Source organism: Mauremys reevesii, linkage group 19 (assembly GCF_016161935.1).
Source record: "Mauremys reevesii isolate NIE-2019 linkage group 19, ASM1616193v1, whole genome shotgun sequence".
Taxonomy (NCBI): domain Eukaryota; kingdom Metazoa; phylum Chordata; order Testudines; family Geoemydidae; genus Mauremys; species Mauremys reevesii.
This window is the reverse complement of record NC_052641.1, coordinates 7,900,577-8,391,664: the sequence shown is the minus strand read 5'-3', so window position 1 is coordinate 8,391,664 and position 491,088 is coordinate 7,900,577. Positions and strand designations below refer to the sequence as shown.

At 46.7% G+C, this 491,088-nt stretch overlaps 2 protein-coding genes across 2 annotated transcripts; both read right to left on the bottom strand.

The window, feature by feature from the left end:
• Window positions 1-6,243: 6,243 nt before the first annotated feature.
• Window positions 6,244-490,448, bottom strand: CACNA1B (calcium voltage-gated channel subunit alpha1 B). Its single transcript, XM_039506170.1, has 50 exons — window positions 489,723-490,448; window positions 487,395-487,500; window positions 474,066-474,205; window positions 304,013-304,104; window positions 299,792-299,944; window positions 291,259-291,446; window positions 242,111-242,214; window positions 216,482-216,597; window positions 207,875-207,931; window positions 207,062-207,133; window positions 205,281-205,370; window positions 200,369-200,578; window positions 186,781-186,893; window positions 182,339-182,451; window positions 175,623-175,754; window positions 174,701-174,773; window positions 167,890-168,007; window positions 158,153-158,220; window positions 151,076-151,182; window positions 143,505-143,567; window positions 131,241-132,062; window positions 125,530-125,747; window positions 123,308-123,434; window positions 117,825-117,954; window positions 115,487-115,546; window positions 112,392-112,498; window positions 108,146-108,157; window positions 99,791-99,887; window positions 97,618-97,778; window positions 95,924-96,061; window positions 94,823-95,024; window positions 93,924-94,088; window positions 92,493-92,603; window positions 92,269-92,352; window positions 79,850-79,966; window positions 74,724-74,789; window positions 73,979-74,070; window positions 68,507-68,657; window positions 59,940-60,067; window positions 50,420-50,516; window positions 35,109-35,217; window positions 32,419-32,526; window positions 30,937-31,094; window positions 28,297-28,424; window positions 27,297-27,435; window positions 25,748-25,858; window positions 23,217-23,252; window positions 17,373-17,580; window positions 16,789-16,988; window positions 6,244-9,816 (listed from the first exon to the last, which is right to left on the bottom strand). Exons 1-50 carry the CDS (start codon window positions 489,980-489,982, stop codon window positions 9,277-9,279), a joined length of 7,197 nt encoding a protein of 2,398 aa, XP_039362104.1. The 5' UTR covers window positions 489,983-490,448; the 3' UTR covers window positions 6,244-9,276.
• LOC120386731 (40S ribosomal protein S2-like) lies at window positions 200,871-203,720 on the bottom strand. The gene is made up of 2 exons (XM_039506404.1): window positions 203,700-203,720; window positions 200,871-201,419 (listed from the first exon to the last, which is right to left on the bottom strand). The coding sequence occupies exons 1-2, from the start codon at window positions 203,718-203,720 to the stop codon at window positions 200,871-200,873; spliced, it is 570 nt and encodes a 189-aa protein (XP_039362338.1).
• Window positions 490,449-491,088: the final 640 nt, after the last annotated feature.

Below are 491,088 nucleotides of genomic sequence, written 5' to 3'. Positions count from 1 at the left end.
TTCGTCGAGGTGAAGCCCACCTGTGATAACTAAACCCACCTTTTTCCTAGTGTAAATGTGGCCAAAAAGCATTGAAGTCATTTTCCTAAAGACAGAGGATTTTACAGACTCAACCTGCAAAGGGCCTGTTGGGAGAAAGCAGCCCTGCTTTGCAGATCAATAGGCTGCTTCTCTAAGCACTGTCTACACAAACTCTGCAACTGTCCAGTGACTACCAGCGCAAGTGAGGGACTGCTAGCATGGACTGTAAGTCAGTGGTGCTTTTAACCACCTTGCTTTCCAGACCTGCTCGGTGTTCGGTTAGATAACCTAGGACCTGCTCCAAACCCCACTGAAGACAACAGAAAATGCCCATTCACTGCAGTGGGCTTCCAGTATTGGTAACACGCGTATCCCCTCTAGACTAGCATTCCCACCACCAGAACAGAACAGAGGGAAATTTTAGAGGAGGAGGTTTGTACAGATAAGTAGCCTGATTCTCCACTGTCCAGCAGCTTGGATAGTTACTTACACCTGTTCAAAATGGGTGTCAAATGCTATCAAGGCAGAGTGGTGGCAACTGATGCTCACTTTACTCAGGTGTATGCAATGACAAGGTAGTGGAGAATCTGGCCTGAGCAGGTCTTGACTGAATCCTTGAATGTTAAACTATTAAGCTAACCCTCTCCACCTGTTTGTTATGGGGGCTGCAGGAGCAACGGTTGCTACTCATCATAGTTAGAAAGGTTTCCCTAATATCTCAGGATAGTTAAGCAGTAGAACAGGTGACCTAAGGTGGTTGTGAACTTGCTGTCTTTGGAGGTTTTAAACAGCCGGCTAGACAAACACCTGTCTGGGCTGGCCCAGTTAGACTTATCCTGCCTGATCCTGGGAGGATGGAGCAGATGAACTCTCATGGGAGCATCTAGCCCTACATTTCTATTATTTCTACTGCTCTTCATTCCCTCATTACCCCTTCTAAGGCAGCAGCCTGCCACCATCTTAGTCAGCTGACCAAGGAAATAAACTTCAGAGACTTTGCTTTACAAAGTGTGTAGAATTTCATTTGTCAGGAGGATATTTCCTTCCTGTGTCAGATGTTACTGAATCATACTGATTTTCAAGGCTGAAACCTTCTGGCCCAGCAGCCCATCTGGAAAGCTCCTGTAGCATTTCCCCCATGGGTCTCTTGTAACAGGTTTCTGGTGTGAGACATCCCTCCAGCCTTCAAGGTAACTAGCTGAAGGATGCAACCCTGCTGTTCACATGCAAATCTCCCATTGCCTATAGAGTGGGAGGCTTTGTGTGAGAGTCAACTGCAGTCAGGCCTTTTACATTCTCATTGTTGTACTTAGGAGGAAAAAAAGCCTTGTGAAATGAATGCATTTACTCCACAACAGTCATCTGAGCTCAGTTTAATGTCTCCTTTCAAACAAGCGATCATCTTACATGGCAAATCCAATAGCCAAATACACCCACTCCCTCCCACTACATTAGATGAGAAACACGTTTTTTATGCCCCCCATGGCTATTCCAGGGTCAGTTCAAGTCTCCGGCGTCTGTGCACTGGTAACTGCTCAGGGACCATGGCTATTTGGGCTATACAGTGCTGAGCGCACAACTGGAAACGAACAACTAATAATAAACAGATGCGGACAAAAGAATTGGGGGGAGGAATATTTTCTGGCTCAAGACCATCACAGAAATTAGAGATGGGGTAGGGGGAGAAATTATTACGTGCTCTAGACCACCCCATTTGCATCAATAGGGCCGGCTCCAGACCCCAGCGCGCCAAGCGAGTGCTTTGGGCGGCGTGCCGCGGGAGGGCGGCAGGCGGCTCCGGTGGACCTCCTGCAGACGTGCCTGCGGAGGGTCCGCTGGTCCCGCGGCTTCGGTGGAGCATCTGCAGGCGTGCCTGCGGGAGGTCCACTAGAGCCGCGGGACCAGCGGACCCTCCGCAGGCACGTCTGCAGGAGGTCCACCGGAGCCGCGGGACCGGCAACCGCCAGAGCGCCCCCTGCGGCGTGCCGCCCTGATTGGGGCGGCGCAATTCCTAGAGCCGCCCCTGTGCATCAACACAGGTTTGCTCCCAACATCTCAATCATTTTTTTCCCCAATCTACTTAAATCTTGCCTCCTAAATCAATCCCTCCAGTCCTTTCATCATCTTTTTTCATTCCTCGTCTCTGGATTTCCTCCAATTAATCAACACATTTCCCGCAATCTGAGGTGCCAGGTATTGCATGCAGATTTGTTGGTGCAGTCTCACCCATGACTTAGGCAAACCGTTCAAATGAGCCTAAGAGATTGAAGATCCAGGACTTAGGGAGGCAGTGTGGCCTAGTGGACCTCAGAAGACCTGTGTTCTAGTCCTGGCTCTGCCACTGGCCTGCTGGGCGACCTTGTGTAAGTCAAGTCATTTATCTGGGCCTCAGTTTCCCCATCTGTAAAATGAGGATAATGATCCCGCTGTTCCTTTGTAAAGCATTTTGAGATGTACCAATGACAAGCACTATATAAGAGGTAGGTATTATTACTTAGGCCCATTTGAAAACGTTACCCTCTCACTGTATTCTGTGGCAGTGGATCAAAGATAACGTATCATCAATGTTGCAGTGATCAACAGGAATGAATTCCAGCAGGTCACTGGAATGAGTAAGTCATAGACTTAGTGGAGACTCAGATGTCTATAGAACTCTATGGACTCCTTATGCAAATGGACATAGAGTTGGGAACCAACTCAATTCGAGCCAGACCATCTCGGTCTCTCCTGGGATCTCTTTTTCATGTCTATCCTGCACATTTAGTAACTAATGGGTTACAATACAACCCATGTTATGAATTCATCAAGGGTCATAATCCAGCAGTTCCTGTATAATAGATGCACCAGTTCCCTGCAAAGGGAAAAAAAAGTGGATTATACCCTCCACCCTCACCACCCCCTTTGTTTCCTCATGATGCAAGAAGGCCTGCAAGGATTGTTTTTAAACAATAGGAGGTGGGGGAAGTTGCTCTTTTAGAGAAGACTAAGGAGGGACATGATAGAGGTATATAAAATCATGAGTGATGTTGAGAAAGTGGATAAGGAAAAGTTATTTACTTATTCCCATAATACAAGAACTAGGGGTCACCAAATGAAATTAATAGGCAGCAGGTTTAAAACAAATAAAAGGAAGTTCTTCTTCACGCAGCGCACAGTCAACTTGTGGAACTCCTTACCTGAGGAGGTTGTGAAGGCTAAGACTGTAACAATGTTTAAAAGAGGACTGGATAAATTCATGGTGGCTAAATCCATAAATGGCTATTAGCCAGGATGGGTAAGAATGGTGTCCCTAGCCTCTGTTCGTCAGAGGATGGAGATGGATGGCAGGAGAGAGATCACTTGATCATTGCCTGTTAGGTTCACCCCTCTGGGGCACCTGGCATTGGCCACTGTCGGTAGACAGATACTGGGCTAGATGGACCTTTGGTCTGACCCGGTGCGGCCTTTCTTATGTTATGTTCTTAAATATTAAGAATGCCAAGTTCAATCCCTGCAGATGACTCGTTGAGGGGCATGGTTAAAACTGGTGGTCAGTACACAGATCTGAACTACTGTGGACCTTGGTACTCAGGAGGGCTCCCCCGTGGCCGGAGGGACAGGTAACCCACACTAACCCTGGGGAGGGCCATGTCTCCATCTAGTGGCCAGACTGTGTAAGAGGTTTAATGTGTCCACCACAGCTCCTGACCCCTACACCTTGCCCTTTAGCTCAGGCAGTGGAGGTGTGCGCTTTTAGATTCAGAGAGACTTGGCTCAATCCCAGCAGCCAGCCCACCCAGGAGCCATCACGACACATGGAAAGATGCCCAGCCAGTTGCACATGCTCTTATCCCCTGGAAGAACATACCAGGGATGAAGCCAATACCGTTCTGTAGAAGTTCCTCTTAAACCATAGGGCATACAGATTTCTACAGTAAGGATCTGATTTATGCAATAAATTCTATAGGATGAGTCAAGGCCTGCAGAAAAGTTCTTTGTGTATTAAATTCTACAGAACTTTTCCTTAAAGGTAGGAAGAGCAGTGAGCACAGATTGACTCCCAACTGTTGGAATGGGCCAGCGAGTAAATCTTCCCCTTCTTCCTGGTCAGCCGCATCGATCAGAGGGAAGCGCTCCCTTCTGACCATGTTTGGAAGAACAAAGATCTCCTGGTCCCCAAAGCCTGTACATTTGGGACTTCTAAGGAGAGGCCAAATGGTTCAGGCCAGCAGTCAAGCGATGTGGTTCTGTTCCTCCCATTGACTTGCTCCAGGACCTTGACCAAATAATTTCTCCTCCCACTCTGCTGTCAGTCTTATCAATGGAGATCATAAGATTTTGGGACTATTTATTACTATATATGTATAGCTTCTAGCACAAACTGCTGGTCTCATTCAGTGGTACCCGTAATAAACAACAATAGGTGGGCAGTGAGAGAGGAGAGATGGAGTCAATCCTAAAAAGCCTACATCTGGATCGCCAAAGAATACTGAAAAATGCAAGCGGTTCTCCTTGCTGCAGTTCTTTTCAGGTGTCATGTTTCTGCAATGCTGGGAATAAGATCAAGTGACATTGCTTCTGGACTTGTCAGAAAGAGCACAATGTCTGATCCTGCTCTGGGAGCTTTCATCAATTTCTCTGGTGGTTGGGGAGGAAGTTTGTCCGGTGGCCAAAAGAAGCGAGTTACGGATGTTCATTTATATTTACAAACATTCCTTGGATTTTTCTTCTGCTTAAATATGAGCTCCGAGCTCCAGGGAAATGCAAGCCGCTCTCATTAACTGTTTTACAAGTGTGACATGTTACCTCTGTGTATTAGGCAGGTGACGTAAACCTCTTACACTGCCAAACAGACCTCCTGTGTCTTGAAGCTCTGTTTGATTTCAATGGGAATGTATATCTGAAATAGTATTACTGGAGACTGTTGCTGGTTGTGGGAAGCAGAGGATTCAGCATGGCAGTTAAGGGATTAATGCCTAACACTGCTCCACCTCCCTGAGAGTAACATGCATGTGTAAAAATGTGCATTTGTCAATCTGCAGGGAACAACTAAAGATACGATCAATTTCTTACAGCATTCAACCTGGCTAATGCCATTTTGCTGCATATTGGACTCCAAGAACTGTAAGCTTAGTACAATTAGGCAAATTCACAAACAGATCCTTTAAAAAATGAGCATCTGCAGGGGAACACAACCAAAGAGCGGATCAATTACTTATGGCATTCAATCCAGGCAATGCACAGGTTCCAAACCCAGCAGGGACCATTGTGATCATCCAGTCAGAGAACTGCCCCAAAATAATCCCTAGAGCAGATCTCTTAGAAAAACATCCAGTCTTGATTTAAAACTAGTCAGCGATGGAAAATCTACCACAACCAGGGCCGGCTCCAGGGTTTTTGCCACCCCAAGCGGCAGGGGAAAAAAAAAAAAGCCGCAACTGGCAGCACTTCAGTGGCAGCTCCACTGCGCCGCTTTCTTCCTCGGCAGGACTTGGGCGGCAGGTCCTTCCCTCCGTGAGGGACCGAGGGACCCGCCGCCGAATTGCCGCCGAAGAGCCGGACGTGCCGCCCCTTCCGCTTGGCTGCCCCAAGCACCTGCTTGCTCCACTGGTGCCTGGTGCTGGCCCTGGCCACAACACTTGGTACATTGTTCTAATGGTTAATTACTCTCACTGTTATCAGTTTGTGCCTTATTTGCAGTCTGAATTTGTTTAGCTTCAACTTCCAGCCATTGGTTCAGGCAATCTTGCTCCATATGAAATTCCACCAATGGTAACCGGCATCTTGGACTCGTCATATTGACAAGGTAAATTTCATAATAACGACTCTTCCCTAGCGAGATCATTAGAATGAGCAACGTTCTCGGGATACTGATCTCCCATTCATCAGGCACACTGCACACACCACCTGTGGATCTGTACGGTTTTTGCTAAGTTTTTATTTTAATTCAAGGACTTTGCTTCATACAAAATGTAATTGTAGAAACAACTGCAGAATTCAAAGTTTGGCTGATAAATATTACTCAGGCAGCAAACTAGGCAATCACAGAACCCTTTTTTTTTTTTTTTTTTTTTTTGTAAAGTTCCAGTTGTGTTGCATGGTTGGAACTTTTATCATTTTTAACACTGTTTTTTAAATATAAAGTTTTGCAACAAACCCCCAATTTATATCAAATATAATTAAAAATTAACAACTGATGAATACATTGTATCAAAAAAGTACGAAGATAAACATTTTCCATGCACATACTTTATATATATATATGTATATATTTTACATGCAAACATTACTTATTCAAAGTACAGCCACTACGAGACTGGTTCTGGATGCAGAAAACTGGTTGGTGCAATTCAAGTTTGGCAACTCACTATGAGAATTCTGGGAAATATTATGTGTGTGTTTAAGAGACAGCGCACAGGCTGTAAAAAATATGCAAACGGGGTTATGAACAACTGTGGTCAGGCTCTTCTGTCATTGTCATTTGGAGAACCCCCGCAAGAGATTAGTGGGAAGTAGTCAACAATGTTCTTCTTTGTGGTCTATACTATATAAGAATTTAAATGATCCAATGCCATCTATTTCTGTGAGATTCCAGCCATCTTATTTATATGAGATTGTGGCTTTTAATATCTAAAATGATGCAGGAAGGGGAAAGGCAGGGGTGGAGGAAAAGACAAAATAAATGAATACAGGGAGAACATTTCCTTTCACTTTCCAATGTGGGTACAATGGTTGCATGCACTATCAGCCATACTGGTTTTTTCCTCCTTTACTTCTTGGAGTAAAATAGTAATGTTTTCTTTAAAATTTCAAAGAAAGTGTTTGTGCCTTCATACAAGGAAAATGTATAAAACATTTGGTCACAATCATGCTGAAGCCTGAAACAGGAAAATCCAGCAGGTAAAGCTACAGAATGGATGAAGGTCTTTTTGTTTGTTTTGTTTTGATTTGTTTCCTTAAGTGTCATCATGTTGCATAGCCCTACAATTAAAAATTACATCTGTTATCCATAATGTACCTCTCGGCTAAAGCACGTCCTTTCCTCAAAGTGCACAGATATATAGAGATATAATAGAGATGAGTTGGTTATCTTTTAGCAGAATCCAGGGATGAGATTGGCCAAAGCTCCTAAAACAAAACAAGGTTCAATTTTTCTCAACATACAGGTTAGAGGAGACGTGGACGACCACCCAACACCTGTCTCGCTCCCCTTTGGAGACTTTGCCGATAGTGGTAGATGCCTTCTGAGCCATTTTCTGAAACGTGTGATACCCCTGCTAACAACTAAACTGGGCCCATCAGGATTGCTGCTCCTCCCAAGTACCCGCTCATTCTACAGTCTTGGTGTCCCATGGCTTGGTCACTATCTCAGGCCTACTCCTTGCCAACATTCTGACCACTGCCTCTTTTGTTGTGTGGCCTTGCAGGGTTTGCCTTCTCCCCCATTCTCCTCCCTCACTCTTCTCCATGCCAAACCCCTGGCCGCAGCACGTCCAACAGTGGCCACGCAGCGGTTCTTCCAGCCCATCAATGGAAGGTCTGCCCATCTTTTTCTTTAACACTTTCCTCCCCTTCTTGTCATTGTCTTCTCCAAACGCAGAAATCCGCACTCACGCACAAAAAGGAAATGATACAACATAAAAATACAGAAATCTCATCCCTGAGAGTCGGATTTTTTTTTTCAAACAGGCAATAATAGCAAGGCTCTCTCCAACTGCCCTCGACACAAACTACGCACCATGAAACGTTGCCAGAGCTTTCACAACCAAGTTAAGACTAGACATGCAATGTGAAAGTCTCTCTTTTTTTTTTTTTCCTGTAAAAGCATTGCTGCTGATGCTGTACTTCTACCTGCATTTCTCCTGCAGGATCCTAAATTCTATTCACCGAGAAAAGGCCGATTTTGTTTGCCCCGATCATTCTCCTCCCGCTCCTCAACAAAATTATTTTAAAAAGATTTTTACCCTCCCCTTTGAAGTTTGCAACCTGGCTACTTGAAAACACTGTTCAGAACAAATACACGTGGCATTGTATGCACAGTAGATATCTGAGCCAAACAGATCTTACAGGCTCTTCCTCTCCCTTCCCCCCCGCCTCCCCCACGTTCTCAAGTTCTGATGCGTTGAAGCAAGAGGGAGCATCATCGCTGTGAGAGATTTCAAAGGCTAGGCACTTAGTAGTGAACAACTGGAGCATTCAATAGAAACAGTGGGACCTGGAATGACAATTGGACTAATTTTCTACATAAAGTTTTTTTTTCTTTTTTACTGTACAATTTACAAAAATGCACACAATGAAAAGTTAAAGTTCTATCTAATAGCTTGATATAAAACCAATTCCTTTTCTCTTTTCCTTTCCACCACCCGCTTTTTTTCCCTTTTCTTTTTTTTCTTCTTTTTTGTTGCTAAAATCAAGCTTATATTGTAAACAAGACAAAACATTGAGGGCATGTTGCAGTTGACAGGAGATGGGGGGACGGAAACAGAAGTCCCAGCAGCAAGGAAACAGTCCTTACCAAGTAGCTTTATCGGGTGTCAGTGTGAAGGACTCGACGTGGACAAAGAAAAGAAAAGAAATCCCCAGAGCAGCGTGTCGAAGCAGAGAGTCCTGGGCGACACAGTGCTTTATCAGCTTGAAGGTTTGTTACTGGCTCCATTGAAAACGATTGCTGTTGTTGAACACTGAGTCAAAGGATTGTCCCCCATTCTGATTTGGGTTTCTCCTTTCCCAGTGCGTTTCCCTCTTCCTCTTAATGTTTGAATGAGATAAAATACAGGTTCGATTTTGTACAAGAGCGTCAATTTCCATCCCCGACACCCGCTCTGACCGGAAAATTAAAACAAAAACAACCACCCACCCAACAAAAACTATGGATCGACAGTCCTTTTTCTGCTGTCAAAGTTCAGACCGTCCCACAGCTCTGTGCATACATTGCAGATTTGGCATCTGGTATATGTCATTTAATTAGACAAGGCAGTAGGCAGGTGAGAGAGAGAGAGAGAGAGAGAGAGAGAGAAAGCACTCCCTCCGCAATAATGATCTTCAATTATTTATTTATTTTGTCTAGTGCAAAAGGGGGGGGAAAAAGGAGAAAGAAAGAAAAGACAGAGGCTGAACGAGCGTCTCAGATGGCGTCGGGTTTGGAGCAGTTCTCGCCAGCGGCTGTTTCTTCCCCTCCGTGACCCCGGTCACCATGTGTGTCTGAGCACACAGCCCTCCAGATGATAAAACTCATCGATTCCAAACGCGTACACCGGGAAGGGGGTTGCCTTTATGCTAGCACCAGTCGTCCTCATCGGCTTCGTGGTAATAGCTACGGGTTCTGGCGCACGTCCCAGGGCCCGTGCTGAGGCCCAACGTGTAGTGGTAGCCATTGGGAACCCTGCGGATTTGGTGAGACTGGGAAGTCAAGGACGAGACATAAGAAGTCCTTGAGGACCTTCCTGAATTGGTGGCGACAGCCTCCTCGAAGGTGAGCGTGTCCTCGGGCACGACACGGTACGGGCTGTCACTGTCGTCGCGGTGTCCAAGGTAGGGGTCGGAACCAATGCGGGCCACCGGGGAGCGAGAGTGGCTCTGAGAGTCCCCATGCAGTAACGCATTATGCTCAGACAAACCTCGGCTCAGGCGCCCCGGGGAGAAAGCGGGCAGGCTGGCTTGGAAACTGGTGAAGTGCACGGGTGAGGAGTTGGCGGTCTTGTAAGTGATGCTGGGGCGGGGGGTCAGCGGAGTCTGCGGGAGCTGCCTCCGCCCGCGGCACGGGGTGCTAGCACCAGATGTCGACAGCAAGGGGCTCCCATTAACTGAACCACTACCCTACATGAAAATTGGAACACAGCAAATCAAAAATAAAAAAGGAAACACCAGACAGACACAAAGGCACGCGGGTAAAAAACAGAAGGACAAGCGACAGGAGGGAGAGACAAATCACAAGAGGAGAGAAAAAACGAAAAAGAGAGAGTTTAGACAAGCACAGTCAGGGGAAGGAGGTTATAGAGAAGCAATTAAAACAGAGATATAAAGAGCTGGAAAAGTGCCGTGAGTGATAAATCAGAACAGAAACAATCAGAGCATTAGTAGGACGCAAAACCAGCAGACGGCTCCAACAGAAAGGGACACTGTCCAGAGAAAAGGCATACACACCAATCATATTCTTTCCCAGCTCCTTACCTGAGATATTCAATGGAGCCAGTAGGAAAATGTTTATTATTTTCCACAAAACAAATTGGAAAAAAACCTTTAAACTCTTTCATATATATATATATTTTAACATTCTGCAGTCTTTTTCAGGTTTTTAACACCTGAACATTGTCCATTTTTTGATTTTCTGTTGAAAACTGAAAATATTTTAGATTTTTGGTAGTGCGATGAAAATTTCTGTTGAATTAAAAAAGCCATTTTTCATCACACACACACACACACACACACACACACACACAAAGATGAAAATGTTTTGACCAGCTTGACTTTAAAACACCTGGGATCATTAAAGAGAACACTCAACAATCTATTTACTTTTCACTATTTATGCTGTGCATTTACTTTGTGGGTCTCAAGCTGGATGGCAGAGGAGACAGGTCAGTTTTACACTGTTGGTGAAATAATGTTTTTATAGCCTGTGAGTCACTTTGTAGAAATCAACAGAGTTACGTTGGTGTGAAATTGGTGGAAGCAAAAGGAGAGTCAGGCATTTGTGTTGGTGTTTGTTTGCAGTGTCACATGGAAGCATATGAATTTTCTGAAGTATTTTTACAAACATTTATTTCTTGTTTGGTTGAAGCGACCTGACAGCGCCCTTTAACTTTGGAAGTGACGCTCTTATATTATCTATCTATCTATCTATAATATACACACTCAACTGTCAGGTCATTTCAGTTCTTATTCTGCCATACACATTTTTTCCATTACATTTTTGTAGATGGATTGAGTGGTAGTGAAAGATAGCGGCCTTTGACTTCTATATAGCAAAGTTACCATAGACAATAAAGGGGAAGGGATGCAGATCAGGATAAGTAAAGAAAACATCAGAGATCTTCTGATCAATTTTAATGAATTCAAATCAGCAGGGCCTGATGCTATTCACCCCAGGGTGCTGAAGAAATTAGCTGAAGAAATCTCGGAGCCACCCATTGGCAATAAAATTTACAAACTCTTGGATGACAGGCTTGGTCCTGGAAGACTGGAAAAGGGCCAACGTCGTGCCCATCTTTAAAAAGGGGGAAGAGGAGGAGCGGGGGAACTATAGACCAGTCAGCCTGACTTTGAGACCTGGAAAGCACTAGAGCAATGTATAAAACCTTGGATTTGCCAATACCCGGAGGATGGAGGGGTGATCACTAGCAGCCAACATGGATTTCCTAAGAACAAATCATGCCAAACCAGCTTGATTTCCTTCTTTGACAGGGTAACTGGTTTGGTTGATAGGCGGAATGCAGTGGACATAATATACCTGGACTTCAGCAAGGCTTTTGACACAGTCCCACATGACATTCTGATGGGGGGGAATAGCTCAGTGGTTTGCGTATTGGCCTGCTAAACCCAGGGTTGTGAGTTCAATCCTTGAGGGAGGGATTTGGGGATTGGTCCTGCTTTGAGCAGGGGGTTGGACTAGACGATCTCTTGAGGTCCCTTCCAACCCTAATATTCTATGATAAGTAAGCTGGAGAAATGCAGGCTTGCCGAAACTACCATTAAGTGGATACATAATTGGTTAAACAACCACAAACAAAAAGTAACTATTAAGGGAATGATGTCAGATTGGAGGGAGGTCTCAAGTGGGGTTCCATGAGGATTTGTTCTGAGCCAGGTGTTGTTTAACATCTTTGTTAATTATCTGGATGTAGGAATAGAGAGTGTACTGATTAAATGTGCAAATGACACAAAGCTGGGGAGGGTTGCCAACACTTTGGAGGATAGAGCTAAAATTCAGAGGGATCTTGATAAATTGGAGAACTGGGCTATAGATGACAAAATGAAATTAAACAAAGACAAATGTAAGGTGCTACACTTAGGGAAGAAAAACCAAATGCACAAATACAGAATGGGGGATAGCTGACTTGGGGACAGCACTGCTGAGAAGACGCTGGGAGTTGTGGTGGATCACAACCTCAACATGAGTCAACAATGCAATGCTGTTGAAAAGAAGCAAATGCAATTTTAGGTTGCATTAACAGAGACATAGCATGCAAGTCACCGGAGGTGATAATATCGCTCTACTCGGCGCTGGTTAGGCCTCAGCTGGAGTACAGTACCCGGTTTTGGTCACTAAAGTATAGAAAGGATGTAGAGAAACTGGAAAGGATCCAGAGGCGAGCGACAAAGATGATCAGAGGGATGGAATGCATGTCATATAAACAAAGGCTGAAGGAACTGGGTATGTTTAATTTGGAAAAAAGGAGATTAAGAGGGGACATGATAGCGGTCTTCAAATACTTGAAAGGCTGCCATAAAAACGATAGAGAAAAGTTGTTCTCTCTTGCTACAGAAGGCAGGGGAGGCAGAATGGTTCCTGAGATGCCAAATTACAGTCAAGATCACCACCTCCACCAGGCAGCGGTGGCTTCTGGGACCCAGTCTGCTGGAGCTGGCAAACATCAGGACAAATGCTGTGTGCTGCTCAAGTGACACAGAGACAGTCCCTTCAAACTAGCAGACTTAGGCAAACAGAGATTGTGTTGTTCATTCCATTAATGCTGAGTGGGGGGGATAGGAGTCAGCTGATTTATTTATTTATTTATTTATTTTAAAGCAGGGAGGGCCAGAAATCAGATACTTTTTGAGGTGTATAGGCAAAATGCTTCCCAGGCCTGGCAAAATCTGCTAAGCTAGGCATGGCTCCTGGTTAAAGGTGGTGTCCCGGAGGGAAGGGAAGAGCTAACAAACAGAAGAAGAAGACGACAACGACCCTTGAGCATTAATAGGCAGATTACAACAATGCAGAAACCAGCCCAACCAAGCTTCTCACAGGCCCCTCATCAGGGCAAACATCCTCAGCTCATTAGGGCAGAAACTCTACACTGACTGCACTGTTTATTTTTAAAAAAATCCATGTGTTCCAGCGTGACCAAAGGGACATATTAACAGGTCCTGTGTGAGTCAACTGACATGCATCGCTTGGGGGGCCTTTTTAATGCTATCCTGTATGGATAGGGTGACCAGACTGCAAGTCTGAAAAATCGGGACAGGGGCTGGGGGGTAATAGGCACCTATATAAGAAAAAGATCCAAACATCGGGACATCTGGTCACCCTATGTATGGAGAACATACATGGACACTGGAATGACATTCTTCGTCCGTCCTTCCTAAATCAACTCAGGCATTTGTTTTTAAAGAGACACACTGGGCAAACCCTAAAAATCGATGGAATAGTGGGGACAGGGTAATAAGGTGTCATTGGAGCTCAACACTGAATGATTAACAACTTCGGGGAACCTTTTTGTTTATAATTACAATGTGCGTTGCATTTAATGCTCTAGTATATACACATAGAAGAGGAGAGGTCCAGCAACCCCACTAACAATAACAGAAGTAATCATCTTCCCTTCTCTCAAGGAGGAACAGCAGGATCAGAAAGAAAATTCATCTGCAGAGCAGCTGAGTATGAAATAGGGTACATTTAAGGATCGTAGTAGCTGGAGATAGAAAAGACTTGTTTGATCACTGAATCCATCCCTGTGCCTGGGCGGGGCCTGAATGTGTCAGACACCAAACAGATATCTCCTTGGCATGACTAGCTGAAGCTCCCTGGTCACTGAGGCCTTGGCTACACTGGCACTTAACAGCACTGCAACTTTCTCGCTCAGGGGTGTGAAAAAACACCCCCGAGCGCAGCAAATTACAGCGCTTTAAAGCGCCAGTGTAAACAGTGCCCCAGCGCTGGGAGTGCGGCTCCCAGCGCTGTAAGCTAATCCCCACGGGGAGGTGGAGTACCTGCAGCGCTGGGAGAGCTCTCTCCCAGCGCTGGCGCCGCGACCACACTCGCACTTCAAAGCGCTGCCGGAGCGCTTTGAAGTTGCAAGTGTAGCCATACTCTGAGGTTTCTACAGCACAGAGAAGGCTGTTGGCTTAACTGGAATCAAGCAACTTGTTACTTGGGGTGGGGTGGGGAGGGGGATTACTGCCACTTGGTGACAATTGCTGAGCGAATGAGGTAATTGGCTTAGCAAAGTGGAGGATGCATATTTGGGAGGAACAGGATGTAAAGGGGAAGGAGTTCAGAGGGTGTGCTGATACCTATGCTACATCCTGCCACGTTGGGAAATTGAGGATTAAAGGAACGGAGGTAAAAAAGAAACAGACTGTGGGTGGTGATGACTCAGAGACCATGAAAACAGGCTGGGTAGCACTGCTCCTGGGGGAGCCTGAGAAGCACCCTGTGACACTTGGTCTTAGCCAATAGACCAAGAAGTGGATGATTTTACAGAGCGTGTTCCATACCTTAAGTGCGCCAGTGTGTGTTGCCAAGCAATGCGGTAGGGACTAATGAGGCATTAAGCATTCAGTTACCGTCCACACCCAGCCTCCGAGATCATAACCTGTTTTGCTGCTAGGAATCATGAAAGTACAATGCGCCAGGAGAGAGGAACAGAACAGGCGAAGAGGTGGAAAGATCTGTTACCTTGGGGGTGGCACTAGTTATTATAGAGACTGCTTCTTTTTCAGCCTTTCTTACTTTTATCCCATGGGCTCTAACCCACGCAGCAAATGCAGCCGGCTTTCCTTCCCTCGGAGCCATCCATTTATCAAGTGACGCTGCTGCGGGGATGTGTGTCTGTTCCAATGACAGAACCAGTCAGCCCTCCTGAGACGGCCTGTCAGTCACACTCAGACTGCAGCTCTAGGCAGATTTCTAAGTGTGGTCACAACTTTCTCTTCCCTAGAACTAGCGCTAGACAGCGTTTTGAGACCCACTTAGGGCTCACTCTGGCAACTCAACTTCCATCCAAGTTCTAGTTTTTTCCTACATCATGTTAGCTGGTTCCCTGCTCCCGTAGAGTTGATGTATTTGTGGGTGGATTTAGCACGGGGGTAAGGTGCCCATCCTAGCTCCTGTTTCAGAATGCTGCTGGAAATGCTCCTATTCCATGAAGTTTTCCAGCTGCAAAGACGGGACCATGCTGGAGGCCATCTTCTGCCCTCATTCGCCCCTGCTGAAGTCAGTGGTTGCACAGGTGTAACTGAGGGCAGGATTAGTTCTCTGGGTTCCCTCTCTCTGCACTGGACTGTACTCGCTTGTATTCTGGCGGTCTGGATTTATGTGGTTAGTACAACTCCATTTCTGCATAATGCCCACGAGTGGCTTCTGGCTCTATGCAAAGTGTGGCAATAGGCGCTGGGTTAATATCTCTATCTCCTGGAGAGAGAGAGCGCAAAAATCAGCAGTGCAACCTTCCCATTCTGCCCTGCCAGCCTGCCTGGGCTTAGACCTGGTGGGACAATGTCCCCAGGAGAAGTGAGAAGGTAGTTCAGTCTGCAGGCACCACTTAGTTCTTGGCCTCTCTCCTGACACTGCCAACAAGGGTGCTGACTGGGAGGCATGGACCCCTGTTCTGTAGGAACTGGGCTGAAACCATGTGATGTTATGAGTGTAATATAATATCTCATTGAAAGATGACAGGGCCAGAAAGAGTTAATTAACTCACAGGCTGACCTGACCCATGCACGAACTTTAGAGACTTGTTAGGAAAAATATGTAAATGAATAGAGCTTTGAAATGCAAGTCTGCATTGTTAGAGGTAGAAGGGTAGATGTTTGCTCAGGTCTTGTGATGTTAGCAAATAAGTCTTGTCTATCGCTATAGCTTTGATTCGAAGATCAAAAAAGGAATATTACCTTTTGGGCTAATACTTGAGTGAAATAGTATTATTGTCCATGTGTCTCTTTGAAGGTTGTGGTAACCTGTATCTGAACTGTTTAATGAATAAATTACTCTGTGCTAATTGCCAGGATGTTTGGAAGAAGGAGTTAAGCCTATTGTTTTCTCAGGCGGAAAGGCTGCTGGAAATGTATAAGAACCCTGGGACACGATATTGCTTCATCTCAGATCTGCTTTGGGTTTCAGGAAGGGGAAAGCCATAAGGATTGAGATGCCCAGTCACTGACTGGAGTGACCCTGAATGTGGACATTGGACTATAACCTATGGACTATTTTTAAAGGACTTTTGGCAACTACAAGCTCATCTCTACTATGTATCTGAACCTCAAGAATTGAATTCAAGTCTGTATGTATATGGATCTTTTAACCAATCCTCTCTCTTTTATTTTTTAATAAATTTTAGCTTAGTTAATAAGAATTGGCTCTAAGAGTGTATTTTGGGTAAGATCTAAGTTATAATTGGACCTGAGTATGTGGCTGACCCTTTGGGGTTGGAAGAACCTTTTCTTTTATATGATGAGATAAGATTTTCAGTAATCATCATATTTGACAGGTGTGTCTGAATGGAGGCCTGAGGCTGGGTACTTTAAGGGAACTGCGTTGTTTGGACTTCCAAGTAACCAGTGAGGTACTACAGACGCTGTTTTGTGCTGGCTTGGTAAACCTGAGTATTGGAATAACCACCAGCTTCTGGGGTTGGTCTGCCCTGTTTTGTTTGCAGCTCACCATAATTGAGTGACCTCAGCTGGCTCCCATGGGGCAGCACCATCACAGACCATCAATTCATTTTGCAGAAGGCCTCCAAAGAGTCATCAGATGTCAACAACCCTCAGTCACCTGCCTGGATCTGAACCAGGCTCCATCTCCTATTGCCCAACCAGTCCCCAACCTCCTCCCGCCTTGAATCTCCTCACCTGTCTGTGGGGGCCTGGCTCCAGCCCCCCATTGGGCGAGGTGGGCCTGCTGTGATCAGCTGATTTGGGCTGAGAACGGTCCCGGCTCCCGTAGCGGTCGCAGGAGTAGAAGCGCTGTTTTTCAGAGGAAGAGGAGGAGTGCAGCTTTCTCTCTTGGGACCTGCCTCGTTCTTGCTTCTTATCCTTGGAAGATGCCTCACCTGAACGTGCCACCAAAATAAAGTAATGGGTTGGGGCTGCAATAACCACAGAAACATTCCACTTGGGGCCGAGCAAGTTCAAGGACTCTGGGGGTCCCACGTGGATCCTCTCAAATGGAACTCCCCCCCCCACACGTAGTGTAAGCCTCCCTGCTGGGCACCATTGCTCATAGTGGGGGGAAATGGCCATAAAGGCCCCCCCCCCCTTGGGGGTACTGTCATCCATGGGGAAAGGCCTCAAGGGAGCTAACTGAGCTGGGGCATCACGCTCCCGCCCAAGTCCCCATCCCCTCATCCTGACGCATGAAGAACAGCGGTTTGGGAGGAACAATCATCACGGTTCTGTGGTGTGAACGAGAGACGACAAGGTGGAAAAGCCTTTACCAGCATCCCCATCAGCCAGCTGGTTGGGTGACCTGTCCAACGACTTCTGCTTCTTGTCTCTCCGTCGATGGCAGCGATGGTGATGGTGATGATGAGCCTGGTCCGGGGGCATGCGCTCCAGGGAATACTCGTACAGGTGCATGGCATGCGGGCGCTGCGGCGTCAGCGTGGAGATGGATCGCTTCATGGGGCTGGTGTCTGGGATGGGCTGCAAAGCACAGGGAGGGACGGGGGAGTGGGTGGGAGAGGGCAGAGATCACACTGCAGTTAATTGGGTGTCTTCCAGAACGAGGGAGTTTTGCAGGGCTGGGGTGAGGGGAAAAGACAGAAAAGGTTAATCAAACAGAATGGGAAAGGACAGAAGCGGTTGCACAATGAAACATTTAGTGCTAAATGTGTGGAACGAATGTAGTCGGCGATACCTGAATTGGGCTTTATTGTGAATTTTGTGACAACGCAATTACTGTAGCCATAGAGGAAGGCACATCATTTAACATCAGCCACAATACGCAGTGTTCATGTGAGTCATCAGGAAGGACTAAGTAGAATCACAGGGCAGGCATGACATCTAAATGTTTCGCAAAGATAATACGCCAACGTTTGTTTCACCCAGTGCAATTCCAGAAACTGCACTATTCCCAGTGCAATACCAAAAGAAATAAGCAGGTGCAAAAAGCAAGAAAATCAGTACTAATGCTGTGTAAGTGGGGCAGAAAGACAGGCCATGCTGTCCAGTGGCTGTAGTGAAGGACTGGGATTAAAAGAAGGTGTTACGTCAGGCCTGGGCTAAGCCTCTTGCACTGTATGAGTTCAAATATGTGAGTTGGCCTCCTTAAGAACATAAGAATGGCTATTCTGGGTAGACGAATGGTCCATCTAGCCCAGTATCCTGTTTTCCGACAGTGGCCGGTGACAGATTCTTCAGAGGGGATGACCAGAACAGGGCAATTATCCAGTGATCCATCCCCTGTCGTCCAGCCCCGGCTTCTGGCAGGCAGAGGTTTAGGGACACGCAGAGCACGGGGTTGCGTCCCTGGCCATCTTGGCCACTGACGGACCTATCCTCCATGATGACCTCCTGAGGTCCCTTCCAACCCTGAGATTCTATGATTCTATGAACTTCACTCATTCTTTGTTGAACCAAGTTATACTTTTGGCCTCCACAACATCCCCTAGCAACAACTTCCACAGGTTGACTGCGTGTTGCATGAAGAAGTACTTTTTTATGTTTGTTTTAAACCTGCTGCCTATTAATTTCATTGGGTAACCCCTGGTTCTTGTATTATGTAGACAGGTAACTAACACCTCCTCTATCATATCCCGCCTTCCCTGGGGAATAAACTGCAACAAAAAGTGAAAACTAGGGAGCCAAATTCTCCTCTCAGTAAGACTGGTGCAAGCCCACTGATTTTCCATGGAGTCACATCGCTTTAATGGAGGAGACTTTGGCTCAGGACTTTCATTTAGTGGTGCATTTTTTTTCCTTTCGAGTAGGAGAGAAAGAAACGGTCCTTTCTCTCCGCCTCCAATGTCTTCTTCACTCCACGGGACCAGCTGCCTGTTGGAAACATCATATGCTATGGATAAGGCTAAGATTTTTTCACAGTTATTTTTAGTAGAAGTCACTAACAGGTCACGGGCAATGACAAAAATTCACAGAGCTCGTGACTTGTCCATTACTTTACTACACAGCACTGGGGGCAGGAGGAATGGAGTCCCATGGGGGGGACTGGGAGGCCGAGCCCCCGCAATGGTGGGGGGCACAGCCCTGACTCCAGCAGCCACAGCGGGGGGCACAGCCCCAGGGGGCACACAGCCCCTGCCCCAGAGCTGGCCCAGCTGCGTGACAGGGGTGTGCAGCCCCCACTGCAGCCCCCGGCAAGCCACGGCCACAGGGGGGTGGGGCTCACAGCCCTGGGAAGCTGCAAGTAGGGTGCGCAGTGTGGCTTTGGCGCACGATCCGGGCTGCAGCCTCTGGCCCCGGCTGCAGCTCCCTGGAGGAAGCAGCGGGGCTGGAGCTGCAGGGTCCTGGTTCCAGCCAGCCCCAGTTGCAGGGACGCACAGTCCTGCCTTCTCCTCCTGGAGCCCTAGAAGTCACAGATGTCCAGTAAAGTCACAGAATTCGTGACTGCCGTGACCTCTGTGACTAAATCGTGGTCTTAGCTATGGATCATATTGTTGCTGTGGGAAAGGGAGCTTCTCTCCTAACACCTGCTGGGGGTCCTTGCAAATCCATTGGGGCTCCCCCTGCTGCTTTTCAAGATCTTGTAACCACCCCTCTTCTGGCTGGTGAAGGCTAGAGGGGATTCCCTGCAGACATTAGCCAGTGCCAATCCTTAGCTGGCTATAAGCCTTCCAGTTCCTCTCTTCACCACATTCCCAGCTTGGGAACAAATGACAAGAACTTTGCATCAAATACAGGCTTCCTGCAGGCAATGTTGAGCCTTGTCCCTAGGCCAGCGCCAGACCTGGCCTTGGTGACCTCCCCCTTTACAATCCCAGTGTCTCACCAGTGCAATATAAGGTTGTCAATAGACAATGGAGACTTCATTACACTCTCCACCCCCTATCCCCACTGCCACCATATCCCTAGCCCTGTCTTTCTAAGAACAGCAGCTCCCCGCTCCAGAGCATTTCACCTGTTGCCAAGGTGCTGCAGGAGAAAAGGCAGATCCATCATGATGCAGGTTCAGAGCCACAAGGTGGCTGAAGGGGAGACTGGTGAGAAGAGGACCACTCTGTATGCTGGGAGGCCCTCACGAAACAAGACTTCTTGGTTTTGTGAAGAACCAAAGTGGAAATCCTGCTGAAACTCTCCTGGAACTTGAGCCCTTAGCACGGTGGTAGGACATGTGCAGAGTAGTGCCATGGGGCAGGTGCTGGGGTCACTGAGAGGGGTGGCAGTGTGCTTTGAGTTTTGGTCTCTCTCTACATTGCCGTGGTCTTTGCTTGCACTATCCTGACTGCTCCTAGCTCAGCTCGAGACCTGTCTCCTGCCCAGTGACCACTGACAAAGCTCCATAAATGTCAAGAATCTGTTTTTCTTTTCTTTCATTTTGCTTGTCTCCAGCTGTTCTGTGGCCCTGCTTTATGGACGTGCCAGCCACTCTCTAGAGGCTCTGCTGTGTCTACTGATTATGCAAAAGGAACTTGGTAGAGAAGAGACTTCTACCCACAGCAGTCTCAAGTCTCACGGATGTGGACTCAGGATTTCTCTCTGTCCCTTTGGTCATATGCATGACAGAATGCTCCCTCCTCCTATGTGTGCCTAAAATGACAGCTCTAGCCATGCATTCACTTTGTTCTTTTTAACCTTCCTATCTACTCCATTGTGGGGTTGTTCTGGTGGTTGGTTTTTTAACTGGTGAAGCCACTTTGTTAGCATACACTGGAGTTGGAGTATCTGCTGCTCTCTGATATTTGCATATTATTAGGCTAGCTGGTATGCAATTATTTTTAATGTAAAGACCCCATTCATTTCCTCGTGGGTAGTGTCAGTGATGGGGTTTCGTATCTCACATGCCAGGGAGCAATCTGAGCAGAATTTTTAACCCCCGCATTCTTTCTTCCCAGCAACTCAGCCAAACCTTGATCCTTCCCGTCAGCCTCCCAGGTGGGATGTTGTTGCTGGGAGCAGGGCTCTCACAGACACATAAGCACTGGGAAGGCACAGACTGGGCACCAGGGATTAAGATATGGCCAAGAGGACTCTCTCCAGGGTGCAGTGATGCTGCAGCCTATTGAGGAGCAGGGCAGTTTTGGCTGCAACCTTTGAACAGGAGTATTCGGAGTCATTGTAAAGGGACAGGAATTGGTTGGACGGCGAACGCTCTCGCTGCCCAGTCAGGAAGATGGCTCTGGTGAGTGGTGCCGGTTTGTAGTGGTGAGTATTAGATGAGACGCGCAGTGGGGAAAGTAACTGAAATACTTTCCTGGTGGATTGTATTTTCTAAATGGACAACCTACCCTAAACTCTCAACGAGTGAGGGACAATCTTCACTCATTGCTGCATTTGCGTTCCACAACCAACTCTCTGTATAACTTTTCATGAGTGATGGACCTGAACACTTAGATGCTAATATCTAAACTGTATTCTTAAATTGTTCACCTAAATTGGGGTTATTGCTGATTGTGCACTTTATGTACCTTATGACTTTAAAAATAAACTTTGTACTTGTGGATAACCAAAGCACTATACCCAGATGTACAGACACTCCTTTCTTAACCTGTGTACTATGGACTTTTTTAACATTAGCTTTAATAAACAAAATTTAAGTAAGGGGGAAGAGGAAGGAGGCAAAGAGGATCTCCGAACAGGGGACTGGTAGGTTACTCAGCCCATATAGACAAAATGCTGGATAAAGGACAGCACCGCTTGAGTGCCCTCTCCTGGAACTCACAAGTGGGCTTTCCCCACTCTGGAGCTGTCCATTTTATAGGGCCTTCAGGAGATGTACCTGTCTTAAGTAGACAGAGCTCTGTATTTAAGTCACCAATAGAGCGAACAACTGGCCACAGTATAATTCACGCCTTATTTGTTACCTTTTCCACTGTCTGCTTTGTACCTTCTTCCACGCTGCCCCCTGTGCATGGAATGACCTCCCAACGCCAGGTCCCCACACTTACTATTCAGAGCCAGGAGATTTCTTTTTTGAGGGGCTGAGGGTAAGGCAACAGCACTGCAGATTGGACATGCTGAGATCTGGGAAGTGACAGATCTTGGCCAGGAAATCCCCCCATCCTAAAAACGCAGCTCAAGACCTTAAATTAAGCAACCTGATAAGCTCCCTCTGCCCAGAGGAACTGTTGCAAAGGAAATGACAGGGAGGGGCAAAGACTTTCAAAACAGAAGCCAAGTACATAGGAAACAAACCTTCCTAGGGCCTGATTCTTCAGTTGTTCCAGTGCAACTCTCTCCCCCCCGCCCCGAAACGAACGAGAGATTGATTAGAACAGTTTCTCTTCCTATGCCACACAGACAGGTATATTCCCTCCTGGAAGCTCTCATTACCACCCACACCCAAGGTACATCTATCCTGGAGCTGGAGATGTAATTGCTGGTACACATGCTAGGTGTGATTGAGATAGCATGCTAAACATTGCAGTGCAGCCGTAGCAGCATGGGGGGGCAGGAGAGGCTAGCTGCTGGAGCACAATCCCACCCGGGACCCTCGTATGTACTCGGGTGGCTAGCCGGTCTCTATTGTTAGTGTGCTAGCCCCATCAAACCTAGCATGATTACACCGATGCAAGCAGGAAATGACACCTCCAGCTCGAGTGGAGACGTACAGGAGGAGAATACAGGTGAGTCTCATCTTACGCGCATTTAACATGAACAAATTCAGCTTTGCGCAGTCAGCAAAAACAAAAAAAATTAAAAAAAGAGAAAAACAACAATTTTAATACTGTACCTGTAGTGCAGGTGATTCCACATGCCATGACGCTCAATGTAATTTTGACTATACACGATTTTCGCTTTATGCGCTGACAGTGGAACATAACCCCAGCGTAAGATGAGACTCGCCTGTACACCATAGCCTTTGAGAGGTTCATTAGTTTCTCATTCATTAGCAACCCCTACTGTTTTCCCTTATGACAATTTTAGCCAACAAGGCAATACAAACAAACGCAAGGTATCACAATGTGCAGCATACAACTTTGGATCAAAGGAACTGCCATGAACTGAAGTAGAGGGAGACCGCAGCTGCATCCTTACAGCACCAGAAAGTAATCCAAACAAGGAGTGCCGGGGGGGGGGGGGAAGAGGGGGAGAAAGGGGTTAGTGAGTTTTAATCATTGCTTAATAACAATTGAATAGGATACAACTTAGTGCAAACTACATACTGCCAGGTAACTCCCCGGTGACCGTGTTTTGCTCCTCTGCAAACAATTCGGACAAGATGAGAGAGAATATTTGAAGCAGCCATTGTCAGACATCACGGCAGATGTGCAGCAGACGAGATGATGAGACGGGAGGGAGGGTGACCGGAGGAAAGGAAGAAAGCAAACGGGGAGGGAGGAAGCGAGATCGGTAGTGTGAAACGATAAAAGACGGGAAACGCAAAAGGACAGAGACATGACAGGCAAACAGAAAAGGGGATGAATGAAAAAAAGAAAGGAAAAAAAAGTATTGTTAATAAAAGTTAAAAAGAAATTGAAGTTTGGGGAGGAACCAGAAGTAGCACATAAAGGGTAGGGGGGAGGGCACAGAAGGGGAAACACACAGAAAGGACATCAGTTATTCTGCTGAAGCTACAAGCACTAAAACATTATATCATTAAATGAGGTTAGATCTGTTCAGACACCGTAGGCCTGATTCATAAATAAATGACACAGCATTAATGCAGGGAGGGTGTGCACTTCGCTCTGGGCAACGTGCTTCTCCCGAGAAAGAAATTCACTCCCTGGCTTCGATAATGGCCTCCCTCCCATGCCCCTATTTGCTCACAGGCTTCATCTGTAACTCTTCGTTGGGCAAATGGAGGCATCGATTTGGTTTGTTTAAAAAAAAAACAAACTACAGGAGAAGTTGAAGGGGTCTCCTGTGGGACAATGATGGGTCTACGGGAGAGCCCAGGAGCAGTCTGGCAGATTTCATCTGTTCTGCTGGAGGGGTATCTGTGGGTCTTGGGGCTTTTCAACCTTGGACTGATTTTGTCAGTTCTCATCAGTTAAGCAAGGCTGGGCTTGGTCAGTACTGGGTATGCAGTTTTCCAAGGACTGCCCAAGTGCTACAGGTGACCTCTTTTCCTGTGAATCAGTGTGTTAAACTGGTGCTGGGAATGCTGTGGTGCTGGAGGAGCTATCCTTTATTTTAGTGTCTTGTGGTCATCAAAAAACTCATGCAATTTCTGTGTTAACCCCTGAAATTTCCCAGGAAGCAATGCTATTAAGTGAAATGGCTACTAAGACACAGCTGCTTTTCAGTGGTGGGTGAGGGATCCCTATGCATGTGCAGTGGTCCCCATTAAAATCTATAGTTTTGCCTTTGCAAGCATCAGCAAAAATTTTATTGGCAACCACTGTTTCCATGCACAGTCCTTAATGTGCTTTGGGATTCTACAGGCTGAAAAGAGCAATGCAAATATAAAGTTAGAGTTAATATTGCATTGAAGAAAAGGATCAATGCCCAACACTAACGCCCAAGAAAGGGTTGTTTTTAGGGTTTGAATGCTGACATTGTTCCCATTAGGAATGGCTTTAGGTTTGGTAGAACCTGGCACAAGTCTATCCCATCAGGGTAGCTCAGCTTTTGGGGCTTGGGGTGGCTGGTTTTAAGCAAAATAAATAGAGTTTCTGAGAACACAAAGAATTCTGGGAGATGGAGTCTAATCCAAGGATTTCCTACAGTCCTTGGGGAAAGGTGCTCCTTTCTGAAGGTAGCACAGAGATCCAGTCAGCAGTGCAGCTGGTGTCCTGATCCAAGCTGGCTGGCATACAGACAGTCAGGACGGAAGGACATATCTACTGGAGGTGCTGCTCCTCAGTTCCAGAATTCAGCACACCTCCCACATTCTGTCTCGCCTGTGGAACAGCAAAGTCACACGTGACTCACTCATTATTATGTGAATCAGGCAATTGGAGCTAAAGAGACACAACTAGGCATGGCAAGATGGAGATGTTCTAAGACATAACAGGCAGCGTGGTGATCGGAGGGTGCCTGGAGGACATGTTAGCAATGCACCTATGAAATGCCCAGAAGTGATTTGAGAAAACCGTGTTGTTATGTGCCCCATGAAGTGCACAGGGGAAGGCCACCTCTCATGACAAGGCTTCCTTACAAGGCTCCATCGGATAAGCTAAGGAAGTAAAGTCTTCATCATCATATTACCAATCCACCATACAGTGCACTACATGCTAAACCTAGCTGGAGGTGGAGGAGGAGAGCCTACAGCACATTTCATATATAAACCGGCTCATCAAAAAGAAACATGCAGCTTATTTTATTCCCAGGGCTATGGCTATACCCTACTACGAACTCAGGGCAGTGATGTATGCATATTATATGCAAGGTTATGGAATACACCTCTGCAAACCATAGAGTGACTCCCTGTCGGTCGGAACATATATTTTCAGCTAGGCAGACATCAGAATAAATGAGGTGTTTTGCCCAGAGAGCAGGATTTTTTTTTTGCTGCCTGTATAAGGAGATGGAGACAGCTGGGGGTAACAGCATTGTGTACACAGCATCCCAACGATCAAAGCACAAAGGCTGCTCAAATTTCTGAGCCTCCTGCTCCATCAGTGTCTCTTAAAGAAACAAACAACCCACCAGTTGCTTTAAAAAACAACATGACACGGACAAGAAGAGAGAACGTGCTGAATGCTTGACTTACTGTAAGTTTTCCATTGCCAGTAAAGCCTCCCTCCCTCACCTGAGTTTCGGCGGCCAGACGCGGCATGGAAGCCGCCCGCCCCTGGCTCTCCAGGCCAGGCTGCTGTTCTCCGTTGGCCAGGGTAGGGCTGATTTCTCTCATTTCTACAACCTGATTGAATTGAGAAATATTTTCAGGAGCAGGAACATAAATGTCCGTTTAAAGCAATCGCTCTGCCAGGCTTGTTCCAGGACTAAGGCGAACTGCAGGGTTTCTATTTCATCTGTGAGCATTTACGGCTAGTCAGAGATACCAGCCTGATAGCCCTGGTGACCGAAGGTCACTATTTATCTACAGAACTAGCTCAGCCTGGCGAGCGCTGGTGTACGCTTCCCCACACTGCCCTGCCAGCACACCTCAGCGTGGGCCCCTTCTCAGCATAGGTCAGTCTCCACGCCGCACTCAGTCAATAAGAGAGCCAATTAGTGCCAAATATGGTGGTGCTTTTTATAGTACGGCCCGTCGATACGCAAGGAGCTGCACTAAAGACCCCAAACGTCTGATAGGTCACTGAAGAGCCATCCTATGGTAAACACACACAGTACCTATTGACCTGGCTGGATTTGAATAGGTGACCTACAATTTAAAGACTCCGTAAACCCATCGCACTAGTCCCTCAATCCTCCTTTGGGTGTTTGGTTTCTGATTTCCTCCTCTTGGCTAATTTCCCCTGCTCCAGCTTCTCCAGTTCTGAAAAGTTTTGCTGTGAAAATGACACTCACTAGAAGGAACAATCACAGCCCTGCCCCACTTAACACCCACTGTGCAGCCGTGTCCACCTCTGATCAAGTATCGATGATGCCAAACTAATCCCAGATTCTCTTTTCTTCCCCTGCCTGTCACCTGAGCACCAATTCCAAGCAGCTCCAGCAGCCAATGAGATCCAGGTCTGGAAATTTTCTACAGATTTGTCGTCAGCTGAAGCCCCAGTGGGGACTCAGACGGGCAGCACTGGAAATGGAAGGCCCATGGAGCAAGATATAGGATTGGATACACTAAGCCAAAGCCACCGCAGCCAGTCCCAACATTGCCTCTGAAAGAGACACGAACGCGAAGGCCTTTTTCAACCACGTTTCCTGTTCTCCAGTAACTTTGATCTGTCTAGGGACTTGCCCAGCTACTACCTGAGCGCTTCACCATCACCAGTGGTTTTTAGCCTCACACCTCTGTATGGCAAGGCACAGATGGGGAAGCCAGGCACGATGACTTGCTCAAGGTCACACAGCAAAATTTGTGGCTGAGCTGGGAATTGGACCTAAGACTCCTATCTCCCAATCCAGCCCCCTAGCCATGAGATCATTCTCCCTCCCCCAGGCTCCCATTTGGAATAAGCCTGAATCCGCCACACACCCAAGAGGGGCATCCGCCAAAGGAAGCGTTACAAAGACATGAATGGGTCAGATTCAGTTCTCGGTTACATCCAAGCAAGACTTTTGCAACTAACAGAGCACTATTTGGCCCAACACATGAATGGGGAGCTGTTCGGCAGTCAAAAGGAAGAACTCGCTTGACACCTATGGAGACCTATTGCATTCCGCTCTATCTTCACCTGTTTGCTTGTCCGCTCAATGGGAATTTCTTCCGAGTGGCCTCGTTCAAAAGCTGGTGTCCTGGTTTCGTAAAACACATCCTGGGTGCGCTGAGTCCCCCACGAAACAGACTCCTTGATCCCGCTCTCTGGGGCTGGCCTGGTGCAAGGTGAAGAGAAAAGGTGAACTGCGGTGCTAGGCGTTGCAGTTGGATTTATTTAAAGTGCTCTGGAGCAGTCTGGGGACCTTCTCAAGTTGTGTGACTGGATGGGGGAGCAGCTGGTGAAGCTAGTAAACTGCAGGGTTCTTGAGCTTTGACTGACAGATAATTTCCATATTCACCCTGAGGATCTCAGGAAGAACATGGAAACAAAACCAATCTACTTAAAGGGGAAAACAGCAACTTGTTTTCAGTGCCTTAGGAAATTAATTCTGGCACTGATGCAGAAGACCAAACTTTTCTTGCAGATCACATGTTGCTAAAGCTGCATCAGGGATAAATTTACCCCTAGGTTTTTCCAGTTATAGGTTTATTACAACCATATTTCCCCCTACTGGTTATTAAAGTATTTCTATCTCAGAGGTCTATTGTTGAATGTCAGTGGCACGAGTGACCCAGACAAATCTAACACACAAGGAGAGCAGGAAATAGAGAGGGCAGTAGGGGACAATTGGCATGCATATTGTGCAGAGATTGCATTGTCTGGCTGCAGGAAATGAGGGCCAGATTCTTCTCAGTACCATGCATGGAAACTCCCACTGACATGAAGTCCTGTCATATACGGGGGGCATTCTTTGGCTCCAAGGCTCTTTAGAATTAGTGAACATTCGCTGGGCAATTTTTGCAATATTCCAAGCTCCCAGAGCCCGAAAACACAAACTAGCCATGGTGGGAAGTTACAAAATGCAGACTACATAAGGGGTCTGGCTCAAATATGGAGAAATCCGAGAACTATGGAGAAATCACCGTGGGGGCCGCCTCAGTCAAAGGTAATTGTGGGAAGCCCAGGAAATACTCACAATGTGCCCCCATTGTTGAGCGAGGTGCAACTTTTCTGGCGGAGGAATGCTTTAGCGTGGTTGAACACCAGAGGCTGGGTTTGCTCCAGGGTTGCTTTCAAGGGGTGGAACAACGACACTGGTCCAGTCTGCAATGCATAAAGAAAGGGCATCCGTGAGAAAGCTACAGATGCTTGGAGAACATGGGGTGTGGTCTTTCCTAGTCGCGTTCTTAATGGTGTCCACATTATTAAACCCTCTTCCAAGATCACAACCAGCACTAACTGCCCCCTTCACTCGCATTCTCTATGTATAGGCCACATGCTGCAAGGGCCACGTGGACCTTAAAAGTGGTCCCAATGTATCAGGGATGAGGCACGTTGCAGGGCAAGTCTAAAGGAAGCATGCGTTGCCACTCTCCTTGCTGTACACATTCTGTGGGCAAACAGAAGAGTATCACAATCCAGGGATGTCAATCTGGCACCTTAGGAGGAATGGTTTTAGCTACACATCATTTTCAGATCAAACAAAATAAAATGATATGGTTTTGAGTCAACCTCAAAAGGTCACACAGCTTAAAGGGTCAGGTGTTAACTCAGATCTCAGTCTGCGATACCGAGTCTCATACTGAACACCACCCTGAAGCCTACTAGGTGCTTGTTATTTCAGGAATTCCCAAGGTTTCAATCCCAAGGCTGTGTTTCTGATTTAGGGCTTCATGATACCAATGAAATTTACTCATCATCCCGGCTTGGCATTAACTGAGTGACCCTATGACCATATTATACACTTTATGGATGAAATCCTGGCCCAATTAAAGTCAGTGGGAGTTTTGCCACTGATTGCAGTATGGCCAAGATTTTATCCTATGACCTTAAGATGTGAACACGGACACAGCATGGGGATCATTCCTGCCATTCCTATTCAGTCACAAGCCCTTTCGAAGTCAACGGGAGCTGGGTTTAAATTCTGAGTAAGACCCTCAGGATTTAGCCCAATAACAGCTTGCTGTGCTTGTGAGCTGTGCAACGATTATTGCAGCAAAGGTAAGGCTTCCAGTAGTGATAAACAGGGACAGATGGACTAGTGTGGCTACAATAAGAATCAACCCAAACCTTGGCCCCAAACTCAAGCCAAATCTTTCTCACTGTTTGCATAAAATTTTCACTCATTGTTTGTTATTGTTGATCGCTGACACCTGACCTGATCTTGGAGGGACTACAGTTTTGGGTAGAATATAACTTATCTGTAAAGCATGTTTATAGACATAATAATGGAAGTTACTGAAGCTGCAACAGCAAGTAGAAAAACCCAAAATACATGTATTAAAAATAGGCTCAGCTATAGGTCTTAAGCATTGAGCATTAAGGGCTTAGAGTCAGGCCTAGCAGACGTCGGCAGTCAGCATAAGTCTGCATAAATATTATGTACTTGACCAAAAGTTATGAAATATGTGCTTGACATAGGGTTAAATACAGCAATCTGTATTTTGTGATAGGTTAGCGATGCGTCTAGGGATAAAGAGATAAACCACAAATGACGAGCTGGCATCATCTTAGGGGCTTTTTGCAATAAAAGTTAACTGCATTGATGTACCAAAACTATTGGGAAAGGGACTCACATTAACTGTTGGAAATGTAATTATGGTCAACTGGAATGTCACATGTGGACAACCCGAACCGTAAAACTGGTCTCTCAGAATATCAAATATGAGTAGGGGGCTGAGACTTAATTAGATACGGTCCCAGATGTATGTGGGTGGAATGGAAAAAGGTGCATAAAAGATTGTCAAACCCATTCCTAGCAGGCTCACCAGGATGACGACACTGGCAACCAGATAGGAAGCCTAGACCAGCACCTTCCTCGTGTGGTAAGTGGCACAGTGAGCACCACTGATTTTTCTCCTATCTTTACTGTAATCAGTCTCCATGATGTCGTAAGTATGCAAATCACCATAAATCTGCATAATCTGGGAAGTTTTGTTATATTTATTGTGCTTTCTTTTCTTCGTCTATAATTCCAATTACACTTGCCTGTATTACCTAAAACACCATCAAGTCTCTATCTGTGTGTCCCACACTCAACCACAATATCTGTGTAGCCATCTGGGGGAAGAATTTAAGTTAGTGACAAGTGCAATCTCACATTCTCAACACGTACCGGGCTATTTGTGCCTCGGCCCTCTCAGTTCTGGCCAGGGTAGGACGAGAAGTGCCCAAACACCATGGGTGGAGATATTTTCAAGGAGTAAAATTTTCAACAGTGCCTAAGTTCCATTTTTCAAAAGTGGCAGCACTTGGGAGCTTAGATCTCACTGACTTTCAATGGCTCTTAGGTTCCCAAGGGCCTAAGCACATTTTACTGTTTTTGAAAATATTACTCATAGTCACTTATCAGAGCCTAAATCTCATTGACTTTTAATGAGACATAGGCTCCTAAGTCACTTAGGTGCTTTTGGAAATTTTACCCAAGGTATTTCCAGCTCCACTGAAATTAGGAAGGGTTAGAAACTAAATGAGATTTTCCACTTCCAAGATGCTTCGACAATTCAAAAAGGCTTGGAGAAGCATCCCAAATTTCAGGTGCTGGATGGAATGAGACCGCTAGACTTTCTGAGGTTTGGTCATTGCTAGGATAAAGGACCATGAGATGCGCAGGCACCTTGGTGGGAGTGAGAAGAGGGAACAGCGTCTTGCTGCTGGGTACCTGGCAAAGACCTCCAGGTGGCTGGTGCACTTGTTCCCTGCTGTTTTTATTCTGCTTGTAGAAGTCGAATATCATGAGAGCAGCATAGACCTTCCCCACAGTCATTTCGTCAGCTGGATTAGGAAACGGGAGGTGAAATGCAGAAAGGGGAGTCAGATGGAGAGGGGGAAAGGTGAACAGGGAGAGAAGGAACGGGTGTTAGACATGGAGGGAAAGGGAAGAAATTATTTAAATGGGGGAAATGTCCAATGGACAAGAAAAGCAAGTAAAAAGACATATAAGACATCACATTAGAAGTGGAGGAGGAGGAGAGAGAGAGAAAAAAGAGAAAGAGACATGGTTAGAACAGGCTTCTTCAGCTTAGCAATTTTCCTCTTCCTTCATTCTCTCCCTGACCATTGTTGCCTTTCCTCTCTCTGAGGGTCCCGGCACCCCGCTTTTAAAGCCACCCACCCACCTAGCTTTGCTCACTGCTGAAAATATTTAGGGATATGTTACAGGAAGGGTGCCCTAGGCAAGTAAAGCCGTATGGTGGTGTAAGAATGGGAGACAGAAAAGAACGTTTAAATTAATACCAGATCTGCCGCCGGCCTTTTTATCATCGGAAAGGCCTTATTTTTCTTTCATTATATTATCATCAACAGGAGAATAATGGACTAATAAACATTTAAATTGTATTTCATTTTTCCAGATGGCGTTTTTGTTTTACAGTTCTACCACTGACCTCTCCCTGTCGCGCAGCTTAGCACCATACCTTTCTCAGTTACAGCTGCCCTGATTGGACGGGGCTGTTTCTCATTAATCAGCAAGCCAGGGGATTCAGAGCCCTCGCTTTTGCCAATCAAGAGAATTTCAAACTTTCCATTTTCTCAACACGCTCCCACGGGCCATCCTTAGGGGAGATTAAGCCTTTAGTACCAAACCCCCTTGCAGCCTTGAACATCCTTCTCTTGACTTTTTTTTTGGATGCAGACAGAACCCAGATGGTGGAAATTGCTCCCCTGACCTGCAGGAGCCAGACTGGAAGCAGATAAAACTACAGGAAGCAGAATTGCTGGATGACAAAGAAATCTCTCTTCAAGAGGCTGGACAAGGCATTGCTCTCTTCTGGCCACTATGTATTATCTTGGTCCACAATTCAATGAATCTACTGGCTCAGGCAAGAGGCACTAGGACATAATGTTTTGAGAGCCATGCTTGGGAGTGACCTGGGATTCTTACTATGGAGGGATAGGGACACGGGGCTGTGAGCGTTCCAGAGGTGACACGTGAAGGAAACTCCAGGCAGAGGATGAAATGGGCTTCTGTACTGTGGTGCACACCGAGGGTTGGCTCTGGGCCTGAGAACCTGGATTTCTGTGGCTGCCTGGAATGGGCTTTTGGGTTCACGTCTCTGCATTGCTTCGAAGGGGAAGAGGAGCCTTACTGAGCACTTACGTTTATGGGGAGGCACCAACAAGTCCAATGTCTTCTGGGACAGATTGGGCCAAACTAGAGAGATCTCCTTCCTCAGCTCCGCGTCGCACTGGTGCTGCTTCACACCCGCTGGGCAGGGGGCAAGAGAGGCACATGAGGCTGAGAGCAAACGACTGTCCGTTGCACACGCACTTTCCCCATTCGCGCCGCCAACGAACGAGCCAGCTGCCGGGTGAACAGATCCGGTCTTTTCCAAACCCATTCCCCCCCCTCCTTCCCAGAACGCCGAGTCAGGATCAGCTTCACCACTGATATCAACGCCAGCGCCACCCCTCCCCACTATAAGCCAGCGTGTGAGTTCTGGAACGGACTCAGTCTGACCAGGACAATATTGCAGGGACCGGTTTGATCTGGTGTCCCCACCCGCGGGACGCACGGCCACGGTTACCCTGTAACCGGAACAATCTCCTTCTCTTTTAGACTGGTCACATCATTAGCGGCTTCCGAGGGGGGGACACACAGCAGAAAACAATCTGACTATGAAATAACAGTGGGCTTGAGCTATTACATAAACAATCTCCCCCCACGCGCTCCCCTTCCCCCATCACCGGGGTGGGTGTGGTGGGGCGGCACACACAAAAAAATTAAAAGACCGTTATAGAACATCATCATCATCATCATCAAATAACTGCTATAAAATGAAACACAAGGACAGCGAGAACGTTAAAAAGGCCGAAGTGGGTTCTCGACACACGGGCTGAGAATGATTCAAGTATTTATGAGATAACAGGCTGGTTCCCAAGTGGCTAAACTGCACAGTACGAGGCTGAGTAGTTTATCTCTAGGACAGAGATGGATTTTCTAAGAGAAAAGTAGAGAGGAGACTATTTTCACTCTTATAACAGGGCTTGGAGCATGCCACCTGCCACGCTGCATCTCATGGGCTGCTTATGGGGCTGTTTGTCCTACCAGCCACTCTCAATTACATTTGACAGGAGAAACCTTAAAATTCAAACCAACCAGGTAATAATGGGTAAGGCCAAATCCAGAACCTCAAATCCATGCCCCTGACTACCTGTACCCCCCTCAAACCCCCTTCTGTGGAAAGTGGCCTATTTGCTGGTTCCTGTTTGCATATGGCCAAAAGTCTCGCAGACAGTCACCCTCAATGAAGTGACTCGGCCTGAGCAGTCACCAGTGAAATGTAAGAAAATGACATAGGATCTCTGGGCTCAACTGTCCCCTTCACACGCAGGCTTATTAGTGTGAAGGAGGGTCCTGGCCCCTAAGAAATGAGACCGTCCTGAACACATGCTTTAAAGTTACAGGGTCAGAACCTCTGCTGGTGCCAGTCAGCCTAGATCCATTGGACCATAATATTTTGCCCCCTACAGCAGAGGTCTCCAAGCTGTGGGCCATGCCCCCGGCACAGAGAATGTTCGGGGGAGCACGGCTGGGGCCCAGACCAGCCCCCACAGGCGGCGGGGAGGAAGCATCATCCAGCTCCGCTCCTGGCCCCAGCACCAAGGCCCTAGCTGCCGGCCCCATGCCTGGGGTCCCAGCTGCTGGCCTCAGCCCTGCTCCCAGCCCTGCCCCCACCTCTATAAGTCTATGAATAGGAGTTAGGTGCCTAAATGCCTTTGGGCAAGTCATGTAGGCCGAGATCCTCAGTCTCATTCAGTTAGCCAAGACCAGAACCCACCTCTCCTGACTCCCAGTCCCGCATCTGAACCACAGGGACATGTTTTGTCCTCCCTTTCAGTTGACATTATACGTGACCATAAAAGAGCTCTGGCCGTTTCCATTCTGGCTCTGGCTCCAGCGGAAGCCACAGCTTTGAAGGCCGATTAAACAGGCTAATAATCCAAGGCAGAATTTGATATATTTTATTATATTGTATTGTTTCATTGGGAAGCCATGTATCTGGCCTGATTAAGCATTTAAATAATTGAATTTTATCTCAGAGCATAATCTAGGTCAGAGCTCGCAGACTCGCGGCTTCCACACCAGCAGACAGGATCATTAGCAGGGAGAGGTTTTTCTTCCGACTGACCTGGCTAAGGCAATAAAACCTAAGGAATCAGGGTTGGTTTGTTTTTTTTTAATCACAACGCTTGGTGCTTGCCTGGGGCTTGTCATCTCAAAGCCATTGACTCAGGAGAACAAGCCACGTTCTCCTTTCACAAAGCAGTACAGAGCGGACACACATTGCGGGTCCGTCGGCACTGCAGCCAGGAGGTGGAATTCCCAGCTCGCACAGATCAACGCGCTAGCTCTGCTCCAGCTAGCAGGCTACAATTAGCCAGGTAGCTGCAGCTGCACAGGTGGCGGCTCGGGCTAGCTGCAGCACAGTCCCACCCACCCATTTGGGTACGTTCTCAGGCAACCCAAGCCGTCAGCTGTGCTGCAGCAGCCACGCCCATTTACATCAATGCGGGCTGAGAATTACACCGCTCAGCTGCTGTGTAGACGTACCCTGAGTCAGAGCAGAGCTGGGGTCTCCCAGTCCAAAATCCATCGGTCCACCTTCCCTTTTAGGAGGTGGAGGTAATCGGCTAGAGGATCCTCCCACTTCCTCTATGGAACTCCTCCTCCCTGTCCCCTTCCTTTGGCTAGCAGGCTGGCCCTCTCTGCACAATAACCCGGCTGCAAGCTAGCTTCTGAACTCATGCTCACGTGCGCGCACGTCTCCCTCTCATCTCCCCTCTCACCTGACGCGAGTTTGATATCTAGAGCGGTCCGGATCAAGGCCATCAGCGTGGAAGTGAAATGAACCGTTAAGTCCGGGTCCGAGATCGGCATGTTCATCCGCACCAGGCGCTGAGGAACCAAGCAGAGTTGCTGTCAGTACCAGCTGGCGCTGTCCCTCCCCCACCCTCCATGCTGCCCCTTCTAGGGTGATCATCCATCCCCCCGATTCTTACAATAGCAAAATCACAAGTATGTGCAATTGGGAAAGGCTAACCGTTCGCGTGCTGTTTGTTGGGAGACGCAGCCTTGCCCCTGGGGAGGGTGGCTTCTTTTCTGGAATGCTGCTGAACCAGAGGGCCCACTGCAAAGTTCTGAGACTGGGATTTGCCAGCATTCATGCTGCCCTCAGAGGAGTATATTTTGTCTCGAGCTGGATCAATCTGATCTCCCTTGGCAACATCCCATGGCAGGACCTACCATCCTAGCCTAATCTCCCACCACGTGAGCTCCAGGGGTCCTGGTTCGGGCAACAGAAGCACAGCGGCAGCTGAGGCCGTCTCTCAGCTATCTTCGCAGTGCTACTGATGCTCCAAGCAAACCAGTCACACCCTGGTGTGTATGTCTAAGGAAAGCCACTCAGTCAAGGTCACCGCTGGCCAGGCAAGAGGCATAGGGTGACATGGCACATTAAGGAGAACACTCCACATCTGATGCCAGCTACAGGCGTTACCTGCTCCACAGTGAGGCTACAGCACAGAGACAAAGAACCACAAGCAGGACCTGGCAGCCTCAAGCCGGTCTGAAGGGTGAGTAGGTCGACACTGCAGAGACAATTCTCTTCTGGGGTCAGTGAGTGCAACGCCACCACAGCGAGTGTAGCTGATCCCAGCTGTGCATGTGGCCCTGCATTTATACGGAGTTCTGGGAGACATGACGTGCCCTGAACGTGCACACAGTCACACTGCTGTCTCACCCCACGTCTGTAAGGAGAACTGGCGTTCCTGAGCGCGTCAGAGAAGGGGTCTGACCTGCCACGCGCACGAGGGCTGCTCCTAGCTAGGGGAGAGGGAGGATCCCTGTTATGACAGACACACTGGACTCTTTTCTCCGACCCTCTCCTGCAGATACCCTGCAATCCCAGCAGAGCGCTGTAGCGCCTCCTCCCCTTGCTGTCAGCTACGAACTCCCATCCAGTCCATATCAACGCCATGGCCGAGTAGCTGGAAAGGGTCCTTTTATTGAGGAATGCGAGGCCCTCCCTTCACCCTTTCCTCCTGGCAGCGGAGTGTGATGCCCACACAAAGCTCCAGCTCCCACCCTTTGATGGGCAAGTCACAGTGTCAGAGTGACTCTTTCCAGATTCTGGCTAGGGATCTTGAGGCCCCGTGGGAACGCTTCCCACATCATCCAGGATTAGACTCCCCGGGCCAAATGAATCACTGGTGTCACTCGAATGAAGTCAATGAGATTGCACCAAGTGTGCCACTTTGGCCCATCAGCTCTTCCTGCTTTTGAGCAGTAAGTGATCACTAGAGGCCCAGTCCTCCAGGCTAGCTGATAACCTGAGCACTGTTCAGTAAGGACTGATTTCTCCTTCTTGGGCAAATGACGATTTCCCAGCTCCTCAGCTTCCATATGCTGTTCAGAAACTTCCTAAACTGGAGCCAAATCAGACAAGCCTCTGCATTTCTTTGCTCTAAGATTTCATGCAACACAAGGAAGTTACTGGGTGTTATCTGTAGAGTTATTTTATTTTTTTGCTCCTGTGAAAGGGGTTTGCACAGGTCGGTAGAACCCAAGCGTTAGGTAGGTTCGCGTCCCCTGAACAGGGTGGATTTCATCCCTCGAAAGTACCATCTGGAAGCTGCTTAGGCTGTTATTTTGATCACTCCATGGAAACCTTCTCTTTGTTTAACAGAAGTTCAGCACTTTGCTAAGGGCATTTAAGTGGGTTCTTTGTGATTCTTCACCATGCTGAAGATATTTGTCCAGAAAGGGTTGCCACAGCTGCGTGTGCACAGAAAGGGCCAGACTGGAGCTAGGCGCTGGATGGGCTTGCCAGGGGGCAAAGAACCAGCCTTCTGTCTGCATCCTCTCATCTCTGTGCTCTCCTACACACAGGGGCAGTGTCTTTCTAGGAACTCGTGGGGTGCAAAGCACTCCACCAGGGACACAGCTCCACCCCCTCCGCTCCAGTCAACACAGCTGAGCAGATGCACAAGGGAGAACGTGTTCACCGCAAACGCACTCCTCATGTGCGCCCAACAGTTCCAAGAGGAGCTGTGCTGGAGAAGCCCTATTGAAGCCACATCCACCCTAATTGAATTGGCCTCGTTAGCACTGGACCCCCCACTTAGTAAGGCAAATCCCAGCTTTTCATGTACTCTATATTTATACCTGCTTACTGTATTTTCCACCCCATGCATCTGATGAAGTGGATTTTAGCCCACGAAAGCTTATGCCCAAATAAATTTGTTAGTCTCTAAGGTGCCACAAGGACTCCTCATTCTTTTTACTGATACAGACTAACACGGCTACCCCTCTGAAACCTATTGAAAAGGTGTCCCTTTCTGCCTAAAACTCAAACACTTCCCAGGATAAACTGAATCTGGATTCAGATCGAGACACCACTTCCTTGCCTCATCTCCAACCACTGCAGAGAGGGAGACTAATAGTTTCAAAGGTGCCTAAGTGATTTAGGAACCTACATCCCTCTTTTTTTTTTTTAAATAAAGTGATCTGGACACATAGGCCTGGTCTACACTTAAAAATCAGATTGAACTAGCTACATGGCTCAGGGCTCTGAAAAACGTTGATCCCTGAAAGCTGCAGGTCGGTTGATCTAACCCCAGTGTGGGTGTGGCTAAGGCAATGGAAGAATTCCATCTTGCAGAGGTGGATTAACTACATTGACAGAAACTCCCCTTTTGTTGATGTAGGAAGCACCTACATTAGGTATTACAATGGTACCACTGCAGCACCGTAGCTGTGCTGCTGTAGTGGCTGTTGTTAGACAGGCACCTAAGTCTGGATAAAAGCCAGTGGGAGTTAAGCCTGGTCCATACACAGTTTTTGTACCAGTATAACTATGGCAGTGGAGGGTGTGATTATTTTCTACCTGTATAGTTGTACTGGTAAAATCCCTTGTGTGGATGCAGTTATACCTGTATAAAGGGGCTTTACGCTGGCATAGTTTATTCCCCTTCCCTTACTGGAGTAAGCAATATCACTAGAAGCACATTTATTCTGGTATAACTTTGTTCACACTAGGAGGGTTTTAATACTTTAACTATGCCGGTATAGTTAAAGTGCCACAACTTTCATGTATAGACAAGGCCTTGGGCTCCTAAGTGGCTGGCACTCTTGGAAATGGGACTTAGGTAGGGTGACCATATTTTCCCAAAGAGAAAACAGTTCACCCCGGGCCAGTCTGAGCCCCCCCCCCAACCCCTGTGGGGCTGTCCCAAGCCATCCCACACAGGGCCAGCCTCCCAACTGGCAGCCAGGGCTGGCCCAAGCTCCCCCTGCCCCCCCCGATCCCCCTTCCCCACCACGTTCCCTTTTTCCTCCATGCAGTGGGCTGGTCATCCGAGCCCCCACCCCCGCTGCCTGCCCATGCACAGGGCCACTCGGGGCCCCCATCTCACCTCTGCATGTGGGGCAGAGTGGCCCGAGCCACTCTACCGAGCCCTCCCTCCAGCGCAGGGCTGGCGTTACCACTCCCTCCTCCCTGCATATTCCTCCGTGCCTTGTTAGGGGTCCCACCCCGCTTTTTTAGCAAAACTGGACATTTATCCCGTTTGCTCTTGCCACCTGATGATCAGTTTTGTCAAAAAAGTCGGGAAGGCCAGGAGAGGGCCTAAAAAAGGGACTGTCCGAGCCAAAAAAGGACGTATGGTCACCCTAGATTTAGGCCATGTCTACACTAGAGACCTTGCAGCAGCCAAGCTGTACCGATGCAGCTGTGCCGCTGTAAGGTCTCCCGCGTAGGAAAGAGCTCTCCTGTCGGCATAATTAAACCACCCCCAATGAGTGGCGGTAGCCATGTCTGCAGGAGAGCATCTCCCGCTGACATAGCGTTGTCCTTGCCGGTGCTTCTGTTGGTGAAACTTATGTCGCCCAGGGGTGTGTTTTTTCACGCACTTGAGAAACAGAAGTTAGACCAACAACAGTGCTAGTGTAGACATGGCCTTAGGCTCCTAAGTCACCCAGGTGCTTTTGAAAGTGTTACCCAGAGTCTTTTATCAGAGACTCCAAAGCTGGGAATAGGAGTCGGCAGGGGTCTTGCTGCTCAGTCCTCTGCTCTAGTCATTCAACTGTTCTTCGTAGAAAAGGACAGGCCTCTTACCTGAATATTTCATCCTCCTTTTCCACCATCAGGGGAAAAAACAGTTTGGACTCTTTGCGGGGGAAATCTCAGAAACTGTATTTCCCAGTGGTATAAACTGAACATTGACTTAGGAGTCGCATCAAACGCAACCACAGAGAGGGTGGAACTGAGGTAAAAATGCCTAAGCCTGATTCCCCTGTTCACTTCTAGGAGCGCAAACTAGGGTACGTCTACACCACAGCTGGTAGTGTGCATCCCAGTTCGGGTAGATCCCATCTTCTTGTGCTGACACACTATAAACAGCAGCGGGGCGGCCGCTCAGGCTAGCTGCCCAGCCACGGGTGTCGGGTGAGACTGTACTCGGGGCAGCCAGTCCGAGCTGCTGCCTGTGCCACCGTGGCCACACTTCTGCTTTTAGACTATTTTAGTCTGACTGTTTGCTTGTGCTAGGAAGCACCCACTGTACAGGTAACCTAGGCGTAACTCCGGTGACGTCAATGGAGCTGTACCAGCATAAAGCATCATGGGAGAAATCCAGCCTGTCCTGTTTAAACTACACTGGTTGCTTAAGGAAACTGGATTGTTAACGTGTGCATGTGCTTGCCTCTGATCCTGAATGAATAACTCCCCTCATTAGCTTCATCAGCTCTCAACCTCGAACCCTCCCAGATACGTGTGTGGCAACAGGCCGAGGACTACGCACACAGCGCCAGCTGCCACAGAGGCGTGTGGGAAGAGTTAAAATAAATACTCGATCGCTCAGGGAAACTGGCCAGAACTCGGAAGGGCAGCGATGGGTGTGGTAGGACTTTAAACACTATTCTGAGCCCTGCTGACATACAGTGGGGCTGGGGCATCCTTTTGGCACATTATCTTTGTCTATGGCGAACAAGCACTGGAAAGAGCTGAGACCACCCCATTCATTTTACATTAGGTTCTGATCCCATGTCTACTGGGGCGAAAGGCTTGTGCAGCAACCCACTCCGCCGCCTACAGGTTTAGTCTAGTAATCAATGAGCTAGGAGACACCAGCACAACCTAACAGAACCCCCTTTAAAACAAGGACCAGGGGTGCTCCTCAGTGAGGGATAACGAAATCAAAGCTGAGAGTTTCCTCCCCATGTAATTCAAAGGCAATATCAAATGCTGGCAAAGCTCCACACATTTTGTCTGTTCAATGGTGTAAAACCGAAGAGCGCCTCGGTTGGAATATCCTCCTTCAGCACGCCAAAGGTTAGCACAAAGGCAGTATGTTCAATGCAATCCAATGGTTAACTTACTGAAAGAGCCCCACTGAATCCTACTTCAGTGAGAGAGAGAGAGAGAGAGAGAGAGAGAGAGAGATAAGAGATGGAGAGAGAAAGAAGATGCGTGGAAATAAAGACCAAGCAGGTGAGAAATAATTCCTCATAGGAGAGCTCCATCCTCCTGAGAACTGGGATTGCAAAACCTGGCTCTCCCCACGGACCTAGCAGAGTTAACTCCCACGAGGAGCTGTGCTCATGCACAGAGGGCAGAACGTAGCCCAGACTGTGACCTGACAAGGCACCACCGTACTGAGGCCCTTCCTCGCAAGTTTCAATCAGTGCTGATGGGACTTAGGAGGACAGTTTTCTAAGGTGAACTCTCCAAGGGCACGTGTAGCCCTGTGTATCTGCACACACAGACAGACGTGTGGCGCAGCCGATTGACTGAGCAAACGGACGCTCACGTGTACATGCAAACCGGTGTTCGCTGGGTGCAGTGCTAGCGACCCACCTGGACATATCACCCTCCATATTTATTCTGTGTCCCATTGTAACCATACTGCTGAGCCGCAGGAGTGATGTGACTGGCTGCCTTGCCTTGTGGAGTCCTACACAGCTTTTACAGCCACACAGTACGAACTAATCGGATGACCTAATGCCAACGCCTCTAGAGTGACCCAGCATGGGTTATTTCTGATTGGACGTTATCAATACATGCCAGCCGTGGCACTGAAAGACAAGAATAACTTTTAGCCCGTGCACAGCATTTTTCATCTGAGGATCTCAAAGCACTTTGCAGATATTCATCTGGAACTAAAATCTGGCTGTTAATGTCAGAGGAGGTGTAGTGAGTCCAGCAGACTCAACCAGACTCCCTCCTGGGGGAAGCACAAGCTAGCTCCAGCACCACTGCAATGTGCGGCACAATCATGGCCCTCCACACCCAGCCAGGAGAAAGGATGGACAAGACCAAGGGCCTTCCCTCTGCCATCCATCCAGCTCCTCCCACAGCTGGTGGCAAGGATCAGTGTGCGCGCCCTCCAATGGGACTGTAGTTAGCCATTGAGCAAGAAAAGTCTCTTTGCACTCCCTGAAATGCCTTGCTCACCCATGCACATGCCGACCATAAGCCTCACTACTCCTGTCTGAGGCAGGTTATTATTGTTCCCATTAGGCAGAGAAGTGAAGTGACCTCCCCGAGATCACAAAGAGAGTCAACAGCAGAGCCGGGAACAGAACTCAAGAATCCTGACTCCCAACCCCCAGCTTGAATGACTCCTTCCCAAAGAGCAGAAGACAGGATAGCAACCTCTAATGCACATGAATAAAGTGCTCTCAGTATCTCTCTATAGCAAGATTTGAGTTTGTTTATCACAATGGTTTTAAATCATCTACTTAGAGCAGCCACCCCTTTCCGAATCCATCCCTGGAGAAAAGGAGAGGAAAAACCAGCCCCTTTCTATGGTCGATTCCCCTTATTTGGGGGCTACCCACTGTCATGCTGAATAAGCACTCAGGAGCCAGGTTTGTTAGGGGAGACGCTCAGTCCTGTCACTGACTCCACCAGTACCCAGCTCAGCATGAGTCTGCTCAGGCTTCTAGTTCTAGTTCACACTGGACAAGCTGATTCATATTGTCTTATCTGGCAATATAAATAGCAAATATCTCTTTAAAGTAACATTTTCCTCCAGTTACAGCACCTCGCAGTCCTTAATAAGTGCCAAATATTTATTTTTTTTCTTCCTCCCATTTAAAAGCCTCATCTACCTGCAATGCTGCTAGGCCCTGCCACACAGAAATCATAGAATTGTAGAACTGGAAAGGACCTTGAGAGGTCATCTAGTCCAGTCCCCTGCACTCACGGCAGGACTAAGTATTATCTAGACCATCCCTGACAGGTGTTTGTCTAACCTGCTCTTAAAAAACTCCAATGATGGAGATTCCACAACATCCCTAGGCAATTTATTCCAGTGCTTAACCACCCTGACAGTTCGGAAGTTTTACCTAATGTCCAACCTAAACCTCCCTTGCTGCAATTTAAGCCCGTTGCTTCTTGTCCTGGCCTCACAGGTTAAGAACAACAATTTTTCTCCCTCCTCCTTGTAATTTTTTTTTATGTACTTCAAAACTGTTATCATGTCCCCCCTCAGTATTCTCTTCTCCAGACTAAACAAACCCATTTTTTTCAATCTTCCCTCAGAGGTCATGTTTTCTAGACCTTTAATCATTTTTGTTGCTTGTCTTTGGACTTTCTCCAATTTGTCCACACCTTTCCTGAAATGTGGTGCCCACAACTGGACACTATACTCCAGTTGCGGCCTAATCAGCACAGAGTAGAGCGGCAGAATTACTTCTTGTGTCTTGCTCACAACACTCCTGCTAATACATCCCATTGCTTACAGTTTAGGGGCCTGATTTTCAAAGGTGCTGAGTGTCCAATAGTCCCACTGAAGTCCATGAGAGCTGTGTGTGCTCACCACTTCTGAAAACCATGTAATCAGCACTTCCCTCTACAACCCCCATGCTGAGAAAAATGTCAAAATGTTGCTTAAAGTTTCTGTGACGGTTCCTTGCAAATCCAGAGGACCTGGGAGGAAGTAATTGCTTCGTCTTTGACCTGATATAGCTTCTGGGACTATGCAACGAGTGTAGAAATCAGCAGAGGAGGCCTTGCACTTTTACTGAGCCACAAGCAATCTGCTCACTCCGAGTCTGCCCAGGCATCTGAGCACTTAGTTCAGACTAGGCATGCTCAGGCGTGGAACACAATCGTTAGCAACCTAAATTTGCACACTTTATCTAATACCTTCCACAGTGGTTGGAAGTGGGTTCACATTACACAGACTGAACTAATCCTCTCCATTCCTCTCCAGCACAACAAGGCAACCTTGCATCGCTATTACCCTGTGAGAGCTAACGAGCATGCTCAGTGAGAGAGGGGGCTGCACCATCTAGCCCCTCTGCCTTTCATGCCCCACTCAAAACCAAAAAAATGTCCATTTTAGCAGTATTTCAGAACTGCAGTCCTCACTCTGCGACCCACTGAGCCTTGGCACTACCTGCTGCTTTGAAGTGTGATTCAAAAATTTGCCAGAAGGAACTGTAGGGAGGAGGGGAAGGGTTTCATTTGCAGCATTTTTCCATTACTCCAGATTTCAAAGGAAAACATAAGAGCCTGTTGATACAGATGGTAAGGGATCACAATGCTCCTAGATTCCAGTAAGGAGTTCACTCCACTCCAGGATCAACTTGGGACTGCCTGCCACAAATCAGAAGTGTGGTTAGCTACACTAATTAAATGGGGGAAGACGACTACCTTGGACGAGGAGAAAAGCCCACACGAGATCTCTGTGCCTGGCAAAAATAGATTTCTCTGCTCCTTTTGCCATTCCCCTTCCTTCACTGCATTTCCTCTCACATTTCCTCAAATGGAGTTTGAAGAGAAGGAGATGGAGATCTAGCTCCTGATTTCCTAACCTGTGCCAGAGAAACTTTTTCAATCCCCAGATCTTAATTAGGCAGTTTCAGAGTCATTCTCCCTTCTCAACACGAGCAGAACAGAGGCTAACAAGAGGAACCTTACAAATGAAAGGCCTCAGGGGCTGGGGCTGTGATATTTTCTCTAGAGCATCCTAATTAACTCTCTGCATCACAGAAGACGGAGCAACCAGATGACAAGATAACAGCCAATTACAGACTGGAGCATGGCTCACATCTGCAGCATTTCTTGCTCCAGGAGATGAGAGAGTCAGACATGCCTCAGCTATTAACAGGGGCTGGAACTAGAGCTGGGCAACTAACTAACTGTTCACATTTGTTCATTCAAGTAAAATACAGAACTGACCTGGCCTGAATTGGTGCCAATTTCATGTTCACTTTCAGCAAATAGTCTCCTGAAAATCTTTACTCACAGGAATTCCAGTGGAGACAGAGAATTTTAAGCAGATATTAAAGAATGTTAGGGGCAAATCATCTCAGTGTAGAGGGCTACTATACATCTCAGGGCGTAAGTGCGATTTAAGTGGCACACAGGCTTCCTAAGTACAGACCCTCTGCAAGGAAGTGAATTGTAAACATGAGTATGTGTGTGGGGAATCTGACTCAATGTTACACTCATCCAAATGTCAATGGAAAAAACCACCATGTGCTCTGTGCATCCTGTTAAAACTAGCTAACACCATTCAAATTTTGGATACTGAAAACTCACTTTGAACTACTCATGGGCAATTTATGGGACAAAAATCACCGAGGGAGGGGGGAATGATTCCCAACAGTGAATACATTCAAAAGAATTGAGAACTGCTTACGGACAATCTGCTGGCAGAAAAAGAGTCTGAATTTGTTGAATAAATTATTTGCTATGAATAATTAACCCTGTTCTAACTGTAACTATTACGCTCTGGCTTATTTAATGCCCTGTCTTTTGACTGGCTAGTCATTGCACTTCCCCATACAAGCACTGCTCGGAGCAGGTCGAATGATCAGCCAGTTAGCACAGAGACCAGTTAAAGGCTGTGATTCATTTAGAATCTTTCACAGCATAATCCAGACATTCAAATTCTGCTGGCCCCATTCCTGACACAAAGCTTGGGAGGGAGAATATTGCCAGGTATCCCCAAAGCCAGTCTGGCCGGTTTGATATAGCCTAAGGAGTTCTAAAGTATAGCCCCTGGGCACTACCATCTCGGTATGCAAGGCTCAACCTTTGGGCCAACAGAGGGTTACTCAGAACAAGATGAAGCATTGCATGCTGGAATTTGTAGTCACCATGGGCTGCACCTGTGGTTCAAGATGGGCAAGGTAAGGGGATGGACCAGGTGTTCTTGGCAAATTGTCAGTGTGTCACAAAACAATGCCTGAATAATGAAGAGTCTCTCAGAGAAAAAAAGTCTGTCCCTGAGGATATTCTTCATTTTCTTTCCTGAACTGTTCCAATGCGTTCACACTATGAGATTCACTCACTGTGCGGACACACGTATTAATAGTATTTTGGCTGGAAGAGTGTAGATGTTCAAAAGTCACACAGTGTGACACAGGGGCAACGTTCAGATATGCCTGGTATCCGCAAAACCGTTGACGTTACAGTGAGGCTTGGAAGAATTCGTGGGTTTTTTTCATAATTTCAAGGGATAATATTGACAAATCAAAAAATTAAAGCTTTATAACCGGTAAACATCCTATGTCAAAATATATGAAGTAAATAGCCTTAAATCAAACTCTAATCCATTCTCAAGCATCAGTTTTCTTACTTAGCCTATCTGTACATTCCCACTATTACCTATGGAAATATTTCTTCCGTCGGTTTGTGTGCGTATAGTGAAATTGACATTTACCAATAAAAATCAAATCTTTCCAAGCCTAACGACTTTATGCTCAAGAGTTGAACCTCGACTCAAATAAAACTGCACCCCCTCCTCCAAATTCTAATTCACTTTGGCATCAACTCAATGGCAACGCATTGCCAAGTACACAGAGGGCGTTGTGCTGGTTGGGTTTCCTTCCCTCAATTTCACTGCAGATTCCCTCTGGGATGTATAAAATCAGCCCCACGCTGAAAATGCCGTTGTTAATAGCTGTGTACAATGACTGCAAACGCTTGGGCTCCATTTCTGCCAGCTGATTAAAAGCACGCTGCTGGAATGCTCACTGTAGTGCCTTGAAAATGAATGAAGGACAGATTTCCAAGAGAGAGCATCATGAGCACCAAGATGCATGCAACCATTGCAGCCACAAAATCTTTTAATGTATTCAGATAATGCACTGACCATTTTCCTATGCAATTTTTCCAAGTGTGAATGTATGCATGCATATGCACAATGGTGGGGTTAGTCAGGATTATTTGTCTACAAACCTGCTAAAAATACCAATGTTTAGAAGCTCCCATGCTCCCAGTGTGCGTTATAAAAAGAGGGGAGACCCATAACGAGAGCAGGGCAAATAATGAATTTTTTCCTGTTTGCTGGTAATTTTAAAGAAATTGACCAATTTTTTTTTTAATTTTCAGCAAATCTAAAATTAAAAAAAAAAAAAAGATTTCTGGTTGAACTAAACATTTCATTCAACCTGAAACAAAATGTTTCTATTTTGTCAAAAATGAAACAATTCATTCAACCCAAACTAAATGTTTTGTTCCATTTTTGGCCATTTGTAAAGGGGTTTTTTGTATTTTTTATAAACAAACAAAATGTTGCTTCGAACCAAAACGTTTTGTTTCAAAAATGTCATCGTATGTCACGAGCTCACAAAATGAGCTCACAAAATGACACGAGCTCACAAAATGTGCTGGGGTCACCAAATCTGCCTCTTTTGCCAAAAAATCTGGACCAGCCCTCCCCGTGGTTGCTGGCAAACTCACAAGGCCTGTACAGGAGTAAGACGAAGTCTCAGTAAACTCTGCTAAATGGACCGAAGGCTCTGATTTGAAACTATGCTACCACTAGAAGTTTAATCAATTGGAGGGGAGCCAAAGTGCTACTTTCCCCTACCCCAGCTCCAGCAATGTCGAGGAAAGTGGCCTTCTTCTTTCGAAAGCCCAGTGTCTCTTGGGATAAAGCTCTCCTGTCACCTGAGGAGTGTCAGAACAAGGCACTAAAAGATTCCCATGCATGCACATCAAGGCAAGCAGCAAGCCACATGCATAACAACTCTGCAGGGATTGGTCTTGCTAACCAAGGAGAACAGTTCACAAAAAAAGGAACAAAATAAACAAATTAAAAAAAAATTGACAGAAAGAAACAGTAGCCCCAAAAGGCTGGAGAAAATAAACAAACAAAAAACACCACTGAAATATCGAGAAGGTCAACAGACAGAGCCAGGGACAAAACCATACAGGCTGCTCAGATCTTTGCCATCAAAGAGAGAGTCGGGAAAATATACATAATACAAAGAGGGACAAAAAGGGCAAAAAACGTTTTGCCCAACAGAACAGAAAACAAGTGACTTTTACTGACAGTGAGAGAACAGGAGAGGGCAGAGACAAAACATTGACTCCTTTCACTAGCTGTCTCTGAGCTACAGTTGCCCAAGTAGAGGGTTTCATTTGAATTGTTATTTACTTATTTTCTATCTTAGAAAGCAAATTTGTTTGTGATCTGAAGCATGTGCATGTAGCCGAGCGTGGATGGTTGCACTGTGCCTCAAGTAGGGCCGACTGTCTGTCACACTGAGTTTTCCCATCAGTTACAAACAGATCATGGTGAACAGCAATGGTAACACCAGGTAGACAACGACCACTTGGCAACCACTGGAGTCCAGGGCAACTAAATGCAACCATTCACCTGCAGTGTTAATATGAGTGCAGATTTTCAGCACAAACATGTCTCCTTGCACATGCTCTTCCTAAGCATGTCAGTTAATAAAAATGGAGGAGAGAGGCAATGAAAGCCAATGTCATTATTAGCAAAAGCATGGATTTTTACAAATTAAATGAGTGAAATCCCCTAGTAACACTGCTACGACTATCAGTGGAGATGAGCCCAATCTGCAATGTCTGATCTAACCCTCTAGTACTTTGGGGGGGGGAGGGGGGAATTCAAATCAAGATCCAGGTGCAAACGCCAGAGCTTCGACCTATTCTATAGTGAGCCAAAGTGTAACAATATATCTGACCACCTTCAACTCAGGGAAAGTCTCACTGTGAATCTGAACTTCACAGCACGGACCCGTCTCTACTTATGAGTCTCGCTTACACTCCCTGCTATCTCTCTGGAGAGCTGCTACTTGATGAGTAAAAATTAAGGGTGGAAGAATCAAGTGGTTGTATTTTTAAAAAATACTCAAGGATACGTAAATGCTGTGGGAGAGGTTTATAAATACAGACATAAATTAAACTGCCTGTAAGAAGACTAATGTGAAAAGAACTTTCTAGTGACGAATGAGGGCAGATAAGTATGTAAGGTCTCAGGCTGGAAAAAAGTCTGCATATATAGGTTAAACAACAACAAATGCAGCCTCTAAACAATGCAGAATTACAAGCAGCCAATAACCCTGTTAAAATGTATGTTTTAAACACACTTATTGGCTGCTTTTAATGTAGAGAAGTAGGAAAAAGTAATACAATTGAAAATATTGTGCTTGTGTGTGTGTGTACATATGTCTGCTCTAAAAACCATATATAGAAAGTGGCCAAAACCCCCCAAATAAACAAAAACCAAAACCCAGCAGCTCTGAAAATCAAGCTCACTGCGTCTTTGGGCCTCTAAAATAGACACACTTAAAAAAACCAGTGGCCACTTTTGCAAATGTCGCCCTTTCTGTGTGTGTATATATATTACCAACGGATATTTTAAATGGCTGAAATATGGAAGTTTAAAAATTGATAATGTGCCTGCAAAGCTTTTATAAGGATGTTCACTATATTTTGGCCATTCTTATATATTCATAATAGATACGCCCCTTCGGAGCACTCACATCTTATGCCAGGAGCATATCAAGATGCACACAGAAAATGTACCTAATCGACCATTTGTGTAATACTGGATCCAAAAGCCTCCTCCAAGCCAACTATTCTTACCTTCTTTTCACTGTGTCCCATAGAGGGGAAATGCTCTACAACAGGGAAGAGCCATGTGGAAAGTATTTATTTGAAACTTTGGTTGATATTTACATGTGCTACGAAAGGCCACAGTGAAATTCAGGTCTTCCCGGAAGTGGGAGGAGGTGGGGACCGGACCTGGGGTTTTGGCACAGGCCCATCTCACGTGGAACCGCTCCTGAAACTCAGTGTCACACAGTTTAAATGAGAAATCAGGTGACACTTGGAGGTATGATGTGGTCTGGGTTCATTCCAACCTGTCACACCAAGCAAAGCTCAGGGTGGATGAGTGGGATTTTCAAAAATGCTCAGTGCTGGCCTAATTCTGTTTCCACTGAAGTCAACAGTAAAACTCCCATTGTCTTTAATGGGAGCCAGTCCTGCGTGCTGTTGAAAATCCCTTTGAAGGCATGAGAACCAAAGCTAAAGACATATTCCCAGTGAAGCCCCCTCCAAATGCAAATTTCATGCAGAATTTGGTGGTAGCAGCGCAAGTCTCGCTGAAACCAATGGGAGGGAATTGGCTGGAATCCTGGATCGCGCTTTATACATTCAATCTAATTTATCTCTGCATTTCTACCACACTCTCCACAGCAGGGTCTGAAATGTTGCAACGAACGTATTTTTAAATGTAATGTGTCTTGTGGTTTAATTAAAACTTTGTTTTTGGACAAATTATATGTGATTTCTCTTTTTCCTTTGGACCAAAATGCTTTGATTTGTATGTAGTTATTTCCACGAGTGTATTAGGGAACATTTATGGTATTGGCTGTATTTAATAACTTGCTACCTCCTACGGCCCTGCCTACCCTAATTACTTTGACCTAATTAAAAGAAAGAAACAACGCACAACTAAAAGGCTAGTTAGAGATATACAAAAATAAGTGGAGTTGTATTGGTGGCGTAAATTGCTTATTAACTCGACTTCCCACCCCCCCCAAGTGGACTGGAAAGGAAGCAGAAAGATACAGAGAGCGATACTTATATAGATAGGTGGAGACATAGCTAGAAAGACAAACTAACGTGTCACAATTTTAATGACTGAAAAAAAACATTATCAAAAATGTGGCACGTTTAAAATGCAGCCTGCGTAGAAAGAAGATAAAGCACCAGAAAGAACTCAGGATCACACCAATAAAATCACAGGAAAACGGCACCCATTTCAGCCATGGCAAAAGAAGCTTTCACTGGTGGTTTGGGGAGTTTTTAAGGATGATCTACCTTATAGGCAACTCGAGCAGGGCATTTCTTTCCCAGGCCTAGAGGTGGGGACATGTGTCTCAGCATCTCATACATGTCAGTATAACTGATGCGCCCGCTTGGAATTGAAGGCGGGGGGAGAAAAAGAGGGGGTGGCAAAAGCAGGAGGACACGGAAATCAAACCGGAACCAAAATAAAAACGGGGAGCAACACAAAGGGTGAAACGAAACCAGGGAGAGGGAAATGCAGGGGCGGAGCAGGGGAGAAAGCAGACAAGAAAAACAGATATCCGGTTAATCAGATTTCTCAGGAAAGAGAAAAACAAACAAAATAAACAGGAGGGTAAACTGCAGGATTTCTCCGCTTCTGTCCCTTTGGTTGAACCCTCAGGTGTCTCCTCCTTATCGCAGAGAAATCCCAGGTTAAACGCTGACACTCTAATCCCTGCGGCAGCAGTACGGAATGATTGATGTCTAAGTCAATGGAGGTGGAAAGGGATTAGGGTGGGTAGGGATTTTGAGGGGGGGATGAAGAGGGGTTGCTTTTGTTGTTTGCTTGTTTTTCAAATCAAAAAATGGTTGTATTCACCATGCCAGGGAGAGCTGGTAGGCAGAGTTATGGGACAGACACAGATGTGACATATACAATGCTTCTCTTTTCCTTTTGTGAATAAGTTTTGCTTCCAATTTAGGTTAAAGGCTAAAAGAGAAAGAAGAAGAAGAATCCTTTTTTGTTTTTTTCACATGAGTAGACTAAGATTGCTCGGATTCCCAGAAAAAGCTGAATCTCTGCAGCACCCTATCCAACGAAGCCAGACTCCTCCAACAACTCAGATTCGGATCTGACAAGGGCGGAAGCATAGATCCCAGCCAACCTTCGATTTGCGATTGGGACTGGGGAGAGGAGGTGGCCATTCCATTGTCTAACTGACTGGCTTCATTAAAAGGGTGCGTCGACCAGCCTGCGAGTTTGGGAGCAGTGGAAAAAGCTAGGAAGTACAGGGGCTCAACAGAACCCTTGCAGTTCTGTCTCCATCGTTGATGAGTTTTGTTACAGCTGGAGTCCGTGACAAATTAAATCCTCCATTGGGAAGAAGGGGTGGAAGAGCTGAAAAGCCATCCCTTCCTGGCTTCCTACCCCTACTGGTGCTGCCATTGACTTTGGACACAACTGTAGTTTTATCTTCCCAGCTGGCTGCGTGTTAATAATACTTTGTCATTCCACAGTGCCTTTCATCCAAGGATACTAATGCATATTAAAGAGCATTATTAATTAATATGAACCCCCCTGTGAAGCAGGGAAAGTATCATCTCCATTGTATAGATGGTGAAACTGTGGCCCAAAGAGGTTAAATGAACAGGCAGAGCTCATACAGCAAGTCAGGTGCAGACTCAGGAATAGAGCCCAGGTACCCTGAGTCCAAATGCTTGAGGGTGCTCACTAGACCACACTCCCAGGTACCACACAGATGGCTGCTAGGTGGGGAAAAGGAAGGAAGAGAGAAACAACTGACAAAAGCAAAAGGATAAGTGTCTATGCCTAGCCATTATCTCAACGTAGAAATACAGCCCTGGGGTTTTTATTCTCACCTGAAAAAAATATATTTCTGATAGATTTTTAAACCTCATGGATCATATGAATTGAACATGGAATGCACATTTTAGAGAACTATCCACCATGGCTCCAAGGCCTCTTTCTTGAGTGGTAACAGATAATTTAGACCCCATCATTTTGTGCGTATAGTTCGGATATTTTTTCCAATGTGCATTACTTTGCACTTATCAACACTGAATTTCATCTGCCATTTTGTTGCCCAGTCACCCAGTTTAGTGAGATCCCTCTGTAACTCTTTGCACTGAGCTTTGGACTTTGCATCATCTGCAAATGTTGTCGTCTCACTGTTCACCCCTTTTCCAGATCATTTATGTGTGGGTTGAACAGCACAGGTCCCAGTAGAGATCTTTGGAGGACTCCACTATATACCTCTGTCCATTGTGAAAAATGACCATTTATTCCTACCCTATGGTCCGGTCTATACTACAGATCTAGACTGGTATAACTACGTTGCTCAGGAGTCTGAAAAATCCTCCCCCTCCCCCACGAGCGACATAGTTATACTGACCTAGGGGGGCCCCCCCATGTAGACAGTGCTGTGTCCGAGGGAGAGTTTCTCCCTGTGACATAGCTACTGCCTCTCATGGAGCTGGATTAACTATGCTGACGGGAGAGCTCTCCCCTGTTGGTGTAGACTGTCTTCATTAAAGCGTTGCAGCAGCGCAGCAGCGCCAAGGCAGCAATTTAAGTGTAAACTTGCCCTTTGTTTCCTATCTTTTAACCAGTTACTAATCCATGAGAAGACCTTCCCTCCGACCCCAGGACTGCTTACTTTGCTTAAGAGCCTTTGGTGAGAGACCATGTCAAAGGCTTTCTGAAAGTCCAAGTACACTATATTGACTGCATCATCTTTGTCCACACGCTTGTGGACCCCCACAAAGAATTCTAATAGATTGGTGAAGCATGATTTCCCTTTACAAAAGCCATGTTGACTCTTCCCAAACATACTGTGTTTCATCTATGTGTCTGATAATTTTGTTCTTTAGTGCAGCTTCAACCAGTTTGCCTGGTACTCAAGTTAGGATTACTGGCCTCTAATTGCCAGGATCGCCTCTGGAGCCTTTTAAAAAAATTGACGTTACATTAGCTATTCTCCAGTTATCTGGTAGAGACGCTGATTTAACAATAGGTTACATATCGCAGTTAGTAATTCTCCAATTTCATATTTGAGTTCCTTCAAACTCTTGGGTGAATCCCATCTGGTGCTAGTTACATATTACTGTTTAGTTTATCAATTTGTTCAGAAATCTCCTCTACTGACACCTTAATCTGGGACAGTTCCTCAGATTTGTCACCTAAAAAGAATAGCTCCTCCACATCCACTGCAGTGAAGACCAATGCAAAGAATTCATTTAGCTTCTTGGCAAAGCCTTGTCTTCCTTGAGTGCTTCTTTAGCACCTCGATCATCCAGTGACCCCACTGACTGTTTTGCAGGCTTCTTGATTCTGATGTACTTAAAAAAAATTGCTGTTATCTTTTGTATTTTTAGCTATTTATTCTTCAGATTTTTTTCTTGGGCCTGCCTGGCTACACTTTTACACTTGACATGCCAGACTTCCTGCTCTTTTCTATTTTCCTCAGTAGGATCCGACTTCCAACTTTTAAAGGATGTCTTTTTGCCTTTAACCGTTTTGCCTTTTTTAGTCTATTGTTTAGCCATGACGGTATGTTTTCGGTCCTCTTACTGTTTTTATTTTGGGGGCGGGGCGTACATATTTAGTTTGAACCTCTGTTATGAATCAAGAATTGCCTCTCCCCAGGGGAAGCTGTTCCACGTGTCTAGAAATGTTATTTCTGCATACCCTCCTGAGGTGACATGTACCTAGTCAATATGAGGGTAGTTGAAATCCCCCATTATTATTGCGTTATCTGTCTTTGTTGCTTCTATAATCTCTCTGAGCATTTCATAATCACCATCACCATCCTGGTCAGGTGCTCAATACTATACTCCTACTGTCCTTCTCCTATTGTTCAAGCATAGCATTTCTATCCAAAGAGATTCTATGGTACAGTTTGAGTCATTTAAGATTTGTACTTTATTTGACTCTATGGTTTCTTTCACAGACAGAGCCACTCCACCACCAGTGCAACCTTACTCTGCCATTCTTATATATATATTGTACTCTGGTATTACCATTTCCCACTGATTGTCCTCATTCCACTAAGTTTCCACAACACTTATTATAACAATATCCTCATTTAAGGCCAGGCACTCCAGTTTACCCATCTTAGTACTCAAGACTTCTAGAATTTGTATGTAAGCATTTGTACATTGTGTCAATATTCAGTTGCTTCCCTCCATATGTTATATTTAAATGGGATTCTTTTACATTTTGACTGTTGACTTCTTTCCTAGACCATAGAGTTCATCCCCAATGGAGATCTCCACTGGAACCATGTGCTCCTCTGCATCTGTCGGCTTTCCTTCAGCTCTTACTTTAAAAAATAGTCTAAAATCTTTTTGAATATTAAATGCTAGCCATCTGGGTCTATTTTGGTTTAGGTGGAGCTCATCCTTTCTGGAGAGGCTCCCCTTTCCTCAAAAGGTTCTTCAGTCCTTAATAAACCTAAAACCCTCCTCCCCCTACACCATCATCTCATCCAAGCATTATAGTACTTTGCAAGTCCATTACACTGTCATCTGAGGATCCCAAAGAGATCTGTGTTGTTCCTAACGGCATTCTAAGGCTACTGCTATTACACTGTGTCAGAGAAAGACTATTCAGTCCCTCATCCTTTCCTAAGCCTATGTAAGCATTCCCACCCTGCTGCATCGTTAACTGGGCCCTTGATCTAATGTCCTTTCAACTCAGGAAAGAGCAGGGATCAGAGGTTAGTCACTAAACTGAAGGTGCAACATCAGCTAAAAATCCAAAATGAAATGGCCCCATATCACTAGATTTCCTCCTCAGTATTCTGCAGAAATATTATTGTGCTGTTTCTCTCTCTCTCATATATATAGAGTGTTGCCCCTTGCTCACCCCTTCCCATCTAGACCATGAAGGATGGAAGCTTGTGAGTTCACTGTCTCATAAGGCTGCCTTTCTCCAGCCAGCTGGGATGTAGTAGATGGGGAATTGGTGCATCAAGGGATAAGGGGGCAGTCAATCATTCCTTTTCAGGCAACAGGTTAGTCACGTTCCAGTTTCTTTTCAGTATCGTTTGCATTTGCAGTTTGGATAAAAAGGAAGAAAAAAAAAAAAAGGAAAACCAAAGCAGGAAATGCTGGACAGACTCTCTGAAATTCCAAACCTTGTATGCCACCCTATGAGGGCACTTCTTTCCTAAGCCAAGGGGTGGAGCAATTACACGTAACAAATTGTACATATCCTTATAATGAATCCGGCAACTGGAAAGAAAACATCACAAGTTATAACAGCACAGGCAAGGAGGGAGGCCTTGTTCCAAAAGATCACTCCCCTACAGAACATAGCAAATGGTAGAGGGTGGAGGAGGAAAACATTCTAGAAGCAAGGTTCGTTTCTGGGAGGCAGACACCTTAATTCAGATCTAGAGAGTGAGAACTTCCAGTTGCTCTAAAAAAGCCACAGGATAAAGTAGCATGGATGTTTTAATTACTGTCCGAACTACAATGCAATACAAAAAATCTTCTAACCACCACATTTAATTATGAGAGTCACTAATGTTATAGTTCTTTAATGTGTCTGAAATATAAGAACATAGAAGATTAACAGTCAGCTCAGTAGTTTGCTATCTTAAGAGCCTTATGAGACTGATTAGGACTGAGAAAATTCAGATCCCATTAGTAACAACTGAAATCAGACTATCGCAAAGTTGTTTTTATGGTTAATTCTATTATTTTAAAAAAACGTTTTCAGTTAATCTAGCAGCTGGATTAAGAAACTTCATGGATTACTTCTATTCCTAATTATAATTAGACAAATCATCTAAATAAATAACAGCACCGAACTTCAAGGGAACCTGCAAAGGAAAGCAAACTGGGATATACACCCCCCCCACACACTTTTTTTAAGCTTCTTTATGATACATAAAAAAGGCTTTTCCCCCCCAAATATTTTCATGTGGTTTTGTTTTTTGTATTAGAAATTCCAAGCTAGTTTACTCATAGCTTTTGCACAAGTATAATTGTATCCGTTTAGAAAACTACACAGTTCAATTGGTGTAACCCACTACTATGAATACAGTTAAACCGTGGCATACTGATATTATAGTGGCATTTTCCTTTGGTGAATTTACTGAAATTTCTAAATCAATATTGTTCCGTCAGTGCAAAAACTGTGCATAGACAAGTCCCGAAATATATCTACCCTGGGAGACTCTGTGGATGACTGGGAGAGCTAGTGTGTTTTTGGCATGACAAATGCCACTGTCATGAACCATGATTAATTGACAGTGGAACTGATTCTTATTTAGGCATTTGAAATCTCTTTGGTTTTTGTTTGCCATTGTTAACACCTTTTTATTTCAGACACTTGTAAGAGAAGCTCTTCTTGTTAGAGATTCCACAACCCTGCTCCTTCAATTAAGAGCTGAAAACACTTACAGTACACACTTCTAGTCATCCAAGAAGGACTCCCGACAAAAGAGGAAAGACAAGGCTTGACATTCCTAATATTTCCAAGGGGGAAAACACATGTAAAGACTCTTCAAAAGAAAAATACAGCACCTTTCAGGTCTTCTTTATACATCTTAAAGGGAAAAAAAAGGCCTTACATCCAATTTTATTTTATTTTGCAGGTCATCTTGAAGTTCAGTGCTATTATTTTAAAAAATGACTAAAAGTGGCTGATAATTAATGTGAGATTGCCATTTGTCAGTATCAGTTTACATGTGATAGATTTTCCCCAGAACCAGATTAGTAGGGTTCATAGCTCTCTCTCTCTCTCTCTGATGTATGGTGTTTCTACCATCCTTTAATCCATCAGCATTACCATATTTACCTTCTATTTAGCAAAATACTTTTTTAAAACAATAGTAATATTTTCTCTGCTTTTACCTCTTTCTCAACATTTTGATTATTTCCCCCCAAGAAAGTTTAAAGACATAACAACCAGGAACACGATGGTGACACTGAAGATAATATTTTAAAGACATAAAATATTAAAATAAATATATAACTATTACCCTATACATCATAATATTTGCACTTTGCACTCACACTTCGCCTTTCATTTAGGAGTCTCAAATAGCTTACAAAGGTGAATAAGGCATTATTATGTTCATTTTATTGATGGGCAAACTGAGGCATACAGAGGTTAAATGGCTTGACAAAAGGTCACAAAGTAAGTCATTGATAAAAGTAGGAATAATAATCTAGTTTGCCTCAATCTAGATGACACTGCCATATAATCCCCTTTCATGCAAATTATTATGATTATCTATTATTCCCCATGACATGTAAATAACTGTATTATGAAGAAAAGGTCTTATCTCAGAAAGTGTAAATCACTGATATTTTAGGCCTCAAACCTGCAAACACTTAAGAATATACTTAGTTGATGTAGGGGACTTCAATGGAACTACTTGCATGTGTAAAATTCTGCAAAGGCATGTTTTTGAAGGCTCAAGGCCTAAGGTATCAAAAGTCCTGATTCCCCTTTGATTTACACAGTTGCACTTTGGGAGTAACTCCACCAAAGTCAATGGAGTCACACGAGTGGAAAACTGGAGTAAATTAGAGAATGAAGCTCCCTAATCTTCATGCGTGACACAGTATGCAGTCATTACTTTTTAAAAATAAGTGTCATTTTAAACCATTTTAATCTTTCACTTCAGAATCAGAAGAGTGAGGAAATCATGCAGAAAACACCCTCCTTATAACCCCAATGGTCCGAGCATCTGAATCTTAGGAAAAGCACATGGGTGTTTTTTCTTGTACAGAGGTAATTTATCTCATTGGTGCTCATGGGAGTTGAAGTTATTTGTTACAGGGAGAATGGACATTCCCAAATTTTCAGCCTCACTGAGTTTCCCATCAGTGGTAAGAAAGTGGCCAGGATTTGCAAATGAAAAATAACCACCAATTGCTGATCAGATATTATATAAGGACTGGTCTGTATTAGAAACTTGCACTAACTAAAATCTAGTTATACTGGTTCAAATCCCTAATGTGGATGCACTTGAGATGGTATAAATTATGTTTAAACAGATTTACCCACTGTACTAAAGCTACTACATTAAACCAAATTAGTTTAAGTTTGATTTAAACCAGCTTAAGTGCACTCTTAATAGGGGTTTAAGTTCATGTCTATAAACATTTTCCCTACATCTTCAGCTCTGCTTGCGGGGGAACAAAAACAGGACGAAAAGCATAAAGGGGTTGAAAGCAGCTTGTGTGTTGTAGATGTACAAGTCTGAAGCCTTTTCACAAGAGAGCAGTATTTTGTGGGAATCACATTGCCCGGTGGCTTTGTGGGGAGGATGGGAGATAAGAACTGGGTGACAGTTTGTAAAAAAAATTGTCCCCAATATACAATTTCCAAAAGCTGTGAAAGATCAAGGAAATGGTTCTGACTGCACCCCAGAGCATCTAAAACCTTCAGGAGCTCGCTTCGCCCTTTTAAAGCCTTCTGTAGAGGCTAAGTGTCCTGCTTTGTCATAAACGTGGCACGTAACAGAATGCTTTTCTCCCCTACATTTGTTGCAATGTTTTCAAGCAAACTTTGCTCCGGAGCTGGTAACAAGGCAATCTTGTGGGAGCCAACCTCCACTTCATCTCTACCCTAAATAACACTCTCTTGCTCCTCTTATTGCACTCTTTCCTGCCATGAGGGACCTGGCCAGTTGTGGTAGGTTCCTCCACTACTGTATTTGGATTAAAAAACAAAAAACCCAAGGCAGATTTCATTGAAAACCTCACTTTCTGGCTGGGAGAAAAAAAACCTTCCCCTTAACAAGCCTGTATACCAAGGATGTTTTATTGGAGAGTCACTGGGAATTGAAAGGCTCAGAGAAGTTGGGCTTATTGGTTTTTCTTCTCTTTATTGCTTTACATGTCTCAGCTTTCAACCTCTTGCCCAAAAAACAACATATTCTTAAAAAGATCAAAGATTTAATCTGTAACTTGCTGCCATTCAGCGGATGTTTCCAGGATCAAAACAGCTGATGCTTCTTCTCTATTTAAGTTGTATGTTTTAATCAAACCAACGCTCTATTAACAAATATTCAGTCCTTCCCTCACTGCCTTGCAACCTGTGTTGTCCCGTACACCAGTTCAGAGAGGATGTAAAATGCTACTGGGCGTGAGTGGAGAATTATGATTTGGTAGCATTTTCCACTCATGTTGCACAGCTGAAAGTGATGACTCAACAAGTAAGGTAGTGGCAAATCAGGGCCACACTCTTTAGGGGGGGAATGACACCTTGAAAACATGAAAAGAAAGCTTCACTTGTTTCCCATGACCTCAAAACAAATACACGCTGCTGTATTTTATTATTTTAAATGATTAAGGCAATTCTTGTCTATTAACAAATGCTGCATAATCTTTGTGTATCTAGACTGGGTTTTGGAGAACTTAATTTCAAGTGTTAACTAACACGTTTAAGATGGCGAGAGATTTTACTTTCTTTCCGCTTCACATTGGGAAATGAAAACCAACGGTGCTCTGTTGTGTTTCCAGAAATAATAAATGCCTTTTCTGCATGGCCATGGAGCTAGGATCAGGCACTCTGTTTGCATCGGGCCCATTTTGTTTTCTGGCACTGTTAAGGGTTTGAGTTTTCTCTCTTTTCTGGTTCCCATGTCAGCTAAAAGGAAATTCCCCTGTAATTACATCAGGTTTGTTAATCTCAAGTGCACAGTGAATCTGGGTTGCAATGTTCACTTCCCCAGCTCTTTTCAGCTCTGGATTTTGTTTTCCTTGTGGACTTGTAGTCACATTAAAACCAGTATATGGACTCTGTCTCTCTCTCTATTGTCTATATAGATATGTGCTGTGTACATACCAGGCAGCTGGGTCGTATTCAGCCCAGACCCGAATGAACTCATCCAGGTGATGGGGTCCTAGGATGGAAGAGTCTCGTGTCAGGTACTCAAAGTTGTCCATGATAACGGCCACAAACAGGTTCAACATCTGCATAGGGGAAAAAGGATGTTGGGGTGGGGGAGGAAAGAAACACACTGGTCTTTTACCTTGTGCATTCGATGTAAGATGTGTAACTGAAGAAGGTGGAAGAATGAAGCTGCAAGTTGAGAATACATGTATTTGCTTAGTGGGAGGTGAGGTTTCTCCACAACCCTATGTTTGTCTTGAAGTCCCCCAGTTTTTAATCTTGGTTGCACCCTCATCCTCATTTGACGTGGCACTGCAGCCACTATTCCCCCTTCAGGCCAGCAAGAACTGGAGAAATCCTCCTTTGCGGCCTGTAATCATAGCTCCTCATTTATTAATAATAGCATGTTAACAGGAGACCTGCCCAACCCGACTCCACAGGCTAAATGCACTTCCCTTTTCCTGAAGCGTCAGTCACTGCAGGAGCAAAACACGGTGTAGGCCCACGGAGAGGCAAGGGAGAAGAGGAAGCACCCCTCCCATCCTTGCAACTAACAGGATCTGCAACCCTTCCACCAATGCCCAGCAGCACGTTCCCCTCCACTCCATACAACCCCACCCTAGAGCATCCATCTCTGCCTCAGCATCCCCAGACAACAGCTCCTGCCCCTCCACCAAAGTCTCCCCAGTACCAGCAGCTCTCCACTCAGATGGTCGGTCCCCATCCAACAGCACCCACCTTCCTCTCCAGAATCCACAAACCCAACCCCATCAGCCACCCACATCAGACATCCCCCACCCCAAAATTGCCATGTTTTCTTGCCAGGATGCCAAAGAGACGTAGGATGTGACTGCAAAGGATTGTGGGATTGGAACCATCGGCACTGATTGTTCTGGGGGGTCCTGGGTAGAGAACCTTTGAGAACTCCTGGTTTAGAAGTCTGCTGTGAGTGCCAAGAAATAACGTTAGAATATGCTGGCTTAGCTTTTTCTTCCTGGCCACAGAGCCAGGATCAGGAACTCCATTTGGCCCATTCTTTTCGGCAGCATTAAGGTTGTTTTAGGATGATCAGTGGCCCATATAAAAAGAGCTAAGTCCATTTCCCAGGCATGCGCATCACAAAGCCCAACACCGCAAAGGGCACTAATCTGTCATGGGGTCAGTGGCTCTTCAGGAGAATTAGGGCCGACTTGACTCATGAAAACCTTGTGGGCTACACCTGGCAGCAATCAGGTGCTCCAGGTGAGCAAGGGAGCAGCTTTAGCTAGAAAGAGGCTGCTAGAAAGAATAAAGGGCGCGTTGATTAGAAGGAAGGGGGCGAGAAAAGGTGCTCTCTCTAGAGAAGCCATGCAGCTGGCGCAGGCTGGAAGGAGCCCACAGGGGGTAAAACAGGTCTGTGTGGGAGCAGGCCCTGAATGAGGGCTTGGAGTTGACAGTGAGAATGCCAAGAGAACTGTCCAGGTCTGGAGAAGGGAAGCAGTGGCAGAGCTCCTGTTGTTAGGCTCTGGGATGAGAACGGGCATAGGCCTCCATCCCACAGAGCCCTATGGGTGGAAACTGGCTCCGTGGGAGGGAGTAAGAAGGAGCGTGATGTGGCAGAAGAAACCTGTGGGAGAAAGCCCTGAGCTAGGGCCTACAATGGTGTGACCCTAAGAACTCCTGTATCCACACCCTACATACTATTTTAATAATCTTTGTACCTTATGAGGTAGCACTGCACAAAGTAATTGCTCACTGGTCAATGATGTCAGGATGAAATGTATGTAGCAACATTACAGGTCAAGTTCTGAATTGCCTCTGTATGACGATCCTGGCCCATGTTCAAGACCGGACAGCCTGACCTGGGTAAAAGGGTTAAACAGGTTTGTCCTAAACAAAGGAACATGGGTTACCTTAATTTACACATATGCAGTAAACAGGCCCATCAAGCTAAAAAGGGGAAGAGATTGCAAGAAACAGAACAATTTGCATTTTCGCAAACAGCATGGAGCGTCCTTCACCACCAGACTTCATGTTGCCTTTCTCACAAATTGAATAAACTTTACTTTGGGGGATAACCTCCAGAAGAATCCATTTCAGACGTTCACTAGACCATAAAAGAAAAAGAGGCAAGGAACCCAAGTTCTCCTAAGAAGATAAAGGAACCAGCACTTTGGGCTTCCAGATAAGATCTTGACCCCCGGGTGGGGGGATGTTGTCCTGCTGGAAGACTGTGGGTGAGAAAAGCCATCGTGAACCCACACTGTATGTTGCCAGGTTGAGTTTTAGTTACTAGAAAGCATGTTTCACTTTTGTTTTCTTGTAACTGTTTCTAACTTTTTCTCTTATACCTGAAATCACTTAAAATCCCATCTTCTAAGTTGTAAATAATAAATTTGTTTCACTGTTAATCTAAACCAGCAGTTGCTGTGTTAGAACTAAAGTGCTGGTTAACTCCAGTTCGAGTGATAAGATGTTGGGTTTTCTCTCTTTAAAGGGGTCAAACGGACCTTATTGTTCCTCTGAATATTGCAGGAGAGGACAGGACATTGCAGAGCACATGGGACTGGGAGTGTGTTGGGGTCACCCTGCTAGTAGTAACCAATGCTGGGGGAAGCCAGGGTGGAGAGGCTGCTGGGGTCAGAGTTGCTGATCCAGGGATGTGTAGGGCATAGACACTCAGGGTGTCATCTGCATGCAGCAGAGCACGGAGGCACCAGGGGTACATGGCAGGTGATGGCGCAACCCCTCACTGGTCTGGATTGCACCCCAGAATGTGACAAATGGATAGAAGGCAGGTCAGGCTGCCTTGGGAGCAGGGCGACCCCAGAGAAAAAGTGCCAGAGTCCCTGGGGGAGGGAGGCAGGCAGCATGGGGAATCCTGCTAGCTAATAGTTTGGCCCGAGTGAGGCCAAAGAATTATTACACTGGATTTGTTTGGACTTAATGACTTGGCCAGAGGGCTGAGCCACAGAAGGCCCAGACAGAGGCAGATGGCCAGTAGGAGGTGCTGGGAACAATGTCCCCTTGCAGCTTCGCACCCTGACGCAAGGGGACACCACAGGTGGTGAGCACACGACATTATGCTCCCTTTATGACCCCCTCCACAGAGAGTCAAGGACTGAATGGGCCATGGAGAGTAAAGTTCCTTCTCATCACCTAAAGGCAGTCCCTGCCTGGCAGGATTGAAGCACACTGGGGAACACTGGGACACTGCTTCCCATTCTACTTGCTGCAGTGGATAAAGAGAGGAGTTTGTTCTTCAGGGCTGCTAATCCAGCACCTTTCACCAGTGTGAAATTCAATACATGTGTATTATTGTAACAGGAAATGTCTCTCTCCGTTACTGAGGCAGTTATGCAGCATGATACAATCCCAGGCATAACTGGTACAAGGTGACTCACTCTCTGGAGAAACATTGTTTCCTTATTCATAATGCAGGCAGAAAGTGCTCCGATCAACTAACCCATCATTCGGACGTATGCAGCTCCTCTCCTGAGAAAATTTCCCAGTGCTGCTCGGATCAGAGCAACTCAAGACACAACAGCTCAGATGAACGGGTTTTGAACCTGGATCTCAGAGATGAGACTCCTCAAAGGGACCCCAGGGATGAGAAGTATAGCATGCAAAAGGCCTCTGCCTCCAACGGCAAGATCTTAATACACAGGTTGGCAAATGTTCCTGAGAGATAAGGGTCCAACCCAACGTCTATTAAAGTCAATGGAAAACCTCACACTGACTTCAGCAGGAGTTGAACTGGGCTCAGAAGGTAGGCTAGGAAGGTCTCAAAAGACAGATAAGATCTTAGTTTCTCTCACCCAAAAGGTGGAGGTGATGCCCCTGTGCCGGATAAAGACCTGAGAAGCACAAGGCAGCTTTCTATATTTCTGCTCTCTATTCCCGGCGCTGATATGCTGATGGGGGTGCTGCTTCGTGGCATGACATTTGCGCACCAGTGGAGCAGCTTGCCAGCTCTCTGCTTGTGATCAACAAAATTAAACAGAATTTAGCTGCCTCCAGCTCAGCAGCACCTGCAAGTCATTAAAACGAAACCAGGCAATTAAGTCTGGGGTTTGAGTTTGTGCTGTTTAAAAGAACCCTGCATCCTTCCGTACTCGTGAGGAAGAGGGGGTGGATCTTTGGTTGGGGGATCGTGTCCAGGATGTGCTATTGCTGTTGCTCATGACCCACTAATCAAGACATCCCCAATCCCTAACTTACTGTCACAGTAATATACTATATGAATGCCAATTAATCACGCTTTAGACCTTTCTTCCAATTTACATGGTATTACTAACCCCATTTTACAGGCAAGGAAACTGAGGCACAGAAAAGTGAATTGACTTGACTACCTGGTAAAGTGGAAAACAGAATCCAGGTATCCTTGTTCTCAGTCCCATGCTCCAATCTACTAGAATTCTTTCAGGGCGTCAACAAGCATGTGGACAAGGGTGATCCAGCTGATACGTTCACCTGGACTTTTAGAAAGCCTTTGACAAGGTCCCACTACAAAGGTTCTTAAGCAAAGTACAGTCATGGGATAAGAGGGAAGGTCCTCTTATGGATTAGTAACTAATTAAAAGATAGGAAACCAAGCGTAGGAATAAATGGTCAATTTTCACAGTGGAGAGAGGCAAAGAGCAGGGTCCTCAAGGATCTTGTACTGGGACCTGTGCTGTTCAACGTATTAATAAATGATCTGGAAAAGGGGATGAACAGTGAGTTGGCAAAATTTGCAGATGACACAAAATTACTCAAGATAATTAAGATCAAAGCTGAATGTGAAGAGTTACAGAGGGATCTTATCAAACTGGGTGACTGGGCAATATGGCAGATGAAATTCAATGTTGATAAGTGCAAAGAAATGCACACTGGAAAAAATAATCCCAACTATATACAAAAATGATGGAGTCTAAATTATCTGTTACCACTCAAGAAAGAGATATTGGAGTCATCGTGGATAGTTCTCTGAAAACATTTGCTCACTCTGCAGTGGCAGTCAAAAATGCAAACAGAATCCTAGGAACCACTAGGAAGGGGTAGATAATAAAACAGAAAATATCCTTAATGCCACTATATAAATCCGTACTATGTCCACACCTTGAATATTGCATGCGACTCTGGTTGCCCCATCTCAGAAAAGATCTATTAGAATTGGAAAAGGTGCTGAGAAGAGCAACAAAAATGATTAGGGGTATGGAACAGTTTCCATACAAGGACAGATTAAAACAACTGGGACTAGAGCCCTGCAAATCCATGGATATCTGCATCTGCGGATGTGGATATCCACGGACCATTTTTGCAGATTGTGGATCAGATGCAGATACAAATTCTGTATCTGTGCAGGACTCTAACTGGGACTCTTCAGTTTAGAAAAGAGATGATTTATGAGGGATATGACAGAGGTCTTCAAAATCATGGATGGTATAGAGAAGTGAAGAGGGATGTGTTATATACCCGTTTACATAACACAAGAATTAGAGGTCACCCAATGAAATTAATAGGCAGCAGGTTTCAACCAAAGAAAAGGAAGTACTTCCTCACACTACGCACAGGCAATTTGTGGAACTCATTATCAGGGGCTATTGTGAAGGCCAAAAGTATAACTGAGTTCAAAAAACAATGTGATACTTTCATGGAGGATAGGTCTATCAATGGTTATAAGCCAAGATGGTCAGGGACACAATTCTATGCTGTGTGTGTGTCCCTAAACCTCCAACTGCCAGAAGCTGGGACTGGGAAATGGGATGGATCACTCAAAATTACCATGTTCTGTTCATTCCCTCTGAAGCATCTCACACTGGCCACTGTCAGCGACACGGTATTGGGCTACATGGACTATTGGTTGGACCCAGTATGGCCGTTCTTATCTTCTTAAGGATCTGTGAATGGACTGTTGAAAGTGCTTAAGTCGCTTACGAGCATAAGTCCCATTTTACAAAGTAAGAGACACTTAGGAGACTAAATCTGATTGAAAATCAGTGGGACTTAGGTTTTTTAACACCGAAGTCTTTTTTGATCATAGGACTTAGACTCCTAAATCACTTGGGAGCTCAGGATCCCTTCTACTATCCCCAAAATGCATTAGGCGCAGTTACACTTAATACTGCCTCCTCAGTCAGAAACACCAATAAGAAGAGGTGGCTATTGAAGGAGGTGAGAGTTTACATGGCATAAACCTGATGGCTTACATACAGCTACCCTCCTGCCTGCCTGGCACTGAAGGCCACTGACTAGTCCAGGGCAGCTGAGGCCAATGAAATAATTCCTGCTGAAGGTACTGAAGTCAGTACATCTGGTTAGTATGTACATCTGACTATGTGTTCTCTGATACACATTAGCTGTTCCATACATAATAATTGCAATCCTAAAGTTCTCACATCCATGGCATCTTTTTCGAGTTTGGGGCTTGATCCAAAGAAGTTGATTGGAGTCTTTCTTCTGACTCCACTGAGTGTTGGATCAGGTTCAGGTTGGGAGCATCTGCTCACCCCGCTTAGGATCAAAGAAAATGATTCTCTTACAACCTGTTACAGCCCCCCCAAGCCTCAGAGTAGGAGTCAGGGGCAGGACCCCGTCTCCTCTCCTCTTTCTGCACTGCCCGGAAGAGGTGGTTGGCCACAGGGGGGAGTGCATGTGATGACACAGCAGGTGAATTGGGAAGCTATGGGAGGTGGTTCTCCCAGGAAGGTGGTGCAGTTCTGTGTAGTCCCCAATGCAAGGCTGGGTTTGATACAGGTTTAATTTAACTGCTACAGAGCAACTTTTACAGTTGCTCTATTTTTTAGTTTCACGTTATATCAAAGAGTACAAATTAAACAAGGAAAATGATGTCAAACCGGACATCCTTAAAGCCCCTGAAGCAACGTTAGAAACCAATACATTACATAATTCCCCCCAACACCGTGATGTAACAAAATGTAATAAACCATAAATACACACCCTGCTGGCAAGGCCGCTGCTCTATAATGCTTTAATCATTTGTGGGGAACCACACGTTTTATTGCAATGAACTGCCAAGTACATTTTAAAAAATGAGTAATGAGTCTGTCCTGAAATATTGCAGCTGGCTTACTTTTCACGATCTATTTTTGGAGCCCTGCTTCCTTTCCCTAACTATTCACTCTGGGGCCTTCCCAAGGCCTGCCAATGGACGAAGGGTGTCATCCCAGAGCTTTCGGGAGCACTGACTCAAGGCATAAGATCATTCAGGGCTGTGTATGTCACAGATGTACGCCAGCCTCCCATTCCGCTACTACATTTTGAGTGTGAAAGTTGGCGTGATTCGGTGAGGTTTTTCCACAGGGGAGGAGGGGGCGGGGAGAACCTGAGGAATGTTACTGGACTTTAAAATAGAGGATTTCTGATGTTAGGTTAGGGATTTGTACAAGGAAAGCTTTGAAGTGGTGGAGTGCTAAAGGAATCAGTAAATGGAGCAGTAACCTTTTATCAGCTTCCAGGGTGCTACAAATTTTAATCCACGCAGGGAGAAGTGAGATGCCAGGTGCCAAGGAGAGGGCTCCAGTTGGCCAAAGGACCTCATGGTGAACTAGGAGGTAGTATGTCTCCCTGCAATATATAAATGCCATGTGAAGCTAGTTTTCCTGGATGGAGTCTTTTGTGGGTAATACGGATTGGCTGCATTTGTGAAGTTCTGATTCATAAACAGCTCTTAAATTTTAAGGCAAGCTCTTGTCTGTACAGTGGAAAGCAGTGAGGATTCATATGTAGGTTAGAACAGATAAATCTTATTTGCTTTCACAGTTTCAGAGCTGTGATTTCAACTCTTCATTCTCTGACTTTGTTCCCTGTGTGCCTGATTCTCCATTCTCGTACACTGATGGAGTTATGTCAGCATAAAACCCAGCATCGCTGAAGGCGGAATCAGCCTCCAGGAACGGGTAGACTTTCATGTGTTTGCAAGGGATTTGCAAAACATGGTTTATGTTAAAAGACTAGTTCCAGTCCTGCCTGATGAACAATGGAAGAATCAGCTACAGCAGCTTGGTGTGCTTCCTTCACCTTCATGACCGAAAATTTCCCAAACACTATCGGTGGAAAATTATCAGGCTTTTCCCCCAACAAATAAAATACAAACTTGGTGCTTTCCTGCTGCTTTCTGAAAGCAACACAGAGCCGATGGTGTCCCTATCTCCCCAACCCCTCCCCATCCCGAATCCCATTCTTCAAAAGCCCATATAAAAATTGAGACAAAACAGATTAATGTTTAATTCCATAAATTAGACCCCCCCCCCCTCCTGGGGAGAAAGATAAAAACCGGTGCATTAAACTAATTACTAAATTATCTCTTTGGAGATTAAAGGGTTTTTATCACCATGATAATAAATGCTTTTTAATGGAACTGTCTTGTAATGTTGTCTAAATCATCATTAGAGAGCAGCAGAAAACAAGGAGGTGGGAAGGAGAAGAGGGACCTACTCCATGCTAAGTGTGAAGGGAGCTGGAGGAGTTAGTGAGGGCTGGTGCGATGCCTGCGGTTTGATAAGATGGAAAGGACGCAGAGACTGGGACTGACTTACCAGAAAGGAACAAAGGAAGATGAAAGAGACGAAGTAAAAATAGGCAAAGTCACTGCCACATTCGTTTTTGGTGAGGCCGGAGAGTTTGTCGCAGGCTCTGTTACTGAGGCAGGACAGCATGATCTCGTGCCAAGCTTCCCCGGTGGCACTCCTACAGATGGGGGACAAACATTCAGTGAAAGGCAAAAGCATGAGTTCTTTTGACTGCAGAAATGTACACCATTAGGGCTAATCAGAGCTCCACCCAGCACACCTGGGCCTGTTACAGGAGGTCAAATTAACCAAAAAGACACCCTCCAACAACCTTTTCTAAATTCTATTTTGAATTCCTTTATCAATTTGTTGTTACAAACTACATCTTGCTTCCATCCACGGCTGGCTTTTGTGTGTTCGGATGTATTCTTGGAAGCAGTTTGCACTGGCATTTACTGTACCTGATTCATTTACCAACTTTGTTAAAGAAAGCAATGAAAAAGATTCCTCTACCCACACCCCCATGTTACAGGGAAACAAAATCAACCTGACGGGCTCAGATAGGATAAACTTAATCTGTTTCTGGGAAGTGAAAATAGATTAATTGAAGTCAGTCAAGTACAAAGGACAAGTGTAATCAAAGACGTTTAACGCCCCATGCCCCAAATCCAACAGCTCTGCCTTGATGGTGGCTGAAAATCCAATGGAGAGGAGGTGAAACATAAACAGACTCTTCTGTCTTAATCTATCATTTTAGGTGGATGCGTCAGAACACTGTGGCCTATCACCCTGACACAGATGCACTTTTTTATGAAAGTCTCCTGGGTTTTTCTTTAACTTCTTCCCCCCTCTCTCTTTCCTTGTGTTATTTATAGCAGCAGTTCCTGTAGTAAGAAACAGATGTAAATATAACCTTAAATGTTCCCAACGTGACTCCCAACTGTCACACGCTATTTAAAAATAAATAAATTCACCAATCCCAGAGGCACTCGGCCAAATGTACCTTCTCCCATAGCAGTAGTCACTTCTTGTCTCTTTTCCAAGCATTCTTCCATCAAATGACTGAAACTTAGCTTGTATGCAATGTAATTGCCGTCACGTTGGTCCCAGGATGCTAGACAAGGTGGGTGAGGTAATATATTTTATTGCACCAACTTCTGTTGGTGAGAGAGACGGGCTTTTTGAGCCACACAGATCTGAAGAAGAGCACTGTGTGTCTCAAAAAGCCAGTCTCTCTCACCAACAGAAGTTGGTGCAATAAAATATATTACCTCACCCACCTTGCCTCTGACACTTAGTTTCAGATTAATAGATTATAAAGCCAGAAGGGACCATCATGATAATCTAGTCTGACTTCCCGTATATCACAGGCCAAAGAACTTCACCCAATAATTGATGCATCAAGCCCATAACTTCTGCCAGAGGGCCTGATTCTCTGTTGCCCCGAATCTTATGTAGCTGTTTACACCCGTGCAAAGTGGGCGTAAAGTGCTGCAGCTCTGAAGTCCTAACATATTTGTTATTCCATTTGTTTTTCCCCCCCTAAACTTTACAAACTCCATAGGATATTACAGCATGGACTGTGGAAACCTCCCACACAGTACCCGACTCATGTGCCTTGACCCTGATCCTGGGGCTGGTTCAATTCCTTGTGCAAGTCAGAGCAGCCATGAGACTTCTCTAAGTTGTGCAAGGTGCAATTGGGGATCACCAGAGTCAGGCCCCAGACCTTCTACAGTGATGGTATAACACAGAGCTAGCAAAGTCAGCTCTAGGCCACTCAGGAATTCCCCCTATTCTAGGAGTATCCTCAGCTGCCTGGTTAAACTAACTTTTCAGTCTCCAGTGCTGCTGCAGCTGTGAAAAAAAAGGGCTATACCAGGGTCCAGGATCTGCCCCAAACGATCCAGGGGCAAGATTGAAAAAAATCTGATTTTATTACAGTTAAGAACATAAGAATGGCCATACTGGATCTGACCACAGGTCCATCTAGCCCAGTATCCTGTCTTCTGACAGCGGCCAATGCCAGGTGCCCCAGAGGGAATGAACAGAACAGGGAATCATCAAGTGATCCATCCCCTGTCGCCCATTCCCAGCTTCTGGCAAACAGAGGCTAGGGACACCATTCCTGCCCATCCTGGCTAACAGCCATTGATGGACCTATCCTCCATGAACTTCTCTAGTCCTTTTTTGAACCCTGTTATAATCTTGGCCTTCATAACATCCTCTGGCAAGGAGTTCCACAAGTTGACTGTGCGTTGTGTGAAAAAATACTTCCTTTTGTTTGTTTTAAACTTGCTGCCTATTAATTTCATTTAGTGACTCCTAGTTCTTGTGTTATGAGAAGGCATAAATAACATTTCCTTATTTATTTTCTCCGCAGCAGTCATGATTTTATAGACCTCTACCATATCTCCACTTAGTCATCTTTTTTCCAAGCTGAAAAGTCCCAGTCTTATTAACTCTCCTCATATGGCAGCCGTTCCATACCCCTAATCATTTTTGTTGCCCTTTTATAAACCTTTTCCAATTCCAATGTATCTTTTTGAGATGGGGTGTCCACATCTGCACGCAGTATTCAAGATGTGGGCGTACCATGGATTTATAAAGAGGCAATGTGATATTTCCTGTCTTATTAGCTATCCCTTTCTTAAGGATTCCCAAGATTCTATTCGCTTTTTTGACTGCCGCTGCACATTGAGTGGATGTTTTCAGAGAACTATTCACAATGACTCCAAGATCTCTTTCTTGAATGGTAACAGCTAATTTAGACCCCATCATTGTATGTATAGCTGGGATTATGTTTTCCAATATGCATTACTTTGTATTTATCAACATTGAGTATCATCTGCCATTTTGTTGCCCATTCACCCACTTTTGAGAGATCCTTTTGTGGCTCTTCGCAGTCTGCCTGGGACTTAACTGTCTTGAGAAGTTTTGTATCATCAGCAAATTTTGCCACCTCACTGTTCACCTCTTTATCCAGATCATTTATGAATATGTTGAATAGGACTGGGCCCGGTACAGACCCCTGGGGGACACCACTATTTACCTCTCTCCATTCTGAAAACTGACCATTTATACCTATCCTTTGTTTCCTATCTTTTAACCAGTCACCAATCCATGGGAGGACCTTCCCTGTTATCCCATGACAGCTTACTTTGCTTAACAGCCTTTGCTGAGGAACCTTGTTGAAGGTTTTCTGAAAATCTAAATACACTATCTCCACTGGATCCCCTTTGTCCACATGTTTGTTGACCCCTCAAAGAATTCTAGCAGATTGGTGAGGCATGATTTCCCTTCACAAAAACCATGTTGACTCTTCCCCAATAAATTATGTTCATCGATGTGTCTGACAATTTTGTTCTTTACTATAGTTTCAACCAGTTTGCCTGGTATTGAAGTTAGGCTTACCGGGGTCACCTCTGGAGCCCTTTTTAAAAATTGGTGTCACATTAGTTTCCTCCAGTCATTTGGTACAGAAGCTCATTTAAATGATAGGTTACAGACTACAGCTAGTAGTCCTGCAATTGCACATTTGAGTTCCTTCAGAACTCTTGGGTGATACCATCTGGGCCTGGTGACTTATTACTGTTGAGTTTATCAATTTGTTCCAAAACCTCCTCCAATGACAACTCAATCTGGGACAGTTCCCCAGATTTGTCACCTAAAAAGAATGTCTCAGGTTTGGGAATCTCCCTCACATTTGCAGCCATGAAGGCTGATGCAACGAATTCGTTTAGTTTCTCTGCAATGGCTTTATCATCCTTGAGTGCTCCTTTGGCATCTTGATCATTCAGTGTCCCCCCATCCTGCTTCTGATGTACTTACACATTTTTTTGCTATTACTTTTTGACTCTTTGGCTAGCTGTTCTTCAAATTCTTTTTTGGCCTTCCTCATGATATTTTTACACTTCATTTGCCAAAGTTTATGCTACTTTCTATTTTCCTCGCTAGGATTTAACTTCCATTTTTTAAAGGATGCCTTTTTGCCTCTCTTTGCTTCTTTTACTTTGTTGTTTAACCACAGTGACTCTTTTTTGGTTCTCTTACTATGTTTTTTAATTTGGGGTCTACATTTACGTTGAGCCTCTATTATGGTGTCTTTAAAAAGTTTCCATGCGGCTTGCAGGGATTTTGGTTTTGGTGCTGTACCTTTTAATTTCTGTTTCACTAATCTCCTCACTTTTGTGTAGCTCCCCTTTCTGAAATGAAATGCTACAATGTTGGGCTGCTGGGGTGTTTTCCCCACCACAGGAATGTTAAATTTAATTATATTATGGTCACTATTACCAAGCAGTCCAGCTATATTCGCCTCTTGGACCTGATTCTGTACCCCACTTAGGACTAAATCAAGAATTGTCTCTTGTGGGTTCTAGAACTAGCTGCTCCAAGAAGCAATTATTTAAGGTGTCAAGAAACTCTCTCTCTTCATCCCGTCCTGAGGTGATATGTACCCAGTCAATATGGAGATAGTTGAAATTCCCCATTATTACTGAGTTTTTTATTATAATAGCCTCTCTAATCTCCCTGAGCATTTCACAGTCACGATCACCATCTTGGTCAGGTGGTCGGTAATATAGCCCTACTGCTATATTCTTATTCAAGCACGGAATTACTATCCATAGAGATTCTGTGGTAAAGTTTGGTTCATTTAAGATTTTTACGTCATTTGATTCTATGCTTTCTTTCACATATAGCTCCACTCTCCTAGAAATTAAGAGATTAATTTCAATCAGATAATTTTAAACTGCATAAGCAAACCAGAGTGAGCTAATTTCATGTCTGTCTGGCTCTACACACACTCCATTAATCAAGATCCTTAGCAGGATATCCAGTTACAAGCATTACATCATCAGAATAAAGTTTCATTGGCTGACCAAAGCCTGAGCCCCTGACATTGGTGCTAGAGGCTTGTGGAAGCAGTAGCCTTATGCAAAAATTAACCATTTCTTGTGCATAACATATAGCACACACAGCTGTAAGTGAAATATACACAATACAAGGTGAAGCTACCAAATACTGAGGGTTGTTTTTTCTCCTTTTGTTAGAACCACAGAAAAGGCAACAGACGGCTGAAAATATTGCTACAATTCACTTAAAAGTGGATTCCTTTTCCAACGCAAATGAGCACAAGTGGAAATGGATTCATTCTGAACCACAAGTAGCTTTGAAATATCAAATTTCAAGTTGCTCATGATGCAAAAATAACCATTAAGTTGAATCTCTCAAAAGAGCAAACTCTGAGTGGCATAAACTCACATGAAATGAAACAGCAATTTGTGTGCAACGTCTGGCAGATACATTTCCAGCTGATGTGTACAGCTCTAACCAGGAGGAACACAAAATGGAGGAAGGTATGCTTCACTACAAAACTGCTGTGCTTGGAGGACTTCTATAACTCAAATAACCTCAGCAATTAAACTGGCACATGAAGACAGAAACTTATTTATTACTCATGTGGAAAACCTAAAAGTTCGTAGATTTTCTTTTATTTACCTGAACAATAGCATCAGGGCTTGCAAGAAAGTTCTGAAGTTGTTGTGTCGATTAATTGAGGTATCATCATCTAGTGCAATGTTTCCAAATACCTGCAAAAGAAAACAAAAGCAATCAGGACCAAATGCAGCCTGGAGTAAGCTCCCCCGGGAATCTCTGGTCGCAAGTCAGCAGTGATGCAGGAGAGCAGCACAGTTGGCATAAGTGGGCATAAAGCAGATGTTAGAGAGGGTGGTAATGTAACTTGCATCGAGTTGACATTCAGCAGATGTGCAAAATGGGTGTATCATACTGTGGAGTCAGGGGTGGAGCAGGAAAGGCGTCAAACAGAAGAGAAGATGGCCTGGATGCATATCAAGCTGGCTGTCCCCAAAACTGATGGAGCCAATTCAGCTTTCGCATATGCAGGTGTAACTTTCATTGATTCCAATCAGAGTTACTTCCGCTTAACACCAGCGCTGCACTGGATCCCCGGGGAATATCAGAGGGGAAAAACACTCATTTTGGACACCCCGGGCCCGATCTGTGAGTGCGTCTGAGCGCTGTTTGGCACAGGACCTTGGGGTGGGGGGCAAAGGTGGCTTTATGCCTTCTCTGCACCTCTCCTATTCTGGAGCCTGGGGAGCTCTTCACCTTACTCTGTAACAGGCCCACTGCTGGAGGCAGGCTGCAGCAATAGCATGTCTAATGCTCCGCGTCAGCACGGCAAATCTTAGATTTTTAGATATTGAAGCCAAAACGTTACCTGCATGCCGATAATGGCATAGATGAAGAAGAGCATCGCAATGAGGAGACACACATAAGGCAAGGCCTGTAGAAAAACCAACAGGGTCAGCATTAACAAAACAGGGCCACAGACTAGCCAACAGTCTTTGTTCATTACTGGTTAGCCCGGTGCTTCTTCATGCTGAGTGTGGTTCGGATGAGAGCACTAGCAAGAGAAACCGGAGCGACTGTGGCACAAAGGAGACCTTCAGAAGCAACAGCGGCTCCAGGGACCAGCGCTCCAAGCGTGTGCCTGGGGCGGCAAGCGGCCTGGTGGTCCCTGAGAGGGTGGCAGTCATGCCGCCTTCGGCGGCACGCCTGCGGGAGGTTCGCCGGTCCCACGGATTCAGCGGCAATTCGACAGTGGGTACGCCAAAGCCACAGGACCGGCAGATCTCCTGCAGGCATGCCGCCGAATCCGCGGGACGGGGACCTCCCGCAGGCACGCCGCCGAAGGCAGCCTGCCTGCCGTGCTTGGGGCAGCAAAAAAGCTAGAGCCGCCCCTGTTCAGAAGATACATTGCTGGCAGCAGGTCTTGCCTTATTACAAACCATTAGGATTTTTTGATAGAGTTAGTTTCCCCCACTGCTATATCCTTGTGAGTAGACAGAACCTACCCAGAGAGGAAGCAGTACCAGACTGCGTGGTGCGTACGTTAGCATAGAAATGACATACCTTGGCAGTTCTCAGGCAAAGTTACACAATGATAAAATAGCTATTTCTAAAAAAAAATTTAAAAAAAACATTCTCTGAGAAATATACAGCTACAAAGAAGCAAGCATTGGTTTTAGTTGGGCAGAAAGTTACACTGGCGGGAAAAAGAAAAGTTTCCGAGTTTTCATGATAAATCATTAAGGGCTAGACTCTGACTTGGCCTAGATGCCCATGCTGAGAGTTAGTACGAACCCAATCTGTGCAGGTCACCAGGACCTTGCATCTGGGTGAGCAGGAGCGATGTGCCTGCTCGCTCCTCCCCCTGGAGCAGACGGGAGGGGAGGAGAATGGCCGGAGCTGCATCTCCTCCATAGGACAGCTAGCCCAGCTGAACCAGCAGGGTGTGGGGGAAGAGAGACGCTGATACCCGGGAACTGTGGGTGCTCAGGATCAGGCTTTTTGCTCCCTTGTGCCTATGTTTCCACCCATGTAAAAATGGGGACAATAATATTGTTATTCTGAGGGCTGGGCACTCAGACCACCTCACTGGAGCTGCGGGGCATGATGATCCATTCAAGCTAAATGAGGGAACAATCAAATGCCCCTTTCTTTAGCGATAGCTGAAACAAGGGAAAACCATCGCCCAAGGCCGGACCGCATGCAGTCCTGGGCCATGCAGCACAAGGAGTTTCCTGGGATTCGGATAACAGATGCAGAGGTAGGGGACTGATTTGATTGCAGCCATGGGTAAGAGAGAGAGAGGAGCAGGAGAAACACCTCAGAAGCATGGAGAAGGCAGCAAGGGAGCCTGACAGACTGCCGGGGAAGCACTTGTGGTGTGACCCTGGGAAAGAGCTGAGAGAGAGCCCTTTTGGGCTGAGTGCTGGCTAGAAAGAGGCTTGGAAACTGCAAGCAAAGAACCTGTCTCCTGCTGTTTGATTCCTACTGCATTCCTGGAAACAGGACTTGGGACATTCCTTGCAAGTAAACAGGATCATACCAATGAATAGACCTGACTCCATCGTCGATTTCTCCTCCCAACAGAAACCATCTGCAAGACCCCGAAAATCAGTAAACCACTTGGGCCAAAGTGGATAACAATCCTTATCTGCCTCAGGATGGAGTGGTGAGGACATGTTCATTCATGTCTGCAGTGCTTATTGAGTCCCTCAGATGGAAGTTGCTACAGAAGTGCAGTGTATTATCAGCAGGCAGTGGACACACACTTCAGTTTCCAGGTCAAATCAATCAGTCTCTGATAGGGTCATATATTAAGCAGAGTGCAGTTTCTCCATACAAGGCCATCTCTGTGGATGAGGGGAAAGCCGTGGATGTGTTATTCCTTGACTTTAGCAAAGTTTTTGATACGGTCTCCCACAGTATTCTTGCCAGCAAGTGAAAGAAGTATGGGCTGGATGAATGGACTATAAAGTGGATAGAAAGCTGGGTAGATCGTCGGGCTCAACAGGTAGTGATCAACGGCTCCATGTCTAGTTGGCAGCTGGTATCAAACAGAGTGCCCCAAGGGTCGGTCCTGGGGCGGGTTTTGTTCAATATCTTCATTAATGATCTGGAGGATGGCGTGGACTACACTCTCAGCAAGTTTGCAGATGACACTAAACTAGGAGGAGTGGTAGATACGCTGGAGAGTAGGGACAGGATACAGAGGGACCTAGACAAATTAGAGGATTGGGCCAAAAGAAACCTGATGAGGTTCAACAAGTACAAGTGCTGAGTCCTGCACTTAGGACAGAAGAATCCCACGCACTGCTACAGACTAGGGACCGAGTGGCTAGGCAGCAGTTCTGCAGAAAAGGACTTAGGGGTTACAGTGGACGAGAAGCTGAATATGAGTCAACAGTGTGCCCTTGTTGCCAAGAAGGCTAACCGCATTTTGGGCTGTATAAGTAGGAGCATTGCCAGCAGATCGAGGGACGTGATCATTCCCCTCTATTTGACATTGGTGAGTCCTCATCTGGAGTAGTGTGTCCAGTTTTGGGCCCCACACTACAAGAAGGATGCAGAAAAATCAGGAAGAGTCCAGCGGAGGGCAACAAAAATGATTAGGGGGCTGGAGCACATGACTTATGAGGAGAGGCTGAGGGAACTGGGCTTGTTTAGTCTGCAGAAGAGAAGAATGAGGGGGGATTTGATAGCTGCTTTCAACTACCTGAAAGGGGGTTCCAAAGAGGATGGATCTAGACTGTTCTCAGTCATGGCAGATGACAGACCAAGGAGCAATGGTCTCAAGTTGCAGTGGGGGGCGGGGGTTAGGTTGGATATTAGGAAACACTATTTCACGAGGAGGGTGGTGAAGCACTGGAATGGGTTACCTAGGGAGGTGGTGGAATCTCCATCCTTAGATGTTTTTAAGGTCAGGCTTGACAAAGCCCTGGCTGGGATGATTTAGTTGGGGATTGGTCCTGCTTTGAGCAGGGGGTTGGACTAGGTGACCTCCTGAGGTCCCTTCCAACCCTGATATTCTATGATTCTCTTGCCCCTCAAATTTTTTGGATGATCTGACTTTGGCCTGTATCATTACAGATGTTACTAGCGATCTTGTGACTATCCGGCTCTCTTAGAAGTCCAGCCAGAGTATTTGGCTCATGCAGCTGCAGCTCTCTCTTAAGACCAGGCCAGGTGACTTGCTCAAGATCTGGGTGACTTGCTCTGTCTGTGGCAGAGGTTGATCCAGACCCAGTGTCTCCTGAGTCCCACTCTTGTATTTTAACTACAAGCCCACCCCTTCCACCATTCTGTGGGCACTGGTTTATTTCGGAGGAGGCACATTCTCAGTCCAAGGGTGGGAGATGTTCTTGGGTAGTTTTAAACTGGCTGCTGTAGCTGTGATAGACTAAAACCCTCCCCACCCAGCCCATGGATTGAATCCTTAAGGAAAGTGCTATCAAACAAACGCCATGGGGTGTTTATTTTAACGCAGAACAGCCATAGCAATAGACTCTTTAATTACACGGCCTGACATCTAGGTGAGGGCGGAAATGTTGAAGGCGTATTTGAAACCACCAGCTTGCCTGCCCCACGGTCTCTCCAAGGACTTTAAATACAATCTCCTTGTAATGAATTCAAGTTCCAGTTCTCCAAGCTGCAGCCTGCACAGCACACTGCTGCCTTCCTTCTCACAAGGAGCCTAGTGACACTATCCCCATCTCCATCCTCTGACACCTCCCCGTTTATTTCAAAACCTTGTTTTTAAATCCCACAGAGGGGCTCGCTCCAGCCTCCCCTCATAACCCTTCTCTTGCTCTCAGGTCCTCTCAACAATCCTTTCGCACCTCCCCTAGCCATCTAGCAATGCCATATCCCCTTCCCCCTCTCTTGCTACTTTTGGAGGAAGTTTCTGCTACCGGGAACATCCTGCCTCGCTGACTCCACATCACGTTCCAAACCACAGTTGAAAACATGCTCCCTCTGGACTTCACTTTCCCTTTGCAGTTATTTCTGGATTAACTCTGTAAGGCGTTTGCAGGCGGGCAGTTTGCATGGAAGGCCCTAGACAAAATAAACCTGTACTATTGTTCTCAGGAGAGCTCCTGCAGCAAAAACTTCCATGCAATGATCTAAAGCGGCAGCCGTAAGACCTCAAGCTAGAGGGAAGCTATATACACAGTAGAAAGCCTGAAAGATGATACATAGACATACAGAGCAGTACATCGCACACTCTGCTGTAACTCAGTGGACGCACCTAAGTCAGGGTAGGGAAAAATGCAGTTAGCTGCATGTGGATGTGAGCTAATGGATAGGTCTGCACTTTGAGTCCTTGGCTAACAGGAGAATGTAAGCTCTTTGGGGCATCTTTTCCTTGTGTGTTCATACAGCACCTAGCACCATGAGGCTGGGGCATCTACCACAGTAGAAACAATCAGTAATAAAATATGCTAAATATTATTATTGCAGATGGTCTGGTGACTACACTGAGACATCCCTATAGAATTTAGGAGAAAATGATAGTCTTCCTAGTCTACAGAATTTAATTACAGCCCTTCTACAGAATTAAAATCCAAACAAGCACCACTCATTCTCTACCTTCAATAGGTTTTGGAAAGCCCTACTAAATATCTGTAGACCCCTGCTGTTTTCGCCACTGTTACATTCTAGAAGAGGTTTTGCAGCAGATAGAGCAGGAGACTGGAACGTTGCACTCCTGCTCTTTATTTCTTGGTCTGCAACTGGGGCTGATTTTCCAAGGTGTTGAGCGCCAGCAGGATCCACTGTTGTCAGATGTTAGGGGTACTTAGTGCTTCTGAAAATCAGACCAAGGAGGACCTTTGTCAAGTTAATTACCCATTTTACAGAAAGGTTATCCGAGAATGGCCTTCTAGGGATGCTGAAAAGCTTAGCTCTTTAGTATTTGAGATCCTCATCTGGAAGATGCTACAGAAGTGCAAAGCATTAGCTGGTCCCGCTCGGCTCGCGAGCCCGGCTGCCACTCACCTTAAAAGACTGTACAAATGTCCAGAGCAGAATGCGGATGGTGTAACCCTGGCGAAGCAGTTTGATAAGTCTGGCTGCCCGGAAGAGCCGCAGGAAGCTGAGGTTGATGAAGTTGTCCTGTGGAAAGTAAAGGTTTTGTGTCCTTCAGAAATTAACGCGACTAGAAACCACAGCCCGCAAAAAAGAAATTAAAATTACCGGCTTCACGATCTAAGCAGCAAATCGGCCACCAGAAAACCTTCCAAAAGAAACATTCGTCAGTGCAGATCACTCCACATGCAGTAAGTCTGAGAAAACCCCTCTCTACAAAAGCCCCTCCCTCGGCTAGTGGGTAAATAATAAAAAGAAAAATGGCCCTCACACGCTTTTCTTTGGATTTCTTGGTTTCTTTATGCAAAGCAGGTTTCCCCAAGCCGTTACGGAAAGGCAATGGTGCAGTATTATTATTTGCTATTGAGTGGGACTGTTTTGAAGCCTTGGGTTTTATTTTTATTAGAGTGAATCCAACGTAAGCCAAGGGAGTCTATGACAGTGGGTACCATTAGCCTCTTCCATGACAAAGGAAGAGATCAGCCAATCCACTTTAAAGCACCCACCTTTTAGAAATATTTACACAACAGGTGATAGGACAGGAGCCTTGCTGACAAGCATTGCTGGGGCATGATCATTATCTTTAGAAGCTCGATCATTTGTAGACTAGAGTGAAAGGAGAGAAGGCTGAATGTTCAGCAGCAGGGGTTGCCCTTAGGAGCCTGCTGACTTATTAATGATTCATAAATATCCCTTTTAAGGTGGATCAAAGAAATGCCAGGGATTTTGATTTTGATTTGATTGTTTTGGTTGATTCTCCTCCTCCCTTCCATTTTCTTTTATTTGACAGAAAACAGCTCATCTAACGAGCTAATCTAGAGTGGGGTCTTTCCAAAGGAAAACATGCAAACCTTAAAATAGGAGGGCCAGGGGGAATCTAAGTAGATTAAAAAAAAAAGCCCCCCAGCCTGCGCTGATTCCAAATGTCATGAATGTGAAACTTTAACCACAGGAATTAATTTGACGAGGTTAACTACATAAAATCCCACCTAGTATTAAGCGATGGAGGGGGTGACACAATCATAAGGAGGCCTTGTAGCTAAAGATGAATCATTATAGTCTTCCCCTTGTTCCATCCCCTCCCCCCCATCATCTTTTACCACAAGATACCTGCTCAGATTAAAGTGACTGAAAGCTCTCGTTAATTTGGGTGCATAGCTCATGCTGAGTTTTTAGGCGCTTATTTTATCAATTAACTTATTTAAATGCCAGCTCAGCAATTGGGCCGGTGGTGCTGCATTCCACCGAGACCATCGACTGGTTCCCGGAATCAGTTTCAGACATGCACTTGGTTTGTGTTTAAAAGGCAAGCAGCTCAGAGTTAGGCATATACTGTATGTCAGACTCAATCCTAAAATAAAGAGAAAAGAGAAAAGCACAGAGATGTTCAATGAAAGAGCAGACAACACAGAGCTATTTCTGGTCCACAACGGAAGGCAGCTCATGGCAGGCAAAACGCAAGCAAGGATTCTCCTGGGCTCATCAAGGTTAGCAAAACAGAGCAGAGGATTCAAAGATTATTTCTTAAAACTACACTTTTCTCTAGGTTGTTGCTCCTTCATGAAATACCTAGCAGAGCTCAGCTCAGCTTTAAAGGCCATCTATGGACAGGAGTCATATTCTGACTGTGGTTACACAGCAATGTAAATATATCCGAACGCCACTGATTTAATCTAGTCTTCAACCTAAACGCACGGTCTAAGATCTCGAGTGATCAGTTGCCTCTGTGTAGAGTGGGGGTACATATCACCACTGGAATTGGGGTGCCTGATCCAAAGCCCAATGAAGTCAATAGAAAGACTCCACCTTATTAGCAGGTGTTGGATCAGGCCATCTGACCACACAAGGTGCATGACTTTGGAGAATCAGGCCCTTAACTCCCATTGATACAATAAGTAGATATGGCGTGATATTTGGGCCAGATCCTGCACACACAAACACGCACACGACTACCTTCCTCCTATAAGTAGTTGTGTGCACATACAGTAAGTGTGAACAGGATCAGGCCCTGAGTTTATAAAACATTAGAAATGCATTTATACAGCATTCTCCCCTCCCCAGAATTATTACCGCATTTGCTTAGTAGTAAAAACGCTATAGTTTGTTTTGTCCAGACTCCAGTTAGAACTCCCTCATAATCACAGTCAGCTGATATGATGCTTAACATTTGTCTTGATCAAAGTCACGGTCAGCATTGCATTAGCTAACTCGATTTTTCACTCTACAGGAGAACCCAGGACAACTGTGTAATGGTAAGAATTGCTAAGATCTCTCTACGTGGACCTGGTCCAGGATCGGATCTTCAAATGGGCCTCAGGGAGTTAGGCACTCAACTCTCACTGAAATTTATTGCGACTTGGGTGGCTAACAACTTTCAGTTCTTTTTTTTTTTTTTTTTTTTTTAAAACAGACCCAGGCCCAACACCTGCTTTTCCAATACACCTGCCACCATTTCACAAATTGTAATAAAATGAACAGCCCAAAGGGGGATCACCAGAGACCCAGGAAAATCCTACTGTATCAACAGTTACGAAGCTTTTGAGGGACGGTTCTCCGTGCTATTCACTGGCTGGTAACATTACACACATACAACTGATACTCAAAGTGGTATTGCGTGTGTGTTACCCCCCAGGACACTGTGTAGAAAACCTGCCCCTCATTGGCAAGAGTGCCTCAGCAGTTATTAGAATTGCATGCAATTAAAGGGGAAACTCCACATTGCAATATTTTCTTGTGCTCAATTGTTTTTGCGTTGATTTTCCCTTCAATTAACTATGTGTGACACACGAATGTCATTCCCGTGGATTATTTGTTTCCTTCTTGCTATTCCCTTTTTTCTGTTGCACAGGTGCTGAAGGCTGACCAGGGTGACATTATTTCAAAGTATTAACTTTTGCCCATTCCCATGATATCATGTTATTTACCATATTTAAAAGCAGCAAAGTGACCACAAATATGGCATCCTGCTATTGTCCAAATCTGCTCCTGCAGCTACAGCATCATCTCGGCTTCATTTGCAGACAGCTAAACTGTTGGCAGTGTCAGCAGAGGCAGTAAAGATGCAGAAAAGCCAGCTGTATTTTATTCTGCTCTGGGTATTGGCAGCAAAATAACTGGCAAAGTTAATTCCAGAAGCTTTTATTTGAAATGGCAGTTGTGACGCCTTATGCCACAACTGAATTAATTCCCACGGACTATCATATCGATGTTCGTTACAGCTAACAGAATGATGAAATCAGTGAAAATTACATTAGTGTGCTTCATAAGCCTGTTTTTTTCTTTCAGCTAACTTATGCCAACACTGTCAAAACTGAATTTGGCCCAGAGATATAACAGAAAACAAATGGACTGTAGCTTTAGGGAATGTCTACTCCACTGTTAGAGGTGTGGCTGCAGCTCGGGTAGGCATACCTGCACTGACTTTAGCCTACCGTGGATCAATACAGCAGTGAAGATGCAATGGCTCAGGTCATGGCCTGGACCAGCAACCTGAGTACATTGCCAGGATTCTAGATGAGCTTGGACGGCCCATGCTGCTGTGTCTTCACTGCAGACACGCTAGCTGTCTTCCTTCAGAATAACGGTTTTTCCAAAGCCATTCACCGCATGTGCCAGGAATCTGGCCTTGAGGACAGAGGTCAGCCTTTGGGTCTTCAGTGCTGTGATTGGGATATCTCGGGGAGCCTTTACTGTGCTGTACGGGTGACAGTTGGGAACTAACATTTCAGCTACATCACTAAGAATGAGTGTGTGAACAGTCTGAAATGTGCAGAGAGAAGGGTATGGCCTTTCAAAATGCACATGGCTCTATTAACATTAAGGGGAAATGACCAGACCTTGGATTACGTGTTGGCTTCATTGAAGTCAATGGAGAACTCTCACTGAAGTCAAGAGGGCCAGGATTTCACCCTATCTATGTGTGTGTGTTCAGAGGTTCTGTCATTTCAGGCATGTTGTTTCCTGTGGCCCTGATCCTAGAAAGTGAATTCAAGGGGATTCCACAAGCATGTCAGGTTCAGCCCATGGACAATCAGGATCTCAACCATTAAGCTGCACCACGGGTAGTACCAAGGCCCATGTTCTTAAACATGGGTGACCAAGTTGTATGAGAATAAATTGTGCACTCGCGTGTTGTACATTCAGAACCTGCTTTTGCCCACACAAATTGGGTAGTGCAATCATGGCCTTATACCATCACTGCGGTAATCATTCAAGTTACAGTAAAGCACATCAAGATCGCGCCTTTCAGATTTCACCATGAAAATTCTAGAAAGGCATCATTTGACCTTTACATTGCTTTTTCTTCTCTATTGCTTCCCAGACGACGACTTCCTCCCACGACCCTGCATTAAATGGTTATGGAATGTGTGTGTTTGCAGTCTGCCATGGAGGCCAAAGCTAATTTAATCTCTGGAGAAAACCGCAACTGTGCAACAGAAAATCCAGATGGAAAACTGACACAGCTTAAAGAGATGCTGCCAGATAAAATGCATATAATTTTAATAAGCCCATTTCCTTAGCCGTGTTACTAATACCACCTGGGATTATTACAAATGGAATAGTTTTTAAACTGTATTTTTCACAATCTAAATGGCTTGCTTTTTGTATTTGCTCATCTTGGGCAAAGAAAACAGTCTATGCTCAGATTTCCTATAAGCCAATGGGAGTTAGGCACCTAACACTGATTGAGTTTCAATGGGATTTGGATTCCTAACTCCTTTCAGCCTTTTTTGCAACCCCAGCCTCATTTATTTTATTTAGAATGCTTCACTTTTGTCGCTAGTCACTGTCTTCTTCTAGATCTCACGTGGTGGCAAAATGGGAGCCGGTTGGCTTTGCAGTGGACGTTCAAAGCCAAACAAAGTGAATGTTTTCACTAACCTCTTTTTAATTCAATGAAATTAATTCTATATCAGCTTCACTAAAAATCTTTGCCTTTCAATCAAAGTTACACTGTGGATTTAAAGCACCTGGCATTTTCCTTTTAAATGGACCACTTCCTTTTTCACAAAGTCCAACAAATCTCAGTATAAAATAGTGGTTGCTTAGAACCTTAAATCTGATTCTATCACCTACAAAATAAAGATTTCCCAAGCCAAACAATCTTCCCTACTCCAGGTCATACGAAAGCAGGTATCTTTCTAACTCTTATTCAGTCTTCCATGAAAATAAAGCAAGTGTCAGTTTCCCCTTTATCGTTATCAAGAGAAACAACAAACAGCACAAAATGGGCTATTGGTAACTTTATGTGCCTCATGTCACCAATTAGCCAATGGGAAGAAGATGCACAAGAGAAGCCAGTTGTGAGGCACGCTGCAGACATACAGTGAGGCTTTCCACTAGTGCAATCGGAAATCTCATCAAAATGAAATAAAATTAAAAATAAAAATAATAATAAACCAAGAGAAAATAAAAGCAGAGAATTAAATAATTGTTTAAATTCAATGAAACCAACCGTTTCCTATATGTGATGTTTTCATGGATGAATATTTGCAAGATTATTTACAAATTATTTTTTGAGCAGCAGGTGCACAACATACAGACGGAGACATGGTTTTCGCATTGTATGTTGATTGGATGGCGTGATTCAGCAGGTAGGTAAGGAAAATAAAGAACAAAAACAGAAAACAAAAGAGAAAATGAGTAATCAGGACAAGCAAAAAACAGAAGCTCTGAAAATTTCATTGGAAAAAAATTGTTGGGTTTTGGTTTTTTCCCCCTTTTTTAATGGTAATTATACAAATTAAAGAAATGCTTCAAATCAAAATAGATTTTGAAACCCTAAAGGTAACACAGACAGTGTGGCAGTTATTTGCATTTCATTTTGTAATGCAAATTAGGAGACAGTTCACAAACACTTTTTATTCTACTTTTTTTGTATTTCCAGGCAGAAAACTAGATGTCAGTTTCATATAGGCTCACAGCACCTCCTGCAGGCATACTGCACTCAGAAGGACTGACCTGTCTTTAACTCCATCCAGTTTATTTAGGTTATTAAACCAGGGGAAAACTGACATACGTGTTTTTGCCTAAGGAAATAAAAAAAAAATCCACTGCATTCACAAAGTAAATTACATATAACATGACTACGAAATTAAAAAAAAGCAGTTAATCAACACATTTCTTTTCCTTTTATCTTTACTCTTCAGTGGTACAAAAGTGCTGATGCCGCACGGCTAGCCAGGTTAGCTGGTTGAGTTGGCTTGGAGAGTATGGAAAGTTGAGGGAGATTGGCCAAGCAGAAAACTGGACTCATTGCACCTATTTGCAAGCCAGATCTATCTCTTGCCCATCTCTAGCCACAGTTTGCCAGCGATCTCAGGGTTGCTCCCACAGCGGAGTCCTTCCCCTATGGAGAGTGGGAAGGAGTTCATTTTCCACCATGGGGACCCATGAACAGAAATTGTGCTGAGCTGAGAATGGCCAGGATGTCATCTGGGCAGGGGTCAGCAATGTGTCCGTACACAGCCACAAGCGTCCAGGGTAAAAATTTTGAAGTCCGAGGTAATTTTTCAAAAAATGGAATGATTGAATGACATAGTGACGGACATTGGGGGCGGTTAAGTACAGTAATTCTGTCAAGCGTCCATTGTGCAACATGGTGATGCCGACCCCGGCGTCAGGGCTCCTTTGTGTCCATGTTAAAACAACGATCTGTAACTTCAAGCTGATAACTAGTTAGGGCTGAGCACCCACGTGGGGGTTAACTAGTGGTGTCATAAAAACGTCCATACTGTTGTTTACATCCTGCTGAGAGTCTTGCCCAGAGGAAGGCCAGGCTATCAACAAAAGGGGCATTTCCTCCAATGAGGAAACTATACCCCTTGGACACCGATCTTTGGAAAATGACCCGAGAACAAAGTCCCTTCCCTTTCTCCGGCTCCTGCAGTTTGCATAACACCACAGCCTTGATCCCAGAAGCGCGTGCATAATGCACAAGGGTTGGTATGTTCCAGAGGATGCATGAATAGAGATGATATGTGAGTTCAAGTAAGGTTAAGCACTAGCTGCACTCTTCTATGCTGAGCCAAAATAAGTCTTAGTCCCTTTGCCACCCACACTCCTCTACACGCCAGAGCACGAGGGGCAGGAAAGGCGTTGGGCATGCACAAAGATTAAACACAACTGAAGGGATATGCCCTGAAGTATGCGCCTCAAATTTCTAATGAGGCGCCACACTGCCTGTGCCCCTCTTAAGATGTGTTCCAGCTCCTAGGTGGAGTTATTGGTGCCTGCCCGGCCGTGCTCTCGCTAAAGCAGGGCAAAATTCCCTCACATTCCTTGTTCTTTACACCATTTTTCACTTGGTAACATTTTCAAAAGCAGCTCAGTGATTAGGAGCCTAAGACTCATTGAAATTTAAAGGGACAAAGCTGCTTAGGCCCAGGTCCTCAAAGATCCTTACCTAACTCCTGCTGATTTCAGTGTTTGCTCAGAAGCGTAACAGAAGAGAGAGCTTGGATCAATTTCTGTACTGCACTTCCAGGAGATGGAGCACAGCTGGTGCAGCCAAGGGGGGAGAGGTCCAAGGGCAGGCTCCACATGCCCTCCGGATTTTGGGCTGTTGCAGGGGCCAAAACAGCCCTTGGTGTAAGGCAGGCAGCCCTAGGGCCTGCTCTAAGTTACAGCTGCCTGTGCCTGTACCAGGCGAGGTCAGAATGGCCATAGTGGTGTGTGCGGCAGCCTTGCCCCCGCCATGCCTGGGTTTGTGAAATGGGCCCATAGCAGAGGGCTGAATCCCGCCTCTTGGGTTCCACCCTGGGTATCACAGGCTTCTTTGGGGTTGGAGAAGGAGGAAAAGTTCCAGTGGAGCCGAGCCCCTGTTGCCTAGATTGCACACAGCAGGATGAAACTATAAAAGTACCATTCTGTTTGTGAATGACGCAGTGAAAACTAGAATTATTTATTGCTGTTAATGTCCTGTTCTAGATGTAATTTATGGAATGCCGTTTCCAAAAAAAAAAAGTATTACGCAATGATTTCATGAGATCTGTATGTCCCTGTCACCCTTAAGTGAGTTAAGCTCCTTTCTAACATCTCTTCAGCCAGCGTCGTGTGGTGCCGGAGAACTATTCGCCCCCTGATCCTGTCTGAAGTTTACAAAGAGATGTGCTTTGCTTAAAGGATTGTTCACCAGAGGCTACAAAGCTGTTCCGTAACGAGGAATATGTTACTATAGACAGTGACAAACTGGAGAGAGTTCAGAGGACAGCAACAAAGATGATAGAAACCCACTGAGGAAAAGGTTGAGACAAGTGAGTATATTCAGTTGAGAGGAAAGAAGAGTAAAAGGGAGACAAGCCAACTGTATACAAATACATGATTAAAAGAGAGCAAGGGTTAAAATAGGTTCATTAGTCAATGGATACGGAACAAGGGGTAATGGGCTGGAGCTGAAACGGGGCATTTAGGTTAAATGTTTGGAAAAGTTTGTAAGAACAGTTTTGCAACAGAACTCACAGCCAAGGAAAACTACAGAACCAGTGTAGCTGGAAATGTTCAGACACCCCTCTCGGAGGGGGAGCTAGATACAGTTAGTTACTCTTATACAAGGATCCCCTAAAATACAACTTGGGAGCATCCATGAAAAGTGTTACAGGTGCTTGGAAGTTTGGCTTTTTTGTAAATGACCATCTTCTGATGTAATTTACACCAGCCTTTAAACCATCCAAGTCTTTTGCCCTCCATACTTGATGGTTAAGCTTGAAGAAATTACAATACAATAAATGAGTAATGCAGGCCTGCATATTAAATCATTGGTCATCCCTAGCACGTTGTATTTTCAGAATTACTAAGGGCTTGTTTACATGAATATTTAGCTTGCAACAAGCTGAGGGGTGTATCTACCCTGCACTAGCCTGCCGACTGTCAGCATGAACCCTGCTGATGTGCATTAAGAGTTTGGTATTGTGCATTGATCTCATCCTATTGCAAACAGGACTAGATCAAAGCGCACTAATGAACTGTTAATGCGTGTCAGCAGGGTCCAAGGGGACAGTTAGTCTGCAGCAGGCTAGTGTGGGGTAGGATTCACACCTCAGCTTGCCATGAACTAAACGTTCACATAGACAAGCTCTAGATAAATCTGTTACAATTTGAGAGTGAAATGCACTATTTGTGCCGAGAGCTGCATGCATATTTACTCAGCTGTGTTATGATTATAGGAAGCTCTAAGGTCCATCTCATTGCCCGCTGAGGGTCAGACTCTGGCTGACCTCTCCATGGCGATGCGGGAGAAGAAAGGTGGGAGCATGGAGCTTTCCCCCCAGCACTTTTTCTGCAGAGCCAGGCAAAATTTCTATCTCTGCACTCTCCTGACAACAGATCCTGCTCCATCCTAGCAATGGCTGGAGTGCAAACTACCCCAAAATTGTGGGTGGGGGAGGTAAGAAGACTGACAATGACTCTGGGGTAAATTTCTCCTCCCCAAACAAATCACCACCCCCACACCAGCCAGTTGTGTGATAGCTGCTTCCAGGATCCTGGGATATTGCAGCTTTGCACCATGCAACATGGATCGGTAACAAAGGCACAATTGGCTCGATTCTGTAAATGAGTCCCTGGGACAGGACTTCTTAGAGTAAGGGGGAAAGGTCTGGGCTCTCAGTACACCCAGAAATATCTGAAAACATGTCTCTAGGGGCTAGTCTAGATGGCAAATTACATATGGCAAGCCAGGGTGGGAATATACAATGCACCAGTTTCCCGCGCAGTAACATCCTGCATGGAGGCTGCTACAGACCACTGAAAGTTGCAGAGTGCAGTTTGACATTCTCCAAGTAGTAACCAGGACATTCAGTGAGCTGGACAGGGGCTGTTACACTAGCAGGTGTGATGTAGATTCACACCCCAGCTTGCCGTGTAGTAACTTGCCATGGAGATGAGCCCTAGGAAGTGTACAAGGAAAAGTTACGGTGACGTACATTTTCAATATGCACGGCTAGAACAACACCAGCATGTGATGAAGACAAGCAGCTAAGATAAGAATAGTTCATAAACGGGGTAAAACCAGGTTCTCGGTATGGGGTCATTATTCTTCCTTGCCCTTTGAAGGGTCAAAATCCATGTGCATTTTATATAACAACCTGGTATGTGAATTGAGCCAGCTCTTTTCCAGACCCAAAGTCCAGAGTATGGTCAAGAGACCAGAGGCCTAGCAAGTAGTGATCAGCTAAGAGAAAGCTGCGGTAAACAAATAATCTTGTTTTCCTAAATTAAGACTAGTCAGCACATTGCCAGGTGTTGGAGCTAAGAACTAAATAACTGTGTCTTATTCAGAGTTGCAAATTGAACAAAGAATCCCTGTTCCTATTGTGTCAGTCTCTTCTGTAGGGAGACGTTCTTCCCACAGATCCAACCTTGAGTTTATGAAAAGTTGGCACATGTCACTATAAAATATGGCAGCCTTCCACCTCCTTTCCCAGGGACCAATGTCTTGCCTTAAGTCACACAGAAAACAATCTTTATTGCCATATACTTTCACTGTTTCTTTGCTTTAACCCCTAGGAATATACCTGTTGAACAATCAAAGGAGTTGCTCCATTCCTATGGACCCCAAATCAGAATTCAACATATATATTTTATACTAACAACCTTTTATCAAAGTATTAATTAAATGTTAACTTGCTAACTTAAGACCCTGGGCGGAGACATTATGTAACCTGTTAACCACTGGCTAATGTGCCATCTTGTCTTGCTGCAAAACCTGTCCTGGGATGTGGAACTGCCTATCCCATCACTTTCCCCCGCCCATGGAAAATCTATATTTTCTATTGTAATCAATTAACAAACAGTGTCTCTGAGCCTAATAAGCAAGATGACACTTCACCAGCGCTGTGTGTAATAAACCCCTATGCTTGATCTCTACACGGTGTAAATTTATGTCCTTCACCCTTATGAAAACATCCTATAGAATTTAATAGAAAGTAGGACATTTTTAAACAATCCTATAAAATTCCTTAGCAGTGATGGAAGTCTCTTACATTTTACAGCTCAGCTGGTAAGTTCTACAGAAATGATCTCATTCTCTACTATATTCTTCTAATATTAATTTCTATGGAAACCTTTTATGTAGATTTTAAAAAATGAACAATGACCCCAACATGGCTAAACTGAGGTTGCAGACAATGCTGTTGTTCTAACCCTCCTCCTTCCTCACCCCATCTGCTCCTTCACGGTTTGTCACCTTCACTCTTTTGTCCAATACAAAACATAGATTGAAAGCTCGAAGGGACAGAGAACAGCATCTTTACATAAGAGCGGCCATACTGGGTCAGACTAAAGGTCCATCTAAGCCCAGTATCCTGTCTGCCAACCGTGGCCAATGCCAGGTGCCCCAGAGGGAATGAACAGAACAGGTAATCATCAAATGATCCATCCCCTGTCACCCATTCCCCAGCCTCTGGCAAACAGAGGGTAGGGACACCATCCCTGCCCATCCTGGCTAATATCCATTGATGGACCTATCCTCCATGCAGGGCCGGCTCCAGGCACCAGCCCAGCAAGTAGATGCTTGGGGCGGCTAACGGAGAGGGGCGGCACATCCGGCTCTTCGGCGGCGGGTCCCTCACTTCCTGTCGGAGGGAAGGACCAGCCGCCAAATTGCCACCGAAGACTAGAGCAGCGGTGGTAGGGCTGCAGATTGCAATTGCGGCTTTTTTTTTTTTTTTTTTTTTTTGCTGCTTGGGACGGCAAAAACCCTGGAGCCGGCCCTGCCTCCAGGAACGTATCTAGTTCTTTTTTTAACCCTGTTATAGTCTTGGCCTTCACAACATCCTCTGGCAAGGAGTTCCACAGGTTGACTGTGCAGTGTGTGAAGAAATACATCCTTTTGTTTGTTCTAAACCTGCTGCCCATTAATTTCATTGGGTGACCCCTAGTTCTTGTGTTATGAGAAGGAGTAAATAACACTTCCTTATTTCCTCTGAGATGCTCCTAACACAGTGTGGGACACTACTAAACAGAAACAATTGTAATAACCCTCTTTGGGTTTCTTCTCCATTAAATTCTATAGGAATTTTCCATGAAGGGGTAAAAAAGGCTCAAGGTCAGGATCCTTTCATTAAACGAGAAAGAGACAGCATTTCCTAGCACATCTACTACCACTGCCGTTCTCATCAGAACTCCTTGTAAAATGGAGTCTTTAGCCAGACAGTGTGTTCGGCCTGGGGGAAAAACCAGAGCTAATGTGAACAGGCCCCCAAAGCCCAGCATCTCGTGAGGAGCCCGGGAGACAACTCCAGGCAATAGGTTGGTGGGAAGGAGATGTGATGCCTTGACAGGGCACAGTTTTGTGGGTTAACAAAGTGAATTTAGCAAACTGTACTTACCGCAATCTCTGTTACTAAAATATCAGTAATACTTCCCAAAACTGTTACAAAATCAAAGACGTTCCAGGCATCTCGGAAGTAATTCTGCAAAATAAAAACACAAGATAGGAAAATAAAATCCCTAAATTCAATTTGGGGTTGTTTTTTAATCTTTGTGTCATCTCACAGCATGAATGTATGATGAGAAGAGAAAGCAGCAGAAAGTAAATGAGAAAGGAACGTACCAGTACACCAAAGGCAATGATCTTCAGAACGCATTCCATTGAAAACATAGATGTAAACACAATATTCAGGCATTTCAACATTTCTTCATATGCGTCTGGAGCACCATAGAACTAAACCAAGAGGGAAGACAGGCTGTTACGGGAAGGCTTTTTATGCTGATGAAACAATGTCCATAATTGACTTGCCTGACTGTAGGACTCTTGATTGATTTAGGGCCAGATCCCGCTTTCACTTAAGGCCAGATCCCAGTCTATGCTATGGATCCTTTGTGCCATTCCAAAGGAACAACAGGGTTATGACACTATCTGAATGGGGCAGCTGAACATTCCCCTAGCACCGGAGAATCTTCTGCTGGTGTAGGACCTCCTCACAAGTAGCAGGTACACTGGAGGAGTGCTCAGAAGGTTAGAGTGTGCCCCGAATGCAGCTGCACCCAAGTGATCTCCAGCAACGTAACAGCCGCTGGGCTCATCTGAGGCAGCTCCAGCTTACGCCCGGGATCGGGGGAGATCATACATGCGATACAGACACCTCTGCCTCTCCCTTTTGGGTGCTGTGGTGAGTGAAGCCCAGCCAGACCCAAGGATTCTCCATTGGGTGCAAATCTGAGTAACTGTGTTGACTTGAGTTGTTCTGGATTTCAACCAGTGTAAACGAGAGTAAATCTGACCCTTAATTAGGAGTGACAGATTCAGTGGGGAACAACATATTATTAGAGAACTGAGTCCCAATTCCTCTACAACAGGCATAGGGGAGTGCAAGCAGAAGCAGTCTGAGCTTTCTGCCTTTGTATCTAAATCGTGGGCTAGGGAGCAGGGCCGCCCAGAGAATTCCGGGGGCCCGGGGTCTTCGGCGGCGGGGGGCCCCCGCTCAGGGGCGGCCCTTTCCCTGGGGGGCGGCATTTGGCTCCGGTTGAGCTCCCGCAGGCATGCCGGCGGCAGGTCGACCGGAGCCCGGGACGAGCGGACCTGCCGCAGGCATGACTGCGGCGGGTGCCGTGGTCCCGCGGCTCCGGTTGACCTGCCGCAGTCATGCCTGCGGGAGGTCCAGCCGAGCCGCGGGATGAGCGCGCCCTCCGCAGTCATGCCTGCGGCAGGTCCACTCGTCCCGGGCTCCGGTAGACCTGCCGCCGGCATGCCTGCGGGAGCTCAACCGGAGCCGCGGGGGCCCCTGCGGGACGCGGGGCCTGGGGCAAATTGCCCCTCTTGCCCCCCCCTCTGGGCGGCCCTGCTAGGGAGCTCAGTCCACGTCCAGGCAATCCTGTCTTCTTCAGTAAGGGCTGCCCAACCAACAGTCCTGCGGCCACACCAGTGACTAGGCAACATCAGAAGCTAACCTTACTCTGGAGTCTCAAGCACGGCCCTCCTATAGCAAATGCCACATTTCCTAGCCCACGTGAAGTCAGGAAGACCTAACAGCAGCTCACTAACCTTCATCATCAGCACAATAGTATTGAGGGCAATCATGACCATGATAAAATATTCAAAGGGAGGGGACACCACGAACTTCCACATCTTGTACTGGAAAGACTGCTTGTTTTGAGGCATGTAGCGGGTCAGTGGCCTGGCACTTATGGCGAAGTCTATGCAGGCCCTCTACAAAACAGGAACAAGGGGGGGAAAAAATCAAAATCGGCTGGGGTCATCCAATAGCCCATGTGTTCATATGAAACAGGTTATCTTTGAGAGCATGGGTGAGGTATTTTGGGGAGGATGGACTGAGTATGTTTGTCACATAGTGGCTGGGCACAGGACAATCAGCTGTTTGACGGCTGGTGGGAGGCACCTGGGGAGGGCAGAGAGCAGCAAAGGGTGGGCAGGCAGGTGGCCTTGGGGGAGGGGGCGGGAAGAGGCAGAGCGAGGGTGGGGCCTCGGGGTAGGGGCAGAGTGGAGCAGAGCCTTGGGGAGGAACGGGGTGGAGCACCCACCGAGAAAAATAAAAGTCAGCGCCTGTGCATACACAGAGCGCAAGTACTTAACACCATGTTCATCTGTAATAGGGAGGTGTGGTCCACAGAGACATGTCATTTTGTTTAGCTGCTCAGGTCAAGCTGTAGCATCATATTCAGAGCTGTGTGGTCGCCATGGGCCATACATCCATGCAAAGGATTACGGGGGCGGCAAATTGATTCTTTACATTTCATATTCAACACATCTTGCAATGTGGTCATTGATAACACAAAATGTAGGGGCTCCCTCCGTTAATAACTGCTGTAAAGTCCTTAGTGGTGGTGGGAAGAGTGGGATTTTGTTTGTAGCTAGGTAGTCTGAGCCAAAAAATGCCAACTCCCAGTGTGCAAGTGGTTGCTGAATTCGTAACACCTGGGTACCTCGTTTTTTTCTAGACTGCATTCCGACATCACTTTATCTCCTTGCTCCTGGAAGGTGATGATGATTAACGCCACAAATATATTCACAAAGAAGAAGGGGAAGACAACAAAGTACACCACGTAAAAGATGGACATTTCCATTCGATAACCAGGGCTGGGACCCTGCTCCTCATATGTAGCATCCACCGAATGCTTCAATACACTGTAATCAAATGCAGAGAGAGAAGAAAAGCAATTAAATTAAGTGCAGGGCAAAGTACCAGTGAGAGCTCCAGATTTACTTGGTATCAGAGGCTTCACTGTGGAGATTCTTCCTTACATGCATGGGATTAAACTCACTGCCACCTTTGCAACTGGGAAAAAACTTTCCTTACGGGCTAGTGGGCACCTTTTCTTTTTCCTCCATTTTGGAACAGGGGACCATTTGTTAGTGTCCCATCAACGTATTTGCCATGATCAATTTTCTGTGATTGCAAGGAGAAGGGATACTTTGGGGTCTGAATCCTTCCTCTCTTCTTCTATGCGTCAATATGGATGAAACAACAGAGGTGAAAGGACTGTGAATAATCTGCGATGCACACTGCCCTGAGAATACGTTGGCCACTGAGGTTTTCATTCATTATTTTATAGGCAGTGGGGCATGGGTGACAGGGGTTGCCTGCCACATGAAAAAGACTTCCAGGTTGCAGTAATGATAGGTTTGAGCCAAAAAGCCTGGAATGCTTTCTTCATGGGTCACAATGTTCCTTTCTCCTCCGAGCTCAAGGTCAGCAGCTTTTGTGAACCTCTTAATCTATTTCACACCAAAGAAAGCAGTGCAGATCTGAAGGCTAGGAGTGAGCAGACAATTATTTATCAAAAAGTGCCCAGGAAACACCACTGCACAACCTCATAGGAATGTGCAGAAAAATACACTCAAGTCCTGCCTAATCCTCTGCTTCGTTAAACATTTTCGTGAGGAAAACCAGAAGCCTGGCTGATAACGAATTCCCCATCCACTTTGCACAAGTCGTCGATTGTTTATCTGTCCCTGACAGCTACGAAGAGTTAGCATTACATCTCAATGAGGTAAATGGACCCGACAAACTCCACGTTACTTACGTTGGCCACCCTTCTCCTGTGGAGACAGTGAACAGCGTTAACAGAGCCCAGAGCACATTGTCATAGTGAAACTCATACTTTTTCCACTGCCTGGGCTGTGCCTCCACCTCACTCTTCTCATAATCCAGATACTGACCCCTAAAAAGAAGAGCAGAGGTTTGAAACAAGTGAGGTGACAAGGCTCAGCAGCAATTTATTACGGATGATTATCTTTATTACTTGTATTGCAGTAGCGTGTGGGAGCCCCAGTCTTGGATCGAGACCCCATTGTGCTAGGCACTGTACAAACATGGAACAAAAAGATGGTTCCTGCCCCAGGATTTTATAATCTAAATAAAAATGAAAAAAGCCAGAGAATTTTAATCTCTGCACAAGGTGCGGCAGAGACTTGAATCCACAACCTTGGGCATGGGAGGGGAGGACCATATCCCTAGGCCAGTCAGTTAGAGGTGAGAATTACGAAGGGCTTCTCCTCACTACCATGGTAAATCAGCCGCTGCTGCACTAATGCAGGGATGTCGATTTAGTGCGTCTGGTGCAGACGTGCTATGACGATGGGAGAGCGTTCTCCCGTCAACGTCATTACTCCACCTCAACGAGAGGCAGAAGCGATGTTGACAGGAGAACACTCTCCCACTCACATAGCGTGTTGTAGACACCACTTTAAGTCGACGTAAGTTACGTCTCCCGGGGGAGGAGGGTTCCACACCCCTGAGCAATGTAACATACGTCCACTTAAGTGTAGTGTAGACAAGCCCTAAAACAATACTTACAATTAAGAGGACACTGTCAATTACTTTAGGCTTGGAATAATCTGATCCATCACAAACTGTTACAATCTAGTGGAGAATGTCCTCTGGGTTCTAAATATCTGTTTGAAAATAAATCCACTCTTCAGCCAATGAGAAACTGAAAAATCAAACCCCAGAAATACAGCTGACGTGTGACCTCATCATATATTTGCTCTGCTGCTGGAAAGCTGGCAGCCAGAAGAGGAAATATACAGAGAGAGTAACCTACATATCACTGTTCCAAGCGCTGTCGCTGACATTACTGAAGACATTCCCAGATGATAGCAATCATCAAAGAAAGAAGCAAGCAAGGAGGAGCCATGCCGGCTTGTGGTGCATAGGAACAACATAAAAAACACTGTTAAATGGGAAAGGACAAATCAGGCTGGAAACACGGGTCTTCTGTCATATTAGTGCCAACAATGGCCCTTTAACTTCCTTTTCACTTCTTACTTATTAACTACAATGTTCAAATAAAAGAGCTTCAAGAAAAAAAAATCCATTTTGAAAATCAGAAAGGCAGCTAGCTAAATTAGCCACACAGACCTTGATCCTTCAAACACCTGAGCTTGTGCTCTACTTTAAGCACATGATTAGTTTGAATCAAGTCACTGCAATTGCTCAGACTTAAAATTACGTATTTGACTTTGCAGGATCAGAGTCTTAGATATTTAAACTATTAAAAACAAAGGGTAAAATTAATGTCTGGTATAACTCTGTTAAAGCAGCACTCTTATTCAATGGAGCCACGCTAGAATTAATTGAGCCCAGAATGATGAGACTAAGTCACACACAGTTAGGAGAGTTATCACCGCCAAGGGAACTCAGGAAGGGACCCAGGATTCTCCTCCTGCAAGTAATCCACTGCTGGCTTCCAGCATCCCCTGCCATCCTGCCAAGTACCTGCAGTCCTTTTCTAGCTCCTTGGACTCATCCGTGCAGTAGAAGAATTTGCCTTTGAAGAGTTGCACAGCAATGACAGCGAAAATGAACATGAAGAGCATGTAAACAATTAGGATATTGAGGACGTTCTTCAGGGAATTCACCACGCAGTCAAAGACAGCCTATAATGGTGGGGTGAAAAACAGGGGAAGAGGTGAGGAGACAGAGAGAGAGAGAGAGAGAGAGAGAGAGAGATCTCAGCATCTAAACAGGAACACGTGAAATTTTGGATCTGATACCTTTAACTTGCACATCAGATGTTTCAAATTCCTAGTTCTACTAATACCCATTTCCTGCCGTTCCATTCTTTTTCCTGGTTGCAAGAGTTTAAACCATGTGACTGAATTCTGTGATATTGCCAGTAAAAATGGCAAATATAATAACCGGTTGTCTATGTAAATATTAGTCCCGAGAAAATATTTGTATAGCTGAATTAATAAGTGAAAAATGTATATGTGACTAATCTATTCAATGACTGACAGGGAATAAACTTTGTCAAATAAATTACTCATTAAATATTATTTGAACTGTTTGAATGGTAAGAAAAATTATTTCATGATAAAATACCAAAATGCTTTGAATAAATAATTTGTAGCAAATAATTCAACCAGTGTTAACTATTAAATAATTTAGTTGGCAAATGTAGCTTGTGAACTGTCTGCAAACACTTTTTGAAAGTATTTGTTATATGGTATTAGTTGCCAAATAATTTCTGCAAACAGCTGTTGGCTTACAGCACGTTCATGAGCAGTTTGTGGTGATAATTCAATGTAAGGAATTCTGAGTGGGATTGGTTAGTTCTGTTTGGACACACCAGGCATATGGAATTGTTTTTCTGAATGTAACTCTTAGAATCATGTTTCTGGTGCAAGCACAATCCAGAAATTCCAAATTCACTTTCTGCAAATATTCTCTAATAATCCCCACAAAACACTCAGTTTCAGTGACCAGTAACTAGTTTCCAAGGAGCAAATGCAAAAGGGGTGTGAAGACAAGCAATATGAATTCAGTTTCTGATTCATATAAATATTTACTGACACTTTTTAGCAGTATTCAACCCGCTCTGGCCAATATAAGTTTGAAAATAAAGAATTTGTTTAATAAAAAGCCAGTGTTTCTTTGCATTCCAGAGCAGAAGAAAATTAACTCTGCAGATTTCAAGGGCCACAGAACAACACATTTAAATTTCCAATCAACTAGCCTTGGTCTCCTGCAGAGTTTTCAGGTGAATTTAGCATGTGTGAAAATTAAATTGGCTAAAATTGAAATGATCTGAACCTGAACCAGGGGGATTTGGATCAAACAGGACCCAGAGGAAAGCTAAAAAAATTGGGCTGATGTGGTTTCACAAAAGCAAAAGCTCTTTATGTTTTTGGCCCATCTCTAATGGAAAAGTTCCATACTGGTGAGTGCACAAAAACACTGTACAGCCATTATTTCCTGCACTGAGAGCCTACAATGCACATCTCTTTAATCCTGTAAATCCTCCCACCCCACAATTCCAGGGGCAGGATATTCTTGAACAGTTTTAAATCCATTCTTGAAAAGTAGTGAATAACTAAGCTCAGGCCACCAAATTCATTCAACTTGTGACTCGGGATTCCACAGATGTAAGGCTACTGATGCTAACCCTGCATTACACACTCCTCAATGAAGAGATGAACAGATTACAATTCCTCCTGACTCAGTGGAAGATTTCCACAGACAGAGCTGGGCGAAATGTGCAATGTTCATTGCGTACAAGTTGTGCAGTGAAAGTGAATGCTCCAGGAGTTACTTTTTGCACATCACAAAATTTCAAAAAACTGGGTTAAGTTTGTAGGTTGCGTTTTGGGTCGGTTTCCCCATCCCCAACCTTTATAAGGGCTATTGGTTATGCAACAGTCCACAACACTGTACGTGGCATTTGCTGTGAAACCAAAAGACCTTTTAACATTTAATAAAAATGTGCAAAACTATTAAATGGGGGGAGGGGTGTCTTTTTTATCTAAGTAAAACTGGCAAAAATTAAAATCAATTACAGTCAAATAACAGGTCTAGACATTACCCACTTTGAGTTTACACAAGAAATTTTGCCCACAGCCCAGCCTGCAAGTCCCCAACAAAGAAGAACTGATTCCTGTTTTTCGCCAACCTTTAACTTGGGCAGACGCTTGATAGTCTTCAGTGGTCTTAGGACGCGCAGGACTCGCAGTGACTTGATTGTGTTGATGTCTTTGCCTTTGCTTCCTCTGAAAGGGGAATGAAAGAACAACAAAAGGAAGGAGTTTGGTTCTAGAGGGGCTCATATAAAGGCCTGCAAATACCCAGATTTTTCAGATTTGGAGCCAAATCTTTCCCCTTGGATGCTCGCACGGGGAGTTACAGATGAGCATCCGCTTGCGAAGCGTAAAGCAATGTACAGAAGGGAAGCTGAGGGCAGAACTTGGCCCTGAGAAAGTTTAACTGCTGGTGCTCTCCATCCCGGCATCACTTCCCAGCTATTCACACCATGTCACCAGGCTCAGATTCCTCCCCTTCCTCTCACCAGTAGGAGAGCAGCAGCGGAGAGAAGCCAGAGCACATGAGCATAGCTGCAGCTACTGGTGGGAGAAGGGGGGAAAAGTCACATCTGCCCCACCCAAAACATTTGTGGCCTGTGTTACACACGTCACCGCCTCTTCCCACAAAGCCAGAAGGTTCGATGACACACCTCCCACCCAATTTGTCAGGGCAGCTCTCTTAACGGTCTGGAGATAATGTTTTCCTTAGTAAAACAGGCCGTGAATAGAAGGGATTGGACCTTTCGGTGAGTAGATGGACAGCACATCCTACCTGGGCAGAATAAGCTTTCCATTTCTGCATTCTGTACAGCCATACTATCGCTCTCAGGTCTCTTTTAGAGGACCATGCTGCCAAGACCATGCTGAGCCATGTAATACGCAGACATATTACATGCCTGAAACAATAACCGTGTAATTTTTCAGGCCATGCATGAAGAGGTTGGAGGCCACTTCTCTTTTATGAAAACCATATGTGAAAGGTTAACCATTTATGCAAACAATACTGTTCATTTAGCTACCATTGAGGGAAAAGGGGGGGGGTTGATGGGGAGATAGAGTTCCTTCCCTAACCCACCCCCAAAATAAAAAAGTAGGGCTTTTTCTGAAGAGATGCAGCTAGGCCTTTTGTCAATCTGCTAGTACAACAATGCAGTTCACCTTCATTTAGTATGGTGTGAGAATGAGATGGAAGACTGTTGATGGAGCTGAACTTGACTACAGGCATGGGTTTAAGGGCTGATTGAGACATAAACTTGCACTGAAATAACAAAAGGTGTGAATGAACACTGCTTTGAGCAGGCTCCCTGGCTCCACTCTGCTCCCCCCACATTCAGCTTCCCTTAATGGTGGGAGGGATAGCTCAATGGTTTGAGCATTGGCCTGCTAAACCCAGGGTTGTGAGTTCAATCCTTGAGGGGGCCATTTAGGGAACAACAAAAGGAAGGAGTAAAAATCTGTCTGGGGATTGGTCCTGCTTTGAGCAGGGGGTTGGACTAGATGATCTCCTGAGGTCCCTTCCAACCCTGAGATTCTATGATTCTATTCCTCATTAGGAAAGCATGTCAAGAAAAGCACAATTAAGCCAAGAGACTCAGAACTGTACAGCATGGGCAGTGGCAAGTTCAGACTTCTCCCACACAGCCTCACCAGTAAGGATTTAACACTATTCTGGAGAAACCATATTTATGGGGAAGAGGACAGCTCAAACTCTATGGCTCACTCAAGCCGCTGAGAGTGGTGATGGTGTTTTGTGACTTGGCTCCATTAGTAAAGAGAAACCAACAAGTCATTTCATATGACCAGCTGAGCAGAAATGAGAGGGTAACAACTTTTGCTCACTACTGAACAGAGTGGATTTGCACCAGTACCTTAGAGGTGAACATAACCATGTCCCATTTGTAGTCTTTTTCTCTACCTAGTGTGACAGTCTGTATGCCTATGTTCACCCTTTCTAAAAGACTATGATAAGTCTGGTACAAAGTGTGCCTTGTATGGTATCATTTGAAAACTCATAATCTGCTGAACATTATTGTCTTGGTAAAAATGTGTGTGGCAACAATGTATGTAAAGGTATGAAATTCTATAATATAACACATGTTCCAAGTTTAGAAAAGCAGACACAAACCAGTTCATCAGCGACAAAAGGCAAACTAATGCCTCAGCCAGGGTCAACAAAATCAAATAGACCATTCCCTGGTTAAGCAGCCATTCTTTGGCAGGGAAAAGGGTGAGAGTGAGACATTTACATGTTGGCAAATAAAGAGCTGGAAGTTCCCATCCCACAGACATACTGTCACCTGAACCGCAGCTGGAGATGATTCTCAAAGGCCTGGTCTACACTGGGGGCAGGAAATCGATCTAAGATACGCAACTTCAGCTATGAGAATAGCGTAGCTGAAGTCGACATATCTTAGATCAACTTAGATTGACTTACTTCGCAGCTTCGCAGCACGGGATCAACGGCCACCGCTCTCCCGTCAACTACGCTTCCGCCTCTCGCCCTGGTGGAGTTCCGGAGTTGACGGGGAGCGCGTTCGGGGATCAATGTATCGCGTCTAGACAAGACGCGATACATCGATCACTACCCACCAATTTGGCAGGTAGTGTAAACATACCCATAGAAGAGAAATGCCATAAGAAAGGGGAGCAAACACCTCAGATTATCTTTATCCCTTCATCTCTATGCACAGCATCAACAATACTTGAAAAGACAAAGGAAGCATCATGGGACTGGGGGGAGATTCTAACTGGAAGATTCAGCTAGTAAGACTGCTACAGCATGTGGTGAGAGAGATTTTTTGCTTTGAAGTCTCTTAGCTTGTTAAGTTAGGTGTTAGTTTGCATTTTACCTTTTGTTTCTTTGTAACTAATTCTGACTTTTATGCCTCCTTACTTGTAATCACTTAAAATCTTTCTTTTTGTAGTAGTTAAACTGATTTTATTGTTTTCTCTAAACCAGTGTGTTTGGCTTGAAGTGTTTGGGAACTTCAGTGGGGATAAGATTTGTGCACATCGTTTTCTATGAATGAAATGACAGACTTTCTATGAGCCTGTATTGTCCAGGAGGGTGCTGGGCAGTACAAGACACACAAGTCTGGGATTGAGAATGTATTGGTGTCACTCTGTAATCTAATTCACGGCTGGCTGGCTCTAGCTCTCATACAGTCTAGCTGGGGGTGATTTACATGCTGGAGGCTGGGTGTGGGCAGACCAGGAGTGGTTGCTCTCACAGTGAAGCAGTGTAAAAGGCATCCCAGATTGGAGAATTGAGGGGAAAACAGCTGTTCAGCATTCCAGATTGTACCCTGGGAAATGTCACATCAATCACTTCTGTTCATTTACAGTGCATGGATAAGCAAGGGAGACATCAGGAACAGTCAGAATGAAAGCTGAGAGTCTCTTGCCTATATCATCATATCATCTTTACAGGTTAGTCTTTGGTGTTGAGTTCCATGACTGGATTGGGAGGGATGGAGGGTGAGGGGATAGGAACACAGACAGGGAGAGGACAGAACATGTGAGTTTTTCCACTGCTATTTTAGAATCACCTTAATCAGACACATCTGGAGCATGATCCTGCTCCAATTCACATTGCTGTAAACCAGACATAGCTTCACTGAAGTCAATGGAATGACGTTAGCATAAAGTTGGTGTGAGAAGATTAGACTCATGCGGGTTGGAAATCCAAGCTATGAATGGAAGGGATTGCCCACTTCCACTATTAGTCTTAAGAGAGACTGTTCTAGCTATAAATTGATAAAGCCATTGTAGATCTTCATGATCTCTCATGGTCTAAGGGGTTGGGGAACCTCTTCTGCAATTGAGTCACAAGGGGATTTATGGGTTTAACTCCAATGCACATGAGGAGAGAAGCGTTTACTCCTCTGCATACAGATGGCAGAAGAGGCTTTGGAAAGTCCCTCTATAGACCAATCTCTTGCCAAACCACCCAGGCGCTGAATCAATCAAAATAGATGGTTTTCAAGTAGATCACCATAAATATTTTTGTTCTTAATTTGTAAAAAACACAGCAGCAGTACAAAGCTTTTCTATGGAGCTGCATTAATCAGGAGAATTAATTGTGATTCAATATGTTAATAACTGCTCTTTGAGGAATGTGAAGGTCTTTGATGGAGTCGTGACCTGAAGGTGATCTCGGTGAAACTCGAAAGCTTGTCTCTTCCACCCACAGAAGATGGTGCAATGAAAAAACAAAATTGCCTCATCCAACTTGTCTCGCCTGATTAGGAGACATTTGATGACTAATAGGCACTGTCTCTATTATGCAGCTGGTAAAAGTTTTAGCCACAGCTGTGCTTAAGCATGGTCATTGCTAGCATGGTTTCCCTAAGCAGCATAGTTGCTGAAAAAACATGCTAGCCTGCACCATGCTATTAACTATCCCCTCTAGGCAGGCTGTTACACGAGTGTCAAGGGAAAGGAATCCCTGTCTATGTTGGTCAGGGAAGCTGCATGAAGGAGAGTGGAAAGCTAAGACGACAAGCCAACTGTTTGGTTTAAGAGATTCTAGGAAATGTTCCCATAGGCATCTCAAAGACAGCAGAAAAACTTGACAGTTTTTATACCGCGTCTGACTGAGTTGTAAGCATTTTTTCCAGAGGGCAGTAACAAAGTTTTAGCATTGTGCATGTGGTCCATCAGCTCCTGTTGTTGTCTATGCTGACAGAGAATGGTTGCCTGTGTTGTAATAAATGGCACGGCCAGTGGGAAAATTGGCAGATGCAAAAAAAAATAAATATAAATATAGGAGGCCAATGGAATGGTAGGCTGATTCAACCCATGCAGTGCTAAGCCCTGATCCTACTTCTGCTCAAGTCAATGGCACAATTCCTTTAGTTCAATGGGAGTAGGAGAAGGTTTTTATTTTTCTTCTTGTAGGATGTCTGTGGACACTGAAATGTAATGTGAGAGGAGGCAGGGATTCAACATACAACTCAGATTGCAGCCACGAGGGCATCATTTCTGCGGTTACAGGGACAACAATGCCCTCATTTCTGAAGGAAGCAGAGACTCTGTGGGGCAGATTGACATTAGCAAGGTGCAGCCAATCTCCACGCAGCTGAGGTCTGCACTGGAAAGTTGCCAGGTGTCTGAGGTTCATAACTCATTTGCAGGAAATGAAGCAAGCTGTAGCCTCTTTCGTCTTCAATACAGAGGTCCGGCTTTCAGAAAAAACAGGAAAGCTCATCTTCAGTGGGCTAATGCTTTCCTAACCTTGCTCTGTGGGGACTGCAGGAAGGAGTGGTAAATGGGTAGCTATTGTTCTACCTGGCCTACTGCACGGGTCTCTTGGAGGGATTAGAATATAATGCAATATTATTAGCTGATGCATTAAGCATTGAAGGCAAAAGTTGCGCCTTTTGTGAGGGCCTAAATGTGTTTTGAATTTTGAATATGGGTTAATGTCACATTAAGAATGATCAACCATCTAAAATAACGGATGTGACTCCCATTTACACTAAGACCACTTCATACTGCTCTGGCCTTAAAGTGAGCATGACAGTAATTTACTCTTCCTTTAGGCCCCTTTACACAGTCAGGGCAGTGACTTTAGTGTAAATGAGACTCAGGCCCAAAGGTTTTAAACAGTATTTTTGGATCTCTTTATGCATTTTTACATCACCAGATGCTAGCAAGCAAAGATGATGTTACAGCCAGTGCATGATGGCCATCTCTGCCAGCATAACCAGGATAACTGTTCACATCCTTCCACTGAGTTTCAGGTGTACAAGCACAAAAAAAATACTTAACTGCTCATCCTTCTTTTTCTATTTGGAAGACAGAGCACTTAGACATAAGAAAGAATCAAAAAGAAAAACAACTAATTTCACAGCCCAGTTTTGTTTTTTGAAACAGGATGTGCGAACAGTAAACAAAATGAGATTCAAATGTCTTGTGAAAAGAGAAGAGATATTAGGTACCTGTGGGTGTGATCTATACAATGCTCATCTCTGCAAACAAAAATCTAGTGCTCTCAGTATATAGAAACAAGAACTGGCTTTTGGCAGCCCACCCACACTACGAAGCACAGGAAACAGATGGATCTGTTTCTACACGTCTTGATGTAGCTGGGAAAGAATGAAATACAGGCAATCAGGGAGGGCTTCTCATGGGGTGCACTGTATCTAAAACAGCACAAAACATGAACTCCGGCAAACTAGAAATCCATTGATGGCTGAGGCTGTGAATTCTGCAGTTACACAGCCGTGTTCAGGAGCCGTTTTGGAACGGGCAAAATTTATTACAATGAATAAGAGGCAATGTTTAAAATCTGAAACTGTTCTTTGTGCAGAGAGAAGCTGTTGGACGACTGATCTGGGAGAGGGAGGCTATGTCTGTAGAACAGTGATCACAAACCTCAGGTGGGAGAGACATTACTGCGGACTGGAAATCCAGTAGGCTTCATCTACAACCAATTTATAACCAAATATTAAGTGACAGCATTCCTGGGGAGGGGTAGAAGGTTAACAGACATGGAGCTTAATGAACAGTTATGGTGACACCTCCCACCCAGCATAGCCACCAGTCTTCTTGATGCAGGGATATACTTCAAAACCAATCTCTGATGAGAACGGGAGGCATGCTGAATTCCTAATAAAGGACTTCAAGATTTAAAACTCTTTCTGTGTGTTAGGAGGATCTCAGTCAATAACAATGAGGGTGGGGTTTTCAAAAGCACCTGAGTGAATTAAGGGCATGAGCTCCATTGAAAGTCATGGAGGTGCTTTTGAAAAACCCACCCTGATTTCCTGAGAAAAAAATAAGGCTCTCCCTACAGGAGACGTGGAATTTTAAATGGTCCAGGACTATATGTGATGGATTAATGCAAGTGACATCTTGATGAGACATACCCCCTTTTGACAGCTCCACTAACTAGTTATCTGTACAAGGACAAGAGTGTTTGTTTTTAAACAGAGGGCTTTTCCAAATTTGATTGGCAAAATGCCCTAGTACGAGGCTAGAAAACAAACTTGGATGCTCAGATGTACTACAATTCAGTTAATGGATATACACCAGGATGCATTTCATTGTCTAATATTCCCTGCCCAAACACATTGTGGGTGTGAGAGAAAGAAAACGGGGAGTTGATCTTCGCTGCACTATGAACTTTGTTGAACAGCAGAGTATGATAGAAAATGGACAGAAAATAGAAACCCAAAAATCGAAAAAATCATGAAAAAAAAATAAAAAGGAAAAATAAAATGGCCTGTGGGTTGTGTTAGGCCAAAACTGGTTGCATCAGGCCAGCTCTGGTTGTCCTGTAGTAGAGAGTTGCCCATACATTTAAACGATTAAAAATAACAAAAGGAACCTCATAAGTACTTTTTTAAAATAAATAAATGATCTGTTAAAAAATTGATCGATCTTTCAAATGGAAGCTTCTTGTTTCTGTTGCTCCTGCCAGCAGCTCTGATTTCATGTACACAGGGCTCTTCAAGGCTTCTCATCAAATATTCATGGAGGGGTGGGCCACTGTCTCCTGTGATCGCCTGAAATCCCCAAGGCAGAACGTGAACTCCTCTGCTTAAGAGCAAATGAGGTCACAGTTCTGCCTGAGTGTATCTACTTCCAGTGCCTAACTGATCCAGCTTCTAAAAGGGAAGAAAGAAGAGAGCACCCTACTTCCTGGACTGTATCACAGAACTCCAGTCCCTTTCATTCCATCTCTTCATCTTCCTCTGCAGAGAGACTGAGGAGAATCCCTGCCCTCTTCTTCCTACTCTAGAAAGCCAGAAAACGAGATGGCACAGTCTGTCTTCTGGCAGGAGGAGCTCTCCATGGTCCTGAAAAGGCAGCTCCTGTGTCCCACAGACATAACTGAGATCCCCTGACAAAAAGGTTAAAGGTCACTCTTGCAACATCTTTCTTTTGCAGTGCCCTCAAAACCCCACATCACGTAGCTTTCGTGTCAGAGAGCTTTCTCTATTGTCAGTTGCATAGAGCCAGAATTCATGCGGGGTTCGATTCTTAAGAATGCAGAAAGTTATGCATGAAACTTCCATTACCACTAATGGAGTTTGCACATGCACCCCCTACATGAAACTAAACCCTGCTACTCTGATGCCAAGTTGTTTATTATTTTTCATGCAGACTTATATCACACATCAAGACTAGTCCCAATAAGTCACTCCCCCAAATCTTTCACACTGTAGCTGGATACATATAAATTTGCTTATTTCAATCTGTGACTTTTGCTAAACATAGGAACTGCAACCTGGGTTTATTCTTCTGGCTACAGTAATCAGGGACAAATGAGAGCTGTTAAGAGGAAGGGGATGTCATTGAACAATGGGTAGTGAAAGGACAAAGGAGTCAATACAATGGGTGTAACATGGATCATTTCCACAGGTGAGTGTGTATACTCTGCCGAGAATACACACAGTTCGCAGGCATAACAATGCAGCAAGACAGCAATAATGCATTACCCCATGAAACTCCTAGAGAGAGATTCCAGCAACAGGAAGACAAAGAAAGAGCACAGAGTCAATGACAAACAGAAACAGAGGTCTATACAGTATACCCACTGCACAAAGAGATACGTGCTCCCTCCCCACCACCCACCCTAAACTCAATGCTTATAAAATAAACAAGGAAGTAAGTAATAGATTTGATACATGACATATGCACACACACCCTGGCTGGTGTTGGAGTAATCCTACTGACAAACAGACAGTATTGCCATACTTTCAACTTATTGTCACTTGGGGAGGAAATAATTTTTATTGTTCAGCAAATTATGGTAAATTAATTCACTTTAAATAAGCTGTGCAAAATTCTACACATCTGGGGTAATTTTTTTTTGTTGATACCCACGGAGTATCTCTCTAGTTTTCCCCCACCCCCCATTCATAAGCATCATTTGATTGAGCAAGTAGAATTCGTGCCTGGGGCTGGCCAAATGTCATGACAAATTTGCAAGGCTGTTTTAAGCCCTTCCACTTCCATTTCTTTAAAGACAACAATATACAGCCCAACCTTCATGTCATTTTTATCATCAACACAGGGAGATGATTGCTATATAGAAGATATATAATTTGTGTTATTATTCATCGCTTACAAGTATCAATTTGGGGCCCACCCTGAAAAGAATAAATTGAGTTACAATCTGAAGAACGATGAGCAGAAGAAGGTGGACTGGTGCAGCAGTGACTCATATTATTATCTATATTAACAAGCTGATGCTGTTGCAATATTCCAGCAGACCATGTTTCTGAATGGGCTGGTTTGACTTGGTGTCCGCTTAACATGCTCATTTGGCAAAACTGAATACAGATCACCACTATCAAACAGTAGAACAAGAAAATGAATTTGGTGAATTAAATGGGTTTGGCTGAGAGGTAGTCATTGAGCTGGCTTGTTGCAGACTGGAATCAGTAAAGGCTGCAATGAAGAATGTTGACAAGATTATTGTAGGCTCTACCTACATTTGTGCTCTAGCATTTGGTAGCAAAAAATATCCCTACAGAGGCACAACAAAATCACCCATCTCACTTACCATATCAAGTTCTTTTCTAGTGATAAACAAAAATCCACAAGGTTCAGTCAGAGGGCCTTTGGTTTGGATAAGTACCCAGGAGCCTGAATGTTTATCCAAACTTCATCTGAACTGTCCAAATCCCTTATGTTAGCAGAATTGGACTAGGAATCTCTGGAGAACAGGCTCTCACAAGGTTGCTGGTACTTCTTGCATCCAATGAGTCCAGAAATCCTGAAAATATTGTCTCTCTCATGGAATTTCAGCATTTGAAATCCCAGCTGGAATATGGAAGTATAGAAGCTACAGCAAGAACAGCAGCAGCAAAAATAGAAAATTCTTCAAACTCTTCCAGACCGCAAAAAAAGTTGGATTCAGTTCAACTCTGGGCAAAGATTTGGGATGGTTCTTGTTTTATCCAAACCAGTTCCCTCATCCTTCTTTATTGCCTCCCAAAAAGGTGCACGTTTAAGAGTCCTTCCCCCTTCCCTTTATAATCTTTCCATGAACCTATTCTCAACATTTACTCGAAAGAGTACGTAACACACATGTCGTTCAAGACACGCTGTCGTGAAATACAGCTCAAAGATGTGCAAATAAAGTGCAGAGGCTGGTATTATACCATTAGATATCAATGCCGGAGCAAACTAAAGAAATGCTGAGTACAATACACTCTCATAAGGAGCAGAAACTAGAAACCTTTCATCACAAACAATTTGTCCAGCAACATAAAAGGCTCTATAAATCTGCTGATGTTCTACATTACCTTAAGAGAACCATGTTCACCAAGGAGTAGATATTTTAAAGACCAATGATATTATTGGTCTTCAGAACACACAAGAGTTTCTCTGACTGGACAAGCTCCCTAGATTCCTCTCCTCCCAACCTCTCCTGGAAGTGTGAATTCTTACTGGAGAGGGAGATCAGGAATTTACAACAGATCACAGACAGAGACATTATTTCCCAGAAAATGACATTTCTGTTTAACAATACTTAACACTTCTAGACCACCTTTCATCTGGGGCTCTCTAATTTTTTTTGCAAGCCTTAATTACCTAAGCCTCACTAAATAAAAGCTTGACATGTATTACTATATCCATTTTTGCAGATCAGGAGACAAAGGCATAGAGAAGTTTAGGGTCAGTTTTTCAAAAGTGGCCTCTAATTTTGTTGCCCAACTTTACACAACCAGGGCCTAATTACTAGAAGTATGGAGGGCCTGATTGACCTCAACTGGAGTTAGGAGTTCTCAGCCCTTCTGAACACCAAACCCTCGGTACCTAAAACTGGGTACCCAAAGCAGTGGACAACCAAAACTATGTCATTTTTGAAAATCTGGGCCTCAAACGACTTGCCCATAAGATCACAAAGCTCATTAGCAGCCAAGTCAGGAACAGAGCACAGACCTCTCAGTTCGCAGTCCCCTTCTCTAAACACTAGTCAACATTGTTACCTTCATTTAATGGCAGCGAATGATACAGTTTGATCATATGCTGTAATCTAACCATTTCTGGGAAAGTCCTTGTCACCATCATGTTATTGAAAATAAATCTAGAGGAGTAAAGGATCTAATTCTGTGATTTAATACAAGTTTCCATTAGCCTATGTCCAATGCTCTCTCCCTGGGGGAAGAGGAAAACATGGCTGTCACATCTTATTGTTTTCACAGTCTCAGTGACTGAGGTCAAATCAACTTAGATTTGGGTTTTGTTTTTTAGAGCATTAGCCACTGAACTAGAACAAAAGATCTAACATGTAGACTTCATGGATACAACCCAGAAGGAATTCTGAAACTACAGAAGAAGAAAAAATTCTGTGCCAGATGCACCGGGATGCTCTGGCAACTTTATGTAGCTCCAGTGATGCAAAGCAACCACAGACCTATCTTAACTTTAAGATGAGTTTATGGCGGTTTTGCATTGTCAGAGTTATGCAAATCAACCAAGGAACACAAGTAAATCTGGCTTTCTGTTTAGAAATGGTTCTATTTCTGTAACATATAGGGTAGGCTTGCACACTTCCCCTTGCCAAACTGCCAGGAGCAAATTCATTCTTTTGATTGGCAGGTAAAACACTGTTAGAACTTGTCTATATGCACACCCAGTGTGCAGCCATCTGGGGTGTAAATCTACCCTGCACTAGCCTGCCATGCATTAAGTATCCATATGGACCCTGCTGCTGCTATGAACTAGAACCTCCCTAGTGCACTTTAATCTACTCCTATTTTAAACATGCCTCCAGGTCAATACTTGGAACTTCAGAGGCATATTGAAACCTCTCATAATGCAACTGGTAAATTACACACTACAACAGCGCAGGAAATGTTCTCCCAGATTCCCACTGTGATCAGCTTGTGTTCTGAAGTGCCTGTATTTCTCCTCCTGTGTTCTTTACTAATAAGGGCATATGAATGAAAAGAGGATCTTGGTTTCTTAACAATTCATCTGTGTCTGTTGCTCATTCCTCACTTGATATCAAAATGTTCTGTGAAATCACAGTAGTTGGTTTGGGAAATTATACTGATGTCAGAAACCGAGGATAGTGACTTGAGGTGCTGAATAAGCAGCAGGAGAAGAGGACTTCTACAGAAACTTGGAAATTGTTGTCATGTAAATATCTTTAATGAAAAAGAATGAGGAGGGAGAAATACAGAAAACACACAAAGCAGAAGCTGCAGTGATTATAAAAAGAATGTTTTTCCAGATTTTGGGGAAAAGATATACATTATCTGATGAAAAAATGCACTTTCTTAAATGGCTCGATCTCCTGTGATCATTTTTTTTCTCAATCAGAGCAGCTTAAAAATATTTAGAGCTGCCAGAAACTTTTGCAATGAGCCAGGAAAGGCTTGCCAATAAGTCACAAACATGGGTCCAGATTCGAATGAGTGGCAGCTGGGACCAAAACACACCTGGGTGAAGTTTCCATGAAATCTAGAACAGCTTGTTAATTGAGGTTGACATTATGGAAAGTTCTTTTCCCGCTAAGTTTTGGGTGAAAGAAAATGAAAATTTCACTTGAAGTTTTAAGTTTGTTCTGACCCAAAATTTAAAAGAAAAAACTGGGGCTGTGAAAGCCATGAACCTGTTGTGAAATGGAACCACAACTATTTAGCTTTAAATGGCTCTAGTTCAGTGTCACATCTACCCTCCTCTCTCCTTTCCTGGAAATTCAGATTCTAAAGAAAAGCTACTTACGAGAAGGCAAATGCCACCAGGGCCCCACTGACCACAATAAAATCCAAGATGTTCCACAGGTCACGGAAATAGGAGCCAGGATGAAGCAGCAGCCCCAGGTCAATCATCTTCAGAGAAAACAAATTAACATGCCACATGTAAAAACATAGGAACCAACTCCAAATACAGATGTGTAGCAGGGATATGTATTATCTGCAATGAGGTGAACCCCTATATCCTTAATCAAATGATTTAGGTCCTTTCACAAAACCTCCTTCTAAAATATAAGAACATAAGAACGACCATACTGGGTCAGACCAAAGGTCCATCTAAGCCCAGTATCCTGTCTGCCTACAGTGACCAATGTCAGGTGCCCCAGAGGGAATGAACAGAACAGGTAATCATCAAGTGACCCATTCCTTGTCACCCATTCCCAGCTTATGGCAAACAGAGGCTAGAGACACCATCCCTGCCCATCCTGGCTAATAGCCATTGATGGGCCTATCCTCCATGCATTTATCTAGTTCTTTTTTTGAACCCTGTTATAGTCTTGGCCTTCACAATATCCTCTGGCAAGGAGTTGCATTGTGTGAAAAAATACTTCCTTTTGTTTGTTTTAAACCTGTTCCTATTAATTTCATTTGGTGACCTCTAGTTCTTGTGTTATGAGGAGTAAATAATACTTCCTTATTTACTTTCTCCACACCAGTCATGATTTTATAGACCTCTATCATATCCCCCCTTAGTTCTCTCTTTTCCAAGCCAAAAAGTCCCAATCTCATTAATCTCTCCTCATATGGCAGCCATCCCATGCCCTTAATCATTTTTGTTGCCCTTTTCTGAACCTTTTCCAATTCTAATTTATCTTTTTTGAGATGGGGCAACCACATCTTCATGCAGTATTCAAGATGTGGGCGTACCATGGATTTATATAGAGGCAATATGATATTTTCTGTCTTATTATCTATCTCTTTCTTAATGATTCCCAACATTCTGTTTGCTTTTTTGACTGCCGCTGCACACTGAGTGGATGTTTTCAGAGAATGATCCACAATGACTCCAAGATCTCTTTCTTGAGTGGTAACAGCTAATTTAGACCCCATCACTTTATACGCATAGTTGGGATTATGTTTTACAATGTGCATTACTTTGCATTTATCAACACTGACTTTCATCTGCCATTTTGTTGCCCAGTCACCCAGTCTTGTGAGATCCTTTTGTAGCTCTTCGCAGTCTGCCTGGGACATAACTATCTTGAGTAGTTTTATATCAAAAGTTACACAGTAGCGATGCTTATGTTTTTGACAGGTTTTCAGTAGGGGAAAGGGAGGTTTGCTTTTGTAATTTAGCAAGAGAAGTTAGTATTTCAGAAGCATATAATGTTGACTAGAGTCAGGAGTAGTGCAAGCGTAATGCCGACAGACCCCGGTTGCTGGGACTGAACCGGGGATCTCTGGAGCTTAGTACATGAGGCTCTACTGCATGAGCTAAAAGCCAACTGATTGTTAGCTAAGGCCGAAGAGCAGACTCAATCTCTCTCTTTAAGTGGTCTTGGTGCCACTAAATGGGACAGAACACCACACCCAGGAGGTGTGTGGTTTACATACTTCCCCTACCTGAGGAAGTGTGTCCTGAGCTTTAGAATCTTCCCAGTTGAAATCCCGGATGAGCCCTCACTTGTAAGGCTGACAGACCCCGGTCACCAGGATCAAACCATGGACCTCTGGAGCTTAGTGCATAAGCCAAATGCCAAATGGCCTTTAGTTAAGCCTGTAGAGCAGGCACATTAATCTCTCTTTAAGTGGTCTCGATGCCACTAGATGGGACAGTACACAGCACCAGGAGGCATGTGGGTTACACAAGCAGATGCTCTGTAAGCTTCCTTACACATATTTTTGCCAGTGCACTCCATGATTGTCAATCCCCTTAATTTTCCACTTCCTGGCCTTTTTCTATGCCACACTGTATGGTAGTTTGGTACAATGAACACATATTAGAGATTATGCCGAGAACAGGGCAATTTGGATCCTTTCTTGTAATTTGGTCTTCTCTTAAATATACATTCACCTGTACTGTTTACTTTCTCATTGTTTAATGCATACATACTGTAGTGTACTGGTCTTATGCACTTTGCCAACTACACACAATTAAATGAAATAACATCCACAGAGGCATCTCTGCTGGAAGTTACTTAGGAACCAAACTACCTGACTGTAATAGGTAGAGAGAGCTGCCCAAGGAAGAACAAACTGTAATAAATTCCTTGTGTTTGGCAGGGGCGGCTCTAGGCATTTTGCCACCCCAAGCACGGCAGGCAGGCTGCCTTTGGCAGCTTGCCTGCGGAGGGTCCGCTGGTCCCGCAGCTTCAGTGGACCTCCTGCAGGCATGCCTGCGGGAGGTTCGCCGAAGCCGCTGGACCAGCGGACCCTCCGCAGGCAGGCCGCCGAAGGCAGCCTGCCTGCCACCCTCACGGCAATCAACAGAGCGCCCCCAGTGGCTTGCCGCCCCAAGCACGCACTTGGCGTGCTGGGGCCTGGAGCCGCCCCTGGTGTTTGGAACCCCATCAGTGGCAATATCCCCCCAAATGTTTGCAGCAACCAAATAAGAGATTTCTCACATTACACTGTGCAGATCTGTGATCCCCTCCCTCTCTGTTCTTTTGTGTGGGATGAAATAGTTAATGTTGACCTTTGAATAATCGTCACTGAGCCTCAGAGTTTACACCTGATTGAGATGAATAGGGCTGTTCGCACTTCTGAGAACTAGGGTTCCGAGTATCTGCAGACTCACACTGACATTTCTGCATCACACTTCATTCACATTTTTGAGATTTTCTTCACAACCATAACAGCAAGAAACTTTTTTTTTTTTTTTTTTAAGACAAAAGCTGAGATTCTGGAGAACAAGACAGTAGCTGGTATGATGTACCGGTGTGTGCCAGCTGTTTCCAAGCCCTGTTCATAATGGGTAGAACTTCTTATCATCAATATTTTTCTACACACATGAGAAATATCTCATTTTCTACCAGCCCTGTTCATATCTCTTGCTCTGGACACCTCAGAATATACCACAGTGAATCTGAAAAGTTGAAAAAATACCCATGGTGATATTCTTACCTTTATCACCATCTCGAAGGTAAAGACACCCGTAAATATATAATCCAGATACTTCAGCGCCTAAGTCAGAAAGAGAAATCTGTATTTAAAGGAGACTAAGCACAGAATCACTGAAATGATCTGCCCAAAAGGAGTGTATGGAAGGCCAATTCCAGCAATGGCATATTTACCAAGGTGTCATTGCATAACACACATTTCATGGGATGCTTTCAGGTAGTTTAGACCACAAATTTGAGTTCCCTCCATGGAACTGAAACAGTATTTTTTTTTTACAAAAGAAATCATTGTCCGAATGCTCGTGTGCACATGTGAGAGATCAGCTGTGTGCACATGTACATTGCAGGTTTAAAATAGAAAAGTGAATACATTTTAAATCACAATAGTTGAAAATCTTTTCCGAATTTGATTCTCTGCCAACACCTTTGTACAAATGTGCTTCCCTCTGCAATAGTTGATGATAGCATTGCTAATGCCTCTGGAGTGTAAGGAAGAGATATAAATCCCCTGGTCTACAGCAGTGGTTCTCAAACTTTTGTACTGGTGACCCCTTTCAAATAGCCAGCCTCTGAGTGCAACCCCCTCCCTTATAAATTAAAAACACATTTTTTATATATTTAACTCCATTATAAATGCTGGATGTAAAGTGGGCTATGGGGTGGAGGCTGATAGCTTGCGACCTCCTGAGGAGTCCCGACCCCCAGTTTGAAAACCCCTGGTCTAGAGCATAAACCAACCTCTAACTAGCAAGTATTAGGAAGAAACTTTCCCCATAGCTAGTTTATTTCATAGCTGCCTATTTCAGGGTTTCCTGAACCCTTCCCTGAAACCTCTGGAACTGGCCAGATTGGAAACAGGCTATGAGACAAGGTGGTCTCCTTATCTGATCCAATATGGCAATTGTTATGTTCTGAGGAATGCAACTCCCTGATTTGTTTTAGGAGTTAGCAAAAGGCAGAATCCTGAACTCAGGCCTCAGTAAGTAAAACACCTGCCAGTTCACACCTATAAATTAGATAATCTTCTTGGTAAACTGCTTTGGATTTTAAGGGTGAAATTTTCAGTCCCAGTCTCTGGTTTTGTTCGCCCACTTTTACACTGGCCATTGACTGCATCCATTTCGCGTACACAGGTTGTGCAACAAATCAGGCAGCTGGATCCTGCTGTATTTGTTGCTAATTTAGGGCCAGATACCTCTGATACTCCATGAGTAGCCCTATTATCAAAGGTAAGGTGTTACTGAAGAGCAAGAGTATTTGAATCTGGGCCCGTAGGTTAATATAGCTTTCATTCTCACAAGTCACATGAGACGAGTGGGGAGGTTTGGTAATCATCTTAAATCTAGTGACTGGCTGACACAGCATCTGAGTATCCTGATTCAAATATGGATGATATGGAGTAGATACGTTCCAAGAAACACAATGGGTACCTATGTGCTAACACAACAGGTGCCCAGCCATCCAATCTGTGACGGCAGCTGTGGGGTTTGTGTGTAGATATCAGGTGAATGCCCATTTGTGTGTGCATCATCAATTGGACGTGTAAGCTCAGAGTCTGGTTTGAAACATGTTGAAAACTGGGCCCAAATGTATTTTTCTGTACTTGTTTAAAAACAAAATATCCCTCCTGTGCTGGTCCTAGTGGTTACTGTTGTGCCAAACCATTCAGGAGAAGCCACTCTGACATCTGGCTTCAGTCTCTTGCTTTCTGTACTACAGACAATGAAAATACCCTGGAAGTGTACTCCACCCTCAGGAGTGTGGAAATGCCTCCCATTGCTCAGCAGCGATCCCTCTGGCTGGTGAAGGCACAGCCTTTCCAGGTTTCCAAGGCAGGCCCATCCAGCTGGCATCAATCGACGGCTAAGACACAGGTTCTCAAAGGTGGATGAGGTTCAAACAGAGGAAGTGGCCAGAGAACCTCAGTGCTTGTAGTAGAGAAATTGACAAACCAGACTGTTGGTATAAATGACTAGCCACTACTTTGGAAGGCCATGCAAGTAAAAAGTTCAATGTTGGGTCTGCAACGCTTTTCAGAAGGAGACATGAAATCTGAGAGCTGTCATTATGTTAGTGTGAGTCTCACCCTAATTGATACCTATCCGGCATCAGTGCTAGCCAGATTTGGTGGCTGTTTTCTTCTCTCTGTATTGCACTTGGCTGTCAGGGTGCAGATCTTACTTCCAGAGGGTCCCAGGTTTGCACTCCCAACCCCAGTGTCACCCACTAGATAGCACATGTTGATGGAACCCCCACACTCTGCAATCTGTGTTGTTCTGCTGTCCACACCTCCACCAGAGAAGCAAAACAATCATCTTCTGGTTGCCTTGGTCACTACTCACATCATTCCTTGGAGACTCAGCTTGGACAGGGTCTTCGGCAGCCAGGGCAATGCTGCTCAGTGCTATGACGATGAGGATGACCATCTCAAAGTAGCGCATGTTCACGATGTAATGAAACAGGCGTCGGATTCTGAAAGAACAAAGAAATAAAAGAAAGCAGATGGAAGCACTGGCATTGCTACTGTCCCTCAGTGTCTGCACCACAGTGTTGGTGCCTTGGGGGGCGGGTGGAGAGCACACTGCTTATCAAGGATATCAGCTTTGGGAATTTTATCATGGTTATAGCAGGAACTGGGAGTCATGACTACTGGGCTATATTCTTTGATCTGCCACCAACTTGCTGCGGGACATTGGGCAAGTCACTTCTCTTCACCTCACTAATCCATCTGTGAGATGGTGATAGTGGTATTAGATATCCCAGGACCATCAAGAACTTTAACTTATTGGGGCACAATTTTGCAGACCGTACTAAGGGCTAATCTTGATGGGACGTAAGTGTGCCGCTACCTGGGGCATGAATCTGCAGCACACTACCTTGACGTGCAGCAACGGTCCACGTGGACGCTACTATAGTGCACTAAAAGTGCTGTAGCACGCTTTGCCATCCTCCTATTTCCAACAGCAGTACGAGAGAGTGCACTATGGGACTTTCAATGAACCGTAGCAGTGTCCATATGGGTGGGACACCCCAGCTTGCCATGCACTAACGTCCCCTGTATGCACAAGGCTTGACTTGATCCTGTTCAGTTTAATGGCAAAACTCCCAAAGACTTGAATGATGCAGGGTCAGTACCATAGTCCTGTAGTACTTACTCATGCAAGAAATTCCTTTGAATGAAGAATCAGACCTTCAATGTTTGCTATGTGCTTTGAGATCCTCAGATAAACAGCGTTTCATAACTGCAATGTAATGTTTTTATTCTCTCTCTCCAGGCATCTCTACCACGCTCTTTAATACAATATTTGAGAGCTGGACAACTAGTTCATAACCAGTAATTTATTTGATAAATTTAACCTCTTTTTATTGTAAGTCATCTACAAGAAAATTGTGAAACTCTGGTATTTCTACATCATTCAAAACTATTCACAATTTTTTTCAGCAAATAACTCTTGATTGGCACTCAGCTGCAAATGTTTAATTGCAAATATGCAAAATAATAAATGTGCATGGTGTCGGTTAGTTAATAATAAACTTGGTATTGTTTCTATTCCCAGATTGGATGATGTATGTAACAAACCAACAGCCCTAAATTATGATAGGAGCATATATTTAGCAAATATTTGTGCAGTGGATTTTAAAATTCCCTTTTTGCAAGTATTTACTTTAGTAATTCCTGTTGCTAGATTAATAATGGATAGTGAATGTAAAAGGGGCACAAAACAACTGAAGTGAACTTGTTATGAAAAAATACTGAAATAACAGTCATAGAAATAGCAAAGAATCCTGTGGCACCTTATAGACTAACAGACGTTTTGGAGCATGAGCTTTCGTGGGTGAATACCCACTTCGTCGGATGCAAGTAGTGGAAATTTCCAGGGGCAGGTATATATATGCAAGCAAGAAGCAAGCTAGAGATAACGAGGTTAGTTCAATCAGGGAGGATGAGGCCCTGTTCTAGCAGTTGAGGTGTGAAAACCAAGGGAGGAGAAACTGGTTCTGTAGTTGGCAAGCCATTCACAGTCTTTGTTTAATCCTGAGCTGATGGTGTCAAATTTGCAGATGAACTGAAGCTCAGCAGTTTCTCTTTGAAGTCTGGTCCTGAAGTTTTTTTGCTGCAGGATGGCCACCTTAAGATCTGCTATTGTGTGGCCAGAGAGGCTGAAGTGTTCTCCTACAGGTTTTTGTATATTGCCATTCCTAATATCTGATTTGTGTCCATTTATCCTTTTCCGTAGAGACATAAAAAAGTCATAGAAATGTTTCACAGAGTTTCCCAAGCTCTAGTTATGTATCTTACAATAAGGGAGAACAATCCCCATGTTCAAGGACTCTAAAGCAGTGAAATTACCCACAACATTTGTAACTTTAATTTACATGTTGAATTTGGATTAATCAAAGAAATAACAAGTAGTTATTTCTGGTTATTTGTCATTCATAACAAGTACTGAGATGCAGAAATATTTGTAAACTATGACTGGCATGTTATAAATAATTTTCTATGTGTATTTTTTAAACATTGGTACTTTAAAAACCATCTATTTAAATTATATTTTTCAAAAATGCTTTGTGCTCTGGGCAATAGAACAGAGCTTGGGAAGATAATCATCTAGAAATAGATACTGTGAAAAGATATCCTACCCTTCAACAATAGAAAGGAACTGCTTTATGAAATAAAATCAGAGATGTGAACCTACACCCATCCTTCACCTGTGTAGACCCAGAAAAAACTTGTGTTTTCTTCCTCTTCCTTCTCTAGACCTTTGGGTGCTTCTGATCATTTTAGTGTGACACATTTCATTTCAACGTGTTTTTAGCCCTTCTTACATTGAAAGTAACTTTCTGAATGTAAAGGGGCTCAGTAACCCGATGAAATCATCCAATTGACACACAGAGAGAGCTAGATTCTGGCCTTTTCAGCTGGGATGTGCTGTATGGGGTACTCAGGGACAATACAGCAGCGGGAGAGCTCGGGAGGAATTCTGGCTGAGTCTCCAGGGGAGCATATGTTCCACAGACAGCTGCATTACTCTTGCACATCACTCTGTGTCTGGCCGATCTCGTCCTTGCTCCTCCCTGTAGCCCCAGCCACAACATTTGCAGGGATCAATGTATATGCTCCACAATGGGACTGCATTTGGTCCCTTCATGGGAGGCATCTTGTGGCCTCCTCATCTCGCTTACCTTCACGGTGCTGGGCCCCATATGGGCCTGTCTGTTAATGCCTACTTTGCCCACATATGGTCCCATGAACTATGTATTACACCGTTGGTTGGGTTTTTTTCTTGGGGGGGTCAGGAGAGGGAGGATTAATAGAGCACAAAGGATACTGGAATATGGGGCTCAAAGCTTTCTGCAAGATGGGGTAACAGGAAAAAAAAGTAGGTGTGTTTTGGGAGTTACCTGAAAAAAGATTGAGAACACCTGTCCTGCTCTAACTGGTCTGTACCAGGCTACAGGCAGCCCATTCTCAGCCCAGGACTTTGTACTCTTTTTGCTATTGCAGCTTAGTAACGTTATTAGGTGTTTCACAACCTAAGACTCAGTCCAGGCAATCAACCCACAGCTGAGGCAAAGCAGAACAGGCTGCCAAATATCTGAGGCAGAATAATGTTTAAAATCAAGCCAGCCAGGATCCAAGCCCCATCATTCCAACATTTCTTTGTTCCCAGAAAGTTCATCATTCTTTTGTACCATGTGGTGTGCACATCAGATCAAACTCCTCCTCACATTGACTGTGTATTATCACATTCATCAAAGGATGTTTTGTTGTATTTGAAGCTACTTGTTAGAACTAGTACAATGTGTTCACAGCATTCTGAGAAACAGAAATCTCCATAGACTTTTCAATCAGCCACCCCAACCCTCCACGATGCCTTAATGACAGCTGAAGGAACAAACCACAAAAAATGTAGAAGGGGAAATCAGATATTTCTTTCAAAGGGCTTGGCTACACTTGCAGGTGTGCAGCGCTGGGAGTTACAGCTGTCTTCGTACAGCTGTGTAGGGAAAGCGCTGGAGTGTGGCCACACTGACAGCTACCAGCGCTGCAGTGTGGCCACATTTGCAGCATTTGCAGCGGTGTTGGGAGTGGTGCATTATGGGCAGCTATCCCAGCGTTCAAGTGGCTGCAATGTGCTTTTCAAAAAAGGGGGATGGGGTGGAGTGTGACAGGGAGCGTGGGGGAGAGAGAGAGAGAGAGAGGGGATTTTTGGAGCCAACACTGTGTCAGTTCCCTGCCTTGCAAATTCTGACCATTTCCCCGACCCCTCATTCACTCTTAAATGCAAATAGCCTTCAGACCAGATAAGCAGCTGCTCCGACGGACTCCCTTTCCCCCCACCCCCGCCGTGCTGTTTCTCTCCTCAAACAAACACTAGCTGTAGACATTCATCCCCCTGCCTGCCTCATTCACAGCAAACAGGAGCTGTGTTTGGTTTTTAGATAAGCAGCTCCGGGAGCCCTGAGTTCACAACAAAACAAAGAGAGGCATCATAATAAAACAAAGAGAGTTCTTTAGTTAAAAGCATTATGGGAAAATTCTGGAGGCAATTACAGCGCTTTTGGTGGCCACACTGGCGGAGCAGCGCTGCATCACCAGCACTGCAATAGTTATACCCGAGGCAGAGCAGGAGTACAGCCAGCGCTGCAGCCAGGGAGATGCAGCGCTGGATGTGCTTTGCAAGTGTGGACGGTGAGTAAGTTGCAGCACTGTAAACCCACCACCAGCGCTGCAACTCTCCAGTGTAGCCAAGCCCAAAGTAGAGAAGCCCATGTTGACAATGAGAAGTGGACTGAGCCTTCAATTCATTTCCTATAGGCTACTGAACAGCAGTCAGATTGCTAATGGGCTGGGCTCCTTTGTAGCTATAGTTTGTATTGAGAGATACCCTCCATATTTATTTCCAGTGTATGCCAACTACACACACACTCACAGTCAGGTCATCTTGGTGAATGTGATTATAGCCCAGAGCTGTGAAAAACAGATCTAATCGGGGTTTAATCCAGAGAGAAATAATCACAAATAGTGCAAGCAATCCTCGGGGGTGGCAAAGATTCCAACCCTCTGCTCCAGACCCAAGTTACTGCTTGAAATGACTCACAGCCCATTATGCTAGATCTCCTATGGCTCATGATGATGTACCTGTCTAGTCCTGCGGCACTTGGGAATGACACGGTTCTCTACGTGCAGAGTCAAAGTGCAAAGCTATCCATGAGACACAGATGCTGCAAGCAGCAGAAGTGCTATAACCCTGTTACACTCAGCCTCAGCTCATGAATAAATATTTGCAGTTTCCCAGAAATTCAGCTTCTGTGGTGATGTGGGGCTACAGGGCTGGCCAGAGGACCACATCTTCCAAGGGAAGGTGTTTGTGGAACCAGGCTGCATTCGCTGGCCTCAAAAAGACTTTCCCTCAGCCCTTTGCTCCTCATAAGGCCTCTTCTTCTATTGACATTCCATCCTCCCGAGCAGACCTCTGACAAAGGTATGTGCTCTTGGTCAGACTGGAAATTCAGAGGAGCAATCCACAATAGCAAGCTCACAGTCTCCACCGATGGATCACTGAACAAATATCCATTAACTTGACCATCAGAAGCTCAGACTTCTTCCAGGATTTTTTCCCCTCTTTTCCATTGGTAATTTATTACCTCAGGAAAGCCCAACTCAGATGGTGCATCTGGTTCGTAGGCCAGTCAAGCTATGTACTTAGTTTTCCAATGGATTTGACTAAACATAGATCAAGTAAATGTACATTATTTTTCGCTCCATATTCACACACACATGCACAAGACAGAAAAGGCACTGTGGTGGTAGAAGACTTACGGGTTCGTAGGGCTTAAGATAAACATGGAGCTATAAGGCAGGATTGGCTTAGGCCCATTTTTTGTCAAGTCATCAATCTCCATATCTTTCTTCTCTTCCGTTTTACTTTCAAATTCAACGTTGTTCACTACAAAGAGAATTGAAGGAAACAGGCATCAAACAGGTCAAAAAGGTAAACACATCCCATTCATAAATGTTCTTCAGCTGCTGGATATATAGACAAGGCAGCTTGTATAAAGAAAAGCAGCTTTCAAACATGTTGATTAAGTATAATGAACCTACTAACTGTCAGTTGTTAGCATGGCTATTTATTATAGTATAATACACAGTACAAATAAATTATTCCTTAACTGCTTCACTGATGAGCAATATTTCAGAAATGACTGGGAAATACCCAAATGCAGGCAAATCTTAAGGTTGTTTTTTTTTTAAAGGGTCTGTCTAGACAGGCATTGAAATTTGATCCCAAACAACCAGATATCTCTGTAATCCAGTAGGTAAGGATAGTCAGCTAGGGTGCTATGAAAAAGAGATAATGAGCCTAACTGACAGCATGCTCCTGAATCTTTTGGTGCATGGGATATGAACCAGCAGCGGGGATGGATCTGGAAGGCTCAGATAAGCAAGCTGTAGCTTGGCTTTGCTAATTCTGGGACTGAGAAAAACCTGAACTTCTCTGCGTCAGGAGTTACTGAAGTCAGATGCCCAAACATGAACTAGTGACCCTGTTTATGCTGCATGTTCTTTTCTTAGCCAAACAGCTGCTGCATACACTGGCCAATCAGTTCGTAAGTCCAAAAAGACATTTTCTTGTGATGCTTTAGCTGAGGTTTTGTGGTTTACCCACTGAACCTATACTTTTTATTCCCCGTCCCCCCAACAAACCAATATTTCATCAGGAACAAATGACAGATCCCCTAAGCCCTTTTCCAAAAGGTGCTGAGTAAATTCCTTACTAATTCTCAGATCAGATATATGTCAACGTCACAAGGGAAGAAAGAACTAGGGGAGACTGTGACTGAAAGAGGCGTCCGTATCGGAATGTAGTAGAATTACTAAACATCTCATATGGCCAAGAGAGTAAAGAGGAAGCGTACAAACGGGCCTAAGAGGCACAGTCCAGACTGACTGAAGCCTGATTACATTTCCTGTATTCCAGGCCCAGCTACCAGCACAATTTACAGCAGCTCCAGGGGCTACTCTAAGTTAGGACGACTTGCTCCAAAGAGCTCTCCAGTCATGCTCCCAGAACATCCCCTTCTTCCCCTGCTCCGTCCCGCCAAGCCAGGGACCACCAGCAGAGGGGAGGGGAAGGCTGCTCATGGGTATTTTCTAGGAGATCATTCCACACCCCTTCACACAGATGCAGCAGGGAAGAGACTTGGGGCCTGATGACACAAATCAGACAATACAAAGAAAAAGCCGAATTTAGAGTAAAAACGGAAGCAGCCTTCTCATCTTCTTCAGAAAGGGGCCTTGACATGGTCGTATCCAGGATATAAGCTCAAAAAGGACAAATAACAAACCACCAATTTCTCATTCATCTGGGTCGTAATGAAAGAGCTTAGACATGGCATGCCAGTCCTCGTTAATTAGAGCACGCTTCGAGTGACAAGCTTTAATCAAACTCTGCTCGCTGTCCCTTCCCTAGCACTCACTTTGGATAAAGGAAAAGCTTTTGGCATGCCCGGCTGACAGCTGCCCCATGGTAAAGTGACCATGGCTCTGGGGTGACAGACTATTTGGTTTCAATAGTCTTGATAGTGATGTATTGGCTGATGTGCTACATGGGGCTTGTCCTAGTTACTTTGAGGGGAGAACCAGCCTATTGGTATTAATAACACATTGTAGTGCTCAGATGTTCTCAAAGTGCTTCACAAACATTTCATGAATTAAAGACTCACAACCATTCTGAGGCAGGTATTCTCCCTATCTTTCATTTGGGAACACTGAGGCAGTAGGGCTTAAAGGGCTTGATTTCCATAATTGACTTCAGCTAGAGTTGTGGGTGCTCATCTCTTCTGAAGAATCAGGCCCCAAGTGACTTGCCCAAGAGCAACACACCAAGTCAGTGTCAGGGCTCATCTACACAGTGTGGCAATGCGCACCAGAGGGGTGGGATTTCAAAAGAGCGCCGCACCCAATGTGCAGAGCTGTTTTTGAAAATCTGGCCCAGGGTCCACAACTTCCATTGAGACCGACAGGTTGTCCAAGGCACTCACTTGGTATGACAGTGGTCTCCCCTGGAGGCGCGGTGATGGTGACGGGGATGTTCACAGTGGTGGTTTTGTCCAGTGGTGGCTGAGTCATCCGTGTCACATTCTTCTCGTTGTCAGCATCTTCTGGCTGCTCGGGCACTTTCTGCAGGTAGGTGCTGGGCAGGGTATGAACTGGGACGACACTCACACTACCCACAGCCTCTATGTCACACTGAGTTTCCCTGAGATAGAACAGCAGAGATTATAAACCTCTTTAAGATCAAAGCAGGGAGAAAACCCATGCCCTGCAGCCAAGCCACCACAGGATATGCCTTGTCAGATCTTCTCAGCTAAGCCAGGTCAGTCTCTACATGGAAGATCTCTGGGGAAAACTCCTACGTCAATGATTCAGTAAAGCTACGTCCACACTGCAGCCTAGAGGTGTGATTCCCCTGTTCACATACACGTACTAGAGCTAACACAAGTATCAATAGCAGTATAGCTGCAGCAGCATAGGTACTGAACTGTGCCGAATACAAACCCAACTGAAACGAGTGGCTACGTACTTATACTAGCACCGGCTCAGTGAGAGCTGCCGCAAGTATGTGTACGCAAGCAGGGAATCACACACCGAGCTCCTAGTGCAACGGAGCCGTAGTGACTCTTTCTCCTCTGAGGCCGGCTGAACCAGCATCCAAGCATGAGGTTGTTATTATTATGTATTATTGTATTACCTCGGCGCCTACTAATCAGAGACATGGACCAGGGTCCCATTGTGCTAGCTGCTGTACAAATGACGTTCGGAGGCTTTGGGCGGCTGGCGGTGCCGTTTGCGTTAATGAGACATAAAACTGAGGTCCCAGCTCTGTGCAGTAAGGATCCCCCGGGCACTTTTGCAACAGTAAGCAAATTAGCCTTTCTGTATTGGCCGGATTGTGAATGAGGACATTCCATTCCATCTCCCTGCAGTTTCATTTCAATCTGGTGCTCTTCACTTCCTGACCTAAGCTGTTGTGGGAAGTTGCACTTTGCTGTTAACTAGCTGCTGAGTTCCACTTTACAAGTGGCTGCATTTCAGCAATGAGCAAAGCGTGTACGGCTGATCTATAACATTTGTAAAGTGCTGTGGGATCCAGTTGGAAGGTGCATTATATAGAGATCATCATGTCAATTCCACTCTGTTACCAGGACTTCACAGGTGAACTACGCCCACTCCAGTGATTCCCATCTCAATTTGTTTCTATTTAGATTAGCAGTGCAATAAAGGCAATGTTGGACTCTTTCCTCATTCCTTTATTAAATATTTTAAATGATTCATGGTGATTAAGTTTTCTATTAATTCTAATAAGAATGAAACATAAGAGAATAGAATGGTTTGTGTACTCTCCTGCAGCCCTTACATAATAGCAATGCACTGAACGCGGTTGCCATTAGGTGCACGTGTATCGTCTTGGACATAATGGACTCATCCCTTTCCCCACTGAGGTCTATGGGAGGTTTGTAATTGACTTCAGTGGGAGTAAGACTGGGCTGTCGAAGCTATTTTTAATGAGAGAAAATTAGCCAGCGCACTTAAGTTTTCCAGCGCTTTAACTGCTGGCTGAATAATGACCAGAATAGGACTGGGGTTTAATGTGTCACTTCTAACACACCAGCCCTGCCTTAGTGAGGCGCTGCGAAAGCAGCAGCAAGTCGGAGCCCAGTTGCTAGTGCGAGACGTGAACGTACGACCTTCTAGCTCACACATGAAGTGCATCCCACGGAGTCACGCGGATTGATTAGTTACGTGCTGCAAATGGCTCTCGGGTGTATTCTCCGATTTCAGGCACTGTTCAAAAATCTTTAACCTGTCACAGAAATTGAGCCTCCAGGGGACTCTGGGCACCCAAAATCTATATTTGCCTCATGATACGGTTACAATCAAATACACTCAGGGCAAGAAGTGACTTCAGCCTTAACCAGTCTATGGCATTTCCACCTTTTCCCCATAAGTGTCACCTTACCTTGTTAAGTAGTACAACAAGAGAGACATTTTGGCTCAGGATGGTTCCTGGATTACTCCCAAATGGATCAAACACAGGAAGAAAGACTAGCCTAAAGAGATCATTAACGGTGAAACTGTAGCTACCGCATCTGTGCGGAAATCAATCCCTGCAGAGATTTTGACTGCACAAGCTCACCAAGATTGGGCTGCAAGTGCTCTAAAGGGCGGGAGCATGCTTATGTGATATGCTCTAACAGCTTGAGAGAGGTGTGACTGGCCAGTTGATCAATTACATACGCTTTTAAAAGCCCCTAAGTGCTTATTAGTGGAATCTCCATTTTAAGGTGCCCGTGAACACCTACTGAGGAATCGGCGTGTGACGGAATCAGGGTAGTAAGTGGCTATTGTGCTCAGCCTAAGACACTCTGAGACATATTCAGCTTCAAATAAAATTCATTTACAAACTACAACAGAAATTCACATGCACAAAACTGTCAAGGATCTGACAACAGCGTAAATACCCCGGGACATGAAAGCTGACTGGATACTGCAAACACACAAGGCAAGATTTTGATCATCCCTACACTGGTATACATCTGAAGTTTTCACAGAAAGGACTTCCTGGGGATTACTACTCTGGATTTGTAGCACACTGTAACTGAGACCAGGGGGGCAGATTCTGCTGCTCTCATCTGCAGCTGTGCAGTGGGAAGGGAGGAAAGGTTGGGAAATAGACCCCTCCACTATGTACAGTCCCCAATGCACACTGGGGAACTCCAGGAGACACCCCCACCTTACTACAGGCACAAAGTAGCTCAGAATATGGCCCGCTGAATATGGACACCCTCCTGTGCCATGGCTGGCTGGCTGCCTGGAAACCCAGCAGTGTTCTATGAGTTAAATGTAACAACATTTCATCCTGCAAGGGACATGTTCCATTTTCATAATTTACTAAAAAGGGATTTCTCCCCACTGCTCCCCACTCACCACTTAAGAGCAATAATTTTGCAATGCCATAATGAAGCATCTCACCTGCTGATGTCAAAGTGTTCTACAAGCATTCACTAACGTAACCTCCTAACTCCCCTTGTGGCAGGTCAGGGTTACAATACTCATTTTACAGATGAGAAAATAAAAGATCTCTCCTATTCTCAGCCTATTGGAGCACACGATAGTTTAGCCTTCTGAGGGCTGCAATGCTTTGGTCTAATGTTGGTTGCTGGATTTAGTGTGTGGGTTCTGGGTGGCCTGTGGCGGGCAGGAGGTCAGACTAGATCAGAAGTCCTCAAAACGGGGATCTGGCTTGCTCCCCTGGGAAGTGCAGAATGTTTTCTGGGGGTGTGTGAGAAGCTTTAGGAAAAAAATGTACTGTGCACGTTTTACTCACAGCAATGAATAATGAGCAAAGCTGATTCCTCCAGAGTCCAGACAGAGCAGGTCCTCAGGTGGCACTGTGCATTTGACTCTAGAGGTGTTGTGCATTTCGATGGATTTCTGTTACGCTTGCCCAGCACTCTACAACGCCATTGCCATCTGTACTTTAATCCGTTTGCTACGAGGCGGTGCTCATGCATGGACCACACTCGCAGGTCTGCTTTTGCTCTTATTACACTGGATCGTTGGCGCTGTTCAAATCAAGGCCTTACTGTTCTTAATATTTAGGGAGAGTCACATGTTGATTTGTTTTTACTGGTATATGTACTTGTATGGCGGGGAGCGGGGCACAAACGACTACAGACACAAAGAAGGGGGACGCAATCAAATACGTTTGAGAACCACGGGACTAGATGATCTGGTGGTCCCGTCTGGCCTTAAACTCCACGATTCTGTGAAAGTACGGGACGTGCAATTATGGTTATGCAAATAGGTTCCAGCTCAGCTACAAGTCACGCGCTTCACTGCAGGAATTACTGGGTGAAATTCTATGGCCTGTGTTATGCAGGAGGCCTAGCTGGCTAGTCCCTTCTGGCCTTAAAACCTACAAATCTATTTGCACTCTGCTGATCCTTGGTTGTTTGGGGAGTCTGGGTGACCCCAACATGACTTAGGCAGCCCTAGGGGTTACCAATTTAAGCAGAGGAGAAACAGAACACTTTTATGCCAAATCAGACCATCCACATGCAGACTTGCACCTATATAACATCAGGTATGAATTAAAAACCATTTCGTTATTGTGATGCCAGTTAGCGCACAGAGCAGCCCTGGGACAGAATGGGTTACAAGTCTTAAGGCCTAATTCTCCACCACCTTGCAACATCTGCAGCCTTTTACAACTCTGCAAAGTGCATGCAAACATTACCAATCAGAACAGCTTTGCTGAACACAGGTGTAAAAGGCTGCGTAAGGCACAGGAGAATCAGACCCTCCCAGGGAACTCTGCACTGCAATCAGGAGGTGTATGTCTACCCACCTCCCAACTGCAGTGTAGACACACCCTGGGTCTGAGGAGCAAGGAGGCACCAATGTCATAAACCTTAACATGGCAAACATACGGGCTGGTTCTCGTCTCACAGACACGGACGCAAGTCACGAGTAACTCCACTGAATTCAATGGCGCTACAGCCCATTGGCATGCCACTGAACCGAGAGCAGAATCGGGCCCATAGCGTTTGCATGCATGTAATTTCACTTGTAAACAGATTCACCTCCAATGCTGTCAATTAGCTCTACAGACTTTAAAATACAGCCCAGCTATGCCCAGAGCGGAGGTGAGCTTATGGCAGTGCAGCGACAGTTGCGTTGTGTAGATGTTAGCGAACACGTCTCCACTGAGAAGGGCAAAACCCTAGTACCGAGACACTTTTTACATGCGCCGAAGCTGCTGTGCCATTTGGGGCTTATTTTGCCCCATGCAGACCATGTGACATCCTAGAATGCTGTATTCAACCCTAAATATTAATACAAGGGCAGCCAAGCAACTAGACACCCCCAACAGGCCCCCAGTCTACACCTCACAACACTGTCGTGACAGTGCTGCAGCCATCAGAGAGACAGAGTGGATGTATACACATTATTCAGGAACAGCTTGGCATTTTCACAGGCTGGGTCCGTGCGAGATGCACAGGGCATGGAACCTGTGCTGGTTTCTGACAATGACTTTCAGGCCACACTCAGCCATCAGCTTTCTGCTCCACCCCAGACATTTCGCCATGAGGAAAGGTGGGAAATCAGTTGGGAAGAGGCAACAGAATTGCTTAGATTGCAAGGCCTTTGGGGTAGGGGCCATCTTTTTGTCTGCGTTTGTACAGCACCTAGCACCTGGGGGTCCTGCTCCATGACTAGGGCACCTACATGCTGCAGTAACACAAATGATAAATAAGAACAGTAACAATACTATGCTAAGTAAATACTACAATCGTAGTCCAACACACTGTTAAAAGCAACGGGGCTCAATTCATTCTGCTGGCGCAACCATGAACACGTGTGCCATGCTGGGAAGCATGCCAGGAGCAGGGGCCCAATCATGCAACTCTTCATCAACCCTCACTCTGCCAGAGGCCCTAGACGGGGAAAGGCTTAGGCCAGACCAGAGGAGACCAGACCAGACCTAGCTCAACACCACTTCAAGGCAGCACTGACCAGAGGAGCTCTGACCAAATTGTAAAGTTTTCCTGCAGGGGAACAGCCCCTCTTGGCATGGGGAGGGGTGGCTGTGTCCTCTTGCCTGTGCGGGTGTTCGGCACCCACAGTGCTATTGAGAATGACTGGAGCCCCCCACAGCTGACATGCTGTGTGAGCAGTGCTGACTGACCTGGGCTGATGGTTCTTAAGATCCTTCTCCCCAGCCTCTTCTTCCTTCTCCCCATTCTCCTTCTCCACTGACTCATACGTTGACAGAGGTCTGTGCCGGATCTTGCGTCGTCTGTGAGGCTCTTCCCCATTCTCTCCTTTCAAGCCGGGATCGCTTTCCCGGTTCCCTGACCTTGACCCTCCTCGGTGACGTGAACGCCGCTCGCTTCTGGCACCGTTGGCTGTCCCATTGCCTTCCTTAGCTTGCCGCTCTGCTGAGTGCCGGTGAGGCCGGTGCCGCCGATACTCCTTCTCAGCCCCTTCTTCCACGGAGCCTCGACGATGATGCCTTTTACCCCCTTCCTGGCTTCTGTTGCGCTCGCTTTTTCCTTCCTTGCTGCCCTGTTCTGCCTCTTTGCTGCGGCTCCTGTGCTGCCTGTGCCGTTCCTCCTTATTGTTTGTGCCAGATTCCCCGTTCTCATCCTTGGCCACGTCGCTCTTCTCCTGCTCTCCCATCTTGTCTTTATCCCGATGCCGGTGCTGCTTTCGTGGCACTTCTGCATTGTCAGCAGAGGTGGCCTTGGCCTGCTCAGTCTCCTGAACGTCCACTGGGCTTAGCTTACCGACGTTGTTCCGCCCTTCGGTCCTTGGCTCTACCACCAGAGGCCGATCCAAATGGGTCTTCATGTCTGGCCGGATGTGGAGGGTGGTAGCATAGCGCACCCGCTCCTCCGGATCAAGCTCATTGTACAGAGCCTCGCAGCTGGCCCGGAAATTGTGCATCCGGATCTGGCTGGTCCTCTGTTCCCAAACGGACTTAGATTTGGAGGAGTTCTGCTGTTTGCTGCAGAACAGAGGAGAAAAAAAAGGAGATAGTCAGCATCGGGTCTGGCTCCACTTCTCCAAAAGAAATTTTAAAAGAAACTGTAAATTTTTAGCCGAGACAGGGAATTGTAGGGTTGAGCCAAAGAAAACATAGGGATGAAGATAGAATGACTAGTGGAAAACACATGAGCAGATAAAGCTAGTGGGGTCACCAGAGTGCTAGTGACATCCCCACACACAACTGGTACTATAGGAAAGGGCTATTTTGAGTTCTAAAACATGGCCATCCCATGGTCTAGGGGTGTGTACAATTGGCACAATTAAAGCCACTTCTCCTGAAAACCATTGTAACTCTCCAAATCCTGCCAAATCATCCACTGACTCCCTTCCCTAACCAACAGTCTATCCTTGATCACCAGGACAAGCCTGGGAGAACGACTGAACCTCATAGTGCAACCTGAAGCTCAACAGATTTTGGGTGCTGGGGAACAGAGGCAGGAAGTAGAACCCACAGTCAAGGAGCCCTCACCCAGAATGCCCTGCCCCAGACCCCTCACATTTCAACAAAAAAGGCGGTCATTTGAGACAATCTGAACTGTCCCATTAGTGCTTGGAGGGCGAGGCAGCCTCTGATATATCCAAAATTCAAGGCACATGTCAGTCATTACCAAAGTGGCATTGATCTCAGCTATCACGGGAACAAGTCTGGCAAAGGTGTACATGAGACACATACAGCTAGTCTGCACCCCTGTCAGAAAAGAATCTGGAGGGTGATACAACACAGATGGGATGAGGACTTCTTCATAACCACATAACAGCAGCAAACACAGCCTTGCCAATAAGGGCATGCCGATAAGTATTCTGCCTAACCAACGAGGCCAGGAGACGATGTACTCCTCTCGGCCTTTTTTATTTAAACTGGAAAGTCTAACGATTTGGGATCCAATTCTGCTCTCATTTGCACCAGTGTAAAACCAGAGTAAGCCCATTGGATTCAAGGGAGTTATTCTGGATTTTACACTGACTTAAATGAGAACAGAACTGGCTCTTGGTTCCTTCACAAAAATCCCCTTGCCAAGAAAGGAAATGATCTCTTCCCTCTCAGACCCCGATCTGCAGCTCTACGGTGTAATCTCAGCTGGGACTTCCCTAGTCAGTCACTGCCGGATGATGAACCCCTGCAATGGGACGGGAGATCTCTGAGGCTGACTGACCGCCGTGGGAGAGGCTGTGGAAATGGGAAACCAGAACTGTTTTCTTTACATTCAGTCGGATCTGCTCCAGTGACAGAACAAACCATAGTGTGAGTTTATGTGCTCTGACTCAGACTGGCAGTGTCTGTCACCATTCTCAGGCCCTACGGGAAGCAGCGTACAGACGGAGTTAGGTCACGCCACGGGAGATGTCGGAAAAGGTTTGCATCTCAGACATCTGCCATGTTTTACTGAGCGAGGTGTCAGCCAGTTTTACTAAAAGGGGCAAAAACGTATGTAAATATTCACTCAGAGGAGATGAGGACAGTCAGGCAGACGAATCTGCTTTGACCACAAAATCAGAACCAACACAGCTGATCGCTCAGTTCAAATCGGAAGACTTCTCTTTTCTTGGATGGAGTTTTCTGTAGGGTGAACACAATTTAAGCCAGTAGCCTATCAGCTTAGTGGATCATTTAAAGTACTGTGTGCTCTCAAAAGGAACTAGAAATGGAAAGCACGGAGAGCCCTCCAACTCTTTTCTGTAACAGACAACCCTGAGTGTCTGCCCTAAGATACCCAACTGGCAGAACCCTGCCTCCTTACATGTGCTGGCTGACATGGGAATTTGAGAAGCAAGTGTGGGATACTCGGTATGGCTCATACGCCTGCATTGCTCTCTCAATTCACAGCTATATAACTGCAGCCTCTACAAAAGTAGTTGCATCCTCAAGCAATTCTCACCTGAGGGGCTGGCAATTTTAAGATCAGGACATGCCACCTTCAGGCCCTGCCAGCAGAAGCTTCCTGGGAAAGAGAGAGCACCAGAGCATCTCCTGACTGTCTTGGGATGGCTCCACCAGCTTGGGGGCTGCAACCAATGGTCTGGGGTCCCCCAGGACAGCAGGGATGGCTTTAGGGTGATCAGATGTCCCAATTATATAGGGACAGTCCTGATTTTTGGGTCTTTTTCTTATCTAGGGTCCTATTACCCCCCACCACCTGTCCTGATTTTTCACACTTGCTGTCTGGCACTCTAGATGGCTTGTTCTGCTGTGTGCTTGGTCTGGAGATCCTAGAGTTTTGCAGAAGCCCACAAACAGGGTCCTGCTAGGGAGCGAATCTGTCCTGTGATGCTCAAGCTCAGGGAAAACAGCAAGAAAGCTGGAGCATGATTTGGTGCGTTTCCATGCACTGAGTGTCATTTACTGTGTGCACGCAGCACGATGTTGCTGAGCTGATACTGTTCATTCGATTTTAAAGCCCTTGGGGCAAGGACCATTTTTTCTTCAGCGTCTTGTACAGCACAGAGCATGCTGTCAGCACTAAAATAACACATCATAATAATGTGTTAATTGAGTGCTGGGTGACAGCCCTAACGCTGATTGATGTGTTCTATCTATCCACAGAACAGAAATAGCTCAGGCAGCAGCACCCGTGCCCTCCCACACACACCGCCCTTCCAGTGCGCTGCCATCCTGACTTGGCGGGACCATCTCCAGAGGGGAGTTCTGTCTTTGTGACCCATGCAGCCCATGGCCAGTATAGCAGACGATCAATGCGACTGTGGTTGTTATTTGTGATGTAACCTCTCCAACGGCACTTGGATTGAGATCCCCAAATGTATTCCACACAAATTCCTAAAACACTCAGACCCTGGAGGGGGATGCCAGGTAAAAACTTAGACAGACTGAGAGTCATCATCAAGTAGAGACTTCTGATTCCTACCAACCTAGGCTGGATGTGAATCGGTGAATGGCTGTGCCGTTGAGTGGTGTGACTTCCTGCCTGTGTGGCTTATGAAACTTTGAGAACATGCATATGGCCCTCTGAGATTTCAGAGGCTTTCTTTATGGCTCCTACCCAGGTAGAGCCCCTAGATGGTGGTGTTTGCAGTAGGTTTTGAAATCTTCCCCTTGTGTCAGTTTCAGGTCAGTGACCTACTAGTGCAGGAAGCATTTGCTCTGGAAATGGCAGTGTGATTTGTTTTTTAGTTGTTTTTCACATGTATTAAGAACACAAAACAGTCATTTAAAAAATGCAATTATCTCAGAGTTGCAAGGTGTTCCATTGTGTTTGGACTATGGACAACTGAGAGCTGAAGCTGCTGCTAAGAACACACACCATTGGGAACCTGTAGGAGCATAGTAATTTGCATATTAATGAAGTCTATTTTGCAAAATTTGCTTCCTTAACAGGGACAGCAAAATTACAGACTCACCAAACTTTTCAGAATCTATAAATACTGAGGTCACATCATTGACACTGACAGTTAGCAAAGGGTGACACCCACACAAAAAATGCATTGCCAGCCACTAGCTTTTGTTACTAACAAGCCAAAGAGCAAGAGAATTAGTTAGCAGTGAGGTTTGGAAGTAATGATTACGTTTATTTTATGGAATGAAATGGAAAAAAAATTAAGCAAAGACACTCTCTGCAAAGTTTGAAGCATGCCCTCAGTTAATCATCACACCCAAACTAGTCAAGAACATCAGGAGCAAGTGATGGTGCATGTTTGGGTCCTGGCTGGGAAATGGGAATAAAGAAATAGAATAGTTTGGTCCCTCCAGGAACAGTATTTCGAGCTTTTCAGAGCAAAAGCTCAAGCAGCTGGGGGAATTATGTACTCTGCGTGTCCAGTTAAATTTATCCGATTCTTGCTTTCCACATGTTCTCACAGTAACTGAAATACAGACACATTTGAGTGCTGCTTCTCTGATGTTGTATTTCTCCAGAGAGGAAGGCTTTTGAACTTATTCACCAGACTTATTTACGGCACAATAGCAGTCACCTTAAGACAAAACATAGTATCATTAAACTACCATATGAGGATACAGTTCATGTGCGTTGCACACAAAGAATCGCAGAAGAGACGGTGAAAATCTAGCTAATGTACAATTATTCCCTATAACACATTCTCTGGTGCTTTGTCTAGTTCAATTTTAAATGACTCAAGTGATGGGGCTACCACAAAATCCCCTTAGGATACTAAATATAGCATTAGCAGCAGATATTTCTGTGTCGGGTGTGAACTAAGCAAAATGGTTCTTTACAATAATAGGTGCAACCAGGAACTCTGTGATCACATCATTTGTTGGTACTGTTGATCTGGTGCTTTAAATCAACAGTTCTCCATATTATTCCTTCTGCAGACCTCCTCATAAGAGGGAAAAAATTGACTCATGAATCCACCTCTCTTCCCCAAACCCTAATGTCCACTGCCTTTATTCTGTTCCCTACCAACAAAGCTCTTCAAATTCTTTATAGTGGTATCGCCAATATACACAGCTTCAGTCCCCCAGGGCCTGACATGACAAAACAGATTGGCAGATATTATGATTAGAGCATTTTAATTGCATACCACCACCAATTCTACTTGGATTCAGAGACTGACTACCAAACAATAAAGCAGTGTCTATAATCAGCTAATTTACATCTCTCTGTACAAAACAGACATTGTGTCAAATAAAACTGATGTTAATCTATCAGTTTCCTGACCGGGAACTCCTCTATTTCCTCATTAAAAATAATACAAATGAAATAGCAACCAATCACAATCTAGATTATTCAAGAAAGTACAGTGCATTCCTTTTTGGTATTTTTTTTAAATCACATTTAAGAACAAGCAACTTTCTTATTGGCTGAGGCATTTTTATCACAGCCGTTTAGAGTGCTGCTTTACGTAATGGACCATTACCTTCCAGAACAACTGTTTAAAATAAACCACTTGAATAAAAACAAATAATAAATCATACATTGATGTCTTTAGGAATTTTACCTGAGTATAGACTGAATAAACGCTGTATAAGAACGCCAGAATTTAGCCCTATATGTTTTAGATATCCTAGAAAAGTATTTTCTGATTAGAGCTGTTGGGGAATTTTTTGTAGAAATATTTTTTGATGAAAAAAGCAATATCTGCAAAATCAAAATTCAATTTTGCCTAAATGTTCTGATTTTCTATGGGGAAAAATCTAAAAAGTATTTCAGTTTGGTTTGAGTTGACCCTAATTGAACCATTTTGGTTTGTTAAACCCAACTCAAACATTTTTGTTCCTGGTGAGTTCAACACTAAATCTCTGCTCGCTCAGCTCCTCTTGGGAGTTGTAGTTTGAGTGTCTATGGGCTCCGCCCTCTGACTGGACCACGTCTCTCATGATACACCGCAGTCTCCTGCAGGTTGAATTGCCATGGTACATCAAGGGAGTCCTATGACCATGGGACCTCACAGGAGGTGTTGTCCAGCCATGCCTTCTAACATTATATGAGCATTAGCCCATTGAAAATTATAATTTCTGTTCTGTGAAAAAAATTGATATTGCAACTTTTTGTCCGAATTCAGGACAAAAACAGTTTTTGAACATTCGGATTTGTGACCAGCTTGAATTCTCTATTCAACTCATATTGGAAGCATATAATTGAATTATGAAATGGCTTTAAAACGGTCAACAATGTCAACTTCCTGGATCAACAGAGATCAATAAATACAGGAGTCTGACTTTTAGTGTTCTCGCACAAAAATGCTATTTCACTTTCTAGCTCGTTGGAAGAAAACAATTAATATGAAAATAGTGGTGGGGAAGGGCACTCATTTGGCTGGTAGTTCTGGGCGCTGGAGTCCTCTGTCCAAACAGCAGTTACAGCCCAAGCACAAACGCTGACTTCTGTCATGCTGCCCTGCCAGCATGTCTTAGCCCTGGCCTGGAGAGTTTGTTCTCCATGGCACGTTCAGTTCTTGGTCTCGCTGCTGCAACTGCCAACAAACATCACATTTTGTGCCAAGTTCTGATAGCAGTTTTTCACAGAAACTAGATACTGGAATGAATCAGCTGAGTTGTCAGAGGTCAATGGAGACCACTACGGTGAATGCGTTAAGTAGTACATTTGCTGTTCTTCACTCTGCTGCCTAGAGGGTGATAAGTCAGCAGGGGTTGGAAGGCTCTGGGGCAATGAGAGGAACTGCCAGATACTAGAACCTATAAGGTCCATCAGCTGAAGTGGCTTAAACTCTTGCCCTAGGGTCATTGTATACTTAGCACACTTTCAGTACTGTATCAAAACAAGGATTGTTGCACCTCAGCAATCCAATGACCCCCTGCGGGAGAGGATTACAATAACAACCTATTGGATGATCCAGTCCATCTCTTACTGACACCTATCCACTGGGAAGAAGAAAGCAAGCCTCGACTCAGTTCATGCAGGCTATCGAGCAATCTTTAAGATGGTAACAACTTTGGGTGATTATAGAGCAGGGCTTTTATGGATTGGTAAACTAGAAAGGAAAGCTCTAGTATTTCGTTATCAATTCCCCGAGCCAGCCAGTCTCTCCAGCAATTCCATTTCACAAGAAGCAATAAGCCACACTACAGTGCAATTTGCTAGAGCCTCGAACACCAAAATGAATAGTGTCGTCCATTGATTTACATCTTCAAACAGCCGAAGTCCTCAAGGCCAAAGCCTGAAGCTCTTTCTCAAGCAGAACTTCTGTTGAAATCAGTAGTTTTGCCTGAGTAAGGACTGCAGGATCTGGATTCAATAAAATGCACCATCATGCATGCGACAGCCTATTGCTCTAATACACAGAGTCTTTTAATTACTCAGTGTCAAATTATATGATCATGAATTAATTTATTAGTATACACTGAAGCCTACTATTTTTAGCAAATTCTAATCTCAAAAAAACTCCAGAAAATATTTATTAGATACCAAGTCACCACACTCATACCATTTTGATTAGATTTCTCTTTAGACCTTGTGATTTTGGTACCATTGGTATACACTGTGATAAAGTAATTGCATACTTAGTAATAAATTACAGGGGTGAAAAATTCTTTACTAAAAGCAAGTTAAAAGTGCACTTTTCAGCCCTGATTCAACAAACAACACATCTAGCTTAAACATATTGAACGATTCAGTGCACAGAAGTCCTCCTAAAGCCAGTCAAATGACATTTCCTTTTCAATGAGTTGTTTTCTCTACATCACTCATTATAATTTCAATAAAGACACTTCAGCAATTATTATGCACCACTGCACAGCCCACACTGGGTTCTGACTTAAATCCCGGTAGGAACTCATAGGTTCTGATAAGAACAAAACAATTTAGTGCAATGAAGCTTTTTGCTGTGAGAATGCAGATAAAACAGAAGACATGGATAGTGAATTCAGGCAGAAGCAAGTGATATGGGTCAACAGTGAATTGGATGGCAAATGAGGACCAGGAGACATTAAAGCTTTTTTATTTCCCTTCTGGATGGGTGCTGCAGAATCATGCAGTTATGGCTTTAACCAGAGAAGCAATTGCTCCAAGAACATCAACTTCTTTTAAAGTCAATGGGCACTGACTGCAACCCTGGGTAGAATTTGCCCTAAAGTTTAAATGTGACACAGCAGCAATTATAATTTCCCAGCTAGACTTCCAAGACGCCTACATAGTGTGCCTACTATAGACTCATGTCCTCCTTTCCTCGCACCCTCTCCATATTATGTGTTTAGATTACCATGTGAATCCGCTGCAAAGATGTCCTTTATCACGAGCGCTGTTGTAGCTGTATGTTGAGTAAGTAATAGTGTTCCTTAGTCAAAATTTTCAGCCACTGACTACAATGGGAACCACGGGTGCTTAGCTCCTCTAAATATCTTATTTAGGTGCCTAAATATGGAGTTAGATGTCTAATCTTATAGGGACCCAGGGTTGAAAATGTTGGCCCTTTCTACAACATGTCTTGAGATCACCCCTTTTTATGTCTGGAATGAGACTGATGCATCATGCGTGCTATTACAAACACATAACTCTAATAAAAAGAGAATCCCAACCAAGTGAGTAACTACATAGGCTGGGACTCAGTTGCCCATCTTAATATAAACAGAATATGTAAAAAACTGATCATATTTCCTAGATACCTGTGACTGGGGTGATTGAAGGCACTTTGCCTTTGACTTATACCTTAAGTATAAACTGTGCACTTAGCTGTGTGTTAACACTTTCTAAAGCAGCTAGTTGCCAGTTTTCAACAGGCATTTTATGCAAATGATGATTCACTTTTTAGAAGGAAAAAGAATTGTTTGTATATGTGTTTAATTATTTTTCTTTCCCAAGTGAACCAAACATGGATTTTTTTTTGGTTGCAGTGTTTGTACCATAAGTTCATTACGACATGAAGGTTTGAAAATGACATCAGAAGGTGACTCGCCTTAATATCCTTTTTGTTAAGAAGCTACCTCAAATATTTTTGTCCTGATTTTCTTGCCACTTACAATTTTCAACTGAACAAATTCCCGTGGGACAAAATTAAACACTGAATACTGAAAAAATATCTAAATTCCAGTGGGAATTTTGTGTGTGTCCATTCAGTAGCCATGGATTCTCAGGGCCTAGTTCTTAGTTATTAAGGCCACTTTCCACTGCTCTCACAATGCAAAGCAGTGTTAAGGTGGAAATAAGTTTTATTTGTACTTTACATGACTAGAGCATGGCTTTAGGGCTTGTCTAAAAATTATTCCCCTTTGTACTAGTATAGTTAAAATGGTTGAATCCCCATAGAGTACATGCAATTATATTGATGTAAAGGTATCTTATACCAGTATAAGTATTTCCACAGGGAAGGACAATTAGCTACGAGGCACCTTTATACTGGTATAACTGCATCCACACTATGGGGGGGATTGTAGCGATTTAACTGTTTAAGTAGAAAAACCAACACCTGTAGCTGAAATAGTTATATTGGTGCCAAAACTGTGTGTAGGCCTCAGTATAACTAAGGGTATGTCTACACTACCCACCGCATCGGCAGGTAGTGATCGATCCATTGGGGATCAATTTATCACGTCTAGTGTAGACACGATAAAATCGATCCCCGATCCCTCTGTCATCAACTCTGGAACTCCACCGTGCGACAGGGGAGTGGTAGCGGTTGACTCGCTGCCGTCCTCACGGCCAGGTAAATCGACCTAAGATACACTGACTTCAGCTACGCTATTTACATAGCTGAAGTTGCATATCTTAGGTCGACTCCCCGCCCAGTGTATATCAAGCCTTGAGAATCAGGTCCTTCAAGTTTAGATACAGAGGGGATTTTATTGGTACAAACTGGATACTGGAAATCCAACATGTAACATATAGCGAGTGACAGGGCCGGCTCCAGCTTTTTGCCGCCCCAAGCGGTGAAGCAGAAAAAAAAAGATAAAAGCTCCGATCAGTGGCACTTTGGCGGCAGCTCAGCCGTGCCGCTTCATTCTTCGGTGGCAATTCGGCGGCGGATCCTTCACTCCCTCTCTTCCTCTTCGGCGGCACTTCAGCGGCAGCTCAAAGAGGAAGAGAAGGACTGAGGGATCCACCGTCGAATTGCCGCCAAAGACCCGGATGTGCCACCCCTTTCTATTGGCCGCCCCAAGCACCTGCTTCCTGTGCTGGTGCCTGGAGCTGGCCCTGGCGAGTGATAGCTACCTATGGGATCCAGTGAACTGTTTAGCCAAACAAGTATTTGGCTGGGGAAAACACTGCATATATGCATAGAGAAAGAAATGCAGACTTAGCTAAACTTTCAAAATTCTAGATCTGCCTTACACACAATGAGCCTGATTCACATTTATTGCTCTGGTAGTGTGAAGGGGCCTTAACGTGGATATAAACTATATCTGCACCTGCTTTAAGGCTCCACTACATGACTGGACAGGTGTGAAGTGGCTTTAGGGTCAATGATACTCACATGATTTGTGTACTTGTCATTCAGATTCAGTTTTTTAAAAGCGCAGTCTGTCCCCGTCTCCACACGATGGGCAATATGGGTCAGATTCAAAGATAACGGGCCTGGTTCCCATTAACATGAAAGCTGCTTTACACTGCTCTGGTGCAGTTTTAACTTACGCTGCTGAAGTAAAGTCCCACACCAGCAGAGAATCAGGCATAGACTCAATTCACCACATCCCCGGCTCTGCCAAACCTCCGCCTTTCTTCTCCCTTCCACCTGCCTCCCCTTATCCTGCAAGAGGCTTCCAGTGTACTAAGCAACAGGCAGACATTGCAACTGGTGCAGGAGGCAGCACAGTCCTCTCCACCAACTTTGCACCAACAGAGATTCCCTCTACATAGGGGGAATTTTCCAGCATGGCACAAAGTGAACAGAGATTAGAGAAACCAGTCCAAACATCTCTAAGTTGTCCCGGGGCAAAACCAGACCTGAGATGCCACTCAGAATCAGGGAGTTGGAGGAAGGGGCAGAAAGGTGGTGGAAAGCCTTCTGTTTCCCAACTGCTCAGGCGCGCTGAGCCCTACTATGATGCACCTGAGGATCTGGCTATTCGGGTCTGAACTGCACTAACTTGTCTTCCCAAGAGCATTACACCATAGAAAAGTAACACAAAATGATAAAAGTATAATATAAGCAAAGACACTCAATGAGTTGATGACAAACATCACTGCATGATGTGGAAGGGATCAAAGGTATTTTCTACAAACCTGCAATGTGCACCTTTGAAGCCTACTCATGATTCACAATGAGTCCCGGAGAGGGTGGGATTTTTAATGGGAAGTGGGTGGAATGGTTGAAGGGTCTACCACTGTGTTTGCGAAATTCTAGGATACATTGGAGCTTTAAACTCATACCCCAGGAGGGGGTGGAGGAGTGTGTCTGCTCATCATAACAAATTTCCAAGGGTTATTTAGGCAGAGTTTTCAAACACTGTCCCATTTGAGTTCTGTTTCCAGAAGCTGGCTCCCTTTGAAACTCTCCCCTTCTAGCTTTCATTTTTAAAGAGCACGCTCATGGTGGGGCCCCATTCTCCTCCTGAACCAAAAGTGCAAACACTGGTGGAACATCAAAACCATTAGCCCAGTGTCTAAATAACACAGAGGGGAAAAAAATATAAGTGAGAACAAGACAGGGCACAAAACAAGAGAAGAGGGCAAGGAAGAAAGTAAGAGGGAAAGGAAAGGAAAACTGCTAAGTAAGGAAAGGACAAAGAAGGGCTGAACGAAGAAAAGGGAAAAAGAAAAAAAAAAGGAAAGAAGTGGAGGAATTCACACCCAATGTGCAAAACACTACAGAGTTGCTCACGCCCAAATCACAAGCATTATATGGCACGGCTGTACACCTTCCAGTCCTTCCACCGTATGTTGGCCTGGAGGTTTTCCACAATGACGTGAATGACTTTTGGAAAAAACAAGGGAAGGGGGAAGGCATCAGGAGGGTGGGAAGCAGGGAGGTTTATAAATATATAGCTATATATCATAAATCCATTTACTGAATATTGTAACAGAGAGCAACTCACGGTGAATTTACGCTGGAGACTGACGAGCTGCGAGATACAGTACCTCGAGTTTGCTTTACAAAACTGCACATGCAAAAAACAAAAAACAAAAAACAAAAAAAAGGTGAGAAAATAAAGGAGAGAAGAGAAACTATAAAAGACATCGGGAGGAGACTCAAAGAGGCTGTGTCCTATCGAATGCAGGCTGCAGCGTGCATCTTGGAAGGAGCCCAGGCAAGCTTCAGAAAGTGTGGAAGCCACAGAGACATCGTCTTCTAGTTAAAAGGAAAACAACTGGAAAATCAAACCGGAACCAAAAGAAAATATAAAAAGGTGAACCAAAAGACACAAGATGATAGTAAGACTTTATGCTGCAATATGCAGTACTCACATAGTCAGAGTCCTCTGCACAAGATACCTTCAGGGCCCCAGAGCAGAGGTCTTTGTAGCAATAGATGGAGTTTGCATTTACAGCATGTACTGCAATGATTCATTTCCAACTAAGAGAAGGACACAAGGCCACCAATTCCAACTCAGGTTATCGCAGCATCCATGGGGTAGGGAAAAAGGGACCTAGCCCTGAGGATATACCAGGGGTCAGCAACCTTTCAGAAGCACTGTGCCGAGTCTTCATTTATTCACTCTGATTTAAGGTTTCGCGTGCCAGTCATACATTTTCACATTTCTAGAAGGTCTCTTTCTATAAAAGTCTAATATATATAACTAAACTATTGCTGTATGTAAAGTAAATAAGGTTTTTAAAATGCTGAAGAAGCTTCATTTAAAACTAAATTAAAATGCAGAGCTTCCCCCCACACCCCCAGACTAGTGGCCAGGACCCAGGCAGTGTGAGTGCCACTGAAAATCAGCTTGCATGCCGCCTTCGGCACCCGTGCCATAGGTTGCCTACCCCTGGGATATACCATCCGCATGGGCAACAGGAAGCATGTCTGTGTCTCTAAAACAGAAATAAAGAGGCGTTTGTTCACATTTTATTTGGTAGATTTGCCTCCATTTAACACATGTGACTGCCTAACCGGGGTGGGGGTGGATTTGACAGATTCGGGGGGCAGTTTCTGCCTGGTCCAGCACTTAAAGGGAGACTTAGTTCTAATTTTAAAAATAATTCTATATATTTGGTTTTTGCAACATTACATTGTCTATAGACCCCTCCCAGGAGGTGGAAAATATAACCCGTCCTCTTTCTGAATTTACCACTTTCAGTTTAAACACCGATTTATTTCCATTGGCTTTTTGTGGGGTTTATTTAGCTGACAGCTGGTACGATAAAGCCAGAAGGCCCAGCTGATAGGATATTGCCCCGGGAAGGAGATGCGGTTGGAGGGGGGAAAGCAGGATGAACTGGTGGAAGTTTAAATATATACATTACAAACCCACAGCATATTAAGTAACAATGTATTATAAAATTAAAAGTAGACCAAGGTGAAGTGTATGTATATAGGGGATTGGATAGCTTGTGTGGGGGAGCAATCATTAAAGACACTTACTTGGCTTTGCTTGGAATCAATGGTCTTGGGGAGCAATCATATGGTTATTTTGCCGTAACTTCATTATTAGTATATTTTATACTGCAAACAGGAGCGTTTTTGACCCTTTGGTGCTGGCACGCTACGTTTTTAAAGGGAAATTATTGTTATGGGGTCACCAAAGCTGGTACTCCTTTATTTCTTGATTTGGCTCGACGCTGCATCCACAGGATGTTAAGTGAAGCTCCCAGCAAGGATCCTACAATTGCATAAATGTCTAAAGTATGGGTAGAATGGCCTGAGAAAACTAGGTGGAAAACTCATGATAGCAGAGAATGTACCAGTCATGGCTTAACCCATCAGAGATTCCGGGAAAGGGGAACCAGCACTGGCAAAGGTGTCTGTGGAGGCACAGGGGCAAACTGAAGCATTTTATTGCTTAAAGCACATATCAAAATCCCTTGGCAAAACACTTGTGCTGATCATCATATTCCTCATTGCCTCATTTGGTCCGGTGCAGGATGAAGGCCCCGCAATAATGCTGCCAAACATCCCTGTACTTGGCCAAACATGACTACACAAGTCCTGCAAAAGGGCTCTCAGAGGTCCATTTCTCTGTCTTCATTGCTGGGATCCCTGTTCTGCAACACCCATCAGCTAATTTCATACTGAAATCCCACTGTGTAGACTCATAGGCCAAAGACAGCCTCCTTTTTCAAGGCGAAGTGGAGGAGGTATTTGAGCTTTGCTTGCTGCTACTTACCATGAGATAGAGAGAGAGAGATAGACAGACAGACAGACAGACAGACAGTGTCTTTCTGGGCAGCTGTTTGCTGATTCAGTTACATGACAAAAAGAGCAAAAAAGCAAACTAACAGGAAGAGTCACAGTACCCCACACACCAGCACATTCAGGGAGCAGGAAGAAGGAAGAAACGACAAGCCGGCAAGATAAAAGGAACGCCTCTTCTAGTCTGTACGTCATTGTACACAGAACTTTTTATTTGCTAGTTATTCAGGCATATTTCTTGCAGGGTTCTATTGGTTACCAACAGCCAGGCCCAACGACGACTGTAGGACAGACCACAGAGTTCCAGAGACACGAGGAAATAAAACAACCCGCCCAGACCTTCATCCCCAAACCTGTACAAAAGGGACAGATGACCACTAAGAAGTGTGTGTGAAAGATGCAAGTGCGCTACGGCACCTGCTCTTTCATGTACTGGCTTTGGTATTTTAACATCACGTCTTTTTATTTATGTACCAATTTATGATGAGTTGGCAGCACCCTTGGGTCAGGGCTAGCAATGCAATTGGTAGGGTTTACCTGTGAGCAGGAGGTCTGAGCTGAGCACACAAGTAAAATGCCTTAAGCAACTACATAAGGGACCAGCAAAAACCAGTCACCTAACAGAGTGGGTTGTTAACTGGAACACACATGGAGTCATTTCAAGTGGTCAATCACATGGTCAGTCCTAGAGACAGCTCTTAGTGCGGGGTTTGGCCCGTATATTCTGCCACAAGGAGGAACTGTCTCCTTATCACTCCATACAGGGTTACAGCCATCATATCTGGGGATTCCCTCGCCCATCAAAATCTCCAGCTGGAGACCTATTGTACAGCATGTTATGCTTAGACTTTTGGAAGCCAGCTACAACTCAAAACCATTGGGAAAAAAAATCACTCAGTGTGACACCTTAGGCAAAACTATTTTGCAGGTTGTTATAAATTTAGTAATTTGGCAGTTGCTGCTGCTGCAGTTGCTGTTTTAAGACTTTCCCCAAGACAGTTGAGGCAGACCCATTGGAAACACAAAGGTTATTTATTTTAAACACAAGTTCTGCATCAGTAGCCTCTGAGCGCCAGTGGTGAAGCGTGGGGCTTCAGATTCCTTTATGAGTCATCACTTGTAGGGTCAACTGAACGGCGAAGAGAGCTGGGGTGTGCTTTTGTTTAATGCAGCCCCTTTTGTACATGACATTGGTGCATCTCTCTGGCTGGGAAAGAAGAGGTGGAGGGGGAACTCAAAGGTGTGGTGTTTGGGACTGAAGGTTTGTGAAATAGCAAACTTAACTATAAAAAATTACATTTCAAAATAGGGGCGTTGTGCCTTAATCCTCAATCCTGATGTGACGCACTTCTCTGGTGCCTCTCACGTAAGGACTCAAAGTGCTTTACACATTGACCAATGGAGCCTCACGCTCCACAAAGTTAATAAGTCATCACCCTGTTTTCCCCACCGAGACACAGAAAAGTTAAATGAGTTGCCCCAACTCGCATCGTGAGTTAGTGGCAGAGCAAGAAACAAAAGCACTGATTCCTGCCTCCCAGTAACTTCTTCTATCAGCTAATGAACTCTACAATTAAAGGGGAATTCCCCTAAGATGGGCTTCCCCCTCTCTCCTCCATTTTCGCCAGCAAGGAAACTGCACCAATGGCTTGTTGTCAAGTCCCATCTGTTATTACAGTAGCTCAGTTCACGAGGCCGAGCAATTTAAATGCTATACGAAACAGAGGTTTTCAAAGGACAACTCTGGGTAAGCTGAACAAACCCAAACTCACCTCAAGAAACAATAAAGCAAGGAAAACGCTAAACAGAAAAAAAAATCACAAAACCAGAATGAAAATAATGAGCTAAAACTAAAATGTCAAACAGAGATTAAACAAACATCTTGTTTTAAAACAAACATCGCAACAGAAAAATGTCCCATATCAGCTTCAATCCTGAAAAAGAAAATAAAAAGCCTATTCAGGATAGAGTTCACCAGGTTAAAAAAACCAAGTCATGGCCAAATCAATCCACTCCTATTAGCCCTTTTTATGGAGTAGAAGTTGAACCACTGACATCCTTAAAGATCAACAAACCACGAGCTACAATAACTTACTTCATTGCCTCTCCCAGTTATAGATGCAGTATTATAATATAGCACCTTCTGAGTCCGTTATGAGACGGATGAGATCCTTACTTGGCTGCAAAGATCAATAAATTATTAAAACAGTTTCAAGGTTCAGTAGTAGGACTTTACCGTCTACCAACCAAAAAATAATCCTTGTTCGCACTGAATCCTATGCATCTGCAAAATTCTAAGATATCACTTAATACACTGAAATTAGGTTGACCTACTAAAGAAGCAACTAACTTTTGTAGCCTAGAAAGCAAGTTCTATAACTGATTCAGTAAGCTGAATTCTTCCTGGAGCTTAGCTGTTGTTAAATGAGGTTATTTTCCATAGCAGAGCAAAAGGACAAGTACAGACAATCACAGGCATATGGATACACATGAACACCTCCACATACAAACAAATGCACAGTATATACACATCACAGTAATGCATGAGGATGGAAAACTTGGGTACGCTGCCTCCCACTCTAGTGTAAATGCACGATAAGGAGTTTCCCAAATGTAGACTTCGATCAGATGAGGAAATAGGAGTGAAGAGGATTAGACGAAGGGGTGCAGGATTTGCTCCCACTTATAGAACAAATGTTACAAAACTGACAAGAAATAGAAGCAAAGTAGCAAGCACAGTATCTTACTGTTTAAACACAAGGGAGGGAAAATAAAAATGACTTTTTACCAGACTAAGCACCAGGATGGTTTTGCCACCTGTGTAGGTTCTAGGAACCCAAAGGACAGGTCCACCAAATTAATAACAAACCATATTAAGAGTCACACTAAGATGTTCATTGAGAACCATTCTGCTAACATGAACATTACTAAGAAAATACTTGAACCACAACGCTCTCTCTACAGAACACTGAAAGAAAGAGAGAGTTATTTTAGTTGACACAGGCAGAGGGAATTTTGAAATACATTTTCATCATATTGGTTTATACTCAGGTCATCAGTTATGACAGAAATTCATTTTAAAATATGCTTTTTGAAAAGTAAATTTAAAAATAAGAGAACAAAATAAAATAAAGCCTTTTTAAAAAAAGACCTATTAAAATTATAAACACAAATTAAAAAAAAATCAGTGTGGATAGATTTATACATCACTCAGATCTCTGTTACATCCATCTATTAAACCATCTGTCTGTCACCAACCAACAATCCATCCATCCACACATCTACTTACCTTCTAACCACTAATTTGTCCTTCTGTCTATGTTTATTCATTCAGTCACCCATCTATTTATTCTTCAGTCTTTCTCTCAACCTAATATCACTCACTCACACATGCAAGTAAATCACAGTAGCCTTGTACGTATCTCATGCTTCTGTTCAGCAGATACAACTTGTCTAGAAACACACTGTTGAAAGAATAAATTCTACATTTCCAAATGTGGCCTCTAGTATTGCAAGCACAATTTTGCTACTGCTGTTAAATGTGGAAACAACTAATTGCACCTGCAACTGCATTCATTTTATAAGCCTAACCACCAAAATGTACCTACAAAACAGGCACACAGATGTCTGAACAGATATAACTGTAGACACAACAAATAGTAACTTGCAATTTTGCACTTACATGTAACTGTAGTCACAAAATGGATCATGTGATATCAAAAACCAGATTAAAGCCTGATGAAAAATCAGGGACTAAAACTATTGTCGGTATCTAAGAATCTGGGGTGAAATCCTGGGCCCATTAAAGTCAGTGGGAGTTTGGAGTTCTAAGTAATCTTCACATATACAATCATTTTATAATAATAATAGAATAAACAATGCCATCTTACATTCTAAAATTACAGTACACACAAGTACATCAAGGAATAAGAGTAACTTTTCTCATGTGATTTCTTTTTGAGGCTGGCAAATCATTATAACAGGAGAATGATCTAGAATTCTAACAACATGTGTATTCTACAAATATGAATTGCAAAAAATGCTAAACAGATTAAGAATATTCTTTTCTTCTTTTCCAGTTTAGTGAACAAGTTTCATTTGCGCCATTGTTTCTGAAATAACATGATTCTAGATTAAATACACACTAATGAAGGCCTCATGAGATGGATTTACATTGGGGAAAATATATTAGAAAATTGATCACTTAAATAGGGTTCTCTCTGGACGACAGACATTTTGGAACACACCTGGACAGGAAATTATTCTAAATAAGTTTAGGCTTCCCTGCTCCTTGGAGTCATTTCCAACTGCCCCTTTCTGAGGACTGGAGGCTGTCGAGAAATACTTGCAGCTCACAGCAAACAGCAGGGCAGTACTTTTGACACAAAGGCACTCAAACTTCCCCATGGAATTGAATAAATTGAATAATTGTGTGTGTCAATCAGTACATTTCAAGATGTGTTCATTTTCAAACACAGGCTCCCTAAGAAGCACACGCAAAATGTGTGTGATATGTGCAAACAAACAATTGTGTGTACCGAATTAAGTCCTTACCCTATGCAGGCAAAACTCCCACTGACCTCAAAGACCTCAGCACATGTCTGAAAATTACTGATTTCCACCTGCCTATGCATGTTCTGCAGGAGAAGTTGAGATTCATATACTTGAAAAGCTGGCCCCAAGAGTAATATTTTCTAAGCACTCTTCCAAAGGGAGATCACACAAGCACGCCCACTTCCATGCACAAAGCCTACATTTGCGTGTGCAAGATGATACTTCTGAATGTGAACCAGGTGTATAGGAGTGCCTGTTCAGATGTGCAATGTCCCATTTTGCACACTCAAATGGCTTTTTTGAGAGCAAAGGGCATGCAAAGCCACTATTGTGTCTGAAATTCAGGAGGTGGTCTTTACAATTCAGTTATCAAAGCACAGATTATTGTATTTAAACTATATTTTATATGTCATACACACGCATCTTCAGAACGGAAGTCTGAAGTGAAATGATAACAGTTCACCTGGTGAAGTCTTTCCTAGGACAACTTAAAAATTCTCTAAAATACATTTCTTTTCCGGTGATGCGGAGACAATGACATTTCAAAGAAAAACAAACTAAATGCAAAGGTACCAAATAAAACACAAAACTAAGTGATTGACACTGAAGTATTCAAATCAACCTACAGCCCTTGTTAGTCCTTCATATTGTACATCAGAGTTCATGTGCCCTATGAGTTGCTACAATGGAACAGATATATACTCAGTCTGAAGAACAGAAACAAAGTGATAAGAGTTCCCAAATAATAAAAATTACGCTTACGCTGCTACGGAAATATTAGCTGCAGACATGGGACTGACTTCTGCTACCTCCTTGGCCTTCTGGAGTGCAAGCTTTTGATTAGTAGCCTCTTCCATCTCCTCTTCATCCTGTTTCCGAAATCAAGACAAATCCAGGGTTACATCACTCATCGTTTAGTTAAAGACCTAGGATGAAAATCAACTGAACTCATAAATGGCCACAAGTGATACACAACTGTCACAACACTTTTTAACTAGGTAACAGTGAAACACTCTGAAACACTGCATTCAGGTTTTGTTAAAGGACACAACTGCATGATTTGTTACTGCATATTTTCCTCAGCAGGGCCCATGGGCTTCACCTGTCTAGTGCCATATTAGCAAGTTAGGCGGAGTCTGAAGGCCTCAACTACTCTGCATAAAATGGAGCTGATGGCAGCTGCCCTCATCTTTAATACAGTGGCAAAGTCTGTCAATATTGGAAATCCTACAATGCAAGGTTCTGTGTGGTTCCTTCTGCTTTGGTTCCTTCCACTCAGACCAAGAGGGAGAACTGCATGCTGGGTGGAATCTCCAGTCTCTGAGTGCATCTTCTGATACCTCTTCTCATCATCAGGCAACACACGCCACAATGTGGAAAGAGAATATATAAGAGCATGACATTCTGGGTGTAAAATAAGGCCACGTTCCACTGATTAGACTGAAAGTATTTTTTCTTAAAACAAATAATGTACCAGAGGACCTGAATCTGAACTTATTCACACCAATTTTAGATGGGTGTAACTCCACTGATTTCAATGGAGTTATTTCAGATTTACCCTAGTGGACCTGCAATCGGAAGCCATATTAAATTACAGTTATGGCCAGAAAAACACTCATGTAAACATTGCTCCTTCTTACTCAGCAGATTAGAAGTTTGCAACCTGACCTGAACTCGACGGGACCCAAATACCAGGGTTGGGTTAAATGACCCTGTTTGGGTTTGGGTCAGGTAGTCTCCGATCACCTCCTCGGGCCCAGGGCTTTGTGAAGGGGCGGCTGCATGCCCCACTCTTTCCAGCCACCACTGTCTTGCTGCGCTCTGTGTGCTGCCGAGCGTGAGGAGCTGTGGCTCATGGTCTCCCAGTTGCTGCGCCAGCCCCCTGGACAGCAGGCAGCAGGAGGCAGATGGAACGCAATCACGGGGCGTGAGGAGTGGGACGCCCCCACCAGGTAAAGCCCCAAGGATGAGGTGGCAGCAGTGCTGACACAGGTTCAGGGGAAAGTGTTGGGTTTGGGTCAGGTCTGAAAACAACTTGACCCTCTCAGGCTCTAGTCAGGTCAGGTCAGGCTTTAAAACTAGGCCCAAGCAGATGTCTACAGCAGGTCTGCTCCATGTACGCCTTGAGAAACACATCAGCTGACTCTTCCAAAAAAACCCATAACCGTTGTCTGTGTTTGCCACTCCTGCTGGCATTGCAGGACGCATACAGTTGCAGAAGCATGATCTACTGTGTTCTAGCTAGTGTACCATCAACACCATTGTTTCGTTCTGACTGCTGAATCTTTATTTCTGATGGTGCGCCATGGAAACAAAGAACCCGTCTGGGCTCAGATCCCAAGGCTGGCCTTTCCAACCTTCAAACTAGTCAAATTTGTCAGGGAAATTATGGAGAGATAAACATGGAACCCTACAATGCCACTTTTAACCTCACTACTCTGAGTATAATCACTCTTCCAAGATGAGGACAGTTATAGACGACACAGTAGCACTCTGTAGGATGCTATTTGACCACCTCCTGCTGCTGAGGATTAGCTTTGTGAGATATTAACTAGTGCATAGCCTACAGATGGATTTCTCCACCCTGGAACAGTATAGGCAAGAACAAGTAACTGGCCTGAATGTAATAGTATTTGATCAGATTTAACTCCCTTTGAAATTGGTTTCCTTTTCTTTCCTCTTTTCAAGGGGAAAAAATGACAGTGAATTATAGATGAGGAAAAAAACCCTCTGCCATTAGGCTTTCAAGCTTGCTTTTTTCTCTCCAGATATTAGTACATCTATAATGAGCAAATCCTCATTGCAGTTAAAGAAGGAATCCAAGCCAGGCCAAGACGAAAACGCTCCATTAAACAATTATACAAAGTCAATGTTTCTCAGCTGCCAACTTCCAGTACATTTATCAATCACTTGAGACTCTTACTGTAAGTCAAATGTATATTTTTATTCTGCAGAATATGAATCCTTTGGGGTATAAAATCTGAAAGAGCTGCAATTTGACAAAGGTTTGACTGTTTTGTTTTTATGGGCTGGGGTTCTCTGATTGTCTCTTCTCCCAAGTTCTAGCCAGCTTTAATACTATCACAAAGGTTTAAATGTTGTCATTGGCTTTTTTTAAAATATCTCATTCACTGAACATAAACCTTAGAAAGTAGATTACATTTCCTGCTTCTAAGCCACTCTTAACTGCAGCACAACATTTTGATAGACTCTGCAGCTCAAGAAAACTGCTATTGTATTTACAAATTTAGCAAATACATAACTTAGAACAACTGCAGTGTTTAGCAGACAAGTGTTTCATAATAAAATAAACACGATAATAGTTCTGTAGCACCTTCTATCCAGGGGTCTCGAAGCACTATACACATATTAATTAAACTTCTGTCTTACACTTAAATTGTAAGCTCTCTTTGAGGCAGAGAGAGAAAGAGAGACTGTGTTTGTACAGTGTGTATCATAGTGGATCGTGGTGCACGAGTGGGACTGACAGTAGCTACTGCAATACAAATCCAATATTACTACTACTAACAGCAGCTGCCGCTGCCCTGGGTCATACACCTCTATCAGTAGCCTCATTTTACAGAAGGGAAAGCAGATAGGAGGATTAGTGATTTGCTTGGGGACACTTTAGTGGGTCTGAACAGAACCCAGCATCTCTGTCTCCCAGTCCTGTGCTCTAACCACTTCCTTCCCTGAAGCTGATATCTAGTCCATGATCCCTACACTGGAACATGCATCTGATCAATGGATGAAAACTTTGATATGAATGCTCAGGATTACCATCATTAAGGCTAAGATTATGTCACGGAGGTCATAAGAACATAAGAAACAGCCATATTGGGTCAGACCAAAGGTCCATCTGCCGGTAGCCTGTCTTCTGACAGTGGTCAATGCCAGATGCTTCAGAGGGAATGAACAAGAACAGGTAATCATCAAGTGATCCATCCTCTGTCACCCATTCCCAGCTTTCAGAATCCGTGAGTACCAGAGCCCTCAGTGACATTTTCCACTTCAGTTCTGGGGCCAGTAGAGCCGGAGCTGTCAGCCAGCAGGGACCGCAGAGCTCTCAGCCACCATGGGCGGTGGAGGGACCCTAGATCTCTGAGCTGCTGTGGATGCCTGGGAGACCCCGGAGCCGCAGCATCGGTAGGGGCTGGACCCTCTCCTGAGTCCCTCCCCATTCTGCACAGTTATTTTTAGTAAAAATCAGGAACAGGTCATGGGGCTTCCATGAATTTTTGTTTATTCATTTTTAGTGACCTGTCTGTGACTTTTACTAAAAATAACTGCTCAAGGTGGAGGCGAAGGCAGCCCCTTGCCCGTATCCAGGGCAGGTGGAGGGACCCAGGCTCCCCACAGCTGCCTGTGCAGCTCTCCCCGACCCAGCTCTGGCGGGGAGCCTTGGGGAGCCTCGGAGCCGCAGCCCGGCCATGATAAGAGCCGGGCGGGCAGCTGTGGGGAGCCACAGGGGACCCTCTACCTGCCCGCAGTGCGGGGGGCCCGAGCAGCCCCCGGCCTGTGTCCCTGCCTGCCAGGGGCAAGTGGAGGGCCCGTGACTCCACGGCCCCTCACAGGTGCGCGTGCGGCTCTTGCTGGAGCCGGCTGCGGCTCCGAGGCCCCACTTCTGGACGGAGCCGGGTCAGGGAGAGCCACGCGGGCAGCTGTGGGGAGCCGGCCTAGAGTCGCAGACCCTCCTCCTGCCCTGGGGAGCTGGGGGGCAGGGACACGGGCCGGGGGCTGCTCTCAGCCCCCGCACACCCCGGGCAGGCGGAGGGTCTGCCGACTGCTTCCCAGCAGGGCTCCACACTGGCCTGGCCAGGGGGTGGGATGTGGGGCTCAGGTGGAGGAGGAAGGGAAGGGGGAGAGCTATGGTCCCCTCCCATTCTCCTCCCATGGTTCTGGCGCCACTGGCCCAGGACTCAGACACATGGGAAAGAAGAGCTGCGGGTCCGAGGCAGGAAGCCCTGGAGAGAGGGTGAGTGGGGCCACGCAGGCAGATTGGGCAGGCTGAGCCTTCCCCTGCCTTTGATACCTGCCGCCCATGGGCAGCACACACTCTTATTCAAAGCAGAAGGGGGAATACTTGAGGAGTTTGTATTCTTAGGGAGTTGCTTTACAGTACTGGTCAGTTTTCTAATCAGGTTTCCTAAACTGCATTGAAATGCAGCATCCATGACTCTGCTGGTTTCCACTATCAGTGACAATCCACTGGTTAATGCGACAGAATAAGTTCAAGTCATGTGATAAGCCATGTCCTATTTCATATCTAGTAGAGGTAGTGCTGGCTGAACAGATGCAGACCTAAACGGAAGTGGGGAGGGGTTTTTTGTCCTCCCCAAACAGTCATTTTCAGGTTACTTATGGTATTTGGACATTGTACGCAACACTGATCTTGACGAGTTTTAAAATGTAATTGTCAAAGGAAGTCTCTGGGGGTCAACTGACTCCTGAGTAATTTAATTATATCTCCAGGCCATTTTGGATTTTGCATGATCATATTTACTTAGCAATAAATCTCTCATTCTCTAGGTAGGCCGCATAATTGAATTACTTTTATCTTTTTCCTTCTCTTTTGAAAACCCTAGTGATTTTTGGATCCATGAAGTGAACGAGAGTTTCAAAAGAAGCTCGGTGATTTGGCAATGCTTTTTGATTCTGTCAATATTTAATTGCACTCTATAAACTCTGACAAAGGCAGTTTTCTTACCATCAGAGTCAGCTTCTGAAATATGCAAAAGGGGAAAGTTAAAAGGACTAGAAAGGAAGAGATGAACTTTATTAGACAAGAACTCTAAGGGGCCTAGTCTTTTATCCTTGCATGCAAGTGACTCCCACAAATCTTTATGGGAGGGGTTATATGCACCTATGATCATAAATCTCTAATATAAGAATTTCTGGATTTTATAATGCACAGAAACAGCTGAGTTCCTGTAAGGGAAAATCTTCCCCAGTAAAACTAAGTCCCATTCCCAAAACCCAGGACTCCAATGAATTGTAACAGAAAAGAGATGCAGAAAACATGATCTCACAGAGGAACATTTATTATACACCTGATACCCATTATCTCTTTCTTGTGCTATACATCAGACATCCGCTTTCAGGAAACAAAGCTCCATTCAGAGCTGCAGACTGAAGGCAGCAATGCAGCTGCCTAGCAGGGAGGGAGAACTGTAGAAGAAAAGTTCAACCCTAAAATAGCCCTATACCATGGTATAGTTAACTGTGTTTGGATCTGACTGGCAGGAATTGGGATGGGATAGGGGACCTTCTTTTAGTCTGGATTTATCTCTGAACTACTGGCAACAGTGACGTGCCATCGGTATCTGCAAGGCACGCACTGAATGCCTCAGTCTGGCTGTGCCTGCAAGATAATTCTGTCTGGCCCTGAACTTGTGTGGAGGATGCCATTTTGTAGAACAAAATGGCATCCTCCGCAGAGCATGACCTCACGTGTACTGTATGTGCAAGGTCACACCGCATGGAGGATGCCACCTTGCATGTCAATGTACAACTGCATGCCCGACTGAAAATTTCACGGCATGCCACTGCCTGGCAAGCATTGTCACAGCTCTACGAAGGAAAGCTCTCTCACTAGCTGGTGCAACAGGCACAAGGATTAGTGATCATTTTACTATAGAAGGAATAACCCATAAAAGTCTGTGAAATATAACTGCCCAAAGGGATTTTATTATTTATTATTTTATTATCTTAGCACCTAGGAGCCCCCTTCATGGTCCAGGATCCTGTTGTGCCAGTTGCTGGATAAAAGCAGGACACACACCATTGTAGCAGGGGGAGCAGCATTACAACCAGCCTTGTGTTAATTTTATTCGCCAATGAGAACGAGTTAGATATGTGTAAGCAAAACCATAGAGACCAAAGAAGGATTCTGCAGTAATGATTCAAAGCAGGACAGTAACGCGATGGTAAGCTGTAGCATTTTGGACCTTTCCAGCACAATCCTGGGGTATATATATTTTCCCATAAGGGATGTTCCAATGTAAAACGAAGTATTAAAGTAAAGCTACCTCAGCTTCATTTTAAGCTCTTGCCAGATCCTGGCATTCTGCCAATGCTCTGGCCTGTGTGTCGAATTTCTCTTGTCTCTGCCAAGGGGCAGGCAGGTTTTAATATCTTGACTGAAACTCTGTAAAGGCCTTTTGCAAGTGGCTTTCCACAGACCTGACTGGAGGATTTTAATTCTCGGATTTGTACTGAAATTCGGCAAGGTAAGACCTATTAGCATGAAACACCAAACTAGGCAATAGGACACAAATCACTGAATTTCCCCAGGCGACAGCTTCAAAATATGCTGTTGAGTCAGCTAAAAACCCTCAATTGGTTCACCGCTGCCCCTGAAACTAGCTAATAGAGGCCCTTCTTCACTTTTGTGTGATAGCAAGGAAAAGCGCTCACTACCAACTCTATAATAAAATAAAACAGTATTAGTATGATGATTATATCATAATAATAGAGAATCTAAAGAATAAGGAGAGCTCAGAGGTACAAAGATGCACATGCATAGGTCTTCATTAATAAGCAAAAAGAAATGTATGTTTCAAAATCAACTCCCTAAATAAGGGCTGCAGCAATGGAAATGGGTAAAGAAAGGTGCCACAGGAGCATGACACTTGTACAGAAATCTCAAGACCACCAGAGGTTGGCTGGAGTAGGACAGTTCATTTAGATCCACCACCAGTGGCGTATACAGAATTTTAGGGTCCTAGCGGGAGAATGCAATAAGAATTCATTTGTCACATTTGCAGAATGGAGCTCACATACTACAGTCCCTCTGGAACAAGTATTGTATTGGTTGAAGAGCCATATGCTCATACATACCTTGGTTAGCTCTTGTGCATTCGCAAGATTGTCAACAGCAATAGCCAAGAAGACATTCAGGAGTGTGTCTTTTAGGCAGCAGCTAAGGAAAAATCTTCACACAGTGATGGGTTAAATAATCTTCCACCTATATTCCTCCCCACCACCACCACCTGCAACCAACAGAGTATTACAGACATGGGAAAAGGAAAAATCTAGTTCCCCTCCTGCCAACATAGGATTGCATCCTACTGAATATTCTCTAGTTACAAATTACCCAACTTCATCACTTGCATTGGGAGACTATTCCACAGTGTAGGAGAGATCACAGTTTCATCCAGCCTTCCCCTCCAGCTTCTCCACTCCACCATGCTGACTCAAATACATGCACCTACTTTTTGGGCTTCTTCATTCCCCTTTTACTTAAATATCAACCATTAGCTGACAAACGGTTTGCTCGGAGACAATTCTTCCATCTCTACTATACAGTGGTCACCATTAAAAAGGAAAATATCTTCTCAAGTTAAATTTGTCTCACTGCAATATTACGTACTAGCTCGAGGAAAATACAACATCACAAGAAAGTCAATATGGCAATGAGATTATTGCTTCCTTTATCACTGGCACCTACTATATGTCCTCTCTGTTGTTTTTCTTTCATTTATTACTAGGAGGAACACTTTCATTTTTACTTATGATTTCAGCTCCTCCTTGTTCCTTCGTGTTTTTTTATAGTGACCATTTTTGGTATTAGTTTGCAATAAAGCAAAAGATCAATTACAAATAAGATAGTACATACACAAAAGGTGGGGCATATACAGCAAACAAACAAAAACAAGTCCACAAATCCATCTCAGAAAGAATGCCATTCTGTTGTGAAAATACTTGATATATTACAACAAGATGTTCAGCTCTAGATGCCATGTGATGGCTGTCTGAAGTAGTGATGGATCTGCTGAATGGGATCCTAACATGATAATGAAGATGATCTTGCAAGTACGTAGTCTTCTTCCTCTAAAGAATCCCAAAGTCATGTATAGGGGTTGCTTCATCCACCAGAGCAAAACAATGTAGTTCTTTGATACAGTAGTTGTTGCACAAGAATTTAGGACAGGAATTGAAGATATACTAGAGCCAGCTGAAATGCTTGAAGGAATTTTAGACAGACAGAATGTAATTAACTACTAGGCTGTGTCTGCTGGTGTGGTCTGTGAGCTGGGAAAGATGCACAAGGCTCTGCTGTGGGGAACAAATGATTTATAGGAGAAAGCAATGAGATAGAAAAGAGCGAAGGAGATAAAGGGGAGTACAGCAAGGAGGAAGGGTGTGTACTATAGTTAGCAGACCCTTCCATGGAAGCTAAATCTAAGGGCAGATCTACACTATGGCAGGGTTCGACTTTCTGAGATCGATCCACCGGCGGTCGATTTGGCGGGTCTAGTAAACTGATACAGTCTAGTAAAGACCCGCCAAATTGACTGCAGATCGCTCTCCAGTCAACCCCTCTACTCTACCCCCAACGAGACAAGTATGGTACGTTGACGGGAGATTTTCTCCTGTCGACCCCCCGCGGTGTAGACCCTGCAGTAACTCAACCTAAGGTACGTTGACTCCAGCTACATTACGTTGAGTAGCGTAGGTCGACTTACCACATAGTGCAGACATAGCCTAAGACAGGATTTAGGGAAACGCTGGGCTAAGTACTCATTTAACTATGTGGGTGCTTTGCACTTCTCAGGCAGTTCTCCTAGGAGGGCAACTGGGACCCTCCAGTGTCCAGGGGACCTGGCATAAAGTCCCAGACCCCTCAGCTTATGGGCACATCAGGGATGTGCTCAGAGCACCCTGAGCTCCAGCAGCACCCAGCTAGCTCAGAGCAGGCTGCTTAACTTAGTGCCAGTCTTTTCTCAGTTATGCTGAGGGGCCACTGAGATGAAGCAGAGAAACGGCCCATCAGCATAGCAGAGGTAAAGAGAGTCTCTGAGCCCACCTTGCCCTGCCCCATTATACTGGAGGGGGGAGGAAAGGAGAGAGCCTGGCTCAGTTTAGGGCTGACTGGCAAAGAGGCAAGAGCTACCTGAGAAGAAGGGTCGCTAGCCTTCCAGCTGAGGCAGCCATCCGGGAGTAAGTACTGTCTCCCTGGTCAAGGGAGCCTAGGAGCCTCCAGCACCTGAGGTAACTGGGTGACTGAAGCACAGACACATTGTAGGGTTCGGCCTCACCAATCTTATGACTGCCCCACCCGAAGGAGCCTGGGTCCATGGCAGGGCACTGCCCAAGATTCACAAAGGGGAAATGGGAGACAAGCCACCCCAATGAAGGGACAGTGGTAGGAAGTAGCCCAGAGCATGTGATTTAGACTCCCTGCTGCAAGGGCCCCCTGTTCAGGGGGTTGACTCACACAGGGCCCTGATCTGGGACCCACTGGAGAGGGAGGGCCTGGGTCACTCTTCCCCACTGCCTAAAATCTTGAAGCACCTCCACTAGGGAAAGAAGGGGGCAGAGGTCAGGCACACCAACCCCTAGGCTGCCTGGCCCTACAAGCACCTTCTTGCAGCCACATTAACTCCCTGCATAGTGACACTAAGCAACAGGGGTTGTGTTTAGTCAATCAGTGAGCGACAGAGCCAGAGAAAGTCACAAGGTCTGTCAGCCTCCATGGGTACGTCTACCCTGCAGCTGGGAGTGAGCATCCCTGCTCAGCTTGACAGACTTGTATCAGTGGGGCTCGCGCTGGCGTGCTAACAATAGCTGTGTGAGCACTGCAATCCAGGCTTTCAAGCCCACCCAACCCCAAAGGTTTGAGAGCCTGAGCAGCAACGTCGACACCCCTGTTTTTAGCACATCAGCGCAAGCCCTGTTAGCACGAGTCTGTCATCTCGGATGGCGGAGTCTGCTCTGAAGAGATTATTTCCCTGGTTCTAAGAAAAGCTGGAAATGGTTCCTTCTTGTTTGCAGGCAGGGCAGGTAGGGGCAATGGGTGAGAGAATATCCTTCCTGCTGAGCCAAGTCAACAAAAAAAAAAAAAACCCTCTGAAACAATGATTCCCCACCCACCATGCTGTCTCCTTAATGATTGCGTTTCTGACAGACATTTGAGTTCCATTAACTTTTGATGTAAAAAATACTAATTTCCCAATTCCAGTTTACATGCTGATTGGAATATGATGTTCTAATTTAACAAAATGGAGTGGCAGCTGTGATGGCTGCATTACCGCTGTCAGAGGTCACTGCTGCCATTCCAAGTGACCACGGCTATCTGGACTTCTTCCTCTCAGGTGCTTCCAATGCTTTCAAAACGCCTCCGAGCAACCAAGTCAGAAACCCAATGGGGTTAAATGGCAGTCACGGAGCTGGCTTCCCACTCCTATCCCCTGCATACACACAGGCAGGAAAAGCCTCACGTAATGTTGTTCACCGCCGCCAATATAGCTTTTAATGCGGTGTGCTGTTTGGATCCAACTTCAAACTGATACAGTCTGGTAAAATGGGAATTTTGGGACCATGCAAGTCACAAGAAGACCTTGGCAGCAGCCCTGTTGTACCAAGCACTGCACAAAACTTCAGCATTTGGCTCAGATTGTATCTTCCTGGACACAATCCACTGGTTGGCTGACTTCAGCAGCTTTTGTTCAGCATTGCCTTCACTCCACAGTTCCAAAGAGAGGGCCATCACAGGCTGCTTTGGAGGGATAGATTTGGCCTTGAAGTTTCATTTAGGACACTCCCTCTAGGTCTTGATTATATTCAAAGTTGCACTTGTGTACGGAGCTACACTGAATATAGACAAGGCCTTACCTTATCTCAGGCCAGATTCTTTTCTCCATCCCAACAGTGCCACTCCCATTAAACGTACTGAGACAGAGCCAGCAACTGGATTTTGTGGAACTAGAAATAGAATATAAACGAGAATCTCAGGGTTTGGGGGTCTTTTTTGGTTTTGGTTTTTAAGCAAGTTTCTAGCCCTTTTCCTTGCAAAGAGCCTCCACAACATAAACTGATACAAACAACTAGGCTGCACTATTGAAGCAGGAGCTGGGGATACACCCACTCACCACATTTAAAATGGAACAGTTAAGTCTCCTGAAGAATCATCTCATTGACTCGCCCCAAAATTCTTAAGCCAGCTCTGCGCAGAGTGATGTGATCACACACCATGGTGGGCAGGAATTTATGTATGCAGCAGGTGGGATATCAGCAAAACATTGCTTTGGAAGCCCACCCCCAATTGCTAAAACAGGCTCTCTAATCGGAGCAGAATTTGGTCCATTTCTTTCCAAGCTCCTTCTCCTAAGCAGTAATTCATCAAAGGCTGGCGCTGAGAACCTGAAAATAAAGCCACTCCTTAAAGAGGAACCGCAGTGTCTTCTTTTGCTTTGCTACTGCACAGCCTCCCAGCTGGAGCACACGTTAGCGAAGAGAACCTGTTCCCAGAGCTGATCTGACATCAGTGATGCAAGTAAGAAAAATGAGAAGAGCCATGTACATTTCAACTCCAGTGAAAATGCCCACGGGAAAGGGTGGTGGTAAACTAGTGTGTGCCTATTGAACAATCCAGGTTGGGAAAGAAGCGCTCTTTTCAAGCTTCTAAGAGGGTATTGCAAATGACAGAGGCGGGAACGAAATAGTAAAATTATTGTTTAAAAAGTAATTAACAGTGTCCCTTTAACTGATGGATTAGAAATAGAAGAGACATTATCTGTCAGATCTAATCCACTATCTGGCCGTTGCAGGGTTGTTCCCTAAAGGATAATAGATATATTGTATCCTACCAATATTTCCCTTTTCTTTATGCCATTCTATTACTTCAGGTTATACCTACTTGTGCTGCCAACAGTTTAACATCTAGAAAAAATATTAGGGAGAGCTGGTTGGTTGGTTTTTGGCAGACTCCATTTATATTTCATTTTCAGACATTTCTGATTATGTTGTACCTGACACAACATAAGCCATTTGAAAGTGATGGTTCACTTTTCTCTGATATATGAAAAGAATGCCCCCTGCATGCCACGAGCATTAAAAATGTATTTCAATGAAAGACAGAGGTGGCAGCGACCTCACTGAAATCCTTTTTGAAATATCAGCAGGAGTACCAGTGGGCTTACCGCTGCTATCCCCCGAGTGATCAAGGGAAAGAGACACTTTAAAAACAGAACAAAAAAACATCCCCCACATCTGTTCTTCCCAATCTGTGCAGATTCTTATGAATGTTAATTGGAGATAAAGTCACATGGTTAGGGAGCAGAGTAATCCCAAATTTACTCTATCAAATTATACTGGTCTGAAACGCTTAGGAAGACCTACAGAGACAAAATAAGCCATACTCTGATGTCACTTACACTGGTGTAAATCTGGAGAACCTCCACTGAAGTCTTTTTCCAGATTTGCAACAGTGTACAGTATCTGACATCCGAACCTGGTCCAGGAACTTCGTTGGGATGAATTAGCCCTGTTATAGTGAGTTCCTTAATGTCATAAATACTTTTCAGTTGGCTTTCTTCTCCTCCTGGAGTTTATGCAAAAACTCCACAGCGGTGAACTCATTGTCACCCGCACGATTCACAGAGAATTAATGAATCACTCTCGACATATCTTATTTTATGTATGTATATAGTGCCCCGAGGATTCTTCTGTCTGCATTACAGGGTGTGTGGCACGTAGTTCAGGTTGCAGGCAACAGACATGAGAAGCAAAGTTTTGGTGGCTCTCTCCTGGATGAGCTGAGTGAGAATCCCAGAGGCACGTTACTGAGCACTGAAATGGGCAATAATGAAAATGAGCGAATAATGAAAGCGACCTGAAGAAAAGCTCTGAGTAGCTCAAAAGCTTTGTCTCTTTCAGCAAAAGAAGTTGGTTCAATAAAAGGTACTATAATAATAAATGGAGACATACCTATCTCATAAAACTGGAATGGACCCTGAAAGGTCATTGAGTCCAGCCCCCTGCCTTCACTAGCAGGACCAAGTACTGATTTTGCCCCAGACCCCTAAATGGTCCCCTTAAGAACTGAACTCACAACCCTGGGTTTAGCAGGCCAATGTGCAAACCACTGAGCTATCCCTCCCCCATCTTGTGTTTCTAAAACAATGAAAGAGCCAGGCTATTAAAATGTCTTTAAAAATGTTCTCCCCAAGTGTAATTTTCAGCTGGAACTGTCTGCCAGTTAAAATGGAACTTTAAAGTGGTTAGTTCCACAGCATGAGGTCCCTTTTATGTGCAAAATTCTCATGGTTGGGGATGCTCAGCCCATAAAGCAAGTTGAGCTGCTAATCATGTTCCAGAGTTGGCGATAATGACTATGATTTTAATCTAACCCTTTACCGTCTAGTCTGCTCTCTGCCTCGAAAAAAACATTTCATGGATTCAATGAAATCGATGAAGACGTGACAGTGCAAGAGATTTCAAAGTGTCTCTTTATGGCACCTGTTCTTGGCAGAGCACGGCGGGTAGGTGTGAGGATCTGCCCACGTTTCAGACACACATCAAGAGGAGTCTGGGTGGAAACACACAGAGAAGAGGCCCTCCTTGCATCCCTAACAAAGAGGAAGGCTGGATAGCTGGAGCGTACAACCCTGGAAGGCGTGTAGCATGGAAATGAAAATAAAACCAGTATAGGAAACAGTGTATCAACCAATGGGAAACCCTTTCCCCTTCTCCATTGCCATATGTCCCTGTAGCGGGGTGGTCACCTGCTCCGGCTCAGAAAGGGTTAAAGCCAGCCCTGGGAGAGGGCTGGGGCTGCGAGCTAAAGGCGCTGTGATTGGGGAAGCAGCCACAGCTGAGCCATGCCCCAATCAGGCCACAGCTGGCCCTATAAAAGGCCAGTGAGCCAGGAGCTGGCAGTCTCTCTCTGGCCATAGAGAGAGAAGGACCTGGCTGCCTGCAAGCTGAGCAGGGTACCGAGAGTGGAGCAGGGCTGGGGGAAGGCTAGAGGAGCTGGGGAGCTCCAGCCTGGCAAACCCCCAGGCTGCAGGCCTTTGATGAAAGGCCAGGAAGGGCACTGGGGTTGCATGAGGGCAGCTCAAGGGTAGACAAAGGCAGCAGGTCCAAACCCTCCTCACCGACGATGAGTGGCAATTATACTTCAGTCCGCCCCAGTGAGCGCAGGCTAGATAGTGACTGGCTGTAGCCCAAGACTGAGGCAAGGTGGGGATAGGGGGTTGGAGGTTCCCTGGGGAGGGGAGACACAGATCTGTGAGGGTACTGCCAGGGGGCAGCACCCTGGCCTGAAAGGGGCACTGGGGTCCAGGAGGGACTCAGGCCCAGCGGCAAGCGGGACACCGGCCTGCAGAGGGCACTCTGGAGCTGGAAATGCTAATTCCCTGGATGAACAGCAGGAGGTGCCGCAGGGGTGAGTCCCGCCCCGTGACAGTCCCTCACAGCATTTCATAAAGGGCAGGGCTCTTCCTAAGCAGGTCAGGACAACATCTTTGGGACAGTCTGGAGAAAGTCTCTATGGCTTTTGTGCCTCCCTAATTCTGGACTGCTCCAGGTACTGGAGTGGCTCCACATGCATGTTAGGCGAGCCTCGGGGACTGCTCTAACCTCCAGCAGCCTTGTATAGCTGTCTATGGGCTACCCTGAGCACACAGCGCTCTGTCCACTCCCCTGCCTGCCTTCGCCATACCTGTGCTGCGAACCATCTCACACAGCTCCTTTGCAGGGGGAGTTCTTCCTCCTTTTCACTGGCAGATTAGCCTAAAAGGGGCTGGTGCAGGGAAGAGAATCTGTCCCTTGGTGGCTCTCAAATTGAACAGTACTCTTTGAAAACTACACTCTGGCTCTGATTCGCCACTCCATTACACAAGTTTTATGCTGGTGAAACTACTGAATTCTGTGGAGTGACATCAGTGTATAGGAGCAGAGAACTAGCGAGGCGGGGGGGGGGGGGGGAGGATAAGAATGGAATCCGTATCCTTTAAAAAAGCATTAGATCTCAGTCTCTTTACGGTTAAAAGCCAGCCTGTTTCTCCCAGTCGCTCTCTCAATGTGATAATATTTTCATCTCGTTTTCAAATGCCAAGCCCTATGGATCCAGAGCTCTTCCATCCTCCCTCACCCCCTCCCAATTTCAGAATCTTCTTATTTCCAGCAGGGTCTCTGCACTGCATGAGATGGATACCCTCGTGCAAAGACCGGGCCCGTCTCCAAGCAGTAGATACTGCTGCTCGCTGACAGTCTGAATCAGAGCTGGGTAATTCTCAAGACAGCCTCTAATGTGACAAGTACAACTCAGATGCCATTTAATCCGCCGTTCCTTATCATAGTGCCTCACGCTGAATACGGAGAAACGTGCAAAATGAAAGGCTGCTATGCTGCTGTAAATGTGCACTTACCTTGTTTTCTCACCTTTCCCCCAAAATGATTCTACATGGACTGTTTCAATACAGCTATTCTCTCCCGCCACCCGCCCTTTAATACAAATTCCCAAACAAACATCTTTTTTGAGCAAAGGCTGCTAAGCCGAAAGAGGGTCTCTCAGGTAGGAGGGGGCTGTTAAGGCTTCTCTGCTCTGCTATAGGACCTTTCATCCAAAGACCCTGAAGCGTTTCACAAAGGTGAATATTATTATCCCTATTTTACAGGTGGAGAAACAAACTGAGAAACAGGGAGATCAGGGGGAGTTTACACTCAAACGTTCACCAAATGACTACGGCCGTGTGTATACATACAGCGCTGCAGCTGTCCCGGTACAGTTTCACCGCTGCAGCATGTGTGGTGAACACGCTCTATGCACCAAATAGTACAATATGTGTAAGCTAGATGTGTTGTTTGTTGAATCAGGGCTGAAAAGTGCACTTTTAACTTGCTTTTAGTAAAGAATTTTTCACCCCTGTAATTCATTACTAAGTATGCAATTACTTTATCACAGTATATAACAGTGGTACCAAAATCACAAGGTCTAAGGAGAAATCTAATCAATATGGTATAAGTGTGGTGACTTGGTATCTAATAAATATTTTCTGGAGTATTCTTGAGATTAGAATTTGCTAAAAGTAGCAGGCTTCAATGTCTACTAATAAATTCATACATGATCATATAATTTTACACTGAATAATTAAAAGACTCAGTGTGTTAGAGCAATAGGCTGTGGCATGCATGATGGTGCATTTTATTGAATCCTGATCCTGCAGTCCTTACTCAGGCAAAACTCCTACTGATTTATGCGACTGGCATAAGCTATGTTGGCACAAGAAGCTCTCCCGTCGGCATAGCGCTGAGCACACAAGTGCTTATGCCGGTGTCACGTCTGTCGCCCGGAGGGTGGAATAGTCACACCCCTGAGTGACTTCAGTTTTGCCGGCCTAGGATGTAGTGTGGACCTAGCCTACATTGGATTTCATTTCAGTGCAAGTATGTGTGTGGACACACTTCACGCTAAAAGGTTCTATTTGGATTTATCTTAAATTATTTTCTCCCTGGCTTAAATTCATTCAGCATGGGACTTTTAAAATTTGAAGTAAGTGTCCATGCACAGACTTGCCGTGAAATACCAAAAGGTATGAATTAAAACCATATTAGTGTTTGGAGCAGGTCTGTGCAGAGGGAAGCCCTAAGCGACTTACATAAGGTCACCCAGTAAGCCGGTGGCAGAGTCAGAATAGCACCGAAGTGTCCTGCCTCCCAGACTTGGGTTTCACCCACTACACTGCATGGCCTTCTAGCACTTCAGGAGGCTGGAGCATCCTGAATGCTGATTTGCCAGTGAGAGACGGCATGTCATACCATGGACAATTCATACTGAACTGCAAGGATACAGTTACCAAACAAAGTCAGGACGATGAAGTAAATGGAAGAGAACATTCCTGAGTGGACACCACCTTGTGATACTATCCCATGATACATCACTGCATTCCAGTCTTCGCCAGTCAGTATCTGAGAGAGAGAGAGAGAGGAGAAGATGAGTAAAGGATTGGAGTGTTTAAGCATCATTTATATGCAGCCATGGGTACAGATCCTCAAAGGGAAATCTATTGATAAGAAGGCACTGCAAAGGGGTGTGCCAGAAATCCGTCCAACAGCTTCAGGTTATTTAGCCTGCTTTTGCCCATAAGAATTTCTAAAAGCTCTTTCTGAAGATCAGCTGCAGCCCTATCTACCAACATGGCTACAACGCCGCTTACATATCTACCTAAAACTGGCAGTCGCTTGCATTTTTGTCTGCGTTCCTTAAGAGGGTAGGGAGAGAGTCCTTCTGAGAACTCCAGTCAATTACAATACTCAACATACATTGTTTAAACTATTTTGGTTTAGATAAAAGGTAGTAGAGTGATTATTGGGAGGTACAGCAGCAAAAATAGGTATTAACCACCAGACTCTATAAAATTCCTTCCAGCCAGCTGGGGATGGTTTGAGGCAGGATTTATGGACCCACAGATCCAAAGCTTGGGCTGGGAGGAGGCCCTTGGACTCAACAACCCATGAGAGGGCCCTGTAACCTGAGACATCTGTGGTCTGCCATGAGGGCTGAGGAGTACTTGGGACCACTGGAAGCAGGAGGCCAATAGCAGCACTTAATGGCTGCTCCTTAGTCCTATTCCTGCCTCAAAACTCCTTCCCTCAGCGGACTCTGGGGCTGCCTGTTTTCTGCTGCCTGGCAGCACCGGCACTGTGAGGTTGACGGCTGGACACAGAGCAAAGACTGCCAGCATGCAGAAGCAGTAGCAGCCCTACTCCCAGATGCCCTTGCCAGGCCAGCCCAGTGGAATCTTCGGTTTCCTTCTATTAACCAGTCATGCACAGGGGCCAAGATTTCCACAGCTCCACCTATGATGTTTCCCATGGATGGGAGAGAGTCACTGACTTCACTCCACACGGGGGCAGGAGAAGAGCCTGCCTCTGGCAGGGGGGAACACTACCGGCTGCTTATGGGGCAAAGGCAGATAGAAGCAGATGTCTCCTGATGCAGGAGGTACCCTGGCTGTGGGTTGTGTCTGGGGTAACTGGAAGAGGTTTGAAGTTGGGGGTGCTAGGGAGGGGATACCTGGGCAGTGTGCCATGGGACAGCTGGGGGGTTTCTGAGTGATATCTGGTGGGTGCTGGGGGACAGGTGGGGGAGTTGAGGGGAGCTAGCTGGCAGGTGTTGGAGCAGCCAGAAGGATGCTGAGGAGGTACCAGGGTGCAGCTGGAGGAAGTGAGTGTGCTGGCAATGGAAGGGAGGCAGAGCCCAGCAGTGAATCTCTCACCTTCTTTTTCAACCAGCTATTTCTCTCACCTCGGCTCCATGCTTCGCCCTGGCAGAGTGACAACGGGCTGAGCAGCAAGAGGGGTGGGCAGAGAGGCCATCTGGATTTTTGCTCAGCAAGCACCACCCAGCAGCCTCAAGGAGCAAGCGCGGAACCTGCTCCCGACTCGCCTGCCCCATTCTCCATCTGTCCCCTCTCCTACCCACCCTTCTCCCTCGCCAGCAGCATGGCACCAGGCTACCAGCCACAGCTGCTTCCTCCTCCCGGCTGCTCCATGCAGCTTGGCTCCAGCCGGGGAGCAGTGAGAGGGGAGGGAAAGAGGCAGCTAAGCTACAATTTACCCTCACAGCAGCCCTAGTGACCTGGAGGAGAGAGCGCTGGGGAATCCCTATTGCCTCCCTACTAGATCCTACAGGGCTGCAGGCAGGTGCGATGGGGCTGAGGCAGACATGAGTGTCACAGGAGACACTGGACACTTGGTAGCCCCACCATCTTGGTTTGTCAGTAATAGCAGGTGCAACGCCGTCCGACCCTGGTCCGTCGACGGGCGGAATCAAACCGGGGATCTCTGGAGCTTAGTGCATGAGCCTCTACCACATGAGCTAAAAGCCAACTGGCTGTTAGCTAAGGCTGTAGAGCAGACTCGTTTTTTCTCTCTCTCTGCCACTAGATAGGACAGAGCACCACACCAGAAGAGCACCTGCTGCTCCCTGCCGTCTTTGACCTCAAGGCGCCACAGACAGCCAAACATTGCAGACAGCGACCATCAGGCCAGGGAAGCACAAAACCGAACACAGAATCTAAATGGAGAACATAATCAGAAGGAGGAGGAACCTTGGCTTCGTAGGAGAGAGACTGACTTCCTATGTGCTTGTACAGGGCACAACACAATGGGACCAGGATCCTGATCGAGGACTTTGGATGCTGACACAACAACAATAAATAGTACATGAATAATATCTAAACAAACAGTGATTAATGATCAGAGGCAGGTGTATATATAAGCAAGCAAGAAGCAAGCTAGAGATAACGAGGTTAGATCAATCAGGGAGGATGAGGCCCTGTTCCAGCAGCTGAGGTGTGAAAACCAAGGGAGGAGAAACTGGTTCTGTAATTGGCAAGCCATTCACAGTCTTTGTTTAGTCCTGAGCTGATGGTGTTAAATTTGCAGATGAACTGGAGCTCAGCAGTTTCTCTTTGAAGTCTGGTCCTAAAGTTTTTTTGCTGTAGGATGGCCATCTTAAAATCTGCTATTGTGTGGCCAGGGAGGTTGAAGTGTTCTCCTACAGGTTTTTGTATATTGCCATTCCTAATGTCTGATTTGTGTCCATTTATCCTTTTCCTTAGTGATTAATGAATTTATCTCAGCCTTTGATAAGCATCACAGCTACTAGGTGCTCATTCCACATCAAAACTTTCACTCTTCCAAGCCTCTGCCATCCCCGTTTTTCAACAACTTTCTTTGTGCTTTCAGCACTCTGAAATTTGTGCACCTAGCGTTCTGATTGCCCAGTATGGGGGATTTTAATTATAGCACTTCTTAGTGCATTAGGAAATGTTTTTTGGAATTCAGTACTCCAGCCCACTAGTAGAAAGTTTGAATGGTCTGTATTTAGTAAGAAAATAAAACATGATATATTGTTAGCAATCAAGACCCACGTGTGCATGATATACTAGAAAGAATTTCAAATTTCAGACTGCCCACCAGCTACTTACCTTGGGAAAGGCTCTGGCTGAGATACAATGATGATGCTTATGGCAGACTAGCAAATATAGTGCAGTGTGTATATCCTAACGACCACTTAGGGACAGAGATTCTGGTCTCAGTTACACCAGTGTAAATCTGAAGTAACTCCAGTCAATGGATTTACTCTGGAGTTACACCAGAATAACTTGAGTATCTGACTCTGGCCATTGGTCTCTCAGCACTAGTGCTGGGTGAGTTCTGAAAAACAGGTTTCACAAACACTTGTTCAAATAATTCCCATGAATTTGCATCTGCTTTCATTTTGCTTTCCAGGACCACTCATGTGAGTGAATTTGGTTCACAAGAATGTTTATGGAACGAGGAGCTGGGGAAACAGGCATATGCAGGAAAAATCAGGATGGAAGTGTTTAGGGGTCAACTGGAAAAAGCAGGGTTGCCAGTTTTGTTATTCCTGGAGGTTTCATCACATGACAATTGGAGGCTCCAGAACAATCCTGGAGGGTTGGCAACCCCACTGGAAAGCTATTTGTGGCTTTTTGAGTCATCCAGACAGGAAGCAGAAATATCATGTGACTTAGGAAGCCAATCACAGATTGCATAGCAAATCACAACTAGTGAATACTCACGCCAAGAGCTGTGGGAAATGATCTGTGAGCAGCTCACACTATTTGCCAGATCATTTGAAATATGGAAAAAAGTTGCAAATGTCAAAGTTTGTTTTATGGAACTTTTGCAGAAAGATCAATGGGCAAAATTTACTGGATTGTCTGTGGTGATTAGTTCGTCCGGCACTGCTCAGTAGTGAATGCAAAGGTTTGGCTGAACAGCCATCAGATGATAGAATAAGCATAGCTTTTAAAATCTGCTCCATAATGATACTGGACTGACTAGTGCATGTTAGTGATGCCAAAGACTGGGATGCCAATTCAGGAAGGCACTGAAGTGCGTACTTAAGGTGCTGTCCTCAGGGCCGGCTCCGGACCCCAGCGCGCCAAGCGCGTGCTTGGGGCGGCCTTTTGCCGGCAGGCGGGTCCGGCGGATCTTCTGCAGTCATGCCTGCGGGAGGTCCAACGGAGCCGCGGGACGACCGGACCTCCCGCAGGCATGACTGCAGCGGGTGCGCTGGTCCCATGGCTCGTGTGGACCTCCCGCAGGCATGCCTGCAGAAGCTCCACCGTAGACGCGGGACCAGCGGCACGTCTGCGGGAGGTCCCGCGGAGGCGCGAGACCGGCGCCCGGCCGCGCAAGTGGTGCGGCTCGCCGCCCTGCTTGGGGTGGCGGAATTCGTAGAGCCGCCCCTGGCTGTCCTGAATGGCGATGCTTTCTGAACTGGGACCTGAATGAATTTAAACCCAGCCTCAGACACACATGCAATGCAACTCAGAAAAGAAGACAGCTGGAGTGGCTAAAAGCAGAAGGTCACTGAAGTCAGTACTTAGAGAGCTCAGCCACTGAACAAAACTTCCCTCAGCAGAGCCAAAGTTCAATAGCATCCTGTCTCCATCATTCCACATCCCCTCAGGCACCCGTCAATGGCCTACCTCTGACCAGCTAGCAACGTGTAATTATTTAAGTGGCAACCCTCAAGTAGTGCTGCCTGGACAGCTAACTGAGGTCTTTCTGGCTTATAAACAGCCTCTGTCTATGTAGCCAATTGCTGAAGTACAGAGATGCAGCAATTTGCTACAATGCCCTGGGTCACATGGTAGAAGACTGTGACTCAAACACTCCTGCTGGGATTCAAAGGGCAGGCTGAGTTCAGAGGGAGAGCTGAAGGGACTAGAGTGGCTCCTACAGCAGACTGGAGATCAAGGAAAGGATCGGGAAGGGAGGTGAAAGACCTGGCTGGGGATACCTGCTGTGTGGGCTGCAGCAGAAGCTTTCTGAGGCCTTAGGAGGGGCCAGGGGCAAGGGCAGGAGGTGGTTTACCTGTTTCAACTGATGTTGATCTATATTTGTGTCTGAGCAATAAATGCTTTGCTGGGAAAAAGGGACTGAAAAACTGACACTGGTGGGAGTGTCACTGGCTACATCTACACTTGGGATACGTCTATGCCAGCTGGAAATCGCGCCCCCAGTTCCAAGTATAGACGTAGCCACAGATGCACTGGCCAGTGAGTTGGCTTGTATGAGAGTAGGGAAACTGAGGCAGGGGCAAGGCCTAACGCTGGGTTTGGGGAGTCCTTATTACGGCGTTCTGAATGGCTGTGTGTGGGGAAACATGACAGCAAATTACTTCATCAGAATGAACAGGGTAGCAGAAGCTGGCTTCAAAATTTCACCGAGTTTATCTTGTGTTGCCATTTTACACTCACTTTTACATAAATTTTAGAAGTGATTCGCAAAGACTCACTCTCATCCCACAGAAGCCCCATTGCCCAGTGTCTTTATCATGTGAGCGGAAAGCAAGTACTATAAAATTTCCCAACGGGTAACAATTGGCTTAAACCAAACCACCACCAGAGCCTGGGGATTTTCATATCTGGAGCGACGCTTTTCAGCTCAGTCCCGTCTGTCACAATACCTTTGCTCTTCTGTGGGATCTAGCCTCAAAGCACTTTGCAAATATGAGCACAGTAAGCTTTGCAACATCTCAGCAAGCTGAGTAATAGAACCCCCCCTTCACATCTGGGGGAATTGAGGGCCATAGCAAAGCCGCTTACCCAAAGTTACTCACTGAAACTGTGGCCGAACTGTGAATAAAACCCAGGTCTCGTTCTCTGTTTTAACCACAAGACTCCTTTGGAGGACTGTGAACTGGAATGTCCAATCCGGGCATCACTCAACTTTGGGGAAGTTTGGGTCTGGATCCAAATTTGAACTTCTCAGATTGAGCCCATCTCCAGCAAAAATGGATGCACAGTGAACAGAGTGATAAAGGATGTTCGTGGGTCTCCCAATGGGAAATGAGAGTTCACTTGCTGCTTCAAACAGAACGGGGCGCATCACTCCCGTTTCTCTAACTAAGCAAGCGATTCTGTAATAATGTCAGGCATGGAGCAGCTGCAGAATCAGGGCCTTAAAACCTGAGCTGCAGCTCTCCCAGACCATCACATCATGTTGGTTAAGGTTGATGACTCTTTCCTGGCTCCCCCACTGATTTTAATTCTTATCCAATCTCATCCCACAAACTTGGTAGTGCAAAATGCTATATTATTTCCTCATTGCCTCAGGCCCTTCACCAGCAACTCTCCTCGTGAACGTACGGCAACTGCAGGAGGAAATGGAAGTGGGTCATTGTGTGCTCATTTGCTACATTATGCCATTATAGATGCTGTGCAGAGGACAACACACGAGAAGTCCCATTGCAGTGTAAGGTACTGTGGAGGTGACCTTGTGAAGAACGCTGGAGGGCCTCCTCCAGCCCTTGGATTATGCTTGCTTTGTGCAAAGTGATCGTCCATTTTCCCCGTAAAAGAATTCTGTTTGCCTGAATTTCAAAGAGCCCCTCAGCATTTATTTTAATGGATCATTTCCCTGGTAAATGTGTGCATTATAATCCCACAGCACATTGTGAGCAGTTCTTCTCTAATAAACAGTAGGGTATGAGCAAACAAAAATTACTTTCTCCTTTCCTAAATACCAGATAGCTTGAGGAACATCTCCTCCATCGGGAACAGAAAGATGTCTAAATGTTCCTTTCTAGTGCACACCCAATGAAGGAGGAAGCTTTACCTGGAACACAGTGAGGATGGCAGCAGGGAATGTATCGAAGTTTGTGGTTGGTGTTTCATCTTGGAAATTAAACCTAAGCAGGAAATAAAAATTTAAAATTAAAACAGTGCAGGAAAAAAATATCTATGCTCTCATAATTCTCTATCACCAGAGTCAGAAGACAACATTTGCTCCACATAGAGATAACCTGGTCAGTTTCAGGAAGGGAGCTCTCCCACCAACAAAATAAAACCACCCCCAATGAGGGGCAGTAGCTTTGTCAGCGGGAGAGTATCTCCCGCTGAGAAAGTGCTGTCCACACCGACGCTTTTAATCAGTAAAGATTTTGTCAGTCCGGGGTGTGTTTTTACCGCCAACAGTGCAGTGCAGACATGACCCAAGAGACGTGCGTTTAGCAGAACTGTTAAGAAAATGGGATTTTCGTCTCACTTGAAATTCCAACATTTTGAAATTAATTTCCATCCCTAAATGGGAATGGAAAAATCAAAACATTGAAAAATGTTGTGGAACAAATAATTCCAAAAGTTTTACATCCAAAATATCCAACTGAAAATAAACTAAATGAAACTATGAATGGACATTTAAACAAAATGACATTTGATGCTGAGATTTTTTTTAAAGAAGAAAATGACAAAATTATCTTTAAATGAAACAAACGCTCTTCGTTTCTTTCAAAATGTCAATTTGCAACAAAAATGCTTGTTTTGACATTTCACTTTGCAAAACTGAAATTATTCATAGAAACTGGCATTGTCCCATTAAAAAAAAAAATCTCAGGTTTGATAAAACTATGTTCCGGTAGGAAAATTTTCCACATGAAAGCATTTAAACCAGATTTGCAAATCCTCTGAGCCATCCAGTCCCCATCAGCCTTTTGCCTTCCTCAGGGACTGCTTTGATATGAGCAACACACTACACTTACTGTCCTCCAAAGAGCTGCATTCCCAGCAGAGCAAACACCACAATGAACAGGAAGAGCAGGAAGAGCAAACTGATGATGGATTTCATGGAGTTCAGCAAGGAGACCACCAGATTCCTTAAGGAGTTCCAGTATCTAGGTTGTAAATCAAAGCAACCAACCATTAGTGCCACAGGGAGAGGAGGGGCCATTTCCGGGAGAGATTAAAACGATCTAGCTCTTTAAAAGGGACCTGACGATGAGTGTTCTACGGGACACAGTCCAAGTTGAACAGTCTCCTTCAATTCATCTGGGCCAAACTCTCCACTGATGTAATGCCAGCAGAACAATGTGGCCCACTTGAGTCGATCAGATAGCAAAATAACACGCAGAATCAGAGAAGTCAGAGATGGAAAACACCTCTCTAGTCATCCTGAGCAAACACCTGCCTGTGGAGAATAGTCCCCTACCATGAATTCTGCAGTGTTTTGTCCAGTCTAACTTCAAATGCTCTAAACAATGCAGCGTTCCTTAGCTCATCCTCTCTGCAGTATAGGTCTGTTCCCTACAGTATATAATCCCATGCATTTTCCTTTCCATTACTACACATACCAACAGGAGCTCCGGCAGCCTTTTTGGCACCCTAGGCGGCGGAAGATCCCGCCCCCAAAATGGTGCCCCCGACAGAGGAGGCGGATGTTCGGCCGCCACAGTCGCCACCCCCCAAATGTCAGCGCCCTAGGTGACCGCCTAGGTCACCTAATGGGTTGCGCCGGCCCTGCATACCAGCCATTGGGGATGCCAAGAATGAGGATTTACTGATAATGCCAAGGCCAGAATGAATTGGTGGGGACTGTGAACTTCTCATTTTGGTAAGACTTGAGCCAGGACTGAATGGTTCATTTCCATAAGAGCCTGATTTCCCCCCACCGTGTTGTTTGGGAAGTTATTTAAACATGAGCTTTCAACTGTTTCATGCCTGGTTTCCACAGACAGACCTAAAAAAAATCATCTCACATTCAGGCATTTAAATTGAAACAGGCTTTTAGGCATAGAATGTGAGCACTCAAGGGGGAGCTGGCCATCCGATATAGCTGGCAGCCATGATTGAAAATTAACCTCACGGCATCAAAACCCTAAATTGTGCAAACATTGGACAAGAACTCAAGGAGGGGGAGCTCAGCTCAGCTCATGACCTCCACACAGCAGGTTCCACCTGGCCAGGCACTGCTGTTCCATCTGCTCTTATCTCCACCCAGGTCATCCTGGATTTATTCCATCCCTTGTCATTATGGGCACGTATATACACCCACACACGAAGCTGGAAGAGGCAGGCTAAATAAAGGAGGTCCTGAGAGGGTGTACAGAAATGGCACTCTCTCTTCATTTTATTATCCTGCTGAGAACAAGCAGGGAACGTTTATATTAGGAAAACTAATGAATCAGAAAATGCAGATAGTGCTATTAAAGCTGAGGATCTCTTTAATAATCTTCAGTTAGACAGACAAGCCTGAGAAACAACAGGGTTGGAGCACACAATGGGAGAAAGGGATTTAAACCTTTATAGATGCTGTTATCTAGGTTTATATTGTAAACCTACGTCTGTGGGACCTGTGCTTGTGGACATGGAGTTTCCAAGCCCATGCTCAAGCATCTATATTGCATTGCAAACCCAGGTTTACCAGAGCTGTGCTAACATGTCCATACAGCATTATTCAGACCTTCTTATTCAGGTCTGTGGTTTGACTTGCATCCACACTGCAAAATGACAAGTCTTGCACCCCGAGGCTCAGTGGGACTCAGGCTCTGACCTAAGCAGGGTTCTAAAACCTGGATGCTGAGCGCTTGCCGACCTGAGTCTGACTGATTTTAGACACAACAAATCCTGCACCTTGGCAGGGAGTTAGACTATATGACCCTTGCGGCCCCTTCTAACCCTGTGGTTCTATGCTTGGTGTGTGGACAGAAGAGGGACTTGGCCTCAAACCTGAGTCACAGGGGGTGGGAGCCAGCCAGTTTGGTGAGGCACAGTCTCCCCTACCCAGCCCTCCATACAGTTTTGGAACCCCGATGTGACCCTCAGGCCAAAAAGTTTGCCCACCCCTCGCTAAGACCCTAAAAAGAGGCTAACTTGCTCTGATGGAGAGACAAGGGTTTTCGTGACCACAGACCAGGACAGAAAGTTCTCCACGGGAATTTTCCCTGCCTCACGCTGCTGCCTGCCTCAGGCTGGTATTTCTCAGTTAACATGATTGGGCAGCAAACACACAGGTCAGGTGGCTGGATTATCCAGAGTCGCTGGGCATACCCGGGTCATTTCAGCACCCATCTAGGACTGATGACAGGCCCCAGGGCTGGAACAAGGAGTTAAATTTCTACAGTTGCCAGCTCCCATTACATCTTGACAAGGAGGAAATTATGTTGAGCTATTTTCTCCTTGTCTTCCTCTCTTTCAATTTCAGTGCCTCTTGGGCTGCATTCCCACTCACGGTAGTGATGTGCCATCCTGCTGTGACCTTTTCAGCCTGCTGCAATTTAACTTTCTAACCGTCGTGTCGCTCTGCTTTTTACAATCTTCCCGGCTTGTGCTGAAGGAAGAAAAAGCCTCCAAATCAAAAGGTGTAATACCCCCAATTATTCAGAGCAGGATGGTGTGCCCCTGCCTTCCGCTCAACAGATTAGAGGCAAAAATCCAAGGGCAGGATGCTTCAGGGAAACATAGCAGTGAAAGCCAGGCAAAAAGGAAAGAATTAGCACAGGGTGAGGCTGTAATGAGAACCAGACAGCAGCGACGCAGCATTTGGAGCTCTTGCTTTGCTAACTTTCTCAACTAGCTCATGGTCAGATGTGCGGGGCTGGTTTGATTGAGCACTTTTCTGGAGCTTGCTGCCCGGTCAGGATATTTCTTTTCTGCTGAGAACCTACAATTTTTCCAGCTCCCCACCCTTCCCAGAAAGTGTCAACATTTGGATTTCCTCACACACTTACAGGTGAAAGTTGGAGCCGCAGAACGATCAACATGTAAAAAGCCAGATAACTCTAAGGGTGTGTCTGCACAGCAAAGAAAGGTGTGTTCCTAACTCGGGTTAGCTAACAGGTTGAAATAGCAGCAAAGAGATGGCAACTCAGTATGGCGCGTCATTCCATATTCTTTATGAAAATATGCCTATGATATGAATATCACATAACTGAGATATACGCTATGCAAGATGGCTCATGTGAGATATCACTGGAAAGGTTATGATTTACTCAATGTCATTATCCTATTTCTGTGTATGTGTCATTTCTGTATCTGAAATTAGGAACATTGACTATGTATCTCTATTTCAACTATGCTACTTTGGGTGGCGCCCACTGCCAGCACTTCAGGTACAACAACGGGAAAGCCAGACAGGGCGGATGGCCCATCCACAAGGACAATGGACTGTGAAAGAGCCTAGTCTTCCTGTGAATCCATGGGTCAGCCTGTGAAGAATGGCCGCAAGGGCCCTACAGGCTCAGGTGGTCTTGTCACCTGATACCAAAGCATTACCTGGGACTTCTTGTAACTTTCCACTGTAAGGGAAGGGGGGGGTCAAACTAGGAAGCAAAGGATTCCCACTTTATGCACATCCTATGTAAGGGTGAGGAGTGAGGTAATCCAGGTCGTGAGTTCTCCCCTGCTACCCCACCCAAGATGACTGCTGGAAACAGCTAAGGCTATGTCCACACTTGCAGAGTTTTTGTGCTGTAAGTTTCATCGGTGATAGGGAACCGGTGAAAGAAAAGTGCTGGTTTGTGTCCTCACTTAATTCCTCAGGCGTCAGAGAGTGTTTACACTAGCAGCACTTCCATTGCCGACGAGAGCAGTGCTGTAGGGCAGCTATCCCACAGTGCAGCTCTCTGGATAGGTTTTTGGGAGGGGCGGGGAGTAGAAGGCATTCTGGGTCTCTGCTCAGTGCCCCGTGCTGCACTGCTTCATGTTCCAGCAGCCACATTACTTCCTTGTTTCTTTCATGGCATGTTTTTTAACCCCCTGCCACAGCTACACGCGAAGGGAAAGTGAGTTTCAAACTTCCCAGGGCTTACAGGGGGAGGGGCGGACATCCGTTTACCTGGCGTCAGAGCAGCGGAGATGCTGGCCAGAGTGGTCACTTTTGGAACTGTGGGATATCCTCCGGAGGCCATAAGGTGTTTACACTGGTGGAACGTATCTTCACTTTCACAACAGTGCAAAAAAACAGCAGTAAGAGCTGTACGCCTCTCGTGATGGTGGTTTTCTTTTTGCAGTGAAACTTCTGAGTGTCACCGCAAAAAGCCATTAACAAGTGTAGATGCCCCCACGGTTTTAGTGCAAAAGAGAGAGATTTTGCATTTTAAATGACATAGCCATAGTCTAAGACTGAACAGGGAGAAGGAACTTGGCCCAGGCTGGAAGGGCGTCTGGCCTGTGAAGAAGATTATTAGAACCACATTTAGGGTGAGAACTCACATGTAACCAGTTTCTTTAGTGTATTAAGCTTAGTTTGTGTACTCTGTTTTATTTTCTTAGTAATCAGCCTTGTTCTGTCTGCTACCTCCTTAACTACCTAAAATACACCTGTTATAGTTAATAAATGTATTTCTGGGTTATAATATAACCCAGTTTATGCAATTTATAACTGGGGGGGGACGGCGAGAAGTGTGCACTTCCCTCTTCCACATTGAGGGAGGAGGCGAATTTCAGAATCTCTCTTTGGGTCTGCACTCCAAGGGAGGATATGGTGCTGGAGCAAGTCCCTGAAGCCGAGTCTTCCCAGAGCTGATCTGCAGCTGGGTGTGGCCCTGCCTGTGGGTGTGTGAGAGGAGGTTTTAAGAGCCTGGCACGGCAAGACAGGTTAAAGGGGGCCCAGGCTGGCAGAACAGGTAGACTCAGTGGAACTGCAGCACATCAGGTGACTTGTCAAAGGGTCCAACCTGTCACACTCGGCTTTTAACTTGGGTTAGCAGCTCGACTTCAACTCTGCAGGGCTACGTCTACACTGCAGCCGGGAGGGAGCTTTGTCGGGGAGACAGACTTGTGGTAGCGAGGGGCTCATGCTTGAGGGCTAAGAATAGCTGTGTGGATGTTGCAGCACCAGGGAAGACTCAGGCGAGCCACCTGAGCTTGCCCCAGGGGGTAGACGAGGCTTGAGCTCAGGTGGCTTGTCTGAACCTCTGCCGTTGCCACAACGGCCACACAGCTACTTTCAGCATATTAGTGCAAGCCCCGCCACCACAAGTCTGTCCACCTGAGCTGGAGGGGTCACTCCCGGCTGCAGTGCAGACACACCCTTGGAGGCCTGGCGTTGAACTAGAACTGCTAATTCAGGTGAAAAGCTGAGTGCTGTGGCTTTGTCGCTATTTTAACCGAAGTTTGCTAACGTGCAGTAGCTAACCTGAGTTAAGAACATACCTCTTATCGCAGCGTAGACCTATCTTAAGGGGCTAAAAGACACCCAAACTGTGCAGCTGATGATGAGAGAAGTATGTAAGTACAACAAATGACCATTTCATACTCTAGTTGGACAATTTGAGCATCCAAGGTTTGGACACCCCGTTAAGGTTCAAAAATCGGGCTCCCCATCTAAACCCTTTGTTGGGTTGCTCCTTGCACAGAGATGCTGCACCAGCGTTCCTCCTTGTGGCTAGCAGTCGTCTTGTGGCAGCTCTGCCTCAGTTTACCCAATGTCTTTTCTGTCCCATTCTGGCTGTAAAAGTGACTGGCTCTCCAGCCAAAAAGCCACTTAACAGAGTCCAATCCCTTCTGTGGCCTCAGAGTCCTTCACTTAAAATCAGAAACAAAAAATACCAAAAGAACCAAATAATCAGCTCAGCTAGGCTCAGCTGTTAGCTTCCCTTCTTCACAGGCTAGCTACAAAGTGTCCCGACACTGACCCAAGCTCCTGGGTTTTAACCTCACCACCCTGTGGCTTGGACACACTCCCTCTCCCCAGGGATTTAGGCAGGCTGCAGTCCCTGATCGGCTCCTGTCTCAAGTTAGGCTCCTTGCAGAGCACAGGACAGTTTGTCTGCTCTGCATCCCCCATCCTGCAGAGATGTGGTAGGTGAGGCTAACTGACCAGAGCTGAGTGGTCCCAACGCTCACCTGGCTGCTACACTCCTCTTGTTAATACAAAGAGATAATTAAAGAGGGGAAGGAAGAGAGGGGCAAACTTCTTTGTGGGGGAAAAAACAAAGCCGGCATGAATGCCCATAACATTTTCAGTTAGCTCGCCATTACAACTTTAACATCCTGCAGCAATGGATTACAACTTGCACAACAGCTGTTTGTTAATTCCAGTGCATATTAATCGGACACGTCAGAAGAACAAGTGAAAAGCTTTGTCCACCAAACTCTACTGGATCACAAAAGTGCCAGATTCACAACCCTGGAAACCGAAGACCTCAATACACTTCTAGATTAGATACAGTACAGGCAGCCCAAGCTTCCTCCTGTTGCTATGCTGGCAAATCGTAGTCTTGTCCTCTGCAAGGGAGTAGTTTCGTCTTCACAACTTATTCAGCTGTAGAAACAATCACCCACTTTGGCTGACATGGGTGCTGGTAGCACTCACATCCCATAATCGCAGTTCATGCTTGGCAGTGTAAGGGTGATGGACAGAAACAGAAGTTACTGCAGGGGCACAAATTCTACATGGCTTTATAACAGGAGCGTGCAAGGCAAGCAGGCACTGTCGAGCTAAATAGCCGAAGGGAGTGAAAAAGGAACCTGGACTTACTTGGTTACTTTGAAAATCCTCAGCAGTCGAAGAGCCCTCAATACACTGATGCCAAATGAGGTACCAGGCTTCACTGCTGCCCAAATCACTTCAAAAATGCTCCCCACTATCACCTGCAAGAACAAGCCGTTTGAAAAGGGAAAATGGTTGCCCAACCGGCTGTGGCTTTCGGTCCTCCCACAGGGGCTCGGAACCAAAGAGGAGACAGCTCCTGCGCTGTGATTGGATTCTAATAGGGGCTGCCAGTATAATTTGCATAATCAAGGAAACAGCAAGAAAGCCCAAACTCTCAGACATAATGGCTCTAATTTTGTAAATGTGCGACCCAGCCAGAGCAAGGGGCGGCATGTCGTCGCACTGCCCCGGAGCAGGACGGCAAGTCAAAGTCACAGTCTGCCGCTTGCTTCTCCCTTGCAGCGGTGGCAGGATCACCGTGCATGAGCACTTCTGCAGGTGCAGATTGCTTCCCCCTGGGCATCAATTCTGTGTGTTGGCTGGTGTATTGTGAGGTCACAGCCAAGGCTCCACCCACTCCCCACCAGTGCCCACTTGCACAAGACTGGGGATAGCAGTCAGGCAGAAGCTGTCCCCATCCCCAAACCGTGCATATGAGCAGCCCCCACAGGGATGTGAAGTGTCTCCTTACACCTCCTTACTCCCATGCGTAGGGGCACAGCTGGGCTCACGAGTGTGCACCGTATAGGAGCTAAGTATTATTATTATGTAAAATCGACTGGAAGCATCTCTCTGATCAGAACCTTTAAAACGCTGGTTAATTAAGATACTTGCAGTTAAATAAAAATCCTTAAAATCCACTAGAGTTCGCATCCAACCATTCAGCATCCCCCAGCCTTGAGATATTTACAGAATTGTCTCTGGACATATTTTGTTAAAATGTTGGCAGCTATGCAATAGTACAAACCCTAAGATTCAAAGGGACTTTCTATGAAATGTAGTGCAAATAGGGAGAAATTATAGTAACGAAAAATGCATTATAGTAAAGGGGGAATATATAAAGGCTAGGTTACTGCTTAGGTAATAAGGTGAGACAAACATTTCTTAGCCTTTATATCTAGCTTCAGGCAAGACCAAAAGTTGAGACACTTTAGCCATGGAGAAGCACAATAATTGCCTTGAAATGCACGAGGGGCTTATTTTTACCATGGAATACAATTTTCACAGAAAATCAAGCTGAACAGACAGACCTGTGCCAGTTACCGCACCAGAGTGATGATATGAGATTGTCGACACCCTGGAAACACCATTTGTGTACGTCATTCCAGCTCCTTTTGAGCAGAACCCAACTCTCCTCTCCTCCACTGTGTATCCTTTCTAGGGATCCATCATGCATCAGTGAAACCTTCCCCCAGATTCTCTGAGTTTTAAGTTGATAATTAATTTTCTTGCCATATTAAAATGACCTCTTGGGAGTAACTTCACACAAGATTCCACCAGACTACCCCTCCCCGGGGCCAATGTCTCTGTTTTGTTGTTTCACTCTTTGCTTTTGAACTGTTTCATCTCGATGGTTTGTCAGACTAAACTGACTACAGAACTGTGTACTGTTCCAAAGGGGGTGAAGAAACTGAATTAATTTGGGGAGTGGGAAGGTGGGTGCAGGAGAAGAAACATAGATAGTGGTGGGTTCCCAATGGACTCTCTAAAAAAGGAAGAATTAGAAAAGTGCTCAAAACCCTCTCTCTCATGGGAATCTCAGCCTGTGAAACTTATTACCAGAGCTTCATTCAGCATGGCATGAACAAAAGCCCAGTGGGTTTGTTCTGTGTTTAATATAAAATTCTTAAATCATTCACCCCACAAGATCAGGTATACATTTTTGTTCCTTGTGGGTGGAGCATTCTGCTCAACAATGCCTTTTATGAAATAAATGAAGGGAAATTAGCAGACAGTGAGGGTGAAGCTTGCCATATTGTGGTCCATGCAGTACCTGTGTGGGGGATAGAGAACATCAATCCAGCATCTTTCACTAGAACTTGACAAAAAATGAGGCAGTGCTAAATTTAGGTAAATTAAAAGCCAAATGAAAGCATTACGGAACGGGCTAATTTTCTTGACCCAGCTCACACAGACTGGAATTTTCAAAGGCATCTCAGGTTGTTCCGTTGACTTTCAATAGGAGCTGGGTGCCAACTCCAGGGCTGGATTTAGAGGTAGGTGACCCAGGTGACCACTTGGGGTGCCAGGCTTGGGGGGTGCCAGGCTCGGAGTGCTGTTTTTGTTGTTAGCGACAAAAGGGAAAATAGAATGTTTGAAGTAAAATGTTGCAGGTATTCTGTATGTGGATTCGTTTTTCAGTAACCTCCTAGAATGTTCTGGGACCTCCGTGGAACCTTCCAGACTTGCTTATATATGACATGAATAAATACAGATTTACAGATCCTAGTAAGCAAGTTTTATCGTCTTATATGACGGGGATAAATCACGCATGCAAATCATGCATCAAAGTCACGAAATGGGCAACAAGCGCAATAAAAAAAATAAGGCATTCAAAAGTTTAACAAATGGAGGGAGTGCTGAACAAGCTCCTTGCCTGGGGCACCAGTTGGTCTAGGGCCGGCCCTGGCCAGCTCCCTTAGAAATCTTTGAAAATCCCAACCCAATTTTCAGTCCAGCCTTAGCAGAAACTTCGTTTTTGCAGGCACAGAATTACGCCTGCAACAGCTTGTTGCTTTTAGTTTAGGTGACGTTCACTGAAGTCCCTGATTACATCCCAAAAACAGGAGTGTAGCCATTTAGGTGACTTAAACTGTGGGTGCAAGTAGTTGCAGGTGCAATGCCACACACACAATTATTTGCATGACAGTTTGCTCCCACAGAACTGGGGGATGGTGTCCGCACAGCTAGCCCTGAAGGCTACGTCTTAGCATGAATATCGCCCAGTTTAGGCATATTGGATATGTTCTGTCAGGGGTTTATTGTTGTTGTTGGTGGTTTCTTTTTGCAGTGTCAGCGAAAGATCAGGGATTGCCAGCCCCGCAAAGTACACCTGATGCTTCCCACATGTAAGAGGGTGGTTTACCCCTTTAAGCAGCAGGGGCTCTAGGGCCCGTCAGTCCCAGCTGGGAAGAGGTCAAGTGATCCAACGAAGAGCTGAGAAAGCTCAGTTGGGGTTGAGGGGGGCTGCAGGAGGAAGGCAGGCTCCTATGATTGGCCCTGAGAGAGGGGGCGGGGGCGGTGTTGGTCTGGGGAATAGCTTTGTTTTGTGTGACTTTGCGAGGCTTTTAAAATCTCAGTTAATAAACCGTGTCCTGAAAGAGTGGCATGGTGCTAGTCCTTCCTGGGCTGGGAGCCCGGCCAGCAGCCCGACACACACCACACCTTTCCTGGCCTTGTTCTGCTCCAAACAGCCCCTCTCTAGAGAGAAGGGGTTAGTCCAGGCTCTAGGCCGGATCGGTCCTTGGCCTCCCTGCTGAGATGGCCAACAAAGGGGCCGATTAGAGCCAGCAGTGAGAGTGGAATTTGTGCTGCGGGCACCTGCCAAAGGTGAAATGGAGAGAGTCTCACTATTCATTTCCCAGTCGCGGCACGGAGCAGAAACAGCGAGTTCAGTCCCAGAAGGGGACGGGAATCACTCACAGCATCTTGTCAGTTAAGTGTCCAAGGGGTCAGACATAAAGTCCACCTCAGACTGGCTGGAGGACACACGAGATGCCCCAGCTGGTCTTTCCCCTCTCTAATCTTTATGGTGGTGGCTGCATCTTGAGTGGCAGCGACATGAAATATTGCAGCCCAGATACTCTATTAGGATCCAGGTCCACAATTCCCATTAAAGACAACAGAAGGCGTGTAAGCCTATATATAGGCAGAAAGTAGCCCATTGTGTTAGACACCCATATCCACAGACACCTGTAGACGTGTCCTGTTTGTCCAGAGGGCCTGAGCACAAATGTTTACATCAATGGCATATGCTCAGCATCTCCCCCAGAACACGCCACTTTTATTATTTATGCCTCATTTTGGACACAGAACTTTGAAACTCACTGCCCATGTATCGTGAGGGGAAGTCACCCACAGGATGGTAGAGAATCCAAGCAAAGGGAAACGTGATTTAAAACACAAACACACCCCTAACTTGAAAATGGCATCTCCTGGTATTAGATCACTTAGTGAGGCTGCTGATGAGAACTGGATCCATGTGGGCTTTTAGCAGAAAACAATTCCCACGGACATACAGTTCTGGTTGGCTACTGGGTTTCTTAGGAGACAATTCCTAGAGGAAGTGTATTCAGACTGGCATGTTTCCTAATTGTATCTCATTCTTCACTTGATTTATACAGGGAAGTGAGAGAGGAGTAGCTAATCTCTGTAAAATGTGCCCATGGGACATCATTGCCCTTGCACTCACTGATAAACATATAACATCACTCAACAAAGGAGGGGCTTCCACACCACGTTAGTTTGTGTAGCTGATGTCAACTTACCCCAAAGTCGAAGCAGTTGAATGAGGAGTGGAAGTAATTTCTTGGCCCCAGTCCATACATCTTCAAGGACATCTCAGTAAGGAACAGACCCAGGAAAACAAACTCTGCAAAATCTAGAAGCCAGCAAAGAGGCTGAATCAGTTAATGAGGTCCTGCTAGGCTGAGATAATGCAGTGCAACAGCCTCACAGCATGGACTGCCTCCTGCTGGTCGTAAACTCCTCTGCAATGGGAAGGTAACTGCTTTGGTACCCTTTCACACAATTATTTCCGTATACACGTATGGGAGGTACATCATACAAGAAGCACAAAGGAAGCAGTTTCAGCTCTGCTGTGGGAAGTTAGGTATGTGAGCTTTAAGAAATCCTGTCCACCTCTAGGAAAAGCATTTTGAGAAAGAGGTTTGTGAGGGGCTGTTTAGAAAGGCCTCCCTCCCTTAACTCCACCCATAATATTTTGCATATGTACAAATACACAGACCTGTCAATCGCTCTTTCAGATGGGTAGTAGATTCACACATTCCAAAGCCAGAGGGACCATTGTGATCATCTAGTCTGACCTCCTGTATAACACAGGCCATAAAACATTATATGTGCTGGAACTAGGGGTGCTGCCACACTCCTTGGCTTGAAGTGGTTTCCATTATATACAAGGTTTACAGTTTGGTTCAATGGCTCTCAGCACCCCCACTATAAAAATTGTTCTAGCACCCCTGTAAAACTTACCCCAAAATAATTCCTAGAGCAGGTCTTTTAGAAAGACATCAAATCTTCATTTTAAAATGGTCATGGATGGAGAATCCACCATCCCCCTTGATAAATTCTTCCAATGGTTGCATCTAACAGTATCATGTGCAGTTTACCCAGTTTGCTCAAATACACAAAAAGATGTGATCCTAAGTATTGCTAGCACAAACAGGGAGTCCCTTTAGATCATTGGTTAAATTAGATCCACTATAGCTGAAAAATCACCTTTTTTCCAGGTGTGATTATGGTCTTAAAAATGACAATGAGTAAAATTTTTACAAGCATCTATGTCCTATTTTCAAAAGTGCCTATGTCACTTATGTGTCTAAGTTCCATTGACTTTCAGTGGCACTTTGATAACTAAGTGATTTAGGTCACAAAGTCAACGGAACATAAGTGCCTAAATGATGTAGGCATTTTTGAAAATGAGATTTAGGTGCTTTTGCAAATTTTACCGTATGTAAAAATGATCCCACCTAATTCAACGGACCTGCACCCTGTGTGCATTCAGTGTCCAAGGTGCTGACTTTACTACTGACTCAAAGCAGGTTCCTTTTGTTACCCCCTGCAGAACCTACACAGCTCGGAGACAGCAAGTTGGGTTCCATTCTGCCTCATGCATCACCAACAAAACAGCCAGGTATGTTTTTGATTGGAAAGTTTTTAATCACCTATCATGACATAAGGGGCAGAAAAAATCCAGCTGGATTTTTCAAATCCCAGATTGAATTTGCAGGAGTCGCAGTTAAGAAAAAACTACCATTTGCTTCGTAAACTGAGCAGCTTGGATCTGGAGGTCACTGAGAAGGAGTGACCAGGGAACATTTTTTTAAAAGCAACATCAAAAACAAAACCCTACCAAAACAGAACACTCCACTGCACACACATTTCTCCTCCTGGGGAAAGGATGAGAGAAGAACAAACCAGATGATAGATATTAATGTTGATGCTTAATGCACAGCTGGAAGGTGTTTGTATGCAACAGCAGCAAATGCATTATAAAAACTGACATAGAATATGGAACTCACATGTCATATTTACAGAGTCACTCTTTTGTCTACTCTCCTTAGCCTGTGAACAGAATTCCAGTTCCCTTCTCAGCAAAACTCGACCCTACCAAAGGATGTGGCCTTCAGGACATAAGTGGAATGAGTTTAGTGGAATCCTTCTATTTCCTCATGGATATTTGTTCCACCACATGCTATGAAACAGGCAGAAGTCTCTACCTATGAGGGGGCAAGATATGAAGCAGCAAGGGGAGCTGCAGGTCAGGCCAGGCCAGGGAATTTGCACCCACATGCCTGTTCTACCTAACTCTAGGCAAAGCTCTTGGTTTCTTGCTTTCAAGAGCACCAAATTTACCCCAAAAGTTTTTAAAATAGCTATGGATCCAGGAAGTCACACTGGAGAAAAGTCCTGGCTCAGTGTGAGAATCCTTCTACATAGGTATTCCAATATCTAGCTCTTATATAGCGGTTTTCCTCAGTAGATCTCAAAGCACTTTACAAAGGAGATCAGTATCATTACCCCCATTTCAGAGGTAGAAGAGGGGGCAGTGACTTGCCCAAGGACACCCAGCAGGCCAATGGCAGAGCCAGGAATAGAACCAAGGTCTCCTGAGTCTCAGTCCAGTCCAATGCCCTACCCACTAGATAGATAACACTACCACGGGCTCAGAACTATCTAGCACCCTAAATATTCATAAATAGAAAAACACAACACAGATTGCCTGGATGGATAGAACGAAAGACAGACAGATCAATCTGGGCTTTTTTAAGTATATGGCAAGAAATGGGAGTAACAGATGTAAAAGTCAGAGAAACAGCTAAGAAGTTTGAGTGCCTGCTCCAGATCTCCTCTTTGCACCCTGGAGAGAAGGAACCAAATGTCATTTCAGAGCTAGTGATCCTTGAGCCAGAACTAGACTCAGTGGCACCTGGCTCCAGAGATCAAAGCTGGCAGTGGCAGCAGTGTCTCAGTGGTGACCAGCTGCCATGGGCCCTGGCACCAAGAGGCCATATGCAGGCAATAAAGGAAGGACGGAAGCAGGGATGCAGAGGAAAGCGAAAGCACTTAACTCTTTGAGTACGAGAGCAACTCAGAATGAATCAGCTTCTCTGGCTGACGGATCCAAAACAGGATTTCTTCTGACATGGTCCTGCCCATATAATTGAAAATGCAATTTCATTGTTTGGACCTCCTGGTATTCAGGCCCTAAATTTAATTTAATCTCCCTTAAACAGAAGATTCTGTAATTCAGTTTAAAGGGAAAATAGTTTGATACAAATAGTCTAATTTAATTTAAAATGTCTGCTGCTGGCAAAGGCCACACTGGTATCATTTTGCCCCATATGTCTGAATTAGGTAGTTAGTGGCTCTTTTTTGTCAATCACCAACAAATTAATTCCATTTCCGCACTGTCTGGAAGTCTGATGTCATTAGGTGCAGGAGTTGGGGATGCTACTTTCAGGTTTATTTGCTCTTCCTCGTGTGGAAACCTCTAACCAGGGAAAGAGCCCCAAGTCCAACCTCCCTCTCTTCTTGAAGAGAGACGGCTGAAAATAATCAGCAGACATAAATAAACATGCATGTTTCAGAAACCCTGTTTCTTTCGATTGCAAATGTTGCATATTTATATCCAGAGGAAGCTGGGCCTCTACTTCAAAGGCAAATACAATATCATCAAGAAACTAATTGCATAATGCATTCGGATAAGCACACTGCAGTGCACAAAAGAAAACAGACGAGATGAGTTCTTAGACCGTGATGGCCCAAATATCTTGATCGAGTTTCCTATTTCCCGAAAAATAATAGTAATAATAATAATAATAATGTTTTTGTTCAGCCTTTTTTTTTTTAATTCATTCTTAAAGCATATTGAGGGAAGGTCTGAGGTATTAGATGGACAGTCCTGGAGAATGTCAACCTCCATTGGTGGGAGCCAAAGACCAACATGGACAGCAGCAATGTGAGACTTCTCTGCACACTGCCCAGCCAAACTTACCTAGAGAAGTGAAAGGACAGTTCAGTCTCTATGGTCCATTAGTTCCTCGGTCTCCTTTCATAGACGTGTAGATTTTAAGACTGGGATGCTAGTGAAGGCAGGGGGCTGGACTCAATGACCTTTTGGGGTCCCTTCCAGTTCTATGAGATAGGTATGTCTCCATATATTTTGGGGGGTTAGTCCTGCTTTGAGCAGGGGGTTGGACTAGATGACCTCCTGAGGTCCCTTCCAACCCTGATATTCTATGATTCCATGGATAACTGAGATCATGTCTCAGAACTTCTGCGTCAAGCCCATGATTTCTGGTTGAGCTGTAGAATATCTTTTAGAAAGGCATCCAGTCTTCATTTAATGACTGCAAGTGATGGAAACTCCACCACATGCCTAAATAAGTTGTTCCAATGGTTAATTACCCTCACTGAAAACATGTGCCTTGTTTTTACTCCGACTTTGTCTAACAGCAGCTTCAAGCCACTAGCTCTCAATATGCCTTTTTGTGCTAGATTAAAGAGTTGTCAGTGAACAGAAATCTCTTCCTCTTGAAAATGCCAGCGACAGTGGCAATTAACACAAACTGTGATGGTGGGTGATTGTATGAAGCAAACCTGTCCACTGGGAACTGCAATCTATTTCATCTAGGCCACTAAACAAAGGTCTGTACTTTGAAGAAGAGAACCTGCATAGCAGAGCCATAATATTTATAGCATTGTGCAACACTGATGGGCTTTCTCTGCACAGGAGAAAAATTAGAAAATGCTCCACAAACATCCAAAAAGTTCCAGTGCCTACTCCAGATCTCTTCATAACATCAGAACATCAGAACAGCCATACTGGGGCAGACCAATGATTCAGCTCGCCCAGTATCTTGTCTTCCAACAGTGGCCAATGCCAGATGCTTCAAAAGGAACGAATAGAACAGTGCAATAATTAAGTGATCCATCACCTGCCACCGGGTCCCAAGATCTGGAAGTCAGAGGCTTAGGGACACCTACAGCATGGGGCTGCATCGCTGACCATCTAGGGTAGGCTCTCATTCTTTTTTGAACCAAGTTATACTTTTGGCCTTCACAATATTCCCTGGCAATGAGTTCCACAGTTTGACAGTGCATTGTGTGAAGAAATACTTCCTTTTGTTTGTTATTAATTTCATTGGGAGACCCCTGATTCTTGTGTTGAGTAAATAACACTTCCTTATTCACTTTCTCCATACCAGTCATGATTTTATAGACCTCTATCATATAGACCTCTATCATTTTTCCCCCGATCGAGGTGCTAAATGAGCACTCAAGGATGATAAGGCCGTTGCAGAGAAACTAAATGAATTCTTTGCATCAGTCTTCACGGCGGAGGATGTGAGGGAGATTCCCAAACCTGAGCCATTCTTTTTAGCTGACAAATCTGAGGAACTGTCCTAGATTGTGGTGTCATTAGAGGTGGTTTTGGAACAAACTGATAAACTAAACAGTAGTAAGTCATCAGGACCAGATGGTATTCACCCAAGAGTTCTGAAGTGAATGTGAATGTGTCAATGTGAAATTGCAGAACTACTAACTGTGGTCTGTAACCTATCATTTAAATCAGCTTCTATACCAAATGACTGGAGGATAGCTAATATGACGCCAATTTTTAAAAAGGGGTCCAGAGGTGATCCTGGCAATCACAGGCCTGTAAGCCTGACTTCAGTACCAGGCAAACTGGTTGAAACTATAGTAAAGAACAAAATTTACAGACACAACATAATTTCAAAAACATAATTTGTTGGGGAAGGGTCAACATGGTTTTTGTAAAGGGAAATCATGCCTCACCAATCTACTAGAATTCTTTGAAGGGGTCAACAAACATGTGGACAAGGGGGATCCAGTGGATATAGTGTACTTAGATTTTCAGAAAGCCTTTGACAAGGTCCCTCACCAAAGCCTCTTAAACAAAATAAGCTGTCATGGGATAACAGGGAAGGTCCTCTCATGGATTGGTAACTGGTTAAAACATAGGAAACAAAGGGTAGGAATAAATGATCAGTTTTCAGAACGGAGAGAGGTAAATAGTGGTGTCTCCCAGGGGTCTGTACTGGGCCCAGTCCTATTCCACATATTCATAAATGATCTGAAAAAGCGATAAAAACAGTGAGGTGGCAAAATTTTCAGATGATACAAAACTACTCAAGATAGTTAAGTCCAAAGCAGAGTGCAAAGAGTTACAAAAGGAGCTCTCAAAACTGGGTGACTGAGCAACAAAATGGCCAATGAAATTCAATGTTGATAAATGCAAAGTAATGCACATTGGAAAACATAATCCCAGCTATACATATAAAATGATGGGGTCTAAATTAGTTGTTACCACTCAAGAAAGATCTTGGAGTCACCGTGGATGGTTCTCTGAAAACATTGGCTCAATGTGCAGCAGCAGTCAAAAAACAACGAGAATGTTAGGAACCACTAGGAAAGGGACAGATAATAAGATAGAAAATATCATATTACCGCTCTATAAATCCATGGTACGCTCACATCTTGAATACTGCGTGCAGATGTGGTTGCCACATCTCAAAAAAGATATATTGGAATTGGAAAAGATTCAGAAAAGGGCAACAAAAATGATTAGGGGTATCTCTCCGTATGAGGAGAGATTAATAAGACTGGGATTTTTCATCTTGGAAAAAAGATGACTAAGGGGGGATATGATTGAAGTCTATAAAATCATGACTGGTGTGGAGCACATAAATAAAGAAGTGTTATTTACTCCTTCTTGTAAGAAGAACAAGAACTAGAGGTCACCAAATGAAATTAATAGGCAGCAGGTTTAAAACAAAAGGAAGTATTTTTTCATACAATGCACAGTCAACCTGTGGAACTCCTTGCCAGAGGATGTTATGAAGGCCAAGACTATAACAGGGTTCAAAAAAAGAACTAGATAAATTCATGGAGGATAGTTCCATCAATGGCTATTAGCCAGGATGGGCAGGGATGGTGTCCCTAGTCTCTGTTTGCCAGAAACTGGGAATGGGTGACAGGGGATGGATTACTTGATGGTTACCTGTTCTGTTCATTCTCTCTGGGGCACGTGGCATTGGCCACTGTCGGAAGACAGGATAATGGGCTAGATGGACCTTTGGTCTGACCCAGTATGGCCGTTCTTATGTTCTTAGTTATCTCTTTTCCACGCTGCATAGTCCTAGTCTTTTTAATCTCTCCTCATATGGAAGCTGTCCCATTCCCTTAATCATTTTTGTTGCTCTTCTCTGTACCTTTTCCATTTCTAACATATCTTTTTTGAGATGGGGTGATGAGACCTGCACACAGCCTTCAAGGTACAGTCATACCATGGATATATATAGTGGCATTATGATATTTGCTATTTTATTATCTACCCCTTTCCAAGTGGTTCCTAACATTTTGTTTGCTTTTTTGACTGCCACTGCACATTGAGCGCATGTTTTCAGAGAACTAGCCACAATGACTCCAAGATCTAATTCTTAAGTGGTAACAGCTAATTTAGACCCCATCATTTTGTATGAATAGCTGAGATTACGTTTTCTAATATGCATTATTTTGTATTTATCTACATTGACTTTCATCTGCCATTTTGTTGCTCAGTCACCCAGTTGCATCCCGGAGGGAATGGCTGTTTCTCCAGTGAACCATTGATTCCCAGGGCATACGGATATCTGCTGCTATTCACTGAGGACCTGGGTCCAAAGAATTCACAGAACACAGATGCTACTAAACAAAAGTGAAACTAAACAAATATTCCCATTATTTTCTTAAAGCTCCTACAGCTCCTGTTTCAAAGCAGTGGAGACAATAGGAAACATCAAGCAGAGAAAGTTAATCAGAGCATTTCAATAACACAAAAGTTAAAAGAACAGGGGTGGGGGAAAAAAAATCAATGCAGACCCAAAGGCTCTCACCATCTATTCATTAAGTAAAACATATTTGTAATGTAATTAAATGCTTCCCAGAGGGACAGCTATACTTGAATTAGAGGGTGTCTGGTTGAGTTTCAAGGTGCTGCAGACCCTCCCAGACTTGACTTCACTCCTCGGGTTCCTGCCCATTGCAGTTCACAAGACTCCTTTCAAGTTTAATTATAAGTGCCCTCCAGGAAACAATATAATTAGAGGTGGTTACATTTCTCATGTTCTACATGAGGCCTTCCAAGTCTCACTCCTTTACAGAGAGGCTCACTCGTGGATTAATCTTAACGATGGTTTTTAAAACCTCTCACTATTGTGGCGAAGGATTTTGCTGTGTGTTTCAATGAGATATTTCAAATCTCCTGGTTTTGTGGAATCTCATTCAGTGTCACTGTCACTCCTCGATATAACCCTCTTACATCCAGGGTTCACTCACCATTAGATAATTAGAGTGCCTATGGTTCAGTGTAGAGACAGGCCTAGATAAAAACACCAGATCTGATCACCCCTAACATTTGGAAAAGTTTCTATCTGCATTTCTGAAGCTTTGAACCATCTTAAAGGAAGAGCAGGATGTGTTAATAATTTCGGAGCTTGGATGCTTTTCTGGAGCTCTTTGGTCTGAAAATGACAGGCTGGAAATACTGCACACAACATGGTGGCACTTCTGCTACTGGTCTCAGCCTAAGACAGGAGGTACAAAAGCAAATGAAAATTATGAACAGGGAGTTAACCAGGCATATTTGAACTTTAGAAAAATGTTGGATCTGAGCTCAGCTGGAATTTCATCTCAAGGTTCAGATTCATCTAACCACTGTACCCTTCCTTAATTGAAATATCGTCTTCTCCAGCCTACGAAATGAGGCTAGAGTTACAAGCTATGACACTTGCTCTTAGAATTTCTATGGCTGAGGTTCATTCTTCAGGTCCAAGGCTCCTTTTCTCTGATTGTCACCAATCATAGAATCATAGAATATCAGGGTTGGAAGGGATCTCAGGAGGTATCTAGTCCAACCCCCTGCTCAAAGCAGGACCAATCCCCATCTATCAATCTACATGGCTTATAATATTCTAACTAGAGAGAGGCTAGAGACGCAAAGCTCACGCCTGGATCTGAACGGCCACCAAGTTTGTGAGTGTTCAGATCTAGAGTTTTGGCTTGGGACCCACCTGTAAATTCTACAGTCCCATGCCAAGAATGCGTCAGGCTGCTGTTTCTAATAGCACGTGGCCCATTTCCACTGGTGTTTCCTTAGCACCACCCAGGGATTTATTTGTGGGCATGGGAAACTATACCAAGATCTCTGGCCTGCAAATGGTATAACGAAGGTGTCATAGGAAATGATCATGCAAACCACAGAAAACTATATAGGACAGAAAGAAGAAAGAACATCTCTGGTTGGGAAGTTACTGAATATTTAGAGTCAAGGAACAGATGTGACTGAGAAAAGAATATCTCTGTTGTTCCTACTGAAAATCAATCAATCACAGGGGTCAACTGTGATTCCCAGCTGGGTAGCATCCTAAATGCACAGATTAGAGCACCCAGTCAAGATTTTCAAAAGCATCTTGTTATTTTGGATGTTTCCATTTCTGGGTGCTCAATTTCAGATTCTGCAAAGGAACCTGGTTTTCAGAGAGCAGGAGTTGGGGAATTTCTGAACATCAGGCCGCTTGGAGGTGTCTCAAGTTGGGAATCCAGAACTAAGTAACTCAAAATCATTAATCACTTGGCCTCTGTCTTATAATAGGAGGTCATTTCTGGTAGACTCAACAGTTACTGCTGTCATGGCACAGTGTGCATTTCAGTGGGGTTGGAGTGTGCCCCATATTGCCCCCATTGAGATAAGTTGGACCCTTAACTTCTCACCTTTATCCTAGATTTTTTTTCTCCCCACCAGGAATTGCATCTTTAATTCCAGTTAACATGAACATTCCTTCAATGCGAGCTTGGATATCAAAACAAAGTGGATTTCAGCTCACATTCCTATTTAAATATTCCCTGAGAAATGTTACTGCATTTTTATAGTTCCAGAAAGCAAACTTGGAAATCTAAAATCTTCTGGTTAGAATGAAAGACTTAAAAACATTTTTCTAGCCATTTACTCCCAATTTGAGAAGAAAACCTAAATTTCTAATTGCTTTGCTACTCTAATCTATTATTTCTGCTGTTCAATTCAGAAAAGGAATAGGCAGGACTGATTTCCTGTGTCGTCTGTCTCTATTTTCCCTCTAAATCCTGAGAGAGGAGAAGAGTTGAAAGGACTTTTTTCTCCCTTTCACCGAACCCTCATTATAGCTTTCAGTTACCTGGTATTATTAAATATTTTAGTAAATATTAGCAGGAGCTCTTTGAAGACACAGTAACCCGTAGCTTCACCCTTTTAGCCTGTGGAAAAGGAAAGACTTCAAAAGTTAATCTTTTTTGTTATTATTTTAAGATAGGAAGACCTGGTTCCTAAGTTATTCTGTATTACACATCTTATTTCATTTTTTTTTCTGGTTTGGAAAAATTTGCCCATGAGCCACGAATCAATAATCCACATATTGGCACGAGGGTTCGATCATTCAAGGTGCTGAGCATTCTGGCCCAATCCAGTAAAGAATTTAAGAATAGGCTTAACTTTAAGCAGCCCCATTAAACTCAGTGGGTGAAGTCCGGCCCCATTGAAGTCAAATGGAGTTTTGTCACTGACTTCAATGGGCCCAGGATTTCACCCTGTAGTGAGGCGGCCTGGCTCCCAGCCACACCTGAGAGGGACGAGCCCTTGCAGACGCCGAAGTGGGCGGAGCCACCACCGCCTGTTCCCGCCCCCTGGAAGTCAAGGGGCAGGACAGGAAGTATAAAAGCCCAGCCCCAGTGCTCAGTTGACCGCTGGCCGCCGGAGAGGACAGACACTGGGCCGAGTCTGCCCCGTGCTCACTACCCGGAGGAGGACTGGCTGAGTCTGCCCCAAGCCCGCTACCCAGAGGAGCTGCCTGAGCTCCCCTCGCCCGGTATCCTGAGGAGCAGCCCGGCTTACCCAGCGCTCAGTATCCTGAGGAGCCCATGGTGTGGGACACTGCGGAAGACGCTGGGGATACACAGGTACCAATGGAGGGGGAGACTGGAAGTGGCCCGGGGGTAGTCGACCCTAGTCTGGCTGCAGCAGACCCCGAGCCAATGTCAGTGTGTTGCGGCCTGGATCCCCACTGACCCAGCAGCAGGTCGCCTGCCGCTGCTAGGGCCCCGGGCTGGGATGCAGTGGAGTGGGCGGGCCTGCGTCCCCCCTGCCACCCCACTCACGGGTGGCAGTCTCCCCCTCGCCCCGACGCTCAGGCTTAGCAACCTGGACTTACCTCAGCGTCTGCTCAGCCCCTGCCTAAGGGTCTGAGCCCTGAACTGTAGTGCTGTCGCCCCGCCCTGAGTTAGGGCCCGGGCTAATTAGACTGCTTGTTCGCTCAGCCCCTGCCTGCGGGCCTGAGCCTACCTTACCGTTTGGTGCCCACCCTGAGCTAGGGCCCAGGCTGAAGAGACTGATTTCTGGCTGCCAGCCGCGCCTGAGAGGGCCAAGCCCCAACACCGGACCCTTACACACCCAATGGGACTACTCGTGCTGAAAATCAAGCAACTGCTTAAATGATCTGTTAGTCCGGGCCAGTGTGCTTATTACCGTGCTGGACTTAGCCCTAGAAGCATGAAGCAGATCAAACTGTACCAAGAGTCCACCTCCAGCTTCTCTGATCTCCAGACTAATACAAGAAACTGCAGCACACTAAGGGCCAGGTTTCCAAAGGTGCCACCTGCACAACCGGGAGCCAAATTTTCAAAAGTGCTCAGCATTCAGCAGTTCCCATTTTGATACGTATAGCGAGATTAGCACCCAGCATGCTGGGCTTGTCTAAATGAACAGTTAGTGCACAGCAAGCCGGGATACAGATTTACAGCACGTCCGCATACTGCACACTAACTGGCTGCGTAAACCCTGTGGTGCACTACAGAACTTTTAGTGCACACCAATAGGATAGTAAGTGTGCAGTTGCTGTGCGCTGTTCATCTGCACGTGCACGCTGAGCTGTTCTGAAAAGGTCACTCTAAGAACTGAAGATCTGGGGCCTGATCCCAATGGGAGTTTTGCAGGGGACTTCAGTGGGAGCAGGATTGGGGACAAGGGCTCCAAAGCCATAGGGAAATTTTGGAAAGTGCATCATGCAATTTGACCAGTCTGACATATGGCACCATTTTCACAATGTCCCTCTGCAGAGAGGGACGCTAGTATGGGGACAGAACAGCACATGGGGGAACTCAAGTACAGGATATGGAAATGCTGTATAACTCTCTAAATTGTTGGGGTCTAAGACCCTAGTACCACCTTCACATTCATGCTATCCATGAGCTCTGCTGCCACAGAACTAAACTTGGAGGGTCTGACTATGATTTCCCTCACAAACATTTTACCTTGAGGTAATCCTTGAGGAGGCCATTTGGGGAACTGGGGTAAAAATCTGGGGGAAAAAATATTTGAGCAGAGGGTTGGACTAGATGACCTCCTGAGGTCCCTTCCAACCCTGATATTCTATGATTCTATCTTCACGGACTGTATCTTTAAACCATTATGAGGCCAGAATCAGGGCCCTACAACTGACCTTCTAAGCTCAGCAGTTGCTTTGACTCTGTGCTAGGTTTTAAAACACATCATCTTCTATTCAATGTCTAGTCCTCTGACTTGAATTCCTTGTCAGATACATACAGACAATGCAGCTCTGTTATTCCACCCCATAATAAACTCAACCCTCCCCAACCTCTCAGGGAGAAATTGATGGTGCCCGAAATTCATTGTCACTGTATGCTTTATATCCAAACTGCAGTTTCTCAGGAGGTTTTTGGGTCAAATCTTGCAACCTTTAGATGAGCAGGGCCGCTCTACTGTTGTAAAAAAAAAAAGGGGAGGGGGGGGGCATTGTGAAAGCAAGAAGGCGATCAGCTGAGGAAGAGTTTAACTGTATAAAGGATCTAATTGCAGAGAGCAGGATTCATTGGTTATTCATTACAAAATAAAACAACTTTACACACTTTACAAAAGCAATAACACTTGAAGGGCCTTTATACAGTACTGGATGCCCAAACTAATGGGTGACCAAAGGCATCGGGCTAAAACACATCTATCATGCGCAGGCATATGATATCATCACCCACCTGTCCTGTGTTATTGCTTATATGTGTATGGGACATATTTGCACAGTGTGATTCGCTGGAGGGTACTATTATGTTTCTCCTCATTGGCCACGCCTTGCTTATTAAGGCAAGTGCTCTCATGGAAAGCCCTTTCCCGTACAAGTGCATGTTCCAAGAGGGTTTGCTATTAATTGGCACAATTGAACTGAATGAGTGTAAAATGTTTTGGTGCAGGGAATAATGTTTCTATCAAGTGGAACTGTCCATTGCACAAGTTGATATCAAGTGGGCTTCAGGGTCTATATTATCTTCATATGTTTTACTATAAAAAAATGGCCTAGTGTATTGAACATAGGGAAAATCTGAGAACTAGCTATACATCTCCTGGGTGGGGGTTGAATTGTGAGGTTCTCTGGACAGCCGCAAGTAAAGACAGCTCGAGAAACTTATAACACTGCTGGGAGGGACCCAAGCAAATGTTTTTTCCCAATCCACAAGCCCCCCAAAAAATCCTCCTGCGATGTTCACTAAGTTTGTGGCTGACCATTACAAGTCAAAGACGTGTCTTGGGCTGTTTTTTATAACACATTGTCCACTTTCCCTGGTGTTTCTTGGAGCCACTTAGTAATTTATTTGTGAAACTCCTGGATGGGGCATAAGAAGTTACAAAAAGATCTCGAGGCTGCAGGTGTTAATGGCAACGTGGGGCTAGTGCTCAGAGAACTCAGGAGTGGGAGGACTGGAAGGAACATGGCTCCAATCCCTGACACTTACACAAAGCAGTGGTGAGCCCCTCCGGCTGGTCATAATGCACCATGGCGACGCACAGAGTGTTCAGAGTGACGACACACAGGACGATCCAGTAGAAGCTTTGTGCTTTCACCATGCGCCGGATGAAGAACCGGAACATCTTCTCTTTCCTCCGGAAATACGAGGAGCTCTCGTTCTTTCCGCTCTTCAGACTGGCCCGGGCAAATGGAGACCCTGGGCATTGGAGGACACAAGGGATTATCATCAGACTAAAATCAGGAAGATAATGGGGGAGGGAGAAACTTGAAATCACAACCACAAAGGGCCCAGGTCCTCAAAAGTATGTAGATGCCTAACAGAAATGACTGAGAGTTAGGTGCCCAAATACCTTTGAGGATCCAAACCAAAGAACCTCCCCCCTCTCTGGAAATGCAGCTAAGCACAAATGTGGCCACATTTACAATGAGCTTTTCTTTTTTCTTTTTTTTTTCTTGTTCATTTATCACTTTATTTTGTACAAAAACATTTAAGTAGTTGCCACAGCAGCCGCCTGGGTTCTCTGCACTGAAACTCTGGTGTGGGTCTTAACCAGATGATCAGTGAATTCCTGATAAGGAGACTTGGTGAACACAGTCTCCTTCCAGAGGTCAGGGGTCAGATAACTGTAGGTCTTGGAGATTGCATCAAAGGTGGCTTTAGCAAAGTTGCCCAGTGTAGCAGTACAACCCCTAGCTGAAGTATAGCAGTCATCAATTCCAGCCACCATCAGCAGTTTCTTTGGAACAGGGGCAGATACAATTCCTGTACCATGGGGTGCTGGGATCAGACGCACCAGAACAGATCCACAATGACCAGTAACCTTGCAAGGTACAGTATGAGGCTTGCCAGTCTTGTTACCCCAGTAGCCTCGTCGTACTGGTACGATGGATAGTTTAGCCAAGATGATTGCCCCACGAATAGCAGTGGCTACTTCCTTGGAGCACTTTACACCAAGGCCAACATGACCATTGTAGTCACCAATAGCTGCAAGAGACACCGATTTGCCCAGACCATCCCAATGGATTAACACTGGGATCTGAAAAGAGCCTAATGGTGTCAGATGCTCGGCTCCCACTGCCTTAGGCACCCAGCCTCTGTAAATAGCTTCAAAAACCCTAGTTAATCTCAAATCCTGAGCTCTGACCAGCCAGGTTAAAGCTATGGGCAGCACTTACTCGGTTATCTGTGACACGAGTCTAACCCCCTCTCCCCTGGCAGCCAGCCTGAGTGTTGTGGAGCTGGCTGCAGGCACCCTCTGTGCGAGTCACAGTGCGAGTCACAGCATGGTGTGCTGACTCTCCCTGTGCAATCCAGCGCTGGCCGTCGGGAATGCTGGGACCCAGATCGCTCCCCTGTCCTCCAGCACTGCACTGGCCAGGGTGCAGGGAAGTCATCCTGAGCACCCTTTATCGCTCCTTCAGAAGGGAGAAAGATGCAACCTCAACTAGTGTCTTCTGCTCACAGCAGCCCAGGCGCTGGCTAGCTGGATGGGGCAGAGCCTCAGAGCCACCCCCTAGCCTGGCAGACTGAATCCCCTTGAAGCTGGGAAGTGCTAGCCAGTGTCTCCTCCCAATACCTTGCATGGCACAGATCCTGCCCCGGTGCTCGCGCTGAGGGAAAAGGCTCCTACATCCCTCTCTCACCTCAATCGCCTGCACAGCACAGGGCAGGATTTGACCCCAGTGCTCTAGGGCAGGTGGGCTGACTCACATGGCTGCATTTCACATCTTGTCTGAAATCCCGATTAAGAATCAGATGTTTAAAAATAGACACTTGAAAGAAGAAAGCAGTTTGAGATTAAAGTGGACGGGCACTCTAGAAATGCCTGGTGTGCTATTAGCGCTATTAGTTTTATAACACTTCCTTCCGTGCAGAAGAATTTCTCACTGTTTATATTGCCCTTCAAGGCAACAGAATTAACCAGAGGCCAAGAAGAAAGCTGATGTTATTCTGTAAATACAGCCCTCTCAGGAACCTCTGGCAAACCTCTGGTGTCAAAGCTGCCCAGGAGATCTGCACACGGCTATTCCACTCCGCTTACATCCCTACCGCTCTTCATATGGACACCGTTCCGAAGTAACTAAATTCTGCATTCAGTTCAACTGGTCTGAAGCTAGAGTAACTTCTCTGATGTGAACCCACCCTGGTGTAAATCAGAGTGGTATCTGGACCAATAAGAGAATACAGATTTGCCATGTGCCTCTGAGCAGAATTTTGCTCTTTCCTTGGAAAACCACACCAGACATTAGGCACTCGGAGTGCTGAACTGGCTGGATATTCCAGTGCTAATGTTTCCATTCCAGCACCTAATGTTCCTATCCCAAGGCAGCCAGGATCTACCATTATGGTTTTATCAGCACAGAAAGAACACAAAGAGAAGGGAGAAAATGAAAGTGTGGATTAAACTATTCTTTCAGAAAGCACACTGTGACTGATGTTTATTGTTATACAGCTTTCTAATGTGACTATAAGGTTCCAGGAGGCACTTTTAATTGAATTACAAAGCAACTTGTGCAGGTAACAGCTGGCAAGAGGCTCATCAGTGCAACTATTGCACTGGTCAGCACATTTACATCACACTTTGTAATTAGATTGTTAGTTCTTCTAGGGCCTTTAAGTCACATCAGAGAGATATGTTACTATAGCATAAGGAAAACATTAGAAAAAACCTGCATTAAATCCTCACTTTGTCCATAAACCCCAGTATGTTTTGATTGTTTCTGATATGCAGTTTCATGCATTTCAGGAGGGTAAAATATCTCTTCAAGAGCCTGCAACACTTTTAATTTTCTCTGCTGTATTTGTTTCTTCTTCTCCACTGTGTGCCATGCTTTACCAAACACACTCTTCATAACTGGGGGAACCAGTCATACAGAAAAGGGGGCAGTGCAGATATCTTCCTGACCATACACTCAATAGATGGGTCTCAGTTCAGCCTCAGATTATCCATGAGTGCAAGGGCTGCTGCTTCCATCAGCTCTGCTGTGTGAGGCGCTAGATGCAGAGAATTGCTCATGTGGCACACGTTCCTGGAGCCCGACAGGACTTAGAAATGGATTAAAAGCTCCCTATATGTCCTTGTGGCAATAAGTGAATGCTGTAGCAGTGTGGACCTCCTGCCACCCACACAGCAACTCCACCTCACTCCAAAACAAACAAACAAACACACACACACGCTCTGATTTCTCCAGCAGCAAAACTTTCCTACTAGTTTCAGCAGGTTGAGCAGTTCAACTGCTTTGTGGCTAATCTGGGTGGATTCCTGGGGATGAATGGTGGGTTACAGAGTCACACCAATGCGCTGTACAGCACTCACCTGGAATGATCCGCTGCTCATTTACGAAAACCAAAACCTTTGACTGTCTTAGGGCCTGCCTACATAGCAAGTAACCGCACAGCGAGCCATGGTGTGATTCTACAGCACACCAGCTTGTTGTGCAGTAGCATCCCATGCGGACAACGCGACAGCAGAGTGAAAGTCCCAGAGTGCAGCTTGGCTCATTGTACTTTCAATTAGTTGTACGCCAAGCCGCACTTCGAGACTTTCACTGCACTATAGCAGTGGCCACATAGGACGTCACTGTGGGGCAAGCGAAGGTGCTCTAGAGTCACACCCTGGTTTGCCACGCAGCCACTTGCCATGTTGACCAGCCCTCAGACTGTTAAGTGCCAAATTTTCAAAGAGTGGAAGTGAGTGTAAACGGAGCATTCGCATTTGTACGTCCACATGGACAGGTATCACTTATGCTTCCATTTTCAATGGGCATCATGAAAAGCTCATAATCTGCTGCTCCTTAGTGTCTGTGGTAGCATGGTAATGCATTAGAAACTGGCTGAGAGCAGCTGCTGCTTTAGCAGCAAACTAAAATCAAGACACACTCCGCAAAGTTTCTTCCTAGGGGGTTCATTCAGGACGGTTAGAGGGGAGAGGGCAAAATGATTTACCAGAAAATAATACCTAACCAGAAAATAATCAGGACACGTTCCCAGCTTGGGGCTATAGTCCAGCCTGGCCACCACTGGAGGTGGAAATTTACCTTCTCAAAGGCCTTCCCCTCTGCTAGTGCTCAAGCAGCAGAGAGTTAGAGTTGCCTGAGCTTGCAGCCCTCCAGCCCTGTCTCATCGCTCCACCTGTCCGAGATCTAAGCAGAGAATTAATTCCTGTTTTCTGGAAAGCAAGTAGAGTTTCTGGACCCTATCACATTCCAGCTTTACGTACTGGAAGATGCTGTGGTCATGGAAAGGCTCTGGGACAGGTGTATAATGGCGCACACTGCACCGCATTTATGCATGTGAGCATGGGGTGGCCATCTGTGTGCAGCCCTCCATGTCCACATCTGGCTTAGCAATGTGGAGATCTGCAACAAGAGACATTGCTAGGGCAAAGGTTACAGCGCTAGCAGAGACGTCAGTCCAGGGTTTCCCTGTGACCATCCAGAATACAAGCCATTCTCTAAAGAAGGCAGCCATGTGTCCAACTGGGAACACTGTTCATTTATGGGCTTGGATTTTTGTCCATTCCCGCGCCTCCCCACAACAGATGAGGCTAGAGAGCACCTTAAGGCCCAGCCTGACGCAGCGGGTGGGGTGTGCATGGAGGAGCATTCCCCAAGAAGGAATCCCAGAGTCATTGTGTCTGATGCAGGAATGACTCCTCCAAGGGCTGGGTAAGGGCAAGGACTGGGATTGCATCTGGCTCTCAAGCAGGACTGCAAAAGGGTGGAGGAGAGCCCCTGGCTCCTCTCCCACTCCCTTGCACGCTGGTTAAGGACCGGATGCTGAAATGTCCATGTTAAGTGCAGTTTGTTGAAACAAAGGAATAGCTCAGAGGAGTGTGACACGAAAGCACTTTGCCTGAGTTCTTAACACCGCCAGAGAATGCAGGGCCAGTACTCACCAACGGAGCAAATGTCTGTGAAATGGTCCTCCCCCTCTTCAGCATGAATCAGGTCATTTTTGCTCTTCTTTATTGTAGCTCTTTTCAACACTGCATGCAAATTTTAAAAAAAAAAAAGCACTATAAACATCGTGTAGTCAATCCTCTCTCCACCTCTCACTCTCCGGGGCCTGTATTTCCTTCCCAATGCCAGCTAAAAGCTGCCATACACGGATAAGCCGTAGCAAATGGATCAACCTACAGTTTTGTACTGTGGCCTCTGCTTGCTTTGATGCCAGGGTCATTATTTATTTAACCTTCTAAATCTTGAAAGTTTGCCAGGCAGGACTTCTGTCCACCCACGTCTCAATGCAACTGAAAGTGGAAAGGCAGCGGGAAAGAAAAATATCTGGTAGCTTCATTTCATTGTTCATTTCAGCACAGCTACCGGAGTGATATTTATGTTAAACAAAGGCATATGCAGAGGAGAGATTTGGCTTGGTTAATTGAGACATGATGAGATACGGGATAGTACTGCTATTATCTGTTAACATATTCATATTGACACTCTGCTTTTCTACCGCATGCACCATTAAAACATCAGCATTCACGCTATTCCAGTAGAGATCGTTTGCCACCGTATGTTGCCCTAAGCACAGGAACTACCATGGATAAGCAGATAATATCCCATGGTGAATGTCTTTTTAATGACACCCACTCTACAATACCTTCCATCTGGGGACATCAAAACTCTTTGAAAACATAAGCCTGGCCTGGCAATCCCTTTTGTGAGGTAGGTAAATATCACTATCCCTGTTTTACAGATGGAGAAACTGAGGCACGGAAAGATTAACTGATTTGCCCAAGGCCATTGAACATGCCAGTGGCAAAGCGGAATTGCTGCCTCGCAAACCCTGCTCTGAGCCTTAGACCACCTGCCTTGGAACCTTGCGAACTACCAGAAAATATTTTGATACCGTCTTGATAAGAGTTTAAAAACAATATAATGATTAAGCACCATTTGATACCAGCAGTAAGACACTCCATGGTGTGGTGATACAAGCTGTCCACTGGAGACATACAGGAAATCTGCTATGTCAGAACTGTCTTGAGGACAATTGGGGTTTACAGGGGATCCTTATCCTACACCAGCTGCATTTGCTATGATTGAATAATGGGTGCACCACCTCCTCAGCATCAAAATCCTTCTTATCAATGATTACATAGTTCACTTTAGAGATGGGCTCACAGCAACCCCGCAGATTCCCAAGTATCCGAACTTTGGAGAGTGAAGGGTTCTAATCGGAAATGGGATCTGGATCCAATTTTTGCACATACTGACTTTATAACAGGCTGAACCAATAGGCCCCAGCTTCGGGGCATTAAATATCTGGGTCTGAATTCTGTGGCCTAAGTCCGTCTCTCTTTTAGTTACACAACTCCCCTCTTGTAAAGCTATTCCTCCAAACCAGGTGCTCATTGCAACGAGGCACTAACAGCACCGGCTACAGCCAAGCACTGCGCAAAACTTCCCTCCCACCCCAAAGCTCTGCCGAAGCACCTCAAACCTGACCTGCCAAACCCCCTGCTTTCCCACTCCTGGACCTCTCCTGCGTTTAGATCACCAACCACTCCAAAGCATGCCAGATGTTGGGATCCTTTCGCATGGTGGACCAGTGGCCATGGAGGATTCAGATAAACCTTGTTCCTAGTGACCTACGGTGCTCAGGATCTGAGGCCACAAGCAAAAAGCATCACCCCGCTGTGCCACCTAACCCCCTGTTGATTTGCAATCCACTCACTGTTGTAGCTGCTGCCGCCAGTCTCCGCCGGTGCTGTGCCTTGCTGAATTGACCCTTCGGAGGCAGCCCTCCCTGACAGTGAATGGGAGGAGAAACAAAAAAAGAGAAGGGGAGGGGCGGGGAGGGAAGGGAAAAGGAGGAGACACAGGAGGACGAAAGATGGTCAGAAAAGGGAGAGGGAAGAGTCTTTAACTGAACGTTCACTGTCTGTAACATCCTAAGAGCTTGATGTCAGAGGCAGGGGGAAAACACTCTCCATATTCTCACGGCACCTGTGTCGGAAATCTTAATCCCGCGAGTTCTCCTGCTAACATGAGGCCCCTAGGAGTCGTGAGATTAGATAGGATCACCACACCCTGCTATGTCTTACTGCTTAAAAGTGACAGGGGTCTTAGTCTCTTTGTCAAATCCTTTCAAAAACCTCGATTTAGAGCCCTGCCTTTATTTATTTTTGCTGGCATCCACACTGAAGCTTTCCCCTCAAGGCTACAAGTAGACACATCCCTCCACGCTACCCAGAGGCTGGTAGGGGGCCCTGTGCACACCAGACCCCCACAATTACACTGGGAGTCTGGCAGATCCCAGAACGACGTGTCTCAGAGCTGTTGATTGTCCACCTGAAACTTTGAAGAAGTCCTACACAGGAAGAGGGAATTTTAGCTGGGTTTGCTCCAAGGCTGGGACCAGAATTTTCAGCTGCATGCAAAAGTATGGCGCTTGTACCCGCTAGGTCACAATGAAAACCACATCCGCATACGGTGTATAAACCTCTCCTCTAGTGCAAGAGGAAAAGTACAAGGCAAAACGACCTACCGTCCAGAGGGGACTTCTCTTCGGCATTCTTGTCTTCTTCTGCCAGCATCACCTCCTCTGCAAAAGGGAAACAGCAGCGCTCAACTCTGGATCGGTTGCATTTTCGTCGTAAAGCTTCCTGACTGGGAGGCAGTGGGCGTGGATGTTTGCCACAGCATTAGCTCACCATACCACCCAACTAGACTGAGTCTTTAGATTCAGCATTGAGTAAGGGTCAGCACCAAGAGTCATAATTACTCCCTTGCACCCTCCATGCTCCAGGGAGGAGAACAAGTTATTAAAACCCTAGAAAGGTTGCAGCTTGCTTCTCCCCTCTTACCGAGCCACCTCCTCAGACAAGTAAGAAGGCAGAGCATTGGCTTTGCCCACACCCCTCTGCCCAGTGCCCACCCACTTGCTTGCAGTGGAGAGTATCTGGAGAGCAATTGCTGCCACCTACTCCAACCTGGACCCAAGATCTGCATAGGCATAAGCACATATTGTAGTACCATCACTCTCAGTCAAATTCGAGCCATCGTACCAGCGGTGAAAGAGGCCATATGCCATTACCATGTCTCTGAGAGACACTCACTCGTCAGTGCCAGGACTTAAGGCAATTTGCACTGATCTGCAACTCGTCTGTGTGAAATCATGGCTCCACTGAAGCCAATGACAAAACTCCAATGGATTTCACTGGGATCAGGATTTCACTCACTGTGTCAACACTGTTAAAACTACATAAGACACATGAAAAAACTTGTATACATTTTTTGTTTTCCATATTTATATGAATTGTCTCCAAAATTGGCAGAGTTGATGATGCTCTCCAGTAATGTCTGAACCTAGCATTGACTGAAGCCAAAGCATGGAACCAGTGGTGCTTTAACTTACTAGAGAGTAGGACAAATTCCATCCACGTGAAAAACTACACTATACAGTATTCTACAGCAACAAGCCAAAAGACCAGGGCTTGTATAAATAGTTCTACAGTGTTTTGGCTTGTTACTGTACAAAAGTGAATTGTCAGAGGGTTTTTTTAAAGAAGGGGCTGGTGAACCTCACAAGACTTTGACATTCTAAGTTGTAATTTTCTTTACATTCTTAAGCATAACTGTGCACTTGGATTTAGTAAAGTATCTGATAAAGTATCTCACAAAATCCTACTCGAAAAGACAATTTAAATCATCTTAGATTTGGCGAAAGAAACAGACCACATAGCAAAGAACCTATTCATTGGGGGAGCTATCTAGAGAGATACTAGAGCAGGGGTCGGCAACCTTTCAGAAGTGCTGTGCCGAGTCTTCGTTTATTCACTCTAATTTAAGGTTTCGTGTGCCAGTCAGACATTTTAACGTTTTTAGAAGGTCTCTTTCTATAGTCTATAATATATAACTAAACTATTGTTGTATGTAATGTAAATAAGGTTTTTAAAAAGTTTAAGAAACTTCATTTTAAATTAAATTAAAATGCAGAGCCTCCCAGACCAGTGGCCAGGACCCGGGCAGTGTGAGTGCCACTGAAAATCAGCTCGTGTGCCGCCTTTGGCACGTGTGCCATAGGTTGCCTACCCCTGTACTAGAGAGATGGATGTTAACAACAGTCTTAAAATATCTTTATTAATTATATGGAAGAGGTGAGGTGTAGTGAATGCTGCTACACTAATGAAAAGACACAAAATTGAAAGGAGAAATAATACAAAGGGACAGAGAGATTAGAAATATGGGCAGAAAAGAGCAAAATGAGATTCAACTGGGGAAAATGCAGATTAATGCATCTGAGTGAAAAATAATTAGAGACATTCAGTCAGCAGGAGGGAGAACTCCAGGAAGCAGAGGTGCCGACAGAGACTGGCAGGTGATCGCAAATAGCAAATGATAGATCAGTCTGCAGTTTTACAAGGTATCCAATGAGTCCAATATCATTTTGGGTGCATATGTAGCGGCATCACGTGACAGGACAGAAAAGGAGAAAATGCCTTTCTAGATGGCTCAGGTGTGACGCCACCTGGAACATCACTGGACCCCTCAGTATCCAAAAGATACACACAAGCTGAAGACAGTTGAGAGAAGAGCTGCGGAAATGTTTAGGAGTGGGGTGGGGAGGGAGAAGATGACAGGAGTTCAATATGGCTAGGTGACAATGCAAGGGGAATATGATATTTCTGAAATAGGAGGAAGAGGAATAATTTAACGTTGTAGAAAGGGGTATTAAATGGGAGGTACTGGGACAAATTAAGTAAAGGGGAGTTGTCCGTGACTGTGAGGTCCCGTAGGCTGTGGAACAGTCTCCCAAGGGAGGTAATCGAACCCTTGTCACTTTGTCCAGTTTATTTCTGAAAGAGCCACGGAGTAGTAGATGTACAATATAGAACAATCTTCTTTTGGCCGGACGATGGACTGCATACCGTAATAATGCAGGGCTTTATCTGTAGCTTTGCTGAGCCTTATTGCACGCAGCTAGATACATTAAGTTACAGTGAAAACTAAAATCCAACAGCCTGGCTTGGATTTGAGTGTAAACTTTATGTTTGCAACTGAAACGAAGAATATGAAAAAAGAACAGGAGTACCTGTGGCACCTTAGAGACTAACAAATTTATTTGAGCATAAGCTTTCGTGGGCTACAGCCCACTTCATCAGATGCATAGAATGGAACATATATTAAGGAGTTATATATACATACAGAACATGAAAAGGTGGAAGTAGCCATATCAACTCTAAGAGGCTAATTAATTAAGATGAGCAATTATCAGCAGGAGAAAAAAACCTTTGTAGTGATAATCAAGATGGCTCATTTCAGGCAGTTGACAAGAGGTGTCAGGATACTTAACATGGGGAAATAGATTCAATGACTCATTACACAGATTGAATCTATTTCTCTGCACTTAACTATCATAGTGATAGCTGCCTTCAAGATTAGACCTATTGCTACTAATTAAGGGCTGAGAATATGCTTGGTGCTGGACATGGCACAAAATAAAGCCAGCCCTTTCCCTAAAGAGCTTGCAAGCTAGCAAGCCAGACACCACCACAGAGAGACCACTGTTCTATAGTCTCTGTCATGTAGAGAAAGGACACTGTGTGACAAGGAAAAAGGCTGGATTATTGGAATTAAAGATGCAATGGAAATACAACAAGGCAGAAGACTCAAATTAAGTTACTGGGGCTAGTAAATATGAAAGACAAAAATGCATCTATAAGGAGAACCCCACTAAACTTTCATCTGGGCTCATCACATGTCCCATGAATGAGCACCCTCTCGCTGAATCTCTGGCATGGCTTCGCCTCTCTTTAATTAATCCAGGCTTCTAGGCTCAGCTGTGTGAGGGGATTGCTGTCTCTGTGCATCTTCCACAAAGGCTACATCCCGATGCTCTTAAAAGCTCACAATGCTGGAGCATGACACTCATGTGACAACGAGCTGGAAGAGAGAGGTTAAATGAATTGTCCCAAAGATCGCTTATTCCAGGGGAAAAGAAATGCACAGGAACTGGCAGTGAAAGGCTGTGGCTAGGAGATGGACTTGAAAGGAATTAAAATGCAAGAAGCGGCTTGATTCGCTCTGAATTGTAAGAATTTCAGTCTCCAAAGCGAAAACATTTTCAAATGATGCATGTCCTTGTAAGATAAGAGAAATGGCTTCAAACGACTACTTGGGGACTTATGAATGCTTTTCTCTTTGCAGAGGGAAGTTCTAGCTCTCAGCTCCCTTAGAAATGCAGCATGACAGCCTAAGAATTGCTACAGCTCTGAGAAGTTTAATGAAGAAAGCAGCAGCGGCAAGATCATTTTCACGGATTAAATCAGTGTCTCCTCAATGCTCTTCTCCTTTATTCCCCTAAAGGGCACAGTTTCAAATAAACTCCTTGCCACCTTCCCTTTGAGCCAAAGAAAAAACGCCCTTCCCTAGCAGAGAGTGAGTGAGGCTGAAGGTTCCCAACACAGCAACAGCGTTCCCCGGTTTCCAGCTAGATATCACTTGGTGTTGAATTCACTGAGGAAGTGGCGTTTGGTAAGAGAACTGTTTGTGGGTCTAGGGCTGTAAAACAATGCAATCCATAGACATTGTGAACCAGGAGCTGGCTACATTTCAACAGTGGGTAGAGATTACCCTTCTACAGAGTTTATTTAGAAAATCCCATGGACTTCATTCTTTAGTCTGTGCAGTCTTTAAAGCAGATTAAAGATGTCTCTTTCCAGCAGATATGCTCAACCAGAAGTTACAGGCTTGAGGCAGGAGTTACAGGGTGAAGTTCTGTGGTCTGCGTTATGCAGGAGGTCAGACTGGTTGATCACAATGTTCCCTTTTTACCTTAAAAATCTATGAATCTATGAAAATTCTCCTTGCATCCCAGTTTTATACCAGTGTATCTTTGCTAACCCGAACAGAGTCACGCCACATTTACACCAATGTGAAAGTAAAATCAGACCCTATATGTTGGCTTCCTTCTCTCATGTCCACCTCCAGGCCCTTCTTTCATAATGCCCCATTATCTGTGGAACACCCACCTGAAATCTGTCTGCCTAACGACCATCCTCTCCTTATCCACATCCCTCCTAAAAAACTCATATTTGCTGGGTTGCCTATGCAAAGTGAGTTCATACATTAAAAATATAAATCCGCTCCCGCAAAACTGCAAGGGAGCCATCAAGACATGCACATGTTGGAATGAGTAACCCCAAAGTCTTATTCTTGTGCCCGCCTCCTCCTCTCTCCCCCCTCCGTGGCTCGCGATTCTCACTTGGACCACCTGTGAACGTAGGCTATAAGCTTTTTGAGGAAAAGCCACTTCCCCTATAACAAGCCCTCTCTGTTGAAGGCATCTGCCCTCCGAGTGTTAATATGGTCTGTAGCTTTGGGGTCCTTTTGCAGTCCTCACTGCTACCAGATGTCCAAAGGGACGCGACAGTAAAAAGCAGCCAGCCTCATTCGCAGCTGAGCAGGAGTCTGCAGCTCATCCTTGGCCATGGTGATCCACACACTCGTAACCTCCAGCCTTGATTAATGCACCTCACTGTATCTCAGAATGGAGCCCCATACCCTGGAAAAGCTCCAACTGGTACAAAATGCTGCAGCCCATCTGCTTAATAACATGGGGTACCACAAGTACATCACCCCAGTGCTCTGCTCTGGCTCCCACAATGAAAACTGATTCCAGGCTAAGGTCTCTGCCCCGATATTCAAAGCCTTCCATGGGACTGGTCCTAGATACTTGATGTTTCACAGGAGAGTTGAAACTATCAGCCAGTTTGGGGAGACTCATGGGACCAGGAAACAGAACTTTGACAGAGTCAGGAATCGGGGCTGGCAGCAAAGCCAGTCTCCTGGCAACCTAATGAGTGCAGCTGGCCTGTAGTAGGATACCTGATTGATTGAAAGAATCTGCAAACCAGCTCCTATGTGTAGCAGCTGTGATAGATCCTGCTCCTGCCCTGTCCCCAGCCCTGATCCTGCCTGGCCTCACATCAAGAACCCCAGTCTCGAACCTCAGCTCCAGTTCCTGTCTTCTGACTCCGGCTCCGACCACTGGCCCTGGCACCAAGCCTCTGACTTCAATTCCCTGGCTACCATCCCCTGCTCTAACCACTAGCCATGACTCCTGTGCCAACCCCGAGGCACAACCGCTCACATCCCAGTCACAGACAGACAGGAGCTGAATTTAGACACTTGGGCTCCCTCTCCCAAGAGATGAGATTGATCACACCCCATTTAGAGCCAAATGCAGGACTCCTCTGGCCTAGCCTTCCCGCAACAAACTCCTATCTCCCAAACCCTCTCCCAAACCTGCACTCGGAGCTGAGACGCAGTTTCCACACTAGCTCCTCTATTCTGTCACTCACAACTTCCTCAAGCAAATTCCGTTGAGCTAAAATGATCAGTGCTTGGTCTCAGCCCCAAGGTAAGCTCTGCTGGGAGGTTTAAGTAAAATTGGCTGTCTTCAAGCTTGGAAGCACTAAAAATACCAAAACCGCTCTTCTAATTAAATTCCAGCTGAAATATTAGCATTTGCAGGGCTTAGAAATACCTAGCTTGTTTTATAACACTATTTGGCGGGGGGAAAATCAATTCAAGCTTTAAGAAAATGGGTGTAATTTATTTTTAAGTCAGCACATTTAAATCCAGCGCTTTCTATTTCTTTTCCTATCCTTTTGTTAAGAAAGCATTTGTTAAGTACTCCCTCAATGAAGGCTTCCTGTATTAAGTATACCTCATGAAAGCAGTCCCATATTAAGGATGTCACCATTAAGCACACCTTTGTTTCAGATGCCTCAACTAGATACGCCTCTGCCAAAGTTATAAACTCCTCCATTAAAGCAGCCTCAGGTAAGTCCATTTCTGCATCCATTAAAGGTACATTGCTTCGGTGATTTACCAGCAGTGAGCTGTCTCTAAGGTCTTTTAGTAATGCCAAGATTCTTACTTCTGCATTGCTTAAGTAGTCATGTGGGCTGGTTGGTCCAGGACTGTCCACAATATGTTTCTCTTACCTTCCTCTGAAGCAGCTTGTTCTGGCAAAATTTCCATTGACTTCACTGGGGCCAAGATTTCAAGACCTGACTTATGAGCACTTAATTTCTCAGCTTTAGCATAGCCTCCAATGCTACCTTTTGCATTTAATGATTTCCCAGCCTAGCTATTTTTTTTTCTGCTGCATGAAACTTCCTTCAGGCTGTACTAGGAGCCTGTATTACATTGCTATTGTATTTCCAACAATGCCTCAGTAGGAGTGTTTTATTATTCCCTGATTCAGCTACTTCCTTTAAGCTTTGCAGTTCTAAATGTCATATATCAGCGAGGTAGCCGTGTTAGTCTGGTTCTGTAGAAGCAGCAAAGAATCCTGTGGCACCTTATAGACTAACAGATGTTTTGCAGCATGAGCTTTCGTGGGTGAATACCCACTTCTTCGGATGCAAGCAGTGCATGCAAGCAGTGCTTGCATCCGAAGAAGTGGGTATTCACCCACGAAAGCTCATGCTGCAAAACATCTGTTAGTCTATAAGGTGCCACAGGATTCTTTGCTGCTTCTAAATGTCATATGTCATTCGATAAAATGGAAACGACAGGCATCTCACAGCATTTGTACCACACGCTCATGTGACATTTAGGGGCAAAGTGACACAGCAGCCAGACGTTCCCACAGAGAGGTTCCACAGTGGCGTGCAAATTTAAGGGAAGAGATTTCACTGTATGTTTTGCAACTTACGCATCTCAATTTTCAAGCAACCACTTCCAGTAATACCTGGCACTTGCACAGTTCCTTTCAGCAGAACATGTCAAAGCTCTTTAACCAATCAGAGTAACACCAGGCCACACCCTTGCAAGAACAGTGTGGTTATCTTCATTTTACCGATGGGGTAACCGAGGGTACCTCTACACTGGAGCTGGAGGTATAGCTTCTAGTTGGGGTAGACATACCTGCGCTAGCTTTGATTGAGCTATCATACTAAATATAGCCATGTAGCCAGAGTGGCGGGATGGGCTAGCCACCCAGAGTACCTACGTAGGATCTTCGATAGGGCAGTACTCAGGGTGGCCAGGCTGAGCCACTGCTTGTGCTGCTGTGAGCACATTGCTGTTTTTAGCATGCTGGATCCATCAACGCTAGCGCATACATTTTTATCTGAGCCGGAAATTACACCTCCGGCTACAGCTCAGCTCAGAGAGACCAAGTAGTCACAAGGGCCCCTAAAACAAGGCAGCTAGAGACGGGATTAGAACGGAGGCATCCTCTGCTTTAGCTACTAGATAAACCTTTAACTAATTTGAATCTGAAGTAGCACAAAGTTGTAAACAAATGGAGGGACAATTTATGAATAGAAAGCAATGTGAATGGTTCCTTTCTTCAATGCTAAGGAACCACAGAATTAAAAAGGGAGATAAAGTGTGGTTAATTAATTGAGGGTAGTTCCCGTTGAGCAGTTACATTCAATAAAGCTTGGTCAATACAACTGGCTTTTGATTGTCACTCTACAGAGTACAGTGTGAAATAATGGGTTCAGGTGACCATACAAACTGCTGCTGCTTCTTCCTCCTACTTAACATTTCAAAGCTTCAGCCTTTCCTCTCTGACCAGACTGTCAAAATTCTTGTCTCGGCAACGGTCATCTTCTGTCTTGACTGCTGCAATCTCCTCTTCAAATCCCAGCAAATGTTAATGCCTCGGAGGAATTCACAGAGGGGCAGAGCTATCCATGGATGGGTTTGCAGAGGGGGTAAAAGCCATCCAAGGAATAAAGGAAAAGAAATGAAGCCACTGGAGATACATAAGGTCCTTTTTTTTAAATACAGGCACCTATGCTGTGCATGGTAAAACACAGACACAGATGTTACCAGCATGAACAAAGAGACAGGTATGGGCACAGAATGAGTCACTGCAAGCACTTGTCCAGTTTGCATGTGCCACTGTCTATTTTGGACACACAGTTATCTGCTTGCAGAATCATATTTTGTGGGTGCAACTTAGGGAGCAGTGAGTGTCCCCTGCAGTATCAGTCAGGGTTTCAATGCTATTTAAAAGGGGGAGAGGCCTAATTTTTTCAACACAAGGTTGTTTCTTTAGCATCACAAGGTGGCCCAAGTCACAGCACACGCAAATCGAGACAAAGCAGAAGGAGGGTTCTGTCCTTACCTGCCTTGAAGATCCACTCCAAGTACCCGTTCAGTTCCCGTTCGATCTGCTGCTGCCTACGGAGCTTCAGGAAGGCCCGGCGGTTCTCCACCCTCTCGCGCTCTTTGGCGAACTCGCTGCAGAGAGAGCGAACGTGTATCACACAAGGTCAGGACAGCTTAACAACGCCTCCTTTCTCCTTCAAATTTACTTTCAAAACTCTCCTCTGCCGGGATGCCTACAAAACACTTGACAATGGTTAGGTAGCAGGTGTACTGACAAATATGGTCTCTTTGTTTCCTTTTGCTTCCCTAGCTGCCTGTCTCCACCTGCCGTCTCAGGCCTTATACTCAGATTGTAAGCTTTCTGTTCTGTGTTTGCCTAGCCCAATGGGGTCCCATCCAGGACTGAGGCACTGAGACACTATCACAATACAAATAAATAAAACAATAATAATACTGCTGCTACTACTACTAACACTACGTAATAAGGTGCATGTAAACAAAAACCTCTGCTCTTCCCAGAACCACAACTTAATAAAAATCAAAATATTATCCCACAGCGGAGCTCCCTGTAGGACTAGTCACACTGAACGCGATCAGGGCACAGCCAGCCTTTTAGAATTCGGAATGGGGAGTTTTAGCCCATCTCTGAACTTTCACGGGCCTGGGTGGAGGTTCACCAATGCAAGTCAAACTTGAATCAAGAGTGCTGGTGGGCACTTGGCAGTTATGGTCAATCACCTCACACAACCCTAGGCTGAGGATTCGGGAAGTCCCATTAGCTGCTAAAATGACATGGAAATCCATAGTCAAAACAGAACTATAAAGAGGAGTCTTCCAGAAAGTACCCGGAACACGGAGTCATCTAATGTATCCCCCAGCCAGAGCAGGAATCTCTTACACATTATATTGTAATCTGTTTTTAAATCACCCTAGTGATGGTGTATCCACCACTTCCCTCGTGAGGCTATTCTGCAGCCTAACACACATCACTGTTAGAAGCTTTTCCTAATACTTATCTGAAGTTCCTTTTGCAAATAGCGTAGCTGAAGTCGGCGTATCTTAGGTCGATTTACCTGACCGTGAGGATGACAGCGAGACAACCGCTGCCGCTCCCCCGTCGACTCCGCTTCCACCTCTCACCACAGTGGAGTTCCGGAGTCGACAGCAGAGCTATTGGGGATTGATTTTATCGCGTCTACACTAGACGCGAGAAATCGATCCCCAGTAGATCGATCACTACCCGCCGATCCGGCGGGTAGTGTAGACATACCCTCAGTTTCAATTCATTGACTCCCAGTAACACAGCTTTGAATTTCCCTGACCAGTCCCTCACTCACTTTGTGGCTGATTCTGATCTCACCTGGGGGTAAATCAGGAGTGACTACACTGAAGCCAATGGAGTTTACACTTGGGTAAAAGTGATGTGAGGGAGATCAGGATTGGATCTTTGGTGTCCACACCTTCCAAGTACTTACAGATGATCCTCTTATCCCCCAGTTAGTCATCACTGAGCCAAGCTTGGCCAGTCCCCGCAGCCTTCCAGTTAATTTTTGTTGTTCTTTTCTAGATTCCCATTCAAAGCATCCAATCCTGTTATCCAAACATGTGCTATGGTTAAAAACCAGCAAGGCTGGGGGTAAGGGATTAGAGGTGCCTGAGGCAGCTTCATGATTTTCATTTCATCTGTCAAAGCTGACACTTCAGCTTAGTCTGGAGACACTGTCTGACCCGTTTCGAAGGGACTGCAGTGAGAGCTTGATTCACTGCACAGCGCGACCGGCTACCAGCTGATACTTGCCATCAACCGTGCCGTTATTCTGCTCTTCAATCTCAAGCCTCTCCTCTCCCCTCCCACATCCAACAGCACAACTCATGACCCCATCCTTTGGGTGGAGGAGCAGCTGCGTCACTCCCGGTCTCAAGTGCCTGCCTTGGTATTCGCTGGGCGTCTAGCTTGCGATTCGCAAACCTGCACGTGTCAGCAGGGATACTGATTTTCCTCTCTGTCTTTTTTTAATGTTCTCCTTTCTGGTTCAGTGCCCATCGGTCCAGGCTGTGGGACCTCCAGTCAGTTTTGACTTCTTTCAGAGAGAGAAGGAATGAGATCTGACAGCGCCGGGGCAGTGACAGTACTCGTATACCACTGCCGGGTGTGGAGGCTCAGCTGGGCTATGATTGCTGCTATACAGTGTTGTTCCACTGCAAACGATGCAGGGCTAGATGGTGCCAGATAAGCACAGCCCCGAGTAGGAGGTGATGTGGTGCTGCAGAGCTCCAGGCAGAGTGTCATGAAGGACTGTGCTTACCCTGTGCCCTGTCCAAGATTTAGAGCAGTGGGGGGCACACAAGCGGCGCCAAAGTCTCCCCTGTCCCCTTCTGGGCAAGGTCCGCTGCAGTGGGCCCGGACAGAGCAGTCTTTGAGATCTCCTGAGTGCAGGGACTATGAATGTTCTTGGTTCTTGAGCAATGCACCTAAGATGTGGAGGGAGGTCCCTTGCACATACACATCCCCCCACCAGCACCACCAGTCATAATCTGGGCCCAGGGAAAAGTAAATCCTAGCTGGGGTTAAATATGTTCTTGGCTATTGACTAGTGGGTTTAGATCCTGCAGTGAATGAGTGTGCTAGGGCACAAGACTGTAGTACTGTAGCTCCTAACCAGGCTGACTGACACCCTGCTTGTAAGACGTGAGGTTGGATGCTGTGACAGGCTCCAGCCAACACTGACTAGCAGAGGAAGTTGCACGTAATCAACTATCACAGATACAGCCCCTGGAGACATGTTGCAGTGACCTCTGCCAGGTACAGCCACAAATGGAATATGTTTAATCCTAAGGTTATATGCTATAACACTGCCACATGCAAGAACAAGGCTGAATCCCAGGCCAGGTCTCTTGTTCTCCAATGCTGGCTGAGTTTGGACAAAGCTGTGGAGGAAGGAGCACCTCAATTCACTTCTCATTGACTCTCTGGTATGATTTAGCAGCTGCCACCCAAGCCACCTGGACTGCAGACAAGGGCACTTTGGGGAAGGGTTTTCCTGGTGGTGAAGTGTAGATGCTCTGGTGGAAACAGAGGACTATCCCCGTGCATCTGCTCACAGTGGGGGAGATAATTTTTCCCATCCATTAAATTTTTCAACAAAAATGCACCCTGCCTCACACACACACACACACATTTTCTTAAACATTTTTCTTTGGTGTTTTGTTTGTTTTGGCAGAAAACTGAAAACCAACAAATTCTCAAGTTTTCCAGTTTGGGGGTTTTTGACAACTGCCCTCCCTCCAAAATGTTCACAAATTTCTGTTAAATCCAAAAGCCATTTTCCATTAAAAATAATGTGTTAGAAAATTTTCATCCAGCTCTAGCTGAGAGCACAGAAGGACCCAGAGATGGGGGTGGTTGGCATTAAATAAACCTTCTGATTTATTTAGTAAAATTGTTATTTTCACACTAGTGACAACCAAAAATCCCTCACAGCGTCACAGAAGTGAAAGCAGGAAAGAGCTGTCCGGGCATCTCGCCACACAGTACAGCAGCTCTCAACCGACAGGACTATCCCTTGTCGGGTGATTCCCAGAATTGTGCCCCGTTCACACAGTGGGGCTAGTTCCCACAGACTGCGGCCTTCTACATTTCAGTGGGTGGATGCTCTGCAGCATGGTCTCACTCATACTTAGGGGAAGAGGTAGATGAAGCACAAGAGAGTGCTCTCACCGGGGAGCTATGAGGTGAGAAGCGAACAGCAGTGACTCATGCAGGCAGGGCTATCTAGCCTTTCACACACCAAGCTCTACCTTTAGGAGAGGAGATTTTTCCTCGCTCTTTTTCATTGTGAATTTAATGCTGCTGGTGAAGGATGCCAGACTGACAGCCCTGGAGACGGAAAGCCCTTATCTATCCACAGGACGGGCAGCAGCTTCTCCAATAACACTGCAAGCTGGAGCTGGAGACAACCATCTCCAGGGATCCCTCTTCTCTTTCTCCTACTGTTGTGCAAATGAGTTCAACGTGCTGGCACCAGAGACAGACTCAGAGTGGCTCAAGAAGATGGAACAAAATATCACAGGTGGTTTCATTGATCTACTCTTGTGAATAAGCTGGTATGTACAAAGGGAAAAGCACCCCACCCCACCCCGGGCATAAACTCCACCTAAGTCTGGTGATCCAAGACAGTACTAGGTTACCTAGGTGCTGATAGAGGCAGCCATCTACATAGCCCAATGCAGTTGGTTCTAAAAATTTCTCCCATCATACCCCACTTTTACCAAGGCAAACGACAGGATTGGGGCGAGGGGTAGTGGGAACATGGAGTCTTGGAATAATTTAACTCAGGCTACCTCAAATTCCCATCATCCCCTTCAGCCTCCCATCAACCTCCCTGTCCATGTATGTGCTCCCAGAAGCCAGACTGTCCCCCTACATGCTCCCTGATGGCTCCCTGCTGCTTCCTCCTCCACCTCACTCTCTCCTGTCCCAGGAGCTCCTTGCTGGCTGGGCACCAGCAAGGGGGAACAGTGAGACCATGGCACCAAAGAGGTTCTCCCCACACCATAGTTCACCATAGTGAGGCTGGCAGCCGGGAGGCCTCACTGTGGCGAAATCCATACTCAACTCTTTGCTTGGATACAAGACAATCAAACATTATAAGGACTACATAAGGAATATATCTGTAATAAATCACATGGAGACACCACACTCATGAACAGGTTGCAAACCCAGGACCTTTAGCATGAAAACCACTTGAGCTAAAGGAGTCACTTCTTTTGCTCAGAGCAGCCGGCTGTTCAAGTTGCTGGAGCCAGTCAGTAGGAAGAGACACAAAGGGTGGTCAACCCCTGGGTGGGTAGAAGATGAAAGTAAATCAGGGTGTAAAAAATTTCAGGATGGCCATTTTGAGGGAAATCATAGCTAAGGAAAAGAAGAGACCATTAAACTAATCTAATCACCACCAGGACCAATAGGGGATTATTGCCTGATGAAGGTCTTCCAAGTGGTTTATCCATGCTAGCTGTAAATATTTCAAGCAATGTGGTTTCCACTATTTCCTCTGGCAGTGACAAACTGTGTCACAGCATCCGCACCCTTGGCTTCCTTCTGTGGGTCTGCAGAGCAGGTCTCAGGGTTAGCTCTGCCACTTTAGAGCAAATCAGCTGATTTTATACAATCTGTTTTACTAAACCGGTTTATGTAAATTCGGAATAATCCCGTAGTGTAGACGTACCCTGAAATGCAAGTGTCGGACAATCTGGCCGTTGTTCTTGGGTTTTCTACCAGCCTCTCTGGGTCAGCTACTCCTGACTTCCTGTGTGACCTCAGCCACGTCCTTCAACCTCCCTGAGCCTCGTTTCCCCATCAGTAGAATGGGGACATTAACATTTACCCATCTCAGATGAAAGGTGCTATGTACTGTTTATTAATCATTATTATTATATACAATTACCTTCTTATACAGAGCCATATAACTGTGCTGTACATAAATTATCAGAACACAGTTCCTAAAATAGGATGGCAGCCATAGGCTATTGAATTGAAAGCCATGCTCAGTACAAGCAGAGAGAGAGAGAGAAACTGAAGCACAGACCTAGCAGAACAGCTTCATCACCATCCCGTGCCCAAAAAAGAGATGAGTTGGGTGCATGCAAACGCCCCTTTAGTTTGTGAAACAGAACCTAGTTCAGATGCCTAGAGCTCCGTCACCTCAGCTGGGAATTGACCTTCCACTGATGAAGAGCGGCACTGAATCTGCAGTGCACAGCATGCAGGAAGCTAACGGCACGCAGCACTGTGTGGGAAAACATAATCCCATCCAACTGAAGCCCAGCCGTATGAACACAACTGGTGAGAAGGCTATTCTTCCTTCTAGGGCTGGCAAGCCAGGCAGATGTTGCAGAGTCTGGGTTGGTCACTGGCTGAAGAGAATTCTCTCGGCGGAAAAATAAAGTAGGCTGAGCGAGATGGATGAGCCCTGCAGAGGCTAAATTTGGAAGCTATTGTTACTGAATGTAGGGCAGTGCCCAAGAACAGGCTTGCTAGGGAATAGCAAGCAGTATGTTAAACAGCCTAGTCATTCAACAGCCTAGAGAAAAGGACAGCTGACACCTCATTCAAGCTGAAAATAAGGTTTGGAATAAGGCAACATCTTTGGTTCCCTGGGATCCAGACCCCACAGTCAGAGGAAGAGGGAGTGCAGCAGTGAAGCTGTCAGCGTAGCATGTGGTGGTGCCAAGCTTGCCTGAGTGGTGCCAGACAGCCGCATGCTGGTTTGCCTCATTTGGCAGGAAAATTAAAGACTGAGGAGTGGGAGGAAGGCAAGAGCTGTTCATGGGGGGGGTGCCTGTGTGGGTGGGGGCTTTTGTCAGGGGAGAGGAGAAGAGGCGCCATTTTAAGGGGTTGGCGGTGTCCCAAAATTCTGGTGGATCAGGGCCCAACTTAGTTTTAATCTACCCTTGATGTGACCAGTGATGAAGGAACCTCAAAAGGCCCAGAGGTTTGGTGAAGATAGTTCTCCTAAATGTTGTATACTTCTCAGAGTCTTCTCCAAAACTTTCAGGAAATTAAAACTGGCCTAAAATCTCCCAAGGACCTGCTGCCTATTAATTTCATTTGGTGGCCCTAATTCTTATATTAGTAAGTAGTAAGTAAATAACACTTCCTTATTTACTTGCTCCACACCAGTCATGATTTTATAGACCTCAATCATATAGAATCATAGAATATCAGGGTTGGAAGGGACCTCAAGAGGTCATCTAGTCCAACCCCCTGCTCAAAGCAGGACCAACACCAACTAAGTCATCCCAGCCAGGGCTTTGTCAAGCTGGGCCTTAAAAACCTCTAAGGATGGAGATTCCACCACCTCTGTAGCTAATCCATTCCAGTGCTTCACCACCCTCCTAGTGAAACAGTCTTCCCTAATATCCAACCTAGACCTCCCCCACTGCAACTTGAGACCATTGCTGCTGCTTCTGTCCTCTGCCACCACTGAGAACAGCCGAGCTCCATCCTCTTTGGAACCCCCCTTCAGGTAATTGAAGGCTGCTATCAAATGCCCCCTCACTCTTCTCTTCTACAAACTAAATAACCCCAGTTCCCTCAGCCTCTCCTTGTAAGTCATGTGCCCCAGCCCCCTATTCATTTTCGTTGCCCTCTGCTGGACTCTCTCCAATTTGTCCACATTCCTTCTGTAGTGGGGGGACCAAAACTGGACGCAATACTCCAGGTATGGCCTCACCAGTGCCGAATAGAGGGGAATAATCACTTCCCTCGATCTGCTGGCAATGCTCCTACTTATACAGCCCAATATGCCATTGGCCTTCTCGGCAATGAGGGCACACAGCTGACTCATATCGAGTTTCTCATCCACTGTAACCCCTAGGTCCTTTTCAGCAGAACTGCTGCGTAGCCAGTCGGTCCCCAGCCTGTGGCGGTGCATGGGATTCTTCCTTCCTGCACTTGTCCTTGTTGAACCTCATCACATTTCTTTTGGCCCAATCCTCCAATTTGCCTAGGTCACTCTGGGCCCTATCCCTACCCTCCAGCATATCTACCTCTCCCCACAGCTTAGTGTCATCTGCAAACTTGCTGAGGGTGCGATTAATCCCATCATCCAGATCATTAATAAAAATGTTGAACAAAACTGGCCCCAGGGCCGACCGCTGGGGCACTCCGCTTGATACCAGCTGCCAACTAGACATCGAGCTGTTGATCACTACCCGTTGAGCCCGACAATCTAGCCAGCTTTCTATCCACCTTTTAGTACCCTTAGTCCACCTTATCCTACCTTAGTTATCTCTTTTCCAAACTGAAAAGTCCCAGCCTTATTAATCTCTCCTCAAATAGAAGTTGTTCCATACCCCTAATAATTTTTGTTGCCCTTCTCCATACCTTTTCCAATTCCAATATATCTTTGTGGGGTGACCACATTTGCACACAGTATTCAAGATGTGGGCGTATCATGGATTTATATAGAGGCAATATTATATTTTCTGTCTTATTATCTATCACTTTCTTAATGATTCCCAATATTCTGAATCGTTACATTCTAAGTGGCCATTCTTTGGCCAGGAAGGGAGCAAGGACAAAAATCTATATATCAGCAAAGAAACAGCACAGTTTCCTTTCTTCACTAGACTGCCTGTCACCTTGCTCCCAGCTGGAAATGCTTCTCCAAGGAGGGACAGTACTATAAAGACAAGAGGCAGACACCCCAAGACACCCCTTCCCCTCTCCCTGCCCGCTGCATTCTCTGCACCTGAGAAGACAAAAGGAAACAGCTGTTGGACTTTTGGGGCAGAGTTCTGACCTGAAGTGTCTGGTCAGAACCTTGCTGGAGGCACGTGGTGAGAAATTTTGCTTGAATCTAATACAGTTTGTTCAGTTAGACACCAGTAAACATTTTCTCTTTATTTTTCTTGTAACCATTTCTGACTTTTACGCCTAATTACTTGTACTCATGTAAAATCTCTCTTTGTAGTTAATAAACTTGTTTTACTGTTTTCTCTAATCCAGAGTGTTAAAGTTGAAGTGTCTGGATAACTATTTAAAATATTAAACTGTCCTATTATTCCCTTAAAGGAATAATGGACTGAATAGATTTGTACTTTCCAGGAGAGGGCTGGGCAGTAGACAACACACATCCTGAGGGGAAGATCTGGGTCTGGGGGCAAGCTGGGGTCACCCTGAAGTATAACCAAGGCTGGTGAGGGCCAGGGTGTAGCTGGCAGGCAGGAGCTACCCACGGACACTCAGGGTGTAGCTGGCATTGCATGCTGGCAGGTTGGTTCTGAGCATCCCAGGTGGGAGCTACTACAGCAAAGCATTGTAAGGCACCCAGCGTTGCATATCAGGGTGACACAGCCCCCCAGTAGTTTAGATTGTGCCCTGGTATGTCACGTAGGATCCAGCCTGGTTTGGTCTGGGGCACTGAATCATTGACAGGCCTAATCTTGGGGGCATTCAGTCTGCTTCTCCGCTCAGGGAATGGGGTGATATTCTAACCCTTTCCCCATGGCCTGACAGTGACTGTGTCTCCATCATCAAAAGCATCCACACATAAGCAGGAACACTTGGCTAGACTTAAAGGATGGTGGGAGGGAGCAGGTTCCTTAGACTTCTCTGGCTCATTCAGCTGTCCTGTGGGGTGGGAGAAGAGGAATGGTGGGTTTTGCTTAGCCTTCCCTTTCATTCTGTGGCCATCTTGCTTCTGATGAAGAAAGCCATTCCAGGGTGGGATGTGCCACATGTCTAAAGACAGCAGTGTCACAGCTGCATGGGTTACCAAGACGGCCATCTTGAGTCAGACCAATGGTCCATCTACCCAGTATCCTGTCTTTGGCCAGACTGTAGTTGGTACATCCCTCCATTGTTATCAATCCCTGCCAGCCCATGGAGCGCTTGTTCCTGAGGCTGCTCCATCTTGAATTTGGCCTCCTTTGTTGCACCATGCTGCTTCTCCTCAGGTGGTTGTCAGCTGCACCTGCCAGCCCACCCTTTCTGCAGCAAGTTCACATTCTCCCCTCCTACAAATCCCAGCTACAAAGTCCTTCAAAGCCCCTGCAGCTCGTCTCACTGGGAATCCGATCTTGTTAATGTCCTTACGCTTCCCTCAGTAACCACATTAGTGTTCCAGTGTTTATGAGAAGCAGATCCTTGCTCCAGGGGAAGAATTTATTCTGCAGGTTCATCTCTGCTGCGTCTTCCTGGAGCACAGTAAATCCATTGTAACATGCAATCCCTCCCGGCTGCAGCAAAAAGCAGCCACTTTGTGATTCTGTTTATACAGCTAAAAGACATATGGACACCAACCTTCGGTGACTCTAACATCCATTTAATCACTGCTAACCTACCCTAGGAGAGACAAAAAGCAATGAGCATGCCCTAAGGAGAAAAGAAAAGAAAAGAAAAGAAAAGAAAAGAAAAGAAAAGAAAAGAAAAAAGTTAGAAGACAGGGGACCAATCCTGCAAAGTGCAAAGCATTGCCAAATGCAGATGAATTTGCAAATGCAGATGCCATTCCATGCTGAGCATCTGTCAATCCCATTGACTTCTAAGGATGCTTAGGAATGGGTCCAGGAATTAAAATGGAGAGTGGTTAGGCAGCCATGAAGAGGAGGTAGAAAAAGACAGTGGAAAAAGAGGCAGGGGATTTGAGATACAGTAGCAAAGCTCAGGACCTGAGCAGGGTTAAACGTAGGCTTTCTTTCCTTTGATTCCTGCCTTGTTTAGCTCCAGATGGATGTATTTTCAGTGGGGAACTTTCACTTGAAACAGGGCCAGCAACCCTTTGAACTCTTTTGGAAGCTGAATAATTTAGGTAGAAGCCCACCAACTCGCCCTGCGATGCGGCAGACCTCTGGGAGCCTGAAATGGTAGGTCAGGGAGATGGCTGCAAGAGAACAGAGACCCCCATCGTGCCAACCTTCGCATGTCCCAGCATGCGGCCACAGCCCGACCACCTCAAAGATGCCAACCTTTGGTGTTGCTCAGAAAAGCTCCTCTGTGCAAAGAACAAAGGCAGGCTCAGCAGCAGCTGAATTATTCATACCAGCAGATCGGAGCCATGGGGGAGGGATGGGCGAGGCGAGGAGAGAACATCTTTATCTTCAATGCACTAACCAGAGCAGCTGCTGAGAGGTTACAAACACAGGTGGAAAATAAAATGAAATTTGTCTTTAGAAAAACAAAGGCAAGTAAATCTGGGGGGAAATAATCTGAAGCCTATGTATGGTGGGAGGGGAGAGAGACGCAGGCAGCCGCAAGTCAAGAGAGATCCAGGAGTGACAATGGGCCACAAATTAAAGAGGATTTTGCAATGCATCATGGTAGCAGCATAGGCCAACACAATTGGAGGCTGCATGCACAGAGATATCAGGGTGCAGAGCAGGAAAGACACAAGTCCATGGCTATCTGGCTCTGGTGTGACCATGTGGAGAATACTGTGTTTGTAGGGTGACCAGACAGCAAGTGTGAAAAATCGGGATGGGGTGGGGGGTAATAGGCACCTATAGAAGAAAAAGCCCCAAATATCGGGACTGTCCCTATAAAATAGGGACATCTGGTCACCCTATGTTTTTGGCACCTTGCTACCAAAAACACATAAACGAAGTGAAGAGAGATCAGTGAAGACTGAAGGACACACATTTATCTTAGTTATGTATAGGCCTGCTCCCCCCTTTCCCAATCAGATAGTACTATCTGAGTACCTCACTACTTTTAACACATTTAATCTTAACAATAGGCTTGTGAGGTAAGGTAGCACTATAACCCCCATTTCACAGATGGAGAATCGAGGCACAGACAGGCTAAGCGATTTACCCGTGGTCATGTACAAAGTCTGTAGCAGAGTAGAAAATTGAACGGAGTCTTTCCAAATCCCTGGCTAGCAGCATAACCACTGGGCCATCCTTCCTTTCTGTTTAGGAGGGAAAGAATTAAATGTGTCTAGCTTGGCTAGGAAATCACTTGGAAGGGAGGTGGTCACAATCTACGGGTGCAAGAAAGGTGTACACAACCAGACCAAGGAGGAATTGTTTAGAGCAAGACAAGGGGGTATAACTGGGCTGGGATGAGATGACATAAAATTAAGGAAGTGAAGCATTTGACAAAACATCACCAGGAAACTTCTAACAGAACTGAGATGGCTTTGGCTGCAGCACTGCCTCCCACGGGAAGGGCCGACTGCCCTGTCACTTTGGATGTATCAAACCGGAGAGCGGGTTCTGAGAGCCATGGAGAAGGAAGGGTATGTGTCTGCTCTCATGTGCCTTCCTTAGGAGCTGTGCACAGCTGGTGCCTTTCAGCCTCATTCCTGGGCATTCCCCTCCGAACGGAAGCAATTGCAGGGATGGCGTAACAGAAGCAGCAACCATGGCGCCCGATGCTGGGGCGAGGCGGCCCATCAACGCCAGCGCATGGAGCTGTGTGCCCATTGCAGGCACTGCTGCGCTAGCAGCATAGATCGGACCTGCTGATGGGGTTTGCACGGGGAGGTGCACAGCTGTTGGCAGGAAAGGAGGGCACGCTGTCATCCCTGGCCATGGAGCAATTCTGTGGCTGCTCCTGCACTGTGGAGAATACAGCTGATGGATCCTCCTGGCAGTGGCTATACCAGCTGTGTCTCTGCACTTCCCTCAGCCTGCAATAGCCCATCCCTCATCTCGCTAGGCTGACTGCCCCTGGAGAGGGTGTGGGAGCGCCCTGTCTGCCTACAGGTAGCCTGTGGGGTAACTACCATGGTGCCTAAAGTGAGCCCCCATAGCCTCGTGAACCTGGTGCGACTGCACTACTTGCACCATTGTAGCTATGCCCCTGAACGTAGCCCCCGTGGAGCTCAGCTTTGCAGTGCACTGGGGCTGCAGCCTCCCTGTTCAGGCTCTCCCCATCTCTCCCACCTCCACCACGCCGCAGAATCATGCCAGCACTGCTGCGTGCACAGCCTTCTGCAGCCCCTGCCTGGCCCAGTAGCTGCGCTGCCACTGCAGCGTTGACACTAATGGAAAAGTGGTAGCACCAGTAAACCGACGGGCTCGAGAGCCACCCAGGAAGCAGATGCCCCGAGTGAGAAGGTGCCTTTTTTCAGCGTCAGTTTCTGGAGCATAAAGGCACTCGTGTAACGACACCAGCATCTGAGCCAAAAGATTAAATTGCCAACATTTAAGCATACGCTTCGAGGAAGCATGAGGGAGGAGTAAGAGTTGATGATGATGCAGATGACAGAGCACATTGCTGCAGATCTGCCCTCAGTGCTCTCACTAGCTACATGAAATCCCCAGCATGCCCAGTGCTATCCAACTCCATCTGGCCTTCGGGCTGGCGTCTGGCGGTGTCATGCTGTGCGCAGGAGAGACAGCCCCCCCGTTGCTTCCTGACTGGACTCAGAGACGGGGCTACCTGGAGGGCAGGAGAAGCCCAGCTGGCAGAGACACCAGCCCTTGCTAATAGCTGCCATTTATCTCGGGAAGGGCCAAGGTCTAGGCTCGATCAATCCTGCACAGCCAGAGCTGCTGCTGCTTCCAGCTCATCACTTGCACAGAGGAAAAAAAACAGCTCTCCTCAGCTAGCTGAAAAGGGATGAAAGCATTACCGGGAGAGCGATGCTCACCATCAATCCAGGCTTTGCCACCATTTCTATCTCTTGAGCATGGAGTGAATCAAACGTGAATCGAGCAGAGAAAAGCGCCATGTATTCCCGGAGACGGGGAAGCGGAAAGGCCCAGAGACGAGCCCTTTCCTGCCCTTGCAGCCTCTTTGTCTTTACACCAGTTTCGATTTTATTTTCCTGGTCCAGGAAGCAACGCTGCCAATCCCATGTCAGTGCAGCTCTGAGACGGGGGCTTGGGGACAGCAGCCCCATTTATCCCACAGTGTCAAGGGCCATTTTCAACAGGGCCAGAAAATGAGAGGCAGTTCTGAGGGATGCTGGAACTAGATCCAGCAACTCTCCATCCCAGTGGGAAAGGACAGCCCCATGCAGCGTAACCTAATCTGGTCTCCCCCTTGGTTCCTACACTACAGGCTCTATCTTCCACCTCACTTCCAACAGGGGTAAGTGTGTAAAACACAGAGTGAGTGAATGACAAACAGCTCTTGATACCTTTTAGTGCTGTGGTTCTCAACCAGGGGTACGCGTGTCCCTGGGGGTACTCAGAGCTCTTCCAGGGGTCCATCAACTCATCTAGAGATTTGCCTACTTTTACAACAGGCAACAGAAAAAGCCCTAGCAAAGTCAGTACAAACTGAAATTTCATACAGACACTGACTTGTCTATACTGCTCTGTGTACTACACACTGAAAGGCAAGTACAAGATTTATATTCCAATTGATTTATTTTCTAATTACATGGTAAAAATGAGACAGTCAGCAATTGTTCAGTAACAGTGTGGCTGTGGCACTTTTGTATTTTTATGTCTGATTTTGTAAGCAAGGAGTTTTAAAATAAGGTAAAATTTGGGGTGTCCAAGACAAATCAGACTCCTGAAAGGGGCACAGTAGCCTGGAAAGTTTGAGAGCTGCTGTTTTACTGGACCACACACAGAATAAGGGACCAGCTACCTCAGCTGCAAACTAAGGGTCCCTGAGCTCAAGTGAGAGAGGCCTGTACTTTGGACCAGAATATGGTCCATGTATCATAGGCTGGGGGAGGCTGAGCCTCCCCAAACAGCCCAGTGTGGCCCTGCCCATGCTCCAGGGCTGGGACTGGGGGCACTGGGACTATGCTGCCTGCCCAGCGCTCCGAGGCTGGGATGGGGGGGTACTGTGGCCATGCCAACTACCCGGTGCTTGGGCTGGGGGTGCTGGGGCAGCCCGGGGCGGGAGCAGGGAGGCCAGCAGCTATGGTGGGGGTGCTCTGGGATCTGGGGTGGGGCTTCAGGAAAAAGGGGAGGGGCCAGGGACTAGCCTCCCCTAAGGCCCATGGACCAGAAGTTCTGCTCTCACCTCTGCAGGGACCACGTGGGAGTACGTAGCCTCTCTGCTGTTTACAGCAATGGGTCTACAGCCTATCCTGAAGGACGATCCCTCGCTCTCATAGACCTTGGGAGACGGACCAGTCCACGCTTACAGACAGCCCCCCCCAACCTGAAGCAAATACTCAGCAGCAACTACACACCACACAACACAAACACTAACCCAGGAACCAATCCCTGCAACAAACCCCAGTGCCAACTCTGTCCACATATCTATTCAAGGGACATCATCATAGGACCTAACCACATCAGCCACACCATCAGGGGCTCATTCACCTGCACGTCTACCAATGTGATATATGCCATCATGTACCAGCAATGCCCCTCTGCCATGTACATTGGCCAAGCCTGACAGTCTACACAAAAGAATAAATGGACACAAATCTGACATCAGGAATTATAACATTCAAAAATCAGTAGGAGAACACTTCAATCTCCCCGATCAATCAATAACAGACCTAAAAGTGGCAATTCTTCAACAAAAAACCCTTCAAAAACAGACTCCAACGTGAAACTGCAGAACTGGAATTAATTTGCAATCTGACACCATCAAATTAGGCCTGAATAAAGACTGGGAGTGGTTGGGTCATTACAAAACCTAAATCTAATTTCCCCCTACTGTTACTCACACCTTCTTGTCAACGGTTTGAAATGGGCCACTTTCATTACCACTACAAAAGTTATTTTTCCTCCTTTGGTATCCTGCTGTTAACTGAATTATCTCGTTAGACTGACCTCACACTTGGTAAGGCAACTCCCATCTTTTCATGTATTTATACCTGCTCCTGTATTTTCCACTCCATGCATCTGATGAAGTGGGTTCTAGCCCACAAAAACTTAATAAATTTGTTAGTCTCTAAGGTGCCACAAGGCTTCCTCGTTGTTTTTGCTGATACAGAATAACACAGCTACCACTCTAAAGCAGTGGGTTTGTGACCCACGTGGGGTGGCGGTGGGAAAGAAGGGAGAGTCAACACATCTTGGACTCTGTCTGCAGTTCTAATGCGGAGCAGAAGGTGGGCTAAGCCCCGTAATAAAGATCACCCAGAGTAAGAGAGCAGGAATCTGAAATTGATGCAAGATACATTTATCACACTGACATCCCTTTCCATTACGCAACATTTCTGAGGCAAATAATTGATAGCAGCCAAAGTGAGATCGCAGTAGGTAAGCGTGGGATGGAAGTAAATCTGGGTGGAAAATGAGCGATTGTCCCTCATAATGAGGGAAGAGGACGGGGGAATTCTTTGCCATTATGATACATTAATTAGCCTTTTACTCTACTCCAGTCTCCGCATCTCTCACAAGCTGAAGTTTTATGATCTCAGTCTAGCAGAATCCTCTGAAAGGGAAAAACCTGTCACGACACTTAACACATCGAGCCACTGAGACAGATGGCTCAATGAGGTTTGAACGGAGCTGGGGGCTCTCAGCCAATAGGCTGCACTAATCAGCACTGAAGCCACAGTTACCCAACACACCAGGGTAAGGAATGAAAAGCAGAATCCCCCAGGGATGCTGTAAGAGATGGGAAGCAATGATAATCTAGGACACACTACCTCACCACTGAGAAAACAGCAGCCGACGGGAGGAGGATGTATTGAAAGTTCGGTTCAGACGACACCGTGATAGGGCGCGACCTGCTCAAAATGAGCTGTGGCAGGAGAGGTTTAAGACGCGTTGTTACAGTGAACCATGAAAGCTGCAGTAGCTCTTCCAGGACAATCAACAGCTGCTAGTTCAAGCCAGAGACGAGCTCTTCAAATCCACTGAAATCCATTAAGCCTGGCACCTTGAAGCCAGAGTCATTCTCAGTGTTGAGAGATATCGAGCCGTACTCCCTCCGCAGAAGGAGCCTCCCTGCCTGGCCGCTCAGAGCCAGTGCTGTCGATCTGGCTGTGGCAGAGCACACAACACGCTTGGGGTGTTAAATATAAGCAAGGCTGCTGATGTTGTCTATCCCTGCACGTAGCCGGTCTAGACAACGCACAGGTATGTCTCCACCAGGACAAATAGATGCTAGCTACCACCTTGTGCATCGCCGCACTTCCTGGTTGCAGCTGGGACCAGAAGCCCCAAAAAGGCTGTTCCTGCTTCTTGGTTGGGCTGGAAATACCCCCAGGGTCACCATCAGTGTTGTGGAAAAGCTCGTTTTCAGGAAGTGGCCAGCACCATCCTTCACACTCAAGAGGTTCGGATGTAAAAGCATCCAGGGTTTTGGACGTACACCCGGAGTGAGCCACTTGCAACTACTCACTCCCCTCCCAGCAATGCTGAACGTGGTCTGAAAAGACTGCTGGTGCAGGGTGTCTCATCATTCACCCCCACATCTGCCCAGCAATTAATTCTGCTCCTCAGCCCCCAAATCAATCCAGTCCCCACATCAATTCTGCCCCCAGATCTGTTTGCACCCTCCAGCCCCCTCTTCAGTTCTGCCAGCCCTTCAGCCTCACCTCTTCCCCTCCCCAGGCCCAGTGTTGCAGGGAGAGAGAGAGGAAGTGGGAGGGGCAGAGGAGCTGTCAGTCATTGCTCACCGAGCTTCTGCTGCAGCTCTGATTGGCTGCTTGCCCCACTAGCCCACCTCATAGGGAAGAGCAGCCAATCGGTGGGGCGGTTTCCCCCAGGTGGCAACCCAGCTCAGTGTGTCCCCACTTCGACCCGGCACACTATAAGCGCTGCCCCACAGACCAGCCCTATGCACTGCTCCTGTGGGAGAAATGCTGGCAGACGCTGGATAGCGGGCAGCCTGGAGGAGACTCAGGAGGGCCTGAGAGCTGGACAGAGACACACCCACCTTGATGCCGGGAGGGGGACACGCTTTAGGCCACAGCAGGAGGACACAGAATTGCAGCCTGCTGCCAAGAGGATGGTGTACAAGGTTATAACTAGACCTGGTTATCTTGTAGACCCCTGGACTGGCCCCAGGGGCTGAGTTAGGAAGTATGGGCTGATCTCCTGTTCGTGTTATAAAAAAGCCTCGCCTAGCTCAACTGCCCCATTTATTCCTGGCAGGACCCTTTTATCAATTTGAGGCACACGAGTGTTTTGGGTTTGAGTGTTTGTATCCACACAGCATTGGAGCCTGAAGAGCCCAGTGGTTGCAGGATCTCTAGCACCCACGTCTGATCTCACAGCCTACCCCCAGCACACTGCCAACCATGTAGGGGACCACAGCACTCCGAGCCACACCCTGCAGTGTTGTCGGTTACAGCAGGGAGAGCACTTTTCAGCCATCCACACGGCAGCCCCTGACATACTCTATGAATGGTTTAACAACTAGCTAGGGCAGACGCCTTTCAGCGGGCTGAATAAAACCGTTAAAGCACAATCGGATTAGTGCCAACGTGGATGCAAATAAACGAAAACTGTTCAGCTAGGCCCTCTGCAACTGCCTCACAGTGCATTAGCGGCCTTGTGGCACCTCCTGGAAGGCACTGCTTCTAGGAGCTAAGGTGGGGATCGTGGGAGAGGTACCCAGAGGGCACTGCAACCGAAACAGTTTAGAACGGCACTACTACGGATGTAGGACAAAACGTAAACGGATTAAGCCAGGCTAGTATGGACACAAAGGCCTGTTTGTGGTTAAGTCGGATCAGTACAACCAGTCCAGTTCGCTAGCGTAAACGAAACCTGAGATACTCCTACTTTGGCTGGGCTCGCTGAATGGTGCCTGGGAAAGATTGGTCGGGTTGTTAATTCGGTTTCTTTGAGGTAAACATTTTCTTCTTTAAAAGGCTTTTGCTGTCTGTGTAACTGAAGAGTGCAGGCGGACACCGTAAGCCAGTTTGATGTGTTTTCTAGGGCACGGATGACTGGGTTGATGGATGGATGGCCAAACACACACTGCATCTGTCCAACTTGATCAAGTACACCATCCAATGATGTTTATGAGTGGGAGGTTAGCCCAGTAAAACAGATACCAGCCAGATGAATTATTGGCATCGGTCATCTCTGAAGGACGTCTCACCTCCTCATGCTCAGCTAGAAGGATAGTGCCTGTGATGGGGGATATCGGTATAGGTAAGGGAGGGAAGGAAGGAAGGGGAGTGGCGACCCCTAGGGGTTCAAAAGGAACATCGAAGACATCCTGTGAGTGGGAAAAATCAGATGACTCATTGCAGAGCAGAGAAGGGATGGGCATGCGCTGAATTTGAGAGGAATATCTGGCACTGAGGTCTACTAGTTTTACTCCTCCCTGACCAATGATTCCAAAGGATAATGGCATGCAATCTCCGAAAACCCAAAGTGAAGAACACGACTGCACACAGCTGTCACACTATGGTGAGTACGCAGCTTTCTTCCTGCTGCAGAGACTTGCGCCTTGTCTACACTAGCAAAATTAGGACCTTGATTTCAGCAACTGCTAGAATTCGGCTGCACGAGTTTTAAGCGACTAATGTAGACATGAAAACCCATGCCATGGGGCTAAAACATCTTAACCTTGTCTTGAGCAGTTTAAGACTGGTGAAGCTGCATTACCACTGGAAAACAGGTACTGAGTTTGTCCTTACAGACTCATCCTTAACGTCACAGTGAACTGATATGACAAGGCTATGTCTACACTACAATCTGGAGACCATGTGTAAGCATATCCAAGCTAGCTTTGAGCAAGCCAGCTCACTAAAAATTGCATCATAGCCACAGTGGCATGTGCTCCTTTGGAAAATCCGCCCATTTATTTTGGTGTCTCAAAGAGAGCTAAGCTCTTTTGACCATTTGATCCATGATATTTGCATTGGGGAAGAGAAAATCGCCACCCACTTCAGTGATGAGCATCAGATGAAAGAGAGCAGAAATCTGAGAAGGCCATTCTGAGAGGATATTTAAATATTAAGTGATTACAAGAGTGCTGGCAGCACTTTGATCAGCATGCATGGGGAGTGGGTGGGCCATTCCATACAGCAGGGAAAGCCTAATTTAATCTGAATGACAAAGCCAACATGCTTTAAATGACATCTTTAGCCATATACTCAAGGGACATCGTCACGGCAAGTGTGGTCTGAGGTTTAGGGTTACTTTTATATCACAATTTTACTAACACCTAAGAGCCAAACATTTTTCTCCAGTTTTTGTTGTTGTTGGTTGTTTATTTAACTTTAATTTCCACTGGAAATGATGGGGATGGAGGGGTTATGTGGCCTTCCTTTTAAAACAAATACCGCACCGGCAGTGTTTGCAACCCAAACATTGCCAGGTTTTACTAGTACATGAGAACCAGGAAGCAAACCAGGCTAGTTTATTTGCATTGCCCACCGAGAGAGGAAAAGAAACAAAACTCCCAGCATAGAGAAGGTACAGGAGCGTGGTAGAGAGAGCCCACGTGTTAAGTCCTGTCTACATTAGAGAACTGTGCACCGGTATTACATTATTGACACTCTACATCAGTGAAAAGCCCTAATGTAAACACACTGCACCAATGTTAAACGGGGTTTACCAATTCCCTCAGTAACTTGGGTATAAACCCAGCTTTATATGGGTTCAGGGCTTCTAAATGAGTCCAATTAGTGGTACAAATCTCTCTAACGTAGACGGGACCAGAAACAGTAGTAGCTGTTCAAACAACATAGCTTTGCCCGGTACTCAGACACTATATAGCAATGTTCCTAGATAAATGGTGAAAAGTAATTTGATTTTTTTTATTACTGCTCTTTTCATAATCTCCAGTGCTACTGGGAATGTAGGTAATTTCATTTGTGTTTAAAGTTATTTATTATTATTGATGATGGTTTTTGAGATGATGGCGTCTCTTTAAACAGGTCAGAAATCTATAGCATTTCCCTTGCCACTCTGGGAAAGAGGCCTAATCCAGGCATCAGGGAGGAATTAGTTAAAACCTAATCACAATGATAAATACCCAAGAGCTATTTAGTTAAAAGTCTATTCCATGTCACCAACGGTGGCAAGTGGAAGCTATACACGCAACTAGAAATCGAATTTTTTAAAAAGCCATATACATGCCAATGTAGTTTGCAAGGTTAAGGTTGTGACACTGTACCTCAGGGGAACACCCTACACCCCCATGTTCATCTTTATGATTGTGTGGTATCCAATGCAAAGTTTGTCATGTCGGGTGTCTTCAGAAGGCTCATGATGCACTGAGCATTGTTGTTATAGTAATGTAATAGGTTGTAATTTCATGTATGTAGTTATGAGGCTGAAAATGTGTCCTCATGGCTTAAAATAAGCCCAGGCAAAAACTCCCCAAGAGCAGAGGGGCAGTTCACACCTCATCAGGGCAGGTATGGGACAAACCCAGCCCAGCCTCACAGGAACAAAGGACACTGGCCTAGGCAGCAACAAAGGATCTGTTGGACTCTCAAGTGAGTCACCCCCCTTCCTTTGGTCAGTTTGGGACTATGATGAGGTAATGCTCACTTGACGCTGAAGGTGGAGGGGCAAAGCCAAGAGGGAAGAAAGAATATGATAAAAAGGAGAGATGTTTGCCATGCTCTCCTCTCTCTTCCACCTCCATCTACAAACATCACCACCAAGAGACTGAAGTGCTATCAAAGGGGAGATCCTGGCTGAAGAGCAACCAGCCAGCTTGGGGTGAAAAGCACCTACGTTTGTGAGGACACTGAAAGTGTTAAGATCAGCTTAGAATGCATTTTGCTTTTATTTCATTTGACCAAATCTGACTTCTTGTGCCTTGACTTATAATCACTTAAAATCTATCTTTGTAGTTAATAAATTTGTTTGTTTATTCTACCTGAAGCAGTGCATTTGGTTTGAAGTGGGTCAGAAACTCCCCTTGGGATAACAAGCCTGTTACATATCAATTTCTTTGTTAAATTGATGAACTCATATAAAGCGTCCAGCGGGTATAACCGGACACTATAAGACGGAGGTTCCTACGGTTGTGTCTGGGACTGGAGATATTGGCTAGTGTCATTCGGTTGCACAATCCAAGCAGTGGCTGGCCAAAAGTGCCCACTGGGAGCAGCTTACAGGCCAGAGGCTGTGCGTGAACATCCCGGGAGCGGGGGTTCTCACAGCGGAGCAGGGTAAGGCTGGCTCCCAGAGTCAAGGATTGGAGTGGCCTGGCAGATCACCAGTCCAGATAACACCAGGGGAACGTCACAAAGGTATTGGATGTATATCATCACCTGAGTAACACTCATGAGAGGACGGATGGTATATTGATTATGGGGCTTGTGAGACCAGCGTTCCATTCCTCACTCTGCTTCAGACATTTTGCGTGACCTCGAGCAAGCCAGCTAGCCTTTCTGTGCTTCAGTTCCTTGGGCGTACAATGCGGATCGCAGCACTGCCCTATCTCCCAGGGGCATACGGAATGAGATAATGATAATGGGGACCAGATAAAGACTGAAGACACGATTTCAGAGTGAACCCTTTTGGTGCTGGTCTCACTAGGCCCTCAGCCCCAAATTCATGTGTACCTCTGCTTTATAGGAAGCTGGTATATAGCTGGGGCTGTCCATGGCCGAGGGGGCTAGTGTCTGCTGGGTGCAGCCGGCACACTGAGCAGCTGTACTGCGGATTAATAAGAAGTCCTTGGGTGAAATCCTACCCTATCAAAGTCAATGGCAGTTCTGTCATAGACTTGACTTGGGTCATGATTTCACCCTTTGGCTCTCTTTTAATGATCAAATGCTCTGCAGGCAACGACTCTTCACATGAAATACAGAGTTTTTCCTATAATTTCAGCAGAAACACATTTCTTTGAAGTGATGCTCCGGAGCCCTCTCCCAGGGAAGGTAACGGCACTGGTCACTGCTTGCAGGAATGCAAGGCTTCGTCATCAGCACGTCTAAAATTAATAACAATAACCTGCCATTTTCTTCTATACTCGCCTCGTCACCATAATATTTAGTACTTTCCAGTAGGGCGGTAAGCAACGTGGCTAACATCGGCCACAGGTGTTTGGATCTTTCTCTTGGCCTCTCCTCAGGGGATCTTCCTCGTGAAGCTCTTTACAAATCTTAATGAATTCAGTCTTTCCCTGTGAGGTGGGTATTATTTCCCCTATAATACAGATGGGTAAACTGAGGCATGGAGTGGCAAAGTAACTTGCCCGAGGTCAGAAAAAGCATGTGGCAAAGCAAGAAACAGATCTCTCAAGTCCTTGCTTTGGTCACAAGATCACCCTTGAGTCCAAACGTAAGAGAACAGGAGCCTGCAACTTTTGTTCATTATTATTATTATTATTATTATTATTAAGCAACATCTTATTAACCGAGCTGGGATGAGACACTGGGGAACCATGCAGGTGAATTGTGCAAACACTGAACCATCCCCAGCTCCAGCCACTGTACAAGTGCTTTCGGTACGATATCACATGGGTATGGACACGAGCTTCCCCTCTGCCAACTCCTCTGAGATCAGACGATGCCTGGTCAATGGCCCTGACAAAACATCATTACCCCTAACACTCATCTAGGAATGAAGGGGAAGCAAAGCTCTTCAGCTGGCCAGACACCAGCCTGCTCTGTGACCAGGGCCAGCCCTAGACCAAATGGTGCTCCAGGCGAGAAGCATCTTCAGACCCTCCCGCTCCATTTGTTAAACTTTTGAATACCTTATGTGTTAGTGCATCTGAAGCCCATTTCACGACTTTGATGCACGATTTGCATGCGTGATTTATCCTTATCATATAAGAGGATAAATTTGCACACTAGGATCTGTAAATCAGTATTTATTCATGCCATATATAAGCAAGCCTGGAAGGTTCCATGAGAGTCAAAGATCCAGAACATTCTAGAAGGTTAGTGAAAAATGAACCTACATACAGAATACCTGAAACATTTTACTTCAAACATTCTACTTTCCCTTTTGTCATTAACAACAAAACCAGCGCCCTGAGCCCGGCACCCCGCAAGCCCAGCACCCCAGGCAGTCGCCTGGATCACCTGCCCCTAAATCCGACCCTGTCCGTGACCTTCTGACACAACTTATGCCAGCTGTGCCCTCCCTGCCCCAGGGCAGTGTTCCTGATCCTCACACAAAGCCGTTCCCTACTTTTCCCCCACACCTGCTTTGAACACAGGTGGATCTGTGGATGTTGAGGCTCTTTTAAAAATACTAGGCATAGATCTGTTCTTTGAAGAACGTTTTATTTCCCTGGCTACATAAGACAGAGAAAGAGCAAAGGCTGCAATATTAAAGGGCTTTTACATCTGAACAGCATTAACCTTTTCCTCCAACACAGCTGCACACTCCTCTCGTTACCAGAAGGGCAATCAGCAAACAAGGGATCGTTATGCCAGGGGCTGAGAACCATGCTGTGAGAGATAAATCTAGCCCAATACTGGTTTCTCGGAGGGGCTCCAGCACCCAGTTGCACACACTGTAAGAGCTTGTGTACTATTGAGATGGGTCTGGATGATAAACCCAGATCCAAACATCCACAGATGCTGGGAACATTCAGGTTAGGACCCAAATTTAGCAGCTCTCTCTCTCTCTAATGGGCTAAACCAAAGTCTCACATCCAAACTTAATGAACCCCTGGCTCAGTATTACCAACTTCATGCATTTAAATAATCTGAGTCCACACACTTCCCCCCCCCCCCCCACAAAACCAGGTGATTGGCTTAAACATCATGACATTTAAAAAAAATAAAGCTGAGTTATTTTTATTTGCCTTCTGGTTTTTGAGCCTTTACATTCCACATTTTCAAGCTTGCCTCCCTAACTACAAAGGCTAGAAATTTACTTTCACTTTTTAAATGGAGGCTGACATTCTCCTGTAATCACAGGACTCCAGGAGCTGAGGCGTGGCAGGTATGGCTGCTCCATAACGCCCCCTGTAGGGCCAAACCCTACCTTAACCCATAAGATTTGGCCACCTGCTTGGAGCAGATCGGTGTCACTCTCTCAACATTTAGATAACAAAATAAACTCAGGATTTGGTTGTCTGCACTTTTATGCAAAGAAGCCAAACTTAAAATGCAAACACTTAGTTGCAGCACTCGAAGGCAAGGGCCTGGCCCCGCCGTGGGGTCCAGGACTAGCACTGAGCAACACCTCCTCTGCTCCAGTCTCCCCATCTCTCTCCTGAGAAGAAGCAGGTAAGCCTTCTTAACAGGTCTGCTGGTTCTTGATTGGTCTGCATTTCCTCCAGGCCCTTCTAGACCTCCGGAGGACTGTGTTGTTGGCAGCCTGCTCTGAGTGGATTTTCCTTGAGCAGACAGGTGTCAGGGAGCCAATGGCTCCAGCAGGGGGCAGAAAAGGCCAGACAAACTCCATCACATGGGGCTTTAAGAACACAAAATATCGCAAGACATGAAATAGAATCGTAGGAGCTGGCAACACTGGGGTTTCATACAAACTGGTTACGTCTACACTGCACAAATGGCAGCATATAGAGTACATTCACTGCATGCCCCCTAGCATGGGTAAAAATAGCAGTGTAGGCAAGTAAAGACACCACTGAACCCCCAGGCTCTATGCCCTACTCGGCTCTCTAAACACCCAAGCAGTGTCTCCTCCATCTAGGTAGTGTAGTGACCCGCCCGCTCCCACTGCCAGAGCCTTTCCCCACAGCCTCTCCCCAGCCAGAACCTTCACTCACACCTGTAGCTATACACCACCGCATGGACACAGCCTGCTTTTCACTGCAACATGTAGCTACACATACCCTACACACTGCCCCAAGTTGTGTGTGGTGTAGATGTAGCCACAGATACCACCACACACCCAAGGCACAAGCCCCTACCACTGCATGAACTGACAAGGTAGCTCCATCATCTGGGAGTAAGTAGCAGGCTGTCACCATCACTGGAGGGAAATATACCCAAACACATTACAAACACGTACTCACATGCTTCATGTTAAGCATCAGAGTAGCCTCATTGACTTGAGTGGGGCTACTCATCTGCTTACAGTTCAGCACTTGAGTAAGTATTCGCTAGACAAGGCCTAAGTCAGTGTATTCCATGAAACTCCCTTAACCCTGGCAACTGGAGTCACACTTGACAATTCAGGACCATCTTGGCTACTGACTTTTCACCAGCCCTGCTGGTGTTCTCAGGTTACAGCTGTGTGGTGGCCTCATAGGGGCAGCTATTACGAGGAAGAGAAAGGGGGTAGGTAGGGCGTGAAACCAAAGCGATGTGCTGAGTCTGGTGTGTCACCCTCCCGTCCCAGTCCCCGCCCACCACACGCTGAAGCAGTTATTGCCCTGCACATCCAGGTGGAGATGGACAAGTCATCGGCGCCTTACCCTGATAAGACGCCCAGCACCAGGTTGAGCATGAAGAAAGAGCCAATGATGATGAGAGGGATGAAGTAAAGCCAGTTCCAGGTATTTCCTGCAGCATCATTGGTCTGGAAATAGAGAAGGGGAGAAAAAGCAATTTTTTATCAGTCCCCAGAAAAGCAAACATCTATCGTTGCAGGACAATGGATCCTTCCTTTAGACTCCCTATAGACTGTGCCAATATTAATTAGCATTGTTACATGTGCAGCAACTGAACTGAGGACTGAAATCCCAGGAACAGAATGAAGCAAATTTGGGTCTCAGTGTACTGTGCATGAGGTGTCCACATCACAAAGCTGCCACCAACTCCAGCAAGAATAGCAGTTTCTGGCTGAAAGGACTTAGTACTGGGCCCCTCCAACCTCCGGCTGGCCTGTCGGCATTCCATCCCGACACACGCTTTCAGATATCCGATCCAGTCATCCACCTTGTTACAAATATAGCCCCTCCATTCCAAAATCCCTGCCTACCTACGGTCTGAGCTACCATGTGCTTATATCTGTGTTGAGTTTATATCTGAACCAAGACACAAAGCACATAAGGGAGATGCAGTCTTCTTTTTGTGTGTGTTGCAATTAATGCAGCACTTGGCGGCATGCCCAGAATTCTCACACACACACACACACACCCCAAAGAGAAAAAGAGGAAAAACAAATCCTTTAGCGTGATGCCAACTTTACATCTGCTTATTCCACACTTTGGAAGTCTGTCATCGAAACCAGTACCTAAAACTTTCTGAGTAAGCAACTGTGCGTACTGGGGGGGAAGACTGGGTTTTAGTTTCTGACAAAGTTTCTGCATTCTTTAACCACAAGGGAGCTCTTCAAGTAATTGCTGAAAAGTAAAATGCCATGTGGCCACTACCCAAGCCAAGTGCCTTAGAGAGTTCAGATTCTTCTCTTGTGGAAGAAAAATGCATCAACTTTTGAACCAGCTGATTTGAAGACTCTGGGGAAAAAAACAAGGGAAATTTACATCTCTCCTTTTGCAATGGTGAAAGAATGACATAGTTCCTCCATCCCTACCTAATACAGGCCTGAAATGCCTGATCGACTGCAAACAGAACTTGGCAAATACTGCAAGAAAATAGTTGTGAGCTTTGGCTTGAACAAAATCCATTAACTCACTTTGACACAGAGTCTTTTATTCACAATGTGTCATGCCTTATATTCACCGTTCCCCAACATTTGTGCAAGTGAAATTTTGCTCACAACTGTATTCACATAGGAAGAGGAAGTGTCAAATGTGTTGACAAGTATTTGAACCACATGCGTTCTTGAAGCCATCTTGAAAGCTCCTCGTGTTGTTTGGGAGTCATCCAATCAGGGAGCAAAAACACATACCATGTGACTTAGATGACCAGTTCTGCAGTATGAATTACAGATAACAAACACTTGCAGTATTAATTGTGGCAAATAGCTCATGAGTCACCGCTGGAGTATACATTGATACAAACCATTCCTTGAATGACTGAGACGAAGGAGCAGATTCATGAGGAACGTTTCTCTGAATAATTAATGTATTTATAATGTGATAGACCCAGGCCAGTTGGGTACAGCAGAATAGCAGAAGGCAGATATACTGGCCACTGGATTAACAGTTTTCTGTTCCCTGACTGACCAGAGCAGGGGCTGCTCCAGGCTAATGAGCACATCTGACTCTAATTAACCTGCAGAGAGTCAGGTGAGGCCATTCAGTCAATGCGACCACCTGACTCTAATTAAGGCCCTGCTGATACTATAAAAAGGGCTCACTCCACTCAGACAAGAGAGAGCCAGGGAGCCAGAGGAGAGGAAGTGCGGCTGAAGGGCTGGTTAATGAAGACACCCTCAAACCATCGTTAAAGGAGCCCTAAGGTAAGGGTGAAGAAGGGAGAAGCAGGAGAGCTGTGGGGAAGTGGCCCAGGGAAATGTAGCAACTCTGGCAGTGAAAAGTAGGCTGCCAACAACTGCTACCATTAGGGTCCCTGGGCTGGAACCAGGAGTAGAGGGCGGGCCCGGGTTCCCCCCCAACCCACCACTACAGGAACAGCTCCTGGGAGGGGAAGTCAGGTCCCTGTCAGGACAGGAGGCTGAACAGAGACTGTGGGAGTTCTCTCACCAACCTCCTTGCAGCCTATGATGAAAAGGGCTCAGTAAACTGTAACCCTGGCCCTAGAGAGAGAAGGGCTCCATGGAGGGTCACAGTGAGCCACTGAGGCTAAGCATAAACCGCCTAGAAGCGCAGGACCCACGGGAGCAAGGTCAGAGCTCTGCCACAATAAATATCTACTGCAGCTCACTGGTGATTCGCCAACAATAAGAAGGGCTAACAAATTGTGCCTGCCAGCATTTCATGCTGTCCTAGTTACAAACCTCTGGAAAGAAAGAAAGAAAGAAAGAAAGAAAGAACAGGCACAGAGAGACTAAAGGAGGGAAAATAGGTTGTCCCACACCCGGTCCATTCCCTGCTCCCACAAAATACCTTAAAAAAAGAAAAGCCACCACCACCAATATATTTCAGCCTTCCCCCATCCCATATTTTTCCTTCTTTTGAAGTTTTTTCTGTCTTTCTGTTCTCTTCTTTCCTCCTGCTCTTAGTTTCCCTCCCTTCCACTCTTCCTCTCCTTTTCTGCCCTGCCCCTTCTCCACGGGATGGTGCTGAACACACAAGGATGAACTGTGAGTGTCACCTTTAATGCCTCTTTCCCCACGTGCTCTGGCTCCGCCGATAGTGCTGATGCTCAGCGGTAAGCCAATGGTGAATGTGTGCTACCGGTGCCCCTCCTTGCCTGATCCACGGAGGAGGTGAGTCTGTTACAGCACCAGGGAGCGAACCAGGGTCTGTTTGCTCAAGCGGCACAGGCTTTTAGTCCTGGAGAACCCCATTCAATTCCCACTCTGTTGGCCAAGAGCACAGCTTGCACAGTGGCACATGGATGAAGCGCTCCCTCCGTGGCAGACCACATTTACCAATACTGGGAACTGCAGTCTGGCCTGCCCTGATCAGGCTGATGGGACAAAGGGGTCTAGAAAAGGTCATGGGGGAGCACAGGGGAAGGGCATAGATGGGAGAAGAGAATTCATATAAACATGCCCTGCTTTAGAGGTTAAAATGTTGCCGAGTGATCATTTGTTTATCATTTACTTATTCATCTGAAGCCCAAACTTGGTGACCCATCCATGATTCAATTCCACGATCAAAGCCTTTAGAACAGAATGGGCAGAAAGGTGTCTCGTTGAACACTTTCCTTTGAGCGTCTGCAGGGTCGCCTTGTGTTTGGGGCAGGCAAGGGCCTTGCTCTGTTTGTTCTTCGCATGCACAAAGGGGTCAAGGTGTAGGCAGCATTCAGCAGGAAGGGAGAAGGGGCCACAGGTATCTTTGGGGTGTGTGTGTCTTGTGTCCACACAAGAGGGGGATCTTTTTTCCACAGCCCTAAAAACTTGTGTCTGGACACCGTTTATGGCTCCAATCCTGCCCCAGGGAGATGCTTTTGTGAAACAACCTGTGAGCTGCCAGGAAAAAGGAACTCCCAACCCTCGGCAGCAGAGCCCTGCAGCCGTATCATGATATGCTGAGCCACAGAGGGCAGTGCTCCATGGGCTTCACTCCCACATCCCGACTCCAGTCCTGCTCATTAAGTGGGGGAAGCCAAGAGATCAAATCAATTTTTATGCTTCCAGTTAATGCTCGGCTGACTGTGCTGCCCACTCCCAATCGCAGGACTAACCGGATAGGGAAGGGATGGAAATAAAACACTCTTAATGAGGTGACAGCATTGTATCAAGATGCAGAAGGCGCTTACGGGCAGCTTCACAACTGCTGCACTCACATCAGTAACAATAGTGAGATGGCACCTTACAAGCCCCACAGGTATATCCAGCTAAGGGTTTATACACGACCCCCCGTCACCACCGTATCTGCGCACCTCACAATCTTTCAGGCGTTTTTCCCTACAAACAGAGCTCGGTGCAACTTTTCATTTGACTTTGCTGAAATCAAAACGCTTTGCGAATTCAGGTCAAATCTGGCGAATACTTTCGGCTGAATAAACAATGAGGAGTTAGGACAGGATTGTACTTGGGTGGCTAGCCCAACCCGCCACCCACGCCACTACAGCAGGGGCGGGCAAACTTTTTGGCCTGAGGGCTGCATCAGGTTTCCAAAATTGTATGGAGGGCCGGTCAGTGGAGGCTGTTCCTCCCCAAAGAGCCAGGCGTAGTCCGGCCCCGCCCCCATCTGACCCCTCCTGCTTTTCCCCCCCGATGGCCCCCCAGGACCCCCACCCCATCCAACCACCCCTTCTCCCAGTCCCCTGACAGCCCCTGGAACCTCTGCCCCTGACTTCCCCCCCACCTCATGCAACCCCCCGCTCCTTCCTGACTGCCCCCCAGGACCCCTGCCCCATCCAACCACTCTGTTCTCCCCCCAATCGCCCCACCCCTATCCAAACCCCCACCCCTGACCACCACCCTGAACTCCCCTGCCCTCTATCCAACCACTCCTTCTCCCTGTCTCTGACTGCTCCCGGAACGCCTGCCCCTGACTGTCCCCGCCGTCCTGTCCAACCCCCTCTCCTTCCTGACTGCCCCCAGGATCCCTGCCCCATCCAACCACCCTGTTCCCCTGACCGCCCCACCCCTATCCAAACCCCCACCCCCTGACCACCACCCTGAACTCCCCTGCCCTCTATCCAACCCCCCCACTCCCTGCCCCCTGACCGTGCTGCCTGGAGCACCGGTGGCTGGCGGCACTACAGCCGCGCCGCCTGGCTGGAGCCAGCCACGCCATCGCCGTGCAGCACAGAGACTGGATCAGGCCAGGCTCTGCAGCTGTGCTGCCCCAAGAGCTCGCAGCCCCACAGCCCAGAGCACTGCGCCGGCCGCAGAGCAAGCTGAGGCTGCGGGGGGAGGAGGAACCACAGGGGAGGGGCCAGGGACTAGCCTCCCGGGCCAGGAGCTCAGGGGCCGGGCAGGAGGGTCCCGCGGGCCATATGTGGCCTGCAGGCCATAGTTTGCCCACCTCTTTGCTACAGCCACGTTGCTCGTAAGCACTAGCTCGAGTGGAACCAGCATGTGTACATCACCTGAGCTGGGAATCACACCTCCCAGACCAGGGATGGACAAACTACGGCCCGGGACCGCATCCGGCCCTCCAGACATTTTAATCCGGCCCTCGAGCTCGCTCCGGGGAGCGGGGTCCTGGGCTTGCCCTGCTCCGGTGCTCCAGCCGGGGAGCGGGGTCAGGGGCTTGCCCCGCTCTGCACAGCTCCTGGAAGCAGCGGCATGTCCCTCCTCCAGCTTCTACCTGTAGGGACAGTAAGGGGGCTCTGTATGCTGCCCCTGCCCCAAACGCTGCCCCCGCAGCTCCCATTGGCTGGGAACCGTGGCCAATGGGAGCTGTAGGGGCAGCGCCTGCAGACGGGGCAGCACGCAGAGCTGTATTGGGAGACATGCCGCTGCTTCTGAGAGCTGCTTGAAGTAAGCAACGCCCGGAACCTGCACCCCTGATCCCCTGCTGCGCCCCAACCCCCTGCCCCAGCCCTGATACCTTTCCTGCCTTCGAACCCCTCGGTGCCAGCCCAGGGCACCCTCCTGCACCCCAACCCCTCATCCCCAGCCCCACCCCAGAGCCCACACCCCCAGATGGAGCCCTCACCCCTTCCTGCACACCAACCCCCAGTTATGTGAGCATTCATGGCCTGCCATACAATTTCCACACCCAGCTGTGGCCCTCCGGCCAAAAAGTTTGCCCACCCCTGGCCCAGATGCTGTACAGCCAAACCCTCAGGCATTCTCGTTGCCCTAAACCATGCTAAAGCCTTAGGCTACCTTGCCTTGTTGCACTAGCAAAATGGCAGCCTCTGCCTCATTGTGGATTCTTTTAAAATGATGCTTTCAGACAATCTGCTTGACAGCAATTCACTCCTGCCTGCAATCGGCTGCACTGACCAGAAACCCTTTTGTGCCACCCTGCCGCTTTCCCTTCTCTCGCCCTATTCTTGGCTGCAGCTTCATTGGTGGTTCTTTGGCCCCGAAAATGCCAGGGGACAGAGCCCTTTTGCCCTGTTAAACCGGGAGGAGGAGGCTGTCTTTGTTTTCAGAGCTTCGCGCCACTGGAAGAGAAGGAGCGACCGCCGCACTCAGCTCGACCCAATTCCATCAAACACGAGATGGGATTTCTGCTCCAGCCAGCACAGATCAATGGAGACCTGCCAGCTCAGTCAAATCTCCCCAACCCCGTGTACCTCACGGCAGCGGAAAGTTCTACCTCCAGGGACCCTACCTACTTTCAGTTCCACACTCCCTCCGGCTGGGGGAATCACCAGGGGAGCTTCATGAATCATGGGCATAGCTGCTGAATTCCACATTCCACCGACTTCAAAGGGCGCTGATCAAAGGGGCCACATCCCAGCATTCGGTATGAAAAAGGAAGCATGTAAATACTCCTGAAGACTTTGCCTCCATTGTCAGCTACATCTCCACTAATGATGAGAGGCGGGCTGGGAGGAAACCTGTGATGTTCCCTGCAGAACCAGACCAAGCAGCAAACAGCAAGGGGAGGTTGCAGTGGTTTCTGTACAGACTAGTGTAAAACAATTTGCATTAACAGAGAGCCTCTGTTCTAGTAATTCCCAGGTGCCTAACACACAATAGCTAGTTTAGCATCACACGTACCCTTTTAGGTAGACAAGTATTAACAGATGATTAAATTGACCTATTGAACAGACGAGCAGTCGGAGGCACAGAGAGATTAAGAGGCTTGCATCAGGTCATAAAATGAGTTGGTGCCAGAGGAGGGAGCAGAATCCAGGAGCCCTGACTCAGGGATGCCGGGGGGAGGGGGGGGAGGGCAAGTGGGGCAATTTGCCCCAGGCCTCGCAGGGGCCCCCACAAGAATATAGTATTCTATAGTATTGCAACTTTTTTTTTTTTTTTAATAAAGGGGCCCCTGAAATTGCTTTGCCCCAGGCCCCCTGAATCCTCTGGGCGGCCCTGCCCTGACTCCACATTTCCCTTACTTTAACCAGACTACAACCCTCCCACCTGTTGTTGCATCTCTCCTTTTTTCAGAAGTGTCTCTGTGCACTTTCATATAGTGACGCTAACCCAACATTCTGGACAAGAAAAGGACCATGGAAATGTGTCCAGTCATCTGGTTAGTCCAAAGGGATCAGCTGATAACACTGAGATGAGGCATTGTCGTCAAAGGCATGCTCCCTCGCTGGGAATGGCCAGTGCTAATGTTCCAAGGGAGAAAAATTCCACAGGAGAAAATGGCTCCTGGAATCTTACAATCACTCCATCCTCCACCCCTTTTGGGTTTCTAATGATGTACTTTTTCTAATGAGCGAAAGAACTCCCAAAGACTGAGAGGCACATTGTCTGCACTCCACCCAGCAGAAGCCAGAGAGCTGAAATCTAGCACATGCCTGCAGGGGCTTCTCTAGGCTCTAAGGGTATGTCTAGACTGCAATTAGACACCCGCCGCCCGAGCCCGAACATCTGCACCACAGTTACACAGCCCCTGAGCCCTGCAAGCCTGAATCAGCTGACGTGGGCCAGCCCCGGGTGTCTGACTGCAGTGTAGACATACACTAAGGGACTAAGCATGGTCTAAAGCCTGGAGTTTACAGCTGCTTGCAACCCGAGCAAACAATATGCCCACCGCCTCCTGCTCCGCAGCTCAGGTTCACACGTGTCAAGGACCGAATGGCGCGAGCAGAATGGCAACGTGTGTTTAAATGACCTGTTCAAATAACCCATTAAACGTGCTGAGAGCGATGAAATCCGTTTTGGGGACAACAACAAAAGCAGTAGAACAAAAGAGGCCTCCCCGCAGGAAGATGCTGGGTGGCACATGGCAGATCCTTTGAATTCCCCTTCCTGGGACCGTCATGCTGCAGTGGACTTTAAACAATAAACAGAATCATTGAACAAAACACTATTTATCTTCCATTTCGCCTCCTGCCTTCCAGGTTTTTAGCTGAAAACTGAACGTTCTCCAGGCCCTCCCTCAAAATCTCGCTATCACCTTTGGCAGTCCCTCAACTCCTGTCTCTGGGGTCCACAAAAAACAATAGGAGTTGCCTATGTGCAAATTCGCACCAGTTTAGTTGAACAACTGCAAACCCCTGTGTGGATGCTCTGATTTCGGTGTAAGTAGGTAATTCCATTTTAGTTTTAACCTGCTCCTAATCCATTTAAATTAAACAGAAAGTAAACCAAAGTAAGAGCGCCCACACGGCCTTTTGCAATGTTTTAACTAGGTTTCAAATCACGCTAAGTTCGACCAGTACAAGTTTGCATGAAGACAAGTCCTTGGTGGAGTTTCACTGGCCTTTTCTCACTCAGATATTAAGTTCAGGCTACAACACTGTGCGATTGATAATGTTTCCCCGCACTGCCTGTTCAGTGATGGGGTAGCTTACCAGTCAAGACATTACATTTGATGGCCCTCTAGAATAACCAGCTCAAAAAAGCCCTTCATAACTCTGAGACAGACATGTTTAATTTCACATATGGCTATTTTGGTAGAACCTAGATGCACCAGGGTGCTAGGTGCTGTATGCAACCCTTCTGCCCGTTGGAATTGGCAGCAACCAGGGCCGGGTTCAATATCTAGTGGTTTCTCTTCAACAATACAACACAAAACCAGCTCAAGCCCCCATCCAGTATCCTGGGACAATTCCACATCGCTCCCTGGGCACCTCTAAGAGACAATACTTCCCCTCTCGCAAACACAGAGTCTGAGTGTAGAAAAGGAACTTTTAATAAAAGGAGGGAAATAACCTGGCATTAATTTGGGAAAACACCGGAAGCAGGGTTCATAAAACTAAACCATGAGCAAAAGACCAACCCCCAAGTAAGTTGGGCAGTGTCCTTTTCCATCAGGTTCTTAAGTCCAGCAACCAAAAGCCCCTTTAATGTGCCCATCCCTTCTCTGCACCCCACTCTCAGTTGTTGTCCTTGGTCAGTGCAGACCCAGAGGTGCATCTGCAGGGTTCACCTCCCACCCTGGGTGGAGGGGGGTAAAGAAGGCACTTTATTCACTCCACTGCTTGAGCATTCGCTGACCGTTCCTCCTTGCCAGCTGCCTGGCCGATCACTGCACCTCTCCGCCAGCCACCATGCTGGCCAATCACTGAGCCTCTCCGCCCGTCACCTTGCTGACCGATCTCCACACCTCTCTGCTGACCACCCTGTCAGCTGCTCACCCATCCACTGGGATGTCTTCAGGTCCCACCACTTAACACAGTGCTCAGTGATTTCAGCTGTTAGTGGGGGAGCCTTATTGCTGGTGCACACTGGGCAGGCTCTTGCCTCAGAGACACTGTCCCAAAGCAGGTCTACTGCTTAGACCCAGGTATCAATGATTTCAGCTCTGCAGTGTGTAACAAGGCTCTCAACTGAGTCTAAATTAGCTAATTATTACGCAGTGGAGAGAGTAAGGATCAAATGGTGTCTGGGGCCCTTAGGCAAGGCCCATACCACCAGATACAAGTACCTGTCCCCACCCTCTCTCAACTCACTGGCCTTTGCAACCCAGCTCACTGAAGTCCCAGCGCTTTATCCCATTGGCCACAATGGCTCTTCTACTATCACAGAGGGATGAGACTTTGTTTTTAAAGGTCCTGTCAGCTTGGACTGGACATTAAAGCTTTCATGGCACTTTTCACAGAGCAGGGGCTTATTCTCGATCAAAATTTCCATCACCTTTGTTCTTGAGTAGAATAATGCGTGTCATTTGGTTACCTCATGCCACCCAAAGTGGGTGCTGTATGCACATAGGTTGGGAATCTTTGGGATGAATGTAAAATATTGTCATTAGGGACTTGGAAGTTCAGGCTGTGATAAGCATCCAAACTGCTGAGGTGCTTATTTGAACAGCTAGAATTTGCAAAATTTGGAAATCCAACCAGGTGTTTCTGGTTGAGCCAGCAATGCCACAAGAGTCATTTCTGATTGTGTCTGTTTCTGGTCCCAGTCAAAACCAGGAACTAAAGAATGGCGTAGCAGTGGAGAGGTGATAAGGACCTGAAGCATCTTTTATGGTAAGGTGATCAGACAGGACCGGACTGTAATGCCCAAGTGTTGATTCTTTATGGGGGCTGTTGGAGACACACAGATCTTGTGGCTCCCTCCGGCTCTCCACCTCTCAGCCTAACAAATGCTGTCTGTGTTGCTGTCTAGGATCAGCACCCAGAGTCTCTTTATGGGTGTGTCTACAGTGCAATCGGAGGTGTGACTCCAGCCCGTGTGGCCATACCCTAGCTCAGGTACCAATAGCAGTGAATCCATGGCAGCACAGGCTAGCTGCTGGAGTACGTACCACCATGGTTAAAGTCCATCAGGGTTGGTTCTGCCCATAGGTCCAGAACTGAAGGTCTCTGTGAATAGTGGCCTTGGTTGTCTTCTCTCAGTAGCACAATCCATTTATTTTAGCAGGATTACTCTTGGTTTACACCAACGAGAGAGAAGAATCAATTCATTTGTCTCTGCACAGGAAACCACAGAGCTGTCTAAATAAGTTTCCCCTCTTGACTGGGGTGGGAGACGTGACTTGAATGCCCCTGCCTCTTTTAGGGAAGAAGTACAGCCATTATGGTGACACAGCACGTTCTGTCCGTATGAAATGCAGCCCATGCAGAAGTTAACAAAGAAATGTTTATATGTGTTTTGGAGTTCTGGCGTTCACTAGAGAAGAGATTTAATTTGACAGAGGTATCCGAGGTGGAAATAAACAGACCATTAGTCCTTTAGTATGTCTTTTACAAAAATGCACAGTTCACTCTATCTTAGTTAATTTAGCTACTGGCAGAATCTGACTTATTTGGGGCAATTAAATTATAATCTTCCCTTAAAGAAGCACTTTCACTCTCAGCTAGATCACTGAGCTAGATCATTTACCTTTCATCTGATTTTCACAATTCTCCGTGCCACTTCTGCTAATTAGCCAAGCCATTTGTGCTTTATTTATTTCCATTTCTTCCTACTCATAGCTCTGGGTGCACATATACACTGCCATAATCAACACAAGCAACAGAGTAGAATTTGGATCAATTTCCACCTGGAGCCCTCCTCTACCCACCCAAACAAACGTCTCCCAGCACCTGCTCCCATCCGCTTAGCCCTCCACCCTAGAAAAAGTGATAGACTTTGTAACAGGACACCTATGGGCTCCAGGGGACCAATGGGAAGAAGCGAATTCCGGACCCTACACTGAGAATGGCCAGTTTCTAGCCACCTCCCATTTCAGTTTGAGGGGCCTTTAGCAATTTCACACAGAGAGGCAACTGCTGAACCAACCAGAACAAGTTATTTATCTCTCTACGGTATTTAAATGTGCCCCCACCCCCCCGTACTGTACTATCATTTCAGTGCTGAGAGATGACATGATTTGCCCAAGGTCACAGTCTGTGACACAGGAAGGAACTGAAGCCACGTCTACCACATCCCAAGCTAGCCCCCTAATCCCTGGACTAGAGCCCTGCACAGGACCATTTTTAAGCCTGCTCCCATCCTGCCCCGCAATACCCATTCCCACCTGCTCCCGCTATTATAGCAGCCGGTCCTGTGGGAGCCGTGGGATCCCAGTCCCGCTGCATGGCTCTACACTAGTCCCGTGCAGGGCTCTATCCTGGCCCATTCATCCTCCTACGCACTAGAGTTCTATACGCGAACACTAACACCCTGAGCTGCACCCACAAATAACTTAGAAGCCAGCCCAGCCCCACAGGTGTCACACACACCCTGTGAATTCAGCAGATGGGGGCGCACTCTGCACTAGCTAAAGGTTTTGAATGGTCTTCAGCTGAGGCACGACCAGGCAGCCGGCCATGGGCAAGTGTGTTGCTTGCAAAGTGGTTATTAAGGGGGACTTTATTTTATTTTTATTTTTTTTGCAAAATGTTCTTTTTTGAGCATTTTGTCCCCCTTGGCTAGGCAAGAAGCATGTGTACAAAGCCTTTCATTAGAGCTTTTGTTCCCTCTATTATCTTTGTTCCTGAAACTGGCCTGCACAATAATCTGTTCTTCCTTTTAATAGGCCCTCTAGATAGTTCACTGGGTTTGCAGCAAAATTTTGATTAGATGCAAATTTCTGGCATCCTGTTAACTCTTCATCAACTGTAACACTAATGAAAATAACCAGCATCCCCCTTCTCCCCATCCTCTTCCACAGTCTGAGATGCCTGAGAGTGCCAAATCCCTCTGACTAATATATATATATATATATATATATGGAGATATGCCCATCTCATAGAGCTGGAAGGGACCCTGAAGGGTCATTGAGCCCAGCCTTCACTAGCAGGACCAAGTATGGATTTTGCCCCAGATCCCTAAGTGGCCCCCTCAAGGATTGAACTCACAATGCTGGGTTTAGCAGGCCAATGCTCAAACTACTGAGCTATCCCTCCCCTCCAGAAACAAGTCCTATACAATGCAGAAATTATTATTTGTAATATGGTAGTACCTCAGAGCCCCAGTCATGAACTTGGAGCATACTACATCTTTCTCTAGATTGAAGAGCTCATTATTAAATACTTGTTCCCAAGCAGATACCTAAAGACTGTAATCAAGTCACCCCTTAACCCCTTGATCCCTTTGCATCATTTAGGGTTAGATGGCCCATGCCTCCCTAGCATGGTTTCAGCTGACAATGGCGTTTCTATGTGAATAGAGCTCTGATTAGCACTTGATTCACTTTAAGTATCACAGGGGTAGCCGTGTTAGTCTGGATCTGTAAAAGCAGCAAAGAATCCTGTGGCACCTTATAGACTAACAGACGTTTTGGAGCGTGAGCTTTCGTGGGTGAATACCCACTGCTTTTTGATTCACTTTGTCTCATCTATGCCAAAGAACTCAGATGCCTAAACTAGGCACAGGTAGTAGAATATTAATTAGGCACTACATGTCACGTGCTTTATTTTTCAAAGGTTCAAAGCAGAGCTGGTCACAAACTGAGGGGGGAAATTGTGAAAAGATTCAAAAAAGTTGCAGTCCTTTCATTCGGCAGGTTTCGACGGGAAACAGGTTTTTGCTTATTCTAGTTTTTTCCCTCGATTACAAACATTTGGTTTTGAAATTTTTAAAGTTTTTCCTTTTTTTTTTCCTGTTACCATTTCCCCCCTTTATTCTTTCCCCCTTCCCCACACACCTTTTATTTTATTTTATTTTATTTTGCTGCTCGGGAAAAAGGATATGCGGAGGAGGTAAAGCAATCAAACAAAAATGCTCCTTTTTTGTTTTTCAATTTCATCGGAACAGAAAATGTAAACAACAACAATAATTGGGTGAGAATTTCCAATTTTGGAAAAAAGGGCCATTTTTCAACTAAAATTTTTTTTGGGAAAAAACTGAACCTTGGAATATGCCTTTTAAGTAGTAAAGGGAACAACTACAGTCTGCGTCAGTGATGGGCATATTAGCAATATGCACAGGTAGGCTATGCTGTTACGATGTCTATTTGAGATTTTCCTCCTGCTCTGTGCTTTATAGAAACACACTTTAATTGCATTCCTGTGTGAACTGTAGGGTCAGTGCTTTCTTTCAACTAAACAATGGACAATACACCATAATGACTCGTTTAACAATAGGAAGTGCTCGTGTCTGTGGATGTAAGATGCTGTCATGGGTCACGAGGCAGAGAACTCCACTGAACAACCATTGGTCTACAAAAGGCTCTGAAAAGCCACTGGGCGCTGCCTAGTGGAATTCTGCCCCATCAGATGAGTCACAGTCAAAGAGATTTAATCTCACCATCTCCTGTTTCCACAGACACGTGAATTAGCCGGTGTTAGCAAACGGATGTGACTTTGACTTTCAATGGCATAGTAATGACAATAGCATCCAGCTCTTCTACAGCACTTTTCAGCAGTCGGTTTAGCAGCACTCTACAAAGGAGGTCAGTATCATTACCCGCATTTTACAGATGTGGAAACTGAGGCGCAGAGGCCTAGCTACTACCACCAGTAGTATAAAATCACATAGTAGCTACTTGCAAACTTTCTTTTTCAGTCCATTTTAACTTTGGCATAAACATAGACCCAGTCCACACTTAACACTTACATCAGCCTTATAAAATCACATCCCTGAGCACCATAGTTAAGCCGATCTAACCCTCTCTGGTGCAGACACGGCTAGGATGATGAAGAAAATCTTCCATTGACCTAGCTACTATTGCTTGGAGAAGTAGACTGCCTACGTCGATGGAAAACCCCTTCCATCAGTGTAGGAAGTGTCTACACTACAGCAGCATAGCAGCAGTGCTGCAGCCACGCCACCATAGTGCTTGTAGTGTAGACACAGCATGCGTCAAATAACTCTGGTTATTGTTTTTCAGATGCTCAGTTCCATTGATCGAGTGGATCTGGTGCTTAGCTCTACACTGGCATGACACTTTGGGTAGAAGCAATACCAGCAGACCTTTCCCAGCAAAATAAACCTGGCAGGGGGATAGCCTAAATATTAGAAGACACACCCCAATAGTGAGGATTCTGTAGCCTGGAAAGGAGAAGCGGTAGAGGGGTTTGACAGAGGTATTCAACACTGTGAAGGATACAATGAAAACTGATCAGTCTTTGAAATTAATGGGCAATAAACACAAGTCAAAACCATACTCTGTATTCCCCAGCCCATGTCCTTTGCTACGACAGGAAATCGTGGAGTGAAAAAATGCCAGGAAACCTAGCCCTGACCCAAAACTTCACATCTAAACCACTCTCAACTCGGATCCCGATTCAGATCCAATTCAGAGCAGGCTCCTTTATCTTCAAAAGGGGCTGAGTGAAAATGGCAGATGCAAACAGCTCTGAACTTTAAGGAAATTTGCATCGGCTGGAGCCCCGGGCCCTTTAAATTGCCACCAGAGCCCTGTTGCCAGAGCCTCCGGGTAGTGGAGGTGGCTAGGACCCCCAGGGCTCTGGCAGGAATTTAAAGGGCCCGGGGCTGTAGCCGGAGCATCAGGCCCTTTAAATCGCCGCCCGAGCCCCACTGCCGGAGCCCTGGGGTAGCAGCAGCGGGGCTCCGGTGGCAATTTAAAGAGCCCGTGGCTCCAGCTGCCACTACTGCCCCTGGCCCTTTAAATCACCCTGGAGCCCCCGTCGCCATTGCTACCCCGGGGCTCCGGCAGCAGGGCTCAGGCAGTGATTTAAAGGGCCCAGGGCTCCACTGCAGTACTGGCAGCCAGAGCCCTGGGCCCCTTAAATGGCCCTCAAGTCCCGGAGCTCCCAGCCGCTTCTCCAGCTGGTAGCTCTGGCAGTGATTTAAAGGGCCTGGGGCTCTAAAGGCCCCGCCTCTTCCAGTTGAGGCCACGCCCCTTCAGGTTGAGGCCCTGCCCCCTGCTCAGGACTCCGGAGTACCCGTAAATCCTTTAAGTTACCTTCACCCCGACAAAAGGTCTCAGGTAACCAAATGTTTTGGAGCTGCAGCTCAGTGGCAAGGCCAGATAGTGAGCTCAAAAACAGGCAGGTTTGGTGGGTCAATAGAATTGCCCTCCCCACTTTTCCTCTCCTCACCCCAAATCCTTCTGCATCACTTTTCTTATACAACATTGCATCTATTTATCTTCAGAACTTAGATAACTCCTGGCACCACAGAATCCAAGTGCCTCATAGTCTTAAATGTATTTATTCTCCCAGCACACCGTGAGGTAGGTCGGTACTATTAAACCTATTTTACAGATGGGAAACTGAGGCACAATGAGACTAAGTGACTTGCATGAGGTCACACCCAAAGTATGTGGGAGATCAGGGAACTGAACGCAGGTTTCCTAAAGCCTAGGCTAGTGCCCTAACAACCGGACCGTCCTTTCTCTCCAGCATGCATGCCCGTTTTGATATTTGTATCATCTCTGGACCAGCACTGGTTAAAAAGAGAGGGTTACGTCCCTCTGTAATCTCCTACCATGCAAACAGGAATTCTGCCCATCTACACGGCTTCTGATCTCAAGATTACCTTGAGTATTGCTACAGCTCAAAGGACTACAGGCCTCTAGAGCCACATCTGCTGACAGGCTGAAAGCAGAAGGGGGCTAGTGAGATGACCCTCTCTCCAAGAGAGCAGCTCTTTGATTCATCTTTTACACCCTCTGCTGGCACAAACGAAACCTGGGCTGTTAGAGTTATTGCTTTAATGATATAAGGGACCAGACAACTCAAATCTCCCTTCCTCCTCCTCCTCAGATCCTTTCACGGCTCCTGCTTCCTAACTGGGCAGCGGATTGAGAATCAGCCCAGCTCTGCAATTCTTTCGATTCTCACAAACTCTCCAAATTCAGCAATATTTAAAAACAAGTAAAAAAAAGTCATTAAGCTCCAATCTCTCAGTCATTTTATGCTTAAGAGAGCAAAGCACACAGCTGTTTGCTAATTGGATCAAAAATGAATCCAGCATAGAATCAACATGGCATTTGATATTAAATGATTAAAATACAAACAAGCCCAAACCCTTAATAGATTTTTTTATTGGCTCAAATGAAAAGCCAATCTGGTCCCCTGAGAATTCACTACTTCTAGGCATATTTTTATAAATATTGCTGGGCAAAAGGATGCTGCTAGACTCCGCCATGCTAGCTACAAGACTATAGGTCACAGTTCACATTTCACATGGCCAACACCAGGACTTGCTTTGAGAGAGACTCAGAGCATTGTTATGGCACATCTGGCCAGGTGCATGATGGGGATTTTTATGCTTCTCTCTTCAGCTTCCAATATAGGCCAGTATCAGAAGCTGGCCTCCACATTTATATAGACCATGTGCCTGTTCCATTGACGCCAATGTTTTCCAAAGTGTGGAATATGTTTAGTACCACCCATGATAGTTCCAAGCACATCAGCAGAAGGTATCTGTAACACCTTCTACGCATGTGTTAACACGCTTATCACAGCTATCAAACATTTATCAATGGAATCATGGAATCAATGGAACCCAATCCTTTTGATAAGGAAATTTGGACTCTGATAATATAGCCTCGTGTGGTGGCAAGAAACATCAGGTGTGAGGAGAGGGGCACAGTACATGTGTCCATTAAGATTGGTAGGCCTCTGACAACACATCGTGGGGTTGAGGCGTGATAGGACTGAGAATGGTTTCATTTTCCTGAAGCGGGGCTCTAATGTCAGATGTTTGGGAAACGCTGAGGCAGGCGATTCCTATTTTCCTCCTAAAGTGAGGGGCTGAAAATAAAGCCAAGCCCTCGCCCCCTAGTTTGGCATTGGTCACTCACACCTAACAGAGATGCAAAGAACCACAACGCTCACTCTGAGCTGAGAGGTGGGAAGATGAGGATGTGAGTGAAGGATCTTTCACGTCACTCCATCATGATCTATTCTTCTCATGCCCATGTCTCAGAGGAACGTGAGCAGTGATGCACTTGATGCTAATTTTTAACAAATCTCAGAATGGCTGAAAAGAAGGGAGATAAAAACAGAAGCGGCGGGAGGGGTGGGAGGGCACAAGGGGAGAGCCCTCCCCAGGCCTAAGCAAAGCAGCACAGCATGGGATGTGCAGATGCCGATACACAGAAGAACAAAGCTACTGCAATGGCACCAGGGCATTTGAATGCCAGGCAGAGGGAGAGCAGGTGTTCTGTCCCCAAAGGCCCTGCTGAGAAGAGCTAAGTCTCAGATGGCCAAGCAGGCAGTATGAGACATGAGCACACGGATGCAAAGGGGCTATTTGCTCCATCCGGACAGAAACTGAAATGGAACCAGGCTCCAATGCAGGGAAAACATGGTCTGGCAGCCTTGAGGTGGCTGGGCTAAGGGAGGCTCTCGGCAGGGGTGAGCTGAGGTGCCCTGAGTTCTCTTTTTCTCATGGACTCAGAGCCCAGCTGAGCCCATAGTAGCTTTGTGGAGTTACCCATGCTGCACCCGCCATGTGCCCCTCCAAGCCGGGGACTTAGAGATCTGCAGAGAGGTGTGACACTTTCTCAGGGCACGAGAACTATGGGTGACCTTGCTACACCTCTGCCTTAGCAAAAGAGAGATTTGTTGGTGCTAAGCTGAGTGGCAGCTCCTTGCCACCCCCGTCCATTAGCCACCCCAAGCAAATTTCTCAGGACTCTGCCAGCCCTTACTTGGCCTTGCAGGTAAAGCTTGGTGCACCCCAGTGCCTGAACCTCCTTGAAGAGCTTTCCTCTGCAATCCCCAGCCCCTGTTACTGGACACTCGCAGAAATTACCAGCTCCACTGTCTCCAAAGAGACAGTGAACACAACAGCCTGCTAGCACAGCGGAGGATGCACGCTTTACTTTAATATTACAGCACTGACATGAATTTAGGATAAAACAAAGAGAAGTTCATTAATAAAGATAGATCTTTAAGTGATACCATGCCAAGATAGTGGAAACAGATATCATTACAAATAAAATAGAAGTATAATATGCTTCTAAGAGACTAAATATAGTTTTGGTGCTTAAAATGGAAACCTCACAACATGAAGAAGAAGGAAGCCAGACTAATCAGTGACATCCACTTCCTGAGCAAATGCAATAAAAAAAAAGTCATCCCCAGAGGACTTACAACTTATAACCCTCTGACCACTACATACAACTCCAAATATGCTGAATGGCTGTGCAGGAGAACTACAGGAAAACCGAGGAACCATCTCCTGCACCTTAGATACTCCAGAAGGGACCATCTCAATAAAGAAATCATCACATGTTCCCACACACTGGAATTTAGAAAAAACAGGAAACCTACCTGAAGATCATGCAGGACACCCAAAACAACTATCTAAAAAACACCCTGATGACAGCCACCCAACACAAAAACTAAAAAGTGGAACCAACTACAGTAATTCCACAACCAACAGAACACCACTTCTGGGATAACCCAAGCCACTAGGACCCACCACCTGGGCACTACACAACACTCCAACATCATCAACCTATCAAGACTACCCCTAACCAGAAGGGAAGTATCTGTATTCTCCAAAAGATTGAATTTCTGACCCACACAGAACCTGATACCATGTTAGCATGTGGAGAGCTAGAAGAATTCTTCCGTTGGTTCTGCCTCAAGGAATTCTTTTACAACAAAGATGACACCATCCACAATTACCACATCCCCACCAACAGTCACAAGAAAAAATAATAATCTGACTGGACACCCCCACAATGGACGAAACCACACACTTGATCATTATGTCAACTGCTCCAGGAAAAAAATTGACTATGAAATCCTCAACAAACATTAGATCTACCACAGTCTCTCTCCCACCAACAGGACAGCCATACAGTCCCTGAAATCCAACCACTGGATAGTGATCAAAACAGCCAACAAAGGGGGCACTATTATAGTCCTTAATTGCAATGACTACTTCAATGAGGCCAACAGAATATTCTTTGACACCACCTACTATAAAGAACTAAAAGACAAGCCCACACCACAATTACACAGGAATTTAAAGATATTATCAAATTCTGCTCCACGCCACTCCAAGAAAAACTCTACAACCTCATCCCCCATGAACACTCCCCAGAGACCTTTCCCCTGTTTCTCAAGATACACAAATAAGGGACCCAGGCAGACCCATCGTATCTTGCCAGCGCACTCTTACTAAAGGAATACCAGGACTCATAATATACACCATCGTCAAACCACTCGCCACACAGAAAACTGTCATTGCCACCATGGATGTCACATCCTATACATCAACATCCCTCACTACGACAGCATCACTGCCTGTCTCAAATACCTACAAAATAACTTGCAACAGTCAGAAATCCACTCAAAACACATTGCCAAACTCATCCATTTAATCCTCACCCTTAACAACTTTACATTTAACAACAAACGCTTTGTCCAAACCATGGGAACACCTCGGGGTAGTAGGATTACTCCCCAGTATATTTGTCTCTTTATTGGCCATCTCGAGGAAGAATTTCTGGAAAAATGCACCATGAAACCAACAATATACCTGAGATATATTGATGATATTTTCCTCCTCTGAACAGGCGTTCTAAATTCCTATATAGATTTCCACCACAACTTCAACAACCACCACCCAGCCATCAAACTCTCTCTAGAACACACTCACACCAGAATCAACTTCCTGGACAACATGATTAGCTTCAACAATGGAACTCTACCAATGAAAATATACAAGAAAGCCATGGATCACTTCATTTTCCTTCACAGATTCAGTAACTACCCAAACATACCAAGAAATTGGCTATCTATAGCCAGGCACTCACATAGCACAGAACATGCTATGAGGAGAAAGTCCAGGATATACACCTAAACACACTTACCACCATCTTCACTAAACAAGGACACTCCACCAGAGAAGTAGATCACATCATGGAAAGAGCCACCCAAATACTACAGGAAAACCTGCTTCAGTACAGGAAAAACCCAAACCAAACAACCCTGACTGCACACCCTTAGTTGTCACCTACTAAACTACAGTATATATGGAACCCATATAGGATATCATTGAACAGTTACAACCCATATTTGATGGGGACTACTTCCTGAAAGATATCTCCCCCCCCCCGCCCCTTTTAGCCTCCAAACAACCTCATAACGTTGCCAAACTCATCATCAGAAGCAAGCTCCCAACAGGCCAGATTAACTCAAAGCATCACCAAACCCTGCCAGAACAACAGACTCAAAACCTACAGACATACCTCCCGTTGCTATGATAAATACCCCCACCATACACCTTTCAAGATTCATGGGTCCTACACATGCCTATCACAGCATGTGGTATGCCTCATCCAGTGCATCAAATGCCCCAACAACAACCAGGTGGATGAAACCAGACAATCATCATCCTCTGGAATGAAATCACACAGAAAAATGATAAAAGACAAGAAACCATGCCATCAGTGGGTGAACACTTTTCACAAAGTGATCACTCCATAGCTGACCTTTCAATATTTGTCCTCAAAGAAAACTTGCACAACACCTTCCAGAGGGGAGCCCGGGGACCTTAAATTCATAATCCCGCTAGACACTAAATACCATGGACTGAACAGGAACATTGGTTTCATGGCTCACTACAACAACCTGGAACACTCCTCACCGCTAACCCTTAGCCCACTTCAAAACTCTTTTGCATAACAATCCAACTTTATTGCCCGCTCCATCTCAAGTGCCCTCCTTCATGTTACTCCTTATGCTTAACTATCTGTCCCAACTTGTATTTAGCTCAGATCTTGTCTGCACTACAGGTTACTTCGGTATAACTTGTCACTCAGGGGTGTGAATAATCTGCACCACAAAACATAAACTGGCCCATGCTCTCCCCAAACTTGGACCAGATTCATCTAGAATGTAACCCAAGTTCAACACAGCTGGCCCATCTCTCAGGATTGTAAGGGAACTTACAGTTCAGTCCAGGGGAAATCCACCTCGGCACACTGGGCAGTCAAAATTGGGTGGGGAAGTCATTCTGGATGATATCTTGGCCCCCACTGAAGTCAATGGCAAAACTACCATTGCCTTCAAAGGGGCTAGGGTTTCACCCTTGATTTTCACACTTCCAGTAGAGTTTTCCAAACAACGGAGAACCAAACAAAATAAAATATGGGAAAAACATACTGGACAGCATTCTTATTAACTGTAAAACTGGTACCTAGTCCAAGTCTCTTTATAATCATGATTGAGATACTTTATAGCAAAGTTCCATTTATAAATGTTCCATAGAGGTTATAAGCACGTTGCAGACTTGAATAGGAGATGGTATGGATGTTTCTAAGCACAGCAGCTGCAGGTGTCATGGATGGCTGTAACTCATGGTAATAAGAAACTCATTGCCCTGTTGGTCTCTCACAATCTATAACAACTGACTGACCATTTATTGAAAACACCAATTTCTCTTTTATTAGCCCTTTATTAACTGTTTATAAATGGAACCTTGGGATTATCTTATTTTTATTAGAAGCTGCCCACTCAGATGGATAGCTTTGCTGGTTCTGTTGTATCAGTGTTTAAACACAGTTGCTGCTAGCATAGTTCTCCTGACCACCAGTCTCTCTCTAACACACACTGGTTATGACACACTCCTGCACGGTGGGAGATCCAAGTTTAAAATTCCTTCTTCGCATCAGGCAGAGCGGGGAATCAAACCTGAGTCTCCCATATCCCTGGGGAGTGTTCTGACCAGTGAGCTACAAGCCAGAATGGCAGCCTCCTCCTTCTCCACAGCTGCAAAAGATCAGTTGCAGGTTGAGTCATTCATCTGAAAATGATTTTTTTTTATTCATCAACATTTTTTGCAATTTCTGGATTTAATGCGGGTCAAATCAATTCTTTTTTCAATTTTTCAGAACTGCCAGGAAATCAAAAAATCAGTTACTTGCCCACCCTGTTCTATTGCCAATCCACAACGTTTTAAAAATCATCAGATTTCTACACTACGCCTTTTGATTTTTGTGCTCTTAGGGTCCACACTTTCAAACTTCTCTCTGCAGTCATGAGGGCTAGAAAATTCCTTAAGAAAACAGAAAGAAGATAAAAACAGAGATTCTCACGATCACATGACTCCAGGAGCTTGGGGTTTAAGAAAAAATTCGTGCTAAATTTCACAAGACTCAGGATAAAATCCTGAGAGCTAGCAGCACTGAAATTGTGCTTGGACCTTGCTAGCAGTGTATGTGTTTAAATCCAGTCATTGCAAATCATGATGCAGTTAATTCAGCCGGAGTGTGAACAGGACCTAAGTCTTTATTTTGTTATTTCCCCCCCCCCCCCCGCGCCCCTCCTCTGGCCCTACCCTTTTCCCAGAAGCTCAGACTTAGAGAGAGGGAACTGGAATGTTTTCTGCACCGATCTGAAGGCTTATGGCAGCAATAAATCAATCAATCAATATGCTAACAGGATCAAGTGATAAAAAATTCATTCAGTCCTGTGCTACTGTGCACTCACTAAGCTGCCGCATTCATGAGAGTGCTCAGCTGCCCGCCTGCCTGGCACTGTTAAAAGTTTAATTCACTGACAAGAATTACAATTTGGCCCAGGAACTCTTACTTCAGCTAATCGTTCCCCTCCCCGCAATTTTTAAAACAGCTTTAGACTTTAATTATTCATCTAAACGAGGTCCAAGCAAATCACAATGCCTGCTGGTAATGCAAGAGCTGGGTCGGACCCTTAGTGTGGACAGTATTGAGCTGGTAGCATTAACCCAACATCTACATGATTGTCAGTGCCAACCACATCCAATGAATGTGACATGAAGGTTGTATGAAGCACGCATTTAGAGAAGAAGCTTCTCCAAAGTCACACAGCAATTCAGTGGCACAGCTGTGTATAGAACTCAGGAACCCCAAAGCTTTAACCACTAGACAACACTCTCTCTACACATCCCCCAAGAGAGGAATACTTACTAGGAATTCGAGTGCACTGGTTGTTATGACAGACTGTTCAGGGGAAACCATACCTCACGGTAAAGTACTTGGTGCACATGAATGCTTAATTTTGTACATTTTTAGGGCTGTCAATTAATTGCAGTTAACTCACACAATTAATTCAAAAAATTAATTGCAATAAAAAATTGTGATTAATCGCAGTTTTAATCGCATTGTTAAATAGAATACCAATTGAAATTTATTGAATATTTTTGGATTTTTTCTATGTTTTCAAATATATTGGTTTAAATTACAAAACAGAATACAAAGTGTACATTGCTCACTTTATATTATTATTTTTATTACAAATATTTGCACTGTAAAAATGATAAAAGAAATAGTATTTTTCAATTCACCTCATACAAGTACTGTAGTGCAATCTCTTTATTTTGAAAGATTTTTTGGTTACATAACTGCGCTCCAAAAACAAAACAATGCAAAACTTTAGCGCCTACAAGTCCACTCAGTCCTATTTCTCATTCAGACAGTCTCTAAAACAAACAAGTTTGTTTACATTTACGGGAGATAATGCTGCCCACTTCTTATTTACAATGTCACCAGAAAGTGAGAACAGGCGTTCAGATGGGACTTTTGTAGCCGGCATTGCAAGGTATTTACATGCCAGATATGGTAAACATTCATATGCCCCTTCATGCTTCGGCCAAAATTCCAGAGGACATGCTTCCATACTGATGACGCTCATTAAAAAAATAATGCATTAATTAAATTTCTGACTGAACTCCTTGGGGGAGAATTGTATGTCTCTGGCTCTATTTTACCCACATTCTGCCATATATTTTGAGTTATAGTAGTCTCGGATGATCACTCAGCACATGTTGTTCATTTTAAGAACACTTTCGCTGCAGATTTGACAAAATGCAAAGAAGGCACCAATGTGAGATTTCTAAAGATAGCTACAGCACTTGATCCAAGGTTTAAGAATCTGAAGTGCCTTCCAAAATCTGAGAGGGATGAGGTGTGGAACATGCTTTCAGAAGTCTTAAAAGAGCAACACTCTGATGCAGAAACTACAGAACACGAACCACCAAAAAAGAAAATTTACCTTCTGCTGGTGGCATCTGACTCAGATGATGAAAATGAACATCCATCGTTCTGCTCTGCTTTGGATCGTTATCGAGCAGAACCCATCATCAGCATGGAGGTATGTCCTCTGGAATGGTGGTTGAAGCATGAAGGGACATAATAATCTTTAGCGCATCTGGCATGTAAATATCTTGCGACACCAGCTACAACAGTGCCATGCAAACACCTGTTCTCACTTTCAGGTGACATTGTGAACAAGAAGCAGACAGCATTATCTCCTGCAAATGTAAACAAACTTGTTTGTCTGAGTGATTGGCTGAACAAGTAATAGGACTGATTGGACTTGTAGGCTCTAAAGTTTTACAGTTTTATTTTTGAATGCAGTTTTTTTTGTACATAATTCTACATTTGTAAGTTCAACTTTCATGATACAGAGATTGCACTCCAGTACTTGTATTAGGTGAATTGAAAAATACTATCTCTTTTGTTTTTTACAGTGCAAATATTTGTAACAAAAAATAAAGTGAGCACTTTACACTTTGTATTCTGCGTTATAATTGAAATCAATATATTTGAAAATGTAGAAAACATCCAAAAATATTTAAATAAATGGCATTCTATTATTGTTTAACAGTACGATTAATCACGATTAATTTTTTTAATCGTTTGACAGCCCTAATTTTTTTCCAAATTAATAATATGTAAGTCAGCAATTAAAAACTCTGAATAGTAATCCTTCCCCTACATTCATTCAATATTCATTGTAAATCTAAATACTTAATACTAGTAACCCTTTAGGAATCAGATTGGTTGACTAGAACATGACTGTGCTAACTTGAGAGTTTCAAGGGGTAGTCAATTGATTTATCATTTAGCAAAACTCCAGAATATTTGTACAGGGGCACCGGAATGGGGAGGCCAAGGCCCACCCACTTTTTGAAAGTGGCCAGGCCTGGCCCGGCCATTTTTTTGCCACAGGACTGGCCCCCTACCCCTCCTCATCCCCTGAGCCCCACCCCCACCCCGCCCCCAATAGGCTGGAAGCTGGAGCCCGTCCCAGGAAGTCTGGGCAGCTGTGGGGAGCTGCAGACCCTCCACCTGCCTGAGGGAGGGGGCCCCTGTCCCCTGCCAAGGTGCTGCAAGTTATTCCTTGTAGCCGATGGAGCAGTTCATCCAAGAAATGATCAGCATATGATGTTTCATCCTGCAACAGACCATTGGGTCTGACCCACTATGGCCATTCTTACGTTGGGGAGAAAACTGGTTGCCTTAAATGTCTGCAATGGCCTTCCACAAGGGTCAGTTTTGGCCTCTCTTTTATGCAATATATACACATACAACCTTCCTGAAATGCAGGCCCAAAAATACGTGTGCATATCCCTATTGCTGACACTGGAAATGACTTCCACAGGATGGAAGGGATTCTCAGCCGAGACCTGGATACTTTGACCACTTACTTTCCCAATTCCCTTGTTTTAAAGTTAGTCTTTTCCTCTCTGAGAGAAAAACCTGCTAGCAGAGCTCCTCAAAATTTCCCAAATTTAAAGATTTCAACAAAATTGTGTGTAGAAATTTCTGATTAAAAGTTAAGGGAGGGTCTTCTCATAACATTTTTTAAGAAAAATAAATCCAGGTTTTCAACATGCTGTAGAACTGGTCAAAATTTTCCAAATGTAGATGAACGTTTTTGTCAAAATTTCAAATCTAATTTGAAATTGGGAGGTGGCTGAAAATGCTAATCCAGGAGAAGTCAGTGAAAATTCTGGCACCAGGCCAAGATACCCGATTACCTTGTTCCATGTTTGCAGAGTGGTAAAGGATATTGCCTGAACCCCTGAAGGCACAGGTCTGGCCACACATCATGCTGAAAAGATAAATGGTGAATGATATGCTGCACGACTGCTTTGCAATGTGTGGCTGCGGTTTTGGGTGTCTGTAAAACATAATCAATTTCAAACATACCAAATTACAACTGCCCAGCTAAGAAATTTCCAGTCCAGGAGATTACTAATATCTGCTTTGCTTTTCTGTCTGGGTAGCTCTCTGCCATCAGCCCTCTATCGGCACACTTGTATCTGTTCTGGTTTATGTCCTCCTGCATCAGTCCCACATGCATTCAGCACTAACCTGTCTGGTAAAAGTTTTGAACTCAGCTGCCCAGGGATCAGAATGACTGGACCATTTAAAATTCCCAATGCATTGTTTGTAGCTGCATCTGTTCCTGTTACCAGCTACCTTTCACACAAGTGCGGCATGCATGGCTCCAGCTCGCCCTCTTCTATTTTAGACCAAGTAAGTCAAAGCAACGGGACAATATGTAGGAAGAGTCACAACTAGAAAAGGCCATTCATTGTTCTCAAGATGACTTGGCTACACACAACGGTAAGTTGCACCATTTCTGAAGGGGTTACACATTTCAAATGACTGGATTTGTTAAACTGGGTGAGTTCTGTAACCCCTGGTATTTGGATACCTCAAGGGGCCCATCGACATGGAAAATTAAAGAGACTTTTCCTGGAGTCTGGTCTCAAGACATTGCCTTTGACTTACCAGATTTACACTAAAAAGCAGATATAGTGCTGAAGGCCTCTAAGACTCTTTAAGGCACTGAATGGAGGATTGCGTTACACTGAGATAAGCAGGATGCCATCTGTGAAGAGAGCAATTTTATGTTCTTTATCATGGATTGCAATGCCCTGAAACTCTGGAGCATCTGAGAGCTACTGTAAGTGGTTCAGTGGAGACAGCAAACAGGAGAGGTGACAAAAAATGAACAAAATAAAAAACAGTGCCTTGTACATCATCTTTTAAAGAGAAATTCACTAACTGGGAGCCATTCAAATAAAAGGTGGCGGACCGAGAATTGCAGAACAGTCTGATGGAGGTTATGAATCAATGCTTGAAAGTCTGCAACTCCAGCAATGTTAAAAGATAGTCAGCAAACAATCTTCTCTGTCTTCAAGGCTAGAAGAAGGCTGATATTATGTTTGTTTAATGGCATAAATGGTGCTTAGCTTTCACAGAATATTATGGCAGTTTGTGGCACCCCTTGGAATAAGATGGGTCAGAGTGACTCAGCAGTTAGCCAAATTGGTAATGCAGGTTTTGTACCATTTAATTAAATTGGTCTAGAAACAAATATATTTGAATCAGTATAACCTCCTTGTGTGGATGCAGTAATACCCGTGTTTATAGCTGTATACCGTATTTCAGTAAATCTATGGGAATAAACTATACCAATACCTTTATACTGGTTTAATTGCATCCACATTAGGAGATTGTCACTATAACTATATCAGTTGCTAGACCACTACAGTTAAATTGGTACAAAATCTGCTTGTGGACAAGCCAGAAGCTTTTCGCCAGTATGTTATTGTCTAGATTCATTAGTGATATCGGTCAGTATGATCTACGGTGCCTTTTTTTCAAGAGTAGCTATGCTGACTTCCAAACAGGAGCTGGGCAATTTTCCCTGTGCAATGGAGTGACAGAACATTTGACAAATTTGAGGCATTAGAAACTCTGAGAAGATTTAGAGAAGTTGCTGCTAAAACTATCCGGCCCTGGAGATTTGCCACTTGCAAGGCCCAGTACAGCACTTTGAACTTCCTCTGCTGAATGTTAGGTTCGCCAAAAAAACCCGCTATGGGCTGAAATCTCGAGATCAGTCCCGAGATCTGCTTGGGCCCAGGGGAGGCAGTCCCAGTATGGAGCTGTTTGCAATTCTTTGATCCCACACAGCCCAGCCCCAGCTTAAGTTAGAGCTGCCAAGGGGTTCACAATATTTCTCAGGGAGCTACCCAAATAGAAGATTGGGTGTAGTGGAACTCTGTTCCGCTGTGCCCTTCCTTTCTCTGACCCTATCCCAACACTCCCGACACCAGAGATGCAGGTGACAGATAGCACAGGAGGCAGCTAGGATACCTCCATCATCTTGACAACACTGGAGAGTTCTTCAATGGTCTAGCAAAAGGGAATTCTGCTCTGGGTGCCTCTGGCCAGAACACATCCACTTTGCTTTGCACGGAGAATCAAGCCCTATTTATTTGTTTGCATTAGGAATTCCTGAGGGTGAATAAAGTTTCTGGCAGACCATTCAAATGTGTATTGTCTTGCTTTTTATTGTTAATAAGTGTCCTGTTATTTTGTTCCACTATAACCGCAGATGCATCAGTCGCGGCATTAACAGGATGGCATATTTTTGAAAGCATACAGCTGGCTTTATTTCCTTATGCAGGACACCAATGGTTGGACACATGAGAGAGCTGCTTGTACCCTAACTGTGATAATATTGTCACGCTGCAAGTTAATTTCTTCAGCTTCAGCTTTCATTTCTTGGCAAGCACCAATGATTAAGTTGCTGTTTGGAGAGATTTTAGATTCTTTTCCAAAGTCAATTGCTTTGCTAAAAGGGCTCTTCGGGTGGGCATGATGGATGTCACTCCTTTACTGTGCATCTTAAGTGCCTCTCATAAAACCTGTGAAGAAGCTGCCCCATTGTCATTTGTTCCAACCTACTGCTGAATATATGATAACTGGTAAACTAAATAAGACCCTGAAGATTCAGCAAAGCACACAGACATTTGCTTAACTTAAAGCATTTGCTCAAGTGCTTTCCTGAAGAGGGATAATTTGCTATCTCATGACTTTTGGGGGGTTGGGGGTGGCTTACACAAGATGAATTTTCATCTCAGCACTAGGTCTTTGACAGTTTGTGCTTCCAGCCAGGTACATATTGGTGCATGATCAGTGATACGTATCAGACAGATCATAGAAGCTAAATATACCATTGCCAAGATTGTTTCAGCCTTAAGCAAAATCCAAATCTATTATTATTATGTCTTTAGAGTTATTCAATTAGTTCTGGATGAGGAACCATGAACTTTGGAATGGAAAGCAATGTTTTATTTCAGCCGGAAGTGAGAGTCCCAGCATCTCTGAAAATGAGCCCATCTGGGTCTCACGTTGACCATCCCAAATTAGGGGATGCTTTGGATAATTTGGACCGTTGGGCGGGGGTAGGCAAATGGGATCAGGTAAAATAAGTCCCAGCCTGAACCTTTGCCCTAAAGTAAAAATGAACCCACGGTTTTAATGAGATGATAAAAACTGCAGTTAACTTTTAAAGTTATAGGTTAAATCCTCGCCCTATTGAAGCCAAATAGTATTTTGCCATTGACTTAATAGGGCCAGAATTTCACCCTTTGACTTCAGTGGGGTTTCTCCCACTTAAACCAACAGAGAAGTTTTGATAAGCAGGTGATTAGTGATGCTAGGTAGTGAGGGACGGATCTCAAAGGGGTTCTGAACATTTAACAGTAATCATCCAAATAACTGGAAGCCATGTTTGACCTAACCTGAATTAGAAGCCAAAGTGTGGATAGTGCAATTAGATACGTGTGTTGTATACATTGATTAGCTTTCGTTACCAGCAGCTGTCTGTGTCTGAGCTATTTCCAGGGCCAATAAATATTTGATGATTAAAAAGAAAAATCAGATTTTTTAAATTTAAATTGGATTTTTCCAATTAGATTAAATACAGATTTCTTTTTAAAAATAAACCTATTTGAAATTACAACAATCTATGTAAAGGCCTAAACTTAGTCTAATCTATTAAACTCATTTAAAGTAAATAAAAATAGGCTTATATGTTTACTGCCAAAGTTTTAAAGAATGTAAAACCAGGGAACCGATAAAGTCACTGGCTAAGCACCCGGAACTAGAGTAGGTTAATATGCTAAACCACATTTTCACCATAGTAGCCTCTTCTGTAGTGCAGAGAGAATATTTTCTTCATTTCAGTTTATTTAGCTAGTTCAGTTCAATGATTCAAAGTTAGAAATGAATAGGACTTTGAAAATCAGAAAAGCTTATTTTCCTCCTCCAATCTCTGTATAAAAACTTGGTGTGAGAGTGAGGACTACTAGTTCTAAAATCTTGCAGGACATGGTGACCAGAAACAACCAGTTCAGTTTAGGAACTGCAGAAAATACCTTTCTTAGTTTATTAAAACCGTTTTAAATGCAAAACATGTATCCAGCACAGTTAAGGTAGTTTTATTTAAAATGCTGGGAGAGGGTTGCATTTTTAATTGGATTCAAATTGCCATCCAACTATAAAGCCTGACACAAACCACAAGTAAAAAATTAATCCGGGAACTAAGTGCATTATTCACCATTTTCTAACATGATAAAAAATAAAACATCTGAATAAATGCAGCTTCAGCTATATAACTGCTTAATTCAAGTCAGCTAACTTGCCACGACTGACTTCACAACCGCCTTTTGTGTGACCGTTCACGTCCAGTGCCCCGGTGCCGTGCCAATTTTGGATGAACAACGGCATACGAGGGCCAACGTGTCCTCGCTGAGTGACAGTAACTCTGAGATAGAGAGACAGGCACCTTGACAAACTTCAGAAGCCCTAATTTACACTTACCAGTTTGCAAATTGAGATACAGATCCGGCTTAAGAGACTTTCTGACAGGAACAGCCAGAGCCACTGCCACAATGCAGAATTTGGCTGAGCCCAACCTTCATAGTCTGACTGAGGGGCAGCGACACAGACGGTCAGATATGTGGTAGAGGAGTGCACAATTAGAAGACTGGAGAGCGGACTGCCACACCTTGCTACCTTTGATGATGCGGCAGTTCGACGGCTGAATAATCTAGATAGTGACTTGTGATGCACACAAAAGAAGAAGATTGCTTAAATAAATGTGCACAGATATAGTGTATCCTCTTGGTTTTCAGAAAGAAGCACCAAATTTAGTGTAAAGGCTGCATTTAGTTTCAAATCAACATGTTGTAATGGCTAACCAGTCAAATCAACCTTTTTTTAGGAAAATAATTAAAAAGCACAAATGCAAAACAATTAAAATTAAATATTTAAAAATCAAGGTTTTCCGCTTGCTGATGTAAATCATGATTTAAATCAGTGATTTCAATCACTGATTTAAATCAGTCCACCCTGGGTGTTTCTAAAGTGCCTAGCACTAAGCACATAGATAGCCAACTGCAGGATTTGGCTGTATCTGCACGGAAAAAAAACTTCAGCCACTACCAAAAGCTGGTCATCCTCACAACCTCACAAAACAAAGCCCACTTCTGTTATTGCCTTCCTTATATTTTGTTAATCATTTGCTATTCTTAAAAAAACAAACAAAACAAACAGCCCACTGCACGCAGAATCTCTCCTTTGGATGAAGCAGGTGTACAAGGATTTCCATACCAAACCATTGGTCACAATTAAACAGGTTGTTTAATCACATTTTCTAGGAAGACATTTTTGGCAATTAAAAATTAAAAATGTGCTTCTGCCTTGTACTACATGATTAATGATTTCTGTTGCTGCAAACTAAAGCAGACCAACGAGCACTCAAAAGATTAAAGAATTTTATTTTGCTTCTGTGTTACTGCTGACTACTCATCTTGGTCCATAACAGTTTGACAGGGTTGGCCTTCAGTGCCTACTGGAAGGTCCATATTTAAGCAATCAGAGATGGATTGGGCATGGTAGCAGTCATGTGGAATGGGACTGCGTGCAGAGTTTAATTATTTTTTGTTACATGTCTGTTGCTGGTAGATAGGGTCAAAATATTTTAGCCAAAACATTTTTGGAGGAAAAAAATGCAGATTTGGTGGCACTGAAGTGTTTCGTGAATTCATGTTGATTTTGCCAAATTGTTTCAGGTGAATAAAACCTGAAAAGCTTTAAATGTTTTGTTCTGATATTTTGCAAACGTAATGTTTTCATTTTTCAGTTCAAAAACAAACTTTTCATTTCCTTCAAATTTATTAAAAACAACTGAAAAACATTAATGATTGCTCAAAACAAAACTTTTTATTTCCGGTCTAACAAAATTAATTTAAAATCAAAATGACAATTTTTTCCCACTTTTCAATTAGCTGAACATTTTGAAAACCTCATTTTCACATCTGCCTGAAATTATTTTATTTTTCCTTGATTTTTTTGGAATTGCCAGTAAATTGAAAAATCCATTACTCGTCTAGCTTTATTCACTGGGTTGGATTTGATGTGGGGGTAACTGATGAGTTTGTTTATTTATACATGTATTTTTACAAGGTTGTGAAGGGTGCCCAGAGTGTTGGATGGGTGCTTTTTAATAAAGAGTAGCAAACAGCTAAATTAATAAATATTGAGCCAAAGTCTTGGGATGTAATGAGATTCCTGAGACACACTGAAGCAAAACATCTGTAGCTTAGGGTTAAGATAGATAGAGAATGTGGGTAAAACTCACCCTTGTGCAAAAAGCCAGCACTATGCCTCTCTAAAGTTCCATTCAAGACCTCAAAAGATGATTGAAATGGGGTAAATGGTGCACAAGCCTTATGCTGACTCTCTGCTCTGAGCCAAATCTCACACATTTCAACACTACAGCCAGCAGGGCTCCTGGGTTCAGTTTGTGTTTCAGGCAAAAGAGCCGGACCCTTCTTTATTCTTCTTTTTGCTGAACTGGCTCGCTCATCCCCAAGGGTTTCCCCCATTGAACCATCTGAAGATCCTCCACTGGCAATTCTGCGTGAGCTCTGATCTATAGTTGCCACCACTGGGCAGAGCAAAGAGGGGCTCATCCTTCCTCCCACCCAACTTTTCATTATCCTGCAGATGTGCCATTCAAAGCAGCTGCCAGCCTCCTGCATTTTTGCTCCCAGTCCTCCTGCCACCACTCCATTTTACTGTATGTGGTTGTAGCTCTGGGTTTATATGGAAATGCAACGCAAGCAAGTGAAAGATTAACGAGGGCGAAGTGCAAACCTGTGTCCTAAGGAAGAGGGCTACCCAGTCTCTCTTATTACTAAGAGCATAAGAACGGCCACACTGGGTCAGACCAAAGGTCCAACTAGCCCAGTATCTGTCTTCTGACAGCAGCTAATACCAGGTGCCCCAGAGGCAATGAAAAGACCAGGCAATCACCAAGTGATTAGCCCCTGCCACCCTCTCCCAGCCTCTGGCAAACAGAGGTTAGGGACACCATTCCTGCCCATTCTGACCAATAGCCATTGATGGACCTATCCTCCATCAATTTATCTAGTTCTTTTTTGAACCCTGTTATAGTCTTGATCTTCACAACATCCTCTGGCAAGGAGTTCCACAGGTTGACTGTGCCTTGTGTGAAAAAATACTTCCTTTTGTTTGTTTCAAACCTGCTGCCTATTAATTTCATTTGGTGACCCCTAGCTCTTGTTATTTGCACCTCATAATACATGTCCTTATTTACTTTCTCCACACCAGTCATGATTTTATAGATCTCAATCATATCGCCTCTTAGTCGTCTCTTTTCCAAGTTCCAATTTTATTAATCTCTCCTCAGATGGAAGCTGTTTCATGCCCCTAATGATTTTTGTTGCCCTTTTCTGTACCTTTTCCAATTCCAATAGCTCTTTTTTGAGAAGGGGCAACCACATCTGCACGCAGTATTCAAGATGTGGGCGTACCATGGATTTATATACAGGTAATATGATATTTTCTGTCTTATTATCTATCCCTTTCCTAATGGTTACTAACAATCTCATTGCTTTTTTGACTGCTGCTGCACATTGAACAGATGTTTTCAGAGAACCATCCATGATGACTCCAAGATCTCTTTCTTGAGTGGTAACAGCTAATTTAGACATCAATTGTATATGTATAGCTGGGATTATGTTTTCCAATGTGCAGTACCTTGCATTTATCAACATTGAATTTCATCTGCCATTTTGTTGCCCAGTCATCCAATTTTATGAGATCCCCTTTGTAACTCTGTGTTGGACTTAACTAACTTGAGTAGTTTTGTATCATCTGCAAATTTTGCCACCTCATTGTTACCCCTTTTCCAGATCATTTATGAATATGTTGAACAGTACTGGTCCCTGTACAGACCGCTGCAGGACACGACTATTTACCTCTCTCCATTCTGAAAACTGACCATTTATTCCTATCCTTTGTTTTCTCTCTCTTAACCAGGTCTCAGAGTAGCAGCCATGTTAGTCTGTATCTGCAAAAAGAACAGGAGTACTTGTGGCACCTTAGAGACTAACAAATTTATTTGAGCATGAGCTTTCATGGGCTACAGCCTACTCTATCGGATGCATAGACTGGAACATACAGCAAGAAGATATTTATACATACAGAGAACATGAAAAGGTGGAAGTAGCCAGACCGACTGTAAGAGGCCAATCAATTGAGATGAGCTATCAGCAGCAGGAGAAAAAAAAACTTTTTTTGCTGTATGTTCCATTCTATGCATCCGATGAAGTGGGCTGTAGCCCATGAAAGCTTATGCTCAAATAAATGTGTTAGTCTCTAAGGTGCCACGAGTCCTCCTGTTCTTTTTCTCTCTTAACCAGTTACCAATCCATGAGACGACCTTCCCTCTTACCCCAGGACAGCTTGCTTTGCTTAAGAGCCTTTGGTGAGGGACCTCGTCAAAGGCTTTCTGAAAATCTAAGTACACTACATCCACTGGATCACCCTTGTCCACATGCTTGTTGACCCCCTCAAAGAATTCTAGTAGATGGGTGAGGCGCGATTTCCCTTTACAAAAGGCATGTTGACGCTTCCTCAACAAATCATGTTCATCGATGTATCTGACAATTCTCTTCTTTACTATAGTTTCAACCAGTTTTCCTGGTACTGAAATTAAGCTTATCAGCCTCCACCTTGCAGTCTCCATTCACTGTCAATTAGCTAATCCAGCTGCACTCATGGCAGCAGTCACTCCTCATACTGTGGGTGGGCACTGTCCGTACCGAACCCACGACTGCCTAGGCTTACACAATCCAAAGGCTTCCTCTGTCGGTGGTAGCAGCTGGACCCATCGCCGCTGCATCTGTGAGAGAGAGGGCTGCTTCTCATTAGCAGGTGAAAGTAACCCTGATCAAATAGAGGATGATATTTGACACTAATAATTTTAGAGGCTGAGGAGGCTGGTAAATTTCTCATTGTGCTGCAGGGACGAAAAGGAGAAGGCTATTATAGATGTGTCTCATTTCTGCCGCAGATGGGCTCCCCCATTACAGACAGCATGTTCTGGTATCCACACACAACCCACTATACCCCCACTATACACATGAGCATCTGTGCAAATGGCATAAGCTACACTGGTCCCTTAATGCAACTCCTGTGTTTGCTGCTGCTCTGTTCCTTGCCACATCTCTCAGCGTTCAGAACATTTAGCTAATCAGAGCTACTTCAGTGACAATAACTTAGGCCTGGGTGAACACGGGAGGCCATGAGGACACCTTCCCCCAGACAACAGAGGAAAGGGGCAGCTCTCCGATAGGACTGATTACTCTTGCTTTCTTTGCCTTTTGCATCCATGCCCTGCAGGGAGGTTGGGGGTGCTTTTGAGCAAGAGGAGGCTGCACGGAAGCCTCGTCTCAGAAAATTCAGCGATCGCACGTTTCTTAGCTCCTCCGAGCTTCTGACATTTTATCCTCCCCACTCCTTATTTCCTGCAACTGGCTGCACCATGAAGTCACCAGCCTCCGGTGGGGTTTGCCAATGGGTTTGTCTATGCTGCAATTGCAGGTGTGATTGCAGCTCAGGTAGGCACTCCCAAGAGAGCTGTAATCTAGCTAGCATGGCTAAAAATATCGGTGAAGATGCAGCGGTGTAGACAGTACCAACCCACCTAGACCTCTGTGTCCCACGCCCTCGCATCTTCACTTCTATTGTTAGCCGTACTAGCTAGATCTAACCTAGTGCAGGTACGGTTACCAGAGCTGCAATGACATATCCGACTGCAGTGCAGATACCCTATGTATCTGAAGCCTCTGTCCGTCCTCTGGCTCCCAACAGTGTGAATCATGCTGAGTCCCAGGCCCCACAAGAAAGCACTGCAGCTTCAGATTAACGAGCCTGACATCAACACACCTGCAGCTGGGCAGGTATCTATCTTCTCACCTGGTAGTTATTCCTATGACTAGGGCTCTACTAAATTCACAGCCAAGAACAACACGTCATGGACCTTGAAATCTGGTCTTTTGTGTGCTTTAACCCTCTCCTTTACAGATTCCACGGGGGACACCAGCATTTCTCAAGTTGGGTGTCCTGACCCAAAAGGGAGTTGCAAGATCACAAGGTTATTTTGGGGGTCGTGGTATTGCCACCCTTACTTTTGCGCTGCCTTCAGGGCTGGGCAGCCAGAGAGTGGTGGCTGTTGGCTGGGCAACCAGCTCTGAAGGCAGCGCCTCACCAGCAGCAGTGCAAAAGTAAGGGTGGCAATACCAGAGCAATACTTCTGTGCCACTGCTAGCCGTGGTTCTGCCTTCAGAGCTAGGTGCCCGGCCAGCAGCTGCCACTCTCCATCTGCCCAGCTCTGACGGCAGCGTCACCACTAGCAGCAGCACAGAAGTAAGGGTAGCATTACCACAACCCCCCCTACAATAACCTTGCAAACTCCCCTCCCCCCGCCCCCCCCGACACACAAAATTGCTTTTTGGGTCAGGACCCTACAATTACAGTGAAATTTACTGAAAACATGAAATTTACTATTTTAAAAATCTTATGACCATAAAATTGACCAAAATGGACCGTGAATTTGGTAGGGCCCTTACCTATGACTAAGCAACCACCCACAAAGGAATCCAGCATCCTGGCCCACAGTATCCCAGGGAAGGGATTTCCAAAACCTTGGTTGCACAGTCCATTTTGTGGGTGCTGGTGCCCTCTGCAATCTGGATTCATGGTACCCCACTTTCAAATAGTGCAAATTCTACCTGTTGGACAGAACGGAGAATGCAGCTTAAAAAAAAAAAAGTCACCCTGGAAACTTGACGTGTGGCCAGGGTGAAAAAAATAAAATTTTTACTTGTCCTTTTTCCTCCTCCTTTGTGGCTTCATTAAAAGCCACATTTTTGCCAAGTGATTTCTTTTCCCTTTGGCTGCCCATGCTTTTGCTGGCTAAACAGTTTTTATTCCTCAGCATGTTCATTGAGAGCAACGAGAGCTGATACACACACACACACGAGCGAGAGATATCGAACCCACCATAAATCCCTTCAGCCAGTGACACTGCAGACAGCTAGCTTCAGGCTCACATAAATATCAAGTGCAAATGAGCCCTCATTTATTGAGGCCGATGCTGGTGCCTAACATTTATGGATTTGGGCTGGCAGTTAAAATCACGTCTAATTGATGATAGATGGTGGGATGGTAGGTGCGTTCTGAGAAAACAGTGATTTCAAAGCCACCTCCTTGGATCCCCGTGGGCTTTGCCGGCTTATTCCACAGCTAAGGCAGAGTAGGTGAGACATGCAAGCACAGGGAGATAACCTCAGGGTGAAAACCGCCCCTGGGCAAAATGCCAGCAAAAGCCATTCAAACCCTAAACGGAGAACGTAAGTACTGCCTCGACTTGTATTGGCCTCTGCACAGAGATTAATCTCACGAACAGAAACTACCTATCTTAGCTACTTATCAGACACCACCACTGTAGTATCTGAGCATCTCACAGTCTTTAATGTGTGATCTCAACACCCCTCCAAGGCAGGGTTGTGTTATTATACAAACCCTTCTACAAACAGAGAGACTAAGTGGTTTGCCCACGGTCACTTCAGATGTTTGTGGGGGAGAAGGAATTGAACACGGGTCTCCTAGAGCGAAAGTAAGTTCTCTAACCACTGACTCATCCTTCCATTAAGTAACCAAGGGTGAATCCTATCTATGAGAGTGAGGGCTGCATTACTTCATCCTATTTATTTTTCTCCTGCTTTTTGCTCCATATCAAGCTTCAAGCCACTTCTACCTTCTTTTGAGGGTAGTTTTTCTTTTCTCAGCTAAAAATCTGACGGCTCTCGTAGCCTAGGCTGGTCATGCTCAAATCCTCCCTGACAGACATCCCAGCAACACCCGCAGACTCTAGGACTCACAGTTTGGTTTAGTGACGGACAAACCTCAAACAATGCATCTTTGAGGTTCATCTGAAAGAAGTATCCAAAAGTCTGGAGATGCTTATCTGAGCTATCAAAACATAACTGGGTCTAACGTCTCATGAGCACAGATTCTCTCCCCAAATTCCGGGGACTTCTGCCTTCCTTGGGCTGGAAATAGAGTGAGAACAAATTTTCTCATTGTATTTTGATCCTTCCACTTCCATTTCTAACATGAACCAGGAAATTCAGAGATACAGGGAGAAATGAAAAATAGGACCAAGTTAATCAAAAGCCATTCTCAAGCCTGCTAAAGGTGGGGTTCAAATTAGGCTCAAGTTTTGGGTCAATTCTGATTTTTATTTTTATTTTTTTTTGAACCACAAAGCACATATTAGCATAGCAGTTTAGCCCTAGTAGTTCACAGATACGAAATATCCATTGACCACTGGTATTAGACAGGAGAAACATGTTTCACTTTCAAGAAATATTACAATCTCTCCTTATTGAGAGAGAGAGAGAGAGAGAGAGAGAGAAATTTGAAATTTTGTGTGTTCTGCAGGACATTCCATATCTCGCAAGGTAAATTCCCTCGAATAGCTTTGAGTGCCTGTAAAAAAAAAAAAGATCCTACGTGAAATCCTGGCCCTACTGAAGTCAATGGCAAAACTCACATAGACTTCAATGGGGCCAGGATTTCACCCAGGATGCGTGAATGTACTAAGCTCCAGGACTTGCACACCTCAGTTCTCCTCCAACTCAGTGTTGCTGCTTATTTCCTGCTAAGTGTAGCACAGGGATTTCTCAACCTGAAGCTCGTGGGCAGGTGGCAGGGGAGTTGCAACCACCTGGCCTTTGCGAAATGAGAGTGGGGTCTGGCTAGATCCCGGAAAGAGGGGAGGTTGTATCAGCACCTAGCATGGAGGAAGGAGTCCTAGTATGGAAGAGAGCAAGAACCACTGACGTTGCACAAGAGAAGGAGAAAAACAGAAATGACTCTCCTACTCCTGGTGGAAAACATACACCATAGAATCATAGAATTGTAGGACTGGAAGATACCTTGAGAGGTCACCTCGTCCAGTCCCCTGCACTCATGGCAGGACTAAGTATTATCTAGACCATCCCTGACTGGTGTTTGTCTAACCTCCCCAGGCAATTTATTCCAGTGCTTAACCACCCTGACAGGAAGTTTTTCCAAATGTCCAATCTAAACCTCCCTTGCTTCAATTTAAGCCCATTGCTTCTTGTCCCATCCTCAAAAGGTTAAGAACAATTCTTCTCCCACCTCCTTAGAATCATAGAATATCTGGGTTGGAAGGGACCTCAGGAGGTCATCTAGTCCAACCCCCTGCTCAAATCAGGACCAATCCCCAACTAAATCAAACCCTTGTAACAACCTTTTATATACCTGAAACTGTTATGTCCCCCCTCAGTCTTCTCTTCTCCACACTAAACAAATCCAATTTTTTCAATCTAGATCATGTTTTCTAGACCTTTAATCATTTTTGTTGCTCTTTTCCGGACTTTCTCCAATTTGTCCACATCTTTCCTGAAATGTGGTGCCCAAAACGGGACACAATACTCCAGTTGAGGCCTAATCAGCACAGAGGAGAGCTTCATAGAATCATACACTTTAAGATCAGAAGGGACCATTATGATCATCTAGTCTGATCTCCTGCACAATGCAGGCCACAGAATCTCACCCACCCACTCCTGTATCAAACCTGTGTCTGAGCCATTGAAGTCCTCAAATCATGGTTTAAAGACTTCAAGGTGCAGAGAACCTTCCAGCAAGTGACTCCTGCTAACACATCCCAGAATGATGTTTGCTTTTTTTGCAACAGTGTTACACATATTTAACTTGTGATCTACTATGACCCCCAGATTCCTTTCTGCAGTACTCTTTTCTAGGCAGTCATTTCCCATTTTGTATGGAAAAGTCTTATAGAATTTGACAGGGAGGAAGGAAATAGGATTCTGTAGAAATGTAATTGGATGCTATAAACCCCATAGTATTTAGTAGAAGATGATATCCCTTTGAATAGTAGGTGCTTTTTAAATATCCTATAGAATTTTATAGCAGGGACAGAATGCTCTATTGTACTCTCCAGAATGGTTCAAAAATTTGACAGAAAGATTACTAGACGGAGGTTTTGAATCAAGGTTGGATTTTTTTTTCCTAAACAATTTGTTCTAGGAATTATTTTGGGGCAGTTCTCTGGCCTGTGTTGTACAGGAGGTCAGACTAGATGATCACAATGGTCCCTTCTGGCCTTTCAATCTGTGAATTCACTATGGCCCATTAAGTGCTGCAGGACTTTTCTATGAGAGCCTATATTGAGCCCACAAGCTCATTTCATATGGAGGCCACTGAACATATGGTAAAAAAGTCCCACATAATGTCTGTGTGCCATACCATATTATATTTGTGACATGGAGTAGAAGACAATGACCTCTTGAGGTCCCTTCCACCCTACATTTCTATGATTCTATACCATACACATTTTAAAGAGGTAAAGAACTGTACCCAAGGATACTGTAACTAATTCTAGAACTAGGGGTGGAGAAAGACCTGATAAGAACAATCCTGCATGAGCAGGATGACCTGAGTATTTTGTCTAGTCTAGTTTGAAATAACTCCAGCAATAGAGCTCCTGTGTTTCTCAGGGGACACTATTCTACTGTCTACTGAACCTTACAGCTAAAAAGTTTTTTTTTCCCTGATATTCAACCTCAGTTTTCCTTTCCCCAGTCTCATCGCATTGTTCTTATTTGCATCCCCTTCATCCTTCTTTGGTTTCCTTCTGGGCTCTCAGAATAATCCACTTATAGCAAAACAATATCCTCTTCTGTCTTGGGGAGTAATTTATTCAACCTAGTTCAGCTCCCCGAAGTGAGGTCCTTCTCACCCACCCCCCTAGGTTCAGGGTTTCACAGCCCTCCTTCTGGGGCTGAGAGAGTCCTGACCTCCTCTGCCAGCCCACAAACTAACCCTTCAAGGTTTCACAGCCCTCCTTCTGGGAACCATGGGCTAGCCGACTTCCTCCTCCTTGATAGGGCTTGGAGCATCCTTTTGAGATTCTCCCACTCAGTCATCTCACCACCACCATAATCCTCTTCAGGCGGATCTAATAACCCCAAACCTTTATCTGGGCCAGCTGAAAGAGAGGGGGGGGGAACTTTGCCCTGCCACTCTACAAGACTCCTGGTCCCAGGCCCTTAAAGGAACAGTGGTTTTGGTTTCGCCCTCACCTTCCCTCTGCCAGACAAACTATAACCCAGGACTGCTTCACTTCCTTCCCTGGATACATGGAACAGGATAACTGGCATCTCAAACTACCACCCCTCTGGCCTTATAGGGTCAGTATCCCATTACAATCCCCCTTTTACAGATGGGGAAACCAAGGCAGAGAGTTTGCCCCAAGACACACAGTTATTTGGGAGCAGAACCCAGGGCACCTGCTGTGTACTCACTCCTCTATGCTGCACTTCAATAAGAGTCTTCGACAGAAATTAAACCTCAGTCCACAGGATCAAATTTAGGTCCCCCACAACTCACTTTCCATAGAAGAGACCTTGAAAAGCAAGGCCTTGTCCGCCCTGCAAATTGTCTCTTGTGCTGCCCCTCATCCTTGGCAGGAGCTCCCTCTAAACATGTGCACTCCCTGTAAACACTGGCACAACTAACTCATTCTCCTTAAAACTTTCCTTCATTGTGGTGCCAACAAAAAGCTTGACAACCGTGAGGCTGCTGGTGCGGCAAGATCACTGTCCATCATGCTGACCAATATTGTCTCAAAATGTTCCCCCGTGGTCCCCCCGGATCTGCCTCCCTGTATCCACCCCACTGCCTTGTCTTATTCTTACATTGTAAGCTCTTTGGGCAGGGGCCATCTTCTTAGCTGGCATTTGTACAGAGCCTAGCTCAGTGGGGTCCTTTGGCCATGACTAGGACTCCTGGGTGCTATGGTGGGTAATAATTTTACAGGAGGAGGAGGCGGCAGTGGTGGTAATAATTTTAATCTAAAGATCCTTTGGAACATTTAGCAAGAATAGAGGTTTGCTCTGATGTCCTTGGTCAAAACTCCCCACCCCTCACTGTTTGCTGGTTGGTTTCCAATCCCCACCCCACAGGAGGCTTACTTCAGCGGTGCTGTATGGCGTGCACCCGTATATAATTTGTAAAGCACTTTAGGATGAAAGGAGCCATGTAAATTATTATAAACACTTCTAGGCAGTTATCTTAATCCTCTTGAGCAATCATTTAGCCAAGCTATACACATTAAGTTCTTTTAATCTTCAGTCCCTCCAGCCTCTTAATTCTCATTCTCCAAGTTTCCTCCAATGTAATGATGTGTATCTAGTATCAAGGTGCCCAGAACAGTAGGCAGTATTCTACTGGGAGATACAGTCACATCTGTGCTGTACAGAGAAAAGCTATGACTTCCAGAGTCCAGGGAACAATGTTATTTGGTATTTCAGCAGGCTACTCTCACAGTAAGGATGAGTAAAGGTTTCAAAATCTGGCCATATGTTCTGGCCACAGGAATCTCTGTGGTCCCATCTGTACTCTATCTTCTTCCCACAATTGTTCTCAGCCTTCTACCTAATGTGACCCTGTGCTACAACAGAGAAAAGTTTCAGGTCCATCTTCTCAAGGAGCCACAAAGAAAAGGCGGCGGGCTGTGACAAAGGAAACTGGTTCCCGAGTCCATGTTGAGAACACATGTTCTGCCACGGTGAGGAAAACAGTTACGGCACGTTAGTCTTCCAACACATTTAAAACGGTGTAATGGTGGTGTAGATGGGCTCAGTCTATGCTTCTCAGATTATGCTGAGGCCCTGGGGTTCTCTCAGGACAAGAGAATTTTGGCTTTGCTCTTTGCGGGAGAAAAGATGGTTCCCTGTCATTAGCACAAGACAAAGGGACTGTTTCTAAATCATCTGTTGCTCTCTAAACTCACAGCAGGTTTCTGGCTGGGTGCAGGCCACAGCTGGTGAGCCTGCAGTATGCAGAAGGGCTTGTTTGGAGCGATTACTCTGCTGTTATTGTGCTACTGTTTCAGAAATGAGCTTCCCCCAGCTTATTCTTAAAGCATTTTACCTGATTGATGCTTTAATCTCTTTGCCTCAAGCATAAATCACTTTCCACATAAAGTCTTGCTAGAAAGCTTTCATTGACTCCAGTTAAAGGGAAACTCCCATAAAAGCATAACCGGCAGATGAGTGAGGCAAAGAGGGAAGGACATTTTTGCAGTCCATGAAAACCTGAGCTCCACCTCCTTGCCTTTATAACTCCTCCGTTTATTATCATGGAGAAGGGTTTAAGGATTTCCAAGCCAGTCTTATCTATCATGAAGCCCTGCCTTCTGCCTGCTGCGTTACTCCCGAATAACCCATGGGAGGGTCATGTCCGTATCAGATGTGAAGTCAGCACAATCCTTCAGAAACACTTACACAGTCCACAGAACGATCGCTGCTACTAAAAAGACCCTTTGTGAAAGAGCTGAGCCCAACTGGCAAACCAGACCCAGAGTGCCCTCCTTGGCTGGCGAAGTTTGTGCCTGGATTTGATCTCTGCAGGTCGGCTATCTCCAGAACAGGAAGAATCAGATCCAACCCCCCCGTCCCCTCCCCCGCAAACTTTGGGGAACTTCAGGTCGAAATCCCAATGCTACAGCTCAGGTCCATCTTCCCAATGGGCTGAATCACAGCACTCAGCCTAAACAGGCCAGAACTCTGGGGTTTAGTTGCCAGCCTAGACCTGAGCTCTAGGGCTTGGGCGCCAACAGGACCACTCAGGATTGGTGATTTCCATCAGCCCAAAGTTGCTTTTGAGGGGGAAACCACTCCTATTCCCTGGTGCCGTTAATGAGGAACTGGCTAAGCAGCTAGGATGCGAGCGCTGCTCTTCTGAGTTTATGAGTGACCCTAACGATGACTTACATAGGGAAAAAGCAGCACCTCCTTCCACTGCCCTCATGGTAGAGCGCAGCAGCAGCGCTGGCGGTAGCAGAGAAATATGAACAGCGACAGAGTGCTATTGATCCAAAGCAAACAAACAATCAATCGGCTCATTTTTCAGGAGGAAATGGCCCTCCAAGCTCATTGCAACCTCAACTTCCCCATAATGGCCTTGGGCTCCAGACTGCCCGGCAGGATAACCCACTTTCAGTCCCTACGATGGACCCCGCTCCATGGGAGCCCATTTTAACAGTGGAAAGTGAGAGGTAAGCCCAAGTAAAACCAACATCTAGCAGGAGCTGGAGAGTGTTCACTCAAAGGCAGGGGAATAGGAACAGCACTGCTGGGAACTGGGAGATGACCTTTTCACTGGCTCCTGGGCAGTTAACAGCATGAGAAATCTCAGCCCTGACTTCTTACAAAAGCATACTCCTACTTGTACCTCCCTGGAGGCTCATCTCAGGATCTCACAGCACTTTGCAAATATTAATTAAGCATCACAACAAAAAGTGGATCCATGACTTGGCCAAGGTGAAAGACCTGCATCCAGGGGCTGGCAGGTTCACCTGGGGAAAGCAGAACACACCAGAGGGTCGGTCTCCTATCAGGACTTGCTCCACCCTTTTAAAGTCCTAATCCACCCTCACCTGTCCCAGCCCAGAAACCTTCTCCTCCCTGGCAGAATGCCCCAAGAGCAAACTCCTTAACCAACAACCAGGCCCTCAATGAGTTCCGGGGGAGGGGAGAAGAGAGGGGGAGACTAGGCTTTGCAAGGTAGAAGCCACATCTTACTCTGCTTCGTAAAGTTTTGGATAGATTATGGAGCTATGTACTGCAAACAAACCAGAGAAAATATCCAGGCTTCTCCTATTTTGCATTTTAGGCACACGGGCAGGGAAGACTGGGTCACAATATGGGGCTGGCAGTCCAGAGACATGGCTTCAGTCCCTGAGCTTGGACTCTGCCTTAGAGGTAGCTGTAGTCTAATGGACTGAGCATGGGGCCATGAGTCAGCATGATCTAGATTCTGCTATTGAGTCATCTTGGACAACTCATTTTCTCGCTCTATACTTCATTTTCCCTCCTCTATCTAGTGAGGCTCACGACCCTTGCACCCTTCCTTTGTAACGTGCTTGTAGAGCGATGGATAGAAAATACAGTGTCCTTCTGGCTCACTTCCAAACTCTAGACTCAGCCAGCACAGGCAGCAAAGTCTACAGAATAGCTGGCACGCAGCTGGGTTGGTTGGAGCCGCAGGCTTTGATGGGCTGGGTACTCTCTGTTGTGCACAGTCTGACAGTTGCATCACTGCACATTTGCTCTGATGAGCTTACAGGCGCTGTTGTATGTTTCTAAATGATATGCGTAGGCACAGGGGGAAACAAGAGGAAAACTTTGCCATTACAAAAACAAGGAAGGAGACCGGTGGCACCTGAAAAAGTGGGGGTTTTACCCACAAAAGCTTATGCCCAAATAAATCTGTTAGTCTTTAAGGTGCCACCAGACTCCTCATTATATTCATGGATACAGACTAATCCGGCTACCCCTCTGATACTAAGCAATTACAAAACAACAAACCAGATGGATCTTCCCTTCTCTTCTCCCTTCTCTCCCCTTTTCACTCTGCTGCTACCCTGTGAACAGCACAGCTCACTAGTAAGTGATAGGAGTGCACCATCAGAGGGATATGGGGATGAAGCTGGCAGAGGGACAGGTACAGTAACTCCTCACTTAACGTTGTATTTATGTTCCTGAAAAATGCAACTTTAAGTGAAACAATGTTAAACGAATCCAATTTTCCTATAAGATTTAATGTAAATGCGGGGGGTTAGGTTCCAAGGAAATTGGGGGGGGGGGGCAGACAAAAGGCATTATATACTGTACAGTAATGTACTGTGGTTAGGAAGTGCCCCGGCTTACCCCACACAGGCACAGCCTACAGCAGGCAAGGACGCTAGGAAACACCTTTGCAGCAGCAGCGGCCGCTTCCCTGGAGAAGAACAGGCTTGTACTTTGCCGGGAATGCTCCAGGCCCGCCTCTTCCTGTCCCCGCTCCATTCCAGGCCCGCCTCTTCCCATCCCCACTCCACCTCCTCTCCGGAGCACGCCACATCCCACCCCCCCAAAGTCCTAAGCACTGCTAAACAGCTGTTTGGCAGCGCGTAGGACTTTCTGGGATGGAGGGGGAGGAGCGGAGATGCAGCGCTGCCCCGCTCCTGCCCCGCCTTCCCAGAAAGTCCTACGCGTGACGTGCTGGGAGGGAGTGGGAGAAGCCTTGCATCTCCACTCCTCCCCCTCCCTCCCAGAAAATCCTAAACGCCGCCAAACAGCGGGGGAAGTGCTGGGAGGAGGCAGAGAAGCCGAACTTGAGCAGTGACTGTACAAGGGAGCATTGCACTTCCACAGAATCTTACAAGCAGGCAGCCAAAGGACGTTATAAGGGAGCATTGCACAACTTTAAACGAGCATGTTCCCTAATTGAGCAGGGACGTAACATTGAAACAACGTTAAGTATGATGACGTTAAATGAGGAGTTACTGTAATATGGAAACCAATAGACCGGGCTACCATCTATCTAACTCTGCTTTAGTTGAATCTAGATGGCTAGGTGACTCTTTGGCCACGATTCTCAATGGTACTTAGTCACATGCACAGAGTTAAGCATGTGAGCATTCCTGCTGAAGTCAAAGGGGTATTGGATACCATGGTGATAGGCAGATGCTTAAAGTTACACACATGCTCATCAGCTTAAAGTTACACACATACTTAAGAACCTTCCTGAAGTGGGGCTTCTAATATCATGGAAACAGGCAGATCAGAAATAGGATAGAATTGTTGGAAAGAAAAACAATCCTCCATTTTTGAACTGTCCATGGTTGCATTTGTGCTCCCACAGGAATGACAGCTTCACAGCCTATGAAACATTGTCCTCAGCCATTCCCAGAGCCTCCCACTTGTAGGTGATGGGAAATCCACCTGACATCTAAGGTTTAACCAGGGATAAGCGGCTGGGGCTTACTGCTCCACAGACAAGATCTGCAGAGTCAGAATCACGTTTGCACAGCCAATCCTTGCTGCCCCAGATCAATGTATCGGTTTCCAATTAGGTTAATGGTACTGCAATAACTTCAAAGCAACCCCGAATCAATTCCAAGAGCCTGCATGCTCAACAAAAGGCAGGCTGGAGGAAGATGATCTAATATGCCATTTATTGATTAATCAGTCAAAACCGGGACTCTAATGGGCTTTTCGCATGATTGTTGATTGTGGAGAGAAGAGAAAGGGTCAGTGAATGGGTCTGGGGGGACTGGTTGTGTGATGAAATAGGCAGGGAGTGGAGGGGGGAACACGGCTGGGAAATGAGGCCTTCCCTCCCCCTCGCGGTTGCAGACTTCTGCGACCAATCTAAATGGGCCAGCGATTGTCAAGAAATGAAGACTTGTGCAATGAAGAGAGAAGGGAATAAATGGGATGTAGTGGCTTCCACTAAAGCAGGATTGCACCTTACAGTTCACCGTGCTTGCTGCTAACCATGCTGTCCTGCTGTCACAGAAATATCCAGAGGGAAGGGGTCCCGTAGCCCAGAATTCAATGGGTTTTAAAACACTGAGCACAACTAAAGTCTTCTCATAGGTCACAGGCTGTGCCCATTCCAATAATGCTCAGTAAACGCAATCGTCTGACTCTTTTCCTTTCCATTCCGTGGTAAGCAATAAAGCCCATTAGACCTGTAAAGCGGGAGGTTACAGCACTTCTGGAGTGGTTCTAAGTCACATCGCTTTTGGTCTCGTGCTTTATAGCACTACTCAAGGCAACCTATAAATGTCTCCCTGCCCCGAAGTGTGCTGCTGCGTTGGCTATTATCACACAAACCCCTCATTTAAATACAAACCATTTTGGTGTCACTAGCGCTCACGAGCGTGTTCTACAGCCAGCGTGCTCTACTCCCTTGTGCCGAGTGCAGTCACTTACATGGCACAAAGAGGGTGCAAAACCGCTGGAAAATGCTCACCGATCTAAACTGGAGCCTTTTGGACCCACTTTGCACACGTGTAAATGACTAAACAAAGTGCAAGGCAATGAAGGTTCAGACCCAACAGACCATATTCATCCTGGGTGCAGCTCCACCCCAGTCAGTGGAGATATGGCAGGTAAGAATGAGGCTTGCAGAATAACCCAAACCAGCACTCCATTTGAGATCATCATCTCCCTATGTTCCTTCAAGCACGTTACAATACACAGCACTGGGTGTGAACCTAGGCTGTAGGGAAAGCCCTTAGATACAAGAGACGAATGTGAAGGAGTCACTGATTGTGTCACTTCTATTCGGCCTTTGATGAAATATATTCTATAAGAAATAGTGAGGATGGACTCAACGCTTGTTGAGTAGTATGTTCCTACAACGGGATAAACCCATTTGGTGTGAAACTGCATCGGTACCTTGCAATGTAACCTGATGACATTTTGGCATGGTATCATCATGCTGCATCAGAAGTCACTACATAGGTATGCAGATACAAGGAATGCTGCCTCAAAATGCCATCTCTCTGGACTGCGATAATGATTTGTGGGACCCGTAAAGGATTATAAGGCACCAAGGAATGTCCTACAAAGCACAGAGCTCGGAGGCCACAGGCCTGCCTTAAGAAAACTGGGACAGTCCCAAAAAAGCCTGGGCTGGGGGCTACTGATGGAAAAACACCAACCAGCTGATGTGTTTTGCAGTTCAAGGCAGAATTCGAATCCTATCGCAGTAAGAATGAACCACTGACACGTTCCTCCTCGTTTTGTTCTCCACCCTGGGAATCTGTGCGACGCCTGCCCCCGCAGTGGAATAGAAAAACGCAATTCACACATCGCCCGGAGAACTCTATGGATATTGTCTGTGATACTCACATTGTAGAGGATGTCAGTCCAGCCCTCCATGGTGATGCACTGGAAGACAGTTAGCACAGCAAACAGAATATTGTCAAAGTTGGTGATTCCATAGTTGGGGCCTGGCCAGTATTTCCTGCATGTGGTTCCATTCTCACATTGCCTGGCCGGGGGATCCTCTCCACAAGGAAAATCTCCCACCTCCTCACCTACAGAGACAAGAGGGGTGAGGGGAGTGAAACACAGTTACTGATCAAAGCCTCCCAACGGTATCACTGAACTCTCACCAAACTGCCTCCAGGAGAAGCAGGGTCTGATTCTCATTTACACTAAGGTTCCTTTATGCTACTTTGGGATCTTAAAGTGGGTGTAGCTACAATGTCTGCCCACGTAAGGCCCTTTACATTGCCAGGGGTGTGCGATAGGGGCTTTAGTGACAGTGGAAATGAAAATCAGGCCCCATGTATCCAAAACCTACAGTTCACAACAGTGTTAGTGCCATGTCTGGGGCCCCCACACCATAGCATTAATAGTCAGAGTAGACCAAGGAGATGCCCTCGGTTTAAAGCAGAGTGAATCCTGTGATTCAGTGACGTAGTGTAAGGTGTAGAAAAGTCCTAAGTATTAACATTACTGCTATTGTATTAGGCCTATTGCGTCAGAGTGATGATGGACAGAAACAAAAAGATTATGAGGCAGGTTCTCCGGTCTGCTAAGGCCACTGAGCGCGGCAGCTGTCCCAGCATCAGGGGCGGGAGGGCGAATGCTGAGGGTGTTCCAAGGGCGAGGACATGAAGGGAGGGGCAGAGCAAAGCTAAACCCAACCCTATATAGTATATGTGTAACACTTCTCGACCTGGGAATCACTCCCCAAGCTCGGAGACATACCCACGCTAGCTCCGATCTACCTAGGGTGCTGAAACCAGACGTGTAGCCATGGCAGTGGGAGGGCCTAGCAGCCCCGAGTCTGACCCCGCCCAGGAGAGGGGCTACGCACTCAGACGGCTAAGCCCGTCCCATCGCTCACGCTGCCCGCTAACTTGATCAGAGCTAGTGTGGGCACGTCTACTCAAGCTGGAAATAGATCTCCAGCGTGAAGTGAAACCACACCCATAGGTACAGGGAGTGCCTAATGCCGGCGGTGAAAGTTAGAACTGCACCTAAACAGCTCTAACTTTTCTCTGGGACCAGACAGTAGGACAGAGTGGAGAACTCAGCCCTGTAACTTCAGCAATGCAGGCCAGAGGCTCATGATACCATAGTCTGTGCAGCACAACTGAGAGCATGCTAACTTCTGGGACAGAAGGCAGTGGGTTCATGTCTCTTAGCAAGTTTTGTGCTCCCCCCCAGTGCAAAGAAGGCAATGCTGAACTGCTGTAGGGGCCATCTAGCAGGGAAATATTCCACCGAGGCTCTGGGGCCAGGGCATACCAATTCCTTCCTGGCCCATGCTGGAGAGTGTAGAGGAGGAGGCTGGCATGCCCTTGCCAATGCGACTTCTCTCATTGAAACAGGTTTTCATGTCCATGGCGGCCAAGCGCTGAACACGGAATGGACTGTAAGCCCTTGGGGATGGGACTGTCACTGTGTTACATGTTTGTACAGAGCCTAGCGCAGTGGGAGCCTGGCCTCCAGGCACCACCACAATACAAATAATTAATGAACAACTACTACTACTGACTGCTCTGCTGGTCCTACACAATCACTGCAGTAGTCGTCCGTATTTAATTCATTTGTAAAGCCACCCTGAGTATGAAACAGTCTCTGTTCTATGGTGGTCGTCCTCCAGCCCCACTGAAGGCGAAGTTAAAGACTTCTACCACTCAGGAAGGCCATAGAGGATGTGCGGAAAGGGTGAGTTAACTCATCCGAGACAAGACCAGAAATATCCACTCAGTGTCGTGAATAAGCAAAGAACGATTGATTCCCCCATCTCGCTGGCTCTAAGCAAGGTCAGAAATAGCAATTTGTTGTCATGACTGAGCAAAGATCGATCACCTGACACTCAAACTCCCGCCTCTCCCACCAAAAATTAAAGTAACTTTATATCCATATTCCTCTTGATTTCCATGCTCACTGTTATCCAGGGTAGTTATTACTCTGCCGCCTTGCAGCTGATGGAGAAGCTTTGGGAGCCCAGGGCTGGATTCTCAAAGTAAATAAACTCACCAGGCCACGTTTTTCATTTACACAAAGGCCCCTTTATATCACGCCGGCAGAGGAAAAGGTCCTTACGGAAAGACACTGCGAGGGCAGGGGCAATAAGAATCAGACTTTACTAAATCAAATTCACCAAAGGGGGGGGAAATCAGTAATAACAATAATAAAGTAATAATAATAATAATAATTACACAGAAAGATGCCTGCAGAGGAAAGTCTGGCAGCCTGACTCTGTGGTATTTATATATACGGTGTGTGCAAGCAACCTCTTCCCACCTCACCAGCCCCTCACTACAAGGTTTTGCCCTCAGGCTCCCGTGTGGGTCGCTTTGGCGCTTGTAATGAATGTTGAAGGGTTTACTGAGGCAAGGCAGTGAGAAGAAAGAAGAAAATAAAGTCTTTGAGGACAATTCTCCAAGGACCCCTTGGAAAAGTGCAGCCGGCTTTCTGACGTTTGGCCTTTTGGTACAAGGTAATCCTTTCTAAAGGCAATGAACATCTATTACTACATGTATTGATTACCTTATGAGCAGGAGACATGACAAGCAAGTCGGGTCTTCTAAAGTCCGTGTGAAAAAGAGAGTGCAGGGGAGGGAATCGACAGTGGCTATTCCACTTACTATTTTTTTTTTAAAGTTTGCAAAGTGATGCGGCCAAATGATCATCGTTTGCATCCCAGTCATGACTTACCGGCTACAACTGAGATTAGGGCCCCATTGTGCAAGGTGCTGTCCATGCGCAGCCTAGGGCTCAGCAAGTGACTGAATATGCTTGTTTCAGACATGCTGAGATGAAGAGTTTTGACATTTCTGAAGACATTTCCTTTTTTTTTTTTTTCCTGGCAAACAATTTGGCAAAATCAGTCCAAATTCTCAAATTGTTTCAGTCAACCTGAATCTGCATTGTTTGGTGAAAAAAGGGATCACAAGAAATATTTTCACCCAGCTCAAGTCTAGAGTTCTTGTAACTGAATACTAGTTAACTCGAGTTTTTAAATACTAACCTGTTTTTAAATCCATGCCACAAAGGTTTGTCCCAGGATACAACTAAACCATAAAGGTTTGCATCACAGAACAATTGTTTGGGTCACATCTAGATTAGTCTTTTAGCAACTCAAGTTAACAAATCAATCAATTAACTCAAGTTTAAAAAAAAGAACCTCTAGTCTACACAAACTCAAAGGGAGAGACTCCGAAGCGTTCTCAATCTGATCTCAGTTATAAATCCAGGATAACACCATTGATTTCAGTGGGATTATTCTGGATTTTTACACTGGTGTAACAATGCAGAATTGGCCCATAATCTCTAGTGCATGTTTCAAAGGACTAGGTAGGCGTCTCAAGGAAAATTCAGAAATGGGTGTGGTGTCTTCTTCTCTCGAGACGATTTTGAAGCCATAACTTCTGAAGTCTGGTAAGCAGGGAATGGTGAATGAGAATATGTGCAAATGGGTGTGAATAAAAGAATTCTGTGTCAGCCACCCATGAGTGCATGGAAGATTATGGAGAGTGGAAAATATATCACATATTGACTGAAAATCACACACTAATGTGTGGGTCTGTCTTAGACTTTTGCCTGGTTTTCATCAAAACAAAAAGCGTCTTTTCCATAACCTCAGAACAGCCCACTGTGCCATATTACTAATGCTGTGTCGAGGTGAGCCACTCATACACCATGAGCTCACCAGCTTTCTGAATTACTGCTCTTTGCTTCTTGGTTTCCATAAGAATCCCAAGTGACTGTTTCATTTGGGGACTGGGAACAAGGCCAGGCCTGAATCCCCCTAACTCCCGAGATCCCCAGCCCTACTACTGTTGTAGGGATGCAGCTCCTTGAGGAGGTTCATATTTCCACCCTGAAGTCAATGTTCAGAGCAAATGGACCTGAGCTTGTTAATGCACCTCTTCTGAGATTAGGCATTTAGGTTTAAAATGCTGGGTTGATTAGATTAGCGGGATGCTTTGCTTTCCCTGCACACGAGGGATTCCAGATCCAGGAAACCCCGCCCGCTGCCTTTTCAGAAACGCCATTGCTCCGTTTCCGATCGGAGGGAGCGAGCGAGGAGGGGAGGAGAGGGAACTGGGTAGAATCAATTTCTGTAATTCATCTGCAGATGAACACATTAACCACAGAGCAGAGAGCTGCATGGTGCCCTTTAACAGAGACTCCTTCATATGCTGGTAAGGTGGAGGCTTTAAGGAGGTCGTAACCTTCATTCTGGAGCTGGCCCTGCTTCCCTCCTGTCGAGATGCCAGATGCCATGAGGTATGGTACTCACAAGCTTCTGGCTGGGTTCCCAGGTCCATACTTGTGTGCTAAGTAACATACCCAGCAGTGCTAAGCTGGGTATCTTACATCACATGCCACACACAGGGCTCAGCCTTCCGCTTGGCCTAGAGATCTGTCAGTCATAACAACATCGTGATGTTGCTCACCAAGATGGCTCCCAAATGACCATGGATGGGACTGTGGCTTTTTTTTTTTAAAAAAAGAAGCTACAAACATTAAACGGAAAAAACCCCAGCAACTACCTAACACTTTCCCTCCTTTGCCCCACCCACCGAACCCGTCAAAGGCTGAGAATTCTAAGTGGCGCTCTGCCAAGGGCATAAAGAAGAATATTACGTGATGCTTAGACCAACACCTGGTCACTTGAACCTTCTGTTCCCTGGGCCCCCTGGTTCTCACCTCTCCCCATCTCCAATCTACTGCAAAACACCACCACTCTAGCCATCTTCTTTAGCCAGGGCTCTTCCCTCCTCATGCTCACTCGTTGGCAGTCTCCTAGTGTAACCCACCAGTGTAGACATGCTACAGGTCTCCCTCTATTCCAATCCACCTAGGATGTGAGTTGTTACAGCTCCCCCTCAGGGCGTGCTGGCTCTTTAGCCACTCATGATTTCCACTCTGGAGGTTCCCAGTTCAAGCCCCAGTGCGTCAGCCCAGACAACGGCTGTCTCACTACCACATCAGATCCTCCTCCTCACCTGCGAGGCCCCAAACAGTCTGACTCCCACCTTTGTCTCTGCTCCCATATCCTTGCAATTGTCTGTCATCTCACATCTCCCCAGTTGCATCCCCTCAGTCACCCTGGAGAGCTAGGGCCAGACTGTCCGCTGCCCTGACCCCATGCTGCCACTTGCACCCCAGTCATTCCCAGGTGGATTCAGGAGTTTTTCACACTCCGTTTGCAATGGCATATATGACTCCACACGGCATAAGGGAATGGAGAAACCGGCCCCTGAAACCTCAGCCCCTTTTCTATCACGTGAGCTGCAGGGTAAGCTTGGGCAAGTTACTTCCCTTCTCTGTGCCTCTATTTCCTCAGCTAGAAAATGGGGGTAAAATAGGAACAATCCTAGCTGTTATCTAGCACTTCTCTTCGGGAGATCCCCAAGCACCTTACCCAGAAGGACAGTATCATTACTCCCATTGTACAGATGGGGAAACAGACACAAAGGGAAGTGATTTGCTGAGGTCAGCCAGTCACACACTGACAGAGCAGGGAACAAGAAATCATGTCTCCTGAGTCCCAGTCCAGTGCTCTAACCACCAGGGAACACTGCCTCCCATGCTGCTGCTCAGTGGCCTTGTGCGTGTGGTCGATGGAAGTGATTTCTGAGCCCAGAACAGAGCTGAAAGCCCCACATCATTCAATGGCCAGGCAGCCTTTTTAAACCTATTTAAATAGCTACCCAGCTCACAAGGGGGGGGGGGGGTTGTAAGGATCATTTAACTAATAGCCATAAAGCTCTTTGAAAAGGCAAAGCTCTATAGAACTGCTTACACTGCCATCTCCACTTGGGAAAGATCTTCCACTCCCTGTCCAGCAATATTGTTGTTATTACCCTTTTGAATTGTGGTCGCATCTCTGAGCCCTAGTCCTGGACCAGAACCCCACTGGGCTGTTGTACAAACACAGAACGAAAAGACAGGTATCCCCTTCCCCCACAAGAGCTGTTCATTTAAATAGCCCTCTTCCCCTCCTACAAATCCTTTCTTGAAATCCATTTCTTCCAGGAATCTTCTTGCTTTCCTCTGGAGTCAGCTCTCTGCAAACCCCCTTACCTGGATCATTGTGCCAGGTTTCGTTTACCTTACCCAGTAAGTGTCCGGAACAAGAAAAGTATCTCACTCTGGGTTTGCAAAGCCCTGTGTCAATGTAAGATACTATTGTAATAGAGTTTTTACAGAATTGCCAAGGGCCTCCCAGAGCATTGGATGGGACACTCTTATTACGCTTCATATAAATCTAAATAAATAAATGCAACAGATGGTTAATGATAATCATTGAGAAGGTTTTTTGGATTGCAAGCTCCTTGGGGTAGGAACTCTTTCCCTGTGTGATTCCACACCATCTAATACAACTGGACACCATGTTAATGAAAAGATTAAAAACTGATGCGGGGAGGGAGGGGAGGAGAGAAGAAAACGTTCTGCATTTTTCACAGTTAAATTGCACCTCAAGCAGCTATTCTGATGTTGCACCTGCCCTTAGTTAAGGGTCTCTGGGTGTCCGGGCCCTACTCCTCTATTTTCTAGGGTTTATTACACAGCGGTGGGTAGACACATGTCATTTTCACTGCAGGGTCCAATTTCCCATTTCCAGGCCACAACATTTCTTATGGCAATTGCCAGGTTTTATCCTTATCCTTGATCTGGCCTTTTATTAACACGCTGTGAGGGCTTTCTCTCTCTCTAACCACAGGTGCTGCATGGCTGATCGGACTGCGTGTAATGGCAGGGCTGCCCCGGGGGACTATGGAGTCAGTGCAGCAGATGGGAGGGGTCAGCGTGTGGACACTTTTCACAGCCCTAGCTGTGGGCACACCGCCCGGACACAGGGTATGCTGGGCAGACTGTACACTCTGTAACACAGCATCCTAAGGGCCCAGCCATGTCGCCCTTACAAGACACTGGTACTTCAACATCCCCAGCCATGCTCCGGCAGCCTGCCTCACACTCTCCCCAAACCCCATGCAAATGCTTCCCTAGCCACCTCCTTCTTAGGCCTCTCTGTTTCCTACACGACTGTGGTCATGCCATAGATTCCTCCTTCCTCTCATCTGCCATGGCCCCTCATTCTTTCCCTTCCTTCTCAGCTTCGGCCTGCTCACACTCTACTCCCTCCTTCGTCTCTCCCTCAGCCGGGTTCTGAACCATCCCTCTGGCCCTTTTTTCCTCTCTGACTGATTTTTCCATCTGTCCCTGTCTCTCCTCATTCACAGGGACTTCAACCATCACATCGATGGCCAGTCATAGCTGGTGACCTTCTAGTTCCTCTTTCTCCCCAACTCTGGACTGTCCCTCTCACTCACCTTCATGGTCACGCCTTTGGCCTGCCCTTCTCAAAGCTCCATCCAGTTCTGACTTCCCTCTCTGTGAAGTCCTTCACCCTTGTGTCCTCCTCCCAGAATTTTCATTTGTCTCTCTCTCTGACTTCTCTGCTGCTCGCTGTCTGTCCCAACCCATGCTTCATGCTATGGTGTTGTCTCTTACCCCAGAAACCTCTAGAGATCTCACAAATAAACAGCTGCACATCAGAACCCCAATCATCTTGAAATCAAGACTCACTGCATCCAGCCAGCGCCATGAGTGCCTGGCTGCCAGTTACAATGCAAAAGTGACACACACACAAACACTGAGGGCCTGAGCTGCCTCTGACACACGCTGGTGTAAACTGGGAGTAAATCCATCCAAGCCAGTGGAGCTACAGCACTGTGAATGAGAGGAAAATCTATCTGGTTGCCAGTGCGCATGTGTGCACCCAGGCGTTCTGCGGCACTGAGAGAAGGTGGGCTGGGAGAGAGACAAGGAGTGGAAGGGGAAAAAAGAAAACAGAGCAGGATGAGAAATACTAATATAGAAGGCTGTGGTTTAATCAGCTAGAAAAAAGCCAGAAAACACTGAGAGGAAAATAAGAATCAGAAAACTAACTTGAATGGAGAAGAGAAATTGAAGAAGACTGAATGAACGTAGAGACAAACCTGGAAATTGTATTCATCATCAAATGTTACACACAAATTAGCCTGGAAAAAACAGAAACAGACTCAGTACACAACAGTTTAGGACAGGAAGTGAAGAGTTCTGGGCCAGTGAAGTTGCACAGACTTATACCAGCAGAAAACTGGCCCACTACCTCCAAGTCAAACTGCAGGGTGAATAAAGGAGACAGAAGGTAATTATGCCAGCTGGAATTTTGCCAGGATACCTCCGGGTGAAGGGGTCATCACTAGACAAGCTCCTGGACTTTGGCTTTAAGTCTCATCACAAAAAACCCTGTGGAATTCAACTGTCCTTACGTAGGTCACTTCTCTGAGAGACGACACTAGGCCCTCAAACGGATAACGTGTGCCCTGCTGACTTACTGAGGGAACAGCAGCAGCTCACTCACCTGTTTCATTCGAGAAGCAGGTTTTATGAAACTTCCCCATGTAGAACTCCAGCCCAATGATGGCGAACATCACAATAGCAAAGAAGAGAAGCAGCCCGATCTGGAGCAAGGGCACCATGGCCTTCATGATGGATTTGAGGACAACCTGCAAACCTGTAGGAAGCAAGGAAATTATTGTAGTCAGTGACTGGAGGAAAAGGAGGTTTTTTTGGAGGGCAGGGGAGTTTGAATTTTTAATAAAATGCTCTGGATTGGCAATGTCCTGCAATGCCTCTTTCTTCTAGGTCATCGATTCAAAGCTCTCCCTGCTCAGTAAGGATTAAGGCTCCGAACCAGATCCCATCAAAATCTTCCAATTAGCATCAGTGGGAGCCAGGCCAGGTCCTAAAAGCTGTTCAGTGGCTCATGTGAAACGTGTCGGTGGTCTCAAGCCAGTGCCCAGAGCATGGGTCCAAATACCCAAAAAAACTACAGCCACAATTGGCGTGAATTTAGCACTCTCGTTTCCCACAGAGGCCAAGGAGTCAGTGGGTCAGAGAGAGCATCGTGGCAAGTCATAGGCACTGGGGCAGGTGGGGAAAAGCGAGAATGCTTTACAGCCTGGTAGGCAGCACACTCGCCAGGGAGGTGGGAGACCCAACTTCAAGGCTCTACTCCAGAGACTATAATTATCGATAAAGAGTGGAACAGCTTCAAGAGAGGAGTTTGAGAAAGCCCGATACCAGAATATCCCATTGCCATGTGTGCAAGTGTAAATGCCTGCTCTGCCTCAGGCAGAGAGGGGAAATGAACCTGTGTCTCCCACATCCCCACTGAATGCCCTAACCTGGGGGCTAAAGCTTATAACGGGAGCCAGCATCACCACCACCACTGCCTCCTCCTCCTCCTCCCCTCCCCTGTCATTTTTAGGACTCCTTTCCTTTGCTTGTGACAGACGCCTGGAAAATCAAAACAGAATTTTCAGTTTGGTTGAAACGATTCGGCAAACTCCACACAAATTTGCAAATCGTTTCAGTCTAACCCCAAGTGCATTTTTCAGTGACTAAATGATTCATCGGAAAATTTTTGCCCTGCTTTAAGTGTCACTACACCTAACGTACCCATCTTGTGGCTAACCAGAGGCCTGCAATCTCTGGGGCTTCCAATCTTGGGCCTTTTCACCAGCACTCAAATTCAGTTTCAATTAAAACAGGGGAGAAAAGAGGAGAAGGCAGAGAGATAAAAGTGTCAGATAATTTTATGCTGATGTGCATAAGGAAAGCAATGCCCTGTTAATCACCTGTTTAAAGCTACCTTGGCTGTGGGGCCCACACTGGGGCAATGGGAATGAAGGATCATCCTTGTCCCACTGCCTTGTAAAACTTAAGTGAGGTCAACACAGAAGTGCACAAAAAAACACTCTTCTGGGCTGGGAAAAAATACAGACACATGGAGGGAGCATAGGACAGCATACAGCACATCTAAGGACTGTGTGTGTATTGTGGGGGGAAGAATTATAAAGCTCTCAGGTGCCAAAGCAGCCTTTAAATTGTATAGCAGAGCTGCCTTAAATCTATCCAGGGCTGGCTCCAGGCACTAGCCCAGCAAGCAGCTGCTTGGGGCGGCCAACGGTGAGGGGCGGCACGTCCGGGTCTTTGGCAGCGGGTCCCTCACTCCCTCTCGGAGCCAAGGACCAGCCACCGAATTGCCGCCTAAGACTGAAGCAGCAGCGGTAGAGCTGATCGTGACTTTTTTTTTTTTCTTTTTGCTGCTTGGGGTGGCAAAAACCCTGGAGCCAGCCCTGAATCTATGGCAGGGGTGGCCAACCTGAGCCTGAGACAGAGCCAGAATTTACCAGTGTACATTACCAAAGAGACACAGTAATATATCAGCAGCCCCCCCCCCCCACCAGCTCCCAGTGCCTCCCACCCACCAGCAGCCCCACCAATCAGCATCTCCCCTTCCCACCCAATCAGCTGTTTCATGGAATGCAGGAGGCTGTGGGGGGCGGGGGAAAAGCGAGGGCACGACAGGCTCAGGGGAGGGGGTGGAGTGGGGGCAGGGCCCATAGAAGAGCCAGGGGTTGAGCGGTGAGCACCCCCCGGCACATTGGAAAGTTGGTGCCTGTAGCTCCAGCCCTGGAGTCGGTGCCTGTACGAGGAGCCGCCTATTAACTTCTGAAGAGCCGCATGTGCCGCCGGAGTCACAGGTTGGCCACCCCGATCTATGGTATTGCACTGGTCTATAGTTACGACTCTGCTCAAGGGGCGGAAGAGTTGTGGCTGGCTGGATTAAGTTGAATGTCTGTTTTCATAAGGCATAAGTGCCTGTGAAACAAAACATGGCAGTTTTCTCATAGGTAAGTATCAAAATGGGAGATTCTCTCCCACCAGATAATCAGTTTAAGAAAGCTGGCTGGGGCTCTAGTGTATTCCATGGAAGGGTGTAATGTTGTGGTTACAGTGAGGTGAAATTCACCCCTACGCAGAGAGCCAGCACACAGCCGCTGTGCCATGGAAGTCCCACTCACACTCTCAGAATAGGGTGTATGCTGGACTTAAGTGGTGCATACTCCTTGTGCTGGTCTCAGGGCTGCCCAGAGGGGAGGGGGGCAATTTGCCCCGGGCCCCGGTGGGGGGTCCTTCACTCGCTCAGGGGCACCTGAAAAACTCTTGCGGGGCCCGGGCCCCCGGAGCTTCTTCCGCTCCGGGTCTTCGGCGGCAATTCGGCGGCAGGGGGTCCTTCCGCTCCGGGACCCGCCGCCGAAGTGAAGACCTCAGGCCCCCTGAATCCTCTGGGTGGCCCTGGCTGATCTCTCTGCTCAGGGATGCCTTTATGCAATGGAGAGGGTGAGTTGCTCTCCTTTAAGAAACTCTCGTATCTGTGATCTCACCCTCCCTGCGGTTCCTATATGGGATCGTGGTTATTTTATTCAACTTGCTTTGGTTTTTCATATGAATTTCATGCTAGAGAAAGGTGCCGGATTTACAGCCCTGGGGAGTGGAAGCTGCTCTTCATCCACCCACAGCATGGGCAATGGCAGGACAATCCTTCCCCACACTGTCAATGCACCTCACGAGTGGGCTGGGAAGAAGGGTCAGTCATTGGCCTAGTGGATAAAGCACTAGGCTGGGATGTAGGAGATGTGAGTTCCAGTCCCAGCTCTGATTTATCAAGTGATCTTACACAAGTCATTTCAGCTTAATTTCCCCTCCAATGCTTTATCCTGTCCATTTACATGGCCTTGTACACTCAAAAATCACTTGTTGGTTGGTGCTTAACAGATCAAGGGCATTTCCCTTATTAATTTCAAATACAGATTAATAAATAAACGCCAGCTTGCCATGAGCCCTTTCCTTCTGGATGGGAAATGCCTATGTAATCTGTGCTCCCAAAAGGACACTGCTGTCTCAAGTTTCCAGCACCAGAGGCAGGGAAGCTCATTCCCCATCAGAGCTGCACAGCCCCTGGTGTTTTGGCTGCAAGAAACCATCTCTGGGGCGGAGCTGAAACACTAGGCTGCTGTCTGAGCGGAGGAGAAGGATGCTAATGAGTTAATGTGGATGAACAGCTGAGCTTCATGTGAGTGCATCCCATTTAAAAGGGAAACAATTTCCTCTCACTGCCTCATGCTGCATGGAAAATGCTTCAGTTCCAAATTCAGAAAGGGAAAAAATGAACAGATATCACTAGGATATCTCCTGTATTTCTACACCATCACCAGAGCATCTGGGCACTTCAAACTAACACAAAGTATCAAGTTGCCTATGGTGAAAACCTGATTATAGAGACTGTCCCTTTATCTGCCTTGCCCTTACCTGGTGTTACTTACGGGCCTGAGTAACATGGGAGGCCAGACCTGGTGTTCACTGCCTGAGCTCCAGCTAAAGATCTCCCTTGGAATTCTAGCACTGGGGTGCCAGTAGGTTGGCAAACTTGGCATGTGGCAGTGCTTGGAGTACTGATGAAGCCCCAGAGTGAAGAAGTCTCAAGCACCAAATCTGTGAAGTTCCAATCCCGGGGCCTAATATGGTAGCACTTTGCACTCCCTTTGCATAGGTGTAAATGCTGACACAAGACACAGAGCAATGGAAAATCAGGTCCCAGGCATGGAAAGCCAGGGCACCCCAGTGCGTTAGGAAGCAGGGGGAAGATTATATAGTCCAGAGGACACAAACCCCAAAGGCCAGGGGACCTTGCTGACAACGACAATGATGTTTCAATGGTTCTCGTTACACTTACTTGGGATTCCTGACACCAACTTCAAAGGTCTCAATACCCGAACGGCTCGCAGGGTTCGTAGGTCAAAATCAGCCCCAGCGGTGGCTAGAATCCTGATTTAAGACACAAATAGGGGTGGGTGTGGGGAAAGGTGAGAAAGAGAGAGAAATTGAATTAAATGTGAGTTTTCCAAAATACAAATAAATGAAGCATGATAACAAATTCAGGCCACCTAGGACTTTATGGTAGTCATTACACTGTATTCAGTAGCCAGTAAAAACATAAACATACAATGCATATCTGCCTGCTCCTGAGTCACATATCCCTACTACTCGAGCTAAAGGAAAATCTCCATTAGCCCTCAGCAATATAGAGGCTATGACACACAGTTGAGCAGTTCTGATTCCATCCAGTAGAGAGGAGTGCCCCATGCACACAGACACACAAATACCAGTGCATTTACATAACACAAGCATTGCTTTTTTTTTTTTAATGGTTTTTACTTTTTGTTTTATCTGATTTTGATGTTTTCCATTTAATGTTGAACAATTTTACCTCCTTCAGTTACATGAGTTCAAAATTATTAACTCAGCCTTCTGGAGTCACCTGCCTTGCGCTTTAGGAGATTGCTGAGTCACCCCCACAAGACCTTGGGTGTGGTGAGGAATTCACACAGCATACAACCTTGAATTTTGAAAATTTCCAAGTATGAAAAATTTCAGACACCTCTATAATTGGTCCAAAAATCAAGAAGCTAGAGGAATTAAGAAAAAAAATTCTAACTTTTCTCACCCATTCCCCATCCCACCACAAACGCCCCCCCCCCAATTCAGAATGTTGATGACATTTTGAAATTTGCTCAGGCCTCACAGTTGGGGTCATATTTTCAAGAGCTCAGCTCCTATCGTGCACCTAGTACGAAATGTGCCTCTAATAGGGCTCTTTTGAAAACTGGCCCCCAGTGTCCAGAAATCTGCAGGTCAATTACATCTTCAGCTGATGGTCTCCATATCTACCTACTGCATCAACTCCAGATGGAAACAACTATAGAGTTGGTTGAAAATTTTCAAATTCTGAAATTTCAATTCAATTTCAACATTCAGGGAGGGGAGAAAATAGTCCAAGAAAATTTCATTTTCCCCCTTTTTCCCCACCCAAGGTCTTATGGGGGAAATGGGGAAGTTGGCCAGCCTCCAAGTAAAGAAAGATGGCTCCTTCTTCCATTTCCAGTGAGATGATAGGGGAACACATCCCTCTGTCACACCATAAATTATCCCCAACAAGGCTATAGTGTGAGACGCTTTATTAAAGACTCCATAATGCTGATGATTTCTTTGAACTAAAGCAGTTCCTGTTGTGTTTACTCTGTATGTGTGTAAATGTAAGTTTGGTCCAAAACACCCTACTTTAGAAAAAGTAAATCAACAAGAAAAAAAAAAGTAAAGTCTCCCTGAGAGAGCATGGTGTGAGCATCTACCCTGTAACAGTCTGCAATAACTCTGAGAACAAAATGGTTGCCATCTTGGCAGGCAGTCAGTTCATAGACACTAGAAGGCATCATCCACAGACAACGAAAAGGCATCACAGTTTCAGGCTATCCTGAGTGCACCACATTTCACTCCAGCACCAAGGGAAGAACAGAGGGCATAGGATCCAAAAGGCATCAGGAATGCAATCTTCCCTGAGCAAGAAAATTGGAACCCCTAGTTGCCAGCCAACTTAGACACTCAATGCCCCCTCAATGACAATAGTAATTACTGCAGCTCTTCCTTTGGTGTTTCAACAACGAAAATGTTAAGATCTGGGGAAGGAAGATCCTCTGTAACACATGTCCACTGCAGAAAGCAGCTCAGAAGGGGAAAGCACCTCACCAATTCCCTCTTGATCACTCCCTTTAAAGTCATTGTAAGCAACATCCGTTAATTTTTGATAGGATTTTGTGAGGCTACTTTAACAGAGGGAACAAAAGGAAGGTGCGGATGAACTAGCCCGGCCAATGGAGTCTGCAAGAGCCAATGTTACACAGACCCAGCCATTTTTAGCCATTCTTGCTTCCTGCCCATGCAGCCATCATGTCTGTCATTGTCTCCTTCCCAGACGGAAAAAATATCCCCGTGCACAGAGGTCAGTAAAGCAGCCTGGCCCAACATCATGCAGATCTGTTCATGCGCTGCCCTTTGCCACTGGAGAGCTGGGTTCAAATCCTGTCTTAGGAAAGCAATTAAGGGGCGGGAAATTCTTGACAATACAACTCTCTGCCTAGTGATCTACATAGGCCTCAACTATTAAAGGGACTCAACGCTAGGCTCAAGCAGGAGAGGTTCCTATGCAACCAAAGCGCTGATGAGACAGCTCAGGATGTTATTTCCATCACCCCTCGTCTATGATTCTGTTGAAACGGAGGCTCATTTTAGTCCATCCCCGGACACGTGCCCAGATCACAAACCCGCTAAGCAATGCAGCACAATTTACACTCTGTCCAAAGGACTTGGCTAGCAGAGGTTGTCACAAGTAGCATTAAGATGTATCACCAAAGCTGTGAGAGATTCCAGCAGTTGTAATAGCATAGCCGATGCTTTAGGTCAGGGGAAAGCCATACAAAAGCCTGGGACAGGAATAATCAAGGGTTTGGAAGACCAGGACGGGGCCCTGTCTACACCAGAAAGGGTCTGCTGGTATGGGTAGATCGGCAAACCCTCCTAGTGTAGATGCAGCTGATACAGGCAAAAGAGTGCTTTTTACTTGTATAGCTCATACAAGTCCCCAATGAAATAAACTAAACCAACACAAGGACTTCTCTGCTGTGTAACTGCCTACAGTGGGGCTTTTGCTGGCAGAGCTGTGTCAGCAACATCACACCCCTGCTAGACAAAGCGATGCCTGCAGAAGTTTTCAGTGTAGCCCCAGCATGCAATACATTGGGGAGCCCAGGACTCAAGGAGCAGGAGGTGCTAAGTCAAGATCTGAGTGCCTGGGCAAAGCAGGGTGAGAGCCCCGTCCAGGCGTAGCAGGGGCTGAACGAAGGGAGCTGGGGGCACCAACCCACGTTACAGCTGTCTCTAGCCACTGTGACTAGCACTACATCTTCCCAACGAACTGGAGCAACCAGAGAACATATTGTGAGTGACTGTCATCCGAGCCCAAGCTAATGAATATTCACCTCTACCTCGATAGAACGCTGTCCTTGGGAGCCAAAAAAAATCTTACTACGTTATAGGTGAAACCGTGTTATATTGAACTTGCTTTGATCCGCCGGAGTGCGCAGCCCCGCCCCCCCAGAGCACTGCTTTACCGTGTTATATTCAAATTCATGTTATATCGGGTGGCGTTATATCGAGGTAGCGGTGTAATTTAAACCAGGGGTCGGCACCTTTCAGAAGTGCTGTGCCGAGTCTTCATTTATTCACTCTAATTTAAGGTTTCGTGTGCCAGTCAGACATTTTAACGTTTTTAGAAGGTCTCTTTCTATAAGTCTATAATATATAACTAAACTATTGTTGTATGTAAAGTAAATAAGGTTTTTAAAATGTTTAAGAAGCTTCATTTAAAATTAAATTAAAATGCAGAGCCCCCCGGACCGGTGGCCAGGACCCGGGCAGTGTGAGTGCCACTGAAAATCAGCTCGAGTGCCGCCTTTGGCACGTGTGCCATAGGTTGCCTACCCTTGATTTAAGCCAATAGCTACCACATTCAGAGGCATCGAATTTGAAGCTTTCATGCTCACACTGCCATTCTCCTTCCTCCCCCATAGGGTGACCAGACAGCAAATGTGAAAAATCAGGACGGGGGGCGGGGGGTAATAGGAGCCTATATAAGAAAAAGACCCAAAAATCAGGATGGTCCCTATAAAATCGGGACATCTGGTCACCCTACTCTCCTCTCCCCCACCGTGCCAGTGCTCATGCGTCAAACCTTTGCAGCATGGCAGCGCCATACACTTCACACCTTAACCATCTGCCTTGGCTGCGCCTGCCGAAGGTGCACACGGCCTCCAGTGCTACAGGCTGAGAGGAGCAGCCCTTGTGCTCTCAGTTTGCTTTCAAACTTGTTGGAGAGAGACTGGGAGTGAACACAGGAGAGAGCCGATTAGTCCCGCGGCACCAGTGAGTGCCCCAGTGACAGCGCCGGCTGTCTCGCTGCTCAGAGGCGCCTCTTCACTCCCCCGCCGTGTTCTTAAGAGGTTTGAAGTGAATAAAATCTCCCTGCTTTGTGGCTACCCCCGCTTCCTGCACCCCCTTTAGTCAAGGATCTCCGCCACTCGCCTACCCTGTGTTGTTAATAACCGTTTGCCCTACCCCAGTGTGTGACAATACAATTCCTGTAAGGCACTTCTCCGAATATTCTGCACTAATGCCATTTCTCCCACATCATTGCATGACAATATACAGCTCTGCCATTGTGCTGTTTTGCAGTTCTACATGGAGAATAATACCAATCCCCAGTGAAGGGAAGGATGTAATTAACTGAAGGCTTCTGCTAACTTCATAAAATTCACATAAATTCTCTCTCTCCCCTCCCCATGCCCTGAACTCAAGCTGTAAACCCTCAGAACCCTTTGTGGGCTGTGCTGGAGCAAGAAGGATTATTAAAAATGGGGGAGAAAGGGAGAGATCAAACGAGCCAAGATGACAAGCCTGACTTGAAAATCCTGCGGAAGCTTTCCTGTCTGCACGCGTAACAAGTGAGAACAAAGAGCCACTAACTGAAGAGCCGGAGCTGGAGGAGGAAATTGACAGTGAGAATAAAAATAGAGGGAAAGAAGTTTTTAAGAGGTGACTTAGCAACAAGGGAAGAAAATTGGGGCTGTACCTTTTCATGCTCCTTGATGAGTTATAAGGACATCTTGATGATTTGTAGGTTTGGGGTGGGTGGTTTGGGCTTGTTTTTTACTTTAGAAATAGTAGGTCTTGACTTCCCTGCTGGAGGACTCTGTGGAGGACTGGGAAAGCAGTGGGATTATGAAAGCACAAGAGACTGAAAGCTGAGCAGTTGTGTCAGGAAGGGACTTTTACTCAAGTGTGATGATTAGAAACTGACAATGGAGCTACAGCACAAAGTCTTCCTAGAGAAACCTCGTTTTATTGTGAGGCAGGTGTGGCAACAGATTTACCCCCATAGCTGTCTGCTGGCCTGCACGTTCCCCCTCATTGCGACTCCTACAGAATATTGAAGCATTTTGGAACTACCCGAGTAAATCAAGAACTGCTCAAGTCAAGAAAAAAATCCTTGGGATCTGCAATTATATCAGTCCATCTAATCCAATACCCTGTCTCCGACAGTGGCCTGCCAGTACCAGCTGCTTCAGAGGAACATGCGACAGACTCATGCAGTAGGCAGTGATGGGATAACCTTCCCCCAGGAAAGGCTCCTCCCTCCCAACCTCAGTAGCCACAGGTTGACTTATGCCCTGAGCACGAGATCTGCATTCCTTCCAAAACTACTTTATTTTTAAAATATTTCCTATTGAATCCTGGATGGTCTTATTATCCATATAAATGTCTAATGCTCTTCAAAAATCCTGCTGCACTCTTGACTGCAATAGCATCTTGTTGCAGTGAGTTCCGCTGTCTAATCGTGAATTGTGTGAGCAGGCTGAGTGAGAGACCAAAAACTCTTTTCTCATGAGCCAATGTAGACTTGTAACAAAGGTGTCCAAAGATGAAAACGTAGTGCTTTATTCCCCCACTGCCCAACAGCATTGCACTGCGTTATCCCGTTGTACCATCGCTTGACTCAACTAAACTTCACATCTCACCTCCCTCCATTAAAGTGCTCTCTGGCCAATTTCTGTCCTCAGAGGCCAAGGCCCATTTATGAGAAATACGTGACATCTTCTGTTCCAGTGGTCCCTGGGATAATATGTAAAAAAGCTTATTCCTCTGGTTATAAAACAATGCCAAGGGGAAAAAGTAAAAACTCAGGGTAAATAATTGTCTGTTTTCATTTCCGGGGGACTCAGTATATTTACTGCACTAATACAGCGAGAGACACATTGTCACCCGATGCCAGGGATTTCATGGAGACATGATCGTGAATCTTCTTATTGAATCGCTGATCAAAGACAGTCGCAAGAAAAGGCCAGAAAATGTATTCGAACTGAGCCTCTGGATCTGTAAAGCCTGAGGCGAGGAGGGTTGGAAAAAGCTAACCCTCTTCTTCAGAGCTGCTGCTATCTTACATTCATCCTGGCTTTACAGCCTTTTAGCAGATTTAGTTCATCTTTTCCATTTGATCCCGTGAGGACCGGATGAGAAAGGCTTTCTGCTCTTTCTCCATAGGTGGATGGGGGAGAGGAATGAGGGAACTAAACACGGGGAGACTTTCTGAGTTAAGTGCCAAGAATAATGATCCTAGATAAGGAGCTTTCTGTGAATGCCTCTGCTTAAATGACACCGTGGGTCCTGCTTCAGCAGAGAATAATCACTGAAGCTCAGGGTTAGAGGAACATGCAGATGATTTGGCATGTTTTTTTCAGCCTAAACCCCGGGTGCCGTTGATAATGAGATAAGTTGCAATGGAGGGGACCAGGGAGAGATTGCCACATGAGAATTGTAACTAGAGTTGTGAGAAATTCAGCAGCCTCAGTCTAGAAGTGTGTGTGTGTGGAGGGGCGGGGAGGTCATGTCAAACTGCAGCTGAAACCACTGAGATGGAAAAATAACCACAGCATCGCCCCTCTTCTGAGCACTGTCAGATGTCAGGGCCTTTCAGCTCAGTTTCCCGTTAGAGGAGAAATCAGTGGCATAGATGCTGGGTTTTTTGTTTTTAACATAACTGGTTTATTTATGCTCTATACACCACTCCTAGAACAGAGGTGAGCCCAAATGGTGTGTAGGAAAACCACTCTTTCAGCGACTGCAGTCCGACACCAGAATCCAGTTCCCAGGGAGCACCTTTGGCTCAAGAATTGACTCGAGGTAGAGAGATTAAGGCAGAGAGTCAGCTCTCTTGATGCTTGCAACAGCTTCCCTTGGAAGAAACTCCATCACAAATCCAATCAAGAAGACAGCAGTTTTTCAAAGACTGTACGCTGCTCACACAATAAGAAAAAGAACTTTTAAGATTATGTGTAATAGCCCCATGTGGCGACATCTGTCCTAATAAATACCAATAATCTCCATGCGGCATTTTCTTCTTGGTCTCAGATCTCTTTTCAAAGATAGGTATGTGTATTATCCCCATATTATGTATAAGGCAACGGAATATAGCGACTTGCCCAAGACCTTATAACAAAACAGTAGCAAAACCAAGTTTTGGACCCAGATTTTCTAGCCCCATACCAAGTCATCTAAGACCCAGAGACCTCCATCTCCTGCTTTGAGACTGAAATCCATGCAATATCACCGAGTTCCACAATTCCTCTGCTACAGCTGGTTGAATAGTATGTGTTTGGCACATGCAGGCCACTTTGTTGGTCTATGACTCGTTTGCAAGCCATGCCTGACTGCTGTCAGTTGTATTCGTTCTTCACAAGAACTGGCGGACTAGCTTGGATAACGAATGTCCAGACTCTGAACCATTCATTGTATCTATTCATGCTTCAACACCAGACTCATTCGGTGCTTCTACCCCAAGCACCTTCACGTTTTCTCCCATGTTGCCCCTTCTGCTCGGAAAAGCTGTCTCGGGCATATCTGTAAAGTCACCACCCTGACCCTCCTTGGAACTCACCTCTGCCATAATACATACAGGACACAAACCTTACAGCAGCTAGGCAGATGGTAAATTGTGCTTACTGCACCTGATGGGCTATGTGCATCATTAGTCAATTATTTTTGTCACCTTCTGTCCCTTACCCTGACCTGCTTGTTTGTTTCATCCACCAGTTATGTCTTGTCTTCTCCATTTAGTCTGTAAGCTCTAAAGTAGGCACTGTCATTTATTGTATGTTGGTACACAGCTGAGCATAAAGGTATTACTGATCACATGTAGGACTGGTGGAAATCTTTTCATTCCAAAACCAATTTTTAAATGAAAAAAACAGCCCATTTTTAACATGAAAACGTTTCTCGCAACATTTTCCGATTTTTCTAGGACGCTCTCCCCCACCCTGCCAAAAATATATAATCAGTTTTTGCAAACTGGTTTGAGGTTTTTCATCAAAACCTATTTAAAAAAAATCAGCAGAAGTTGTAGGGAAAAAAAATATTTTTGTTCTTTTCTTAACCTTTTCATGGAAAGTATTTACCATTTTCCACCAGCTCTCATCACATGGCACTGCTTTCGCTCCCTGATTGGACAACTGAAACATTTCAACAAAATAGGGTGACCAGAGAGCAAATGTGAAAAATCGGGACGGGGATGGGGTGTAATAGGCGCCTATATAAGAAAAAGCCCTGAATATCGGGGCTGTCCCTATAAAATTGGGACAGCTGGTCACCCTAGAACAAAAGCATAGTGAGTAGCACCTTTCTGGTACAAGTTGATGAGACTTTCAGGGTTTGTGAATACCAGCAGCTGGCTGAATTTGAGTGTGATCAACAGTCTAGCCCCACAAACGGCAGAGTCTGGAATTAGAGACCTTTATTCGGAAACACAGACCAGCTCCAGTGTCTACCCCACACCATAAATCACTCTAAGCTCAGCCCCGTGGCAGCAGACTCCTAAACTGTTCCATTCATGTGCTGCATCTGAACTTTTCAGGGGAATCTGCCCTATTTCGAGCAAGACCAAGTGACTGTCACTTGCTTTCTGGTTTATATATATTTATTTATATATATTTATACGCCTATCTCATAGAGCTGGAAGAGACCTTGAAAAGTTATTGAGTCCAGTCCCGTGCCTTCACTAGCAGGACCAAGTACTGTCCCTGAAAGTGTGTGGTTACCTCCCCCCCAATCCCTAAATGGCCCCCTCAAGGATTGAACTCACAACCCTAGGCTTAGTAGGCCAAAGGTCAAAGCACTGAGCTATTCCGTGTTTCAACAGAACCAGCACCACTCAATAGGAAATATCAAGAGGAAGGGCATGTATGCACCTATGCACTAGCCAGTCCATTTGTGTGAGAGCGCGATACCCACCTACTCTACCTGGCAAAGACGCCTTTTAGGCATCCTGAAAGTCAATGAGAACCTGATGCTCGTGAAAATGAAGAATTCATACTACTCACTTTGACCTAGGCCTAACATATGGCCAGGTGCTATGCAAGGTTACTACACACAAGGTTTGATTCTCATCTCACATCATACACTATTACATGAGTGTAATCCCATTGTCTTCAATGGGGTTACTTCTGCTGTATGACAATGGGACAAAGTCAGGTCCACAGCCTTGCTACTGCACCTCGGTGCTGACCTGGAACAATTCCTGCTACTCCAGACTTAGAAACACCAGAACTGCCATTCTAGTCCATCAAATCATTTATCCTGTTTCCAGTAGTGGCATATTCCTGATGCTTCAGAGGAAGACTAAAGTCTTCCAAAATGCAGCTGAACCAACATGCAAAAAAACTTCAGAAACAGAGTTCAAAGAGAATCTGCAGAACTAAAATTCATTTGCAAATTTAACACCATTAATTTGGGCTTGAATAGGGACTGGGAGTGGCTGGCTCAGTACAAAAACAACTTTCCCTCTCCTGGAATTGACACCTCCTCATCAATTACTGGGAGAGGACCACATCCACCCTGATTGAATTGGCCCTGTCAACACTGGTTCTCCACTTGCGAGGTAACTCCCTTCTCTTCATGTGTCAATATATTTATGCCTGCATCTGTAATTTTCACTCCATGTGTCTGAAGAAATGGGGTTTTTACCCATGAAAGCTTATGCCCAAATAAATCTGTTAGTCTTTAAGGTGCCACCAGACTCCTTGTTGTTCTTGTGGATACAGACTAACATGGCTACCCCCTGAAACATGACAACATGCAATGTGACTCTCCCCCAGGAGTGTAGCAATTCTTGCCTTCCTGATCCCCGCAGTGATCCAGTGATGTTCCCAAGAGCAAGATTTCATCACCCCAGTCACAGTACATGTAGATACAAATATATTTAACTCCTGTTATCCCACACTTGGACCTTACTTGAGAAGAGACTGCTGAGTCGTACACCACTTCTGTCACCAAATCCTGGTGGGTAACCTGGTGGATGTGGACTAACGGGATAGTGGATGAGATCAAACTATTTTTCCCCCACTTGTGACCTAAGAACAGATCCGAAGGCAGGTCAGTGGCAGTGAAAGGCTAGCGAATGAGTTCTTGAACTGGATGTTAGGATGCTGGCAGTGGTTTTGCTCATGTCTACGAGGCTGGCTTGCCTCCAAACTCAAAAGACCACTATGGCATTGCGGTCAGTCTCTCTCTCTCTTCCTTACATTCTTGTTCTCCCAGCTATATCACAGATTTCCAGGAGAGCACTGACTGCACCATCTGGAAAGATGCCCTCTGCTAGTCAGTTTGATTTCGTGGGGTGTGAGCTTTATCTTGGCTGCTGAAGGCAAGCAGCTGACACCAAATTCGGGCAGACAAATAGATTAGGAATGCTAATCACTGCTGTATAATTTATAGCACCGCCAGTTTCATCTGTGGGTTAGAAGACTCCATATTAGAGACTTCCCTAACCATCGACCTTAGTAACCCTCTGACATACATGCAAGCACCCGGCTTGCCTGTTCTTCGTTGGACGGCTGACACAAAGGAATCCAATCCTCCAACCAGACCTCTGCACAGTGCTTTTCTAGCCATCCCTTCGTCTGCCTGCCCAAGGAGCCTTAGCTCTAATTTTATCTAACCCCTGTCCATGGCAATGCTAGTTCACAGCCATTGCCAAGCAGGACAACAACCATTTGCCCCCACCAACATGGGATTACAATGTTATATACAAAGTGTGCAACGGCTCCCCAACACTTACGAGCTTCACGACTAAGCCTGCTAGCCCACATGAAAAATAACTCTGCAGCCAGCCCCCCCAAACCCACTCTACCCCCAAAGCCACCCCAGTGCAATTCAAAGGTAGATAACAGTTAGCACTGTTTATTGGTATTTCTTATTTGCATGACACTAGCACCTCGATGCCCCAAACGAGGTCAGCGAGACAGTCCCCACTCTAAGCTTACAAATTAAATAGACAAAGGATGGGCAGAAAAAGACCCAGAGAGGCAAAGTGACAAGGGGAAACAGAAGCATTCAGGGGAAGGAGCTGTTCTGCTCCCTGACCCCAGCCACCCCACTCGCTCCAAGTTCCTGCACATCCTGGGTGGGTTTCTCAAGCCCTGATTATATATATTAAACACCAGGCTTCAGTACAAAGATACTTGGCCTCGATATATAATGTAAACATCTCTCCTCATTCCATCATTAATCTGCACCAGCAAATAAAATGCAGAGACACATTCTTGGAGGCACAGAAGCAGGGCAGAAAGTCACCCGTGGAATACATCAATCCCTATGGATTGATCTTTAGGAATTAACTGAGCTCATCTGACCTGGGTACTCCATGAAAATCCCAAGCTGGTGTCTGGCACATTCCTAAAATAAGCCACCACAACTGCCCCACAAAAGGAAGAGTCACAATTAGGGTGACCAGATGTCCCGATTTTATAGGGACAGTCCCAATTTGGGGGTCTTTTTCTTATATAGGGTCCTATTACCCCCCACCCTCTATCCTGATTTTTCACACTTGCTGTCTGGTCACCCTAGTCATAATGGAGTGACATCAGGCTTCAAAATCCCCAAAGAAGCTACTGAAAGCCAATCTCCCGAGCATGATATCTGGAATAGATTTTGCCCCTTGGGAGGACCCCCACAGACCCTCCCATTTTTATGATGAGAGCCAGAAGAATCCTGAGACAGGCTATTTTCAAATCCAGCCGAGCTTTTGCAGGGTGTGCAGAGAGCCAAGGGACAGAGCTGCTCCCAGGAGCACGGGCACATGTTGGTTCAATCATGTGTCTTGTGATCTTGCCTTGTTTGACACTAGATAAGGCAGGACTAACAGCCAGAGCCCCCAAAACAGCAAAGGGGACTTTTCTTCCCACTGAACATGAAGGAAGCTGGCAGAGAGGCTTGGCCAGCCGTGTTTTCCTGACTTTGCATTGGGAAAACAAGCACGGGAGAGTTAAAACCCATCCTGCATTTGGATCTAGCCAGAAAGTAGGTCACGCTCCACCTCGCTACATTAGCATTGCAAAGGGAGACCTAGCTGCCTTTTTGAAACTGGGCATGGCAGAGGGTTTGTTCCTGGGGTATGTGACGGGGGAGACGCGAGGGGCCATGACCCCAGAGAGCTCTCCCGGAGCCGCTGAGTGTCACAGCTCTCAGGCTCCACGCCCCAGACCCCGCTATGGATCTCTGGATCCCCGCTGGAACCGCACGCGTGCAGCACAGTTGCAGTTCCTCATCTCAGCCATGAGGGGCTGCCTCTCCCATGGCGGGAACGAGGGTGGATGGAACGAGCTAGAGCAGGGCACATGGACACTGGGGGTGGGGGAAGGTGCGGTCTTAACTCGGTTCAGATAGAGAAGACCAGGAACTTGACTTTTACCTGGTTTAGCACCTCGAGTTTAACCCCACGCTTCCCTACAGGCTTTAACTCAAGCTGCTAATCCGAGTTTAAAGCAGAGTTGCCATGTCCTCACTGCTGCTTCAACCCCAGTTAAGAACGCACTGTTTGTTTTCAGTGTAGACGTACCCTTAATATTCTCCTGGCAGGCAGGTGGGAGTAAGATGGGGGGGGGCACGTGGCATGTGGAGAGGTGCGGGGGCACATGAGGAGGCAGAATGAGGGGGGATGTCGAGCAGGCACAGGGGGAAAGTGGGAAGAAATGAGACAAAGTCATAAGCAAAGAGAGAGGGATTAGGACACAAAAGGGGAGGAAGGAAAACAAGGAAGCCTGAGCAGGTTCTTAGCATTGCTGTTCCCGTTTACCGAGTGTTCGCTTTGCCCCTCGTTTTCTCTCTGTGCTTCAGAAGGTGGTTCAGCCGTTGCTAGGATTTTTTTTTTAAAAGTTCCCCAACCTTTGGATGGAGGGGGGCACAATCCCCCCAAACCCCTTCACGTCCAGGCAGGGGGTGATACCCAATCCCCATAACACCTCCCCTTTGGGCTCCATCACCTTCATTCCCTTTTTGGAGACGTTAACAGGGCCCAGTGGCCCCTCATCCTACTGCGTGCGCCTAAGGGAGAGCACTGGAGAGCGGAGGACAGGGATGGGGGTGAGACACAACCACACGTGTTTACTCCAGGTTGGAGAGCAAGTCGCCCCTCCCCCCCCATCCAAATCTCCCAGGCTTCACTCACGCCCACCCTATCACCTGAGGAGCTCCTCGGAGCGTGCCAAGATATGCTCCCCTCACCACATACTGCAGAGCAAACCGGGGGGCGGGGGCTCTCTCGCTCCCTCTGACCACGTTCCCTTTGCAGCTGCATGTGGAACATAGGGTGTGGGTTGGTTTGTTCTAACATCTGCCACGAGGCCTGATGCTCCTGGGTTTCCTCTCTGGGGCTGGGACAAAACGGTCTTTTTTCTCCCTACGAAGAAGCTACCTACTTGTCCTCACTACCTCCCCTCAGCTTCCATGGGCAAGAAAACAGCCACCAGAGCTGATCCTAGCCAGGGCATTTTCAGCCTCCTTCAGAAGGAGGGAGAGAGGAGGCAACAGGTGGAGGAGGAAACCGCATGGGGTGGAGGGAGCTGCGGATGGGACTAATATCCCATTTCTTCACCAAAGGCCCTGTCCTGAAGCTCTTTGCTCAGGCCTTTCTTGTGCAAACCTCTCACCAAACGCAAAGGGGGGTTTTGTGCGAGGCAAGTCTGAGTCAGGGCGTAGAGGAGTCATCTCGCCATTCGTGTGCCCCCTCGTGGCTGGGTACAGCAGAGCCGCCCTTTGCTTTCTAGCGTCCCCTTGCTGATGGTCACTCCAGTCCCCCGGCAGTCTGCATCCTGCTCTCCGAAGCCTCTGACACAGCTTCCCCTCCCGCTTCAGTCTAAACACCCCTCTCTCTGCCTGTAGCCCTAAGGGGAAACTCCCAGCCACCGCTCACCGAGGACTCCTCTCTGGCCTCCTTTCCCACAGCCCTGTGCTCCTTCCCTTAGGAAAGCCCAGCTCCATCCCCGCTGGGTTTGATCACCAGCTACGCTACCACCCATCTGGTGGCCTAATTGGGCTCAAGCTCTGGTTAACCCATTGTTAACCAGTGTGGGGTTTATACACCCTATCGCAAAGGAGTGTCAGGGTCTGGCCCCAAGCAGGAGTCGTTTCGTTTGGCTCTTATTTTTTAAACAGGGCCATGCTTATCCCCCCCCCAGGTATGGTTAGCTAGGTCGTGCTCCCTCCCCTGTTGGTTTTTGTCCTGACCCCTCATGTCCAATGATTTAGACTGTAAACTCTTTGAAGCAACTTTTTTTATATTCTGCATTTGTACATCACCTACCACACTGGGTCCTGGACCATGGCTGGGGCTCCTCGGCACTACCATAGTACAAATCAGAAATGATAATAATATATCTAATACTACTATATTGCCACTGGGAAGGAAGGAAGGAATGCAGCCCTCTGAACGCGGTATGTACTTATCCCTGATCTTTCCTTCCAACTAGAGCTGAATAGATAATGCAAAACAATGGACAGGAATATTCATTTGAGTATTTCATAATGGCCACACACCCCTCTTTTGCGTTCGCTTTCCTCACACATTCAAGCCGTCCTACTTTAGTGACACAATCACATACATGAGGATTTGCAGAAATGGAATATTGTCCTTCGCGCCCCAAAGTGCTTGCGTGCTCAGCCAGTCAGGGAACATAAACACCGCCATGTAACTGACCCGAGCAATCAAAGCCAAGAGCCGTGATCAGAATTTCAAATATTTCCTACTAGTCCATGGAGTACAAAACCAAAAGGAAATCTGTTGAATGCATTCAAGGCGGCCCTCATCTGCTCATGGTTATTCCATGAGCAGACAGAGAGGCCAAGTTTGCCGCAGATCATTTGCCCAGCTTCACTTCCTACTGTACTTCCATTGGAAAGATCTCCTTCATAGTCCATGCCTGCATACGGGCTCCCTGGCATGGTGCCCCAGCACAGCACAAACAGAACAAACCGTGAGGGCCTTGCTGCCATAGGTGTGTCGTTAAACAGCTCTGCTTCCCTGCCTTGTCATTGTGCTTGCAACCCTCTCGGCTGAAGCACATTGGGAGCTGTGCTGTATACAAGGGAGGGACTCATGTCCTTCTAGCTTGTCGCATCCCATTGATTTTCCAAGAGAAAGCCAGCAGGGATGCTAACCTGCCACTCTAATGCACAGCCAAACACAGCTCTTTGTCAAGTAATGAGAAACCACAAGCAGCTGTGCCAGCCACGCTGCATTACAACAACCTGAAAGAGCGCTCAGCCACCATTTCCCACTCAAGGGAAGAACACCGAACACGTTCTGCTTAGTGAAGGTGGTTTTCTTTCATGGAAGAACAGGTGGCTCACAAGCCAGACTATCGCAGTTTCTCCCGCCTGGCACCAGGCCGTGCAAAGCAATGAACAGTCACTGGCATCGAGCAAGGGCACACTGCTGACTCATATCCAGCTTCTCATCCCCTGTAATCCCCAGGTCCTTTTCTGCAGAACTGCTGCATAGCCAGTCGGTCCCCAGCCTGCCACAGCTGCCTCTCTGGATCCTTATAGAGACCAGCTACCTTCTATCAAGCCTCATCACAAAGCCGTTAATGAGGCACAGGTAGGGTTGCCAACTTTCTAACTGCAGAAAACCCAAACACCCATTCCTCACCCCTGCCCCCCCTTCCTCACTCCATCTCCCCTCCCTCCGTTGCTTGCTCTCCCCCACCTTTGCTCACTCACTCATTTTCACGGGCCGGGGTAGGAGGCTGGGGTGCAGGTGGGGCTGAGGGCTCTGGCTGGGGGTGCAGGCTCTGGGGATGACAGGTGTGAGGTGCAGAAGTGGGCTCTGGGCTGGGAATGAGGGGTTCAGAGTGGGGGAGGGCTCCAGCTGGGGGTGTGGGCTCTGGGGTGGGGCCAGGTATGAGGGGTTTGGGGTGCAAGAGGGGGGTCTGGGCTGGGGGGTGGGGCCAAGGGGTTGGGATTGAGGGAGGGGGCTCTGGGCCGGGGCAGGGGGTTGGGGTGCAGGGAAGGAGGGGTCTGGCTGGGGGTGCGGGCTCTGGGGTGGGTCTGGGGCTGAGGGGTTCAGGGTGTGGGAGGGGGCTCAGGGCTGGGGTAAAAGCTTGGGGCACGGGAGGGGGTGCGGGCTCCAGGCAGCTCCCAGGAAGCGGTCAGTATGTCCCTGCAACCCCTAGGTGCAGGGGTAGCCGGGCGGCTCCGTGCACTGCCCCCACTCACAGGCACCACCCCCGCAGCTCCCATTGGCTGCAGTTTGCAGCCAATGGGAGCTGCGGAGCCAGCGCTTGGGGGCAGCGCATGGAGACCCCATAGTTGCCCCTCTTCCTAGGAGCCAAAGGGACATGCCAGCCACTTCCCGGGAGCCATGCAGAGCCGGGTAAGGAGCCTGCCTTAGCCCCGCTGCACTGCCAACCAGACTTTAAACGGCCCGGTCGGCAATGCTGACCTGAGCCAGCAGGGTCCCTTTTCGACCAGGCATTCCAGTCGAAAACTGGACTCCTGGCAACCTAGGCAGATAGACTGGGCCTGCTACCTCTTAAAGGGCCCAATCCAACCTGTGACAGGTATCTGGGGATGGCTGTCATGTGGATCAAAGCCCATGGGTGCTGTGCTTCTCTCAAGCATGAGGCCTGCCTGATCTTTCACCCCAAGTGTTCTGTTAGGAACCAGAGTCCCCGAAGAATCTAGCTCGTGATCTTAGTTCAGGCATGTGGCATGAACGTAACAAGACCAAAAGGATCCTACTATATGGCAAACCTGCCAACAGCAGGTCTTTGTGAGGGTCTCCTGCGGGAGGAGCCATCTCTTTTAGAAGAGGAGGAAGGAGCTGAGGTTCCTCTCTTCAGAGCTTAGCAGGGTCTTCAGGCGACATCTCCTGGAGTCTTATCTGCAGCAAGACCTGACTGGCTCTACATCCCACCACTAGGAACCACTCCTCCCCAACTCCTGCCTGCCCCCCTGATATGCCCTGTCTTCCCTCATGGCCAGGCCCTGCCCTCTCCCTCAGGCCGGGACACTGCAGGGAAGAAGGCACTGAGCAAGCAGACAGGCCCATATGTTTCCACTGCATCTTCTGTTCCAACCTGTCCGATTAAAGCAGCAGTTCTCAAACTGTGGCTCAGGACCCCAAAGTGGGTCACAACCCCCCTTAATGGAGTCGCCAGGACTGGCCTAGACTTGCTGGGGCTAAGGGGCCAAAGTCCGAGCCCCAGCGCCCATGGCCAAAGCCTGAGGACTTCAGCCTGGGTGGTGGGCTCCGGTTACAGACCCCTGCCTTTGGCTTCAGCTTTGGCCCCCTGCCCAGAGCGGTAGGGCTCGGCTTCTGCCCCCTCCCCCCCCCCCTCCGCCCAAGGCAGTGGGGCTCAGGCTTCTGTTTGGCCTGTGGAAGAAGCCTCCTGCACTGAGATTCGGCATTGCTAACCTCCAAGCCTTTGAAAATCATGAGTTCAGCCCCCCAAAAATCATGAGATTAAAAAAAAAAAATCTTGTGATTTTTAAGGCAAACAACAACAACATTTGGGGTCTGTTTATTGGCCTTCTTATTTCTAAGCCTTTAAGGTGCAACTCAGATCCTGTCAGCTTTTCTCTGCAACCAAGCCAGATAGAAACTTTTCAATGAAAGCAGAAATTCTCCTCTAATCACCTGACTCCAGGAGCTGGGCCTTCACAAACAGCACTAGATATCACTAGACTCATGATAAAATTGTGAGAATTGGCAACCCTGGGACTCATCTCATGTCTATTAACACTCACCTCTGTGTAACTCTCATAATAGTCTGAGAACAGGAGAGAGTGGATATGTTTTTTTTGCCAGAGTCATTACAGCAACCGTGTAATGTTGTTCTAAAGAAGAGACAGTTTGCCAAGATATCTACAATATTGTGTATTCCCTCCATCTGCTTCTATTAAATAAATTCAGGGCCTTATCTGATATAATGAATGGAAGTTGGCAATAATTGTATAGCCATCCGGACAGTGCTTTAAACCCAGCGCAAGCAGGGCTGCTGACATGAGGAAGACAGAATCGATCTCTCTGACAAGAGAACAAAGAATTGTGACTTGTTTGGGGTTTTTTTTTTTTTTTTTTTAAAAGGTCGTTTATCCACCTCAGCTCCTCTGCAGGTGCATTCTAGGAGGTATAGTTCATGCTGGTGACCACCCCACTGTTCTGGGCGCTGAACAAACACACAAGAAACGATGACATGATGGGTACGAAGCTGGTGCCCCATCCATTCTAGCGCTCCCACAGGTGGGGCTATCCCGGTCTTGTGCAATGGGTGGAGCGATCCCCAGAAATGTGAGTGTCGATCAGGCCTTTGGGTGAACAAGGGAGTCATCCACAGCACGCAAGAGTAGGGTGGTTTTCAGCAGCCTGATGGGAAACAGCAGCGCCTCCGCTGAATGCTAGATGTTCCTTCCTCTCACAGAATGAGACCTTTCCTACAACACGGGCCCGACTCCAAAAGTGCCCTTCCCAGCCCAGCCTGCCCGTGAATTGAAGATCCTGGGGAGGAAGGCAGTATCTGCACCAGACATCACATTTCCTCTGCATTCTTGCTGAGCAGCCGTGCAAAAGTCAGCTGAAAAATAATTATCCAGCAAGACAAGAGGCCTCAGTAGGTAACCTGCAACAGAGTCTCCTATCCCCTTCCTCCTCCTCTCCTCTCCATCACCTTGGAACACTCTAACCCACAGCTCCTTCTCTGCCACTTAGATGCACTACTCCAATAAATGGGTTGGAGATGGTGGCATGATCCTCACTGGGATGGACTCCAGCGCAAAACCCTCAGCACCCCAAACGGAGTTGAGTAGGAAGAGAGCCCGAGACAGAAGCCTTTTTATCAGAGGCCTGGTATGAGGCAGGCCCTGCTCACAGAATCTGGCAAGAACAGGGCTGATATTGCAGAAATACACATTCCTAAGATGTGCTAGGTACAGAGTGCTCACACAAACACATCCCGATATCCAGGATAGTATAAAAACATCCCCCAAGGATAACAGGAACACACTGACCCCTGCTAAAAGATAAGGTCAGGATGATAGTACGTAATAGAGATGTTTTACTTGAACCAACATGTACAAGGTAATGGGTGATAACTCGCCACGTCAGGGGGCAGTAACTAATTATGTCAGAGGGGCAGTACTAACTTGTTTGTATCGGGGTATAAAGATGCATCTCAGAGGGAGTGTCTTTGTTCAGCCAAGGGGGGAATAAAAAGTCCTGCCAGTCACTGAGCTGCGTCCATTGTCACAGGCATACATGTCTTAGAATCCTCGTGGAGTCTGCTACGTGCTATTACTGTGCTTTGTCGACAATAAACCTGGCATGACACCTTCGTACCTTAACGGATCTGGTGGTCATTGGGCGGTTCACTCGAGGTGTGCTGTGGCGGCTGTCTGCACAGAACTGGGGCAGTGCACAAGGAGAAAACACACAAGCAGCCAAACATCTAACCACAGTAGTCTGATGCACAGAGCATAGGACTGGGAATCAGTAGATCTGGGGGTCTATTGCCAGTTATGCCACAGACTCTGCTGTAACCTCAGGCAAGTCCCTTAACCTCTTTAACTCAGGCTGTAAGCCACCCACTTTGCAGCAAGCTAAGTCACTCAAGTGCTGATAGCCATAGAGTTTAAGGCCAGAAAAGACCATGAGATCATCTAGTCTGACCTTCTGTACATCACGGGCCATCAACCCCACCCACTAAACCTACCAACCAACCAAAATTAGACCAAAGTATTACAGCCCTCAGGTAAGTGCCAATGCCTTCCTACAGTTCCCCCCTAGAGCACAGATAAGCTCTCCCACAACTGCCAGCTGCCTGGGAAAGAATCCTAACATGTCTCAGCACAAAGAACTATGGGATTTGCCCCCAGACACACATGGGCAAGTGCAGAAACAGTGAGGACACAGTCACACGGGTAGGGCCTTGTAGAGAGGATGCTGGCACCCAGGCTAGGCTAACCCACATGGCCATTCACCGGGTTGCCTGTGCAGTGCAGACACAGCCTGTGTGACCGTTGGTAAGCTGCAGAACCTCTGCCCCTCCATTGCCCCATGGGGATGATACGTGCCTATGCCAAGGAGATGTTGATAGACTAATAACGAGGGTCTGACTCTGAGGGTCCGAGCACCTTGTACAAGGAGCTGTGCACCCTCAGCTGTAAATGCCTCCAAGGGGACCTGAGGGTGCCTGGTGCCTCACAGGATCAGACCCCTCATGTCTAAGCACCATGGCCCTGATTTCCAAAGGAGTTCTGCACCTAAATAAGGGCCAGGTTCTCAACAGAGCTGGGTTCTCTTCCCTGCTCAGCCACAGACTCCCTGTGCAACCCTGGACAAATCACTGACTCTACCCTAAGCCTCAGTTCCCATTCTGGAAAATGGGGCTGGTACGTCCCTACCTCACAGGGGTGTTGTGAGGATAAAACCCACTAACGACAGTGAGGCTCAGATATGAGGGTGAGGAGGGCCACAGAAGTACCTCGATAGTGGGAGAGGGACCAGCTACAGACCCAGAATACAACCAGGTTAGCTCCCAGCAGCACGGGGACTGGGCTTACTTCACTAACCGGGTTCAACCAAATGCTTGCTCCAGTCATCCCTGAGATGCAGCAGGTGGGGTCTGCTCTCTGCTTGCAGCCAGCAGCGCCAATATCCCCTCCTGGCTAGAGACCGAGGCACATGAGGGACAAACATTCTGGATTCTGAGCTCCCCACAGCAGCTACTGCATGTGGCAGCTGGGAACTTCTGGACGCAATCAGCTCACCGACGGCCGTTTCTATTACCGTCGTGACTTTTGCTACCTACAGCCCTTCTCCCCGCACAATCTGGTAGCCATTCTCTCTACGTTTGCGCATTTTGCTAGCCACATTCTCTCTCCTTGCCCTAAACATTTTACTAGTCACATTTTTTCCCCTTCCCCTGCCACATTTTACTAGCCACAATCTTTCTCCTCCTCTCCATTTTGCTCAGCCTTCTTTTTTTTCCCCCAGCGTTGTCAGAAAAGGCAGCTGCCCGCAAGGCCAGCACAGATGCTACTATTAGCTAATGACGCAGGAGGCAGCACGGGCATGGCCGGTGTCCCCGTTGAATTAAGATTGAACGCCCCCCCCACACACACACACACACACCCTCCTTCTAACTCCGTCTTTGAGGCCAACGCAATTTCCCTGCTGCAGAGAGGCAGCGTCTATGTAACAGGGTAAGAGAAAGGGGTTCAAATAATCGGGAATCCAGTGACAGTGGCTTTTGCTCTCCAATGGGCTGTTACTAATGCAGAAACTGCTCTAGATAAAAGTCCGGCCGCATTTTCATCATAAGCTCAGTGTTTCTGGGCTCTATAATTCAGTCATAAAAATTGCACTCAGCTGGAACTTGACACATGCGGTCCCAGCACAGCAGCAAATGCCTGAGTTTTCCGAGTGTCCAGAGCAGTCTCTTTGGGCCCATTGGAAAGTTACAAGCCTGCAAAAAGGAGACGGAGATTTGCAGCCTTCTGAGCAGGCTGGTGCTCTCCTATCAGCTCAGCTTCCGCCTCCGCTGGCCAGTCACCCTCTGGCTGAGCGCTGCAGCCTGACAAATACAACAGGACCGTACACCCTGTGCAAGGCCGGCTCCAGACACCAGCGAAGGAAGCAGGTGTTTGGGGCGGCATGTCTGGGTGTTCAGCGACGGGTCCCTCAGTCCCTCTCGGAGCAAAGGGCCCACCGCCGAATTATGAAGCGGCGCGGTAGAGCTGACGCCGAAGAGCCGCCGATCGCGGCTTTATCTTTTTTTTTTTTTTTTTTGCTTCACCACTTGGGGCAGCAAAAAAGCTGGAGCCAGCCCTGACCCTATGCCACAATTTTTACTGGCTGCATTCAAACCTGAGGAGCTATTCCCCGCCTCATTTACATAACCTAGAGCCGGCGATCAGGCCATTTGGAGCCGGGCGTAGAGAGGTCCCTGGCCAGGAATCCTCCCTGCCTGCATGGAAAGGGTGCAGGGAATGCAAGCTGCCTCTATGGCAGTGCAACCCCCTTCCTCTGTGCCCAGCTGGGGATCCGTGGTGAGGAGCGGGTGGGCAGTGGCTTGGAAGGATGCTCTTTGCCCACATCACCCATAGGGAGCCTGCTCTTAATTCCTATAGCCTGAGGCTGTGTTAGCCAACATGAGTAGAGGCAGAACAAACCCTAACTCACATAGCCAATGTCAGGCATTCAAAACTTGTGAGTAAGCCCTTCCCCCGCCCCCAAAATATCACGAGAGTGGTTTAAAATTCCTGAGATTTAAATAACAAATGTTGGGTTCTTTTAATTTGCCTGCTGGTTTCTGAGCCACAGAGTGCCCCTGGGTCACATCTCCCAGCATTTCGCTGCAACCACGAGGGCTAGAAACTCACTTTGGGTTAACGAAAGCTGCACTTCTCATGTAATGACAGGCCTCCAGGAGCTGGGGCTTTGGGGAAAGTTGCCACCAAAAATGGTGAGACTCGGAATAAAATCGTGAGAGCAGGCAACCCTGGATCTGGAGGAAGTGGGGGTCTAGATCCAGATCTGGCTTGGAAGGCTGGCCCTAGGCTCAACCAAAAACCTTGGTTCCAAGCACCACCGAACCCTGGGGGAGTCCTGACGGGATCCAGATTGTGCTGCTCAGGCGCTGCGGCAAAGGAGGTTGGTAGTGGGAGGCAGCTGAACTTTGAGGGGTGAGATCCATAGCCACAGAGGGAAAGAGCTGAGAGAGAGCACTGGACCAGAGAGAAGAACTCAGAGCTCTCTCGTGATGGGTTTGGCTGAAGCAGATTCCACCTTGTTCAGTTGGGTGAGGAAAGCCCCTTTGTCCTTAAACCCGGACATCAACAGGGCAGATTGCTCATTGCTCTCGAGTACTGTTCATCTCGGCACTTCAACACTAACGCAGGCAGAGGCCCCTAGCGAAGCTGCCTCCACTCTCAGCAGCCTATCACACATCCAGAGGGAGGAGGCTGGCCAAGGAGCCCATTTTCCAACCAACAAAGAAAGAAACAGTGATGAATTTTGTCACTGAAATGGGGCCATTTTCAAGTTTATAACACAATGCAAAGCATAAACCTGCACAAACCTCACGTGAATTAGAGATGATCCCCATTTTGCAAGCAGGTAAACTGAGGCACGAGGTGACAAACACTGAGAGGACCAGGACTCTGTTCTTGTTCAGCCACGGACCTATTGAACAGCCTTGGGCACATCACTTTGCTTCCTCTCTCGGGATGCCTGTCCCCTCCCCGGTTGGTCGGTCTGATTAGAAAGCCTTGGAGGGCAGGGACTATCTTTTACTAAGGTTGTACAGTGCCTAGCGTGATGGGACCTTGATCTTCAGTGGGGTCTTGAGGCATGACTGTAATGCAAATAATAGATAATAATTGCCTGTGTTAACAGACAGAGCGTGTCACAGCTAGGATTGGAACTCAGGAGCTCCTGGCGCCCAGCCCTGTCCGCAATCTCTTGCTTCTCTCTGGGTTGTGACTCTGTCGCACAGCTCTAATCCCCAGGCAAGAGGCTCTCCGGGAAGAAAGGGACATCGTAGGAAATGCTGCTCTGAGGCTGGATTCTCAGCCAGCACCAGGGCAGGAAGGAGCCTCTTAGCAACTTTGCACTCTATCGGCCTGAGTTAAATGAGGATTTGCATCCAGCGGAGCCCAGCGGAGGAAGCTCTAAACTCCAGAAGGGAAGGGGAGGAAGGAGTTTAATCTCCATAGTAAGCATTTCGGACAATCGCTTAGTCATTTACTTTCCTCTCGTTTGTAGTTATCAGAGATTCTTTCCTCCGGTAACCCTGGAAACGGCAGGGAGGAGGCAGCTCCAGATGTGCCTGTGTCCATGTCAGTGGCTGCTGCTGTTATTTTGGCTCTGCGAGGACCTGCAGTCTCGGTGCGTCCCTGTTCTTGCAGCCCACCCCTCCCCTGGCTAAAAGGATCAGAGGAGTAGCCCCATTCCGAGTAAGGACGAGGGCCCCATCTGGGAACGAGCAGCAGAGGACCCCGTTTTACCCACCCTTGTGAGTGGGGATCGCATTCTCCTGTCTCAGCCTTCAGAGCTGAACTCACACCCCAGAGAGATGCAGAGGGGTCAGCGAGCCCCCCCACCCTTTGGCCAGTTGGGGAGCTGTGCTGAGGAACTCTCCAGACATCCTCTTTGTCCAGAAAGGTGGTGGCCTTGTAGCTCCGAGGGCACAGAGCTGGAGCAATCCATCTCTCTGACACAGAACGGCACCTTCTGCCACTGGGGCAAATGAGAACAGCAGTGCATCTATCTCCCAATTCTATGCACTAGACGTGACTGGTTGGTAAACAGCAGCTGCTCCAGCATCTCCCCAATCCACCCAACACGGATGTGCTCCAAAACAGGGCTCTAAAAGCAGCAGTTGGACTAACAAGGGCCCTGAACAGCAGGACTGAGGGGGACCTCCAAAAGTGCCCTTAGTTAAATAAGAACCTACACAATTACCTGCTGAGAGGGTCATAGTCCCCCACCTAAAATTCTGGCTTACTGTAGCCACTAGGACCCTTCCCCACATCCCCTTGCTTCCCTCACCTAAAGGAAAAGATCAGACAAACAGGAATAGCACTGTTCTCAGAAAAACTTAAAGCCTTACTCTCTCCTCACAGTAGTCGGAGTTTCAGAACTGTTGCAGTCTAAAGTATGTCACTGGAAATGAACCAAAGCCTCACACACTCTAACAGAAGAGAGGGAGCCCTATGATGCAAGTGAAGAGAAAACAAATGAGCACTGCCTGGTTTCTAGTTTTTAAACATAACCTGTACCTAATCTGTGGAACTCACTGCTGCAGGATATTAACGCAGGCAAACGACTTACTAGGAATTTTTTAAGGACTTGGCACATAAATTTTAAGAACAGAAGGAACCATTATGATAAGTCTGACCGCCTGCATAACACACAGGCCATACAGAATTCTAGCTGGTAATACCTGCACCAACCCTGTGTCTTGTGGTTGAAGCCTAATGAATAGCAACTGGAGGAACACTGGTAGGATTAAAGAAATGTAAGGTCAGTTAGATCCCATGCGTGATGCATGTACTTTTCGCCAGGTAGATTTCAAGAGGATTCCTCACCCCTACCCTGTGTACAGGACTAGGTGCACTGTAGGTGGGTGTGGGTGTTTGGCTGGGAGAGAATGGGGCTACAGCTTCATCTGAAGCATCTAGAACGTGTCACTCTAGGCGGGAGGTTATATGGCTATGTGGACTCTCTGTTCTAGCACCGCAACCAGCCACACTCTTCCAGAGGCCTCCAACCAGGTAGTTTATCTGACCTTGAGGGATCTATTCTCCTTCGCCATCCCTTGCCTGTGCCTAATCCTCACTAGCATCAGTAGGACAACGGTGCCTCAGTGGTGGGAAAACAGTTACAGATTTGTTTTCCTTCCAGTAATTTTTGCCTGTTTCTTCTGTGTGAGCATCTCTGGAAACAGGGACAAGCAATAGCCAGTGCTGAAACCTTCAGGGTCGTGCAAAAGGGAACTTTTACCACGGCTCCCTGTCTAAGTACAGCATGCAAACCATAAGGCTATGAAGCGGCATGAACCCACAGGCAGCTCTGCACCCACGTGCTTCCTCCTGATCCCTGTTAACACTATCTGCCACACTACAGCGCTGAGAACAACACTCATCGGCTGCAGAGCAGTCTAAGGAGGGGGCAGCATGGTGTGATGTGCAGGGTACTCACTTTGTCCGAGACTCAGGAGATTGGGTTTTATTCCCAACTGTACCATTGACTTGCTGTGTCACCTCGAGAACATTCTATGACTTTATTTCCCCTCCCACTCTTTGGCAGTCTGGTCATCTGCAGATTGTAAACTCTTCCGGGGTGGGACTATCTTTTACTGTATGGAGCACATGAGTTATGAGGAGAGGCTGAGGGAACTGGGATTGTTTCGTCTGCAGAAGAGAAGAATGAGGGGGGATTTGATAGCTGCTTTCAACTACCTGAAAGGGGGTTCCAAAGAGGATGGATCTAGGTTGTGCTCAGTGGTACCCGATGACAGAATAAGGAGCAATGGTCTCAAGTTGCAGTGGGGGAGGTTTAGGTTGGACATTAGGAAAAACTTTTTCACTCAGAGAATGATGAAGCACTGGAATGGGTTACCTAGGGAGGTGGTGGAAACTCCTTCCTTAGAGGTTTTTAAGGTCAGGCTTGGCAAAGCCCTGGCTGGGATGATTTAGTTGGGAATTGGTCCTGCTTTGAGCAGGGGGTTGGACTAGATACCTCCTGAGGTCCCTTCCAGCCCTGATATTCTAGGATTCTATGATGTACAGCACCGAGCACAATGGGGTGGGGCCTTTGAGCACGACTGTAATATAAATAAGAGAGCACAAAACATTGCTTTTGTATAGAGCCTACATAAACTGACTCTTGGTGGGAGGAAAGTTACTACTTTCTTGATAAGTATTTAAAGCAAATGAACAGACGTGCCAGCACTTTGAACCAGAACTGGTTGAAGTCTTTCATAGAGGAAGTTTTCCTGCTGAAAAATAAACCAAACTGATTTTTTTGGGGAAATACTGAAATTAAAATGGTCATTTCATTTTGACTTAAAATGTTGCTTGCGGTTTGTTGTTGTTGATTTTTTAAACCAAAACAGTATTTTAAATCTATTCTAAACAAACTTTTTTTGTTTAGAATCAGTTTGAAACTTCCCCTGGGAAAAACAGTGTCTGTCAAAATGAACATTTCCTAACCAAGAGTTTTCGCAAGACCTTTCTCCTAGGAAAACCACTGGCTTTCTGACCAGCTCTCCTTAAAATCCAAAGGAAGGCTTTTTCCCTACATCAGATCACAACAGCTTTAAGGCAGGATACATTTTGGAGCCTTAAGCATTTGATGGTGTATTTTTTTCATGTTCATTTTATCTCCAACAGCAGCAACAGCTATGTGAAATCTCCCAGCCAGCTACGCCCGCGCCCCCACCCCAGGTGGGAAACCAGCCTGCCAGAGGTGCTCTGTATGGACACGACTCTTGGCTCGATTTCATGAGGTTGCCTGGGTTTGAAGAGCGCGGCTCAGGGAAACCCAGTTGCCTCTTTAGCTGTTGATGGCTCAGATGACTGATCAAACTTTGATATTTATATAAGTGAGCCACTTGTCACTTCAGCAGCCCACATGCTTGGCAGGGAAGGAAAACTCCTTCAGTCGGTTGTAAGGTGGAGAGAGGCAAGTGGGGTTTTTTGCCAACTCTCTTTTTGCTTTGTTGTCATATTTCCAGGCAGCCTGGCAACATGTCATGAAGCATGACGGGGGACGGGGGAGTGGAAGAGCCAGGTGAAATGCTCTTCCAGTGTATTCAGTAGCAGCACAGACTCAGTTTGGTTTCTGCAAGGCAGGATCAAGGAAGTGGCTGCAAGCATGAAGACAGTGCCAGGGGCAGGAGACAAGACGGTCAGCAGGAACACACTCCAAGAGGCAGGTCTCTCCCAGAAAGCAGGTCTCAGATCAGGCCAGGTACTGCACATCCAGCCTGCAATCCTCCACAACGGACTGTGTGTGGCTGGGAGGGGGAAGGACTCAATCAGCATCAACTGCGAGTTTGCTGAGACCACAGCCCCACGCCCCACTTTTGACCTTCCAGTCAGGGCCGGCTCCAGACCCCAGCGCGCCAAGGGGCGGCATGCCACGGGGGGCGCTCTGCCTGTCCCTGGGAGGGCGGCAGGTGGCTCCAGTGGACCTCCCGCAGGCGTGCCTGCGGATACTCCAGCAGAGCCGCGGGACCAGCGGACCCTCCACAGGCACGTCTGCGGGAGGTCCACCGGAGCCGCGGGACCGGCGACCGCCAGAGCGCCCCCCGCAGAGTGCCGCTGTGCTTGGGGCGGCGAAATTGCTAGAGCCGCCCCTGCTTCCAGTCCTGAAGTCACTCCCAACAGATCCATTATAATACAGCTTTCCTGCAACACCTCTGCTATTCCACTCAAGCCAACTGAGCACAGACTGGGTCGAAATACTGTAGGCCGGTGGTTCTCAGACTGTGGTCCGAGCTCCATTCAGGTGGTCCACGGATAGTTCCCGCTAAGGTACGCACCTAGGTGGCCACACAAGAGAGAATGAAGGGCCACCCACCTAATCAGTGGAGCCGCGCAGGCGTGGATCCACTAATTAGGTGCCTGGACCCTGGAGAAGATGCATATGTAAGGTGAGGTGGTGGCCTTGGGGGGAATAGTGGGTAGGTGGGAGGGGGTGAGCAGAGTGGGTGGGGGGAATTTGGGATGCGCAGGGCTGTGGTGACCAGAGAAAGAGGTAACTTTCCCCAGCTCCAGGGCTGCAGCTGCCAGGGAGAGATGGCCCTTCTTCCCAGCCTCAGCTCTGTGGCTGCTGTGGCGTGGAAGAGACCCCCCTCCTTCCCAACTCCAGCTCAGGGGCTGCCGTGGTGGGGGGGGAGGGAGATACCCCCCCTCCTTCCCAGACCCAGCTGGGGGGCTGCTGCAGCGGGGAAGAGAGGGCACATCCATCGCATTAGAAAGGTAGGACTATTGAGATTAAAATACGAGTTGTGCACTTTTATTTGTAGAACAAAAAACGTTTATTATTATTAAAGGTTTTTTTTATACAGCGCTTTTACCCTAAGCGCTTTACAATAGTTAGCTAACGCTACAAACAACATTTGGAAAGATCGTTAAGGGGTCCGCCACGACCCTCAGCAATTTTCAAGTGGTCCACGAAAAAAAAAAGTTTGAGAACCACTGCTACAGGCAAAACAAAACCAGAAGAAAGCCCAGACCACCAATTTCACGTTACTTGTGGCCTGCCCTCAGGCACAATTTGAACCTGGGTCTACAGAAGTGAAAGGCCGGAATATGAATCCACCAACGCAAGCCCCTTGAAGTTATGACTGTAACTACAAAGGGTTCGGTTTGCACCATTTCCCTGTGTTGTTCCAATCTTGTTTGAGGGGAGATTGTTTTGTTGGGGTTTTGTGTGCGCGGGGGTGGCCATTTTCTTCTCTCGTTACAACTTTCTCCCTTGTTACAAGAATGAGACAGCAGAATTTTAATACCTCTTGTGTTCTGTGACAGAGAACAGTGAACTGTACCACTCTGCCCTTTTCAATGTTTTATCATTTATCTTCACTTTCACTGCCCCTGCCACCAGCGAAAAAGAGGCAAAGGGGACAGCAAAGCCAAGGACAGGCTAACCCACACGTGCCAGCTGCTTTCCTTTCAGAGCACCTTGGACAGGGATGCTCTGGCACCTCCTCTTCAGGGGATCAGCACAGATCTCCGGAAGGAAAACATGGCCAAGCCTGCCAATGGGAGCCAGGTGTTCTGAGTTCTAGTCCCGTGTGTCACTTAGAAAGGCCGTGGTCAAGACAGCAAGGGACCTGACAACACAGATAGGAGAGAGGGAGCCACCTGGGAGGTGAAATAATAAAATCTTGTCTTTCTATATCACGTTCCTTCTGAGGATCTCAAAGCGCTCAGCAAACGTAAGTTCAGACTCGCAACCCTTCCTCGCAGCGGTAAGTAAGGATCACATCTGCATTTTACAAATGTGGAAACTAAGGCACAAGGAGGTTCAGTGACTTACTCAATATCACTGAGGGGAGTCAGGGGAAGAATCAAGCCCAGAACTCCTGACTCGCACTCCCAAGCTCTAACCATTAGCCCACATGCCCTCTCATGGCTGGGCATTGAACCTAGGACCCCAAGCTCCGGAACACACATCGTCCCCAAATCCCACACTCCTTTTCCGTTCCGAGGGAGGGGGACATTATTCATTCTCTCATTTGGCCAGCCTCCTGCTGCACCTCCAGAGTCTGATTGGCACCCTGTGAGGTTGCGAAAGGGAGCTGGCAGCAGCAGGAGAGCTCTGACAGGCAGTGACATGCTAAAGCCTTGACGTGCAAATTGCTTATGCCGGATGTCAGTCATCCTTCAGCCGGCAGCTGGGAAGACACTTGCCTTTCAGGAAGTGCAGCCAAGCCCATGGAAGTGTTTCCTTGTCTCTGGGAGGAGAATCCCACGGGCAGGGAAGGGTGGTGAGACTGAAAGCAGGGGTGGAGAAGAAGGTGCTGAGCGTAGCTGTGGGATTCAGGATGGCACAGCATAGGGATGCTGGGGAAATATACAGAGGGAGGCAGGCGCCCCTGAAAACACTAGGGACGAGGTTAGAGCAACACCAGGCGTCGGAGGCACAAAAGGCTGGCTAGCCCTGGGGGTTTAGGCTCAGCCATAACCAGAACAACCCTGTCCTCAGACAGCAACGCTATGAGATGGTGAGAGTGGCGGCTGAAAGCATCTGCTGCTGATTCACGGTGGCAAGTGGCGGCTGGTAGCATCAGCTCCCCATGACAGCCCTGCCCAGGCACTTGTGTCTGCCCACTCTCCAGTGGGGATCCCCTCTGTGATCCAGCTTCACTGCCCAGTTCTGATCTCTCTTGCTCTGGTGTGAATCAGGAATGTTCGCACTGAAGCCAGTGGAGATGCATCCCTGGAACAGCAGCGTGAGATCAGTCAGGCACTAGGACTTTGTAGGTTCCAAAAGCAGAGAATTCTTAGAAGCGAAGCCATCCCAGGCTCCCCATGGGCCCCAGCTCCTGTCACTCACTGCAAAGTGCACCTGCCCTGGCCCTCATCTCCCGCTAACACCCCGCTGCTCTCAGTGCGCTGCTCAAACTTCTCTCCTGTCTCCTCCGCCCTCTCTAGGCTTTGGGCCCAATTCATTGTTACCTCCTCAGCATAAAAGGGCCGTAAATCTGCCCCTAGAGAAGTGCCCCCAGTATAGGAGAAGGTGTTGGCAGGCGTAGAACCAGCAAAGCCAGCCCTGTGCCCCCCTCCCAGCAGGACCCCCGGCACAGGGACATGTTGAGAGTGCATCCGGGGAGTGTAAGTATAAACCCAACAGCACTGATTTGCTTTTAGAATAGCACCCCTGGGAATGGTCCTTGGGTAAGCTGCCCCTCCCAAGACCCCTTTTCCAGTGCACCCCTTTCAAGTGGCAGGCCCAGGCCTCCTCTTCTAAGGCCCAACCAGGTCTCCGGATTGTAGCCTCTGATACCTAGCAGGCCCAGTGGACTTGGTACCTGCAGGCATTCTCCTTTGGGAGCCCATGGATCGGGGTAGTTTGCCAAAACAATGCAGGATTTATTTTGCCCAAAAGGGACACCGCACTTAGAAGTGGATTTAAAGTAACACAGAGACCTGGGAGCAGATTAGTATGAGCTGGGAGAAACCTCCCGATGGATTGAGTTAAAACCCCTTTGAGACTGATAGGTGTGAACTCATCCTTCAATTAACCTAACTGTAAGCATAGGGTGACCAGACAGCAAATGTGAAAAATCGGGACCGGGGGGGTAATAGGAGCCTATATAAGAAAAAGACCCCAAAATTGGGACTGTCCCTATAAAATTGGGACATCTGGTCACCCTATGTAAGCATAAGCCCCTACCTAAGACAAAAGAAGTGTGTGAACCCGCCCAGGAGCGTTGGGCTGAGGGTTGGTTTCGACGGGGGTCTGTTGGCTGTGGGAGATGAGGAGCGGAAAGCAGAAAAGAACCTAGAGAGAGGCAGAGACAAAAAGGCAGGAAGCCAAGCAGTAGCCTGTGAGCACAGTGTGACCCTAAGGCTATGTCTACACTGGCAATTGAACGACAAAACTTGTGTCGTTCAGAGGTGTTAAACACCCCCCTCCCCCCGCCGTGTGCCCTGAAAGACCAAAGTTTTGCCGTGATGAGTCCCAGTGTGAGCAGCCCATTGTCGGCAGGAGGGTGCCAACAACACAAACGCCGCTCATTGGGGGTAGAAGTTTTTTTGTTGGCAGGAGAGCCAACAAACAGTGGCTACGCTGCGCGACTTTAAACGGCACACTTGTGGCGATGCAGCCACGTCGCTAAAAGCTGCTCAGTGTAGACAGCGCTGAAGCAAAGCTAGAGCGATCTTGTGGCTCAGTGATTGGCTAAAGAGGCTTGGGCGGTCAGCTAAGAAACTCTTCCTTTCATTCTTGGTTCCTCCTGCATTCAGAGTAAGACTTTGTCCGTTCCTCGCAAACAAACAAACTGGCAGCAAAGAAAATACCAGACTCCATCCATTTCTACTTGCACCTGGAACAGCCCGAGGGCTCCAAACTTTGACAAGCCACTCAGGGCGAAAAGGGGCAACCCATTGTCCTACGCATATTGTATTCCCCTCCTACTGCCCGCTGGATCTGACTTTGCCCAGGGGTACTCCCTTCTTTTGCGGGCTGAGCTGTAGCCTGCTTGCTGTGGATCCTAGTTCTCCATCTCTGGGTCAGCCTGCAACATACTCCCCTGGGTCAGATCTGGCTGCCACGGTCGCTGCCGAAGAAAATGGCGCCCCCCAAATCCTAGCGCCCCGGTCGCCTAAATGGTTGCACTAGCCCTGCTTGTAGTGTGAGCATGCTCTGAAGGTCTTTCCAGCAGTCTGCCATGGAAGTGCTTTCAAACAAGCGGGGTTAGGTTCTACGCCTGGAGACCCAACTGTGGTCCAGTGCCAGCTGCCCCTAAAATGCCATGAATCCTGCCTTGGTATCAACAACCCACAGAATTGATTTAACTGGGGATTTTTTTCCCCCTTTTCTCTCCAAACCTTTCCTTCTTCCCTAATGTTTAGCTGCAATCTCCTCTGGCAAATTTCTCTCCACCAAGAGGGAAACGGGCTCCGATTTCTACAGGCGATTGATAACAGCCTAGTAAATTTTAATCCTTGCCTGTTATTGTATTACCGCCAGAAGTACATGCATTGAAATAAAAGGATCACCAACCCCAGAGTAATTATATTAGAAAGGTAATTATCTCCTCTGCCACAAGACTTTGCGCTCTTCTTTCTGTAACTAAAGTCTCCAGCTAATGTTTGCAGCAATGGGGCCCACCACAGCGAAATCACTGGGAAATGTAAAAGCTAATTGACGGTTGAGCATTAAAGAAACAGAGGAGGCTGAGGAGGGGAGACAAAGGCAGAAGGAGCCCACAGGAGCCACTGAACTGGGAGCAAATCACAGCCATTTCCTTCCTAATGATTGTTATTGATTTGTTGTATGATCACACCCAGAGGCCCCCGCCGAGATCGAGGCCCCATTGTGCTAGATGCTGTACAAATGCATGGCAAAAGAGTTCCCACCCCACCAAGCTTACAACAGCACCGCCCACTCCAAGCATTCAAAATTCACAAGCCAGGACCCAAAAACATGAGATGGGCTTAAAAATCAAGAGGTTTAAAAAAAAAAGAAGAAGAAAGGTTGGATTCCTTTCCCTTGCCTTCCGATTTCTGACCCTTTAGGGCACATTCACGTCACGCTTTCAAGCTTTCTTCTGCAACCATGAGGGTTGGAAACTTGTTTTTCATTTTAAACAAAAGATGAGACGGTCGTGCCACCTTTTGTTGAGTCTAGCACCTGGGGCTGAAAGGAAACCACCAAATATTGTGAGACTCCAAATAAAAAAAGCCCCGCAAAGGATGGAAACACTGATAAGCCGAACAGACCAAGGGTGGGAGAGGAAACAGAGAGGTGAAGAGTCTTTCCCAGCATCATAAGAACATAAGTGTTGCCATCCTGGGTCCGACCACGGGTCATCTTGCCCAGTATCTGGTCTCTGACAGTGGTCTGTACCAGAGCTTAAGGGATCATGTACAGAACAGGATGATTAAGGGGTGATCCACTCCTACCTTCCAACCCTGGCTTCTGGTAGTCAGAGGTTTAGAATCACCCTGAGCATAGGGTTGCATCCCTCATCATCTTGGCTAGTAGCCAGTGATGGACCTCTCCTCCATGAACTAATCTAACTCTTTTTTTAACCCAGTTATACGTTTGGCCTTTGCCACATCCCCTGGCAATGAGTTCCACGGGTTAGTTGTGCATCGTGTGAAAAAAAAAAAAGTCCTTCCTCTTGTTTGCATTAAACCTGCTGCCTATTAATTGCATCAGATGATGCCTGGGTTTTGTATTGTATGAAAGCGCAAACAACATTTCTCTATTCACTTTTTCTACACTATTCTGGATTTTATAGACCTCTGTCAATCCCTCCTTAGTCATCTCTTTTCTAAATTGACTAGGCATAAACTTTTAAGGGTCTTCCATACCCTTGACAATCTTTGTTGTCCTTCTCTGAACCTTTCAGAGTTCCACTAGATTGTTTTGAGATGGGAAACCAGAACTGGACACAGTATTCAGGGTGTGGGTGTGCCAGGGATTTACCTAGTGGCATTATGATATTTTCTGTCTTATTTTCTATCACTTCTCTAATAGTTGCTAACATGCTGTTAGCATTTTTAATCACTGCTGTGTATTGAGCAGAAGTTTTCAGAGAACTACCCATGGTGACTCCAAGATCTCTTTCTGGGGTGGTAATAGCTAATGTAGAACCCATCCTTGTATAGGTGTAGCTGGGGTTATTTTTTCCAATCTGCATTACTTTGCACTTATCAATGCTGAATTTCACCTGCCATTTTGTTGGCCAGTCAGCCAGTTTTGTGAGATCCCTCTGTAACTCCTCGCATCTGCTTTGGCCTTACTAAGCAAGTAGTAAGGGCTGGAACAGAACCCAAGTTTCTTGAAAAAAGCGACAATGAGTCCTGTGGCACCTTATAGACTAACAGACATATCGGAGCATGAGCTTTCGTGGGTGAATCCCCACTTCATCAGACGCATGAAGTGCACTAACCACTAGGCCACACTATCTCTGCCACTTTCAGCCCCAAAACTTTGCATCTGAAGGACTTCACGCCTGGCATTTACACAAACAACTGAATAGAATTAAACCGCTTTTTCTTCTAGACAACAATTTATCTGGAACTGATCTCTGTAATTATATTTTTGAACCAGCACATGCTGTACGTATCAGGATCGGAAGATGTTGACTTACATATGTCGGATCCATTGTTTGATGAGTTCCTTTTTATGCCTTGTACTATTACTGAATGGACTAAATTACCATCTGAGACAGATAATTGTACTAATTATGTTCATTTTTGGAACATGTTGAATAATTACTGTCTTAGATCTATGAATAACTGACCAAATGATCTTCTGGGTAATATTTCCCCCATCCTCTTTTGCATCCCTCAAAATAAAGGGCTAGGATTAGTGCTAGCTGAATATTGGATTTTTGAGTTGGCTGGCCATTCCAAAAAGTTTTAAAAAAATTATAGGTTGGACCAAAAATGAACATTTTCAACAAATCAGGTAGTACAAAAAAAATTTAGGTCAAATGAAATGTCTTGTTTTGATTTTGTCCATTTTTAAATGTTTCTGAAATTAAAAAAAAAATTAAGACATTTTGAATAAAAAGTCATTTCCATAAAAAAAAAAGTAAATGTTTTGTTTCCAAAATGTCAATGAAACATTTTGATTTTTCTTCCGAATTTTAGGGTTTGTTTATTTCTGAATGAACCCTTCAGTGAAATCGCCATGAATTCACAAAACATTTCAGTGTCACGGAATCTGTATGTTTCATCCAGTTCTAGTTCAGTCTGTTCTTCCCAATCATTCCAGTAGGACCACTTATCATCTGGAACAGGGAAGATGGGTTGTACATCTCAGACCCCATTTCAAGACAGCAGGTAACAACTAGATTTCGCTACAGATGAATGAAGCCTAGTCGTTTGGTAAAGCAAACTAAAAGGTCAGGAGTGAAATCCTGGCCCCACTGAACACAATGGCAAAATTCTCATTGACTTCAATGGGGTCAGAATTTCACCACAAACGCTTCACCGAAGTATCCAAACATCCCAGATCTGCATAAAGAGGCTGAAAGCTTGGTGGGATTGGGCCCTTGGGTGACATTCCCAGTATTCCCCATTCAGGTCAGGCCTGGAATACCCCCAAAATGCTGTCCTGATGGTAGATCAGCCAACCTGCTTCTGGTCCTGGCTGAATCCAGGAAGTGCAGAGGAGCATGGGAACAATATGATGAATGGGGCTACAGCCCTGCCAGTCCCATTTATATGGTCTCCCTAGAGTTCTGCTCCCATATTGAATAAACTGACTGGCCATCTAACCTTTCCCCCCCAACACACACACACACGCACCTAGGAGAGGCTGTGTGGCCTAATGGACAGGGCACCAGCCTATGCATCTGGAGAGCTGGGTTCTGCTCCTGCCTCTGCTGTCGGCCTTTAGAACTGTCACTTCATCTCTCTACTCCCCCTCCTACCCTTTGTCCTGTTTTCCCCCTCGGAGGGACTGTGTCTCACTCCATGTCTGTACATTACTGAGCACGACTGGGCCCCAGTCTCAGTTGGGAGCCTCTAGAGACTCCTCTAAATCGTAATACTACTCTGGAACGCTAATGGCTTTCAGAGATGGGCCCACATGTGCCATGCCAAAGCAGTGTCTGCCTACTCAGAACATCTGTCCTAACCCACACAATCCTCCCTTCATCTCCAGACCCAAGTCGCTGATGGCTCTGCTACTCCCTTCAGCTTAGAGCCAGAGGTGTCACCTTGCAACAACGGCAGCTCCCCAGGACTTGAAGGCCACCAAGTGTTGGTGGGTTTGAATTTACACCTATGCCCTGGGGCACAATATCGGGGCGGGGGCTTTATATTATTGTGAATATTTCACATCACATTCAGGATCAGGGCCTCTTTGTGCTAGTTGCTGCTGCCCATATGCACCAACAAAGCCATGGTCCCTGCCACCAAAGAACTTGCAGTCTTCTTCATTTGCACTAGCAAATGCCACACTCTGCCCCAGACGATGCTGGACATGGGCCACTGCACAGCCAGGGGGATTTGGGAGGAATGATTTCACCAGGATGAATAACTGTGTGAAATCTCCAAAAGCTACATCAGGAGAACAAGAAAGAGGGACTAAAGACAATTCAATCCAAAGAGGGAAACAACAGGAAGTTAGCGCCTGCCACTAGCAACACCTGGTCCTCCCAACACAGCCTCGGACAGTGTACAACTCCAACAAAGACAGTCTCTGGTTTTTCAAAAAGTGCTTTCAAAAACCCAGCCAGCTAATTCCAGGAACAGCCCAGGAAAGAGTCAACTATAGATCTTAAACAGCTATATACAGAGACAGGGAGGTTGAGAGGGGAGGGGAGCTGGGTCTGGGTAGAGAAGATGTTTCCATTAAGCTGGCTGTGTCTGAAACATCCACCAAGCTATAAGCAACTCCCTTTCCAGGTACATAAGAACATAAGAACGGCCATACCGGGTCAGACCAAAGGTCCGTCTAGCTCCTGGGTGTCGCTGGAGAGCACGAGACTGGATAAAGTAGGAAGCTAAGAACCAAAGCTGAATAAAACTAGAAAGTAGGAACCCAACGTAGTGCTATTCTACTGGGCTGCACCACTCCCATCTCCCTATACACACACACATTGCTGCAATCATCACCTAATCCTACAGTGCGACAGAGAGCGCAGCTAAATTCATCACTTCCTGTGAGACCCAGGAGTCCTGGTTCTCCTCCCGTCGGCGCTGGCTTCACAGAACCGTAGCCGCAGTGGAGCTACTCCAACCGTGCATTGGCATGACACTGTGTGCACGGCTGGGAGTGGCAGGGGACAGGACTCACTGCCAATTCAGCATCTCTGGAACTTTATAAAAAGAAAGCATAAGGCATACAAAGACTTGGTTTTTTGTCCTTTGCTCTTTGGAAATTCCCCCCGATTTATCAGCCCCACAGTGGGGCTGAGGCCATGACCGGACCCACCTCTTTCCTTCCGCCCTGCCTAAGCAGCACAACTCATCAGCCTGGCTGTAACTGCGCAGCGTAAAGGGCATTAACATTCGCAATGCAAACCAGGCCTGTCAGCTCCCACCTGGTGCCCATATGGCTGCTGGGCCACGGCTCCATCACTTTGCTTGTAATTGGATTCTTCCCCTCTGGCTAGTGCAGCTGGATTGCACTGAGGCAGCAGTTTTAGCATCCGCCCCAGCTCATTGACTGATTGTCCTCCATGGTAATGTGCTGCCTCTCCGTGGGGCGCAAGGTCAGCAAATCGTTCCTCCGCTGCTCAGCCTGCCGGGTTGCTGGGACTCTGGCATTTGCCAGCCCAGATAATCTGCAGGTTCCTCTGCTTCGCCCCACCACGGTGAAGATTAAGTCAAACTGCACCTTCAAGGCTCAAGCTGCTTCATGCCAGTCAATAAATTCCTCCCCGTTCCTCTCTGATTGTAGTGCATCCATGAGAAGAGAAGGTCAAAGTGATTGGGGAGTGGGGGAGTCGGCCCACATCCCTCCCATTACTTCGCTCTGAAAGATGAGCTTCCTTTAACCTGCATTTTTTAAGCAGGAGGAGAAAAAACATCCCGATCCAGCCAGTGTCAGCAATTAGGAGCATGAAATATCTGGTTAGAGGAGCTTTATAATTACAGCTTTTCCCTGTCCCCTCTCGCTGCCCAAAAGAAATCACTAAAGATCAGCTGCCTCTATGCGCTTCTTCAAGGTTGGCCCGTGCAGGCCGGGCAGCCATCTTGGAGGCTGACTGGGTTGAGGCACACGCCTTTTTATTTCTCGAGGTCTGGGTTCAGATTCTGACCAGGCCCCAGATGGAACGGGCACGCGTGGCCTCAGCCATTCCCTGTGGTGAACAAACATCTCAGAGGGAATGAAGCTGTGGGTTTGGGAGCAAGAGCAGGGGCCTGGTGGATGGAATTAAAATGGGCCCAAGCCAGCAGGCAGGCAGCCCACTAACCAAAACATCCATCTCAGAGGATTTTCTCTCCTGTTCCGAAGGCACAGGCATCCTTCAGCTGCTCCCCCGGAGCCGCGGCCAAATACAGCAGGTGGCATGATGTGGGGACACAGGCCAACCAGCTCCCCCATGAGTCCTGAAAGACCCTGGGAGGGAACCAGGCACAACTTCTTCTCAGGGGTGAGGGGAAAGCCGAAGCCTTTGGGGCGGGGAGGTCCTGACTGCGGAAGCCCTGGCTGGAGAGAGGGCAGAGGCAGATATTCAGGTTGGGCACTTTTCTTATTCAGGGAGCTGAATGTTATTTGGGACCCCTGAATGTGAGCTGAACATGGCAGCCCGCAGGCCACTCAGCAGGTGACTCTTGGCTTGGTACCCAGAAGTCTGGACACTCAACACTCTTGTGCCTGCAGAACACATCTCACACACACACCCCTGCACCCACACAATCCTGTATCTCCACAACCCCTGCACCCAGCCCCGCTCCCAGCCCCACACCACTGCAACCTGCACCCGCCCCCCCATCCCATCGCAACCTAAACCCACCCCCATGCCCAGCGCCACGCCGCCGCAACCTGCACCCACCCGCCCGTGCCATCACAACCTACATCCGCCCCCACGCCCAGCCCCACGCTGCCGCAACCTGCACCCACCCCGCATCCCATCGCAACCTAAACCCACCCCCACGCCCAGCACCACACCACCGCAACCTGCACCCGCCCGCCCATACCATCACAACCTACATCCACCCCCACACCCAGCCCCACGCCGCAGTGACCTGCACCTGCCCCCCTGTGCCATCACAACCTACATCTGCCCCCACGCCCAGCCCCATGCCGCAGTGACCTGCACCCGCCCCTGTGCCCTCACAACCTACATCCACCCCCACGCCCAGCCCCATGCCGCCCCAACCTCCATCCATCCGCACTCCCTACCTCCGCCCCCACACCACCGCAACCTACACCCGCCCCCACGCCCAGCCCCACGCCACCGCAACCTGCACCCGCCCCCCCGTGCCATCACAACCTACATCTGCCCCCACGCCGCCACGACCTGCACCCAGCTCTCCCACCTATGTCGCCACAACCCCTGCACTCCCACACACACCCCACCCTCACCAGAACCCTTCACCCGCTCCGCGTGCGCTCTTTCCCCCACCCACCCACCCACTCTCTCTCTCTCTCTCTCTCTCTCTCACACACACACACACACACACACACCAGCATGCCTACAATCTGTATATACTCCTCACTCCCACACATACACCCCCACCAACCATCTCCACAATTTACACATCCTCTTCCTGCATCCAATCATTCCAGCCTTCCCCACATCACCCTTCCCCAGTGCTCCTTAATCCTGACTGGCTGGAGTAGTCGTATTAAGCCATAATCTTTGCAATTTCTTCAGCACTCACATGCCTTATACCTTAATGCCAGGATACATATGCCCATCCAAATGTCTGTTTGCTAAGCTGGCTGACTAGGGGACTGGGGGGTATAGCTACATCGGAGGCCAGTGAGTGGCAATTCTTAACAATAAGAAAAACAAAAAACAGCCAAGTAGGAAAACACTTGACTAACATGCAAAGGGTTTTATGGTACAATTCTGCAGATGAGACCTGGAATCCCAGGGCTGCTCTCCACTCCTGGCTTATGGCTTGCCCCATGCATTACCCTCTGCTAGGTGATGCCATGGCTCTGGGAGCTCCATGCCTTGCGTGCTACTGGAAGGCAGGTAGCTCGTGTCCGTCCTCAGCCAGTAAGGAGGCAGGGTTTGTTTTTCCCTCGCAGGCCTTTAATGAATGGCTTGTGTCCCGTGGAGTGCTGCACTGCTCTGGCCGAGCCAGCTGAAGTCTTTCTGGAGACCCTCTCTCTTTGGAAAAAATCACACATTAGGTTCAGCTTTCAATGGAAACATCCATGTGCTTCCACACCAGTCCCTGAGAAGACACCCCAGCCACCTCCTTCCCCTGCTCAGCTGATCTGTTTCAGACAAATGCCAGCCAAGAACCAAGTGCGAAACAAAAGCACAGGGACAACAGAGCTGGAGACAAAGGCAGGCGTCCTCCTCTGGCTGCCGCTCAGCAGTCACGCGAAACAGAATGACATTCAGGGCCTGAGTCAACAGCAAAGGACGTTCCAAGTTGAGGCTACCGCCGGGTCCTGAGCCGACTCGCCACACGTGGGCGTTCCAACCCGTGTAGTCTGCATGGTCTCCCACCCCAAGAGGTGACTCCAAGAGGCGCAATCCACCCTGTCTCTCCTGTCAGCTGTCATCAATCCACCTGTCCTGCTGCAGTGACTCAGGAACCAGCAGGGTTTCCGGGGGCCTTGAGCTAGCATCAGGCAGATGGGACCAAGCCTGAAGTGAAGCAAGCTTGTGTGCACTCAGCCCCCAGAGTGACTGAGGCATAAATAAATGCCATTCCAAAATGCAGGAAGAGGGTCTGGGGCAATGGCTCTGAATTCTTTCCTCCCTCATTCTCAGCCCTGGCCGCATTCCTGCATGTCACTGCTTCCGTACTGTACCAGCACTGCAGTGGTGTGCACCAAGGCCCATGAGGAACACTCCCCTTGGATGGCCTGAACTGTTCCACAAAGACAGGTCCTACCTAGACAGCTGCCCATGTTCTACCCTAATTTTGACAGCGTGAGCCTGTGTCATGCGTACCCAGCTCCGAGGATATTCAACGGCTTTGTAGCCCACCACAGCGCCACATACCATGATGGTAATGGCAAGGCAGGAGCCACAAATTCACAATTCGTGCGACCAGACAGCCACAGGGTTATCAATTGCCTCTGCTTTCCTTTGCTGTACCTCACAGCAGAGCAGCCCGATGGAGCGGGAGCTGTGCTGGGATGCCGGACACCTGAGTTCTCATCCTAGCTTGCTTGTGACCCTGGGCAAGTCACTTCCCCTTTGTCTGTGGGGTCTGTTTAGATCAGGGTGGGCAAGTTAAGTCCAAAAATTCCCAACCAGCTCTATTAATGTGGTGATACGTGAAGCCAGCCTTGCAAAACAGTCATAAAAATGGGTCAAGCCCAGGAGCAAAACCCCACAGCTGTCCTTCACTCTGAGGATGGAGAGCAATGAAAAAAAAACAAAGGATATTTTACTTTCCCATCAAATGACTATTTCTCATCCTGGCTGCCAGCGGAGCAGCATCCTGAAAGAACGCATGGAGCGACTCCAATGTACTCTAGTGAGAAAATTGATAGCTATGGATAAACAGACAAAAAGAGAAACGGCAACAGGTCACTTTTATTCACCATCCCTAATAGGTAAAACCAATAGTTCCATTCAAAGGCATACCTAGAATGGCTCCTGCCCATGTCTGTCTGTCTAGGCTGTGCTGAAATCACTGCCCATCACGCCGACCAATATTATCTCATGGTTTCCTTGTACTCTCCATCTGTCTGTATCCACCTGTTGTCTCATCTTATACTAATGCCTCATCTGCACTTAAGGTAGCGTATGGCGTACGGGCACGACACGTGTAGCTACCCGCCGCAGTGAAAGCAGGCTGGATCCACACTGCACTCGGGTGTGTAGCTACACAGGGCAGTGAAAGGCTTCGGCAGCAGGGAGGCAACAGGACACTACAGTGCGAAAAATAGCAGCGTAGACGGGAGAGGCAGTGCTTGTGCGTGTAGAGAGCCCATGTAGGGTATATAGTCCGGGGGTGCAGGCACGTAGGGTACTCTACTCCACTCACCTAGGCCATACCTCACTTTCTACAATGCTACTTATACCTGTCCTAGCTGGGCTCCACATGCTGCTGTAAGTGCAGGCCTCCCTCTAGATTTTAAAAACTCTTTGAGGCAAGGTCAGTCTTTTTGTTCTGTTTGTACAGCTCCTAGCACACTGGACGCCCGATCTGTGACAGGGACTCCTAGGCGCTATGATACTTCATAATAATAATACATCCTAGGCCTGCAACGTCAAATCTTCTTCAGCATCGCTCCCGTCTTTCTAACTCTTTCAACCATTTACAACTCACTGCAGGGTGAAAGCCTGCTGGGCACAGGCGCTGACTTTTCAAAATGCCGGGGTGCTCACCGCTGGCTCTGCCCCAGGCCCTATCTCAACTCCACCCCTTCCACCAAGGCCCCACCTACGACCCGCCTCTTCCCGCCTCTGCCCTGTTCCGCCCCTCCCCCAAGCGCACCGCATCCTCACACCTCCCCGCTCCACACAGCCTCCTGCATGCTGAGAAACAGCTGTTTTGTGGCAACGGGCGGTATGGGGAGGGAGGGGTAAGTGCTTATCTGCGGTGCCCGCTAGTGGGCAGGAGGCACCGGGAGGAGCTGATGGGGGGGCTGCCAGTGGGTGCTCAGCACCCACCATTTTTTCCCTGTGGGAGTCGGCGCCTATGCTGCAGGGCATTGTTCCTGTATATTCATTCACTGCCACCCCTACACCCCTGCAGAAAGGCCAAGGCCTCTCCATAAACCAATCCCACTGCAAATCAATCGTTACAAAGGAATCACACTGCACATGAGCACTGGAGAAGCCCCAACGCCTGGTTTATCAACAAGCAATAGTCCTAGAGACAGAACAGTGGCTGGAAAGATTTCTGCTAATGGGGATTTACACAACCAGAGAACTGTGTAACCAACAGTCCATGCCTGGTCTACAGAAAAAGCTCTGTATTTATTCCCCAGATGAATGCAATGGGGCAGTTTACTCATGTACAGTCACCGAACTGCAGCCCTAAAGCAAGCAGCACACAAAATAGTGGGGTTTTCTCCAAAATATGCATAGAGGGCCCAGGTTTCAAAGGTACCACCTAGCCCGTGCACAGGAAGTCAGCAAAGGCAGCCATTTGCATTCCACAAATCCCTCACTTACGTGTGAAATTCACCCCTGCACAGGCTAGCACGAGGGCTGTGTGTGGCTTAAGCCCTCATGAGTTATATGTGGGGGAGGGGGTGTCTTCAGAAGAGACCTTGTCCTGACCCTCAGCTCAGGCATGAACTCACTCTTACATGCAGAGACACATATTTGCAGGCATTTTTGCATGCAGCTCCTAGCTCTGTGTATGCGGATAAGCATGTGCAAACCGGTGCAGGCACAAGGCAGGCAGCAAACTTTGAAAATAACGTTTATTTGATAACCTCTCTGGGGATCCTTATTGCTCATCCTCTCTCATCTCTAAAATGGGCAGTGAGGAAGGATCTGGTCTCAGCTGGGTTCAAAGTCAAATGAAACTGAGATCACTAAGACAACAGACAAACACAACAGACAATAGACAAACTGACCTGATAGGAATCACAGGTAATGGTGGGTGTCAGTGTGATACACTCTGCCTTTCACTAGGGAGAACCAGGTGGAGCCCACACATGAATTCCCATCACTCAGCAATTTATGAGCTTTGCGCTCATGAAAATAAAAGGAACATCATCTGGGCCCACCTGGCTCAGACGGGCCTTACACATGAGGAGAGACTGAAGAGACAGATCATATAGCTGGAAAGGAGTGGTACGGAACCATCCTGCACTGGCAAGGGATGGACTGGATGATCTAACAGGGCTTGTCCGTCTCTAAAGCGTGGGATGGGACCCAGAGGCCCAGGGGAGGGGAAATAACTTTGCCAGGGTCGTTGGTAGAGCCAGGCATAAAACCCAGGTCTCCACTACTTCAGTGTATTCAACCAGACCGATGTGTTTTGGGAGCAGCTGGACTCTGTCCCCTGGAGCATACGAGACAGAATATTGCGGGGGGAGCGATAGCTCAGTGGTTTGCTCATTGGCCTGCTAAACGCAGGCTTGTGAGCTCAATCCTTGAGGGGGCCATTGGGGGATTGGTCCTGCTTTGAGCAGGGGGGTGGACTAGATACCTCCTGAGGTCCCTTCCAACCCTGATATTCTATGATTGATTAGGGAGTGAAGACAAGCCCTAGAGCTGTAGTAGATTGGGAAGGAGGTGAGCCGAAGGGTTAAAGAAGAGGCTGGCTGGTGGAGCAGGCATGCCCCACTTTGCTGACAGCTGCAGGGCAATGCAGACGGCTGGGAGCCTTTTCTGAGGGCGCTCCAGGGCTCTTTCAGGAGCAATAAGCATAATTGTTCTCCCAGCTGGCCGTGCTGTAAACAGCCTATTGCAAAAGGGAGATGGTGGAGCTGTGTCTGGGGTATTTTTAAAGCCCTAGGCTAGAATAAATGAGTTTGCTCAGAGAGGAGCAGAGACGAGGCCAGAAATGACAACACCCTACATTCCAGATCTTACATTAGCATTAGCACACAGAGGGTCACGGGCTGATGAATTGGTTACCATCACAAATCGAGGAGTCGCAATAATAAGGCTGCTAATGATTTAGAACGGGGAAAGTCGGCTGTAGCTGATGCTGAGAACCAGGCAGGAAAGTTGCACAAGGTGCAGGAGAATTACAGAGCTTATGCTATACAGGGTATTACTGTCCAAAAGGATTGCAAGACCCCCACTTTATCCCACCCAGGAGCACTGGGGCCTCTACAGGCCCTAATCCAAAGCCCGTTGAAGTCAATGGATCAACTCCCACTGACTTCAAAGGGTGTTGCACTGGACTTGTATTGCATAGGGCCCATACAACAGCATATAGCCTGAGAAGCCTATGGCCTACATAGGCCCTGATCCTGCACCATTAAACTCAATGAGAGCTTTGCCATTGACTTCAAGGCATCTAAGATCAAGCCAATACTGCCCAAAGTCCACTGTCCTGTGGCTAAGACACTGCACTGGCTCAGAGAGTGGGAAGTGAAGGCGGCAGGGAAAGAGAGACCTAAACCCTTTGGGTTTGATTCTGAAGTAGGGTGACCAGACAACAAGTGTGAAAAATCAGGACAGGGGGCAATAGGATCCTATATAAGACAAAGCCCCAAATATCAGGACTGTCCCTATAAAATCGGGACATCTGGTCACCCTATTCTGAAGGCAGGAAGGATGCAGGCTCAACGCTGTAAGCAAGACATCACAACTACTTTCTGATGGGGACTGTTATCTTCCCTGGATGCAAGCCAGTGCCCAGACAGGAATGCAGAGCGCTTGGCAGTAGCGGTGGGGACCCCTGGGCTGAGGGGAGGGGAACAGGCCTACCAGGGAAAGCCCCAAGGATTGACCTACGAGCAGTGGGCCTACTGGACTGTAACCGTGTCCTCAGTGCAAGATGCACGTGTGCCTGTTACACATGCATCTGCACGCGCATGCACACAGCTCAGATCTATCCCGAACATCTCAGCAAGAAGGAACAGTTCACCCTATGGGCCCTCAGGTTCAAAGCATTGGGATGGGCTCTGAGATCCCATCTGCTCTCTCTCTCCCCACCTCAGCTCATAAAATTATACCCTTTCCATTTCCCTAGCCCAGCCCGACGTCCCCTGTAGGTAGCCACACTCCAAACAGAGAAAGCTTCCTCTCCTGCCTGGACCCACTCCGTGCCAGGACATCCCTGTCCATAACCACTCGTGCTGTTGTGCTCGGGCCCCTCCCTGGGGCAGGACTGGCAGGCAGAGCTGGGGGGCGGGTGAGGGGTTCGGTGGTGTTGCTTCCCCTCGTGAGCCATGACCAGACCCCTCCTTTCCCAGCCCAGAGTTCCTCCCCTTTAGGAAGTGGTCTGATCAGTCAGGGATGGGCAAAAGGCTTCCAAGAAGCTCTCCGGATATTTTCTGGGATTTGCACAGCTATTTTCGGTCACCACCCTTTCTTCCTGCAATTGAAAGCCTTTGGCTTTGCATGGAGAGCTGACTCAAAACCAAGCGGGGTTCTCTGAGTGACAGACAGAGAACCCCACCTGCCCCCCCAAAAAACCCCAGGCTAGCACAACAGGGCACTTTCAAATGGAACAATAAATCCAGTGTATTGTGTTTCCCTCCCCTGCTCCCTGATCTATTAGCTCCTGGACGGTTTCATTAAGTTTCCTCTTGTTTCCTGCCTCTCTCCACCGATTTTCAGGCTCTCTTAAGCGGAATGTGACCCTCATATGTCTGAACTTGTCACACATTGAACCCCACAAGGTTCAGCTGGATTCAGAATAAGGCAAACCGAGTTTGTCCAACTTCAATGAGAACCCTGCCCAGTCGCCATCCAGCGTGACAGCCCACTCTGCTCTCAACTCTTCAGCAGCCCGGAGAGGGTTAATAAACAAATCCACATGTTTTTAAAAATATCATCTGCACCGAGGCTAATGAACGCTGTGGTCTTTGGAGATTTGTGGCATTTGTTGGGTAAGTGGATTTCAATTAAAGTCATCCATAAAGAGAGTTTTTCTCCCTCTCTTAATCACAGCAGCACATCAGAGAGAGCTAAGAATGTATCACTAAATGATATACCTAAGGTGGCAAACTGCATTGTTCTCCTGCTCCTGGGGAAAAAACAGATTAGTTGATACAGGTCAGACCAGCACAGGACCCTGGGTAATTGTACAATAATTACCCTAATAAAAATTTTAAATTAAAAAAGCCAACTCTGTGAGGTTTAGGCTCAATATTAGCTACGTGGGAGACTGATTACAGCCACCACCCGATGAAACATTAAGCACCAGGTATTCAAATCTCAGCCCCTGTAACTATTCACATATATTTGCATGTCTTGCTTATGTACACAAACACCTAATGTGCATGTACAGATCAGGCAGTGGCACACCCACCTGGCCAACAAGGAACCTGGCACATGTGCCATTGGGAATCTGCGTGTATAATGTATGTTCTTCATATGTGGTACAGATCATGAGCTTGTTCTACCTATGTACTTATATAGCTTCCATCAGAGTAGCCAAGCATCTCTCAATCATTAAGGAATTTATCATTCCAGCTCCCCTTTGGGGTTGAGAAATATTATTATCTCCCTTTTAGAAACAGAGGAACGAGGCACAGAGAGATGAAGTGACTTGCCCAAAGCCAGGAACTGAAGCCATACCTCCAGAGTCCCCATCCAATGGCTTAATTACACAACCATCCTTCCAATTCTGCTGTCTCAGTTCCACAAGCAGTTCAGCTGTCCACAGGATGCCGTTAAGCACCCAGGGCAGGTCTGAACTGCACTGTCAAACACTGAACATCTGAACAGTGCAGCTGGAATCCACGGCACAGCAAAAACCCAGGAAAACAAATCAGAAGAAAAGCTGCAGATGAGAATTGCTCCGCATAATACACTAGCAGAATCCACATCATTTTCAGGAGCAGAGAAAATGCTTACACAGGCAAAAGAGATATTGGCACAACAAAAGGAAGCATATTAAGGCTGCTCCTTTGAAGCAAATTTATATATCAGCCAGTACAGAGTTGACAACAATACAGAGGGGCCGGATTGTTAACCGGACAGCTTTTCACTTGTGAATTCAGACCAGCAGTGCTAGAAATTCATTCACACTCGACAGCTGTTTCAGTGGCCAACGTGAAATTAGTTCAGTGGTTCTCAGTTCGCTCCCCAGCTGGAGTAGCGTCCACGCTGCAACCACCACCGCCATGACTTGGCAGCGTCAGCAGAGAGGCTCGGGACGAGCCCCGGAGGCTGACCTCCTCTGTTACCATTCGGCTGGAGGAGTGGGACTAGCTGTAAGGCAGTGTGGGTTTCCTGGCCAAGGGGGCGGCAAGGGGCAGCATGGATAGTTCTGTAGTGCTGCTGCTCGTTCGGTGGACACGCAGGAAATTTCAGTCTCCACAACGGTCAGTCCAGCACCTTTCACAACAAGAACATGGGGCTCTTCCTGAGTAGAGGGGAGCGTTCCCTGGAGGCTCTGCATTCACTGGGGATCAGCAGAGCTGCAGCGACCCAGAGGAAAGGAGACGAGCAGTTCCAGGTCAATGCTAACAAGTCCCACCCACCCTTTTTTCTCAGCTTTGCTCCGGATGCCTCGCCCACCCCCACGCTGTGTCTCCACGGTTTGTCGGGAGCTGGCCTTCAACCAGGCGGGACGTTCTAAGGCCAGAATGAGTCCTTAAGGCACTTTTCATGCAACCTTGCCCTGTACTCTCCTGCCTTCCCTAACCTTGTCCTGCCCACCCAGCAGTAACATCTTGGTACCGTTTGACTTTCAGTCCTGGTTCCTTGAAACTGGTTCTCTTCCTTGCCTTCCACTAGCCTAGTTTAGGAGAAAGGTCCATCTCCTTCTCTACCCTTCCCGTTAGAAATAGCTCATGCGATAACTGCAAGGGTTACCATGCAAGGAAGAAGTCGCTGCATTGTATTTCTTTGGAAAGTTGCCTAGTTGCAAAAATTCATGACTAAACGTCTGTTCCTATTAGATCCAGAACGGCTGCACTGCAATCACACTAATCACAGGGAAATGATTTGGCATTAATGCGGCGGGGATGTGTCCTTCCACTTTAGTTTATGGCAGGGGAACATGGGTTAATTGGGAGCACTGCCGCCCCTCCCTAAGGTTTGACATACCCCAGAAACACCCAGTGGCAGCACTAATCGCCCAGAGACTTTACATTTGTTGGGCGAGGTGTGGAGGATGGAGATGCCATTCGTTCTGTCACTCTGAGGTCTGTCTCCTGGTCCTCGGGGCCAGACTAGCCCATCACCTGGGCCTAGGTGAACACACACTTCTGGGCCCCTGCCTTCCAATATGAAAACCAAACAGCTGTACAGAACGCGCAGTGGGACCAGCCGGGCCTTGCTGCGGAGAGTGGCAGCATTAGACACCTGCAGCCTGGGCAATTACCGGGGGGCGGGGGGTGCCTGAAAGCCAGATCTGGCCTGCCAGGCATCAGCTGCTCCATCTTGCTCCCTGCCTGGGGCTCTGCTACCTAGAGCCAGCTCCGCTTCAGGCTCCCCTCAGCTCCGGCACCTGTGCTCCTCCGTCCGGTCCCCCGTAAGCACTTCTACACTGACACCCCTCTGAACACGCCCCCTTCCTCCCCCCCAGCAGCTCGGAGGATGCTCTGCCGCTGGGAGGGAAAGGGACCACTCGGCAGACAGAGAGTGCAAGGGCTGGAGCCGCGTAGTGAGGCCACCGTGACAGCAGAGCCCCCAGTGGGGAGCAGGAAGGAACAGCTAGCACCCAGTGGGCCAAATGAAAGGCCCTTGCTGGCAGCTCCAGCCCTTGTGCTCCCCTGCCAGGCAGCCCCTTTCCCTCCCCTGCAGAGCATCCTCTGAGCCAGCAGGTACCAGTGCCTGGCCCAGGCTGGGGATGGGTTTGGTGCTCAGAGGTGGGTCAGAGCAGAGATGCTGCCGGGGAGCGCAGGGGCTGGTCCTGCGTAGTGGGGCTGCGCAGGCAGCGGAGCCCCCAGCTGGGAGCTGTAGCTGGACACAGGCAGGGGGAGGCAGGCTCGGGCTCTGAGGGAGGGGGAAGCACCCCTTCCTTTCCTGGGACCAGCTCCCCCAGCTTCCTCCCAAGTCCTGTGGTGGCCCCAGAATCGAGCTTCGCAAGGGGCCCCCACGGGACAAACTCCGCCACTGGTTGTGGCTCCGCTGGGACCGGCTGCTCATCCCGCTGCTGCTCGAGGCACGGCTCACCGTGTCCGAGGCCCTGCCGGGCCAGACCTGAGTGGTGCTGCGACCCCATGGTAGGGTTCCCCCTTTTCTAATCGCACAAAACCAAACACCCTAGCCCCGCCCCTTCTCCGAGGCCCCGCCCCCGCCCACTCCATTCCCCCTCCCTCGGTGGCTCGCACTCCCCCACCCTCACTCACTTTCACTGGGCTGGGGCAGGGGTGCGGGCTCTGGGGTGGGACCAGAGATGAGGGGTTCAGGGTGCGGGAGGGGGCTCCAGGCTGGGGTAGGGAGTTGGGGTGTGGGAAGGAGTGCGGGCTCTGGGCTGGGGATGAGGGGTTTGGGGTGCAGGAGGGGGCTCCGGGTTGGGGAGGGCCAGGACTGGGGCAAGGGGCTGGGGTGCAGGCTTACCTCAGGCAGCTCCCGGTCAGCGGCGCAGCAGGGCTAAGGCAGGCTCCCTGCCTGTCCTGGCTCTGCGCTGCACCCTGGAAGCGGCCAGCAGGTCTGGGTCGTAGGCGGGAGGGCCAGGAGGCTCCTGTCACCCACTGGCACTGCCCCCTCCAACTCCCATTCACTGCATGCGGAGCTGGTGCTCAGGGCAGGGGCAGAGTCCCGTACACACACACACACACACACACACACACACACACACAGGAGCCGGACTTGCTGGCTGCTTCTGGGGCACAGCGTGGTACCAGGACAGGTAGGGACTAGCCTGTCTTAGCCTTGCAGCACCGCCGACCAGACTTTTAACAGCCCGGTCAGTAGTGCTGACTGGAGCAGCCAGGGTCCCTTTTCGACCAGGCGTTCCGGTCGAAAACTGGACACCCGGTGACCCTGCCCCATGGGTCCTTCGCAGCATGGATTCGGGCCCTCAAGACGTGCCTAGTTTGCCTATGAGTTAATCCAGCCCTGTTGACCACTGCCAGTGAAACACTTGCACTTACAAGCAAGCAGCTCTCTCTCCACCCGTTATTCCTTTCCCTACAGGGACACCTTTCCCCCCCAATACAAGTGTAACCCACTGGTGAGTGTGGGCGACAGGTCCCCCCCCACCCCATCCACTGAGTCTGTTACAGCCCCATTCACAGAGGCGCTCGGCTCTTTAGCTCAAGTTGCAGCAGCTCATCGTCATGCTTTTAGTCCAGAAGTCCCAGTTCAGTCCCCGGTACGTTAGCCAAGATGGCAGCCATCATATAAGCAAATCTCAACCACCCATCTCCTCCCATGGCAACTCCTAGCCCCTTGAGTATCTCCCTTCCCTGATGTCTTCTGACACATTTCTCCACTCCATCCCTTCTTCCGTACAGAGATCTATCCACCCACCCGTTCTGCCCCCAAGCACACACACCCACATTTCTGGTTATGGCGATAATGGCTGTAGACTTAACACTGACAGTTCAAAAGCCACTTTCCTGCTGATTAATTGACTAGGAATGCCCATTGTGTTCCTCTTCCGCCACTGGGAGGGGTGAAAAACATTAAACATCAGGTGGGACTCCACACAGCAGCCCATTCAATGGAGGCTGAATCAGCCACAGTTCTCCCAAACTGGCCCAGCCTAGCTCCTTCTGGGCGGTACCAGCTGTCTCTAGGCCCCCGTCAGAGCCTGGCTCGCACGCCCCCATGCACAGACTTTCTACTGGGAAGTGAATTCTACGAGGTTCCACCCGCACAGGGCCAGCGAGGCCCATGGAGCAGGTTCGACACACCTGTAACTGGCCCAGGGAGTTCGCTTTGACAAATTACTTTGGAGTTTGAAGCCAGAAAAGGGGAGGTGACACTGGTGAAGCTGGGGAGCGTTCCTTTTTAAATTTCCCCTTCAGCTCTTTCGACTTGGAGAGAGACAGGCTGAATTCTCTGCTGTTTAATAACGCCGCCCCACTTATACAGCTTCCGCTTCCACAGAAACTCCAGCCCAAGGCCTTCTCGCCTTCCCACCACTCCCTCTTACCCAATCACCCAGCACCGCTGGCCAAAGCAGGCAGCCATTTCTCCAACAGGCATGCAACCCACAAAGCCGCAACTCAGACCCTCTCGGTGTAAACAATTGCTCCAAGCAGCTCTTGAGGGCTTTGCGTGGATACCAGTTGGGATTCATTAAAAGATCTGACTCCAGAGAACGAGCCAACTGGGCCCAAAACAAGCTCCAAGACATTGCCGCTCCCCTGAAGCTGCCTCATCAAAGAGCGGCAAGAGGCTGCTGAGTGCAGCAGGCTGGGGAGGAGGTGGCTCAGTGGCTGGGAATCAGTTTTTATAAAGTTGAATCAAGTGTAATTTAGTTAAAATTATGTCACCAGGAAGAAAAATGTATATATATAAAGAACCTAATTAACTCAGTTCCAGAGACGCCCTTAGGGCAAGAAAAGAGAGGTAAGGATTAGAGCTGGTTGAAAACTTTCCAGGGGAACAGCTTTCTGTCAGAAAACGCTGATTCGATGAAATGGAAACACTCCCCAAGAATGTGTCAGGCAACACAATTTCATTTAGAAAACAACCCAAATGATTCATTTTGATAAGGTTAGCACGATTCAGTTGGACTTTTTCACTGCAAACTAGTATTTTCATTTCAACTTATTTTAGATTATAAATTAGGATGTAATAGAAAAGTCAAGAGCAAAGCAAAATGGTTTGATTGACCCTAAACAAAATATTTTGGAATTTTTTTTTGGTTTGGTTTTCCTGGAAATGTTGATGTTTAAAGCAAATCTGAAAATTGCAGGATTTCCCGGAGGATGGAAATTCCAGCTTTCACTCAGCTCTTTGTCATGTCAGGAAGGGATCCAGACTGGGGAAATCCAAGGAACAGTCATCCCAATTTTTAAATGAATTCCTGTTGGCTGCGATCACGTCCTGATCCATGAACATCCACAGGACTGAGATTTGCTAGCATGGGTTTTCCCTGAAAGCCAATTCAAACGACGTACATGCCTTTGCACCACAAACCTGTTTATAAAAAATAACACTCACCCAATCCGATAAAGAAACAGTGTCATGTGACTGAGATGGCCAATCACAACTAAGCAAGCCAGCTTGCATTCCAGATTTGAAACTTGCAAATAGCAACAGAAATGTGCAAAAAACCGAAGACTAGCAATTTTCAAACGACAAGTCAATTTGAGGAGATCATGGACATTCTGCTAACAGGAAAGGGGAAAATATTTGTGAAGATACTGTCTATTATCTGCAAAAAGAACAGGAGGACTTGTGGCACCTTAGAGACTAACAAATTTATTTCAGTATAAGCTTTCGTGGGCTACAGCCCCACTTCATCGGATGCATGTAGTGGAAAATACAGTCGGAAGATATATAGATACACAGAGAACATGAAACAACGGGTGTTACCATACACTCCTGTCTATTGTCTAAGGGTTTGTTCAGAATCAGGGCTTTGGTATGACTTCAGTGGGACTCCGTGGGGGTATAACGCTCTGGTATAAGGCTCTGGAATGGTCTTATCTTGCCATTAGGGTGACCAGATGTCCTGATTTTATAGGAACAGTCCCTATAATTGTTTTTTTTTTTTTTTAATATGGACTCCTATTAACCCCCACCCCATCCCAATTTTTCACACTTGCTATCTAGCCACCCTACTTGCCATGAACCAAGGAACACTGAGGTGTGGGGTCAATAAAAATCAGTGGGCATGGGGAGGAGAGGAAATTGGTGGATGCTTTCAGTCCTTGGGGAAAGGTTCTGTTTCAGATCAGGTCCGTTCCTATTTGATGCATCTGTTTTCATAGAATCACAGAAAGGTAGGGCTGGAAGGGACTTCAAGAGGTCATCTAATCCACCCCAGCCCATGCCAAGGCCCCCATTCTTAATAAAACATTGCACTTCCCTAGCGCCTTTGCCCTCCATATCTCAGAGAGGTTTACAAACATCAATTATCTGATCCTCACAACAGCTCCTGTATGGCAGGTGAACATTAATTTCCCCCTTTTACAAGCTGGGAGGGAGATTGAGGCCCAAGAGATTATTTTGCAAACCCATTCTTGCCTCCCCTTTACTTCTGTCTTTTGAAGTTGTGATTTAGATCTAGACCATTCTCAGTGGTGGCAGATGACAGAACAACAAGCAATGGTCTCAAATTGCAGTGCGGGAGGTCTAGGTTGGATATTAGGAAAAACTTTTTCACTAGGAGGGTGGTGAAGCACTCTAGAGGTTTTTGAGACAGGGCTTGAAGCCCTGGCTGGTGAAGCCCTGTTGTTGATGATTTGAGCAGTGTGTTGAGGTTGATACCCTTCCTGAGATTCCAACCCCCTCCTGAGATCCTATTATTCTATTATATTATTATTTTCTTTTATTATGTTTTGTTACTATTTATTTTTTTATTATATATTATAAACATATTTTACATTTGTTTCTACATGCCTTCAGAGTGCCACATCTTAAATTAAAAAAAATTAAAACAAAAAAACCAGAAAGATTGTGACAGGTTTCAGAGTAAGAGTAGTAGCAGCCAGGTTAGCCAAAAGCGAACAGGAGGAGGAAAAGGACACCAGAGACTAACACATTTTATTTTAAGATTTTATGTGGGCTACAGCCCACTCATCGGATGCATTTGAATGGACATATAAAGAAGAGCATATGAAGATAGCAAGCACACCACACACACAGGCTGACAACCAACAACCATGTTTAATAACTACATACAAACATATAAGTCCTAGCTACATACCTACACTGCTACTCTGTTGGGTTCCAGATGAACTTAGTCACATTAGCAGGGGTTTCTCACAACACATTTTTCGGTGGCCGCAGAGTGATTTGTTAATATCACTTTTCACAGCAGACCTACTCAGCCCCGACAAGCCCTGGGACAAATTAAGCCCTGGATGGGGAGGTGGGCAGGGAGGCAGCAGGGCCCAGGGACGATGGCAGGGGCGGTGAGCCTGGGGCCGGAGCCTGGATCCAGAGCCTGCCACTGTGTGGACGGAGCCCAAAGCCCCGTGACTGAAGCCTGCCTCCCCTACCCCCCAGGAAAATGGGGAATTCACCAGTTGCTTGCACCTCCAGAAGGGGGAAGGGCCCAACGGCTGCTGGCAGCCCTGCGAGAGGGGCCACTGCTTTGCGTCCCCCACATCACAGCCCAGATGGCTGTGGCTGCAAGAAAAGGCCCTGGTGGCCACCTTTGAGAAACACTGCATTAGAGTCTTGTTCAGTTTCATGTTCAAGCCACCCAAGTTCAGATCCCGATTGAACTTTCCCAATATTCAGGGCTACTTGGAGCCAGGGTTCTGGTTTGTGCCTGTCCTTACACTCCCTATTGAGCTCCGTGATGACCAGCTAACAACTTCAAATGGTCAGTCTGTGTCTTAAGCATTCACAGGACTTGAGCTAACACAGTTAAAGAAAATACGATGCCAGCTACCAGTTTGGCCACACCAGGGGCTGAACCGAGGAGGTACAGCGCTTGCTAACTATAGACACGTCACAAGGGCTTGCGTACTTAGGGGCCACAACAGACTCCCAGTCTTCATAGCTCAGTAAGCAAGCAGGATAGGTATCACTCGCCAGCGGGACACCAGAGCATCCCTTTGGCCCACTAAGGCAGGCCCTCAAACAACACTTGAAACCGCAGCATTTAAATCACTGCTTTCAGATGAGAGGGGTGAATTCCAGGCTAATGCAGCTCAGTAACCAGATAAGTAAACTCAGGCTTAATGAGACTCAGGGGAGACAGCACCTATGTTATAAAAACAACCAACTCGTGCCAGCCTGTGGGCTTTGCCTTGCTCAGTGGCGGTGTCTCCCTGCACACACGAAAACACACGGCACATTCCTCTGGCATCCATTCATCCTGGGGCCTTTGCGGGTTCCCCCCCCCCCCCCACGTTTACCCCCAAGAAAAGAAAAGAAAACAAAAGAAAACAAAACAAAACGAAAAGAAAAGAAAAGAAAAAGAGAACCATAGTGAGGACTGCTGCAATCAATGAAGTGGGGAGAAATAAACTCCCCAAACACAGATGCCAGGACAAATATAATGTCATCTCTTTGAAAACAAGAGCTTTTATCATCTTCACCGTGGCATTGAGCAATGCCTCCGATACTGCATTTCCCTCGTCTCCAACAAACATTAAACATCCAGGGCTGAAGTTCTGCCTTTGTTTTGTTACTATGAAACTTTTATTATGAAGAATAAAACATGTTACTAGTGCCAAAACAGGCAGCGATTTCAGCAGTAAGAGCCTTTGAGTAAGGACTGGTTTCAGAGGGGCAGCCGCGTTAGTCTGTATCAGCAAAAAGAACGAGGCGTCCTTGTGGGACCTTAGAGACTAACACATTTATTTGGGCATAAGCTTTCGTGGGCTAAACCCTGAAGTGAGTTTTAGCCCACAAAAGCTTATGCCCAAATTAATGTGTTAGTCTCTAAGGTGCCACAAGGACTCCTCATTGTTTTTGGGTAAGGACTGTCGCTCCTTCTGGGTCTGGGGCCGAGCGGGCTGTTGGAGCGTCACCAATCATCAGCCAACTTTGCACGTCGACAGTGCTCATTGTTTGTAAGGCAAAAGGCACTTTATGAAGGCGGGGGAGCAGCGTTCGCTCCTTTTCACCAACAGGGAAAACAACTCCAAGAGCGATGAACTGACTTGCTCAGGGCTTGTCTACCCTGGCAAGTTTCTCCCCCGCACTTCAGTTGAAAAGCAGCTGGCAATGCGACAATGGGATTGGGAAACCTGCATCATGTGACACTGTGCCTGCCCCATGAGGCATTGCAAACCCTTCCCAAAGCACCCTGCGGCCAGTTGCACAGTGGGATAGCTACCACAATGCACTGCTGTCTTTGCCTTTGCAAGAGCTGCTAATGTGCATGCGCTCTAGCGTCACAAGCAGCACAGTGTGGACACACAAGAGCGGCTTAATTCCAGCATTTTAATAAAAGTGGTATCACTTGTGGTGCAGAAACTTGCCAGTGTAGACATACCCTCAGAGTCACACAAGTCACTAGCAAACCTGGGAACAGAACCCAGGAGTCCTGACTGCCGTTGCTCCATTTTAGCCACCAGACCACACTGTCCCATTTAGTAGCAACCCATGTTGCAATCAGCTGAGCCCACCCAGCAAGCCCCCATCTTTCAGCCTTGAGTCTGGAAAGCATCCCTGTTCAGCAAAGTGCTTAAGCACATACTTAAAGTTAAGTCGGTGCTTAACTGCTTTGCTAAATGGGGATGGACTTTAAGCACGTGTGTAAGTACTTTCCCGAAGTAGAGGCCTCACAGAATAGTAACAAGGTGCAGGTTAATGCAGTATAAGGTGCTGATACATCAGTTAGCCCATTCCTGTGCCATGCAAAAGACCAGGGTCAATTCCTGGGTTCCATTCTCCCTGGTCTGCCAGGGGACTGGGGGAAAGCGTGAGGCAGTGCACGCAAACTGCGAGAGGAAAGGCGTGTCTCTGCTCAGCAGAATCGGATTGGATCCTTTATTCTAGGTAACTCACCAAAGGAAAATGGCTGCACCATCTTGGATTTTTGCATCTTCTCCTAAGCTCCCTCGTCTGTTCCTGAGTGTGTGTGGGGGGGTTGCTTATTCCTGCTTTATTCAACTATTCATAGCCAACTATGCTTGAGAAGAGACAGACTGACGGGCCCAGGGAGTACCAGCAGTGCACTCTCGCTCATCTGCAAGCTCGGCATCTGCAATACAAGGGCTCAGGGTGAGCAGCAAATGGGGCTGGGGGGCGAGTCTCATCGCTTCATCCGGGATGTGCAGGGCACACAAGAGCAAATAAAAAAGGAGTGAAAATCACTTCAGGGTGGAAGGGGGAATAAGAATTCTGATGTAAATGGGTCAGGTACTCTGCTAAAAATGGACATGCCTCTGAATTAATCTACAGACAATTGTCTCTCCTGCAGCGCTCCTCTGCCTGTCTGCTGTCAGACGTACCACCAGCCTTTCCCATGATTACCGCTGTAATAGCGCTGAACACCAGAAACACCAGCATTTGGGTTCACTCCGGAGGCATTGTCACAGGGTGGGGAGGAAACCAGGCTAATGCTCTCGCTTTTTAGTTCTGGGGACTTAGATTTAAATTCCACCTTAAGTCATCAATGAGATGAGTTTGGTGGTTCTCTGCCCGGGGTATTAGAAGGTGTTTGTCCACAGCACAAATTTACTGCCCTAGGTGACATGACCAGCCGTCCCTGCTCAGGACAGAGACAAGACTAAGCATTGAAACGTACATGGTGTCATCACAGATCAGGACTGAGGGCTACTAGAACAGGGTCAGGAAAGCTTGCCCTGTGCTTTCCACATTCTAGGAGGTGCTGTCAGTCCATTGCTTTTCTGCAGAATGAACAGCAGGAAATAAGATGGACGCCTAACACAGCTGCCTTTGCAAGTGGCAAATGCACCTCTCAGCCCACCTGGTTTTCGAAAAACGGAAGTTATTTAAGATTGTCCATAGTGATCAGATGATTCTCCCATCCAGGCGGGTATCTCAACCCTGGTAGCGTCCAGTTACTGATCTCTCGCTCAGCTGTTTGCACCTCTGAGGGTTATCTGATGTTTCAAAGGAAGCTGACTCCACCGCCCTGTCCTTAATACACCTGACAAAATGGGCAATGAATGCTTTACAAAGTGAAAGTCATGCATACATTGCTGTTCCTCCCCAGCCTTCTTTGAGTTCAGAGATCCAACTGCCCTTATCGGAGCAAACAACTACAGAGTCAACAGTCTGAGCTCCATCCCTCAGGTACAGCAGCAATGGATCACGCAAGACATCCGTCGATGCTTGTTCACAGGAACAGAGTTAATCCCCTAGTACCCACCATAGCCCTCTGCATATGAGAAAGAATCAATAGTAGTTACGGATTTTATTGGCCAAGCCTGAACTCCAGATGTTTTCTGCACTCTGTAGAGTTGATCTCATCTAAGTTTGGTTGACACCATCCACTGTGCATAGGAATGCAGGAGTCTGAAGTGCCAATGCCTAATCCAATTTCTCCCTCATGATTATTAGCGGAGAGCCTCCAAGACCCAGTCATGGACCAAGACCACATTGTGCTAGGTGCTGTACAAACAGAACAAAATGGCAGTGCTTGCCCCAGAGAGTTTGCAATCTAGCATATGCCCAAGGGCAGTCCCAAATAACTGCTTAGCTGCTCCCCCTGAGGATGGAAAAGATGCACCAAGAGTGGCCAAATGGGCTTACATGCAAATACTACATTTGCATATACAAACAACAGTTGATTTGGTTCGGGTGCTTCCAGAGACATTTGCTGCTGTGTTTTCAGAAGTGCAGGGGCATGAAGGAAAGGAATTTGTGGGCTTTTGTTACCAAGCTGGCAAGAGACAGTGCCCTCCTGTGGCCCGGCATACGCAGCCCATTCAGTTGTGCACCAGTGTCTGTCTGAACCGATGAACGATTCACATCTCCATATTCTAATCTGCAACCACAGCAACCAAACAAACAGAGAAAAAGTCTCTTTTGAGGCAGTAATTACAGAAGAATCTCGGGAAAACAGAGCACTGGCTTTGGCAGAGAAATACCATGTGTTTCCTAAAATATATAATTCCAGGATTAAGAGAGAAGATATTGTTAAGGGACAATCTGCCTCTTTACACAGAGAGGTATTTTCAAAACTAGTTTTACAGCTGATTACATTAAAGAGGTCACAAACCAGAAGATTTATTGGTGAAATTTATGAGCTGGGGGAGGGAAACTGCTGACAGGGAAGAAAACTGAATCAGTTTGAAATCATAGGACAAGCGCTGCATTTAAGTGGGATTCAAAGAAGGTGTTAAAGCCAGAAAGAGGCACTAAATAAATACATGCACACACGTCTATCCTGAAGGACTTCTCGCTGGAGGACACGGAATGCTATAAAAGAAGCTAAAAACAACGATTCCTACAGGAGAGCCGGGCCCGGTCACTGAACCAAATAGCTGAGAATGAAGATAGGGTGTGGCACATTAAGCAAACAAATAGAAAGACAGCTCATGGAATGTATAACCAAAAGAGAAAAATATCAATTTTCCCTGCCTGGAGCTTTTCTTAAAAAAAAACAAAAACAGTTCACCCTAACCAAGACGACAGTGATGTGTCTACACATTCCCATAGAAATAGGTTCAGACACTCATCAGAAGTGTCCGCTTCAAAGGTCCACTATAAAGCGAAAAAAGATCAGACCAAGAAACAATCTGCTTCCATTTAAGTCTCTCCCCGACTGGGAAAGGGGCAGGGTTATCTACCCGCTGATATCCCAGTCTGCCTTGCGGCAGGAGGCAAGGAGGGACCTGCCAGGAGGGAATACATTTTCCAACAACTGTGAAGTCCTGGATCTCACAAGAGACCAGCTAGGAACCAGCTTGTTCCTCATGACCCAGGATAAAGGAAAGGTCCTGCCCCCATCGCCCACTCATGGACAGGGCTGTTCTTAGGATTTATGGGGCCCTATGCAGTATTATTAAACTGGTGTCCCTATGCCCAATGGCAGCCCGGGCTCACATGTGTATTTTAGATAAGTGGGGGTCTTTTGAAGGATTTATTTAAAAAACTATATGTCTGAAGATCCCAGCATTTAGGGCTAAAGATGAACACTCAGATTGTGCATCTAAAAATCTGTGCAAGGATTTTTTAGAGATGTGATTTTATAATCTTCAGCAACACACTCATGAAATATTTTTAAAGCAAATTTTAAACTAAGGTGCTGTAGACTAACATGTTCTGAGTAAATATTACAGTCATGCACAACTGTTTGTGTCAGTACATTCAGAGACTGACAATCTATACCTGGGGGTTGGCAAATGCCTGTTAAATGGCTTCATTACCCCTTGAATGGCTCTTTAACAGTTTCAATGTTGTGCTAATAGGTCTGGCAGGCTGGAGGCTTTTTCAATTTTAAGATATTAGATCCCCTCCAGAGGGGGACTCACCAGGCTGCAGCAGCCAGCTGTGGGAGCCTGCAGGAAGGGTCAGAACAGAGATCGGAAGAGGCGGTAGGGTGCACCCTAAGACCCAGGGGTGCCCCAAATTTTCGGGTGCCCTACACGTATGCTGCATATGCCTAAGGATGGCCCTGCTCGTGGACTTCCAATTTTGGCTTTAAAACCAATCAGAAGTGGAGTGCTTTTGGGGTCCCAAAGCTCAAACTGCTTCCCTGACATCACTTCTTCCCCCTCAGTGATGTTGTGTTTCACAGCACACAAACAACTTGTGGAACTCCTTGCCTGAGGCGGTTGTGAAGGCTATAACAGGGTTTAAAAGAGAACTGGATACATTCATGCAGGTTAAGTCCATTAATGGCTATTAGTCAGGATGGGTAAGGAATGGTGTCCCTAGCCTCTGCTTGTCAGAGGATGGAGATGGACGGCAGGAGAGAGATCACTTGATCATTGCCTGTTAGGTTCACTCCCTCTGGAGCACCTGGCATTGGCCACTGTCGGCAGACAGGATACTGGGCTGGATGGACCTTTGGTCTGACCCAGTATGGCCGTTCTTATGTTCTTAACTGAGAACTTAGCTAAAAACATACCGTGCTCTTGCTGGACGGTTGCAATGCAACACTACTTTAATTCCAAGATCTCTCAATGACAACACAAGAAACCCAAAGCAGAGGGAGACAAAGCAGCCTGCTCCCTAAAGCAGTGAGGCACACTCACCAGCCGCTGCTTGCGCACTTTGCTGCCACGCCCCCCTCTCCAAGCAGTAGCTTGCAATTCCAGCACAGTCTGCAGCACGAGTGACTGTATCCCCTGCCCCCAAGGAAACCTGCAAAGAGTTTGTGCTGGCCTAGGAGGGTTTCCCTCAAGCTTTAAAGGGCCTGTATACCCTGTTGGGGGAGGGGTGGAAGAGACGGGAAATTCTGCACCCTGTCATCGAACACAGTGCATAAACCCTACCCATCCATCTGAAACAGCAGCATGTGATTTGAGTCACACCCAGCAAAGGGCCTATACCCAACAACAGCAGAAATTAAGAGGAATCAAGTCTACCAAACCCTTTCAAAGCCAAAAGGGTGCGTTTCCCAGGCACGCTCTACAGAAAAGTTAGGTTGACATAGCTACAGTGATCAGAGGCATGAAAAAAAAAAATCACAGCCGAGTACTGCAGTTAAGCCAGTTTCACCTCTGGCACGGATGCAGCTCAGAAGAATCCTTCCATCAACCTAGCTCTTGCTGCTTGGGGAGGTGGATTACCTACATTGATGGAAAAACCCTTCTGTTACCATCGAGCGTGTCTACACCACAGCACTGCAGCAATTTAGCTCTGCTGCTGTGGTTCCCGTAGTGTAGACATGACCCTGGATTCTAGGGTGCTTTTGAAAAGGACTGCTCCTTTTTCACATCAGCCTGTTGCCATCTGGCACCTCGGGAGCATGGACAGTTGAGTCATTCTGTTGAGTCCTTTATTCCTTTAGCGGGAATGCAGTTCAGAAGGGCTTGGTTCACTGCATAGGTTTAGACTTAGACATAGAAAATACGTTCCTTGCAGTGGTGTTGTAGCCATGCTGGTCCCAGGATATTAGAGAGACAAGGTGGGTGAGGTCATCTCTTTTATTGGACCAACGGCTGTTATCTCGTATTTGCTCAGGGAGTAGATGTTGCTGCTAAGTTTTGTTTTCTTTTTCTTCGTGTTGTGCAGTGTCCGTATCAGACTGCAAAATTCATGATTTTCCACTGTTGTTTGCAGTGTTGTTGTAGCTGTTTTGGTCGCAGGATATTCGAGAGACAAAAGAGAAGCTGGCCCAATAAAAGATATTACTTCACCCACCTTGTCACACAGACATTGTGGTTTTAAAAAGCTTAGTCCTTTAGCTGGGTTGTTGTTGTCGTTTCAGGATTTTTTTAAAATGATTTTTCATTAAAAAAAAGCAAGCAAATGAGAACAGGAAAAAGAGAGCGAAAAAGATCCAAGCCACACACAGCATATGCAATATCCCAGCGGCTCCAGGAAGGGTGCAAAGCATAAGAGTAACATGGGAAATTACCTCAACCATTTGATGCACATGTCAAGGAAACAAGACCGACCATTTTGATAAGCCTCATCTTTGTTTACTATAGTCAATAAGGACAGCAGAGAGACGGGAAAAACTGAAGAGAGCCTGAGTTTGGGATCAAATTAGAATAAGAACCACAACATTTGGATGCTTATACAGCGCTGCCAGAATAGTCTGGAGAACTGGAATAGTCACAAGAACAGGTTTTGCTCAAGATCGGATCCTTGGATAATTTTGGCAACCTGGTTCTGATGGAGCCCAGCAGTGGGTGGACAGGAAAATATAGTGAACCCGGCACTTGGGAAGCTTTAAAACCGAGATGTTCCCATGCCAACATGCTGAGTGTGGATCCAGACTTGCCCAGCGTTTGGCACATCCATCCCATTATACCCACAGGCCCTCCTCTGCCTCTGTGTGGGAGGGAGGGGTGGCGTTTGGATCTGGGGCCCCAATTTGAGCCACTTTTTTATCTTTTTAAACAACGCTGAGCTCAGTTTTGCTTCCATCAATGAATGACCAAGACCATTTCTCTCTCCTGGACCCTTGGCCCAGCCCGAGTGAGTTAACCAATCAGGTTCCATAGTCCGCTGTGCCAAGCCAGAGAGATGCTGAGGGAACACGCGAAGAGCTGAGTGGAGCTCAGTCACAAGGGAGAATCTGCCCTGTGTCTCCCTAGGGATATTTAAACCAAACACATCCACTCTGAGCCTGTTCAAGCTGCTCCTTGGCATTCTGTTCCTGCCTTCATTACTGCACTGCTTCCACTCCTGAAACGGTCCCCCAAAGGTAAGCTGTTGTCTGCTCCTTCCACCCCCGTACAGGTACAGCACACTGCAGCTACCGCGGTGCATTACAGCGTATGGGGAGTTGCCTTTTCGCGAAGCACCCTGCATCGCAACCATGCAACTGCAAGGCAGGAAACAGGATCTGATGAGCCCCAGGTGATAGAGGAGAGTAAATCGTATCCTCCTGTGTTATTGCTGCTGTCTTTGAAATCTGGCACCTTGAACAGGGGTGACAACATAACAACGAAGTCAGGCCTCTGGTATCTCCATGCTCCAAATGGTGGGTTGCTCTTTGCAGGGTGGGGGCGCAAAATACCAGAAGTGATGCAGTGATCCCCAGCTAACCCCAACCGGAGGAAGGCTCTGGGGAAGGCAAGGGGACCATGGCAATCAGCAATCTGGTCTCAGATATGATTTGTAGGCTTTTTGGAACTGAAACAGCTGCATTGATCACTAAACTCCATGTTCCCCGTGAAACATATTGAAAATGTGTGTCCGCCCCAATGACTCAGCAAGTTAGCTAATCCTCGTCTTCATTCGCCTTATCTTCCCGGAGCAATTGTAGGCTTCTAAAGAGATGTTTGCATGTCTCCTATCTCGGATATTAGCCGCAGACGTGATACAGAGTGACATTATTGCGGATTTGATCACGGCGTTGCAGGAAAGGGCAAAATGAGTTACTAATACCAGGTCTCAGGAGACCAGTCTGCTTCCCTGTTCTGATTACTCATTGCCAGCTGTCGTGAGAAGGGGAACATTTGAAAACAAAATCTGGTTAAGTGCCTTTTGTGCTGGTGAAAGACTCAGGATTCACAGCCCTGGAGACCAAAGTCCTCTATTTAGACACAGGACAGGTACAGCACAAACAGTAGCAGTGGAAGCTTCCCACACACTGGCCTGCCAATGTGCTTCGACCCTGCTCCAGAGGGATCCCCTCGCGGGGAGAGAGGGAGGGAATTTAGTTCAAGAGCCAAAGAGGGCAGGAGAATTTTTTCAGCCAGCTCTGTGGGCTGGTACGGAGCCATAAAACAGGGGGCCAAGTGTGTGCTTGTGTGACAGCTGCGATCTTGGCCAACACCAGGGATTGATCCAAAGCTAAATGCATGACTCCATCTCTCTGGAGCTAACGAGCCAGGCTCTGTGGCTGAGGGCTGTAACAGTCTCAGATCCTCTGTGGATCAAGAAGCGAAGGGGATACATAACACACGCTTGGGCGTGCTAAGCATGAAATGGGGGGGTGGTTTCTCAGTGTAACTCACTAATGCCCAGGCTTCCCCCAGACTGCTGTCTAAAGTCACATCCATGCACTGTTGGTTATTGCTGGATGTTTTTAAATTTATTATCTTTATTTCCTATTAACCTTTTGGAGACTGCCCAGCCGGGAGGTAGTTTGTATGCTCAGGACTAGCCAGTTTCCTGGCAGTGTTTACGGTCAAGGGTCTGAAATATTCTGTCTCCATGCCGGCCCACTCTGCACCATTTCTTTGCACAAGAATTCACCTTTAGCCAAGAGATACATGGGAGAACTTATTATTGAGGTTTAGTAGAACCTAGAGGCCCCAGCCAAGGTCAGGGCCCCATTGTGCGAGGCCCTCTACACCCACATATAAAGAGATGGTCCCTGCCCCAAAGACCTTGAAATCTCCACAGCTGAAGCGTGGAAACGGAGGCACAGAGAGAGGAAGTGATTTGCCCGAGGTCACCCAGAAGGTCAGAATAGGACCCAAGTCTCCTGTGTCTCAGCCCAATGTCTGAACCACTGGAACACGCTGCCTCCAAAATACAAAGCAAGCGAGATTGATGGGGACATCCTATCCCTGGATGTGTGGCACCTCCCTGCAGCCAGGATACATTTCTGATGGGCTTTTGATTAGGGGCATCAAGTCAAGTTTTGATCAGAACTAGGATATGCCCTGTGCCCTGTTAAGCGGAGTGAGAGCCCAGCTTGCTCTAACAGAGAGAACACAATACGAGCTTGTTCTCAGAGGCGTCTCCTCGCTGTGCTTTTTCTTTTAAAAAATGTTCCTCTGTTGGTTTCCCTTTGTTCACGTGATCATTTGGACATTGAGGGTAAAACTGGCCACTCAGCTCATTCCCTTCGGTCACTGTAGCCATCCCGACTTAGTTTGGGAGGTCAGAAAAGGCCCAGCCTAAGCCAATTTAGGAGCAGTTAGTATTTAGATGGGAGACCGACCAAGAAAGCTCCGGAAGTGGAGCTGGTGATTTTGGACGGGGGCCTCTTCCCTGTGAGTCAGTGTGAATTGGTGCCACAGCACAGAGCAAAACGGTGTCCCTGATACATGGCCTGGGCCACCTGGCCGAGCAGTTGGGAGACCCTGGGGAAAGGAGGACTGCCCAGCTGCTGCAGTAGCCCTGGTGGTTGGCATGTTCCCCCTACCTGGGTGGAATGGGTGACGGAACTGCAGAGTTACTAACCCTCTGAGCTACCCCCGCATAAAACCCCTCATCCACTCTGCTAGGATACAGGGAGGCTCCATATAGCCGTGCTGCACGGTACACAATAGAAGCATTCCCCCCAGGGGGACCTGACTCTCCATCCCTTCATGCAGCAGAACTCCACTGGTCCTAAGCACCCACAGAGGGAGGGGAAGGATGTGAGCTGAAGGTGCTGTTGAAGGCGCATCTTTTAGAAGACACACATGACCAAGATCTCCGCTAACAACCTCAGCACCCTTCCCTGAGAAAGCTGCTCTTTCTGATGTCTGGGCCCTGGCTGAGCTTGGGTTAAACTCCAAGGCACTGCTGAGTGGTCCAGAAATGATCCAGGGAGGTTGAGATTTACAGTTAAGCAAACCGGCCATCACCAGACACTACTATATCTTTGGGTCTTCAGATTGATATAGCCTGCAACATAGATGGCAAATGTACATACAACTTCACAACCATGTCAGCATTATTTAAACATCCTCTGTCTTTTTAAAGCCATTGCACTGATAATCCAAAGCCTACACAAGGAGTTTTATTTAGTACAAACTGAGTGCATTCAAGCCAGCACCAGCGGCCAGCAGTGATGGCCAAATGACCACTTGTCTTTGATGGACTAAGACCCTACAAAACATCCTTAGGCAGGTGGCCCTCTCCTTGTCACCCACCCCATCCTGCATGTCAACCTCCAACCAGGCGAGAATTATTGCTGATGCAGCCTGAATCCTCAGTGACCCAAACCCTTCATAGCAGCAGGCAACAGCCAGGGTAAGCAGCGACAAAAGAGCAGAGTGAAGGGATAGGAGGGTTCTCATGTGAAGATCCCCCAGACCGAATGATGGGTTTCAGCCCTCTACGATGCCAGAAATTACTGTGCGGGGTTCTTTGGCCTGCACGCTGCAGCAGGTCAGGCATTCTCACTAGGGGGAGAACCCTAGGGGGCCGCGAGCAGGTTTCAGGGGGCTCGTGAATCCGGGCCAGCATTAGACTTGCTGGGGCCCAGAGCAGAAAGCTGAAGTCCCATCGCATGGAGCTGAAGCCTGGGGCCCCGAGCCCGGCCACCCAGGGCTGAGCCAAAGCCTGAGTAGCTTCACAGGGCCCACTGTGGAATGAGGCCCCAGGTAATTACCCTGCTGCCCACTCCCTAACACCGGCCCTGGCTTTTATATGCAGAAAAACAGCTGTGGCGCAGGTGGGCCAGGGAAGGTTTTTTAGCATGTTGGGGGGCTTCAGAAAGAAAAAGCTTGAGCCCCCCCTGGACTAGATGATAATAACGGCCTTTTCGGGCCCTAAACACTGAACCCCTCAGATGAGCCTTTTGATTTCAACCATTTCCACCATCCTCAGCAAGTATTAAGAGCCAGATTCTTAGCTGCCTCCATTATCCAGTGGGTGAAAGTAAGTGAGGGTGAGGGGGCCAAAAGTACCCGGCTGTACCTCCCTGGTCCTGAGAGCTGTTCTGCAGTGGATCGGGCTCTGGCATAGTTTAGAGCAGCTTCGGAGATGCTCTAAAATTCACCCACTAGGCTAAGAGTCTATTACACCAGCTGAGAAAAACTAAAGCTCATTAACGTTCCCATCATGCCCTGGGCCGTAGGAGGCGTGGCAAAGGTGGTTCCAGCCAGCTGGGAACTGAGGGTACATCTACACAGCAAAAACAGCCCCACGGCAGTGAGTCTCAGAGCCTGGGTCCACTGAATTGAGCTCACACGAAGGGGCTAAAAATAGCACTGTAGACATTTGGGTTTGAGCTGGAGCCAGGGCTCTGAAACCCAACCTGAGTTTCAGAGCCAGGCCTCCAGCCTGAGCCCAAACATCTACACTGCTATTTTTAGCCCCGTAGCGTGAGCTCAATTCAGTGGACCCAGGATCTGAGACTCACTGCCGTGGGGGTGTTTTTTCTGTGTAGATGCACCCTCAGTTCCCAGCCCCGTAGCCTAAGTCAGTTGTCCTGAGCTCTGAGACTCACTGCCACTGGTCTCTTTTTGCAGTGTAGATGTACCCAGAGTGTCTCTAACCTTGTGGGTTGTATTTGTTGTCCCGCTGGCTAGTTGAGCTGAAGAAACAGCTCCTGCCTAGATTCTTCATACCCTCAATTAGCTTGACCAACCAGAGAAATTTGGTAAGATGCTGCCTCACCATATGTATATGGGAAGAGACTCAGACAGCTCACTCCAGAGGATCCCTCTTACCACTACTTTGCCGGATTTGGCTTCAAACACAGAAGGGATTACACTAGAGGAAACAAAAGATGCACCACCAGGCAACACCAGGAGAAGCCAAGGGACAGACCTGGGGTCATGTAATACGGACCCAGCAGTCACTGCTCAGACTTGGGTACACTCTTTGCACAATCACACTAACACAAGGAAACGTTTTGAACCAAACTTTCCAAAGTGGCCTCTAACGCTGCACCAGCTGCATGCACAACTGTTTGCATGCACGTAAACCCCAGTTTGCATACACAGGGTGTCCTCCAGGAAATCTGGGCTTCCCACTCCAAGTTTAAAGGGTGATCCATCTCCTCCTGCTCTACGTTCCTGTGCTATCTTACAGGGGTACTAATCCCATGGGGCAACAGAGAGCATGCCCAGAACTAATATCCTTCCAGAGAGAGGTAAGGAAGTTAGAGGATAGCTTCCTGTTACACAGGAAGAGGGGAACCGTGATGTTCTCTGTCACTAGGGTCCCTACGCCAGGGCACCCCTAGGTCAGGACACGGCTCTCACCCAGGGATCTGCTCTGCACTGTCCAGGTTTTCCACCACACCAATCCAGTCAGAGTCAGAACCAGCCTGGAGCGTCCCCCCATTCTGGGGCTGTCAAACACAAACTCACGGTCCCCCAGGTGTGGACCAGCTCTCTTCCCTCAGAGGGCTTCAGGTAAACTGTGGCGACTAGCCTCACTGGCTAATGCAAATGAATAGTGCCCATCACAAGTGGCTCAGCATCATGCCCTCCTTTTGGGGGGGGGGTGCTGCCAGGCAGCAGTCCTTTGAGACATTCTTGCCTTTAGCCAGCGCTTGCTCTGAGAGCTGAGAACCGAAGACCTCACTCTGCTCTGGGTTTCCCCCTTTTAAGCTCCTCCCTGACAGCTCTCACAGGTGAGCTCATTAACTCTGTGCTGCCCAGGGTGGGGTTTTATACCCCATCGCTGTCCCAGACACAGCAGCCATAAAGCCGTCTGACCCGCCCTGAGCCCTCAGGTGGATCCAGTCAGTACCTCCATGGAGTTCTTATTCAGAAGGAACTGGAGCATGAGCTGCTGCGCATCACACTGGCATTTCCACCTTTCCCTGCTGGCGTGAAGCGACCTGGCCAAGCTGCAGGTTTATCAGCAGGCTTTGAACCCGCCTGAGATGCACACACAGCAAATGCACACGCGGACGTCTGCCCGGCTTGTTTGCACAGTTGTTGTCTTCTGGGAATTCTGCAAGTGGGAGTTTGGCTGAGCGGGTGCTTATTGACAAGCTGCTCCTTTCGCTCAGGCCGGGCTGGGGAGGGAGGGAAATAAAAGGAGTCAAGACACAAGCCCTGGGGTTTGGGCCTGGCTGTCTGTGACTGACGGCTCCCGCATGCCCGAGGGAAGGACCACTTCAGTTCTAGGATCCTAGAAGGCTCCTGGAGCTTTACATCATTCCAACAGCATCTGGGGGAGGGGTCGGAAGAGCTAACCTTATGTTGGGTCCAGGGTTCTCCTATTCCAAGGAGAGCCGTGCAAACAATAGATATTTCGCTTTGCTGGCTATTCTGTAAAACCCAGTCTTGGGTGGTTGGACCCAAAATGATTTTTTTTTAATTTTTGGCAAATCGAAAAGTTTTTAAAAAAAAGGCAAATTCATTTTGAGTCGAGTTAAATGTTTTCTTCGACCTGAAACTCAGCATTTCATTTTGATGGAGCGATTGGTGATGTTACTGAATATTTTTAAAATAAAATGGAAGGAAATTTCTAAACAAAGAGTCATTTCGAACCTACAAATATCACAACAAAACATTTCAGCATTGGGGGAATTTGTTTTCAACATGAACAATTTGGGGAAATGATACAAATTCAATAAGTGTTTTGATGTTGCCAATTCTGCTTTTTTTTCCCCAAAAAAATTTATCTGAAAAATTTGGCCCATCTCTTATTCCAAGGAGTCCTAATTAGATTTGCTAATAAAAGCTAAAAGCACTGTAAGAATGTTTCCAGCTGAAGTCTGTAGATGAAATCAGGAGTGGTGTGTGGTGTCTGTGTGTATATTGGGGTAGGAGCTTCAGGCTAGATTTTTAAACACTTAGCAATTCATTGACTCCGTTTATGCAACTTTCCATCACGCTGACACAGTGAGCAATGCATCAATCCTTGCAGTGTAACGCCAAGTGATACAAAGTGACAGCAATCAATTATTTACAGTTCCACTTTCCAAACTGCGCAGAAATATCCACTTTGGGCACAATATTCAGGATAGGAAAAGAAGACCAGTGAAGGAAAGCAGAGGGTGTAACCTGATGGTTAGACTAGAGGGCTAAGAGCCAGCACACCTGGAATCTACTTCCAGCTCTGTCATCAACTCTCTGTCACCTTGATCAAGTCATTTAATCTCTGTGCTTCAATTTCCCCATTTGTAAAATAGAACACTAGCCTAAGTCACAGAAGGTTCTTCTGCTATCTAATATTTTAAATCACTTTGAGATACTCAGATGAAAGGAGCTAAAAATGTATATTATCATTATTCTTTCACTTAAAATATGGCTACATTTGCTCTAGGGTTACAACGTATCAGATCACTAAGTAGAGCTATTCTGTAGGGATCACGCATGCGTCCAATGCCATTTGTATTAATTTTGATAGAATAAATGAGCCACAAGGGTGATGGCATTATTACTTTATTTTTCACATGAAAAGCTAAGTATCAAGGGTAACACCAAATACATTCTCACCTCTCACTTGAGGTGCCAGACAAGGGGTCTCCAGATTGCCAAGACTCAGAAAGAAACCGCTGGTACCCGTGTCATCTTCCCTGGGACCTCATGCATGTCAGATGGCACGTGACGTAAGGACTATTTCCACTTGAGACAAGGTAAGCCCAGCTCAACTGACTCGGCCTGAAGAAGGCTTCCCACTTCCATTCTCCTGTGCCAACACAGGCGTCCCTTCCAGTTTTACATCTCCGCTGACGAGGCTGTAGGTATCAGACATGAGACACTGTCTGCACTACCTGGCTAAGGCCATGCCAAGGGACTGGGCCCTCACTGGCACAGAGAGACACCATAAGAAAGTCAAAGAAACCATTTCATTTAGAGAAGGTGGGAGGAGTGAATGCTTCAGGTGAGGGATGAAGGGACCAGACATGCTCCAAAGCCCTCCAGAATCTCTAGCAATGTCCAGTTCTCAATAACATTGAAAGTGCCCAGTAAATGATGCAAAATTATGGTGGGGAAGAAGAGACGGGGGCTGAGAGACCCACCACCTCATTCGTAAGAGCCAGGGGAGGTGCCATTGGCACACCAACACTTTCCGAAGATTTCCTTTCAGGGTGCATGACTGTGTCCCCATGGACCCTGTAATACGGGACCAGGTGTACAGTTAGCATGCCATATAGCGACAGGCAAAGGTCCCGCTCCCATGAGCTCTCAGAAGTTGGGATGCTTCTCACACCCACGGCTAGTGTGGGAAAGAGCCCAGGAGAAAAGGCTTTGGCACAGACAACTCAGCTGTGAGTTTTCTGGTTTTGTTTCATGCTCACAGCACTCTTAGGCCAGCCCGGTCTGACTAAAAGCCTGCTCCTGTGGACTTCAGTCTCCACTAATCATTTCATATGCGCTATCAATGTGCTTAGTGCTGTACGAGACAGAAATAAGAGCAGAACAAGGGCCTAATGCTCCTACTTGATATTTACTACAACTGATATGCAGCAGAAGGCTTCTTTACCCCGCAGGCCCCAGGAGCTCTCGCTCGCTCTCTGCGAAGGCAGGAGGAAGACACAGGAAAATTAAGTCTTCCTTTTAAACGGGCAGGCTCATTCCCTATTCATTCCAGCCTGCTGATGCAGTTAGATCCTGCAGACCAGCCACTTCAAACAGGAGGCTTCATATCCAGCTCCAGCCCATGTGTGGGACGTAGTTGCAACAAAGACCCAGAATGAGGGGACACACACAAATTATTCATGCAAAAAACTTAAAATGCAGCGGGATTCCTTCCTTTGGTGTGAATGACCCTCTACAACCTCAGCCTCCTGGTTCCTTATCTCTGATGCAAATTTTCAACAATAAAAGAAAAATTTATGGGGAATGTGGGCAGTTCTCAGACTAAACTAAGCTCTCAGCCCTGTGCATTTCTCCACAGTCCCCCGGCCCATTCACAAAGATCTCCCGTAATAAACCATATTTGCCCCAGAGATCCCATTAGCCAGATCACACCACAGATCAAATCTATTTCTCACCATGCTCTCTGGTCATTGGGAAGATCTGTGCTGAAGAGAAGAGTGCTACAAAAGTCACCCTGTTGACTGACTCTCCTCCTCCGGGATGTTTACTTTGTCCCTGTATGCTTTGAACCAAGGCTCATATGGTAGGTTCTAGAAACACTAACTTAACAGAGTAGCTTAAAGCCATGTGCTGATGCAACAATTACTCCTCAGAGAAAGAAGCAATTGCTTGCCATCACCCTTTCCTCTAAAGACGCACTGAGTTCATACGAGAGATCGTTAAACTAATCGGCAAAATGACAGAGATTATCAGAGAGACAAGGTGGGTGAGTGCTTCTTCAGCTCTGCGGAGCACTCAAAAGCTTGTGTCTCACCCACAGAAGTGGGTCCAGTAAAAGATATCACTTCACTTACCTTAAAAACAACAAGGAGTCTGGTGGCTCCTTAAAGACTAACAGATTTATTTAGGCATAAGCTAAGCTTTCGTGGGTAAACAACCCACTTCTTCAGATGCATGGAGTGAAAATTACAGATACAGTCAAATATATATTGGCCCCTGAAGAGAAGGGAGTTACCTTACAAGTGGAGAACCAATGTTGAAAGCCAATTTAGTCAGGGTGGATGTGGTCCACTCCCAATAATTGATGAGGAGGTGTCAATGCCAAGAGAGGGAAAATTGCTTTTGTAGTGAGCCAGCCACTCCCAGTCCCTATTCAAGCCCAATTGATGGTGTTGAGTTTGCAAATGAATTGTAGCTCTGCAGTTTCTCTTTGAAGACTGTTTCTGAAACAGACGACTGTTTCTCTAGTATCTAGTAATATGGCTACAACAACACTTCAATAAGAAAGACCTGCCTATGTATTCATGTTGAGATGGGGGTAAGGATTAGGCCAAGCGTGAGAATGAGTTCGTGTGAGCACGTGCATTTCTGTGAGTGTAAGTACCTGAGAACGTGTGAGTGTAGCCATGTGGATGAGTGAGCGTGCATCTGTGTGGATGAATGAGTGTGACTATGAAATGAGTGTACAGGAAAGAAAACACACCATGAAGTGCTAGAAATACACAATTGCTCCATGCTCATTTTCTTCCAACATTTGACCAAGACAAATGTTAAAGCTGTGATGGACCCCAGTCTCTCTCATGAAAAATCGGCAGACAAGGGAAAGGGGTATCAGGGAATTGGAAGCCAAAAAGAAAAGAAAAAAAGAATCAAATGCAAAACTGTATCCAGGAGGAATAATGGCCATATGGAATAAGTGATCAAGAAGATGAATTCTGCCTTCAATATGTTCATGAAGGAAACTACATGAGACCCAATCTGGGAGTGGCCAAATCCTTCTAAAAAGAGAAACTGCCACCCCAGCTTGTACTGGAACATTTGGTGTTTCATTTGCATCTTGGAATGAGACAACTGGTATCATTCAAACTTTACGTTCATCTTTCGGATTGCTGCCCTGCGAGGCCACATTTGCGGCTCTCACATAACCAGGAATCCCCCAGCGACAATATGCTTTTCCTGGCTCTGCCTTGAAACCAAATTCCAGAGCTGTTGGCATGGAAATTTACCATCAGACAACTATTAAAGTTTTCTCTTGGACTGTCAAGATTATTTTAGGGCCTTTGTGTGAAAAATGTAAATACTGTGGCTCGAATCATGTGCTGTAGGGCCGGCAGTCACACGCCTTTGCACTGCCATCCCTTGAGATCTCACAACCCAGGCTGGCTCAGTATCTGGACAGCAAGTATGGCCCCAATCCTGCTATTTGCAACGTTCCAGTGGGCTGCTGAACCTGCAGGAAGCCCAGCTGGCTTCACAATATATTGCAGGATCAAGGCGCCTTCTGTTTGAGAAGCTTATGGTGATTTTCAATCATTAATTAATGTAAACCTCATAGTCTCCTCCCCTCCCCTCCCAGCTTTTCTCCCCAGTGAGGTCAGTTTCATTGTCCTCATTTTACAGATGGGGAAAATGAAGCATATTAGAGCTATAAAGTGATATGCCCTAGTTTACACCCTGTGAATCTGTGGCAGCCAAGAGAACCCAGAGCTACAGATGCCCAGTCCTGTGCAGCAATTGTAAACCCATCTGTCCTTTAACCTGGGAGAAGGAACACATCCCCACATCACATGGCATTATAAGCACTGATGAGATAATGGAGTTGACCACGAATCCCACGAGCCACATACAGAGAGGGATATAATTAAGAATGGGAGAAACCGGGATCAGACTAAGCTCAATTACCAGAAACAGCACTGTTCGTATTAAAACAAACAGCACTAAAAAAACCCAAACCCCTAAATATTGATGAACCACTTAAAAAACTGAAGGTTGAATTATAGATCAATATGGGGCTAATTTTTCTGTGTACATTTTATTATTGTTTCCCCTCGACTGTATTTTCCAGTCTGACACTCATTTCTTCTTGCTAGCTAAAGAAAGAAATTTGCCCTTTTCCTCCTCCCTTCATCTCATGTGAACTCCTGCAGCTCTTGCTCATGTTTCAAGAGGACCCATCATGGCAGCAGCCAGAAAGGAGGCAGAGGAAGGCTGCTGATGAAAGACTTTACAGATCTTCAGCTAGAGCAGCGGCTCTCAACCTTTCCAGACTATGGTTCCCCCTTCCAGGAGTCTGATTTGTCTTGTGTACCCCCAAGTTTCACCGCACTTAAAAACTGTTTACAAAATCAGACATAAAAATACCAAAGTGTCACAGCCACACTGTTACTGACAAATTGCTGACTCTCTCATTTTTACCAGATAATTATAAAATAATCAATAGGAATATAAATAGTGTACTTACAGTTCAGTCTATAATATATAGAGCAGTATAAACAAGTCATTGTCTGTATGAAATTTTAGTTTGCCCTGATTTTGCTAGTGCTGTTTCTGTAGCCTGTTGTAAAACTAGGCAAATATCTAGATGAGTTGATGTATCCCCTGGAAGAGCTCTGTGTACCCCCAGGGGTATGTGTACCCCTGGTTGAGAAACCACTGAGCTAGAAGACCCACCGGGACAGGGCACCACCTACTGAATCACTAACACCTGCCTGCACTGCACTAGGTCCCCCCATAATGATCCAACCCATCCTGACTCCCATCCCAGTAGTGACCCTGCTTGAGCCAGCTTTGCTCGTGAGAGCTGATGGAATCACAAGGCTGCACCAAGTGCTAACTGTTTCTTTTAGGGCTTTTCCCTCTTGCCTCTGCCTCCTTCATTCTCTGCGTCAGTCTGTTTCTGTGTGGTAGAGAAGGGCAATTTCTATTGTTACTTTGCACCCCAACTTCCGCCTGTCATTCTCCTTCTTCCTTTTCCTTCGTGGAGTGGACTCGGGTCCCAGTCCTCGGTGCTGCACCCAGCTGACCACAACAGCATTAAAGGCGGTGACTAGGATCGCCATACCTATTTTCCCATGACTATCAGGCTTGAAATCCTTCTTTATTAAAGCAACAAGTGCAGATGTCTTCGTTCCAAACCTCCCTACCTCCTTCGGCAAATAAATGGATAGCAATTGCAAGATGAGTATTCACCTCTACTTCTATAGGAGTCACGCTGCTGGCTGGAACCTTTAGTGAGCATCAGCAACTTGGGAAGTGGGAGCCTGGCATTCTCCTGCTAAACTCTGTTCAGGTTGGTACCTCCCACACTCCCCGACTCTTATCTATTTTGCCCACCCGACACCAGGACTGTAAGCTGTCCAGGTAGGGGCTTTCTTCTTTGTCTGTACAGTACCCACCACAATGAGGCCCGGATTCATCATTTGGGTGCCTAGGTTCTACCATCATACACACATATATAAATAGGCCCTCAGTGAAGCAGCAACATTTAGTAACACTCACTGTACTGTGTTATGTACCAAGAACGATAAATGCAAACACACACCACGAGTGCAGCCAAGGTCCCCCACCTGTCCTCTTCGCAGAGCTGCACAATCAATACTCTACGGTCACTTCCCAAGGGGATGTGCACTTCCACTGGATAGATCTGGAGGTGCCCTTTGCACTAAGTACCTGGAGTGCGCCTGTGCAGCCACAAAGAAGCTAAAAGATCTCCACCAAAAACAAGCTTCAAAATCCTTTCCTCCCTTTCTGCTCCGTAGAGACATGCTGGTTAACTCAGCAGCAATGTAAACAAACAGTGATCATGTGCATGTGGGTGATGATTCAGCCAAAGCAAGTAGATCAGCACTTGAGCAACAGGCTACAAACATGTGCTTTATTTCCTCAATGAGAGACTCTGCAATGAGCAATGGCTACACGAAGACATCACGTTCCATCAGACAGCAGCATGCACAAGGCAGCTAGAATTAATCACATGACCTCTAGAGCAAAGAGCCCACAGACAGGGGCAGCACTGGGGGGAGAGGGCTTGAGGGGCCCTTAGCTCCCCTCGCCCCAGTAGCCACCCCTCCTAGTGCAAAGGTCAAACGTTACACAGAAGTAAGGGTGGCAGGGTCTGGTATTGCCACCCTTCCTTCTGCGCTGCTGCTGGTGGCGGCACTGCCTTCCGAGCTGGGCGCCGGCCAACAGCCGCCGCTCTCCAGCCTCCCAGCTCTGAGGGCAGAGTTTAAAGAGCAGAGATTGCTGGCTGGGTGCCCAGCTCTGAAGGCACCAGCCAGAACTGCAGAAGGGTGGCATGTGCACACAAGATGCATAGCGCCGCCCCCCAATTTTCTATCTAGCGCTCCTCAGAGCCCCCCCACCTGCCGACAGGCCTCCACTGGGGAGTTAAAAAACAGCGTTGGCAGCTCAGAATAGATTACATGTATAGGGCTGATAAATATTACATCCAGAACAGGGGCAATGGACCATACTCACAAGCCAGTACATTACAACCAGGGGCAGGAGAGTGGTTCCTGGGAGAACAGGTTGGCTGCTCAGCAATAAGAAAGGCCACAAAACTTAACAGCTGAAGGAGCGAAAATGCACCAGGAAACCTGCAAAATGGCTTCTTTAGGGTTGCAGTGATGGGCTCTACCAAATTTAAAGGGCCAGCACAAGAAAAGCTCTGTGGGTGAAAGTTCCTGTAAGATGGCGTATCCCTGCACTGTGGAGAGTTAGGAGGGACGAGGAAGTCACCAAGGAAGGTGCTGCTGCCCCCTCTATTGTGCCTACTGCGGCTGTATCACAATTCCCATTAGTTCACTTTTGTTACCGGATAACAATGAAACAAGGGAGCTGCGTTTTACAATGGCTAACTGAACAACAAAGCCATGGAGATAGGGCCGGATCCTCAACAGGTGTACACCGGTGTAGTTCCACTGAAATCAATGGAATGACGCTGATTGACATTAGCTGAGAATCTGGCCCCTAGGTTTATTAGCAAAACAATGTGCATGCGCGAAGTTTGTTTGCCATCTCACGATCCTTCCTTGAAACATATTCCCTTTTTCTAGAAGGGGAAGAGACATCAGCCCCTTTGCAGATGGTCCTCTGAGGCAACCATTGCGCAGCTGTCAATTTTATTGCCATGCCACTAGAATCAAAGGAGTGTGAGGATGTGCCTAGTACATTCATCTTCCCAGCCAGGGCTTGATCTCGTTCCGAATATTTCCTCAAACGCTCAATAACCCAGCAGGTGTGTTCTGCCTGAATGTAGCTGGCATGCTAGCAGTACAGCCAGTGCCCGCTACCTGAATGCACCCGGAAGGTTTAGCAGCAGCCAAGGAGTTAATTTTCCAAAGAAATATATTGGCTCTATTTAAGCAAAGGCAAAAAAACAAACCAACCACCACCACCAACAACAACAGTGGGGGGGGCATGTTGTTGACAACTCTAGCAGCAAATTAAGAGGCTAAAATAAAATGTACCATCAAGTAACAAGCTGGAGACAGGCCAGAAATCAAAAATAGATGTAAAGAAAACTGTATGGCGAAATCAGTTCCAAGCAGGCTCATTGAGTTCAATTACTAGAAATTAGAAAAGGATCTGGAAAAAGAAATATTGCAGGGCTACAATGCATTAGGTGGTGTTAATGATGGCTGCTATGTTTACGGGCTGCTTTCTAATCATGGTTTTATGGCAGGGGATTTGCCATACTAAACGGGAGCATTATTAATAGGGGAGCATGGCCTGACACTTCCAGGCAGAAATACACCTGATTTAGCTTCTTTAATTTAAGAAATTACATTAAAAGTGAATGTTAATGGGTGGGATCTGGATCTGCAGCAACTCTATTCGCCAACCTCAGAGATTCAAGTCTCTGGAGACAGACGCCCACAAAGTCATAAGATTTTAAAAAGAAAATATTGAGAATTTTTTTTTGTCTTCTGTTTTTTGAGCCTTTAGGAGCCCTGTTATAAGCTTCGCTCTGCAGCCATGAAGGCTAGGAAGAGACTGACTAACAAAAAACGCAAAGTCTCACCTAATGACAAGACTCCAGGAGCTGGGGCTTTGAACAAAGACACAAAGTATCCTGAGACTCATGGAAAAAATCACCAGAACTGTAACACTGCGAGCAGGGATGAGGGAACAGGCCGATACGCTGATGCTTGCACTGGGATCATTTGGGGATCGTATTATTTAGGAAACATTCAGCCCCAAACATGAATAACAGCAGCTCTGCAGCTCTTCTCTGTGAGCCGGTCTTCCCTTGCATGTCCCCGACTCTGGAAGAGTTCTACGCCACCCTCTCTCCCCTTCTCTGAGCACCTGGGAAAGGGAAGACCAGGGCCGGCTCCAGACCCCAGCGCGCCAAGCGCGCGCTTGGGGCGGCATTTTGCCGGCAGGGGGCTCCGGCGGACCTTCCGCAGTCATGCCTGTGGGAGGTCCAGGGGAGCCGCAGGACCAGCGGACCTCCCGCAGGCATGACTGCGGAGGGTGCGCTGGTCCCGCGGCTCGGGTGGACCTCCCGCAGGCGTGCCTGCGGATGCTCCACCGGAGCCGCGGGACCAGCGTGCCCTCCGCAGACACGTCTGCAAGAGGTCCCCCGGAGCCGCGGGACCGGTGACCGGCAGCGCACCCCCCTGCGGCGTGCCGCCCTGCTTGGGGCGGCCAAATTCCTAGAGCCGCCCCTGGGGAAGACACAGCTCTTTTCTCCCAAGGAGGCCCTGGGGCAGGGATAACCTGGGAGAGCAGTCTTCTTCTCCAACCCCCATGGAGTTTTTTCTCACCTTCTCCCATGCATAGTCAGATGGCAAGGATGCCAAGCCAGTGACAGCTCAGACCTCACTAACTGGACAGTCAGGACTGGGGTTGAACAGGTTTCTAGCTCAGGCCTGCTGCTTACTAGCACTATGGGAGAACCGAACATCTGGTACGCTATGGTAGGCCCAGTTCACCATTGCCTTACGGCATCATTCACACCAGTGCCCAGGGAGTGCAAAATGCTGCTGTCCTGATTTGATAGCACTTCCCACCCACTTTCTGCTGGTGTAAACGACTCCACAAGGTGCAGGCAGCAATGAACTGAGCCCGCTGGGCACCACTCGAAAGTATTTGATGGGGTGAATGATTCCTCCCTAGCCTGCAGCAGGAGGAGGGTCACAGACATTCGATGCTTTCAGGCAGTCAGGCCTGGTCTGCACTAGGAAATTAGGTCAGTATAAAGACGTCAATCAGGAGCGTGAAAAATCCACCCCTCTGAGCGGCGCAGTTACACCAACCTAACCCCCGCTGCAGACAATGCTAGGGAGGTGGAGTACGTGCACTGACAGGAGACCCCCTCCCGTCGGCACAGGTAGCGTCTTTCCTGAAGCGCTGCAGAGGGGTACTGATGCCACTGCAGTGTTTTAAGCATAGACAAGCCCTCAAACAGCTATTTGAAGCTCTTAGAGGAGGACACTGGTGACACACAGATTGTGCCGGAGCACCTATATTTAATGAAAAAGAAGAGAAAGCATGTTGAGTTTGTGTATCACCAGAATCACTACCCCCTTTCAGCAGAGCACTACACAACAGCTGATATCTTGCTCAGTCTGCTTTAACAATACCACCTAGCTCTTCTCATCAGGAGATCTCAAAGCACATTACAAGGGAGTTCTGTTTCATTATCCCCATTTTACAGATGGGGTAACTGAGGCACCAGGACAGGAAATTACTCACCCCAGGTCACCAGCAGAGCCAGGAACAGAACACAAGTCTCCCAAGACCCAGTCCTATATAGATATAGATATATATAGAGAGAGAGAGAGACGCGCAAAACACAGTGGTCTAGTGGTTAGAGAATGGGACTGGGTCGTGGGAGACTTGTGTTCTGTTCCTGGCTGGTGTGGCACAGGCAGTGCACTGCAAGCTTCCCGGTGCCCTCAGTGGGCTGTAACCCTAACCAGCTCAGTGGGTCACAGCAAGGTTCAATCGCCGCAGCCCTGTTACTCTTTGGCATCTCTGCTGACTTTGCCTGCAGAGGGTGATGTTGGTGCCAACTGCTCCTGTTGGAGATGGTGATTTGGGATGTGGCTATTTGTATATTTGGCACCCGCCCTTTACATGCCTCACTTGATCCTGTCAGTAAAAATCCTTTGCTTCCATTCTTTTCCGACTGGTCCTTTCCCCTCTATGTTACCAGATATAATTTCCCCACAGGCCCCAGCCCTCTCTCATCCTCCTTTCCCCACCACTTCATCATTCTCTTCTCCTCCCCAGTTTTATCTCCACTGATCTCACCTCCAGTCCATTTCTCCCACTCTCGAGTAGTTCACCTTCCCAATGTGGGGGTGAAGAGAGTCTTTTGGAGAATAGGCAAGTGATGGACAATGCCTTTGAGGAGGTCATCCTCCAAATAAGGTTGCACTGACAGCCCTGGAGGACCTTGAAGAAGAACTCGGTCGTTCTCTCTCTCAAACTCCCTCAGACGTATCACTGGGAATATGACAGTGCTGCAGGGCAGAGATCCATCGGCCTCCAGGACAGGTTAGGAAGACTCAGACTCCTAGCCAGAGTCAGAACTTAAGTCAGTTTGGTTCTGAGGGCATCTTGCTGTGGTCTCAGTTGGCTTATTCACAGCAGAGAGGTAACGGGGTTGGAGAGCCAAGGGTAGAGCGGCCTCTCAAACATGCAGTTTTAATTGACTTGAATGGTTTTCTTTAAAACGTGTTTAGTTTTTGGGCATTAGGGCTGTTTTCATTCATTGTACAAGCAATCGCATGGGCAAAAAGGAAGAGACTTGCAATCAGATTTGCTTATTTAAAGGATTTATCGGTTTAACGTGTCCAGCAGTTTTCTTATTTCAACCAGTTGGTACACAGGGTCGTATCCATTTAACAGATTCCATCTGTCCTTCCCCATTCCTCTTGAAGGAGGCCCCAGTGCACTCAGCAGCTGTGTAAATTGGCATGGAATAACTTTACACTCCAACAGCGCTTAGTCTCACATTTGGCATTTAAGTGGATTTCATGGTATTGACATTCACATTCCCTAAGAAAAAGCACAGCAAAACACACTGCCGGAGTGCTAAACTGGTCTTACTGCAGCTCTACATTATATATGTATTTTTTCCTGTGCTAAGAGTGATGCAGCACAAAAGCACAGTATTCTATATACGGAAGATATATAGATATTTTTCAACATTTTCCCTGTCAGGGTACTGGATAGCTCAAGGGGACTGATAACAAGCTAAGGCGCCTTTCACCTCGCCAGTAAGTTGCTGGGTTGAATCCAGCCCTGGGAAACAAGGTTCAAAAAATTACCATCTGATGCCTGCTTAGTGGCTCATGCAAAATAAGTTATTGGTTTCAGTCCAGTGGGCAGGGCTCCATGCATCTGAGAGTCACTTCCACAAGTGACTCCATTGCTGGCACTCACTGAAGAGAGTGGACAAGGACTGCACAGAGATGGGTCCCTTGAGGTTAGCTGGCACGGGTAGTGCAAGCACCTAGTCTGTGGCTACAGAGAAGCACTCAGACAGTGTCAGTCTGGCACCTTTCTCTGAAGAGCCCTTGTTCTTTCTTCTCTTTCACATTGTGAAATGTTGAGTCTTCTGTACTTTCCGTCTCTGTGTTTTGTGTCTCGTTGTGCTGCTTACAGGGTCCCTAAGAAAGACAGATTGCCCAGCATGGGAGGCACAGAATTACACACACCTCAGCTCTCATCTCAGACACGTGGTGCCGGCTGGTGGAGGCGAGCTCACGGGCAAAGCCAGATGGGTGGGTCTTACCCAATATCGGGTTGAAGCAACCACAGTGTTTCTTCCCGAGAAGACCCTGGAAGGGGAAAGAGGCCCCAGCACAGGTAGGGAGGGGAGTGGCCATTTCATATCCAAGGGGGCCAGGGATGGAGTCAGGGCTTGTGGTGGGAGAGGAGGGTGCAAAGACATGGCAGGCAGGGAGGCTGCAGGTGGAGCAGGGCTGGGAATATACCAAGACCCCTTTGGGGAGCTGTTGATGCGGGAACAACACTCAGACGTTCTACAGGGACTAGAGATTTGGGGACACAAAGGGGCCTGGTTTTCAGAGGGCAGGTGGGTGGCATGTGCTGAAAGGCAGGCCCCTTTGAAGCCTCTCAAATGCCTGGTTACTTTGGAAGGCCTTGACCTTAGGCTGGAGAGGGGGCAAGGGCTTGTCCGAGGGGGCCTGGGCCAGCTGAGAGGAGGAGGAAAGCTCCAGAAGGCGAGCGGAGTGTGGCAGGCAAAGGAGGGGAGCTGAATCCGGTCCAGCTAAATGGGGTAATAAACTGCTGGTTTTGCAACAGCCCAAGCCCTGAGCAGGCCGTCTGGTATGGGGGAAACCTGCTCTCGTCCACGCCCACTCGAAGCAGAGCTGGCTTTCTCTCTGCTCAGATCCTTTCCGAGAACAGCTGAGTGGGCGCGTTTGTGCCTGAATCTGAGCTTCTCCGTTTGCAGCAGCAGCAGCTAGGGATGGCTGCATTACTCATGAGTGGGATGTGCAGCATCATCCCTCATGAATGAAAGTTAAAAAAAATAACAAATCACACCACCCACTACCAGGCACTCTATAAATACCATAGCAGGGGGTGTCTGCAGAGGAACTGGAGGTGTCAGCTTCATGGCATACTTACAGAGCTGCTCACGTAACTTGATTAGCAGCCACAGCGTGGCAAAAGTCTGATCTTTTTGAAGGAGTCTAAACTAACACAATGGGTTCCGGTCTACTGTTTTATGCCCAGGCTACCCCACAGACCTCCATGTGGTTGCAAAAGTATTTCTCTGTCCGGTTCCCTTTTCCGATCTTCCTAGTGGATGGGCAGTTATACATTTGCCTTGCAGTAGTGCCTAGAGGGCCTCCAGCAGCAATCAGGGCCTCAGTGTCATGACAAGACCATCCCTACCCCGGAGAGCTTGCAGTCCGAGTACAGCTGGAGGAAGGTTGGTACCACCCTCTGCTGCGACCAGTGAGAAGTTGACCATAGCTTTTATGTGGGACATGCAGAGCTGCTGCAAGAATAGGAGCAGGAGAAAATGTTTCTGTGTCGTGTCTGGAATGGATGGATGATTTAAAGAATAAAGGCACTAGAAACTGATTTGTAATAGAAAACCCCTGCCCTGTAGCTTGAACCAAGTGGGGAGAAAAGTCCATAATCTGATCTTGGTTGCATCCTGTATAAACATGGAGTAGCTCCTCTTTGGATTTACACCCTGTGCGACTGAAGTCAGAGTAGGGTGACCAGACAGCAAGTGTGAAAAATCAGGACGGAGGTGGTGGGTAATAGGAGCCTGTATAAGAAAAAGACCCAAAAATTGGGACTGTCCCTATAAAATCAGGACATCTGGTCACCCTAAGTCAGAGGTTGGCCCTTTAAGGCTCAAAGCTCCTGCCTCTAACTTTTTAAAATCCAGAGAGCAAAAGTTTTTGTTCATGAAGCAAAAATAAATAATAATAATAAAAAAAAATCACATCATGGCACAAGAGACCTTAAAAGAGCTGTTTGTTTTCATTCTTGTGGAGAAGGAACATAGTTACTTGGAGAATGCAGCTGGGGAGAAGTCAGGGATGTGCCGTACAGAGATAGCGGCCGAGGGAGAGGAGGGCTGACAGAGGCAGAGCACTTTGGACAGTGGTTAGCAGAAGGCCACGCAGCCGCCCGGAGAGAGGCAGAATCCGCTGCTGTGGGCTTCTGAGTCACTTTTACCGACGTCGCTCCCTAAATAATAAATGAGGTCCTTGTTTAGTAAATAATGAAAGTGTGTAAGTGCAGCAAGTCTCTGCTTTACACTGGAGCACTGAAGCGTATGAAAGGAGCATCAGGGAAACGGGGCCTCTTTCCCCTTCCGAGCGGTGCAGCAAACCAGCTCAGTCCATCATGCCCATTTGTAACCCTTTCAAGACGGGTGATCGTTCGGTACCACATGCACAGCTCCAGCATGCACCGGGTTCCAAGGATACCCAGCAACATTAGACACAGGAAACTGGCCTCTCCCACTGCACAGAAATTGAGCTCTGCTCCCCCTTCTCTCCCCGGAATCCATCCCAAAAACTGGAGCAGCTGAGCCCATTTTTCTCGTTGGAATTGGAGAGGAGCTGGCAGGTTTGTTGTCCCTCTCTATTCCCTTCGCCATGCCCAGGAGCAGAGACTAGCTTTAACGTCCCCGCCGAGGATTCCCCCAAAGTGCATGTGTGTGTGGAGGGGGTGGTCTCCAGCAGACTGCACGGCTCGCCCCTGTTCCACCCTCCCCAGATCCCAGAGAAGGCAGCTGAGAGGGAGAGTGACTGAAGACCTAAACACTCCGGCAATCCCCACTTAGTGGCTGGTCTCTTCAGGGCCACTGCCAATTGGTGCAGGTTACAACAGCCCTCCAGGGCTGGGGCAGAGAGAGAATCAGGGAGCAGGTTACACCCTCCCCCCCATGCTCAGTACAGACCGGATGCAGCTGAGAATCCAGCTCACAGTGTTTGTAAAACAGAGAGCCCTGCTGGCATATTACAACGGCGGTCAGCCATACAAAGGCAGTGATAGCGGTATGGCCGGCTAAGATCGCTGCTCTCACGGCCACTGCCTCCCATTCAAGCGCGTGAGTGCTAAGTCCTGCACGGAGCAGGAGCAGCATGACTCTGGAATAGGGGGATAACACACCAGGGCTCTGCAAGCAGGCCACTGGGGAAGGCAGGGAGGAGAAACCTGGAGCAAGTGCCCTGGGGACGTTACGGGTGTGCAGGCTTTTGGCGGAAATGGGGAATTCAGTGGCAGGGCCATAAGCAAAGTCAACTCAGGAAATAAGAGACATTCACTCTCGCGATGTCACTCCGTGAACCTGAACCAACTGAGCGCAACCCCAAGTAAGCAGGGCTCGGAGTAATTCTTCCCTGCGTCCCGGTTGCGTGTTGCTGGAGTAGTATGAGCCCCAGCAACACGGCTCTTGCCTGGATTAATATACTTATTATGGGATGTGTAATAAGCACCTTACTTATGGGCACCTACACTCGGCACAGCCAAAAACTTCAGCACTCCCTAAGCCTTCCTTCATGGGAAAAACAATTAAACACGGCTGTAAAGATGCCCAGTTCTGCATCAGTACTGCCTTTTTGTTTTAACCACGCAGTGTTAAGATTTTAGATGGGTGGTGTCTTCCTCACAGGATGAAACTAAATTATTTAGCTCTGTTCAGCTACAAAGCACTTTACAACCAATCGATTCAGCCTCACAACAGCCCTGTGAGGTAAGTACCATTATCCCCATTTCTCAGACAAGGGGTCCGAGGAAGAAGTCAAGTGACTCACTCAAGGAAAAAAAGATTTTAAGTGCCAGTACTGGGATTAAACTCCAGGAGTCCATAGGACTGGAGCCAGGCAGGGGCCACTAGAAGGACGGCTTCCTGGTGTACGGCAACTTGAGTTCTTTGAGATGTTTTGTCACTATACGTTTTCCACAGTAGGGTGGGAGTGCACTGACCTATGAGCTCTTGACCGGAGATTTAAGTTAGCAGTGTCCATGGGCCCGGTCCTGCACACCACACAACCTTGTGCTCCACAGCGAGAGTATATAGGGGAGAAGCAGACCCTTCGCCACTCCAGCTTCTTCTCAACTACAGAGCCTAGAAGACTGGTCAGCAGAGGGGAAGGAGGGTGGGAGGTGGAGCATCCCCACGAACAAAACATCTGAAGAACTCAAATTACTGTACAGGTATAAACCTCTCCTTCTGCTCCACCACAGGAGACTCCAAGCAGTAACTCAGTGTTGAGGCAGGAGCCGAGGAGGCAGATCGAAGACAATTCGAGGACAGCATCAAAGTTGTGTCCATCTTGGATGCAGGACGGATAGTGTAATGTTTGGAGAACATGTGAACTGAGGACCAGGTAGAAGGCCTGTAAATTTCCATGATGGGAATGTCTTTAAGAAGGGCTATAGAAGTGGATTGAGCCCGGTGAAGCGGGGCATCATTCTATGAGGTGTCTGCCCCCCGGCGACTTCGTAGCAGGCTAGGATGCAATCTGAAGCCCACTTTGGCAGTCTCCGTATGGAAACTGACTGCCACTTCATTCTTTCAGTGAAGGGAACAAAAAGACTGGGAGAATGGACAGGGAATGGTTCACTTGATGATTATGGATCACTTGATCGAAGACCTAAACATTCTCCTCCTGCCCAGATAGAAGGCAAGAGCCCTTCTAACAACTCAGGTGTAGAAACTGGCCTCTTCTCTTGAGGGGTGTGGCATGGGATAAAATACTGGCAGACAGATATCCTGACTGATATGAAAGTCTGTCACACCCTTTAATAGAAATTGAGGATGGGGGCACAGCACAACTTTGTCGTGGTAGAAGGTAGCATGTGGGGGGTCAGCCAGGAGCACCCCGAGTTCGCCCATCCTTCTGACGGAGACGATGGCTACCAGGAATGACGTCTTAAGGGAGAGATTAAGGCTCAAATGGAGAGTTCTTTAAGGTGTTGAGGGCCAAACTGAGGTCTCATGGAAATTCCAGACATGAGGAAATAAAAATAGATAAGCCCTGAAGGACTCTGGCTGTGGGGGGGTGGACATAGACTGGAAGGCTCTCAATAAGCGAATGGAAGGCCATAACAGCTGCCTTTAACAGAACTCTTGGATAGTCCCTATGTTTTCAGTTCCAACAGGTAGTCTGGGATCTTTGAAAGAGGAGCTTCAGAAGCAGCTAGAGCGTGGTGGGAGCACCAGGAAAGGGAGCATTTCCACTCCTGCAGGTAAGTTTTACGTGTGGAGGGCCTCCTACTACAGCCTGGGTGTCTGCCAAGCGTCCCACTTTAAATCTGAGAACCATCAAGGAGCCAGCCCTTGAGGCACTGAAGCTAGGGTGACCAGATGTCCCGATTTTATAGGGACAGTCCCGATTTTGGGGTCTTTTTCTTATATAGGCTCCTATTACCCCTACCCTGATTTTTCACATTTGCTGTCTGGTCACCCTAATTGAGGCATCACTACAGAAAGATGAAGTACATCCGAATGCCGCACTTGTCTCAGCAGTGAAGATGCTATTAAGGTGGCCTGCATCTGCTCCTGCCTCAATTTGATTAAGGTCCCGAGGATTAGTGGACCGAAGGGAAGGACACAATATTGATAATAGTCTGTGCCAATGTCAAAACGCAGAAGGAATTTGTGTGAGGCTTGCATAGCGACTTGAAGGTCAAGGGCAGCAAACCAATCCCGCTACTTTACGGATGAGATTATGGTAGCCAGTATCACCTATCCTGAAGTGCTGCCAAAGAATGTAGGTGTTCAGGTTCCTGAGGTCTAAGATCAGCCTCCAGCTGTCGTTTGTTATGATGACCAGGAAATATTTGGAGCAAAACCTCTTCCAACTAATTCTGAGGGAACTGGCTCTAACACCCAGAGACACAGGAGGGATCCTTGTGAGGGGGTCCCTGAAGAGGGAGGGGGACATAGAATAGAAATGGTTAGTATATCCTATAGAAACCACCTCTAGGATCCACTTATCGTCTGAGGTGATAAAGTTCCCAAGCAGGTAGAAAGTGGGATGGGCGGTCTGCAAAGGGGGTGGATGGTGGGTTCGCACAGCAGACCCTGAGACGAGGGTTGTTTGTGACTGTCAACCAGGTTGTCAAAATGGTCATTCAGCAGAAGGCTCAGGCAGGGAGGGAGGGGAGAGTCACGATCAAGGGTGCTCCCTCTTTTGAGGTTTGGCCCTCCTTCTAGGAGGTTCTGCAGGTTTGGAATAGATGTGACATGGGTCGTACTGGAACAGCCGGGAGCACTGTGCTGTCTGCCTTTTTGTTCCAGGTACCTAAACCCCGAGTGACCTCAGTGTTGTCTCTGAGTCCTGGTGGGAGTGGAGAGAGGTATCCGTATTGCCTCTGAAGAGCTTAGACCCTTCAAAGGGGAGGTTTTACATCATCTTATGTACGTCCTTAGCAAGGCCAAGCGACTGGAGCCCAGATGCTCATCACATAACAGTGGTGGCTAAAGATCATGAAGCTGTATCACCAGCAAGGAAGCTTTGGCTATGAGCTGGCCCTCAGAAAGGACAGCCTGGTGCTGCTCCCTGTGGCAGGCGGTCAATAAAATAAGTAAACTTCCAATAGCTGTTGAAGTCATCAGGCCTTGGCAGTTTGCTACTGGAGACTATACAGCCGCAGTAACTCTTCCTGCCAAGGCAGTCTAGGTGTTTAGCCTCCTTGCCAGAGGGAGCAGATTTTGAACAAGTTGGACTGTTTCTCTCATTGACCACATCCACCGCAAGCGAACTGGGACGGAGGGGACAGAAGGAATGCTTCAGTGCTTCGGCCGCTAGGTAATATTTTCTGTCTGCCCATTTACACGTGCACGTGACAGCACCGGGGGTCTGCCAGAGATTAATGAAGTGCTCTTGTCTGCAGCCTATAATGGGCAGGGCTCTTCCTCGGAGGGGTGAGAACGTAGAACGTCCACAAGGGAGTGCCGAGACTCCTGCACCTCATCCGTACAGATTTGGAGGGACTCTGCAGGTGGCTTCATTAGGTGCTGAAACCTCCTAAAACTGTCGGCCTAGGAGAGTGGTGATGGCATCACCGCCTTGTCGGGGGAAGAGGAGGGTGTGTGTGATGGAGATATCATCTCCTCCATTGGTAGCTGCTGCTCCTCCTGAACTGGCAGATGTGCGGTACTGGTGGCCACTCTTGCAGTGCCAGGGGCTGTTGCAGCATCAGCAGGTCTTCCAAACATCTACTGGACACGTGCCCTATAGAACTGGTTCCCATACGAGGTTCAGCGGTTCCACCAGGCCCATTGCAATGGGTGAGAGAAGAGTCTGCAGGGGTATTCACATTCAGAGCACCTAGGGAGTGTTCTGGGCTCTGGTCAGTCCTCTTCGGGGCACACCTCAATGGGCATAGAGTGGTAAGGTAGAGCTGTAGAGCCTCGCACTGAAATTTCAGATGTGCCACCCTCAAGACAAAATGGGGGGGCTGGATATTGGTGCCAGGGTTGGTACTGGGGGCCGAGGAGGTGCTGGAAGAACTGGAAGACAGGTCAGTACCAGAAGGTTGGTGCCTGCAGTCATGTGTAAGGGTTTGTGCTGACAGACATAGCGGCACCAGAGGGGAGCGTCTCTCAGTGCCCCCTAAGAGCACCCTGGTTCTTTGGAGATGAACACATCCTTCCAACAGAGGAATCTTGAGGGTGCAGGTGTGCAATCAAAGTGGATAGTCAGAGCCAGGGGTGGTACTGGAGCTCTAGCAGGGGATGAGGCTCTTTTCTTAGAGTGCTTCGTCCCCGAGGCAGCCTCACTGCAAAAACAAAACCAAAAAAACCCGCGGGAGCAAGTCTCAGAGCCCGGGTCAGTTGACTCAGGTTCACGGAGCTTGTAATACAGGGCTAAAAATAGCCATGTAGACGTTCATGCTGAGACTGGAGCTCAGGCTCTGAAACCTGGCCAAGGGGAGGTTCTCAGAGCCTGAGAGTGAATGTCTATATGGCTACGTTTAGCCCCGTAGCGCGAGCCCAAAGTCAGTCCACCTAAGGCTCTGAGACTCACTGCCGCAAGGCTGTTTTGTTTTGCAGTGTAGACGTAACCTCAGTCACTGGTATGGCGAGGCTGAGTAGAGGGGGGGAAAACTGGACTCCGAGGGCCAGGAGAAGCTTCAATCTCACCTCTTGGCTCTTTAAACCCTCTGCAAACCTTGTACAAGGATAGGACATGCGAGTCTCCAAGCCACCAGTGACAGCTGGTGGACAAACCTATGGCAGGTCTGGCAGGATTTGAATCCTGGAGCCTTTGGCACACCCCAGAAGTTAGCTGCCGAGCAAAGGGGGCCAAGGAATTGATCCCAAGAGACTGCGCAGGGACCCCCTAAAGCAGAAACTTATGCCAAAATTAAATTAAACTAAGTTCTAAAATAAAAGCAAGAGAAGAAGCTTCTAGGAAGCAGTGGACACAGCAGTTGCTCCATCTCAAACAGCACGCAGTGAAGAAGGAACTGGAGCAGCAGTGGGTCCACTCCTCCTTCTATACCCTCGCTCTGGGCAGGAGGTTGTCTAGCACGCAGGCATGGATCCGCAGACACTGCTCATTTAAATCTCTGGTCAAGAGCGCATTGGTGTGCGCACATCCTATGGCGAAGTAGAACGTGCTGCTCTCTCAAAGCTGCCTGTTCAAACACCGTTCGAGAGCAGAGGCTTTTATCTTCTGGTTCAGAAAAGGGATGTTGTGCAGGAGGTTTCCCAGGGCCTCGCTCCATTAAGCAAGTTGCAGTTTACATCCCTCGCCCTGATTGTCTTATTGGAAATCTTTATTCCTGGGACACGCCGTTTCTTTCAATAAATGCTACTGCAGCAAATATTCTTGGATACAGAAAACAACGTCTCCTCAATCTATTTTTTTTTTTTAATTTTCTGCCAAGGAATATGTACGTTAAGGGATTGTTTTGAATTGAGAAATCTGATTGGTTAGTGTTTAAACTGTTCGGGTATTCAGTGTAATCATAGAATATCAGGGTGGGAAGGGACCTCAGGAGGTCACCTAGTCCAACCCCCTGCTCAAAGCAGGACCAATTCCCAACTAAATCATCAAAACGGGACAGAGCTCCTAAGACAACCTGTAACAAGAATCATGCAAATCAGAATAAAAGTAACACTAAGCAATGAGGTATCCAGAGGCCAGACCACAGGGCTGGGAGCCAGGAGTTTGGGTTTCTATCCCCTGCTCTGTCACCAGGCCATTTATGTAAATCAACTTTGTTTGCCTGCATTTCTCCGTTTGTAAATCTGGGATGATGATACTTGACCCTCATCGGAGGGCTGTGGGGCTTAATTAATTAATGCTTGAGATTTTTAAATGAGAGGCAGAGCAGGGCTGCGCACAGCCAATATTATCTATCAAAAAACTTGGCTCTTACGGAAAACTCCTTTAGGATACAGGGGGGAAGAAGGCCTCCATTTCTCAAAGCACCCGAGCACTGAAAGTGAACGGCACTTACGAGCCATGGTCACTTAGTGCTTTTAGACATTTTACAAACCCAGTAGTGTTCTGTACAAAATATTCTAAAAACCCATCGATTAATAGACCATCTACCCGACCTCCTGCATAGTACAGGCCAAACTAGAGAATTGAACAGGAAATAACGTCTCTCTCGGTTATTATAGGCTCATTCTCTGCCCCCTAGAGCTTACGTCGTCAGAGAGGCAAGAAGGCAGAAGGCTGGACAACAGTTCAGGAAAGGGAAGGGTGAGAGAATGGAGGAGGAACGTCTGTAAGAAGCCAGGGATTATATTCAATCTCTATACGGCAGATTGACAGAAGACACAGCACAGAGAATGGGCAAGGGTCAGAGGCAGGCAGGCGGTGGGAGGAATGGAAGACCAGAGGAAGTGATGGCGAGCAGAGATGGAGGCCGGGGGTAAGATCTTGTTGGGCGTTTTAGGAAGAGCTCAAGGAGCGTGAAGGTGAAATAGTAAGAGACAAGAAGCCAGCAGAGAGATTCGAGGAAGGGAGTAGCGCAGCAGAAGAGGAAGACGACTGGCAACGTGGAACACTGGACAGTCGGGCGGAGCGTCAGGCTGCGAAGAAAAGGCCTGGCAGGACAGCTATTATAATCAGGGTAAGGAGAAGAACGGTTTTAGCACCAGGTAGAGTATGGGCAGCATATGCCAGTGAGCAGATACACCAGCTGGGGGAGAGAATACAACAACGCCCCAGTGAAAATTCAGTTCCAGCCCCTTTCCCGATGCAAAGAAAAATCCAGAGCAAAGCTGCTCCAAACACTGCAGCACAGCCGGCGTCTGGTGAGCTGGGAGGGGAGAGGACCCCCCCTGCCCCCATGTCTAGCCTCTTTTTCAAGGGCTTCCCCCTTCGTCGCACAGCCCCACCCCAGATAGGCAGGGGAGCTGGCAACCCTTCCCATGCCGGGACGCCTTTTCACCTTGTCACGGACAGGTTGTGGAACTACTGAAGGGGACGGGACTTGCTGAAAGAAGGTGAATGTTCGAGTGAGGTCTCAAGGGAGGGCTGCGAGGTTGCTAGATTGAAATCTCCAATAGCAGGGACTGGAGAATGCAGAGAGAAGTGGAAAAGAGCAGGAATGGGAAGAAACTCCAGACAAAATAAATCCATGCAGCCTTCCCACCCTGGCCACACATAAGCCGTTTTCAGGGAGGTGGAGATGAATCGCTTCTCACACATACACGTCTCTCCGCTTGTGGTTCCCCTCAGCGGACCATCCCTGAAGCACTATCCTGCTGCATCTTTCTTTCACCGAGCCAATGCCCCCCATCTGGGACTCTCCTGCCATCTTCTCCCCAGGCGAGCAGCATAAGCTGACTGTGACAACGCCAGCCACGAGATCTCAGCCTTTTGCACTGCTCCAGTTCGCAGGCTCCTCCCCTAACGTTTCAGAGATGTTGGTCTCTTGTTAAAAAGAAAGAAAGAAAGCAGCTTCTGCAGCCAATGTATCAAACCACCCCTGTCTTTGGAGCACTGGTGTCTGTGGGTTTGCTCTTTGCTTAACATTCTCAGCACTCCATTGTTTCGAATCAAGAGTGCTGGCCACCCCAAATTCCCATCTCACGAGGCTCGTGGGACCTTGCAGGGCCAGCCCCGGCTTTAGCGGATTTTGGTGCTTTTTATCTTATTTTTGCACTGATGTCACTGCACTGGTACGAACCCTTTTGTAGACTTGCTGGCAAATGTGACCGGTGCCATTTTGACTGCCGCACCAGGGCCATTCAGAACATAAGGCATGAGGTCCTACAGCTTCAACTAAAGAGCCAAATTTTGTAACCGGGGCTGGAACAGACTCAATTCTCTGTGAAGCAGGCACACGGCGGGCGGAGGGGAGGCACATAACTCCAGTGGGGTGAAATTTTTCAGACAAATACATTAGTCACCATGAAATGAAGTTTTGGTCCAACCCAAAACTATTGGCGGTTTTGACACCAATAGTTGGTCAGTCAGTCAAAAGAGGAGGAGGAGTTGGTGGTGGTCATGCCACTGCTTTCCTTCCACCCCACACACACATATTCCCATAAACCTCTTGCCCAGTGGTCAAGGTAAGTGGTTAAGCAAAGGGGTAGACCCAGGCTCTACTCCCTGCTCTGGGACAGACCCCAGACCGGCTTTTTTAATTCACCTAAAAGTTCCAACCCATTTGAGATTCAGGTTTTTTTAAAATGTGCCACCAAACTGAAAGATCAGTTATTTGCCCAGCTATACACATAACAGACCAGGGCATCCCATCACAAACCCTACCAAATCCGAACAGCAGCATTTCACACCCACTTTGCCGGGTGTAAATAACTGTAGAAGGTGAAAAGTAGCAGAGAATCAAGTTCCTGATCTAGACAAAACCAAAGTGAAAAAATCATCTTCTTCTTCCCCATGGCTGCGGCTACACTGACCTGGCAACTACAGACAATCGAGATCCTTTCTTTCTAGCTAAAAAGAAAAGGAGGGGAAAAATTGCTTACCAAGATGATTAAATAAAACGTAAGCCATTCCAGCTACCCACCGGCTCCGGGTTTGACGTCAGTGCAGAATGCATTAACTATATTTGTCGCTCATGATCTAAAAATATCTGAGGCATTAAAAAAAATAGGGCAGTGCTGCAAATACTGCAGGTCTTCAAGGGGCACAGAGCACCTCTGAGTCTTATCTGCGTCCAACAGCTCACCAGAGAGTGGTCGTTTGTCCACACTGATGCACCACATGAGACACAGCCCTGAGCTCTTAAAGAAAAAAATGATGATGAAGAAAGCCCAGTGGGAACAGGCATGGGGCTACCTTTCCATTATGAATGTCTGGTGCCTGGCTAGGTCAAAGACCCACGGTGGTGACTTTGATGGTGAATTTGTTTTACAGTCAAACTGTGGATCAGTCGCTGTGGCTTTCCCTTCACTTTCTGCTTGCTGCATCGCAGCCTGAGCCAGAAGGGAGGGTGCAACAACATATGACTGTACAGGGCAAACAATTCACAAGTGCTAAAAATCGACCCTGCCAGGTGGGACTGTGAACTAAAAGCAGATTCACCCTGGAGTTTTAGATGATGAAAAGTCGGATTCCCTGATTTCAAGTACTGGAAAGCAATCTTCATGAACAGCTTTCAATGTTATTGTTACTATTAGTTTAAGCCCTTGTCCTAAGCATTTGCTGAATATTGATGGAATTAAGCATGTGCTTCAAGTTAAGCACGCACTGAAGTGCTTCGCTGAACTGGGGTACTAGTGACTAATGGTTGGCTTGTCAGATGTAGAGGTGGGCAGATGGTGTATTTTTCAGTTCTCTGGCAAGTCTAAAAAAAAGTTGTGTTTCAGGCTGAACCAAAAACGTCTTTTGGAACTTTTTGGTGAATCAAAAAGTAACGAGTCTCCAAACTAAAGGTTTTGTTTCAATCTGAAAATTTTCCTTTCGATTTTCAGACATTTTGAAAAAAGTGAAACAAAAAGGTTCCCACAATGGCTGGAGAAGGAGTTAGCCTCACCTCCCCCTTCTAAGCTTCAGCTCAGTGGTTCGGGCACTCAGCTAGGATGTAGGAGACTTAGAAGTCCAAGCCCCATTGACTTTCTTGCTACCTACATTTTTCAAGATCGACCAAATCAACACACTTGGAGGAAGGTGAGTTACTACTAATTAACCATCAGAGTGACAAACACAGCAGAGAAGTATTTGTCTGGAGAATAAAATGGGTAAGTTTGGTTGTAAAATACTGGTGAATCATTTTATTCCCTATCTTTGCCAGGATTTGGGCAAGAAAGGCAATGGGAGGAAGTGGAGACCAGTGAATTCAATTCATTCAATGGAAGTTCCAGGAAGTAGTGCTGTTGTGGGGTAGTGAGAGGACAGCATTCAACACAGCAGTTCTGCAAACTCCCCTGGCCAGAGAGCTGGCAATCCATGCAATCGCCCAGTGGCTCTCAGCTTTCCAGACCACGCTGCCCCTTTCAGGAGTCTGATTTGTCTTGCAGACCCCCAAGTTTCACCTCACTTAGAAACTACTTGCTTACAAACTCAGACATAAAAATACACAAGTGTCACAGCTCAGTGTTACTGACAAATTGCTGACTCTCTCATTTTTACCATATAGTTATAAAATAAATCGATTGGAATATAAATATTGTACTTACATTTCAGTGTATGGTTTATACTGCTCTATATACAAGTCATTGTCTGTATGAAATTTTAGTTTGTACTGACTTTGCTAGGGCTTTTTCTGTAGCTTGCTGTAAAACTAGGCAAATATTTAGATGAGTTGATGTACCCCCTGGAAGAGCTCTGCATATGCCCAGAGGTACACATACCCCTGGTTGAGAACCACTAACCTCTGTTAACCCAATGCAGGCATTTGTCACCTTCTCTATACATCAGCCACCACTAGGTTTATGAATCTATTGCTGCCTCCACATTACAAGCCAAAGTTCTTTAGGTCAAGCACTAGAAACTCATATCTTTAGATCCAGAGGTCCTGGGTTCAGTCCCCCCAGACAACTCAAGCCAGGATGTCATTAAACACATACCGGTGATTACAGGTGATAGCATGCCATCACGTGGAGACTGGATAGTCTGTGTCAGTCGTTTAGTTATATAACCATGGAGACTTTAAAATGCTAAGAAGAGCTTTAAACAGAAAGCTGGACTTAACTATAGCAGACTTAGCAGTCTATTAGTGTACAATTTATGGGATGGAGAACACAGAGCCAGTCCTGAACCCTCTATCCCGAACCCTGACAATGAGGCAGCTAGTCGGGAAAGACAAGTGGCTGCACCCTTGGCAAATGGCCCTGCGTACATACATGCAAACACAATGACATTGGATCCATGAAACAAAAGGAAATGACTAAATAAATAAATCTGGCTTCTCTCTCACTCTATGAGCAAAGAGCCCAGATATTTTAAAAACCCAGGAATCACATGCCTAGACCTATATATTATAATGCTTCTCATTATGCATAAGAAGGAAGGACAAACTTTTAAAATGCTTTAATATTCCCCAAGCCTGCTCATCTTGGTCTCATTGAAGTGAACATACTCTGTCCCCCACTAACGATTTCCTCTGGTTTACACATCACAGGTTGTCCAACCAGGCGCCAGAAATAGCATCATGTGACTTAAGTGATTAATCATCCAGCATGAATAATGAACACTGGCATGTAGCACTGAGAGAAACTTTTTTGGTCAATAGTAAATATGCTGAAAAATGCATTTTTCAGCACACCAAAACTCCCAAGTTCACAAATAATTTTGCTGAAAACAAAAAGGGATTTTTTTCCCCCAGAAAAGCTGAAAATTAATTTCAGCCATTTCAAAATAAGACATTTAGAAGCTTGATTTCAAAACGGCATTTTGTTAGGAAAGTCAGCTAATTTTCTTTTTTAAATGGATGACAACCACCCAAAAACAACCTGAAACAAACAAAAATAATTTTGGATCAACTAAAATGTTTTGCTGAACCCAAATATGAATATGGTTGGGGTGGTATTTTTTTTTCATTTTGGTGACAAACTGGAAAAAAAATCAGTTCTGGTTCTAACCAAACCAATTTTTTTTTAAATTGTGTATTTTGGTTCAACCCCCAAACTAGGAAAAACGCAGGTGGGGGGCCCGTCCATAGGCTAAAATTTGTTTGCAAAATAAATTCTGATGATTCAGGATAGCAAATGAATTTTTGCAGGCAGGGTGGTGTGAAGGAAGAAGAGAATGCAAAAAAAAAAAAAAAGACCTAAATGCTGTGTTCGCAAGTGCATTGAATGTGCTGATAGGACAGCTCTCACTGTCGCTGAAAAGACCTGGCAATCAAGTAGTAATGTTTTAATGGGAAGGATGGATATGTAGGGAAACTCTTGCTATAAGGAATATCTAACTTAATCAGCTAAAATCCCGTGAGCATAAATCTGCTCCCAGTCCTCTGCTACCCCTGTCAATGGTCATCTTCCCTACCAGGAGCTTTAGCTTGCTCACCTCCATTTTACTGGTTCTCTTATCATCTTCTATAAAGGTGGCATCTCTCCGGTATATCAGATTAACAGATTTCCAATCTGTCATTGGTTAGTCTAGGGGGTTTCAGACCAGGGAGAGTTAACAGACAGAAAACTCCTGCAGTAACTACTCGGGAGTAACTACTGTGTGAAAACTTAATTGGATTTAGTACAACACAGTCACAAACCTGCAAAGGGATTGCTTAATCCATGCCTTTAGGTAATTGTTGGGTTGAGTGATTTGCAGCAGAAACCAGTTTTAACTGTATACGGAAGGAGGTTACAATGAGTTCTGCACAGGCATAAAACAGCATGAGCTTTGAAAGGGGAAAAAACCCACCAGTTTACATTCGGAGTTTAAACAACCATGCAAACAAATGGCCCAATTCTAAGTAGTGCTGAGCCTCCACCACTCCCACATAAATAGAGAAGGGTGTATGCTCAGCACCTCCTATCATAAGGTCCAAAGGAAGCAGAAACACCATAACTGAGGGCCTGAGACTCCTAGGGGAAAGGGAGGTTCCCGAGGCAGGGCCCGGGGTTGAGGGAGCATCAAATGTCTCAGTTCTAGAGCAGCCTGGAAAACAAACAGTTATTTTTGTGAACAAATTCAACAGCCTTTTCAGTTCAATGGATTTGAAGTAGACCCGTTTTCTCAAAGTTGTTCACAATGTTTTTCAAAAATGTTTTATATTGAAAATATTATCGAAATGGTTATAAAATGATGTTGTTTACCCAAAAGCTGGTTTTAGATAAATAAAAAAAAGGTTGATAACCATTTCGATTTTTTTTAAACAAAAATTAAAAAAAACAGACACAATTTTGCACACACAAAAAATGCAAGGACAATGTTGACAACTGTTGTCAGCTGGCAGTGCGTGCGGGGTGTGTGTGGTCTCTGTGTGCTGCATCAGCTCAGCGCAGATAGCTGGCCTACAGGACCTCAATAATGTTATCCAGAAGGACCACAGACTTAATTCAGTGGCGAAGGCATTCGGACAAGTTTATTGCCCTCAATACATAGTACCACCCTCCCGGATCAATGTCTACAGGTGCTAACACACGAGTGCTCAGTGGCCCCAGAATCAGCTCAGTCAGCGGCAGGACTTTCCAATGCTCCCTTGGCTGGGCAGTGATGCCCCTCCTATTCCTTCTCTTTTATACACTGATACAAACAAGTTCCATATTACACTCCTGACATCGGTAGTTACCAACCCTACACCTTGTACGTGCCAGTTCGAACCAAACATCTTCATCCATCATCCTGTCCCGTCCTCCCGCCATTGTTTTACTTGGGGTCGCTATGCTCTTGTACCACCTCCCAGGACTACGTTTATGCCATAACTCTATGTTGGTTCGTACCCGTACTCGCTTTCTGGAATGTGCCTACACGAATCCCCTTGCCTAGTACTTCTTAGGAGTGCCGGGTGGTTTAGCAATGTTAGCTGTGTTTTTGCCAAGTTCACATACTGGATAATGAACTTATAAGCAGGTGTTTGCTTTATGACAGGGCCTGGCGTTGGTACAGAGCATAGCTCTTGCTAACTTTGGTTCAGGCATCAGGCCCAATGCTCCAGGCTCTGTCTACTACAACACTTTTCCACAAAATTTTGTTCTAAAAAAATAAGAGGCAATTTGACATAAACAAACACTTTTTGTTCTAAAAATTTCAAGGAGCTCTTCAAGGTGACCAGATGTCCCAATTTTATAGGGACAGTCTGATTTTGGGGTCTTTTTCTTATGTAGGGTCCTGTTATCCCCCACCCCCATCCCAGTTTTTCACACTTGCTGTCTGGTCACGCTACTCAATTCCAAGTCATATTCGCTCTATGTCAATACAGACTATCAAACAGCTCATGGTAGAGAAACTTCTGGGACTGTCCACGGAAACTCCACCTCCAAATTCCACCCACAAGATATCATGTGACAACACTCAACCAATAAAATGCAATGTTAGAAACTTTACATTTTCAGAACAAACTCTCATTGGCTAATCAGGCCTTGAGGGCGGCGGAATGAATGCATGTGCTCTACGATAAACGCACCAGGTTGCTCAATAAACCTACACTTCTGCATATATTCATTGAAATATTTCTGGGGAAAATTCCTTCAGCTCTGATTTGACATGAAATTGAGACAGACACCCTATGATCTCATCTTTACAGAATCATTTATCAGAGTAGAGCCTCACTTTAAAGTGTGAAGGAGAGGAAATTCTCATCAGTGTAGCTAATTACAATGCAGAGAAAATCACTACAGAAGATTTGAGCGGGTCTCAGTTGGAATAAGAATTTAAAAACAAACAGAAGCTGCCCTGTTGATAGATGATATACTGAGGCCAGTTTTGCCTTGGATAAATAGATCTGATTACCTCAGTATACCTATTAGGAATAGCTAGGTTCAATGTTAGACATCTAAGGCAACCGGCAGTTTAGAGGATAACTAGCTAACGCTGGGAGAGGCCCCAGCTCCATTCACCGTTATGAGGTAACAAAGGAGTGGCATTTCTTGCCAGTCACTCTTCTGAAGGACAGAAGGTAGGAATCGTGAGTCTCTACTGGAATAAGCTTGCAAAATACTTAGCATTGTGTGTGTTCTTTGGGCTAGACGTTGCTCTCAGATATACCTAAGTATAACATAAGTAATTTGCCAAAGGCCTGGGCAAAACTTAAATCCTCAAAGGCTTTAAGTGGGACTAACATATGCCCCTCTGCACGGGGTAAATTTCACACACACGCCCCCCAAAATAAGAAAAATGGATCTTGAAAGCTTGTCTTTCTCACCAACCGAAGTTGATCCACTAAGAAATATTACCTCACCCACCCTGTCTCACTCAATTCATTTAGCAGATACTGCGTGTGAATATGAGAGGGGAGAATTCAGCCGTTACACGGTAAATATTTAGTTGGTGGGTAAGATATTCTAGCTACCAATCACTGCACTTTGTTCTAAGTCCAACTCTTTTAGGGAGAAGAACATTCTTGAAACTTTTTATAAAGAAACCACTGGGATTCCTAGTGTAACCGGTCTCTTTTCTTGGCATAGCACACAGCACCTGGCCAGGTACCAGCTATAGTCCAGCTGAAGGACATATCTGACTTGTGCCATCTGCCTCCACTTTGAGAAGCCAGGCTGATGTCATCTGCAGCACTCACACAGTCTTGCTGGGTTCGGTGGCACAGGAGGCTGCCTCTAGGAATGCAAGTTACAGCCCAGCGTAACGACAGCCCACTTCACAGGGCTCAATGAGTCACTGTCAGTCCTTACCTCACATCCCAGTCCTACCAACCTTGTCCCCGTCCGTAAATATCAACCCTTTTCCACATGAACAGCAGCAGCCGTTAGCAAGATCCTGGTGCCCTAGTGCTAGTAAATCACTCCCAGAGATGTGAGGTCAAGTTTAGATTAGGTCACAAGATGCATTAAGTTTAGTAGCCTCCAGAACCCTCATGGTCTTCGGTGAGATAAGGATTTAGAATAGGGCTTGGATACTAGTGTCAAGTGGCACCTTAAAGACTAACAGATTGATTTGGGCATAAGCTTTTGTGAGTAAAAACCCCACTTCTTCAGATGCACGGAGTGAAAATTACAGATGCAGGCATTATTAGACTGACACGTGAAGAGAAGGGATTTACCTTACAAGTGGAGGACTAACACGGCTACCCCTCTGATACTTGAGCGTCGAGTGGGTGGGCAGATTGATCCTAGGTAGATGTTTCTGGTCAGGAAAGATTCAGGGCTGGGTAAGCAGAAAGTGCTGCAGGTCAGGACAAAGCTGCATTAGCAGATCTGCCTGTGGAGCCCAGGACTGGAACAGCATGGGGTTCTGCAGCTGAGGTGCATCAGCAGAGCTGACGCTGTAATGGGAAGAACTGCACACCTGCCTGCAATACACCTGGCTCCAATCTTTCTCAGCCACTGACTTTCATGAGCACTATAAGTCTAGTTTCCGCTAATGAAGTTATATAGCAGCAAAATATTAACTATCCTTGACAATTTTAGCGCACAAGAGCCCAAGGGGGTTGCCAGTGCTGTTACAGAAAAGGGACAGTCTTCCTCCCTGATGCATGTTTGAGGTGCATAAACATCGGGCTGAGGTAGGATCTAGGGTTGAGTAAGATGGCGCCTCCTACCTTAGAACAATAAAATGGTAGAGCTTGGCATAGGGCAGGGAGATGCTGTGCAGTTCTCTGATACTCCCTTGCCAATGTGCTGTGTGCCTGACCCGCACAGGATAATGAACTAACTAGGGGTCACACCCCGGATTAGCAAGCAGGTCCTGTATTCTGCACCTGCTCACTTTCCCAGTCCTGTTCTAAGGTACGCCAGGTAAAGGGAACTGCAGTTATCTAGCCTGGCAGGAACATAGGCATGCATCCCCATGGCAAGGTTTGCATCTGAGCAGAGAGTTATGGTACCCTGTGGGATGGGGCGGCCGGGGGGTGCCAGCTGAGAAGCACAGGATTTCAGTGCCCCCATCTTTACGTGAGAGAATATTGTTTTATTTCAGTTCAGTTCTTGATTTGTCTCAAATCACAAGTGAAAGCAATTCAACAGTCTTATGCGGCATCTCCTCATCCAAACCAGCCGCTGCTGCCTCCTCCCTGTGTCCCAGAGCCGGGTGGGGGCACAGGCGAGGAGTGGGCCACATTGCTTAATGCACGGCTGGAAGGTGCTCAGATCTGAGTGGTGTAAGAACTTACGTGGAACAGAACAGACATGGGGGACACTAGCTGATGCGCTATCTAGATAGGACGGAAGTGATGTGGGTTGGTAAAGGGGAAGCCCTGGGAGACGTGGCCATAGCTAGGTCTGCAGCATCTATTGAATCAGCATGGGGGCAGGTGCACAGGCTTTGGCTGCTGCTGGGGAGAGGCCCGACTCAACCACACAGTAACACGGAACGCTTGGGGTTGAACTCCCGCAGGGGCTTTCCAAGAGGATGGCCGTGCCCTGAGCTGGAGCCAGAGGGTGTGACAGAGATTAGCTGCGTTCAGAACCTCAGGAGAAGGATCTGGGCAACTCTCACGAGAGGTGGGTGGGGACAGGGAAGAAAAGGGTTGGTTCTCTAACCAAAAGCCAGGAGGATGGGGAGCTTGAGAGACAGAGGAGCTGGCCTGATCATGCTGCTATGGGTCTAAAGCCTTAGGCTGCCTGAAGGGAATTCAAGGACTGTTGTTTGTATTGGCTCTTTGGGTTGAGCAGGAACCCTATAAAATAAACCACGAGGGGTTTTTGCTTGACCCGAGTCTCCTGTGAGGTTTCTCTCTTCCTGCTCAGACGCTGACCCTGCCAAAGGGGCAGATGCCAACCCTGCGACAGTCCGGCTGGCAGCTTGATGGGAGCATTGTTCCTTCACTGCTTCTGGATTCCCAGGAGAGGCTCGTCGCATTAAGCAACACGGCCCATCCCCACTGGCAGGCACTGCCACACAGCTCCAACAGCAGCTGGGGCGGGTGAGAAGATGCAGCGGAAATTGATTTCACTTGTGACTTGAGACAAATCACTACGAACGGAAATAAACAGCAGCTTCTCTCATGTGAGGAGGATGGCACTTCACCACCATGCCACACTATCCCAAACATACCCCCGGCACCTACCTGCCACCTTTTCCCCACCCCCATACATTCCTCCTGCACCTACCCACCGCCTCTCTCCCTCCCATACACACACCCTGGGCTACCCACCCATACTTAATATATTCCCCCAAAGCTCCCCTCCTTGGCGTCAGCATCAACCCTCACTGGCCTCCAGTGCCCGTTGGCTGAGCACATCTTTCATCCTCAAACACTTCTACCTAATCTCTCTCTTTTTAATGGGCTGGCAGTCACTGGTCTGCCAGCACTCATCCCTAACCCCTCCCTCCCACTCCTCTGTCATGAGCCAACATCCTTCTCCCTTGTACATCTTTCATTCTGAATTATTCATTGGGTGTCAGGGATGGTGCAAAAATACATTCAGGAAAAAAAGAAACTGGACCCAAAAGAGACTCCCTGACGCTGCTGCCCGGATGCCAACGGCCCGACCTCTTGCAATTTAAGGATCAACGCCCCTTCACTCTAACAGGCTGCAAAGATGTCTGCAATATTCTGTCCCCTGCTCTAAACTAAGCGATACTGGCCCCAGAAAGAGAAAACAGCCCAAGAACCCCACCCCTCATGTTCCTGCACATACACAGCGATCAAAAGACTCTGCTGAATATACGGAGGCACATATATACACTCGTATAAAACATAAATGCCGTCATCCATCAATATTGATGTTTGCTTTCTCCCATAGACCCAGGCCAAGCATAATTACATGCAATTTTTATGCTGCCTCCAACATACTTCAGTCTGTGAACATCAAAGCGCTCGTAGGTAATGCTACAGTTGTCAGCACTAGTGTACATCAAAGCAGAGCTCTTGGGGAGAGCGGTGGGTGGCTAGGCGAGTAATTGCACCAGCATTTCAGCTCTGCCGATCTGGATGCAAAGCTGCCTTCAGTTCTAAGTGGAATAAGCTTGGTGATCAGAGCCTGGTTCCCTGTTTGTATCGTGGACCCACCTCCATAGACCCTGCTTATGACTAGAGCAGCGGGCAGGCAGGATGTCAGGTCTGAGATGCATTCTGTGAGGGGACAGAACTAGAATAGCAGGGGGCTGAAAACCCATTTGGAGATGCATTGAGCAGTAGGAAGAGAAGCGGGAAGGGGCTTAGTTTGGAAGAGCAGGGGTTAGCCAAGCTCATGGCAGTTTACATCACAGGGCCAGAATCTACCCCCACGTGCACATCCCATGCAAGGGCCAGCCTTGACTGCCGTCCCTGTGCTTGGCCTGTCAGATCACAGAGGACTGCGCACAGGCAGCCCATTCATCTGGGGTTAAGCGGGACAATCCTGTTTTTTCAAGGTTTGTCCCGTCTGATACGGACATAAAACCAGATGAGACGTGGTTGTGTCTGGTATCACGTTACATGGGATAGAAGATGCCATTCTGAAGAGCGTAACATGCCACCCCCACAGTGCATGTGAGGTCACGCATGGGGCAGAGGGTCATATAGGAGGGGGCAGTCTCATACGGCTCCCGCATGTACTGGAATATCTGGTATTCTGGGGACACGCTCAGCGGCCACCCTAAGAGCTCATGCAGCAGCAGCAGCGGCGCCGCCTGCCAGGAGCTCTGAGAACCTCTCTCTTGCTGGACTGGCATGACTCCATGTCGCCTCAGTCATGGGCTGAGAAGCACAATCTGGCACTTAGACTGTTAGCTGCTTTTCAGAGGTGCTAGATCAGGGGTGGCCAGCCTGAGCCTGAGAAGGAGCCAGAATTTACCGATGTGCATTGCCAAAGAGCCACAGTAACATGTCAGCAGCCCCCCGTCAACTCTGCTCCCGCCCCCAGTGTCTCCCACCTGCCAATAGTACCGCCGATCAGCACCTAACCCTCCATCCCTGTGCCTCCCGCCCACCGTGATCAGCTGTTTTGTGGTGTGCAGGAGGCTCGGGGGGGGGGGGGGAAGAGAGGAGGAGGAGCAAGAGCGCAGCAAACTCAGGGGAAGGGGTGGGGGCTTTGGGGGAAGGGGTGGAGTGGGGCCTGTGGCAGAGCCAGGGGTTGAGCAGCGAGCACCCCCCAGCACATTGGAAAGTTGGGGCCTAGAGCTCCAGCCCCGGAGTCGGTGCCTATGCCAGGAGCCACATATTAACCTCTGAAGAGCCACATTTGGCTCCGGAGCCACAGGTTGGCCACCCCTGGGCTAGATTCATAGATTCCAAGACCAGAAGATGCCATTGTGATCTTCTAATCTGACCTCCTGTATAACACAGGCCATAGAACTTTTCCCAAAATAATTCCTAGGCCAGACCTGTTAGAAGAACAGATGCTGAGCACACACAGCTGCCTTTGAAGGCATCATGAGATGCTGGTGATCAGCACCTCTGAAAATCTAGGCCTAAGCATCATAGGGCCGGGGCTGCATCTTCTTCTATGCCAATAATCATAACAGTGGAGAAGGCAGTGAAATACCTGACTCAGTTATGCAGGACCGGGTCTGTGCGGTTCATTTCTACACAGGACATTCCACTACTGTCTTCTCGAGACCTGTGGAAATAATGTACAAAACTTCCCCTACGTACCCTAGGCCTGGCTACAGCCAGTGCAATCAATCCCTCACTTCCATTCAAGAGCGGAGGCAGGGAGAGAGCTACAATATTCAGGCATCAGAGGCCCCCCCATTACAGACACTGAAACAGTGATACAGGCTGCACCCACCGTCACAGCAGGAGATGGAAATGAACATGCAATTTGCTGAGGGAAATTTTGATTTTGAAAAAAGGCTATTTTTCCCCATCAGAAAATCCTTGATGGAAAATTCCTAACTAGCTCTAGTGGAATCATCAATAATGAACAGATTTCATATTGCAAGTATAGGAGCCATCATACCTAAGACCAAGTACCGAGATACACCAAATGGCAAGATCACGTATACACATACACCGAGTACATCACCAATTTGTTGCTATTTCTTTTTTATATCTTTGGTGCCACGGTCATTTCTTGGTACTCATTTATCACAACGGGGAACATGGTTTTGCAGCTAGAGCAGAGGATTGCAAGAGTTCTGCGTTCAATTCTTCACTTGCAGTCCTGTGTAGTAAGCTTCAAAATCATCCCTCCCCTGGTGATAAATGGGACCAAACAGGTTGTATGGGGAGACTTTGGCAAACCAGTCAAGTGCTTGAAACCACTATGGCTTATTGTTAAAGGCGGCCTAGTCAGCAAGCTGTAAATTGGCCATTCAGCAATCTCAGCTTGACCAAGGCAGGAGGGGAGGGGGTTTTGGGTGCCACAGAAAGGGCAGCTTGACCCCGCGTCCTTCCTGATAAGAATTGTGTTGAAGTTGCTGATACGTTTTAGAAGAGCAGGATGTGCCCCAGGAATGTCTATTGGGGTCTCAAGGCTGCAAACTCTGGAAAAACCCACACCTGGTTAATCAATAATCAGAAGGAGCCTCTTGCTTGCCCATTGGAACTGCTTGTTTAACAAGGCTTCTTTAAGGGGCATGTCATTCTATTACTAATGTATAAATAAGGGGGAAAAGCTTGAGATGGGGGGACTCTTCAGGACTGGTCTCTCCCTCTGGATGCATCTTGTGTTCCCCACTGGCAGACGGGCAGCCACTGTGCCACTCAAGAGCCACACTCAGCTTCGGTAATTATCGAGGGTTGGGGGTGTGTTACTAATCTGTTGTGGGTGTGTGTAAGTGCTTGAGACTAAGTAAAGTTTAGCTTTAAGTGAAAGCACTCTTGTGTTGTCCTGTTTGTGCCAGCCATCTATCGGTCGGACGGCCGTGTCTCTCCTGACACCTCCTCACACAGAGTAAAAGTTACCAAGAGCTTTGGGTTGAAAGAACCCCGGGTAACAAGGTGAGCAGCACTACTATTTAATATGCAAGGAAAAGTGCCATTTTTATGATGCTTCTTTTTAGTAGTTTGTTTCATTTCTAGATTGTGTTATTTATGAGTAGACTTGGAAGGATTAGGTTTATCAGTCAACATCATTTTCACCATACACACACAAATGAAAAGATATTTCATAGAATATCAGGGTTGGAAGGGACCTCAGGAGGTCATCTAGTCCAACCCCCTGCTCAAAGCAGGACCAATCCCCAATTAAATCATCCCAGCCAGGGCTTTGTCAAGCCTGACCTTAAAAACATCTAAGGAAGGAGATTCCACCACCTCCCTAGGTAACTCATTCCAGTGCTCCACCACCCTCCTAGTGAAAGTTTTTCCTAATATCCAACCTAGACCTCCCCCACTGCAACTTGAGACCATTATTCCTTGTTCTGTCATCTGCTACCACAGAGAACAACCTAGATCCATCCTCTTTGGAACCCCCCTTCAGATAGTTGAAAGCAGCTATCAAATCCCCCATCACTCCTCTCTTCTGCAGACTAAACAATCCCTGTTCCCTCAGCCTTTCCTCATAAGTCATATGCTCCAGCCCCCTAATCATGTTTGTTGCCCTCTGCTGGACTCCACATCCTTCTTGTAGCGTAATATTTCCATTCATGATAACCAAAATTTATAGATAAGCAAAGAAAGAAAAATGTGGCTTGAGATCTTAGCGTTTGATTTACTTTGTATATTTTGACATGATAGACAAGTTGTGTTTTAATGGTTATATGAATCTTAACATCTACCATCATTAAATAATCGACTGGCCCCTCCACCCAATCATTTTGTGCAAGCAACCGTGAAAAAGTAAATCAATAAAAATTGAAAAAAGCTTAAAAAAAATTGATCAAAACTGAATTCTGCCACACCTTTTTATGAGGTTGTTTTTTTATTAGTGCATATGAATAGTTTGTCCAGCATTGTAAGTGCTTTGGGAGAGGCCTTTATAACTAAAGTTATTAAGGCTGAGATTGATTTTTTTTCTGCAATTAAGTTATTTCATATTATTAGTTCCCACAGCAACTGTTATGTGACCCTCTTGCATATGCAGGGCTTTAATATAACTGGATACATTGTTAACTTCAGATCCTGCACCCGTGGCAGAGGAATCCACCTTAGATAGATATAGACAGACAGGACAGTTGTAGATTTTAAAAAGAGGTTTCTTGACTAATGTGTAATTCAAATTTCACTTCCAGAATTGCAAGACATTTTTCTTTTCCTTGTTTAGAGGCTTTTAAAAATGAAAACTAAGGTTGAATAGCGGGTTGGGCTATAGGACATTCCACAGAGAATAGGACGGATTCTCCCCCTCATGCCAGCAACACAGGGGGGTCCATTAATGAGCTGCAGCTACCCTCACAAACTCTGTCATAGGGGACCCATCAGAGGCAAAGAGACAGCAGATTGAGGGGAAGCTTGTAGCAGGTGGAGGCTGCTCTAAGTTACACAGCCCAGAGGAAGTAAATGTGGTGTGAAGCCACCTTTGCCAGCTCTCCCTGTGGGCTGTTGCATTCTGGAAGCACAGCACAGAATCAGAGCCCAAGTTTTTTGAATGGCTTTTGAATTGTGGCTGGTGCCACTGTTTTGATGATACCCTTCTCAGAAATGCCTCCCTGCCCTGGAAAGCCACGCTTCCTCAGCATGAACCTGCAGCATGGGAGGAGCCTTTGTCATACTGAAAAAATAAATAAATGAGCCGATGACACAACAATACACCCATAAGAGCCTTTTGGGGGTGTCACAGGTGGCTGGCTGGCTCATTCAGGGATGGCGGGGGGAGAAAGAAGCATTTTTTAAAGGAAGTAACTTTTTTTTTTAAATGTCACATTTATATTTCATGTTTCAGTTGAGGAGCTCAATGCTCTTGACCCTATCTTACAGATGGGACACCAACACCCAGAGGGGGAAAACCAACCTACCCAAGGTCACCACGCCAACCAGTGGGAGAGCAGGGAATAGAACCCAGGATGCATGGCTCTGTCAGATGCTCTAACCCCTAGATAATGCTGCTTTCTTTATGCCCTGGCCACCTCACAGGGAAAGTAGCTATTTTTTTAAACCAGTGGGAGAAGCTCCATTTTAAAATTTCAGAACCACCCCAAGGAATTGCTGTACATGATGTCGTGAAGGCCAAGATTCTAATGCGGTTCAAAAAAGAACTAGATAAGTTCATGGCGGACAGGTCCATCAATGGCTGTTAGCCAGGATGGGCAGGGATGGTGTCCCTAGCCTCTGTTTGCCAGAAGCTGGGAATGGGCGACAGGGGATGGATCACACGACGATTACTTGTTCTGTTCATTCCCTCTGGGGCACCTGGCACTGGCCACTGTTAAAAGACAGAATACTGGGCTACATGGACCTTTAGTCTGACCTAATATGGATGTACTACACTTCTATGGCTCTGAATAGACCAATGTCGGTATAGGAGGGAGCTCTTTGCTACCACACAGAAACCCTCCAGACAGAGCCCCTATTCAGGGCAGACCACAGGAGTCAAGGGGTGGATGAGAGGGAGTCGACATGGCCAGGGCAGCTCTGTGTCCAGTGATTTCCCTGTGGCAGGTCCCAAGGATGCCCTAACCCGGGTCAGGAGTCAAACCAGCCCCTGCAAGCCCAGAATCATGACAGTTCAAACCAGCTCCCTGCAGTGAATATGTCCCTATTTACAGATATCAATCACATAGGGAGAGAGTGTGTGTATAGAGTGTGACTAACAACATTCTTCTTGGAGCTGGTTGAAACTTCAAACATTTCGAGTTTGCAATGAAAATTTTCTATTAAAACATGTCATGTCTTTCGACCGGCTACAGAGCTGACAAAATTACCAACAACCGAACATTTTCTTCACAATTTCAAAATTAAAAAAAAAAAAGCAGCCAAAAAGATTTTGATAAATTCCTGTAAATTTTGTTTCGGTTTTTCCGAGCAGCTCCAATTTTTATTAAAGGACAAAGACTTCCCAAAAACCCCTCTTTCTTTGGTTACTTTTAACCCTTGATTTTCCCATCTCCTTCATCCTATGCTCAACTAATGCTGATCCAAACACCAGCTTCTTTAGTAAATGATCCCTTGCAGCTCCTGGCTTATCTCTAGGTAGCAAGTGGCTGTGGTGGTCGTGTTAGGGATGCTTTGATTGGCATGAGGGCAATAAAAGAAGCATCATGGGTAAAGCAAAGTTACAATTAACCCATCTGGTTTTATGAACTTTTTTTTTAAAATGTAACATTTAGGCTTGGCAGGATTAGATTTTTATCAGTAAATGCTGATAAAAAAAAATCAATGTCAGCACACCCACACCAGTGAAAAAATATTATTTCCATCGATAATCAAAATGTACAAGACAGGCAAAGTAAGAAAACCGTTGCTTGGCGTTTCATTTAAGGCTAATTACTTTGTATATTTTGACATCTGATGTTGACCGTTTGTATTTTAACAGTCATAAAGCTTCAACTTTTTGACTCTCAACGTCTCCTGTCATTAAATAATTATTGCCTGACCCACGGAATTTCCCACAGCTGTGAAAATTTTAAAATTGAGAAAAATGCTTAAAAACGATAATTCTGCACAACTTAGAAAATTTAAATGGATAAAAAAATTACAATATTTAAAGAACATTAATATCCATCAACATTATTAAAAATTGAATTTGCCAAGACTAAAAATATGCTAAAACAAATCCAACAAAAACACCGCACTCATAAGCTTATAGGGTCTGATTCTCTTCTGACTTCCTCCTGGGTCAATCAGGAGTTATTCCTGACAGGAGTCAGTGGGGTTACATTGGTGTAAAACTGCCGTCAGGCCCACTGACACCAGACAGAACTCTAACCCATGTCGGCAGTGTAGGGCTCTGTCATCTTCTAGTGGCTAGAGGTTTATGTGCTGCTGTCTGAGCTGTCAGACCTGGTCCTATTACTCAGGCAGTACATACTCATGCTTCAAGGCCAGGGTTGTCATTACGCAATGTACATCACTTTATTCAACACACAAGACCCAATTCATGAGGTTTAGGTGAATGTTGATACCTTCTGTCCCAGCAGGAAACCCCAGCACGGGGCTGGTCAAAAATCTTGTCGAAAACATTCTTTGATGGAAAATCGGGCTTTTAACTAAAACATTTTCCACTCCAATTCTGCTTGGAGGAGATTTTCTACAGAAAAACAAAACAATCCTTTTCTAACCAGCTGTGCCCCAGCACCAAGACATGGTGATGGACACTACAAGTGCCTGAGAGAGAAAGACACAGAGAATCAATAAACCATTTCCCTTGCTACTTTGGACACAGCTACACGGAGTCACGCACTTGCGTTGGCCCAAGCTCTCCTGGAACGGTGGTGAAGTGCCAGGAGTGTGTCATCACACAGGCACAGACCGTGCCCAGTAACAACCTGATGCGGGCCGGAGCCAAAATGCCCCCGGAACTTGGGACACTCGAGGTGTGGATCCAGATGGCGCAGCCCAGGCCCCTGTCTGGCGTCTCTCTGGTGTTCACTGATCTGGAACAGAGATGAGGGAAGGGGGGTAACTGTTCCTCCTTTCTCCACTTGTATTTAAATGAAACCTCGGTGCCATCCCACTGGAGAACAGAGTCCCTGACAGGCCTTTGATAGCAGCATCTCAAGCTCACCAACCCTCACAGGCAAAGGCTCCTACATTTCCGTCCCCTTTGCTGGCCATTTCTCCCTGCACCACATCATAGGAATAACCTCGTTCCACTCTAGCACTTTTCATCCATCGACCTCAAAGCTCTTTACAGAAGTGGCCAGTATTATTATCACCATTTTATAGAAAGGGAAACTGAGGCACAAAAAGGGACGTGACCTACCTCAGATTGCCCAGGAAAGCAGTGGGTCTGTTCCTGGCTGCGCCAAGTCTCCTGAATCCTAGTCCAGAGCCCTACCCACTAAGCTACAGGGAAGCACTCTACACTTAGGTAAAAAAAGACAACCCCTGCCCCAGAGAGCTCGCAATCTCTATACACAGTGAGACAGCAACAGGTAGATTGTACTCCTGGGAGACACGGGTCCTAGCCTCCCGTGTGACAGCGACTGCACCATCATGCTGTCCTCTGCCTTGTCTTCCCCCTCCCTCTGGTGCCATCTCCCCCCCGTTTGTTCTCATTTTATCTTGTAAGTCGTTTATTGGCCTTTAGCTGAATCCTAAGGGCTAGGCACATTCCTTGTACTGTACCGGCAGTAGCAGTAATAGCCACCCACGTAGAGCATGGTGGGAGTAGCAGAGCCAAAGGGCATCTGAACCTGCCACAGGGTGGGAAAGGCCTGAAATAAGACAAACACGAACTGGCAAAGTTCCCTCGGGCTGCTCCAGTAGTTGCTCCCCAGCCTTCAAAGCTTTAAATTTGTAAGAGCTCTGCCTGCCATTTTGTTCTCAGAGTTGCTGCAGATTACTCGGGAGACGCACATACTATGCTCTCGATCTCTCCCTCGCTCTTTGCGTTCCTCTAAAGTTAAAGTCCTTTTAGAATGAAAATGGCAGTCTCGCTCCTCGTGTACAGAAACATGAGTTACGCGCTAACCACTCACCTGCCGCCTCCTCGGCAGCACTCATGGGCTTAGATTACCATAGCAGCAACGAGAGCAACCAAGAGTGAGGCCCCATTGGGGCACTGTACAAACACGCCATGAGACAGGCCCTGCCCCGAAGAGTTTACAGCAAAAACAGACTGGACGGACAAAGGGTCGAAGAATGGAAACACTATCACCCTCCTTTCAAAGAGGGGTGAATCTGAGGCACAGAGAAATCTAGCAACTCATGCAACATCCCAGAGAAAAGCGGCGAGGGAGCCAGGATTTTAACTCAGAGCTCCTGAGTCCCAGGCAATGTCTTAATTACAAGGCCAACCACAAGCTCCTCTGCATTGATGTCAAGGCGTTAACGACTTCAGTTACTTCTATCTCAACATACTGGTCCGGGAGCGGCAACTTGTTATTGAATCTCCTGCCTTGCAAGAACGACTATAAATACAGCCAACCCAGATCCACAAGGGACTGCAATACCCCTGGTAACTGACCTAGGAGGACTTCCCTAGAATTCCAAATAAAACATCACCTGCAAAACTCAGAGGATTGTTTCATTTTTCATATTAATCCTGCCAATGCCCCCAAGCATTTAAATAACACAGTGGGTCCCCACCTGGGACCGCAGCAAAAAGGGAACAGACGCTGCATTTAGGAAATACAGTTCTCCAGTAAGTTGCTTCTCCATTCAGAGACTGCCTGCCAGGCGGTGCATGAAGCTGCACTCAGAGGAATCTTGATATTAGAGCAATACAGGAGGGACAGATTCTCAGCTGGGGTAAGTCACTAGCTCCAGCTGACATCAGTTGAGAATGTGACTTGTAAAGGTGCAGCAGGAGCAGCATAACTCGGTACAGGTGTAGGCTGGGTTCGGTTCCCTTCTCTGCCACATCTTCCTTAAGCAAGTCATCTCTGTGCCTCAGCGCCCCATCTGTGAAATGGGCCTAATAGAACTTCCTACCTCACAGAGGTGCTGTGAGGATACACACAGTACCAGTGTCTGCAGTACTCAGATACTACTGTAATGGGGCTAGATAATTACCCCCAGATATCACAGGGAGGTTATTAAGGAACTGGCCCTGTGAGGTGCTGAGGAGACTCAGCACCTCACAGGGTCTGGCTGAGTCCTGTGAGAAGAGAGAAGGAAGTGACCTTCCAAGAGAGGACATTAACCGGCCGTGCTCCTCCTCGCACTCTCTCTGCTCTTCTGCTGCTATAAGTTAGTAGTTGGTAATTTATCCTCATTCATGTGCCATGCAGAATAAGCCTTTTTTTCCACAGGAGTTTGAAATCAGGATATTTGGTACTTATGAAGAACTGCAGGGTAGGGATACCAGACTCTGTGTTCCAACCAGCTGCTGACACACACTGCCTATGTCACACCGGCACTTGGGAAGCTGTGACCCCATGGTTCAAGTCCTAAAAATATTTCCTATGACTGGGAGTCAGGCAAACCAGGATCCTGACTCTGCTACTGGCTTGCTGGGGGGGCCTTGGGCAAGTCACACTCTCCCCCTCCCCCCGTGCCTTCATTTCCCTATCAGAATAAGGGGAAGAGTGACACCCATCTCTTGGGGGGGGCACGCAGGATGTTGTGGATGTGGAGAGTTGTGTGGTACTCTCACTCAACTGTGGAGGAAACACCAGGCACAGGGCTGGTTTGGAAAGGGGGAGATTGAGGGAGGGTGTCTTCCATTCACTTACCACCCTCGCTCAAGTTTTGTGGCATGACTCCCGGCTTGAGGGTGTGTTTTATCCATGTGACCCCAGAAGCAGGTCAGCTCCAGAGCAACGAGAGAGTTCCCAGCTCCCGTAGACATCTGATGCTTCTCTACCAAAACTGACTCAATCCACGGAGTTCTGATTTGGATCTAAATCCAAAACTCTCACAGGGTCTGTGGACACGGGGTACTTCTAACAGACGCACAACTCCCAAGTGCCAAGGGATGAGTCATTCAAGTTGCCAGAAGCTGGGAATGGGTGTTCTGTTCTGGTCATTCCCTCTGGCATTGTCCATTGTCAGAAGACAGGATACTGAGCTAGATGGACCTTTGGTCTGACCCAGTCTGGCTGTTCTTATGTTCTTAAAGTTGGGTCTGTGGCACAGACTGTGTCACATTGGATCAGATCATTGGTCTGGCAAGTCTGCCTGCATCTGTGCCCCAGACCTATAAATCCAGAGGAAAGCACCAGGGCCACCCAGACCTCCACAATGGATTCAGCCAGCCCTATAAATAGAAAAAAAACAATTCCTGCCTGATCCCTGCAAGCACTCCTCTTACTTCCTGAAGCATGAGTTCTGATGATGCTTGTAGGCAATGTTTACTCAGAGCCCAAAGAGACAGACAAATCTCACACCGGAGCGATAAAAGGAAGTGGAATTCAAGGCAAGGCTTTTGGAGTCAACACCTGACCTCCCTTAAAATCATTCTTCCATGATATTGGGGAGGAGGGGAGAAGAGTCCTTCAGATTTCAGACTCTTTAGAGGGAGCAGAGAGCTTGGCTGAACCAAACAATAGGGAATAAAAATGGCTATTAAAGAGAGAGAGAGAGAGAGTGTCCTTGTCAAGGTCCTTTTAAAAAGTTATAAGTTTTATATGGAGGTTTGCTGTTGCTTTTTTTCCCTGTAGAGCAAATGTCCTTTCTTATTTCTCAAATGGTCTTTTCGTTGTTAATGCCTCATCTATTAATAATCCTTCACTGGAAGGGGAAAAGAAAAAAAAGCAGATTTCCGTCAGACGTTCAAGCTGTTAGTCTGTGATGGACAAAAATAAACTCAAGGAAGTAAAATTAGCTCCAGCGCAGGTCAGTCAGTAGAAGCTCAATGGTCATCACTAGCACTGCAATGAACTTCCTTAACAACTCCAGACTGATGCAAGATTATCATGACATGATCTCCCATCCCCCACTCCATCTGCCTCCCCATGCCATGCCAGCCACAAGGCCACTCAGCCCCAGCCCCAAACCCTGGAGGCCAATTCCCCCAGGCGACCCTGCAAACCAAGCTGGACTCGAGCATGCCTCAGCCTTCCATTCGGGCAAGACTGAAAAAGGTTACAGAAGGCATCCTCAAATACCATTTGCACAATGATACAGTGTAACGTATTTATCTAATTTATACTCATTGACTAATTTACACTGACTACTTATCCTATCTGCCATACTTATATCTAGCTTAAACTTATCACAACTTACTCCATAAATCATGTTTCCTTCGTATAAGTTCTTCCAGTATTGCTCCCTGAAGTAGTTAGACTCCTTCTTGCACTCCTAAATTTCCCTACTTCCAATTTACATTTCTATGTCTATTTGTCCACTAAATGACTATTCCGCTGATCCAATTTCCTTTCCACTCCTGAGCTGTAATTATCCCTCTCCTATCCTATCCCTGAAATTTCATATCTCCTAAGTCCTTTTTATCCTAATCATATCTCCTCGAGCTCTAAGGGTCTCCTTACGAGCTGACAGGTCTCTCTTTATGAAACATGGCCTTCTTCCCTCTCCTTCCTGTTCCAGTTTGCCTTCCCCTCCTTCCAAACATGGTGACCTCTTCTGCACACTGTTCCAAAAAATGAGGTCAAATACCTTTAATTAACGGGACTCACAACTTCCTATATAAATGATATATCGCCTAATGCCCTTCCCTAAATACTACTAGAAATACCTCGTCTAATGCATCCTGCTGCATCTAATGCATCCCAATACCGATGCCTGCTCCTCAGGTCCTACTCCTCCTCCTCCTCCCTACCTTCTGGTGTCCTCCCCCCTAGGCAACTGGTAACCTCCTCGTCCATAATAAAATTTACATTCTCATCCTATTACTATGCATAACCTTACACTTCTCACTATTATAAGGTCATCCTCTCTCAATCTTCCAGCTCATCCCATCCAAATAACTCTCCTGAGGATCCCCGATCCTTTTTCCCCAAACTCCATATCGATCCAACTTGGTGTCACCCCCATTCACAGGTCATTCCCAAATTGAAAATCCCATTCCAACAATAAATTGAATAAAATTGGACCACTGATTGACTAACCTTGCAGTGATAGTTCCTCCCCTACAACCCTGCAGTCTCCTTTAACCCCCCCCAGCTCCCTCTTCAATTTCACCCTCTCTCCTCTCCTTTCCCATTTAACCAGTAATTCCTCATGCGGTAATATATCACGCCTTACTGAAATCTAGATATATAATCTACTGAAATCTAGATATATTAAAAAAACTCTGTTATCCTCAACATAAAATCTGTCTTGGTCAATCTGTTAAATCCATCTTCATTTTGAAACCGTAAATCATCACCCAATCCAATCATCTACCTTCGTAAGATCCCTCTCTCTCTTTTTCCTTTTTTTTCCATTCTTTTGCTCTCTTTTTTTTAAACTAATGTTAAAACTAACAGGCCTGTCTTTTTTTTTGTCACTTTTTTTCCTCTTGAATTTCCTAATCTCATTACAATAATCCAAGTTAGCAATAACATTCCCATTTAAAATCATCATTTAAAAAATTACAATAAAATCATCGCAATAGTTCCTTAATATTCTAGGATGAAGATATGAAGATTATTATCTCGTTATATCTGTTTCCTCCAAGGCTTACCGTTCGATCCGGATACCATCTACCCTACCTCCATATTCTCATTCCTATCCCCCTATCACACATTCCCCCCTCCTCATTTCATCCCATCCTGTATCACTAAAATAATTAATTCGATATATTGTATTTCCTCAGATATCCTCAATCTCCTAGATATTCTGCAATCTCAATCTCCACTCCTTCTTCTCTTCTTCTTTTTTTTTTTCTTATCCAACTTCTTTATTTTTGGTTTTAAAAACCTTTGCTATTGGTTTTATCTCCCTTTCCGTTTTCCCTCTCTCTGCTTCCCTACACTTTCTACACTGCCTACCCCCTTTTAAGGTAGGTTTCTGCTGGGTTCCCCTTTCCAGTGTTCCTTTGCTTTTCCTTCCTTCCATCGCTTCTCTGCTCTGCTTGCTCATCTCGCTCAGTCCTTGTACTCAAACTCTCCCTTCTAAAACTTCCTTTCCTTTGCCTTTGACAGCCTCTGCAATCTCAACCTGAAGTAACCTCTGCAAACCCCTGGAATCATAACCCCTTATATCCCCTGGCCTTATAGCCCTACTTACTCCCTTTTTATAGCGCAGTAGTTATCCCTTTAGTAAAGCCTAGTCTCAAAATCATAGTCCCATGTGCATTTCATATTTTTATCTCATATTGATTTCATTTTCCTCTCCTCTCTACAAGATGATCACTGATGTCCTCTACAACTATTTCCTGTCCTCGCTGCTCACCACCAAAGATCTAAAATGGCATCCCCCCGTGTTGGTTCAAATCAATGGATGAAATCTTATTCAATCATCATCGCTCTAGGAAAAGCTGAGCCTGCTATTGTTATTTAGCATTTGTTTCCCCAATCTATATCCGAGTTTAAAAACCCATGATCAAAGTAGTGTTATTTAGTTTTACCTCTGTTAAAAACTCTAAAAGCATTAAATCTCTCTCTAAGATTATCTCGGTAGATCCACACCCACACTCCAATATCCTGTGAGGGGCTCTAGTATTTTCTTTTCCACCCCAATGTGACCCCAGCCCCAGACAGACCCATTCCATTGCATATCATTCATTCATTCACCATATCATTCATTATATTATTACATTACCCTTCCCTTTTGCTTTGTCCCTTTTCCTAAATAAACAGCTACCTAAACAGCATACCCCTACCTCCAGTCATGGCCACTGCTCCACACTGTTCTCAAAGTTATTCTAGGATATCGGCTTCACCCCCTCCTCCTCTCAAGAGCTCCATTTCCATTTTATTACCTCTTCTTCATGCATTGAAACATCCTAATTTTTTTTGTTGGGTTGGGCTCCTCTCACCTTTTTCACCTTAACAGTACTACAGGGACACAGCACTACATGACCTGTAGATCTATCCTCCCCCCCCCGTCCCCCTGCCCCTCTGGCTGCCCCTGCTCCTATCTGTTGTTGTTTTGTTGTTGTGTGCCCCCCAATATAAATAAATCATGGAGAGCACCGAGACTCCTCTCACCTCTCCCCTCCGTCTCCTCAGTGTCTAGTTTAAAGCTCTTTAGCCTCCAGCTTCAGCCTCCCTCTCCTAGTCTACTTCCCCTAGGTGGACAGGATCCTGTGAGAACCCCAACAAAGCCTCCCAGCCCCAATACCCCCAGCCCCATCCCAAAGCCACCTCTCCCCACTCCATAACCCCTCAGCCTCCTCGTCATCACTCACTCTTCTCCCCCCTGCCTCCCCTCTAGATCTTCCCAGAAGTAGGCCTGAGCCTCAGATCACTGAGCTGCCTTACTCTGGCATAGTCCTCTCCCCTGATCTGATCCCTCCATCCTCAGTATCATTCGTTAGTTCATTATGATCTCCTCTTAGGATCCTTTCTTACCCTCTTCTAGGATCCCTTCTGCTCTCCTCTCAACCTCATCTCCACATCCCCGTAGACAGCACACCCCTCCTTTTTCACATCGGCCCCTCTCCCAGGCGCCTCCCCATCCCCTTCCCATCCATGGATCCCCATCCATCGTGGCCTCCCTTGCCTGGGGACAGTGCGGCCTGCTAACCCTATCCCCCGTCCACCCTCGCGTCGTCCCACCCTTCCATTCCTATCCCCCCCTATGGTTTCCCCACCATCCTCCCTGTAACCCCCTGGGCCCAAACCCTGCTGTCCTTCTCCATAGACTCCTCTCTTCTCCTGGGGACTGCCCGCCGTTTCTTTCCCTTTCCCCCCACCCAGCTACCACACCTGCTACCTTCCTCATTTTCTCCAACCTTCTTACCTGTTCCTCCTCCTTTTTTCCCTCCCTCACTCTCTCTCCTTTCCTTGCCTGCTGCTCCACATCACGGTGCTTCCCGCCCATCTCTCTCCTCCCTGGTCCCCCTCCTGCCCCTGCCCCCCCTTGCCCCCTGCCCCCCCTCCCTCTCCTCTCCGCTACTTGCCATTGCTGCTCAGCTGCCAGCGAACCCCCTTCTATTCTCTATCAGGGTTTCTACCTGCAGCTCTAGGCCGTGCTTACTCCGGTTCCAATTCCCCCATGTACATGAGACTCGGGCTGGTTTACCAGCAGGTTCACCTGGGTTCCTACAATGTCGGAACAACGCTGGGCCAAAAGTATAGCTTAGGATTGCCAGTTTGGGTTGGACAAATCCCTGGAGGATTCATCTTTAATTCCTGGAGACTCCAGGACAGTCCTGGATGGTTGGCAACCCTAGTATAGCTCTAGGTGGAAACCAGTGGAGAACTGAGAGTTTGGCTGATGTATGCTTTGAGCAGAAGGCTGGTCCAGTGGATCAGGCCTCAGTCTAGGACCTAGAAGATCAGTGTTCAATTTCCTTCTCTCTCCAAGATTTAGGGCTGCCAACTTTCTAATCGCACAAAACTGAACACCCTAGCCCCACCCCTCCCTGAGGCCCCGCCCCGACCTCCCCCCTGCTCACTACATTCCCCCTCCCCTGGTGGCTCGCTCTCCGCCATCCTCACTCACTTTCGCTGGGCTGGGGCAGGGGTGCAGGAGGGGTTGTGGGCTCCGGGGTGGGGCCAGAAATGAGAGGTTCAAGGTGCAGGAGGGGGCTCTGGGGTGGGGCAGAGGGTTGGAGTGTGAGAGGGGGTGCAGGGTTCAGGCTCCAGGAGGGATTGTGGGTACAGGAGGGGGTAAGGGCTCTGGGGTGGGGCTGGGGGTTTGGGGTGCAGGAGGGAGCTCTGGATTTGGGGGGCTCAGAACTGGGGCAGGGAGTTGGGGTTCGGGGTTGGGGAACGAGCTTACCTTGGGTGGCTCCCAGTCAGTGCTGCAGCGGGGCTAAGGCAGGCTCCCTGCCTGTTCTAGCACCACGCTGCACCCCAGAAGTGGCCAGAAAGTCCAGCTCCTAGGCGGGGGGGGGGGCAGGAGGCTTTGCACGCTGCTCTTGCCCGCAAGCACCACCCTCCCAGCTCCCATTGGCCGCAGTCCCCAGCCAATGGGAGTGCAGAGCCGGTGCTCGGGGCAGAGGCAGAGCATGGAGCCTCCTGGCCCCCCGCCTAGGAGCATGGATACTATGGGATCATTTCACAGGCAGGACAGCAGGTCCTCAACTGAAAAGCACTGAACTGTGGGAATCTGGAATGAGCCTGAGTTTTGCCACTTTTCAGGTGCACTGCAAAACTCCTCTCTTCACACAAGCCTGTCCTAAATAACAGTAGCCATGGAACAGTGCTGCAGTCCTTCCCCTGGAGCGTAACACCTGAGAACACCCCCAGGTAGGAAAGCAGCCGTAAGGACAGAAGGGTGGGGAAAATTGTCAGAGTGCACGGCCAGAAGGGACCATCAGATCATCTAGTCTCGCCTCCTGTCTATCACAAGCCACCACCATCACCCACCACCTGCACTCTAAACTCACACCCAGAGAAGGTATTATAGCCCGCAGGAGACTGGACCATCACGTACCATAGGCAGAGAGAACAAGGTGAACCCAGACCTGAGGTCTCTACAATGGCAGGAAATAGCTTACATGAGCTATACCCAGATAACCCCCACCCCACTCTGCAGAGGAAGGCAAAAAACCCAGTCACTGCCAGTCTCACCTGGGAGAAAATTCCTTCCCGACCCCATATATGGCGATCCTTTAGACCCTGAGCAAGTGAGCAAGAACCAGCCAGCCAACCCCCTGTGAGAGGGATTGCTTGGTGCCACCTCAGAGCCTCGGCCCACCCCATCCAATCTCCAGACGGTCCTGGGTAGAATCTAGTCACTGTTTCTAGGTCTGGAACCTTGAATGCACTAGACTGAGATCTCTCCTCTGACGCCCTTCCTTGGCACATGGGCCACTGCCCAGCCATCATAGACCCTGAAACCAGCATCTGAGCTGTCCAAGCCTCACCCCACCCAGTCACTTACACACGCCCCTAAGTGCTCCTATGGCTGTGCGCTCTGTAAGCTTCTAGTTTAATCCCTTAACCAACCACATGGCAGGGAAAACAGGCCTAGCAAAGGAATTTCTTGACCCCAGACACTTCGCCCTTCAAGCACTGTAGAGCTATAGAGAATTCAAAATGAGTCCTGAGACACCCTCCCCTTGAGTCTCCTCTCACTCCTCCTGAGTCCAAGGTCTGCGTTTCCAGCTGGGCAGAGTCCCTTCTGCCCTCTCTCTCTGGCAAGTCCTTCCTCCATGTGGTGACGGTCTGTCTGTCTCTCTCACACACAGCTGAGAACAGCACCCTACTCATACGTAAGGTCTGTCTCTTTGCCATGTGCTCCCCTGCCTCCTCCCCGAGTCATGCTTGCCCCAGCCATGCAAAAAAACAATTGTTCCCTGGATGGACCAGTAGCTGAGAGACAGTCATTGATAGCCCTGATTTATTGTCTTGATAGTTTCTCCATGGTGGTCCTTCATGAGGGGTCAAGCCCCTTTCCCAGGTAGGGCACCTGTCTGGAACGTAACACAATGGGATGCCTTTGGACATGTCCAGACATGCATTTGACACTTCATACAAAATGGAGTTCAAAATTTGATACAGACACAGCCCACTTTGTCCCTCAGCAGACAGGCCCACTCACATGACAGACCAAGATGCTCTCAGCATCGGAGTGTGCTGGCCCCTGCATCCAAACCCTGCAAAGGGAGGCTGAACAAGAATAGGGCCTCATGTGAGCACATCCAGCCAACCCAGCCACAGCAGGTAATCGTGCCATTTCCAGCCCTGACCCCAGATGGAACCGAGGAGTGATTAAAACAATAACGATCAGAACTTTTCAGAACCCTCAAGTTTGTTTGCCCTCCCGTGGGAGTGAATATAACATTGTGACTTGGGTTGCTAAGCATCAGTAAATGACTGCCAGTAAATAACCATCAAAATCTGTCAGTAAGCATCGGGGAGAGATTGCACATGTAATTGCAATGGCAATTTAGATGCTTATCTTTTTCTTACTTGCATGTGAGCTTCCAGACTACAGGATTGATCCTGCCAGGTGCTCAACAACCTCTTAAATCAGGGAGAGTTGATGGCTCCCAGCACCTTGCAGAGAGTGTGGAAGCCCTGAGAGTAGAAGGACTGTTTAAACTCTGCCTCAGTTTCCCTGACTGTAGACTTGCAATAATACCCAACTAGCAGAGACTAAGTTAATGTTTGTGCAGCACTTTGAAATCCTCAGGTAGCAGCTGCTATTAAGTATTATTTTGTTTTTTTACCCTGAAGTCTGGATTCTTTTCTATGCAGCTAGAAAATTACACCTGTGCCAATTTTTCAGGTGAGGCAGCAGCCCTAATTGGCGGCTTCTGCTTGAAAAAAAGACCTCCCCCCTCCCCTCCCCGCTCTGCAATATTAGGGGATGGTACCAGGGTAAAGGTGCAGGGTGGGCAGACTGCACCATCTCCTTCTCTCAGTGGGTGAAATTCATTCCCCCTCCCTGAATAATCAAGCTTCGTATGGGGAAACCCAGGAAGAGAGATGAGGTCTGCTCCCTAAAACCCATGTGCAGACCTTGGGGGGGATGCACTGCAGCCATGCCAGACCCCTGGAAAGAGATGGGGAGTCACTGGATCCAAGTACAGGCAGATCCAATAATCCCCAGTAACTTCCTGCGTGGCTAGGCGGTGCCAAGACCCTCTGTATGGCCATTCGCCCCCTACTCTCTGCCCCTAACCACAGAGGGGCAAGGCAGGTTTTCAGCAGCATTGTTAGGCCTTTGCATGCCCTGTCTACCCTTGTGTGAATTTCACCCCAGCGTCTTAGCTCAGATCATTGCTGACAGGCCCTGGGCTTCCAACCACAAAGGAGGGTCGAAAGGAAAGGAGGTTGCGTGTTTTCTGTGCATTTTCCAGCCTCCTGGCTTGGAGTGTCAAACAGCAGCAGTAAACAATCAAAATATTATTTTACGAGATAATGCAGGCTATTGCCAAAGTCAGCGTGAAATACATTCCACCTAGTGCCGTTTAATTTCCCTGCGACCAGCCCTCGGCTCGGTGCCAAGCTATAGAGCCCAGGCTGCAGTATAATAGCATAGGCTGCCTTATCTGCAGGGAAATAAGCGGAGACCAGCTGAAAACAGCTGAGTGGAATATCACCATAGAAACCGGGCGAGGAGGAACAGGCGCTGTCTCTCTCCCCGGTTAATTTCAACATGACAGCAAGCAGAGAGGCTGAGCCTTTGGGCTGAGGGTGGGGCAGGGCGGGGCAGGGGAGAAAGCCTGGGGATGTGGTGGTGGGGAACCAAGCGAGCGCTGCAGAAGAGGGGCTGTTTTTTTTTTTCCTTGCATAGGCAGAGATTTTACTTTTAACTGCAGCCAGGTTCCCTCCCCAGCCGCCCACCAGCCCTTCCATGATGCAGAGCTACTGCACTTTGGCTCGCCCCGCACCCCATGGCTATTAATACACCACCCCCTCGGCCGCCCCTCTCTTGCGAGGCTCAGGCAACAGGCAGAGCATTTTGAACCATTCCCCCAGGAGCAGCCCGAGGAGGGAACGAGCTGAGCGGCTGAGTTTGATTCCCTTAAACAGGCCTGAGGAGACAAGGAAACAAAAATCAGACACTTCAGCTCGAGATGTATTTTCTTTTCCTTCCTCCTTCACCACACTAGCTGCTCAAGTTCCCAACGGACATCTAAGCCCAGCAATGTCCAAATCTATCCTGCCGGCTGCCGGGACCAGACAGCCTGTATAGGGGGAACAATTACGTTAAGTAATGCTGAGTAATCTTTCAAAACGGTGCCTCTCTCCAAGCAGAGATGCTTCGCTGTCTGCAAAGGAGCCCCAGAGCCCTGTCTATTTCTGGGGGTGCAACTCTTTGGGGGTCGAGGGAAGCAGGCCACCCCTTTTCACTGGCTCGGTAAAGCACTGTATAAATAAATAAGGGGGCTAGTCTGGAGCAGAACACGTCTTGTGTCCGGCCCCGAGCCAGGACAGCACATGCATAAACCCATCCCAGTTCAGGAAAGCACTTAAGCATGTGCTGAAATTGACAGAATTTAAGAATGTGCTGAAGTGTTTTCCTGAAGGAAGGCTTCAAGGAATCAGGGTCTCGGGTAGTGGCCAATACCAACAGCAGCCAAGGAAAGTACAAGAAATCCCCCCTCGGGGGGAGAGGGGACCATGATGGAATAACCTGCCTGGAGGGAAAGTTTCTTCCTAGACCCCAGCACTTCAGCCTAAGCATTATGCCCTTCATCGTGACGTTTCTACCCCTCCTTTGAAAAATTCAGTAATTCTATCTAGTGTAACTATGGACATTTTTGTAATTACTCATAAATGTCATGTCAGATTTTTTAATAAACTGCTAAGTTCCTGGCCCCAGTGGCACCTTGTGGCAATGAGCTCCCCATGTTAATGATGTGCTTCATAAAAATAAAGCATTACCATGTAACTGCTCTCCATTTGTTGCCTTTCAATTTCATGTAATGAGAGCACGAGTGTGAACAGGACAGCCTGATTTACCTTCTCTGGATCATTCGTCACTGTGTATACTCCTCATCTCCCCATTTATACAGCTCTGCTCCAAATTAAACAACCAGGCTTTTCCATATCTACAGGCCAATAATTTTCATCTGGACACCTCCTATATGATTTTTAATATATATATTTTCAGATGCCGTGATCAGACCAGAACATGGTATTGCAGGTGAGGGCATCCCATTGACATGCCTCCAGGATTACTGTTTAGCCCATACTAATCCTAAAAAGTTGGCTGGTTGGAGGTGGGTGAGATTCTGTTGCCCAAAGTGTGCAAGAGGTCAGACTAGATCAGCGTCTCTCAACCTTTCTAGACTACGCTACCCCTTTCAGGAGTCTGATTGGTCTTGTGTACCCCTAAGTTTCATCTCACTTAAACTACTTGCTTACACAATCAGACAGAAAAATATAAAAAAGTGCCACAGCCCCCTATTCCTGAAAGATTGCTGACTTTCACCATATAATTATAAAATAAATTACTTGGAATATAAATATTGTACTTACATTTCAGTGTGTAGTACATAGAGCAGTATAAACAAGTCATTGTCTGTATGAAATTTTAGTTTGCACTGACTTCGCTAGTGCTTTTTATGCAGGCTGTTGTAAATCTAGGCAAATCTCTAGATGAGTTGATGGACCCCCTGAAGACCTGCATACTCCTGGTTGAGAACCACTGGACTAGATGATCACAATGGTCTATGGAGTTGGCTTTTTTAGGATTGCTGCTGTGCATCGAGCAGAGGTTTTCATCAAGCCGTCCATAGTGACACCCAGATCTTTCTCTTAAGTTCATTTAGAATCCAGCCAGTTGTATGAGACATTCAAATTATTCCTTCCCAAGCATAAAACCTTTTTTGTTGTTGTCTGCAGAGCAGATAATAGACTTGATTTTTTTTGTTTCAGTGGCCAAACAGAGGGAGAGGGTAGAAAAAACCCCAATTTTTCTTCATTTTGGGTCAAACCAAAATGAAAATTCCTTTGGTTTTCCTCCCCAAAATGAAAAACGGGGCAGGGGGGGACGACAGACACAGATCCAGGTCAAACAACATGTTTTGTTTTAACCCTGGTAAAAAATTAATCTAGTTAAATTTAGAAACAAAGTCAAAACATTTCTCTGATATTTTTTCTGTTTTTTTTCCCTTTTTACTGAAACTATTTGACCCAAGTTTGTAAATCATGTCAGCCAACCCAAAACTTCATTTATCAGAGAAGCTATTTGTCAAAAAAAACAAAAACACACACACACACACACACACACGTCATCCAGCTCTGTCAGCATTGAAATCCATGTATAATTATGCTGCCCATTCCCTTAGCTTGGTTAGGTCCCTCTGGAATTCTTTAGTTTTGACTAAGATAATTACTGTCACCTGCAAATGTCAACCCTTCTCTCTTCAACCCCTGTTCTGGACTATTAATGAGGATGTTCAACACCAGCCCTAGCATGGACCCCACAAATGTTTGCAAGTATGGAAATGCCCAGTGATAATCACCCGCATAGGCGCCGACTCCGTGGGTGCTCCGGGGCTGGAGCACCCGCAGGGAAAAATTGGTGGGTACTGAACACCCACTGGCAGCTCCCCGCCCTGCCCCCCTACCCCAGTTCACCTCCGCATTCACTCCACCTCTGCATCCTCCCCTGAGCACGCCACATGCCTGCTTTTTCCCCTCCCTCCCAGCACTTGCTGCGGGAAACAGCTGTTTCGCGACGCAAGCGCTGGGAAGGAGGGGAGGGGAGAGGAGGGGGAATGCGGCGCGCTCGGGGAAGAGGTGGGACCGGGGCGGGGATTTGGGGAAGCGGTACAATAAGGGCAGAGAGGGGGCAGAGTTGGGGCGGGGATTTGGGGAAGGGGTTGGAATGGGGGCATGGCGGGGGTGGGAAAAGGGTGGAGTCGGGGCGGGGCCAGGGGGCTCGAGCACCCACCGGCACAGGGGAAAATTGGCACCTATGATCACCCAAAAAATCTTAACCCCTCCACAGTCCCCCTTTTACTCTCCATCCAGAACAGAGAGGCCTATTATACTCTAGTTGGCACCTGATCCTGCCCGTTATTATTAAGACCGCAGAGCAGGCTCCATGATAGCGGGGGGGGGGTGTCTAATTATGTGCTTGCACAGTGCCCCTAACTGGCTGAGGCCCCAGGGACTGGACAATCTTTTTGTTCTGCGTTTGTGCAGCACCTAGCAAAATGGGCTCCCAGTTCGGGTTACCAACTTTCTAATCACACAAAACCGAACACCCTTGCCCCACCCCCTAGCCCGCCCCTTCCCCAAGGCTCCGCCCCTGCTCACTCCATCCCCCCTCCCTCCATTGCTCACTCTCCCCCACCCTCACTCACTTTCACCGGGCAGGGGGTTGGGGTGCAGGCTCTGGGCTGGGGGGCGCGGGCTCTGGGGTGGATCTGGGGATGAGGGGTTTGGAGGGCAGGAGGTGGCTCAGGGCTGGGGCAGGAGTGGGGTTCAGAGTGCAGGAAGGGGTGCAGGCTCTGGCTGGCGATGTGGGCTCTGGGATGGGGATGAGGGGTTTGGGGTGCAGGAGGGGGGGTCAGGGCTGGGGCAGCGGGTTGGGGTGCACGCGGGGGTGCAGTGTCGGGGCTGGGGCTCAGGGCTGGGGGTGCCAGGCATGAGGTGAGGGGTGCAGGCTCCGGAAGGGAGTTTGGGTACAGGATGGGGACCAGGGCTGAGGCAGGGGGTTGGGGTACAGGCTCTGGGAGGGAGTTAGGGTGCAGGAGGGGGGTCCAACCTGAGGGAGGATGTTGGGGTGTGGGGGGAGGGGGGGTTTGGGATGTGGGCTCCAGCCGGGCGGCACTTACTTCAGGTGGCTCCCGGAAGCGGCCGGCATGTCTTGCTCCTATGCAGAGGGGCGAGGGGGCTCTGTGCACTGCCTGCGCCCACAGGAACTGCCCCGCAGCCTCCCTGGCCACCCCCGTGCCTAGGAGCCGGTCTTGCCGGCCACTTCCGGGAGCCATGTGGAGCCGGGGCAGGCAGGGAGCCTGCCTTAGTCCCACTGCACCCCTGACTGGACTTTAGCGGCCCAGTCGCACCGCCAGGGTCCCTTTTACACAGGGCGTCCCAGTCGAAAACTGGACACTTGGCAACACTATTCCTGCTCCATGACTGCCGCTCTAGTGAAATGCAAACAAACAAGCATTTAACATGCTTAAAAATATTTTAGGGGTTTGGAGCGATAATTTGCCATGCTTGGTCTCTGTGTGAAGGAGGTGATTTATTGATTGATTTATTAAGTTTAAGCTAAACGCTTTCAGCATTTTTGTTAGGAGTGCTGGATGAAAAAGTGCACTTTGCCCAATGTTTTTTTTAATTGACATACATATTTGTTTCCCACCTCAACAGCTCAAAAATGACTCAGCTTTGAAAGATCAAAGTTGGCACGTATGGAGCCCTTTGTCTCAGTGGGGAGTGCAGCTTTCTAAACTCTGGAAAAAAAATAATTAGTTGGAAAGCGAAGTTGCTGGTAAGTTTTTTAAGTCTCACATGGCCTCGCTGCTCTTTGTGACATCACAATGCACGTGTTCACTCCTTGACCTGATATGCCCAATGGCTGCAGCTGCAGGGACAATTTCCCTGAGAACTAAAAGCGTGTCAGTGAAATGCAGAAGGTAAAAGCTACTGTTTCTCCCCAAAATAAGAGCCTGTTCTGGAAGAAATGTCAGAGGTGTAGAAAATATGATGGCCGCCCTGATCTAGCATCTTCCTCGGCAAATTTCTCTGCTGCAAATGGAAGGTGTCATGATAATTTAAAGCCAAGATTTTGGAAAGTGACTATTGGTTTTCAGAGCTCACCACAGCCTGCAGAAAGTATTGAGCGGCTGCCCTCTGAAAATCAGGTACATGTCTGAGGTGTCTCAAGTTGGATACCTCAAATTCACTAAGTCACTTTGAAAATCTCCCCCGGAACCTTGGGTCAAGATTTTGAAAAGGCATCCAGTGGCAGGTGGAGATATAATTGTTTGTGCCTCTGACAATCTTCCCCCTTCCCCAATCTCTTCCACTGGAAATATACAACCATGGCAACACAGAGCACTCTAGAAGGTGATCTGTAAGGGGGAAAAAATAGGGCTATTGTGTATTATCATTTATACAATAGTAGGGACTAGAGTCCCCACCGAGATCAAAGGTACATTGGGCTAGGATTGTACAAACAAGCGGTAAAAATCTCAGTCTAAAAACACGAGTCACGGGGAGAAAGGGATACAGACAGAGCACTCCAGGTGATGACTGGCCAATGTCATGCGAGTTCTATGAGGGTTTTTTTTTCAATTGTTATGATTGGTTTTTTTACTGGGGGGAGACAGTGATTTGGTTTTGCTTTATTTCATCTTTGTGTCCTTTTAACCTTCTGTATCAGGTAGACAGAAGTTTGATCATTTCTCACCTTGCAGTTTCTTTCATGGATCCTTGTCTTATAAGCAAGCAACTTATTTGCTGAGAATGCCATCAGGTATTTAACACGCTCCATGTAAAACAAAACACAGACCCTAGGGGCAAGGGAGGGCAACAAAAATGATTAGGGGGGCTGGAGCACATGATTTATGAGGCGAGGCTGAGGGAACTGGGATTATTTAGTCTGTGGAAGAGAAGAATGGGGGGGGGGGTTAGCTGCTTTCAATTATCTGAAAGGGGGTTCCATAGAGGATGGATCTAGACTGTTCTCAGTGGTGGCAGATGACAGAACAAGGAGTAATGGTCTCAAGTTGCAGTGGGGGAGGTTTAGGTTGGATATTAGGAAAAACTGTTTCACTAGGAGGGTGGTGAAGCACTGGAATGGGTTACCTAGGGAGGTGGTGGAATTTCCTTCCTTAGAGGTTTTTAAGGTCAGGCTTGACAAAGCCCTGGCTGGGATGATTTAGTTGGGGATTGGTCCTGCTTTGAGCAGGGGGTTGGACTAGGTACCTCCTGAGGTCCCTTCCAACCCTGAGATTCTATGATTCTAAAGAGGCACAAGGGAGTAAAGAAGAAGGAAAAACTTCAACATGCACTCCTCCTGAAGGCATCTTTCCTACAAGATCAGAGGCCTGATGGTAGAAGTGGCCTTCTTCTAAGCCTCCCACTTTGATGCTTACTTGAAATAATGAGTTCACCCTTTGAACACATTCCCAGTGAAAACACTGACAGATAATAAAAGGCTCAGCTTCTATGGTGCAAATCCAGCCTCATTTCTACATCCTGGAAACGCTATACAAAGATTTATCGTTCCAACTCTCATCTTGATTAGATTCATCTTCTGCTTAACTACACCCCATTGGACTGCAACTCTGAGGACCTTCTGACATTTCACTCATATAAAGCTCCTGCAATACCCCCCTCACCTGTTTTTCAAAGGCATTAATGAAGACGCCAATAGTTGATTCTTAACCTTTCTGGGTTTCTTTTTTGTTTGCTTGTTTGTTTGTTGACTGAATCATTTTAGTAAATCCGTTAGAGGTTCTAAACTGGATTTTAATAGCTGGGCCTGAGGCCAGCAATAACCAAATGTCATGTGACTCAAGTGTTTGCTCAGATGTAATTTGTCCTCATTACAGACCTCAGAAAGCCCATAACACACTTCACCTTTCTGACAGTATCTGCAACACTTGCACAGTTAGTGATTCAGAAACATGTTTCCCCTGCAGCTCCTTCAACTATCAACGCCCTGCTTTTGAGGTGATGCTAGAATACTGCTTTCCACAAAACCACCCTGTAAAGGCTTTGTGCAAGGAAGGACTTTGAAGTTTTGAGGCTGATCCAAATTCCCTGATCCTCTTTGGTCTCCTCTCCCTGTCTAAGTCAAATGTTTCCCAACCTGGAATGCACATTCCAAACCAGCTCAAGAAAGAGGAGCATGAGGCAGAGCAATGGAGGTTGCATGAGCCCACATCTGGTCATCTTGGGAGGAAAAAAGATGTCCTAACGTGGAGAAGGATGGATTTGGGGGATGTAATAGTTTGTTTCACACTATTTATATGCCTCCCCCTCTGGATCAGCTCTTTAGCAGAGGGATGGGGGCATTGCAAACAGATTCACATTGATTCCAAGACCAGAAGGGACCATTGTGATCATCTAGTCTAACCCTTCTGTGTAACACGGGCCAGAGAACTGCCCCAAAATATTTCCTGGAGCAGATCTCTTAGAAAAACATCCATCTTGATTTTAAAGATCGCTAGTGATGGAGAATTTCCCAGGATCCTTGGTAAATTGTTCCCGTGGTTAATTACCCCACTGTTAAAAATTGACACCTTATTTCTAGTCTGAATTTGTTTAGCTTAAGCTTCCAGACATTTGATTGAGGTATGCCCTTTGTCCGATGGATTGAAGAGTGCACTATAAAATATTTGTTCCCCATATAGTTACTTACAAATTCATCTTCTCTTTATTAAGCTAAATAGATTGAGCTCCTTGAGTATCACTATAAGGCTTGTTTGCTAATCTTTAATCATTCTCATGGCTCTTCTCTGAACCCCAGAGTATGTCAGTGTTCCAGTAATGGTCTCAACAGTGCTAAATACAGAGGTAAAATAACCTCTCTACTCCTATTCAAAAGTCCCCTGTTTATGCATTCAAGGATTGCATTAGACCTGGTGGCCACATCACCATCCTTGCAGCTCACGTTCAGATGACTGTTCCCCTACGACTCCCAAATCTTTATTCAGTCAACATGCTTTGATCATGGTCTAAGCACCACCTCTAAAGGACCCTGTGCTACCTTGCCTACAGACAGGCGTGGCTGGCCCAGGACATTACAACAATCTGTTATGTGCCACAATCGGTGCCCTGGCCCCTAGGATACAATACATGCAATGGCCACAGCTTTTCTTCCTATTGCACCTTCCTGAGGTTGGACGAAAAAGTAACTTATTTCTCCATCCAACCCCTGAAATCACAAGATCTTTGCCCACTCTACTCCCATCCAGCGATGCTAACAAGGGAAGGGATGGCAGAAGCATCTATAAATAGGCAGAGGCTTGGAAGCTCCACTTTTACCTTTCAGCCATGCCATCTGAGCCCAACATCCTCATACGCCTAATGCTTCTAGCAACATGATTAGCTAACTGTCTCCTGTCCCAATCCCCCAGCTAGGCTGGCAGAGAGATTTAAAGCCCATTTCTCCCTGTAAGAGAGTAATTCTCTTGAATGGAAATAGAACAGGTGATCCCAGTGACATTCAGTCCCTCAGACACAGCTGTGAGGGTTCTAATATGTCCCTCCCTCTCGACCCCAACAAGAAATAACCCCTTCTCTTTGTGACTGATTTCTTCCACAAGAGCTCCATAATCCACAGTTATCATGCAGCCTCTCTTGCGTCAACCCTCAGTCCTATGCTTTCCCCCTTCACCTTGCCAGGTCCCCTGTCAAGATTTGTTGAACTGTCTCCTCCAGACAGAAGAGGCAGCCTCCTCTGGGCATGGCATGTCTGGCCAGGAAATGCCTGATATACCATGAGAAAACTGCTTCTGTAGTAAGATTTCCAAACCAAAGAAGTCTGGATGAAGGGATGGCTCAGAATCCTGGTACATAAAAACTCTCACGCGCCATGAAGAAGTGTTCCAACTACTGGCTGGAATAAGTATATGAGAAGCAAATCAGGCCCCCTGAGAACCTCATTAGTAACCTTCGATTGATCCAGTTGAGTGAAACGACTTAGGCATATGGAGATAAAGGCTCCCCCCTTTTACATAGGCCCACGCACAGAGCAGCACATGGGCCTCAGACCTCGCAGGTGCATAACATGCTGGTCAGCACACCTCATTGAGCCCAGCATTTTCAGCAATACGAAGAGTTGGTCTTAGAACGGGCTTAAACGAACGCCCGAGCCAAAGTACCCAGGTCTGGTTCTGATCTCCCGTCCTGGAGCCATTTTCTTGGCTTCACTGATAGACACCAAGGTGTGAGATCAGAATTGGGCCCCTTTAAGCATGGGAAATACGTATTTCAAGGAAAGATTCAAGAAAATGAAATCCAGTAAGAGGAACAAACAAATTGGCCAATTACGGCAGATACAGCCACATCCTAGGAAGATGAAGGTAAGATTTGGTTCTCCTACTATGACACAAAAAGAGCAATACCAGGGTCCTTTGCATTGTTAACTTTTTTTTTAAATGCACATTTTTCTCCTAAGCTGGGAGATGTTCAAAGGCAGTAGAGAATTATCAGAACTGTTTCTGCTTGTGTTTCAGTAACACACAGATAGTGCCATTCTTCAAGTGTGCAGTGATTGTACATCACATTTCCATCAGAAACCACACTGTCCTTTCTTTACTTAGGATGTCAAGCTCAGATAACTGGGGCTGCCAGCCACAACTTTGGAACTTTTCTTGCTGAAGAACTAGGGATTCCTTCTTCCCCAACCCCAACTTTTCTCCCCATCCTACAATTTTCCCTCAACATTATTCAGACGCTAATTGGTTTTATGAACACTTGAACTTTGTGAGTAAGGCTCCCCACATTTAAATAACAACCATCTTACATTTACACTGTAGCTCTCATCCCAAAGGACCCTAAAGTGCTTTACAAGGAACAGGAGTTGCTTCACTTACTGTACAGAAGTGGCCACCTCTCGAGTAGAAGGAAGCAGCTATTTAACAGTACTGGCATGGAGCGGTCCTCTGACTCTCTTCGAGCCTCGAGAACGGACACCACCACCATGCTTCATCATAGCCCTTCAGCAGGCCGCAGCCTGGAGTGTTATTTACCTACTATTTACAAGCAGCAGCCAGCTTCCCCCACTTGCTTCTGGGGATGGATACGGTATTAACAGCAACAGCCAGTTCTGCCTAACCCTGCCTTCCCCTTCTCTCCTCCCTAGCACTTCCTTCCTGTCTGCCTACATAGGCCCAGCTGCTGGGGTTTCTTCCACCCAATTAGCACCTCAGCTGTCTCTCTACTCCACTAATTGGCACCCTCTGCCAACTGCCTATCTTTCAGTCAGGCCCCAATTAATGTATCCCGGGGTGGGGAATTGAGTGACAGGGTGCTGAGCCCACTGCTGACTCTGCACACCCTGTTACAAAGGCATGATGATAGTTTAGGACAGGAAGTGGAGAAGATACTACATGCAGTTTGCACTGACGAGCAAACTTAGGAAGACAGCATCTCGGGTCGGTCTTAGGCAGGACACTTGGATTAACACCCCCACACTGCTGAAAAGTATAAAAGTGGTAATGACCCCAATGGGCCAGGACCGGGGTTTCAGATCTTCATGAAAAAGACCCCAGAGATTTAAGGTGAACTTCACACTGAGCTCTAGCTAAACAGGAATTTCATGCTCCCCGCCATAGTTCACCACCATATCTTGCTTTTGGGGAAGAGATGGAGTTGTCTGATGATCAGTAGTCGAGACCCCTGGGGTTTGTTCCAGACAGTTCTGCCACTAAATCACTACGGGACTTTATGCCACCATTTCCTAACTCCCATCTGTAAAATGGGGATAACGATACTCAACTATATTAACCTGGGAGGCTGAATTAATGAGCCTTTGCACGTTACTCTGAACTCCTCCGATGAAAGGTGAACATATGAACAGTCAGACTGGGTCAGACCAAAGGACCATCTAGCCCAATATCCTGTCTTCTGACAGTGGCCAATGCCAGGTGCCCCAGAGGGAATTAACAGAACAGGTGATCATCAATTGGTCCATCCCCTGTCGCCCATTCCCAGCTTCTGGCAGCTGTAGAACTGCTAAGTATCATCATCTTCATTATGAAGCACAATTAAGCCTGCGCTCATCATTGGGTAGCTTCTGCTCAGTAAATGCTCAGCAGAACTGTCATGGCACCAATTGGGCCTGGTGTTTGACACCCCAGCAATGGATTTCACATTAGGAAAAGCATGCCTTGCCTCCTCACCTCTGCCCCATGAAAGGTCTCGCATAATAATGTCAGGGTTATATTTTGTATTGTGGTAGCAATCATGAACCGAGACTCCACTGTGCTAGGTTCTGTACAAAACAGACTAAAAGATGGTCCCTGCCCCAAAATGCTTACAAACACACACTTAATGCACTTTTCATTTTCAAACATTAACTAATCCTGAAAAATTGCCTCCTTACAGATCAGAAAGTGCAGCACAGAGAGTAAATGTTCTGTCCAAACTCAGACTGTCACAGTTGGTATTAGAACTCCCGGGTTCCTACTTCACAGCCCCATACTCACCCCACTAGACTAGTTACGTGCTATAACTTATGTGGATCTTAATCCGCCCTGTGTTCTCCTGGTCTAAGTGTGATCCGTGAGCTGGTAGGAGCTTTACACAATGCCGTTTGAGATATTTAAAGCTGTATTGCTAGCAAGGACAGCTGAAAGAATGGAATCAATTGCCTGCATCAAGTTCCTTGACCCTCACTTTGAAAAGCTCCCTCGCACAGGAGGAAAAAATAGAAGTGTGCTAAATGGTCCTTACAAAGATAAAATGGCCAAACGGCAGCATGCTCATTTATTCAGCGCGTCAGGGCCATCTTGTCTGCAATACGGAGGAGAGAGAAGGTCAGTAAAATCCTGAGCACATTTCAAAAACTTCCCTTAATAAACCCATAGCAGATCTGCAGCCTCCAGAGACCTCCAATCAAAACGCCAACCCAGGTGATAACATTTTAAGTTTCACACGTCATAGTCCATGGGACTGATCCATTCTTCAACACCTCAAATTGACCAAATCATTCCATTTTTTACTTTAGTGCTGCTGATAGGGGCCGCAGTGGGCCACTCTGTTTACCCACAGATCAGTTCAGGTCTCTCCCATATTACCCGCCCTCTCTGCCACTCCTCTAGAGCATCCAGAGGAGACTGGAGTTTAGTTTCTATGGCTCATTCAATCCTTGGTCCTTCTGCTTTGCCTGACAACAAAGGGAAGTTTATGCCAATGGTGGTGGGGGTGGGGGGATTCAAAGAATTTAACTTTATCGCAAGGTATGTTAAAGAGAGGCTGAAATAATGTAGTTTAAAAAGAGAGAGAGAGAGAGCAGATCCTGCAATGAAAAACACGACAGAAGACTTCAAGAGGTGGAACAAACTGAGTTTTGGCCTACAAAGCAGAATAAGTATTATAAAAACTGTCGTCTGCTCCAGAATTTAACTCTGTGTTGCAAATGCCCCCTTTAGATATTGTGGATAATTGTTTCACCAAAGAAAGAGCAATTTCACAATCCAGCTGGTCCAGTGACAAAGCAAAACCAAACTGGAAGAAATACCTTCATGGGAAGATGGCAGTTTGAAACTTCCAAACTTTAACTGGTACCAGAAAGCCATTAACTGATCACACATTAAGATTTTGGGCCAGATTCTTATCCATTGATTTTGATGAAGCTATACCAATTACTTGGTCTTTGTGACTACCAGAACCTAACCCAATCCCATGGAAGGATATTGCGTTCAGTAAAAGGATGCCTAACTACAATCATACTTCTGGTGTTGGAGCTTATCTACTTTCATCATCAAAAATCCCATCATAAGGCTTGCCTGGAAACAACACATGAAAGCAGGGGAAGAACAGATTTGCAGCTAGACACATACGTCTGCAGCGATTCCTTATTTATCCTGCATGGGTCAAGAACAAACAAACACTGGCACGCTGTTCTGAAGACCTATATGGTAACGGCACATTTGCAATTTACACTGAGCTCCAGGGAGGGTTTGTTCAAATCAGAATTCTGGCAGTGTCTCCATGACAAACCATTCTACAAAGCCAACCAGTATGTTACAAGACTATCAGGCCCATAAACGTGTAAGTATTTTGGGTTCGGAACAACTCTAAACTGCCTCTCCAAAAGACTTTGATGTGGGAGGATGGAAAGGCTTATTCAGAGGTACCAAGGACTCATTGATGGGGGTAATTACTCTGCAGTAATGGACAGTAATTTGAAGTTACAAGGGTGCAAGATGCTCCATTATTTATGTGGCATTTACAGTGACATTTCAAAATGATGGATTCAAATTTACGCCATCAATGTTGGAACACCATGGGGAATACACTTTATACGCTTTATGAGAGCAAAGAGATCTATAAATTCTAAGAAAAAGTCATTACAAATATTTTAGCTGTCAATCGGGCTCAGTTATATGCAAGAAACAATATCGCAGCTCTCCAGAGCCAACAAGCTTTGCATGGTGCCCTGCACGTAATCCCTAATGAACTGGGGAAGTGACACGGCCAGCAGAAGTCGAATGGGTATCACGTTTTCCTGTCTCCCCGTTATACGAAGGAGCAATGTTCAGATTGCAAGGCAGAGCCACAGGTTTTTGGAAGACATTTGGCTTCCTTGACCTGTTTGCACGGCTCTTACACCAAGGCCCAGAATTTGATACCCTTCCTCCTCATTCCAGGAGTGCGGGGACTCATTTTGGTGGAGTACGGTACTACTGAACCTCAATAAGGTCATCCCACTCTGTCCCTGGATCCTCCAACAAAACAAATACAAACCTGCTGTACAAAAATATACCCGTTGAGATATAGCTGAGGCTGTTTTAGCTAGTTAAAGGTGGTGCAAGTGCAAAGGCATGAAGGGGTTTTGAAGACACGTATCTGACATTTGTTTAAGGGGAAGAGGAGTGAGGTGGGATAGTGAGACATCGCTCCGACTTCTCCATTTGATACTGTACGCAGGCCCCAATGCTCCACCACTGAAGCCAGCTGGAGTTTTGCCACTGCCACCAATGGTGCAGGATTGGGCCCATGCAGAGCACATGGCGGTGTGGCCGAGAGATTTGGGGCCTGTTCCAAGGCCCCCTTAACAAGTCAATAGGAAGAACAGCTGCAGCTCCCATTGACGTCAGTTAGGTTGGTGGATTTACACCACCTCTGCAAAACAACTCGGCCCTACTCGCTTTGCCAAGACTGTACAGGGAGGGTATGGCAGAGCAGGGACCAGAACCTAGAACCACAGTCCTTTTCAGCAGGTGCCTATTGCCTATCAGAATTTAAAGGGCTATGCAGCATGTTGGAGCGAGCTAGCAGTAGGTATAGCATCAGAAGGTTTGCCAGCTAGGGTGCACACACAAGTTGGATAAAGAGCACCAGTGGGTGTGTATATGCACGAGAGGGACATATAGGTGTACAAGGGTGTAATAGGGATTCACATACGAGCTGGGAGTGATTAGTAGTGAATTCTTTCTCTCTTTCTTTAAGCAGAACCTGCGGCAACGTAGCATGAGCTGTTTGCACTAACAACACACAAACACCCATGCGCAGTGGCAGGAATCAGAGGCAGCGGCCTGGAGTCGGACGGCAGAAAGCAGCCTGTGTGGGACATATTTATTAATGCAACATAAGGGAAGGGAGAAATAAACCCCTCTTGCCTGCATCTGCAGTCGGAGCCGAGTTCGTCCATCAATCATACAAGCCGCGGATTGAGTCAGCTGCACCTTGCGTCTTCTCTTTGTAACAAGCAGAAGCCAAGCACTAACATGAGACTCACTAAATCTTACAATATTGCACAGTTAACATCATGCTGTTATGGGTCTTAAAAGAAAAATGCTCAACACGGGACTGAGTAGCCTACTGAGAAATGTGGAGCACCTAATCCCACCTTGACAAGCAAAGGGAAATCAGTATTAACTCCACACGATTTAATTCAGAGAAATCTAGTTTCAGTGTATACCTAAGGTCTGGATCAGCTTGTTTCATGCGTTTTAAACACCAGTGCATGATCACAGAGTCATCATGCCTTATTTTACATACGTCACCTTCATTTGGATCTACAAATTAATAGAGCAATAGTCCAAGTTCTTTTTCTTTAATTAATCTGAACACTTAAAACTAGACTGATACTGTTAACTATGAATATTTCCCCATTTGTTTTCATTGTTCCACCTGTGTAGCTAGCTATCCAATACCACATTGTATTTATTTCAGAGAGTTTTCCCACTGTCTCCAATATAAATAATAGTATCAGAGGGGTAGCCGTGTTAGTCTGGTTCTGTAGAAGTCGCTTAACAGAGAATGCTTTCATTATGATAGCCTTAATGATGAGCCAATGAAAATGGAGTTAAGTTTGTGTCAGGGATATTTTTAGTAAAAGTCATGGACAGGTTGTCACGGAGTTCCCGGGCGATGCTCTGGAACTGCTCCCCACCAAGCCAGTCAGGACTTTGGGGAGCCTCCTCTCCCTTGGAGCAGACTGTCTCAAGAAGCTCACACGGCTTCACCTCCTGGGTCTCTCCTTGGAGCATTCAGCATCCTCTGCCCCTCCATGTGCTTCCCACGAGTCCGCCCAGGCGGGATCCTAGGGAAGCCACAGGTCCTGCACCCCCACTTTGCAGTCAGACGTGACTCTCAGCCAGCCAGTAAAACAGAGGTTTCTTCGATGACAGGAACACGGTCTAAAACAGAGCTTGTAGGTACAGAGAACCAGACCCCTCAGCCGGGTCCATTCTGGGGCCCAGAGAGGCAGACCCCCATGTCTGCCCTCACTCCTCGTCTCCAGCCAGCTCCAAACTGAAACCCCCTCCAGCCCCTCCTTCTCTGCGGAGTTCCTTTCCCGGGCCAGGAGGTCACCTGATCTCTTTGTTCTCCCCCACCATTAGCATCCCCTTGCAGGGGGGAAGGGCCGGGACATTAGTTGCCAAGCGACAGAGGGTCGGCCAGAAACTGAGGCCCCCACACAGTATTCAGAGGAAACATTAAGAACAGCCCCACTTCGTCACACAGGTCACGGGAAATAAACAAAAAATCACAGCAGTCCATGGCCTGTCCCTGACTGTCACTAAAAATATCGCTAGCAAAAGGGATAGGTGGGTTTAGCACCCACTGCTGCCGGGGCTCCTGGGTCCCCCACCGATGTAGGGGGTGGAAGCTGCAGGGTCCCCCCTGGCAGGCTGCTGCGGGGTCCCCACACCAGGTTGGGGGCTGGGAGCTCCAGCCCAGGGCAGAAAATGTCACAGCGGTCAATGAAAGTCACGGATTCTGTGACATAATTGTAGCCTTACTCATCACTTGTTGAGCTATTCTCTTTTTGGGTGGAAATGTCCCATGCTTGGTCTCAGCTGAAAGGAAACATTCTCCCCTGCCCGCCTAGTTCTTTCTGCTCCTTTTCTTTTGTTTCTTCTTAAATGCCCATCCACTAGCTTTGGTTTTAAAGCGATATAGACACATTTCCCAGTGGGAAAAATAATTGCACATTTCTTTCCTTTAAAGAAATAAAGTAGGAACACAGAGATCTCTCATTGGCATGTAAATTTGGCTTATTTGGGAGCATGTCCATAACCCCTTTTGAAAAATTTAGTTGAATTATTTGGGGCAGTAACTTCCTCTGATGGTGTCTGTACAGGGCCTGGCCCAAGGGGACCCTGACCTCCGCTGAAGCCTCTAAGCTTCCATAATACTAGTCGAAGTACAGGGACCTAATCTTGCAACTCTAGCTCAAACAAGCTGGAGGAAACCTGAGCTGTTTTCAAAAAGATCCCACTGTAAAGAAAGGTTTCTTCCCCTTTATCCAATGTGCATTAGCTAAAAACAGGACGTCATTCTCCAGCAATGGAATACAAGCATCTCCCCTCTGACGTCACTTTTGTCCTCTAGTGGAAGAGCAGGTCCCAGAGGCTGAAAATACCACTTGCTATATTCATTGCTGGACCAGGATTCACTGCTGTTTCAAGGTCGGCTATCTGGCAAACCAGCAGGACTAGAAACAGAGACACAGATACCGTGCCCTGCCCAGCCTGAATACCTCCCTGCAGCGGCACATAAGGGTGAGAACTGTACTGCAGTGGTTCTCAAAGTTTTGTACTGGTGTCCCCTTCCACAGAGCAAGCCTCTGAGTGCAACCCCCTCCCCGCCCTTATAAATTAAAAACACTTTTTAATATATTTAAGTGGAGGCAAAGCGGGGTTTGGGAGGAGGCTGACAGCTCGCGACCCCCCATGTAATAACCTCGTGACCCCCGAGGGGTCCCGACCCCCAGTTTGAGAACCCCTGCTGTACTGCAAGGGGCCAGGGCGAATTCCTCCTGTCCAGGCATAGTGCATTGGCCCCCTTGCAAATCCTGACACCGGGTGCATGCTGGAGGCAAGACTAGGGGTCAGAGGGGAGTGTTGGGGCAGGGGGTAGAACTCCACCACACACCACAATGGGGGCTCTGGGCTGTTCCAGGCTATAGAGCAAGCCTCGGCATGCTGCCATAAATTAGAGCAGCCCCATGACTGCTCTAATACACCAGAGCCATTTTGGCTCCTGGGGCAGCCTATGCTTCCTTCCCCCAGGCTGTCTCTCTTGGAGGTGCAGCAGCAAATCTCAGCTAGAGGCTTTCAGCATTTGTGCAGCTGAGATTCCAGCCTTTCTGCTGATGAACAGCATTTGTTTCTAGCCTTGGTGCTTCACATGATCTCAGGTTTTAAGTCTGCTAAGAATCCCCTTTCGCTCAAGAGTGGCGCACCGGGAATACATGACGGGGTGGAGTGGGGTAAAGTTTTCACATGAGCAATCACTTGGGATGATCCACATACTCTGCGACTGCAGCTCACTTGCGTTTTCAAAACTCAAGCCAACAAACGGCTGATGCTATTACAGAAATGGTGTGTGTCCCTGGGCCCTGACGGAACAGAATGTGCTATCCTGCAGGTTACTTCTGCCATTGTTTGCCAGCGCTGAGAATTCAGCAGCAGGCATTGTGCACACATCTCACGCAGGTGGCTCTGATTCAGCCAGCGCGTCTCCACGTGAGCAGCAGCATTCCTTAGGCCTGGGCTTCACCGCAAATCAATAGATCAAAATGGACTCCAAGGAACATTTGGCTGGTATACAGGCCCCAAATTAGCCATGCCAGCTTGGTTCCAGTTCCCATCCCTCTGCTCCGGGCTAGGAAGCCCTGAGGACTGGGACGAATTGTGACTGGGAGAAGACAGAATTCACCAAGGTGGAGGAGGCTGCTGGACCCACCCCAGGAAGCTGTGCAGTTTCATTGGGTATGTCTACACTGCAATAAGACACCCGTGACTGGCCCATGTCAGTCAGCTGACTCGGGCTCGCAGGGTTCGGGCTGTGGGGCTGTAAAATTGCAGTAGAGACTTTCAGGCTCAGTTTCCGCAGCTGTGTGGATGATACTGGGTACGTCTACACTGCAATTGTATAGCCTCCTCTTTCCCCCCAGAGCGAGCCCGAGTCAGCTGACATGGGCCAGCCACGGGTGTTTTACTGCAGTGTAGACGTACCCATATTGTCCACACAGCCATAGTCTCTCTTCATTGATTGAACATCCACCTTGCATCTAGAGTGGAACAGGAACGGCCCGGTGAGCCTATGTGAAAGGGCACAGCCCTTGAGTACACGTCAGACATGGTACTCGGGGGAGGGGGTGTGTGTGAAGCACACATGGTGGAGGCAGTATTCTGCTTCCATTTGAGATTAAATTGAGGCACAAACCACTCAGGCTTTGATCAGGAGAGTCTTCACTCAGGGGACGCAAGGCTGGGCCACTCCAGTGAAATGGAGGCTATGTGGGATCCTAGCTAGGGCTAAGCATGAGGCAAAGCCCCTGCACTGAGGTCGAGGTCAGGCCTCTTGCACGATGGACCCCCTCCTCTTCGAGAGCACAGGTTCAAAAAGGAGTGAGCAGAGGAGGGGCATGTCTGAGGAGCTAGTACTATAGTGAAGCTCTGAACTGCCTGCTCCCCTCCTGGAGTAACTCAGGGAGTGTGCACGGTGCATTGTAAACCTGGTCTCAGACTCAGGCCTGAGCCCAAACCCCCCATTGTCCACACACAAATCTGTCTGATGCGGGTCAGCAAGAACGTCGGAGCTGAGACTCGGGTCCAAGCCCTGTCATTTTTGCAGCGTGGATGCAGCTCAAACCACCAGCCCAAGTCAGAAGGTCTGGGTGGTACAGTGTGAATCATAGAATATCAGGGTTGGAAGGGACCTCAGGAGGTATCTAGTCCAACCCCCTGCTCAAAGCAGGACCAATCCCCAGACAAGGATCTGGGGCAAAAATTTAAGTGGCCCCCTCAAGGACTGAACTCAACCCTGGGTTTAGCAGGCCAATGCTCAAACCACTGAGCTATCCCTCGCCTAGGGCCGGTGCAACCCATTAGGCGACCTAACATTTGGGGGGCGGCAGCCGTCCCGGTCGTCGTCGGTATTTTGGGGGCGGGACCGTCCGCCGCCTCTGTCAAGGGCGCCATTTCAGGAGTGGGACCTTCCGCTGCCTAGGGCGCCAAAAAAGCTGGCGGCGCTCCTGCCCTCCCCCCCATATTGTGGATGCATCAGTACGGTTGTGAGACACAGGTCCAGCAATGATAACCCCAGAGTTACAATGCAGTGTGGCTGCTCAAGCACAGGCTTGGAAACACCTGAGTCCACTAGCCTGGATCTCACGGACCCAGGTTTACAATGTGGTGTAGACATAACCTCAGCACTCTCACTAACACCAGGCTGTTTTCTCCTGCTTAGTCTCTCTCCAGTTCATTGCATTTCACCTTGTGCTTACGTGACAGCTGCCACGCCAGGGATTGCACTGGGACCTCCATAGCTAAAAGCTAGGGCTGCTACTGCCTGAGCTAAAGAATCAGGGTCACGGCCCCAGTCAGAAACAGACTCACACCTTGGGCACGGCAAAAAAAATTCAGCAAATAGTAAAATCCACCCCAAAAATGCACTTTTTAGGGCAACAAAACTATTGGTGAATTTAGGTTGAATAATAGTTTTGGCCAGGGGGAAAAAATTGGCAAGCCCCAAAAACATTTTGTTGGCTTTTTATGGTTTCTCATTTCAGTGACAGCAACAAAAAAAAAATTCAGTTTTGCTCAAAACAAGCTGATTTTTCCCCAGATTTTTCCAGTCAGCCACTGAACTGAAAGATCAATGATTCTTAGCTCTACTCAGCTCCTCTGTGGAGTGGCACACAACTCGCCAGCGGGTTACACGTGCCCATGCAGCTCTCCACACATGCTCCATCCATGTTCCATGTGTTCAGGCTTGGTCACACCAGATGCATGTATTTAGCTGGCAAGGGCTAAACTAAACTATCCAAGTATGGGGGGTTTGGCAAAGTGCAGGAAAGGGAGGCAGTGGCTGTTCCTCACAATGGAAAAAGGAAGCACCCTCCAGTCACAGTTTCATGGAACAGCACCCCTTCTGCAGACCACCAACAGCACACCCCTTAGGCTTGTAGCTCCTGGCTGTCACCTCTCTTGGGCAGAAACCTCCATCTCACTCAGGATCTGAAGACTGCACGGCTCCCTGCCTTACACTGTGACATCCCCAGCAAGCCAGACTGCCCCAAAGGCCTGCACTTTGCCTTTTCTCCAAAGGCTATGACCAGTGTATCGCCCACAGTTAGAAGTTACCAGACAGCTCCTTCTAAGCAAGCACATTTATTCTTAAGGTAGGAGCATTAAAGAGACAACATCTTAGAATATAAAAGAATCTACATACATGCTAAAAAGCAGATCAGAGATCACTCAACTCCAACCTGGCACTCTGGAGGTTTTTGTCCTTCAAACCCCACAGCTGGGTTTCACCGTGGTTACAGATTCATGATCCAGAACCGAGGCTGGGCAGATCAGCCCCACACATGGGCCTTTGATCTGGGGCTGCTGTAACAGGTAACCAGCAGAAAAGCCCTCCCCTCTGGGCATAGCTACAAAAGACTGGGGTTTTGTAAAACTGCAGGTGTGGAATTTGCATTAGCCACTCCCCAGGGTTTCCCCAGGAAATCCACTTAACATTTATTGTCCCAAGATGTCCATATTTATCCAGCACAATTCAATATGGTCTTTGAACTCCCTTACACTTCAAAAGTCTCACACCTGTCACATCTCCCCCTAGGAAACTCCTGGCCCACCTTAATACAATAAGGACTTCCAAGGACTTTGAAGGAAATTGCCATGTCTGTCAGTCCTCTCTCCATCATACAGGAGCAGAATCAGAATTTCACTCACCTACCTAGTGCTCCAGTAGGAGAAGCCTCGGGAATATTTTGGTGCTTTTTAAAAAGCTGCATTTGAGCAGCTAACACAAATGATTTTTTATTTAGAGGCTTCAGTTGGGTGGCTTCTTTTCTTCGGTTTCAACGGGCTCTCGCCTAAGAGGCTCTAATGATCTTGAAATTACAGTACCAATGCAAGGGAGAAAATGAACTGCCATGGTCAGGCAGAGGAAATACCAGACTTCTGGCTTTTATCAACAAAGTTCCTCTCCAAGTATCCCATCCTCTCAGTCCACATGAGGAGAGCTAATTCCAACCAATGTCTTTCCCACTGGGGAACTTTGCGTTCTGGTTCAATTCATTTTTGCTGATGTGTCCTCGGCACCCCTCAGACCTCTGGAGGTCTCTGTCTGTCTCTCTTTTACAGACACACACATACAAACACACACACTTTTTCCTGTTCAATGCACAAGTTCTAAAGGTTCTGCATCCGGCTCACTCTGGCTTAGGCACAGCTTAGCGGCCACCTGGTTTGTTCCCTGCAAGATACACTGCCTGTGAATGCCGAGGCCTGGCCTTGAATTGCACCTGACAGAAAAGAAAAGCCTGGAGATTTCAATCTAATCCAGGAGTCAGCAACCTTTCAGAAGTGGTGTCCCAAATCTTCATTTATTCACTCTAATTTAAGGTTTCGCGTGCCAGTAATACATTTTAACGTTTTTAGAAGGTCTCTTTCTATAAGTCTATAATATATAACTAAACTATTATTGTATCTAAAGTAAATAAGGCTTTTAAAATGTTCAAGAAGCTTCATTTAAAATTAAATTAAAATGCAGAGCCCCCCGGACCAGTGGCCAGGACCCGGGCAGTGTGAGTGCCACTGAAAATCAGCTCGCGTGCCGCCTTTGTCACCCGTGCCATAGGTTGCCTACCCCGGATCTAATCTAACCTGAGCACTGCTTAATCAGCAGACTGCAGATGAGACGAAGCAGTTGGCATTGCTGGGGAAAGCCAGCCCTGCCTGGAAAAACCTCACCCGCCCGCCTGGATTTCAGGTGTGAAGCATTAAGGGCAATAAGCCATTAAAGGCAGCTCTTGTACTTGATATGGAAGACGACAACTCCACTGAAAGGCACTACAGCAGCCATCTTCTAGATGCCTCTCTGCCTCAAAGCATCACAACTGATGTGTACCTAATAGGCATCTTTTCCAGCGGCACCTCCGCAAGCCCAGTGGTACGGGCCAGGGACTGGAAGCCAACAGGTTCCATCCCTAGATCTGCTGCTGTCCCACTGGGTGATCTGGGAGCAGGACACTTCACTCCTGCCTGCTGTGGGAAGAGTTATCTCCAGTGCCTGGCAGGGGTCCTGCAAATAGAGAAACCAGACTTCTCAGGAGAAAAACTGGGACCATGTTGTGGCAAGGGGGGGGTGGGGTGGAGGAAGAGGAGTAGATGGCCAATCTTCCCCCTCCCACACCAAAGAATGCCGCAGTGTCTGTGAGGGGCTCTTAAAATGGCTGTGGAAGGATTCTAGTGGAAACAGAAAGAGAACTTGTCTTTTTTTATCCTAGTTGAAACACTGTCTCTCTGTCCCTCCTCTCCCCATTCAAACACCTGGTCATGACTAATCTAGACAGCCTTCTCCCTTCCAGCCCCTGCCTGGATCGGTCCGTCCCTACAGTAAACAGGCAGAAGTGTGTTACGCCTCAGTCGCTCCATCACACAGAGAGATGGGCACTCTGAATACAGTGGGCAAAGGTTTCCCTAAGAACCGCCATTGCAGCCCCAGTCCCTTGTCTCTGCCACCCCATGCATGACTGAAGACCAGTTGCCGTGGCACTCCCATCTCCATTCGGGCAATGAGTACTGAAGGCACTGGGTAAACAGAGAGGATGCCAATCACTGCCAGCACACAAGCACAAGCACCCAAGCTCCCTGGGAAGGCATCCACCTTCTCCTCCCTGTTCGGTACAGCACTGAGCACACTGTCAGAGCTCAGTTAATCACGATGCGTGAGAGCACCAGACTCTTCAGTTCCCTAAATGACTCAAAGCCCTGACTGATCAGCCTCACCTCACCACCCTCACATTCTCCCTTTTTTCTCATTAGAGGAGCCCTGTGTACACCACGATTCCAGAGACATGAAACGCTCTGCAGAATTGTGCTCCAGAATCTCAGCTTCAACTCTTTCACATTATGTTTCTACCCCCAAATTGTAAAGATAACCTTAAAAAAAACACCGAAACAGATGCAGCATTCTCTTTCTCAGTCTGCACACAGCTCCAAGAGGTGCCTAATCATCTCAATCATGCTGTTAACTCTGGAACCTAAAGATGACCTAAATTCCACTAGAGAAAACATCCTATTCATGTGTTTATCTCACAATCCCAAGATAATTTCCATGCCTGGCCAGCTACTGTCCACTCACCTGCCAAAATGTCCAGCTTCCCCTTCCACTCTCTATGTGACAGAGTGCTAGGTATGAAAGCATGAGTCAGCACTCTGTTCACAGCAGCTCCAATCAGGCAAAGCAAATTGGAGCAGAGTAAGCAGAGCTGTGCTTAATTTGTTGGTGGGGCAGGGCAGAAAGGCTAATTAAGCCATTAGCCAGAGCCCACAACTAGGCACAGGAAGGAAGTAAAAAAGGGGGAAAGCAGGCAGTAAGAGGAAGAGAGAGATTGCTCTCCCCTGCTTGTTAAAGATGCTATGTATGCTGTGAAGATGGTGGGACTGGGTTGGTCCAGCACAAGGGTCTCTGCATAGTTTGTAGACCGAGACAGAAGTGGGACTGAGGTGGCCTTGTTACAGTCTATGATGAGGTTATGCATTGCCAGTGCAAACATCCGTGGTCCACTGGACAGCATAAAACAAACTGAATATAAAACCACCCCTGAGGTTTCTATGCCCCTTGTATTAGCCATTTCCATATCTCACTTAGCTTGAAGCCCCCACTTGCTAATTGAAATGAAACTGCTGACCAGAGTTTCCAATCCACTACAGGTGCCCAGTGGGCACTGCCACTGATTATAGGCCATAGACTATGCAGGGCTTTGCCTATGAGAACATCACTTGGCTGCAAGCCAGTCATAGAATATTACTATGGAAGGGACCTCAGGAGGTATCTAGTCCAATCCCCTGCTCAAAGCAGGGCCAACACCAACAAAATCATCCCAGCCAAGATTTTGTCAAGCCTGACCTAAAAAACCTCTAAGGATGGAGATTCCACCACCTCCCTAGGTAACCCATTCCAGTGCTTCACCACTCTCCTAGTGAAATAGTGTTTCCTAATATCCAACCTAGACCACCTCCCCTGCAACTTGAGACCATTGCTCCTCGTTCTGTCATCTGCCACCATTGAGAACAGCTGAGCTCCATCTTCTTTGGAACCCCCCTTCAGGTAGCTGAAGGCTGCTATCAAATCCCCCCTCACTCTTCTCTTCTGCAGACTAAATAAGCCCAGTTCCCTCAGCCTCTCCTCGTAAGTCATGTACTCCAGCCCCCTGATCATTTTCATTGCCTTCTGCTGGACTCTCTCCAGTTTGTCCACATCCCTTCAGTAGTGAGGGGACCAAAACTGGACACAATACTCCAGGTGTGGCCTCACCAGTGCCGAATAGAGGGGAATAATCACTTCCCTCGATCTGCTGACAATGCTCCTACTAATGCAGCCCAATATGCCGTTGGCCTTCTTGGCAACAAGGGCACACTGCTGACTCATATCCAGCTTCTCATTCACTAATCCCAGCGCTTCCTCTGCTGGGGGTCACTACAGCTTGCAGTCTTTGAGTAGCATGGGCCAGAATCTGGGCTCTCGTTAGCGAGTTTTGCTTCCACTCCATGCTCAGTACAGGGGGTGGAAGGGCACCTCAAGAAAGGCCCCGTCATCTCCTGGTATCCGCTCTGGGGACGCTGCAAGGACACATGCTCCAGTAACTACATTACTTCCCTTCGCTGAATAGATGCCTTAAAAATCAACTGCTACCTTAGATTTTTAGGTTACAGGAGTGAATTTAGCAGTGGTAAGCGTCTCTGAGATACGTATCCTCTGAACAGCAAATCAAGGCACAGCGGGGAATTGAACGCAAGCTTCCTGTGGTCCAGGCTACCCACCACACAATCCTTCCTCCCTCCATTACATGCAGGTAAAATTACGGCAGAGGTGGAAATATACAGCATACGCCATAGCAGATCAGACCGCAGGGTTACTGAATCCAGTAGCCTGATTCCAACAACTAGCACCGCACGTCTTTGAGGAACAGAACTCAGACATCACAGTGATAAGCACCTCAGAAATACCTAGGAGGCAGGCCGATAGGAAGGCGAAGAATGTGACTTCAGTGCGACTACAGAGGGTAGTAAGTATTTGCTCCGGAGTAAATTTGCAAGCTCAGGCTCCAGGCTTAATACGGATGTTTTCTTCTTTCCTGTCTGCAGAGGGCTGAGCACACCACTGATGGTACGATGTAAATAATTAATAAAGGAGAGAAGAAGATTCCCTCCTGACCCAAAAAGTGATGGGCTTATGGCCTGGAGCATGACATTTGCATCTTGCCCTTGAGCTGCTGTGTTGCCTTCTGCAGAGCTGACACGAGCCAAAACGTTGTCAGTAAAATGCCCAGCTATGAGCGGGAAGATCTCTATAAGGAGCAAATATCTGCAATACCAAGGGGCCAATATTGCAAAGTCACTTTTCTGGCCATAACCACATTTTAGAAAATCTCCAACTGAGCCCCATTAATGTAATTGATTTTTAATGGCATTCTCAAAGAGATTAGGTTAACATATTAACAGGGATATAAGAAATTGAAATTAAGCCTCACCCAGCCTTCCTCCCAACAACAACAACAAGGGTCTCTGAGGAGCCGGGAGGTTAGAACAATTATTACGAACAGGAACACGGAGCTGCTGCGGCCGGGGGCAGTGGAGGAAGAAGAGGAGGGTCTGGATAAAGCAGTCCAACGTGTGCCTGCACAGCATCAGCTTCAAATGCTCCCCGGTGGGCTTCAACATCTTAAAAAAAAGATTTTTAAACATTTGGGACATTTTAAGTGCCCTTAAAAATAACCATAGCGAGCTCTGATCAGTACATCTCAAAGCACTTAAAGAAAGTCAGTATCATTATCCTCATTTTACACATGGGGAAACTAAGGTACAGAGCGGGCCAGAGTCAGGTATAGCACCCAGGTCTCTGAAGGCCCAGTCCAGTGCTCTAACCACTAGGCCGCACTAACTATGGGTATGCCTACATTGCAGCCAGCAGTGTTCTTTCCAGCTCGGGTAGACAGACACGCGCTGGCCCTGTTTGAGCTAGCATCCTTAAAATAGCCGCAGGGGGGGGGGGGAAATGGGCTAGCCACCCGAGTGTGTACCCATGGAGTCCAGGCAGGTTTGCACTGTCCTGCCTCCCTGGTTGTGAATACACAGCATTACCTGCCTCTATAGTCTTTTTTTAATGTAGTCCAGCCCAGCTTCTTTCATCCCTTTTGCCTCCTGTGCTAATCCAAGGTTACTCTGATTTTATATCAGGTATAATTAGCAGTAACTTTGTAACCGGGGGGAGGGGAAAGGGGAGAGAAATGCCTTTTTGGGGGGGTAATGGCCTTAATGGATCAAGGAGTGGTTTTATCTTTTCTACAATTGGCAGCCAAGTTTAGTATTCCCAAATCCTCTTACATTGTACATATCCAATTTAAAACCCTTTATCCATTACTACACAAAAGGGATTTTAGACAGTGTGAAGAGCACAGGATTCACCCAACCCAACTTTTTAGCTCTGCATCCCGGGGGAAATTCTTCATCTCGGGACTTTATAAAAATCTTCAGCACCAAAAATCTCTCTCTGTCTGGGAAGTGGTTAAATGAAGTTTGACACCAGGAAAGGAAAACTGGAAAAAATGTGTTTGTTTCTGTTAAATCTTTTTCAAATGTCAGATCAGGGATACTCACTACACATTAGTAAATAGGATAAAAATGTCACCTGCTAAAATGTTTCAGAAATGGTATTTTGGGTCCTGATCCAGTAAAGCACTAGGCCACATGCTTAACTTTGAGCACACGCTTAAGTCCCTTTGAAAATCAATGGGCTTTAAACACATGCTTTGCTGAATTGGGGCCTTGAGCGCTAATGTGATCTCTGTGAAGACACAGGATTTATATCCACTGCATTTGGAAATGCATAGGCTTTAGGGGCTGTTGATCATCTATATGTACTTATCTCGTCAAGTCTTAGGACTGTGAAATTGTTCCTTCTCTGGAATTTTGCCTGCCGAATACCAGAAACAGTATTAGTGCATATCTAGAGAATGTGCATGACCAACATCTGCTGTTATACAGTTACGCTTACAGGCAGCCAGAGCCTCAGGTGATCGTACCCCCTGCTGCAGGCCCAGCCATGCTAGAAAAGGATCCAGGCCTCCTTCAGGATTTATCCGCGCTGCCAGAGTCCCGGGGCGGAGTGCTGCTATCACATCAAGAGGCATGGAGAGAGCTAGGAAATGGAGCAGAAGGGAGCTAGTGCCCAGTATATGCACCTCCTCACCTCTCTAGAGCATCCCTTCGCGACTGGATGCGGCATTGCAGGGGACTTTGCCTCTTGCACTCCCACTGGGGGCCACTTCCTCAGCCGCAGGGGTCCGGCCCCGGCGGTTTCATCTCTGGACTGCCTCACTGGGGCTTTTGCAGCTCAGCCCCAGGGGCGGCTCCAGGCACCAGCGCAGCAAGCACATGCCTGGGGCGACAAGCTGCGGGGGGCGCCCTGTTGGTCGCCGTGAGGGCAGCAGTCAGGCTGCCTTCGGCGGCTTGCCTGCAGGAGGGCCGCCGGTCCCGTGGCTTCGGCGGCAAATCGGCTGCGGGTACGCCGAAGGCACGGGACCAGCAGACCTCCCACAGGCAAGCCGCCGAATCCGCGTTACTGGCGGACCTCTCACAGGCGCACCGCCGAAAGCCGCCTGACTGCCGTGCTGGGGGCAGCAAAATACATAGAGCCACCCCTGCTCAGCCCCCTTGGCCAAGCCCCCCCAATAGCTGAATCCCCTTCTGGGGTTCAGCTCTAAGCCAAAAGGCCCTTTGCCCTTCCTGGGCTAGACTCTAGACAAAGGGTCTTTCGCCTCCCCAGGGCTCAATTTCAACTCCTCCCCTAGGCTCTTCCCTGCTGGCAGTCCACGTACCACCGAAACTAGCTTTCCATCCCTCATGGGCTTCCATCTTATCCCCTGGTCCTCATGGGCCCTCGCTCAGGACTCCTCTCCCTTTGGGGTTGCGGACTGTCTAATCAAACAAACCGTCTGCCCCCTGCTCCACCCCTTTCCCAAGGCCCCAACCCATCTCCGAGGCTCCATCCCCCTTCCCTCTGTCGCTCCCTCTCCCCCACCTTCACTCACTTTCACAGGGCTGGGGGTTGGGTTGCAGGCTCTGGCCAGGTGGCGCTTACCTTGGGCAGCTCCTAGGCAGCGGTGCAGCAGGGCTAAGGTGGGCTCCCTGCCTGCCCTGGCCATGTACCGCTCCTGGAAGTGGCCAACACATCCCCGTGGCCCCTGAGGGGGCAGGGGTCTCCGCGCGCTGCCCGCACTCCAAGCACCAACCTCGCAGCACCCGCTGGCTGGGAACGGCAGCCAATGGGAACGGCAAGGGTGGAGCGTGCCTTAGCCCTGCTGCACCACCGAACTTTTAGCAGCCTAAAAAAATCTCCCGGTTTGGCTTCAGTAGCCTCCGGGAGATCGAGCCTGATTCCAGGAGTCTCCCGACAAAACCAGGAGGGATTGGCAACCCTGTCTCCCCTCTAGGGCCTTACCACAGGAGGTGCCCCTGTTTGTGCAGCTCTGCTTTCTGCCCACAGCCCATCCCAACTACTGGCCCTTCCCTTCAACAGGGACCTTTCCTGATCTCCTCTCTCCTGGGTCTCCCCCTTTCTACCTGAGCTCCCTCTGCTCCTCAGCCAGCCTTGCTCCTCCTCCTCTGGCCAGGAGGCAATCACTCCCCACGTGAGGAGCATAACTAATTAGGGTCTCTCTCTTGCCTTACGGGTGGTGGGGATTAAGTCCAACACTCTCCTTGGGAAGAGAAGGAACTAGAAGCTGCATTATTCTTCTCCAGGCATGGGAAGTTTGCATTTAACAGCTACGTTTTCATTTCAACATAACGCAACAAGGCAACAAGAGCCTGCCGCAAGCTGCAGCCAGCCGCTGTCCGTTCTGAACCCTGCCTTCCCATCGTGAAGGATGGCTTGGACGTAGCAAGAAGCGGGCTGTGGCCGCAGAGACCAACAGCAGCTATTCTGCACAGAAGCCATTCCTATATTATTAGAAAAACAGCCCCATGTTCACCATAACAATTCAGTTTAATGACACACAATTTTAGAGCCAAAATCTGCTCTCCAATATCCGCACAGATACATTAGTGTTTAAGGCCTGAAGGGACCGTTACGATCACCTCGTCCGACCTCCTGCATCACACAGGCCAGAGAATCCACCCAGTAATTTCTGCACAAAGCCCATAATTTCCTTGAGCTGCAGCATGTCTTTTAGCACCATAGCCAGTCTTGCTCTAAAGATGTCAAGTATTGGAGCCTGCATCTCACTGCAACTCACACTGCCACCACTGATGACTTTCTTCATGTACCTGATGGCAACATTTGGCCTTTCATATGTATAAATAAGCTTATTAGGAGTTGCTGTAGGAGACCAGACCAGTGCTCCAGCATCATGGCTCTGACAGTGGCCAGTAGCAGCTGTTTCAGAGGAAGGGTAAAGACACCCCATAGAGAACAGTTATGGAGTATCTACCTTAGTTTTTTCCTAACCCCCATCATTAACAACCCTGAAGCAGGAGAGTTTATATCCTTTCTAAAATGTTTCCTCTCTAACATAACTGTGGATGTTTTCTTGGTTCATGTAAGTGTCCAGTCTTTTTTGGCTCCATGTGGGCCCCAGTTATTTCTTGTGGCAATGAGTTCCACAGGTTAATTATGCATCACATAAGTTTGCACTGCAAATGAGCAAGTGGCTTTGCACATTCCCTATTCTTGCATTATGAAAGGAGAAGTTGGAACACACCATTTATCTTCTGTCTGAATCCTTGTTTTCTATACCTCCACCATGTCCCATGCTAAACGGGCCTGGTCTTTTCAGTTTCTCTTCGTATGGAAGTTTCTCTGGCCCTCTCATTTGCATTGCCTACCTCCTAAACCTACAGTTTAAGGGTGCTTGATTCTGTTATTTTGGTTTCAGCCCAGCAATAATAGCATGGTCAGAGCCTTTCCCCGTCTACTTTGATCAGCAATGGGTTTTTAAATCAGAACCTCCTTCCTGCCGCAACACTAGCCAGCTGTTGAATCCAAGGTGGCCTAACCAGACTGGCAGGATAAGTGTAGCCACTTAAAATCAACAGGTGTCTTCAATATTCCTCCATAGAAACACCAGAGCAAATTAGATCCTTCCATTCAATTACTGAAAGCCAACAGGAGGTGCTTTGCCTGACTGGCTGGTTGCAAGAGAATGGAGAGAAAGCCTTCTGTTCAGGGCCTGCTACTGATTTAGATAATGCTGAAACACCAGGGAGGAAGGAGATTTTTTTTTAAATAAGGGATTAAACCAGCCAGCTCATTTGCAGGAATCACAAAGGGCTTTTCAAATATCCCAGCTCTTCATATGCCTGACATGTCACCTGGGGAGAACAGGAGCTATTTCGACTTGGGCTCGATTAGGATTCCTGTTGATCCATTGTTTTCACACTGCAGAAGTAGAGTTTCCAAGACTTCGCATTTGGCCCAGCCCAGAATTAGCTTAAGGGAACTGTGCACTGTCCCATTCATTCTGCTGTCCACTATATTAAAGACATTTTGCCTTTATGCAGTGGCCTTTCTACCGGAGATCTCAAACATCAAGGGGTTTAAAAAAAAAAAAGTCACACCTTCCTGTGTAAGCAGACAGACACAGGAGGGCCAGAGTTAATATCACCAAGCCCTTATATGACACTTTTCATCTGGAGCTCTCAAAAGGCGTTATAAAGGAGACCAGTGCCATTATTCCCATTTTATAGATGGGGAAACTGAGGCACAGAGCGGGGACATGACCTGCCTAAGGTCAGTCAGCAGGCCAGTGGCAGAGTCAGGAAGAGAACCAAAGTCTCCTGAGTCCCAATCCAGTGTGCTAACAGATTGCACTAACAATGTTGCCATGACATTGCAGATTAACAGTTTAATCATCTGAGAGCCAGGGGAGTATTTCCTGGCTCTTGGGATATGTACGTGATGGCCCAACGGCACTCTGCCACTCCCCTGTCTCCCAGAAGCCCTGGGCTGCTTGGCCCAACCTGGATCAACCTCCCTTCCCCCTCTCAAGTTGCAGTTATTGACACTTTGGAATGAATGAAGTGGAAGTCACTTTTCCCCACATCCTGATCCTCCTTGGCACATCAGAGAACCACAGGGTCAGAAGAGGCCACAAGGGTCATCTAGTCTAACCCCCTGCCACGCTGCAGGATTTGTTGTCTAACCGTCCAAGGCAGGTGGCTATCCAGCCTCTTTTTGAAAAACTTCAGTGAAGGAGCTTCCATGACTTCCCGAGGCAGTTTGTTCCATTGTCCTACTGTTCTTACCGTTAGGAAGTTTTTCCTGAGATTTAATCTGATCTGCTGTGCTGTAGTTTGAACCAATTGCTGCTTATCCTGCCCTCTGTGGCAGGAGAGAACAACTTTTCTCCATCTTTTTTATGGCAGCCCTTCAAGTATTTGAAGAGCGCTCTCATGTCTCCCCTTAATCCAGCGGCGTACTATCGCCTAGGCCGACAAGGCCTAGGCTTAGGGCGGCAAATTTGCAGGGGTGGCAAATTTATGGGCAGGACTTCACTACCTGCCAGATCAGCGGGTAGGGATCGATTTATCGGGGATGAGACGCGATAAATCGATCCCCAAATGCACTCCCGTCAACTCCGGAACTCCAGCTCACGAGAGGTGGAAGCAGAGTCGACGGGGGAGCGGCAGCGGTTGACTCGCCGCCGTCCTCAAGGCCAGGTAAGTCGACCTAAGATACGCCGACTGCTGAAGTTCAGTCTCTTAGGTCGACCCCGCCCCGTTAGTGTAGTAGCAGCTCCCCTCCGCCTCCTCCACGATTGCGCCGCCGCGTCCTGCTTCTTCACCCTCCCTCCCAGCACTTGTGCCGTGAAACCGCTGTTTCACGGGGCAGGGAGGGAGGGGGGAGAAGGGGGAACACGGCGCGCTGGGGGAAGAGGTAGGTCTGGGCTGGGGATTTGGGGAAGGGATCCAATAGGGGCAGAGTTGTGGCAGGGACTTTGGGGAAGGGGTTGGAATGGGGGCGGGGAAAGGATGGAGTAGGGGCGGGGGGCAGCAATTATTTCAGGGCCTGGGGCCACAAAATCATTAATCCACCACTGCCTTAATCTCCTCTTTTCCAAGCTAAACATATCCAGTTCCTTCAGCCTTTGTTTATATGATTTGCATCCCATCCCTTTGATCATCTTTGTCACTTGCCTCCGGATCCTTTCCAGTTTCTCTACATCCTTTCTACACAGCAGTGACCAAAATTGGACACAACCCTCCAGCGGAGGCCTAACCTGCACCAAGTAGAGCAGTGCCGTCACCTCCCGTAACTTGCATGCTCTGCCTCTGCTCATTTGCTTTTTTTGCAACAGCATCGTATTGCTGATTCATGTTGAGGTCGTGACCCACCACAACGCCCAGATCTTTCTCAGCAGTGCTGCTGCCAAGCCATCATCTCCCTTCAGAAAACCTTGAGGAACTCAATGTCCCCAAAGCACCAAAAATCCTTTAGGATCAGCCCTGGTCCTAAATATTAAAACCCCATGTTCTCAAAAGTGGCCTCTAACTCTAAAGCTGCCTGGCTGTAGATACCTGGGAGGGGCTGATTACCCACAGCTCCCACCCACTTCAACGGGAGCTGTAGGCGTATTCTCAGCACCACCAGTGGTCAGGCCCTTAGGTGCCTAAAGCTGGGTATTCTGAAACGGAGGCACCCAAAATCAGAGGTTGCTTTTGAAAACTTAGGTCTAAGTGACTTGGTCATGGCCAAAGAGTGTGTCAGTGTCTGAAGACAACACAGGAGTCCTCAGTCCCACACTTCAGCGCTAATCATTAGACGACACCCTCCTCCCTTGTAGTAATTTTCACTCTAGAGCATTGTGGTTTGAACATTGGCCTGCTAAACCCAGGGTTGTGAGTTCAATCCTTGAGGGGGCCACTTAGGGATCTGGGGGAAAAAAAATAGTTGGGGATTGGTCCTGTTTTGAGCAGGGGGTTGGACTAGGTGACCTCCTGAGGTCCCTTCCAACTCTGATATTCTATGATAAGATCATGCAAGTTGGCCCTTTTATTCTTCTTTGCTCTCAGAATCACTAGCCCTGCTTACACTAGCACTGCTAGTAGATTCATTCATGGATTCAGACATCCCAAGGCCTGAAGGGACCGTTGCGATTAGCTGGTCCAACCTCCTGTGTAACACAGGCCAGAGAACTTCCCAAAAATAATTCTTGCAGCAGATCTTTTAGAAAAATATCCAGTCTTGATTTAAAAGTTGGCAGTGATGGAGAATCCACCATGACACTTGGTAAATTGTTCTAATAGTTTGTTGCCCTCGATGTTAAAAATTGATGCTTTATTTCCAGTCTGAATTTGTCTAGCTTCAACTTCGAGCCATCGGGACGTTATGCCTGTTTCTGCTAGCCTGAGGAGTGAATTATCGGATATTTGTTCCCCATGCAGGTACTTATAAACAGTAATCAAACCCCTTAACCTCCCCTTTATTATGCTAAATTGATTGAGCTCCTTGTGTCCATCACTCTGAGGCTTGTTCTCCAATCCTATAATCATCCTCATGGCTCTTCTCTGAACCCTCTCCAAATTTATCAACATCCTTCTAGAATTATGGAAACCAGAAGTAGACACAGTATTCCAGCAACTGTTATGCCAGTGCCCGGTACAGAGGTGAAATAACCTCTCTGATCTTACTCCACATTCCCCTGTTTATGCATCAAAGGATTACATTAGCCTTATGGTCATGCCAGAAACTCATGTTGATTATCCACCACAACCCACAAATCTTTTCCCCCAGAATAGAGTCCCTCATCCAATAAGTATGGCCTACATTCTTTGTTCCTAGATGTATATTTTTACATTTCACCATATTAACACACATACATTTGCTTGGGCCCAGTTTAACAATGGATTCAGATGGCTCGGTATTAGTGACCCGTCCGCTTCATTATTTACCACTTCTACAATTTGTGTGTCATCTGCAAACTTCAGTGATCATTTTAGGTTTTCTTCCAGGCCACTAATAAAAATGCTAAATAGTATATGGCCAAGAACTAGTGCCTGCAGGACCCCACTAGAAACACACCCATTCAGGGATGATTCCCCATTTACAATTACATGTTGAGATCTATCAGTTAGCCAGCATTTTAATATGTGCCATGTTAATTTTATAACTTTCTAGTTTTTAATCAAAATGTTGTGTGATACAAAGTCAAAGTCTAATATGTTACATCTACATTATTACCTTTATCAACCAAACTTGTGATCTCATCAACAAAAAGTATCCAGTTAGTTTGACAGGATCTATTTTCCATAAACCCATCTTGATTGGTATTACTGTACAGTACTCTCCTTTAATTCTTGATTAATCAAGTCCCATATCAAACTTTTCATTATTTAGCACGGGCTCGATGTCAGACTAACGGGACAGTAATTACCCGCATTATCTCATTTACCCTTGTTAAATATTGGCACCACATTAGCTTAGTTCCGGGCTTCTGGAACTTCTCTGGTGTTCCAAGACTTATTGAAAATGGTCCGGTGAGCTCCTCAGTGAGCTCTTTTAAAACTCTTGGATGCAAGTTATCCAGACCTGCTTATTTAAAAGCATCTGACTTTAGTAGCTGCTGTTTTACATTCTGCTGAGATACCAGTGGAATGGAAAGCACGGTATCGTATATGACATGACATCCTTTGCTTTTTTCCCCTCAAATACAGAACAGAAATATTTCTTGAACACTTCTGCCTTTTCTGCATATTTATTGCTGATAATTCTAATGGACCAATACTGTCATCTGGATTCTTTTTGTCCCTAATATACTTAAACTCCTTCTTATTGTCCTTAACTCTGCTGGCCGAGCCGCTCAGGCTCTCCCCGCCCCCGCGCCCCAATCCCTCACCGGGAGTCCCAGCTGTCAGCCCCCCAACCCCCGCATGCCCAGGAGCTGACAGCCTGAGCTGTGAGCCCAGCAGGGGGCTCAATTTCACAGCAGGGAGCCGACCAGCAGTGAAACTGACATTTTTGTCAGGTTCACGGCTGCTATTATTCCACATTTGGTCTTCGGCTCTGTCTGTCAGCCCCAGAGCCAGGGGGCTCCAGCTGTGAGCCCTTCGCAGCTGTCAGCACCCTACACTCTGGCTCTCAGCGCCCCACAATGCCCCTCTTCAGTCAGTGCAAGTGCTCCTGGTGAGGACACGCACTACCAGCAGAAAGAGGGTCATGTGGACACCAACAGCCAATTTAATTACTGCTGTGGCTATAGGTCGACCTAACTTAAATTGACCTAATTTTGTAGTGTAGACAAGCCCTACGTTACCATTAATTTTTCATTTGGTGATCAGTTCCTCTTTATCTGTGAAGACAAGGCCTAATATAGAATTCCCTCCATGTTGGATGCAACACTCTGAGTTACTGGTTTCAGAGTAGCAGCCGTGTTAGTCTGTATCCACAAAAGAACAGGAGGACTTGTGGCACCTTAGAGACTTAACAAATTTATTTGAGCATCCGCTTTCATGGGCTACAGCCCACTTCATGGGATGCACAGACTGGAACATACAGCAAGAAGATATTTATACATACAGAGAACATGAAAAGGTGGAAGTAGCCAGACCAACTGTAAGAGGCCAACCAGATTCCAAAACAGACTCCAGAGAGAGACTGAACTTGAATTAATATGCAAATTAGATACAATTAACTTAGGTTTGAACAGAGACTGGGAATGGTTGGGCCATTACACTAAATGAATCTATTTCCCCATGTTAAGTTCTCCTCACACCTTCTATGGATCATCTCGATTATCACTTCAAACGTTTTTATTCCTCCTGCTGCTGATAGCTCATCTCAATTGATTGGCCTCTTACAGTCGGTATGGCTACTTCCACCTTTTCATGTTCTCTGTATGTATAAATATCTTCTTGCTGTATGTTCCAGTCTGTGCATCCCGTGAAGTGGGCTGTAGCCCACGAAAGCTTATGCTCAAATAAATTTGTTAAGTCTCTAAGGTGCCACAAGTCCTCCTGTTCTTTTTTCACTCCGAGTTAGTTACCTATGTAGCACATTCTGCCCCAGAGAGTAGCAACTATCAGCTGACCAGATTCTTCCACCAGGGCAGGCAATAGCTGCTTTGCATCCCTAGGGGACAGACACCTGCATTTATGGAACCATCACAGCTTAGAGACAGACCACAGCAAACCTCCTCACCACACCAAGCCCCCATTGTCTTGACATTCTTCAGCTAATTGACTCAGCAGAGATGACATTCTGTTGTTACCAGCCTCCCTTTTAATGCCATGAAATGTGTAACACTGCTGCCTAGATTAATGATCCCGGCCTGCGTTACCAGCTCAGAACGACCCTATTGCAATGGGGAAACATGCCTTCCATTCAATTGCTCGTGGATTTCCCCCCCCCCCCCCTCTTCTGCAGGCAGCCCACTGCAGGGTCTGTGGGCGAAGGAGGAGGAAGCTCTCCAGTAATGTCACAGCAATAATCACGGGGGATTGTGTTTCTTTTTTGCTAACAGAAAAAGCTGCAGAGAAGTTGTTAACAGGCACAAAACATGGAAATCGGCAGGAGATGGAAATCTGAAAAATGCTGCTGTCATGTTTCCTCACTCTCTTTGGAGAAAAGTCATTTGTCACAGACCTCCTCCTTCTTGCCCGTTGTTGCATAAGGCCCATTATTTATCTATCCACAGCCCAGGTAGTCAGCTCCTCTAGTATTTGCTGCCAATAAAACAAAACAAAAGCACCTTAAATCCATTAGCTAACTCCCTTCAGAGACTTTCACGTGAAACTTGCTGCAATAGGGGGAAGGAGGAGGAGGAGCGGGCAGAAACTCCAGGCTTGGAACGTCTGACAAAAGAAAGGCTTAAAAACTTCTTGTGTCATGACATGGATGAGTTCAAACTAAAGCACTCGCATGGCACCCCACTGACTTCAATGGAGCTGCACAGATTAGACTGCAGGATTGATGCCTAGGATGTCCCAGGTCAGGCATGTTCTGTGTTCCCCAAGAAGCGCTTTGGAGTTCACGCTTCCTTCCCCTTCTCAAGGCAGACAGATCCCCAACTGGTGTAAAATAGGTCACACCACTGAAGTCAATGGAGCTATTCTATGGCTCTGTCTACACCTGGAGCTGGGGAGGGCGTGAATCCCAGCTTGTGTAGACACGCTAGTGCTGGCTCTTGTTGAGTTTGTGCGCTAAAAACAGCAGCGTAGCCACAACAGCGTGGGCAGCCGCAGCATAGGCTAAGTACGTGCCCATGGGTCTGGGTGGATGTGACTGTGGGGACTAGGCCGTGCTGCCGCTCACCACTGCCCGTGCTACTGTGACCACACCACTATTGTGAGTGTGCACCCCCAATGAGAATGTATCTCTATGAACTGGGAATCACAGCACTAGCTCCACATGTAGATGTAGCCTACGTGCACCCAGCACAGCAGGGCCATGACCTGGGTGGCTCGTAGGCCCTACCATAATATAAATGTTAAGGCCTACACCGGTTTGCACCAGCAGAGGTCCTGGCCTGGCCCACAAGATGGAGCATCAGGTCTGGAGACTAAAGGAAACTTGGTCACCCAGCACAGATTCTCTCTGTGGCTTTATTCCTGAGCCTCGCTGTGCACAGGGTTCAGGAAAGGCTCACCTTGACTCACAATGCAGCCATATGGTACAACCCACCTCTCCGGCTGCCTTCTCGAGTCCCTAACAAAATCCCAGACTCCACACACTAACGTCTGTGCACAGCAGGGGGCAGGAAAGCTAGAGAGACATCAGTATGATTTGCATTATGGTAGTGCCAGGAGATGCCAGCAGAGACTTGGCCGTCATTGCGCTGGGCACTGGCTGCTCCTAGGAACTTCCAATCAAAATACACAAGACAGAGAAAGGGTGGGAGGGGAAATCGAAGCACAGAGCTGTGATGTAACTGGCCCAGCTGGGATCGGAACACAGGTGGCCTGACTCCTAGTCTAATGCCCTCTCACTGAACCACACCGCCTCTCACGTCTTCTTGGATTCACATCACTAAACTTGGAAGGGGCTCAGATACCATGGTGATGGACACAATCCAAGCCCCTTAGAGCTAGTGTGACCAGAGAGCAAGTGTAAAAGATCAGGACGGGGTGGGGGGTAATAGGTGCCTATATAAGAAAAAGCCCCCAAAAATCGGGACATCTGGTCACCCTACTTAAAGCTAGCTCCTGAAGGTGGAGTTCTGCCTCCACAGAGGCCCTTCTCGCCAATTACCAAGCAGCTGGTTCTTGGTGGGTTCTCTCTGATTTATTTATTTATTATTGGGGCCTTTGGTCTCTCGCCCTGCTTCATTATTCCTTCCAGACACCAGTGAGATCTCAGCAGGGAGTTAACGCCGCATTCGCTGGAAATCACACAGACCCTCTTCACCCTGGCACATTTCTTATTTGATTTCATTTCGCAAGGTACCACTCGCTCTTCTGCACCAGCAAGTCACCATCCATCATGAAAGCACAAAAGAAATTGAAAAGAGGGATCAAATTGACTAATTCTATATAGGCTTTGCTCTTAGTGTGACTCATGCACAACATTAATAGCAATCAGCCATAGCCCATCGCCACCCGTACAATGCAGTGATACAAAGAGGCTTATTTCTTTCCTTCAACAAATTACCAAGATTAAAGCCTGCTCCTGTGAAAGTATCCATCTCCACTGATGCTTGTGCTCAGCTTTGCCTTCTGCTGAAGATATGGAAAGGGTTAAATACGTACAAAGCTCAGACAAACCTACATTTCCCCTCTTCTGGTCCCTTTGCCCCTAAAGCACTTCAGGTATGAGGTTCATTAGACAAATCCAGGGAGCATATTTTCAAAAGCAGCCTCTGACGTTGCACCAACAGTTTCTTTCAATTTACTTCTTTGTGCACACACAAACGCCGATTGCCTGGGCAACTGCATTCAGACACGCAAGTCCAAGCTTTTCACATGCATAAAGACATAGGCATGAAAACTGTAGGCACAATTATAAGAACCAGGTTGAAGTCCCATTAAAGGCATGACACCATGAGCTCCGTGCTATGGGAATAATCCACAAAAATATACCCTAAATTATAGTTTTCAGAGTAGCAGCCGTATTAGTCTGTATCCGCAAAAAGAACAGGAGTACTTGTGGCACCTTAAAGACTAACAAAATTTATTTTAGCATGAGCTTTCGTGAGCTACAGCTCACTTCTTCGGATGCATAGAATGGAACACACAGACAGGAGATATTTATACATACAGAGAACATGAAAAGGTGGAAGTATGCATACCAACAGGAAAAGTCTAATCAATTGAGATGAGCTATCATCAGCAGGAGGAAAAAAACTTTTTGAAGTGATAATTAAGATGGCCCATAGAAAGTGTGAGGAGAACAGTTCTTTTCCTGTTGGTATGCATACTTCCACCTTTTCATGTTCTCTGTATGTATAAATATCTCCTGTCTGTGTGTTCCATTCTATGCATCCGAAGAAGTGAGCTGTAGCTCACGAAAGCTCATGCTAAAATAAATTTTGTTAGTCTTTAAGGTGCCACAAGTACTCCTGTTCTTTTTGCTAAATTATAGTAGGACTCTAGGAAAATGTGGGTAAAAGATATTAAAAGGTGTAAAAGCCTCCTATGTGAATGATCTTTTTCATACCTATCTCCATCGCTATGTATATTACATACCAAAACTAGATGATTAAAACCATTAAGGTTGAAAAGTCAAGTACTCATAATTTAGGAAGCATCAGACTTAACATTGCCTGTGCTACTTTAATTTGCCCCGCCCTGTATGTATGCATTCGGATCGTCTTTAGTTACATGACCACATCCTATTCTTTCCGCAGGACAGACCCTGCTCTGGGATTCAATCAAGGTTCTGTAGTGAAAAAGGCTGTTGTCTGTAAGCAGGGGCGGCTCCAGGCCCCAGCACGCCAAGCACGCGCTTGGGGCGGCATGCCGCGGGGGGCGCTCTGCCGGTCGCCGGAAGGGCAGCAGGCGGCTCCAGTGGACCTCCCACAGGTGTGCCTGCGGAGGGTCCGCTGGTCCCGCAGCTTCGGTGGAGCATCCGCAGGCGTGCCTGCAGGAGGTCCACCAGAGCCACAGGACCGGCGACCGGCAGAGCGCCTACCCGCGGCGTGCCACCGTGCTTGGGGCGGCGAAATTGCTAGAGCCGCCCCTGTCTGTAGGACCCTGGCCTCATCTGCTGCAGAAGTTGGAAGGTGTGTCGTGAATGAGGCAGAGAACTGCAGGAAGAGAAAAGATGATTTAATGCCTAAGGCGGGTGAACGCTACCTTGGAGAACTGAATTCTATCCCGGCTTTTGCCGCAGAATTCCTATATGATGCTAGGCAAGTTATTGAAACCAAACTTTTCACAAGTGGTCACTAATAGTGTGTTCCTCATTTTCTAGGTGCTTAACTGATTAATAGGAATTGAGCATCTAAAATCCAGCAGGCAGTTTTGAACATCCCAACCTACATGTCTGCCTCAAGAAATTCACTTTTCATTCTTTTCCAACCCCCTTGCAAGTACTCTTCACCCCCCATGTCAAACAAACATTTGCGAAACCAGGGCAAGGTATTCCCCTCTCTGGCTGCATGATCAGAGCTCCGCCGGACACTGCTGTGCATTTCCCTTTGGATAATTCGTGTATCTTCCTCCTAATAACTGTCAGACTTGGTAACTCTTAAGAGAATTGGGTTTTGGACCCTAAATCAAACTAGGAAGCTATGTATTTAGCCTCCTCTTGCTTTCTGCTGCTTATTTGATACTTGTTGCTTGCCCTGCACTTAGACAAAGAAAGTACAGTGTTCTGGGACTTGATATCATCGAGGTACAGAAGCTGCTGCTTTTCACACCCTGCTACAAAAGTAGTATATCAAATTGGTGACATAATTAAGACAATCCTGGTAACTAGCCAGGTCCACATCGAGGACAATCAGGCTGTTACTATGTGCAGAAAGAATTACCTTCCCAACTACTGCTGGGTTTACTAGTGCCACTGGAGCGATGCTTCCTTGGAAGCAGAGACTGAAACAGCTCCGCTAGAACATACCGCCCGACATTTGTCAGTCTGTCTTCCCACCCGGTGTGAGAGTACCGCTCCTTCTGCTGCATGGAATGCTCAAGCAGACACAAGCCAGTTTCCCTCCACTGGCTATAGACTCTTCTGCAAAATTGCTCTGTTGACATTTTGCAGTGAATGCAACAATGTTTCCCGTTAGTACTTGCAGCTTAAAGTGGGAGAAAGCTCTGATGCTAGTGGACAAGTGTGACTGTATGGCAGGCTACAGCTGGTTCTTAACTGCAAGGAACAGCAGCAGGTTCACATGGCCTGTTTCTTCGATAGAGTAGAGGGAGTTTACCATGTCTACCTCCTTAAGGACCTGTTTCAGAGCCTACCAATGTCAACTGGAATCTTTCCACTGACTTCAGTTGTCTCTGGATCCAGCCCTAATCCAAAGGAACATTACACCAAGCCTCTGGGAATGACACTGATGCACCATACCGGGTGGTTAGCTCCAGTCCCCAAAATATTGGGAATTGCCATTACAGGACACATTCCAGGTGCACAGGTGGATCTAATGGTGTGCAGGGCCTATTCTCTGGTGCTAACAGTTAACAAGCTCCTCTGGTTCTGGTCCACTTATTCAGGTGTGTTTTGTTTTGGGTTTTTTGTTAACAGTTACTACGGGAAAGAAATGTCACTGGAGTTAAAACACACCAATAAAACTATGCAAGTCAAACAACAGCAGCTATTAAATACTTGTGGCTCCTTCTAATATAGCAACAGACATCACAACAATGCAGCTTTCCTTGGTACTTGTCTGCAACCCGAGGAGTTTAAAACAAAACAAACAAAATCCAGGGGAAAGGAAATCTTCTGAAGAGCAGAAATCTATTTGTTTCCCTTGCCTTTATTAACAACAAATCGGCAGGCTTTCCTGAAAGTAAATGAGAAAGAGACACCACAGCACTTTTGTGGTAAGACACTGACTGAGTGCTTTCTGGAATGATAAAACAAGTCATTTTAGGCCACAATCTATTAGCCTCCAGTTTAGTTCAATAGGATATTGATCCTGGCTGCAGATGCCAGAAATGTGATTTATTTTCTAATTAACAAGTTCTAATGTCTAATTTTGACAGACAAAACGTCTATCATTGCTGGCAGCCACAACATCATCATCAAAAATGTTCCAGGATTTGGGCTTTGGCGTGGGGGAAAAGAGGCCGAGAAAGGGATATGGCAGTTTGCAGAATATCTGTTGAGACAGGTGATCGGCTCATGTTCAAATTCACACAAAGGATGGGTTTGATAAAAGCACAGCACAAACTAGCCCTCTCCCTATGGAAACAGCTAATGAGAGCAAATCTGCTTTTTGCTTTTCTGGGTTTAAGCTGAAAGCTGAAAATGAGATCAGGTTTTCCGGTGTTCATCATTTATCTCTACAAAGAATACAGGATTAACAGAGGCGCTCTGTGTGTGTGTGTAATTTTCTGTATCACTTCATATGTTTTCACAATCTCACAAACCTGAGAAATCAAAATCCATATCTATTTCAAATTAATTTGAAGGCGAACTTTGTTCTGTGCTTGCGCTCTGAACACAGGCTACCTTTTTATCTTTGCAATGAGAGGAGTCTGGAATGACCAAGGGGTTGTCTGGTTTGACAGTTGTGCACTTTCCACATAAGAGGAATTAATCCATCTCACAAAGTATCAGTACATATGGCAAGAAGAAAATAACGTGGCAACGACAGAGTTTGCCATATTAGTGTAGCAAGAGTAATATACTGTAGCACACATTCTATAAATATGTGAAATGCTGCATCAGCTGCAGATTTACTACTGTAGGTCATTTTTATTATTTTCTGATACACACACACGCGTGCCCCAGCACAAGCATTTTTAAATAAACTGATCTGCTATCACCTTTCATAGAAAAGAAAAATTCAAGTTGAATTCGTGTCACCAACGAGCAAAATCTTCCCTGAAGAAATAATCAGGTTTGTTATTGGTAAACATTCTTCCTCAGTGACCTTTCTTTAAAGTCCTCTTGCGGGGATGTCATGATCTCTCTCTCTAACAAAATGGCTTTGCTTAAAGCTTCTTATGTATATGGGTTATTGGAGAAAAAATGAGTGGGTAAATAAAGCTATCTGAGCTAGCCAGTGATGCCCAAACCACCATAAATTCTTGCCTTTTAGTCTAGAAAATGTGGAGCAAGAACAGTAAGCTAAGAAGAACCTGTTAATCTAGGAAATTGACCAGCGTGCAAGAGTCTTCATAGAAAAATTAATTTAATATCCTGTGTGATGTTGCAGAACTTTCAACACCACTTCTGTCCCATAAGTTCCTTCTTTTCATTACTGGTCTTTCAAACTCAGGCCCCAATTCAGGAAGGGACGGACACTACATACCTAACTTTAAACACATGAGCAATCCCATTGACTTCAATGCTTGACGTTAAGCATGCATGTAAGTACCGTGCCAAAGAATCAAGGCCATGAGTTGTAATATTTACAGGTGATGTGAATTTCTTCAGTGGAGATGGCTGCTATACTTGATGTCACTTAGTTTACACTAAGTCTTCCCTGCACTGCTTGCCTGCTGGGAAGTCCATGTACAAGACAACTTCAATACAACCCAGCTAGTGCCACCACTGGAAACCAGAAGCCTTGACATTAACAGGATTGTACTTCAAAGGATTATACATGTTTGAAGATGACAACAGGATTCCTTATTACAGCTGTCTAATCAAACTGCTAATCCACAATTATATTCAGAGATCAAACAGCTCTGCAAGTACTTGCAATAGAAATTATAGCAATAAAATGCCCGTGTCGTGCCTACAGCATTACACATTCATTTATGATTCCACCGGCACGGCACGCGCCAGGAGTATTCCACACCCTGGAGCTAAATCCTGAGCAACTCAGTCACAATCAGGAAGCATTTAACACGGTGTGTTCTGATTGTGTGTTCAGGTCTTTAAAAAAAAAAAAAAAAAGGAAATCAAAAAACCTGCCCGTATAAACCGAAACATGGCCCCTAGTCAGAGAAGCATCTGGATTCAAGAAAGCCCTTGTACTCTTAACTTTAAGCACATGCATAAGTATTTTTGGAGTCAATCAGACTTAAGCATATGCTTAAATGCTTTGTGGAATAAGGGTGAATTTAAACATGTGCTTAAGGGCTTTCCAGAACTGAGGTCTGTTTCTCCTTTCTTTACAAGGGTACAATGAGAAATAGGATGTGGAACATCCTATAATCATCAACGCCTGTAGCAACTGCACTAATTCAGGTTTCATCTTGGTCCCCTCTAACAAAGTCGTAGAATATGAGCCTGATTCTTCTTTGGGGCTCCAGTGAAGATGCTCTTGATTTACACCAGCGGCAGGAGAATCAAAGCGTACACATTTCTTTTCTTCCTAATGCATAAACAATTCCCTTAAACATCTTGACAGTCACATCACATGGTACATTGAATAACAAACAGAATTACAGTCAGAATGCATCTACTGATTTTATATTATATATATAAAATGGAGTGTGGTTAGGAAAGAGTGTGTGTGTGTGTGTGTGTGTGTACACGTTCCTAACAGCACTCCATTCCATATCACATGCCAGGATACGGACATCAGAGAATGTATATTCCCCATGAGAATATACTCACGGTGCCAGAGAGAGGTATGTAAAACAAATAGATATTAACACTTAATGGGCTGATTCCGCAGTCTTCTACAGGCAAAACTCCCACTGAAATCAGTCAGGTGTTTGCCTGTATAATCAGGTCCTCAACTAGGTCTTCAAAACCTTAACATCTATTTTGGACTTTAAGGGTACAGTTCATAAATCACTATGGATTCACAAGAACTCTTTAAACAAAGTTACTTTTCTAATCTCTCGCTGGCTAAACACGCTGTGGCAAAGTACATAATTGTAAACTGTTATAACCTACAGCATAGGAATAACGCATGTTCAGCATAGGTGCAACATACCAAGCCCAACAGACGTTTTCCAGCTAGACATGTGCATTACACATTTCAGGAAGCGTAAACAGAATTTTTAACTGTACTGCTTTTGAGAATGCTCAGCCTCTTTCTATTATTCCTTTAAAAGCCACTATTTTGTAATGGGTCAGCTTCATCTGTGGTGAAACTCCATGAAGTCTGAGGGAGTTGCAGCTGTTTCAACAAACTTTCACCCATCATCTTTGTCAGTGTTTCCTTTTGAAATCACTCCACCATTTCAGAGGAGGGTTTATTGTAACTAGAGTTTCAGTGCCTATTGCTAATTAGAACCTGGAAAAATAGGTATCTCAGAGCATCTGGGCAAGAACGGATTCTAACAAGTCTTCAAAACTTCTTTTTAGTTCAGTTCAAACAATATTTCAAAACCAGCTCATTCAGCACAGCAGCTATTATTTAAAGACAGTAAGTTCAGCAATGCACAACTTTACTACAGTGCATATTTCAAATTCTTCACGGATCCAAAGTTAAAACACAATATGAAACAAAGCAGCCTTAATCCCTTAGCAAACTTGAAGCAATGGTAACAGTCACCTACCCTGTGAGGACAACGACAAAATCCATCACGTTCCAGCCGTTTCGGAGATAAGAGCCTTTGTGAAAAACAAACCCCAGAGCGATGATTTTTATACCAGCTTCAAAACAAAATATTCCAATAAAGTACGGCTCAGTATCATCCTGAAAAGAAGGGGAAAAAATTAGAGATGTCAGAGAGAGACATTTCTGTGTTTGCCTCAACTTCTGTACAACTAAAAATAACTTATTCAATGTTCAAGTTTCTTGCTTAAGTGGAAACCCATATATATTTATGTTACCAGACCTAAGGATGTAGTAGTAAAAAAACAAAAACAAAAAAGCCTATTCCATGAATATTTGTTTACATTCAAAAATAAATTGTGATTCAACATGTTTGCGAATCTCATTTTCTTTTGCCATGAATATCTGAACTTTCAAGCTTCAGATGCCCAAGTAGCCATGAAAAGGGAATTATAAGATCAAATATTCACCAAGCACAACATTTCAAATTTGAGGTTTAATTGTACACTGCAACGTTCTTCCCATGTTGGTGATTTACAAACACCATGCAGTCGGGGACCAGACACAAAAGCATCTGACACACAGGCAATCAGAGCAGCATGGACTGCAAATATTGGAAACATATTATTTGCAAATGATCTGCAAACTGAAAATTAGTTGATGGGGAAATAAGTTGAATCGTGGAATAATCTGAGAATGTTATGACCTGATCGTGGACAGTTCGTTTTAATAAATGTAAGGCAAAATTCAACCAAGATTACTCTTTGTGAATGAATTGTTTAGCTTCATTTGATTTATAAATGCCTCCCCCCTTCTTGTACAATGATCCACCTCTCCCCCATCCTCCTCCAAAATCTTTTCTTCCATCAATTCTTCTTTCAGTAACTTTCTCCTCCATGGTGTCTCCACAGCTTCCCTTATCTGAATTGTTGCCCCATATTTATTTTTGTTCAACTTTGTGAAACAAACTTAACTTTGTGATTAACTTGATCACAATTCAGGCAAAATTCCCTGGAAGTCCTAGCACAGTCAAGGAACTATGATGTTATTGGAACAACAGAGACTTGGTGGGATAACTCACATGACTGGAGTACTGTCATGGATCGATATAAACTGTTCAGGAAGGACAGGCGGGGCAGGAAAGGTGGGAAAGTTGTATTGTATGTAAGAGAAGAGTCTGACTGCTCAGAGCTCTGGTATCAAACTGCAGAAAAACCTGAGAGTCTCTGGATTAAGTTTAGAAGCGTGAGCAACAAGGGTGATGTCGTGGTGGGAGTCTGCTATAGACCACCAGACCAGGAGGATGAGCTGGACGAGGCTTTTTTCTGGCAACTAGCAGAAGTTATTAGATCACAGACCCTGGTTCTCATGGTGGACTTCAGTCACCCTGCTACCTGCTGGGAGAGCAATACAGTGGTGTACAGACAATCTAGGAAGTTTTTTGAAAGTGTAGGGGACAATTTCCTGGTGCAAGTGCTGGAGGAACCAACTAAGGGCAGAGCTCTTCTTGACCTGCTGCTAACAAACTGGGAAGAATTAGTAGGGGAAGCAAAAGTGGATGGGAACCTGGGAGGCAGTGACCATGAGATGAATCAGTTCAGGATCCTGACACACGGAAGAAAGGAGAGCAGAAGAATACAGACCCTGGACTTCAGAAAAGCAGACTATGACTCCCTCAGGGAACTGATGGGCGGGATCCTCTGGGAGAATAACATGAGGGGGAAAGGAGTCCAAGACAGCTGGCCGTATTTTAAATAATCCTTATTGAGGTTGCAGGAACAAACCATTCCAGTGTGTAGAAAGAATAGTAAATATGTCAGGCAACCAGCTTGGCTTAACAGTGAAATCCTTGTTGATCTTAAACGCAAAAAAGAAGCTTACAAGAAGTGGAAGGTCAGACAAATGACCAGGGAGGAGTATAAAAATATTGCTCAGGTTTACAGGAGTGAAATCAGGAAGGCCAAATCACACTCTGAGTTGCAGCTAGCAAGATCTGTTAAGAGTAACAAGAAGGGTTTCTTCAGCTATGTTAGCAACAAGAAGAAAGTTAAGGAAAGTGTGGGCCCCTTACTGAATGGGGGAGGCAACCTAGTGACAGAGGATGTGGAAAAAGCTAGTGTACTCAATGCTTTTTTTGCCTCTGTCTTCACAAACAAGGTCAGCTCCCAGACTGCTGCACTGGGCAGCACAGCATGGGGAGGAGGTGACCAGCCCTCTGTGGAGAAAGAAGTGGTTCAGGACTATTTAGAAAAGCTGGATGAGCACAAGTCCATGAGGCCGGATGCGCTGCATCAGACGGTGCTAAAGGAGTTGGTGGATGTGATTGCAGAGCCATTGGCCATTATCTTTGAAAACTCCTGGCGATTGGAGAGGGTCCCGGATGACTGGAAAAAGGCTAATGTAGTGCCCATCTTTAAAAAAGGGGAGGAGGAGGATCCGGGGAACTACAAGCCAGTCAGCCTCACCTCAGTCCCTGGAAAAATCATGGAGCAGGTCCTCAAGGAATCAATTCTGAAGCACTTAGAGGAGAGGAAAGTGATCAGGAACAGTCAGCATGGATTCACCAAGGGCAAGTCATGCCTGACTAACCTAATTGCTTTCTATGATGAGATAACTGGGTCTGTGGAGGGGAAAGCAGTGGATGTGTTATTCCTTGACTTTAGCAAAGCTTTTGATACTGTCTCCCACAGTATTCTTGACAGAAAGTTAAAGAAGGATGAATGGACTACAAGGTGGATAGAAAGCCGGCTAGATCATTGGGTAGTGATCAATGGATCCATGTCTAGTTGGCAGCCGGTATCAAGCAGAGTGCCCCAAGGGTTGGTCCTGGGGCCAGTTTTGTTCAATATCTTCATTAATGATCTGGAGGATGGCATGGACTGCAGTCTCAGCAAGTTTTCAGATGACACTAAACTAGGAGGAGTGGTAGATACGCTGGAGAGTAGGGACAGGATACAGAGGGACCTAGACAAATTAGAGGATTGGGCCAAAAGAAACCTGATGAGGTTCAACAAGGACAAGTGCAGAGTCCTGAACTTAAGGCGGAAGAATCCCATGCACTGTTACAGACTAGGGACCAAGTGGCTAGGCAGCAGTTCTGCAGAAAAGGACCTAGGGGTTACAGTGGACGAGAACCTGGATATGAGTCAACAGAAGGCTAACAGCATTTTGGGCTGTATAAGTAGGAGCATTGCCAGCAGATTGAGGGATGTGATCATTCCTCTCTATTTGACATTGGTGAGGCCTCATCTGGAGTACTGTGTCCAGTTTTGGGCCCCACACTACAAGAAGGATGTGGAAAAATTGGAAAGAGTCCAGTGGAGGGCAACAAAAATGATTAGGGGGCTGGAGCACATGACTTATGAGGAGAGGCTGAGGGAACTGGGATTGTTTAGTCTTCAGAAGAGAAGAATGAGGGGGGATTTGATAGCTGCTTTTAACTACCTGAAAGGGGGTTCCAAAGAGGATGGATCTAGACTGTTCTCAGTAGTAGCAGATGACAGAAAAAGGAGCAATGGTCTCAAGTTGCAGTGTGGGAGGTTTAGGTTGGATATTAGGAAAAGCTTTTTCACTAGGAGGGTGGTGAAGCACTGGAATGGGTTACCTAGGGAGGTGGTGGAATCTCCTTCCTTAGAGGTTTTTAAGGTCAGGCTTGACAAAGCCCTGGCTGGGACGATTTAGTTGGGGATTGGCCCTGATTTGAGTAGAGGGTTGGACTAGATACCTCCTGAGGTCCCTTCCAACCCTGATATTCTATGATTATTCACTGAGGAAATTTTCAAGTAATTGGAAAGAACGACCATCTGAAAAACTCAGCAATCCATTGTTTTTCCAGAAGTCCATGTCCCAACCCACCCACTCTATAGGAACAATTATAGGGATGTGTGTGCAGTTCCTATTGTTAAGAGCAAAGAGGGGTCAAACATTTCAAACATCCCCCCCCCAAAAAAAAATCTCAAGCTTGTAGTGATAAATTTTCATCATTTTTCAGCCAATTAACAGGGCACTTATCCCCCTGCTCCCAAACTCTTAAGATTGATGTGTTGCAAAACTCCAAGAGCTCTAGAGGCTCAAACCCTATTAAAATCAACAGGAATTAAGCATCCAAATCCCCTAGATCAGCTTGAAGACATGATATTTGAGCTTTTTACTTTGCCTTCTTTCCTTCCTCAACTGCTTTCATAACTTGAGAAAGGGCAGACTGGAAGGAGGGTGTATCCCCCACCCATCTCTCCCCCAGAGTCTTTACCCTCTTCCTTCCCTCACTATCCACACCCCAAAAATCTATCCCTTCCACAGGGCAGGAAGCCTGTAGCTGGTTTCCTATAATTCACATGGTTTTTCCTTCTTTAAGTTGGTGATTCTGAGCTTTTTTCATACCAGGACCTCCGCTAAAGCTCCCAGACCCCTCTCCTAGTTAGCAACAAGGGAAAGGTGAGGTGGTCACCCCCTGACTCTGATTTATGATGGCTACCGCTTGCAGCTCACACCTCCAGACAGAGACCCTATGATTTGGGAAAAAAACAAAACAAAACACTTCCTTCTTCTCTGTAGCAGGAGCTGCATTTGTTTGGAGAAGAGACTCCAACATGGAGGACAGCTCACATAGGCTCCAATTCAGCAGCATGTCTAATGCACCAGACACCAAAAGAGGGATGTCCCTTGAACCATGGAGAAGGGGGCAGGGGAGCACACAGCCATCTTGGCGCCAAGAAGGGGAAACCGAGGCACAGCTGCTGCTCCAAGCTCCCCAATGAACACACACACACCCCACGATTCAGAGACCATTCCTTTCTGAGGGACTGGTTTCCTAGACCCACACAATAACTATAAGCATTGCTTCCCCCACCCCCCCAAAGTAGGGCTTCACAAAGAGTCAGTCCTCTCTGGACTTAGCTCACCCTCAGGATCCTCTACAACCCAACAGACAAACAGTCCCCTGTCTCCCCCACCCCCCTATCAGAAGGGTCTGTCCCCTCAAAGCTTTATAACCCATCAACCATTCACCTGGCTACTCTGCAGAGCCCCACCCTTAGGCTCCTCTAGTACCTAGCTTCTCCCCCAGGCCATCTGCACCGCTCCTGTAAGGAGACCTTCCCCTACTCTGAGACTGGCCTCTCTGCTGCCTTATATCTGGGGTCCTGTAGGTCACATGCTTATTCTGAGTCATGTGGCTTGTGACCGCCGGCTCCCAGCTTTAAAGGGCCATCGCCCATAAGACACACTGTGGTGTCTACACGTACCCAAGGACCAGTACTCTACTAGAGGGCCTTATCGGAAAAGTCCCTCCCAAAGCTAGAGGGAAGGGGAAGGGGAAGGAAGTCCTTGGCAGCTCCAAGGGGGCTGAGGGAAAAGAGGGTCCAAGCTGGGTTCATGTCTTTGCTGAAAAGAAAAAACAAACAGCACCGCTGGGGTGGGGGCTGGAAGGGGAGGTCTCTTCTGAGGTGGGGGCCTCTCTTCTTCAGACCCCCTTTCACCAACTGCCATGGTGTCAGCCCAGTGAGACGTGTCTCTTCCCTCTGGCTGACAACTCAGCAATGCTGCTGTCAGTCAGGGAGATGCCTTCAGACCATCCTCTATCCCAGTGGTGCCCAAACTGTGGGATGCTCCCCCTAGAGAAGCACATAGGAATGTGTGGTGGGGCCTGGAGCAGCCCCCACGGGGGGCGGAGAGGGAGCACCACCCAGGCCCCCTCTGCTCCAGCCCCACCTCAGCCACGGCCCTGCCCCCCAGCCACGGCTCCGCTCCCAGCCACGGGCCTCAGCCCCTGGCTCCCAACCCAGCTGTGGCTCTGCTCCTGGCCCCAGCCCCGGCCCCAGCCCCAGCCAAAGCCCCCAACCATGGCCTGGCACATGGCTCCGCTCCCAGCCTCACCCCTAGCCTTGTCCCCTGGCCACACCCCTCTCCCGGCCCCAGACCCACCCCCATCTGCAGCCCCAGCCTCAGCCCCTGGCTCCCAGCCTGGCTGTGACTCTGGCCCCAGCCTCGGCCCCCCTTACGTCTGTCTGCATCCCCCCACCCCTGGGAGCTGCAGCCTCGGCTCCTCATCGCAGCTCTGGGGGGTGGGGTGGAGAAGGATAAAGGGGGGCATGATGTGAAAAGTTTGGGGACCACTGATGTAGCCCCATTCAGCCTGTCCCTGGAGGGTGGGGGGAATCCACAACCCTAGTGGGACATTGGGGTGCCATTCTATGTGCTCAGAGGGGACCCTTGACAACATTCCCTACCAGGGCAGAATTCTGGCGGAGAAGTTGGCCATAAGCTGTGCCAGCAGGCTGCTGATTGTGGACGCAGCCGTGACTGGGCCAGACACACAGATTAATAAATAAGCTTCAGATCGGAAACGAGCTCTGATTCTGGAACGTTATCGCTATTCCCGGTTCATTTCCTAATGTCATTCCTTGGGCTCTGGATGACAAATCGAATAGGTTTGGGTGTGCTGGTAAATAGAGGCTTTGTACAAACAGAGGTTAATCTGAGCAGCCTGCACTGAATGCCTGTGGCTGGGATAAAGAATGAAATCCATTAGCCAAGTTAAAAATCTGTCATGTTGAATAACAGAGCAGCCAGCTTTGCCCCGCCTTCCCATCAAAAACATCCCGAAAACCCAAGCAGGCAGCGTCTTCCAGAGCATCGCCAGGTAGAAACCTCCCGTGTCTTACAAGCAAGCATGGACATGTGTACACTCAGGTCCCATGAAGCAGGGAGCAAAGCAGTGTGTTATAGCCAGAGGAGGCTGGAGAGGCCATGGAAAGGGAAAGTGTGACCAGGAGGAATCATACCACAGCATCACATAACTGCCACTGGTTCTGTGCTGCTTACGTGACAGCCACAAATTGCACACAGCCGCCCTGAAGAGGAATCAAGGAAGATCCTTTGTGTCTAGGCAAGTCTAGCCAAGAAAACCAGCCTTGGATATGTTGAAACCTTGCAGACATTAAAGCTGACCTGGTCGGCATTTAGCTCCTCGCACAGGCCACGTGAAAACCCAGCTGAAGGATCACATGGCCGCGCGGGAAGGCAATATAGGGCAACCCGTGGTAGCACAGCAGTAGAGCTATTTAGCTGGACTGCCATTGCTGAGGGAAACCCAGAGCCCTACGAAAGCAGGGAAACAACTAGAGCTGGATGGAAAACTTTACACCGACAACATTCGAACAAAACTAAATGAAACTGTGTCGAAATTTTCGCAATTCTTCCCTTCCCCCGCCCCTTTTCTGAGACACTCTACAAACTACACACCTATGAGTCCAGAGGGCTCGGGTTCTTTGTGCTGTAGGAGTATTTACCTGGCCAGTCCTCTATCCCTTCTGCAGTGCTGCTTGAGTCCCGTTCCCAAGGGGTGATCTGATCACGGTTTCAGCTAACAACTCCCAAGCCACCGTACTTGCAATCATGGTTTAATAAACGTGGGCGAGGGGAAGATGTGGCCCTAAGTCCTTACGCCAGAAGGACCAATTCTTAGTCCCATTGAAGTCAATGGTAAAACTGCCACTGGTTTCAATGGGATCGGGATTTGACCCCAGGTATCAAAAATGAGGGGGCAGTTCTTCCCCCTATGGGTTTTATTGTGCATCTAACAGTTGTTTAGCATTTTCGACTGCAACAGCTTATGCTCTGCAGGAGAAACAGGAAGCACATTCAAGCTGCATCACAACTAGAGCTGGCTGGGAAATTTTCACCCTAAAATGCCATTTCTTCTGAAGTGAAACTGTTCACTAAAACAGCGGCAGGTTCAATGCCACACCCAGCTTGAAACCGTTTTGGTAAGAAGATTCTCAAACTGGGACGCTTCAGTTTTTTTCAGTCAAAAGGACTCCTCATTGCAAAGTTTTAGTACATTTTCACTAAAGAAAAAGAAAGTAAAAAGAAGGGGGAAAGGTTGAAATGAAAATGAAACACTTCGGAATTATTGAAAAAATATTTTATTGACCTGAACAAAAAAAACAAACAAACAAAAAAAAAAAAGAGTTGCAGGCCCCCGCGTTGGGATGGGGAAAATGTGTTGAAAATTGTTGTGGAAAAAGGAATACCATTTCCTGCCCAGCCCTGGTTGTGACCCACTGCAGAAAAATTGGAAAACCAACAAAAACTATTTCTCATTAGCAATACTTATGTTTTTGCAACACACTTTGAGGATGAAAGAGCTAATCTAACCTCAAAACATTATCACCGTGACTCTTTGGTAAGGCCTTGCGCATGGAAATTAATTGGCAACCTTAACTATGGCTATCAAACACTCTAATTAAAATGGCCCTATGGCATGTCTCCGGGTATGCCGACCGAGGGATAAAAGCCTGTGACAGGCCCACGGCAGCTGACTTGGGCTCACAGAGCTCGGACTCTGGGACTGAAAAATTGCTGTTTAGATGTTCAAGCTTGGTGTGGAGTCCAAGCTCCGGGACCTGTGAGGGTGGAGGGTCCCAGAGCTCAGGCTCCAGCCTGAATCCAAACGTCTATACAGAGATTTTTAGCCCCACAGCCAGAGTCTTGCAAGACCAAGTCAGCTGACCCAGGCCAGCCATGGCCATGCAGTGGGTCTTTTATCCATGTGTAAACATACTCTAAGCCTGGGATCTGACTCAGGTTTGAGCCCAAGCCCCACTTCCACCCACACACAAATCAGTCTGACTTGGGTCATTAAGCACTCAGGACCTGGGTCCTAGAATCCTGCTAGGCAGGTGGGTCCAAGCCCGGTCATTTTTCAGTGTGGACACAGCTCAAGCCACAAACCAGAGTCAAAAGGCCTGCGTAGTGCAACATGAACGCATTAGCATGGCTGTGAGACCTCAGTCCAGCAATTGTAAACCCAGGGTTACAATGCAGTGTGGATGCTCAAGCATGAGCTTGGAAACACCGAATCCACAAGCCCAGGTCCCACAGACGCAGGCTTAGTATGCAGTGTAGACACACTCATAAAGGCTGGCTCAGGGTATGTCTACATTGTGCTAAAAGACCTGCGGCTTCGAGACTCAAAGCCTTGGTCAGCTGACTCGGTCTTGCAGGGCTCGGGCTGCGGGGCTAGAAAATGGCAGTGTAGACGTTCGGGTTCAAGCTGAAGACCCTCCCCTTGACAAAGCCTCGAAGGCCAGGCTCCAGCCCGAGCCCAAACCTCTACCATGCAACTTTATAGCCCCAGAGCCCAAGCCCCACGAGCCTGTCAGCTGACCTGGGCCGGCCACTCTCATGCTGCGGGTCTTATCACAGCGTAGACTCACCCTTCGAGACATTGCTGTCCACTATCAGTGGGTCAAAAACCTAGGGATCAACTCGTGCTCCACCAGTCAGTAAGAGCTGGCAGTGCTGTAGAGACTCATAGGAACGGGGTGAGTTTTATGCCATACACTGGTGAACCTCTGGCTCACTAAGGAGTAACACTGACAGCAACTGGCAGGAATCCCAGAAGGACAACACCTGCAGTGAAGAACCTTGAGGAAAGGTGTTAAAATGACGGGGGGGGGGGGACGAGACCAATAAAATGCTCCTCTCAGCTTCGGACATGGCATCGAACCCTATCCTCTCCCCCCACCCCGTCCCTTACGCCCAATCTAGAGAAATGTAGGGACAGAAATAAGATTTGCTAATTGTGCCCCTTGTTGCTTGGAATAATCCATCACTGAAGAATGGGGGAGCTTAGGCTAGGAAATCATTTTGTCCCTTTGCTGGTTCATATTTTTAGGAACTCCAAGGGGAAAAATCCAGCATTTATCCAGCTCTTAATCTTTACAGAGGCAAAACTTCCACTGAAGTCCCAGCCAGTGCCTTCATCACAAAACCATCCTTCCCCAATTAATAAAGCCCAAGACTGATAACAATACACTCTCGTAGAATGGTAAAAAGGTTGGGCATGTATACATGAGTTCCTGTTTTCCCTTCGCTCTTTTCAACTAGATGTGGGGGAGGGAATTAATACAGATACAATTAAGGAAGTTCACAGGTTTGTGGAGTGCCTAGCACAACGGGATCCTGCTCCATGAATGGGGCTGCTAAACAACTCTGATAATATAAATAAATGGGCACTCCCAGGCATGGGCGGCTCCAGGTATTTTGCCGCCCCAAGCACGGCAGCAGGCTGCCTTCGGCGGCTTGCCTGCGGGAGGTCCCCTGTCCCGCAGATTCGGCGGCATGCCTGCGGGAGGTCCGCCAAAGCCACGGGACCAGCGGACCCTCCACAGGCATGCCGCCAAGGCAACCTCATGGCGACCAACAGAGCGCCCCGTGGCTTGCCGCCCCAGGCACGCGCTTGGCATGCTAATGCTTGGAGCCACCCCTGCTCCCAGGTCAATGTGCACAAGAAAAGGTGGGATCAATAAATGACCCTGGACACCTTTCCAGTTCTATCACCTATAACTGTATTCCTTTTACTGAAGAATCATTCAGCTCATCAGCACTGCTCATCGCAATGTGCTATTCTAGAGATCACTATCAGTGGGTCAAAAACCTAGGGATCAACTCGTGCTCCACCAGTCAGTAAGAGCTGGCAGTGCTGTAGAGACTCATAGGAACGGGGTGAGTTTTGTGCCATACACTGGTGAACCTCTGGCTCACTAAGGAGTAACACTGACAGCAACTGGCAGGAATCCCAGAAGGACAACACCTGCAGTGAAGAACCTTGAGGAAAGGTGTTAAAATGACAGGGGGGGGGGGAGAAGAGACCAATAAAATGCTCCTCTCAGCTTCGGACATGGCATCGAACCCTATCCTCTCCCCCCACCCCGTCCCTTACGCCCAATCTAGAGAAATGTAGGGACAGAAATAAGATTTGCTAATTGTGCCCCTTGTTGCTTGGAATAATCCATCACTGAAGAATTGGGGAGCTTAGGCTAGGAAATCATTTTGTCCCTTTGCTGGTTCATATTTTTAGGAACTCCAAGGGGAAAAATCCAGCATTTATCCAGCTCTTAATCTTTACAGAGGCAAAACTTCCACTGAAGTCCCAGCCAGTGCCTTCATCACAAAACCATCCTTCCCCAATTAATAAAGCCCAAGACTGATAACAATACACTCTCGTAGAATGGTAAAAAGGTTGGGCATGTATACATGAGTTCCTGTTTTCCCTTCGCTCTTTTCAACTAGATGTGGGGGAGGGAATTAATACAGATACAATTAAGGAAGTTCACAGGTTTGTGGAGTGCCTAGCACAACGGGATCCTGCTCCATGAATGGGGCTGCTAAACAACTCTGATAATATAAATAAATAAATAGGCACTCCCAGGCATGGGCGGCTCCAGGTATTTTGCCGCCCCAAGCACGGCAGCAGGCTGCCTTCGGCGGCTTGCCTGCGGGAGGTCCCCTGTCCCGCAGATTCGGCGGCATGCCTGCGGGAGGTCCGCCAAAGCCACGGGACCAGCGGACCCTCCACAGGCATGCCGCCGAAGGCAACCCTCGCGGCGACCAACAGAGCGCCCCCCGTGGCTTGCCGCCCCAGGCACGCGCTTGGCATGCTAATGCCTGGAGCCACCCCTGCTCCCAGGTCAATGTGCACAAGAAAAGGTGGGATCAATAAATGACCCTGGACACCTTTCCAGTTCTGTATCAGAGGGGTAGCCGTGTTAGTCTGGTTCTGTAGAAGCAGCAAAGAATCCTGTGGCACCTTATAGACTAACAGACGTTTTGCAGCATGAGCTTTCGTGGGTGAAAGAAGAAGTGGGTATTCACCCACGAAAGCTCATGCTGCAAAACGTCTGTTAGTCTATAAGGTGCCACAGGATTCTTTGCTGCTTTCCAGTTCTATCACCTATGACTGTATTCCTTTTACTGAAGAATCATTCAGCTCATCAGCACTGCTCATCGCAATGTGCTATTCTAGAGATCATGTCCTGCAAAGTCTAGGAAACTGTAACCACCATAAATCAGAATCTCCTGCATTTCCTAGCTTTTGGCCCTAAGCCCAATATTACTTTAGTCTGCATCATTTCTGTATACATGTAAAACACAGGTGGATTCAGATTTAGTCCCCCACCGAATAGGCACCAATATCCGTTCATTCCAGCTTGGAAGTCGCTCCAGTTTGCGTAGAGTAAGAAAAAATGAAACCAAACTCTGCCCATTTTGTCATCGAGTGATAAGAAATGAAAGGATGGTTCTGAAGCTTTTCTTATTTTCCATTTGAAATAATGTAATTGACTCATTACCATAAAGCCTGCTGGTAAATTACTTTTCTTTGTAAGCTGGTTTCTTTTTGGCAAGATTGTAACATTTTCTAAATCCAAAGAGTTTAGCATTGAGAGGTTCCCCACAACATATCTTCAGTTTGACAATATCTGAAGAGTAAAGAAAACCCGCTGTATTCTATACAGAATACTGGGGGAAATGACCCAAGAGAGCCATTCAGTTCAACATCTAGTACGGAAGCCTTTGGAGTTCTCTTCCCACCTTGGTCTGTAACAGCCTGAGCTTGTTGGTCTTCAGGGGTCCAACTTTTCTCCCTTGACTTTAAGGAGATGGACAGGGCTGGCTAGCAGTGGTGCACAACTCTGATGGGGGTTGTACAGAGAGCGTCATATATTTTTGTTAAGTTCATGTTCTGGCTGGGTTATTCGTTTTGGACTTAGGGTAACTGATGGGTCTGTTTATTTATACATGTACAGTAAAAGCTCTCTTATCTGGCATGTTGGTGGAATGGGAGGTGCTGGTAAGTCAAAACTTCTGGTTAACTAAGAGGGAGGGAGTTTGGGGGCGGGAGAGGGCTCGGGGAAGGGGGCTGGGGCGCAGAGGGGATGCGGGTTGTGGGCTCTGGGAGTTTAGATGCAGGAGGGGGCTCAGGGCAGGGGGTTGCGGTGCAGGAGGAGATGCAGATTGCGGGCTCTGGGAGGGAGTTTGGGTGTGGGAGGGGGCTCAGGGCAAGGACTTGGGGCACAGGATAGGATTCAGGGTGCCGGATCCAGGCAGTACTCACCTCGAGTGGCTCCCTGCAAGTGGTGACACATCCCTGCTGCTCCTAGGTGGAGGTGCTGCCAGGCAGCTCTGCGTGCTGCCTCCACCCTCAGGTGCCGCCCCCGCAGCTCCCATTGGCCGCAGTTCCTCAGGGCAGGACAGGGACAGCGCATGGAGCCCCTGTGGCCATTGCACTGCCTAGGAGCAGCAAGGATATGTCGCTGCTCCCGGGAAGCCACACGGAGCCAGGTAGGGAGCCTGCTGGCCCCACACCAACTGGACTTTTAAGGGATATCAGAAATGTCTGGTTTCTAGAGCTTTCCAGCTGGTAAAGTGCTGGATAACACAGCTTTTACTGTATCTTTAAAAGATTGCTACGGGCATCCAGCACTGGGTGGGTAGGTTCTCTTTTATCACAGAATAGTAAAAACCTAAATAAATAAATGCAACTCACCAATCTCTCTGACATGGGTGTCTTGTCATCCTCTGGTAGATGCTGCTCCAAAGCCAGAACAATGCAATTGGCTATGATTGTCGCTAAAATCATGTATTCAAATGGAGTAGGGCCAATAGTTAAAGAAGAAACTAGCTGACACAAGGAGAATTTCAGCAAGAAGAATAATGCCATGTACTCTTATTACACGTCTACAGATGCTGATCATTCAAGTGGCATTGGTCTCTCCTGGAAACCCTCAGCCCGGCTCTCTCTGAATCATACCTCAGTCCCTTCTAGGGGGGTCTTTGGGAGGTTTTCAAGAAATCAATTCCCTTCTTTGGGAACCAGTGATTTAGATTTTGTCACACAAAATCCCTCTATAAATTCTGGGTTTCTCATCTTCTTCTTTTTCCAAAAGCAAATAGGAAGTTTTGATTTTAAAAAAGACTGACAATATAAAGTGTCCCCCAAGAGACAGTAAAATTGGATGTCCCTCACTGAATTATGGGTTAGTAATTCTCTGGAATTTAAATCTAAGCATGTTATGTAAATAAGTAAGGCACAGATTAGGGAACTTGGATTTCAAGCCTTCTATCTAGGTCTGAAATATGAATTACTGACGGATTGCCATGCCAGAGCAAAGCGTAGAGAAAGATATTCAGTGCCTGGATAGGTGTAGATGGCTGCTGAAGGGAAACCAGCTTCACAAGATAGTAAAGCCAGCTGGAAATACTGTACCTCTGCCTGTCTCTCTCTCTTTCTCTTCTCACCTGCACATGAGCAAACCCTTGGCTGACTCCAGCACTGAAGAGTAGCTCAGAGTGGTGGGTGATGCTTCTCCAGCACCACGGAGAGCTCCCCTGGGCAAGGACAGCGCCTGGTCTCCCCCTCACAGTTTCACCACAAGCCAGTCCTTTCATGGAGCAGGTTACTTGATTCACCCCAGAGAGCATCCTTGGCAAGTACCATACACTGAACTCGTCTCTGGCCTGAGCTGGAACTTCCCCAAGGAAAGTGGGGCTTGCGGATATTTTGTAGCTCTGCTTTTCCTGCTGACTCTGGGGTTTCTATAGTTTGTACCTTTCCTTAATGGTAAAGGAGAAGGAGGGAGAGGTGGCAAGACTGCCCCTGGGGCTTTTGCTGCTTGCTTATTCCAGGGTGGACTGCAGCCGCCATCCCTGTGTTTCCTAGCATTAACCGAGAGATCACTGTGGGGAACGTCTATTCACCAAACCAGTGCATTCCCCTCCCACCAGCCACCCTCGGAGTTCAAGCTGGGGAGGTTTGAATGGGAGCTGGGCTCCTGGCAGGTGCAAGGGTTGCTAGGAGGCAGAGAGGAGGCCGTACTGCTGCTAGCCAAGGATTAATAGGTGTGTGATTTCAGATGAAATGAAAACAACAGACTCTCCTGAGATTCCCCAGTGCAATGCATTCCTGCTGGTGCACATCAGCCACTGCACACATGCACCCTGGCAACCTAAACCTCAAAGGAAGAGTCGGGCTCCCTTTGCCAAGGATTTAGCTTCTCACCGCATGCATGGTAACAGAAGCAGAGTCCCCCTTCCTAGCGAGGTCTCTGCAGATCACTTGGTCAGGGAGCTGGTTCTGGGATGAAAAGCATCTGCCCCTTTCTCAGTACAGCCAGGGACTGCTTCTTGGCATCCTGCCTCACTCTGCCACTGAGCATTTAAAAACCAAACCCCAAGCCTAGGCTCTCCTGACTCCAGGTATTTGTGGTACCCTATTCCAAGGGAGAGGGCTAACGGCCGTTCTCATTGAAACAGCCTGGCCAAGGTGGGGTGCTAAAACCAGGCTGCAACAATTGTGTATTGGTGAGATGTCAGTAAGGAGACCTTGATTATTGCTGTCCCTAGCACTAGCTTCAATGCCAAGGTGTCACCATTTTACCTCACATTGGCCCTCCTGCAGAGAGAGAGAGGCTAAAATATTAAAATAAGAACCATAATTTACCCTCAGATGTCCTCCAGATCCCTTTGCATGGCTCTAAATAGCATGAAATGTGCATGCATAATACACACACAGAGAGAGAAAAATCCATGTATTTCACACCCACATTACACACCCATGTATTATATTCAACCACCACCACCCCTGATATTATAAACAAGTTCTATGACAGACACACACACCCCCATATCATCCCCACACACAGATCTAGACGGGGCACACACCGCCCAGTTGTGCTATCCCTAGATCACACACCCAGACACAAGCACTCGCCGCTCTGGGTTACACACAGACACACCCACACACCCCAAGCTTTTATTACCCCCAGACTCACCCCGCTCTGCTTGATCCCACCCCCACCCCTCCCCAAAAGGATATGGCCATTCGGTGATCCTCTTGGCGTATTTCCGTATAACGTTATCCTCGCTGAAGATGAAGAGGGATCGGTTGACGGTGAAGCAGTTCTGCTTGACGGGGATGGGGTTGTACAGAGCCATCGTCCGGGCTCGCTGGGCCATCGACTGCTTGTACATCCTTGGGCCGGGTGGGGGGCCGCCTTGCCGGCTGCCCCCTCTTCCAGCCCCGGCCGGACCGCCGCCTCCATAGCGGGTGGGCAGATCGTCGCCGAACCGAGCCATTCTCGCAACGCACGGAGCCGGGCGCTACAATCCACACTGGCAGCCGAGGCAGGGGGAAGCCGCATCCCAGCACCCCGGACTCCGCCGCCTGGGGCCTCGCTGCTGGGAGGGCAGGAAGCGCGGGGTGCGGCTCTGCTCCTCCGGCTGCAGCTGGGGAGGGGACGCAGCAGCGGGCACGGTAGGAACCGGCCGGTCCAGCCGGCCACGCCGCGCTCCCCCACCCGCGGAAGGGAGCGGAGAGGGCTGCGCTCAACTTCCCCCCCAGGTGCCTTCCCTCCAGCCCAGCCTCATGCTTCTCCCGAGCCGGGCAGCTCCCCCGGGGGAGGGCGATGGCTCTCGGGGCTGGGGGGCAGGAATCCTCCGTCCCCTTCCTCTCCTCCGGCCTCCTCGCTCGTCCTCCCTCTCCCCCGGCGGCGGGCAGCCGGAGCGCGGCGCAGGAGACTCCCTGAGTCACCGGCAGCTCGAATGGAAACGTTCAGAGTAACCAGTTTGTGGAACCTCCGCCCCCTATAAGAGCCCGGCCCGGTGACTCCCCTCAGCCAATCAGATGCGGCAGCTCCACCCTGGCCGATACAACCCCTGGAGAGAGAGAGAGAGAGAGAACCGAGATTTGCTCCCCCAGCTTCATTGCCAAGCCCTGGCCGACTCCTGAACGCACAGCCAGGGGGTGGGACGGTCCATTCGCTTCCCCCTCCCCCGCACACACACCCTGCCCATCCGCACCCCAGGGATCGCGGGAGGGGGGTGCAAAGCGGGGGGGGGGGCTTGGAGCCATGCCATAGAGATGCCCCAATCCATGGTTAAGTCCCCCCTCCCCTGACATGATGCCAGAGTCTGCCCCTGCCAGCAGAGGACACACTACGGTGGGCACGGAGTTAGCAGCCCTGCCCGCCTACCCGGGCTGGGGGGGGGCGAGGGGCGGTGCTGGGGCTGATGGGGGGCTAGCTAGAAGTTTGGGGGGGGGGCAGACCTGAGAAGCAGGTGCCCCACGCGCGTGCGCGCCCCGGCCAGCTGTGAGCTGTCCAGCTGCTGCAGGACTCGCCCCGAGCGGGGCGGGGCTGAGGGAGCCGCCCCGCCTGGGTCACAGCTGGCTTCAGCTGGAGGAG

What these genes read in the sequence shown, in the direction of transcription:
- LOC120386731 (XM_039506404.1), bottom strand. Translation starts at nt 203,720, where the DNA reads ATGAGCAGCGGATCATTCCAG. An exon ending in TGAGCAGCGGATCATTCCAG is followed by an intron (nt 201,420 to 203,699) that starts GTGAGTGCTGTA and finishes GGCTCTTTTCAG; the next exon opens with ATCCCAGTGTTAATCCATTG.
- CACNA1B (XM_039506170.1), bottom strand. Translation starts at nt 489,982, where the DNA reads ATGGCTCGGTTCGGCGACGATCTGCCCACCCGCTATGGAGGCGGCGGT. An exon ending in ATGCAGCTCTTTGGAGGACA is followed by an intron (nt 174,774 to 175,622) that starts GTAAGTGTAGTG and finishes TTTCCTGCTTAG; the next exon opens with GTTTAATTTCCAAGATGAAA. An exon ending in AGCGTCTGCCCAAGTTAAAG is followed by an intron (nt 97,779 to 99,790) that starts GTTGGCGAAAAA and finishes CCACCATTATAG; the next exon opens with GCTGTCTTTGACTGCGTGGT.